Source organism: Microcaecilia unicolor, chromosome 9 (assembly GCF_901765095.1).
Source record: "Microcaecilia unicolor chromosome 9, aMicUni1.1, whole genome shotgun sequence".
Taxonomy (NCBI): domain Eukaryota; kingdom Metazoa; phylum Chordata; class Amphibia; order Gymnophiona; family Siphonopidae; genus Microcaecilia; species Microcaecilia unicolor.
Window position 1 is genome coordinate 201332147 of NC_044039.1, and position 487587 is coordinate 201819733.

The 487587-nt window shown below is 44.2% G+C and overlaps 1 protein-coding gene across 4 annotated transcripts; it reads right to left on the minus strand.

The window, feature by feature from the left end:
* Positions 1 to 186531: 186531 nt before the first annotated feature.
* On the minus strand, positions 186532 to 464497 carry PAPOLA (poly(A) polymerase alpha). Of its 4 annotated transcripts, none has more exons than XM_030215240.1 (22): positions 464347 to 464497; positions 431175 to 431348; positions 409701 to 409767; positions 408534 to 408615; positions 381510 to 381619; positions 363071 to 363124; positions 355332 to 355443; positions 334568 to 334657; positions 334339 to 334477; positions 322319 to 322391; positions 307825 to 307945; positions 295862 to 295946; positions 260975 to 261028; positions 260058 to 260177; positions 257984 to 258093; positions 241943 to 242064; positions 238702 to 238844; positions 229148 to 229245; positions 228687 to 228907; positions 218193 to 218264; positions 210546 to 210611; positions 186532 to 188031 (listed from the first exon to the last, which is right to left on the minus strand). In XM_030215240.1, exons 1-22 carry the CDS (start codon positions 464352 to 464354, stop codon positions 187936 to 187938), a joined length of 2217 nt encoding a protein of 738 aa, XP_030071100.1. In that variant the 5' UTR covers positions 464355 to 464497; the 3' UTR covers positions 186532 to 187935. The 4 variants fall into 4 exon arrangements, with proteins under 4 accessions (XP_030071100.1, XP_030071099.1, XP_030071101.1 ...); XM_030215239.1 differs by having other exon boundaries at positions 229148 to 229248; XM_030215241.1 differs by lacking the exon at positions 260058 to 260177 and having other exon boundaries at positions 229148 to 229248.
* Between the last annotated feature and the right edge of the window lie 23090 nt (positions 464498 to 487587).

The window sequence follows — 487587 nt, forward strand, 5'->3', positions numbered from 1 at the left end:
AATCAGCAATGAATGTGAGATTATATACTTGAGGATGGTATTTCTTTGGTGTTTCTGGGACATAGATCGTAGAAGTCCACCCGGCTCTGTCCTTATGTTCCAACTAGCGGAGTTGCCATCAAAGCCCATTCCGGTCTATTTGAATCTGTCGTGTCATTCACGGGACACAGACCATAAAAGTAAATGTTGAAACAGGACATAAAATTATTTTAGAGCATCAACACTTTCATTGTTTTGATTATATGAAGCAGGTTACAAAAAATACTGCAAGCCAAATAGAAGATACAGTCAAATCTCTATTTAATGGACTAAGGGGCCCTTTTACTAAGCCGTGGTAGACTCCTACGCGCATGCAGCATGCACCCAAATGAGACTACCGCCAGGCCAGCGTGCCCCCCTGGTGGTAATTTCAGATTTGGTGCGTGCCCATAACACCTGGATGAATTATTTATTCCTCCCACGCACACCATTTCTGGCGGTAATCGATAGTTGACACGCGCTAACCAGCCACCACACGTGTAACGCGTGAGCTCTTACCGCTAGATCAATGGGTGGCGTTAAGGGCTAAGGCCGGTTTTAGATGCAAGCTGGTTTCAGTTCAAAAAACAACCCCTTTTTTGCAGACGTGGTAATAACTTGCCCGGCTCGTGCCTAATGCATGCACCTACACTGCCACAGACCACTTTTTACCACAGTCAGTGGCATAGCTGGGTGGGGCCATGGGGGCCTGCACCCCCCCCCCCAAATTTGTCTGGTCCCCAACCCCCACCAGCTGAAGACGTCATACAGCACTGGTCTGCTGTGGTGCCGCTACAATGCCTGCCCTGCTCTCTCTTCCCCTCATGTCGGGCACATGCAGGACGTGAGAGGAAGAGAGGGCAGGCAATGCAGCAGCGCCGGAGACCAGCGCTGGATGAAGTCTTCAGCTGGTGGGGGTTGGGGACCCTCGCCAGCCAAGGTATATGCTGCGGTGGTGCTTCAGCTAGTGGGGGTTGGGGATCCCCGCCAGCCAAGATGTACAGTGGCAGCAGTGGGTGGCGGAGGGGGGGCGGCAGAGAGGAGGGCGGCAGTGGGGTGGTGACCAAAATGTGCCCCGCCCACCTTGGGCTCTGGCCCCCTCCCACCTCAAGGTCTGGCTACGTCCCTGCTTCAGCTTAGTAAAAGGGCTCGTAATTGAGGGGGAGGAGCAGTCCCTGACCTTTTCACTTTTAACATGGACAGTCAGAGACAATATTCAGTGGCACTGCCCAGTTTGGTGCCACTGAATATCAGCAGTTGGGCAGCTCACGGTAATATAAGCGAGCCAGAGCATCTCCTGCCTGCTTAAATCGCTATAAATATTGGGTCCTATATATTTTGAAGTGCAATACAATCAGTTTTCATATTAAAAACCACTAATTTAGATATATGTGAGAATATTACATACGATGCATTAAAAAAATAGGTACTGTACATACATATAAATTTGAATTGTTTGTTTTGGAATTCTGCTGCTTCTGAATTCTGAAATCTTAGCCATGAGTGTCCACACTGTCGTTATAATACACACATAGCAAATTGTCTGTTAAATCCAAAATCCGTTAAGTCGGAGTCCGCTATATCGAGGGTTGACATTATATCTGATCTTAATGATACCTTTTTCCATCACCATTTTTTGCTAGGGAACTTTTCTGTAGTTGTGTCTCCCTTTTCCTGGGAATGCAGTCCTTCTTCCATGCAGTTCAATAAAACTGGCCAGGCTGGATGGAAGCAGCAGGAGATTTAGGAATTAGCTCATGTCTTTCTGGTAGTAGCTCAAGGCAACTTACATTCAGCTTTCCAATCTGTGGGTTGGAGCCCCAAATAGGGTCACAAAACCCACATTTGGGGTCATAACCTGGGCGGACTCCCCATGGGTGCAAGGAGAAGTATTGAGGTACCACAAGCAAGGATTCCAATAGCTAAAGGCAACTTTATTAAAAAGTCTCGGTTCAATGGGGGGGGGGGGGGGGATGGGATTCAGGAGAAGGGTAGATGGGAAGTTGGGTGATGTGAGCCGTGATGCCAGGTAGTGGGGAGTCATAAGAGTCAGATCTCTCTACTCCCTTGATTGTATTGTCTTCTGTTGGGGGGGATATTGCACTTGTTGAAATACAGTTTTGCTTGTTTGATGTTCTGTCATTTTACTAAATAACATTTTCTACAAAGATTTATATTTACTTTCATAAGAGGTTGAGAGGATTATGGGTAGGGGTTGGGGATAAAATTGTTAAACGTTTCATGATGGACTTTATCATACTATTATGTACGCTTTTATATTAGTATCATTGTACATCCATATTGTTGGATGTGTTTCTTTTGAAATGTCATCAATAAAAATGTTGAAAAATAAAAAGTCTCAGTTGCACGTGTTGAAAGAACTCAACATGGCCGTGTTTTGGCAACAAGGCCTGCATCAGGAGTCTATCAACCTTGAAACCCAGCTGAAGTTGTAAGTAATCTTTACGTGCACTAACAAGCAATGACGGAAGCTCAAATAATCAGTGTGGGAGCACTGTATAAACTAGAAAAAATGCGGAGCCAGTGAAGAACCAGATAAATGGAAATTGGAGTACTTCATGACAATCAATTGTTGCTCAATTCTGATTATTTGAGCTACCTTCATTGTTCATTAGTGCACATAAAGATTACTTACAACTTCAGCTGGGTTTCAAGGTTGATAGACTCCTGATGCAGGCATTGTTGCTGAAACACAGCAAACTACTACTACTACTACTTATCATTTCTATAGCGCTACTAGACCTACACAGCACTGTACATTGAACATGTAAGAGACAGTCCCTGCTCAACAGAGCTTACAGTCTAATCAAGACAGACAAACAGAACAAATAAGGGATAAGGTGGGAATGATAAAACAGACATGGGTACTGAACAAGTGACTAGGAGCTAGGAGTTAAAAGCAGCTTCAAAAAGGTGGGCTTTTAGCCTAGATTTGAAGAGAGCTAGAGATGGAGCTTGACGTACTGATTCAGGAAGTCTATTCCAGGCGTATAGTGCAGCAAGGTAAAAGGAACGGAGTCTGGAGTTGGCAGTGGAGAAGAACGGTACAAATAAGAGAGATTTACCCAATGAACGTAGTTCCCAGGGAGGAGTGCAGGGAGAGATAAGAGTGGAGAGGTACTGAGGAGCTGCAGAATGAATGCACTTGTAATTCAACAAGAGGAGTTTGAGTTGTATGTGGAAAAGGATTGGGAGCCAATGAAGTGACGAGGAGAGGGCTAATGTTGGTATGGCGACACTGGCGGAATATAAGTCGTGCAGCAGAAATTTGAACAGATTGAAGGGGAGAGAAATGGCTTAGTGGAAGACCTGTGAGAAGCAAGTTGCAATAGTCTAAGCGTGAGGTGATAAAGAGTGTGGATGAGGGTTTTGGTAGTGTGCTCAGAAAGGAAGAGATGAATTTTGGTGGTGTTATAGAGAAAGAAACGGCAGGTTTTATCAGTCTGTTGGATATGTGCAGAGAAAGATAGAGAGGAGTCAAAGATGACCTCAGTGTTACAAGCGGAAGAGATAGGGAGGAAGAGAGTGTTATCTATAGAGATAGAGAATTGAGGAACCAAGACTTTTTAATAAACTTGATTTTTACCTCTTGGAATCCTTCCTTGTGGTACCTCACTACTTCGCCTTGCTGTTCGATACCCATGAGGCTTGTCACTCCTTGTGTGCCCTGTACTGTCCGTAGGTCCATCATTATTCTTCACCTCAGGAGGGATTGCACAATTTTATTTGATCTCAATCATGGGGTCATAGCCACAAAACGATTGACAAGCACTGACTTGCAATCTGTCTGTACTCAAGCCAATGGAAAGTTGATTGACTTGTCTAAGATCCCAAGGATGAGCAGGGGGCACTTTGCCCTAATTTTTACCTCAGTCCTTAAACCCAGCCTGCTTAGAATGATGCCCTGAATTCCTTGATCACGATGCTGAGAATAGCCAAATTAAAAAATCATGAACAAAGATGCTTCACATTTTTCTTCCAGTGAGGTAAACCAACTGCTTAAATAGCAACAAAATGCCAGCAGAATCCTGCTGGTTTCTGAAAGGAAAAATACAGGCTGCTCTAACTTTAACTTGTGTCTAGGATTTAAGCTGCCCTCCTGCCAGCGTATTTTCCAAAGGCGCAGCCAATGCAGCGGGGGAATGTCGTCACTCACAAACTGAGGTCTGTTATTGGAGTAGGTAAGATCAGATGCACTTTCTTACTTGGAACACTGCGTCATTGTGAGGACTTTCAAGTGATCAAAATTCAAAGAATGTGTTGACACCTAAATCACCGAAGGGAAAATTCGTACTGAGAAAGAAGACAGGGCCCTCTCATCATGTACCCCTATTTTCGCCCAAGGCCCTCTCAGAAATGGGTACACCCTGGCCACCTACAATCAGGCATCCCTTGTGCTCTCCCTTTCCCCCACCCATGGGTCCAGCTCCTCTCTTCCTTCCCTCCGTTTTCACTCCCATCCCAAAGGTCCAGAATCTCTGCATCTACCTCGCTGTTTATCAAGGGAAGGCCTCAGAGTAGGCTTCTGTGAATTACTGCTGGATGGCCTGATAATATAAGGTGGAAGTGCTGGACACACAGGAGAGGGTGCTGGAGGGAAGGGAGAGAAGTGCTGAACCTGTGGGAAGGGGGCTGGAAGGAAAGGAGAGAGGTGCTGGGGAGCTCTCCAAAACCCACCAAAAACCTACTGTACCTACATTTTCAGAAAGCTTTTGATAAAGTTCCTCATAAGAAACTCCTGAGCAAATTAAAGAGTCATGGGATAGGAAGCAAGATTCTGGTGTGGATTAGGAATTGGTTATGGACAGAAAACAGAGGGTAGGGTTAATTGGTCATTTCTCTCAATGGAGGAGGATGAACAATAGAGTGCCACAGGGGACTGGGACCGGTGCTATTTAATGTATTTATAAATGATATGGAAATCGGAACGACGAGTGAGGTGATCAAATTTGCAGATAACATAAAACTATTCAAGGTTGTTAAAACACATACAGATCGTGAAATATTGCAGGAAGACCTTAGGAAACTGGGAGACTGGGCATCCAATTGGCAGATGAAATTTAATGTGGACAAATGCAAGTTGATGCACATTGGAAAGAATAATCCGACCAAAAAAAGCAAACAGAATACTAGGAATTATTAGGAAAGGGATGGTGAATAAGACCAAAAATACTATAATGCCTTTGTATCGCTCCATGGTGTGACCACACCTTGAGTATTGCATTCAGTTCTGGTCACTGTATCTCAAAAAGATATAGCGGAATTAGAAAAGGTTCAAAGAAGAGTGACCAAAATGATAAAGGGGATGGAACAACTCTCATATGAGGAAAGGCTAAAGAGGTTAGGGTTCTTCAGCTTGGAAAAGAGACAGATGAAGGGAGATATGATTGAGGTCTACAAAATCCTGAGTAGTGTAGATCAAGTAGAAGTAAATCGATTTTTTCACTCATTCCAAAAGTATAAACACTAGCAGGTTTATTTTCGAAAGAGAAGGGCGCCCATCTTTCGACACAAATCGGAAGATGGGCATCCTTCTCACAGGGTCGCCCGAATCGGCATAATCAAAAGCCGATTTTGGGTGTCCTCAACTGCTTTCTGTTACAGGGAAGACCAAAGTTCACAGGGGTGTGTCGGAAGCATAGCGAAGGCGGGACTGGGGCGTGCTTCACACATGGGCGTCCTCGGCTGATAATGGAAAAAAGAAGGACATCCCTGATGACTTGGTCGACTTTACTTGGTCCTTTTTTTTTACGACCAAGCCACAAAAATGTGCCTAAATGACCAGATGACCACCGGAGGGAATCAGGGATGACCTCCCCTTACTCCCCCAGTGGTCACTAACCCCGTCCCACCCTAAAAGATTCTTTTTAAATATTTTTCCAGCCTCTATGCCAGCCTCAAATATCATACCCAGCTCCATGACAGCAGTATGCAGGTCCCTGGAGCAGTTTTAGTGGGTGCACTGCACTTCAGGCAGGCGGACCCAGGCCCATCCTCCCCCTACCTGTTACAGTCGTGGTGGCAAATGTGAGCCCTCCAAAACCCACCACAAACCCACTGTACCCACATGTAGGTGCCCTCCTTCATCCCTAAGGGCTATGGTAGTGGTGTACAGTTGTGGGTAGTGGGTTTTGTGAGGGGGGGGGGAGTCAGCACACAAGGTAAGGGAGCTATGTACCTGGAAGCAATTTATGAAGTCCACTGCAATGCCCCCTAGGGTGCCTAGTTGGTGTCCTGGCATGTCAGGGGGACCAGTGCACTACAAATGCTGGCTCCTCCCATGACCAAATGGCTTTGATTTGTTCATTTCTGACATGGGCGTCCTCGGTTTCCATTATCTCCGAAAATCGGGGACGACCATCTCTAAGGATGACCATCTCTAAGGTTGACCTAAATGTTGAGATTTGGGCGTCCCCGACCATATTATCGAAACGAAAGATGGACGCCCATCTTGTTTCGATAATACGGGTTTCCCCGCCCCTTTCCCGGGACGTCCTGCGAGGACATCCTCAGGAAAACTTGGTCGCCCCGTTCAATTATGCCCCTCCACGGGACACTCGAGGAAGTTACATGGAAATACTTTTAAAACAAATAGGAGGAAATATTTTTTCACTCAATGAATAGTTAAGCTCTGGAACTCTTTGCCAGAGGATGTATTAACAGTGGTTAGCGTATCTGGGTTTAAAAAATGTTTGGACAAGTTCCTGGAGTAAAGGTCCATAGTCTGCTATTGAGACAGACATGGGAAGCAACTGCTTACCCTGGGATTTGTAGTATGGAGTGTTGCCATGATTTGGGTTTCTGCCAGGTACTTGTGACCTGGCTTGGCCACTGTTGGAAACAGGATACTGGGCTAGATGGACCATTGGTCTGACCCAGTACGGCTACTCATATGTTCTTATGTTATGTCCTTATGACACCTGCAGCCATAAGGGCTATTGTAGTGGGTACAGTTGGGTACAGTAGGTTTTGGTGGATTTTGGAGGGCTTCCCATACAATATAAGGTGATAATAGTGAGATATGTACCTGGAACCTTTCATGTGAAGCCCACTACAGTGCCCTCAGGATGCCCCACTGCTCTGCTGGGATGTCTGTGTGGTCAGTCTACTAAGAATGCTGATCCCAATATACATCCCAATGGCTTTTGTGTATTGTCCCCTTGGGCTTCTTCTTTTTTTTTTTTTCCAAAAATTGTCCTAAAAGATAGATGCACTGAGCACAAAAACATCTAGCAAATGGTCATTTTCAAAACAAAAAATATGGCCATGTTTGCTACTGGAGTTTTGGACATGTATCCTAAAACATGCAAAATCAAATTTAGATGTCATATCGAAAATGCCCCTCATAATGTTGCTACTACTAAAACATATTCTGTAAGAACGTTTCATGTTTGAATTGCACATTCTGTTGGAAAATTCCCACATTTTTTGTTCTGTTTTACATTCCTAGATTTGTTCTGTTGTCTAGTCATGGTAAATAATTAGATCTCTTTGGGTTGCCCGTGAAGTCGGCAATTGAAACTTTTTATTAGAGTTGTACTAAAGAAGTAAAAAGGATGGGTGAAGGTCTGGCATGTTTTAGACAAAACCTCATTGTGGGGCCCTTTTACTAAGCTGCGTTAAAAATGGCCTGCAGTAGTTTGGACACGTGAAATTGGCGCACACAGGGCCATTTTATACTGCAGCTGGGGAAAGGCTTTTTTTTATTGGACACTAAATGGCTGTGTGTTAAAATTGAAAGTAGCACACAGCTATTTACTGCCTGAGCCCTTACTACCACCCATTGACCTAGTGGTAAGAGTTCACTCACTAACTGAACGGTAATCATGCAGCGGTGCCAACGAAGCTGTGCTGCCGATTACCACCAGGAACACCCCCCCCCCCCCCCCATGGTAGAAAATAAGAACATAAGAGTAGCCATACTGGGTCAGACCAATGGTCCATCTAGCCCAGTACCCTGTTTTCCAAACAGTGGCCAAGCCAGGTCACAAGTACCTGGCAGAAACCCAAATCGTAGCAACACTCCATGTAGAACCTCAAAGAATAGCAAGATTCTAGAATCCTAAAGATTGACAAAATTTCATGCAGAATCTCAAAGAGTAGCAAACATTCCATGTAGAAACCCAAGAAAGCAGATTCTGGAATCCTAAAGAGTGACAAGATTCCATGCAGAATCTCAAAGAGTAGCAACATTCCATGTAGAACCCCAAAGAATAGCAAGATTCTGGAATTCTAAAGAGTGACAAGATTCCATGCAGAATCTCAGAGTAGTAACATTCCATACTACAAATCCCAGGGCAAGCAGTTGCTTCCCATGTCTGTCTCAATAGCAGACTATGGTAAGAACATAAGAGTAGCCATACTGGGTCAGACCAATGGTCCATCTAGCCCAGTATCCTGTTTTCCAAACAGTGGCCAAGCCAGGTCACAAGTACCTAGCAGAAACCCAAATCGTGGAAACATTCCATGTAGAACCCCAAAGAACAGCAAGATTCTGGAATCCTAAAGAGTGACAGGTTTCCATGTAGAATCTCAGAGTAGCAGCATTCCATACTACAAATCCCAGGGCAAGCAGTTGCTTCCCATGTCTGTCTCTAAAGCAGACTATGGACTTTTCCTCCAGGAATTTCTCCAAACCTTTTTTAAACCCAGATACGCTTACCACTGTCACCACATCCTCCGGCAAAGAGTTCCAGAGCTTAACTATTCGTTGAGTGAAAAATATTTTCTACCACGGGGAAAGCGCATACCAACTTCGAAATTAGCACTGGATGCCTGCGCTACCCTGGTGGTGGTGTCGATTTGGCGCACGCGACTGACATGTTAGCTCTACCGCTGCTTAGTAAAAAGGCCCCTGTATTCTTTCTTACACTTGAGAAGACTGAAAGCCATGTCAACATTTATCTTTCACTTCTAGGATCATGATACACTTCTAATAATAACAGTAATAAACTGGTTCTGAAACCAAGTGAAGTCTGCACTGTGTCTGATTCCACTCAAGTGGGGGAACAGAATCATAAATAATGAATAAGGAGATAGGAACTGAAACTGGGAAATCATTACTGCAAATATTTGCATATTTTATTAAAAGAAACTGTGCATAAATCCCAGAACAGGATGAAATAATTTATGTTTTGATTTGATTCATATACATTATACCCTTGGGAGAACGGGTGCAACTCAGTCATACCTGCAGGTCTTTTTCTAATATATTTTTTTTGTTGTTCTCTTTTTTTTACACGAAGATCAGAAACTCAGGAATAGCTGAGGCTGTCGTGGAAATTGAAATATGTGTACAATAGAGTCAGATGCAAGCTAGCAGCAACTGAGTACTCACAATCCTGGTGGTTCCTAGCGCTGTGTGTTTTCTTAAGCTGTTTTTTCCTCATTTACTGCTTCATTTACTAGGGATGGTGAAATGAAAGGGAAAAGTAAGAACTTACCTAGCAGATTCCTTCTCTGTGGGACAGAAGTTGATCACACAGTTTGCAGGTCCCAGCAGGGGCGTAGCCAGACACCCAATTTTGGGTGGGCCTGGGCCCAAGATGGGTGGGCAGAAGATCCAAACCCCATCCCACAGGTAATTTGGTCTCTCCTTCTCTCGTTTGCGTGCCCATATGGTCTGTCAAACATCCCCCTCTCCCGCATACCTTTTAAATAGCAGATTTTTCACCGGCAGCGAGCAGCAACTAATATACACTGCTCATGTTGGCCCCACAGCCTTCCCACTGATGCAACTTCATGTTTCCGCATAGGCGGGAATAAGGCTGTGGGGCTGGAGTGAACGGTATGTATCAGTCGCTGCTTGCTGCAGGCGAAGATCTGCTATTTACAAGGTACGCAGAAGGGACAGTTTTTAGCTGGTGGGACTTGGGAATCCCTGCCAGCCACATCATGGGTGGGCCTGTGCCCACCCGGGCCCACCCCTGGCTACGCCACTGGGTCCCAGTCTGCAGGCGGTTGGGGAGTGTACTGGATCTGGAAATGAGGCGGCCTTGCCAGTGTTGACTGCAAATCTGAGCCCTGAGATCTGGGATTGCAGAGGAGCATTGCCTGCCAAAATGCCACAGGGGTGAGACCGTGAACTCCAAGGTCAGCATCAGATACAGGAGAGACTGTTGCAACAACTGGATACTGGGCTGTAGGAGGGGGAAGTGGACTGGAGAAAGGCTGCTGCCAACTACTGTCTGTGGAGAGACACCGGCATAACTGATACAGCCACCCCCTACCCTGAGTGCTGCTCAGGGTCCCAGTATCCTGCTTAACCTGTGGTGATGGCCTTAGAAGTTATCTCAGGAGCAGGAGAAGAGTGGGAAGAGAATCAGGCTCTTCAGCAAACAGACCGGAGACGTCCAATATTTGAAGTAAAGTTTATTCAGGGAAGACTCTACAAGGTACCCTGTTTCGGCAATGGAAGTGCCTTCTTCAGGAGTCTTTGTACTTTACACAGTGGCGTAGCTATGGGGGCCTGGGCCCCCCCAAATTGGCTCTGGGGCCCCCGGTTTGGCTGGCAGGGGTCCCCGACCCCAACTAGCTGAAGCGTTTATCTGTCCCACACTGGTCTCGCACTTGCTTCCTCTCCTGTTTCCAGTCGCACTGTGCATGCTGTCGTTTTAATGGCATACTCAGTTTCATGAAAACGAGTGTGCAGTGCATGGCGCGCTGAAAACAGGAGAAGAAGCAAGACCAGCAGCGCGGGACAGAATAAACGCTTCAGCTGGCGGGGGTTGGGGACCCCACCTGCAAAGGTACCTGGCTGCGGGGGGAAGTCAGAAGCGGCAGTCGGGAAGCCTGTCAGCGGGGGAGAGGGGGTCCAGAGCACTGAGGTGAGGGGGCACAATTTTAGCCCCCCCCCCCCCGGCGGCGCCAATCCCCCCCACCACTTTTGACCCTCCCCAGGCGCCCACCCCTTTAGACCCTCCCCTTCCCGCCACCCGCTGCCTCCATCGGGTACCTATACTGGCGGGGGTCCCAACCCCCGCCAGCTGAACTCCTCTTCAGTGCGGTCTCTGGGCCGGCGCGTTGCTGCAGCTGATCTGGATGGAAGGATTCTGTTTCTGTGTGTCGTCATGGAAGTCCCTACATGCACGTAGGAACGTGTAGGACGTCAGGACGGCTCACACAGAAACAGAATCCTTCCATCCAGATCAGCTGCAGCAACACGCCGGCCCAGAGACGGCGCTGAAGAGGACTTCAGCTGGCGGGGGTTGGGGACCCCCGCCAGCACAGGTACCTGATGGCAGCGACGGGAAAGGGGGGGTCGAAAGGGTCGGCGGTGGGGGGCCCATGCCCCTGCTAGACACACTAGCTTAGCAAGGAAAATGTTAATGAGGGGTATACACTGCATGCTGTCTGTTGTGCAGTTAGCGTGGCTTCACTTAGGCTCTGGCGATCAGTTTCTTGCGGCGTTACGAATAGCATGGGGAAAAATACACCAGAACAGTGTGGATAATTCATATCCTACTCTACCCGGTGCATCCAGGACTGCGCTGGGAGGGGCTTCACTACCATATCTGTGTTCAGGGGGATAGGAGGATCTGGAGGTCCACTGGACCTCCAAGCCCTTGTGTTGAAGGACTTGGCCTTAGGTTCGACGGGTCCAGGCTTTTTTTTTTGACAGCCCGGACCTGTCAAACCTCTTCTGCGGGAGGATTGTGCCTGAGCGCATACCCTGGCACAATCCTCCCGCAGAAGACACCCAATAATCAGCACTAATACCATGCATAAATTTGCATGTTATTAGTGATGATCACAGGGAAGTTAATTCCCCCCTGCTGTTCTGGTGGTTTTTCCCTGCGTTATTCGGAACAGCGCGAGGAACTGATCATCAGGGCCTAGGCGAAGCCACGCTAACTGCACAACAGAAAGGAAGTAAGCAGTATGCACCCTCATTAGGGTCCAGATGATCAATTCCCTGTGTGTTCCAAAACAGTGCCCTAAAAATAACACTTGAACCGCACGGGGAATTAACTCCCCAATGTCAATGCTAATAACACGCCGATTTAGCTGTGTTATTAGTGTTGATCATCGACAGAAAGCCCAGACCTGTCAAACACAGGAGCTGGAGGCTCCATGGCCCACTTTACCTCTAAGTGATTTTGTTCACATTTCTGTTGTTTCATACTGTTGGAAGAAATCTGTTCCGATTTTTCTACTTACAAATAAAGGTTATTTAAAATTGTATTATGTGTGGTAGTAATGGTGGTTGGGGAGATCGGGAAGAGAAGGAATCAGAGGGACCCCCTCCTTAATCTCTACCCTGGGCCCCAAAGGTCTAAAACCAGCTCTGACACTGCTTATTAATTATGACGTTTGTATTCCGCATTAGCCCAGAGTTCAGGTTCAATGTGGTTTACAATCCAGTTATAAGCAGGTACTAGAGGGCTCACAATCTTGGGTTTGTACCTGAGAGAATGGAGGGTAAGTGACGTGCCCAGGGTCACAAGGAGCTGCAGTGGGAATCGAACCCCGGGATGGAGGGAAACAATTCTCAGATATGCCCTAGAATTAGAACATGTAACTAGCTACCTCATTTCCCCCAAATTTTTCTTTTTGACATTTTTTAATACACAGGATATACGGGGCAATAATGTAACTGCCCATACTGGTAAAAACCCTGCCGGTATTTTTTACTTGCAGGTTTGCACCAATTATCAAAACAAAACTGCCCCTCCTTCCTTCTACCAAAGTGATTTTGCTTTGATTCTTGCCCAAGGAAACAGTACCTGCAGAGAGCTAGTCTGCTTATCTACTGCTACTCTTTCCAGCTAAAACAAGGCACAAAATTCAGAACTACATGCGTTATTGACTCTTCCAACCGAAGCCTACCCAAGGAACTCCTCCAAAAAAAACGCTTTCCAAAAGTACTAGGACTAGGGGGCATGCGATGACGCTACAATGTAGTAAATTTTAAACGAATCAGAGAAAAGTTTTCTTCACTCAACGTGTAATTAAACTCTGGAATTCGTTGCCAGAGAATGTGGTAAAGGCGGTTAGCTTAGCGGAGTTTAAAAAAGGTTTGGACAGCTTCCTAAAGGAAAAGTCCATAGACCGTTATTAAATGAACTTGGGGATAATCCACTATTTCTGGGATAAGCAGTATAAAATGTTTTGTACATTTTTGGGATCTTGCCAGGTATTTGTGACCTGGATTGGCCACTGTTGGAAACAGGATGCTGGGCTCGATGGACCTTTGGTCTTTCCCAGTATGGCGATACTTATGTACTTATGGTACATACTGTAGAACATTCTGGGGTCCTTTTACTAAGGTGCGCCGAAAAATGGGCTGCACTAGTGTAGGCGCGTGTTTTGGGTTCGCGCAGATCCATTTTGCAGCGCGCCTGTAAAAAAAAGGCCTTTTTAAAATTTTTGCTGAAAATGGATGTGCGGCAAAATAAAAATTGGTGCACGTCCATTTTGGGTCTGAGACCATACCGCCAGCAATTGACTGAGCGGTAAGGTCTCATGCGGTAACCATGCAGTAATCATCTACATGCGTTGAATGACTATTACCGCCCAGTTTCCACCATTTTCTGTAAAATAAAAATTATTTTCCAGCGCGCATAAGAAACGAAATTACCGCCCGGGCCACGCGGTAGCCGGGCAGTAACTCCAAATTGATGTGCATTTGGTACGCATAGGCACCTACGCAGCTTAGTAAAAGGGCCCCAAAGATATAAAGGCACATACATTAGGCGTGAGACACATGCAATTGGAAAGCTTCACACACTCACATGCACAAAGCCCCCCCCCCCCCCCCCCCCCCTCTAACACATCTGGGAGCTGGAGGAAGAGACTGAAGCACATGGAGAGGAAATCCTTGCAGTGCTGACAGCCAAAGAAATAAAAAGAGAATAGCTTGAAAAGAAGCAGGAAGAGGAAGGAGGGGAAATGTCTCTGAAACTTTATTCCAGGATTGCTGAGGGGCAGACCAAGTCCCCTAGAGAGAACTGGCACTGATTTTGTGTCCAGGGCTAAGAATATATATCCTGTGATTTCTGAGAGCCTTTAGCTAGAGGAAAAGCCTTTTCTTCTTGGGAGGGAAGATACATAAAACAGGTTCTTTTAATAAGCTGCAGATGCGGGCTCTAATTGTGTTTAGTGTCAATCCTTGGTACACGTGGAGGGGCATAATCGAACGAAAACGTCTATCTCCATGGGCGTTTATCTCCAAGAACGGGTCCGTGAAGGGGCGGACCGAACCGTATTTTCGCAAAAAAAGACGTCCATGTTTTATTCGACAATTTTTGAGCTGGGCGTTTTTGTTATTCAACGATAATGGAAAATGAAAGCGCCAGCTCAAAAACGAATAAATCCAAGGCATTTGTTCGTGGGAGGGGCCAGGATTCGTAGTGCACTGGTCCCCCTCACATGCCAGGACACCAACCGGTAAAAGAGCTCCCAGGTGCATAGCACCCTTCCCTTGTGTGTTGAACCCCCCAAATCCCCCTCACAACCCACTGCCCACAAGTCTACACCATTATTATAGCCCTAAGGGGTGAAGGGGGGCACCTACATGTGGGTACAGTGGGTTTGGGGGGGTTGGACGACTAATAAGCAATAAGCATTAAGCAGCACAATTGTAACAGGTAGGGGGGATGGGCCTGGGTCCACCTGCCTGAAGTCCACTGCACCCCCTAATAACTGCTCCAGTGACCTGCATACTGCTGCCAGGGAGGTGGGTATGACATTTGAGGGTGAAAATAAAAAGTTGTGAAACGGCATATTTTGTGGTGGGAGGGGGGTTTGTGACCACTGGGGGAGTCAGGGGAGGTCATCCCCGATTCCGTCCAGTGGTCATCTGGTCATTTAGGGCACTTTTTGGGGCCTTATTCATGAAAAAACAGGGTCCAGGAAAAGTGCCCTAAATTCTCGCTAAAAACGCATATTTTTCTTCCATTATCGGCGAAAAGCGCCCATCTCTGATCACCCGATAACCACGCCCCAGTTCCGCCTTCACCACGCCTTCGACACGCCCCCATCAACTTTGTCCGCATCCGCGACGGAGTGCAGTTGAAAACGTCCAAATTCGGCTTTCGATTATACTGCTTTATTCGTTTTTGTGAGATAAACATCTATCTCCCGATTTGGGTCGCAATATAGGCGTTTTTCTTTTTCAATTATAAGCTGGAGAGTAGCCTGCAGCAGTGGCGTAGTTACTTGGGGCCATGGGGGCCTGGGCCCCATAGATTTGGTCCTGGACCCCCCTGCCGATGACCCTCTCGACCGCCCCTCCTGCCGCCAACCCTCCCCCCCCCGCCGCCGCCACCTACCTTGCTGGCGGGGGACCCCAACCCCAGCCAGCTGAGGTCCTCTTCTTCCGGCGCAAGGCTTCGTTCTGTTTCTGTGAGTCTGACGTCCTGCACGTACAATGTGCAGGGCATCAGACTCACAGAAACAGAACGAAGCCTTGCACTGGAAGAAGAGGACCTTGGCTGGCGGGGGTCGGGGTCCCCTGCCAGCAAAGGTAGCCGACGGCAGGGGAGGCTTGGCGGCGGGAGGGGGGTCGAGAGGGTCGTCGGCAGGGGGGGTAAAAGTTGTTGGTGGTGGCGTCGGTGGGGGGGGGGGGGTCAAAAATGGCAGGGGGGTCAGCAGCACCGGGGGAGGCTAAAATGTGCCCCCTCACCTCGGGCTCTGGACCCCCCTCTTGCCGAAGTCTGGCTACGCCCCTGGCCTGCAGTGGGGTCCAGGAGACTTGCCCCATTCTAAGCATAAGGGGTTGCTGAGGACAGTGAAGAAAAAGCCCCCTCCACCCCACACACACACATACAGGCCCGTCTTAGCAATTGCAGAGCCCTGTGCAGACTAGTTCAGTGGGCCCACCCCCACCCCCCACCATAAGCCATAATTTATCTGTTGAAAAGGAGGTTTAGAGTTCTCCAAACCTCATTTCACCCCATACCTTGATATGCATCCACCGCGTTTCAGCAGACAGCAGCAGCAATTATCATATCCCATCAGCTGCCGAGCCCAGAGCCTCCTCACTGCTCCATCAACCTTGAAGAAGCAGGAAATGACATCAAAAGGGGGCGGGACACATCTGACAGGATATGAAGATCGCTGCCACTGCCTGATGCTCTCAACTGAAATGTGGATGCACATTAAGGTACGGAGCAGGGAGAGTTTTGTTAATTTTTCTTCAGTTTCATATGCAAAATAAAATGAAACGAAATCAGCATACAGCAATCAAGACTTCAGTAAACAAAAAAATATAAGATTCCCAATGTACTGACCTTGGAAATTCCGCAGTAGGGGTGTCTGCACTCTGCAGTGAATTCTAAAAGCCCTCCCATAGCTAGCGTAATTGGAATTTGCAGTGACATCACTAGTTGCTGGGTAGAATCACTACACTGTTGACCCACCCAGAATGAAACAGATTCAAGAAAGTAGGTGTGAAATCTGTGTCCAGTAGTCTAATCAAGGGAAGAGATTACTATTGGAAGGAACTGAGCAAGAGTGTAAAAGCCTGTGCAAGATTCAAATCTGTGTATTTGGTTTGCCTCCCTGCCTCTGGCTACACAGGTGAATAGAAAGTCCTCTATCCTAGAGCCCTAGCCAATTTCCATACATTTTAGGCTATGGAGACACCTAATTACCTAATCAGGAAAGCCTGTGAGTAGACGTCTAGGAGCAGATAGAGTTATCAATAGCTGCTTAAGCTCTGCTCTGTAGTTGGATAGAGAATAGGATCCTGTTGCACTCACTCTTATGACTTAGGAGCAGGGGCATAGCTAGACCTCACGGTGGGAGGGGGCCTGAGCCAGAGGTTGGGGGCACATTTTGAGTGCCGCCCCGCCGCCCCCCCCCCCCCCACCGCCTCGCCTCGCTCCCTCACAAATACCTTTGCTGGCGGGGGTCCCCAACCCCCACCAGCCGAAGCCTTCTTCGGCGCGGTCTCCAGCGCAGCCACGTTCTCTGCCTACCCCCTGCTCTTCTTGCTCCTTGCATCAATTTGGAGCTACCGCCCAGCTACCGCTTGCCCCGGGCGGTAATTCCATTTTTTGCGCGTGTCTGATACGCGCAGCAGAAAATATTTTTTATTTTCTACCACGTGGCAATAACCGGTCGGTAATCGGCAGTGTACACACGCTGATGAGTACTGCCCGGTTAACGCATGAGACCTTACCGCTAAGTCAGTGGGTGGCGGTAAGGTCTCAGACCCAAAATGGACCTGCGCTGATTTTTATTTTGCCGCACGTCCATTTTCGGCCACCCAAAAAAAGGCTTTTTTTGCGGGTGCGCTGAAAAATGGACCTACACACGACCAATACATGCGTCTACACCAGCGCAGGTCATTTTTCAGCACACCTTAGTAAAAGGAACCCTGAGTGATCATTCCTGTGACAGTATACCTTCCAGTTATCTCTGGAAATCCGCAGCAGACTAAGATGCAATGATCTGGTCTTTGTTATGGAGAAACCAGTTTGTTTTTGATATTTGTTCTGATCGTGCAATTTATTGCATACCAACATGTCACTATGAAGAGCTACATCACCTGCGTTTCAATTTTATTTATACAGTTACTTATCTATTTGCAAAACTGTGGCAAACAGCAACACAACCAATTAAAGTTTAACTGCTCTCAGTTTACCCATTTGTAACGTTTTATATTTGCTTAAAGTTGCTTTCTATACCAAATTACACACATAAATTTGAGCTGCTAGCATGCAGCTGGTAAAGTGTCACTCGATAATCTTACCAATGGAAATGAGTAGCGTGAAATGGTAACAGGTCTCCTTTTATTTTCACAGCGCATCACCTTGAATGACCCAGAAAAGCAGGATATAAATCTAATAAATAAATAGAAATAAACACCAAGAAAGGATGTTATGACTTAGAGGTCTTATATTTTTTAACTAATGATTTTTATTTATTTATTTATTGTGAGGCAGCCTGGGCAGAGAAATCATATTAATTTGTTAATTCTGTTTGTTTGGTTCAGTCCTAACTAGAGGTTAGAAAGGTCAGTGAGAAATGAAACTTTCTTTGTCCCTTTTTGAGTGATGGATTGTTCATAGGTATTATTTACCACATCTGGATGCCATTCTGAGCAAGGCATACTGGACAGTTTCGCAGGCAGTTTAAAAGATTAGACTGAACGCTGTTTAGAAGGAGATAGAGTAGATTTAAATAATTCTAGATAAGTTAGATTTTGTCTTATAAGGAATTCTGATTTCTGCTTATTTTAAAATATGTTTTATTCTGTTTAATTAATAAGTTCTATTTCTATGTAGAATATCTTTTCAATTCAGTGTTACATCTTTGTCTGACTTTTCAAGTGAGATTTGTCTGCAATTTAAGAGGTCATCATCTGGTTTGAATTATCCACAGTCCTAGCTAGTTCTGTGTATGAAGTTAATAGGTGAAAGAGGTCAGGGAAAGTCAAGTCTTCTCCTTGATTGATTATAGCTAAGTGTAGGACTGGCCTTCTGAAAGTAATAACAAACCATGTCTGTGTGCCATTAAGCAAGACTGGCCCCTTAGCCCCTCAATGAACCCAGCTCAAGTTATGAAGTTAACCGGGAATCTGATTATGTGAATAATAATAAAATGCAGGAGATAGGTGCCACATTGTCTAGTTTGAGAGGCCCCAGGTCATAGGTCAGTTTAGGAAATATCTCAAACCTATGTAACTGATATTTTTGAGTAAATGTATAGAGATAATTAGTTCAAGACAGGGTAATCAATCTATTCTTTAGCATCTGGTGAGAAAGGGGGGCTAGAAGGGTTTAGGACCCTATATAAATGGGAGCAGAAGCAGCTTACATTAGAGAAGGAGCTGAGAAGAGAAGGAGCTGAGACGAGAGAGACAACAGACAGGAGAAGACAGGAGACGCAGGATCCAGAGAGCTCAGAAGAAGAGACACAGAAGGACAGGACACAGAGAGAGCTAGAGCTGATGTCCTACTTTGTTTGCTGGCAAATAAAGAAGACTTTTCTCTCATTCTGGTGTGTGGTGTTTAACTCCTGAAGTACCACAGATTCTGCTAACAATAGTGGTAATTCCTGCAACAATTGCACTTGTATCCCACATTTTCCCACCTATTTGCAGGCTCAATGTGGCTTACAAAGACCTATTTATGGCATCACCATTTCAGGGTACAAAAGATACAATTGGTGTTACAAAGATATCAAGGCTAACAAGACGATCTAATCAAGCAGATATGGAAAGACAGTCAAAATAAGGGAGGATGTGGTAGTGTATTGTAGTTAATTATGGATACTATCGGCTTTGTTGTATGTATCATTTCCCAGACTTTGGGTCTACTAAAGCGAGCTAGTAAATGGGCTTCGCATGCGCTATTGTGGGACTTTCCCTCATGCTAAGCCCATTTCTAGTGCACCAAGGCCCCGATGATCAAAAGTAAAAACGGGTGCTAGAGGCCAATAGTGCAAATCCATCCTCCTCCTCTAATTCGACATGTCTAGTGCATTCGAAATGGTAAACCATAATATATTAATAAGATTACTAGATATGTTCGGGATTGGTGGAAACATACGTAGCTGGATCAAGGGTTTCCTAACCACAAGAACATATCAAGTAAAATCAAACTCAAACATATCATCACCATGGAAAGCAGACTGTGGAGCACCACAAGGATCACCACCATCACCGATCCACTTCAACCTAATGATGACCCCCACTAGCCAAGTCCTTATCCAACCAAGGCCCTAACCCTTTCATCTATGCAGACGATGTCACAATATTCATTCCTTACAAATCTAAACTGACTGAAATCACCAACGAAATCAAGATCAGCTTGAACATCATGGACTCTTGGGCAAATGCATTCCAACTAAAACTAAACAAAGAAAAAACACACTGTCTCATCCTCTCATCCCTACACAGCGCAGACAACCCCACTATTATCAACACTCCAGATTACACCCTCCCTATCTCAGACAGCCTGAAAATCCTCAGTGTTACAATGGACCGCAACTTAACACTAGAGAGCCAAGTGACATCCACAACAAAGAAAGTGTTCCACTCAATGTGGAAACTCAAACACGTGAAACAATTCTTCCCAAGGGGAACATTTCGCAACCTGATACAATCAATGGTACTAAGCCATGTAGACTACTGCAATGGAATTTATGCGGGATGCAAAGAACAAACCTTAAAGAAACTTCAGACCGCTCAAAACACGGCAGCCAGGCTTATCTTCGGAAAAACGCAATTTGAAAGTGCAAAACCCCTTCGCAAAAAACTACACTGGCTCCTAAAGAACGCATTGCTTTCAAAATCTGCACTCTGGTTTACAAAATTATCTACAGTGAAGCTCCAGGATACATGACAGACTTAATCGACCTACCAAATAGAAACACATCCGAATCAACACGAAAGTACCTAAATCTGCACTACCCAAGCTGCAAAGGACTCAAATACAAATCAACTTATGCGTCCAGTTTTTCCTACATAAGCACACAACTGTAGAACGTATTACCAAAAGCCTTGAAAACTACGAATGACCTCCTAAACTTCTGGAAAACACTAAAAACTAACCTGTTTAAAAAGGCATACCCTACCGATCCAACATAAATGCCTGATCTCTGCAACACAACAAAACTAAAGTACGGAATGAACATAACACAACTCTTCCGCTGTACGATTCCTTAGTGTGGCTGTGCCACATGAACTTTATCTTACCACAACATAAGTACATAAGTACATAAGTAGTGCCATACTGGGAAAGACCAAAGGTCCATCTAGCCCAGCATCCTGTCACCGACAGTGGCCAATCCAGGTCAAGGGCACCTGGCACGCTCCCCAAACGTAAAAACATTCCAGACAAGTTGTACCTAAAAATGAGGAATTTTTCCAGTCCATTTAATAGCGGTCTATGGACTTGTCCTTTAGGAATCTATCTAACCCCTTTTTAAACTCCGTCAAGCTAACCGCCCGTACCACGTTCTCCGGCAATGAATTCCAGAGTCTAATTACACGTTGGGTGAAGAAAAATTTTCTCCGATTCGTTTTAAATTTACCACACTGTAGCTTCAACTCATGCCCTCTAGTCCTAGTATTTTTGGATAGCGTGAACAGTCGCTTCACATCCACCCGATCCATTCCACTCATTATTTTATACACTTCTATCATATCTCCCCTCACTTTGTATTTGTTTACACTGGAGTCTAACACCTCTCCGGTACTATGTAAGCCACATTGAGCCTACAAATAGGTGGGAAAATGTGGGATATAAATGTAACAAATAAATAAATAAATATAAAGTATCGCATACCATATATAATGAGTTTATCTTGTTGGGAAGACTGGATGGACCGTACAGGTCTTTATCTGCCGTCATTTACTATATTATGTTACTATAAGAACATAAGAATTGTCATACTGGGTCAGACCAATGGTCCATCTAGCCCAGTATCCTGCTTCCAACAGTGGCCAATCCAGGTCACTAGTACCTGGCAGAAACCCAAATAGTAGCAACATTCCGGAATCCCATATAGTAGCAACATTCCATGCTACTAATGCCGGGGCAAGCAGTGGCTTCCCCCATGTCCATCTAAATAACAGACTATAGACTTTTCCTCCAGGAACTTGTCCAAACCTTTTTTAAACCCAGAAACTCTAACTGCTGTTACCACATCCTCCGTCAAAGGATTCCAGAGCTTAACTATTCATTGAGTGAAAAAATATTTTGTTAAATTAAATTACATATTTAGCAAAGTCAGTTTAGAGAATAGTGTAGCCTTTTAAGTCTCTGTTAGGGTTTTATACAAATAATGTTTTAGAGTCTAGTTTAGTATTTTGGTTGCATTTTAGAGCTTGGCATAACGTCAGTTTAGAGCACAGACACCAGTTAAGGAAAGCCCCTGTTTAGATAAGGAGGGATGCATTCAAGGGTACTCAAAGAACTGAAGCATGAAATTGCTGATCTGCTGTTAGTAATATGTAACCTGTCGTTAAAATCGGCGATAGTACCTGAAGATTGGAGGGTGGCCAATGTGACAACGATTTTTTAAAAGGGTTCTAGGGGTGATCCGGGAAATTATAGACCGGTAAGCCTAACGTCGGTGCTGGCCAAAATAGTGGAAGCTATTATAAAGAATAAAATTACAGAACACTTACCAGCTTATTTTCGAAAGAGAAAGATGCCCATATTTCGACCCAAATCGGGAGATAGGCGTCTTTCTCCCATGGGCGTCCAAATCGGTATAATTAAAAGCCGATTTTGGGCATCTTCAACTGCAATCTGTCGCGGAAACGGCCAAAGTTGACAGGGGCATGTCGGAGGCATGGTGAAGGCAGGACTGGGGCATGTTTATCGGCCGAGGAGAGATGAGCATCCTCGGCCAATAATCGAAAACAGAAAGGCGTTTTTAGCGCGAATTTGGGTCACTTTTTTTGGACCCTTTTTATTCAGAAACAAGTCCCAAAAAAGTGCCCTAAATGACCAGATGACCACCAGAGGGAATCAGGGATGACCACCCCTGACTCCCCCAGTGGTCACTAACCCCCTCCCACCCAAAAAAAACAACTTTAAAAACTTTTTTTTCCAGCCTGTATGCCAGCCTGGAGCAGTTGTTAGTGGGTGCAGTGGACTTCAGCCAGATGGACCCAGGCCCATCCCCCCCTATCTGTTACACTTGTGGTAGTAAATGGGAGCACTCCAAACCGCTACCAAAACCCACTGTACCTACATCTAGGTGCCCCCCTTCAGCCATAAGTGCTATGGTAATGGTGTAGAGTTGTGGGCAGTAGGTTTTGGGGGGGGATTTGGGGAGCTCAGCACCCAAGGGAAGGGAGCTATGGACTTGGGAGGTAGTTTGCTTTGTTTTTTTAATTGTTACAAGTGCCCCCTAGGGTGCCCGGTTGGTGTCCTGGCATGTGAGGGGGACCAGTGCACTACGAATCCTGGCCCCTCCCACAACCCAATGCCTTGGATTTGGTCATTTTTGAGCTGGGCGCCTTTGGTTTCCATTATTGCTGAAAAACGAAACCGCCCAGCTCAAATCCACACAAATCTGATGCATTTGGCTGGCACAAACCATATTATCGGAAAAAAGATGGACGCCCATTTTTTTTTGAAAATACCGTTTGTCTCGCCCCTTCACGTACCAGTTCTCGGAGATAGACACCCATGGAGATGGGCATTCGCGTTCGATTATGCCCCTCCACGTCAAACATGGTTGATTTCTTTGAAGGAGTGAATAGACATGTGGATAAAGGTGAGTCGCTTGATGTAGTGTATCTAGATTTTCAGAAAGCTTTTGATAAAGTTCCTCATGAGAGACTACTGAGAAAATTAGTCATGGCTTAGAAGGCAGTGTTCTGGTATGGATTAGGAATTGGTTATTGGACAGAAAACAGAGGGTAGGGTTAAATAGTCATTTTTCTCAATGGAGGAGAGTGGAGTACAACAGGGATCTGTCCTGGGTCCAGTACTATTTAACATATTTAGAACTGATATGGAAATTGGAACAACGAGTGAGGTGATCAAATCTGCAGATGATATAAACCTATTCAAGGTTCTTAAAACACGTATGGACTGTGAAATATTGCAGGAAGACCTTAGGAAATTGGAAGACTGGGCATCCAAATGGCAGAGGAAATTTAATGTGGACAAATGCAAGGTGATGCACATTGGAAAGAATAATCCGAATCATAGTTACCTGATGCTAGGGTCCACCTTAGGGGTCAGCACTCAAGAAAAAGATCTGGGTATTGTTGTAGATACTACGCTGAAAACATTTGCTCAGTGTGCAGCTGCAGCCAAAAAAGCAAACAGGATGCTAGGAATTATTAGGAAAGGGATGGTGAATAAGACCAAAAATACTATAATGCCTTTGTATCGCTCCATGGTACATCTGCACCTTGAGTATTGCATTCAGTTCTGGTCGCTGTATCTCAAAAAATATATAGTGGAATTAGAAAAGGTTCAAAGAAGAGCAATCAAAATGATAAAGGGGATGGAACTCCTCTCATAAGAGGAAAGGCTGAAGAGGTTAGGGCTCTTCAGCTTGGAAAAGAGACAGATAAGGGGAGATATGATTGAGGTCTACAAAATCCTGAGTGGTGTAGAATGAGTAGAATTAAATCGATTTTTTACTCGTTCCAAAAGTACAAAGACTAGGGGACACTCGAGGAAGTTACATGGAAATACTTTTAAAACAAATAGGAGGAAATATTTTTTCACTCAACGAATAGTTAAGCTCTGGAACCCTTTGCCAGAGGATATGATAACAGCGGTTAGCGTATCTGGGCTTAAAAAAGGTTTGGACAAATTCCTGGAGGAAAAGTCTATACTCTGCTATTGAAACAGACATGGGAAGCAACTGCTTGCCCTGGGATTTGTAGTATGGAATGTTGCCACAATTTGAGTTTCTGCCAGGTACTTGTGACCTGGCTTGGCTACTGTTTGGAAAACAGGATACTGGGCTAGATGGACCATTGGTCTGACCCAGTATGGCTACTCTTATGTTCTTGTTTATGTTCTTATCCTTAACAAATATTTCTGTTCTCTGTTCACAGTTAAAGGACTGAGAGCAGGACTGCAGAAGATGAACACAAATAGGAATGGAGGGGTGGTAGTCCCTGAATGATTTTAGGACTGTGTTCATGAGGAGCTGGCTAAACTAAAAGTGGACAAGGCGATGGGGCCAGATGGCATACATCCAAGGGTACTGAAGGAACTTAGAGAAGTTCTAGCAGCTTCTATGGCTGACCTTTTCAATGCTTCTCTAGAGTGGTCCCAGAGGACTGGAGAACAGCAGATGTAGTCCCTCTCCATAAAAGAAGAAGTAAGGAAGAGGATGGAAACTACAGGCCAGTAAGTTGACTTGTGTGGTAAGTAAATTAATGGAAACACTTTAAAACAGAGAATAGTAAAGTTGTTGGAATCCAATGGATTATAGGATCCAAGGCAACACAGTTTCACTAGAGTCAGGTCTTCTCAGACAAATCTGATTAATTTCTTTGGCTGGGTGACCAGAGAGTTGGATCAAGAGAGAGCGCTAGATGTGGAGGGGCATAATCGAACGGAAACGCCTATCTCCATGGGCGTTTATCTCCGAGAACGGGTCCGTGAAGGGGTGGGCTGAACCGTATTTTCGAAAAAATGGACGTTTTTGAGCTGGGCATTTGGTTTTTTTAGCGATAATGGAAACTAAAAATGCCCAGCTCAAAAACGTCCTAATCCGAGCCATTTGGTCGTGGGAGGGGCCACGATTCATAGTACACTCGCCCCCCTGATATGCCAGGACACCAACTGGGCACCCTACGTCAGTGCGGTGGACTTCAGAAAAAGCTCCCACATGCATAGCTCCCTTACCAAGGGTGCTGAGCACCCAACCCCCCTCCCCCAAAACCCACAAATGTACAACACTACCATAGCTCTTAGGGGTGAAGGGAGCACCTACATGTGGGTACAGTGGGTTTTGGAGGCCTCCCATTTACCAGCACAAGTGTTACAGGTGGGGGGGGGGGGGGATGAGCCTGGGGCCACCTGGCTGAAGTGCACTGCGGTACCCACTAAAAGTGCTCCAGGGACCTGCATACACGCAGGCCTCTAGGACTGGTTGCTGCTTTATAACCTTGGCACACCAGTTGATACCTGAAGACTAATCTCTCCGAAAACGTCCTTTATTGGAATAACCGCCTTTACTCACAGTTAACTGCAGATCAGAGGTTGTGCCCCACTGGCAACGAGTCTCCCTGGTACTGAGATGAGCAGTAGAGATGAGCAGTAGGTCAGAACTGGCAGAATGCTGTACAATGCCCTCATTCAGCCACATTCAAGGGAAGAACTAAGTTGTCTAACGTGGCTAACACAGGAAAGGGAACTAAAACTGGCTTACAAAAATGGCCACTACTGCATGGACTACAACAGGAAACACAACAGGGCACACTCTGACCTAGTAGGCAGGGGGAAAAGCACCATGGGAGAAGAGCCTACCAACTACCAACATTGTGAGACTGTAACACAAGCTAATGAAATCACGGAGCCCAATACCCTACACCCACCACAATGCAATGCTGATGTGACCCTGTACTGCACCCGAGAGCCACATCTGACCCAGGGAAAGGCTGTGACAGGATCGAACACATTCTGCTGTCATGGAGGTGGGTACGGCATTTGAGGCTGGCATACAGGCTGGGAAAAAAGTTTTTAGTGGTTTTTTTTTGGTGGGAGGAGGTTAGTGACCACTGGGGGAGTCCGGGGAGGTCATCCCCGATTCCCTCTAGTGGTCATCTGGGCAGTTGGGGCACTTTTTTGGGACTTGTTCGTGAAAAAAAAGGATCCAAAAAAAGTGACCCAAAATCACGGTAAAAGCGCCTTTTTTTCCGATTATCAGCTAAAGACGCCCATCTCTGCTCGGCTGATAACCACGCCCCAGTTCCGCCTCCACCACGCCTCCGACACGCCCCCGTCAACTTTATTCGTTTCCGCGACGGAGTGCAGTTGGAAACGCCCAAAATCAGCTTTCGATTATACCAATTTGGGCGCCTTTGCGAGACAACGTCTATCTCCCGATTTAGGTCGCACTATAGGCGTTTTTCTCTTTCGAAAATAAGCTGGATAGCGTATTAAGATTTTTGGCATAGCATTTGGCACTGTTCTGCATAGACGACTAATAAATAAACTGAGTGCCCTCGGTATGGGCCCTAAATTGAGTGACTGGGTTAGGAACTGGTTGAGTGGAAGGCAACAGAGGGTAGTGTTAAATGAAGCTCATTCTGAGGAAAAGGATGTTACTAGTGGTGTGCCACAAAGTTTGGCTCTTGGGCTTGTTCTTTTTAACATTTTGTAAGTGATATTGCTGAAGGGCTGTCTGGTAAGGTTTGCCTCTTTGCAGATGATACCAAAATCTGCAATAAGATAGACATCCCTAATGGTGTGGTTAACATGAGGAAGGAAGGATTTAGCGAAGCCAGAGGAATGGTCTGGAATTTGACAGCTTAGATTTAATCCTAAAAAATGCAGGATTATGCATTTGGGCTGCAAAAACATGAGGGAATGGTACAGTTTAGGGGGTGAAGAACTTTTGTGCCCAAAAGAGGAGGGGGACTTGGTTGTGATCGTATGTGATGATCTTAAGGTGGCCAAACAGGTAGAAAAGGTGACAGCGAACGCTAGAAGGATGCTTGGGTTGTGATCGTATGTGATGATCTTAAGGTGGCCAAACAGGTAGAAAAGGTGACAGCGAACGCTAGAAGGATGCTTGGGTACATAGGGAGAGGAATGAGCAGTAGGAAAAAAAGAGGTGATGATGCCCCTGTATAAGACTTTGGTGAGACCTCATTTAGAATACTGTGTACAATCCTGGAGACCACATCTTCAAAAGATGTAAACAGGATGCAGTCAGTCTAGAACATGGCTAATGAAATGGTCAATGGTCTTTGTTATAAAGCACATGTGGACAGACTTAAAGATCTCAATATGTATACTTTGGAAGTGTATATATCATTCAGTGTAAAAAATGTAACGAAGGATGCTATATTGGAGAAACAGGCCAGATGCTTAAGACAAGATTCAATCTGCACAGACATCACATGAAGATAGCCGGTGCCAGTCAGGTTCCCACCCCGGTGGGCCAGCATTTTACAAGACCAGGACACTGCACCAGTGATTTCATAGTTAGAATCCTGAAAGGTAACTTTAAAACAATACAGGAACATAAGACCTTTGAAGTCAGAATGATTGAATATTTTGACACCCAACAGGCAGGACTTAACAAGGATCTGGGTTTTCTAGCCCATTATAAACCAGAAAATTGTATTTCTCTGTTTATCACCCTCCTCTCACCTACCCACACCCATCCTGTTAGAATATCAATGAAATGCTTTGATGTCCCCATGCATACCTCCTACCCATCCCCACCCTCCCACCCTGTCAGCCTGTCAAAGTAATGCTTGGATGTCTCATTTATATATACTATCTGCTACCACATTTGCTTATTTCCGATCTGACGAAGAAGGGCAACCTTCGAAAGCTAATCAAGAAATGTATTAAGTTATGTCCAATAAAAAAAGGTATCATCTTATTTTCTTTTCCATGTTTTATTTTGTTTGATTTCTATTGATAACCTTAAGAGTGGACTAACACGGCTACCACACCTCTATACTTTGGAAGAAAGGCAGGAGAGGGGAGATACGTATGCAGCAGAAATGCACAGGAGGCGAGTCTCTTTCAATTGAAAGGAAGCTCTGGAACAAGGGGGCAAAGGATGAAGGTGAAAGGGGATAGACTCAGAAGTAGCCTTCTTTACAGAAAGGGTGGTGAATTCATGGAACAGCCTCCTGGTGGAAGTGGTGGAGACGAAAACAGTATCTGAATTCAAGGGAGCTTGGAACAAGTACATGGGATCTCTAAGGGAGTTATAGGGAGAATAGGTAGCATGGATGGGCAGACTGGATAGGCCATATGGTCTGTTTCTGCCTATATTTTTCTCTGTTTCTGTGTATGAACATTACTTTAACTTGAAGCCTTGCCTGGATTTGCCACCTTGGCGTATGGTTAACCATTCTAATTGTATTCTCTTCACATTCTTGTATTATGATTTCTGGGACAGGGAAGATTTTTACAAGCTGAAATGAAACTTATAGCTCCAGATAAAAAAAGGTCATCTGTTTGTAAAGTTTGCTCTTGTTACACAGTATTATATTTAAGTCCTCTAGCTAGGCTAAAAGCCTATCCCAGGACTCCTTGGGATTTCTAGTGAATTAATAATGTCAGTGATGAATATTCAAAACTAGGCATCTATTGTGCCTCCAAGCATATAATTAATTATTCATTAAGCATTTTTATTCACTGAATTAAAAAACACAGTGTGCTCTGGGAAATGAAGTGTACTTCACTGCAGGGGTATGAAATTCTACACTGTCCCTTTAAGGATTATTACCCTGTATTTATGGTTGCTGGGCAACATAAATGCTGGGCAATTAGATCATGGGCTCTCCCTGAAGACTGATGGGATAATAAGCGTTAGTAAAGTATTAAGCTGACCTAGCAAAGGTCCCAAATGAATAAACCTGTGCAGGAGAGCAGCTGGTGTCATTTAAATGAAACTTTTGCATGAACATGAGACAGGCTTTGTGTTTGTGTTCAAGAATTTCATTGGCAAAAAACTTGGGGAGCCTGAATGATGCTTTAATGCTATGATAAGGTAATCATGTTCAAAGCTGTGGGCCTTCAGGCAAATCCTGGTTTGCACGAAAAGAATGGAATAAGGTCTAATTTAGGAGGAAGGGGACCATTATTCACTCCATCCCTCCCATGGCAGCTCTCACACTGGGCACCTCATGGAAGATTGAATCCCTGAACTGTGGGATTCCACCAGAAAAGGCAGACTGGAGGAGAAGACCATCAGGAGGGAAGGAAGATTTGGGCCTCTTAAAGCAACAGGTTCAGTGAGCAGAGAGATTCTGGCACTGTGGCAGGAGACCCTCAGCTTTAGTTATCCATAAGCAATGCCTCCATCATCATTACAAGAAGGAAGTTCAATTGGCTAAATCCAAATATTACTCCACATCGATCCATTCTAATAGTAATCAAATGAAGAAATAATACAACATTGTCTCAAAGCCCATTGCCTCATCCTCTTCTTACTGGTCTCTGGCCTCAGCTAATCCCTCAGCAATAGATCTAGCTAACTTCTTCACCAACAACGTAGGCTCTATCCATGAATCTCTCCCCAGGGCTATAAGAAATTGAACCACTCAACGAAGTCTACTGAGTCTGGCCTACATCTCAGCTCCTATCCCCAGTCACTAATCCCCTAAAATCCCCTGTTGTTACATGATCCACATTTGCCATAGATAAAACATTCAAGACCCTAAGAGCCAATAGCAAGTTAGCAGACTGGGTCTTTCCTCAATCTTATGCACAATGATCTTCCCTAACTTTTCTTCAAGGATAGTTTCTGTTCCATTCAAGCAGGCAAAAGTCCAAAAAAATGGAATACTGATCTCTTAGAACTTACAAACTATCTCAAACCTCTCCTCCCCTTTGTGTCCAAGCTTGCAGAAAATATAGTAACTGTTGAAAAGAAAAACATTCTTCACTCCTAACAGCCTGGGTTTAGGCTCAGATATAGCACTGGAAGAGTTCTTAATTCTATGCCCTGACATTCTGGCAGCTTTAGAGGATGGCACAAAAGATCTTCTCATTTCCATGGACCTAACATCTGCCTTTGACTTTGTCCCAACTTCTTGACATTGGCCTCTGGGAATGGTGATATGCTGATTCTTTACTTATCTTGAGGTTCAAACATTTAAGGAATCATTTGGCTCCATGCTCACTCCTATTTTCAACCTTAGCTGCAGGATGCCACAGGGCCAAGACTGATCTTCTTAATTTTTCCCATAAACCCACTTCTCCTCTTCCCCCATTCTCCATCTCTGTGGACAACATTCACCTCCTCCCTGTCTCATCATCTTGTAGATTTGGGGTCATCTTTGACTCCACTCTCTCTCTCTTTCTTTGCACATATCCAACAGACTGATAAAACCTGTCGTTTCTTTCTCTATAACATCACCAAAATGCATCCCTTTCTTTCTAAGCACACTACCAAAACCCTTATCCACACTCTTATCATTTCTGCTTAGACTACTGCAACTTGCTTCTCACAGGTCTCCACTAAGTCATCTCTATCCCCATCAATCTGTTCAAAACTCTTCCACCAGTGTCACTATGCATTATCATATTAGCCCTTTCCTCAAGTCACTTCATTGGCTCTCTATCTGTTCCCACATACAGTTCTCTTATTGACTTACAAGTGCATTCATTCTGCAGCTCCTCAGTACCTCTCCACTCTTATCTCTCCCTACATTCTTCCCCAGGATCTCCGTTCATTGGGTAAATCTCTCTTATCTGTACCCTTTTCCTCCACTGCCAGCTCCAGACTCTGTTCCTTTTATCTTGCTGCACCATACACCTGGAATAGACTTCCTGAATAAGTACGTCAATCTCCATCTCTGGCCAGCTTCAAATCGAGGCTAAAAGCCCACCTTTTTGAGGCTGCTTTTAACTCCTAACTCCTATTCACTTGTTCAGTACCCATGTCTGTTTTATATTCCCACCGTAAGTAATTCCATTATCTCTTATTTGTTCTGTTTGTCTGTCTTGATTAGATTGTAAGCACAGTCGAGAAGAGGCTCTCTCTTGCATGTTTAGTGTGCAGCGCTGCATACATGTAGCGCTATAGAAATGATAAGTAGTAGTGGTGGCTTGATCCTGTCATGGCTCTACTTAGCATTTTCCTAAACATTGGCTAGAAGTGAGTAAATTAGAGCTAAATCATGCTGTTACTGGCAATATGGATTACAGGTTGTGAGCAAACACTATGGATCTCTCTCCATCTGTCAAGGCAACCTCATTGCGTTAGTTGAGTCAGTCAAGAGAGTAGGATGGATTATCGATCCTACTCTTTCCTTTGAAAAAAAAAAATATGGCCTCCATGGTTCGATCATGTGTCGTCGCACTGTGCCAGCTTGACTTAATCTAGTTCATGACAGATAAGCAGGCACTTACGACACTGACCCACTCTCATTCACGTCCCTGTAGGCCTCATTCACACTCTTCAGAACAGTGATGTAGCCACAGGGGGGGAGGCCTTGGGGCCTGCCCTCCCCCCCCCCCCCCCCCCATACACACACACACACACTTTGGGTTTGGGCCAAGGCCCTTCCAAACTGCAGTACCATCAATGGCTGGCGGGAATGCCCAAGCCTCACCAACCAAAGTCAGTGGTGTGCTTTCTAGCCACTGATGGCAGCAGTCCTTGCACATGCTCAGTTCATGCACATAAACTAAGCATGGGCAAGGCATGCCAGCGTCAGCAACTGGAAAGCATGCTGCTGACTTCTTTGCACTGAGGGAGGTTCCGGCTGTGGAGCTCTTCAGCTGGTGGGGCTTGGTCATCCCCACCACCAAAAGGTACATTTTTAACAGGGGGGGAGGGATAAAGAGCAGAGAGAAATGAGTGACCTCTCAGTCCACCCTAGGGCCCCCACCAAAAATGGGCTGCTGACTACACCCCTGCTTCAGAATGCCCTAAAGTTCTTTACCGGGCCAAAATGTTGGACCACATGGCACCACTGTTGACCAAGGAGCATTGGCTCCCTGTCATCCTTCGAATTCTCATTGAAATGTTATTACTTGCACATAAAGCTTTGGGACTGTGTAGCTATCCATTAATTTGAGCCACGCACCCCCTAATTCCATAAAGTTGGGTGCCCAGCTGTATGCTTAGAAGGGCATTCTACAAATGATGCTGAGGTTTTGACACTGGAAAAAAAAACAGCATGGAATTTGGTTCTCTAAACAGCACTCCAGGCTTAGCATCGTTTATAGCAGTGTTTCCCAAGTCCAGTCCTGGAGTACCCCTTGCCAATCAGGTTTTCAAGATATCCACAATGAATATGCATGGACTTGATTTGCATACACTATTTTAATACAGGGTCTCATTGCATAAAATGGGTTATTTTATCCCAAGTCATGCTATTGTAGCACAGGGTCCCAACTTAATGGTAGTCCACATCAATAATTTTCCATGTAATATTCAGATCAAGTCCTGTCCAGGATCTTGGCAAGGTCTCTGCTGAAATGTTCATCAACAGGATAATCGAGCCGCCATCTTGTCTCCGCGATTATCCTGTTAATGAACATTTCAGCAGAGACCTTGCCAAGATCCTGGGCAGGACTTGATCTGAATATTACATGGAGTTCAAGGCATTATAGCAAGCAAAACATCAAGGGGTCCATTCCTCAAATGGAAACCTCCATTTAGGCACCCTGATGCTGTGCAATGTCAGCCTATTCTATAACAGCATCTGGGCATCCGGTTTCCATTATAGAATACTAACATAACCCAGTATTGCCACACACTACATCTAAACATCGACCAAGTCTCAATTTTAACCTGGCGGGGACTTCCAATAAATGTAAACTCAATCCCAGTGCTCAAAATCTTCAACAGATGTCACAGGTACACAGTCCCATCACTCTGAATCATTTATTGAAAAACTTGTACAAAACCTCTCCATTGTTTCACATATTCATTTTACATTCAGGACCTCCGCCAACGAATTCCAGAGTTTAATTATGCGTTGGGTGAAGAAAACTTTTCTCCGATTTGTTTTAAATTTACTACACTGTGACCCTAGCATAGGTTGAGGCTCCCTTCCAGCCCTCCCTCCTTCCCTCCCTCATCTGAGTCAGCACCCCTCCCTCTCTCCCACCTCCAGGCTTCAAAATTACTCCCCCCCTGTCAGTATGGGCATTTCAAACCCCCACTCCCTCCCTGGGTAACTTCTAAAGTATAAAGCAATCCTCCTAGGCTGCCTGCTTCCTGCTCTGGAGCACACTTTCTGATTCATCCCACCAAACAAGAAGTTGAGCCAGAGGTGGCAGGATGGACCAGAGAGTGCTCTGGAGCAAAAGGTAGGCAGCCTAGGAAGATCACTGCCGCAGCTCTATAGTTTGGAAGGTGCACAGCAACAAGGGTGGGGGTTTGAAATGCTGAACCCGCAGACTGGCAGGGATCATGCTGCTTACAGGGTTGAGAGGGTACTTAATTTTTTTGGCCTCATAGATAAAATGGCCCTGGCTTTTTTAATGTGTTTTTTAGCCAAATTTTCTCGACTTAAGAGTTGAGTAGATACGGTATGTGCCTAAGTGTACACTTAACTGCGAAAGTGACGAAATTCTGTACACTTGCACCCTTAAGTGATGTACAGATGTGGGTACCGTGATATCGTATTCCTCTCCAAATGTAGAAATAAATCTAGATTTTAAGGTCTTTACAAGTCACCTAAAATCAGAACGTGTGCATGTGGACAGAGCTGAAATGCACTTGCTAAAGAGACTGGCCATGATTTGTAAAGAAGATTTATGCAGTAAGCAGAAAGCCAGATGCTGAAATGCCATAAGCAATTTTCTCTTACAGACTTCAAAAACATGTTCAGCATGAAAAAATATAGATAGATATTATATACACTTTGACTACGTGGATGTGCCTACCCCTTTTCCATTCTGCCTCTCGTGTATAGTCCAGTTCGGTTTAAGCAAGAACAAGTGTTAACATCTGCAGCTCCAAAAGGTTCCAAACAATGTTCTAGCTGACAAAATTCATCAATATTTGAGTTCAGCACTGTTCCTTTTATCACTTTGAAATACTAAAAAGCTAATATTCAGACACTGGAAGTTCCTGGAGGAAAAGTCCGTAGTTTGGTATTAAGACATGGGGGAAGCCACTGCTGTCCCTGGGGTCGGTAGCATGGAACCTTGCTACTCTTTAAGATTCTGTATGGAATGTTACTATTATCTGAGATTCCGGAATCTTGCTACTCTGGAATTCTGCAGGTACTTGTGACCTGGGTTGGCCACTGTTGCAAGCAGGATACTGGGCTAAAGCGTCCATCAGTCTGACCCAGTATGGTTATTTTTATGTTCTTATGTTAATCAGCATTTGTTTTAAACAGAGGCTGCAGTATTTAAATTGTCCGTATATATTCAGCACTGCCACTTATACCTGTTCAGTGGTGTCTTGTTCTAGCTATATAGGTAACTAGCCGTTGAGCCCTTTAAAACGGGCTAGTATGGGGTTTTGGCAAGGCCCCCACCCCTCGCCGCTGCCCCTCCCCCCGAGGTCGCCGCTACCCCTGCACCCAGCCGGGGCCCTCTCTTCGGTATTGAACTTACATCGGCGAAACGCAAGCAGCACGCAGATCAGCTGAACTCCTGTCGGCCTTCCTTCTCTGCCTGTGTCCCGCCCTCGTGTGACGTAACTTCGGCGAGGGCAGGACACAGGCAAAGAAGAAAGGGCGACGGGAGCTCAGCTGTTCTGCGTGCTGCATTTCGCCGATGTAAGTTCAATACCGAAGAGAGCGCTTGGGCCAGGCTGAGGGGGGGCGGCGGCGACCTCGGGGGGGAGCGGTAGCGGCGACCTCGGGGGGGAGGAGCAGTAGCGACGTCGGTGGCTTTGTGCAGTTTCCCTCTCTGTCCCGCCCCCGTCATCACGTATTGATGCGGGGGCGGGACAGAGAGGGAAGTCTCTACTGCGCATTTGCGAGTGAGTATGGTCACTCGCCATTTATATGTTTGATGGTTTTTACTGTACTAACTTTATCGGCATGTCTATCCAAAATAGATAGGAAGCAATGTCCTTCTGTGGATTAGGAACTGGTTATGGAACAGAAAACAGAGGGTAGGGTTAAATGGCCATTTTTCTCAATGGAAGAGGGTGAATAGTGGAGTGCCAGAGGGATCAGTACTAGGACGGGTGCTATTTAACATTTATAAATGATCTGGAAATCGGAACGTGAGGCTATTAAATTTGCAGATGACACAAAACTATTCAAAGTTGTCAGAACACATGCAGATTGTGAAAGGTGGCAGGAAGACCTTAGGAAACTGGAAGTCTGGGCATCCAATGGCAGATGAAATTTAATGTGGACAAATGCAAAGTGATGCACATTGAGAAGAATAATCCGAATCATAGTCACCTGATGCTGGGGTCCACCTTAGGAGTCAGCACTCAAGAAAAAGATCTAGGTGTCATTGTAGACAATACGCTGAAATCTTCTGCCCAATGTGCAGGGGCGGCCAATAAAGCAAACAGGATGCTAGGAATTATTAGGAAAGGGATGCAAAATAAGATCAAGAATATTATAATGTCTCTCTACTGCTCCATGGTGTGACCTCACCTTGAGTGTTGTGTTCAGTTCTGGTCACCGTATCTTAAAAAAAGACATAACGAAATTAGAAAAGGTTCAAAGAAGAGCAAATAAAATGATAAAGGGTAATGGAACTCCTCCTATATGAGGAAAGGCTAAAGAGGTTAGGGCTCTTCAGCTTGGAAAAGAGACGGCTTAGGGAGAATATGATTGAAGTCTATAAAATCCTGAGTGGTGTAGAACGGGTAGAAGTAAATTGATTTTTCATTCTTTAAAAAAGTACAAAGACCAGGGGGCACTCAATGAAATTAGATGGAAATACTTTAAAACAAATAGAAGAAAATATTTTTTCACTCAAAGAATAGTTACGCCCTGGAACTTGTGGTAACAGCGGTTAGTGTATCTGGGTTTATAAAAAAAGGTTTGGACAAGTTCCTGGAGGAAAAGTCTATAGTCTGTTATTGAGATGGTCATGGAGGAAGCCACTGTTTGCCCTGGGATTGGTAGCATGGAATGTTGCTACTAATTGGGTTTCTGCGAGGTACTTGTGACCTGGATTGGCCACTGTTGGAAGCAGGATACTGGGCTAGATGGACCATTGGTCTGACCCAGTATGGCTATTCTTATGTTCTTATGCATGAATATTGCTAATTATCTATTAACTAAGGGAAATGCCCTTCCACCACCTTTGATCTGACTCAACACTTTCTTGATAGTGCCAGGCAGTGGCATAGCCATGTGAGCCCAAATGGGCCACCCAATTCAGATTCAGGCCTACCAAAATTGTGGCACTCTTGCAGTTCCTGACAGGGATCACCAACCTGTGTCAGCTGAAGACCTCCTCCTCCTCCTTCAGTAGCCAGAGTTTTTTTCGAATCAGCATCCAAAAGCAATGACCCCAAACTGACACTGACAACAGCCCCCTGCACATGCTCATATGCAAAAACTGAGCAAGCACTGCCTGTCGAGAGTGGTGGCGGCAGCCTGGGTACATTGCTGACGACGGCTGCTTGGAAGAAATTCTAGCTGCCAAATGGGTAAAAGAGATCTTCAGCTGTGTGGCTTGGGGCTCAGGTATTTGTATTTTGAGGGGTGGGAGCAGAAGTCGAAGAAATGGGGGCAGAAAGTACTTCATACCAGGGGCGTAGCTACGTGAGGCCACAGGGGCATGGGCCCCCACAGATTACGCCCTGGCCCCCTCTACATTTGACCCCCCCCCCCCCGCCGTCACCCCGCCACCACCGCATCAGGTACCTTGTTTGCTGGCAGGGGTCCCCAATCCCCGCCAGCCAAAGAGTTTTCTTCAGCGCCGGTCGACTCCGGCACGTAGCCCCGTGCAGGACGTAAGGCGTCAGAAACAGATGATCCCACAAGGAAAGCGCCAGAGTCGATCGCCGCTGAAGAAGACTCTTCGGCTAGCAGGGATTGGGGGCCCCTGCCAGCAAACAAGGTACCTGATGTGGCAGTGGGGCGGGCGGCGGGGGGGGGGGGGGGTTGCGGTTACGGCGGCGGTCCAAAGTGGCGGGGGGGGGGGGGTCGGCAGCGGCGAGGGGGGGTCGGTGGCGGGGGGAGGCAGCTAAACAGTGCCTCCCCACCTCGGGCTCTGGCCTCCCCTCCCGCTGAGGTCTGGCTACGCCCCTGCTTCATACCCACCTACCTTGGGCTCAGGCCCACCCAGAATTGACTGTCTGGCTATGCCACTGGTGCCAGGGTGGTCTGTAAGAATTTTCAGCAATTCAGTCCTTTATTGCACTGCTGAAAATTGAGATTTGTCACATACCTAGATAGCAGAAATACTTACTATGAACTTTACTTTTACTGATATCTCGGACCAACTATTTAGAGCAGTAAGCTTTATTCTGTAAAAGTTACAGGTGTGTATGTGTACATTTTGGCTCCTGGAGAGGTGCAAGAAACTTGCTCTAAATTCGTGCAGGCTGGTTGGAAGGCAGCAATGATGTGGACACTGGGACAGGCCTCTGGTTATACATCTACATGTAGAATGGAGTAGTCTAGTGGTTAGAGTACGAATGACAACCAGTAAAGCCTGGTTTAAATCCCACTGTTGCTGCTGCTCTTTGTGATGTTTGGCAAGTCATTTAACCCTCCATTGCCTCAGGAACAAAGTTAGGGGCCCGTTTACTAAGGCCGAGGGTGCCTATCAGGGGCATTTTCGAAAGAGAAGGGCACCCATATTCCGACACAAATCGGAAGATGGGCGTCCTTCTCTTAGGGTCGCCCAAATCGGCATAATCGAAAGCTGATTTTGGGCATCCTCAACTGCTTTCCGTCGTGGGGATGACCAAAGTTCCCAGGGGCGTGTCGGCAGCGTACCGAAGGCGGGACGAGGGCGTGCTTAAGATATGGGCGTCCTCAGCCGATAATGGAAAAAAGAAGGGCGTCCCTGACGAGCATTTAGCCGACTTTACTTGGTCCATTTTTTTTCATGACCAAGTCTCGAAAAGGTGCCCGAGCTGACCAGATGACCACTGGAGAAAATGGGGATGACCTCCCCTTACTCCCCCAGTAGTCACTAACCCCCTCCCACCCTAAAAAAAAATTTAAAAAAACATTTCTTTTCCAGCCTCTATGCCAGCCTCAAATGTCATACCCAGCTCCATCATGGCAGTTTGCAGGTCCCTGGAGCACTTTTTAGTGGGTGCAGTGCACTTCAGGCAGGTGGACCCAGGCCCATCCCCCCCTACCTGTTACACTTGTGGTGGTAAATGTGAGCCCTCCAAAACCCACCCAAAACCCACTGTACCCACATGTAGGTGCCCCACTTCATCCCTAAGGGCTAAGGTAGTGGTGTACAGTTGTGGGGAGTGGGTTTGGAGGGGGTTTGGGGGGCTCAGCATACAAGGTAAGGGAGTTATGCACCTGGGAGCAATTTCTGAAGTCCACTGCAATGCCCCCTAGGGTGCCCAGTTGGTGTCCTGGCATGTCAGGGGGACCAGTGCACTACGAATTCTGATTCCTCCCATGACCAAATGGCTTGGATTTGGTCGTTTATGAGATGGGCGTCCTCGATTTCCATTATCGGTGAAAACCGAGGTCGTCCATCTCTAGGGTCAACGATCTCAACATTTAGGTTGACCATCTCTTAGGTTGACCTAAATGTTGAGATTTGGGCGTCCCTGACCGTATTATCGAAACGAAAGATGGACGCCCATCTTGTTTCGATAATACGGGATGCCCCGCCCCTTCATGGCACTGTCCTTACAGATGGTCGTCTTCGTTCGATTATCCCCTTCCACGCGTGTCCAATGCACGTGAAATTGGCACTACCACCTGGCTACTGGATGCCCAAAAAAACACACAGTAGAAAATATTTTCTATTTTCTACCTCAGGGCGCTTACCCAGCGGTAATTGGCAGTTGGCGCACGCTGGACACTTACCGCTCAGTCAGCGTGTGAGACCTTACCACAAAAGTCAATGGGTGGCGTTAAGGTCTCAGGCTGAAAATGGACATGTGTTGGTTTTCATTTTGCCACCTGCCCATTTTCCGGCACATTAAAAAAAAATCCCTTTTTGCCAGGCGCGCTCAGGAAATGGACCAGCGTGCGTGCAAAACACGCACCTACACCAGCGCAGGCCACTTTTGGCTGTGCCTTAGTAAAAGGGCCTCTTAGATTGTAAGTCCCTTGGGAACAGGGAAGCACCTACCCTACTTGAATGTAACTCACATTAAGCTGCCACTGTAAAGTGCTAGCTAAATCCAAATAAATATGCCCTGTCTGAAAACGTCTTTGTTAGTCTGCAACCAGGAGGCTCTATAGGTTTCAGGTTTTCAATTCAGAAATACTTCATTATGAAAAATGAACTAAAAAAAAGGGCTCTTCCAAGTAAATATTGGATCCCACACACTTACAAAGACCATGTTACATACAGAACTCACAGAAATTAAGCTTACTTTCTACGGTGGGCATAAGTACATAAGTAATGCCACACTGGGAAAAGACCAAGGGTCCATTGAGCCCAGCATCCTGTCCACAACAGTGGCCAATCCAGGCCAAGGGCACCTGACAAGCTTCCCAAATGTACAAACATTCTATACATGTTATTCCTGTAATTGTGGATTTTTCCGAAGTCCATTTAGTAGTGGTATATGGACTTGTCCTTTAGGAAACCGTCTAACCCCTTTTTAAACTCTGCCAAGCTAACCGCCTTCGCCACGTTCTCCGGCAACGAATTCCATAGTTTAATTATGCGTTGGGTGAAGAAAACATTTCTCCGATTTGTTTTAAATTTACTACACTGTAGTTTCATCGCATGCCCCCTAGTCCTAGTATTTTTGGAAAGCGTGAACAGACGCTTCACATCCACCTGTTCCACTCCACTCATTATTTTATATACCTCTATCATGTCTCCCCTCAGCCGTCTCTTCTCCAAGCTGAAAAGCCCTAGCCTCCTTAGTCTTTCTTCATAGGAAAGTCGTCCCATCCCCGCTATCAATTTAGTCGCCCTTCGCTGCACCTTTTCCAGTTCCACTATATCTTTTCTTGAGATGCGGCGACCAGAATTGAACACACTCTGCTTGTTGGATTTTTCCCTTCTACCATTAGAGAAAAGCTTACACACTTCACTTTCTGCCTTCTGGCCTGTAGCAGTACATTTCTCTCACAAAGTACCTTCTAAAATTTAAAAGAAAGGCTTGTGCGACAGCATTCGTGAAGATAGATACACGTTTTTCCAGAGAAATTCTCTGCAATGCATCGGAATTCAGAGTCCTGTCCTTTTAAAGACATGAAATCTGGCACGATAGCAGCGCTGGTAGCTTCTATTGCATAACTCAAAACCCAGCGCAGTATTCTGCTGCTGATGTTGCACCGAGCCCCGGCAGGTAAAGCATTAATGACAGAGGACTTGCAGTGCCATCATCTTAAAGCCGCATCCATATTTCTTTGGCGTAATAATTAAAATAACATATGCACCAGCTGTTTTTTTTTCCCCCGGATTTAATCAGCTCAGACTCCGATTTCCATATTAAAAGCACTAATTAGCCCCTCAGAGTGCCTGAGCACGGATAGTGCAATGGCTGGTCATGTAGTCATCGGAGGCCACTCCCCACTGCGTTCAGTCACATCTCATGTACGGAGCTGAAGGCTTGGAGGGCTGGTGATGGCCATGTGTAGAGACTTGTGTAGGCTTTGTTGCACAGCATTGAGGGACTCTAATGCGGGATTGTTTCGTTCTTGTATTTCCCTCGCTTTGAAGTGCCGTGTTTAATCTGTCTACTTGTCTGTCATTTTTTTTTCCCCTGTTGTGCCAGTACCTTGAACAAGAGAAGGAACGAGTAAACCTTCAGACGGTATAGCTGCTGAAAGTCCAGGCCTAAGACTTGAGCAGAGCTCTGTTTTCTGTAAGCAGCGGCCCAGTTTCCAAATGAACAGATTATTGCACAGTGATATCGTTTGCATGCCTCCACCAAAAGATCTTTTGTTTCAAATAATTACAAAGAACAAAATATGTATCTCCACTTTTAGGTGTATTCTTGCCATCATTTCTTCTTTTAGGGCTAAGCCCCTTGCAATGGAAGCATTTTTAGATCACTGAGGGCTTTATTCAGAAAAGACATGCCCCATCTTGCTCTTCCCCCCCCCCCCCAAAAAAAAAAAAGAAAATAGACCCCTCTATCTTATAGAATATTTGTACAAGCAGAGAACGTGCCATTGAGAGGCTGGGATTTTTAACATTCCATTGGCTGAGTCATTTCTTTGCAGCAGAAATACTCTCCTTTCAAAATTGTTTTTAGGAAAAATTGAACCCGAAATTGCTCAGCACCACACATAAAAGGGTAAATAGATTGTTCACACTGCTCTTGCTCTGATATCCCCAGCTTGATATGTAAATTACAGTGCATAAGCTTCAGATATCAAACCTGTCCTCTATTTATATCCGAAGGAATGTTCCTGAAAAAGCAAACAAACAAAGGGGAAATAAAAGGAAGGATTGTGGAGAGACAGAGAGCTAAGGGAATCAGGATGCTAGATGGGCCTCTCTGGCAATGGAGCCCTCCAGTGAAAAAAAAAAAGTCATTTCACAGAAGCATCGTCCTGGGATTGCCAGGGTCACGCTGCTCAGTATCATCCCTTTTAAAGCCTATTGGTTAGTGCAGAGTTAATACAGGATACTGTCAAGACTTCCCCTGGGCATAGATACAGCCGCTAGGCCCAAGGCAGGGTGAAACAGTGCAGGCATGGCACAGGTGTAGCCCAACGATTAGAGCAGTGGGCAGAGATGCAGCAGAGCCTGGTTCAAATCCCACCACAGCATCTTGTGATATTGAGCAAGTCACTTAACCCTCTGTTGCTTCAGATACAAACAGACTGTGAGCCTTCCAGAGACAGGAAATTTTCTGTTGTAACTGAATATGTCCCAATAGCTTTTGGGCTTGCAGAGGGTATTAAATAGATTAAAATATTAGGCACGAAAACTGTAGGGTAGAATACACCCGGTCCACACCTAATTTAGGTGTTGGCATTTACACCAAGTTTTACTCGGCATAATTGCCCGCGATTAAATTTCATTGTGCAGATGGACGCTCGGCCTATTCAATAAACCATATGGCTATTTAGGCGTATTCTACAAAGTATGCCTAAATTTATGTGTACTTTATAGAATAGGCCTAGGCGTGTTTTTTTCAGTGTTGATTTTTTTAGGCACCATATATAGAATCCAGTATGCAATCAGGTACATACTTGTGGGCTTCTCCACCCGAGCCCAAATTTTCAAAGAGGAGCTCTGTTTTTATGAGACTGTCCACACCAGAGACAAAGAAACGTACACACGTGTACCCTTACTCTTGAAACTCATGTGGGCACACTCACACATATACACTCCTCTGCTGTTTGGTCACACATGCACACACACTCTAGCTCTTCAGGCACACACATTCAATTGCATGCACTGTCACTTTTCAGACAACTCTCACTCTCTCTCTGGGGCCCTTTCACTAAGCCGCGTATGCGCCTACGCGCACCCAAGGCACATCAGTTTTGAATTACCACCTGGCTCCCACGTGGCCCTTGCAGTAATTTCATTTATGACGCATGTCTGCTAGGCGTGCAGGAAATATTTTTATTTTCCGGTGTGCGGGCGGTAATCGGGCAGTAATCGTCATTTTACGCGCGTAAGACCATTACCGTCCGGTTACCGCATGAGACCTTATGCTAGGTCAATGGCTGGTGGTAAGGTCTCATACCCAAAATGGATGCGTGGTAATTTTCATTTTGCCGCACGTCCATTTTCGGCAAAAATAGAAAAAGGCATTTTTTACAGGTGCGTTGAAAAATGATTCTGCGCGCACCCAAAACACACGTCCACACTACCGCAGGCCATTTTTCAGTGCCCCTTTGTAAAAAACAGCCCCGCTGCTGGTGCTGTACTGCTTCTGCTGCTCATGAGTTCATTCGTTCAATCCATTGAAGGGCAATTCCACAATTTGGTGCTGTGGGTATGAACCCCTTTGCACACATACATGCACAAAAAGTATTATTCTCCAAAAAACGTCCAAATCGGGATTTTTTTATTTATTTATTTAACACATTTATACCCCACATTTTCCCACCAATAGTAGGCTCAATGTGGCTTACAAGACCGTAGGGCAAACAACAGTTCAGTTAAATAACATAACAATGTAATATAGTTCAGTAAAATAACATAATAATGTAATAAAAAAATAGTAAACGTATAGGTATCGTAAAGAACAACAGTGATAATAAGAGTGAATAATAAAGGTAAGGGTCCATGGAATTTGCTGTAACAGAAGAGGTAAATTAAGTTGAGTCATGAAGGTAGGCCTTCTTAAACAGGGTGGTCTTCAGTAATTTCCTGATTTGAGATGTGCGTCCAAATCACAAGAAGGCATGTTGGAGGCGGGATTTGGGCATTCCCAAAACTTGGTCATTTTTCCGCCATAATGGAACAAAGCAAAAATGTCCAGGGCTAACAGTTAGACGTTTTGGTCTAGACCTGTTTCAGTCACACCTAAGTTACAAAAAAGGTGTCCTGAATGTTGAGTTGGGAACCTGCGGGGATCTGAAACAATCTCTGCACTGCTGAACTCTCATGGAGAGGTTACTAATAAAAGTGATGAAGCAGCACAGATTCTGGTGAATTATTTTCAACAAGTCTATAAGGAAGGGACTATCCCCAAAGAAAGGGACCTTTGGGACTATCTAGATAAGTTGGGTTTACCTAGCTGCCTTCAGAGGTTCTTCCTCTACGTTTCAATCATTTTTCACATTGTGTACTGCCCCGGGTCCTGATGGGTTTTCTAGGGAGTTTTCTAGGTTACTTCAGGTGCCAGTTATGGGGCCCTTGATTGCTTATTATTCAGAAGTGGTAGAGCAGGGATCCTTCCCTCTACATGAGACTGCAGCGTTGATAACAGTGTTGCCTAAGCCTGCTCACCCAGGAGAGGTGGTGGACTCACATTTATTTATTCCAAACTTTCTATACTGCTTTAACTGGCTAGTAGAGCAAAGCGGTTTACAAACTAAAATCACAGATAACCGAAAAGGAACTACAATAAAAAATAAGAAAGAAACAGGTCAATCAAACAAGGATACCAAACAATCAATGCGTAACCTCCAAGCAATTGGTGCCAAAGACCACACTGGCCAATACTCACTGATTCATAATGTTATACACCTGTTCAAACAACCAGGCCTTGAGCAGATATTAAGACCTTATCTACAATATTAGCAGATGGATTGGTGGAAATACTACCTGAGGTTGTGGGGGAGGAACAGGTGGGGTTTGTCAAACATAGGTGATCAGTACACAAATGTGTGTAAGTTATTGTTGGCTATGGCCCACTATAAGTGGATCAAAATGCCTCCCCTTGTCATAAGCCTAGACACAGAGAAGGCATTTGACAAGGTTTTTGTTCTCAGTTCTCACATATATGGATTTCGGGGGCTGGTTTCTGCAGGCTATAAGAGCCCTATATGCCAAACCGCAGACTTGTTTGTTAGTGAGGTGCACACCCCTCCATTTTCTATTTTCAGGGGCACACGACAGAGGTCTTCTCTTTCACCTTTGTCATTTAACATAGTAACATAGTAGATGACGGCAGAAAAAGACCTGCACGGTCCATCCAGTGTGCCCAAGAACATAAATTCATATGTGCTACTTTTTTATTTGTACTGTCCTCTTCAGTGCACAGACCGTATAAGTCTGACCAGCCCTATCCCCGCCTCCCAACCACCAACCCCGCCTCCCACCACCGGCTCTGGCACAGACCGTATAAGTCTGCCTAGCACTATCCCCGCCTCCCAACCACCAGCCCCGGCACAGACCGTATAAGTCTGCCCAGCACTAGTCCCGCCTCCCACCACCAGCTCTGGCACAGACCATATAAGTCTGCCCAGCACTAGCCCCGCCTCCCAACCACCAGCTCTGCCACCCATTCTAGGCTAAGCTCCTTAGGATTCATTCCTTCTGCACAGGATTCCTTTATGTTTATCCCACGCATGTTTGAATTCCGTTACCGTTTTCATCTCCACCACCTCCCGTGGGAGGGCATTCCAAGCATCCACCTTTGTCATTTGTATTGTCTTTGGAACTCCTGTTGCATGTCCTGACCTGAAGGGCTCTGTGGAGGCGCTGGGGATTACAATTTTGGAACACCAGATTGAGCTATTGGCGTTTCCATATGATTTGCTGGTGGCTCTGGTGGACCCACAGAAGTCCTTGTGTAACTTTTTATCACCGATTGGTGAATGCGGCCTCCTATTGAATTTTAAAGGAATCCTGTGCAGAAGGAAGGGATCCTCAGAAGCTTAGCCGAAATTGGGTGGCGGAGCAGGTGGGGGGAAGAGGGGTTGGTGGTGGGGAGGCGAGGATAGCGGAGGGCAGACTTATACGGTCTGTGCCAGAGCCGGTGATGGGAGGCGGGACTAGTGGTTGGGAGGCGGGAAGTACTGCTGGGCAGACTTGTACGGTCTGTGCCCTGAATAAGGCAGGTACAAATCAAGGTAAGGTATACACATATGTTTGTCTTGTTGGGCAGACTGGATGGACCGTGCAGGTCTTTTTCTGCTGTCATCTACTATGTTACTATATGTTAATTTATACTTGAGCAACTCGAGAGCACTTCCTTTGCTCCCTGAGGTGCATGCGCCTTGGGAGGGAAACTTCCCACTGACTTCGAGTATTGCATGATACCCGTTTAAAGCAGCAGGCCTATCCGCTCTTGCTAATGCGAAGATTTTAGCATCACGTTGGTTATGTGTGTTTCAGATGTTACCATTATTTCTAAATCCAAATGGAGTTTCTAAAACGACCAGCTGAAACACTGATAATCGTGCCTAGAAATTAATAAACAGTAAAAGTGGCTAATATTTAGTGAGTGGTTCCTCTCAGTATTGAACCTCTGGCCAAAAGACCTCGGTATTTAGACGTAACAACTGAAATGAATGAGCCTTAATAATAAGGGCTATCATTTAAATGCCGCACACACATCCTAGAGACAACCACAATGTGTGTAATCAAGTGCACTAAATTATGGAAGTGAAAAACAAAACTAATGTTTATATTTGCATAATGTTATATTGTAAAATCTGTTTAATTTACATATTATGTAAAGTTCTATAATGTTATGTAAGCCACATAGAACCTGAGCTTCCCTTGTGATAATGTGGGATAGAAATGTAATAAATAAGTAAATAAATCAGTGCAGCTTATTAAATGTCTCTGAGTTTAAAGAATGCTGAAGTCCACAAAAGTTGAAACAAAATCAAATGTTGACCTCTGTAGTCTACAAGACAAAACGCTAAACACAGCGCTGTCTGCAAAAGTACAACTGCTTCTAACAGCTTCTCTCAAATCCTATACAATAAAACGCACCTCCAACATTCTGAAGCCGAGAAAGTGAAGCCTTCAAGCCTTGAAGCATTCCTGCAACATTCCGGAACTACGTCCATTGAGGAGATGGAGCCTTACAGAGCGCACGAATGCTTCAAGGCTTCACTTTCTCACAGACTCACTCTCTGTCTACTACTACTACTACTACTACTATTTAGCATTTCTATAGCGCTACAAAGCGTACGCAGCGCTGCACAAACATATACACTCTCTCACACACACAGACTCACACACACTGTCTCTCACACACACTCTCTCTCTCTCTGACACAAACACTCTCTCTCTCTCTCTCTCTCTCACACACACACATACACACTCCATCTCTCACCCACACACTCTCTCTCAAACATACACACTCCGAGGAAAGGGGGGCATGGAACTCGGACGGAAGGGGGGGCCAAGAACTCAGAGGGGAAGAGAGAGAGGGAGAGGAGAGGAGAGGGGAGGGCAGGGAGGGGCCTGCAGGAGGGAGGGAAGGAGGGGGTCATGGAACTCAGAGCCCCACATGCACACACACTCACTCTCTGTCTCTCACACACTCTATCTCTCTCTCTCTCTATCTCTCTCTCACACACACATATTTTATTTATTTTATTTTTGTTACATTTGTACCCCGCACTTTCCCACTCATGGCAGGCTCAATGCGGCTTACATGGGGCAATGGAGGATTAAGTGACTTGTCCAGAGTCACAAGGAGCTGCCTGTGCCTGAAGTGGGAATCGAACTCAGTTCAGTTCCCCAGGACCAAAGCCCACCACTAGGCCACTCCTCCACACATACACACTCTGTCTTTCTCTCTCACTCATTCACTCATTCTCTCCCTCACTCACACACTTTCTCTCACACACACACACACACTCTCTCTCTCTCTCTCTCTCTCAAACATACACACTCCGAGGAAAACCTTGCTAGCGCCCATTTCATTTGTGTCAGAAACGGGCCTGTTTTACTAGTATGATAATAAATCGAAGTAGTCAAACACAGGTTCTACAAACCATCCTTCCTCAGGAACCTTGCTGTTCTTCAGAACGCCAACGGGAGTGATAGCGCTACAAACTGGACACCTTCAAAATGGTGGGGCCAGAGAGGAACGCACACCAAACTCTTAAAAAGTAGTAGCACTTCCTCTCCACAGATAGAAGTCATGAGATGAAAAGGTTTCACATAGGAATTTGCAATCAAACCTCTAGCAGGGGAAGCAAGCAAGATTGTCCATTTCTACTACACAGACACCTAGAGCGTTAGGGGGTCTGGGGTTATTAAACTAGACATCTTACAGTATGCTTCATATAAATGACTGGTATAGAAATACACAGGACTTTTCAGTTACTCCCCTTGAAACTTGATTGTCAGAAGGAGTGCACTTCAGCTGTTTTCTACATTCTTCTCGGGGGGAGAATGCTTCAAATTTTGAAAGATTCTCACCTGATGCCAACAAGTTAGGCTGTGTGGCAGCAGTGGATCTGCAAACATCATCGCTTTTCTGCTAAAGTGTCTCCTTACCTGGCTACTTGTCACAATACCTACTTCCCACCTGGACAGAATAGTACGGTGTTTCAGCAATGGGACAATAGAGTTGTAAGATATCTCTTCCTTGTAGTGACACCTGAAGGTAAAATGAAGTCCTTCAAGGATCTACAACATGAGTTTTCTATTTTGACCTCAGATATTTTTACATATATGCATAATGGGAGGACTTGAGTGAAGATGTATAGAGAGGAAAGGTCCCACTTAACTTTCTTTCTGAGAAGTTCTGAGAGAAGAGGAAATTTCTCTGGGTACATGACATTATTTTGCTCTGTGCTTAGTAACAAAGGTTGGGTTTAAAAGAGGAATTGAAGGTTATTGATAAACACAGGTAGAATTAAAAAAAATAAACCAACAAATAAATAAAATAAATAAATAAATAAATAAATAAAAATATCATTCAACAGGCGCCCAAATTTGAAGAAAGCATCACAGTCTATTCTGTTTTTCAGCCATGTTGGCTTCCTATCTGCAAATAAGACAGACTGTATTCCACCAAATGTGCACATTAAGTTGTCCAGGATTTTTCCAGATGTGCAGTATGGCTTGGATAGCAATGGCAAACAAAATCGAGATGAGATTAGATTCTTCTTCCATGACCTCACCAGACCCTTCAAAGAGTTGAAATAACCATCCAGCATATGAGAGAGTAAGATCCAAATGCAACGTAGTTCATATCTGATTCCACACTTGTGTCCAAAAGCTGTATACCAAGGGACAATAGAAAAGAAGATGGTCTAACCTAGATTGGGCACAAGACCAACACAAATTAGAGATCGTGGCATCCAATTTGTACAGACGATTAAGCGTCCAAACCACTCTGCGTGCAACATAGAATAAAGACGGGCATAAAGAAGCAGAAGCACAGAAGCGTATACACCGCGTCCAAAATCACCTCCACTGATCAGGTGATACAGGCAGTTGTATCTCTCTAGACCAGAGAGGTCACACAAACTCTCATCCATTAATATATTCACAGTAACGGACATTATGAGTTTATACCATTGGGAGGCTCCATGTCCTATCTTAAGAATATGTGCTACAGACGTGGAGGGGCATAATTGAACGAAAACGTCTATCTCCATGGGCGTTTATCTCCGAGAACGGGTCCGTGAAGGGGCAGACCGAACCGTATTTTCGAAAAAAATAGACGTCCATGTTTTATTCGACAATTTGTGAGCTGGGCGTTTTTGTTTTTCAGTGATAATGGAAAATGAAAGTGCCCAGCTCAAAAACAAATAAATCCAAGGCACTTGTTCGTGGGAGGGGCCAGGAGTCGTAGTGCACTGGTCCCCCTCACATGCCAGGACACCAACCGGGCACCCTAGGGGGCACTTTTACAAAAACAAAAAAAAAGGTAAAAGAGCTCCCAGGTGCATAGCACCCTTCCCTTGTGTGTTGAGCCCCCCAAATCCCCCTCAAAACCCACTGCCCACAAGTCTACACCATTACTATAGCCCTAAGGGGTGAAGGGGGGCACCTACATGTGGGTACAGTGGGTTTGGGGGGGTTGGACGACTAAGCATTAAGCAGCACAATTGTAACAGGTAGGGGGGGGATGGGCCTGGGTCCACCTGCCTGAAGTCCACTGCACCCCCTAACAACTGCTCCAGGGACCTGCATACTGCTGCCAGGGAGGTGGGTATGACATTTGAGGGTGAAAATAAAAAGTTGTGAAACATCATTTTTTTGTGGTGGGAGGGGGTTAGTGACCACTGGGGGAGTCAGGGGAGGTCATCCCCGATTCCCTCTGGGGGTAATCTGGTCATTTAGGGCACTTTTTGGGGCCTTATACGTGAAAAAACAGGGTCCAGGAAAAGTGCCCTAAATTCTAGCTACAAACGCATACTTTTTTCCCATTAGCGGCGAAAGGCGCCCATCTCTGTTCGGGTGATAACCACGCCCCAGTCCCGCCTTCACCACGCCTCCGACACGCCCCCGTCAACTTTGTACGCTTCCGCGATGGAGTGCAGTTGAAAACATCCAAGTTCGGCTTTCGATTATACCGCGTTATTCGTTTTTGGGAGATAAACGCCTATCTCCCGATTTAGGTCGCAATATAGGCGTTTTTGTCTTTCGATTATAAGCTGGATAGAGACACTCAAAACTGTACGTAATTGTTCCAGAGCTGGAAAGTGACCTGCGCAGCAAATGATGCAATTCAGACACTTTGAAATGTTGACGAAAAGGCAGTCCAAATCTACATCACAAATTGGAAGAAGAAAGAAAAGCAGTATTGGCCATACCTTGGTCAATCCAAGATAACCATAGAAGATATTTGCCATCTATACCCAACAGGGTATTATTCCACAGTGGGCAACAAGTAGTGGTACAGATCGGGATTTAGTAACTTAATATCCAATGCTTGTAATGCCCGTTGGGTGGAACTCAGAAACCTATTGGAATGATGGCAATCCAAGAGACATGCCCCTAGAAAATCCTGCAGGCGCATTGGTGCTATTTATTTATTTGTTACATTTGTACCCCTCATTTTCCCACCTATTTGCAGGCTCAATGTGGCTTACGTGGTACCGTGAGGCGTTAGCCACCTCCGGTGATGAAACAAATACAGAGTGATGTTATTGTCAATGAGATAAATGTGTTACAGACATATTAGGGAATCGTAGAGAAGAGGAGTTGTATAGTGTTCATTACAAGTTTTGGGTTCTCCATGCCCTTTCCAGCAGATACCACGTGGGCTGTTCATGTTCAGGCATGTCCACCAGCCGTGTTGCCTCCTGTCTCAGAATATAAGCCCAGTGATAACTGTAGAAGTGAGAGTAGAACACAGCGAAGGCGACAAGACGGATGAGGCCAAACAAAACCTCTACTGGACTCGGAAAAAGTTCACAGCAAGAGTGTATTCTTAAAAACTGGACTCGACACGAGTCGTGTTTCGGCCACTCAAGGCCTGCCTCAGGAGTCCCTGTATGGCAAAGTGCTGTTGGTTCTCTAGGAAAAGTCTTGTCCGAATATTGGAATTTACTAACAAGACCTTAAAAATGTTGAGAAAAGATAATCTCAACTTCTTTATGCCAGTTCTTTATTTATTTTTCTATATATATTATGAGTGGTGTTACGTATATATGTTTTTGATTCATTTATTTTATTACTGTTTGTTATTTTAGAGCCCCTGACGCAGCCCTTGTAGGCGAAACACAGTCTGTGTCGGGCGATTATTTCTCCAATAAAGTCTTATTAATACCACCTAGTGATCGGCAGAAAAAGACCTGCACGGTCCTTCCAGTCTGCCCAACAAGATAAACTCATATGTGCTAATGTTTGTGTATACCTGACCTTGATTTGCATCTGCCATTTTCAGGGCACAGACTGTAGAAGTCTTGCCCAGAACTAGCCCCGCCTCCCACCACTGGCTCTGCCACCCAATCTCCGCTAAGCTTCTGAGGATCCATTCCTTCTGAAGGGTCCCCCCCCCCCCCCCCACTCTCTGTCTGTGGGGGGAAAACTTAGTGGAGGAGCAGCCTAATAGTTAATGCTGCAGTCTGCAAACTAGAAAAACCAAGTTCAAATCCCACCACTGCTCCTTGTCCTCTTCAGCAAATCACTTAACCCTCCATTCCCTCAGTTAGAAATTAGACTTTAAGCTCCCCAAGGACAAAAAAAATATTTGACTGTAAGTAACTTGAGGTATAACTGAAAAAGGCATAAACCAAATTCGTTCCCTTCCACTTTAGTTTGCAAATTTCTTTTAAGGAAATTCACACACGCTCACCTGAGCTTTAACCAGAACCTATACAATAGAGGACAGCATAGCTCAGCCCTTCTCTGTATGAAAAGAATGCAGATTAGCAGCATTCAGTTGGGGCAGCTAGACTTATCTTTGGAAAAACGCGATTTGAAAGCGCAAAACCCCTCCGCGAAAAACTACACTGGCTCCCAATCAAAGAACGCATTGCTTTCAAAATCTGCTCTCTGGTTCACAAAATTATCTACGGTGAAGCCCTGGGATACATGACAGACCTGATCAACCTACCAACTAGAAACACATCCGAATCAACACGAAGGTACCTAAATCTGCACTACCCAAGCTGCAAAGGACTCAAATACAAATCAACTTACGCATCCAGTTTCTCCTACATAAGCACACAACTGTGGAACGCATTACCAAAAGCCTTGAAAACTACGTACGACCACCTAAACTTCTGGAAAAAATTAAAAAGGCATAACCTACCGATCCAACATAAATGCCTGATCTCTGCAACACAACGAAACCAAAGCTCGTAATGGACATAAAATAACTCTTCCTCTCCGCGATTCCCTAATGTGTCTGTTACACATGAACCTTATTCTACCACAATATCACTTTGTATTTGTTCATACCGGAATTGGCGAACGCCTTTACAGTACTATGTAAGCCACATTGAGCCTGCAAATAGGTGGGAAAATGTGGGATACAAATAAATAAATAAATTTGCCTTACCTATTGCAATAGTTTGAATCCCAGTAAATCAGATTGCCCTTTCTGCCACATACCCAGACACTGTGCCTAATTATTCTGGAAAGATGTTGAACAAATAATAACATATATCAGAAACAACCAGCTTCCGGGGGGGGGGGAAACCGGTTCCAATCGTGGCCATTCACCTCTTTTACAGCCCCTCGCTGCTGGCTCCCACAGGTATACCGTGCAGACATGCCAGTTAACAGTGCCACCACTGACTGTTTTATAGATGAGCTGTACAGTGCCAACCAGTACTCACTGATTCCACTGCTGGCTCTGTGCTGCATAGTTGCTGAGAAAAAAATTCCTCCCCTGCCCCTCCTTTTCCTTCCTGGGGCAACTGGCCTCAGGAACATCTCTGCTGATGCCTTGCCAGAACACACAGCCACTTTCCTTCATTCACAATGGCATTGAGTCCTGGGCACGAAAGTGTTGATTGTGCAGAGCATATCTTATTGTGACTATTGTGACACAAGCATGAGGCACTCAATAGAACTACTGGATGTGCGATAGCAATAGTATTCCACACACACACCCCCTCCCCTTATATTGAACTTTATATAGTATCTGTTCTTCTCATAACTGTTTTGGCAAAGGCTGGTAATATATCTGTTTGGGGTGTTGTTGATGGTTCTGTATCGTTTCAGAACAAAAGTACTTGCCTAATATCTGTCTCCTTCTATTTTTCCCTCTGGTTATGTGAAAATGTATATGATGGCATATGTCGTCCAGCCAGATGGACAATCGAACCATGGCTGCCAAATGAGAGAATGCTTTGTTCAAGCTGGAAAGAAACGATATGACAAAACAGGTTCTTTTCAATGAGAGATGTGCCAGTGGAATAAAGGCCCACGACTGGTATGACAAGCGTGTGAAAAATCCAGTGGATTTTTTTTTTTTTTCAAATTGGTCTGATGGACGCAGCGAAAGATGCTACAGCAAATTTACTTGAAGCTTCAGATCGTCACCAGATTTGCTGGGAAAATATATATCAGACCTACCTCAACAAGCATGCAGGGGGGAATCTCAAATTGCTAGTGAACTTGAACCAGGCAGAAGGCTACCTGAGTTGAAATCGGCTTTTAAGTTTTTCCCCGTATCTATTTTCAGACATTAAACATTGCACAGGCCCAGTGTCTCAGCATTCCTCGGTTCCTTCTCACAAGTTAAGCTAAACGCCGTAAACCTACCAAATAGAATCTTTTAGGGTTTTCTCCATCTGCAATGTTCCCCCAAACACAACTGTCCGCCCCCCCCCCATTCTATAACTTGCCACCCAGGGCCGCCAAGAGACTGGGCCAGGCCCGGGACAAGGCCGCCCCCGGGCCCCCCCAAGGTCACCGGGCCCCCCCTCCACCCGCCACTGGGCCCTCTGTACTGACCTTAAGTGCCTCACCTTTGAAAGCGCAGTGAGCAGCGGCAGACCACTCCTTCCTTCCGTGTCCCACCCTCGCGGAAGTTACGTCAGGAGAGAGCGGGACACGGAAGGAAGGAGTGGTCTGCCGCTGCTTGCTGCGCTTTCGAAGGTGAGGCGCTTAAGTTCAATGCCAGAGAGCGACGGAGGGCGGGCGGGCCGGACTGCGGCGGTGGCGCCGGGCCCCCCCCCCAGAGGCCCAGGCCTGGGGAATTTTGTCCCCCCTGTCCCTCCCTCTCGGCAGCCCTGTTGCCACCTACAATTAGACACCACTGTTTCCTCTAAGCTGAGCGGGAGTCCTCCACCTACAGTCCTGCCAGCAGGTGGTGCTGTTTCACTATCACATTTTCAGCAGCGAGGGATATGCAAGCTCTACAGGACTCCAGGGAACCCTGCCTGCTTCTGATTGAAAATACAATATTGAAGCACTGCCCCCCTCTGGCAGAAATGTAGTTGGAGGACTCCTGCTCAGCTTAGAGCAGGGGTTCTCAACCTCGTCCTCGGGATGCACCTAGCCAAGTCAGGTTTTCGGGCTATCCACAATGAATATGCATGAGATAAGTTTGCATGCACTTTCTTCCATTCTATGCAAATTTATTTCATGCATATTCATTGTGGGTATTCTGACAACCTGACTGGCTGAGTGTGTCCCGAGGACTGAGTTGAGAATCCCTGGCTTAGAGGGAACAGTGCATAGACACTAAGGGGTCCTTTAAACTAAGGTGCAGTAGGCCTAACATGGGCCTACCTTGCGGTAAAAGTGCACTTCCAAGGGGCACAGCGACCCGCAGTACTTTCCCGCTCAACACGTGCTAATTCCACACTGGAAAATATTTTTTATTTTCTAGCGTGGGAGGCATGCATATGGATGGAGAGTACATAAGTACATAAGTATTGCCATACTGGGAAAGACCAAAGGTCCATCGAGCCCAGCATCCTGTTTCCAACAGTGGCCAATCTAGGTCACAAATACCCGGCAAGATCCCAAAAAAGTACAAAACATTTTATACTGCTTATCCCAGAAATAGTGGATTTTCCCAAAGTCCATTTAATAACGGTCTATGGACTTTTCCTTTAGGAAGCCGTCCAAACCTTTTTAAAACTCCGCTAAGCTAACTGCCTTTACCACATTCTCTGGCAACAAATTCCAGAGTTTAATTACACGTTGAGTGAAGAAAAATTTTCTCCGATTCATTTTAAATTTACTACATTGTAGCTTCATCGCATGCCCCCTAGTCCTAGTATTTTTGGAAAGCGTGAACAGACGCTTCACATCTACCCGTTCCACTCCACTCATTATTTTATAGACCTCTATCATATCTCCCCTCAGCCACCTTTTCTCCAAGCTGAAGAGCCCTAGCCGCTTTAGCCTTTCTTCATAGGGAAGTCACCTCATCCCCTTTATCATGTTCTAATTATGTAGCGAAGGCACATTACCACTTGCTACCCGATTAGTGCGGGAGTAGCGTAGGAGCCCTTACTGCTTCCTAAATAGGTAGCGGTCAGGGCTTCACCGGTAATGGTCACACGCTAGAGGAAATTAGCGCATGACCATTACAATAAAATATGGCAGGGCGGCCATATCACCGCCGTGATAAAAGTGGTCACAGCAGCATGTGGAAAACTCACCCGCTGACACCAGCAACAGCCGCCTTTTAGCAGGACTTGGAAAAGGACCCCCAAGTGAACACGTAGTTTACAGAATGCCAGCACTTCCATGTTGCGGAAGCGCCAATACTTGGGTCTTACGTGCATAAATGCTAAGCGCTATTATATAAGGTACATGTCAAAGTCGCTTCGTGCGTAACTGCAGGTGGATGTACACATGGGTGGCCCATGGGCATGCACACAACTTATAGAATACTAGTAAAAAAGGCCCGTTTCTGACACAAATGAAACGGGCGCTAGCAAGGTTTTCCTCAGAGTGTGTATATGTGAGATTGACTGTGTGTGAGAGAGAGAGTGAATGTGCGAGTGTGTGTGTGTGTGAGAGAGAGAGTGAGTCTGGGTGCGAGTGTGTCTGTGAGAGAGTGTGTGTGTGAGAATGAGAGTGTGTGCAAGTGCGTATGTGAGACATAGTGTGAGAGAGAGTGTGTGTGTTTCACACAGATACAGTGTGTGCGAGAGAGAGAGTGTATGTGAGACACAGACTCTCTGTGAGACTGAGTGTATGAGACCAAGAGAGTGTGTGAGTGACTGTGTGACACATAGAGAGTGAATGTGATACAGTGTGAGACATAGAGCGTGTGAGAGTGAAAGAGAGAAAGACATTGACTGTGAGAGAGAGATAGTGTGTGAGAGAGTTTGTGTGTGACAGAGATACCTCCCCCCCTCTCTGGTGTCAGGACCCCCCCTCCCTTCCTCTTCTCTGGTGTCGTGCCCCCCTTTCTATCTCTGGTGTCTGAGCGTTACTGTGCAGGATGCTGAGCTCTGGCTGTGCTTCAATGAACTGACCAATCCTATTTAATAGAATGCACCTTCAACATTCTGAAGCCGAGAAACCTCGTGTGGTTGGTCACTTCTGCTTGTGATGAACCCGGAAGTACGTGATGTCAATTCAGGAGATGGATACAGAGAGCAGGAATGCCTCAGCCATGCAGTCAGCGTCAGAATGTTGGAGGTGCGTTTTATTATATAGGATTATAGGATTATCAGTTGTACTCGTTGCATGGCTCACTTGTGCCTACCTTACACCAGCCATTGACCTGTCATAAAGTGGATGCACCTATATTTTTGCGCGCCAACATGGCTTTGCTCTAATATTCTATAATGGCTTAGGTGTATGGGGTGCCCTTAGCCATTCTATAATGGCTTATAGAACTGGGGCTAAGGGCACCCCATTTTGGCACCTGCTTCTTGGTATCAAGCTTACTTTCCCCCCCCCCCCCCCCACCCCCATCCCCAAACTAGAAAGCTCTAAGCTAACAAGGACTCTCTTATGTAGTGGCTTAGCTAGATTGATTTTTTTTGTGGGGGAGGAGGGCAAAGTTAACCTGGGGAGCCACTAGGCATATAGGCAGTGGAGTAGCAAGGGCGGGGCGGTGGGGGCGGTCCGCCCCGGGTGCACGCTGCTGGAGGGGCGCAGAGAGAAGCCGTGCACCTGTCGGCTCCGCTGGTTCCATGCTCCCTCTGCCCCGGAACAGGTTACTTCCTGTACCGGGGCAGAGGGAGCCAGACTAGCCAACAGCCACGCGGCTGCTCTCTGCAGCTAAGAATGCACCCGAGGTGGGGGGTTTATTTTTTATTTTTATTTTTTTACATTTGTACCCCGCACTTTCCCACACATGGCAGGCTCAATGCGGCTTACATGGAGCAATGGAGGGTTAAGTGACTTGCCCAGAGTCACAAGGAGCTGCCTGTGCCGGGAATTGAACTCACTTCCTGAGTTCCCCAGGACCAAAGTCCACCACCCTAACCACGCCAGGGGGTGTCATCACGCTGGGGGGGTGTCATTGCACCAGGGGGGTGTCGTACTGCACCCTGGGGGGACAGACACCGCTGCACCCGGGGGGGGGGGGTGCAGCGGCGATCCGCCCCGGGTGGCAGCCGACCTAGGAACGCCACTGCATATAGGTCTGAACCATACTAGAAATTTAAATCAACCAGGGGCAGCCCAAGGCAAACTGTCGTCTGAGACAAGGATGAGGTGGCGCCCCTAGCCCCCCTGCTCAACATCTTTCCCAACTCCCTCCCCCCCCAAGCCACAGTCTGGCATCTCCCCCTTCCTTCCTCAACCCCCTTCTCCGAGTGTACCTTCTTTTTCTGGTTCTCCAAATGTTGGCTGTGGCAGCGATTCCCATATGCTGCCCTGCCACCGGCACTGGCTTATTCTATCGACTGCGGCCCACCTCTCTGATGTAATTTACTACTACTACTACTACTACTATTATTTAGCATTTCTATAGCGCTACGAGGCGTACGCAGCGCTGCACAAACATAGAAGAAAGACAATCCCTGCTCAAAGAGCTTACAATCTAATAGACAAAAAATAAATAAAGTAAGCAAAGCAAATCAATTAATGTGAACGGGAAGGAAGAGAGGAGGGTAGGTGGAGGCGAGTGGTTACGAGTCAAAAGCAATGTTAAAGAGGTGGGCTTTCAGTCTAGATTTAAAGGTGGCCAAGGATGGGGCAAGATGTAGGGGCTCAGGACGTTTATTCCAGGCGTAGGGTAAAACTTCCTGCCTCTGATAAAACTTCCTGTTTTATCAGAGGCAGGCCCAGTACAGAGAAGAAGCCACTGCTGGTGGCAGGGCAGCATACAGGAATAACTGCCTCAGCCACAGCCTTTTCGAAAACAAACAAAAAAACAAAGAACATAGACTCGGGGAAGGGGGTTGAGGAAGGAAGGGGAGAAACCAGAGTGCAGCCAGTGTGAGGAGTGGAAAGGAGCGAGATGCCGCTCCAAGAAGAGTGCCGCCTGAGGCCACCGCCTTAGTTGGCCTAATGGCAGGCCCGCCACTGATATCAACAAATAAATGCCTTCACGTTCACCTGACAATGGAAGTCTAAGCAGTCTGCAACAGCTATCGTTTATTCAGTGGCAATATTTAGAACGCCATTATTTCAAGCACTTATCAATGCTAAACAATATCCCCAGGATTCTATAGAAATAAAACAAAATACAACGTGGAAAAGAAAATAAGATGATACCTTTTTTATTGGACATAACTTAATACATTTCTTGATTACCTTTCGAAGGTTGCCCTTCTTCGTCAGATCGAAAATAAGCAAATGTTGATAGATGACAGTATTTATAAGTGAAACATCAAAGCATTTCAGTGACAGTCTAACAGGATGAGGGTGGATAGGTGAGAGACAGGAAGAGTCGAATGGTTGAAGGACAGGGAGAGATACGCATTGAGAAAGGAAGGTGACAACGCAGTACAATTTTATGGTTTATAATGGGCTAGAAAATTAACTCTGGAATTTGTTGTCAGATAATGTGGTTAGCTTAGCAGAGTTTTAAAAAGGTTTGGACGGCTTCCTAAAGGAAAAGTCCATAGACCGTTATTAAATGAACTTGGGGGAAATCCACTATTTCTGGGATTAGCAGTATAAAATGTTTTGTACTTTCGGGGGATATTGCCAGGTATTTGTGATCTGGATTGGCCACTGATGGAAACAGGATGCTGGGCTTGATGGACCTTTGGTCTTTCCCAGTATGGCAATACTTATGTACTTATGTAAAGTAATTCACATATACAAAAATATATCTAGCAACAGTTCTCTTGGACCTCACACTCCAGTGAAGAGGATTGAAAGGAAGGGGAAAGGGAAATGGGACTTTATATATGGCCTTTCTGAGGTCTTTGCAACTACATTCAAAGTGGTTTACATATATTCAGGTACTTATTTTGTACCTGGGGCAATGGAGGGTTAAGTGACTTGCCCAGAGTCACAAGGAGCTCCAGTGGGAATCAAACTCAGTTCCCCAGGATCAATGTCCACTGCACTAACCATTAGGCCACTCCTCCACGCCAAGAACCACAAGGTAAGTACTTTTTGCATACAACTTTGGAAAACAACAGCACAGCATGAAAGCGCTAGCATGTTTAATGTTGGAATGAAGACGCTCATTGTGGGTATGTTGTTTATATGCATACAGAGGTTTTTTGGGCCAATGATGACGCAGCCCTGCTCTTGTTGCTTATTGCAATTGTGAGCTTCTTGAGGCTTTTGCCTCCTTGTAATACTAGTTAATTTGGAAGTCAGACCACATACAAGAGAACTCTTGGTAGAAAATAGAAAATCAGAAGTTTGAGCTCGCCATGGCTGCAAAAAATTGAATGATAGTATCTAAGAAAAAAATTTGGTCTATTTTGGACAACTACCTCCAAACTATTCAGGCCACACCTTAAACCAGTACAAAGGACTTATTTGTTAAACACCTGGATGCTTTCCCCCTCCTTTTTTTCTCTTCTTTCCTTTCTCTTTTTTCCTTTCCCACCTGTTGTGTTTCTTGCTTCCTATGTTTTTCCATCATTGTTTTCCTGTTATTTGTATTCTTGGAAATTAATAAAATATTTGGAAATAAAAAAAAAAATAGAAAATCAGTCATTTTACTCCAGCAGTAAAAATTGTTGGGAGGCGGGGGATAGTGCTGGGCAGACTTATGCAGTCTGTGCCAGAGCCGGTGGTGGGAGGCGGGGCTGGTGGCTGGGAGGCGGGGATAGTGCTGGGCAGACTTATACAGTCTGTGCCAGAGCCGGTGGTGGGAGGCGGGGCTGGTGGTTGGGAGGCAGAGATAGTGCTGGGCAGACTTATACGGTCTGTGCCAGAGCCGGTGGTGGGAGGCGGGGCTGGTGGTTGGGAGGCGGGGATAGTGCTGGGCAGACTTATACGGTCTGTGCCAGAGCCGGTGGTGGGAGGCAGGGATAGTGCTGGGCAGACTTATACGGTCTGTGCCAGAGCCGGTGGTGGGAGGCGGGGCTGGTGGTTGGGAGGCGGGGAATAGTGCTGGGCAGACTTATACAGTCTGTGCCAGAGCCGGTGGTGGGAGGCGGGGCTGGTGGTTGGGAGGCGGGGATAGTGCTGGGCAAACTTATACGGTCTGTGCCCTGAAAAAGACAGGTACAAATCAAGGTAAGGTATACACAAAAAGGAGCACATATGAGTTTATCTTGTTGGGCAGACTGGATGGACCGTGCGGGTCTTTTTCTGCCGTCATCTACTATGTTACTATGTTACATGGGAAAGACCTGCACAAGGACGTGCTAAGGCCACTTTTTCCTGCACTTTGGTAAAAGGTTTCCAGAACATTCAAGGCAGAGGACATCATAATAATTACAACAGAACAGCAATAATCATAAGCGTGGAACTGCCAAGCTCATTCTGACCAATGGTCCTTCAAGCCCAGCATCCCTTCTCTGGCAGCAGCCATTCTGAATCAATAGCTAATGAGGACATCCATTTTTCTTCACTCTCAAAAGTAAGGGATTTGGCATTTCCCAAGCAAACCGTGCCCATGAAACTGTGAGGCAAGTAGTTTGGGCTCACTTCAGTTCTGCTCACAGTCAGCGCCACTTAGAAGCGCTATAACATAAGCTTAGGGCATGGGAAATCACGCTGAGCCAGGCATAAGGTAGCCTCCGCAGGAGCTTGGAAACACCAACAGGACAGAAGTTAGAGACCTAGATCTGCCCCACTCCACTTGTTAAAGAGCTTGGAAATTTTACAGAAGCATGCAAACCCAGCCTTGTACTCTTTCCTTTGATTCTCTGGTATTTTAGCCCACACTTTGCAAGGAACAGATAAGAAATGCAGGCATTAAGATTCATTAACAACTGAGGTGTGTAATGGGAACCTCTTTACTGTCTTGTTGCAAACTCCTTTTCTCACTGTTAAGTTTTCACTGTCCAAGAGAAGGAATCACTTTTTGCAGGTTTTCCTTTCTTTTTTTTAATAAACTGCCAAAGCAGTTTACTTAAAGAAGCAGATACAAACGAGAAGCTGGGTTTTTCAGTGCATGATTATAGAAGCATCTGTTTTTAGTTATTTCCAGGGCTTTTTTTGAGGGGGTACTTGGGGGTACTGAGTACCGGCACCTTTTCTATTGTCTGCTAAAACTGGCCCATGGTCCCCAAGTTATAATGAAAGATCTCAGACTCGCCACACCAATTCTGCCTTGTCATAGATTCTGTGACTGGTTGCAGGGGGCCTGGCTATTGTGGGGTGGGTCCCTCAGTGATTACCCCACCCCTGAAGAGTGGCCTGGCATTTGAGTACCGACACCTTTTTTGCTAGAACAAATGTACTGGATAAAAGGGACCCATGAGTAGGTGATCAGGCCATTGTGACATCACTGATGAGGTTGGCTGTTAGCCATTGGTGGAATGAGGCATTATGACATCACATTATCAAAAGTGAGCCAAGTATAGAACAATCAAGCTAATTACAGGGCTTAACAGTAAAATAACATGTCTTAACAATAGCTCATGTTGATAAGCCCCCTAAATGAAAGAAAAAAGAAATGCCTGTAGAAATCAAAATCACTGCTACATGTGATAAAAGCAGGGCTTTTTTTGAGGGGGTACTTGGGGGTACTGAGTACCGGCACCTTTTCCATTGTCTGTTAAATTGAACCATGGACCCCCAAGTTTTAATGAAAGAGCTCAGGCTCTACACCAATTCTGCCTTGTCATAGATTCTGTGACTGGTTGCAGGGGGCCTGGCTATTGTGGGGTGGGTCCCTCAGTGACCCTGAAGGGTGGACTAACATTTGAGCACTGGCACTGGTTATTTCGGATCACCTCTGCTTATTTCCTTCCAGGGTCCCTGCCCCTCTTACCCCTCTGCTGCCTTCCCCATCCACCAGCTAGGATATTTCTTTTTTTTCTGACCGCATTGCTGGAAACTCACTCCAGCAATTAAATGTTGGTACCATTTTTTTTTTTATTATTTTTTTTTTTTGAAGGATGTGTCCCACTGTGCTGGGTATTACAGCCACCCCTCCCCGTCAGGTCGTTTCACAGTACCATTATGGCGCCATGGAGAGGAGCTAATTGGATTTCTTGTCACCTCCCAAAGCTGCCAGGAGCTCACGTCTGCTCTGGTTACAGATGAAGACATCACGGTGACAGGCACCGAGCTGGCTCAGCTGGCATCCTAGGGCCACTAATAGAGCCATGTTGATTTAATGTCCGAGTGGCGAGGTGCGGACAAGCTGTTCCAGTTTTCCATTCCAAGCGAAAGCAGAGATGTGCCATGGGCAAGTCCGTGGATCAGTAAATAAAATTCAGTGCCTGCCAGTAGCACCTAACCCTGGATAGAAAAGAACAAAAAAAGAGTTATTTTAACATACAGTGGAGATGAGCATTCTCCTGCTGTGGTCCATTTACCCTGGGGGAGTGAGTTCATTCCTTCCTACCTTAATTTTACTTAGCTGCTTGATTAGAACAAATCCTATTAGGCTTATAAGGGCTTCTGCAGTTTAAAAGGTGTGTTTGTGTGTTGTGGCTTTACTTTTAGGGTGATGCAATTTCTGTAGCGTTTTAAAACCTAATAGGATTCCGTTCTCTAAAGCACACAAAAGGCTACAAAATACACGGTTTTGTCTACAGTGCTGGAATCTTTCACGCTAGAATTCTGCTTGTGATGAGCCTTATTTCCATTGCCACATTTCAGTCTGGGAAAGGGCGGAGGTGTTAGGTCGTCTATGGCATGTCCAGGGGAAATAAGCACAGAACCCTGACATTACTTGTTTTCAGACACATTTTATATCAGTTGATTTCATCAGCCCCTATCCCCAACTTTTTTGGGGGGGCGGGGAAGGAGAGGCGCACACAAACAAAATAAGGGTGTAAAATAATGACATTTTTAAAAAGGTCATAAAGCATTTGTTCATTAAAAGAAGAGAGGGGTGTCAAGTGACCCCCCCTCCCCATTAGCACCCATTAGCTGGTTTTCAGGGCAACTGATTTAGACCTAGAGTTACTAACACGCTGTAAGGGTTTTGGTGTCCGTGTGTTAACATGTTTGATGCACATTAAAAGTTACTAGGTCCCACTCCTTAAAATGGGACTTGTACCAAAATAACCTCCCTTAATTATGGTAATGTGCATTAATCTGCAAGACATGGTAGAAACTCTAGGCCGTAAAAAGGAAGTCATTTTCCTCTGGATTATATAAAGGGCGATCAAATTTGCGTGCCCAAATTTGGGCATAACCCTGATATACGCACACAGCTAAATTGGGTAATCAGCCATAATTGGGCACTAAAAATCAATGATTACATAGTAACATAGTAAATGATGGCAGATAAAGACCTGAATCCATCCAGTCTGCCCAACAAGATAAAATCATTTTACATGGTATGTGATACTTTATATGTGTACCTGAGTTTGATTTGTCCCTGCCTTTCTCAGGGCACAGACCGTAGAAGTCTGCCCAGCACTGTTCTTGTACTAAAAGTTCTGAAGATTCTGGAATCCTAAAGAGTTACAAGATTCTGGAATCCCAATTAGTAGCAACGTTCCATGTAGAACCCCAAAGAGTAACATAGTAATATAGCAAATGACGACACATAAAGACCTGTACGGTCCATCCAGTCTGCCCACCAAGATAAACTCATTTTCCATGGAATGCGATACTTTATATGAATACCCGAGTTTGATTTGTCCTTGCCATTCTCAGGGCACAGACCGTAGAAGTCTGCCCAGCACTCTTCTTGTACTAAAAGTTCTGAAGATTCTGGAATCCTAAAGAGTTACAAGATTCTGGAATCCCAATTAGTAGCAACATTCCATGTAAAACCCCAAAGAGTAACACAGTAACATAGTAAATGATGGCAGATAAAGACTTACGATCCATCCAGTTTGCCCAACAAGATAAACTCATTTTACATGGTATGTGATATTTTATACCCGAGTTTGATTTGTCCTTGCCATTCTCAGGGAACAGACCAACCAAAGAAGTCTGCCCAGCACTGTTCCTGTACTAAAAGTTCTGAAGCTAACGTCAAAGCCCCTTAAAATTTACACTCCGGCCTATCCATATCTATTCAGTCACGATCAGGACACAGACGGTAGAAGTCCGCCCTGCACCGGTTTTACTCTCCAAATACCGGCATTGCCACCCAATCTCCGCTAAGATTCCGTAGATCCATTCCTTCTAAACAGACTAGCTGCCCTTCATGTTCCACTTCTGGAACTCTTGCTGGCTACTCCATGGGATTTTTTTTCTGTGCTCAGTTTCCATTTGGTATAACATTATGAACCAGTGAGTATTGGCCAGCATGGTTTTGACACCGATTGCCTGGAGGTTATGCATTAATTATTTGGTATCCTTGTTTGACTTGGAGAAGAGACGGCTGAGGGGAGACATGATAGAGGTATATAAAATATTGAGTGGAGTGGAACAGGTGGATGTCTGTTCACGCTTTCCAAAAATACTAGGACTAGGGGGCATGCGATGAAACTACAGTGTAGTAAATTTAAAACAATTCAGAGAAAATCTTTCTTCGCCCAATGCGTAATTAAACTCTGGAATTCGTTGCCGGAGAACGTGGTGAAGGCGGTTAGCTTGGCAGAGTTTAAAAAGGGGTTAGACGGTTTCCTAAAGGACAAGTCCATAAACCACTACTAAATGGACTTGGGAAAAATCCACAATTCCAGGAATAACATGTATAGAAAGTTTGTACGTTTGGGAAGCTTGCCAGGTGCCCTTGGCCTGGATTGGCCGCTGTCGTGGACAGGATGCTGGGCTCGATGGACCCTTGGTCTTTTCCCAGTGTGGCATTACTAATGTACATTTCAATTCCTGAAAGACAGTAAGGAACAAGTGAAAGGGCGATAGAACTAGAAGGCATGAAATGAAGTTGCAAGGACAGAAAATTAAAAGCAACATCAGAAAATACTTTTTTCACAGAGAAGGTGGTGAATGCCTGGAATGTACTTCCACAAAAAGTGGCGAGGCTGAAAACGGTGACGGAATTCAAAAAGACGCAGGATAAACACAAAGGGCCTGATATTCAGCTGGCGGCAGGCAGTGTGTTTGCTGTCTGCCACCGGCGTTAAAACCGGATGTTCAACGCCGAACCGTATCTGGTGACCGGCATTGAATTTCCAGGTTTATTTTGGCCTATGTCGATATTCAGCACTAACCGGTTACATTTTTAGCAGTCAAAGGTAGTCCCGCTATTTAAGCAGCCTATTTTGACCGCTCAACATATCTGAATATCCATGCCTAACCTGCTGTGTCGCACAATAGCCTGTTATCTCCCTCTGAATATCTGCAGTTAGGCGCTTAAATGCTATTAACCAGCCAGGAGCCATTCCTGGTTGACAGTTAAAATGTTGGTTTACAGTTTACATTTGGCTTAAGTGTTGTAATGATGGTTTACAGTTGATGATCGGAATGGTCATCAATAGCTAAATTATTAATCGCAAAAATTTTTTTAATAGGTATGTTTTCAGTTCTTTTCTGAATTGAAGATAGTTTGAGATGCTTCTTGTGATCTTTGGTATTGAGTTCCACCATTTAAGAATACAGGGAAAAGGTTAGACAAATTCCAGGAGTAAAAGTCTATAAGAAGTTATTATCCATGTAGTCCAGAGAAAGCCACTGCTCATCTTTGGGTATGAGCAATAAAAAATGGATCTAGTGATCCTGCTGGGCACTTGTGACCTGGATTGAGCACTGTCGGAGATAAGAGGTTGGGCTTGATGGACCAGTATGGCGCATCTTATGTTTTTATTGTAAGGTCCCAGGGGCACAAAAAATTCCCACTTTACAGTACCAAGGGTCTCCTTCAAAAGGCAGCTGTCTCAAATTACTGCCACATTGCCTTGAGTACAAATAAATTAAGGAGGAATACTCTTACCACACACAATTCCACCCCTTGACAGAGCACATAAGCAGTGGAGAACGGCGAAACATGTATCAATTGTATATGCTTTCAAAAAGTATAAAAACTAGGAGACATTCTATGAAGTTACACTGTACTACTTTCAAATCAGTAAGATAAAATATGTTTTCACTCAACACATAGCTAAGCTTGGAAACTCATGGTAAAGCATGGGTTTAAAAAAGGTTTGGACAAATTCCCGAAGGAAAAGTCCATAATCTGCTATTAAGGTAGATATGGGGAAAGCCACTACTTATCCCTGGGAAGGGTAGCATGGAATCTTGGGATTCTGGAATCTTACTACTGTTTGGGATTCTGGAATCTTGCTACTCTTTTGGATTCTGCTAGGAACTTGTGATCTGGATTTGGCCATTATTGGAAGCAGGATACTGGGCTAGATGGACCTTTGGTCTGACCCAGTATGGTTATTCTTATGTCTTCTGGGTAACAGTATTAATATTAATAACAATAATAAAGTCTAATAAACAAATAATCCTACCTGTCAAGGTGTCTCCTGCAGATAGGGTAATACGCATCCAGACAGGTTTGGGGGGGGGGGGGTTAAAGGTACCAAGGTCAAGAACCATACGAAAGGGGAAAATCCCAAACCATATTTATTTCCTGTCTTTTCAGGAGAAAGATCATTATCAGGTACAAGAGGCCGGTTTAACCAATATGAAATTACAAACACAACTATTTCTTTTGTTATCTGATATTACTGTCCCTTTTTCCGTAAGTAAGCATTTATGGGTAAAGAATAATTCTCCCTTTCTACATTCCTCAGTATATAAGTTAATTGTAATGAGTTCAGAGCAACTCTGTACCACAAATGAGATATACTGCCTCTGTATTCTGCATTTTCCACTTTACTCTGGAGTGGAGGAGTGGCCTAGTGGTTAGAGTGGTGGACTTTGGTCCTGAGGAACTGAGTTCAATTCCCACTTCAGCTCCTTGTGACTCTGCGCAAATCACTTAACCCTCCATTGCCCCAGGTACAAATAAGTACCTGTATATAATATGTAAGCCACATTGAGCCTGCTATGAGTAGGAAAGCATGGGGTACAAATGAAATAAAAAAAAAAAACTACCAGTGCTATTCATTGGCTGTAAGTATAAGCAGCTATTGTATCTGCATTCATAGCTATAAGTTAGGCCTGCTCTTTTCCTGGCCTAATTTATGCATTAAGTTATAAGGAGAGCAACTGAATTTCACCACTTTACTTATAACTTTCATGCCTGCCCCTGGCCCACCCTAATCCCCACCTCCCAGCCTATATATAAGTTATATTCATAGAACCTGCAATGCACATAAAATTATGCATATAACCACGGCAAATTAAAAGAAAAAAAAGATGCAGTCAGCTTCAGCACTAACTGCATACGATACACACTCAGGTACAAGTTTAAAATGTAGATGTTAAAAGTCTTATCCATGGGTCACATAAAACTAATAGCAGCTAATACAATGAATAGTCCCCAGCCCCATTGGCAGCGCTATCTAGTATTTCTCTCTCCACTTCCCTCTCTCCAGCCACCCACAGTACGGTATCTCCCCCTCCTATCTCAATCCCCCTCCTTCCCCTATTTACTTTCAAACTTGTCTTCTAGAAAGCAGTAGCAGCACAGCGATACATCCAGGCCACTGTGCTGTGCTCTGGAGCATGCCCTCTGACCTAGGGTTACCATATTTTGTCCCCCCAAAAAGGAGGACACATGCCCCGCCCCACCACACATTCCACTCCACCCCTGTCACGCCCTCACTCCCCCTCCTGTCACGCCCTCGCTCCACCCCTGTCGCATTTTCCCCTCCCCCCTGTCACCCCCATTTCCCGTCACCCCCCTCCCCTTACATTACTACTGTCCTGGTGGTCTAGTGACCTCTTCGGGGCAGGAAAGAGCCCCCTCTTTCCTGCCCGGAGCGCTGCCCTGCATGCATTTTTCCTGTTGGTGATCCTCAGCGTCGATTCAAAATGGCCACCGAGAGTTGAAGTCTCGCGAGGTCACTTCAACTCTCGACGGCCATGCCTGCCCGTTTGTCCAGAAATCCGGAAAAATGGGCAGATTGGCAAAGCCCGTCCGGTTGCCCGGACATTTCCTCAAAAAGAGGACATGTCTGGGTAAATCCGGACATATGCCATGGTAGCCCTACTCTGACCCATCCTGCCCCCTCTGATGCAACTTTCTGTTTCTGCATGGGTGGGATGGGTCAGAGGGAACCTCTGGAGCAGGCTGCAGGCAGCATAGGTGTTCTGTTACACTGCCACTGCAGGGTTGCCAGATTTAAATAATTTTTCCCACCCCAAACCAGTTGTAAAGGCGCCCAAAACCGCACAGCCCCGCCCCCGCTGTCATCAACCCTGCCCCCGACGTCACCAACCCCGCCCCCGCTGTCATCAGCTCCACCCCCATGTCAACAGCCCCTCCCCCTATGTCATTAACCACGCCCCCTGCGGGGCGAAAACCGCAGCTGGAGAAGGAAAAAAACCCGCCCAACTGAAAGCGAAGCCGCCCAAAAAACCGCGACCCGAAAGGTCAAAAATTTCCCGCAGCGGGTCACGGAAAGCCACCCAATTGGGCGGGAAAACCACCAATCTGGCAACAATGCTCACTAGAAGACAAGTTTGAAGGTACATGGGGGGAGGGGACAACATCAAACCTGAGGTAGGAGGGACGGAAGGAGAAACACCAGACCATACACTGGGGGTGATGGGGGGGAGAGATGCCACTCAGATTTCACCTCCCTTCTCACCATTAATTCCTCAATCTCCCTCTTTCTTTCTGCATCTACCTACTGCTTTCTATCTCCTTTGAGCCAGCCCTCCCATTCCTCCATTTCTCTTTCTCCTTCCCCAGCTTCTAACTCTCCCTTTCTCTCCATCTCCCCTTCTCTTCCCTTCCTCCTACTCTGTGACCAGCATCTAACCTTCTCATCCCCAATCCTGCATAGTCCAGGATCTCTCCTTCTCTACCCCATTGTGATACGGCAAGCGGGGGTTGAGGGTGGGCCTGCACAATAACACAGCCGGACAAAGGTGTACAAATGAAACAAGTGCTTTATTAAGAGAAACCTGAGGCCTTTTACATCACAGAGCCAGGAACAAGAGATAGAAAGTCTCTATAGTTCAGATAACACAGTCTTAACCAGGGCCTGCGGCTAACAGGGCCCAAAACATAGTCTGTGGCTATTGACTGCCACGTCCAAACACAGCCTGTAAGTTCTCTCTCTCTCTCTCTCTCTCTTTCTCTGAGTTTCAAGGTCTGGCTTCAGCCAGCCCTTAGAACTGGGCTTACAAGTCTCAAATCCAAAAGTTGACTTACTTCAGCCAGGTCACAGTTACTAGACATAGGTTGTAAAGGTACATGCTGGAGCTTCAGTTCTTCCTTCCCTGAGCCTTCTTAACCCCACTCTGGCCCTGTCTTTTATACTTCCTGGTTCTGACTCCACCCCTCCCATCTCACTTCCTCCCTGGGTGGGAGTGGCTCAGGCTATCTGAGGAACTATTCTTAAAGGTGAGGGGCAGTGTTCAGTATGCCCTCTCACACCCATATAGTCCAGTATCTCCCCCTATCTTTAATTCTCTCCCTGCCTGCTGTCCCCAGCATTTTCCTTACCATTTCCCATACCTCACCATAGTCCAGCATATCTCCTCCCTCCCCTACCCCCATCCAGCATATCCCTCCCCTTCCACCATGTCCATCATCCCTTTCCCTTCCACCCAGAATCTTCCCCTCCCTTTCCTTCCCTTCCCCCAACCAGCATCTTCCCTTCCCTCCCCACTGTGTCTAACATCTCTCCTTCCCTTCCTCACCATCCCATCTCCCAGTTTGGAGTGGCCCTGTTGCCTTAGCCTGCTGCCTGCCTGCTTGGCATGTACTTTAAAATTAGAGGGCAGGGGACTTATTTTCTTTGCCCTTCACTGCTGCTGCCTACACTGCCATGCTCTGGAGCTGCCTGCTAGCTAGTGACAGTTCACCCATTCTGCTGGAACCCATGCAGCCATGCACAGCCACATTATCTCTGACTGTGAAGGAGCATGAAAGGAGGGCAGAGACACCGTGGGGTAGGGTTAGAGAAGAAAGCACAACACTGCCAAGTACACAGGCTGCAGGGTGGCCACAGTACTAGTTGGGTGCTGGTGTAGCTGCCTCTGCTTGCCTGGGATAGGATCAAAGGTGAACAGAAGAAGGCCTGCATACAGAGCAGTGTCTAATCTGAGTCATGGCAGTTGAGCTATCTGAAGCCGGTGATTGTTCTGGAATGAGATGGAGCATAAAATGTATTGAACTTTTTTGGGATCTTGCCAGGTATTTGTGACCTGGATTGGCCACTGTTGGAAACAGGATGCTGGGCTTGATGGACCTTTGGTCTGTCCCAGTATGGCAACACTTATGTACTTAGGATTCTGCATGGAATCTTGCTACTCTTTAGGGTTCTAAATGGAATGTTGCTATACACTTTGAAATTCTGTATGGAATCTTGTTATTCTTTAGAATTCTAGAATCTTGCTACTCTTTGGGGTTCTACATGGAATGTTGCTATTATTTGGGTTTCTGCCAGGTACTTGTGACCTGGATTGGCCACTGTTGGAGACAGGATGCTGGGCTTGATGGACCTTTGGTCTGTCCCAGTGTGGCAATACTTATGCACTTGTGTACTTAACAAGCAGCAATCAGGGAGGACCTCAGCTGCTGATGGCTGCACTATACAAAAGTCACTGACAGAATAGTCCTCTGCACTTCTGGCTTCTTCACTGCTGCACCACCCAAGTTGATGCCTACAAGTGCTGCCCTTAAAACTGTGTCACCCTAGGCAAATGCCTAATCTACCTCATACCAGGGCAAGCCCAGGGTAAGGATTGCCAATTACCATGTGGTAACTGCAAAAGCTCTGTGTAGGCTATTGGGGGCATTCCAGTATCTTCCCATAGAGTTAGCCTAGAAATAGTGTCCTTAAATTGTGTTAACTGCACTGCGGATAAATCCTATTCAATTCAAGTGAGGTCTTGTATACTGCTAATATCCCCTAGTTAGGATTCGGTGTGGTTTACATGAATTTGGTTACAATAAACAGAAAGATATTAATGGAGGACTGCTCTACTCAAGGAGAAACAGTGATGTAGATGAGAAGAAAGAGCTACGGGACAGAGGAATGTGGGGTACGGCACGATGGTGTTGGATTTAGTAGGTTTAGAAACATGATGGAAGATAAGGGCCGCATGACCCATCCAGTCTGCCCATCCTCAGTAACCACTAACTCCTCCTTTTCCTAAGGGATCCCACATACCTGTCCCACAGTCTTCGTCTCTATGACCTCCACTGGGAGGTCATTCCATATATCCACCACCCTTTCTGTGAAAGAGAATTTTATTAGATTCCTCCTGAGCCAATTTCCTCTTAACTTCATCCTATGCCCTCTCATTTCAGAGGTTTCCTTCATTTGAAAAAGACTCCCCCCTCTCCTGCCTCCTTCCAGCGTATATGTGTATATGTGTAGAGGTTCATGAGTTTGTCACAGGGGTGTAGCCAGACTTCGGCAGGACGGGGGTCCAGAGCCCCCCCGGTGCTGCCGACCCCCCCCCCCCGGCTGCCGCCACCACCAACAATAACAACAACTTTGACCCCACCACCGACCCTCTCGATCTCCCCTCCTGCCGCTAACCCTTTCCCGCCGTCGCTATTGCCTACATTTGCTGGCGAGGGACCCCAACCCTCGTCAGCCGAGGTCCTCTTCTTCCTTCATTCTGTTTCTGAGTCTGACGTCCTGCACATTGTACGTGCAGGACGTCAGACTCAGAAACAGAACGAAGGAAGAAGAGCACCTCGGCTGGCGGGGTTCGGGTCCCCCGCCAGCAAAGGTAGCAGACGGTGATGGTGGGTTGACGGCGGGTTGGCGGTGGGAGGGGGGTTGAGAGGGTCATCAGTAGGGGGGGTCCATGGCCAAATCTATGGGGGCCCAGGCCCCCATGGCCCCACGTAGCTACGACCCTGGTTTGTCAGTATATGTTTTATGACTGAGAACACTGACCAATTTTGTAGCCACCCTCTAGACCAACTCCATCCCATCCTGTTTATATCTTTCCATAGGTGCGGTCTCAACGCCACACAGTATTCTAAATGGGGCCTCACCAGAGACTTATACAAGCGCAGTATCACCTCTTTCTTCCTGCTCGTCATCCCTATCCTGGAGGATGACCACCATATGTTTAGGGAACATATTAGTTTTTAGCTCATACAGTTACAATAGCTACATCTATAAAGGTGAATTGAAATGTGCCACATTATCAGCTGAATTAACTGCATTCATGGTATCTATCTCCCTATCAGCTGTAAGGTACAGCTCCCACCCATTCTCCACCCATTTTCTGCACCATTCTTCATTAGCTGTTAATAGGGAAATTAATGTATCTTCACTGTAAATCTGTTGTGTTAACCAATAATGCAGAGCCTGTGTTCACTATTAGCACAAGTTAACTGCCCCCTTAATAGTTATTGCAAAAAAAACCCTAGTTCTAGGCCTTTGATTTTACTTAAACACTGAGTTTTACAGCTGCAGTGTCATACTGCAGTTGCAAGTCGCCTCTATTGCTTTGAAGATTCATATCAGAGATGTAACCATTTAAAACTAATTGGTTTGAACATTTAAATGCATTTCTCATCTGAATGACAAAAATAAAGGTTGTGCAAGTCGCTTACCATTCAGCAAGATTCCTCGTGCTTAGAGAAAAATGCCTGCTTGCCGCCGTGCATAAAGTCTTGGCAAAGTTTTGCCTTCGGTGCATAGCTTAACTCCTGTGCACAGATGTCCCATTTGTGTTTCATTAGCAAACCATTTTCTCTGAGGCTTTCGACCCTTGCACTAGACAATAATTACCTGGCTCGGGCCCATTCCCTCACCAGCTGGCCTGGGAGATGAACTGCTCAGACCAGGGCTGACTCTGCTCTCAACCCTTTCCAGTCAACTGGACAGCTCAATCAGCAGACTACATCCAATCTGCTTGATGTTCAGGTTCAACCAGAATTTTTTGCTTGTTTGTTTTTGGTTTTTTTTTAAAGTCCGCATCTTGCAAAAAACTAAAAAAGAATTCACCTTAAGTGAATTGAATATAGTGCGGGAGGAAGAGGGAAGAGGATGGCAGTGGAAGCTTTGTTTTCTTTTTATTAAAATATCGAGAGTTTGCAGGAAAAACAAAAATAAACACAGTTGGAAAAAGAGAAGACAGCAGGAAAATAGGTTTCACTGACTTCTCTATAGTGACTTAACCTATAAGTGCATTCACTCTGCTGCCCCTCACTACCTCTCCACCCTCATCTTTCCCTTCACTCCTTCTCTAGAACTCCGTTCACTAGGCAAATCTCTCCTAATTGTACCCTTCTCCTCCATCGCTAACTCCAGACTCCGCTCCTTCTATCTCGCCGCACCTTATGCCTGGAATAAACTTCTTGAGCCATTACGTCAAGCTCCATCCCTGGCCGCCTTCAAATCCGGGCTAAAGGCCTACCTGTTTGATGCTGCTTTTAATTCCTAACTTGTCACCTGCTCGTAACCTTTATCTTGTCTTCTTCTCTTCAATAGTCCCCTTTTCCCTATGTGTCCTATCTGTCTGTCCTTCCCTTATCCCTTATTTGTCCTGTCGTCTGTCCTGATTTAGATTGTAAACTCTTTTGAGCAGGGACCGTCTTTTCTTCATGTTCAACTGTGAAGCGCTGCGTACGACTGGTAGCGCTATAGAAATGACTTGCAGTAGTAGTAATAGTAGTTCTCTACAGATGCGCTTGGATAATTCTTATGTTGATTCTAGTTAAGGGAGTGATGGTGCAGCTCAGTGGTTCCCAAACCTGGTCCTGGACACACCCCAGCCAGTCAGGTTTTCAGGATATCCATAATAAATATTCATGAGAGAGATTTGCATGCAGTCTGCCCAACAAAGTGTTGGCATCTGAGCACACTTCCCAGGTGCTAAACAATACAGGAAAACGCACTACCGCGGGGCGTGCTCAGCAATCCCATGGTAGTGTTGACATCTGCGCACTCCACCACTTATTAAAAGGACCCCTTAATTTGCTATTTAAAATGTCTTCCTCTCCCCTTGAGTTGTACAGCACCCTCCCTCACAGCATATGATAATAAAGTGATATACAATAGTAGACTTGCCGAATCTTCATCTGTCTTTAGCCATTTGCAGGATGTAAACCGTAGAAGTCTGGCCTTAGTTCCCCAGTACTGGAGTTGCCAAATCTTCATCTGTCTTTTGGCATTTGCGGGACACAGACCAAAGAAGTCTGTCCAGCAATGTTCCCTCTAAGCTAACCGGGAGTCCTCCAATTGCATTCCTGCCAGAGTGGGATGGTGCTTCAATATTGGGTTTTCAGTCACTAGGAACAGGCAGGTTCTCTGGAGTCCTGCAGAACTTACCTGTCCCTCACTAGCAGGGTTGCCAAAAAAAAAAAAAAATTCCCACACAAAACAGCCCAAAACCCACCCAAAAACCGCACACACCCCACCCCCACCGTCATCAATCCCGCCCCTTCCGTCATCACCCCCACCCCCGCTGTCATCAACCCCGCCCCTTCCGTCATCATCCCGCCCCCGCCGTCATCAGCCCCACCCCCGCCGTCATCAGCCCCGCCCTCACCGTCACCAAACCCTGCCCAAAACGTCACAAACCCCGCCTCTGTCGCCATTAGCCCCACCCCCCGCCGGCCGAAAAACCGCCCCAAAATCCGCAAAAAAAACCAAAACAAGCCCAAAAAACCGCAACCCACTGCGGGCAAAAGTTTCCCGCGGCGGGTTGCGGAAAACCGCCCAATTGGGCGGGAAAACCGCCCATCTGGCAACCGTGCTCACTAGTGAAAATGCGATAGTGAAACAGCACCCCCCACTGGCAGGACTGTGGGTGGAGGACCCCCACTAAGCTTAGAAGGAATAGTGCTGCCCGGCATTGGCCTTAGTTCCCCAGTACTAGAGTTTCTAAATCTTCATCTCTCTTTTGCCTTGTGCGGGGCACAGACCATAGAAGTTATTCGAAAGGCTGGCCATCGTCAGACACGTTTTTGAAGAGTTTTGCTGACATGCCAAGCCTAGTCTAGTTAAACCAAATTAAATCCCCTGTTTACTAAGCTGTGCTAGTGGCTGCCACTCGGCAATGCTGACACAGCCCGTTGGCATTAGTGCATCGCAAAACAGGGGGTACGTTTTAATTCTAGGTTTTTTGGTTTCTTTTTTGTTTTGGCCTTTGATGAAAAAATTCTTAAGCACTGAAGTGTAGGTGCTGTGATTATTTTCTGAAGCTGTTTTCCTTTTGTAGCTTCTGTTTTAAACATATTTGTTTAATATACTATCTGCTGAATCTTATAAGTATGTTTTGAGTTGGTGATTAGTCATTCTGATAATCAGGGAAGCCAGAGTTCAAATTCCATTTGTGATCCTAAGCAAGTAAACATCACCCTCCATTGTCAGGTACCAACTGTGGGCACATTATCCAGAGAGAGTTATGCATTCAACCGCAGGTGGCAAATACCTAACTTGCCTATCCATCGATTTTTGGAAGTTATATGGATAACATTAGGCCATTTAATTCACAGGGGGAGAAGTGGGGTTTGGCAGCGACATTCAGCCGCTAAGGACCAGAATCTATATATGGCACCTAAAAAATCCGCACGGTAAACATTTCCGCCTAAGTGCATTCTATAAGCAACGCCTAGATTTAGGCACAATATATAGAATATGCTTAGCTGATATCCCAGCGCTTAAAACTACGCGTGTCCATTTACATCGATGAGAACGCGTAAATCCCTGTGCGTAAATGTATGCGCACTGGTCCATATTCTATAACAACGAGCATAAATTTTGGAACGCCCGTGAAATGCCCATAGCCACGCCCCTTTTGAACTGCATGCTTTAGAATTTAGGTGCAGTTCATTACAAAATCCACTTAGTGAATTATGTGCGTAAATTCTAATTCTTGCCAATTAGTGCTCATTATTGCTTGTTAAGTACTGTTAAATACGCTGTTTGGCTTGTGAGCTGGTGGTGGGAGGCGGGACTGGAGGTTGGGAGGCAGGGATATTGCTGGGCAGACTTATATGGTCTGTGCCAGAGCCGGTGGTGGGAGGCGGGGATAGTGCTGGGCAGACTTATACGGTCTGTGCCAGAGGCGGTGGTTGGGAGGCGGGGCTAGTGCTGGGCAGACTTATACGGTCTGTTCCCTGAAGAGCATAGGTACAAATCAAAGTAGGGTATACACAAAAAGTAGCACATATGAGTTGTCTTGTTGGGCAGACTGGATGGACCGTGCAGGTCTTTTTCTGCCATCATCTACTATGTTACTATGTTACTATGTTAAGCCAATTAAACTACACACATTGTTATAGAACATGCCTGGCTTTCAGCGCAGATCTCTAGGTGCGCTACACAGAATCCGGCAGCAAATGGATAAGTAATCCATAGGCCCTAATCTAAATGGACACTGCCGATAAGGTCACCACTTGCACACATATTCTTAAAGGGACAGTGCCGCTCAATACAGCCAAGTGTCACGGTCAGCACATACCTTTAAATGGATGCATTGACAATCTACTGACGTCCTCTGGGACAAAGGAATATCTGCTGTTCCTATGCTTGCCAAGTACTATCAGTGAACTACAAATAAATAAAAGCTGTCATGACATGCAGAAAAGTCTTTGTTTCTCACTGGATGGCAGATTTTCATGCACGGATTATTTCAGAATTCTTAAACATTGTCTTTCCTTAGGTTTCTTCATCATTAACGAAGGCAGCCATGAATTCCCCAGACTCCCTGCTCCTCTCCCTCCGTACGTTGCATAGTCATGGACATCAGACCAGGTTACTGGATATAGACAGGCCTGCAGTTTTATGAATACACCTAATATTAATTCACTCCTCTCCAACATTTAACTAGTTAGATCAGGATTCTCCTGGGAATCCCAAAGCCAATTGAGTTTTCAGAATATCCACACTGAACCTGCATAGTAGATTTGCATATAGTGAGCATCCAATGACATGCACCCCATCAGCTCACCTCCAAACTGTTTATTGGGCGTATCCTCAAGGAGGTGGGCATTTCCAAATGCATTCTCTTTGTCTATTGAGAAATACCTTGTCCTTCAAGCATGCGGCTCTTCTTCCCTCCACCAGGGCCGCCGAGAGGGGGGGCAGGGGGGGGGCAAAATTCCCCGGGGCCCGGTGCCGGGGTCAGGCCGCTGGCGCTGCAGTCCCCGGTCTCACCTGCCTGCCTCCTCGGCTCCGGGCCCCCTGCATTCAAATCGGCAGTCGCAGATTGCGTCTCTTCTGGCCTTCCCTCCCTGTGTCCCGCCCTCGTCTGATGTAACTTCCGGTTTCCGCGAGAGCGGGACATAGGGAGCGAAGGCCAGAGGGGAATTTTGCCCCTCCTGCCCCCCCCCCCCCCCTCTCGGCGACCCTGGTGGAGGGAAGAAGAGCCGCATGCTGCCTGATTACTGCCGGGTAAGCACCAGCGCTACAAAAATAGAAACTAAGTTTGAACTTTAATTCATACAGCCTTGAACAACGAAGCCCCTGAGCTTAGCTATTCATTTGAAAATCTACTGTCCCAATCTGAGCTCAGCTGATAAACTACTTCTGTCAAAGTCATTAGGTTACGTACATATCGCTTCTCCGTCTTTTATGTTGGAATCCCAATATTATGGAATGCTCTACCAGTGGAAATTAGGAAAACTAGTTTATCTGCTCAATTTAGGAAACATTTGGAAGCTTTTCTGTTTCTTAAAGCTTTTGGTAATCTGTCTTGAAATTTTAACATTCTGCTAATTTTAATTTGTTTTTGACTTTTGTGTAAGTGAATGTTTATCTTAGAGCTGTACCAAATAGCATATTTTACTATTCGGCCAAATACAAATAATGAAAAATATTATTTGGCTGAATACAAATACTGAATATGAATAATAGGCATTGAGCTTCAACGTAACAAATAATAAAAGGAACGTAGAATCAGAGATCAAGTGCTTATTTCAGTAGGATTTAGCACAGTAGAGCCCCGGATTATTCATGTTTGAATTTAAATCGCTATTCGGAAAATATGAACTATGTATTTGGGGCACGGTTCAGGGCTGAATTGAATCAAATACGAATATTCGGTACAACCCCAATATGTAATAGTTGTATCCCACCTAGAATTGTGGAATAGAAGTTTTATAAATAAATAAATATTTTTCTCATGGGTGTCCAGCTAAGCTCTTCCCCACACACTCGCTGTCCTGTGTAGGCTCTTGGTGGTAGCACTCAACCCACCTCCTCTCCATGAAAATTTGGCCTCCTCATGGCAGCAACTACCACCTTCTCAGAGGCTTCAGATCCCTTGCAGTAGTAGACATCATCCATCCTCTTTGGCCTCTTTTCTGTAGGACCCCCGGGAAAACTAGTGATCAAACGTACACATTCGCCCACTGCAGCTCCCACCATAGAGTTACTATAACAGCTGCTCAAAAATACTGTTGTACAAACACAGCTTCAACTCTGGATAATTAAACCTTATTACTACTTGTAAGGGATATGCACAGGTGAAAAATGTGGCTTTAGGTTTGTTTGTGTGTTGTTTTGGTTGGTTTTGGGTGGGGGAGGGGTTGGTTCATTTCACATAAAAAATGTTTTTTCAAGGCTATTAAAATGAATAACACACATGAGAACTTCTTAGCATGTGCCAACCAATTGCACATGTGTTATATACAGTGGCAATCCTTGGCTGGCTGCCACCCGAGGCGGATCGCTGCTGCACACACCCTCCCCCCCCCCCCGGGGTGCAGCAGCGTCCATCTCCCCCTGGGTGCAGCACGACACACCCCCCCGGCGCATCAACACACACCCACCCCGGGTGCATTCTTACCTGCTGGGAGCAGCCGCGCAGCCAGAGGCGTATCTGCGTGGGGCCACAGGGGCCTGGGCCCCCGCAGATTTTGCCCCGGACTCCCCTACCGCCGTTAACCCTCCCTCCCTCGCCTACCGCCGTCACCTACCCCGAGGTCCGCTTCCTCCGGCTTTTTAAAATATTGCTTCAGCTGGCGGGGGACCCCAACCCCCCGCCAGCCCAGCCGCGATCTTTAACTTTTTCATCCTCGTCGTGCAGCGCACCGTGAAAGCTGCATGCATCTTTAGTTCCAGGTGGATGGAGTCTGAGTCTGAGTTCCGGAGCAGAGAGAGCAGGGAACCAGCGGAGCCGACAGCCGCGTGGCTGCTCTCTGCACCCCTCCAGCAGCGTGCACCCGGGGCGGACCACCCCCACCACCCCACCCTCGGTACGCCACTGGTTATATCACACATTACATTAATTTTGCGCACAGTAAGGGGCTGAAATTCAAAAGCACTTATTTGGTTAGGAAACTGCAAAAAGGCAGTTAGCAGTCTGAATCCCAATCAATCAATAAATAAACCAGATACAGCCCAGTTGGAGGTTCATTGGCAGGAGCCCGCTACCTACGGTCCTGCCAGTGGGGGGTGCTGTTTCACCATCACATTTTCAATAGTGAGGAACAGGCAAACTCGGCAGGATTCCAGGAAACCTGCCTGTCCCTAGCAATTGAAAACACAGTATTGAAGCACCACCCCCTACAGGCAGGAATGCAGTTGGAGGACTCCTGCTTAGCTTAGCGGGAACAGTGCCAGTTGGTATCCAGATACTGCTGCTAAGTATCTGGTCTTGTGCTTAACTGCTGGTCACCATGGTTCAAAATCGGGTGTTTTAATGAAGTAAATGTGTTTTAAGGAATGCACTGCCCCGCTTCTTGTCCAACGGTTCAGTCTCCTCCTGGACCTCTGCACCACAGTACAAAGACCCTCACAGCACTTTTCCCGCCAATTATCTCTATATAATTCAGCTCAATTCCTTCCAGGGCAACTTTCTGACAATGGTAGAAAACAGATCTGAGAAGGATCTTTTTTAGTTAACACTTAAATAAGAATACTTATTTACTTTTATTCAGAGCGCTGCTAGAAACAAAGAGGAAGCAGTGTGACAAATGTAGCCTAACTTATAATTATTCTTCTCTCATTAGCATGTGTATGTTGAAATCTAAAATAAACTAAATGAAACAATTAAACTATATGTTTGCATTGCTTCATCTAGCTGAATGAATTACAGATGGGGCAAAAAAAAACAGCCCCCCAAATCAAAGCCAGCCCGGAGTGAACAAGTTCAGATGCTCCTGACTGCAACTAAGACTGGGGCTGTCGGGTAAGGCTGTGAGAGGATTTTCAAAATGGCTATAATCCTAATAGAATTTTGTTAAAAACCTGGTCTTAATCCCATGAGGAGATTTATTCCTTTGGGATTTCCTATTTCTATACACAGGGCTTAATTTGCAGATTTGAAAAAAAGGTGGAGCTGTGGGGACTGTGGAGCAGAAGAAGGGGAGCTTCCTCCCCCCCCCCCCCCCCCCCCAAAATGTAAAAATGCTAAGGAAAACTTGCTTTCTCACAGTTTCTCACACATAAACCCCTAAGGAGCATAAGAACACAAGAATAGCCATACCGGGTCAGACCAACAGTCCATCTAGCCCAGTATCCCATTTTCAATAGTGGCCAATCCAGGTCACAAGTACCCGGCAGAATCCCAAACAGTACCAAGATTCCATGCTACCATCCCCAAGTAGTAGCTTTCCCCATAAAATAGCAGCTTATAATGATCACAGATGGCTCCGAAGAAGGAAGTGGAGGGTAGGAAGAAATGGGGGAATCATGATTCCCCCATTTCTTCCTACCCTCCACTTCCTTCTTTCCCAAGTGCTTCTCCAACTCCAGCATCCACCAGTGCTCAGTCCTCAGTCATCAACTGGATTGAGCACTAGCGAACACAGCAGTGGTGAACTGTGCCAAAAATGTGGTCTGGGGAGGGGGAGAGAAGAAAGGAAGGAAACCAGAGGAAACAGGAGGAATTCCTCTCCCTCGTTCCCATCCGCAGTGTCTCAGTCTCTCTCCCTCCTTCTCTTGAATCATATTGACCCTCCATTCTCAGCTCCGCCCAGATTCCTGCAGTGATATGCAGCTTCACCCTGATAAGTAGTAGTAGTAGTTATTCTCCCGGTGGTCCCTACAGCCCCCAAGTCTCACCGTCAACCCCTGATGCTCCTTGAGCTCCTCTTCCCCCGGTGACCATCAATTTCCCACCTTCCCACAAGCAGCACCCCATATTTACCTCCTCCAGCTACTCCCCCCCCCCTCCTCTTCTCCATCCCTAGCCAGGAATACACAGCAAATGCCAAAGCCCTCCTTCATCAGTCACAACAAGACTCCTCAGAAGAGGCTCAGACTATAAAGTTCTGAGATAGCTCAGATCTGTTAAAGATTATTAACGTAAAGGGCCTTATTCAATAAAGGTTATGCTCCACAATTAGGAGCATACTCCACGTGCCCCAAAATAGACTATGCTCCTAATTTAAGAGCATAACTTTTATAGAATAAAGCCTAAAGGGGCCCTTTTACTAAGCTGCGGTAAAAGGGGCCCAGCGCTAGCGGCGGGTGAAAATAAGCAAAAATGAAATGGCCGTGCGGTAAGGTTGCACGTGCCGCATGGCCATTTCGGAGGGGGGAACACTTACCGCCACCCGTGCTAACCCGGCCGTAAACCCCTGCAGAAATATTTCTGCTAGTGCTGGAAATAGCATGCGCTGGGGGGTGGAATTACCACCGGCACCCGCGTTGAGCCGGCGGTACTTCTTGGTTGCCGAACGGCAACTGTTGAGTAAAATGACCCCAAAGTGATCGATGCATGTTCATAACAGGAGCTCTGAAATCTATAACACAGGAGCTTTTAAGGAAGGAATTATTTCAATTGTTACTCATAATTAAGTGTAAATGATTTTATAGCTAGTGTATATATAATATTCTTTTTATCCTATATCTGATTCAAGTCTTTTATTGGCGTTTTGAAAGTGCCAAACCCCTCCGAGAAAAACTGTACTGACTCCCAATCAAAGAACGTTTTGTCTTCAAAATCTGCACCATGGTTCATAAAATTATCTACGGCGAAGCCCCGGGATACATGACAGACCTCATAGACCTACCAACCAGAAACACAACAGGATCAACACGAACATACCTAAATCTCCACTACCCAAGCTGCAAAGGACTCAAATACAAATCAACCTATGCATCCAGCTTTTCCTACATAAGCAAACAACTATGGAACGCATTACCAAAAGCTGTGAAAACAACTTATGATCACCTAAACTTCCGGAAATCATTAAAAACTAACCTGTTCAAAAAGGCATACCCTACCAACCCAACTTAAATGCCTGTACCCTGCAACACAACGAAACCAAAGCTCATAATGGACATAACATAACTCTTCCTCTCCACAATTCCCAAATGTATGTGTAACACATGAACCTTATTCTACAACAGTGACGTTCCTAGGGGGGCTGACACCCGGGGCGGATCGCCGATGTGCCCCGCCCCCGGGTGCAGCGCCCCCCCCCCCCCGGAACAGCACGACGCCCCCCCTCCCGGCGAAAGAACCCCCGATCCCCTGGTGAGAACCCCCCGGGTGCACGCCGCTGGGGGAGGGGGTGCCGCGCACCTGCCGGCTCTTCGTTTTCATGCTCCCTCTGCCCCGGAACAGGAAGTAACCTGTTCTGGGGCAGAGGGAGCATGAAAATGAAGAGCCGACAGGCGCGTGGCACCCCCCCCCCCCCAGCGGCGTGCACCCGGGGTGGACCGCCCCCACCGCCCTCTCCCCCTTGGTACGCCACTGTTTTACAACAACATCGCTTTGTATTTGTTCTTTATCGGACTTGGCGAACGTCTTTACGGTACTATGTAAGCCACATTGAGCCTGCAAATAGGTGGGAAAATGTGGGGGTGCAAATGTAATAAATAAATAATAAATAAAAAATCATGAGCTGGAAAAATCACAGTCGGCCAAACCCAGATGCTACCAGCTCTTTTCCTCACAGAAATGCATCAAATCCTTGCAATCTGAAGACTAAAGTCTACATTTTTTGGCCTTGGATCCAAAGCGGAGAGAAGGGTAATGTTCTGGTTCTGTGCAGGACAGTAAGCCCAATTCCATTCTGAGAGTGCACGCCCTTGGGTAGCATTTCAACTTATCTAATTGAGTCAAGAACTTTAAAAAAAGAGGAGGTACATAACAGAATTAAATTCCCTTTGATAGGAAACATAGATCTATATTTTGCCTTTTCTTAACAGATTGTGGATTCATGTCTGTGTCTCAAAATTTATAGGGGAAAACAGGGCTGTGTGAGTCTCCTATTTGTACATTATAATAGTGAGAAAAGCAGAGAGATAATCCAGTTATGTGTTACAAATATGCAAAAGTAAGGAAACTTGTATTTTTAGGTTAAGCCAGTCATTGAGAAATCCAACAATGGGAAAACCCTCCAACCTTGGGCCTCAAAGCAGGGTACGAAAACTTGGACGTGTTCCCTTCCGCTGCTGACCACATGGAGAAGAAGGGATTGCTAAATGACCAAATACCTCGGCTATACCACAGGTTTCACCAAAACAGACGGCAGGAAAATCAGATTACGACTGACGGAGTTTAATGGTTTCAGAGAACGCCTCTGTTACCTTGCAAAGGCATCACATGATGGTTTGAAAGCCTGCAATTCGAAAACCCAGTGGGGAAACTCTCCTTTTAACCTTTTTAACTGTTTTCAGATGATTTTGATCCATTTACTGGAGGTGGGGAAAAGGAGGGTTGTAATAAAATAATGATGTTTGTTATTATTACAAGCATAAAGGGCACCGGAGGAAATCATTTCACATGCAGACGTGTTTAGCGACGGACACAAAGGAGTTCTGGCATTTGGAAGGTTAATTTTTGCATCAAAACTGTATAAAATTCCGATTTTTTTTTTGCAGAGTAGCAATTTGAAAAAAAAAAAAAGGGAAATCAGCAACGGGAAAATGTTAGCTATACAGCACTAGGCATCCGGCACTCAAGGGATCAATTATAAAAACACTCATTCAGCTATTTCTATTCAAATGAACACCTGAAGAGAGGGTCTCAATGGTTTTAAAAGTGTGTGGATATTACTGGATAAATGTTAGTCCAATGAAGATCATCATCCTCTATTTGTGTGCATTTAAGTTGACACTGAAAAGATCTTTGCAAAGTGTGGGGGGTTTTTTTTTCCTCTTTTACTTCTTTTTTTTTTTCGCTCTCGTATCTCATATTCCCTTAACACTTTGACAACCGAACTAAGGCGACCAAATGAACAGTTCTTGAAGACCACGAGGGCAGTGGTCAGCCCGACTCACCTGAACACGGACAAGGTCTCTCTATCTCGTGGGGAGGAGGAGCAGCCTGGTGGTTAGAGCACCGGCCTTGACCTCCAGGGGTATCTGCTTTGAATCCCACTGCTCCTCCTTGTGATGATTTTGGACAAATCACTGAGGGCCCCTTTTTCTATGCCGCGTAGGCGCCTACGCGTGCTCAACGTGCGCCAAATCGGAGTTACCGCGTGGCCCTTGCGGCAATTTCAATTTTGGCGCGCGTCTGAAAACTATTTTTTTTAAATTTTCTGGCGCACGTAGCGGACGTGTGCCAAGTGGCATCTGACGGGCGTAGGTCATTACCGCCCAAATTCTTTACCGCTAGGTCTAATGGCTGGCGGTAAGGTCTGAGACCCAAAATGGACGCGCGGTGATTTTGATTTTGCCGCACGTCCATTTTCGGCAAAAAAAAGAGGTCTTTTTTACAGGTTGCGCTGAAAAATGATTCTGCGCATGCCCAAAACCAGCGCCTATGCTACCGCAAGCCATTTTTCAGCGCGCCTTTGTAAAAGGACCCCCTTAGCCCTCCATTACCTGAGATACAAAATTAGATTTTGAGCCCTCCAGGGACAGGTACGTACCTGCTGTACCGGAACGTAAGAGGGCCTTTTAGTAAAGGTTAGCTCGAGGTATCTGTGGCAGGTCCCATTTTTATTCCAATGGGTCCTTCTGCAGATAACTCGAACTAATCTTTACTACTACTTACTACTACTACTTATCATTTCTAAAGTGCTACTAGACGTACGCAGCGCTGTACACTTGAACATGAAGAGACAGTCTCTGCTCGACAGAGCTTACAATCTAATTAGGACAGACAAACAGGAGAAACAAGAGATAAGGGAATATTAAAGTGAGGATGATAAAATAAGGGTTCTGAACAAGTGAATAAGGGTTAGGTGTTAAAAGCAGCATCAAAAAGGTGGGCTTGCAAGGGCAGGCTTCTGTTTCTGTGAGTCTGACGTCCTGCAGATCAGCAACGCGGCCGTGCCAGAGAAGAGGGCAAATAAGGGGTAAGCACAAAGAGTAGCAAGATTCCGGAATCCCAAAGAGTAGCAAGATTCCATGCGGAATCCCAAAGAGTTGCAAGATTCCGGAATCACGATGACTACTACTACTACTTATCATTTCTATAACGCTACTACACGTACGCAGCGCTGTACACTTGAACATGAAGAGACAGTCCCTGCTCGACAGAGCTTACAATCTAATTAGGACAGACAAACAGAACAAACAGATAATGGAATATTAAAGTGAGGATGATAAAATAAGGGTTCTGAACAAGTGAATAAGGGTTAGGAATTAAAAGCAGCATCAAAAAGGTGGGCTTTTAGCTTAGATTTGAAGACGGCCAGAGATGGAGCTTGACTACCAGCTCAGGAAGTCTATTCCAGGCATATGGTGCAGCCAGATAAAAGGAACAGAGTCTGGAGTTAGTGGTGGAGAGAAGGGTGCAGATAAGAGAGATTTATCCAGTGAACGGAGTTCCCGGGGAGGAATGTAGGGAGAGATCAGAGTGGAGAGGTACTGAGGTAAAAGACCCCCCTAAATGACCCTGAGTTACTACTGAAAAAGGTATAAGCTGAATCCCATCTAGATGGCCTTGGCATTAAGGTGGCACACCCCAGATAAGAAAGTGGCACTGGTCCGGAGGATATTTCTAGTGAGAAAAACATTCTCAGCATTAAAATGATTTGAAATTCATTTTTCTGCCCATCTACATTTTTCATCTGTTTTAATGCATATTAATTGTTTTCTAATTGCAGAGAGGTAGCGTGATTCCCTCTGGAAACAAATTTCTGTAATCATGCTATTCCTCGCCTGTTTGTTTGTTATATGACTCATGCCAGCAAATTGTATATTCCTTCCACTCCTTGCTCTGAAGTTTGAAAGTTCCCACCGAGCATGAATCTTAGTGTAGACACTGAACCTCCAGCCAGGCTTTAAGAACATGTTGAAAGAGGAAATTTAATACATAATAAGAGAAATATTAGCAGCAATCTACTGAAGGAGGGAGAGAGAGAAAAGTCTGCAAAAACCCAAGTGGAATTTGACAAATTAATCTGCCATCTAGCAAGACTTTCTCTAAACATTATACATACACTGTTTGCCCTGCATGAATAAAGAATCCACAGACAGTCCTGGAAATGTCCATCAAGCCCAGCATCCTGTTTCTAACAGTGGCCAATCCAGGTTACGAGTATCTGGCATGATCCCAAAACAGTACAATACATTTTCTGCTTATCCTAGAAATAGTAGAGATACAAAAGTCGGATCACTCAATGAGTATGCCCTATCAGACGGACTCTACACTTGTCTTTAGATTGTTTAGATTGTCTTTAGATTGTACACCTGCCTTTTTAGATTGTAAGCTCCTTGAGCAGGGACTGTCCTTCCATGTTAAATTGTACAGCGCTGCGTAACCCTAGCAGCGCTTTAGAAATGTTAAGTAGTAGTAGTAGTAGTAGTGAGTGTATTCAGGGGAAGTCTCATACTGTCGCTTCAAATGACCAGCTAGACTGCCAGTTTCATGCGACTATTCTAATCATAGACGACCCCCTACCATCCGGTGGGGGGGAGGGGGGCGAGTAGGCGAGATGGTAGGGGGGGGACGAGGAGGCGAGGCCTGGCGGTGGGGGGGGGGGGCGGCACTCAAAATGTGCCTCCAACCTCGGGCTTTGGCCCCCTCCCGACTCCGCGGGTTTCACCGATTTCCTCAGGGACATGTCGAGTATGGTGCAGTCCACAGCGGTTGGCCTGAATCGAGGCATCAGACGGCTTTAACCCAAGTCCCTGAGGAAATCGGTGAAACCCGCAGAGTCGGGCGTTATCAGGGGAAGCCGATGGGACAGTCACATATTGCGACTGGGAAGCAAGTTGGACAAGCATGAGCAAGCACGGTATTTTTTGAAAAAAATTCTTGAAAAAAACGTCTGAAAGATAAGTTCACATTTTTTCATTTTTTCATTTTGAGCACTATATTATTTGTTAGCACTTTTGAATTGAGGCAATAGCACTTACATTTGTAATTGAGAGTTAGCCCTATGAAAGATGTGCTCTACCACCGGGCGAAATCAATCATGTTGCCTTAAAATTGGTGGTTTTTTCTGACGGTACTCTCTTAACAAAAAATATTAAAAGTTTCACTAATATACATTGTGAGCATTGGAGAATAAGCATGTTTTAAGTGCCTTACTTTGGTGTGCTGTTAGCCTGTTTCATATGGCTGGATCTTTGGTTGTTGTATCTAGTCTAAATTTAGACCTGACATTCATTTGCCTAAATGTATGAACCTGATTTAAGCTACTTTTTTTCCGCCCTAAATCCGCCCCTGCTGCCACCCACTATTTATGCTCCTAAATTTAAGAGTTTTGTGAAATTTTGAGTACAAATTTAAGCACTCAGCCCTATTAAATGTTCCAAAAGGCCATATTAGGAGCAAAACTCTCAAAAGGACCCTTTAGTAAACACCCTTACTCCCCTGTTTACTAAGCCGCACTAGTGGCAGCCATGCAGCAATGCCGACACAGCCCATTCAAAGCTAATGGACTGTAACGGTAACTCACACATTACACGTTTTTTAAAAATATTTTTTGGAAGGGGGTGTCACGGACAGAGAGTGGGCATGGAAACATTAACAAGCTAGAATGTTAGAATTAGCACGCACTAACTGGTTAACGTAGGGTTAACAGGGAGCACTTAGATATAAGTTCTCTCACATTAACTTTCTGCAGGTACCGCCCGCTAATAACAACATTATTGCATGGCCTGCAATGAATAAGGAAAATGTTTTTTTTTTTAAAGTGCCCCATTAAATATGGGCTCCTGGCTAGGAGGAAATGCTAAAGTGTCTAGGGCTCTTCAGCTTATTTTATTTTATTTATTTGTTTCATTTGTATCCCACATTTTCCCACCTATTTGCAGGCTGAATGTGGCTTACATGGTACCGCAACGGCGTTTGCCAGTTGCGGTATGAACAAATACAAGTGTTATTGTGGTAAATGAAAGCTGAGGGAAGATATGATAGAGATTGTAAGCTCTTTGAGCAGGGACTGTCTTTCTTTTATGTTTGTGCAGCGCTGCGTACGCCTTGTAGCGCTATAGAAATGCTAAATAGTAGTAGTAGTAGTAGGTCTATAAAATAATGAGTGGAGTGCAATGGGTAGACATGAATCCCTTGTTTACTTTTTCCAAAAATACTAGGACTAGGGGGCACACAATTAAGCTACAATGCAGTAAATTTAAAACAAATTGGAGAAAATATTTCTCCACTCAACATGTAATTAAACTCTGGAATTCATTGCCAAAGAATGTGGTAAAAGCAGTTAGTGGGGTTTAAAAAGGTTTGGATAGCTTCCTAAAAGAAAAGCCCATAGAACACAATTAAGAAGGACTTGAGGAAAATCCACTGCTTATTTCTAGGATAAGTGCCATTACTACTAGTAGATTATATTTCTAGGATAAGCAGTATAAAATGTATTATACTGTTTTGGGATCTTGCCAGGTATTTGTAACCTGGATTGGCCACTGTTGGAAACAGGATGCTGGGCTTGATGGACCTTCGGTCTGTCCCAGTATGGCAACACTTATGTTCTTAAGGCCTCATTTGCAACTTTCTTTAAATTAATCCCCTTATTTTCTTACTCCTGTCACTCTGGGCCAGATGCACTAAACTTTACGAGCCATTAACGAGCAAGCAATAAACCCTGGCATGCACTAAACACTTTTTTCCCACCGGTAGCAGCTAACGAAAACGGAATGCAGATGAGCAAATCGTGTAGAAACCCTATTGTAATGAGATGCACTAACCTTTTCCGATTGCCTTAATGCTGGAAAATGCTGGAAAATCTAACGAGAGGTCTGTACCTCTCGTTGGGGCTGCGCAGGATTGGAAAAATTATTAAAATGTTTAAAAAAAAACCTGGAAGTCTCTGAGCCAATCCCAGCGCATTTAGCTGAGCTAAACACACTGTGATTGGCTCAGAAACGTCTCAGCTGAGTGAAGCACGGGCAAAAAGGACGCACGCACAGAAACTTGATCAGATCATTCAGCAAGCAACGCCGCAGCAGCCGAGAAGAGGACTTCAGCTGTCAGGGGTTGTGGTTCCCCGTCAGCACAGGTACGCGACGGAGTTGGCTCGCGCTGCTATGTTGTGATTGGGCACTGTCGCTGCTGACGCACCCGGAAGTGAGAGACGTCATCATTTCAGGAGATGGATACAGAAGCACAAATGCCTCAAGGCTTATGTCCACGCAGTCAGATTCAGAACGTTGGAGGTGCGTTTTATTATATAGGATGCAGGACCCTACCCAAGTGGAGAGACAGCAGCAATATGATAGAGACAATCAGACATAGAAAGAGCTCAAAGGAGGACACAGTAGGAACCTCAAGGGGGCAGGCTCAGAAAGAATATTAGAAAATGTTTGTTGTTTTTTTTTTATGGAAAGGGTGGTGGATGCCTGAAACAGGTTGAGTAATGGAATTTAAGAAATTTGGGAGCGGCACAAAGGATCCCCAGTTACAGATAAGAGAGGGAAAAGGTTGAAAAGACCTGGGTTTTATAGCACTGTATCAAGAATGAAACTGGCTAGACTGGTTGGACCTAAGGGTTGTAACCTATCACCACATTTCAGGAGCAAAAAAAAACTTTCAGAAAAGTGAAAAATAAAAATCTAACACTAGATCGAGATATAAATATATCACTTATTCCACGAATTATTAGCTTCTGTAACGTATGAGAAGTGATTCCAGCCTTCAGGCGCCCACTGTTCTCGCAGTGACGACCGCTAGGCGCTGTTTTCCTGCGGCTATTTTGTGAAGACAACTAAACACTGCCCAGCTTGGTGCAAATGTAGCAGGAGAAATTGCACGCTCTCAAAAAAAAGATACTTATTTATAAAAATTTCAAAGACAAAGACTTCGTGTACCTTTGCATTCTGCCTGTGCGGTGTGTCGCCTGTGTTGGGAAGAGAGGATAATGTATTTGGGACTGAAATAGTCACGGAAGGACAGTGTTATCTTTTCATTTCAGATCTAACAGTGACATCTGCAGTTTAACCTAATGAACTGACATGCAGACTCTTTCCACAAACTTCCCATTCTGTGTTTATGGGGGAGGGGGGCGTCTTTATTCAATAAAACCCACAGGGGTCCTTTTACTAAGGTGCGCTGAAAAATGGCCTGCGGTAGTGTAAGCGCGGGTTTTGGGTGCACGCAGAATCATTTTTCAGCGCACCTGTAAAAAAGGCCTTTTTTTTAAATTTTTGCCAGAAACGGACGTGTGGCAAAATGAAAAGTGTCTATTTTGGGTCTGAGACCTTACTGCCAGCCACTGACCTAGTGGTAAAGTCTCTCACGGTAACCGGGTGGTAGTGACCTATGTGCGCCAAATGCCACTTGGCCCGCGTCCGTTATGAGTGGCTGAAAACAAGAATTATTTTTCGGCTGCATGTATCAGACGCATGGCAAAAATGAAATTACTGCAACAGCCTTGTGGTTACCACGCGGTAACTCCATTTTGGTGCACATGGGTTGCATGTAGACACTTACGCGTCTTATTAAAGGGTCTACATGATAACAAGAAAACTGAAATTGAAAGGAGCTTTTTATAACTAAACCTAACTTGCTTGTTTCTTTTTCTGAATCTGCAGCTGTTTAATAAAACAACGGAAGCCAGTACTTGCATTCCTTCAGAGCATTTTTCATCCTTGCGCCAATATTGTAGAACTCCTTTCCTCTCGATTTGCATGCTGAAATGTCCCGTATTAGATGTATGACTTTGCTGAAGATCTATTGTCTCCCCCCCCCCCCCCCAATAAGTGAGGCCCAGTCCAGAAATGCAGACAAAAGTCCTGACACCTTTAAGGGTAAATTTTCAGCCGATGGTGGTCAGTATTTTTGGGCTGCTGCCGGCAGATGCCCAGATAGTAAGTGCCAGGTCATGTCATTGAATGTTCGTTCCCCCAAGACACTCCCCGCGGTGGGGGAGCGAGGCGAGGTGGTGGGGGGTGAGCAGGCAAGGCGGTGGGGGGTGAGCAGGCGAGGCAAGGTGTGGCAGTGGTGGGGGGGCAGCAGGGCAGCACTCAAAATGTGCCCCCAACCTCAGGCTGTGTCCCCCTCCCATCATGAGGTCAGGCTGCGCCGCTGGTCCTAGCTAGATTCAAACAACAGAGCCAAATACCCCTGTTTACTAAGCCGCACCAGCGGCTGTTAGTGTAGCTTAGTAAACGGAAGGGGGGGGGGGGTTGTTTTTAAATATAAGAGTAAGAAATATATATATTATTATGTACCTGGCTGGGCTGAGCTCCACTGGACTCACAAAGGGTCAGGCAGTCCTCCAGGCTCCAGCAGCTTTTCGGCAGGTTGGTACTGATTGCTTATCCCATTTCTAGGTTGGGGTCCGCACTACACATGGCCGCAGGAGCAAGCCTGAAAGCCGGAGCCGCAGTGTTGCACTACAAAATCCCTCTCTCCGAAGGAGGACCACTGTTTTCCTGCCACACCAGTAACAGGCATCGTCTGGGCTCGTATTCATTGTTTTCACGTGGCTGGGACAAGCTCAGCTGTGATTGGTCACTGAGTCTGTCTGGTGCCTAAAAGGGCAATCCTGATTGGGAAGCTAAGAGTCTCACTCCTTGCTTCCCAATCAGGATTGCCCTTTTAGGCACCAGACAGGCTCTGTGACCAATCGCTCGCCTCAGCCAAGTAGAGGGAATATTGCGGGGGGGGGGGGGGGGGGGGACACAGGAATGTGTGCTCCTTGCTACTTGTTCCAGCGCAGCAGCAGCAGTTATTATTATTATTACTAGTAAAAAAGGCCCGTTTCCGAAACCAATGAAACGGGCCCTAGCATGTGGTTTTTTTTGTGTGTGTGTGTATGTGTCACGGAGTTATTTTGTGTGTGTGTGTGTGTGTGTGTGTGTGTGTGTGTGAGTGTGTGAGGGTGCGGTGTGTGTGCAGGTTGTTGATGTGTGTCTTTTTTTGTTTTTTGCTTGGGGGTTGGGGGATGTGCTGTGCTGTGCTGGCAAAGTGGGTTGGATTGGTGTGTGGCTTTGAGGGTGTGTTTCTGTTGTATTGTGTGTGTGTGGTTATGTCTGTCAAGGAGGTTTGTGGAGGGGGGTCTTTCTGTTGGTGAAATGTAAATGTGGTTGTAGGGGGGTCAGCCTTTGTTGAGTGTTGTTTTTGTGTTGTGCTGAGGCAGCAGTGTTGTTTTAGATGGGCACGTTCTTTGTCTGTCAGTATGTTTTGGCCGTTTCAGGGCTGCTGTAGGGGAATGCTGGAAGAGAAATGTGCTGTTGGAAGCAGCGCCATCTTTTTCCATTGGGCTGGGGTTCTGGGCATCCTGGAGGTGGGTGACGGCTTGCCTGAGGACGGGGATGGTTGTTTTAAGTTGGCGGAAGGGAGAAGAGCACGGTCTCGGGCCGTCGGGGGGTGATCCGGTATGTTTGGTCCATTTCAGGCCGGCTGCAGGGGAATGCTGGAACATTTATGCGCTGCAGGAATCAGCGCCGTCTTTTTCCGGGTGCTCGGGGAATCCCTGAGGTGGGAGACAGCTTGCCTGAGGCTGGGGATGGTTGGGCACGTCCTTGGCCGCTTCGGCAAAAGGGGAAGAGGAAGGGGGTGGGGAGTTACCTTTAGCCGCGTGAGAAACCATGTATTCTTTGTTTGTTTTGTATTATTAGTTTGCATTTCTGTTGAAGAAAGAGTGGATGCCTTTCGAATGATGGAGGTGGTGCGTCGGTGTGCGGTTGTTTCGTTAGTTTGGTAGCCAGTCTCCAGCGATTCCTGGCCAGGGAAGGAGTAGGGAAACACGCTCCGCGTGTTTCCCTACTCCTCCCCCTTCCTTGGTCGCTGTTTGCTGCTGGCTGGGTCGCGGGTAATCCTTCCAGCTGGGCTGCAGCTTGTCCTGTTCACCCACGTCCCAGATGGTGACGGGCACGTTGTTTTCCGGCTCCTCTGACTCCATGTCAAGCGATCCCAAATATAGTCTGTGCTATAGGCCCTCTGGCACTCTTCAGTACTGGCATTAGGCATTTAAAAATTTATCCCCTCCCTCCCCCAGTATATTTTTGCACATACGCACAGCAGGAATATTCTTCTCTCGTTCCAGCGGTGGTTCTGTGCTCTCCATGCTGCACAGATAATGAGCCATTCTGCTGGGGAATGCTCCTCCCTTATTGTCACGTAGTTTCCTCTGATTGGTCTGTCTTACGTTGCCTAGTGTTGCCTGGGAACGGTGTTGTGATGGTCCTTTGTGTTTCAGAATGTTGAGTGTGTTTTTTCTGATTGGTCCGTCATGCGAGGGCGGGGCAGAGAGACATGGTCAGTGTTGTGGCTTCACCACCATGAATCCATGAACCCTTCAGTGAGTGACTGAGTGACTTCAGAACGTTGTCTTCAGAACGTTGAGGGTGAGTTTTATTATAGTAGATTATTATTACAATACATTTGTACCCCGCGCTTTCCCACACATAGCAGGTTCAATGAGTTGTCTTACAGGAGAAGGCCCGGAATTAAGTAGTGTGACGCGTGGCACTTTCGGTGTGAGCACCCAGCTGCCCCGCATCACCCCTGTGAGTTCGCCACGGCACACTGGAGTGCTGCAGCACACAGTTTTGGGAAACGCTGACATAAGCGGTTAAAGTGCTGAATATCGGCACTGAACCACATAAGTGCCTACTCTGCCCCTGGACCTCCACAAAATAGCCGGTTACAGTTTTAGCAGTTAGTGACACTTTCAATATTAACCGAGTATCCTAGTGGTTAGTGCAGCAGACTTTGATCCTGGGCAACTAGGTTTCATTCCTACTGCAGCTCATTGTGACTCTGGCCAAGTCACGTAACCCTCCATTGCTTTGAATGTAGTTGCAAAAACCACAGAAAGGCAGTATTTCAAGTCCCATTAACAAGATTCCATGCACAGTCTCAAAGAGTAGCAACGTTCCATGTAGAACCCCAAAGAATAGCAAGATTCCGGAATCCCAAAGAGATTCTACATGGAATGTTGCAGTTGCTACTATTTGAGATTCTGGAATGTTGCTACTATTTGAGATTCTAGACAGAATGCTGCTAGTAGAGGAGTAGCCTAGTGGTTAGTGCAATGGACTTGGATCCTTGGGAACTGGGTGCAATTTCATGTTATTTATTACATTTGTATCCCACATTTTCCCACCGTATGGCAGGTTCAATGTGGCTTAAATATTGCTAAAAAGGCGGTTACAAAATTTAGATTTGTAGAAGTCTAGTACATAACACAGAAGTATAATAAACGCTTAGGTTGATATATTAGCATATTGTGAGAGAGGTTAATATTATTGTTTTCCATTTCTGAACTTTTCGTGATGTATGGTGCGGTGGGATTAGGCAGATTCTGGGGGCAAAGACATCTTGAAAAGAGGTGTTTTCAGGCTTTTTTTTTCTGAATTGTAGGTAGTTTTCTGTGAGTTTCAGGTCTTTGGGTAGTGACTTCCAAAGTTGTGGGCCTATAAAGGAAAGGCTGGTGGCATGTGAAGATTTGTATTTTATAACTTTGCAATTGGGGTAGTGAAGGGTTAGGTAGGTTCTTGCTGTTCTAGTCACGTTGTTTAACCCTCCATTACCCCAGGTACAAATAAGTACCTGTATATACTATGTAAACCAAAAGGTCCCCTTCTCTTAATGTAAATATTTATAGATCTATCAGTTGTTAGTAAAGTGCTCTTTTCCGTCCTCTTCAGTTAAGGTATGCTTTTCCTTGTTTTATAATACTGTTTTGGATTGTGAACCGCTTTGATGTGTCCAGTACAGGTGATATACAAAATACTGAATACACCAAAAGCCCCAGAGCTGTATTTATTTAACCCACACTATGTAAAACTTCTAGGTGGGGTACAAATAAAACAGTACAAAAAAGTACATCAATATTTAAAAGAATCACTTTCTCTGCCTCTTTCCTTTAAAAACAGGTTAAATTTAAAAAAAAACATCAAATGCTTTTTGAAATAAAAAGGTTTAAAGAGATTTCTTAAAAAGTGTTACACTTCGTACCATACTCTGTGTACCTTGTACCTTACTTTGTGTTATCTCTATGATACTCTGTACCATATCCTGTAACCCGCACTGAGCCTGCTACCGAGCGGGAAAGAGCGGGGTATAAATGCCATAAATAAATAAATAAATAAATTTCTAGTGGACATCAAACTTGCAGGTAACTTATTCCATAGTTCAGGAGTAGCAATATAAAAAATAGATATCTGGGATTCCTCCAATAATCTCATTTTGGAATGCAAAGTATGACAGCTCTGAAAATTGAACTTTCCTCTGTGCTAAGCCATAAATCAGAAGTCGAAACCCAAAGCCCTGGCTAGAACGAGAAACAGTCTCTTAAAAACACCCTTTAATGGAAAAAAGGGCAAAAGGTGATTTCAGATCTCAGACACAGTGAAGCCCAGGGGAAAAATTTAGGAGGTGACCTCAAAACACATAAGGAGGCTACATGCCTCCTCCCCCCCCCTCCCAATCTCATAAATTATATGTATTAAAAGACTAAAGGGGTTCTGCCAGACACTCAAAGAGGAAGTTATTATCTTCAAAAGCTAGTCAAAAACTGCCAAATTCTATATATTGCACCTTAGTTTCTTTGTGGAAACTGAAGCGTATTCTATAACCATGCACGGAACTTAATAGGTTAATTAGTTAATCGGCGCTGTCAATTGGATGTTAACAAGCAATCATCAACACTAATTGGCATTAAGATTTCCGTGCAGAACTAAGTGTATTCTGTAACATGGTGCACATGTATTCTAAGTTGCATAGTTCAAAAAGGGGGGTGTGGCCATGGGCGGGGCATTTCTAAAATCTAAGCGCATTGTTATAGAATACATCCGATCTGCACCTAATTTAGACCTCGGGATTTATGCCAAATAACACATGGTGTAAATGACCCTGACTACATTTGGTCGCATGGAGGCGCTCAGCAGAAATTTAAGCCTAGTCTATAAAATTTAGGCACACTTTAGAGAATACGTCTAGACGTATTTCTTTTCGGCGTGGAATTTTCAAGCACCATGTATAGAATTTAGCCCAAAAAGTATTAAATTAGTCCAATAAAAAGAGGTATCATTTTATCTTCTTTCTTTGTTTTATTTCTGTTTATTAACTTTAAAAGTGGACCAACCAAACTTATCCCAGAGTGTTAAACCTAGGGTTTTTCAACTAGGAGCCTAGATCTGAAAAGGCGAAGGTCTAAACCTCAAGAGAACCTGTGAGTGGGTTACAACATAAAGCCAGGAATATGAAAAGTTTGCAAGTCCTCGTATGTTTCCAGCATTAAGGGGGTAACTTTATAAAGTAAGAACTATCACTTACAGGCACAAGTGCACATAAATGCCAAAAATTCGCCAAAGCAATTATTCTCTAAACATAGCTCATATTTGAGAGGTAGATATACACAGAAGTGGCGCATGGACGGGACTTTCACTTCTGTGCATAAGTTACGTCCATATCTCTGGCAATTAGTGTGGACATTTGCACAAGCTCCATGCCTTCTGTAAATGCTCACACCTGACTTCATACCAGTAGCATAGCCATAGGTACGGTTACCATATGTCCTCTTTTTGGACTTCATCAGATATGTCCTCCAGGATTTTTCATTTTTAAGGAAATGGCCTCTTTTGTGTGCCTAAGACCAACACACCAACCCACATGATGAGAGAAACCATCTCTGGCCTATTAGTCAGTCTGGACACATGGGGGCGCTAAAGAGACAGAAAGGCATTGCGGATCCCCTTCTCTATTTCCCTGCTGGTTGAATCTGTCAAAGGAATTCGTAAGCGCACAACTTTAAGCACGTGTCATGCAAAGACTTTCACACGTATCTCAGAAGCCAGCCAAAGTTGTTGAGGGATATGCGCTCTTCTCATAAGTACACTTGGGCTCAGACTCGGCCAAACTCAAATCCTGAAGTTTTTGAAAAGTAGATTGTCTACTGCTGTACTGTAAGTAAGTCACTGTTTGATGTGTGCTCTTTAACTAAAGGCTAAGAATAAATATTTCTTTATCAAAGGTGGCAACCATTTTTTATTTTTTCTGTCCTCTTTTTTCTCTCCGCAAATATGGTAACCCTAGCCATGGAGGGTATTTGGGGCCTGGTTCCTCCCCAGACACTTTGGGCTCAGGCCCTCTCCAAACCTGCAGCACCTTGTTATATGGCTGGAGAAGCTGATAAAGCCCCGCCAGCCAAAGAAATTCAGCATCCGAGCCACTCCCCTCCTCCTTATGCTGCTGCTGTAATGAGGAAGTTGGCGTACCTCCAGCCACCGATGCCAGGACCTCCTAAGCATACTCATTTCTTGCATGAACTGAGGACGCTCAGGAAGTCCTGGCGTCGGCGGCTGGAGGCATGCTGTCGACTTCTGCATTACAGCAGCAGCACAGGGTGGCGGGGAGTGTCTTGGGGGAACGAATTTCTTTGGCTGACAGGGCTTCAGCATCCCCACCAGCAAAGGTATTTTTTTACATAGAGGGGGAAGAGGGAATGTGTTGCCCTCCCCAGCCCACCCCTGGGCCCCCCAAAACTGGAGAGCTGGATACGCCCCTGCCCATACACAGAATATGCTCAATTTTATCAGCCAAAGAGGCTTCTGAAATCTATAATTGATGTCAGAGTGATGATCCCTTGTACCTTTTTTCTAATAAGTTTGGAGGAAAAGACCTTAAAGACCTCCGAACAAGACAAATAAATGAAAGTCTGTTCACTGCAGACTTTTAACATAAATAATAGTGCTTTATATGTGATTTGAATAGCAGTGCTTTGCAAATAACGTTCATAGAAATTTTTTAAAAAGACTTCAGAATTCAAAATGAAGATGCAGCAGCATTAAAAGACATTTATCTTTGCCCGACAAGAATTGTTTCAACAACCTAATAGTAACAATAGTAACATAGTAGATGACGGCAGAAAAAGATCTGCACAGTCCATCCAGTCTGCCCAACAAGATAAACTCATATGTGCCACTTTTTGTGTATACCTTACCTTGATTTGTACCTGTCCTCTTCAGGGCACAGACCGTATAAATCTGCCCGGCACTATCCCCGCCTCCCAACCACCAGCCCCGCCTCCCAACCACCGGCTCTGGCACAGACCGTATATGTCTGCCCAGCACTATCCCCGCCTCCCAACCACCAGCCCCGCCTCTCAACCACCGGCTCTGGCACAGACCGTATATGTCTGCCCAGCACTATCCCCGCCTCCCAACCACCAGCCCCGCCTCCCAACCACCGGCTCTGGCACAGACCGTATAAGACTACCCAGCACTATCCCCGCCTCCCAACCACCAGCCCCGCCTCCCACCACCAGCTCTGACACAGACTGTATAAGTCTGCCCAGCATTTTCCCCGCCTCCCAACCACCAGCCCCGGCACAGACCGTATAAGTCTACCCAGAACTATCCCTGCCTCCCAACCACCAGCTCCGCCTCCCACCACCAGCTCTGACACAGACTGTATAAGTCTGCCCAGCATTTTCCCCGCCTCCCAACCACCAGCCCCGCCTCCCACCACCAGCTCTGACACAGACTGTGTAAGTCTGCCCAGCATTTTCCCCGCCTCCCAACCACCAGCCCCGGCACAGACCGTATAAGTCTACCCAGAACTATCCCCGCCTCCCAACCACCAGCCCCGCCTCCCACCACCAGCTCTGACACAGACTGTATAAGTCTGCCCAGCATTTTCCCCGCCTCCCAACCACCAGCCCCGGCACAGACCGTATAAGTCTACCCAGAACTATCCCCGCCTCCCACCACCGGCTCTGGCACAGACCGTATAAGTCTGCCCAGCATTTTCCCCGCCTCCCAACCACCAGCCCCGGCACAGACCGTGTAAGTCTGCCCAGCACTATCCCCGCCTCCCACCACCAGCCCCGCCTCCCACCACTGGCTCTTCCACCCAATCTCCGCCAAGCTCCTGAGGATCCATTCCTTCTGAACAGGATTCCTTTATGTTTATCCCACGCATGTTTGAATTCCGTTACCGTTTTCATTTCCAGTTTTTTTTTTTTCTGTGCCTGTCAGTGTAGCCAATACTATCCTGAAAATGCAGAATGTGTTTATTGTTGTGGTTGCAACGGAATCTGTTAAAATTCAATGTAAATAAGCACCAACACCTCTGGAATTCCCGGGGTTTATTTGCTAATGACTTCTTCAGGGGTTCTGTATGCGGTCTGCAAAAAATTCTCTTATGTAAGCGAGTCAGCTCACAATTATCATGTTGATAAACAGTGTTTAGCCTCCAAGTGCAAGTTGGATGAGTGATACCTTACTATTGTATCAGGCCTTTTTTGCACTATGTGTGTGAGAGAGATGTAGATTCTCCAGACAGACTTTTACATCCTGCAACTGGGAGAGAGGGTGGAAGAGGGATGCCCCATTGGAAGGTCACTCTTGTCATAGGAAGAGGGGAGAAAAGGAATCCCCAGTGATAACTTGCCTGTTCAATTCAGATTGGAATTGAAATGGTAGTAACGTGCTGAGTGGATTTTGGTGGGTTATCATAGCAATTCTGCAGTAGCAAAATTCAATTATAATCATGCAAAAAAGTTTGGTATAGCACATTAAGTAGGGTTGATGCATATTTTTTAATTTTTTTCTGAATTCGTGTTAAAATCTTTTCAGCATGAATTTTACTGCACAGTGCCCTAGGCCATACCAAAACAGCAAGGAGCAGAAATATATATTGTCTATGTCAATAAATAAAACCACTTGGAATTTTAGGTTTAACATGTCTCCTTTCTGTGACTTCTGTGGAGCAAGAGCTTTGACTTGGCACAATACGAATTGGAGAAACGTTTTCTTCACTCAATGTGTAATTAAATTCTGGAATTTGTTGCCAGAGAATGTGGTAAAGGCAGTTAGCTTAGAAGGGGTTTAAAAAAGGGTCTGAATGGCTTCCTAAAGAAAAAGTCCATAGACCATTATTAAATAGACTTGGGGGAAATCCATTGCTATTTCTGGGATAAGCAGCATAAAATGCTTTGTACTTTTTGGGGATCTTGCCAGGTATTTGTGACCTGGATTGGCCACTGTTGGAAACAGGATGCTGGGCTTGATGGACCTTTGGTCTGTCCCAGTATGGCAACACTTAGGATTCTGAATGGAATCCTGCTACTCTTTAGGGTTCTAAATGGAATGTTGCTATACACTTTGAAATTCTGTATGGAATGTTGTTATTCTTTAGAATTCTAGAATCTTGCTACTCTTTGGGGTTCTACATGGAATGTTGCTATTATTTGGGTTTCTGCCAGGTACTTGTGACCTGGATTGGCCACTGCTGGAAACAGGATGCTGGGCTTGATGGACCTTTGGTCTGTCCCAGTGTGGCAATACTTATGTACTTAACTTAGGCCAAGAGTCATTTTCTTGACTGACACAGGCCTCAGCTCAGGGAGGAGTGGCCTAATGGTTAGAGCGGCAAACTAGGAACCAGAGGGCCCAGATTTAAATCCCTGGGGCAAGTCACATAACTCTTTATGCCTCCAGAGAAGGGAATGGCAAAACCATTCCTGTATCATGCCAAGAAAACCTGAAGGGGACGGGGGAGTCCTTCATTGTGTGGTCACCAGGAGTCAACTCTGACTTAAGAGCACATCTGGATCTAGACCATCTCAGGGAACAGCTATTTATAGAACTGTGTGACCACTAAATTCAAGTTAAATCACTTTTGCATGTTGGATATTTGGAGATTGACATTTGAATTTCTTTCCTTTGTTGCACATCTTTTAGATCTGTTCTTTTCTGCTGTTCCCATCCGTGTGCAAATACCTGGGAGTAGAAATGCGCATGAAGGAATGACAATGACAACGACAACAAAAAGATTTCTTAGAAACTTCTGAATCTTCTGCCATTTGCTACTTTGGTAACAGATGTGCTATGCTTAATGGTGCCAATATGAGATGCGTTCCCTAATCCCTAAATGAACTACTTATCTCTAAATATATACAAGAGAAGCTATACAAACGGTACTTAGCCACCACTCTGTTAAATCTACTAGAATTGAAAAAGCCTGATTATAGACAAGCACCTGCTAGTGAAAACCAGAGGAGGAAAACAAGAGAGATTCTCCATCAAACCAGAACCAGAAATAATTTGAGGGCAAATGCAGACCTGTCCTATCCAGCAGGACCAGGCAACCCATCAGCATGGTCGCCCCTCCCCCCAATTATCTTTTATGCCCCTTAGCTCCCCTCAGCTTGGAGAAAAGGCGGCTGAGGGGAGATATGATAGAGTTCTATAAAATAATGAGTGGAGTGGAACAGGTTTATGTGAAGCGTCTGTTTACGCTTTCTGAAAATACTAGGCCTAGGGGGCATGCGATGAAGCTACAATGTAGTAAATTTAAAACAAATTGCAGAAAATTTTTTCTTCACTCAACGTGTAATTAAACTCTGGAATTCGTTGCCAGAGAATGTGGCAAAGGTGGTTAGCTTAGCGGAGTTTAAAAAAGGTTTGGACGGCTTCCTAAAGAAAAAGTCCATAGACTGTTATTAAATGGACTTGGGGAAAATCCACTATTTCTGGGATAAGCAATATAGAATGTTTTGTGCTTTTTTGGGGATCTTGCCAGGTATTTGTGACCTGTGTCACTGTTGGAAACAGGATGCCAGGCTTGATGGGCCTTTGGTCTTTCCCAGTATGGCAATACTTATGTACTTATGAGATTTGGATAAACTCAACAATTACAGATGCACCAACAATGGAGTGAAGAAGTGGCCTAGTGGTTAGAGCACCAGCCATGACATCCCAAGGTGGTCAGTCGCTCCTTATGATCTTGGCCAAGTCACCTAACCCTCCATTGCCTCCAGTACAAACTTAGATTGGGAGCCTGCCAGGGAAATACCCAGTTACCTGAATGTAGTTCACAGTGAGCTACTACCAAAAAATTGTGAGCAAAATCCAAATAAATAAACACCATCCATCTCCAGAGTGATCTCACACTTTTAAATATTAAGGGCTGATATTCTAAAGTTTAACCAAACCCACTGAGCTGGCCATGTCTGGATATTCAGTAGCACTGAACCGGATAGGTTAGGGGCAGTCTGGGGGGGTGAAACATGGTTGGAGCCAGAACTTAACCTGTTAGTGGTGATATTCAGTCCACTAACCAGTTAAATGAGCAGATAAAATTAAGAGAGCTGAAAAGATCTCCAAACGTTATCCACCATGTTAACCAGGCACCGGTCTCAGTATCGGCCAGTGTCCAGATAACTTCCACGCTGTCGGACTAACCCAAATATTCAGTGCCAGAGACCAGACTTTGAATATCTGAGGTTAATTTAGCCTATGGCTGTGAGGGACTTACAAGCCACTTACTGCTGTGGGTTGAATATCAGGCCCTAAATTTTGTTTCATGTGTACATACGCACACTAAATCGAACTACCGCCATTTTCTAACGCGGCGCTGACCCGGCAGTAAACGGGCATTGCCGTGAGCTGCCCAGTTATCACCAGGTTACCGCGGGAGCCCAATCCCCACCACATGGCAAGTTATCTTACCGCATGGCCATTCCCGCTGCGGTAAAAAGGGCCCTGGCGTGCGGGAAAAACGGCCCCTGTCGCTACTTCAGGGCCATTTATCCTACAGCTTAGTAAAAGGACCCCTTAGTGCGCTAACTGATCAGTGCAGGATTAGTAGTGCATGACCCCCCTAACGCCTAGAAAATAGGTGATGGTAAGGGATCACATTCTAATTTTTGTTAATGGCTGTGTGCTAAAAGCAACATTAACACATGGTCATTAAATCAGAAAATTTCCAACCATGGTAAAACTTGGCCTTAGTGTGCAGGAAAGATCCAAATAACAACTTTTTTCCAAAGCTTTGTAAAAGGACCCCTTGGTATAGCAATTCTTTTGTTCTTAATTGAACTGTGGGCATTTGCTCCCATATGTGAATTGCTCTAGCAACCAGACACTTTTCAATCCACAAATTAATCCAATCAACATCCCCTATCTCCTGGAGGCCCCTTACCCCATCCATCAGGGTCACTGAAGACCAAGTGGGGAAGACCTTTTCTTTGTAAGATTATATAGTATTTTAATTTTATTTATTCTATTGTGAGTGAATTGAGTTCTATGGGTGGATTCGCATTCTTTCTTATCCAATGACTGGCATTTCTTTCCTAAATCAGTTACACACACACCCCCCCTCCCCCACCCTTTTACAAAGCTGCGCTAGCAGCCGCTAGCGAGGCTTTGTAAAAGGGGGAGGGGTTAGTTTTGTAAACCATGTAGACTTGAATATCAGACAAGGCAGACCAGAAAATTCTTAATAATAAACCATAAATTAGTGGCACCTGCCCATTAGATGCAAAATAGGCCAGCCAGACCCAGTTTGAAAAGAGGATCCAGGAGGACAGGAGTGACTAAGGATTTTTCTTGCCTCATTTAGACTTTAGTGATCTTCCACAAGTAAGATGTCTGAGGGAAGGAATGGGGGTGATGTAGGCTTGAATTAAGTAGCAGCAGTAGTGTACCAAGGGCGGGGCAGGGGGTCCACCCCGGGTGCAGGCAGCAACGGGGTGCACGATGTAGGTGCACAACTGTCAGCTCTGCCAGTCCCCTCCCCCCTACTTCCCGTTCTGGGGCTGGGGACCAGCACACCCAACAGCCGTGCACCTGCTCCGCGCACTTCCTTGCTGGGAGGAAAGGTCTGGTGATGCGCTTCAGGGGGTGACATACCGGGGAGGGGTGTGATGTGCTTGGGGGGGGGGTCAAAGTGTGTCATTTTTGTTTTAATTTGGTGTGGAGAATTATATTTTTAAATTTTTGTTTCACATAAAACAAAAGAAACAAAATATCAAGAATAAACATAATCAATAGAAATAAAACAAAATAAAACATGGAAAAGAAAATAAGATGATACCTTTTTTATTGGACATAACTTAATACATTTCTTGATTAGCTTTCGAAGGTTGCCCTTCTTCCTCAGATCGGAAATAAGCAAGTGTTGGTAGATGACAGTATATATAAGTGAGAGACATCAAAGGTGGACTAACATGGCTACCACACCTCTCTACTCAAGAATAAACATAAAATGGAACAACGTTAGCAAATATCCTTACCAAAAATGTACTCTCTTTCTCTCTCTCTCAGAACTTTCTCCTTCCTCACTAAAATGATACCCTGCCACCTACTGGCAGAAATCAGTTAGGCAAGTTCCTCTCCACCTAGAAAGGGAAAGGAAAGGGGATGGGACTCGATACACTGCCTTTCTGTGGTTACAAAAACAAAGCAGTTTACATATTATATAGCACTTTTCTCTCTAAGCTGAGCGGGAGTCCTCCACCTACAGTCTTGCCAGTAGGTGGCACTCTTTCACTCTCACATTTTCTATAGTGTGGGACAGGCAAGCTCTGCAGAACTCCAGGGAACCTGACCCTAGGAGTTAAAAATACAGTATTGAAACACCACCTCCTCATGGCAGCAAAGCGGAGGACTCCTGCTCAGCTTAGAGGGAACAGGTACTTATTTTGTACCTGGGGCAATAGAGGGTTAAGGAACATTTTACTAAGGTGCACTAGCATTTCTAGCTTGTACTAAAACTCAGTTGAGATTTAAAAAGCTGAGATGCCCATTATATTCATATCCACTTCAGCCAGTATCAGTGTTAAACTTAATGGAGGGGGGGGGTTCTTCAAACCAAATTCTTATTATTACCCAGCTCCGACTACTTTTTCTCACTATCCTTACACAATGCTTAAGGGGTACTGAGTATTGGATCTGCCCTGAAAATGGCAGATACAAATCAAGGTAAGGTATACACATGAAGTAGCACATATGAGTTTATCTTGTTGGGCAGACTAGATGGACCGTGCAGGTCTTTTTGTGCCGTCATCTACTATGTTACTATGGTTAAGCTGCGTGGAAAAGTGAAAGCGCACAGAAATGAATACACTCTCCAGCACAGAGCTGGTTCAACGAAGGGAGCACACGTCTGGAAACGCAAAAGCGCACAGAAGTGAACCCACTCCCTAGGCCAGAACTGGTTCAAGCATGGGATAAACATAAAGGAATCCTGTTCAGAAGGAATGGATCCTCAGAAGCGTAGCCGAGATTGGGAGGCGGGGCTAGTGCTGGGCAAGACTTGTACAGTCTGTGCCCTGAAAATGGCAGATACAAATCAAGGTAAGGAATACTCATGAAGTAGCACATATGAGTTTATCTTGTTGGGCAGACTAGATGGACCGTGCAGGTCTTTTTGTGCCGTCATCTACTATGTTACTATGGTTAAGCTGCGTGGAAAAGTGAAAGCGCACAGAAATGAATACACTCTCCAGCACAGAGCTGGTTCAACGAAGGGAGCACACGTCTGGAAACGCAAAAGCGCACAGAAGTGAACCCACTCCCTAGGCCAGAACTGGTTCAAGCATGGGATAAACATAAAGGAATCCTGTTCAGAAGGAATGGATCCTCAGAAGCGTAGCCGAGATTGGGAGGCGGGGCTAGTGCTGGGCAAGACTTGTACGGTCTGTGCCCTGAAAATGGCAGATACAAATCAAGGTAAGGAATACTCATGAAGTAGCACATATGAGTTTATCTTGTTGGGCAGACTGGATGGACCGTGCAGGTCTTTTTCTGCCGTCATCTACTATGTTACTATGGTTAAGCTGCGTGGAAAAGTGAAAGCGCACAGAAATGAATACACTCTCCAACACAGAGCTGGGTCAACGAAGGGAGCACACGTCTGGAAACGCAAAAGCGCACAGAAGTGAACCCACTCCCTAGGCCAGAACCGGTTCAAGCATGGGATAAACATAAAGGAATCCTGTTCAGAAGGAATGGATCCTCAGAAGCGTAGCCGAGATTGGGAGGCGGGGCTAGTGCTGGGCAAGACTTGTACAGTCTGTGCCCTGAAAATGGCAGATACAAATCAAGGTAAGGAATACTCATGAAGTAGCACATATGAGTTTATCTTGTTGGGCAGACTAGATGGACCGTGCAAGTCTTTTTCTGCCGTCATCTACTATGTTACTATGTTATATCAGATATCCATGTCAGCACCATTCAGGCTATATTTATGTGAGCCAGGCACTTTGTTATGGTGGGCATGTGTTCATCATTGATCCACAATTTTAATCTTTACACTTTTTACTTTCTACTTTCACCTAATAATTTTCTCTTGCAATCAAAATTACACTTAGATTAATTGAAGTTTCGCTATATCGCTATTCTTTTTTTCTTTTTCTTTTGAATTCATCATCTCGGAGACATCATCTCATCCGACATGAAGGTCACGTTTCGCACCAAATGCTGTGTCAAGGTACGTCTCCTTCCTGGGACCTCTGTATCAAGGTCTCTCAATCTCCTCCCTAAACCTCTGTATCAGGGTCTGCAGTTTCTGTCTTCTTCCACTGGCCCCTCTCCTGGAGTTGGAGCTGGGTAATAATAAGAATTTCATTATATTCGTATGGCACATCAGCATTTAGCGCCAGCTAAAAATGCTAGCGCACCTTTAGTAAAAGACTCCCTAAGTGACTTGCTCAGAGTCACAAGGCGCTGCCGTGGGCTTCAAAGCCAGTTCTCCAGGTTTCAATCCCACTGTCGCCGTAACCACTAGGCTGTGTTAGAGAATCCCTTCACACAATCTTTTTTTTTTTCTTTAATGGTAATCAATAGAAATAAAATAAAACATGGAAAAGAAAATACTACTACTACTACTACTTAACATTTCTAGAGCGCTACTAGGGTTACGCAGCGCTGTACAAAATAAGATGATACTTTTTTTATTGGACATAACTTAATACATTTCTTGATTAGCTTTCGAAGGTTGCCCTTCTTCGTCAGATCGGAACTAAGCAAATCGAAGGGCAACCTTCGAAAGCTAATCAAGAAATGTATTATGTCCAATAAAAAAGGTATCATCTCATTTTCTTTTTCATGTTTTATTTTGTTTTATTTCTGTTGATTACCTTTGACAGTGGACTAACACGGCTACCACACCTCTCGACTTTTTTCTTTAAGAAAATTGCCCTGCAGGATCCCAGATACCTACATATCCCCATTTCTTGTTACTCTCTCTCTGTTTTTGAATTGGTGACCAAAATAATTTTGCTGTTGATTGTTAACTAGTAGAAAAATGGCTCCTACATGCGTGGGATATACATAAAGGAATCCTGTGCAGAAGGAATGGATCCTCAGAAGCTTAGCCGAAATTGGGTGGCGGAGGCGGTGGGGGGAAGAGGGGTTGGTGGTTGGGAGGCGAAGATAGTGGTGGGCAGACTTATACGGTCTGTGCCAAATCTGGTGGTGGGAGGCGGGACTGGTGGTTGGGAGGCGGGGATAGTGCTGGGTAGACTTATACGGTCTGTGCCAGAGCCGATGGTGGGAGGCGGGGATAGTGCTGGGTAGACTTATATGGTCTGTGCCAGATCTGGTGGTGGGAGGCGGGGAATAGTGCTGGGCAGACTTATACGGTCTGTGCCAGAGCCAGTGGTGGGAGGCGGGGCTGGTGGTTAGGAGGGGGGGATAGTGCTGGCCAGACTTATACGGTCTGTGCCCTGAAAAAGACAGGTACAAACCAGGGTAAGGTATACACATGAGTTTATCTTGTTGGGCAAACTGGATGGACCGTGCAGGTCTTTTTGTGCCGTCATCTACTATGTTACTATGTTATTAATTAGTTTAACTTTACCCCTAACAGTGCCTTTTGCCTTTCTCTCTTTTTATTATTTTGTACAACACCTTAAGCCATTGTTGGAAAAGTGCAGATTTGTTAAATAAATACAAACGTGGAACTTGTACCCTCCACTTTTACCATTTTCCTCTCCCTTAATGCCTGTCAAGGGCCATCCTTCAAAGCCAACCACCTTCCCCACCTGGCTTTTCCAAACGCTCATTCATCTCTATTTTAATTTAACCATTTCTTTGTCGTGCCTTGCCCGATTTTCATACAGCATCGCAGCACGAGGGCTGGAAACATCTTCACTGATTTTTTTACATTTACCTTTCTGTTGCAAACAAACTGCACGAGGTTCACGTCTTCCTTTGGCGTTCCTGTAAGCAGGAGATTTCTCAAGCACCCCGTATGGTCCTGCTGTGCTAAACGACTTCTTATGCATTTTGAAAAAAAAGCAAATGAAACATTGCAAGCGGAGAAGGAAAAAAAAAAACCCAAAACAGAACAACTGTTAAAGCAGCCCTGGGGAATTTCTTATGGCCAATGAAGAACACAATTTACTTGGAATCGCCTTTCTAGACCAGCTTAAAGGACCTGATTGTGCCAAGGGCTCAGACGAAGAGGAATCTTGATGAATCCAGTCCTAAGTGGTTTTAATGACGGCAGTACTTTCAAAGTTTGGATTCACCCCCACCTCATAAAATATGACACAGAAGTCAAGATGGTTAAATGAAAATGGCATTAAAATGATCATTAGCAATTAAAAAAAAAAAAAAAAGAACTTACTGTATTTATACCCCAAAGGATTTGATGTTTGTGCTTCTCACACAAACGCAGGCTGCAGGGAAAAGGTGGTATAGATATATATATAGTACAATTAAAGAGAAACTTGGGATATTTTAACTCCGCAACACAAACCTCAGGGGAGAAATAATTAAAAAGAAATGGAACTGCAAGGTTTCTGACAACTTACCTAGAGCAGAGATGTGAACAGCGAGATATTTTTTTTTTAAATCACAAGTACATCTCGCAGGCCATATCACACCTCCGGTACAGCATCTGTACTGTTGCAAGGGCGTGTTGGAGAAGTCACTTCAGCTATGTCCAAAGTCTCTGGGCACAGACTAAAAGGAGAAGGGCGGAGCAAGGATGGAATGTTTGAGTGAGAACCCGGAACTCTTCTTCCGGGTTCTAGAACGCAGACACAATCGAGAATTCCAAGACTAGAAGACAGCAGTTCTAGCAGACAATGTGGAATAGAACCACTGCAACAGTGCAGAGTCACTTCTTATCATCCAGAGCTGTTCAGTGCACATTACAGCCACAAGCTGGACCTGAACTTACTAGGCATTATCCGGATAGTCCGCATAGAGTCACATGCCAAATTGAGCAGATGCCTAGGGGGAGGAGGGGGGGGGGCGCTTTTCTTCATCTTAAAATGAGGACACTTTAAAGAGATACCAAGTCCAACAAAACGTAGATTTCACGACCACAAAACTAAATACAGTAAAGTCTCGATTATCCGACCTAAACAGGACCGACCCCGTTGTCGGATAAATGAAATGTCAGATAATACAGAAAACAATGGTAACCCCTCAAACAACCGGAAACAAAGGCAGTAAAAGTAAAAGCAGGGTCCCGGCTCACAATGGTAGTAAAAGTAGAGTCCAGGGTTCATAAAATGAAAGGAGAAGCCGCATTTTATTTATTTATGTATGTGTCAGTGGTGTAACCAGACCCAGCATTTTGGATGAGCCCAGAGCTAACTTAGATGGGCCCTTCCATGGCACTCCACAGCCCCCCCCCCCCCCCCCCCCCCAGATATTTTAAAAATTATAGATTTTTTTCACCTACCCCACATCAATAGCTCTTCTCCTCCGCAGCGTCCTGGCATCTGACCGCCCGTCACTGAACCCTGTCCCCCCCGATAGTGTACCTTACAGGTGTCCCCAGCGCCTGCAGTGATTCAATTATTGCTGTCTGTGCTGGCTCCTCAGGTTTCCATCTGCCAGGTCCCACCAGACAGGAAATGATGCAAGCGACAACGGGACCTGGCTGATAGAAGCCTGCAGGGCCTGCACAGGCAGCAATAATGAATCACTGGAGGTGCCCGGGACACCTGTAAGGTACACCAGGGAGGGACGGGGTTCAGCGACGGGCGGGCAGATGCCGGGATGCTGCGGAGGAGGGGTACTGCTGCTGGATGAGCCTGCGCCAAGAATGGGTGGGCCTGTGTCCACCCAGGCCCACCAGTAGCTACGCCACTGAGGTGTATATATGTATGACATTTATATCCCGCATTATCCCAAGCAAGTTCTGGTTCAATGTGGCTAACCAACATTTGCAAAAGTTACAATACAATTAGTAACAGCAAACGCATTACTAATATAATACTAAAACTTCACTACTATTGAATAACAAGAGCAGGGTTCCAAGCAAGCCCAAGAGCTAATTACCAGTGTAAGGGATTTACTAAATAAAAATGCTTTGTCAAAAGCTTACGAAATAAGAGGTCATAGGTAACATATCTTAATGGATTAGGCAAAGAAATCAATATCTTCATACCTTGGTAGGTAAAGTCTGCATTATGAATAGATTTAAAATAAAGATTCTTACAACTTGGGGCATGAAGGATGAGATATTCCCTAGATATAGGAAAAGCATTACATCACCAGGGGTCTGTCAGATATGCTGGATGGTTGGATCAGCGAAGGTCGAATTATCGAGACTGTACTGTACACAGAAGTCCAGAATATAAGAAACCCAGTTGTTTATATAAACTCAGAATCTAAAACGTGAGGACATCTTCAAAAATAGGTTTGTGTACTCACATTTCAGATGTACAATGATGTGGGCAGTATGCCCCAGAAGCATTAATAGAATTCATTAAAATGCAAGTAGGGATGAGGTCAGTTTTCATTTTTTCTTGAATATAGGTGGGGTTTCTTTTGGTTAGTTTCACCCATTTATTTGAATAGGGGATTTTTAGTATATGCCGAGTAATTAAAGTGTGGTAAATTACTTTAGTGTGTGTTAAATCAGCTTAGCACACACTATGAGGGGCATTTTCGATAGGTCATCTAAAAATGTTTGCAAAAAAAACAGTAGCAAACATGGCCATTTTCAAACCAGAAAAACGTTCAACTTTTTGTTTCGAAAATGACCACTTGCTAGATGCTTTTGTACTCAGTGCAGCTACCTTTAAGACCATCTAAAAAAAAAAAAAGTCGAAGGGAAAAATACACAGAAACAAGCCATTATGATGCATGGGGGGTGGGGCAGCATTCTTAGTAGACTGACCATATAGACATACCAGCAGAGCAGTGGGGCACCCTAGGGGGCGCTGCAGTGGACTTCAGGGAAAAGGTCCCAGGTACACATCTCATCGTTACCTCCTTATATTATATTATGATCCCTCCAAAACCCACCAAAAATCTACTGTACCCAACTGTACATCACTACAATAGCCCTTATGCCTGCAGGTGTCACCTATATGTACATACAGTAGGTTTTTGGTGGGTTTTGGAGAGATCATCCTTTTCACCATAAGTGTACCAGTTAGAGTGGGATATGGGCCTGGGTTCCCTTCTCTACACTTCACTGCATCAACCACTAGGTGGACCTGCTTTTTGCTCTAATAGGACTGGCCATAACATCTGCAGCTGTCATAGAGGCCAGTATGTACTGTTTCTTTCACATTTTTAGGGGGTGGTAGGGGGTCAATGACCACTGGGGGCGTAAGGGGGTGTTATGCCTTAATCCCACTAGTGGTCATTTTAGGGTACCTTTTGGTCACTTAGTCTTGAATGAAACAGGTTTTGCTAAAAATGCTTTAATTCTGGCCCTAAACATTTTCATTTTTGTTCCATTATTGCAGAAAAATGTCTATTCTTCGGTGCCATCCATGTCCCACCCAAAACATGCCCCAAACACACTCTTTTGAAATTCAGACATACTGTGGAGCAAAATGTCTCAAATTAGGGTGTCAAAAATTGCAACTTGGATAGTTTTGAGAGAAAAAAGACGTCCTTCTGTCACCTTATGACATTTTTTGGACATATTTTTTGTTTTGAAAATGAGCCCCTATATTTTTTAAGGTGCAGTGATTGACCAAATGAGCACTAACAATTGCATATCCCTAACACCAAATGACACAGATTGGTACATGCCACGGTCCCAACCAGTATTTTAGGCCAGCGAGGGGGTGAAACTCACCTATACTTCTGGTTCCCTTTCCCTCTGCTGAATCCAGGTCCTCCATTTGCAAAAGCAGCAAGAAACATTTCTTCACAGCATGTCATACAATACCATGAATTGATGTTTTTTTTAACCTCCAATTAATTGCAGGGGAGGCGTAAAGAGGGATGAGAGGTGTTATGGCCAGTTGCCCAACATTTTCTTAGAATTCAGCTAATCCCAGTTTTATCTACTCCAAGTTTTCTGTTGTTGTTTTGGTGGTTTTTTTAAGGGCTAAAGAGCTTATTTAAATTTTGCACAAGGAGACCCTGTTGCAATGAGTAGTAAAGGCTTCTAACGGGTAACTGTTGAGATTAATTTAGACTAGTGCCTGTACCCACATTCAACTTTCAACCTAATAAGACATTCTATCATTCATACATATTAATTTACATGCTGAGAAGAGTGGAACAGATAGATGTGAATCGCTTGTTTCCAAAAATACTAGGACTAGTGGGCATGCAATGAAGCTACTAAGTAGTAAATTTAAAACAAACTGGAGAAAATATTTCTTCACTCAACATGTAATTAGGATCTGGAATTTCTTTGCCAGAGAATGTGGTAAAAAATAGTTAGCTTAGCAGGGTTTAAAAAAAGGTTTGGCTAATTTCCTACAAAGAAAAGTCCATAAGCCATTATTAAGATGGACGTGGGAAAATCTACTGCTTACAGTAACACAGAGAAATTATGGTATTTGTCTGTATTTTGGAGCACATGAGCTTTCCTGAAACCACACGAACTCCTGGGGCTGTCCTAGAATGCCAGCACAGGAACCTTGAATTTGGATGATACATATCTGCCTGGCTAATGCTAATGTGTAGGACCAGCTCTCTGCAGAGCAGCTCCAAGTCTCTTGCCCGCCTTGGAAAACACTTGTTGGCCAATAGCAACCTACCAGGCCATTAAGGGCAACCAGCGCAGTCACTCTGTGCTCGGACATTTCATAGAAAGGCATAGATCATGCACAGTACTACTACTACAAAGCATACGCAGCGCTGTACACCATACATGAAAAGACAGTCCCTGCTCAAACAGCTCACAATCTAAATAGGACAAGCAAACAGAACAACTAAGAGGTAAATTCCTAACAGACAGAACAACTAAGAGGTAAGGGAATTAAAGAGGTGGGGATAAAAGGTACAGAGCAAGTGAGTAGTGGTTAGGAGTCAAAAGCAGCGTTAAAGAGGTGGGCTTTTAGCCTGGATTTGAAAACGGCCAAAGACGGGGCTAGACATACAGGCTCGAGAAGTCTATTCCAGGCATGAGGTGCAGCGAGATAAAAGGAACGGAGTCTGGAAATAGCAGTAGAGGAGAAGGGGACAGACAAGAGAGATTTATCCACAGAATGGAGTACGTGAGGGGGGACGTAGGGAGAGACAAGAGTAGAGAGGTACTGGGGAGCAGTAGAGTGAATGCACTTATAGGTCAGTAAGAGAAGTTTGAATTGAATGCGGAAATGGGTAGGAAGCCAGTGAAGTGACTTGAGGAGAGGGCTAATGTGAGCATAGCGACTCTGGCGGAAAATGAGTTGCGCAGCAGAGTACAGTACAGTACAGGAGGCAGAGAGCTCAGCTAGTAGCAGGGCTGGTGCTATCCATTTGAAAAGACAGGGCAGAAATTTGGAAGGGGTCCCAAAGCTCACTGACAGGCTCTGTCTTCTTCAGCTTTGAGGAGGCTTGGAGCCCACTGTGGCTTGGGGACACAGGGCACTTGCCCTATTTATACTACCCTAACACCAGCCCTGGCCAGAAGGAGCTATGGAAACCCTAAGGCCACTGAGCCAGAGAGGTGTGGTTGGCTGAAATTTCCCACCTCAGGAGAGATGAAGAATGGAAAGTGGAAACATAAAGACAGAACCAAGCAGACATCTAAGGTCTATGTCCTGGAAACAGCAAAGAAAGAATCAAGTATATAACATCATGTTTAATCTTGAATTGAGAATGAATGTGACTGTTGGGCAGACTGGATGGACCATTCAGATCTTTATCTGTCGTCACTTACTATGATAAAGGGGTTGATTCCTTCCTTTTGCACTGCTTATTTTGTATCCAATTACTTACCACGCAATGTATTAATTTGTGTGACCCAAGCTGAAAAGCCCTAGCCTGCTTAGTCTTTCTTCATAGGGAAGTCGTCCCATCCCTGCTATCATTTTTGTTGCCCTTCGCTGCACCTTTTCCAGTTCTACTATATCTTTCTTGAGATGCGGCGACCAGAATTGAACACAATACTCAAGGTGCGGACGCACCATGGAGCGATACAACGGCATTATAACATCCTGTAGTTAGCAGGGGAGTATTCTTTGGATATGAGCAGTTAGCAGGGTGATGGGGTAGTTATGAAGGGTAGTTTTCAGAGATGAGGCAGTTGAGTGAGGGTAATTTTTGTTGATGGGGCAGTTTGTGGGATGGTGGACCAGTCTTGAGTCTTTTTCTAGTGGATGGAGCATGGTTTGTGGGGTGGAAAGCCATTGTAGGGGATTGTTTTTCAGTGGTGATGCAGTGGTGTATTTTTGGGTGTGGGGCAGTTTTGAGGTGGTGGGACAGATGGAGAGGTATTTTTTTTTATGTGTGGTAGTCAGTGGGGTGTGGGAAAGTTGCATGGGGTAGTTTTTGGGAGGGGCATGGATTTTGAGGTGGGACAATTTGCAGTATGTTGGGACAGTTGTGGGGCTATTTCTTGGGGAGGGGCAGTTTGCAGGCTGTTGGGGCAGTTGTGAGAGCTATTTCTTGGAAGAAGGGCAGTTCGCATGCTGGTGGAGCAGTTGCAGGGCTAGGGCAGTTGTGAGGGGGTAGTTTTTTGAGGTGGGGCTGTTAGCAGGGTAGTGTTTTTTTTTTTATGCAGGGCAGTTAGCAGGGTGGGGAAGCAGTTGTGGAGAACAGTTTGCTTGGGTGTTTTTTCAGGATGATGCATGTAGTGGAGTCGTGGACCTATTGGAAAGGGCTTGTTTTTGTAGGTGATGGGGTGGGGCAGTTGTGTGGGGGGTATTCTTTGAATGTGGTGTAGTTTGTGGGGTGATGGTGCAGTTGCAGGGATATTAGGGTTGAGCTGGTGGAGCAGTTGAGGGGGGTAGTTCTGGGGGGTCAAGCAGTTTTTGGGGTGATGCTGCAGGATAATGGTAAAATTGAAGGGAGCAGTTTATGGGGTTTTGAGTATGTGTTTGGGGTGGGGTAGTTACAGAGGATTATTTTTGGGTTGGGGCAGTTTGCAGGAGCATATGGGAAGGGTAATTATTGTCAGTGGGAGCTGTTTGCAAGGGGCTGGTGCAGTTCTGAGGAGGTACTTTAGGAAGGTGGAGCAGTTCTGGAGCATGGCTTTAGGGAATGGAGTGGTTTGTGGGATTGGGAGAGCAGAGAACAGGGAGAGGCAATTTGAAAGGAAGAATTCCCTAATTTCTGTTGCACTGTATGTAAGTTTCTGTATTTCAGAAGGTGAATCTCCTCCTATAGAAATTCATTGGACAATTTTGAGGGGAGGGGGGCTTATTTCTGTGGAATCCTTAGTGTGATCTGGCCCATTTTCAAACTCATTGTGCTGTTGTACCTGTTTTTCCCTCATGCCAAGTTTCATCCCATTTTGTTAACATTTTGGAAAGTTCTTTTGCCCCCAGATTGACAAACATTCTTGACCCCTTTTGTATAATTCTTTCGAAATTCTATAGGGTTGGAAAGAATGAAATCTGGGCATTCACTGCATCAGTTCACAGATTTTTTTTTTTTTTTTAATAATCTATATTTAAATATGAAAAGAGAACTGAATAGTTTATTATCCAAATAATGACTTGTAAAACAGGCATTTCAGTTTGCTAATAGTTCAGTAGTTAAAAGCAACTCTCCTGCCCCCAAAAAAAGATCATCACCCCCATTGGTCATTATTATTTAATGAATGATGTTCCTAAAAAGATGGAATCATAGTTTTCGGGTTTTCATTTCATGGGTATTTATCACCATTCTTTAACAGTAATGCAGCTTAAAATGGCTTACTGTGGGACATGCTTGTGCATCCTATAATAATTTCCTGATTTGTGTGCGCAAACTGTGTGTTAAAAACAATAGTTTTTATTTTGTCATTGAGGTGCTGTGTCTGGGCACAAGAGCACGCATTTCTACGACTACTACTTATCATTTCTATAGCGCTACTAGACATACGCAGCGCTGTACACTTGAACATGAAGAGACAGTCCATGCTCGACAGCGCTTACAATCTAATTAGGACAAACAAGAGATCAGGTAATATTAAAGTGAGGATGATAAAATAAGGGTTCTGAACAAGTGAATAAGGGTTAGGAGTTAAAAGCAGCATCAAAAAGGTGGGCTTTTAGCTTAGATTTGAAGATGGCCAGAGATGGAGCTTGATGTACCAGCTCAGGAAGTCTATTCCAAGCATATGGTGCAGCAAGATAAAAGGAACGGAGTCTGGAGTTAGCAGTGGAGGAGAAGGGTGCAGATAAGAGAGATTTACCCAGTGAGCGGAGTTCCCGGGGAGGAATGTAGGGAGAGATGAGTGGAAAGGTACTGAGGAGCTGCAGATTGAATGCACTTATAGGTCAATAAGAGTTTGAACTGTATGCAGAAACGGAAAGGAAGCCAGTGAAGTGACTTGAGGAGAGGGCTAATATGAGCATGACGACACTGGCGGAATATTAGTCGTGCAGCAGAATTTTGAACAGATTGAAGAGGCGAGAGATGGCTAAGTGGGAGACCTGTGAGAAGCAAGTTGCAATAGTCTAAGCGAGAGGTGATAAGAGTGTGGATGCTAATTAGTTAGCACAGCTATATTACCATGCACTAATTAGGACAGGATTAGCGCATGAGCTCTTGCAATCTACAAAATTGGTGTCAGTAAGTGCTCAAACGCTAATATTTTTTTAATGGCTGCGTGCCACTGTTCCCGCTAAGCTGAGCGAAAGTCCTCCAACTACATGGCTGCCAGTGGGGGGGGGGGGGGGGTGCTTCAATATTCTGTTTTCAGGCAGGTTCCCTGGAGTCCTGAAGAACTTGTCTGTCCCCTCACTATTGAAAATGTGATAGTGAAACAGCACCCCCCCACTGGCAGGACTGAAGGTGGAGGACTCCCGCTCAGCTTAGAGGGAACATTAGTGCAGAGCCACTCGTAAGAAAAATAGAAAATCGGCCATTTTACTACTGAAGTAAAAATGACCTTAGCGTGCGGGAAACACCTATTTAACGATGTGCTAGGGCCACATTTTACTACAGGTTAGTAACAAGGTAGAGTTACTATATGGCTCCAGAAAAAGGAGGAGAGATTGAGCCAGTCTGGGTTTTACTTCCATTGCTATCAATGGAAGCAAACCCCGGACTGGATCAATGTGTCCTCCTTAGGCAGAAGCAGAATGCTCAGACGTGTCTCAGCTGTTCTTAAATCAACACGGTCTTGGCTCTAAGACCCTTGAGGAAGGTTCATAATTTAAAATTAAACACACTCTGTAGCTTTCTCGGGCTCCTTAGCACAGCTAGACATAAGGGTCTCATGGTGAGGCCTACTTCCAACTCTTCCAGTACTGTTGTTAAAAAAAAGCGATGGGGTCCAAGCAAAGGAAAGGGTAGAATCTCATACATAAGGAAGACAGAACAGCACAGGCATATGGACATACGGTGCTGGATGTTGCATCACCATCGCTGTTCTCCAATTGTGGCTGAATAAAATTAAAAGCCAGACCTGAGGCTAGAATGCTGAACGCCTCCATCCATCTGGGCATCTCTGTCATTCCAGGCCTGTTATCATAAGATTGAAGTTGGGCTCATGGCACACACATCAGCCTGTGAGTTGAGTATATGTTCCATGAGAACCAACAAAAGTCAGTGTGCAAGAACAAAAGAACAGAATCTCAACATCATCGAGCGTTAATCGATTATGCACCCACAAAAAAATGTTTACGGATTCTGAAAGCCTGGCGTTTGCGTAGGATACTTATCTCAAGGTGTTAGGAACCCTTGGGAAAAAAAAATCCCACCACAAAATAGAAGACTGAAAATAATTAACAATACAGAAATGCAGAAGCTTCATATTAATAAAGATAATGTTGCAATTGCTGAAGCCTTGTCATTCCTCATGCTCCTTCTCGCAGTCTTGGCACAGTGTCCAGGCACTGTCGGCTCTCTGCTGGAGGCGGCGTTCTTGGCTGTGAAAGCAGGGCATGCCCTCTGTCACTCAAGGGGAGCAGTCCTGTCCAACTGTCTCCTTTCAACAACTTTATCATCAATCTCATTATTAGCAGCTTCACTGTAGACAGCAAATGGAAACAAGATTGTTGGAAAGCACACAGCACCGAGCACCACAGAAAGGGAAAGATTGGAAAGAAGGTTTGTGCCAAGAGAGACAGGATGTGTAGGAAATACACTAAGGGTTTTTTTTTTCCCCTTAAGTGACTGTATTAAAATATAATTTTTTTCTTTTGCCTCAGGTCCTCATTTAAGAAATAATCTCAAACTCCAGCTGATTTTGAAAAATCAATTTTGAAGGCTGTTCTCAAAGTCCAACTTTTCAAACTTTCCATCATCTGTTCCACTTCCAGGCTCATTTTAAAGAAATCACATTAGTCAAGGATACATGATTTAATATACCATTCAACTTTAATAATTCACCATTCTTATGCATAAAAAGGTATTTTTATATGTTTAAATGCCTTAGGACTGTATGTTATTGCTCGGGAAGCCCACATGCAATACTGAGATAATTAGCTTCAATGAACTTGAACAAATCAGTAGATTAGGAACAAACAATTGTTTAAGAAAATTGTTGAACTATTAATGCATAGTATCACAAAATTTGACGAACACTTTTTTTCTCTCTGTAAGTTACATTTCTTTATGCTTTGACCTCTTTAGCAAAGTCAAGATATTTCTGAAATGATGGTTATTAATATTTTTCTTCCTGCAGTCAGGAAACCTTTTCAAATCACAGACAGACTTTTTGTTGTTTGTTTGTTACATTTGTACCCCGCGCTTTCCCACTCATGGCAGGGTCAATGCGTGCAGAGGGTTAAGTGACTTGCCCAGAGTCACAAGGAGCTGCCTATGCCTGAAGTGGGAATCGAACTCACTTCCCCCGGACCAAAGTCCACCACCCTAACCACTAGGCCACTCCTCCACTGTTGCTACTATTTGAGATTCTACATGGAATGTTGCTATTCCACTAGCAACATTCCATGTAGAAGTCAGCCCACACAGATCACCAATGTGGCCGCGCAGGCTTCTACATGGAATGTTGCTAGTGGAATAGCAACATTCCATGTAGAATCTCCAATAGTAGCAACATTCCATGCAGAATCTCCAATAGTATCTATTTTATTTTTGTTACATTTGTACCCTGCGCTTTCCCACTCATGGCAGGCTCAATGTTGCTTACATGGGGCAATGGAGGGTTAAGTGACTTGCCCAGAGTCACAAGGAGCTGCCTGTGCCTGAACTGGGAAACAAACTCAGTTCCTCAGGACCAAAGTCCACCACCCTAACCACTAGGACTTCTGTTTCTTAAGGTGGATCCACTTGCTGATGTGCTGAATTCGCACTCAGAGCCCTTCGGGGAGTGTCGACTCAATTATTGCTCTCAGAATAGCAGGTACTACTGAGGCACCGATGTGTGTGGAAATCTGGCTGTTGCCAATCAGATTTAGTGATCAGATTATACCATAATAATCAAGGGGAAGAGAATTTTTCCCATGCCATTTAAGGGTACAAATTGGCTGTGAAATTTTTGCCAGTCCTTCAGTGGTGTTAAGGGGTTAAATTTATAAAGAATGTTTCATGCATTAACTCTGTTGTACCAGCATAAAAGGCTTCTTAAAATACCCCTCTTGTGAAAATATGTACAGCTGTAAACAAATATTTAAAATGGAAGGAAAAAGCCTCAGACTCTCTGGCAGTGTTACTGAAACATTGACAAAAGGAATAGTCACGGCACTGGGTAAAAAAACCTTTCATATAATCAATCGCAAAGTTTAACTTTTATTAAAGTAAAATTTAAAATAATAATATGCAGCTTCAAATTACTGCATAATTCACACAGCAAAATCATGAAGCACTTACAGCTTCCGTAGAGACTTCTTCCAAGAGAAATGCCGCAGTCTCACCAACGGTGGCCAGTATTTCGCACATTGATGCTTCGGGGATTACAGACCACCAAATTCTGAAAATAAAACTTAAAGGAAAAAAAGAAGCTTAGCACATGCACTTGAGTGCATGTGCTAAGCTTCTTTTTTTCCTTTAATTTTTATTTTCAGAATTTGGTGGTCTGTAATCCCCGAAGCATCAAAAATTTCAAATTCAACTTAAACTTTGTGATTGATTATATGGAAGGTTTTTTTTTTTTTAGCCGGTGTGTCAATACTGCAGTAACACTGATGGGGAGTCTGAGGCTTTTTCCTTCCATTTTGAACGTTTGTTTACAGTTTTTGCGTATTTGTAAAAGTGGAGGTTTTATATTATTTCTCCATGGAACTAGACTGTATTTCTCCATATGATTTCTGATAACGTATGCACCATGACAAGATGACGTATTTTACTGGGCAGGAGGGCAGACATGTATCTGGCAGGAGTTTGGGTAGATCGAGGGCAGAATCTAGATGTATATATGCAGGTTCTAGAATACTCTCCTACGTGAGTACTTCAAGGGAGTAAATCTCTTCAGGTCACCTAAAGATAGGCACTGGGATGAGGCATGCAAATTCAATATCTGCAATTTTTTTTTTTGTTACATTTGTACCCTGCGCTTTCCCACTCATGGCAGGCTCAATGCGGCTTACATGGGGCAATGGAGGGTTAAGTGACTTGCCCAGAGTCACAAGGAGCTGCCTGAAGTGGGAATTGAACTCAGTTCCTCACTTCCCCAGGACCAAAGTCCACCACCCTAACCACTAGGCCACTCCTCCACAATTGTGCACATCATTGTCATTCTAGAGTACTGACCACATTTATGTGTCTAACTTTGGCATAAGCACTTACACTATCTCAATGGCTGATGTACATACTGGTGCCTACACAACTAGCAGTTAGGTGTGGACATAAGAACATAACTGTTGCCATACTGGGACAGACTGAAGGCCCATCAAGCCCAGTATCCTGTTTCCAACAGTGGCCAATCCAGATCACAAGTATCTGGCAAGATCCCAAAACAGTACAACACATTTTATAGTGCTTATCCTAGAATATGCAGTGGATTTTCCCAAGTCCATCTTAATAATGGGCTTATGGACTTTTCTTATTGGAAATTAGCTAAACCTTTTTTAAACCCTGCTAAGCTAACTGCTTTTACCACATTCTCTGGCAACGAATTCTAGAGTTTAATTACTCATTGAGTGAAGAAATATTTTCTCCAATTTGTTTTAAATGTACTACTTAGTAGCTTCTTTGTCTGCCCTCTAATTCTAGTTTTTTTTGGAAAGAGTAAACCCTCACATGTAAATGCGAGGCATGCCCCTGACCTGCCCATGCCGGTCCCAGATCCATACCTCCTTGCAGTTGAGCACTTTGGCTATTGTGTGCACAATTTGTAGAACGACGAAGCCCCCAATGCTTTTACCACATTCTCTGACAACCAATTCCAGAGTTTATTTACATGACACTAAGGTCTGCTCAAGGACTATCACTAACCACACCCTCTCCAAAAGACCTTACACGATGTGATACCCGCAAACGAGCCTTTTCCAGAGTAGCCTCCACACTCTGGAATGCACTGCCTGAAAGACTCCTCTTAACACAAGACTATCTCTACTTCAGGAAGCAGTGGAAAGCTTGGCTCTTCAACCAGGCCTTTAATGGAAGAAGTAACTAACTTGTTAGTCTCACTCACACACACAAGGAGTGACAAGGGCTGCACATACTGCAGCAAGACATGTTTATCCCCTAGCGGAGATCATATTTAACCATCTCTGTGACCTCATGTGCAACTTTCTTTAAATTGGTCACCTTACTTTCTAACTCTTCTTACTCTCTTACCTATCTATATGTTCTACCTTTGCTTACACCCTTCACTGTCAATTAAAATGTTCTATTACGTATTGTGTTGGCATTGTAAGTAGTATACTTTGTATTATTATTTGAATATTTTTACTGCTGTAATTGCCTATTGCTCATGATTGATCTATTCTTACTGTACACTGCCTTGAGTGAATTCCTTCAAAAAGGCAGTACATAAATTCTAATAAATAAAAAGAATAAATAAATAAATGTTGAGTGAAGAAATATTGTCCTCTTTGTTTTAAATTTACTACTTTGTAGCTTTATTGCCTAGTCCTAGTATTTTTGGAAAGAGTAAACGTCTACACATCCCACTCTTTCGAATACCAACCCCTCTAAATTCTGGTAATGGAAATAAAAACACAGGAACTCTTGACCTGCATGCCTTCTAAACTTCAGAAGTAACTAGCTTAACAGAATTATATTTCTAGCACCTGTATAAAACTGTAAAATAGCACTATACATTGGTACTCACACCTCTTCCTTGGGCCACCATTTCACAACACTAGACTCACCCAAGATGATGGCCAAACATTGGCCCCAGCTATATTTAACATTCACACTACATTCAACAATGTAAGAACACCTAAAAGTACACCCAAGTTCAGCCTTCCTTACCCGTGCCTCGTTTTGTCCACAAGGTGGCAATCCCACCCCTCAAACTGCTATCCTCCAGAACTGCACTCAACCAGTCAGCTATTCTGTGACAATCAAGCCATAGTGAGGTTCAGTAAGAAATGGAATCCTATGGATAGTCCCCCCCCTGTGTTCTGCACATAGCCACTGCTCTCAGCAGTAATACACACCAGCTTGAAGACACCCTCATTAACCCCTCCATACCACTGTTCCCCTTCCACCTCAGGCTAGTTCTGAGATAAAGAAGTACTGTTAGCTTAGTGAGGTTTAAAAATGGTTTGGCCAATTTCCTAAAAGAAAAGCTCATAAGCCATTATTAAGATGGACTTGGGAAAATTCAGGCTTATTTCTATGATGAGCAACATAACATCTGTTTTGCTTGGGATTTTGCCTGGTACCTGGACCTGGATTGGCCATTGTTGGAAACAGGACACTGGGCTTGATGGACCTTCCATCTGTCCCACTATGACAATGCTTATGTTCTTATGTTTAAAGACTAATCCCTACCTCACTAGCTGCAAACGATACCCCTCTGTACCCCAAACTTCCCCCATCATAAAAACCAGAACCCTCACTCCCCCTCCTTCAATGCTATACCCACTAATGACCAGTGGGAAGGGTGGGAAAAAACTCCTCATACCTGCCACTCAAAACTGCTCCGACTACCCACTACTTGCCCTTCTTCACCCCAACAACACTTACACAATCTGCCACCTCCTACTCCTGCCCTCCCTCAAGCTCGAAAGGTAACCCATCCCCCTTCCCTCTGCCTCAGAAGAGGACTTGCGCCCAGTCAGTCTACTTTGAGTGATACTTATACATCCAATGAGAGTAGTTCAAGAGGGTCTTTTTTTCATCCACTAAACTGGCTTGCAGCTGTAGATGGATGATAAACTACATTCTCTGACCACAGATACACTGTATACCGAAGGCAGATATGTAGCATATGAAGATGATTTGTCTTAGTCTACTTACTGGGAAGGTAGGAATATACCACAACACTATTTGGTCATAAATACCAGGCTTAATATCTTCAATCTACCTTAAATAACACACATCCTGCAGATTAAGTAGGCAAAAAAACAGGTGGGATATACAACATTGATTGTTCATAATTTCTTTTGTCTTAATGTAACCCTCTAGTTGTAGATGTTAGCTAGGCGGCTGCCTAGTCACTGCCTAGGATGGTGGGATGGAGGGCACACCAAGAATTAATTTGGTAGAACTAGGGCCAGGGCCAACCTTAAGGCTGGAGGGCTGGGCAAGATAAGCATCAGACAGTCCATTCCCTCAAGAAATCCAGACCACACCGTGAAGTAACTTTAAAAAACTGGAACTTTACTGCACTCCCATTTAATGAAGCACTGGTGAAAACCAAAAGTCAGGTCAAACACCAGCTTATGTACATTGCATATCCATTCCTCCTGCTCACACTTCTTAAGTCTACTCAGGGTAGGTTGATGGTATTCAGGAAATTATTAAGTACAGTTAGTGCATTCAAGTTGATGGTCAATTTAGAAAAAATACCTTTTTGCCGCAGTAGCCTGTTATAGTTAAAGATGTTTCTTTTAAGATACTTTCTTTCCTAAAGTTTCCTCCACTCTGCCATAGATGTAGTGTCCCATAGAATTATTATATGGACTGCCTGGGTGGCAGGGCTGAGCACCCTGAGATTTTCCTTACTCCTTCCCCAAAAAGACTATATGGGCTGAGAAGGTCCCAAAACCTTCTCACTAGGGCAAGCCAGTTTTCGGACCTGTCACTTGCCCCAGCCTCTGAATCCTTGCTCTTGCAAGTGCTGCAAATGTCTAACCAGTTGGGTATAGACAAGCTGATTCTCTCTCTCTCTCATCGAGGCCAGTTGCAGACATAGGCAGGAATGGGGCTCTTCCCTGACAGATATGGTCAGTGGCGGGAGAGGTTCCAACTTCCAAAGACAAATTTTGGCGGCAAAGTCAGAGTTTAAATCTTCTTCAGGGGAGTATACTACTGCCACTAGCAACACCTCTTCAGAAGGTCCAGCTCCTCCCCTGCTTCTAGGCTTCCTTTACATAGGATCTGGTGCCAGAAGGTCTGAGTACGTTGTGCCAGGGGCGTAGTCAGACATCCAATTTTGGGTGGGCAGAACTCCACCTTGTCCCACAAGTGATTTGGTCTCTCCCTCTCTTGCCTACATGCCATATGTTCTCTAACATCCCCCTCCCCCGCATACTTTATAAATAGCAGATTTTCACCTGCAGCGAGCAGCAACTATTACACACTTCTCATGTTGACCCCACAGCCTTCCCTCTGATGCAACTTCCTGTTTCTGCCTAGGCAGGAATACATCAGAAGGAATGCTGCACGTCTTATCTTCCGCCTGGACCGATATACTCATATCACCCCTCTCCTCAAATCACTTCAGTGGCTTCCGATCAGGTACCGCATACAGTTCAAGCTTCTCCTACTAACCTACAAATGCACTCAATCTGCAGCCCCTCCTTACCTCTCTACCCTCATCTCCCCTTATGTTCCTACCCGTAACTTCCGCTCTCAAGACAAATCCCTCCTTTCAGTACCCTTCTCCACCACCGTCAACTCCAGGCTCCGCCCTTTCTGCCTCACCTCACCCCATGCTTGGAATAAACTCCCTGAGCCCATACGCCAGGCCCCCTCCCTGCCCATCTTCAAATCCTTGCTCAAAGCCCACCTCTTCAATGTCGCCTTCGGCACCTAACCACTATACCTCTATTCAAGAAATCTAGACTACCTCAACTTGACATTTCATCCTTTAGATTGTAAGCTCCTTTGAGCAGGGACTGTCCTTTTTGTTAAACTGTACAGCGCTGCATAACCCTAGTAGCGCTCTAGAAATGTTAACTAGTAGTAAGGAAGGCTATGGGGCCGGTGTGAGCAGTATGTATCAGTTGCTGCTCACTGCAGGTGAAGATCTACTATTTACAAGGTATGCTGCTACTGGGAGGGCCTGAGCCCAAAGTGTGTGGGCCTGGTGGGTGCAGGAATCACTTCAGGTTAGAAGTGCAGCCTAGAGACAGATGGCTGAAAAAACCCCCAAAACAAAACAAAGCCACCAACCTTTCACTCTTATGGACTGACAGAAAAGAAGGCTGCTATCCAGCAACTAGATACAGACACTATTAGGAACCGCAAGGGGAAAAATACATACAGCCATACACTGTATATTTTCCTTTACCATTACACTTAATAGACACATTCTGAATTTCCCATATCAAAGTTTCCTTTTGATGATGACATTGGCAGATGCTTAAAGTTTGTAGATATTTCAAAAACTCCTTCAGGAACTTGTGTACAAATAACAAACACAGAATGCTTACTGTTTCTTTTGGGAGACTAAACTTCTTTCAAACAGGATGAAAGTAAAATTTACAAAAGAAATTGAATTGCCACTGCACCATGTCTGTCCCACGAGCACGAAAACATTTGAAAAATGTACTTATTAAAATGCAAAGTTTTGCTCTCCATGGGAGAGAAGACACAGAAAAAGATTCTATCACTTTTGAGTGAATGTGAACGTCAAGGATACACTGTCAGGGATGCTTTTAGGATGTAAAGAGATACAGACATTCTTCAGTGGAAGAAAGTTAGCAATTGTGAATACTGGTGTAGCACATCCAAGCACTATCATTAATGACTTCCAACATCAAAATTCTTACATCAAAAAACTCGGGTACATCTGGAAAAAAAATAAGAAGGCTCGATCCTTGAAAACGAGGCTTGTTTATAAACTTCAGTTTTCTAGAGGGTGGCTTACCATCTTTTCTAACTTGGCTAAATTTTTATTTGTAAGTAAAGCAATTGAAGATCTAGCCAAATAGGACAAAGTGTCTGAAAATGGTCTACACAGCTATTTTGCAAGAGCAGTGCCTGCTTGGTATCGGTTTCATTCCTAAGTTAAAGAATTTAATGGGTAAGCATTCATTGGGGCGCGTTTTCGAAAGAGAAATACTTTTAAAAAGTGGCATAAAGCAGCATTTGGATGTTCTGCTTACCAAAATGTTCAAGTCGCTATTTTTGAAAAATATTTTCTAAACATTTCTCTAGGCTGTTCATCTGCAGTGCGTCCAAATCACAAGGGGTTGTGTTAAGGGTGGAATTTGGGCATTCCTAAAACTAAGACGATTTTCAGCCATAATAGAAGAAAACTACTACTACTACTACTTAACATTTCTAAAGCGCTACTAGGGTTACGCAGCGCTGTACAATTTAACATAGAAGGACAATCCCTGCTCAAAGAGCTTACAATCTAAAGGACACATGAACAGTCAGACCGATAGGGGCAGACAAATTGGGGCAGTCTGGAATTCCTGAAAGGTAAGAGTTAGGTGCCGAACGCAGCATTGAAGAGGTGGGCTTTAAGCAAAGACTTGAAGATGGGCAGGGAGGGGGCTTGGCGTAAGGACTCGGGAAAGTTGTTCCAAGCATAGGGTGAGGCGAGGCAGAATGAGCGGAGCCTGGAGTTGGCGGTGGTGGAGAAGGGTAATGAGAGGAGGGACTAAAACTAAGATGTTTTGAGCAAGACCCATTTTAATAATGAGTAAGTCACAAAACAAAAGTGCCCTAAATTACCAGATGAGCACTGGAGGAATAAAGGAATGACCCCCTCTTATTCCCCCAGTGGTCAATGACCCCCTTCTACCCCCAAAAGGTGTGAAAGAAACAGTACATACCAGCTTCTATGGCAGCCTCAGATGTTATAAGCCAATCCTGTTAGAGCAGCAAGCAGGTCCCTAGAGTCACCTAGCATTCGGTGCAGTGCACCACACTTGTGGTGGAATGTGTCCGCTCCCCAAAATCCACCAAAAAGCTATTATACCCACGTATAGGTGACACTCACAGCCATAAGGTGTTGTAGTGGTGTATGGTTGGGTACAGTAAGTTTTTGGAGGGCTCACCATACAATATAAGGGAGTAAGATGTGTACCTGGGAGCTTTTATGTGAAGTTCACTGCAGTGCCCCCTAGGGTGCCCCACTGCACTGCTGGAATTTCTGTGTGGCCAGTCTACTAAGAATGTTGGCTTCTACATCCCAATGGCTTGATTTTGTGTGCTTTTCATTTGGACATATATATGTAGCAAAATATGAAAGCGCTAAACCCCTAAGACAAAAATTACACTGGCTTCCACTGAAAGAACGAGTTGCATTCAAAATCTGTACCCTGGTTCATAAAATCATCCATGGTGAGGCCCCAATATATATGTCAGACGGGTTCCCTTCAGCCGGGAAGAGAGGAGAAGGCAGGGGATGACAGAGGGGCCACCAGTGCCTGGGAAAGGAATGGGGAGACTGGTGTTGCTGGCAGCCTTGCATCTCAGGTGGGCTCCCTTCAGCTGGGAAGAGAAAGGCAAAGGCGGGGGGAGGTGGAGGGGCCACTGGTGCCTGGAAAGAGCTTTGACTGAATGGCGTACTGAGGGTGGGGCGGTAGGAGCGGTCCGTCCCGGGTGCACGGTACAGGGAGCAGCCGTGCAGTAGTAGGCTCCGCCAGTTCCCTGCTCCCTCTGCCCCAGAACAGGAAGTAACATGAGAGGGAGCAGGGAACTGGCAGAGCCGACAGCCGCACGGTTCCTCCCAGCAACCCAGGAGGTAAAAGCAATGCACCCGGTGGAGGAAGGGGGTGTTTTGAGGTGATGCAGCAGAGGGGATGATGCTGCATCCAGGGGGTGCGCAGTGGCGATCCACCCCGGATGGCAGCTGACCAAGGAACACCACTGCTCTGCCTGCTGAGTTCTGTGCCTGGGTTGGGTTGCTCTCCACCCCCCATCCTCTTCCTTACCAGGACTGGGTAACCAGCACTTCTTCCTCCTTCCTTCCTTCTCCCCTCTGTCATTCTGGGCATGCACTCAAGAGCTGTGCTTAATGCACAACTCTTGAGCGCTTGCGCCAGGCACCATCCTCCCCCTAACTTATAAACAACTCCCAAAAGCTCAACGACATGAGTGCACCTATATTAGAATCTCAATAATATTGAGTATTAAGGAATTGTTCTGACGCGTTGATCCAGTGTATTTATCTGGCACTGTTTTGAACAGCGCCAGAGTTTTGAGCATTGGGCTCCTTGTGACTCTGGGCAAGTCACGTAACCCTCCATTGCCCCAGGTACTAATAAGTACCTGTATATACTATGTAAACTGCTTTGAATGTAGTTGCAAAAACCACAGAAAGGCAGTATTTCAAGTCCCATTAACAAGATTCCACGCACAATCTCAAAGAGTAGCAACATTCCATGTAGAACCCCAAAGAATAGCAAGACTCCAGAATCCCGAGTGGAGGAGTAGCCTAATAGTTAGTGCAGCAGACCTTGATCTTGGGGAACTGGGTTCAATTCTCACTGCAGCTCCTTGTGACTCTGGTCAAGTCACTTAACCCTCCATTGCCCTAGGCACAAAATAAGTACCTGTAAATACTATGTAAACCATTTTGATTGAAACCACAGAAAGGCAGTAAATCAAATCCCATCCCCTTTCCCTTAATACAAGAAGATTGAAATTAGTGCCAGGCAGTGGAATAGAGGTTAAATCTTTTCCTCTTCTGCTTCTGGGTAAATAGGCCCCCTGGATTCCAAAGAGCTTTTTTGGTACCTGAATTCCTCAGTTTTGTTCTCAATTCACCTCCTCTTCTCCTTAGAAAATGCTAGCCTCTGGGGTCAGCCTAGATGGATAACTGTTCTTATACTCTCCATCTCAGACTGGACCGTAGACGCGCCAGGTTATCCGGACTGGAAACAAGCACCTCTCACAGTCTCTTCTGCAGGGTACCTGATTGAACCTGGTTACCAGCGTGAGGGGATGAATTTGAGTTTTTCAGGGAGTTCGCCAAATAGGGGGCCAAAAAAGGTAAAAAAGTGGGGAGGGGAGGGCGCCCAACTGGGCTCTTTCAGTTTCTAATGCTGACAGATTCGTAGACCACCAGCAAATCCATGGAACCATGTTATCCCGCTGCTGTCGCCAGGCAATGCATTCATTTAACCCTAAAGTCAGCTCCAAGATGGCGTAAGGTATAGGGCAGTAGGGGCACCCTTGTTTCCCATTACTGACTTCACGGTAAACCTGGAGGACGTAATGGGGCAGTTCGGCAAACTGAAGAGTAGCAAATCTCCTGGACCGGATGGTATTCATCCTAGAGTACTGATAGAACTGAAAAATGAGCTTGCGGAGCTACTGCTAGTGATATGCAACTTATCCTTAAAATTGAGCGTGGTACCGGAAGATTGGAGGGTGGCCAATGTAACGCCCATTTTTTAAAAAGGCTCCAGGGGAGATCCGGGAAATTATAGACCGGTGAGTCTGATGTCGGTGCCGGGGAAAATGGTAGAGGCTATTATTAAAAACAAAATTACAGAGCACATCCGAGGACATGGATTACTGAGACCGAGTCAGCACGGCTTTTGTGTGGGGACATCTTGCATGACCAATTTACTTCAATTCTTTGAAGGAGTAAACAAACATGTGGACAAAGGGGAGCCGGTTGATATTGTGTAACTGGATTTTCAAAAGGTGTTTGACAAGGTACCTCATGAAAGGCTACAGAGGAAATTGGAGGGTCAGGGGATAGGAGGAAATGTCCTATTGTGGATTAAAAACTGGTTGAAGGATAGGAAACAGAGAGTGGGGTTAAATGGGCAGTATTCACAATGGAGAAGGGTAGTTAGTGGGGTTCCTCAGGGGTCTGTGCTAGGACCGCTGCTTTTTAATATATTTATAAATGATTAAGAGATGGGAGTAACTAGTGAGGTAATTAAATTTGCTGATGACACAAAGTTATTCAAAGTCGTTAACTCGCGACAGGATTGTGAAAAATTACAAGAGGACCTTACGAGACTGGGAGACTGGGTGGCTAAATGGCAGATGACGTTAATGTGAGCAAGTGCAAGGTGATGCATGTGGGAAAAAAGAACCCGAATTATAGCTATGTCATGCAAGGTTCCACGTTAGGAGTTACGGACCAAGAAAGGGATCTGGGTGTCGTAGTCGATAACACACTGAAACCTTCTGCTCAGTGTGCTGCTGCGGCTAGGAAAGTGAATAGAATGTTGGGTATTATTAAGAAAGGTATGGAAAACAGGTGTGAGGATGTTATAATGCCGTTGTATCGCTCCATGGTGCGACCGCACCTTGAGTATTGTGTTCAATTCTGGTCGCCGCATCTCAAGAAAGATATAGTACAATTGGAAAAGGTGCAGCGAAGAGCGACTAAAATGATAGCGGGGATGGGACGACTTCCCTATGAAGAAAGACTAAGGAGGCTAGGGCTATTCAGCTTGGAGAAGAGACGGCTGAGGGGAGACATGATAGATGTATATAAAATAATGAGTGGAGTGGAACAGGTGGATGTGAAGCGTCTGTTCACGCTTTCCAAAAATACTAGGACTAGGGGGCATGCGATTAAACTACAGTGTAGTAAATTTAAAACAAATCGGATTAAAGTTTTCTTCACCCAACGTGTAATTAAACTCTGGAATTCATTGCCGGAAAATGTGGTGAAGGCGGTTAGCTTAGCAGAGTTTAAAAAGGGGTTGGACGGTTTCGCGGACTTGGAAAAATCCCAAATCCCAGGAATAACATGTATAGAATGTTTGTACGTTTGGGAAGCTTGCCAGGTGCCCTTGGCCTGGATTGGCCGCTGTCGTGGACAAGATGCTGGGCTCGATGGACCCTTGGTCTTTTCCCAGTATGGCATTACTTATGTACTTATGCTGTTCTTTGAGCATTGTAGGGAATAGGAAATTATGGAACTTTGACTACATTTGCATGTTCCCTGCAGCTGAGCCGTCTGAGTATTCTGCACTAGCAAATGTAGGTGCTGATCCGGCACTAATGGACTCTAGCTCCCAGTGACGTAGCTATGTGAGGCCCCCCAAATTTCCTCTGGGCCCCTGGTTTTGCTGGCAGGGGTCCCCAACCCCAACCAGCTGAAGCATTGTCTAGCGCCAGTCTCCCCATCCTCTGTAACCCCTAACTCTTCCTTTTCCTAAGGGATCCCACATGCTTATCCCACGTTTTCTTAAACTCTGACACAGTCCTTGACCTACTACTACTATTTAACATTTCTAAAGCGCTACTAGGGTTACGCAGCGCTGTACAGTTTAACATAGGACAGTTCCTGCTCAAAGAGCTTACAATCTAAAGGCCATTCCACACTCCCACCACCCTTTCTGTGAAATAATACTTTCTTAGATTACTCCTAAGCCTATTCCCTCTTAACGTCATCATATGCCCCCTCTTTCCAGAGTTTTTCTTCAGTTGAAAAAGGCTCACTTCCCGTACAATGCCCTTGAGATATTTTAACGTCTCTATCATATCTCCTCTCTTCCAGCATATAGGCCTGTGCTTATACGTTTTATGTCCAGGACCGCTTACCAATTTTGTAGCTGCCCTCTGAACTGACTCCATCTTGTTTATATCTTTCCATAGGTGCGGTCTCCAGAACTGCATGCAGTACTCCAAATGAGGCCTCACCAGAGACTTATACAAGGGCACTATCACCTCTTTTTTCCTGCTGGTCATCCCTCTCTTTATGCACCCAAGCAACCTTCTGGCTCTGACCGTCACTTTTTCTACTTGTTTGTATAAATCCCCGTTTACTAAGCCACACTAGCTTAACACAGTGAGTGTGTCGGCATTAGTGCACCGGCAGGCCACTAGCGTGGCTTAGCAAACAGGGGGGAAGTTAGGACAGCAAAAAGGCTGCAATGGTCTGAATAGCAACCGTTGCCTGGTTAACTTCCGGGTCAACGCACAAACCCGGATATTTAATGCTGGGAACTATGCATGTCCTGGCTTTGGAAACCTGGAGTTAGTTCATCCCCTTTGAAAAAAAAAGTTTCCAGTTCAAATTATGAAGGAAGAAAACAAATACTTTAGTTTGGTTAAAAGACACCAATTTATTGACATTAACCTTCTCAAATCTGTGAAGCAATAGACAGCAGAACATCCAGCATGATCTAACTCAGTTATGTAGTGTTTCACGCATACTAGTCAAAATATTACTAATATTTAGGTTAACCATCTTCTTTTAAAAATGTTTAAAGATATAATTAGAATAATCTTAGTTTAGAATACCTGCTTGTGAAAGGTTTCAAAGAGATAATACAGAAAACAATGAATATTCCCCTTTTCCCCAAAATAAGCAGAAAGAAATCATGCTTCAGCCCCAAGCTGCCAAGCCAGAGAGTGCCAGCCTGGCTCAGGTCATAATCTTCTGTCATTGATTCCCAGTTTTCCGTCCTGTGCCAGTTTGGATGCTGGTTTCTGCCACTGTCACTTACCCTGTAAGAACTAAATGAAGGACAGCAAGCAATTTAATACACTCTGCAGAATACAAAATTAACTTAGTATTAACTAGCACCTGAACCTGTCTGGCAGGCTGCACAGACTGTAAAAACCCAAAATCTCAGTGGAAACACAAGCGCTATCCCCCCCCCCCCCCCCCCTCACTCTATGATCTTCTGTGCACACTTTAGCGTTTAAGGGTAAATTTTCAAACGCTCATCAATCTTTAGGTGCCAGAATAATGTGTGCTAACTGCCGAATTCTATATAGCACGCCTAAATCCAGGCGTATTCTATAACTAATCAGCATTGATCGCAGCACTTAATAATGAGCACTAATTGGCAATAGTTAGAATTTATGTGCACAACTCGCTAAGCGTATTCTGTAATGAACTGCGCTTAAATTCTAATGCATGCAGTTCAAAAGGGGCCTGGCTATGGGTGGGGAAATGGGCATTTTGTGGGCATTCTACAATTTACACACATATAGAATGTGGTCCAGTGAGTATAAATCTACAAGCAGGGATTTACACCATGTTTTCGTTCGTATAAGTGGATGCGTGTTTTATTTATTTATTTATTTATTTATGGCATTTCTATTAGCCCAATTGGAACTCAGGTTCACTGTGGCTTACAATATAAACAGAAAAGAAAAGAAAAGAAATAAATTAGAGTTACATTTAAAGAATACATCATAAAAATAATATACAGGAAGTGATAGGGGCAAATTCAGTGGGGCATCAGGAAGACGTGAAATATAAGGAACTAAAAAATATTCAGCACTGAGTTCTAACATTGTTGAAGATTGAGCTAAAAAAGTAAGTTTTCAACAAATTATGAAATAACCCATAATCACTAGTATATCTAATTTGTTTAGGAAGAGAATTCCAGATTTTGGTGTATTGATAAGTTAGCATTGTGGATTGTTTTGTAAGATACATTTCTGCAACTGGAGAAATATAAAATGAGATTCTCTGAATGACATGGAAGCATTGCATGGAGGTAAATCAATGAGTTCATTCATATAGGGCGGTGACATATCAAATAAAATTTGATGGACCAATGCACATAGCTTGAATGAAAATTTGCTCTTTGTAGGTAACCAGTGTAGATTATGAAGGACTGGGGTAGCTTTAGCAAAGCACGGTGATTTACAAATCAGACGAGCAGCCACGTTTTGAACAGTTTGTAGGGTTGGTTTTTGTTTTTTTTAAAGAAGGCTGCATTTAATGCCAGCATAGATAGAATTACAATAGTATATTTTTGTTAGAACAAGAGATTGAGTTAAGGTACAGAAGACTGGTCTTGTGAAAACTGAACACAATCTTTTTAGTTTCCAAAGCATTTGGAAGGAACTAGATACTACATTTGAGACATGACTTTCTAAGGATAAAAACTGATCGATTGTAACCCCTAAGATTTTCATTGAGGATACAAGAGGATAGATTATATTACCAACTGTAAAATCTTTGAGAATAGTCGGATGATAAGGATTTGTTATTAATAAAAATTTAGACTTCTCAGTATTAAGTTTCAGTTTAAAATTAGAAGCCCAGGATTCAGTTAATGTGATACTTAATCTGATTTTGTTAATGATACAAAGAGTTTTGGAAAATAAAAGTAGAAAGACCATTGCTCTCAAGTAGATTACCATGATGTTAAATAAAATGTGAGATAAGGGAGAACCCTGCGGTACTCCCCAACTAGAAAGCCAGGATGAAGAGATAGTGCCTAATTGTTTAACTTGGTATGATCTAGATTTCAAAAATCCCGAGAACCAAACATGGACAGCACCATAAATACCATAATGGTCAAGAATATTGTGGTCGACAGTATTGAATATGCTAGACATATCGAATTGGATTACTATAATTTTATTACCAATATTGAACTCTCATCTGAAGCTGGCTAAAAGAGTGGTAAGGACAGTTTTAGTGCTGCAGGAAGGTCTAAATACAGATTGTGATTTGTGCAGAATGGAATAGAATTGGAGATATTCCGTAAGTTGTTGGGAGACCAGTCCTTCCATGAACTTGACAAATAAAGGCACTGAGGCTACAGGTCTGTAATTGGAAGTACATAAGTATTGCTATACTAGGAAAGACCAAAGGTGCATCGAGCCCAGCATCCTGTTTCCAACAGTGGCCAATCCAGGTCACAAATACCCGGCAAGATCCCAAAAATGTACAAAACATTTTATTTATTTATTACATTTGTATTCCACATTTTCCCACCTCTTTGCAGGCTCAATGTGGCTTACAGTACATCATGAATAGTGGAGATGTATAAGAAATAAACATTTAGTATTACAGAGGATTTTGGGTACATGATAATATTAGTATAACAGCAAATATTCAAGACAGTGCTTATCCCAGAAACAGTGGATTTTCCCCAAGTCCATTTAATAACGGTCTATGGACTTTTCCTTTAGGAAGCCATCCAAACCTTTTTTAAGCTCCGCTAAGCTGACCGCCTTTACCACATTCTCTGGCAACGAATTCCAGAGTTTAATTACACGTTGAGTGAAGAAACATTTTCTCCGATTCGTTTTAAATTTACTACATTGTAGCTTCATCGCATGCCCCCTATTCCTAGTATTTTTGGAAAGCGTGAACAGACATTATTTTATAGACCTCTATCATATCTCCCCCTCAGCTGCCTTTTCTCCAAGCTGAAGAGCCCTAGCCGCTTTAGCCTTTCCTCGTAGGGAAGTCGTCCCATCCCCTTTATCATTTTCGTTGCCCTTCTCTGCACCTTTTCTAATTTTACTATATCTTTTTTGAGATGCGGCGACCAGAATTGAACACAATATTCAAGGTGCGGTCGCACCATGGAAACAATGCTTTGGCTTGTTTGGGAATTATTAGGGACAGGAGTCAGGGTAATATTGCCACTTCTTAGAGGAAATAGATCCAGGGATAACATTAAAGTAAGATAGGAATGTAGATAAACAAAAAAAAAAACCAGTGTGGGGGCTGACCTGAGCAGATAGGACAAATGTCAAGCAGACATGGCGATTTGTCATATTTGCATAATAACTGTCTGTCTTGATCCACTGAAAACGAATGAAATGCAGACCAAATTCTGTCAGCTTGCAAGCAAGAGAATGACTGATCATGTTGATTCAGGAAATGCTCAATTGAACAGGGGGAGCTATACAGTTCCAGTCTGATTTTAATTATTTCTTGTTCAAAATAGTTTGCCGATTGATCTCCTGAAGGCAGGGCTTCATTAATTTTAGAAACAGATTGAGTATTAAATAAGTTGTTAACCAAAGAATATAATTTCCTAGGGTTGACTTTTATTTCACCTATAAACTTTGAGTAATAAGTAATTTTAGCCTTAATAATTAAGTACTTATATTCTTTTAAGAGTTTTTCTTTCCAAAGAATCTGTTGGTCAATGGTTCTAGTTTTAGCCCAGACTCTTTCTTGCCGTCTGCACTTACGCTTCATTTCTAAAAGAGTGTCATTAAACCAGGGTAATACTTTATTTTATTTTTAGTGGAGCCAACTCATCTAGTACTTCTTTACATATATCATTCCATTGTTGTATAAAGTCTGTGGAAGGAGCTGAGATGAGCAAATTAGTCATTTGATCTTTAGACCAGAAGCTTACTGATCAATTTTGCCTCTAGTAATAAAGGTATTGTTTATTGGCTATATTGGAACAACTTATAGCTTCTTTCCAATTAAGTTCGAATATTAGCCTACTATGATCTGACCATGGAATAGGAGACCACTGTGGTTCTGATATAAGAAAGTTTGTGGTATCACTAAATTTAGTTGCTAATCTATCTAATTGATGACGTTTGGTATGAAAGGACAAACCATTAAAAAAGTGAGAATTGCCAAATACCAAGAAAATCAAGAAATTTTTTGTAGTCTGATTATTAGTGTCTTCTAAATGTAAGTTAATGTCTCCGACCAATACGATATCGTTATTGACACAAGCATTAATAATGAACTCGTTTAATTCCTCTTCTACTAGATTCCAACTTCTTGGAGGATGGTAAATTAAAGTAAGGAACAGTCTTTAATGGAACAAGCAACAATTTCCAATAAAAGAGATTGGAATTCTGAAATTATTTTTATCTTAAAAAAAAAAAAATAATAATAAAAAGACATAAATGATAGTTAGACCACCCCCTCTTTTCTTTAATTTGGACGGTGGAGAATGGAATATCTATGCAGATATCAATGATTTTAGGATCATCTAATAAATGCATCCACATTTCTGAAATAAGGACTATGCCTAGCTCAGATTCACTTATCCAGTCCAATAAGTTCTGTTGAAATTGCTGACCTTCTGTTAGTAATATATAACCTGTCGTTAAAATCATCAGTAGTACTTCAAGATTGGAGGGTGGCCAATGTGATACCAATTTTTAAAAAGGGTTCTAGGGGTGATCCGGGAAACTATAGTCCGATAAGCCTGACATCGGTGCCGGTCAAAATAGTGGAAACTATTATAAAGAATAAAATTACAGAACAGGTAGACAAACATGGTTTAATGGGACAGAGTCAGCATGGGTTCAGCTGAGGGAAGTCATGCCTCACCAATATGTTTCATTTCTTTGAAGATGTAGATAAAGGTGAGCCGGTTGATGTAGTGTATCTAGATTTTCAGAAAGCTTTTGAGAAAAGTTCCTCATGAGAGACTTCTGAGAAAATAAAAAAGTCATTGGATAGAAGGCAAGGTTCTGATGTGGATTAGGAATTGGTTATTGGACAGAAAACAGAGGGTAGGGTTAAATGGTCATTTCTCTCAATGGAAGAGGGTGAACAGAGTAGTGCCACAGGGATCTGTATTGGGACCGGTGCTTTTAACATAAATGATATGGAAATCGAAATGACGAGTGAGGTGATTAAATTTGCAGATGATACAAAACTATTTAAGGTTGTTAAAACATGTGCAGACTGTGAAATATTGCAGGAAGACCTTAGGAAATTAGAAGACTGAGCATCCAAATGGCAGATGAAATTTAACATGGACAAATGCAAGGTGATGCACATTGGAAAGAATAATCCGAATCATAGTTACCTGATGTTAGGTTCCACCTTGGGGGTCAGCACTCAAGAAAAAAGATGTAGCTGTCTTTGTAGATAATACACTGAAATCTTCAGTGTGCGGCACTGGCAAAAAAAGCAAACAGGATGCTAGGAATTATTAGGAAAGGGATGGCGAATAAGACAGAAAATACTATAATGCCTTTGTATCGCTGCATGATGTGACCACACCATGAATATTGCGTTCAGTTCTGGTCGCCACATCTCAAAAAAGATATAGCGGAATTAGAAAAGGTTCAAAGAGCAACCAAAATGATAAAGAGGGTGGAACTCCTCTCGTATGAGGAAAGGCTAAAGAGGTTAGGGCTCTTCATCTTGGAAGAGACGGATGAGGGGAGATGTGATTGAGGTCTACAAAATCCTGAGTGGTGTAGAACAAATAGAAGTAAATTGACTTTTTACTTGTTCCAAAAGTACAAAGACTAGAGGTCACCCGAGGAAGTTTCGTGGAAATACTTTTAAAACAAATAGGAGGAAATATTTTTTCACTTAACGAATAGTTAAGCTCTGGAACTCTTTGCTGGAAGATGTAGTAACAGCAGTTAGAGTATCTAGGTTTAAAAAAGGTTTGGACAAACTCCTGGAAGAAAAGTCCATAGTCTGCTATTGAGACAGATACGGGGAAGCAACTGCTTGCCCTGGGATTTCTAGTATGGAATGTTGCTACTCTGAGATTCTACATGGAATCCTGTCACTCTTTAGGATTCCAGAATCTTGCTCTTCTTTCAGATTCTACATGGAATGTTGCCATGATTTGGGTTTCTGCCAGGTACTTGTGACCTGGCTTGGCCACTGTTTGGAAAACAGGATATTGGGCTAGGTGGACCATTGGTCTGATCCAGTATGGCTACTCTTATTATCTTAAGAGATGTTCTCTGGTTTTGATAGAGGAATTTGGATTAAATTTCATTTATTATGATTCAACTTTGAATCTTTTCTGTTAAAGCGATTTGTGGAGAATGTAGTTTGTGCCCCAATAGGCACCTCAATTGAATGCAAAGGTAGATGGACGGTGATGGAATCTGTTACTCAGTTTGAATAGGGTCTAATAGTATAAATAAGAATATTTAGAAAAAACATCAACAGCATTAATAAAATATAAAATGTATTTTGACAAGTTAAGGAAATATAATATCCAATGAAATATAACAACCAATAACCAACCCATCAGCTTTTCAGAAGGCAGTTGCAACTAGAGATATTCAATTAAGGGATGAAGGAGAATGGTGCGTGAAAGAACATTTTTGTTGCGAGGAAGCAAGACTTGAAAATAATATATGGTTATTTTTGTAAGAATATGCTGAGTGAAGAGTTCAACAAGACTAAAGAATTAATTGCTAGAAAACAAATATGTTTCAGTATACAATAAAAGCAGACTATCAAGTACAACTCAAATGTCGTCTCTGATGTAGTTGAGCTGCACTGACGTTACCAACCAAGGCGATGGTAGTAGGAACAACTGAACAATGCCAAATGATTTAGGGAGTGCTGATGATTTAAATCGCTGTATCAAACAGACACCTCAGAGGTAGAATCTTTGATGAAGTTGAGCTCTGCTGATGTCACCATCCAACGTGATAGTAGGAGGAACAACTGAGCAGTGTCAGATGATTTAGGGGGCTCAGATGATATTGTATCTATCCTGATTTAAATCGCTGTATCAAACTGATGCCTCAGAGGTAGAATCTTTGATGAAGTTGAGCTGCACTGACATCACCAATCAACGTGATGGTAGCAGGAACAACTGAGCAGTGCCATATAATTTAGGGAACACTGATGATATCTATCTGCCCTGATTTTGCCTTCTGTGCCTTGGAAAACAGATGGCTCCAAACCATTGTGCTTCAATCTCCCTCTCCAAGTCACTCCTTAGGACTAATGCGGGATTTGACTGCATAACTATACGCTGGAGGCCTGACTTAGTAATGGCTTTCTTGGTGTTTAGGTATTCTTTTCAACAAGCTAGATAAGGTTAGCCTCCAAAATTGCCCACTAAGGTGTGTGACACGCCCCTTAAGCAAGCCCCTTCAGCGGCGCGCCTCAGACTGGGCTCGCTGTTATACTTATTTATTGCATTTGTATCCCACATTTTCCCACCTCTTTGCAGGCTCAATGTGGCTTACAATACTTCATGAATGGTGGAATTACATTAGAAGATAGATATTTTGTGTTACAGAGGATGTTGGGTAACATGATAATGACTTACAATATATCAAGAATGGTGGAAAAGCATTAGAAATTAGACTATAAATGTTACAGAAGAATCTTGGGTAACATGGTGATGATAAGTAGCAAGTAGAAGTTGTAGAGCAGTTCTGAGTATATGTGGAGGAATGGTGTGTGTTCACATTTGTTGATCTTTGTGGTATCCTTTGTTAAAGAGGTGGGTCTTCAGTAGTTTGCAGAAGTTGGTTAGTTCGTAAGTCGTTTTTAAGTTGTGCAGCAGTGCGTTCCATAACTTTGTACTCAAGTAGGTAAAGTTTGACATGCACATTATTTTGTATTTTAGACCTTTGCAGTTGGGGAAGTGCAGATTAAGGAATGTGCGCGATCTTTTAGCGTTCCTGGGTGGTAAGTCTATCAAGTCTGACACGTAGGCTGGTGCGTCTCCGTGAATAATTTTGTGAACTAGAGTGCATATTTTGAACGCGATGCGTTCTTTAAGTGGGAGCCAGTGTAACCTTTCTCGTAGGGGTTTAGCACTTTCATATTTTGTTTTACCGAATATGAGTGTGGCTGCAGTGTTCTGGGCTGTCTGTAGTTTCTTGATTATTAGGTGTCAGAATGTTGATGTCACCTGTGGGTGGAGCCTCACACTACCCAGTCAAACAAAGGAGCTGCAGTACTGACGTCCATAAAGTTCTTCTGCAGCCAGCAGACACACATGAAAGTGCAGGGAGACACCAACACTCTCCACGGATGGGCAGACAGATCAGATGCCTCAGACTTGGCTCGCTGTTATACCTCACCAATGAAAGGTGATAGGATATCGACTAAGCGTATTCCATATACTGCAACTAAATCTAGGTGCCGCTTACAGAATATGCTTAGGTGGAAATGTTTTCCACGCACAGTTTTTAGGTGCCTTATATAGAATTTGGCCCTATGGCTATAACAGCAGTTCCGTGTGGAACTGCCATCATAGAATAATAGTGTAAGTTCACAACTTCACACCTAGCCTTAGGTGTGACCACTTACACCATGTCAAAGTTTGGTGTAAGCGTTTGCACCTAACTTTTGGCAGTTAGGTGCGAAACACCTAAAACATGTACATGTAACTCATAGACATGCCCCTGATCCACCCATTCTCCTCCCACATCAATGCCCCCTAGAAGTTGTGCAATACAGAACAATATCACTCACAAAGGTGTTAAAAGAGCCGGCCCAAGGACCAAGCCCTGCATTACACCACTGATAACATCCCTATCCTTGGAGCAAGCTCCATTTAGCACTACCTCTGTCTCCTCCCATTTAACCAGTTTCTAACCCAGTCAGTCAGTTTAGACCCCTTAGCAAGGGCACTGTTTATTTATCAGCCACCTGTGCTGAACCACGTCAAAGGCTTTGCTAAAATCCAAATACCTCACATTTAGCGTCCTTTCCACATCAAACTGTTTGGTCACCCAGTCAAAGAAATCAATCAGATTTGTCTGACATGACCCGCCTCTAGTACTACAGTCCATTTGATTTGAGAAACCTCACAATCCTCCGCTTTAGAAGTGCTTCCATTAGTTTACGCACCACTGAGGTCAGAATGACAGGTCTGTAATTCTCAACCTCCTCCTTTACTACCGCTCATGCAGAGCAACCACATCCGCCCTTCTCCAGGCCTCTGGGACCATTCCAGACTCTAAGGAAGCATTGAAGAGCTCAGACAGCGGAGCCACCAGAACTTCCCAGAGTTCCTTGAGTACTCTCAGATGTATTCCATCAGGCCCTATCGCTTTGTCTACTTTCTACCACTCATCCATCCCCATTAGCATTTGTTTTCTGCAGTCCTACCCCCGACTTCATCTGTGAACACAGAACAGAAATAACTGTTGAGCAGTTCAGTTTTATCCTCATCAGCTTCTACATGTTTCTCCCCCTCAGCTTAGAGCCTCACAATGTTATTATGGCACTTTCTCCTGTCACACATCTGAAAAATGTTTTGTCCCCCAATTTTATCATATCTGCTATCTTTCTTTCCATTTGCCTCTGATTTCCTGCTAGCTTTTTCAGCTTCTCTTAGCTTTTCCAAGTATTTTTGCCCGTCTTCCTCTTTCTGAGTCGTCTTGTAATGTATGAAGGCTAACCTTCATTCCTTTACCTTTTCAGCTACGTTTGAGAACCAGAACACCCTTCTTTTCCTCTTATTTTTGTGCAATTTTCTAACAAAGATTTGCTGCCTTTAAAATAGCTCCTTTCGGTTTTTCCCACTGATGTTCTATTTCTTTCAGCTTTTCCCATCCAACTAACCCTTCCTTGAGAAATTCCCCCATCTTGGCAAAGTCAGTTCTTTTGAAATCTAGGACCTTCAGTCTTGAATAAGCCTGCTTCTCCTGTGTCTTAATATTGAACCACACCATTCGGTGATCACTAGATGCCAAATGGATCTCCCACCTTAACATCAAAAACACTCTCCCCGTTTGTGAGCACTGGGTCTAGAATCGCTCCATCCTGCGTTGGTTCCTTTACCCACTGTTGAAACAATTCTTCCTATAGAGAATGCAAGATCCTTTTGCTTCTAGACAACCACGCGGCAGGGAAACCTCAATAGATGTCTCGCATATTAAAATCACCTATCAGTAGTACTTCCCCTTTCCTATCTTGTGGATGTCTTCAATTAAATCTCTGTCCATTTCTTCTGACTGAAGGTGACCTGTATATTAAACCAATGTAAATGCATTCTCCTTTGCCTCTTACGAGTTTAACCCATAGTGCTTCTTCCTTACCCTATATGTCCTGCACTTCTGTAACTTTAGTATTATTCTTAACATATAATACCATTCTTCCACCCTTTTTTCCTACCCTGTCCATCCTGAATAGATTATAGCCAGGTATAGCTATATCCCAGTCATGGTTCTCCATGAACCACATCTCTGCGACTGCCACTAAATCCAAGTCAGCTTCTATCATTGTAGTCTCTAGACCTAGAAATTTGTTTCCCATACTACGGGCATTAGTGTACATGGCTCTCAAGATATTACTCTTTTTTTTTCCCTTTTCTATAAAGGTATTTGTTGTCTTACCTTTCTGAGGGTTATTAATGACTTTGGGGCTTTTCTCACCCATCCCCAGCAACTTTAGTTTAAAGTCCTCTTTAGTACTTTAACTAGTCTGTTACTGAAGACACTTCATCCATTCCTTGAAAGATGGACATCATTACTCCTCAGTAGGCTCTTGGAAAATCATCCCATGGTCTAGGAAACTAAAGTGCTCGCATTAGCACAATCCAAGCAGCCACACATTCAGCTGCAGGATGCAAACTTCTCTCATTTGGCCTTCACCTTCAGCAGGCAGGATCGATGAGAACACCGCCTGTGCAATTAGGTGCTTCACTCTCTGACCCAGAGCCATGAAGTCACATTTAATATGTTCAGTAAAATACCTAGCAGTGTAATTTGTGCCAACATGCATGAGCAACATAGGATCGTGGTAAGTAGACTTGATGAGTTTCGGCAAACTTTCCGCTACATCTCAAATCTTGGTAGCAGGCAGGCAGCACACTTCCATGGACATCACGTCTCATCGGCAGATGGGTACCTCAGTACCCTTCAGAAAAGAGTCACCAACCACCACTACTTTTTGCTTCTTGTTGGCCACTGATCCAACTGCTTTGGGATTTTTGATCATCGTTTCCTCCTGTTCTCGAGAGGATAACTAAAGATGCTTTGAATATTGACTTTATCTAGTTATAACCTCAATCATAATTTAAGGTTTAACGAAAAGGTTTAAAAATATAAGAACACCAAGAATATTGAAAACTAGATGAAGATCTTCGAAATAGAGATTCCTATTCTCCCAGGATGCCTAGACTTGGAAGCCACCTCCCTTATACATTACAATGCTTTTTTTTTATAGTACATGTTTTAAAAAGTATGCCTCTTCAATTACTAAGGTGTTACAAAAATAAAACAATCTACTTAGTCTTATGCCACCTTTCACCCCTCTCTGGCATGTTCTAAATCTAAAACCATTACATGTTTCACTGTCTTATACTACAGTGGATATATTTTTATTTTTTGTTACATTTGTACCCTGCACTTTCCCACTCATGGCAGGCTCAATGCGGCTTACATGGGGCAATGGAGGGTTAAGTGACTTGCCCAGAGTCACAAGGAGCTGCCTGTGTCAGGAATCGAACTCAGTTCCTCAGGACCAAAGTCCACCACCCTAACCACTAGGCCACTCCAAATGAAGTTACAAATACAGGTGCATTTGTTATTTCTCAGTCCCTGAAAGACATACTGTCTATGTTTATACCCGAGGCAGTAGTGGGTGAAATGACTTGCCCAATATGACAAGGAACAGCAGTGGGAGAAGGATTTGAACTCATTTCCCAGCCTCTCAGTCTGCTGCTCTAGCCACTAGGACACCCTTCCAGGCTGATTATTGTCTTACACCTGTTATTCAACACTTTCCAGTTTTAAATTCAGTTTCCATTCTCTACTTTCCTTCAACAACCTTCTTATCAGACTACTTTTGGTCCTTCTCATTCAATACTCCTAAGCAAAGCATCAGACTTTTAACCAAATCCTGCATGAGAAACTTACATTTTTAACTAGGAGAATAACTCAATGCTAATCTCTAGGCCAGAAGTCCTAGCAAGTGGGTTCCACTTGGGTGCAAAGGCCTCATACCGACCAAATTTTCATCAGATACTCAAAATGTTTCTCATGCTATTAAAAAGATGCTTAGGATAACTCAGATGTTTGCCTTCATCCCACATGTACTCATTTATCACTTGACAGTAACATCCAGAAATATTTCTTCACATCAAGGGTGGTTCATATATGGCACAGCCTCCTAGAGTAAAAAAAAAAGTTGTGATAGAATTACATAGTAACATAGTAAATGAGAAAGATAAAGACCTGCATGGTCCCATCCAGTCTGCCCAACAGTCACATTCATTATCAAATCATTAGTGAAATAAGAATTCAACAGTATTAATATAACATTTTATTTGCCAAGCTCCACTTTACGTTTTCCCCTCCCTCACTGAGATATATAGGACCCACACTCATAGCATACGATATGAATGTGGTATAAAAAATACCCATACCTGATCCGTGTTCAGGGCTCAGACTGTAAAAAAAAAAAATTTGCTCTGTACTGGCCCTACATCCCAACTACTGGATTCATAAATGCTTGAGACAGAGTACACTAAATTACCATCTGGAGAACTGGTTACAGCACTGGACTGAAAAGACATCAGAATAACTCTCTGCAGCATTTGTTCCATGTTACACTAATGGATGGCGGCAGGAATGTCAGTTTTTTCCCCCACTGCTGCTCCTTGTGATCTTGACAAATCACTTAACCCTCCATTTCCTCAGGTATAAACTTAGGGGGTCTTTTACTAAAGCTTAGCTCGAGTTATCTGCAGCAGGGCCCATTTTATTCCTATGGGCCCAGCTGTAGATAACTCGAGCTAAGCTTTAGTAAAAGACCCCCTTAGATTGTAAGGCCTCCAGGTACAGGGAAATATCCAGTGTACCTGAATGTAACTCACCTTGAGCTAAAAAAAAAAAAGTGTGAGCAAAATTCAAATAAATTTTAATTATAGAAAAAGTTAACATAAGAATAGCCATACTGGGTCAGGCCAAGGGGTCCATCTAGCCCAGTATTCTGCTTCTAGCAGTGGCCAATCCAGATCACAGAAACTTAATTAATAGCACTATTCCATGTTACCAATCTCAGGGCAAGTAGTGGCTTCCGAAATGTCCATCTCAATAACAGACTATGTACTTTTCCTCCAGGAACTTGTCCAAACCTTTTTAAAAAAATTCAGATACACTAACCGCGTTACCATATCATCCGGAAACAAGTTCCAGAGCTTAACTATTCTTTCAGTGAAAAAATATTTCCTCCTATTTGTTTTAAAAATATTTCCATGCAATTTCATTGAGTGTCCCCTGGTCTTTGTACTTTTTGAATGATTGAAAAATCGATTCACCTCCACCCATTCCACATCACTCAGGATTTTTAGACCTCAATCATATCCCTCAGCCATCTCCTTTCTAAGCCGAAGAGCCCTAACCTCTTTAGCCTTTCCTCAGATGGAACAGTTCCATCACCTCTATCATTTTGTTCGCTCTTCTTTGGACCTTTTCTAATTCCTCTATATCTTTTTTGAGACCCAAAATGGTCTTCCAGAAGAGATGACAGACATCAGCATGTTTTTTTAAAAAGTGTTTTGCTTTTGTTCTGTCGAGCAGGGACTGTCTCACACATTTAGTGTCCTAAAAAACAGCAAGGCAAACGATCTGCAAAATCCAACGTGGAAAATGAGCCAGCAGATCAATATCATATTGATCTGCTGGCTCATTTCACACATTTAGTGTACAGCGCTGCACATGTCTAGTAATGCTATAAAAATAAGCAGTGGTATTATGAAATAGTACCTGTTGGGGGAGGATGCATCCATTTGTTTGACCATCCTGTGCATAAGGATAAAGGCATGAGGTGACACCAGAAGAAGCAGGGTAATAGAGCAATTAGGTGTCATTATCCAAAGCCCAGTTAGACAATTAAAAAATATGGAGCCTCTAACCCCATGGCTCCAAAATAATCTTCCCTACAACAGCATTATTATTAGTATACATCCTACATCCAAGTGCAATCTCCCTGCAGCAGGAGAAGAGGAGAATCCGCAGTGAAAGAATGGCCAGCTGCCAACGGGAACCCAAGAAAAGCCACAGCCTCAGCAAAGAAATGGCCAGCTCCAGCTGGGGACCTAATCCTCTATGGAAGTGGAAGAGAAGATGGACCCAGCTGCAGAATAAGGTACTGAGAATAAGGTAGGGGGAGGGAGATGACAGGAGGAAAGATGGAGGGAGTGATGGAAGTGTGCCAGGAGAAAGAGTACAAGGAGAGATTGGAAGGTGATAGAAGGGTGTAGGCAAGATGGAGGGGAGGGAAGAGATGGAAGCGTGAGCACAATGAGGGAGACATTGCAAAGTGGAGGAGAGGGAGAGATGAAGAGTACATCAAAGGGGAAAAGAGTACAAGGGGGTGGGAAAGTTGAGTGTTGAATCAGAGGAATGGAAAGATAAGTGTGAGCAGATACAGAGTATAAGAGGAAGGGGGATGGGCAGGAAGAGAGTACAAGATGGGCTAGGAGGTTGGAGTGCAGGGGGACAGGAGAGAATGCATGTGGGGAAGAGGCGAGAATACCTAGAGCCAGAAACACACTGGCTCACTCACACATAGATACAATTTCACAGTTACAAATATTCACACCAGTCCACTCGTACAGTCTCCCCCCTAGCCACCCACACAACTGTACCAGGCTATCAAAACACACATTTCCCTTCTTCATTGGTTTTCTCTTGGAAAAACAGTACCAATACATGGGAGATACAGGAAGATCCTTACCTGTTCCCACTGTAGCCTTGCACCTGCAACTGGCCATACAGCCTATAAAAATGCATAATTTAAATATACCAGTCCCTGGAACAACTGCACATCCCTTTTATTGAGAAAAGAATAAACAAGTGTTATAGATCCCTCTACAGAAACTATGCCCAATTACAACACCTCACCTTTTGCCCTCTATCGCCTCCCCTTTTTCTTGACCTTCTTTCTCCTTTCCCTTTGCCCCTGCTACCTCTCTTTCCGTCCTATATTTGTAGTTCCTTTTCTGTAGTCTCTGTTGTATTAACTAAACTGTAAACCACTGTGATGGCCTGTACCTTTGGCATTGCATCAAATAAAATGAAACCTGAGTCCCTCACAAAATACAGAATAAAGGGATCATAAATTTGAAAACTAATGCAGAGTAAAACTGGACTGGAAACACCAAAAAGCCAAATTCTGTATGCAGTGTGCACGACACCAGAGCAGCATATCAGTTGCAAGGATGCGAGTAAAGTCCAAGATCAAATAGGCTCTGCTGTTGGATGAGTTACTTGCAGACTAGATGGGCCTTGCAGTTCACATCTGCCATCGCATTTACTATTTATCCTGCTTTTTCCCCATCAAGCTCTAGTACAAAATAAAAATGGAGCAGAATGATTATTGGTTAGATGCACTTTGCCCAATCCTTTGCAACAGGGCTTTAACATTCATATCCGTTTACTTCGACCAAGGTTACTATAACAGATGAAGATTCAGCAACTTCGGTATCCGGGACCGCCCCCCACAAATGACAAAAGACAGATTAAGATCAAGTCTGCATATCAGATATCACTTCACCGTCATATACTACGAGTGAGGGTGCTGTGCATCTGGAGGAGGAGGCGTAGACATCTTAATGTTGAAATTAGCAAGTTAAATACCGTTAACAATACTTTTGTTACAACATATTGTTCCAGGACTGCAACTTGATGCAGGGCCGCTGCAGCTGCCACCTCCTATTTGGGATGCAGCCGCCACTGCTCCCGCCACTCAGGATGCAGCCGCCACCGCCCCTCGCCCCCTACCTTTCTGCATCAGTATGTCTGCTCCTCCCCAGCTTCCAAGAGTGGCCTGGCGCTGGAGTCTGTCTCTCTCCTGTCCTGTGAGAAGGGACCACGTTATCGCCTAACACAATCACCCGGGTCCCGAAAGGAGCAGAATAGAGACAGACTCCAGCGCCAGGCCCCCCTTCGAGGCTGAGCCAAGGGAATTTTGTTCCCCCCTCTCGGTGGCCTTGTCATGATGTTCAGGGTGAGGCAATAAAAAAAAAGTAACCCCCTATAATATTTTGCTGTTTTCTTAGCAATCACTTGGAATGTTAACATGAAATTGCACAGCTTTATAGGATGTTACTATCTACATTTATGTGCTGAGTGGAATGAGATTATCGTTAAACAGAGAAGTTACAGACTTTTTAGCATGACCACCCAGCGATTTTCACATGTTCAAAAATATTTGCACTTTAAAATTATTTGAAAAAATAAAACTGTACCAGCTTATTGTTAATGTCACAGTGACGTAAACGTTTGTAGACAATTTTGAATCTGAATAATTTGTATTTGATATGATAGTTTGCAGAAAATCTCTTTAAAAGCATTTCAGATCAGATTGGTAACCAAGGGCAAAGTGTCTGTGTTGGACAAAATGAAAATCCAGACACTACGTGAACAAGGTTTCGGAGCAAAGGTGATAGTGGCTACGTATCACCTCAAGAACTGTGAAGAAAATTTGTCTGCATGACTGCAAAATTCTGACACATTGTTAATTGTATCATTTGAATGACATTATTTTACTGTGTTTTAGCTCAAACATTAACATGCAAAAATCGCCAGGTAGTACCGCTAAGTATGACTACTAAATAAGTACGTAAAATTTCTCATTGAAATTCAAAGTAGTCACTCAGAAAACTGCAAGAAACTGTAGGGAGTTACTTTTTTTTTTTTTTGCCTCACCCTGTAGATTTGGTAATGCCACCCAACAACCCTGCTGATCATAACAATATGCCATCTGAGCAAGTGTGAGTATCCCCATTCCTTGCCCTTCCCTTGAATAACACTTCATTGTCTTTCAAAGGTTTGGTGCAAATGGAGAATATAGCAATTAAAGGCTCATTTCAGTTGCATTATTTATTTGCATTGTGTTATTAGTAAATATGTGCTTGTTTATTTTATTATTTAAAGCTTCACTAATTCACTCTCCCAACCCAACCAGTTACGAAAATCCACTTCTACTATCACCCGCCCAATCACTTCCTCTTTCTTCCCTACTTAATCTCTTCACACTACTAACTGTATCTGATATTCTGGAATGACAATGTCATTACAAAACTATGTAAGCCACGTTGAGCCTGCAAATGGGTGGGATAATGTGGGATACAAATGCAATAAATAAATGTCAATATAGGTTACATAAAAGTTGATCTCATGAGTCTATAACACTCATTATACGCCCATTAGAGGAGTAAAAGAGGTATATTGTGTTCCTTAAAAAAAAAGATTTTTCTCTTATTAACAAAGTTAGTCCACAGCCAAGGCTTAGTTGAGTTTGTCATTATTGATCTACGAAGACCTGTTAAGACTCCACAAGCTTTTACCCAACAGGACTCGATAGCAGCACAGCACCCCAAACAACTCTTGTACATAACCTTTTCTGATTTAGTTACAGCAGTGTTGCTCACCTGTAATAGATGTTTTCTGTAGACAGCAGGATTGATAAGGCACACAAGTAGATGATGCCATCCCACCATGCCAGGATAGACCTGCTCTCCCAGAGATCAGAACTTAGTGTAATGTTTTGAGCATGTACAGCCCCTTCCTGAGTGCAGCAGTTTCCTCAGTTGCGCCATTAGTTTCAAATCTCAATCAGGCAACTTTTAGAGAGGTGGGAGAGACTGTGCCTAGGAAAACACCTGTTACAGGTAAACAACTTCAAGTATGGGGGTAATATTCAGCTGTGACTTGTAAGCCGCTCATTGCCAAAGGCTGAACTAACCCTAGATCGTCAATGCCGAGGCATGTGCGGCTCCTGGCTTTGAATATCTAGGTATGTGGGCTAACCTGGATTTTAACCGATATTTAGACTAGTGCCCAGTTAACTTGGCACATAAAGTTAGGACAGCCTTTTTGCTGACTTATGCACTTGTTTAGCCGATTAGCAGACTGAATTTCAACACTAGCAAGCTAAGATGAGGGTCTGCCCAAACTCTGCCCCAGACCATACCTAACTTTAGCTGGTTGGCAGAGATAATTTAGCAGCACAACTTGGTTAAGTGGCACTGAATACTGGTGGCCAGACAACTCAGTGGGGTTTAACGAGGCAGGAACCTCTCTCCTCCCTGGTTAAACTCCTTTGAATGTTGAGACCTATATGTATTTGTTTTTCTTTTAGTGCTACAGCTGGCCTTTTAAAAAAAACATTTGATCACAGACCTGATATTATTTAAGCTCACCATAGAGTGTAACATAGTATATACCAGCAGATAAAGCCCTAAACAGTCCATCCGATCTGTTCAACAAGGTGGCTAGAGTTGAATCTGACACACTGCGCAGGTTCCATTTCTTCATGAATGATAAAACTGGCAACATTTTATACATTTTCCCCTCCTCCTTCCCTTTTTCTTCTCTCTCTTACTGTGTTGTACTGTTCTTGCATTTCACGTAGTGTCTGGACACCCTGACTGGTTCTATGTGATAATTTAATTTTATTACAAGGTTCATCCTGATGCACACTTCGTTCAACAAAACATGGCCATCTAGGGTAATTTTAGATATTTATTGCACATGCTATAAGGTATACTAGTTATTGTATATTGGATTGTTAACTCAGCTGCTGAATAATTGGTTTTATTATCTAGATGTGTTTGTATTTGATCTTTTGAGTTTCCTTTCCTAGAATAGTTTTATGGAAAGTTGGTATCAGCTTTATCCTATTATAGATGCCTGTTATTTTCTCAATTCTCTGCAAGGACCTCTGTCTCTCATTTGCATTTTAAACATCATCATGCGATATAGTGATAATATGTTTTTTATTATATAAACACTCACTCAATACTTGATCCTAATTTTAGCATTTCCAGCAGCATTCATGTGCTTTTCTAAACACACAAAAACAATTTTCCAACAGCTAGGTGGCTGATGGTTACCAAAAAAAGCTAATTCAACAATTAAGCTTCAAAGAAACTGATACAGATCCTGTGACCAAGTAGTCAACTGCACATTTAGCCATCAATTATCAGTAGGTCGTTACCTTACCCTAATAATCTCAGAATGTTTTCTAGTGCCTTATTTGAATTTGCAGTGAACCCCTGGTCCGGCAAGATTAAAGATTTATTATAAGTTCATAAACAATTTAAAATTGAATGAAAATAAGAGAAATTGATATATATAGATGAACCAGTGAGGAGTTTGATTAGATCGCTAAAACTTTGAAATGGTTGGCGATTAACATCACTGAGGTTCATGGGAAGAACTGAGATGTGAGCTGATAAGTTAAAAGTGAAAAAGTGTAAAGAATCTTCTCTTGTTAAGAACTTTTATCTACGTACTAACTAAATGTTTATTGCATATCTAGAATTTATTTTGATGCTATTTTGAGGTTCCAGTTTGAACAATTATATACTGCCTGAATATTTAGTATTATTTGAATTTACTACATCACCTCATATTCCTTGGAGTGTGATTAACTGTTGAATGCTGCTATAATAGAATTCACATTAAGCACTTTCTCAATTACTAAAGGTGGAAAAGGACACTGGATTTGGATTTTCATCATGCCATAGTATAAATAAGGCAGAAATATACCTCAAACAATTGAAATACCGTATTTTTCGGACTATAAGACGCACTTTTTTCCCCCAAAATTTGGGAGGAAAATGGGGGGTGCGTCTTATAGTCCGAAGGTAGCGTTTTTGGACCGCCGTCCCGTACTTACACGATTCCATGTTCCCTGGTGGTCTAGTGACGTCGGGGCAGGAAAGAGCCCCCTCTTTCCTGCCCATCGCGCTGCTCTCCGTGCTCCTGACTGCTTCCTGAGAATCTCGGCGGCCATTTTGAATCTCGCCGAGACCGTCAGAAAGCAGTGAGGAGCACGGAGAGCAGCGCGATGGGCAGGAAAGAGGGGGCTCTTTCCTTCCCCGACGTCACTAGACCACCAGGGAACATGGAATCGTGTAAGTACGGGACGGCGGTCCAAAACTCGGACAAGGAGCACCGGAGCACCTAGGTTTTAGAGGAGGCAAAAAGGAAATTTTTTTTTTCCTATTTCCCTCCTCTAAAACCTAGGTGCGTCTTATGGTCCGGTGCGTCTTATAGTCCGAAAAATACGGTATATGGAGAACCTTTAACAAATTGATTCTTTCCCCCCCCCCCCCCCCTCCCTTCAATTACAATTTGTTGTTTGTAATAAAGGCTCTAAAATGCCTAGTTCAATAAGAAACAGTTGTATCAGAACGTATTTCTAACCACCAGCTGGGAATTAGATACCAAAAAATGCAATGCATAGGTAGAAGTGTTTTCTAAACCACATGTTCAATGCATGTTACATGGAAGCAGTTTGGATAATAACAAGGAAAATGGTGCCATCTGCTGACATTCTAAACTAACTGAATTACCTTCTAAGAAATGCATTTTTAACAGGATATGCCAGCCCATTTTTATTATTTATTTGGATTTATTTACCACTTTTTGAAGGAGTTCTCTCAAGGCAGTGTACAGTAAGAATAAATCAAACAAGCAATAGACAATTACAGCAGTAAAAATTTCAAACAATACAAAGTATGACATAGTATATTGCTTATAATGTCAACACAATACATAAAACATTTTAATATACCTGATCGAAACACTGTTTGGAGAGGCTCCGGACCCCCGCAGACAATGGGGAAAAGGAGAGGGAAGGTGCGGGAGAATCCCTTAACCCCCACACGGGACCCAACTCCACCACCAGACGACCTTGGCTCAGTTTGGGTTAGCGCCTGGACAAGTTTCTTCCCTTGCTGTTGGAGTTGGCGCATCAGTGCTGACCAGCAGTGTCGACGGGGTTTCCATGAGCCCCGTCCTATGAGCGGCTCCCCCTCCCCCCAGCCAGGAAGAGACAACGTGGAGTGAAGTTCGGCAGCTCAGGCTCCGAATGTAGGGGACCTGAATGTGCAGGGAGGGAACCTGCCCACGCTGGGAGAAACAGTTAGGAGCACCAGGGTGGCAGAACAACTAGCAATGCAAATATTGCCATCACAGATAGTGAGTACTTTGAAACAGTCTACTGATGCTCCCCTTCCTGTTTTTTCTTCGGGATCTATAGTAAAACCAGCCGTAGTGACAATGGAGTCACTCTGGGACCTGACATTTAACATTCAATCTTCTTTACAAGTATTGCAACTAAAAACACTAGTGAAATTAAGGTATTGTCTGAAGCAGCCATTATCCAGGCACAGGCAACTGCTCAACAATCCTCTGAACTGAAACTTTTAGATAAGAAAATTCAAAAATTAAGAATCTGTGGGACAAGTCTCAATTAAAGAAAGGAATGTTATCTTTCATTGTTTAGAACATTTAGAAAATCAATCCAGGAGGCTTAATTTGAGGCTGACGAATTTTCCTAGATCACCTTTAATCATACCTAGAGAGATGGTTAAAAAAATATTTGGTGGAAATACTAGGTATGGTTAGGGATTCTTTGCCTCCTATAACTCGGGCGCAGTATATACAAACTAATGTAAAATCTTTGCCTGGAACTTGTCAAACCCAAGAAGGAGATGCTGTGAACCTCACATCTTTCTTGGAATCCTCATTAGAAGTAATTACTCAAGAGAACTATTGTGGTGGTTTCCTTTGCTCTGGAGATGGATCGAGATGCAGTACTAAGACTTTCCTTTCGTCATTTGGATTCTCTATTCTTGGGGTCTAAAATAAGAATTTATCTAGAGAAACACAGAAAAGGCGTAAAGCCTTTTTGGCTTTGCGCCCAAGGACTTTGGCATTAGGTGCAAATGTTTTACTTAAATTTCCTTGTATATGTCGTATATTATTTCAGTCTAAGCAATTTCAATTCTTTGACCCCAAGCAGTTAGAAGATTTTTTGCAGTCTAAAGAAGAGGTTAATGTTATTATCTAGACACAGATGTACACTGTAAGACAGCTTGGAGTAGGCTACCTGGGTAGCATTAATCTATTAATTATTTCCTAGATACAATGTTAAGCATTATGTTTCCCTTCTTGGATCCAATTTACTAAATGTATAGTGGACGAAAGAGTTGAATATATTTCAGTTATGGATAACTTTGAATATTTTGTTAAGTGGCATTTCCAATTTCTTGTATTATTGCTCTATGAGTTGTACAATATATATAATTTAATAAAAATAATGTACATAAAACATTTTAATAGACAGCATAGGGTATAAGCAAAAAATTATGAATTACTAGCCTGCCAAATTCTATATCCAAAGAAGCTCATTTAATGATTCTGTATTGCTTCAAAAAAAGTGTGTAACAACTATAAGCCTCTGCTTTGCCTATCATTTTCACTAACAGTTGAACCTTCTTCACAAAGATGATATACAAAATGCACAAGCAAAAATGTACTTTAAAATCTAGAACCTTCTTATTTATTGCCTTATAAATCTCTGAAATACAGTTTTTTGTACATCTCAACCTCAATACAGAAACCTTCATGGCTGATAATTATTTTCTCTATGTTTTCCTCTTAAGCTATATAATGATTTTTAAAGAGTTTCTCCTATTAGTGTTAGCTGTTAAAACAAAAAAAAGTTAGGAATTTAGGGGTAGATTTAACAAAAATATGGGTGCTAAGTGCTAATTCTAACAGCAATTGTGAGCGAAATTGCAATTATGGAATAGGGCACAAGTCAGTAGAGTTCCAGGGATAATCACAATACAACAAGACAGTGGGTAAAGAACCAGGAGTCCCAGAGTGAAATTGAACCAAATTTTATTAATCAATATATTGACTCGACACAATGTTGTGTTTCGGCTGAAAGGCCTACATCAGGAGTCTAAATACTGGAGTAGAGAATAATAGCGATGATCCAGAATGAAGCTATGCTGGAAAATGCAGTCTGTATTGCAGTGGTCTTGAAAAAGACCTTTGTTCAAAAATGTTAGGGCTAACATTTTTGAACAAAGGTCTTCGGCCGAAACACAACGTTGTGTTGAATCGATATATTGATTAATAAAATTTGGTTCAATTTCACTCTGGTACTCCTGGTTCTTTACCCACTGCCTTGTTGTATAGGGCACAAGTCAACATGCATATGCCCAACTTTAGGCACAAGCACTTATGTCAAAGTCTGGTGTAAATATTGGCACCTAAAGTTGACAGTTGCACACGTGATAGCATTCTGTAACTTACAAGCACAACTGCAAGACACGCCCCTCACCTACCCATGGGCATCCCCTTTGCGTAGTTCCATGCTACAGCATTTAGGCGCTATATTTGTATAATGCCTAAGGGGCTTTTTTACAAAGCTGCGCTAGCATTTTTAGCTCACTGGGTGTCTCAGAACTTACTGCCAGCTGATTTTTACTGCAAGCTAAAAATGCTAGCATAGCTTTGTAAAAGGCCCCTAAGTGCAGCTACACACACAACTACAAATTATTGCCAATTCACAACAGTTACCACCACTTAAGGGCTATTATTGGTACTTAATGCCAATTGGCGCCTAATTTAACAATTAAGTTATGCACACAATTTTATAACTTGCGAGTCAATCAGAAACTTGGGCACCCAACTTTATCGAATCTGGGGGTTAGTTTATCAAGATGAGAATTCTTTATATCTTATATCTCTGAAGCATTTTCAAACTAAAAGTAGAAGCTTTTTAAGAAGTCCGAGCAAATTTGTACACATCTACTCAAAAGTTGTTGTATTTAGTTAAAGGTCACCAAACTGGTGCACAGTCTGCACCAAAGTCTTATAAAATGAGATTTAACCTGAAAAGAATAGGTACCAGACAAGGTGTTTTAATATTACTGTCCACCTTTAAGAAAAGCCATGCTGGGTCAGACCGATGGTTCATCTAACTCAGTATCTTGCTTTCAACTGTAGACAATCCAGGCAGAATCCCAAATGGTAGCAAGATTCCATGATATCGATCTCTGGCCAAGCAGTGGCTTCCCCATGTCTGTCTCAATAGTAGACTATGGACTTTTCCTCCAGGAACTTGTCCAAACCTTTTTAAACCCAAATAAACTAACCGCTGTTACCATATTCTCTGGTAATGAGTTCCAGAACTTAACTATTCTTTGAGTGAAAAATATTTCCTTCATTCATTTCAAAAGTATTACCATGTAACATAATAAATAATGGCAGATAAGACCTGAACAGTCCACCCAGTCTACCCAACAGTCACACTCATTATCAAGTCATGCTTAAACCAACAATAAATGTGATATAAACTATTTGATCATTGTCTCTTTTTGGCATTTCTGGGACATAGACAGTAGAAGTATGCTCTGGCCTGTCCTTAGGTTCCAGCTACTGAAGTTGCTGTTGAAGCCTAGTCTAGCCTATCCAAATTTATCTCATCATTTGAGGGGCAGAGACCATAAAAGTCTGTCTGGCAATGTCCTCATGTTCCAAATTACTGGAGTTTCTGTCGAAACCCTCTCTAGGCCATCCTAAACTGGACTGCCAAATATTTGACCCAGACCATACAAAAGCTTGCCCTGCACCAGCCTTAGTCATCATCTAAGCAGCAACATGCAAAGACACATGCAGCCATTTAAGCTTTGTTTTTTTATACCATTCATTTTCTAGCTGGAGATCCTCTGTATTCATCCCACGCCTTTTTGAATTCCATCACCGTTTTTTTTCTCTCCACCGCATCCCTCGGGAGGGCATTCCAGGCGTCAACCACCCTCTCTATGAAAAATAATTTCCTGACATTACTCCTAAGTCTACCACCCCACAACCTCAATTCATGTCTTCTAGTTTTACCATTTTCCCTTCTCTGGAAAATATTTGTTTTTATAGTAATACCTTTCAAGCATTTAAACATCTGTATCATATCTCCCCTGTCCTTCCTGTAGGGTAGTGGTTCCCCAACCTGGCCCTGGAGGCACCCCAGCCAGTCAGGGTGTTCAGGATATCCACAATGAATATTCACGAGAGAGATTTGCTGCATGCACAGTTCACATCTTGTTCATAAATGTTACAGATTGTATTATTAACATGTCTACACAGTTCCCCTGACTCCTGAGGCTGGCACTTTAGAGTGCCGAAATACAACTCTGTGTCAAGATGATTATTTATCTAGTAAATCCTGTGTATGATAGTCTGCGACTCCCTTTTGGTTTTTTTGGAAGTGTTGTGTGTCTACACTACTGTTTTGATTGTCCTTCTACATTCATAGTGTTCCTTGTTTCCTCCACCTCGGTGGTTGACCAGAATTGCACGCAATACTCAAGGCGAGGTCACACCATGGAATGATGTTGAGGCACTATAATGTTCTTCATCTTTTTTCCATCCCTTTCCTAATAATTCCTAGCATCTTGTTTGCACGGCTGCACAGTGGGCAGAAAATTTCAGCATATTGTCTACGACACCTAGATTTTTTTTTTCTTGGGTGCCGACACCTAAGGTGGACCCTAGCATCAAGTAACTATGATTTCGATTATTGTTCCCAATGTGTATCACTTTACATTTGTGCACATTAAATTTCATCTGCCATTTGGATGCCCAGTCTTCAAATTTCCTAAGGTCTTCCTGCAATTGTTCACAGTCTGTATATGTTTTAATACATCTTAACTTGAACACTACCTAACACCCATGTACAATGTATTATTTGTTTGGTATATATGTCATCTTTATCTCATTTATTGCTTTGACTGATCTGGTTTAATTTCATTCTACATATTTTTGTTGAATATTGTGTTGAGCAACCTGGGTTTAACATTGACAGGTGGCTATAAGTATATGCATGTTAGCATGTTATGCAAAAAAAAAATCATTATACTAACGGCCTCATAAGATTAATATACCAGTTCCTAGAAGATTTAACATGAACTACCTAAAGTTTAATTACCCAAACATAATTATGGGCCACTGTGGTTCCAATCCCACCCCCTATCAAAAATTCAAATCAAGCCTCTACAAACCCAAAATACTACACTTTAAGTGGGTTGGCCAGGCACACAAATCGATGAACCCAGTCTCAGCCTCCCCCTTAGAACTTAATTGGTGCTCCCTTTTCTTTAGCAGCAAGACTGCAGATCCTGCAGCATCAAATCCAAAAATGGCACCAGCATCCCACAGAGGGTATGCAGGACTGTGTGTCAGTGATGTTTTAAATGTTACTTCTGCTAGCAATATTTTGGGAGTACGATAGAAGTTGGGGGAATTTTATGGGCCCAGATCACCCATCTTTGATCCACAGAGCAACATATTGGGGGGGGGGGGGGGGTGAGGAGCATAGATTTGGGCAGGAGGGGGTTGTTGTACCAGCCAGCTCCTTCACTTTAACAGTCATGGTAATGCTGCCACATTCCATATATTATGAGCTTTGTACATCTGACTAAAACCTGACAACACCAGCAGACAACTTCCATTACCAAGCTAGTTTTAAGCTTCTTAAAGGACAGAAGAAAAACATTTACACACCTGAAAGTTTTAAATACTGCAGCAGCAAGCATAGTAACATACATAACATAGTAGATGACAGCAGAAAAAGACCTGCATGGTCCATCCAGTCTGCCCAACAAGATAAACTCATATGTTTACCTTGATTTGTACCTGCCTTTTTCAGGGCACAGACCGTATAAGTCTGCCCTCCACTATCCTCGCCTCCCAACCACCAACCCCTCTTCCCCCACCTGCTCCGCCATCCAATTTCGGCTAAGCTTCTGAGGATCCATTCCTACTGCACAGGTTTCCTTTATGCATATCCCATGCATGTTTGAATTCCGTTACTGTTTTCATCTCCACCACTTCCCATTGGCAAGAAAAATCTATAACAGATTATGATACGAAGCTTAAAAGAGGACAATATTTCCACATCTAAACAGTGATGAGTGCATCAACAGTCCCTTCCAGATATGGTGGAAATAAAATTCAAGAAAAGCTAGGACATGCACCGAGGGCTCAGACATAAAATGAAGGAAAGGCCAGATATCACTTGTGGTCTATGGCACTGCATAAAAAAATGGGGTGTAATTAAACTGTGTGGAGTTTCGTAAGATTAATGGAATTGGTAGACAAAGATGCTGAGAATAACTTTGTGGAAAGTGATGAGGATAAAGCAAATATACTAAACAAATGCTATAATCTGGGCAATGTTCACTTTGGCCCCTGGGACAGAGGGGTGGGGACGATGGTGTTTTCCACTTGTTCTATATTGGGAATCGGCATTTCACTCTTTTTTTGATTGACAGATGGAAAGATTATGCACAGCACAATGTGGCCCATGCGACACAACCTCTCCTTTATTGGGATACAGCAAGGCAGTACTACGGGGAGAGACCATTGCTTATGTGGCTCGCCAAAAAGCTATGAGAGACAAAGAAATTCTGTGCTTAGAAAAACAGGTGGTTTGAGAGCATATAGCACTAGGGATTAAGAAAACATCAGTAGCAAAGGAAGCCCTTATGGAATCACAAGCCGCTCTCAATACATTATTACGCCAAAAAGCGGTTAAGTTGCTAGCATATTATAAATATCAGTTATACCTACATAGTAATAAAAGTGGCAAAATGCTCTCTCAATCACAACACGAGAGGCTCTACAAGGGTATTGCAACTGACAGATGCACTGGGCCATAAGACCTCTTATGATAGTATATTTACAAATTATTACAAAATATCACGAGGCCCCTCCTGACAACACTTTTGACAGCTCGCTCTACTTAGATAATGTATAGCTACCCAGGATAACCTCTTCTCAGAAAGCAATGCTAAACGCACCTTTTCAGGAAGATGAGTTAGTCTTGGCCTTGAGTAGCTGTGCACACAAGACTGGGACCAGCTGGCTTTCGAGTTGAGCTTTATAAGATTCTACAGGACTATATTAGACCCTCTTCATTGAGGATGTTTACACAATCAATACATAACGGCTCCATGCCAGAGTCCCTTTGCACGGCACAAATCGTTGTACTTTTAAAGCTGGACAAAGATCCTTGTTCATCATCATATAGGCCCATATCCCTGATAAATTTCGAAGCCAAGTTATTTGCCAAGATGTTGGCAAATTCACTGGCTAAGATCCTTCCAGATTTGGTGGAGGGTTCCCAAGTAGGTCAGAGGCAGGGCAGCCACTATAAACTTCCGTAAGATCTTGGCATCCTTGGAGTTAACATCCAGTAATAAAATCCCTTCTATCCTCATTAGTTTTGATGCGAAGGCCTTTGCCAGGGTTTGCTGGTCTTGTTCAAAACGCTTCAGACTTTTGGTTTCACAGGGTTTTTTTCTTGATGCAGCATGGGTACTCTACTCAAACCCCTCGGCAGTTAGGTGGCTCAATGGGATTTATTCTGCTTATTTTCCAATTCATAGGGGCTCACGTCAGATTTGCCCACTTTCTCCTCTTCTTTTTGTTCTGGCTTTAGATCCACTTATTCAGGAAATTTTAGCTCACCTGGAGATACGAGTGATGTTTAAATCCCTCACCTTTAAAATCTCAGCATTTACAGATAATCTTTTAGTTCATTTAATTGAGCCACAGCGTTTGCTAGAGGTGCTGCTTGAGTTATTTCAGGAGTATGGAGACTATTCTGGCTTTTGTCTTAATCTTCAAAAGTCTTTAGAACTTGCATCTTCAGAAATGTATGCAGAGATTGGGAGGGTTTGTTTCCCCTAAGGTGGGCACCACATTCATCTCGCTATCTTGGGATATGTCTTTCTATGCAGCCTAAAAAGCACCCCGCAGTTCCCTTTTCAGCAGAAGGGCTCCTGTTGGATAAATATGAAGTATTCCCTTTTCAGAGGAGAGGCTAGAGGAGATTTCTGCTACTCTGCCCTACTAGTCTGATAAGATCTGCACCCAAACAATTCAAAAGAGACCTCACGAACCACAGGCTTCAAAATGGGCTCTTTCCCACGGATAAAGGAAACATCCTACTTACACCGCTGCCAAAAGATCCCAAGAAAAGCACATTGGACCTAACCAATTATCGCCCAGTAGCATCCATTCCGCTCATAACCAAACTCATGGAAGGCTTAGTGACGAAACAACGTACCGAATACCTAAACAAATACTCAATTCTTCATGATTCTCAATCAGGATTTCGGTCAAATCACAGTACTGAAACCGTTCTAGTGTCCGCAATGAACTCATTCAGACAAGCAATTGCAACAGGTGACAACATATTCCTCCTACAATTCGACATGTCCAGTGCCTTTGACATGGTGAATCATAGAATACTATTACATATACTAGAATACTTCGGAGTAGGAGGCACAGTTCTCAAATGGTTCAAAGGATTCCTGACCACTAGATCATACCAAGTAACAACGCACGCAGACAGATTACCCCCATGGACAGCCAAATGTGGAGTACCCCAAGGATCCCCCTCTCACCAACCTTATTCAACCTAATGATGATACCGTTAGCCAAACTTCTAGCCAATCAAACCTCAATCCCTACATATATGCAGACGATGTCACAATCTATATCCCGTTCAAACATGATCTAAATGAAATCACCAACGAGATCAACCAAAGCCTCCAAATCATGCACACCTGGGCGGATGCATTCCAACTAAAACTTAACGCAGAAAAAACACAATGTCTTGTACTCACCTCCTAACATAACACAAAAAATTCTCTACCATAATCACACCATACTGTTCTCTTCCTGTCTCACAAAACCTGAAAATTCTCAGAGTTACTATTGATTGAAACCTCACTCTCGATACCCACGTGAAGAACAAGACAAAAAACATGTTCCACACCATGTGGAAATTCAAAAGAGTAAAACCATTCTTCCCGAGATACATCTTCCTCACCCTAGTACAGTCAATGGTAATAAGCCATTTGGATTACTGCAACGCACTATATGCGGGCTGCAAAGAACAGACTATCAAAAAACTCCAAACAGCCCAGAATACTGCCGCCAGACTCATATTTGGAAAAACTAAATATGAAAGGGCAAAACCCCTAAGAGAGAAACTTCACTGACTCCCACTTAAGGAACACATTGCGTTCAAGATATGTACGATTGTACACAAAATCATTCACGCAGATGCCCCTGTCTACATGCTGAACCTAGTGGACCTACCCTCCCAGAAACGCCACAAGAACATCCCGCAAATTTCTCAATTTGCACTTCCCCAGCTGTAAAGGACTAAAATACAAGCTGATGCATGCCACCACCTTCTCCTACACGAGCACGCAGATATGGAATGCTCTACCCATAGACCTGAAATCAATTGTCGAAACAAATAACTTTCGTAAATCTCTGAAGACACACTTCTTCAACAAGGCCTATAACAAGAACCAACAGCTTCACTGATCCACTTTACCAACCAGTTATGAAAATCCACTTCTACAATTACCCGCCTAATCACTTCCTCTTTCTTCCCTTACTTAATCTCTGCTCACTACTAACTGTATCTGATATTCTGGAATGACAATGTCATAACAAAACTATGTAAGCCACATTGAGCCTGCAAATAGGTGGGATAATGTGGGATACAAATGCAATAAATAAATAAAGCAGCACTTCTTGGACACAAGACAATTCTTAAGTTATGGACCACTACTGCTCTCCCGTTTTTTGGGGGGTGGCGGAATTTACTACATCAACATATGTTATGGGAACAAAGAGGGATAGGCAAATCCTTTAGATGCAAATGTTTTTTGTCCATCTGAGAGCCTTATATTTTCTCACTGGCCCCTAGAGTTCACAGTTTTATTTTAAATACTTTGTAATACATTTATAGGACTGGTCCCAGCTCTTGAGACGTCTTCTAGGGATTTCCCCCTCCTCCTCCTTTCCTTCCCGCCCTCGAGGATGGGTTTTAATAAAGTCATAAGACAACCTCTGTTCATTGACAGGGGGGGGGAAGGCTATAGGAGTCAAGGCCATTCCCCCTAAGTTGGCATTATCTTAGTGTCTTTACACTAGCTATTATCTCAAGGGAGGTTTGTTCTTTACTAACCTATCTGACTGAACAGTTGGTTTGAGAGGGAAAGGGGAGGGAAGGAATTCGGTATAATGGATTGATCTTTGTTATTGCAGAATAAGGTTACTCCACTGTCATTGGTGTTGATCCTTTGCAAGACATTCCTTTAGCATGTAGAAGGGTTAAGGGGGAGGTTGAGGGGAGGAACTTGATGATCAGACTCCCCCCGGGTTGACCAAGCGAAAGAAGTCGCCAACAGAAATAAGAATATGTTCTCCTAAAGACGCCAGTATGGCGAAACGTGGCACCGCATAGAGAACAGCTGATATTGAACATATTAGAAGACATTTTACTGCACTGATAGCACAAGCACATGAACAGCACCAGCACCACTAATAGAGAATTTAAGCACCCAAGGACCTGCCACAAAATAAGTACCATAACGCCTCTACCATTAATCGACAAGTGATTCTAATCAAATATCAATATTATATAGAATTGGACTTTACTGATTTAGGTAACGACACAGGGGCCAGGAGGGTAGGCAGGGTCCAGGGCAATGATGGGAATGAGCTTGTAGTATGCTGGTTCTGTGGAACATGATAGTTTGGTACTTCAATACACACTAAGCACTGCAATTTTTAAAAAACTAAAAATATGAATGGATAGACTGGTATAAAGTATAATAGAGACATATAGCAGTATACCAGAGAAAACCAGCTTTTGAACCCAATAAGTAATTTTTGAAGTTAAAATTTAATGTCAAGAAGTGCAGAATGATGCACTTGGGGTACAGAAATCCAAAGGAGATGTACCAGACAGGAGAGAGATTGATCAGCAGAGCTCAGTAGAGGGACCTTGGGGTGATGAAACAATACAACAAGGTGGTGGTCATGGCCAGAAGGATGCTAGGCTGCATAGAGAGTGGTATAACAAGCAGGAGGTGCTGATGGCTCTCTACAAGTCATTGGTGAGGCCCCACTTGGAGTACTGTGTTCAGTCTTGGAGGCCATATTTTGCTATGGACATAAGACAGCTTGAAGCGGTTCAGAGAAAAGTGACCAAAATGGTATGGGGTATGCCTTGCAAGATGTATGAGGAGAGCCTTGAGGACCTGATCATGTATAACCTAGAGGAAAGGAGAGACAGGGGTGATATGATAAAGATGTTCAAATATTTGAAAGGTATTAATTTACAAACCTTTTCCAGAGATGGGAAGGTGGTAGAACTAGAGGACATAAATTGAGGTTGTGGGGAAGGGGAAGGGGGAGGGGACTCAGGAATGTCAGGAAGTACTTTTTCATGAAGAGGGTGGTAGATATCTGTCATGTCCTCCCGCAGGAGGTCATGGAGATGAAAATGGTAACAAAATTAAAAATGTGTGGAATAAACACAAAAGAATCCTGTATAGAAGGTGTGGAACCAAACAAGCTTAGCAGTGTTTAGATGGTAACACCAGTAACTGGGAAGCAAAGCCAGTGCTAGGCAGACTTCTATGGTCTGTGCCCTGATCATGGCTGGACAGATTCAGCTTCCGTAACTGAAGAACAAAGCCAGTGATGCGCAGACCTATTCAGTCTGTGCTCTATGATAAGGACAAATCAAGAACAAGTATATGTATCATATCTTACACTACGAGTCTTCATTCATTAAGTATTGATAAACTGCTTAGATCTTGTCTTATTGGTCAGACTGGATGGACCATATAAGTCTTTATCTGCCATCATCTACTATGTTACTATATTAACTATAAACTTGATAGGAGTGAGCTAACTCACTAACACTGTCTACTTCAGCCAGTTTCTTTATGAGACAATGGCTGCAGCAGTAAATCAGCTTGTTGTGCACCGAGACCCAGGTAATTGCATACAGAGCTGACTTGCAGCAGTAGCAACCTTTTCTTAGCAACTGAAGAAGCTGTTGGTGAAACAGAGATCACTGTTGGGATTTAAAGTTGAAAGATAAATGCTGCTCTTATGATATCTTGAAAATATAAGATGGACTGTGTTGGCATTACAGCTTTGTGAACTTTGTCATGAATTAAGACTCTGAGTGACATTGCACCTGGTTGTAGCTTCACCACAAATGAACAATACGCAAAAAATGTGAAAATATAAATTGAAGATGCTATTATGCGAAGTTTCAAAATTGAAAAATTGAGTCAAAGTATTTAGTACTGGGAGTTTTTTGACCAATGATTATAAAGGGGCAGAAGCACGTATAGGTCAAGAGGTCTGTTGGATTGTCAGCTTTGTGCTGGCCATATGAGGTATTTTCCCAATTCCAGGAAGGAGACTATGTCCATGCCTGGTTTTGAATACACATCTATCACAAAGCAGTGTGGAATTTGTAGTCATTGATTCTACCCATTGAAATCAGTCCTGCAGGTTCTAAGTGCACCAGGATCATGTTGCCTAAAACCGGGATTGGTCTAAAATCTCCTTCCTGGAACTGGGCGTTTTCAGAGCTCTACAGTTAGTACTTTAATGTCAGCCCTTTTCTATTATTGTTTGGCATTCCAAAATTTTCCTTCTGTCCCCAGTACTTTTAAGTTGGCTCACAGTATTTGATCTGGATTTTCATGTTTAGAGATCTATCTGAATGGAACATGAGAAAATTAGGGTAAATTTGGCTGAATAGTACATTGAAAACCATGTATATCAAATAACTCAGTAAAACTTCAGAGTTTGCATATAATCCAATACATCTTTGCTTGGGTTTTGATAGGCTGTCTTTAGCTGCAACCAATCACCTTCATCTAAAGAATTGCACTGGCTGTTGATGCCAGTTGAAAAACTCAGGGCTAGATGTCTCATCTTTAAGACCTTGTATAATCAAGGACCTTCTTATCTCTGCAAACAAACTTCAGCAACATATTTCTGGCCACTTAAGATGTAGCACTTCTAGTGGATCTATCCTTAAAGAAAGGCTGCGACTCCTTTTCTGGAATGGGTTTCTAAAGAACCCAGATACACATCTCTTCATAACCCCCTTATACTGTATGGTGAGCCCTCCAGGAAGAAAAACCTACTGTAGCTCTGTACACTACTCCAAAAGCACCCTAAACTTGCAGGTGTCACCTATATGTACACACAGTCCATATTTAATGTTGTTTTGGAGGGCTCACATGTTCCACCACAAGTGTACCAATTAGAGTGGGTTATGGGTCAGGGTCCCCTTCTACAGACCACTGCACTGACCACTAGGTTACTCCTGGGACCTGACTGCTGCTCTAATAAGGATGGCCATCATATCTAAAGCTGTCATAGAGCCTGCTATGTACTATCACTGTCAATCTTAGGTGAGGAGGGAGGAGTCTGTGACCACTGAGAGACTGGAGGGGAGGTTATACCTTAATCCCTCCAGTGATCATTTGGGCATTTAGGGCACCTTTTGGTTACCTATTCGTAATTTGAAACAGGTCTAACTAAAACTGTCAATTTTGGTTCTACACATTTTCTTTTTGTTTCATTATTGCAGAAAAATGTCTATCTTTTGTGCCACCCATTTCCCGCCCTCTTGAAATTTTGACAAACTGTGGAGAAAATCAATTAAAATCCAGTGTCAAAAATCACAGCTTGGATGTTTGAGAAAAACACATCCATCTGCCACCTTATGATTTTTTTTTTTTATTTTGAAAATAAGACCCTAGGCTTCCTACAGAGCAGGGGTGGGCAATCACGGTTCTCAAGGGCCACAACTACTCTATTCTACGCTATTTGAGTCTTGTATAGCGACCGTTGCTCCTAACACGATTCACAGTAGTTAACAAAATAGAGGTCTCAACAATAGAGAGAAAATTACAAAGACACTAGTAGCTTACTAGTACAACTTATAAAATTAACATATGTAGAAATACGTCTTTAGCATCTTCATAAAAAATAGATAAGATGGCAGACTTTTCATATTGCACAAAGGACAGTGGGAAGAGGACCAGAAACCAAAGAGACCAGGACAACAATGTGAAGTTTCTCAAAAAGTTTATTGATTGGAGTTGCGACACAATATCGTGTTTCAGCCACAGTCCTGGCTCAGGAGTCTTTAAAACCTTGTTTCGCGTTAAGAGACCATAGTATGCTTGATGTGAGGGCTGAAAACAGTTCTTAAAAAAGACCTTTGAAGGTGCAGTATAAAAGATATAGTGTCATCTTCTATCGAACGTTTGATAGAACTTTTTTTTTTAATGTTTTATCAAACGTTCGATAGTCTCCTTTTTTGACTTGGGCATTTGGCGCCTTCAAAATCTGGCAGCCTAGACAGTTGCATTGACCTAAAAACAGGTCTGCTTTTTGGTTGTATCAATAGTTTAATTCAGTTTTCCAATTGAGAATTCTCCTCTCTCAGCATTTACAGCTTTTATCTCTTCTCACTGAGATATTTAATTTCTGGTATATTGCCTGATCATATGGCCCTATTGTTGTAAGCTGAACATTGGCTCCCAGAAGAGCACCCTATTTTACATAAAATTTTATTACTATCATCAGGTTCTTCAGACAGGTACCCCTCGATTTTAGCCTTTGCATTTAATATCATACCCCCCTACTCAAGGCTTGCAGGCAGTTTACCATCATTTGCTGAATGTTCCTTTCTTTAAAGATGGACTATTAAGCTCTACGTGCAACTCTATGTTTAGTTCTTTAGGGCCCACTTTATGGAATGCCCATACTCTGCCTCTACACAGCCAGAGCATTCGCACTCACAAGTTTAAGGTTTTCAGTAAAACACATTTTTTTTAAAAAGCATTTTCTCTAGAGAGCCACCTGCAGTACAGAGAACACAGCAGATAAAGGATTTTGATCTCTTGCTTTTGTATCAGTTTAATATTTCCATGTTAGGTTTTTGTTTTGTATTTTTATTATTATAGTTCTTTGATGATCTCACACCTTAAGCAAGTTATCACATAAAGACAACCTTAAAGTGCCCAATGAAGATTTTTGCTTAACTTTAAACAGGGAGAAACATTGTATCCAACTTAAAGCGAATGCTACATACCTGTAGAAGGTATTCTCCGAGGACAGCAGGCTGATTGTTCTCACTGATGGGGTGACGTCCACGGCAGCCCCTCCAATCGGAAACTTCACTAGCAAAGTCCTTTGCTAGCCCTCGCGCGCCCGCGCGCACCGCGCATGCGCGGCCGTCTTCCCGCCCGAAACCGGCTCGAGCCGGCCAGTCCAGTATGTAGCAAGACAATACACTTCAAGGGAAGACACAACTCCAAAGGGGAGGCGGGCGGGTTGGTGAGAACAATCAGCCTGCTGTCCTCGGAGAATACCTTCTACAGGTATGTAGCATTCGCTTTCTCCGAGGACAAGCAGGCTGCTTGTTCTCACTGATGGGGTATCCCTAGCCCCCAGGCTCACTCAAAACAACAACCATGGTCAATTGGGCCTCGCAACGGCGAGGACATAACAGAGATTGACCTAAAAAAATTTACCAACTAACTGGGAGTGTAGCCTGGAACAGAACAAACAGGGCCCTCGGGGGGTGGAGTTGGATCCTAAAGCCCAAACAGGTTCTGAAGAACTGACTGCCCGAACCGACTGTCGCGTCGGGTATCCTGCTGCAGGCAGTAATGGGATGTGAATGTGTGGACAGAAGCCCACGTCGCAGCTTTGCAAATTTCTTCAATGGAGGCTGACTTCAAGTGGGCTACCGACGCAGCCATGGCTCTAACATTATGAGCCGTGACATGACCCTCAAGAGCCAGCCCCGCCTGGGCGTAAGTGAAGGAAATGCAATCTGCTAGCCAATTGGATATGGTGCGTTTCCCTACAGCCACTCCCCTCCTATTGGGGTCAAAAGAAACAAACAATTGGGCGGACTGTCTGTGGGGCTGTGTCCGCTCCAGGTAGAAGGCCAATGCTCTCTTGCAGTCCAATGTGTGCAGCTGACGTTCAGCAGGGCAGGAATGAGGACGGGGAAAGAATGTTGGCAAGACAATTGACTGGTTCAGATGGAACTCCGACACCACCTTTGGCAGGAACTTAGGGTGAGTGCGGAGGACTACTCTGTTGTGATGAAATTTAGTGTAAGGGGCCTGGGCTACCAGGGCCTGCAGCTCACTGACTCTACGAGCCGAAGTAACTGCCACCAAGAAAATGACCTTCCAGGTCAAGTACTTCGGATGGCATGAATCCAGTGGCCCAAAAGGAGGTTTCATCAGCTGGGTGAGAACGACATTGAGATCCCATGACACTGTAGGAGGCTTGACAGGGGGCTTTGACAAAAGCAAACCTCTCATGAAGCGAACAACTAAAGGCTGTCCTGAGATCGGCTTACCTTCCACTTGGTAATGGTATGCACTGATTGCACTAAGGTGAACCCTTACGGAGTTGGTCTTCAGACCAGACTCAGACAAGTGCAGAAGGTATTCAAGCAGGGTCTGTGTAGGACAAGAGCGAGGATCTAGGGCCTTGCTGTCACACCAGACGGCAAACCTCCTCCAATGAAAGAAGTAACTTCTCTTAGTGGAGTCTTTCCTGGAAGCAAGCAAGATGCGGGAGACACCCTCTGGCAGACCCAAAGAGGCAAAGTCTACGCCCTCAACATCCAGGCCGTGAGAGCCAGGGACTGGAGGTTGGGATGCAGAAGAGCCCCTTCGTCCTGCGTGATGAGGGTCGGAAAACACTCCAATCTCCACGGTTCTTCGGAGGATAATTCCAGAAGAAGAGGGAACCAGATCTGACGCGGCCAAAAGGGAGCAATCAGAATCATGGTGCCTCGGTCTTGCTTGAGTTTCAACAAAGTCTTCCCCACCAGAGGTATGGGAGGATAAGCATACAGCAGACCTTCCCCCCAATCCAGGAGGAAGGCATCCGACGCCAGTCTGCCGTGGGCCTGAAGCCTGGAACAGAACTGAGGGACCTTGTGGTTCACTTGAGATGCGAAGAGATCCACCAGGGGGGTGCCCCACGCCTGGAAGATCTGTCGCACCACACAGGAATTGAGCGACCACTCGTGAGGTTGCATAATCCTGCTCAACCTGTCGGCCAGACTGTTGTTTACGCCTGCCAGATATGTGGCTTGGAGCACCATGCCTTGACGGCGAGCCCAGAGCCACATGCTGACGGCTTCCTGACACAGGGGGCGAGATCCGGTGCCCCCCTGCTTGTTGACATAGTACATGGCAACCTGATTGTCTGTCTGAATTTGGATAATTTGGTGGGACAGCCGATCTCTGAAAGCCTTCAGAGCGTTCCAGATCGCTCGCAACTCCAGAAGATTGATCTGTAGATCGCTTTCTTGGAGGGACCACCTTCCTTGGGTGTGAAGCCCATCGACATGAGCTCCCCATCCCAGGAGAGACGCATCCGTGGTCAGCACTTTTTGTGGCTGAGGAATTTGGAAGGGGCGTCCCAGAGTCAAATTGGAGCAAATCGTCCACCAATACAGGGATTCGAGGAAACTCGTGGACAGGTGGATCACGTCCTCTAGACCCCCAGCGGCCTGATACCACTGGGAGGCTAGGGTCCATTGAGCAGATCTCATGTGAAGGCGGGCCATGGGAGTCACATGAACTGTGGAGGCCATGTGGCCCAGCAATCTCAACATCTGCCGAGCTGTGATCTGCTGGGACGCTCGCACCCGCGAGACGAGGGACAACAAGTTGTTGGCTCTCGCCTCTGGGAGATAGGCGCGAGCCGTCCGAGAATCCAGCAGGGCTCCGATGAATTCGAGTTTCTGCACTGGGAGAAGATGGGACTTTGGGTAATTTATCACAAACCCCAGTAGCTCCAGGAGGCGAATAGTCATCTGCATGGACTGCAGGGCTCCTGCCTCGGATGTGTTCTTCACCAGCCAATCGTCGAGATATGGGAACACGTGCACCCCCAGCCTGCGAAGCGCCGCTGCTACCACAGCTAGGCACTTTGTGAACACCCTGGGCGCAGAGGCGAGCCCAAAGGGTAGCACACAGTACTGGAAGTGGCGTGTGCCCAGCTGAAATCGCAGATACTGTCTGTGAGCTGGCAGTATCGGGATGTGTGTGTAGGCATCCTTCAAGTCCAGAGAGCATAGCCAATCGTTTTGCTGAATCATGGGGAGAAGGGTGCCCAGGGAAAGCATCCTGAACTTTTCTTTTACGAGATATTTGTTCAGGGCCCTTAGGTCTAGGATGGGACGCATCCCCCCTGTTTTCTTTTCCACAAGGAAGTACCTGGAATAGAATCCCAGCCCTTCTTGCCCGGATGGCACGGGCTCGACCGCATTGGCGCTGAGAAGGGCGGAGAGTTCCTCTGCAAGTACCTTCTTGTGCTGGAAGCTGTAAGACTGAGCTCCCGGTGGACAATTTGGAGGTTTTAAGGCCAAATTGAGGGTGTATCCCTGCCGGACTATTTGCAGAACCCACTGATCGGAGGTTATGAGAGGCCACCTTTGGTGAAAAGCTTTCAACCTCCCCCCGACTGGCAGGTCGCCCGGCACGGACACTTGGATGTCGGCTATGCTCTGCTGGAGCCAGTCAAAAGCTCGCCCCTTGCTTTTGCTGGGGAGCCGCGGGGCCTTGCTGAGGCGCACGCTGCTGACGAGAGCGAGCGCGCTGGGGCTTAGCCTGGGCCACAGGCTGTCGGGAAGGAGGATTGTACCTACGCTTGCCAGAAGTATAGGGAACAGTCTTCCTTCCCCCGAAAAATCGTCTACCTGTAGAGGTAGAAGCTGAAGGCTGCCGGCGGGCGAACTTGTCGAATGCGGTGTCCCGCTGGTGGAGAGACTCTACCACCTGTTCGACTTTTTCGCCAAAAATGTTGTCCGCACGGCAAGGCGAGTCCGCAATCCGCTGCTGGAGTCTATTCTCCATGTCGGCGGCACGCAGCCATGAGAGCCTGCGCATCACCACACCTTGAGCAGCGGCCCTGGACGCAACATCAAAAGTGTCATAAACTCCTCTGGCCAGGAATTTTCTGCACGCCTTCAGCTGCCTGACCACCTCCTGAAAAGGCTTGGCTTGCTCGGGGGGAAGAGCATCAACCAAGCCCGCCAACTGCCGCACATTGTTCCGCATGTGGATGCTCGTGTAGAGCTGGTAAGACTGGATCTTGGACACGAGCATAGAGGAATGGTAGGCCTTCCTCCCAAAGGAGTCTAAGGTTCTAGCGTCTTTGCCCGGGGGCGCCGAAGCATGTTCCCTAGAACTCTTAGCCTTCTTTAGGGCCAGATCTACAACTCCAGAATCATGAGGCAACTGCGTGCGCATCAGCTCTGGGTCCCCATGGATCCGGTACTGGGACTCGATCTTCTTGGGGATGTGGGGATTACTTAATGGCTTGGTCCAGTTCGCAAGCAATGTCTTTTTCAGGACATGGTGCAAGGGAACAGTGGACGCTTCCTTAGGTGGAGAAGGATAGTCCAGGAGCTCAAACATTTCAGCCCTGGGCTCGTCCTCCACAACCACCGGGAAGGGGATGGTCGTAGACATCTCCCGGACAAAGGAGGCAAAAGACAGACTCTCGGGAGGAGAAAGCTGTCTCTCAGGAGAGGGAGTGGGATCAGACGGAAGACCCTCAGACTCCTCGTCAGAGAAATATCTGGGATCTTCCTCTTCCTCCCACGAGGCCTCACCCTCGGTGTCAGACACAAGTTCACGGACCTGTGTCTGCAACCTCGCCCTGCTCGACTCTGTGGAGCCACGTCCACGATGGGGGCGTCGAGAGGTAGACTCCCTCGCCCGCATCGGCGAAGCTCCCTCCGCCGACGTAGTCGGGGAGCCTTCCTGGGAGGTGGCCGCGGTCGGCACCGCACGCGGTACCGACGTCGGGGACCTCAACCTGGGCGATGGGCCAGCCGGCGCCACGCTCGACGGTACCGGAGGCGCAAGCACCGCCGGTACCGGAGGGGTAGGGCGCAACAGCTCTCCCAGAATCTCTGGGAGAACGGCCCGGAGGCTCTCGTTTAGAGTGGCTGCGGAGAAAGGCTGAGAGGTCGATGCAGGCGTCGACGTCAGAACCTGTTCCGGGCGTGGAGGCTGTTCCGGGCTGTCCAGAGCGGAGCGCATCGACACCTCCTGAACAGAGGGTGAGCGGTCCTCTCGGTGCCGATGCCTGCTGGGTGCCGAATCCCTCGGCGACCCAGAGCTCTCGGTGCCGACACGGGGAGGAGACCGGTGTCGATGCTTCTTCGATTTCTTCCGAAGCATGTCACCGGAGCTCCCCGGCACCGACGAGGAGGACGTCGAATCCACCCGTCGCTTCCTCGGGGCCGAGACTGAAGAAGGTCGATCTCGGGGGGGCTGTACCGCAGGAGCCCTCAGGGTAGGAGGAGACCCACCCGAGGGCTCACCGCCACCAGCAGGGGAATGGACAGCCCTCACCTGCACTCCACCCGATGCACCACCGTCCGACGACATCAGCAGACGAGGTCCTGGTACCACCGACGTCGATGCAGCTATCCGATGTCTCGGCGCCGATGCAGAGGCCCGATGCCTCGATGCACTCGATGCAGGGGCGGCCGAGGAAGATGGTCTGGACGCTGACGACGTCGATGCACTCGAAGATCCCGGTGCCGATGCCGACGAAGAGCCCGAGAACAACACGTTCCACTGGGCTAGTCTCGCTACCTGAGTCCGCCTTTGAAGCAGGGAACACAGACTACAGTTCTGAGGGCGGTGCTCGGCCCCCAGACACTGAAGACACGACGAGTGTCGATCAGTGAGCGAGATAACCCGGGCGCACTGGGTGCACTTCTTGAAGCCGCTGGAAGGCTTCGATGTCATGGGCGGAAAAATCACGCCGGCGAAATCAAAAGCCGAAATGGCGAAATTTGGAGCACCAAAATTTAGAGGGAGAAAAAAATCTCGACCGAGGCCGAAAAGAGGCCTACCCCGACGACGAAAGAAAACTTACCGGGGCAAAAAAGCTGGAAGTACGGGGAGGATTTACACGAAACCCGGCGAGGGGTTTCCGGAGCACTTCCCGACTAGGACAAAGCTTTCCCGAAGGAAAAAAACACGTTCAAAACAAATTGGACGCGCGAGGTCGACTTTCCGGGGCTCGACACGGCGAAAACACGACCGTACCGAGTGCGGACAAAAGAAGACTGGCCGGCTCGAGCCGGTTTCGGGCGGGAAGACGGCCGCGCATGCGCGGTGCACGCGGGCGCGCGAGGGCTAGCAAAGGACTTTGCTAGTGAAGTTTCCGATTGGAGGGGCTGCCGTGGACGTCACCCCATCAGTGAGAACAAGCAGCCTGCTTGTCCTCGGAGAATTAAGAGTAGGCTAGAACTGGAGCCATTATACTACACAAGGGTTCCCAAACAAGGCTGGGGGGAAAATCCCAGCCAGTCACGTTTTTCAGGATATCCACAATAAAGATGCATGAGATTGATTTGCATACACTGCCTTCAAGATAAGCAAATCTCTCTCATGAATATTTCATAGTGGATATCCTGAAAATCTGAGCAGCTGGCACTGCCCAAGGACAGGTTTGGGAATCACCGATATTAGGCTTCAGAGGGTTAAGCCATACGATAGCAATGGAGCTTTTGCTCAGAAGTCAGGGAAGGCCGACTCCAATGAATCTCTTGCTCATTAGTCAGGGAAGGCCACCTCTAACACCATGGAACTTGAACATGATGCTAATTTACATTTTTTTTAATATTAAAATTTTCCCCTGTGTTTTAAAGAAATGCTAAAGGAAGAGCTGTAATCAACACTTAAGGCAAAGCTTTTCAACCCAGTCCTCAGGGACCACTTAGCCAGTCAGGTTTTCAGAATCTCGTCAACAACTCTGTATAAGATAGATTTTCATGCCAAGTCCATACATGCAAATCTATTTTATACATATTCTTTATTGCATTTGCTATACTACCTAAACTGATGCACAGAGCTAAGCAGTTTACATTAAAAGAAAATATTAATTATCAAAAGACGAGAAAAGAACTCCAATAAAAGATAGGATAGAGGGGAAAAGTAGACAACACTCAAACACCATTCAAAATGAAACAGGAGAAAAACAAACAAACAAGGTTATAAGAAACAGAGGGGAAGCAAGGTAAAGGGGAAGGGAAAGAGGGCACCAGGACTCTACCATCACCCTACAATCACTGTTCAAATAACTGCCTGAACAACCAGGTTTTTATTGCAGTTTTGAAATTGGGAAGAGAAAGCTCACCATGGATATCTAGTGAAAGATTATTCCAAGAAGCAGGAATCAAAAAGTAGAAAGCGCTAATACACGTTCGTTCATATTAGGCAGCTTTAGGGCCTGGAAGTACCATACAATGGTCATTAATTGAATGTAGCAAATGCCAGTGGCATTCCTTGGTTGGCTGACGCCCAGAATGGTTCACCGCTGCGCACTCCCTCCCCCGGGTGCATCACCATCCCCCCCCCCCAGTGCATCACCTCCAAGCCCCCCCCCCCCCAGGTGCACTCTTACCTGCTGGGGTGCTGGGAGCAGCCATGCAGCTGTCAGCTCCCCCGCTTCCCTGATCACTCTGCCCCAGAACAGGAAGTAGCAGCAGAGGGAGCAGGGAACTAGTGGAGCTGACAGCCGTGCGGCTGCTCCCTGCACCCCTCCTGCAGCGTGCACCCAGGGAGGACCGCCCCCCACTGCCCCACCCTCGGTACGCCATAAGCAAATGCATAGGGGAATAAGGAATGGTGAGAGGAGAGAAGATGGGTAACCCAATCTGAAAGCTTTAAATGCCAGAAGTATTATCTTATATTGAATTTGATAGGAAACAGGAAGCCAATGATGTTTCCGAAAAAAACAGGTGAAACAATCATAGTTACTGGCATGGCAAATGAGACAAACAGCAGTATTTTGTGAAGTCTGAAGTTTTTTCAAGGAAAACATAGGTAATCCTGCAAAGACAATATTGCAATAATCTCTTTTTGTAACCAAAAGGGATAGGACCAGGGAATGAAAGGGATCATGATCCAGAAATCTCCTTACACAAAGTAGCTGTCTAAGGACAAAAAAGCCAGACTGAAGCAAAGAGGAGATACCGGAAGCAAAACAAAGTAGGGGTTCAAGAGTCACCTCTAAGTAGCAAAATGGTTGTACCAGTGTGACAGAGTGTCTAAGAGAGAGAGATTTTGAACTAGATCAAGAGAATGTCTGTAATCCAGCAGGCAACTTTTTTTTAACATTAAGAACCATATTGTGTGACAATAACCAGCAGGCTGTTGTTTCTCTATAATATCAGCAAAATTCGCCCTTTCTGAGCACACTACCAGAATCCTCATCCACACTCTTATCACCTCTCGCTTAGACTATTGCAACTTGCTTCTCACAGGTCTCCCACTTAGCCATCTCTCTCCTCTTCAATCTGTTCAAAATTCTGCTGCACAACTAATATTCCTCCAGTGTCGTTACGCTCATATTAGCCCTCTCCTCAAGTCACTTCACTGGCTTCCTATCCGTTTCCGTATACATTCAAACTCCTCTTATTAACCTATAAGTGCATTCACTGCAGCTCCTCAGTACCTCTCCACTCTCATCTCTCCCTACATTCCTCCCCAGGAACTCCGTTCACTGGGTAAATCTCTATCTGCACCCTTCTCCTTCACTGCTAACTCCAGACTCCATTCCTTTTATCTTGCTGCACCTTATGCCTGGAATAGACATCCTGAGCCGGTACGTCAAGCTGCATCTCTGGCCGTCTTCAAATCTAAGCTAAAAGCCCACCTTTTTGATGCTGCTTTTAACTCCTAACCCTTATTCAGAACCCTTATGTTATTATCCTCACTTTAATATTCCCTTATCTCTTGTCCTGTCTGTCCTAATTAGATTGTAAGCTCTGTCGAGCACGGACAGTCTCTTCATGGTCAAGTGTACAGCGCTGCGTACGTCTAGTAGCGCTATAGAAATGATAAGTAGTAGTAGTAGTAATGTAGAGGTTCCGAAACCTGGTCCTGAAGGTACCCCAGCCAGTCAGGATTTCAAAATATCTACAACGAATGTTCATATGAGATTTGCATGCAGTGGAAGCAGTGCATGCAAATCTTTTATGAATATTCATTGTGGATATCCTGAAAACCAGACTGGCTGAGGTGCCTCCAGGATCAGGATTGGGAACCACTGTACTAGCCAAAACTGTTTCTAGCCTGATTGACAGGAATGAAGCACTAGAGTGTTTGTGACAAAAATCAGAAAGTTGAAGGAACACAGCTTTCGCCAGAATTTTTTTTACAAAGCATAGATTAGAAACAGGATAATTAGTAGGGTTGGCCAATCTCGGTAGGTTGTTTCAAAATAGAACATACAATGGCTCCCCCCCCCCCCCCCCCCCAAAGACTGGGAAACTCACCACTAGAGAGACTGAGATTGAACATAGGCAGAACCAAGGGAAGGAGGCCAATAGAGGGACAGGAAAGCCAGGAGGAAGGCAATGAATCTAATTTGCAAGCGGATGGCTTCAAATGGTTAACCAATTGGATGAGGGAGGATAGAGTAAGTGGCTGAAATGAATCCTACATGGCTGAACTTGCAAGCATAGCCAGCGGAGAACGGGTATTGTTGAAGGGAACGTAAAGAATCCTGCAAAGCGGTGATTTTGGAGCCAAATTCTTGAGCCAGCATATCTGCAGAAGGTCGTAATAATGATTCGGAAGCATCTTGATGTGGATCCAAGATGGCGCATGGGAACAGACGTGCGTCGTGAGAGCTCCCGTACCTCCGTTGCGTGTTTGGCAGCGCGGCGCGTCCCCAGAGAAATGGGGAAGAGAAAGGGGAAAAACCGGTACCCCTGCCTCCTCGAGACCGGTTGGGAACCCCACCTCACGGCAATCTACTCTGGAGGCATACAGGATCCGGGCGCCGGAGACTCCAACGCTTACCTCAGTAGCGCAGGCATCTGCACACAGCAGTAGCGAGGGAGTGACGCTCAGTCCTCCTTCGCAAGGCCTAACCCCGCCACAACCTGGAAGCAGTGTTGTTCTAAGCAGCGAACGCTCGAGGACGTCCGAAGTGGGCTTGTTTCCTAAAGCGCTCGGAGGAGGCTTACTCGCTGAATCTCTCTCTGGAGAAACATCAATCGAGGGATTGAGATCTACCTCGACGCCGTTACAGCCCAGAGAAGGTATTTCCGGGGGAATTTGTGGGCTGGTAAGACCTGCGTCAGTCACAATTGACATGCTCTGGAATGTCATACAGAGGCTCGACTCATCTTTAATTAAAATTTCGGAATCTCTTCAAGGAGAGACTCAGGAACTTAGAAATAATTTTTAACAATTATCCAGTAAAGTAGAGGGAAATAAAGATGGTATAAAAAAAACCGGAAACTGAACTGGTATCTTCAAAAGAAACTACAACAGCACTAATTAAGGAAAGAAATGTAGTTGCTAGAAAATTTGAGTTCCTTGAGAATCAACTCAGGAAGAACAATCTAAGACTTTTGAATTTTCCTGTTTCAACATTTATTTCCCCAATGGAGCTGTTAAAGAAATATTTCTCACAAATTTTGGGTTTCACAAATGATAATTACCCACCAGTGACAAAAGTTTATTATACAAAAGGAAAAAGGGAGATTGAACAATTACCAAATGCTGGCGAAGAACCTTTAAACGTAACAGAACTTTTAGAATCTTCTGTGGTAACAGAGAGAGCTACTTTATTGGTATCCTTCGCTTTTGAACTGGATAAAATCAATGTTCAACGTATATATTTTCAACATATGAAAGAAGATTTCATGGGGGGACAGATAAAAATCTTTCCTGATTTATCATGGGAAACTCAGTTAAGGAGGAAAAAACTCTTGGCTTTCAAGGCAAGAGTTTTAGCCCTAGGGGCATCTTTCTTTATTAAGTTCCCATGTAAATGTTTAATTTCTTATGAAACTAATAATTTTCTTTTTACAGACCCCATGAAACTTCAAGAATTTGTAATTGCTAAAGAAAGTTTGAGAAATCCCTCTGGGGCAATTAACCAGAATAATGCTGCTGTCTGATTGTATAGTTGGTTTAACCTCTGTTCTAAAATTTAAGATGATATTGTGCTTAAGTTAATTTCTGATTCTTGGATCCTACTGGTAGTGGTCTATGAAAATGAGAATATTTTCTTGTATGTTAATTTTTGAAATGACTTAATTTCTAATAATTTCTTTTATTGTGTTCCTTTGTGAATGTTATAAACTAAAATTAATAAAGAAAAAAAATAAAAAAAAAATAATGATTCGGAAGAATAAGGCATTGTGGTAAGGGACTTGTAGATTATGAACAGTTCTTTGGAAGGACAGGGAGCAGTCATAATGCGATGGCAGTAATAAATTTGATTCAGCTTTGTTCAAATGAAGATTGAATTCTCAGTGACAATGACATTTCTGAAGATTCATAGGGGTTTTATTTTTGAGCCAGAGCCATTCTGCCCAGCGCACTTGACGTTTGAGAAGCCGAAGTTCGATTCTGTATCAGAGTTTATGAGAGCGTGATATGGTAGAGTGGAAATGGAGTGCAAATGAATCAGAAGCTCCAGAGAAAAAAGTACATAAACTGACCGTCTGAGTATCTATAGACCCTATAAACAAATCTGAGGGAGGCTGAAGGAGGAGAGAGGGTAGTTGGATCAGTATGTTTGAAAGATCTGGACCAAAAACTAGCCGAGGGAGGAGCTGTGACAGAAAAGGGAAGGGAAAGAGAAAGGAAAACGGCAAATTTGCTCAGTCCGAGAAAGTGGTCTGGATGAGGTCACATTAGAGATGATACTGAAGAGTCAATAGGGAAAGAATCAAGTCTAAAGTATGAACAGCAGAATGAGTGGGAAAAAAGACCCACTGCTGAAGGTTCAACTCAGAGGAACGATAGAAACTGAGAAATACGAGGGAAGTCAATGTACATATTAAAATTGCCTAAAATAGTAAGGTTAGAAAGTCTGATAGAGGCATTAGTAAGGGATTACAAGTCCCAGGAATCTGAAGGCAGGGAGTGGGCAGTAATGTAAGAGCACTTAAAGAGGGGTAGAGGCGAAGATCTTCAAGAGCAGTGATTCAAAATAAGCAAGACCAGAGTGTTCAACCACAGGAAGGTTTGATGGGAATATGACAGCGAGATTACCACCACCATGTTTGGACACTCTAGAAGTGGACAGAATTAATGATAGTGGTTTTCATTTCACCACATTTCAACCAAGTCTCCGTGAAAAAAAAAACTGAATACAGGATTCTAACAAAAGATCTTTAATAAGGGTAGTCTTTGTTCTAAAGGAGCGACAATGTAAAACGGCAGCAGTGAAAGATGTGGAGCTTGAGTGAAGTGCACAAAAACATTTAATATATCAAAGATAGCATACCTGAGGAGGTCAAAGTGAGTAAAAAGTAGAAACAGGGCAATGACCATATAGCACCGGGATACTGTAAATGTCCAAAAGCTGTGCTGCAGGAGGAATCTTGGCAAGATATCCAAGAAGAGAGCAATGCCAAGAGAAGCCCTATTGCTAAACAAGGGAGACAAGCCACATCTAGGGGGCTAATACTAAAAAGGGATCAAGGCCTCTTGCCAAGGAGTGCTGCTCCCTGTGCTTGCTCCTTCGGTGCGTGCCACCGCAGCGTGATACACCACAGGAGACTTGTTAAAATAGCATGTCACCAGGGTTGTCCTTCTTTATGTCAAATGTCACATGATGCAGGACTATCATTTGTTTAGTCAGCGGTAGAGCAGATTCCGGTAAAGCAAGAATCTGTTTAAAACAAAAACACACACATTCACTCTAATGCACAGAACACCATGGAAGAGTAATAGTATTCATTGTGGAGATCCTGAAAATCTGTCTGACAATTTAGGTGTACCATAAGGACTTGGGTCGAGAAGCACTAATAGAGGCCTGTTTACCAGCGAGTGTGTGAATTAGCATACACTATTAGAATATGAGTGTGGTAATAGCTAACAAACTGGGCACGGCATTTAGCACATGAATCAGCAGTGTGCATCAACTACATAGCATGTATGGGCTTTCAAGATATTTATCAAGTGATAGCTGTATGGGGACATTCTAGGAAACACCCCACCCCCTCCCAAACAATTAGCACAGAGGCTTTGCACTTACCACTTGTTAAATACAAAAACAAACACATTGCAAGCACAAAATTTTACCACACTTTAGTACAGGCCTCATAATACATAAGTATTGCCATACTGGGACAAACCAAAGGTCCATTGAGCCCAGCATCCTGTTTCCAACAGTGACCAATCCAGGTCACAAATACCTGGTAAGATCCCAAAAAAGTACAAAACATTTTATACTGCTAATCCCAGAAATAGTGGATTTTCCCCAAGTCCATTTAATAATGGTCTATAGACTTTTCCTTTAGGAAGCCGTCCAAACCTTTTTTTTAAACTCTAATCGCCTTTACCACATTCTCTGGCAATGAATTCCAGAGTTTAATTACATGTTGAGTGAAGAAAACTTTTCTTCGATTCGTTTTAAATTTATTACATTGTAGCTTCATCACATGCCCCCTAGTCCTAGTATTTTTGGAAAGTGTAAACAGACGCTTCACATCTACCCGTTCAACTCCACTCATTATTTTATAGAACTTTTCTAATTCCACTATATCTTTTTTGAGATGCGGCGACCAGAATTGAACACAATATTCGAGGTGCGGTCGCACCATGGAGCAATACAAAGGCATTATAATGTCCTCATTTTTGTTTTCCATTCCTTTCTTAATTCTTAACATTCTATTTGCTTTTTTAGCCACACCTGCACACTGACCAGAGGGTTTCAACTTATCATCGATAACTCCTAGATTCTTTTCCTGGGTGGTGACTCCTAATTTGGAACCCTACATCACTTAGCTATAGTTCGGGTTTCTCTTTCCCACATGCATCACTTTGCACTTGCTCACATTAAACTTCATCTGCCATTTAGATGCCCAGTCTCCCAGTCTCGTAAGTTCCTCTTGTAATTTTTCACAATCCTCCTGCGATTTAACGACTTTGAATAACTTTGTGTCATCAGCAAATTTAATTACCTGAAAGGACCAGGCTCCTTGAGTGTGAAGCCCATCTACATGAAATCCCCACCCCAGGAGGGATGCATCCATTGTCAGCACTTTCTGTGGCTGAGGAATTTGGAATGGATGTCCCAAGGTCAAATTGGATGAAATCGTCCACCACTGCAGAGAATTCTGAAAGTCGGTGGACAGTTGGATTACATCCCCTAGACTCCCCACAGCTTGGTACCACTGGGAAGCTAGGGTCCATTGAGCCGATCTCATGTGTAGGTGTGCCATGGGAGTCACATGAACTGAGGACATATGCCCCAGGAGCCTCAACATCTGCCGAGCCATGACCTGTGGAGATGTCTGCCCTTGCCTCGGGAAAATAAGCTCGAACTGTGTTCAACAGGGCTCCAATGAATTCCAGCTTTTGGACTGGAGTGAGATGGGACTTGGGGTCATTGATTACGAACCCCAGTAGTTCTAGTCATCCGCATGGACTGCTGAGCGCCTGTCTTCGAGGTGCTCTTCATCAGCCAATCGTCGAGATAAGGGAGCACACATACACTCCCAGTCTGTGTAGCGACGCTGCAACTACTGCTAGGCACTTTGTGAATACTCTGGGTGCCGACGCTAGACCAAAAGGCAGCATACAGTACTGAAAGTGCTGAGTTCCCAGTCGAAATCGAAGATACTTCCTGTGAGCTGGAAGTATCGAGATGTGTGTGTAAGCATCCTTTAAGTCCAGAGAGCATAGCCAATCGTTCTCTTGAATCATGGGAAGAAGGGTGCCCAGGGAAACCATCTTGAACTTCTCTCAAACTAGAAATTTGTTCAGGCCCCTTAGGTCTAGGATGGGACGCATCCCCCCGTTTTCTTTTGCACAAGGAAGTACCTGGAATAGAATCCCAGCCCAGGGGGTGGAACGGGTTCGACCGCACTGGCCTTTAGAAGGGCGGAGAGTTCCTCTGCAAATACCTGCTTGTGCTGGGAACTGTAAGATTGAGCTCCAGGTGGCCAATTTGGAGGTTTGGATTCCAGATTGAGAGTGTATCCTAACCGGACTATTTGAAGAACCCACCGGTCAGACGTTATATGAGAGACCACCTTTGGTGAAAAAATAACCTCCCCCCTATCAGCAAGTCATCCAGTACGGACACTTTTACTGACGCTATGCTGAACTGGAGCCAGTCAAAAGCCCGTCCCTTGCTTTTGCTGGGGAGCAGAATGGGCCTTAGTCGCACGCTGTTGACGAGAACGAGCACGCTGGGGTTGAGCCTGTACAGGCTGCCGAGAAGCAGGAGTGTACCTACACCTAGAATAGGTATAGGGGGCACTCCTCCTCCCGCCAAAAAACCTCCTAGATGAGGAGGCAGTAGCAGAAGGCGCCCGGTGGGAGAGAATCCATAGCATCATTATGCTTCTTGATTTGATCAACTAGATCCTCTAGTTTTTCTCCAAAAAGACTGTCCCCCCAGCAAGGAACATCCGCCATCCACTGCTGGACAGAATAATCCAGGTCAGAGACAGTGTTTGTTTCTAAACACTAGCATTTCAGGTAGCCTGTTCACTTTCAGTCCCGTGTTTCTTGCCCACTGTGGTTAATCATCCACCTTATTCAAAATAAAGAGAAAGAAAGAAAGAAAGAAGAAAGAAAGAAAGAAAGAAAGAAAGAAAGAAAGAAAGAAAGAAAGAAAGAAAGAAAGAAAGAAAGAAAGAAAGAAAGAAGAAAGAAAGAAAGAAAGAAAGAAATAGACAAGGCGGCTGAGGGGAGATATGATAGAGGTCTATAAAATAATGAGTGGAGTTGAACGGGTAGATGTGAAGCGTCTGTTCACACTTTCCAAAAATACTAGGACTAGGGGGAATGCGATGAAGCTACAATGTAGTAAATTTAAAACGAATTGGAGAAAATTTTTCTTCATTCAACGTGTGATTAAACTCTGGAATTCATTGCCAGAGAATGTGGTAAAGGCGGTTAGCTTAGCTGAGTTTTAAAAAGGTTTGGACGGCTTCCTAAAGGTAAAGTCCATAGACCGTTATTAAATGGACTTGGGGAAAATCCACTATTTCTGGGATAAGTAGTATAAAATGTTTTGTACATTTTTGGGATCTTGCCAGGTATTTGTGACCTGGATTGGCCACTGTTGGAAACAGGATGCTGGGCTCGATGGACCTTTGGTCTTTCCCAGTATGGCAATATTTATGTACTTAGAGAGAGAGAAAGAAAGAAAGAGAGAATGCTAGCAAAAAAGGTGCCGCTACTCAAATGCCAGGCCACCCTTCAGGGGTGGGGTGATCACTGAGGGGCCCTTTTACAAGTGGAGGTAAGACCAATGCAGGATTAACACTCGCTCTTCTGTGACTACCGCCAGCCCAACGCCGCCACTGGTGGTATTCCCGCCCTGAGCACACACCATTTCCGGGGTGAAAAGAAAACCCCTGGAAATGGCTTGTGTGGCGGTAACCTGGTGGTAATTGGGCATCACCGCGTGCTGCCCTGTTACCGCCAGGTTAAAATGGGAGCCCTTATCACCACCTCAATGGGTGGCGGTAAGGGCTTCCCGCCACATGGCCATGCGGGTAAGCGTTCTCTTACAACATGTCTGGGATCTTTTTATCTGCTGTGGTAAAAAGGGTCCTGGCGCACAGGAAAACGGCCCCCGCTGCTACCGCAGGGCCCCTTTTCCTGCAGCTTGGTAAAAGGACACCTGAGAGACCTACCCACAATAGCCAGGCCCCCTGCAACCAAAGAATCTATGACAAGGCAGAATTGGTGTGTAGAGCCTGAGCTCTTTCACCATAACTTGGGGAACACGGGTCAATTTTAGCAGACAATAGAAAAGGTGCCGGTACTCAGTACCCCCTCAAAAAAGGATATATATATATATATATATATATATATATATATATATATATATATATCACACATACATACACAAAGCATGCTTCATAAAATGCAAGAGACAGCTGCTGAAAAACCACAAGACATGGGATTGTGCTGTTTTTTATTGTGTTTTCAATGGAGAAATACATCATCTGTTTACAAAATAGCTCTTGAAAAATACAAGGAGTACAGATACTATAAAACAAAGCAAACTCCAGTCATTGAGACACTACATACATCATGCGAAAGCAACAGTCTGATCTCCCGGTTATGAAAACTATATTTAAAAAGTCACTACACAGAGAAGTCCAAGTTTTTGGTTTGGCTAAACTTGGGTGCAGTAATATGTAACCTTGAATTAAGAAACTGAAAATGTTTTTTCCTGATGCGCAAACAAATGGAAAGGCTAATCTGTGCCTGGCAATGTTGCCCTAAACTCCATAGCTACACAAAATACAGGCCTTGTACACTTCAACTGTTAGTGTAATCTTCCTTTTCTTGAGTGGAAGGGCAGAAAAGGACATAAGGGAGTATTTGCAGGAGCGATGGAAAAAATATATTGCAAACTAAAACAAAGGAAAATAAAAAAAAAGCAATTGCTGCAAAGACTAATACAAAATATAAAAAGAAGGAAAATAAACATGTAAAAATAAGGGGAAAAGCACAAATTTACAGTTTTTTTGTTTGTTTTTTTTAATGACAAATGCACACACACAAGGATAAACAGGGTAGAAACATGAAGGATCTTTAAAACATGCTTCAGCTGTAGGAGATATTTGATATTATTCTCAGCATCTTCATGTTTCCTTTACTTTGATTTGAGACACTTATCTGGATGAGAGTTCCTGCTCTTATTTCTAGGTGGACAATGCAACAAAAACATGAGGAAATAAGCATATGAGCAGCAAGCATTAAGCCAGGACTGTTTAAAAAGTTGTGTGGTTCAACACAAACTATTTTCTTACAAACCATGAAAAACATAGAAATTAGTTTAAAACAGGTTTCTTTGGGTGAGGGTGGAGGACTAAAGGAGGCAAAGGAAGGAGAGCAATTTCCTCTTCTTAAAATCCTACAGAGCAGTCACTGGAACACAGAGGACCATAATGGAGCGTACAAAATTATCTTATATTTAGTGATTAATGGCTATCAAGGCAAGATGCATCTCACAGGCACAATTTATACACCCTAACGCTTTACTGCAGTGTATCTAAATTTGTGGGGTTGGGGATTTCAATGAAAAGGTTTTTTGGGGGGAGGGGAGGTGTTTCTACCTCAACATATCTGGAAAAAAAGTTAAGCCCATAATATTTAAAAATTAGGGAGGTAAGATGGGCTACATGCAAGAGAGGCAGCTTTACTGGTTTAAGTTGTTTGCTATGTGAACTCCAATGGAGTATGCACCTTAAAATAATTTCAGAAATAAAAATAAAAAGAAAGTCATCTCTTAATGTCACGTCAAAACAAATACTTGTCAATTACTCTCTCAAAAGGGAAACAGCCCCCAATATCTCTCAATAGCCCAATGCTATATTTTTATCAAGTTAAATATACCATACTTGACTTCAATATACACTGCAGAGCAGTGCAGTCCAATTCGCATGTAACTACCATTGGAGAATCTGTTCAGGAAAACTAAAAAAAAAAAACATACAGAATTCTGAAGATCTAAAATTAGTTATACTCCAGTTTTAAAAAAATTCACATAAAAGTGCATCATCTGTTGAAAGAACCTTTACGGTAAGCTGTATTGCCAACTTTCAGAACAAGTTATATTAAGAATCACCAACTGAATTAGAAGAAGGTTGAATATGGATACAAATACAGTTTTCATTTTTTTTAAAGGCAGTAATCCCTCAAAATATTCTGAATGTAACTGTTGCTAGCACATTAATAGTACTCCTGCTTCACATACTAACCTGGACTTCCAATAAAATGGTGATTACAGTCCAAGTATGGGAGGTTCACAAACTGGGCCTAAATCCATTTTCAGTCATGTTTGAGCCTCATACCCTTTGTCTTTCTCCATAGAGTAGCAGTCAAAGACAACAGGTTGAGTTGGCTGATATTGTTTATGGACCCCTGAGGTTGCTTTTACCGGTTCAATCTCAGCTTAATTGAATTCTTGATAACAGGAATAGGATTTGCAGGGAGAGTAGGAATATCTGAAAGGTCTGTACTGGAGGTTCTCTGGAAGAAAAGGAAAAAAAAAGAGAAGAGAAATTGTTAATATAATAAATTACCAAAGTGATTCTCACAGGCATATTAAGATTTAACAAAACAAAAAAAAAAGTTATTGAACAATGATTTATAGTATCAGTTCAATGAAGGCCAGCCTGGGCCTGAGAAAACATTTATTTAGATTTTATGTTTAAGGAGAAAACTGTTGGTAGGAAGGAATCAGGACCTTTGTTGAAAACACAAACAAGATATGTAAAGTCTGAAATTGAGGACATGGAGATATACATTTTTTGTTCCTAAGGAGCACACTCAATGCCTAATACTATTACCTTGTTTCCATACAACTGAACCAAAGTCAGTGATTAATAATTGCTGTGTACTTCTGAGGGAATACAGTAAATCTCAGTCTTGCTGAGTACCTCCACTTGGTGGTCTCATTTTATGACACCTAGACCAAAACTCAGAAAGGCAATCACTACTTTGGACAAGCTGCACATTGCCTGGGATAAAAAGGTATGGGTCAATTTCAGTACTACAGCTAATGATGATAGTAATGATAACGTATGCCCTTCAGGTGAAGAAGGTAACAGCCCTGGTGCAGTTGTAAGCCATGCTGAGCATGTTAATGGACCTGCTGCAACACCAGAGACCACAGTAGCTAATGAAAAAAAATGAGTACTAGATAGTTAAGTAAACCCTTGGAGACAAGAACCTACTGCTGATTTAATGCCATAAACACACAAGGCTTTATGAAGAGTACAGCAGAAACCGAAAGAGAACAGAATACTAACAGATAAGTTGCAAAAAGCAACTGATAAAAATTTACACTAATTGGGAAAAATCAAAAAGTAACTAAGTGGCAATACCAAAAACTAAGGGTTAATGAAGAAAGAGAAAAAGTAGATTTAAAAGGAGCACCAGAAGAGAGGTGTCAGAACATTTGATTAAGGGTGTAATAAAGGAATGTAAGACTGCTGTAAAACAAGTCATGAAAAATAGTAAAAAGGAAACAGAGTAAAAAGGAAAAAGATGAGTGTCTGAGCTCTTGTCCTATATAGAATACCGTGATAGACTTTTGTTGTTATACTGTAGCCTATATTATGTAGACTACAATCATCAAAATTGTGCTCTGCTTGACAGTTTAATTATAAAAAGTGATAAAGTGAAAAATAATAAAGAAAAACAAAAAGAATATTTAATCAAGACAAATAGGATTGAATTTTGGAATGACAGGATGGAAGGTTTCTTTGGCCAATGAAGAGAAGATTGTCCAGATCTGCTTAGCTCTATTAAATATATATGATTCATGAGCTCTTTGAGGCCTTTTTTCCTTCCACCTATAAAATAATTTTTCAGGACATTTTCATATGGTGGATTTTTGTTTATTGGTTAGTCTAGCAAACTCATATTTCCACACCCAAATTCTGTTTTGATTTAGTGGATTCTTTATAGAGATAGCCGCATATACTGGTGTCCAAAAGAGAGCAAGACTACCTAAGTTAAACCTGACAACTCAAGTAAGATGTATAAGAAAGATTAACAAGACTATAATCTAAATAAGGACCATCAAAGAAGACACAGTAACAAATGACAACGAAGTCCAAAGTGTCCCAACTAGTCTGTTCAGTATAAAGCATAGATTTATCCTCTTGGTATATGTGCATATAAAATGCCTAAATGCAACCCAAGGAGGTGTGGAGAGTAAGGGTAATGCATTTGATATACCACCTTTCTGTGGTACAACCAAAGCAGTTGTACATATTATATACAGGTAAAACCTGAATAGATTTATAATGAAGCTTCTTACAACTTGGGGAATAAAGGATGAGACAGTCTCTAGATATAGGAAAAGCATTTCATAAAAGCAGTTCTATCAGGTTTTGCAAGTAGCAAGGTAAAGCGAATGCTACATACCTGTAGAAGGTATTCTCCGAGGACAGCAGGCTGATTGTTCTCACTGATGGGTGACGTCCACGGCAGCCCCTCCAATCGGAATCTTCACTAGCAAAGTCCTTTGCTAGCCCTCGCGCGCCCGCGCACACCGCGCATGCGCGGCCGTCTTCCCGCCCGAAACCGGCTCGAGCTGGCCAGTCCAGTATGTAGCAAGACAATACTTTTAAGGGAAGACACAACTCCAAAGGGGAGGCGGGCGGGTTTGTGAGAACAATCAGCCTGCTGTCCTCGGAGAATACCTTCTACAGGTATGTAGCATTCGCTTTCTCCGAGGACAAGCAGGCTGCTTGTTCTCACTGATGGGGTATCCCTAGCCCCCAGGCTCACTCAAAACAACAACCATGGTCAATTGGGCCTCGCAACGGCGAGGACATAACAGAAATTGACCTAAAAAAATTTACCAACTAACTGAGAGTGTAGCCTGGAACAGAACAAACAGGGCCCTCGGGGGGTGGAGTTGGATCCTAAAGCCCAAACAGGTTCTGAAGAACTGACTGCCCGAACCGACTGTCGCGTCGGGTATCCTGCTGCAGGCAGTAATGGGATGTGAATGTGTGGACAGAAGCCCACGTCGCAGCTTTGCAAATTTCTTCAATGGAGGCTGACTTCAAGTGGGCTACCGACGCAGCCATGGCTCTAACATTATGAGCCGTGACATGACCCTCAAGAGCCAGCCCCGCCTGGGCGTAAGTGAAGGAAATGCAATCTGCTAGCCAATTGGATATGGTGCGTTTCCCTACAGCCACTCCCCTCCTATTGGGATCAAAAGAAACAAACAATTGGGCGGACTGTCTGTGGGGCTGTGTCCGCTCCAGGTAGAAGGCCAATGCTCTCTTGCAGTCCAATGTGTGCAGCTGACGTTCAGCAGGGCAGGAATGAGGACGGGGAAAGAATGTTGGCAAGACAATAGACTGGTTCAGATGGAACTCCGACACGACCTTTGGCAAGAACTTAGGGTGAGTGCGGAGGACTACTCTGTTATGATGAAATTTAGTGTAAGGGGCCTGGGCTACCAGGGCCTGAAGCTCACTGACTCTACGAGCTGAAGTAACTGCCACCAAGAAAATGACCTTCCAGGTCAAGTACTTCAGATGGCAGGAATTCAGTGGCTCAAAAGGAGGTTTCATCAGCTGGGTGAGAACGACGTTGAGATCCCATGACACTGTAGGAGGCTTGACAGGGGGCTTTGACAAAAGCAAACCTCTCATGAAGCGAACAACTAAAGGCTGTCCTGAGATCGGCTTACCTTCCACATGGTAATGGTATGCACTGATTGCACTAAGATGAACCCTTACGGAGTTGGTCTTAAGACCAGACTCAGACAAGTGCAGAAGGTATTCAAGCAGGGTCTGTGTAGGACAAGAGCGAGGATCTAGGGCCTTGCTGTCACACCAGACGGCAAACCTCCTCCAATGAAAGAAGTAACTTCTCTTAGTGGAGTCTTTCCTGGAAGCAAGCAAGATACAGGAGACACCCTCTGGCAGACCCAAAGAGGCAAAATCTACGCCCTCAACATCCAGGCCGTGAGAGCCAGGGACCGGAGGTTGGGATGCAGAAGAGCCCCTTCGTCCTGCGTGATGAGGGTCGGAAAACACTCCAATCTCCACGGTTCTTCGGAGGATAACTCCAGAAGAAGAGGGAACCAGATCTGACGCGGCCAAAAAGGAGCAATCAGGATCATGGTGCCTCGGTCTTGCTTGAGTTTCAACAAAGTCTTCCCCACCAGAGGAATGGGAGGATAAGCATACAGCAGACCCTCCCCCCAGTCCAGGAGGAAGGCATCCGATGCCAGTCTGCCGTGGGCCTGAAGCCTGGAACAGAACTGAGGGACTTTGTGGTTCACTCGAGATGCGAAGAGATCCACCAAGGGGGGGCCCCACGCTTGGAAGATCTGGCGCACCACTGTGGAATTGAGCGACCACTCGTGAGGTTGCATAATCCTGCTCAGTCTGTCGGCCAGACTGTTGTTTACGCCTGCCAGATATGTGGCTTGGAGCACCATGCCGTTCCGGCGAGCCCAGGTCCACATGCTGACGGCTTCCTGACACAGGGGGCGAGATCCGGTGCCCCCCTGCTTGTTTACATAATACATGGCAACCTGGTTGTCTGTCTGAATTTGGATAATTTGGTGGGACAGCCGATCTCTGAAAGCCTTCAGAGCGTTCCAGATCGCTCGTAACTCCAGAAGATTGATCTGTAGATTGCGTTCTTGGAGGGACCAGCTTCCTTGGGTGTGAAGCCCATCGACATGAGCTCCCCATCCCAGGAGAGACGCATCCGTGGTCAGCACTTTTTGTGGCTGAGGAATTTGGAAGGGACGTCCCAGAGTCAAATTGGTCCAAATCGTCCACCAATACAGGGATTCGAGAAAACTCGTGGACAGGTGGATCACGTCCTCTAGTCCCCCAGCGGCCTGATACCACTGGGAGGCTAGGGTCCATTGAGCAGATCTCATGTGAAGGCGGGCCATGGGAGTCACATGAACTGTGGAGGCCATGTGGCCCAGCAATCTCAACATCTGCCGAGCTGTGATCTGCTGGGACGCCCGCACCCGGGAGACGAGGGACAACAAGTTGTTGGCTCTCGTCTCTGGGAGATAGGCGCGAGCCGTCCGAGAATCCAGCAGGGCTCCTATGAATTCGAGGTTCTGCACTGGAAGAAGATGGGACTTTGGGTAATTTATCACAAACCCCAGTAGCTCCAGAAGGCGAATAGTCATCTGCATGGACTGCAGGGCTCCTGCCTCGGATGTGTTCTTCACCAGCCAATCGTCGAGATATGGGAACACGTGCACTCCCAGCCTGCGAAGTGCCGCTGCTACCACAGCGAGGCACTTTGTGAACACCCTGGGCGCAGAGGCGAGCCCAAAGGGTAGCACACAGTACTGGAAGTGGCGGGTGCCCAACTGAAATCGCAGATACTGTCTGTGAGCTGGCAGTATCGGGATGTGTGTATAGGCATCCTTCAAGTCCAGAGAGCATAGCCAATCGTTTTGCTGAATCATGGGGAGAAGGGTGCCCAGGGAAAGCATCCTGAACTTTTCTTTTACGAGATATTTGTTCAGGGCCCTTAGGTCTAGGATGGGACGCATCCCCCCTGTTTTCTTTTCCACAAGGAAGTACCTGGAATAGAATCCCAGCCCTTCTTGCCCGGATGGCACGGGCTCGACCGCATTGGCGCTGAGAAGGGCGGAGAGTTCCTCTGCAAGTACCCTCTTGTGCTGGAAGCTGTAAGACTGAGCTCCCGGTGGACAATTTGGAGGGTTTGATGCCAAATTGAGGGTGTATCCTTGCCGGACTATTTGCAGAACCCACTGATCGGAGGTTATGAGAGGCCACCTTTGGTGAAAAGCTTTCAACCTCCCTCCGACTGGCAGGTCGCCCGGCACGGACACTTGGATGTCGGCTATGCTCTGCTGGAGCCAGTCAAAAGCTCGCCCCTTGCTTTTGCTGGGGAGCCGCGGGGCCTTGCTGAGTCGCACGCTGCTGACGAGAGCGAGCGCGCTGGGGCTTAGCCTGGGCCGCAGGCTGTCGGGAAGGAGGATTGTACCTACGCCTGCCAGAAGAGTAGGGAACAGTCTTCCTTCCCCCGAAAAATCGTCTACCTGTAGAGGTAGAAGCTGAAGGCTGCCGGCGGGCGAATTTGTCGAATGCGGTGTCCCGCTGGTGGAGAGACTCTACCACCTGTTCGACTTTTTCGCCAAAAATGTTGTCCGCACGGCAAGGCGAGTCCGCAATCCGCTGCTGGATTCTATTCTCCAGGTCGGCGGCGCGCAGCCATGAGAGCCTGCGCATCACCACACCTTGAGCAGCGGCCCTGGACGCAACATCAAAAGTGTCATAAACTCCTCTGGCCAGGAATTTTCTGCACGCCTTCAGCTGCCTGACCACCTCCTGAAAAGGCTTGGCTTGCTCAGGGGGAAGAGCATCAACCAAGCCCGCCAACTGCCGCACATTGTTCCGCATGTGCATGCTCGTGTAGAGCTGGTAAGACTGGATCTTGGACACGAGCATAGAGGAATGGTAGGCCTTCCTCCCAAAGGAGTCTAAGGTTCTAGCGTCCTTGCCCGGGGGCGCCGAAGCATGTTCCCTAGAACTCTTAGCCTTCTTTAGGGCCAAATCCACAACTCCAGAGTCGTGAGGCAACTGAGTGCGCATCAGCTCTGGGTCCCCATGGATCCGGTACTGGGACTCGATCTTCTTGGGAATGTGGGGATTACTTAATGGCTTGGTCCAGTTCGCAAGCAATGTCTTTTTCAGGACATGGTGCAAGGGAACAGTGGACGCTTCCTTAGGTGGAGAAGGATAGTCCAGGAGCTCAAACATTTCAGCCCTGGGCTCGTCCTCCACAACCACCGGGAAGGGGATGGCCGTAGACATCTCCCGGACAAAGGAAGCAAAAGACAGACTCTCGGGAGGAGAAAGCTGTCTTTCAGGAGAGGGAGTGGGATCAGAAGGAAGACCCTCAGACTCCTCGTCAGAGAAATATCGAGGATCTTCCTCTTCCTCCCACGAGGCCTCACCCTCGGTGTCAGACACAAGTTCACGAACCTGTGTCTGCAACCTCGCCCTGCTCGACTCAGTGGAGCCACGTCCACGATGGGGGCGTCGAGAGGTAGACTCCCTCGCCCGCATCGGCGAAGCTCCCTCCGCCGACGTAGTCGGGGAGCCTTCCTGGGAGGTGGCCGCGGTCGGTACCGCACGCGGTACCGACGTCGGGGACCTCAACCTGGGCGATGGGCCAGCCGGCGCCACGCTCGACGGTACCGGAGGCGCAAGCACCGCCGGTACCGGAGGGGTAGGGCGCAACAGCTCTCCCAGAATCTCTGGGAGAACGGCCCGGAGGCTCTCGTTTAGAGCGGCTGTAGAGAAAGGCTGTGAGGTCGATGCAGGCGTCGACGTCAGGACCTGTTCCGGGCGTGGAGGCTGTACCGGGCTGTCCAGAGCGGAGCGCATCGACACCTCCTGAACAGAGGGTGAGCGGTCCTCTCGGTGCCGATGCCTGCTGGGTGCCGAATCCCTCGGCGACCCAGAGCTCTCGGTGCCGACATGGGGAGGAGACCGGTGTCGATGCTTCTTCGATTTCTTCCGAAGCATGTCACCGGAGCTCCCCGGCACCGACGAGGACGACGTCGAATCCATCCGTCGCTTCCTCGGGGCCGAGACTGAAGAAGGTCGATCTCGGGGGGGCTGTACCGCAGGAGCCCTCAGGGTAGGAGGAGACCCACCCGAGGGCTCACCGCCACCAGCAGGGGAATGGACAGCCCTCACCTGCACTCCACCCGATGCACCACCGTCCGACGACATCAGCAGACGAGGTCCTGGTACCACCGACGTCGATGCAGCTATCCGATGTCTCGGCGCCGATGCAGAGGCCCGATGCCTCGATGCACTCGATGCAGGGGCGGCCGAGGAAGATGGTCTGGACGCTGACGACGTCGATGCACTCGAAGATCCCGGTGCCGATGCCGACGAAGAGCCCGAGAACAACACGTTCCACTGGGCTAGTCTCGCTACCTGAGTCCGCCTTTGAAGAAGGGAACACAGACTACAGTTCTGAGGGCGGTGCTCGGCCCCCAGACACTGAAGACACGACGAGTGTCGATCAGTGAGCGAGATAACCCGGGCGCACTGGGTGCACTTCTTGAAGCCGCTGGAAGGCTTCGATGTCATGGGCGGAAAAATCACGCCGGCGAAATCAAAAGCCGAAATGGCGAAAATTGAAGCACCAAAAATTTAGAGGGAGAAAAAATCTCGACCGAGGCCGAAAAGAGGCCTACCCCGACGACGAAAGAAAACTTACCGGGGCAAAAAGCTGGAAGTACGGGGAGGATTGACACGAAACCCGGTCGAAGGGTTTCCGGAGCACTTCCCGACTAACAAAGCTTTCCCGAAGGAAAAAAACACGCTCAAACAGAATTTGGACGCGCGAGGTCGACTTTCCGGGGCTCGACACGGCGAAAACACGACCGTACCGAATGCGGACAAAAGAAGACTGGCTGGCTCGAGCCGGTTTCGGGCGGGAAGACGGCCGCGCATGCGCGGTGCGCGCGGGCGCGCGAGGGCTAGCAAAGGACTTTGCTAGTGAAGATTCCGATTGGAGGGGCTGCCGTGGACGTCACCCATCAGTGAGAACAAGCAGCCTGCTTGTCCTCGGAGAATAAACCATACAAAAGTTGATCAAGTACACAAAGTTTAAAGGTAATCAGATAATTTATTGGAAGCCAATGGAATTTAGGCAGAAGAGGTGTTGCCTTGGTATAACGAGGAACTCTACAAACAAGACAAGCAGCGGTGTTCTGCGCTGATTAAAGTTTCTTGACTAAAGAGTACTTTAAACCTGAGTAAACAGCATTACAATAGTCTGCATAGAGTTTGGCAGGTAAGATTTAATGCTAAAAATGCAGAATTATGCATTTAGGCTATAAAATCATAGGGAGAGGTACAGGGGGTGAATATACACAAAATAGGAGGGCCGAGGGTGAACTTATTTGATAAGCCAAAAGACAAGCAAAGGGAAAAGCCAGAAGGATGCTTGGGTGAATTAGAAGAGGCATGGCAAAGAAAAACGTTGTATAGGGCCTCAATCTCTGGTGAGACTTCAATTTGAGTACTGTATGCAATTCTGGAGACTATCTTCAAAAAGATATAGATCATATGGAATCAGCTACTATAATGGCCAATGGTCTTCATCAAAACTTACTGGGCCTGATTTAAAGATCTAAACATGTATAACTTGGAGAAAGGGAGGCAGGAATGGGGAGATGTGTCAAATATTTAAATATCTCCAAAACACAAGATTCTGGTATTTTCAACAGAAGAGAGCCTATAGAAAAATGGATTATAGGATAAGGGTGAAAAGGATGGTGACATAAAAGTAATCTATGATTTCTCTTTAGAGAAAGATCAACCTCACAATGGAAACAAAGATCTTATCAGAATTCAAGAAAGCATGGGACAAGCACAGATGTTTTAGATTAGGTGCTATAGACTGGGCTGTTTGGAAACGTAGACTGAATAGACCATATGGTCATTTTCTGTAATTCATTTTCTATGTTTACATGGAATACAACAGAAGCACCAGAATGGTTACTCAGCATGCAGAACGCAGAACACACAAAGCTATCAAATAGCCTCAAATAAAACAAAGCTGTATACCAGGTAGCACCAAACACTGGCTCCAGCATTTAACATACTTCTACTACAAAGATTTGGAAAATCACTAATGTCGACTGATCTGATAACCATTTTAATTAATATTTGGGTTTAAATAAAACATTACTACTTCATCCAAAACGAAACCCAAATGATGTCCAAATCCTACTGACCAATTTGAATAATTATTTACTGCAAAACATGCATATAGAATGATTTCAGACTAACATCATAGTAATACAGCATAAAGGTAATGGAAAAGGAGCATATGAAACCAGTTGATGCTGATTAAATCCATCAGAACCAGCTGTAAAAGATTCCTTAGTATAGCCTGGACTGCTAATGGAAGCATGTTTTTAGATAAACTACCATGAAATGTAAGGTGTAACCTGGACTGACCAAGTACATAAAGTTCACAAAGAAGATATGGCAAACTACACGTTACCTGAATTCTGTGGATGGACAAGCTGTCATTCCCAACATTAAGATTCAATAAGTAATACTTTATGGAGTTCCCAGTTGCCACTCTTGCTTTGTGAGGCACTGAATCCACCAAGTCTTCTTGTTAACTCAGACTATGACAGTCTTAATCCTAGAATAACCCAAAGCTAACAGACCTAGTAATTGCAAATGGAGGTTTATAACATCTGCGATTGGCACATAGCTGAATTTTGAGTAGTGAAGCGCTTCTCACATGACATTCAGCCTGAATAAAATGTGCTCAAGTGACTTCATTTAAAAAAAACCTCAACAAAATACATGTGAAACTGAAGGCTGCAACAATGGAATCTGAGGAAGGTGCATATTAATATTTAGGAGCAGAACTAGGTACAACAATCTAGTACCTAGTTCTGCTCCCAAGATGAGATATGTGATATACCACCTTTCAGTGGTACAGCCAAAGTGGTTTAGCAGATACTTTATCAGTCCCTAGTGGGCTCACAATTAAAAATGTTTGGACATGGGGCACTGGAGGATTCAATTCCCACTGCCACTCCTCCTGACTTGCCCAGGGTCAAGAGGAGATGCAATGAGAATTGAACCTGGCTCCAGTTTCTCAGCCCACTGCACTAACCATTAGGCTATTCTTCCCAGATTATCATATGAAACAACAGATACTGCAAAGTGCTTAAACAAAACAGAATAAAAAAAACACTACCAAATTGCAATTCCCACTATCCCCTACAGTTCTGAATTTTTTTACACTGCCCCCCCAAGTCTCAAATAGATGAAAAAGAAAACTCCTCCATACCAAATGGGTAATCTATAAGAACCAATGTATGTAAAAACTGTATATCCAAAGAGCTGAAGGCAGGATAGATCTTATAAAGATAGAAAAATGAAGGCAGAAAGAGACCATATAGCCTATCCAGTCTGCCCATCCATGCCATCTACTATCCCTTCCATTTCCTTAGAAATCCTATGTACCAGTGGCGTAGCCAGAAGGCAATTTTTGGGTGGGCCAACAGGTTGGATGGGTGGGCACTAGAGTTGCCAACTTTTTTGAAAAAGAAAAAAACAGCAAACCTGATGCACCCATGCTCTGTCCCTACCCCACTCCCCATGACTTCAATGAGGGTTGCAGTGCAGGTTTCAGTGGCTGCAGGCCAATTGAGAGCTAAGGGAAGTACAATAGACTGCACTATTCAGCCCCACTGAGCCATGGTCCTCCAACACATATATGGTATTGAAGCCAAACACATTCTGCATCCAGAGAACCTCCTGGCTGTCCACCAACAATGGATACAGAGCACAGCAAGGACAATTCTCCATAAAACTCATCATATAAAGAAATTTTGTTTTCTAGTGTAATCTCAATTACAGATATATTATAAATTAACTTTAAAAAAATCTATAAAACAAAAGTCACTCAGAACCTAGAGCAAATCTACCAGGCCAACACTAACTTCCAAAAACAAAGATCCTACCTATGAAAAAGAAGTGCCTTAAATATTATAGTAGGGCCCTAAAATACAAATACATTTATCAGGAAAGCTGAACAAGCCAAATTACTACAGAATGCTACATGGAAACTTCATGCTAACAGAATACCTCAGTCACACACACAAGACACAAATGCTAAATACAGAATAAGTGACCACAAACTCTAGAAATATAAATTAAACGGAAACCCTAAGAAACTAGACCTTGCATGTAGTACAACACCAGAGAAACAAGAAAGAAAGGCATTTGCTCCTGTGCAAAATATAAAGATGGCACATGCCAGGGATGGTGTTAGGGGATGCAACTAGGGCAATTGTGCTTGGTTCCTTGGCCAGAGAAAGCCTGCATGTTGGAAGCTGAAGGCGCAGCCTGGTAATGGACTTTGGGGTCCTTTCCTAGATTTCTGTCCTGGACCCCAGCCATGTTTACCATCAACTTTGGCAAGATGTACATTCCAAATCCAACATATTATATTCACAACATTGAAAATAAAATATTTTTTATACCTTTTTGTTGTCTGGTCATTTTTTCTCAAATCATATTGGTCCCAGTCTCTGGTTTCTGCTTCCCTCTGTCTTCTCTTAACTCACTTGCCAGGGTCTCCTATTTGACATTTCTTCTTTCTTCATGTCCATCATCCATCTCCCATCTCTGTTTTCCTATATTTCCTTGTTCAGTATCTCCCCTGTGTTCATATCCCCTCATCCATCATTCCTCTGTGCACCCATGCACCCCATGCCCAGCATATCCCTTCTGCGTTCCTATTCTCTCCCTTGTCTGGTATCTCTCCCCCCCCCCCCCCCCCCCGTGTCCATATACCCCCCTCTCCAGTGTCCAGCATTTTATCTCTATTCCATATCCCCGTTCCCCCCCCCCCCCCCTTGGTCAGGTATTACCCCTCTGTGCCCATGTGCCATCTCCATACAGCATCTCACATTTGTGTCCCTGTCCCCATGCTCCCACCTAATGCCCATCATCTCCCTTCTGTATCTGTATACTTCCCTATGTCCCCTTTCTCCCTCCTCCACACCAATGTGTCCCTCTCCTCTCTGATCCCACCCCCCAACCAGCTTCTCTTCCTCTCTTTCCTTCCCCTTATGCATCTGGCTCTCTCCCTTCCCTCTGCATATCATCATCTGCATATCCAGCACCTCTCCTTCAGCACCCCCCCACACGTCCAGCATCTGTCTCCCTTTCATCCAGCCCCCCCTACATGTTCAGCACCTCTTTCCCTTTCATCCAGCCCCCATACATGTCCAGCACCTCTCCCCTTCACTTCAACCCTCTACATACCCAGCACTTCTCCCCTTTCCCTCCACCCCCCCTGCATATCCAGCACCTCTCCCCTTCCTTCCACCCCCCTATATATCCAAAACCTCTCCCCTTCCTTCCAACCTCCCCTCTGCAAATCCAAAACCTCTTCCATTCCCTCTGCAAATTCCAAAACCTCTCCCCTTCCTTCCAACCTCCCCTCTGCAAATCCCAAAACCTATCCCCTTCCTTCCAACCTCCCCTCTGCAAATCCAAAACCTCTTCCCTTCCCTCCAACACCCCCTCTGCAAATTCCAAAACCTCTCCCCTTCCTTCCAATCTCCCCTCTGCAAATCCCAAAACCTCTCTCCCTTCCCTCCAACCCTCTGCCCCTGGCAAGTCCAGCACCCTGCTGTTCCCTCCCTTCCCTGCCTCCCCTTACTGGGCCAGCACGCAGCACCCCACTGACTTCCTCACCCTCTCCCACCCCTGCCGCAGCGCTTCATTTAATGTTGTCGGCGCTGCAGTTACAATTTCCCACCCCCGCAGCGGCGCTTTACACTTTACCTGACAGTAATGCTACAGATGCAGCGCTGACGTCCTGCTCCGGGGCCTTCCACGCTGATGTAACTTCCTGTTACGGAGGTGGGACGCGGAAGGCCCCGGAGCAGGACGTCGGACGTCAGCGCTGCATCTGTAGCGTTGCTGTCAGGTAAAGTGTAAAGCGCCGCCGCGGGGGTGGGAAACTGTAACAGCAGCGCCGACATTAAATGAAGCGCTGCGGCAGGGGTGGGAGACGGTCATGGTAAGCATCTGCTTCTGGGCGGGTGGGCCTAGGCCCATCCAGGCCCACCCGCAGCTACGCCCCTGCTATGTACTTGTCTCAAGCTTTCTTGAAGTCTGATACAGTTTCCTCCACAAATTCACCACCCTTTCCATAAAGTAATATTTCTTTAGATTACTTTTAAGTCTGTCCCCTTTCACTTTCATGCTATGCCCCCTCATTCCAGAGCTTCCTTTCAATTGAAAAAGTCACCTCCTATGCATTTATGCCATAAAGTTTTTTTTTTTTTTTTTTTTTTTAATGTCTATCATCTCTTCCTCTCCTGCCTTCCTTCCAAAGTATACATACTGAGATCTCTATATGCTTTATGATGAAGGCCACTGACCATTTTAATAGCTGCCCTATGGACCGAATCCATCTTATGTCTTTTAGGAGATGCATCGCAGAACTGTATACAGTCTTCAAAATTAGGTCTCCCCAGACTCATACATAGGAATTATCACCTCCTTTTTCCTGCTGGCCTTTCCTTCCCCTATGCACCCAAGCATCCTTCTGGATTTCATTGTCACCTTTTCTACCGTTTAGCCACCTTAAGATCATCACACCCAAGTCCTACTCTTCTTTTGTGCACAGAAGTACTTCACCTCCTAAACTGTACCACTACCTCAGGTTTTTGTAGCCCAAACACATGTCCCTACATTTTTTAGCATTAAATCTTAGCTGCTAAATTCTGGACCATTCTTCATTCAGTCCCTCCTCATTTGAACCACACCATCGGGGGTATCTACCCTATTGCAGATTTTGGTATCATCTGCCAACAGGCAAACCTTACCAGACAACCCTTTGGCAATATCACTTACAAAAGTGTTAAAAAGAACTGGCCCAAGAACAAAATCTTGTGGCACACCACTGGTAACATACCTTTCCTCATGGTGAGCTCCATCTACCACTAACCTGTTGCCTTCCACTCGACTAGATCCTAACCCAGTCACTTTAACAAGGGCACCCAGTTTATAAGTCCTCTATAGAGAAACTGTGTCAAAGGCTTTGTTAAAATCTAAGTAAACCACAAACACTCTCTCTTGATCCAACTCTGGTCACCAAGTCAAAGGAATTAATCAGATATATTTGACAAGGCCTCCAGACATACTTGACAGGAACAGAACCAAATATTCAAAAAAATGCTAACATTTAAGTGAACATCCAAAATTGGTCTCAATCCTTAAGTATGGACATGTATTCTGACAAGAAGAAAAGTATGAGAACCTATAAATACACATAAGGAAACAATAGAACTTCCAAAACAAGAACCACAAAATGGCAGCAACAACTTCTGCAACCCCATGAAAGTACATCAGAATAAAGGTTACAGCTTCAAAAGCAGAACGCATGACCTACAGTCTGGGAAGAGCTGCTTTAAAGAATCAGACCAGCAAACACAAGGTGAACTGACTAAAGCAAAAATACAGTTGAAAATGAAGAAACTTGTTTGAGTAATTACAAGTAGATCAAAGCCTGAGAGAGGAATTGTTGAGGAAAGTGAAACAAACCTAGAGATGAGACTGTGCAGTGAACTACAGGTATGATGCCTCTCAGCCAGGGAGACAAATGTTATAAGCTGATATCAGATCCAGCATATCCTGGTATATATGTGTGGTTTATTCATATCATAGTATGTGTAGAACTAACCTTTTTGGAGATGTTTTACCTACTCAAACGAATGTATATACAAAATCTGATCTCAAACTTGTGATTGGCTCATCTACTAGTTCCTTCAGCAGTTAGACATAACTATATGCCTTATACAACAGAAAAACTAGCTGTTAGTGCAGTAGAGTGGATAGTTAGTGGTTACAGCACTAGGCGAAGAGCCAAGGAAGCCATTGTTCAACTCCTGTTTCTCCCACTAATGTGCCTTGTAACCTTGGGTATCATTTCACCCTCAACGGTTCAGGTAAAAGCAAACTCAGATGTAGACATAGGCAACAAAGGCAACTGCCTAGGATAAAAGGTCATGGATTTGATATACCACGTTTCTGTGGTACAACTGAAGTGATATACATATATCATATACAGGTACTCTCTCTGTCCCTAGTGGGCTCACAATCTAAGTTTCTGTACCTGGGGCAATGGAGTGTTAAGTGACTTGCCAAGAGTCACAAGGAGCTAAAGTGGGAACTGAACCCAGTTCCAAGGTTCTCAACCTACTGCACTAACCACTACGCTACTTCTCCACTCCTACCAAAGTTTAAAGGCACCAAATACCTTGGGGAAAAGAAATCCTGATTCCACTTGCTTTAAGATTCTAAGATCTCTAGGGGAGAAACCTGCTCTCTGGTCCTATCTATAGATGCCATCATCTTAAATACATACCTGGGTATTAACAGATTAATACGTCTTCTGAAACAAGGAAATACCTACTGCATCTCAAATATAGCTTGCCTTGATAATTGGTTTGGGGCAGTAAATACAAATGTTTAAAAACTCTATCTTCTCTGTGTTCTATGACTAGCACATCACCTCTGCAAAATGTACCAATAAATGTTTTGTTTCACATTGTTACACTATGGGGCTCATTTTCAAAGCACTTAGCCTTCCAAAGTTCCGTAGAAACCTATGGAACTTTGGAAGGCTAAGTGCTTTGAAAATATGCCTCATTTGTAATAAAAATGTTTAGGTTTCTTTCAGCAGCTGACAATCATCATTTAACAAGCTACAATTGATCTGACAGGCAGAATATTAATTAAAATGGTTAACATTAATCCTTCCGAAAAGGAGATTCAGGTAATATTCCCCAAAACTATCAGCCAGTGCCCACCTACATTTTACAAGCAGTTTATTACAACAGATGCAAATAGAATATATGATTATGGACTAACACCATGGCAATAAAACAAAAGAAATGGGGGGAGGGGGAGCACCTCAGTGACCTTTGAATTCTGTTGCAATTACTTAAAAAAAAATAAAAAAGCTTTTGGGAGGGGTGGAGGGGCATGTTGAGATAAAAGAAATGTCAGTTATCTGTTGATATTTTTTATGCTTATTATTATGAACCTAAGCTGTGGTTGGTTCAGATGCTGTATTATTCTATTGCATTATATTTCAATAAAATTACAAACATTAAAAAAAAGCTTTTTGAAAGACTAACGTATTCTAAACCATATCAATAATAATCTGTGAACTCTAGGAAGGGTACTTGCTATCACTGGGGGTAAACTAGCTATGCTGGCTTCTGTGCTGACAGATGATTGCAATAAAGTCAACACACAAAAGAAAAATTACCAATCCAACTATTCAGTTTGATAAGGTCTGGTATATTGCCATATGCAGGACTACCTATTATGCAGCAAGAAAAAAATAGGTTTAAATGGAAGTATGGTACAGTTCGCACTAACATTTGAATCATAATGAAATAAAGATTCAAATGAATACAAATAATATAAATTCAGTGACATATTATTAAGCGAGAAACAAAGTAAAGGGTTAAAAAAAATCAAGACCCCTTAGGTAATATTACCGACTAAAACAGACAAGGATTATATACACATCTATTCCAAAGTTTATTTGGTTGCTGAAATACTGACACAATATTGTTTCTTAAACACATTACAAAACTCATTATCAGTTAGATTTACTATTCTTGAATATGATGGTGAAAGATTATGGTAATTTTGTTTGATGGTTAGTTGCTACATTCTTAGAGAGCGCAGGTATGGCTGTAAACCCACAGAACCAAGTTCACATGTCACCAATGTGGATCCAGGCACAGAGAAATCAATTGCCAGACTAGGGAGGGTCTGCAGCAAGTAACAGTACTGAGGGAGACGGAAATAACAAAAAGGAGCCTAATGTGACTTATAAGACATTAAGTATCATCATCATTTTTTTAACTTATTTTTAAAAAAGCTAAATTTGGACTGCATGCATTAAAGGGCAGACTAAAAGCATGTAGCATCAGATAAATTAGATTGTGAGCCCTCCGAGGACAAGGAAATACCCAATATCCAGTGTACCTGAATGTAACTCACCTTGAGCTATTGAAAAAGGTGTGAACAAATCCAAAATACAAATATTCTATATGCTCATAAAAAAACTTCAAATATTAGACTTCAAAAGCAACAATTCTAAGGGAATACAAGATTTTGCTTATCCATTTCTCTCCTTTTATATTGTGAACTCTAGATTATTCTAGAGAACTGCTTGAAAACTGAAGTTTCCCAAGTTTTGCATTCGACATCCCTAAAACACTGCATCTCAATATATGGTACACTACTCCAAGCTATGCTGTCACTTCAATTAGCAGTAACTAGAAAACTGAAAAATTCTTACTGATGTAAGTGTGCAGAATATCTTGAAACACTTCCTGTGTTAAAAGGTGGCCAAGATGGGGAGATTTTGGCCTTGTTCTTGTGAATTTTAGCAGCTGCTTCATCCATTTTGCTCTTAATTAGTGGCTTGTGTTTGGAAAACAGCAGTTTAAGCACTTTGGAAACAGCAGGGGAAAAGGTCAAGATATCCAGAAAGAGGTAAACCTAATTTGTTCTATACAAATGAAGTTGGACAGACTAGAATATTCTGAGTTCAAACTCACCAAAATGTTTTCAGTTATACAATGCTTCAAGTTGACAGTGTATGTTCACCAACAGCAAAAAAGCCACTGGAAAACAATATTGGCAGCTGATTAAGTAAGAGGAAGTCAGATAAAAATTAAACTAGCCTGCTAGGCTACATAGGCCTTCAGAGGTAATGACACCTTCAGCGGTTGCTTACCTGAAGCTGAGCAGATATGACCTGTACATCATACAACAGATTATAGGTTAAACACACCTTTCTGTACAGTAACAATTCAATGGACCTAAAATGATTCTTTCAGGGTATCAGCAGCTAATGCTCGCCTGTTCCTGGTGATGCTGGCTTCTGAACCAATGACCCTGATCTCTGTATTCTGCAGCAGTCACTATTTCAACTGATCACTTTGGGGTTTTTTCCTATTAAAAGCTCCTGTGAAACAAACATCTAGTAAAACACTTACTTTTTAAAATTTAACAGTGCTCTGTCCTTAACAGGGATTCCATCAGGGGCATTTTCAAAAGAGAAGGGCGCCCATCTTCTGACACAAATCGGGAGATGGGCATCCTTCTCCCAGGGTTGCCCAAATCGGCATAATCGAAAGTCGATTTTGGGCGCCCTCAACTGCAGTCCGTCGCGGGGATGACCAAAGTTCACGGGGGGGGGGGGGGGGGGGGGGTGTCGGAGGCATAGTGAAGGCGGGAATGGGGCATGCTTAACAGATGGGCATCCTCAGTCAATAATGGAAAAAAGAAGGGCGTCTCTGACGAGCATTTGGTCGACTTGGTCCATTTTTATTCACGACCAAGCCTCAAAAAGGTGCCCAAACTGACCAGATGACCACCGGAGGGAATCGGGGATGACCTCCCCTTACACCCCCCAGTGGTCACCAACCCCCTACCACCCTAAAAAAAAAAAAATTTTAATTTTTTGCCAGCCTCAAATGTTTAGTGGGTGCAGAGCACTTCAGGCAGGCGGACCCAGGCCAATCCCCCCCCATCTGTTAAAATTGTGCTGGTAAATTTGAGCCCTTCAAAACCCACCCGAAACCCACTGTACCCACTTGTAGGTGGCCCCCTTCACCCCTTAGGGCTATGGTAGTGGTGTACAGTTGTGGGGAGTGGGTTTTAGGGGGGTATTGGGGGGCTCAGCACCAAAGGTAAGGGAGCTATGCACCTGGGAGCAATTTCTGAAGTCCATTGCAGTGCCCCCTAGGGTGCCCAGTTGGTGTCCTGGCATGTGAGGGGCACTATGAATGCTGGCTCCTCCCATGACCAAATGCCTTGGATTTGGTCGTTTTTCAGATGGGCGTCCTCGGTTTCCATTAACGCTGAAAACCGGGGACGACCATCTCTAAGTTGACCATCTCTAAGGTCGGCCTAAATGTTGAGATTTGGGCGTCCCCGACCGTATTATCAAAACAAAAGATGGACGCCCATCTTGTTTCGATAATAGCGGTTTCCCCGCCCCTTCACGGGGCCATCCTGTGGGACGCCCTCAGGAAAACTTGGGCGCTTCGTTCGATTATGCCCCTCCATATCATTTAACTTCCTTTGGCTTAGGACACTTAATATTTATACCAACCTGTAAAAAGCACAAGAAGATTAAAAAAAAAAAAAAAAAAAAAGCAGTACCAAAATATGGATATAAAACAGTGAAAAAATGGTCATCTCACTAACACCAAAACCTGACCTGAACATCTTCTGCACATTTTCTAAAAGGTCAAGGTTTACTGGCCAGCAATTTAAGAAGTTTCGCCATATGAGGGACTTCTGCAAATGAAAGAGGTAAGTGCCCAGCATGACTTCTGTCCTGAAAACAAATGCCATTCTTCAAAACTTACTTCTGGGAATATACTGTCGTCGTCCCCCCCTCCCCCGATTATTAATCTGCCCTTAATAGGAACACTAAGCACAATGATCAATTCCCAGCGCATTTTAGAAACAGCGCCCTAAAAACAGTGCAGCAATGCGCATTAGAGTTGATCATCTAGCAATAGTGCAGGAGGACTGTGCCTGAGCACAATCCTCCCACATTTGTTTGACAGGTCCGGGATGTCAAAAGCCCTGTCAAACAGGGCTGGAGGTCTGTAGGACCTCTGGACTCCACTCCAAAAGTGAGGCCCTGGTGGCCCAAAGTGCCCCCCAAGTCTACCCCGCAACACAAGGACATAGGGGGCTGGAGGTCTGGTGGATCTCCAGCCTCCCTAACCCCCCCAAAAATCCCTGGTAGCCCAAGTGAGCTGCCATATCAACCCCCCCACCCGCCCTGGTAATGTAGCAGACCCCTACCCCTCCCCGTTGGAGTAGCACATTCCCTCCTCTTTTCAGGACTGCCTTCAAAATGGTGGCACCCAGTCCAGTGCATCCTGGGATGCACTGGGCGGGGCTTCCCAACCATAAAAGGGAGAAACTCCCTTATATGGTCAGGATGCACTGGGCAGGGCGCCACCATTTTGAAAGCAGCATTGGAAAGAGGAGGGAGTGTGCTACTCCATCCTCCAAAACGGAGGTAAAGGGGGGAGGGGTCGGGGGATTAGTGTGGCAGCCAAGGCAACCAGGGATTTTTTGGGGAGTTGGGAGGCTGGAGACCTCACTGGACCTACAGCCCCCCATGTCGCTGTTCGGGGGGGGGGGGGGGGGGGGGGGGGCACTTTAGACCACCAGGGTCTCATTTTTGGAGGGGGTCCAATGGACTCCTAGGACTCAGTGGCAACCCAGGCTGCCTGACAGTGGAGAGTGGGGGATTTGGGAACACAGCCTTAACCCTAATGCCAGCTCTGAGCTGGTGTAGGGTTAAGGTGCTATTCTGCCCCTCGAACAGAGCGACGTACTCTGATCATAGGTGTGGAATACAAGTACAGCTCATTTAAATCTAATTTAAATGAGCTCTGTGCTACTGCTTTATTCAGGCGCTGTCAGCCCGATGATCATTGGGGGGGGGGGGGGGGGGGGGGCGCAAGTGGCCTCTAGGGCCTGCATTTACCTTTGATCATCGGGCTGTGAGTGCATTGCACAAGAATTGGTACCTGTTTTTCATTCATGGTTTTATACAAGTGTTTGGTTTTGGGGATTTATTTTTATATTGGTTAACTCAGATCATGTGGATGTGTTTTCATCAGTCGCCCTGCTCTTTTTTCCTTATGACACGGATGTTAACTTCACATATCAGTAATTACTTGAAAGTAAGGCCAACTACTGCTATGAAATAGAACATACAAAACTTTCACTTCAATTAAATAACTATTTGGCAAAATGGTAAAGCTACATATTTCCCTTGTTATAGAAATATGTGGGATCAGACACAAATCTTTAATCCTATCTTGCATCTCTCATGGAATAAAGAACTCACCAATATAGTGAATGCAACAATATATGAAAATAAAACATTCCTAGTCTTTATAGAAACAAGATAATAAATATTGTAAAATGAGTCTTCAGTCTTGCATGTATTTAGTGCAGTGGCGTAGCAAGGGGGGGGGGGTGGAGGCACTCCATGCCAGCTCCCCCCCCTCGGGTGCAGCACGATGACACCCCCCAACCCAGTGCCTACCCTCCTCGGCTCCCTCCAACCAGCTGAGCACCCTACCTTTAAAAAAATTTCAGAAGCCGTGGAGAGGCGAGGCGCCTCGCGCCTGCAAGTAAAAGAAGCGAGGATCGTCATCGGGCCTTCCCTCACACTGTCTGTCCCGCCCTCCGCTGATGCAACTTCCTATTTCCGCAAGGTAGGGTGCTCAGCTGGTTGGCGGGAGCTGAGGAGGGTAGGCACTGGGTCGGGGGGGGGGGGGGTGTTGATGCGCTGGGGGGGGGGGGTGTCATCGTGCTGCACCGGGGGTGGGGGGGGGGGTGTGTGCAAAGGCGAACCGCCCCGGGTGGCAGCCCTCCTTGCTACGCCACTGATTCAGTGCATCTTATGGGCTCAAATGTTGCATGTGCTTTAAATGACGGCTCACAAGTTACACCCAACAAGTGCACATTATTGACTTATATTAAAGTGTATCAATGTGAATGAACTCAATACATAGTGTCTCTTCAAACAAATAAAATAGTGTGTGTCTTATATGTGTATTCAGACTACTCAAACAGCACAAATATAAATCACAAATATTAAAACAGTGCTGTGGGGCTGGAGTAAGTTACCCCAGTTCATTAAAATTGGTGGCAGACCCTGAAGAAATGGGGTCCCTCTGTCAGACAGGATTCACCACTTTGTAGATAAGACTAGCAGATACTGTTTAATATCTGTGATTTATATTTGTGCTTCTTGAATGGACTGTGAATGCACATATGAGGCACACACTATTTGATTTGTTTGAAGAAACACTATGAATTCACACTGATACACTAATATAAGTAGTCAATGTGCACTTCTTAGGCATAACTCACATAGTCAGTGCGTCTTCTATGCTCAAATATTACAAGACTGAATTATTTTGCTTCTATAAAGACAACAGAGGGGTATTTTGTATTCATATATTGTTGCATTCACTATATTGGTGAGTTCTTTATATTGGACATTTGTTTTGATCCTCATATATTTTTGGATTTTTGTACTAGAGAAATTATGGAATAAAAATGACAAAATTTGTTCTGAGACCCATAGGCTGAGATGTATAAAAGAAGACAGGAAAGAAGGTTGTTAAAAGGATTAAAGAAAAACAATCCTGAAGTTATTATAGAAGTGCTTTACTAGACAATAATCATCATTTTGGTTTTGAGAAAGAGACTGATTTTCTGAGTCAGTACAATTTGAAGACAACAAGAAAAGGTAAGACCAATTCCTTTCAGTTCATCAACATTCCAATATGAATGTGTAATTTACTAAGTACTTCAACACTACTTAGTTGCTGACATTTAAGGCACAAGTACCTGAGAAGCTGGCACAGCAGTGCTTGTTGGAGGCGGAGGAGCAGCATTTACCTCTACATCAAGGTCCTATAAAGGAAATGTGTGATGCTGTAATTAAATTACCTAATCTTTACTCAAAAGAAAAAGGCCATATCAGGCCTTCATGCAGCATAAAAGTACTAAATATTTAACAGTAATTGTGAAATATGAAATGAATAGATATCTTTCTGAACTGCAAATCTGAGCTCAACCTTCATTGCAGACTTCACGGGTGCGTAGGAACTGCACTTGAAAACTAGGTTGCAAGCTTTGATTAAAAGGTTTATTAATTCACAGGATGAGCCAACAGATCAGCATATCATGGTAAGGACAATGAACACTTCCTCTACTCATCTGGCATATTTTGGGCTCTTTAAAATGTAGTTAAAGAATAATCTGTAGTTTTCTCAACTTGAGTTTGTTATAGTAACAAATGCTTATTTACAAAAAGGCTCAAAGGAGACTAAGGGAGTTTACATTAAAGGCTGACCAAATTTTGGTGCTGGCACGGAAATGGGCCCAAAATCCGGACTTGGCCATAAATACAAGTGTATTTTTGCCTGAAACCAAAACTTCCCGTACTCACCCCCATGACCACTGTATACAGCCACCAGCACAATCTCCTCCCCTCCCTGGGACAGCCTCCCCCATCCCAGCACAAAAACCGCCCCTGGGCCACCCACCAACTCCACCCTCTCCTACCCCAACCCATATGGACTTCCTTCGAAAAGCTCTGGTGAACTAGTGACCCCAGTCGTTCCTAGCCATGCAGGCTGCAATCTCAAAATGACTGCTGTTACCTCCCGCAGAAGTCTCCTTAGGGTGCTGTGGGAAGACACAGCAGCCATTTTTGCACACAGAGCCAGCAAGGGCAGGAGCAACCATGGATCACTCCTGCCCCAAAGAGGCCACTAGACCACTAGGGCTTTTTGAAGGTAGGCCCAGAAGGGCCCATGGGCAAGGAGATGACAGAGTTGGTGGGTGGCCGAGGGACGGGTTTTCTACAATGGGGTGGTGGGGGAAACAGGCTGGGGTGGAGCAACTGTTTCAGCAAAAAACAAGTGGTGAATTTTGGACGAAGATTTGGTTTTAGTCACCCACTACTTTAGATGTGAATAATAGGAAAGGGAAATGGGACTTGACATACCGCCTTTCTAAGGTTTTTGCAACTACATTCAAAGCGGTTTACATATATTCAGGTACTTATTTGTACCTGGGGCAATGGAAGGTTAAGTGACTTGCCCAGAGTCACAAGGAGCTGCAGTGGGAATCAAACTCAGTTCCCCAGGATCAAAGTCCACTGCACTACTCCTCCACTCCTCCTAATTCTCATCATAGCCTAGAACAGTGTTTTTTAACTGGTGTGCCACAGGAATTCAGGAATCCCTTCCAGCCACGTCTTTTCTTCCTCATGCTTAATCCACCCCACCGAGTGTGAGTCAGCAGCTCTCCCGTTTCTTCCCAAGCCCACAGCGCATCAAATCTGTCTCCTTGCTGCAACAGTGATCAACACATGCTGTTTGCAGCTGACCCTGGAACCTTTCCTCTGCATGTCCCAGCCCTTGCTTCAACATGAAACTGCATCAGTAGACAGGGATGTGCAGAGGAAAGGTTCCAGGGTCAGAAGCAGACAGTGTGTTGATCACCATTGCAGCAAGGAGACCATCTTGAAGCATCACAGGCACAGGAAGAAGCGGGAGAGGTTTTTGGACCCGCTGGGGGGGGGGGGGGGGGGGGGGGGGGGGAAGCTGCTGACTCGCCCTAGGGGAGGACTGAGCAAGGAGACTGGTTTGAAGAGCTAAAGTTGTAGGCGGGGGAGAATGTCATTGGACATGCAGGGGGAGGGTCAAAGAAAAACTGGACCTGAAGGGGGGGGGGGGGGGGGAGATGATGAACTATTGGGGGGGGGGGGGGGACTGTGTAGGGGAGATGCCAAGCTACCCAGAGGAGTTGTGATAAACTACCAGGGGGCAACTGGCCAGAGAGAAGAAGATGCCAAACTACCCAGGGGGACCCAGAGAGAAGGGAGAGATGTGGTACTGTAGTCTGTGGAAAATGGAGAGAAGGGGGAGATGCTGGACTCACAGTGGCTGGGACACATGCTGCACTGGGTACTGGAGAGGGAATGGGAGAGAGATTGTCCTGTGGTGGGATGGAGGGAAGATAAGGGAGACATACTGACATGAGGTGAAGGGTAGAGAAAAGAGACAGATAGTGGACCATGTGGGAAGAATAGGAAAGATGCTAGGCCAAGTTGGGCAGGGAAGGTTGACAGAAAGAAGCTGAACATTGGGAGGGATAAGGACACAGAAGGGAGATAGTGGGCATGGAGGAGCATAGGGACAGGGACAGAGAGGATCAATGCTGGATAGAGAGAGGGTAGGAATATAGAGGACCAATGCTGAAATTGGGGGGGGGGGGGGGGGGGGGAAGCCTATGGTCAGGGAAAAGAGTGATGTTGGACATGGGCGGATAGGGACACAGAGGTGATGTTAACAAGGGGGAGTAGGAATACAGAATGGAAATGTTGGGCAGGGGAAGTGAGATGATGAACGTGGGGGGCAGGATAGGAACAGAGACACAGAGGTAGATAGATATGGAAGAGAAAAGGGGAGACAGGCTGCTCATATAGGGAAAGGAAGAGGAAAGGAGAGACAGGCTGCTCATATAGGGAAAGGAAGAGAAAAGGGAAGACAGGCTGCTCATATAGGGAAGGGAAGAGATTTGAGAAGGAGGCAGAGAAACTGAACAAAGCTGAACGTAAAAGATCAGTTCCAAATAGACATTTATTTATTTGCTGCACTTATATCCCACATTTTCCTACCTATTTGCAGGCTCAATGTGGCTTACAATATAATACAACAACAATCACATTGATGGGATAAAGAAATCAGAATATAGATAAATAAGGTGCATGAGAATATCATGGCAATCCTATTAACGAAATAATTACAGCCTTATAGCATTTAAGGTGCGTAAGAAAATTATGTATAATGCGAAGTGGTTAAATAGGAAAAACAAAACATAATGATAACAGGACAAGATAAATGTACAATAATTAGGGTGTAAATTAGAATAAACAAGTTTGAAAAGTTCCATTAAGCTTCTATCTGGTGAAGTTTAGGTGTTGGTTTTTAAGGGGGATCTTTTTTGTACGTTTTTTTGAACAAATAAGTCTTTAGTAATTTCCGGAAGGTCATCAGGTCATGTGTTGCTCTCAAGGTGGTCGGTAATTCATTCCATAGTTGTGTACATATATATGAGAAGCTGGAGGCATGTATTGATTTGTATTAAAGTCCTCTGCAGTTGGGATAATGGAGATTTAAGTAAGTGCATGATGATCTTTTGTTATTTCTCTCTGGTAGATCAATCAGGTTTGACATACAAGAAGGGGCATCACCACAGATAATTTTATGAACTAAGGTGCATATCATGAATCCAATTCGATCTTTCAGACATAGGGCATCCAGCTTGTGTCTACATGTTTTTTTGTTCTTTAGTTCTCTATTTTAAAATCAAGCGAGAGCCATGTTCTGCATCTGCAACTGAGGTAAATGATTCTGCTAGAATGTGGTGTCTGTAGCAATCTGTAACAGTCCGTCTTTTTCCAGATTCCCAGTAGCAGGTATACTGGCGCTCTAATACATTTCAGTACCATATTTAAATGAAATAATTACTTCTGAAGGTTTCAGGTAACATACAGTAATATAGTAGATGACGGCATAAAAAGACATGTACAGTCCATCCAGTCTGCCCAACAAGATGAACTCATATGTGCTACTTTATGTGTATACCTGACCTTGTTTTGTATCTGCCATTTTCAGGGCACAGACTGAAGAAGTCTGCCCAGCACTAGCCCCGCCTCCCACCACCAGCTTTGCCACCCAATTTCTGCTAAGCTTCGGAGGATCCAGTCCTTCTGAAAAGGATTCCTTTATGTTTATCCCATGCATTTTGAAATTCCGTTACCGTTTTCATCTCCACCACCTCCCGCGGGAGGGCATGCCTAGTATCCACCACTCTCTCCATGAAAAAATACTTCCTGACATTTTTCTTGAGTCTGCCCCCCTTCAATCTCAGTTCATGTTCTCTAGTTCTATCGCCTACCCATCTCCAGAAAAGGTTCGTTTGCGGATTAATACCTTTCAAATATTTGAACGTCTGTATCATATCACCCCTGTTTCCCCTTTCCTCCAGGGTATACATGTTCAGGTCAGCAAGTCTCTCCTCATACGTCTTGTAACGCAAATCCCATACCATTTTTGTAGCTTTTCTTTGCACTGCTTCAATTCTTTTTACATCCTTAGCAAGATACGGCCTCCAAAACTGAACACAATACTCCAGGTGAGGCCTCACCAACAACTTATACAGGGGCATCAACATCTCCTTTCATCTGATGGTCACACCTCTCTCTATACAGCCTAGCAACCTTCTGGCTAAGGCCACCGCCTTGTCACACTGTTTCGTCGCCTTCAGATCCTCAGATACGATCACCCCAAGATCCCTCTCCCCGTCTGTACATATCAGACTCTCACTGCCTAACACATACGTCTCCCATGGATTTCTACTCCCTAAGTGCATCACTTTGCATTTCTTCGCATTGAATTTTAATCGCCAAACCTTAGACCATTCTTCTAGCTTCTGCAGATCCTTTTTCATGTTTTCCACTCCCTCCTGGGTGTCCACTCTACTACAAATCTTAGTATCATCCACAAAAAGGCAAACTTTACCTTCTAACCCTTCAACAATGTCACTCACAAATATATTGAACAGAATAGGCCCCAGCACCGATCCCTGAGGCACTCCACTACTCACCTTTCCCTCATCTGAGCGAATTCCAGTAACCACCAACCTCTGGCGTCTATCCGTCAACCAGTTCCTAATCCAAGTTCACCACGTCGGGTCCTATCTTCAAGCCTGCCAAGTTTATTCAAGAACCTCCTGTGGGGAACCATGTCAAAAGCTTTGCTGAAATCTAAGTAGATTACATCTATAGCACGTCCATGATTCAATTTTCCGGTCGCCCAGTCAAAGAATTCAATGAGATTCGTTTGACACGATTTACCTTTGGTAAAATCATGTTGTCTCGGATCTTGCAACTTATTGGCTTCCAGGAAATTCACTATCCTGCTTCCATTACTTTTCCAATAACCGAAGTGAGGCTTACCGGCCTGTAGTTTCCAGCTTCTTCCCTATCACCACTTTTGTGAAGAGGGACCACATCCGCTCTTCTCCAATCCCACGGAACCTCTCCCGTCTCCAGGGATTTATTAAACAAATCTTTAAAAGGACCCGCCAGAATCTCTCTGAGCTCACTCAATATCCTGGGGTGGATCCCGTTCGGTCACATGGCTTTGTCTACCTTTAGATTTTCAAGGTTGTTTATACACACACTCTTCCGTGAACAGTGCTATATGCACTCCATTCTCATATGTACTTTTGCCAGCCAATCGTGGTCCTTTTGTCACCCCTCCTTACATTTCTAGCCATTTGTTCTTCCGCTTGCGCTTTCGCCAGACGTCTCTCTCTCTTGGCTTCTTTCAGTTTCATCCGGAATTCCTATCCGTGTTCCTCTTCTTGAGTTTTTCTGTATTTCAGGAACGCCAACTCTTTAGCCTTTATTTTCTCAGCCTCTTGCTTGGAGAACCATATTGGTTTCCTTTTTCTCTTGCTTTTATATTTAGTCTCCTTACATAAAGGTTTGTGGCCATATTTATAGCTTCTTTCAGCCTGGACCACTGTCCTCCCACTTCTCGTATGTCCTCCCAGCCCATCAGCTCCTTCCTCAGGTATTCCCCCATTTTACTAAAGTCAGCATGCTTGAAATCCAGGACTTTGAGTTTTGAGTGGCCGCACTCCACTTCAGCTGTCATATCAAACCAAACTGTTTGATGGGCACCCACTCGGACATTTGACACACTATCCCCATTTGTGAGCACCAGATCCAGCGTCGCTCCCTCCCTTGTGGGTTCCGTCACCATTTGTCTGAGCAGAGCACTTTGAAAAGAATCCACGATCTCTCTACTTCTTTCCAATTACGCAGATGGAACCTTCCAATCTACATCCGGCAGACTGAAATCTCCCAGCAACAGCACCTCTCTCTTTTTTCCCAACTTTTGAATATCTGCGATCAGATCTTTATCTAGTTCCTCCAATTGTGTCGGAGGTCTGTAGACAACACCCACGTGGACAGAGGTTCTATCATCTCTTTTTAAGGTGATCCATATCGCTTCTTCCTTTCCCGAGGTCCCTGTCATTTCAGTCACTGCAATATCATCTCTCACATAAAGAGCTACTCCTCCACCTTTACGACCATCTCTATCCTTCCTAAATAGATTAAGTCCCAATGAGTCAGCCAAGTGCTGTATCAAAAAACGTTCTCTAGGTATGACCAGAAATGATACAGTCTGATCAAAGAATTTTCAGTTTTTAACTTTCAAATTCCACTAGAATATAACTTTCCTTTAGTAAATAAATCTTTATTCTCAATAATTATAGCAGTTTCATCAATGTAAAATGCAAATTTATAACCAGTTGGGAGACTAAGTTTGTGGTTTTGCCTAGGACTGGCAGAACCTTTCCACAAAGTTAGAATGCTACAGAACCAGAAGCAGTTAGAAAAGCCTATCCTCTATCAGAGCTAGGCAGAAAAGGAAAGAGGGTATTATTTTTTTTGTTGTTTTTGTCTTTTTGGGAGTGGGGGCAGAGTTAGAAGACAGAAGTGCACCACAATACAGATTCAGGTATAGTGGGGATGGAATGGATCTTAACAGGGATGGGCAGGTTAGATTCCAGTGATGTGTCTTAACAATGTTTGCACCATGTAAGTGTGCCACGAGATGAAAAAGTTTGAAAATCACTGGCCTAGATACTCAATTTCTATAACCTTTCCAAGATATAAATCATAAAAGATACTTTATTGATCACTTTTGTTCCTCTAATTGTAAACTGGCCATTTTAAAAGCTTACATTCCTAAGAAAAGTGTGCCTTTTTGTATACGATTTGTTCCCAGATGTTGTTAGGCCAATTCAAATCTGTAGAAAAGCCTTCCTACAGCAGAAACCTAGCTCTGACTGTGGAATGCACTTTCTTTCTCAAATTCCCCTGCAAGTGTCTAGTTAACTATGAGAATAAATGTGGTTTCTTGGATCCAGGTCATCTTAACTTCTTAGTTCGAAAATTTAACTCTTCAGAATCAAAATCAAGACAAGCAATTATGTAAAACTTAATCTGATATCTGTTTCAGAGAAGATGGGGATATTAGACATACTAGAATTTGTGCCTCAGATCATTTTTATGCTTTGTCTCTGATAACTCAGAATTTTGCTCTGTTCCCAATGATATGGGCCCGATACATACTTTGCTGATTACTTTCTGTTGTATAAGTTATTCTTGCATTTTCTCAAATGTTCATGTACATATTTTTGAATTACTTAAAAATTGAATTGTTAAAATATTTCAGATCTCTTCCCATTATGAATGTTTTACATTTTAAAGGGTTACGTTTATGTTCTTTTATTGTGGAAAAACGGAGGAATTTGAAATTGCTATTTTTTGTACAAGATACTCTTACATTTTCATGAGTCTCAAATTATTAGTTTCAAAAATGTCTTCAAACTAATTCATACCTTAACGATGTTGGTTTCTTCCTTGTCATGATCATCTGTATCAAGGACAGTGGTCTCTTCATTTCCATCATGCTGTAAAAATAGCAGAATTTTTAATGAAAAATGATTAAATTCAGATTTCTGCTACAAGCACTTAAAAATTCATCTTAATGTATCATTGCAGTGGCTTTTAACTCTGGTCCTCTGGTTTAGCTTTTAGATTATGCACAATAATTAGTACCTCTAAGAACCAAACCAATATTCATGGGTTCAATTACAAAAGACCTGAAAGTTAGCATGAAGAAGGGGCAGAGAAATACCACATAAATATGTATCCTCCAACCTTGTTCATAATAAGCAGGTAAAAGATACTATGGCCAAAGCTCTAGTTGGCAACCTTAAGGAAGGGACTAGGGTACATTAGCTGACACACTGGCAATGCATATGCAAACTGCAGCACCAAAAAAAATGGACATAAGCTTGTGTGCATTAATGAGAATAAGGAAAGGTAAGTACTAAATATTTTTGTCACATATGTATAAGCTGCTCAACCATTCTCAAAAAATGATTTTCAAATGTTATCAAAGCACATAAATGGCCATTCAGCTGATAAAGGAAACAAAAAGGTTGCAAGATCCCCAAAACAAGAATATTTTCCTAATGAAAATGGATGATTGCACACAAATTTCATGGAGTTTGCAGGTATTGTTTTCACAATCCCATCAAGCCAAGGGACAACAGATTTCAATACTATCAGAAGAATGCCTTATGGACAGTTTGCTAATAGAGATGGTCGGACCTGGAATATTACATGTCAGAAGAAAAATGGAAAAGGTTTGGCAGAGAAAGGGATTGTGGGTATGATCTGGTTAATTTCTAAATGTACTGCCTCAAAGAATCAAAACTATTTGTAGTTGGGGTGACCTTTCCTTATTGTTTTCTTCAAGGGCTTAAGTTTCAAAAGGTGGAATTAAGTTGAATGAAACCAAACTCCACTGTCAGCCATATAAAGAAAGCCAAAAATTGAAACAAGAGGAAATAAATGGAACAGCAGAACCATTACAATACTATAGAACTGAAAGGAAGAAAATGCTATGAAGTTACTTTTGTTTTCATTTTCTTAGCTGACTCCATTCCTGCCAATTCTGCACACCTTTTTAAACCAGGTCTTGCTGAGCTATTTTCTGTCTCTCTATTTACTGAGTCGTCCTAAAATTAAGTGTACAAAATAAAAATGGTTATTTTTTTTTTTTATATACACAGATTTGTCTGTTCTCTCAAGGGCACAGAGAAGTACTGTTTCCTTATTGCACTATATTGTTCCACTGATTTTCCAATTTGCAATTTTGCATACTATAAACCAGTTGCTAGATCTCTGCTTTGAAACAGAAGTTATCCACGTGATAACATTAACCTGTTTTAAAGTTTTATATTTTCCAAAAAGTGCTAAAAGTCAGAATTGATAGCACCAAAACACATTCTTAGATGGACAGTTTACAACTGCAAGAACGGCTAAATAAAACTGGCTTCTCACTCACACATGCTCCTTATGCTTTATGATTAGAATAGTTATGGTCTTTCAGAATACCACACTGACAAAACAGTACAGTGTACTCAAAACAAAACTAATACTTAGACCAGCCATTCCCAACCCAGCCCTCGGGGAACACCTAGTCACACTGGGTTTTCAGAATATCCACAATGAATATTTGATTTAGATATGATGCAATTGCAGTGCATGCAAATCTCAAATATTCACTGTGAATATTTTGAAAACCTAATGGGACTAGGTGTGCCCCGACGACTGGGTTGCGAATGGCTGCCCTAGACACCACTAGATGTCAAAGTTAAAAATGCTACCTAATAGTCTTTTATTTAATGACAGCAAAAAACTTCAGGATATACTTTGGGCAACTAATACACTGTGGTAGAAAATATTTATAATGTTTGCTTCCAAGTAAACACATTCTTGAACCTCAGAACCTTGTTTGTTTAAAATGTAATGATTTTTATTAGGAAAAATATATAAACAAGACCTGAAAGTCATACCTGTATATACAAAACCTGAAGATCAAAGCATGAATTGTTAGAAATATTTTAACAACAAAATAAGCTATCCATGACGCCGACCCACATGTGAGAACAATCAGCCTGCTGTCCTCGGAGAATACCTGCTACAGTTAAGTATCTTCGCTATCTGTAAAGTGTGGTTGCACTGCATGTTCCTTGTGATGCTGGGCAAGTCACTCCATTGCCCCAGGTACAAATAAGTACCTGTATACAATATGTAAGCTGCATTGAGCCTGCCATGAGTGGGAAAGCGCGGGGTACAAATGTAACAAAAATAAATGATATAAAAGTTTTGGTCCTTCCTATTATTGCACACATCACACTGAATAGTTTCTAATCTATAAACAAAATGTATTATTAGACAAAGGAAACCTGAGTAAACAGTTTTTAAATTATGCCATTTAAGAAACAAAAAGTTATCCAACATCCATATCAACCATGTGAAAAACTGACAGACCCCTAAATTTAACGGGTTGCTCCACTTTTAACAGCAATAACCACAACCAAACACTTTCTATAATTTGATAATGTGTCACATTACTGTTAAGGAACCTTGAACACTTTTTTGCAGAATTGTTTAATTCAGACACATCCGTAGGTTTTAGTGCATGAACTGTTTGTTTCAAGTCCTGCCACACATCTCTATTGGGTTCAAGTCAGGAGCACTGCATACATCTAGTAGCGCTGTAGAAATTAGTAGAAGTAGACTGACTAGGGTCAATGCAAAACTAATTTTTTTTCTCAGCCATTCAGATAGACTTGCTTTTGTATCACCATCTTGCTGCATAACCTAATTAGGCTTCAACTTCAGCTCACAGACAGATGACCTGACATTCAACTAAGAATTTTCAGGTACACTGCACAATTTATGGCCCCTTCAATAATGGCAAGTTTTTCAGGTCCCGAAACAGCAAAAGCATCCACACATCCTCATGCTACCCACTCACCAAGTTTGACTTTTGCTATGATGATCTTACTGTAGAATGCCGTACTTAACTTTGTGCCAGACATGAGACCCATGTTGTCCAAAGAGTTCAACTTTTGACTTTTCTGTCCATAGAATATCCCAAAAGGCTTGAGAATTGTCTAGGTTAGTTTTTGCAAATGTGACACAAGCACTGGTGTTATTCTTGGATAGCAGCGGTATCCACTTTGCTATTTTCCCATGAATTCCATTTGTGCCCAGTCTTTCTCATTGTGGAGTCATGAATACAGACCTTAGCTGAGGCTTTGGATGTTCTTCTCGGATATTTTGTGACATTCTGGAGGAACTGTTGCTGCACCCCTGAAGCAATTTTGGCAGGTCAGCCACTCCTAGAAAGAAACTGCCATGTTTCAAGTCTTCTCCATTTAGAGATAATGGATCTCAGTGTGGTTTGATGAAGTCCTGAAGCTTTCAGAAATGGCTTTGTAACCCTTTCCAGATACATATTTCAATAAATATTTTTCTCAGCTCTTCTGGAATTTCCTACTTTGTGGTGACTGTTTCACTCTCATGGTAATTCTCAATATATAGTGAGGTTTAAATTAAACATGACTGTCTGAAATCAAGCCTGGCTATGTGCAATTAGATGAATCCAATATCAATTAAATTAGGTCAGTTGGTTAACTGTATAACTAAGGAGGCAGTTACTTTTTCACATGGGTGATATGGGTGTTGGATAACTTTGTTCCTTAAATAAAGAACATTTAATTCCCTTAATTTTTGTTGTTTAAAATGTATACACTACCAGCATTTCTAAAGCATTAGAAATAAAGATTCAATACCTTTTTTTCTTGGCCTAATATATGTATATGATCAATTTTCAAGAGCTATGCTCCTTGTTAAAGAACAAAATGACAGCTGTGTGAACACATTTTTCCACAGCAGACTATTCCAACAATGACCTAATGATACAGGAAACAAAACAGCAGCAGACCACCAAGATGGGGATAGAAATAACCATTTGATTGACAAATATGCTAAAATCTTTTAATTGAATTTTTAAAAAATCCAACATGGCCATGTTTTGGAAAAGACTGCATCAGGGATATAAACAGGGGATACCCAATAATGGACTTAAGACTAACCCTGTAGAATAATACTATCACACAAATTTCAACAAAATCAACTTCCTGATCGATACAGGTCATGTTACATTACTGACTCCTCCCCTTCTGCTCTAATACAGCACAGCATCATAAAGGATTCCTGAAGAAGCTGTCCCTCCACAGTCTTAATGTGACATCAGCTCAAAAGAGAACCTCTACACTAACAGTAAAAGAAGTACTTAAGAGCCATGAAGGCTTATGCCAGTGCCATAAGACCTATTAAGACAACTATATTCTCAGCAGGAAATAAATAGATCAGGATTTGCTAATGCATCTCTTCTACCTTTGTCCAGTCATTCCAGAGAAAAGAAATTCTCCTTCACAGCCTCAACTAATTATAACAGCTGTGGAAGAATTCTTAAAGGACCAGTAGGGATCTGGTAAGTCTAGACTTCCTTCTCCAGATAAAATCCATGTTGGCTAAGCAACACCTTTCAGATTTCCTCTCAAAAGGTTCCAATTCATCTTGCTTGCCATCTAATTCCTCCAGGAAAAAGGGCACACCAAAATCTGGGTGAAAATTAAGCACAAACAATTGGGAATTGCAAGGTTTACCATATGATCCTTCCCTGCAGCAGCCAAAGAATGAATCTCAGCCACAGGATACATCACATTTCAAATTCCACCAGATAATCTCAAGAGTTATCCTTATCCATACAAGAAAAATAGGACCCAAGATCAGGGTTCTTAGGCATACTAAAGTATCCCAAGGGCACAGTGGTACTGCGAGTCCAGACGATCCTTAACAGCAAGTGGTTCGATTTTAGGACCGCCCCGATGCAGTTTTGAAACAGGGTCTTGTCGGTCGGTCTGTTATGACAACTTGCGATTAATAAAGAAGTTGAAAAATATGTGAGTGCTAGGTTGTTCTGTATACTGTCACAAATATATATAACTAGTAAAAAAAGGCCCGTTTCTGTCAGAAATGAAACAGGCACTAGCAAGGTTTTCCTCAGAGTGTATGTTTGAGAGGGAGTGTGTGTGTCAGAGTGAACTCATCTTGCTGCTTCACTCACTTTTTTTATTATTGTTTCACCTCTTAACCAGACCTCCCTTTGTTAAGGATTTGCCTTCATCAAATAGTTCTCAAAAGCATTCGGCATTAAGGTCAGTGTTACCACACATTATCAATTTTTGAGTCTGCCATTTATTAATTTCTTTCATCAATTTTCTGAATCTGCCATTAATTGATCACTTTCGTTTAATTTTTATTTTTTCAAACATATGCATATATGTGCTATAATCTTTTATGTGTTTAGACATGAGAATTCTTTGACATATTTGTATTTATTCATGTGCAAATTGTATTTATATAAGCACACCATTTTATGTGTTTATATATATATTTATTCATTGTTTGAGCCCCCTTTTTTAATATATGAGAGGATTCACTTAATTTTTAATGTGTATAAATTCACCTTTGAATGCATTTGATTATCCATGTTTAATGTATCCAATCCACACTGCTTTCTTACTTTGTGTAGACATGAGAATTCATTTACATATTATTTATTTATTTATATGTACATCATTTTTATACAAGCACACCATTTTTTTTCTTTACATATTTTTAAATATGGAAGGTTTTATTTTATTTTTTGATGAATTTAAATGTTTTATTTTCTTAAAAATTTAATCATCTGTTTAAATTCATATTCATTCTTAAATGCATCTAATTTGTTATTATTATACATACTTTTTTATATAATAACATTTAAAATTATAAAATTAATTTTAAATATTTAAACGTATATATATGTTTTATATTGTTTTTATAATTTATGTATTCAAAATTTGATTATAGACTCCTGATGCAGGCCTAACGGCCGAAACACGATGTTGTGTCGAGTCTTTATACCTCAATAAACATCTTTATTATTATATATCCTTTCAGTCTTTGGAATCCTTGGTCGCCCTCCCACTTTTATTTCATTTCTGGTTCATTCATTATATAATCTGAAAAGATTACAAACATTACAGGATGCTAATGAAGCACCCTGAATAGAAATTCAAACTCCTCTCCAAAGGAGAAACACACTAAAGGGTGGATTCTCATCCTGACACAGAGGAACAAAAGCACCTGTGGGCTACCAAGCAGCAACACTTTGACCAAGCAACAAAGGTTGCAAATTGACTTTATAAGGACTTATTCTTCACATCCTTGTCTTTTATGCAGGATTCTCTAAAAGCTGATTGCTGTAAGTCAGAATAGGGGAATATATACACTCTGCACTTCACCCTTAAAATCACTAAACTTAAAAAATGTGATAAATGGAACAACTGTGACTGTCTGGGAAAAGTGGACCCATGACATGAAAAATCAGCCACTCAACGTTTTGGATTTGCTACTTTAGTCATCTTTTCCCCCAAATATAGACACAAATGCTTTTAGACTGAAAGGGCATGGAAGTTCATGCTCTGTGAAACACCAGTACAATCAGTGTGACCATTGCAAAGCTTAGAAGACAAAAAGAAAATGAATTCCCCTGGACCTCCAGACCCTGAAGGAGAATCCCTTGTATTGGAGAAGTCAAGAAGGTTGCTCTAATCTTAGCGAAAACTACCCAAGAAACCAAGGTTTCCAAGGAGAAAGTCCTAACAAGTATGGCTAATAAACATAGCATAATATTTTGATGGGCCCGCATTCAAGTACCTCTAACTCAGAGCTTGTTCTTTATTTTTATTTTTTTGTTACATTAGTACCCCGCGCTTTCCCACTCATGGCAGGCTCGATGCGGCTTACATGGGGCAATACATGGGGCAATGGAGGGTTAAGTGACTTGCCCAGAGTCACAAGGAGCTGCCTGTGCCTGAGGTGGGAATCGAACTCAGTTCCTCAGTTCCCCAGGACCAAAGTACACCACCCTAACCACTAGGCCACTCCTTGGCAGCATTGCTATGAAGATGCTGCCAAGAAACCTCAAATGGACATTCCCAAAGAACGAAAAAACTGCAAATATCTCCTAGTAGAGGTGCCATATCTTCAGACCGAGAAGACAGATACTGAAAAATGTTAAAGAATATTCTGAATACTGGTCAAATACCCCCCCCCCCCTAAAAAAAACAAACAAAAAAAAAAACACACTATCACCCCAGTCAGATAAGTAGAAGGTATGCTAGTGTTGAAATCAAAGCTTCATGTGTCCGACTGTAGCCCCGTTTCCAAAAAGACTTCTCTTGCCCCTTCATGGAAAGAACAGAGCTCCTATAACAGTGGATGAGCTGCCAGTTAAGAAGCAGGATACCAAGGGCCAAGACAAAGGTTTGCTCCCCTTCCCCCCAGGCTCAGAGCACTCCAGGCAGTGCCAACTGACGCCAAAATAATCAAAATAGGGAACATCATGGCTGACATCTCATTCTAGATTGCTGAACTGGAGCAACAGTGTATACCTATTGAACAAGACACAGGTAAGAGAAAATCCAGAGCCTCAAAAGTGTAGGGGACTCAAAGAATACAAAGTTCTGTAATGGTCTGAAGAGACTAGAAAATAGATTTCATAAACCGCCACAGATTGCTGCACCTGCCCGTAGCTCCATAATTGAGGCTGTTTGTGGCAGAGATGCAACTATATTCAGAACAAAATTTCTATAAGCCAAGATTCCAAAAATAAAAAACTACTGAATCTGTATCCAAGAAAATCCAAATATCCAAGAACTTGAAAGAGATGGTGCCATTTTGTTTGTAGTTTGATCTACTGAAAATATGTGAAAGTCGAATAAGCACATGTTCCTGAAGAAGCCAAATATGGCTGAAACGGCGGCCCCATCAAACATAAGCTAAGTGTTGCTGTTTATGCATTCGGCCCTCCCACTTTGAATTGCACATAAATGTTTGCACTTTTGAATTTCAGTTAAATCACTTTAAAAAACGAAATTGCATAAAAAAGAAAAAAATACAAGGAGTTTTTAATCCCTATGATATAAACTAATCAACGGTTAAATTTATACCCGTTGTAACCTAGGATTTCAATAGAAATCAAACAAAACATGGAAATGAAAATAAGATACCACCTTTTTTATTGGACATAACTTAATACATTTCTTGATTAGCTTTCGAAGGTCGCCCTTCTTCCTCAGATCGGAAATAAGCAAATGTGCTAACTGACAGTGTATATAAGTGAAAACATTCAAGCATTACTATAACAGTCTGACAGGGTGGGAGGATGGGGGTGGGTAGGAGGTATGCATGGGGACATCAAAGCGTATCATTGATATTCTAACAGGATGGGTGTGGATAGGTGAGGGGAGGGTGATCAACAGAGACATACAGCTTTATGGTTTATAATGGGCTAGGAACCCCAGACCCTTGTTAAGTCCTTTCTGTTGGGTGTTAAAATATTCAATCATTCTGACTTCAAAGGTCTTACGTTCTTGTATGGTTTTAAAGTTACCTTTCAGGATTCTCACTGTGAAGTCACTGGTACAGTGTCCTGGTCCTGTAAAATGTTGGCCAACAGGCGTGGGAACCCTACTGGCACCAGTATTGTTCATGTGATGTCTATGTAAATTGAATCTTGTCTTAAGCATCTGGCCTGTTTCTCCAATATAGCATCCTTCGTTACATTTTTTACACTAAATGATATATACCACATTGGAAGATGAGCAAGTGAAAGATCCCTTTATGTTGAATATCTTTCCTTTGTGGATGACTTTGGGGTCCTGTGAAATATTTTGGCATAATTTGCAACTGGATAAATTACAGGGAAGTGTGCCCTTCTGTTCCTTTTCAGTCTGTGATGGAAGTTTACTTCTGATTAGCTGGTGTTTTAAGTTGGGTGGCTGTCAGAAGGCCAGTACTGGTGGGGATGGGAATATCTCTTTCAGTAATTCATCCTCCTGGAGTATAGGTTGTAGATCTCTTATGATTTTCCTGTTTTTCCAGCTCTGGATTGTATGTCACTACAAGGGGGATTCTGTCTGTGGATTTTTTCACCTTGTACTGTAGCAGATTCTCCCTGGGTGTTTTGAGGGAGGAGGCAATATTCTTGGAGATTATTTTGGGGTTGTAGCCTTTCTGTTTGAAGGATGCAGTCAGGCTTTTAAAGTGTCTGTCTCTGTCCCCTGGGTCAGAGCAGATACGGTGGTATCTTGTGGCTTGGCTGTAAATGATGGATCTTTTTGTATGTGAAGGATGGAAGCTGGAGTTGTGGAGGTAGCTGCATCTGTCTGTGGGTTTCTTGTATATAGATGTTTGTATACAGCCATCACTGATTGAGACCATGGTGTCCAAAAAACTGACTTTTTCTGGGGAGTAGTCAATTTTGAATCTGATTGTAGGATGGTATGTATTGAAGGCAGAATAAAATTGTTTCAGAGTTTCTTCACCCTCCGTCCAAATCATAAAAATGTCATCGATGTCTTGCTGTCCTCAGTTATTACGTTATTTATTTTTTAAACCAAGACCAGTCAGAGGGATATCCATATACCCATTCTGGGTAAATCAAACTACCACCTTCAACCCTCTTGCTTTGCATATTTTTACAGCTTTGAAAACAAATTCAGAGTATAATTCAACTTACAATTTACTTGTACATTCAGGCATTACCTATTATCTCTTTCACTGACCCGTTGAAGGGAGAATAACTTTAAAAAAAAATCATAGAAGTATTAAATTATTCTCATAAAGCTGTCCACTGCCATTTGGGAATGTGTCCCACTCTTGAATACAGCCTCTACTCCCTGGGCAGGCATGGAAGGGAAGTCTTCACTACCATATAACAGCAACACCAACTGGACCAACAGAGGATGTACATGTACAGGGTTTTGGAAGGAACTGCCAACTCTGGCCTCTAATGACTACTGTAATGATAGCTAGATTTTGGGGAAAGACACATAAGGATAAGGGGAAACGATAAACTGCTGCAAATGAACAAAGCATAGCAGAGATCAGTCCCAAATGAACTGGAAGCAAAAATGAGCAAAAGGAAACTGCTGAAACTAATCTTGTAATCGCCTGATTCTACCAATATGAATTAACAGAATATCTGTGTGACATCTGAGCTTTGCAAGAATGAGGCACAGGGGTCTGTCCTGTCACACAAACACTGCGCTATACACATGTCCCAAATTAGTCCAAGTGATCAATTTGGTGCCTAGAGAGAACCTAAAGGATTTCAGCACAGAAATAGAACTGTTTTACACATAATTCATAAAAACAGCAGAGTTGGGTTAGAGCAATGGTCCATGTAGCCCAGCATTCTGTCTATGACAAAGGCACCTAAGTTATTAGCAACATCCAGCAGACCTAAACCAGAGCCCATCTAAATGCTCCCTTTCCATTTCATACTTAAAGCAAAACCCTTTGATGATTCATAGCCATTTATACAAATGTTTAGTTTTAGAAGGTAAACTTGCCTCTTCCTGTTTAGTTTTCTTAGGACTCTCCTCTTTAGGAGGAGATGATGTTCGTTTGACTCCTGCAACTGGACTAGGTAATTTGGCTGCTGTATTTCCCAAACTTCTTGGTGACTGGCTTACAAGCCGGGTTGAGGAAACAATTCGAGTCACAGTAGGCTTTGGTGATGGTGAAATAGCTGGCTGTGTGGCAGTTTGAGGAATGCTTTCACTTGAAGTACCTAGGAAAAAAAAAAATATATATATATATACACACCCTTTAATAGATTCTGGCCAGGTACATTTCAGTCTGCAAAAGACTTAAGCTTTTAGGTATCTAAATCCATAAACTGTTAGTTGTAGCTTCTACTAAACTCACAATGGGTAAGGAGTTTGAGAGGTTGAAAGCAACAAAGCTTGTCATACATAACTTATAAAAACAGAAAATCTTGCAGAATGCATCACTGCATATTGTTCCTTACCCCCTGAGCTTTCACTGGAATTCGTTAGTGGCACAGTTAATTCAGAAGCTTGGATATTGGTCACAGAGGTTGCTGTTACAGCCGGAGAAGGGCTGTTTCTGCTAAAACAAAATGAAAATACTTTTATGCTAAATGGCTAAATGCCAGCAGACTAATCAACAAAGGCTCATTAGAAAGTTACATATGCCATTACAAGCTCTTATGTGGTACTTATGAGAATAATTTCAAAAAGAGAAACCTGGGAACCTCTGTATTTGTAGACAAGTTTCTGCAGTCCTTTGTTGTACACATCCATTCTTACATATGCTCTCTGAAATTATGCCAAACACCCCTCTGTTTAGCTACTCTAGATACTTGAGGCTTTAAGTTGTACATACAACTTTGGCCCGTCATCCAGTCAAAATTCAAATTCCCACAGATTTACACCTTACCTCTTATTAAAAACTTTACGATTTTCACAGCCAGTTTTACCAAAAGGAAAAAGGGAAAGTTAAGGGGGCTCCACTAAACCCTGACATTGCAGGTTTGTATGGAGTCATTTGAAGCTCAGTGCCTCTATTAATTTACCTTCTAGCCATATATTTTAATTTGGAGCAGGTCATTCTTGCTTTTTTTTTTTTTTGGCATGCATAGTGCAGACAAAACTTATATGTGATCCTAACATTTATCTACAGCAGGGATTTACAACCCAGTCCTTGAAACATCATCATAGCCTAGTTTTCAAGATACCCACACTGAATATGGCATGAGATAGATCTGCATACAATGGAGTGCATGCAAATGTATCATGTATATTCATTGTGGGCATCCAAAATAAACCAGAATGGTGGGTATGTTGCGAGAACTGGGTTGAGAACCTATGATCTACAAGTCGTCTTCTCAGATATTCCCATTACATGACATGACACATGCTTCAGCACATCCATTTTCAGGAAAACTACAGATAAAAATAAGCTGCTTCTACTATTAATTTCTATAGCACTACTAGATGTACACAGTCTCCCTAAATGCTTACAGAATATCACAGTGGAACAATTAAAAAAAAATCTTTGTAGGCTCTCTTTAGTAGACCTCAAACTGCAAACCTGGTACATGACCAAAAACTTATTACAGAAATATCTTGGGAAGTGATTAAACTTTCCTGCAAGCAGGCACTTACTCAACTGGGTTCTAGTGCTTACCACTAGTAATGCATAAAAGAAGGGAGGATACCAGTACTTACGTACCTTTGAGAGGCAAGACTGATACAGTCTCACAAGTGAGGCAAAACTGCACCAAATTGGGCCTACTCATCCAAAGCTCAAACCTCTAGAAAGGCTTCTGGGCATTCACAGGTGTTCTTGTGATAAGCTTGGAATTCTCCTGTCAGTCTTTTTGCTACTGAGCTGTGCCTCCTCTCCTAACAAATAAACTTAAGACTTTGCTAGGCACAATCTGATGCATTCAAAACAAACCATAAAAAGTTTAATCCATCACAATTAGCATGCCAAAAAAGAAATCCACAGGCCATAAGACTGCAGTGAAAATGTTCTAAGCCACTACCAGGAGCAGGCTCCTGCTCTTCTGTGACATCAGGAGCTGCTCTTCTGGTGCTTAACTTCTACCCTTGAGCTCAGAAACGATTTCCCCAGCATTGATTCATTGTGCCAAGACTACTTCCCCCTTTAACCTCAAAAAAATTTAGCACTGAAAGGGCTTCCCTAGCTTTGACTCACTGCTACTCCATTTCTCTGAGCTCTAGGAAAGGTTATGCTTGCATTTGTATGCCTGAAACCTAAGTAGCATTTCAACAGTATTTTAGAACAGTTCTGTTGAAATATTTTCATATGTGTACAACATTAGGATATGTAATGATATATGGTTTATCTATATTAATACCTTTGAGCTACATCAATACAACAGACCTTCAACTTTATAGTCATGACACACTAATTGAACCTTTCTCCAATAATTTTATTCTTATCCATAATTAACAGCTGTGCAGAGATGAAGCTATAGTGTCTTTACATTAATTATGTTGGACTACTTGTCTTCTCTCAAGAAAAAAAAAAAAAAACGTTTTCTTACCTGCTAACCTTCTTTGAGTGATGCTAGACCAGTCCAGATGCATGGGTTTATATTCCCCTACTAGCGGATCCCTTATGTGTCAGATTAATTTCATTCCTTTTTTTTTTCCCCTTCCTTAGGTTGTTGTAGTTTGGACTGAATATGTAAACTGTTGTCTACTGGATAATGTAAATCGCTTTGATACTTTGTGATATTGCGGTATAACAAATTTTACAAATATAAAGGTCCCATTCAGGTTCCACTCACCCTGTATTCCTGCAGCAAAGACCAACACTAAAGCCAAACACTAAACCTTCAGCCTTTGCACAAACATAACAGAAGGGGGGGAGGGGAGGCAGCGGTTTGACAATCAAGCCAACCACCCCATCCTCAAGATCCAAGGAGAAACCAGTCAGAAAATCAACAGCCTTAAAAGGAAAATCCAATTCCTGCAGAAAAAAACAAACAGGCAGAAATTGGAGTAGTGTGAAAATATCTGGGCTGGTTTGAAATGACTAAGAAAATTGGTAGGTAATATTCAATTTTGCCTTCCTTATTGTCTGCCACACCAGTCCAGATACATAGGATGTACCCCTTGCAGGCCTTACTTAGGGTGGAAGGATGATAAGCCTGCCCTCAAAAACACCAACCCTGTTGGTGGTGCTCGACTGTATATACTGCCTTATAACTGCCAGTGAATGAGTTCAAGGAAGTTGGTTCTACAGATTTCTTCAGGAGGAATGAATCTATATTCTGCCCCAGATGCAGCCTATGCCTAAAGAGGCTCCATAACAGCCAGGACCTTACAAATAAGCTGAACTTATGGCTTCCTTGATCCAATGGATGATAGCATTTGGCCACTACTCTCCCCACCATTTTTTTTAAACCACTGATCAGAATGAATGGATGAGCCAACTCGAAGAAAAGATTTGTCACCTTTAGATACTACATCTGAACTCCATGTATATCTAGTGATAAAAGCCTGTGATAACACAAATATATATTTTCTGAACTTTAAAAGCTGACATGCACTTCCAAAATCCTTATGGCCAAACAACTAATATATTCTTGAACATAAGATCTTTAAGCACTGCCTTCCTAATCAGTTCTAATTGAAAATTCATGAACGCTTTAAAGACCCTGCTGAAGTTCCTGGAAGATTTGAGGATATTTAACCCCTTTGATGAAGCATACTAAATCCGGATGGCTGAACCCCATCCTTTGTGGTCAGCAACAGCTATCTGTTCCTAAAGAGAATTCCAACCTCTTGGCCAGCCCTTCCTGCAAAATGCCAGAATTATCAGGAATGAAATGGAGGCATCCTTCCACATTACAAATCAAAGATACATAATACTCTTAACATATGCCAAGGATGTGGAAATCTTCTTGCCCAGAACAGCTGATATAAACCTTTTGCCAAATAGCCTCTCTCAAGCATGAATTCGCAAGTGAGGCCATAAAAGAAAGGGGACATGGGATCCCCAGAAGACCTCTTTATGGCCAATGCCTCCTGGACCAATTTGGTGCTATAAAAATCACTAGCTCAGAGTGGCATTTGAACTTTCTTTCCTTTGTGTTTATATTGTGGTCACTCAACCAGAGTACTTCAACAGAGACAAAAGTGAGACAAAGGCCAATCAGCATCCAAGTCCATGGACCCTTGCTTCCTCTGAAATTTCTGGCCTTGGTGTTCATCCTAGTTGTCTAAGTTCATCAAAGGCTTGCCCCAATGATAGACTGAAGGAAAAAGGCCAAATCTGCCATTTTCTATTCCCCTGGATCTAACATGTTCCTCCTCAAGAAAACATATAGGATATTTTGCCCTCTCGCTACATGCGTTGCTAAGATAGCTGACAAGGTTTCAAAGCCCATGACAATATTACTGATTACTTGGACACCCCCCCGGTTCCCTCCTAACAAGTCACACAAGAACTAGAGAGTCCAAACCTACTTTCCCTGAATCGCTGGCAGTCCTGCAAAGCTCTGCACCACATTAATCTGTAGTCAATTTAAATATGTGACTCCTACAGAATACTACAGTCCTTGGGAGACCTAACCCTGACAATAAACCCGCCCGCCCAAGCAGGCATCTATTGTGACAATTATATCCACAGGGGAGATTCTCTGCCTCACGTTCCTCTCTTCTAGCCACCATGACAGATTGATCTTGCATCCTCTGAGTGGAAGCCTAATGTGGAAGCCTAGAGTGAATGAACTGTTGGAAAGAAAAGAACTTTGAATAGGTCTCAGCTCACCTATGGCACCAGATACAAAGACACCATCACAGACCCTAGTACCTGAAACACCCAGTCCAGGGCTCCTGTAAGGTAAAATTATGTATAATCATACCTGATAATTTTCTTTCCATTAATCATAGCTGATCAATCCATAGACTGGTGGGTTGTGTCCATCTACCAGCAGGTGGAGATAGAGAGCAAACTTTTGCCTCCCTATATGTGGTCATGTGCTGCCGGAAACTCCTCAGTATGTCGATATCAAAGCTCCATCCGCAGGACTCAGCACTTAGAGAATTACACCCACGAAGGGACACTCTGCCCAGCTCACCACCGCCGAAACGGGGGAGGGGAATTAACCCAGCTCATCCCCACACAAGTGGGGGAGGGGAATCCGTCCAGCTCATCCCCGCGGAGCGGGGGAGGGACACCACACCCGCCGATGCGGGGGGATCTGGCTTATCCTGCAACCGCAACCGCGGGAGGAGCTGACTGACCCTAACACCGCCGAAGCGGGAGGGGTACAAAGCTGCCCTACAGCCGCACGAAGCGGGAGGGAGTGCCGGCAGAATTTATGTCTCAATCCAGCCCCGTAAAACGGAGGGGAGAGGAATGCAGCAGCTCACTGTAACACAAACTCGTCTCAACTCTTGAAGAATCCAAGTGAAAGAAGAACTTGAACACGAAGTCCTCCTGAAGTAACTGAAGGCTAAACTTGAACCTAAAATTCAACCAGAATATAAACAGTACAGATATCTGGGAGGGGCTATGGATTGATCAGCTATGATTAATGGAAAGAAAATTATCAGGTATGATTATACATAATTTTACCTTCCATATCATCAAGCTGATCAATCCATAGACTGGTGGGATGTACCGAAGCAGTACTCACCCAGGGCGGGACATAGAAATCCCTGACCTCAACACTGAAGCTCCAAACCGGGCCTCCGCCCGTGCAGCCACAGTCAAACGGTAATGCTTGGAGAATGTATGAGCCGAAGCCCACGCTGCCGCCTTGCATATCTCTTCCAAGGAGACGGATCCGGCCTCTGCCATCGAGGCCGCCTGAGCTCTCGTGGAGTGAGCCTTCAGCTGGATAGGCGGCACCTTCCCCGCGGCCACATAAGCCGCTGCAATGGCTTCCTTGACCCATCTTGCCACTGTAGGCTTAGCAGCCTGCAGACCCTTACGAGGACCTGCAAACAGGACAAACAGATGATCCGATTTCCGGAAATCATTGGTCACTTCCAAGTATCTGAAGATGACTCGTCTCACATCCAGATATTCAAGAGCGGAGTACTCCTCTGGGTAGTCCTCCCTACGAAAGGAAGGGAGACAGAGCTGCTGATTCACATGGAAGCGAGAACCAATCTTGGGCAGGAAGGAAGGCACTGTGCGAATAGTCACTCCTGCCTCAGTGAACTGCAGAAAAGGCTCTCGACATGAGAGCGCCTGGAGCTCGGAAACTCTTCTGGCTGAAGTGATAGCCACCAAAAAGACTGCTTTCAACGTCAGGTCTTTCAGAGATGCCCTCGACAAGGGTTCCAAAGGCGGCTTCTGCAATGCTCTTAGCACCAGGTTGAGATTCCACGCAGGCACCACTGAGTGCAGAGGAGGGCGCAGGTGATTAACTCCCTTGAGAAAGCGCACCACATCTGGCTGCGAAGCCAGGGAAACACCCTTCAGGCGGCCCCTGAAGCAAGCCAGAGCCGCTACCTGGACTTTAAGGGAACTGAGCGACAGGCCTTTCTCCAGACCTTCTTGCAGGAACGCCAACACTGAAGAAATTGGAGCAGTGAAGGGAGAAAGTGAGCCTGCTTCACACCATGCTGCAAAGATACGCCAAACCCTGGCGTAAGCAGTCGAAGTAGAGCGCTTCCTCGCTCTCAGCATAGTGGCGATGACCTTGTCTGAGAAGCCCTTCTTCCTCAGACGCTGCCGCTCAATAGCCAGGCCGTAAGACCAAAGGGAGAGGGATCCTCCATCACCACGGGACCCTGATGTAACAGGCCCTGCTCCACTGACAGCCGCAGAGGATCGTCGACTGAGAGCCTGAACAAGTCCGCATACCAGGGACGTCTGGGCCAATCCGGACCCACCAGGATTACCCTGCCGGGATGCTTTGCCACCCGGTCTAGCACCCTGCCCAACATGGGCCAGGGCGGGAACACATAGAGGAGCTCTTGTGTCGGCCACTGTTGGAGAAGAGCATCTACTCCCAGGGATCGAGGGTCCCGTCCTCTGCTGAAAAAGCGCGGCACTTGGCCATTGGCCGATGACGCCATCAGATCTAGGCTCGGCTGGCCCCAGCGCTTCGTGATGTCCAAGAACGCCTGAGCAGATAGTTGCCACTCTCCGGGCTCCAAGGTATGGTGACTGAGAAAGTCCGCCTTGACATTCATGACTCCGGCAATGTGGGCCGCTGAAAGCTGCTCCAGGTTCGCTTCCGCCCACTGGCAAAGACTCATAGCCTCCTTGGCTAGAGGGGCGCTCTTGGTACCTCCCTGGCGGTTGATATAGGCCACAGCCGTGGCATTGTCCGACAGGACCCGTACAGGCTTCAACACCAGTACCGGGATGAACTCCAATAACACCAACCGAATGGCTCTGAGTTCCAGGAGGTTGATAGACCACTTGCCTCTGCAGGAGACTAGCGCCCCTGCGCTGTCCTTCCCAAGCAGTGGGCTCCCCAGCCCATCAAAGAGGCGTCTGTCGTGACGACAATCCACTCCGGGGTCACCAGAGGCAATCCTGCAGACAACTTGTCTGTCTGCGTCCACCAGCTCAGCGCCTTGCGCACTGCTGGGTCCACGGGAAGGCGCACAGCATAATCCTCCGACATCGGAGTCCAGCGCAGCAGCAGAGATAGCTGTAGTGGTCTCATATGAGCCCTGGCCCAGGGCACTACTTCCATCGTGGCCGACATAGAGCCCAACAGCTGCACGTAGTCCCAAGCCCGAATAGGAGAGGCTACTAGGAACTAGTCCACCTGAGCCTGAAGCTTGACAATCCGATTGTCTGGCAGGAACACTCTGCCCACTTGGGTGTGTGACCACCACCTGCTGAGATAGAGAACATACTGAGGAGTTTCCGGCAGCACATGACCACATATAGGGAGGCAAAAGTTTGCTCTCTATCTCCACCTGCTGGTAGATGGACACAACCCACCAGTCTATGGATTGATCAGCTTGATGATATGGAAATATAGAATATCCCAGTCCTGATCTTGAAATGTCCTTTCTACATGTCAAATACGATGCCTTGGTACTGCAGGGTCTTGGTGGAAGTCAGCTTGTTTTTTTGATGTTGACTGTCCACTCCAAGCCCTGAACAAGCTGAATCATTCCTGCTTTCAGGGATCACCTTTGCTCTATGGATTTTGCTTGGAGTAACCAATTGTTTAGGTAGACATCACAACAATTCCTTCCTTGTGAAGCACTGCAGTTACCAACAAAAGTTTGGAGATACCCTCTATGCAGTAAACTAGACTATAGAAGAGGCCCGCAACTGAAGTATCCTCAAGACCGTAAACCAGCATGAAATATATGGAACTAAGCCTCAGTGAAGTCAAACGTCCTCTGCCTCATGGCCACAGGGTCAGCATATGGCGTCAAGCTACCCACAGGGTCCTATTGACCTACTTAAGGTCTAAAATTGGTCAGGAAAATACCCTTCATTTAGAAATCACAAAGTACATAGAATATCTTCTTCATCCATACTCCAGCCAAGGTCTTATTTGCCATTACTTTTGAGGCGAGGCGGCAGGGGGATTCCATAAAAATACCTGAAAGGTAAAGCACAAATCAAATCCACATAAGTCTCTAACTTCCAGAACCCAGTGATCTGATGTGATGTTGGTCCACCTCTTATAAAATGACAACAGATTACCTATGCACTCTGTTGAAAGTGAACCTCACAACTAATCTCCTGCACACACACACACCACCTTGCCCCGGTTCCTCCATCCTTGCCACTTTATTTACCTCCACAGCCACTGTGGACTCTCCTGATATATTCTTTTTCACAAGTACCCTAAGGACAGGGATTATCCCTTGAGTTTACTCAGATATACCTTGGATGCAGAATCCAACCAATTACAAAATCACATTAATCTCGACTGATGCAACAATATTTTCTGTCAATGAACAGATCTAATCAGAGGGCATCGGCCTGTAAAGAGCAGCCCTGCAGTCACACCACCTCCTTATCTTCCATAGAGGTTCTGCTACCATACCCTCTGGGAGCTTCTATATCAAACAAAATGAGCTCTAGCCATGTAACTACCCCCACACAGCCACCTACAGGGAGTATGCAGAATTTCAGAAGGATGCTTTAACAAAGCCTACATCCTCCTATTCTGTGGGTTTTTGAGAACTAAGTTTCCTTCCAAAGGGGTAGTTCTGTTTTGTTTTAGTGCCAACACCAGCATTAAAACAACTTTGGCAACTTGAACTCTCTCTTCCATGACTATGGGGTAAAGTCTGCCCATATATCTACCTACCGTTAAATTTGGAGTCCAGAATCTCCACCTCTGCCACAATCATTTCTTTCATTGCTCTATGGCCATGATGACGAACCTATGACACGCGTGTCAGCACTGACACGCGTAGCTATTTTGGATGACACACGGGTTGAAAGCTGGCAGCAAATAGAACCCAGCCTACCTGCTCTTACTGCCAGGGCCGGTCTTAGGCAGGGACGACAGGGGCGTTGGTGGTCTTATCGCAGCTTCAGAAGCCCCCTCCGAGTCGGAACCCCCCTCCGAGTCGGAACCCCCCTGCTACGCCCCACCTCGCAGCCTTGGTAACCAGCAGTCCTCTTTGTCAGAATCATCCAATTAGGAGTGCCCTTTTAGGCGCCAGACAGGCTCCCTACAACCAATCACAGCTCACTGCCTGAGGCTCGAGGCAATTGTGATTAAATGTCGAACCTGAGTGCGAGTAACCCAGGCAGGTGCTGCTCTCTTCAGACAAATAAAGTCGGGTCAGCGGCCGCTTTCTTCCTCTCTGTGATCCTGTTGCAGCCTTAGCTCAGCTATGCTTGGACACTGACTGCTGCACCTGCTCTACACTTGTTTGGGAAGTTCCTAAAAATATCGGTCCAGCTAAGAAATCACTTTTATAATGCTCCTTTCACTATGGGGTGATGTCAGCAAACCAATTGTCCATCTGCTGGTAGGAGAGTAGAAACCCATGCATCCAGACTAGTCTTGGGAATAAAGTTAATTTTAAAGGCTTAAAGTTTAAACATAGGCACATAAAATATATTCTTTACCCCTGAGAGCAGCCAGAAGTATTCAGTGGACTGGTCTTTATAGCACTTGTAGGAGAAGGCACAGACATGCTGTTATCACTGTCCATGGATAAGTCCAGGCTACTATCATTCAGAGTTGTTAATTTGACTCCTTCGACTGAATGCTGCAACAAAAAAGGCATTTATGTTTTATGCATATAGTTATCTGTAGATAATTTTTTTAATGTCATCAATAGCTTAAAGATCTCACCGAGGTTGGAAGCAGAATCTAAATTGCAGTGGTAATTATTAGATCTCCATCAGAAACGGAATAATTTACAGTTGCTATACTCAGACTAGCAAAAAAAAAAAAAGGAGGTACAAACCCTCACGGATCCGTGAGATATGAAACAAAAAGTGAGGAGAACGAATGAGGATACCAAAAAATATATTTATTCATATAAAAAATAATGAAAGATGACGACCCTATACTGCTATACTCAGACTTCCAGAAGTTAATGTTAATACCTTACAATATTCATTTGCATCTCCCTCACCCCCCCCCCCCCCCCCAGCTTCTATGTTGAAGCAAATACCTTTCAAGTGGTATGTGTGGTTAAGTGCACTTTCCAAGAAGAGAATATTGGAAGGCTTAGTTTAAAAGGATGCCCAATAAAGCTCGGATTACAGAAAAAGGCTTAATGAAAATAAAAAATGTTTTTACAGTTAGAAACGTAAGTTTCTAACAGCACATTCAACTGCTTTTGCCTTTTCAAGTAGATTCCTATATCTGTCAATATTGTACCACTTTTCATAAACATAACGTTACCATACTGAGACAGACCGAAGGTCCATCAAGCACAGTATCCTGTTTCCAACAGTGTCCAATCCAGGTCACTAGTACCTGGCAAGATCCCAAAAAGTAAAACAGATTTTATGCTGCTTATCCTAGAAATAAGCAGTGGATTTTCCCTTAATAATGACTAATGGACATTTCTTTTAGGAAATTATCCAAACCTTTTTTACACCCTAAGCTAACTGCTTTTTACCACATTCTCTGGCAATGAATTCCAGAGGTTAATTACACGTTGAGTGAAGAAATATTTTCTCTAAGTTTGTTTGAAATGTACTACTTAGTAGCTTCATTGCATGCCCCCTAGTAGATGTATTTTTGGAAAGGGTATCCCCTTGACTATTTTTAGACTTGGCGAGTTTTAAAAAATCCAAATCAGATAAGATTATTTTCTTTTTGCCAACAAGGTCCCCGAGATCCTCCCATGAGTCCCTGCTTCAATTTCCTTCAGTCTCAAATACACTATTGTGGAATTAAGAGTGTCTTGCTTCCGTGAAACCCAAATTCAGTTTTTAGACATTTGGTTCAAGTCCTAATATTTTACATTTTGAAAGTTGTAACTTCTGGCTTTTTAAGAAAGCGTTTAACTGAGCATTTAACTGAACAACTGATCACTGAACCAAGAGAGCGTATTTAACATTTTTTAAAATTACCAATGTGTTTTATTTGTGTTACCTTGCTCTATTTAATGTTTCCATGAGAGTAATTTTATAAAGCATAGTCTGTATGCCTTATGCCTAGAGCAAAGTATGGTAGAGACAGAGTATGTACATCTTACATAAAATGCGCTAGCACATGCATACATTTACACCTTCTTCAGAACAGGTGTAAATTAATGCAAGAGAATGTGTGTGCATCGGGGGGGGGGGGGGGGGGGGGGGGGGGAGGTCATGGTACATGCCTATTATATAAAGGCATGTAGGCATCTTTTAGTCTTTTTACACAGGTATCCTCAATATGTCTAATCCTGATAGAATGGGAAAAAAAAAACTTACATGAAGGGGATATGCATATAAGGTGTGAAAGGGTATGAGGTAAAAAGGTATCCAGTTACTGTAATCTCAGCTCATGCATAAAAGCTATGTAAAGTCAGTCCTGTTTCAGTTTGATACACAGCATATATCAGAATCTCGCTACAAAAGTAATAGTTCTTAGAAAGCTGATGGGGGCTACTCTGTTGGCTCAGTGCAAGTAATATATATATGCTGCCATAAAGGAGATCTAAGTTTCAATGCTGAGCCAGATATTTGTTCTTTCCCCCAGGGGCTACGAACACTTCCCTTGCGGGCGAGTAAGGGAGTTTCTCCCATTGCATAATGTCAACAAGTAGCTACTAGACCAGCAATTTCCAAACCTGTCCCAGGGGAAACCCATCCAGTCAGGTTTTCAAGATATCCACAATGAACATTCATGAGATCAATTTACATACACTATGTCTATGATTGCAAATCTCTCATAAATATTCACTGAAAACCTGACAGGGTGGGGTTCTCCCCTAGGACAGGTTTGGGAATAGCTGTGCTGGACTTTTGAAAGCACATGCCTCAGTTCTGAAGGTATCTTTATCTGTGGTCCCTAACCAAAGACTGTCACTGTAATGAATTAAGAATACAGAAATACTCTATACAGTCAAAAGTGTTCATAGAACAGTAGCCCATAGCAGCTGGAAGCTCAAAAGGAAAAAAAGAAAAGAGACTCCTGAAAAGGAAAGAGCTGAGGAGCTGCATGCCAGACATGAGACATGTTGGATTTATGCACAGAAAGCACTGGCAACAGCAAGAGATGCTGTGCATCAGTCTCCTTACATTTTATAAGCACTATAAAGCCTATCTAGTAATCATATTTAAGGTAGATTTTAGGAATAGTTGAGTTTGGCATTTTAAATTGTTTTTGGAATGGTTATTCTTATTTGTATTGTGATGTACTACTTTTTGTACTTTTTTTGTATTACTAATTTATGTAACAAACTAGCAAGATCATTTATGTTAAATCAGAAGGGTGGCATACCAAAATTTATATCCACTGAATATTTGAATACATAATCTTCCCCCTAAGGGAAGTATTTTGTATCCATAGAAAAATGTCTATGGAACTGCATCTGTATGAAGATGAACTGGAACTTATGTCCTGATTAAGAATAAACTCTTAAGCTCTCTTATTGTGTACTGGTAGGCCTGTAAATCCCAAAAGTATGGAACACTGAAAACAAGGAAAAAGTTTACTTTTCTTTTGCGAGACAATTTTAAACAGGATTGGGATATCTGGTCCCTTTTTCTTAATTATTAACTTTACTAACAACAGAATCTGTTTAGTCTTCTCTGCATTTGAATGTTTTGGTTTCTTCTTTTGTTGTCCTTGTAAGTTCACTTCAGGGGAGGGGGTTGAATACTTGGAATACTAATGATGTCAAATAAAAAAAATAAGTTTTACCTTTTTCCTTTTCTGTAGTACATGACTAGGCAGCAACTGATGAAGCTGTTTTCTCTTAACATGCATCGCTGCAATTTTCATGTCCATTTCAAACATCTTGCTGTTTATTGCTTGCCTATATACTTCACAATAAGAAAAACAAAAACCACTTAAAGATAATAGTATCAATTTGTTTTCACTTTGTAGGTAGTGTGCATAAATATAGAGAGTCTATTCTTTTGTAGTTAAGAACAAAGGCATGAAGAACTGACATTACTTCAAAAAAAAATATCTACTATAACATTAGATCTATAGCTTCAATCTAATTTGTTTTACGCTAAAATGAGTCACAAAATAACTAATCATTACTACTGGATAGATGAGTATTTAGGATCATGATTATGAAACACTGAGGTGGCTCATGAGAATATTAGCCTGGAAAAACTCTTTAGGATAACATGCCAGTTACAAAGTATCTATAAGGCAAATACTTTGCCAGATACTGGCATTAAACAGCCCAAAATAAGCTGGACAAAGTGGTTAAGTGGAAGAAACCCAGAAGGGATGTTATTGAACTAAGATTTGTATCTGCTCTATGCAACATGAATAAGGCAGCAGCTCACTGCCTCTGTTTCTGATCATCATCATCTACTTTTCCGTGTTGTAAATATGGATTTAAAATATGCATTAAAAGTCATGCGTATATTTCTCTACAGAGCTATGACCCCATGCAGCTTGCAAAAGTGAATCCTCTAATGGGCCAGTCCAAATGTGAGTGCGAATGAACTGTATTAATCCATAAAACAAAGGAGAAATTAGGATTTATCTGCTAATTTTCTTTTCCTTTAATCCCTCCAAACCAGTCCGGATGCATGTGTTTATGCTCTCCTGCCAGCAGATGGAGAACTGCTGAATCAGTGACCTCACTACAAAAGAATCCCATGCCAGTATTGGGTCAGTATTCTGATAAAGCAAAAAGGTGAATACTGCCCCATAAAACAGGGAACAAACCAACTGTTAGAACCAAAAATGAATTATAGACTAGAAACTGACTCAGTTTCAGTGCTAAAACTGGACTGAAATCCAAATTTGGACATGTTTTGGCTTTGGCTGAAAATGCAAGTACATTTTCAGCTGAAACTGAAACCCTCCTTTCTACTCTCTGCTCCCTGCCTCTGATCGAAAGCCGCAGGCCTCCTACCACCTTAGAAGCCCTGGTGGTCTAAGTGACCTCATCGGTACAGGAGCAATCCCCAGTCATTCCTACCCATGCTGACTCCTCTCATGGTCACCTTTGCACCAATGTGTCTATGCGGATGACCACATGTGCTTTCTGTGACTGAAGAACCTAGATACTGTCATTTTCTTGTATGTCATCTTTGGGTCCATCACTGGCAAGCCCCATCAACTATAACAGCAAACATCTGCTGCCACTCATCTGGATCCAATATGGTCCCAGTCAAAAAAAAAATCTGTTTGCACATTCTATACACCAGCCACATGGGCGTAGTTTCACTGTTTCATTTGGGGGGGGGGGGGGGGGGGGGCTTTTTTTGGGAATAACCATAATGAACGTGTATGAGATATCAAGCCAGCTTTTTCTTCCTTCCTTCTTTCCTTCCTCCTTACCCAGCACTCCCTCTTCCTCTCCAGTAGTATTTCCCCACCCCCTTTCCCATACCATGCCAGTGTTGACCTTAGAAATGCATAGGCTCTATATGTAGATCCTTCAAGAGGTAGTGTGTCATGATTTAGGCTCTACACCCTGATGTTTTGGTGCCACCTCAGTAAGGCCAACACACAATCTCTCCAATGCAAAACGCTATACACAAACTTGTGCAAAAACACACTCAACCTTACTAAACCATAACAGCACTAATTCCAACGACAGGACGAGCTACAACCTTATGCGTGAAAAGGCAGAACTGTAATTACACCAGGCTCTAAAACACCAATACACTACCTCGTGAAAAAAAAGCAAAACAAAAAGGGCTGCAAATATTACACGCTAGCAGAATACTGCACCTTGATCACACATGAAAAACACATGACACAACAGACATGACACAAGGAACTAGAAATCAAAAAATAAGAAGGCAAAATACTGAACTGGAAAGTTAACTCAAGTCACTCAGCATGCAGCAATACCAGAAAAATTTAAACTTACATGCAAAATATCACAGATGCACATGTCAAAAAGCTGACACATTCCAATTAATAAATTCTGAATAAAATACTTTTTTCTACCTTTGTTATCTGATCATTCAGTTTTTCTATTCACTTTGGTCCCAGTGTCTTCTTTCCATTTGATTTTTTTTCTCTCACCAATGTCCACCATCCTCCTGTGTCCTTATGCATGTCTACCATCTGTAGCCCCGTCCATATCCTTCGAGTTTCAGTATCTGCCCTCAACGTGTTCCAAACCAGCCCTTAAACTCAGCAGTTTCCCCTCCATCCATATCCAGCATTTCTCCTCACTCTCCTCCATCCATGTGCATCTACTTCCTGTCTTCCCTCCCCTCCATGTCCAGCATTTCTCCTCTCTCCCTTCCCCTCCATCCATGTGCATCTCCTTCCTTTGTCTTTCCTTCCCTCCATCCTTGTCCAACATTTCTCCTCTCTTCCCTGCCCTCCACTCCATCCATGTCCAGCATTTCTCCTCTATTCCCTCCCCTCCATCCATATGCATCTCCTTCCTGACTCCGTCCAGCAACTCTCCATTCTCCCCTGCCCTCTCCTCCATCCACCCATATCCAGCAAATGTCCTCTGTCCCCTCCATTCATCCATCCATGTCCTGCAATTCTCCTCTCTCCCCTGCCCTCCCCTCCATCCATCCATGTCCAGCAACTCTCCATTCTCTCCTGCCCTCCCCTCCATCCATGTCCAGCAATTCTCCTCCTTCCCCTGCCCTCCGCTCCATGTTCAGCGATTTCTATTCTCTCCCCTGCCCTCCTCTCCATCCATCCATGTCCAGCAACTCTCCATTCTCCCCTGCCTTCTCCTCCATCCATCTCCAGCAAATTTACTCTCTCCCCTGTCCCCTCCATCAATCCCTGTTGTCCAGCAATTCTCTTCTCTCCCCTACCCATCTTGTTTCTTTCCATCCCCTTCCCCATTATATCCAGCATCTCCCCTCCCCTCTCTCCCCCTTCGCAGCATCTCCCATCTCTCTTTCTCTCTCCTACTGGCAGCCTGGAGGAACAGGGAACTTACATGCTCTTGCATTTCCTTCTCTGCCTCTTTTCTCTCGCTACTCCCTCCCTGGCAAAGCATAATACAAACGTGCGCGGGGCCGTACTCCTGTGCGCACCACTGCCGGCTTCCCTCCTCTGTCTTCCCTCCCCTCCATCCATGTACAGCATTTTCCTCTCCCCCTCCCCCCCCCCATGTTCATCTCACTTCCTCTCTCTTCCCTCCTCTCCATCCATGTCCAGCATTTCAACTCTCCCCTCCCACCATCCTTGTGCATCTCCTTCCTCTCCTCCATTCAAGTCCAGCATTTCTCCTCTCTCCCTTCCTCCTCCATCCGTGTTTATCTCCTTCCCCTGTCTTTCCTTCCCTCCAACATTTCTCCTGCCCTCCCCTCCATCCATCCATCCATGTCCAGCAACTCTCCTCTCTCCCCTCCCATCCATGTCCAGGGTAAACCTACAAAACAGATGAAGATGTGATAACGTGCCCCAATGAAAGGATAGTTTAATTCTACTTCCATTTAATTTTAATATATTCCATCGTCTTTATAAACACTAGGCTTCCCAAGGCAGATTACAACCAGTTAAGATGAACCCATCAGGAAACAGAATATTCTCACTGAAATCTGTCCATCTGAATTGTATAGAATAACAGTGAAGAAAAATGAGCACAAACTACAGAATTTATAATTGCTGTTTCTACTAGCTACAATAATTTTTGAAGTTGTTTTAGTGATATTCAATTATTTATTTTCTCCTCCACCTTGTAAGGCACTGCCTACCCAACAAAAACAGTGTTAGACTTGTTGAAGATGGACCAACAATAAAGAACGACAGCGTGAATGCAGCAGCTCACAGGTTTGCTTGCTGTGTTTTGAGTGAACGTCGACGGCTGCGCGGGGGAGTGGAAACAGAGATTTACCAAATGGCTTCCTTCCTTACAGTGGACTAAATAGGCTGGCTCACTTCCACTCCACTCTCTAGTACCGAAGTTGCAGCGGCGAACTGGCAGGCAGCGGTAGCAAAAGCAGCAAGCAGGCAGGCTCGACTCCGTCCTTCACTTCCCTGCCATCTCAGCGTCCCGCCCGCCCAAAAGGAAATGACATCAGAGGAAGGCGGGACGCAGAGAAGGCAGGGAAGCGAACTATGGAGTCAAGCCTGCCTGCTTGCTGTTTTTACTACTGCCGCCCGCCAGTACCGGCACAAAAAAAGCATTGGGTAAGACTAAGTCATTTGGGGGGGGGGGGGGCAATGCCCCCCTCACCCCCCCCCCCAAATCACACCCATGACCAGCCACCTTTGCTGCCAACAGCTCCAAAAATGCCCTTCTGTCCAGAAAATCTGAGCACATCTCTTCCATCACCTGTTGACTTTTGATCCTGCTTTGTTGATTAATATAGGCTACTGTCTGACATTACATGACTGCTTTGTTCTGAATCAGTCACAGAAAGGTTAAAAAAAAAAAAAAGAGCCAACCATATAGCTCTTACTTCCAAGTGACTGATCTGCCACGAGACCTCCATGTTTAACAATGCCCTTGGGCTACCTGTCCCAAGCAATGTGGGCCCCAGTATCAGAGACTTGACATCTGTCATGACTAGAATCCACTCCAGCATTTCCAGCAGCATCCCATGGTGGAAATTCAATTACCTCAACTACCACAACAAACTGGTCCTTGCTTCTTTGCTGAGAAAAGGACCATTTCCCAGTCCTAGCTCTGAGGCAACCACTGGGATAACAGCACCCTCTGTTGTGGATGCATATGAGCCCTGATCCAAAAAACACAGTCCAAGTAGTTGCCAACAATCTCAAGATCTACAGATAATCCCAGGACTGTGGCCGCACTTTCCTGAGTAAAGTCCTGACCCGATTATGTCAATTCTCCATCCTGTCTAGTCAGAAATGAGTGTTGAATTATGCTTCTACAAAAGGATTTGTTTTGGCCATTCAGACTACCCAGCCAACCTCTTAAAGAGGCTAGTAGCCTCCTGACTCTTCAGAAAACTGTTGTAATTAATCAGTATACCCATTTTCCACAATGCTGCCCCCACAACCATCATCACCTTGGAAAACACCCTTGGAGCCATGGATAAGCTGAACAGAAGTGTTTGGAATGCAGTTCAATGATCATAAATGTCAAATAAAGATGAGGACCCCACAGATACACACCCTTTAAGTTTAGAGATGTGAGCAGCTTTCCTTGCCAAAATGCTATCACTGAATCCAAGATTTCCATATAGAACCTCAGAATGCATAAGGCCCTGGTTACCCTTCTAAAGTTCAAAATAAGCATTAATTATCCTTCCTTCTTGGGAACCACAAAATAAATAGAGTACCTACCTGTTCTGCTGCAGGAACGGAGACTGCTTCCAGCTGAATTAACCTCTGCTTTTATCAGCAAAATAGAAGACTAAGACATCATGCAGAGGACTCAAATTCCAAGGCATCTCTCGAATGACCTCTAAACACACTCATGAGATCCACTCGTGTCCTGTTCAATAGCTCCTGGCCTCATGGAAACACCAACTCCTTGGAAATGAGATGCAGATCTGGGGCAATCCTCCTAGAGTCTAGAAACTTTGAACTCCCCATACTCTACCAGATTTTCCGAGTCCTTACCAAACTACAGCTTCCCTTTAAAGGGGAGCTTGCTCAAAAAGGACGTTATAAAAGAAACACATCTGGCACCCAACTTCTGAGCTACAGAAAAATGACGCACCACCACCAAGAGTTCTATGGTTTTGGTGAAGTACTAATTAAGATGTACAAAGCATCCTTTAAAAAGGCTGCAGTCATCTTCAACTGCACCCAAACTCTTGCAGAAGATCCTTCCATGGCATCTTCAGACAACTGCTCTGCCTGGCACAAACAAGCTTGGGTCACAACCTCCACAGACTTCTGCCTACACAGCCAGAGCTGCAACTTCAAAGGTCCTGTTTGAACATCTATTTTCCAATCCTGTGGATTGTTAAGAGCTTATCCATCCTCCACAGACAATCATCATTCTTGGTAAATGCAGATACCAACACATCCATTCGGAGCCATAAGGACTCCCCCTCTGTCACAGGAAACTGGTACAGCCCTGGTGAGGAGTCCTGCATTGGGAGTGTCCCACTCTGCTGCTATCATCTCCATGACTGCTTGGTGTAGTGGGAAGGTCTTGGCTGGCTAACACTTTCTAAAAGCAGACATCCTCTTTGAAATTTCCTGCTAGCTGTTCATCAGAAGTCATAAGAGCCAAGAGAACCTGAGCAACTAAAAACAGCAACTCTTCACCATGAAAAATCCTTCCCAACAGGCATTTCATCATCTTCCAATCACTCATTTTGGGGTTCTACTTGAGCCATGAGCAGCTAACCACTGGGGTCCATGGAATCTTGTGACACCTAAGAACCATTTTCTTCCTAGTCCTCTTCCAAACTGAGTGTCAGGTGCAGGAGCACTGCCTGGATCTCAGTTGAACCCTTCAGCCCTTCTTCAAATAAAAAGTATTTTGCACCAAAAGCACAAACTCAGAGCTAAAAGCCAGATTCATCAGTGGCTTCAAACTATGAACCCTGCACCCAACATCCTCCCGAAACTTCATTTTGCTCATAAAGGAGGCCCATCCAGAACCATGCTTTCTGCCGCTGAGCTTAACATGGAAGTGCTTCATGCCAAAACTGGGTCCTCTGTCAGGCTAGGATCAAAACAGTGATTGCAAACTGCCTCCTCTGATTGTAGGCACACTCAAGAGACTTTCCACTGTGTTTTTAATTAAATGTTAGTTTCTGTTGTGTGTGTGTGTTTTTTTTTTTTTTTAAAGTGAAGCTTCAAAACTAACCCCCCTGAACATGGCTTACTAGACCGAAGCTCCAGGCTTCACCAACTGCTAGAGACTGAGATATACTGACTGACTACTAGCTGCACAAGATTCTTATGCAGTGACACCACTAATTCAAGTACTTCACTTCACACTTCATCTGTTAAGCAGGACAGCATAAACCCACATGCCTGGACTGGTCTGGAGGAATATTAAGGAACAGTTCATTTACCACCACCCAGTTTCAAACTGTCAAGGATATTTTGGATAAAAAGACTATCAAAACTATCAGCAAAGCATGATGCCAAGAGAAGAAATTCCAGGGCGCACAGATATATTTTGTTACCTAAGAAAAATTTTCAAATAAGCTTAAAAAAATTCTTTACCAGAGATCATGCTCCTTTAGCAGATTGAAAAGCAAAGTTGCTTAGCTGTTAACAAGTGTTCTCCAAAGATAGCAAGATTAACATATCCAAAGACTCCGGGGCAGAACAGCTTTACCAGAGCTCAGAACTAAAGTTCTCAGCATGCTTGGCCCTTCCTGTGCACAGCAGTCCTTTAAAGCAGCGTTTCTCAAGTTGGTCCTGGAGTAACCCCTTGCCAGTCAGGATTTCATAATATCCACAATGAGTGTGTGCATGAGCTTAATTTGCATACACTCCCTCCATTATATGAAAATCTTCCATGCATATTTTGTAAATATCCTGAAAACCTGAATGGCAAGGGGGTACTCCAGGACCAACTTGAGAAACACTGCCTTCAAGCTCAGAGTCAACTCGCAGGGTGGTATTTTGGGTCTGATTAAGTCTGATGTTTATAGAGAGAACCTGTGACAGTTACTCACTTTTTCTGTCAACAAACAGGACTGAAAAGGCACACGAGTTACTTCCAAACCTGAAGTTGTTCCACCTTCTGCAACTGTACCAATGTATATACTGGTGCAAACAATGAATAGTTCACAAGGAGAATGTACTGCTTCGCCAAAACATATCTGACTGAAGACTGTTCCAGCAGCAGTATGAAGTGAAAGGTATAAACACAGTCTAGGTAGTTGCTTCATAGATATTCCCTAGTGAAATGGATTTGGAAAGCTACGGCAGCCACTGTGGCTCTGATCTGATGAGATTTTACTCTGTTGGTCAGAGGAATACCAGCTTGATCGTAACAGAACTGAATATATGATATTAACTAATTAGTTACTGTATACTTTCTCACTGAAATACCAGGTCTGTTGGAATCAAAAGAGATAAAGCTGTAAAGACAGATACTCTATCCTTTTCAGGAAATACAAGCAAAAGTTTGTTTACAGTACAGAGTATGCAACATTCTCACAAACTAGTGCCTACGAAGCTTAGGAAAGAAGATAAGAAATGTTATTTCTTAATCAATAAGAAAAGGTGTCAATACATTTGGTAGGAACTTATGATGTGTTTCTAAGACAACCTTATGATGAAACTGCAGCTACTGGCATGCCACCTCAGCCGAAAGAACTTAAAGAGCAGAAACTATGAAGAAAACAGAAGTAGCCACATTTCCTGCACTATTGATGCCTTTTTCTCATCACATGGTAAAGTGCATTTCATTGCCCTATCAGCCTAATAGAAAATGTCCAGCACCCTAGCTAGTAGAGATGGCACAGGTGTTCAGTGAACAATTAAAGTATCTGGGCCTTGGTACATAATGCCAGACTGAAAACTTTTCCATTTGAAGACTAAAACCCATCTTGTGAAATATTTTTTGCCTCCATCTTTTGTACAAATCTGGGATAGGATATTTTCCTTATAAGAGTCTTTCAGAACTGTGATGACAAAGAATGACTTTCTTGCAACTCAGAATCCATACAGCAGAGAAACTCTGAATCCTTATAATAGGATTGTATGCAAAAATTACTCCCAAAGACCAAGAGCCTTATAGCGTACAGCATGAACTCAATCTTTCATTTCTGGAATATCCCTGCTGTAAGGCACGACTTTTTCAAAAAGAATGGAGCGAGATATGGCTTTGTTCCTCAAGAAGAGAAGATCACCTGCACACTGTGCAGTGAAACCACTGTGGCATGCACATGAAGTGTTGAGACATTTTTTAAAGGCATGAATTATCTGTTACATATGGTTGCTGCTACACAGTTCAGTATGTTACAAAACGTATGGAATCATACAGAAAGCAAAAACTCTAATGAAGCTTACAAAGAGACATCAAAGTTCTACCAAAGCAGGTTACACTGCGTTGCTCTGTATTGCACGAAAAGGAAAACTGTTCACTGATGGCGAGTTTATCAAAGAGGTTTTTTTTACAATGTGCTGAATATCTGTTTGAAGGTCTGAAAGAAATTGACATTTTGTCTAGAATTCACAATGTACCTCTCTCTCAGCTAGAGCTGCTCAGCAATGTGCATGTGACATTGTTGACCATTTCAACAGGCAATTAAAAACTGATTTCAATGTCTGATGCTGCAAATTTGACTTTAGTTATGGAGGAGTTGTGTGCTGTTTCACCTATGACTGGAACCACAAGCAGCAAGATATTATGAAGGTCAGGTTATCAGTCTGGAAAATGACAAAGGAGGCACTGATATTAAAAACTAAATTATTTCTGTTACAACTGATGAAGCAACTGCAATAATAGGTAAGAATGTTGGATTTATTAGCCTTCTGCAGAAACGATTAAGCAGACCCTTGTTTTTCACTGCATTATTCACCAGGAGAACCTGGGCGAATATTTCATCATATGCTCTGTTGTCATGTCTGATAAGACAAATTTTAAATGCAATCATAGCCCGATCATTGACCCACAGGTGCTTTAAAACTTTGCTAGAAGAAATGGAAGCCATTGTAATGTTGAATGGCTGAGCAGGGAAAGTTCTTGCCAGATTTGCTGTGTGTCACGATGTCAAAATGTGTGTTCAGGAGCTTGGTCATATTTATCTGTAGCTGGAGGACAAAAAATATAAATCACATGATCTTGACAGACATCACTGCACATTTAAATACATTAAATGTCAGCTTGCAAGATAAAAGACAAACTGTCCTGAATCTGTATGAAGAATGATAATTTGCAATAGGATGAAACTTTTCCATGAAGATCTTTCCAACTAGAATTTCAGGCACTATTCAAGAGTCAAAGTGCTCATCGATGTTGACCAAGTTACAAGAGGTCTGTTGTGATACACTCCACTGGTACAGTGGAGTGTATCAACCCACTCATTACTTTTACCTCACCCACTCTTTTACCTCACCCATTTCTATTCTTCTATCACCTTCTCCCACTACTCCAACCAGAGTTACACCTAATCACACTGACCACCCTTCAACATCTTCAGTCCTTCTGTGACTGTTCTCTTGTGCTTGACTGCTTAAATATTTTAAATTTAAATGCTTTACTTTTTGTCTATTAGATTGTAAGCTCTTTGAGCAGGGACTGTCTTTCTTCTGTGTTTGTAAAGCGCTGCATACACTTTGTAGCGCTCTAGAAATGTTAAATAGTAGTAGATTTCAACACTTACAATGCCATGGGCCCATGTTTAAACATGTTTTGTGTCAAGAGAAGGCTATGTAAGCAGTTTGGAACTAAAGTACTTTGAAATCAATCAGCTCCAGTTCCACCAAATCAATTCCAAGAAATTCAAAGCTTAGAATTATGGCTCAACAAGTTTAATAAGATAAGAGGGGTGTTGATGGAAAATGAAACTTTTTATTTTTTTAGATATCTGATTATTGCTCTCAAATGCCAGTAAAATTTCCTGCAATTAAGAAAGTAGCATTTGCTCTGTAGTCACTTTTCAGTACAAGTTATTGCTGCAAGTTTTTTCAACAATGAAACATTAAAATTCTTTTCGTAATAGACTGACAGATGAGAAGTTACCAACTAGACAATATAAAGCTATCTTCAAATATAGATGCACGAGGAAGCAAAGGACGAGATTGATAAGCATGGTTAAAATTTAATAAAAAAGATTTTTTAACATTTGTATTGGCGCGGTTGAAATGTAATCTGATGTATTTTGTAAGTATTTGTATTGTGGAGGTATGAATTTGTTTCACTGTAAATAAAATCTTGAAAAAAGTGCTATCGTATACTTTACATTGCCGACACCTGGCATGGAGAAGATATGCAAGTTCTGCACTAAAGAATAACTACTAGATGTTTGTGGCACAACTCGATGGGCTATTCTGAACCAAGAAGGGCCTGTGCAGGCATTTTGTGTTAGAGCTCTAGAACTAGGAGGGAACATCTTTAAAAAGTGATTTTCAAACCTCTTGCACTTTGGAGTGGTTCTATGCTTATAGTCCTCTGCCCTTAATGTTTCTGAATCAGGCACTTTGGAGAGTTTTTCCTGCTCAGACCTTTATAACTAGTTCTCAGCTCTGGCAAATTTGTTCTACCCTGGCATCCTCATTCACCACTCATGTGCCCAATTCATTCCTGCCACTGACAGGTCAAATCTGTCAAAAGAAGCTTTAAGGAATTTAGGGCCTCTTTTATCAAACCATGCCAGTGATTCCCGTGTGACAATGCCAATGAAGCCCATTCAAAGTGAATGAGCTTTGTTTGCATTGCCGTGCATCACTAGCATGGTTCTGGAAAACAGGCCCTCAAAAAAGCTAAATACACTACACAGCATTCCAATGAGAAAGGAGTTTCTCCTACCATGTGTCGTGCTACATCAGGATGGCCAAAGGAAAAATTATGGCCGTTCCTCTCTAAGAGACTGTAAATTTCCATAGTCTGCCATAAAACATGTATAAATGTAACAGTTTCAAAACATTTGTCAAAATCTCAATTATACAATCTGTATTATATAAAATTCAGGCATAGGCTGAAATATCCACTGAAATAAAAATTTTCAATCAACTTTACCAGAAGTCAGAAATTTGCAGGACATTAAATTTGACAATGATACATGGATATTTCAGCATTAAGATAAACCAGCTTGTGTAAGCACCCCTTTAAATGTTTTACTTGTGTATAACTCAAGTTTAAAAAAAAAAAAAAGCTGCCACAAAGCAGTATCTAGAGATGCAGTACTATGATTTTTTGTAAGATACTAACAGAGGATGATGGCAGAAAGACCAGCCAGACCATCTAGTCCACCCAGTTCTACCTACCCATACTGCCCAACTTACTCCAGCTGCTAGCCACAGAGAATGGTTATTAGTCTTTATTTAGAATAGCTTGTCTTCTTCCTGAAGAGCAGCTCTTAGAAGAGGTCATGTTCTATGCCTAGCAGCTAGGATATATCTTAACAGCATGCAATTAGCTCTAATCATAGGGGGAAGTGCAGGATTGTGCCTGAACATGCGCACAGGCCACCTTCCTCCCACACTAGTTTGACAGGTCCGGGCTGTCAAAAGCCTGGACCTGTCAAATGAGAAAATGGAGATCCGTGGGACCCCCAGTGGACTTTGATCCTGGGGAACTGAGCTCCATTCCCACTGCAGCTCCTTGTAACTCTGGGCAGGTCACTTAACCCTCCATTGCCCCTGGTACAAAATAAGTACCTGAATATATGTAAACCACTTTGAATGTAGTTGCAAAAACTTCAGAAAGGTGATATATCAAGTCCCATTTCCCTTTCCCCCAAACCTCCGCCATCTGCCACCCCCCCCCCCCCCATAGCACAGCGACACGGGGAGGGCAGGAGGTCCATTGGACCTCCAGCCGCCCCCCCCCCCCCCAAAATAATGTAAACCCTAAGGCCCAAGTGGGCTGTCATCTGAACTCCAAGCTTCCCTGGTGGCCTAGCAGAGTCCTCCCCCCCCCCCCCCCATACCCCGTCACTGGAGGAGGAAGCAGTACACTCCCTTCCTTGTCAGGCACTGCCTCAAAAAATAGTGGCATGATGTGCTAGGTGAGACTTCCCAACCATAAGTCCCTTATATGGTAGGGAATCCCTGCCCAGCGCATCCCAGGATGCACTGGGCAGGGTGCCAACATTTTTAAGGCAGTACCAGATGAGGAGAGTTGCGTTACTCCCTCCTGCAGTGACAAGGTACGGGGAGGGGCCTCCGCTAAGCCACCAGGGAAGCTCAGGGTTCAATTGGCAGCCCACTTGGGACATCAGAGTTTAATATTTTGGTTGTTTGGTGAGAATTTTTTTTTTTTTTTTTGTTACATTTGTACCCCGCACTTTCCCACTCATGGCAGGCTCAATGCGGCTTACATGGAGCAATGGAGGGTTAAGTGACTTGCCCAGAGTCACAAGGAGCTGCCTGTGCCGGGAATTGCACTCACTTCCTCAGTTCCCCAGGACCAAAGTCCACCACCCTAACCACTAGGGGGCTGGAGCTCCAGGGCCTGGACTGCTTATGGGGGGGGCCTGCTAGCATGCAAATGCATGCTGGACAGGGTTCCCCAATCCTCCCCAATGCTCAGCATACCCAAACACCAGATCTGAGCTGGCGTAGGGTTTGCTGTGGGAATAGCACAAATCTTGGTGCTCTGCCTGCTGATCATTGGGGAGCAATAGCTGAAGCCCTGTTTAGCATGCATTTGCATGCTTGTTGCAATCAGAGCTGGCGAGCACATGCTTGCCGGCTCTAATCATCGGTCTTGAGCAAACGAGGATGCTAGTATGGTGCTATTGGCCTCCAGTGAACAAATTTGCTTCTGATCATAGGGGCCTTTGTGTGTTAGCAATAGGAGGAAGTGCAAAAGCGGCATTGTGAGGCTCAAGGGCGAAGGGGAAATATATTTAGAAACTGATAAGGATAAAGCAGAATTGCTTAACAGATATTTATTTCTGTTCTGTCCTCACAAATGAAGGGTCAGGATAGCAGAAGACAAAGGCCAATAGGAATGGAAATGTGGTAGACCTTGAATGATTTTCAGAAGACTGTGTACTTGAGGAGCTAGCTAAACTGAAAAATAGACAAAATTATGGGGCAGATAGGATATATCCAAAGGTACAAAAGGAACTTAGGAAAGTTCTGGCAGCTCCACTGATCAATGCTTCTTTAGAGTCTGGAGTGGTCTTGAGAAGACTAGAGAAGGGCAGACAAGGTTCCTCTTCACAAAAGCAGGAGGAGGTTGGAAACTATAGGCAAGTTAGTCTGACATATGTGGTAAGTTAATGGAAATACTTCCAAACTGGTTTCTGGAATCCAATGGATTGCATGACACAAGGCAACATGGTTTTACTAGAGGTAGGTCTCAGACAAATCTGATAAATTCTTTGACAGGGTATGCAAACCGTTGGATCAAGGGAGAACGTTAGATATGGTGTACTTAGATTTTATCAAAGCCTTTGACACTGTTCCACACAGACTGACAAACTGAGTGCTCTTGGTATGGGCCTAAAGTAAATGACTGGATTAGAAACTGGTTAAGCAGAAGGCAACAGACGGTAGTGGTATATGAGGTTCACGCCAAGAAAAGGGATGTTATCAATGGTGTACAGCAGAGATCAGTTCTTACTCCAGCTTTTACAAAAGTTCTTCTGCAAACTAAAGTAGAGTAGCTCAGTAACATTTGCCTCTCTGCAGGATCAATGGTCCACAACCTCAAACGTTTCAAAACAACTCTGCAACAAAACTACTCTTCCATGCCCAAAAATCTGATCATGTTGCTCCTTTGTTCCTCCAACTTCATTGGCTCCCAGGCTCCTTCCATACAATTTTTTAAGTTACTTTGTCTTACACACATAGCTTATTATTCTGGTCAGCGGCTGTTTATCCAGTCAGTTCCTTATACTACTTCCAGAACCTTAAAATCTGTATCCCACTGATCTGTGCTCCCCAGCCTCCCATTTTGCTCATTTGGAATCCACTAGGAATACGGCCTTCTACTTTTTAGGGCCCAAGCTTTGGAATGACCTTCCTCCAAATAACCAAAGTGAGACCTATTAAAAACTTCAAGGTCCAATCGAAGACATCGTCTTATTTTGGTTTTTAGTCATTTGATTCCAGGGTGATTAACAATCTTGTCTGTACAAGAGCTCAAGGCTTTTGTCCAACTATGTAAATTTTACCTCTGAGTGCTTGTTTCCATCCTATTTTTGGCTTTCCTTTTTACCATTTAATTTTGTATTTTGTTCACTGCCCTGATCTGAAGTTCAGTTTAGACAATATTTCAAACACCCAATAAACAATTTGTAATCTTCAAAAGACAGCAGAAGGGAGGATATATGAGACATTTAAATGGCTCTGTGGCATAAATTCACAGAAAAACCTTTCACCTGAAAGGAAGCTCTGGAATGAAGGGGTCATAGGATGAAGTGAAAGAGGACAAACTCAGGAGTAACTTAAAGAAATAGTTTCTTTATGGAAAGGGTGGTGGATCCATGGAATGGCCTCAAGGTTAAGGTGGAGACAGACTGTAGGATCTCTAAGGGAGAGAAGTGCTAGATGGGTATGGATGGGCAGACTGGATAGGCTATATGGTCTTATCTGCTGTCATTTTCTGTTTCCCATTTCTTCATGTAGTTTTTATGCTTTTAATTTTTTTTAAATAATTCAGAAAATCATCTGGGTGGCTAGCTTACATGTCCATAATTGAGATATAAGTGTGAATGAGTAACTAGGAGCCAGCTGCACAACCAGTAGTGTCTCAAATTGTCAATTTATTCCTAAAGGCAAAAATCTCAGATGTAAGACCTGAAGTTTCTTAATCCTTGATGGGAAAAAATTAATATTTTAATAAATGATATGCTAGGGTGAAATCTGAAAGGTGACAGTGCTTGTGAATAGAAGTTACAGTCCAAAATCAGCAAGTTACTTTGGCCTGATTTACTAAGCTGAGCTAAGAATCAACCAATCTGAATTACGACAACTGACTGTAGCAAGACTTAAAATAGAGTGAATGGAGCTTTTTTACAAAAGTGCATTAATACATATCACGTTTTAGCAAATGTTTAAACTAGACCCTTAATTACAGGAGTTAACCATTGACAGCTGCTTTTGCAGATGTGTGGGAAACTGATATACAATATGCACAAACTCCTAGCCAATTTCAAAGTCATGAAATAACAATCCTCCCTAAAAATAAAATTTTGAAAACTGAAAAAAAAATTAAAAAAAAAAAAAAAAAAAATCCTGAAACTCTTTCAAGCGTCAGGAAGAAACAAGTTTTACCTGTGTCAGTAAAAGACTGAATGTCATATGTAAGATCAACACTCAGATTTTCAGAATTTTCCATTTTCTTAAACACTAACCCAATCACCCACATTGTACGAAATTCTTCCCTGCAAAGTTACAGAAGTTATATTAATTGGATTACTTAGGAAGTTACTTATTTATGCACGATATTTATACCCCACAATAGCCCAAGAGTGACTCAGGTTCAACGTGGCTTACATAATTAAAAGAATGATACATATTAAAAATTACATAAACAGATTATAAAGTACAATAAATGTGATGCAGGTTGGTTCAGGTTTGCTTTTCCAGTTAGGTTTTGGTTGAAGTTATAGCATTATTCTTGCTCTACTTGATAGCTTCTATAACTTATGTGTGTGTACCTACACAGAATTAAGTGGCTCAGATTCTTTGCAGATATTACACAAACTATGATCTGAGCATATTTTAAATCTTACTTTTTTCAAATAGATCATGGAAGTGATGTTCCTTATTGTGTACAGCAGAGCTACCCAAACTATGGGTTGTGATCCTGAATGGAGTTGCACAACTAGAGTTTGGGGTCAGGACTTGGGCGAGTACTGCACAGGATGCCATTTTCCTGCACTGGCTAGGGGACACAGCCTCAGAAACATTGCTGAGTCACGGTGTACAGCATGTTGGCTCGACTGCTATACAAAAAAAGTAAAAGTTTAATGGTTCTATTTATTTCAAACCACTAAGTTTACGAAAACACCACTGACAGTAACTACACACATTTTGTTTGTTTCTTGAAATCATTTTATACACAGCATTACAAAAAAAATAAGGACAGCTATAACCAATTTCACTAAGGCAAACAAATGTTAAAAAATTGTGGCATTCAACACAGTTCAACAAATAGCCATTCCTAATCACTCACTGTGAATATGCAGTTTGGAAGAATATAAATGCTTTTAAATAAGTTAGAAGTGAAGTGGCTATTTGCAAATTGGTGTATTAATATTATTATTGTAAACACCACTGATTCCAACTAAAATAAAACGGCAATTTAAAAATCTTTTGAAAGATAGAAAATGATTAGCACCTTACGGTCAAGGACTTCAAAGGAAATCATAACATATGTCAAATTCATGTTGGTAGAAAAATGTACCTTTTAACCACCAAGTTTGTCCTGTTGCCACAAAATCTCAAAGAAAAAAATATTTACTGCTAAAAAAAAACCCCAATTCATATTTTGTTTAAATATTTGGATTAAGGGTTTCTTTTACAGCAGTAAACCAATAGTGTCCAAAGACAAGCCAGCAGTTTTTGATATATATATACGCTAGACAATGCCAGATAATTGTAGATGGAAAAATGCCAGTTTACGGCTTTCTTGGGAAAGTTTACCTAAAAATGGTTTGCTATCAACCACTACCAACTCTACCTACAGCAAACACTTGTTTTTCTTAATCTGCTTTTTTGATTTAGCTTAGAAGCAGAACTATGTGCTACTGTTGGGCTTCTTCAATCTGTCCTGTGACCTCGCAGCCAGTCAGGTTTCCAGAATATCTACAACGAAGATGCACAAGATCAAACTGCATACACTAGAGACTCAGTATATATAAATTTACGGAGAAATGCAAGAAAATGATCCACTTTTTTATTTTAAAATTAAATCAGATACTAGGTAATTTTTTTTCTGAAATTGTAATTTTACTTTATAAACAATGATTCTCCCCAAATACATTTCATAGTGACCATCCATACCATCTGCCACAGCTGCTTTCACATGCACTTAGTGATACTTTCTAAAAAAATTCATAAAGAACCTGTTCATTTATATTTTTCACAAAGCTAACAAACCTAATACAGCTAATACAAATGTAACAAATCAAACCTATTAAAGGCTCTTAGAGAACAGCTTTGTAGAATGCAGCAATCACTAGTCAACACAATGCAATCAGGAGCCATGTGTCAACCATGAAGGCTGCATAACCCCGACATAACCAGTGCTTTTAAATTTATATGTATCTAAAAGACTTTGTACCTTTCACAATATAAAACATGATTCTCACATGAAGATTGTTTTCTCCAAGTGTCATCTTACTTGTCAGTATTCTCCTTGGGTGCTGGGAATGACTGAGGATTCACATGAGCCAATGTAATGAATTCATTCTTCTCCAGGCTTCCAACCAGAATACGGATTTTTGATTCCACCAAGCCCACCCTGCATGAATGCCACCTTATGTTAGTAAATATATTAAGGCCAGTACTTGAAACACCTTTACTTCTTGATGTGTATTTTCACCTGAAGAATAAAAATGCCAACTAAGCTTAGGGCCTGAGGTGATGATCTGGCTGAAATGTTATGTATTAAGGCCCAGGGAGACATTTTCTAATCTCTTGCATTGTAGACAGAGCCAAGAAGATGGCATATAACTGAAAAGTGTTTACTGATTAAAGTAAAATGTACTAGTTCAGGCAGAGGACGTTTCAGATCTCATGTTCCTGCCTAGAAGTATGCTGTTTGAGTACAGCCAGCCACATGTGGAAGGATAGACTTAAAAGTAACAAATAAGGAAAACAGTAGACATCAACAGGTTGTCTGGAGAGTCTAAATGCTCCTTGAAGGAAAGACACCCACTTAGAAGAATTAGGCAAAGCCAACACCACTGCCATACCATTAAAATGTTTGCAATACTAATTATCTGGGACAATTCATTCTTAACATTATAAGAAATCTCCCTATAGATGAATTCTGGCTTGATTTTAGCCAACTCATTTCACAGACATTATCTTTCAAATAGACTGTAAACTGTTGAAAAAAATTACATATGGGAATCCCCAGTGCAAAATAGAATAACATCAGTCGATGAATTTCCAACTGAACTATTTAAGATGTGAACTCTATATTTTCACATCCTGCTGAATTCATGTTTATAAAGGTGTAAGTAGGAGTGAACTGGGAAGACTTCAAAGTGCTTGCCTGTTTATTTTCAAGATTTTCTATGGCATTATACTTACCATTCTAGTCGCTGTTTTTCTGTTGGTGCACTTGCTAGAAGTACTATATAATGCCTTTGAAGATAAAGACAATAGGCTATTATTTTTTAACATGTACAACACTGGACATTTAAGACATACACAGAGCTTTTCCACATCTGACATTTGGTTTTTACCTAACTCAAACAATGTGTTCAGCCTTCAAGGAAAAAAAAGCTTGTAAATGACTTCTAAGCAGACTAAAAGCTACTGCCAAGTTACTTAACAAAAATCACTTATTTCCAAAGTAAATGTTTAACAGTTCCTTTCAAAATACAAACCACTATTTGCTTCTGGCATATTGGTGGGGTGGGGGTAGGGATTTTTTCCAATACTTAATGCTCCATTACTACCATAATGAAACTATTACACATGTTTTGTGACCATTTTCCAGCAGAATGAACTTGTTACTAAATTGTGGGCCAAATTTTAACCATAACACTAGCCTTAATACAAAAGAACTGTTTAAAACTAGCATCTGGATTGTTTTATCCCTGGCTAAACCTTCCTGCTATTAGACAAACTCAATTACTTAGTTTAAAAATGACTGTTCCTGCCAACAGATACCTGCCTTACTGGCATCTGGCAATACACTAGTCTCACCAATAGGGATCAATGGGCATGCCCCCTTGGTGTTATTCCATTTATCTGTATATGAAACGATCAGGGAGAAAATGAAGACTTCTGTGGGTTTAGGGGTAGGGATTTGGTTGAAGAGTTTCCTCCTATTCCCTTTAGGCTTCCAGCACAAATCCAAGTCAACCTCTGATGGGCTATGGTTATCATGAAATATCATTTGCAACTACCCAGAAGTTTTCATTTGCTGTATTTGATAGCCCCACCTTAACGGCTCTTGCTACAGCAGCTTGGCTGACTTATCTAGGAATCACAAGCTATGGCTCCCTTCAGAAACTAATGTGGATACAATTCTGACCAATAGGTACCGTTGAACAGCAGCTGAAAATAACTCTTCTCTGGACTATGAAAACTGCCTTTGTTTCTGCTTCACAGGTGGGTAGGTGCTGGAAGTGCTGCAAAGGCATGGCTTAGGAATTAAAGCCAAGCCTTCCACCCGGAATCAGTGCAACACCAGCACCGAGTCAGGTCCAAGACATATGTCTTAAACATTCTCAGTATACCTTTGCAATAAGAATATTCTTGCAGTAAAAGCGTCATTACACATTATTACAATTTCAAATTAGCATAAAATGTTTAAGAGAATGCAGCAAATTCATTAACAGCCACCCCACCTCCTCAAGGTTTTATATACAACTGTATTGTATTTTACTGAGTGTGTGTAAGGTTTACATCACTCCAAGAACCACTTAAAATGAAGTAAACATTTTTAAAAAATGATTCATAAAATAGCAAATGAAACAATGTGGCTCATTTTCTAAGCACTTAGACTTTCAAAGTTTCATAGGTAACTTACTATAAGGTGTATTCTCAAACCACTTGGACTTACAAAGTTACATGGCAACTTATAGAACTTTGTAAATGCTGACCCTTTGTAACTTTGTTAGTCTATTTTGAAAATACACCTCAATAAATCTAAGCTGGAGAAATACAAAATTTCTCAGTGTAAATTAACGTCAGTGAATTTACTGTAAGGTCCAGAATCTCCACATACTGGACTGGCAGATAAACATTCTAAAAATATAAATTGGGTTTTTATACAAAACTGGTACTATGACTTTGTTTCATTTTTTAATTGATTTACATATTTTGTTTACCTAAAGCTTTTCAAGCTCACGAAACATCCTTCAAAAGTCCCCCAAAGTCTTTCCTCACCCCATAAATTATTTCATGCCACTTTCTTATAGCATACAACTCCTCAAAACATTTCCAACCATAACTAATACAAAAAGAAAGCAGCGGAATATTTCAGATCAATAAAATTCACAATTCAGCAGTATAATACCGGTTACAAAAATGCAGTAAAAACTGCAGAATGTTTTTCTTATACATAAGTAGCATGCCTTCATCTTTTTACTTTCTACATAAGGAAAATATTTTCCACAATTTATCTTTTGAGCATTTAATCTGACAAGGTTTGAACATTAAGTATGCTTATTGCCTAAACACAGGAAAGTCAGAAGTCCGAACTTAATTAGCAAACAACATTCCCGGCAAACAGCCATGTAAACATTCACCTACAGTTGGGAAATGTAAAACTGCTAAAAATTCAGCTAGGCCAAATTGTGAGCAATATGTACAACCTGGTCAAGTAAATGCCTTGAAAACAGGCCTTAGAAATTGATACACTGAAATGTGCTAAAACTGGCTTTCAATGTGCAGAAATGCAGTGTTCATGAAGTACCATTTGCATCTCTGAAGCAGCTGTTGATATGTATGACAAAATGTGCAGGAGATTTGTAGTTTAGAGTTTTTCCATTAATACAACTATGATGAATTATATCCACTTTAACCTACAGATGTTTGTTTGCATTTCATTACCTTATTAGTCTTTCAGCGTGTTAACACCACTAACAAAATATTTGTCACAGAACACATGGCATTAACACAGTTTTTTTTGTAAAAACTATAAAAACCATCCAAAATCATCTAAATTTCAAGAAATCTCTTAAGACCATCTCATTTGGAAAGTCATACCCCAAGGACTCAGCCGGGGTCTCCACTGCTTGATATACATCAATTTTATGCCAATTCTGGACACATCCACCCTTCCTTCCTCTCCCCTTGTTTCCCTGTTCCTTTCGTTCCTTCCCCATCCTCTCCATTATTTCTTATGTAGGTTTTATTTTGTATTAGCTTAATTTACTGGATTGGCGTTTGCCTTTGCGGTGTGATGTAAGCCACATTGAGCCTGACGCAGTTGGGAAAATGTGGGGTATAAATGTGATGATAAATTATTGCACATTTTATGTATGTTAACTGTATGTTGGGGTGAATTCTATATATGGCACTGAAAAAAAACACTATTCTATAAGCCACACTTAAAGTTAGGAGGTTTACAGAATAGCGCTTACGCCTGGGACTCGTGCCTAACTTTAAGCGCCGCCATTTGCACCAACTGAAACATGGTGCAAATGTACGTGCCTAAATTGGGCACATTATTCCCTGTATTCTATAACACGTGTACATGATAGGAACATCTCCCATTTCTATGCCCTTTCTCTTTTTTTACTCATAAGTAAAATTTAAGTGCAAATCCCGTGTAAGTTCCAATTAATTAGTGCAAATAACTGCTTATTAAAGCCAACTGATGCTAATTAGCTCATTCAATTAAATTGCATGCCATTAACACATTAACATTTAATTGTGAATTGACGAGGCGTGTGACTGTTGGGCAGACTGGATGAACCGTGTTACACTAACAATATGCTTTACCATATTAATTGTAAGAGGCCAGTTTCACTTTCATAAAATTTCCTCATAACATACTAAAAATTCCACTATCCTATTTGAACATCATAAAATTGCCAATATGCATTTTTCCTCCTCCAATTTAAACCAGAACGTTATTTCAGTAGTGATGTGCAAACACTGACATTATCCTTGCTAATACCACTATAAACGGTTATGTCCAATAAAAAAGGTATCATCTTATTTTCTTTTCCATGTTTTATTTTGTTTGATTTCTATTGATAACCTTAAGAGTGGACTAACACGGCTACCACACTCCTCTACTAGTCAAAGCAACATAAATCCAGATTAGAAATATGCCATTTCTAGATTATATATAGCTTTTTCTATTGACATTACCAGGCATATTACATCAACAGGCAAAAAATATTCTCACCATGTCAATATGATTTCTAATTAGACTGCTTCCATTTTTTTCTTATAATATTGGATTTAAAATCTTACAGTATACTCAGAACTAGAGTGTCTTGCTTGGCTACAATTTTGCACTTTTCTACTGCTGGCCTTTTAAGTATTTTATATTGTGACCACTAATACATATAACAGTGTAGGAAAAACTGAGAAAAACTGAAGAATATGCAAACCGCTTTGGTTGTACCACAGAAAGGTGGTATATCAAATGCATTACCCATTGCCCAACAATAGCAATACAGCAATTTACCAAAATTCAGATAAGAAGACATACACTAAACCATAAATTTTCAGAAAGGAGTGTGCATGTGTAAAATGCACAAAAATGCTAGGGTTTTTTATGCATAGGACCTGTTTGCAAAAAAAAACTCTGTAAATAGCTTGTCCTTGTATCAAATTCATGCATAGTCTGCTACATGGGAAAGTTTATACAAATCAATGAGCTCCTGTGAAGCAAGAACATACTATGCATCAATTTTTTGAAAAACAGGGCACAGAAATTTTTTACAGCTCCACATCTAATTTTTGTGCATAGTTATTCAACAGAAATCATTTGCACCCACAGAAAAATTGTGCATAAAGAGAACAATAACCTGTGGGAAATCCCATGCATCAGCTGTTTAGTCAAACGAATAACTGTTTTAGAAAAGTTAATAGCGGCATACTAGGCTTCAATATACCAAGAACTTGTAAAGTATTAGACAAATCATTGTACATACCTATAAAGCCTTGCTTGAGTTTTTCCAACAAAAGCTGATTGCTAGTGCTGATGCCAAACTGTAGCTAAATATTTCAGATAAAGGCCCAATTACAAGCCTACCTGTCTACGTTAAATCACTGGCAAAAATACACAACTATTCTGCTTTAGTTCTAATACTAATTTAAATAGTTTTATATTCCAATGGAAAATGCAGTTTCTTCAGATAATGAATTATGCTTATATTTAGAAGTGTGTATGGCAAGCCATGCTTGGTTTATGATAGTTATGTCTGGGGCTTCACTAAGTTTTACAGTACTACATAGGAGACGGGTGGAACAGTTCTTGCACTGCAGTATGTATTCATTGTAAATTTCATATTTAATGCACAAGCAAAAGAAAAAAAATGTAATGATGTAAAATAAATTCACTTTGCATTCAAGTACTTTGAATGGCAACACAGAATTTAATTAAAAAAAAAAAAAGGGTACTTAACCCTCTCCTTCCAAATCTTATTTCACTCCTCTTTAGAGAAACATAAGATTCTACAACCATCTGGGACAACTTCAGATATCACAAGAACATGTGAAAGGATAAATTTCACTGTGGGGATGGAGAGGCAGTGGTGGCCATGCAACACTGATTTTGTTAGTCTAGAATAGATCACAGAGGCATATTTTCAAAGCATTTAGCCTTCCAAGGTTCCATAGGTTTCTATGGAACTTTGGAAGGCTAAGTGCTTTGAAAATATGCCTCTGTGACTAAGGTGTTATTTGTACATTTCTGCCTTACATTAGATTTGCAGGCCATTCCTGTGTTTAAAAGTTTACAAGAACAATGAGCGCGCATATATATATATATTTTATTTTAAATGGAACAAACAGCACGATGTATGGTGAAATTAGAACTTACCTGTACATTTCCATTCCCTTTCATCCTGCCAAACCAGTACAGATAAGTGGCTTATATCCCCCTGCGAGCAGATAGAGACAGGAAAAAAAAAGAATGCTCAGAGCCAACTTCACTCCCCTTATAGGGGGCTAGTGCTGTCTTCAACCTCGTCAGTATACACCTATGTCAAAACTAAAACCATGATTAAAAAAAAAATACTGAAACAAAAAATAGCTTTGCTTGAATGTACAAATATGCCCTCAAAACTAAACAGTCAAAATCATCTCTTCTGAGTCAGTAACCCAAAGAAGAGAGAACTAGGTCAAGGACCAAATAGAACAATGCACTTGCTGTTTTTGACTACCACAGCTTCCCTGGATAAGTAAGTTCTGGACTGGTCTGCGGACCGGGGAGGGGGGGGGGGGGGGAGAGAAGAAAGGAATGAAATCAAAAGCCAAGTTTAAATTTATCATATTCTTCATGCCATATCAGTCCAGACAATTAGAAAAATACCCAGGCTCCAATTAGACTGGGTGGGAGAAAGCCATGATAGCCCTCAGGACTGCTGTTCCCCATGGCACAGATTTTCTTGGCCTGAAGCTTAAATGCTTTAAGTTGGATTGCAAAGGGGCAAGGTTTCTATATTGCTATTACCTGGAAATAGCTTTGATTGCCCACAAGGACTCCTACACCCTTCATCAAGAGGGTTGTTAGCCCTCCGATACCTGCAAATATTTGCTGGTACAGGCCAAAGCAATCACCTATTTGATTTCTGAGATTAATGCCTTAAAGGCTACTGCACCATTTGCAGGTCCCATCCACAGCCAAAGGAGTATGAATTCAAATGGGCCCGAGAACACAGGGGATCTATGCAGGATTTGAACATAGTGGTTCATGTTGTGGCCTACCTTGCCTACTTTCTTGCATCTGGAAATGATGAATCTGAATTCAGGCAGACCAGGAATACTACCCATCAAAGGCAAACTTATGGAGGCTGTACCCTATTAACAGGGGTGCTCAATGTTAGTCCTCAAGTCTGCAACCCAGTTGGGTTTTCAGGATTTACACAATAAATATGCATGAGATCTGTTTGCATGAGATTTGCAAATAGTTTTGATGCATATTCATTACAGAAACCCTAAAAACCCAACTGGTTTGTGGTCCTTGAGAACCGACATTGAGCAACCCAGTGCTATATCTAAGAAGGGATGTTGGGGCCACCAGGACTTAACTCAGGTTGCAAGAGATGACCACCCATAACAGCTGTCTTGCATGTTTTTCTGCCAAGGGCAAAATATGTCCTCAGAATAGTCAGGGAGTGAATATCCTTAACAAGCCAGACTCTGCCCACTTTAAAGTGGGGTTATGCCTTCAGCTAGTCTTCTCTTGAGGAAGAACCAAATTGAAAGAATGGAACACTGAAGAACAAACACTGCATCCTCCATAAAGCTAAAGCCACAGGAGTCCCAAGCTAGTCCACATCCATTGCATAGAGGCATAGAGCACAACATCCGTGCTGAAAAGGCTCCCTAGAAGTCCAATCGTCTCAACAGCGTATTCATTAAAAATAAAAACACAAAGAAGGATAAAGGGGGGTCATCCAAGAAAAAGCTCTCTGACCAAGGGTAAAGAAAAAAAAAGAAAAGATATTTTCCTTCAATTCTCAATTTAAAAAGCTTATAGCTGAGGGAAGAAGCAACCAGGAAGAAATTCTCTGCTCCACTGCCCCCAGGAGAAATCTGAAGTCACTTAACAGTGCTTCTGGGCCCCTATCTCCATACAGAGATCACCTGAAGGGAGATCAAAGTGGCCAAGATGCATCTATGATCAAGATACTACATCAACAGCTTCATCCTGGAGCCAGTCTACAAGACTGACTATGCTCATGGTGGACATGAGAAAGATCTAGAAAACAAGGAATGAGGCACTGCGCCTTTTCTTCCAAGGACACAGAAATCATTTAAAAGACAAAGGAACTCCCATCTTCTCCTCAGGCAGGGGGAGTAAAAATAGCTCTTCCTGATCTATTCTAGTTCTAGCACCTGAAAAACTCTGAATGTTGTTAAACTCCTCTCCTGTTTTGATGTCCTACATAGCCAGTTGGCAGAAGGGAGGACATTAATCCTTCCTGATTTGGGGTGACCACTGCTACAATCCTGTTACATCAAGAGGAGACAAATTAGGAAAGTGCATCTTAACTGTTTGATGTAACCTCTGAAGAGAATATATGAGCTATGGACGTAATCTACTTAGATTTCAGCAAAGCTTTTGACACTGTAATAGAGTGGACACCCGGGAGGGAGTGGAAAACATGAAAAAAGATCTGAGGAAGCTAGAAAAATGGTCTAAGGTTTGGCAATTAAAAATCAACACGAAGAAATGCAAAGTGATGCACTTAAGGAATAGAAATCCTTGGGAGGCATATGTGTTAGGCAGGGAGAGTCTGATAGGAATGGACGGGGAGAGGGATCTTGGGGTGATAGTATCTGAGGATCTGAAGGCGACGAAACAGGGTGACAAGGCAGTGGCCGTAGCTAGAAGGTTGTTAGGCTGTATAGAGAGAGGTGTGACAAGCAGAAGAAAGGGGGTGTTGATGCCCCTGTATAAGTCGTTGGTGAAGCCCCATCTGGAGTATTTATGTTCAGTTTTGGAGGCCGTACCTTGCGAAGGATGTAAAAAGAATTGAAGCGGTGCAAAGAAAAGCTATGAGAATGGTAAGGGATTTGCGTTACAAGACGTATGAGGAGAGACTTGATGACCTGAACATGTATACTCTGGAAGAAAGGAGAAACAGGGGTGATATGATACAGACGTTCAAATATTTGAAAAGTATTAATCCGCAAACGAACCTTTTCCAGAGATGCGAAGGAGGTAGAACGAGAGGACATGAAATGAGATTGAAGGGGGGCAGACAAGAAAAATGTCAGGAAGTATTTTTTCACGGAGAGAGTAGTGGATGCTTGGAATGCCCTCCCGCGGGAGGTGGTGGAAATGAAAACGATAACAGAATTCAAGCACGCATGGGATAAACATAAGGGAATCCTGTTCAGAAGGAATAGATCCTAAGGAGCTTAGCCGAGATTGGGTGGCACAGCCGGTGGCGGGAGGCGGGGATAGTGCTGGGCAGACTTATACGGTCAGTGCCAGAGCCGGTGGTGGGAGGCGGGGCTGGTGGTTGGGAGGAGGGGATAGTGCTGGGCAGACTTACACGGTCTGTGCCCTGAAAAGGACAGGTACAAATCAAGGTAAGGTATACACAAAAAGTAGCACATATGAGTTTATCTTGTTGGGCAGACTGGATGGACCATGCAGGTCTTTTTCTGCTGTCATCTACTATGTTACATGCCCAGAATCGTGAACATTAATCTGTTGATCTCTGACAGAAATTTCGATCCAGAATGCTTTGAATGAATAATACCATGCCTCTGATCCTTTAATTTTCAAATATATCTTTAACAGAAATTTTTAAGTAGAATACAATCTCAAAAACAAACAAAAAAAACAGGGGAAGGTCCCAGGAAAGGAAAACAAAGGAAGGAAGGAAAGTCCGACAGAACCATTTCCAGATACGAATCTATATCCAAATCTCAGTTCTTATTGGACAACATTTTCTATAGATTGAGAGTATGCAGTTGAACAGGCTACCCAAAAAAAAAAAAAAGAGGTAACCAGAACCTTCATCAGACATTTACATGGAAAAAAAAAAGAGAAATGTTAGTCCTTCCTGTTGCATACCAAGAAACTGGCTCTTTTCTCTCTTGTGTTTTCTTACAAAGATCAGGAAGAAAATGCAATAAGGTAAAATTAGTTATTACCTGATAATTTTCTTTCCATTAGTCCCAACAGATCAATCCAGAGACGAGTGGGTTATGTCCCCCTACCAGCAGGTGGAGATAGAACTTCAGAGATCCACTATATGTGGACATGTGCAGCCATCTTAGTCTCAGTATCGTCGACACCAAAGTAGTGGAAGCAGAACAAAGGAAATCCAACATGTAAGACCTCTCCTGCCTCTACAAAGCCCATAAAGGCTCCTCCTCCACCGCTACAGCGGGTGGGAAACCGCCATAGCAGCGAATTTCAGCAAGTTGGTCCTCCACCATCTTTATTCTTTGACACATCTTGTTGGACAAGCAGAAAAATGACGGAACCTAAAGGAACCAAAAACAGGAAGAAAATATCCTTCCATAAACAGCGAGAAACACTCAGCCAGGAACAGCAAAGGGTGGGCCTCTGGATTCATCTGTTGGGACTAATGGAAAGAAAATTATCAGGTAATAATTTTACCTTCCATAGAGTCCCACAGATCAATCCAAAGACGAGTAGGATGTACAAAAGCAGTCCCCAAGTAGGGTGAGATCCCCAAGACAGGCCAAAGCCCGAACGTCCTTGTTGGAACTGGACCCCGAGATGGGAATCGGATAAAAACAAGACCCCAAGAGGGCTCACCACTTTCAAAATGAGCCATGAGAAGGTAACCCGATCCAGCCACTGATTGAAAGAAGGCTCTAAGCCTCAAGACTCGATACTTCAAGTCAAGGACCAAAAACATGTGACAACCAGCGCAGAAGGCAACCCAAACTTCCGAGTCGAGACCATCACAGATCTCAAAGCTGCGGAAGAAAGGCCAGCCTCTACCAATGCCATCCCAAAAAGGAAGAAGCTATGACAAAGAAAAAGACAAGAACCGGAAGGCCCTAGAGCCGAACACCGATCCAATCTTAACAACAGGAGCGGCTACTGCCGCGCCCACTCGCTACTATACCAGGAACGGCAGCCAGAACTGTGGATTGAACCATCCGGAGGAACAGCACTATTGAGAGCTTCAGAAAATGCCCAGGTCACTCCCCAGAGGTATAACCAAAGACATCAGCCAAAACGCAGGGAGAGAACCCACAGGCCAACTCTCCATGAGGACCAAAGGCCCACGAGCCACAACCAGAACCAACGCCATAGGTGGCTTCCAGTGAAGCGTCTGGCAAGAATGCAAGGCCCACTCGCCACAGAAGAGCTAGTCCCGACAGAGGAGCCATGTCAAACAGCCAACAATAGACTCAGGCGAGAGACAAAGGCTGGCCAACCAGGTAGAGACCGAACAAGGCCCGAAACCAGGAAGAGCAGAAAACTAGAGAGAAAAACTAGACTCCTAGGACATAGTACCATTGCAATCTGCCAAAATGAGCCAGTAGCACCTGGAACAGGTGAACAAGCAGAGTATGGACAATGGAGAAGACTTGGTCTCAGAGCTAGAAGAATGGAAGCCTTCAGAGACTGGGCCAGGGCATATTCCCAAACATAGTCAGACTACACGTGACAGATGAATCGAGACCAAGTATCTAGCAGAGCGGAACATGACAGCCAAGGCCAGCAAAAGAACTCCTCTGTGCCCCAGTCTCATCCGGCAATCACAAATGGATAATCCTCAGCAACCAATGGCCGAGGAAGAGCCGACCAGCCGAACACAGCGATGCTGGGCATCCCGAGACCTAGCCTAATCCATGCACTATAGACGGGTAGTGAAGAACTCATATGGCTGCACTTGCCTCAGAACCCAGAGACGATGTCAGCCTCAGATCAGTATCCAGGCCCGTCGCTCAGCAAGTAGGAAAGCTGCGCATCCAGCAATGGAGTGGCAAGTGAGTGACTGCTTGAGCGAAGACAAGGTTCAACGTCCAAAGAGAGCGAGGAGAGTCACCCATAGACAAAAAATTGGCTCAACATCCGGGGATGGAGCACGGCTCTATATCCAGAAATGCAACAAGGCTTGACAGCATCAGTCGGAGCAGGGCTCTACATCCAGGGATGAAGAAAGGCTGCCAGGCAGAGACTGAGCAAGGCCTGAAGTCAAGGGATGGAGCATGGCGCTATTGCCAGAGATGACTCTACGCTCGACAGCTGCAGCAGGTCTTTCTCTGGTCGTTGAGCCTAACGCCTCATGCGGAGCAAGGTTCGCCGTTCAGAGACTGAGAAGCTCGATTGCCACAGCCTGAGTAAAACTCGATGTCCAACAACAGAACGAGGCTCAATGGCCGGAGCAAGGTTCGCTTCCCCGAACCACGTCAAAGTTCACTTCCCAAACATCGAGGCCAGTCACCCTAAGAAACCACGAGGTGCAACGGGTTGCGATAGAACCACACATGATGCCCCGAAATGCAATAAAAGGTCGACATCCAAAATCGGAGCAAGACGCGCTAGGCACGAGGGCCAGGGGTGGAAAGCAACCGGTCGGGTGTCTCCCAAAGCTGAATTAGTTGACGCCGAAAAGCAGAGAGAAGGACATCAGGAACGGGTAAGCCCCGACGTCCGAAAACAGAGCAAGACCGAACATTCAAAGATGGGGGCCAGGCCCAACATCGAAAAACGAGACGAGGCCCGCCATCCAAGACTGGGTGAGGCCCGCCATCCAAAGACAGAGCAAGGTTTACCGGCCACAAAGGAGCAAGAAATAAGGTGAAGTTCAAACATGGCACAAGACGGGGAGGTACAAGTCTCCACGATCAAAGATGGAGTTTGGCAGAGCCACCCGGGCACAGGGAGATGAAGAAGCACAGCTAGGGCTACAACGCCCCATAAAACAATGCTGTCCATGTGGAGCCCAACAGGACGCCACCCACCGAGGTGACCAAAGAAGCTGGAGACAACTCAGCCGTGGCATACCATGTACCTTGCACAAAACAGACTACCAGAAAGGTGGCAGATGGCACTACCGGGATGACCCGCCCCAGGAAAAGGAGCACCAACAGACCAAAGTCTGTCAAAACCCAGAGAACTAACATGCTGCCACCAGTAGTCAAGTGAACGCAACTGCAGCCCTAAGAATTCCAAACCCCTGAGGAACAAAATCAGTGCAGACTAGGAAGCATGCACAACCCCTAAGAAACTGGCACCTCCTGGGGCCGCAAGGTAAAGGGCTCAACCAAAAACCCCTTGCAGGGCACATGAAACATAGCTTTAAAACACTTGAAAAATGTCCCTATGTGACAAACAGGAAGACGTGCCAAAAACCAAGTCTGCAAAACAAAAACATGAGAATCCAAGTGGCTAAGTGCCCATTAACCAGAATTTGCATGTCAGCACTGGCAATAAAACAGAACGGGCACTGGGACCGGCCCTACTGACCCCAGGAAAGGGACAGTACCTGTGCCCTAGAGCAAGGGGCCAAGGAAAATACCAGCAATGCCTGACCCTGTGGAAAAGTCTTACACTTCAATAAAAGAATCCCAACAGGTTAGAGATGAGAGCAGAGAAACCCAAAACCAGGATGTATTCCTCACAGCACCCCTGCCCGCAGAATTAGCTAGGGACCGGGAAGCGCTGCCCCCCCAGACAGGGAACGGCAGGAGACCCATCCCCAACATCTAAGAGGCCCGCTACAGCACATGCAAAACTGTCCTCTGAAGTGCGGTAGAAACAAAAACAGAGCGAGCCCTGGTGCAGACCAGCGTACTGGGCATAGCCGAGTGCCCCAGTGCAGCGCACTGTGCATAGCTGAAAGCCAAAAATGCCCTAGCCAAAGGGGATAAAAATTAACCCAAGCCTCTCAGGAACTGGTTACCTGTGGCAGTGAGAAACACAGCAACCCTGCAAGCCTCACTCGCGATCTGGAGGAACTCCTTAGTGGCTACCACCTGTGCCGAACAAGCAAGAAGCACGAACAAGATGGCGGCTGACAGTGAGCAACCGTCACGGAGCCCGCCAAAAGACAAGCGTGCTCCCCTCACAACCCGGCACTGCAAAATCCTCCTACCCGCACATCGAAGACCTTAGTAACATCTAGCCTCAGACTGACTGTGTAGGACGGTAGAGAGAAATCTGTCTTGCCAAAACAGCAGAGAGATACCTGCCCACAAACAGCGCGGGACCGCAAACAAAACTGTCCTTGGCATACCATCCTGCCAGGTACAAAGGTCCTACGGCTACTAACTGCCCCCACCAGGAACAGACTAGTTCTCATGTTTTGGAGACATTTTCCCAAACACCCGAGGGCCGTTAGGAAGGCAACTGCTTCACAAAAAAAGTGCGGGAATGACGAGCCGAGCATGGTCTGAACTCCGAACCCCGCCACCTAAATAAAAAGACGAAAGCTGGGAAAAAAAGACAACTCCCCTGAAGTTGCTCCCTAAAATGCTGGCTGCAGCTGCAGAAAACTTCCGCCGTGATAGGAAGCAGCCTGACCCAGATGAGAAACGAAGTGCGCGACAAAAAACGGAGCCTGTTAAAAACTACCCCCGCAGACAGAAAGGCCTCCCCAAATTGCTACCAAGCAAACACCCAGAGGGAAAGCCATACCGCTGGTGCCTCCACCGAAGGGAAGCTAAAAATAGCAGACAAGGCTACAGGGAGAGCACAAATCTTACAGGAATGAAGCAGACAGATTCACAGTCAAGGGTGGTGCTTTCCTGTTTTTTTTGTGTTTTTAAAGAAGAGGAGAACACAGGAACCCCTGAGAACAGAGGGGTTGGGGGGGAGGAACCTGGCACCACCAGGTGTTCCCCAACAGGCCATCACCGCAGCGCCATGCCATAACCCCCAGCTCAACTAAGCCTGAGGGAAAAGGCTAGGAGCCAGCACCAAACCAGAGCTGCACAGGATATGTCAATCCACCTGCTAAGATAGAGAGAATACTGAGACTAAGATGGCTGCACATGTCCACATACGATGGATCTCTGAAGTTCTCTGTATCTCCAACTACTAGTAGGGGGACATAACCCACTCGTCTCTAGACTGATCTGTGCAGGGCCGTGCCAACACGGAAAGCGAGGTAAGCATGGCAGGAGGGCGCCATCCTCTGGGGGGGCGCCCCGCCGCACCATGCTTACCTCGCCCTCTTTTCCCCAGATCCTTTTCCTTTTTGTTTACATTTACCTCTGTCCGGCGGCAGCGTAGCGTTAGTGAGGAGGCGGCGCTCCCCCGCCTCGACGTGTCAGTCTTCCCTTCGCTCAGTTCCGCCTTCTTCTGACATCAGAAATGACGTCAGAAGAAGGCGGGCCACTGAGCGAAGGGAAGACTGACACGTTGGGGCGGGGGAGCGCCGCCTCCTTCTCACTAACGCTACGCTGCCGCCGGACAGAGGTAAATTTAAACAAAAAAAAAAGGAAAAGGATCTGGGGAGAAGAGGGCGGGTAGTGTAGCGATCGTTTTCAGGGGGAGGGCGCCAGAGACCCTAGGCACGGCCCTGGATCTGTGGGACACTATGAAATTGATCCCCCCCACCCCAAAAAAAAAAAATATACAAAATCACAACTGAACCCCTGTCCTGAGCAAATACAATAGAAAAAGTTGATTTTTTTTAGTGATCTGGAATATTTCGGAGAACAAATCTTTCACCAAGTTTAGCTGAAAAACATTCAATGGGGGTGGGGGCATGGTGTATTTGGAAGTTTTAACACTTCCTTCAAATACCTATAAAATAGGTCTTCAGGAAATATAGCTAATACTTGAGGAAAATTTAATACACAGATATTTAAATGCGTTACAGCACTTTCCATGTTTGTTTTGTCCACAACTAACATAGCTTGTACAGTTTTCAAATTATTCAGCTCCTGTTCCAAGCTCTCTACTTGTTGTTTGGGTCAAGGATTCATCAGCCTGGAACTTTGCCACCAATTGTGGTGAAAAATGAGCAAACAATGAACAGACCTTATAGACTGAATCCACTGCCATCCAAATAACCTCTGTAATTTCATTTGGCCAAATTAACAGCAGTACTGCCTGCAGGCCACCAATAAGCTTGCTGCACCAAAAGATTCCCCATCAACCCTCACTGCTTGAGATTCCAAGGAAAAACAAGCTTTTGGGGAAGTCACACCATTTGTTGATGCTTCAATTTCACCCACAAAACTATCTCAGGGTTGCTCATTTCCAAGAACATATGCATCTGAGCATTTCAGAGAAGCGGGTGGCTGGCAGCAGGTTTTGAACTCCATGATAACTGGCTGCCCAAGGAGGAGCTAGTCTCTGAACTCCTCCTCCAGCAGGTATGTCCTGTCTTCTATAGAAGACAGAGGAGAAGCTGAGATAGCGGCTGTCAGAGGGGGCTTTCGAACTCTACCCTTCCTCTTCAGTATAGCTCCAAAAATGAAGAAAAGGTCAAGAAAAAAAGGACAAATAAATCAACCCCAAATGGAGCTACCATACAACATATCAGTCGGGTAGCCATCTCCCATGCCTCTTATCCCTTTCTAATAAAGAAACTAATTCAACTGAGCACCAAACTTACAATCAAAAGCTGTTACTACTGCAGCCAACCTTATGGTTGAGAGAAGCACCCATGATCAGCATCATACAATTCAGTAACAAATGCCCCCCCCCCCCCCCCACGCTACCATAAAAGAAAATGCCCTGAACTCAACTGTCCTCAACAAGGCACACCAACTCATGGACCACCATCCTGAGAAAAGGGAGGAAGGTCCTTTGTCAGAAATGCTCATAACCTTCTAAAATATCCAAGACTTTTCTAGAAAGCAGCTACCCCTACACTAGGAGGGAACTACCAGTTTCGCTATGCTCTGTGACCTCAAGTGCTCAAGAGCTTTACTTGTAATCCCTATGGTTCTATATGCACCAAGACAATGCGGACATCTTAGAAAGGAAGCACCTTAACAATATTTTCACTAAGCAAGATTTACTTGGTGTGGATGTACCTGGGGAGCCATTTTCTTGCACAGAAAGGTCAAGTTAGCCAGCTCTTTCATATCACTAACCTAAAAGAAGACACTATCATCTGGGGGTTGGAAGGCCCAACACGAGAGGTTCAAGTCACGCTGCTACTGTACACCACTGCCTGTAGAGTGGAGAAATTGAAAATCTCACTGAACAGAGATCCAAGCCGAGTTATCAACAAAGTCCCTGAGTTATAACTTTACAGACAACTGGTTAACATTTCTGGGAAAGGCATTGTAGCTTTCTTTCCATCTTAGCCACCTTAAGGCTTAAAACTGGAATTTCTCACTCTTAGAATGCCTCAAGTGGCTCCCCCTTGATAAAGTTAATACAAAACGGGGACCTGTTGGGGTTTTGAGAGTGCACCAACCTGCTAAAGCTAAGTGCTGTGCATATTTTGTTGATCACGATTAGACTGTGAGAGTTGGACTGATAAAAGTTATAAATTAATGATTAGTAAAGGTTGGTGGAGGTTGAGTCAATGATTAAAGTATATACACGAATTAGACATTCACGTATTGAGTGAAAAAACTTTTTGCGTGACAAACATATGAGACTCGACATCACTTTATAAAAAGAATTGCATTCATATTTGTTTGTACATTTTGCGATTTCAAGTACTACAAAGCAGTATGAAGCAAGGTGACAACCTGGTTGAAAAGCTCATCTTTTCATTAGTCTAAAAGATATTCCCCTTCATAAGGGAAGTACATCTCCATCACCCAAACTTGCTAAGGAGTTTAATCTATGCCTCCCTATTCTCTTCCCTAAAGGATCCCTCAGCAGGATCCTGCCTTGGCACATATAGACCATGTGAGAGGCCAAACACATCCAAGACAAATCACTTTGGTCAAAGAAGCAAGAGTTTCTGTCCTGCACTAGGCAACTGCAATTCACAGAAGGCCTGATGCATTCACTACCTTAGGCTCACTCTCCCCTCCCCCCACCAAAACAATGGCTCCCAAAGATTCTCTTGCAGAGTAGACAGAACAGCAGGAGAGTATGGTAGAAGTAATATCTAACCCTCTTGATTGTGCCCTGCTAAATCAGAGAGCTACCAAAGGCAGAAGCCTTGGGAGCATACTTACCAGCACTACTTGTTTTACTTGAGATAGGCTGCTCAAATGGAGGCTGGTGCCCTAGGAGCACGCTTGCTGGTAGCTGCTAAACTAAGGGAATCAGCCTTAAGACTGTGTTCCTGGCTGCTTGATCAGGATCCTATTCTGCAGGAAGGGTGAGGGAGGAGGAAAATGATTAGATTATTGGCCTAGCAATCATGCTACACCAATTCATGTCTGATAAATGTGCTTGAGAGAAAACACTGAAGAATGGAAGGCAGCAGCAGCCCCCTGTAATGAGTATGAAAACAGCTTTGAAATTTTCTGTTTTCTATCTGCTGGAAGGAGAACACAACTCATTTGTTTGGACTGGTCTGGTATGGACAATAAGGAATTGATTTTGTACAATACTATAAGTTCAAAATACTGATTTTTACATATTACTTTATTAGGCTCTTAGAAAGTGGAACTCTTGGAATTTCTTTTTAGAACTTGCTTATCTAGTCATCTCATTCAACAGTTATTTACCCATTGGTCAGCTCAAGCCAAAAATACATCATCTTCTTAATATAAAATGGTGTTATATTTCTTCAGGCAAAGGCACTTTCAAAGGCTTAATCAATGAAAAAAAGTGTTCCAAATCTCACTATTTCTACTAAGAACAACTTCCCTTTGTATAAGTAAGCAGAATGTCAACTGTAGCTTTTATACTTTAAGACAAAATCATAATTAATACTACCGTTTTAGCACTTGAGACAACTATATTTTTAAAAAGATGCAAAATTTAACTCACTACAAACCTGATACTCGAATATTTAAGTTGATGCCCGAGTTAGAAGCAGAATGAGGCACTGTAACCAGAAGATTACAAATGTACAAGAAGTCTCCCAAAGATCTCCATCAATACAAAACAACCAGCGGAATTGGGGGAGGGATGTCTAATGCCACTAAAAAGCTGACATCCTATTTCTCAGACAATCCACATACATTATCTACATGTCAGTATGTTGCATTATCATCTAACTTAGAGGTGTCAAACTGCAATTCAGTCAGGTTTTCAAAACCTCTATAACAGCATGAGATTTTCATATATAGGTAGGGCATCACATTTTCTCATGACTATTCATAAGACAGATCCTAAAGATTTGACTGGTTTGTAGCCCTCCTGAATTGCAGTTCGACACTCCTGGTCTAATTCATAATGCAAGTAATAACACACACAGCCTAGATCTGATGGGCTGTAAATTCAAGATATTTCAAAATTGCTTCCTTCCAAGTATGTACATACTAAACTGCATGTTGAGTTCTTGCAAAAATACTTCTCAAAGTTACTTCAAGATAGACAATGACAGAACTTCCATTCCATATAGAAAATAGATTTTTTAACACAAATCAGCATAGAAGATGTTGCAAACACTGGGAAAGATTCTGTATTAATCCTCAAGTCAATTATGGTTCAAAGTAAGCCTTGCTTCAATATATTTGATATGTTAAAAAAGTAAAATATTGTTCTGTACAGTTTTCTTTCAGTCTCCTTAACAAGGATCAAAGTACAAAATACTGGTATATAACAGATCTACAGGCAAAGAAATGAAGGAACCCAAAGGGAATGAACCTGGAGTTATAAACCCTACTTGTCTCCTAATCGTTTTACTTCAGGAGCTCTTATGCAGCAGGTATATATAAAGGAAAACAGAAGTAGTGGCAATCATAAGATACAGAAAAAAAAGTTGGAAATCCTTAGGATACTTGCCCAAAAATAGAAATGGCAAGAACACAAAAACGTAAGTCAGATGTTCAAGCCTCCTGATCTATCCGAAAAAAGAACCACCCTAAATCTCTTACAAAACTGTATGTTAACTAAACTGCATGCTAACTACTAATCTTAAATTTAATTTGCACTTTAATATTTCTACAATGAACTAAAGTCAAATTTCAGATATAGGAAAAATGGCAATTGGTAATAACTTTAGTTCACAGAGAACATTTATAGAATGGAATGTATTTTAAACACTTGACTAGCCCCTCATTATCAGCTCCTGAAGCAAACAAAATAAGAATTTATCTGAAGTTAAACATTAGGAGGTTTAGACATAAGACTAAGAATCATCATCTTATCTAGTTCTTTACAAAAGCCTCATTTTATCAAATTATATTGGAGTGGTTTAACCCAAAAATGTAATATAAAGGGAATCAAAAATGTACACACTTTCTAGGATGCATGTCCTAAACAAACTATGAAACATAAAAGCAGCTCAAGTACAACCTATTATGTAAGAGTGAACAAGAACAATAATCTCATACTTTTCTTTATACTGTAATCTAAAGTGACTTGTAACCCCAAGACAAGACTATCAGCAATTAAGTAGATAAACAAGCTAAGTGGAGGAGGCACTGGCTGCGAAACCAAAGTTTGTTCTTTAAAATGTTTTGAGACAATTTTTAAATTGGCTGTACAAAAATAGACCATTATGAAAACTGTATGAAATATATAGAAAATATTAAATATAAAAAAAAATGTAAAATAGAAGACACACAAAGTAACCAAAATAAAGATAATGTGCCAGACTAATCCAGACTAGCCATCAGCAAAGGAGCCTGGCAGAAAAATTCTAAGGACAAAATTGGTAGATTTTTCGTAGCAAGTTCCAACAAAAATGGTTACAAGGGTCAGGTTAACGTTAGGAAGAGTCAAAGTACTGAAAAGGGCAGAGTAGTGACAAATGGCATAAGCACAAAGTGGCAGCAATTATAAACAAATCTAGGAGCTTGTAGTGATCCTAACAGGAATATTCACCACAACTGAGAAGCAGATATGTGAGCACTTTCAGACCCAGAAAAACAAAGTGGGAAGTGGACCAATGACTTCAGGACGCCAAGACTATGGTGATATAAAGAAGAATAAACTTTATTGTAAACTCTACAGTACTGTGTTTCGGCCACAGGCCTGCCTCAGGAGTCTTGAGTAATGTAATGAATTTTTTTGAATCACTGGTTCGTCTTGGACGGTACAAAAAAAATTATCAAATGCTGGATGGTATCGAAGACTTTCCAGATCGTAACACAGAGGTGTAGCAGTACGAAAACGCTTGTAACTTCAAAAGCGTTTTTGTACTGCTACACCTCTGTTTTGCAACCTGGGAAGTCTTTCATGAGACCATCCAGCATTTGATAATTTTTTTTGCTACCGTCCAAGACGAACCAGTGATTCAAAAAAATTCATTACATCACTCAAGACTCCTGAGGCAGGCCTGTGGCAGAAACACAGTATTGTGTTGAGTCTACAATAAAGTTTATTCTTCTTTATATCACCATAGTCTTGGAATCCTGAAGTCATTGGTCCACTTCCCACTTTGTTTTTCTGTATCTGTACCCCGTGGGATTTTGTGTTCATCCACTCTGTGGAGAGCCTTCCCTAGCACTTTCAGACCTTCATTTGGATTCAATCTACCAGTTTCTCGTTCAAGTCAGTAAATTACCATCATACTGGACAAATTACATTTACCTCAAATTCATCTTCTGTTTTGAACACCTGCACACTTCTGGTCAATCTAAGTTAAAAAAAAAAAGTAAACTCCAAATCCCATGGTGTAGCTTCTTAGGTGTTCATTAATCCCAGATCAGCTTTTTTTTTTATTCCCCAACCCCTAGTATGTGGAGGTGATCATACAATGACACCTAGTAGCTAGATAAGAACTTAAGAATAGCCATACTGGGTCAGACCAATGGTCCATCTAGCCCAGTATCCTGCTTCCAACAGTGGCCAATCCAGGTCACAAGCATCTGGCAGAAACTCAATAGCAACATTCCATGCTACCAATCTCAGGGCAAGCAGTGGCTTCCCCCATATCTACCTCAACAGATTATGGACTTTTCCTCCAGGAACTTGTCCAAACCTTTTTAAAACCCAGATACGCTAACCGCTGTTACCACATTCTCCGGCAGCAAGTTCCAGAGCTTAATTATTCTTTGAGTGAAAAAAATTTTCCTCCTATTTCTTTTAAAAGTATTTCCATGTAATTTCACTGAATGTCCCCTGGTCTTTGTACTTTCTTTGAAAGAGTGAAATATTGGATTCACATCTACCCATTTAATACCACTCAGGATTTTATAGATCTCAATCATATCCCCCCCCCCCCCCCTTCACACATGTGCATGGTCCCTGGTCATGGACTGTTACTGCAATGAATGGTCAAAGTGAGGTGGAAGGGAATATAAAATACAGGTCCTAGGTAGCTGCAATAAAAGATCATTACATTGGGTTCCAACATTGAAAGAGGAATCAACTATTGGCAACCCTTCTCCCCCAACACCCCCCCCCCCCAATCAACAGGGAAGAGAAGAATCACATCCTAATATTCAGTACTTAAGTCCAAGTATTACAGTTTCCGGTTATGCTGTGAAATTCCACTTAATGGGTACATTTAATTTTAAGTGGTATTAGGAGCTGGGATTTTCTGTAAATTACGGGGCTGGAAATTACATGTGCTGGGGGTGGGAAATACCACTGGGCTGCTGCAGTAGCCAGCAGTACTTCCGTTTTAGCAACCGGTAAGCCCGCACTGGGCTTACCGCCACATTGTAAAAGGACCCCTATATAGAGAAAAAACAGGAAAGTAAGATTGTCAGTGATATGGTCTTTCTAAAATGTAAAGTATTCAAAATACCAGTTCAACTGATTTATACTTCTCAATTTGTATACTGAAAATCAGGTTTGAACCTCACAACTATATGTTGCTGAGATAGAAGAAAAACAATGACAGTACAAGGGTTCTCTGTAGTTCTGTCCTCTCGCACTCAACACGCAAATGCAGTTACAACAGAAAGGTCTTTTGTTCCCATTTTCAAATACAGGTTACAATTTCTTAATGAACTTTCTTCTGCCTTACTGGTGATCTGTCATCACTTCTTTCATCTCAACAACTGATTAGTTCCTCTCTGCCTCTCCTTTGTACTCATCACCACTACAGGCCAGATTCATTTCAGCAGCAATAGGTAATTTATACACCGATATTTAAGGGGATAATCTCCAAACTGGTTCCACTGACTTTTTCCAAAGCTATAGATATAAAAATGGGGGACAGTCCTGTCAGAGTAAATTTCAATGCCAGACAATTCTGATTAAAAATCCAACTAATTAAATAACTTGGAACAAAAAAGAATTATTTGTATTGGTGAAATCTAAGTTCAGTGAATGAAATAAGCTATTTTGTACTGTATTTTCTTTGGGTCTTATTAAATTGCAGGGAAAACAGTTGTCAAAACACAAATGAATGTCTAAGCTAATAAAGAACTTACCATTTCCACAGCAAACTGCTCCCAGTGTATGCATTATTTTTTGGCTACACAGATAGCTAAAAACATTCACAATTAAGTAATGAACACTTTTCCACAGTATTTTCTGCACAAGTTTATTCTATACTTCTGATGCCTGGATACTAAAATGCTTTTTTGCTAAAGGAACTGTTTTTATCACACTATGGAATGGTACATAGTATATAACAGTAAAATGCAACCAGAAAGGAAAATACAAAAAAACACTGCATTAAAGTTCCTGATTTTATTATCCAGAAACATAGAAACACAGAGACATTCTTGAGTTTTCTTTTCTCTTTTTTCCACATATTTATTAGCAAACAATATACAACAGTCTTGTTCATATTCATACAAAAAAATACAAATGTAAAATGCATCAACGATGACTAATCCCCCCCCCCCCTCCACAAAATCGATCTTAGAACGGTTTTGGCACCACCACATCTTAAAAGAAAAAACTCAATTCTCAAAATATACTTCTCTACCTCTTAACCATAAGCAATCCTGATCTCATGATAGCAAACTTCTAACTTTTGCTAAACATTTGTTAAATTTGGCAATATGGACAAGAAATGCACAATATGCACAGTAAAGCCAAAATCATGGGTCTTATGATGGCATTAAAACCTAAACCCATGTATGGTAAAGAAAACATACAAGTTAGTCTAAGATTTTGTTTTTACCACTGGTGGTGTGGCTATGTGTTTCAGTGGGCTCTTGGAAAAGTTGACAGTCCTACGGACACCACCAAATTTGTGCAAATTTTAAAATATTTTAATGTAGTACATCTTTTCAATGAGCTATTTCCCATCACTTTACTATTAGAGTGCAAGCATTGTTACTAAAGAAAGCACGTGGCAACATTTTACTGTTAAAAGGACCTTACTACACAAGCAATTTTAAGCCAACCCTTGAGAATATATACAATAAGTCCAGTAGTGTAGTAATCATCTCTGAGCTAAAAGGATTGAAGAGTCAGTGCCTACACAATTGTTACTCAAATCAATTAGCAGCACTGTGCAATAAGAGGATTACTAGAGGTATTATATAATGTTTCAACTGATATACAAAAGTGATGGAGTACAGTATTCTAGTGTAACATAAAGAGTCAGGGGCTTAACTTGACAGACATGCTTGTCCTATTTTTATACAAATTGATGACCGCAAACCAAATGGCATTAAACATTTGGAAATTTTAGATATTCTTACTATCAAATAAAATGATGGACTAACTTATAAGATCAAACTGCCTTCTTCAACAAAGCATAACTACCTTTATAAGCACCCAACATCCATAAACCCCCAAGGAACAGTCTGAATTTGAATTAGTTTAGTTAATTTGTCCCACTTATTACCTAAGGTGAAAATAATTACCATTTCATTTTACTGGAGCCAGAATATCGAAGATAATTACCTGTAGCAGGTATTCTCCGAGGACAGCAGGCTGATTGTTCTCACATGTGGGTTGAAGTCCGCATCGGCACAGGAAACGGCAAATATTTCACCAGCAAAATAAATTTTTTTTTTACCAGAGCCATCTAGCACGTGAAATGCGCATGCACAGACAACTTCCCGCCTGTCGCGTCAGCGTGCCTGCTCAGATTAATCAAAAAGCACATAAACAAACGAACAACTCCTCCAAAGGGGAGGTGGGCGGGTTTGTGAGAACAATCAGCCTGCTGTCCTCGGAGAATACCTGCTACAGGTATCTTCACTTCCTCCGAGGACAAGTAGGCTGCTTGTTCTCACTTGTGGGGTATCCTTAGCAACCAAGCTCACTCAAAACAATAAACATTGGTCAACTGGGCCTTGCAATGGCGAGGACATAACATAGATTCACCTGAAATCATAAACAACTAACAGAGTGCAGCCTGGAACAGAATAAAAATGGGTCTAGTAAACCCGAACAGATTCTGCAGCACCGACTGCCCACTGTTGCGTCGGGTATCCTGCTGAAGGCAGTAGTGAGATATGAATGTGTGGACTGATGACCACGTTGCAACCTTGCAAATCTCAATGGAGGCAGACTTTAAGTGAGCCACTGATGCAGCCATGGCTCTTACATTATGAGCTGTGACATGGCCCTCTAGAGTCAACCCAGCCTGATCATAAGTGAAGGAAATGCAATCTGCTAACCAACTGGAGATTGTGCATTTTCCAATGGAGACTCCCCTCCAGTTGGGGGTCGAAAGAAACAAACAACTGGGCGGACTGTCTGAAGGGCTTTGTCCACTCCACCTAAAAGGCCAATGCTCTCTTGCAGTCCAAGGGCGGAGAGCTCCTCTGCAAGTACCTGTTTATGCTGGGAACTGTATGAATGAGCTCCTGGTGGACAATTTGGAGGTTTGGATTCCAGATTAAGGGTGTATCCTAACTGCACTATTTGAAGAACCCACCGATTGGAGGTTATAAGAGGCCACCTTTGGTGAAAAAATATCAACCTCCCTCCAACCAGCAAGTCGTCTGGTACAGACACATTTATTGAGGCTATGCTTAACTGGAGCCAGACAAAAGCCTGTCCCTTGCTTTTGCTGGGGAGCAGCACGGGCCATAGACACACGCTGTTGACGAGTGCGCTGGGGCTGAGCCTGGGCAGGCTGCCGAGAAGCAGGAGTGTACCTACGACTACTCCTCTTCCCCCCCCCCCCCCAAAAAAAAATACCTCCTGGATGAGGAGACAGTAGAAGAAGGCGCCTGATGGGAGAGAGAATCCATAGCATCATTATGCTTCTTGATCTGATCAACAAGATCCACTACTCTTTCACCAAAAGGTTGTCCCACCCCCCCCCCCCCCCCCCACCAAGGAACATCCGCCATTCGCTGCTGGACAGAATGATCCAGGTCAGAGACACACAGCCATGAAAGTCTGTACATCACTATACCCTGAGCAGAGATCCTGGATGCTAAATCAAAAGTGTGAAATGTACCCCTGGCCAGGACCTTTCAACACGCTTTCTGCTGCCTGACCACCTGGCGAAAAGGCTAGGCCAGCTCTGTAGGAACTGCATCAACCAAGTTCAACAGTTGCCGTATTGAGTCCCTCAAGTGCACGCTTGTGAACAGCTGGTATGACTGAATCTTGGCGGCGAGCATAGCAGCCTGATACGTCTTCCTCCCAAAAGAATCAGGAGTTCTAGCTTCTCTGCCTGGGGGCGCCGAAGCATAGTCTCTAGTACTCCTGGCTCTCTTGAGGGCGGAATCCACCACCATGGAATTGTGGGGTAACTGGGACCTCATCAATCCAGGTTCACCGTGGATCCGATACTGGGATTCAGCTTTCGTCGGGACCACGGGACCAGAGGGGCTGACCAGTTTCACATAAGGACTTCCTTCAGTACCTTATACAGAGGAACTGTTACAGCCTCTTTAGGAGGAGAAGAATAATCCAGGACCTTGAGCATCTCAGTCCTGGGCTCACACTCAACCTCCACAGGGAAGGGAAAAGCCGTAGCCATTTCCCGGACAAAAGAGGAAAAAGGCAGATTCTCCAGTGGAGATAGTCTCCTCTCTGGTGGAGGGGAAGGATCAGAGGGAATCCCAAAGGACTCATCAGAAGAAAAGTACCTGGGATCTTCCTCTGACTCCCACGAACGCTTCTGCTCAGTGTCCGATAAAGCCTGTGTCAAAGTACTTCGACACTAAACCTGCCTCGATGCTGAGGAACAATGTCCTCTATGGCGATGTCGAGAGGCCTACGGCCAATCCGACTAAGCCGAAGCTCCCTCCACCAACGTTGAAGCCTCAGGCGGCACTGCAGGAGAAGGGCCAAACACCGTTGCAGCAGATGGTACAGAAGGCGCAAGCACCCCTGACACCAAAGCTGACTGATGTAGCAGTCCCTCCAGAAGTTCTGGATGCGCTCGTCGAGAGTCACCATCGGAGAAGGCTGCGGGGTCGATGGAACAGGCGGTGACAGAATCTGTAGAGGTTCGGGAGCAGGTATCGAGCTGCTAGGAGACCAACGCATCGGCACCTCCTGTATCAAGGGGGAGCAATCCCCTCGGCACTGACGCTTCTCGGGTGCCGATTCTCTCAACGCCCCGAAGCTCCCGGTACCGTGTGTCGAAGGAGAACAATGATGGTGCTTCTTCACCTTCGCTCGACACCCGTCATCGAGACTCCTCGGTACCGATAAGGAAGACGTGGAATCCTAATGTCTCCTCGGGGGCCGGATCAGACGAAGCTCAGTCCAGGGGGGCCTGCATAACTGGAGGCCTCAAGGCAGGTGGAGACCCACTCGATGCATCACTGCTCCCAGCGCAAGTTGGTCTCTCATCAGCCATTACCTCTGCTCCTGACGTCGATGCTCCTCTGGTCAGTACCGATATCGACAGACTGGAGTGAACCCCTAAAAGCTTTTCTCGTTGGGCTTCTCGAGACTCTTGGGTCCATTTCTTCATACGAAGACACAAACTACAAGCGACTGGGCTATGGTCGGGCCCAAGGCACTGGATACACCAGGCGTGGGTATCGGTACCCGAGATGGTCCGGTTGCACCGAGTGCAACGTTTGAAGCTGCTGGGTGTCTTCGATGACATGGAAGGGAAAACGGCTTCAGGGAAATCAAAAGACGCGACTGTGCCTCAAGAGAAAAAAGGGCACAGAAAAGAAGGGGCTAACCCAGCCGCGCTGAAAACAAAGGAAACTTTAAAATGGGACAAAAGTAAAAGAAACTACAGGAAATGTTTTTTTAAAACTATAGCGAAAAGCCAAAAACTCATGAAGACTCTTTCCTGGGCCTGAGAGGGGAGCATAAAAACTCTACTGCACCTCAACGCAGAGAAAAGAAAACTAAGGAGGCATGCTCACACGACAGGCAGGAAGTCGTCGGCACATGCGGTGTGTACGCACCAGAAGGATCCACAAAACTTTTTGCTGGTGACAAATTTGCTGTTTCCAGGGCCAACGCGGACGTCGATCCACATGTGAGAACAAGCAACCTGCTTGTCCTCGGATAAAGCGAAGATACATACCTTTAGCAGGTATTCTCCGAGGGCAGCAAGCTGATTGTTCTCACATGTGGGTCGACGTCTATGGCGGCCCACAGGAATGCAATTTTTCAAAACAAAAGATCCTCAAAAGCTTTGATAGAACCTTCTGGCGCGCGGGGTGCGCGCACCGCGGCCATCTTCCTGCCTGTAGAGCAAGAGTCCTGCTCAGTTATATCCAAAAGCAAAAATTAGAAGAACAACTCCAAAGGGGAGGTGGGAGGGTTTGTGAGAACAATCAGCCTGCTGTCCTTGGAGAATACCTGCTACAGGTATGTATCTTCGCTTTCTCTGAGGACAAGCAAGCTTCTTGTTCTCACGATAAAAATGGGCCTAGGGGGGTGGAGTTGGATTCTAAACCCTGAACAGATTCTGCAGCACTGACTGCCCAAACCGACAGTTGCATCGGGTATCCTGCTGAAGGCAGTAGTGAGATGTGAATGTGTGGATGGATGACCACATCGCAGCCTTGCAAATCTCTTCTATAGTGGCTGACTTCAAGTGAGTCACTGATGCCGCCATGGCTCCAACACTATGAGCCGTGACGTGACCCTGAAGAGTCAGCCCAGCTTGGGCGTAAGTGAAGGAAATGCAATCTGCTAGCCAATTGGAAATGGTGTGTTTCCCGACTGCGACCCCCCTTCTGTTGGAATCAAAAGAAACAAACATTTGGGCGGACTGTCTGAAGGGGCTTGTCCGTTCCACGTAAAAGGCCAATGCTCTCTTGCAATCCAAGGTGTGCAACTGACGTTCAGCAGGGCAGGTATGAGGACGGGGAAACAATGTTGGCAAGACAACTGACTGGTTCAGATGGACCTCCGACACCACCTTCGGCAAGAACTTAGGGTGTGTGCGGAGGACTACTCGGTTGTGATGAAACTTGAGATAAGAAGCATGCACTACAAAGGCTTGAAGCTCACTGACTCTACAAGCTGAAGTAACAGCCACCAAAAAAAAATCACCTTTCAGGTCAGGTACTTCAGATGGCAGGAATTCAGTGGCTCAAAAGGAGCTTTCATCAGCTGGGTGAGAACGACGTTGAGATCCCAAGACACTGGTGGAGGTTTGACAGGGGGCTTTGACAAAAGCAAACCTCTCATGAAGCAAACAACTAAAGGCTGTCCAGAGATAGGCTTACCCTCTACATGACAATGATAAGCACTAATTGCACTAAGATTAACTCTTACAGAGTTGGTCTTGAGACCAGACTTTGACAAGTGCAGAAGGTATTCAAGCAGGGTCTGTGTAGGACAAGAGCAAGGATCTAGGGCCTTGCTATCACACCAGATGGCAAACTTCCTCCATTTGAAAAAATAACACCGCTTCGTGGAATCTTTTCTGGAAGCAAGCAAAACCCGGGAGACACCCTCAGAAAGACCCAAGGAAGCGAATTCTACACTCTCAAAATCCAGGCCGTGAGAGCCAGAGACTGGAGGTTGGGATGCATAAGTGCCTCCTCGTTCTGCGTTATGAGGGTTGGAAAATACTCCAATCTCCACGGTTTTCCAGAGGACAACTCCAGAAAGAACCAAATCTGACATGGCCAGAAAGGAGCAATCAGAATCATGGTTCCGCGGTCTTGCTTGAGTTTCAGCAAAGTCTTCCCCACCAGAGGTATGAGAGGATACGCATATAGAAGGCCCGTCCCCCAATGAAGGAGAAAAGCATCTGACGCTAGCCTGTCGTGGGCCTGAAGTCTGGAACAGAACTGAGGGACCTTGTGATTGATCTGAGTGGCAAAAAGAGCCACCGAGGGGGTGCCCCACTCTCGGAAGATCTTGGACAACTCCCATGTTGAGTGACCACTCATGAGGTTGCATTAGCCTGCTCAATCTGTCGGTCAGACTGCTGTTTATGCCTGCCAGATACGTGGCTTGGAGATACATGCCATGATGGCAAGCCCATAGCCACATCTGAACGGCTTCCTGACACAGGGGGCAAGATCCGGTGCCCCCCTGCTTGTTGATGTAGTACATCGCAACCTGATTGTCTGTCTGAATTAGGATGATTTGACTGGACAGCCGATCTCCTAAAGCCTTTAGAGCATTCCAGACCGCTCACAACTCCAGGAGATTGATCTGAAGACCTTTTTCCTGGAGGGACCAAACTCCATGATTGTGAAGCCCATCTACATGAGCTCCCCACCCCAGGAGGGATGCATCCGTTGTCAGCACCTTTTGTGGCTGAGGAATTTGAAAGGGACATCCCAAGACCAAATTGGGTTGAATTGTCCACCACTGAAGAGAATTGTGAAAATTGGTGGATAGCTGGATTGCATCCTCTAGATCCCCCACAGCTTGGAAGCTAGGGTCCATTGAGCTGATCTCATGTGAAGTCACGCCATGGGAGTCACAAACTGTGGAGGCCATATGGCCTAGAAGTCTCAACATCTGCCAAGCTGTGATCCGCTGAGACGCTCTGGCCATGGAAACTAGAGACAGAAGATTGTCTACTCTCGCCTCAGAAAGATAGGCGCAAGCTGTCTGTGAGTCCAGCAAAGCTCCTATAAATTCCAGGCGCTGAACTGGGAAAAGATGGGACTTGGGGTAATTTATAACAAACCCGAGTAGCTCCAGCAGTTGAATAGTGATCTGCATGGACCAGCCAGTCGTCGAGATAAGGGAACACATGCACTCCCAGTCTGCGTAGCGGCGCTGCAACTACTGCCAGGCATTTTGTGAAGACCCTGGGCGCAGACGCCAGGCCAAAAGGCAGCACACAATACTGAAAATGCTGTGTTCCCAAACGGAATCACAGATACTTCCTGTGAGCTGGAACTATCGGGATGTGTGTATAAGCATCCTTTAAGTCCAGAGAGCATAGCTAATCGTTTTTCTGAATCATGGGAAGGAAGGTACCCAGGGAAACCATCCTGAACTTTTCGCGGACTAGGAATCTGTTCAAGGCCCTTAGGTCTAGGATGGGACGCATCCCCCGTTTTCTTTTGCACAAGTACCTGGAATAAAATCCCAGCCCTTCTTGTCCTGGTGGAACGGGCTCGACCGCATTGTCCTTGAGTAGGGCGGAGAGTTCCCCTTCAAGTACCTGCCTGTGATGGAAGCTGAAAGACTGAGCTCCCGGTGGGCAATTTGGAGGCCTGGATATCAAATTGAGGGAGTATCCTAACCTATTTGAAAAACTCAACAATCAGAGATTATGAGAGGCCACCTTTGGTGAAAAAATGTTAACCTCCCTCCCACCGGTAAGTCGTCCGGCACAGACACTTTTACAGCGGCTATGCTCAGCTGGAGCCAGTCAAAAGCCCATCCCTTGCTTCTGCTGGGGAGCCACAGGGGCCTGCCTTGGTGTACGCTGTTGACGAGAACGAGCACGCTGGGGATGAGCCTGAGAAGGCTGTCGAGAAGAAGGATTGTACCTACGCCTATAAGCGAAGGGAGCATTCCTCCCTCCCCTGAAAAATCGTCTACCAGATGAGGTAGAAGCAGAAGGCACCCAGCGGGAGAGATGGTACATAGCGGTTTCCCGCTGCATGATCTGATCAACCACTTGCTCGACCTTCTCACCAAAAATGTTATCCCCTGGCAAGTGACATCCGCAATCCGCTGCTGGACTCGATTGTCCAGGTCAGAGGCACGCAGCCATGAGGGTCTGCGCATCAGTATACCTTGGGCAGCGATTCTGGATGCAACATCAAAGGTATCATAAGCACTCCTGGACAGGAATTTACGACACGCCTTCTGCTGCCTGACCACCTCCTGAAAAGGCTTGGCATGCTCTGGAGTGAGCTTATCAACCAAGTCCGCCAGTTGCTTCACCGTGTTCCTCAAGTGAATGCTCGTGTAAAGTTGGTAAGATTGAATTTTTGGCCGCGAGCATAGAAGCCTGATACGCCTTCCTCCCAAAACAGTCTGGGGTTCTAGATTCTCTTCCCGGGGGCGCCGAGGCAAAGTCTCTAGAACTCCTGGCTCTCTTGAGAGTGGAATCCACAATCATAGAGTCTTGAGGTAACTGCAACTTCATCAACTCAGGTTCTCTGTGAATCCAATATTGGGACTCAGCTTTCTTGGGAATGGTGGGATTACTTAACGGTTTCATCCAGTTTCGCATAAGTGTCTCCTTGAGCACATTATGCAAAGGAACCGTGGATGATTCCTTAGGTGGCGAAGGATAGTCAAGGACCTTGAGCATCTCAGTCCTGGGCTCATCCTCAGATACTACTGGGAAGGGAATAGCCACAGACATTTCCCGGACAAATGAAGAGAAAGAAAGACTCTCCGGGGGAGAAAGCTTTCTTTCTGGTGAAGGAGTAGGATCAGAGGGAAGACCACAAGACTCCTCAGAAATACCTGGGATCCTCCCCTTCATCCCACGAGGCATCCTCATTGGTATTGGACAAGAGTTCTTTAACTGCAGTCCTAAACCAGGCCCGTCTTGACGCCAAGGAACCATTTCCTCTATGGTGATGTTGAGAAGTTGACTCCCATGCCGGCGGCGATGAAGCACCCTCCAGCAATGTCGACGGGGAGTCGACCTGGGTGGCAGCAGACATTGGCGTCGGAGACTTCACCACAGGCATAGAGCCAGCTGCCGCTTCCACCGACAGTACGGAGAGCGCAAGCACTCCCGGTACCGGAGCAGACTGATGCAGCAGGCCCTCCAAAAGACTTGGAAGAATGGCTCGGATGCGCTCGTCTAGAGTCGCTGTCGAGCAAGGCTGCGGGGTCAGTTCAGGAATCGGCATCAGACTCTGTGGAGGTTGAGGAGGCGGTATTGGGCTGCCCGAAGACTGACACCTCTTGTATGGAGGGTAAGTGTTCCTCCCGGCGTTGGCACTCCCGGTACCGAAGCTCCCGGTACCGTGCTTGGAAGGAGACCAATGAGGATGCTTCTTTGCTCGATGCACATCATCGCTACTCCTTGGAACCGACGCGGAGGGCGTGGAATCCATACGTCTCCTTGGGGTCGGGTCTGAGAGTGGTCAGTCCCGAGAGTGGTCGGTCCCATGGGCTCTGTATAGCAGGAGACTTCGAGACAGGTGGAGACCCACTCGACGGCTCACTGCTGCCAGCGTGTGGTGGTCTCCAGACAGCCATTACCTGCGCTCCTGAAGTCGAATGCCATCCCCGGTGCAGATATCGACGCTGCCAACCTCGGTACCGATGTCGACGTACCGGTCGAAGCTCCAAAAAGTTGGTCTCAAAGAGCTTGTCTTGACGCCTGTGTCCGCTTTTTCAAGCTAAGACACAACTTACATGCGTTTGGGCGATGGTCAGGCCCAAGGCACTGAAGACATCAAGCGTGGGGGTTGGTACCTGAGATCGACCGGTTGCACCAAGTACATTCCTGGAAGCAGCTGGGAGTCCTCGATGACGTGGACGGAAAAATAGCGGCAGCGAGATCAAAGTTCGGGATTGTGCCAAAAAGGAGAGCACAAAAAAAGAGAAGCCGTGGCAGAAGCAAAAGGAAACTTAAGAAGGGCAAAAAACTAACATGGTAAAGGACTTTTTTTTTCAAATGCAAGGTAAGAAGTAGAGAGAAAAAAAACCTAAGAAAACCGGAGAAAATCTCCGGAAAAATGGCCAAAGGCTCTTTTCAAGGGGTCAGATGTGACGACAAAACGCTGCCTCTCTTCACCACGGAAAACAGGTAACTGAGCGGAACTCTCGCGTGACAGTCGGGAAGACAGCTGGTGCTTGTTCGGTAGAAGACTATCAAAGCTTTGAAGATTTTTTGCTTTGAAAAATTTCGTTCCTGGGAGCTGCCGTGGACATCGACCCAATCGTGAGAACAAGCAGCCTGCTTGCCCTTGGAGAATACCATTTTCACACCTAGAATGGTTAGATGAGAAGCGGATAAAACAAGTTAAAAAAAAATGAAGTGCCCCCTAACTAGAACTCACGGTAAGTTGTATTTCAGTGAAGGTTTATTTAATCCAGTTTCTTCTTAGAAAAAGATTTAACCTCATCCTCAGATTTGTCTGCCTCTAATCCAGCTATGGACATAAAAATGCCCCAAAAATGAATATTCTCAGCACACTTTTCAAAAGGCATTCTGTCTTTTTTATAGTGGTGGTGAAGGATCAACATTAAGGTAGATATTTTAAAATTCCATTGTTGAGAGTAGTAATATGGAATAGCTCCCAAGACTTAATTGTTCCTAGTGGCTCACTAGATATATATATATATATATTTTTTATTTATTTATTTATTTATTTATTTTAACATTTACTGATCATCAGGGCAGATACATCATAGGGATTACACATGTACAGAACACTGTGTAAAATAATAAATAAAAAATCTAAATGACTAATTAATTTACCTGTATTCTAACAGTTGTCTATAGCTCCTTTTCAAAACAGGGTCCTATCATGGGTGGACAAGGTTTCATCATAGGGCTGCATCAGAAAGTCAGTTCTAATATATTTGGAAGATTTTTTTTATGCCTATGAGGTACCTGCTTTGATAATCAGTCAGTGTGAAAAAGTGGCTGTGGCTCAGGCTTTTTCCTTGCAATAATTTTAGTTATATTAATGTTGGATTATTTAAAGTGTTGAAACTGCTTTGGTGTTCAATAGTCACTTGTGGTGCCTAATTTATAATTAAATGGCTTATTTCCAAAACCCTCTAAGTCCAATTCAACTAATATGGACCAGCGAATTTTGGAAATAAGCCCTTCAATTCTTCACCACACTTTTTGTACAGTTAACAGTAAAATGCTTCTACCCCTGCCCATCTCACCCTAATCCCTGGATAATCACATTCTCTATCCTCCTTCTATTGATATTTAAAAATTCCTAATGGATCCTTTGAAGGTACAAAACAAAATTCCATGTTGACTTAGGCCTTTAACAAATGGACTATGAAAGCTTCTAGAAGATGGATTGTGGCTAGGTGTGAAATCTTTACAATTAGCAATAAAACTAACAATTATCAAACTCAAGTATCAAACTTGTGTTAATCCAATCCCTTTAATATGCTTCTGAAGCTGAAGCCACAGCCAAAGAAATTGAAACTACCCCTGCTCCCTCAATAAATAAAAACTGGCCTATAAGTATGCCACTGTGCTAGATGCCACAAAACATTCTTTTCCTTAAAGCTGTGAATGACATTTTCTCTTCTCTCCGTAGCTACTGCCTATAACCCTACAACTCAAGGTACATTCTAACTGGAGACTTCTGGTATCAAAATCAGTTTAAATTTGATTATAGAGTGCCTCTGCGGCACAAACACCTAGAGCAAACGTGGAATGCTCTTTCATGTTTGCTAGGATTTTGAGAGGAAAAAAAAAAAGAGCGCCAAGTTGTGCTTCATTCTGAGCCAATAAAGCTGTATGCTCTAAATAACTAGCAATTTTTTCAAAGATGCTTTTCCTCAGGGTCTTAGAGCAAAAGTTTCTTATTCACTGAAAGAAATTCCACACATACCATATCGTTTTCTTTTTTTTTTTTATTAACAAAATTATACCAAACATTTCTTGCAGGATTAAAAATACATACTTGTACTTCTGAAAGAAGTTTGGAGCTTCAAAAAGTTTGGACCACTCTGCTTTACCCAGCAAAATTTCATCTGTGATGGCGAGACCTGTATTGTGAAAGATATTTCATAAAATCCTAAGTAGATTAGTGATGAAATCAAGCCTAATAAATTTTATAATATTAAGAATCCCTATGCTAAATGAGTTGTCTTATTTAACATTCTGTATGAACAGACTTGATTAACTTGGATAATCTTATTAAATTCTCTGTCTATGGTGTTTCATTACCAATCATTTCCTTGTTAATATTCCAGAATAGACAAGTACTACTGGTTAGTTCTGAATGAGTTGAGCCACCTGTATAATCTGAAAAGCCAACTGATGGAACAACCATAGTACAGCACAACACAACACATTACCACCTTTATGGCGCTAGTATTAACCATATGAAAACTAATGTAAGCAATTAGAATAAAAATTTAGTTATAATGGTTTGGTTTATTTACAACTAGAAATCATTTCAGTAAACAAGAACACCTGCAAAAAAACCATAACATACAAAGATATGGCTTCAGTAAAATTTAGGATATTGTTCTCCTTACCTCAGGTTATTATGAATTAGAGTGAATAGAACTTGAACATTTAAGGGCCCTTTTACTAAAGCTTAGTGCGCAATAAATGATAAGAAGCCCTTTTTAAACCTATGGGCTTCTTAGCATTTTGTATGTACTAATTCCATTAGTGTGAGCTAAGCATTAGTAAAAGGGCCCCTTAGCGATTTACATAAATGTAATCTTTCCCTATTCTGTGCCTATGAAATAAAGCTTAACTACTACTACTACTACTACTTATCATTTCTAAGCGCTACTAGACGTCACTTAGCCATCTCTCTCCTCTTTAATCTGTTCAAAATTCTGCTGCACGACTAATATTCCGCCAGTGTCGTTATGTTCATATTAGCCCTCTCCTCAAGTCACTTCACTGGCTTCCTATCCATTTCCGCATACAGTTCAAACTCCTCTTATTGACCTATAAGTGCATTCACTCTGCAGCTCCTCAGTACCTCTTCACTCTCATCTCTCCCTACATTCCTCCCCGGGAACTCCGTTCACTGGGTAAATCTCTCTTATCTGCACCCTTCTCCTCCACCGCTAACTCCAGACTCTGTTCCTTTTATCTTGCTCCACTATATCACTGGAATAGACTTCTTGAGCCGACACGTCAAGCTCCATCTCTGGCAGTCTTCAAATCTAGGCTAAAAGCCCACCTTTCTGATGCTGCTTTTAACTCCTAACCCTTATTGTTCAGTGCCCATGTTTTATCATTCTCACCTTAGTAATTCCCTTATCCCTTATTTATCCTATTTGTCTGTCCTAATTAGACTAAGCTCTGTCAAGCAGGGACTGTCTCTTCATGTTCAAGTGTACAGCGCTGCATACGTCTAGTAGCACTACAGAAATTTAATAGTAGTATATAAAAAATAAACTGTGAAGTTACATTTGCAGAAGCTGTGTGCTTGAAAAAAAGCACACCCAATGAGGTGGGAGGGGGAGGAAATGGGACTTGATATACCACCTTTCTGAGGTTTTTGCAACTACATTCAAAGCGGTTTACATATATTCAGGTACTTATTTTGTACCAGGGGCAATGGAGGGTTAAGTGACTTTCGCAGAGTCACAAGGAGCTGCAGTGTGAATCGAACTCAGTTCCCCAGGCTCAAAGTCCACTGCACTAACCACTAGGCTACTTCTTCAGGCAGCGAATACCATTCCAAATGTTCACTGATAAGCTACACATTTCACTGTGGAAATTCCGTGCTATTGCATACTGCAGAATATGCACAGAATTCTGTGAAGCAGCTGGCACATTGGGCTTCTTCCTCCTCTGCCAATTTAGACCTGACTGCGAATGAGAACTGGCAGAGAAGGAATACGTGACAAGAAGTGCAGCGGATCATTTCCTCCTCCTCCTGCTACATGATCTCTGAAGGGGGGAAGGTGCCGCAGAGCAAGACAAGTGTGCCTTGAGGGTGAATGGGCAGTGGGGGAAGCAGAGCAAGGTGTGATAAGGAGATGGAGAACAGCAATGTGAGTATGCCATAGGGAGGATGGGTTGATACAGGCAGAGCAAACTGCATGTGTACTGGGGTTTGAGGGCACAGAAAGCTGGGAGTCTACCTTGGGGATGGGAGGGGGAGAGCATGACAGATGAGGAGAGGAGAAAGAATAGGACAGGTCTTGCTTCAAGATAGAGGGAGAGAGAAGTACAGCTGGAGAAGACAGACAGAGGAGGGAATTTTAGGCCTTTTGATGGAGAATTCTGTGCAAAAAGACTACAAATAAATGCCGAATTTTGCGCAGAAATTCCTCCAGGATTAACTTTGTAACAGCTTCTTTTTTCCATTCCTGTGGTCTAGGGATAGAAACATTTACCAGTGAAACATCCGTCTTAGTAAGGTCCCTCATTTGCAGTTCAGGACGTCAGGCTCAGAGATGTCAAATTGAATGATGTGCTGTGTACGAAGCTGGGCTTGCTTAATGTTCAATCTGGCAGAAACTTATTATATAGAATAACTTAAATAGTTGATCACCAATTTAATTGGCAGTGGATTACTGAAACCTGGTTCTAGGATAGCAATAATGCAATGCTCACCCCAGAGTGTCACCTTCTGTTTAAAAATAGAACTGAAGTTGGCAGCAAGGTTTTTTTGTTTAATTTGTACCCCGTGCTTTCCCATTCATGGCAGGCTCAATGCAGCTTAGGTACTTATTTGTACCTTGGGCAATGGAGGGTTAAGTGACTGCAGTGGGAATCGAACCCAGTTCCCCAGGACCAAAGTCCACCACTCTAACCACTAGGCCACTCCTCCACTCCATATACTTTCCACACTCCATATTGACAGGGGTTATTTTCAGATGCCTCTGATTTTTTTTGCCTGATCTTATACTACCTGAAATCTTTACCTGCTGCTTTTTTTGTAAGGAACTCTACAGATCCTTAACAGTTCTCTTGACCTACTCATCCTATGTCATTTTAGTATTCATGCCAATAATATATTAAAACTGAATAGGACGCTTAGTCCTCCACAGAAAACTTAGGGTGGAACCAACATATGGGCTCTCCAACTCATCCTGCTGATCATATCCTGCAACTTGTGTTCTCTCAAGTACTTCAATTCCACATGAGGAATTTTGACACTAGAGACCAACATTTGATCATTTTTTTTAAAATTTATTTTGGTGCATTTGTACCCCACATTTTCCCACAGGAGCAGGCGCAATGTGGCTTACAATAATTCTAGAGGAAAAAATACAATGCAAAGATGACTCAGGTACAGTATGAGACAGGCAGGGAATGGAACAGAGGAAAACACGGGGTGAAAGATAGGGGCAAAGCAACCGGCAGATAACCATGTACAGTCAGGAAATGAGAGAGGTTAAACATAGGAGTTGCCATTGGAATAAGCTTTGGCGAATAAGAATGTTTTTAAAGACTTTTTGAACAGGTGGTGGTAGCAGTCACTACCTCACACAGAGCAGAAGACTAACAATTGTATATGACATCTAGACCTTTTTCTTGAGTGGCGACTCCTAATACGGAAGCTAGCATCAAGTAACTCTTTTATTCTTTCCAATATGCATCACTTTGCATTTGTCCACATTAAATTTCACCTGTCATTTCGATGCCCAGTCTTCCAATATCCTATGATCCTCCTGCAATTTCTCACAGTCCACATGTGATGTAACAACTTTGAACAGTTACATAAGTACATAAGCATCACCATGCCGGGACAGACAAAGGGTCCATCGAGCCCAGCACCCTGTCTCCGACAGCGGCCAAAAGAACAAACCATTTGTCCCGCCCATCCCAGAGATAGTGGATTATTCCCATGTCCATTCAATAACATTCTATGGCCTTTTCCTCCAGGAAGCTGTCCAAACCTTTTTTAAAGTCCGCTAAGTCAAACGCCTTAACCACTTTTTCAAGCAACGAATTCCAGAGTTTAACTACGCGTTGAGCGAAGAAAGATTTCCTCCGATTCGTTTTAAATTTACTACACTGCAGCTTCATCGCATGCCCCCTTGTCCTAGTATTTTTGGAAAGCATAAACAGACGCTCCACATCAACCCGTTCCATTCCACTCATCTTACAGACCTCTGAAGAGCCCCAGCCTCTTCAGCCTTTCCTCATAGGGAAGTCGTCCCATCCCCTGTATCATCTTTCTCGCCCTTCTCTGCACCTTTTCTAATTCCACTATGTCTTTTTTGAGGTGCGGCGATCAGAAATGAATACAATACTCAAGGTATGGTCGCACCATGGAGCGATACAACGGCAGAATAATATCCTCATTTTTGTTTTCCATCTCTTTTCTATTAATACCCAACACTCTATTTGCTTTCCTAGCTGCAGCAGCACATTGAGCAGAAGGTTTCAACGTATCATCAACGATGACACCTAGATCCCTTTCTTGGACCGTGACTCCTAACACTGAACCCTGCATGACGTAGTTATAGTTTGGGTTCCTCTTTCCCACATGCATCACTTTGCACTTGTTCACATTAAACGCCATCTGCTATTTAGACACCCAGTCTCCCACTCTCGTAAGGTCCTCTTGTAATTTTTTACAATCTTCCCGCGATTTGACGACTTTGAATAACTTTGTGTCGTCAGCAAATCTGATTATCTCACTAGTTACCCCCATCTCTAGGTCATTTACGAATATGTTAAAAAGCAGAGGTCCCAGCACAGATCCTTGAGGGATCCCACTAACTACCCTTCTCCATTGCTAATATTGACCTTTTAACCCTACTCTCTTTCCTATTTTTCAACCAGTATTTAATCCACAGTAAGAAACTGCCTCCAATCCCATGTCCCTCTAATTTCCTCCGTAGTCTTTCATGAGGGACCTTATCAAACGCCTTCTGAAAATCTAGATACACAATATCAACCGGCCCCACCTTTGTCCACATGTTTGTTTACCCCTTCAAAGAAATGCAGCGGATTGGTGAGGCAAGATTTCCCCTCACTAGATCCATGTTGACTTTGTCCCATTAGTCCGTGCTTTTGAATGTGCTCTGTAATTTTGTTCTTGATAGTCTCTACTATTTTGCCCGGCACCGACGTCAGACTCACCGGTCTATAATTTCCCGGATCTCCTCTGGAACCTTTTTTAAATATCGGCGTTACATTGGCCACCCTCCAATCTTCCGGTACCACGCTTGATCTTAAGGATAAATTACAAATCACTAACAGTAGCTCTGCCAGCTCATTTTTTTTAGTTCTATCAGTACCCTGGGATGAATACCATACGGTCCAGGAGATTTGCTACTCTTCAGTTTGCAGAACTGCTCCATTACGTCTTCCAGGTTTACAGATATTTCATTAAGTTTTTCCGACTCATCAGCCTCGAATACCCTGTCCGGCACCGGTATCCACTACTACTACTATTAAACATTTCTATAGCGCTACTAGACTTACGCAGCGCTGTACAAATCAACATGAAAAGAAGTATCCCTCCCAAATCTTCCTCGGTGAAGACCGAGGCAAAGAACTCATTTAGTTTTTCTGCTATTTCTTTGTCTTCCTTGATCACCCCTTTTACACCCCGGTCATCCAGCGGGCCAACCGATTCTTTTGCTGGCTTCCTGCTTTTAATGTATGTAAAAAACTTTTACTATCAGTTTTCGCCTCTAGCGCTTTCTTTCAAAATCCCTCTTTGCCTTTCTTATCAGCGCTTTGCATCTGACTTGACATTCCTTATGCCACTTCTTTTCTTCATTCGGTTCCTTCTTCCATTTTCTGAAGGATTCCTTTTTAGCTCCAATAGCCTCCTTTACCTCATTTTTTAACCATGCCGGCTGTCGTTTAGTTTTCCGTCCTCCTGATACATGGAATATGTTTGGCCTGGGCCTCCAGGATGGCGTTTTTGAACAGCATCCACGCCTGTTGTAGGTTTCTAACCCTCTCAGTCGCTCCTCTAGGTTTTTTTTTTTTACCGTTCACCTCATTTTATCATAGCTTCCTTTTTTAAAGTTAAACGCTAGCATATTTGACTTCCTATGTTTACCTTTTTGAAATCAAATTTCAAAGGCGATCATGTTATGATCACTGTTGTCAAGCGGCCCCCAGACCGTTACCTCCCGTACCAGATCATGCGCTCCACAAACGACGTCTAGAATTTTTCCTTCTCTCGTCGGCTCCTGTACCAGTTGCTCCATAAAGCTGTCCTTTATTGCCATCTCTCTCCTCTCCAGTGTGTCCAAACGTCTGCAGCACGACTTATTTTCCGCCAAAATCGTTATACCCACATAGCCCACTCCTCAAGTCACTTCACTGGCTCCCTGTCCGCTTCCGCATACAGTTCAAACTTCTCTTACTGACCTTTAAATGCATCCATTCTGCAGCCCCCCATTACCTCTCCACTCTCATCTCTCCCTACATTCCTCCCCGTGAACTCCGCTCACTGGACAAATCTCTCATGTCGTCCCCCTTCTCCTCCACTGCTAACTCCAGACTTCGTTCCTTTTCCCTGGCAGCACCTTATGCCTGGAATAGACTTCCTGAGCCTGTACGTCTAGCTCCATGTCTACCTGTTTTCAAATCTATGCTGAAAACCCAGTGCTTTTCACCACTACTCAATTGCCCTCCCCCCTTGTTCCTTCTCACCCAATACTTACCTCACCCTTGTCTTGTCTGTCTGTATTTTCAGATTGTAAGCTCTATTTTTATTTATATCCCACATTTTCCCACCAATTTACAGGCTCAATGTGGCTTACCTTTACCGTGGTGGCAATTGCCATTTCCGGTTGACAGAATTACAAATGGTACTGCATTAAGGTGCGTACATACATTGTTAAGAAGAATGCATTATGGTACATATATTGTAGAGAAGAATACATTATGGCATCATAAATAGCTTGGACTGTTACAATCACCATCCAAGAAAAGTAACATTTTATTGGTTACTTCTAATTTAATTTTTTGAGCAGGGACTCTCTGTATTAGGTATTCAGCGCTGCATGCATCTGGTAGCGCTATACAAATGCTAATAATAATAATAATTTCATCAAGGAAGTTTATCTCCCTAGCGTGCCCTGTTACATTAACCCAGTCTATATGGGGGTAATTAAAATCAAATTTAGCCAATGTTTCTACAATTGTGATCAAGGTGTTCAAAGGCGAATGTGGCAATCGACAGTGAAAGATTGTGGAGAAAAAAAGACCTCAGTGTTACCGGAGACACCTCTTCTTTAAAGGACACACCTTTTGATTAGAGATGGCACCTCGTTAATCGTTAGTCTTAAAAAAATCTCCACATTACTTATATTCATGATCCAAATACTACTACACCTTATCAAACACCTATGGTTTGAGACACTGCTGTTAAATTAGAAGTAACCAATAAAATGTTACTTATCTTGGATGGTGATTGTACAATATTCTTCCTCGGACTAATACAGTCTCTTAATTTAATCGTGCACTTTCATAAACTCCCGACAGGGAAACCCTGTTTTGCCAACAGAAGGGGAAACTCAGGGGAAATTCTTTTCTTAAACACATCCAAGCAAATTATACGTCTTGTGGTCTCCGTTTGGCATCGGTACAAAATGGCGGTCTGCTTCTTCAAACGTCCTGCCTATGTACTTTGCGTGTGACGTCAACTGATGCCTCTTCCACTCATCTATACAAATCTCTTTAAAAAAAAGCTTTCCATTCGATGGAGACATTTAAACCCATTGGAATCACTGACTGTAATATAAATATCCATCATTGCTCTTGTCTTAATAATCGTCTAATGTCACCTCTTCGTTCTGTTACTTTTATCTGTTCTACAATGATACATTTCAATTCAGAAAATGTATGTTGTTTCATCAAGCAGTATGTTACAATGGGTTCATGTGTTTTTTCTGCTTGTATGCAGTGCCTGTGTTCTATCAATTGTATCTTCAGAGGGCAAGATGTTTGCTCTACATTGTGTAAATTATACTGACAACTTATGATGTATATGACGTTGTCTGATGCACAAGTAGTTGTAGCATAAAAGGGATAAACCTTGTTTGTGCGTGTGTCTATGAACACATTCAACTCAATCATGATGCCACACACAGAGCAATTGCCACAAGCCTTATGGGAACCTTCCTTGGCACTGATTGTACTAGTGCGGTTCCACGTGTCAGCGAGACACAATGTATTATTTGCTTTTCAAAGAAATAACAACTTGAATGAATCAGTCTCCCAATGTGCTGCTCCCCTTCCTATAACTTTTCTTGCTCCGTTGAAAAGAAAAACAATTCTTAAAACTGCCTTATCTTCCAGCTAAAAGCTGACCTCTCTAGTCTGTACTACTTTGCATCTTTACCCTAGAAATCTAGAAGAACCTAGGAACCTGCGCTGGGAGAGTACTGTGAATTCTTAAATCCTTCACTAGCTTCCAGCTCCTCAAAGAGATTCATACCTTTGAATGACAGCTTGTGAAGGTGTGCTTTGGAGGCTACATGCTGATACTGCCACCACTGACTTGGCAGAAATCCAAACCAGATTATACAACGAATCTTCTGAACAACATGGCACTCCTGACTCCAAAAAGGCCATCCCTTCTGGAGAATCTTGCAAATAAGTTCCTGTGAAGGAACATGTGTCTTGCAAATGCCAGAGTAGGGTTCTGAATCACAGGCTGGAGGTGCTTAGTGCTTAACATGCTACGTTTCCCCAACACCTGTCCCCAATGTACAGGGTTGACGGCAGAACCCTGTAGTGGCAAAACAAGTACTATGAAGCACTATGTTCAGCCCTGTATGTACCAATATGACAAAATATATGGCTTCATAAATACATCGCACTATCCAGCATTAACAAGCTGATTAAAATATGCAAACACAGATGTTTCATCTATAAATCCTGTTGCTTCATGAGGTTCAACCTGGCACACAGACAGAACACCAATTACCTAAACAAATTCACAATACTACATGAATCGCAGTCAGGATTTCAATTGCAACTGGAAACAATGTGCTACTCCTACAATTCGATATGTCCAGCGCATTCGACATGGTTAGCCACCAAATACTCTCGAATATCCTAGACTACTTTGGGATAGGAGGAAATGTACTAAGATGGTTTAAAGGCTTCTTAACAGCAAGAACTTATCAAGTGATTTCTAACTCAAAAACGTCAACACTATGGAAACCTGAATGCGGAGTGCCACAAGGATCACAGCTCTCACCAACCCTTTTTAACTTAATGATGACACCCTTTAACCAAATCGCTATCCAACCAAGGACTCAACCCGTACATCTATGCAGACGATGTCACGATATACATCCCGTTCAAACAAGACATAACCGAAATCGCAAATGAAATCACACACAGCCTCCAAATAATGAACTGATGGGCGGACGCATTCCAACTAAAGCTAAATGCAGAAAAAACACAATGTCTCATCCTGTCCTCACAATACAACACAAACAAACCTAACACCATAAACGCCCCAGACTACACCCTTCCGGTCTCAGACAGCCTGAAAATTCTGGGAGTCACAATAGACCGAAATCTCACATTCGAAGACCATTCGAAAAATACAGCAAAGAAAATGTTCTACTCAATGTGGAAACTTAAAAGAATCAAACCTTTCTTCCCAAGGGAAGTATTCCGCAGCCTAGTACAATCAATGGTGCTAAGTCATCTAGACTACTGCAATGCCATTTATGCCGGATGCAAAGAACAAATCATTAAGAAGCTTCAAACCGTTCAAAACACAGCAGCCAGACTCATATTTGGGAAAGCGAAATACGAAAGCACCAAACCCCTAAGAGAAAAACTACACTGGCTCCCACTAAAAGAACAAATTGCGTTCAAAGTTTGCACCCTGGTCCACAAAATCGTTCACGGGGAAGCTCCGACCTATATGTCAGTCCTCATAGACTTGACAATTAGGAATGCAAAAAGATCATCATGCACATTCCTCAATCTCCACTATCCTAACTGCAAAGGGCTAAAATATAAATCCATATACGCGACCAGTTTCTCATACATCTGCACGCAGCTATGGAACGCACTACCGAAGACCATAAAAACAACGCAAGACATAACCATCTTCCGAAGGCTACTGAAAACAGATCTTTTCAAGAAGGCATACCATAAACACCCATCTTAAATACTAAATAGTAACACTATACATGAACTATACAAAACCGAACTCTTATGACATGACTAACCTCTTTGATATGCATGATCAAGCAATACCTCTTTAAACCTTATGTTGAATAGGATCTCTCTATAGACGATGACCTAACGTATGTTACAATCCAATTTATTACTCAGGAACCCTCATGTAATACCATAATTTATTCTTCTTTACCATGTATGTATGCACATGGTATACATATATACCATGATCTGTTCCATATATGTTATGTTCCATGTATGTCACCATGTATGTATGCACCTTAATGCAATACCATTTGTAATTCTGTTACCGGAAATGGCAACCGCCATTACGGCAAATGTAAGCCACATTGAGCCTGCAAATTGGTGGGAAAATGTGGGATACAAATGCTACAAATAAATAAATATATATATAAATAAAACAAGGTTCCCAATGTTCAAGTTTACCAGAATTGATAACATTGCCAAGTATCAACAGTACAGCTGCAGCTTGTGATTTCTCTATAAAAAGGCTGCAGCTTGTGATTTCTCTATAAAAAGGGGCTCAAGAGACATGGGCTGCTGTGTCAACATCCCACCCACTGGAGCAGAACGATCATCTGAGGGACACGTTGACAAGTGGAGACCCGCATCAGGTTGTACGTGCCATGTACCTGTGTATTAGTGTTCTGTGAGCCAGAGTGACTTTATACTTCAAAGTCTAGTCATGGATCCAAGTATGTTTACACTCGAGTTATTTCTGTAGTGAGATTGGCTTTGTCTTCATACCAGTCTTTCTTGTATTATATTTATTGCTATTGTATTATATTACCTGGGTGTAGACTTAGTTCCTTCTATTATTTTGGCACTGTGGGCTTGGATCTAAAGGGGGTATACATTTGCACCTGACACTTACCTTACCAATGTTAGTCTTGGTTTGGGGACCCATTTCTTCCAGAATACCCCACCACCACCCCAAAAAAGTATGCTGTCTATTGCGCCTACAATCCTACTCTGGCTAACAGATGTGACAAACCTGGCATTTCATCCCCATCCCAGACAAAAATCAAAAGATGAAGCCAAAGGGAGGGGGCCTCACTCTTGGTCAAGACTGCAAAGTTATTTGCACAGAAAGGGACAAGCGGCTTCTAAAGTAACGTGATTTTATTTGAAGCTGTGTTCTCCTGTCAGGAACAGAAAATACTTAACAGGTCTCTTGCTACCTTGGAGGCCTTCAAAAACAGCCTTTCCTAGCAAATCCTCTCCCTAAACACAGCAGACCAAAGTATCTGCCAGAGATCAATCAGTATATTGGGCTTGAGCAGAAATTTTGACCTCAGCCCAAAGGGGAAGTAAAGCCTCACCCCTCTGGTTCCACTGCTGCACTAGACCAGATTATTTGTGGAAACAGATAAATACTGACTAGATTATGGAAGTCAGGAAAATGGTATCTTTAATTTCTTAAGAAACAGTTGGTCTGGTGCTTTTGGAAATATTATTGCTCTTAATATTAAAATTAATAATTCTTATTCTGACAAGTACTGAATAAATGTTTTGATTTTATAGTTTATGATGTACTGTTGAGTACTGATATGTTTGTGTAACTCGCCTTTTTGGTGAGGATTGTCAAAGTAGATTAGATTCTCCGCTGCAACAACCTTATAGAATAGTTAACTTGGGGGGAGGGGGGAGGAAACAAGTCATCTGGACTGGTCTGGGTAATAATAAGAAAGTAAAATTTAAAGATAATTGTTTAACACATCAATATTCAATATATAAAAATTGATCAATATAGCATTAAAATTTTAGAACTGTAAGAGCTTATAATAAAAAAACATTTACCTTGTTTGAATTCCTCAACCATGACCATCCGTGTAGACACAGACACGTTGTAGGTTGAGTTCTGCTGTGGATATGCTGGTGTAATAATTGGCATAAGATGGTACCTATCACTGGGATTCACCTACACAACAACAGCAGCCAATTACTTTGTTGAGAAACATGTTAATCAAAAAAAAAAAACAATACTTATATCTCAAAAAGTTACAAAAACAAACACCAGTATTATGCATAGAAAAATATTTTACAGCACAAATATACAAATTATAGTTCACATCAAGGAGAACTTAAAGGAATTGTACACTGCATAAGACAAAAGAAAAACTAAAAAAAAGGAAACCATGAAGCACTGTTTAATCTTTCAAACTCCTATCTTACATAAAGAAAACAAACAAAAATAAAATTATACCTTCTCCTTTTCAATAAGAAAAGTTTGAGTAGGGTATTAGGTTCTGAAATAGGACGGGGACACTAATTCAGGTCACAAAAATTTTTTTTTCCAATTTAAACACAAATCAAATCATTACATTTGTATTGTTTCAACAAGAAATAGTATCCAGTTAGAAACTGCAAGCCACACTGCACATGGGAAAAATAGGTTCTTACCGTGGTAATTTTCTTTCCTTTAGTCATAGCAGATGAAGCCATTACGTATGGGTTGTGTCCATCAACCAGCAGGGGGAGATAGAGAGCACTCAACTTTTCACAGTGCCTCATGGCCAGCTAGCTCCACTGCCTCTTCAGTATTTGAAGCTTCCAAAGCAGTATGGCAAACCGCAATGGGAATTACATGAACTTTTCTCACAGCAAACGATGGTCCCTTAACAAGGGCATGAACTCAAAAGGAGGGAATGAACACATCCTCCTGGAGGGAATAAGCTCGTCCTCCTTATTGTATAACTGGAGGGGATACATGCAACCTCCTGGCGGGAATAAACTCATCCTCCAAAACATAAACTGGAGGGAATGGACTCATCCTCCTATAAGTGAACATGAATCCTGAAGATTGTTTTCCAACTTTCTCCCAAGGAAGGAACTTCAGGAAACAAGAACAGAACCTGAAACAGATTCACAGCATACAGACAATCATACAGGGAGGGCTCATGGCTTCATCTGCTATGACTAAAGGAAAGAAAATTACCAAGGTAAGAACCTAATTTTCCCTACCTTGTCATCAAGCAGATGAAGCCATTACGTATGGGATGTAACAAAGCAATCCCTATATAGGGTGGGAACAGGTCACACCACGCGCTAGCACTTGTGCTCCAAAACGCGCATCCCTCCTTGCAGCCACATCCAGCCTGTAATGTCGGGCAAAAGAGAGCTCAGAAGCCCATGTTGCTGCACTGCATATCTCTTGATGAGAGAGTGCTCCAGTTTCAGCCCAAGAGGAAGAAATCGCTCTGGTAGAATGCACCTTAAAGGCTACAGGCGGAGACTAGCCGGCAAGCAGATAAGCTGAAAAGATAGTTTCTTTGAGCCAGCGGGCAATAGCGGCTTTAGACGCTGGAGACCCTCTGCGAGGACCTGATAGCAAAACAAACAGATGACCATAGATCCTGAAAGAGATAGTAACTCGCAGATACTGCAGCAGAGTCCTGCGCACATCCAACAGGTGCAACTGCCCAAAAGATTCTGGACACTCCTCCTTATCAAACGAGGGCAAGAAAATAGGCTGGTTTAGGTGAAACACTGAAACCACCTTAGGCATGAAGGAAGGGACGGTCCGAACCATGACCCCGGACTCTGAGAATTGCAGAAATGGGTCTCTACAGGACAGCGCCTGGAGCTCTGACACCCGTCTTGCCGAAGTAATGGCCACAAGAAAAACGGCCTTTAGTGTCAAATCTTTCTCCGATGCTCGCCGAAGCGGCTCAAAAGGAGAAGCCTGAAGGGCCTTCAAAACTAGCCCCAGGTTCCAAGCTGGACAGGGTGCTCGCACGGAAGGCCGGAGCCGAAGCACCCCACTAAGAAACCTGCCACATCTGGATGAGCAGTTAAAGACACGCCTTCAACCTTACCACGAAGGGAGGCCAACGCTGCCACTTGCGCCCGCAGGGAATTATAGGCCAAGCCTATTTGTACACCATCCTGCAAAAAGTCCAGAATCGGCGAGACAGGAGCCCGCATGGGTGTGATCGCTTTTGAAGCACACCAAGACTCAAACTGGCGCAAAATCCTGGCATAAGCCACGGAAGTGGAACGCTTGCGGGCCTGCAGGAGAATGGAAATGACTGGGTTTGAATAGCCTTTGTCCCTCAATTGCGCCCTCTCGATCGCCATGCCATAAGACCAAAGCGGCAGGCGTCCTCCATGGCTACCGGGCCCTGTGACAACAGGTTCGGTACCAGAGGTAAAGGAAGGGGAGCCTCCACTAGCATCTGTCGGAGGTCCGCATACCAAGGCCTCCTGGGCCAATCCGGGGCGATGAGGACCACTTCTCCTGGGTGCAGCCGAATCTGCAGGAGCACGCGCCCTATCAAGGGCCACGGAGGGAACACATATAGTAGGCCCGGAGGCCAGGGCTGAGTCAAGGCATCCAACCCTGCTGAGCGAGGATCTCTCCATCTGCTGAAGAAGCATGGGACTTTGGCATTTGAACTTGTCGCCATAAGATCCATCACGGGCTTGCCCCATTTAGCACATATCTGCAGGAATGCTTCGTCTGCTAGTTCCCATTCTGCTGGATCGATCTGATGCCTGCTTAATCGGCTTGCACGTTGCTCTGACCTGCAATGTGAGCTGCCGACAGAAACTGAAGATGCAGCTCGGCCCAGTGGCAAATCTGTTCGGCCTGCGTGGCCAGTGCTCTGCACTGAGTGCCGCCTTGTTTATGTAGGCCACTGCTATCATGTTGTCCGACGTCACTCTGACAGCCAATCCTTCCAGGGTCACTTGAAAGGCCAGAAGCGCCTGAAACACCGCTTTCAACTCCAGGCGGTTGATGGACCACTCCGACTCCTCAGGTGTCCATAGACCCTGGGCATGCTTCCACTTGCAATGTGCACCCCAGCCCTTCAGGCTGGCATCTGTCACTACCAGACACCAATCAGGGAGCGCCAGCGGCATTCATCGCCGCAGCATGCTGTTTGAGAGCCACTCCATGCTGAGTTGGGCCGCAGGGAGCCAAGAAAGTCTGCATTGATAATCCTGAGAAACTGGAGACCATCTTTGAAGTAGGGAATACTGTAGAGGTCTCAGGTGCGCTCTCGCCCAGGGCACCACTTCCAATGCGGCTGTCATCGATCCCAGCAGTTGGACAATGTCCCAAGCTCGCGGGCGGGGCATCCTCAGGAGCAGACGGACCTGATTCTGAAGCTTGTACCGCCTTAGCTCGGGTAGGTATACACAGCCCGAGTCTGTGTTGAACCTGGCCCCCAAATATTCTAGAGATTGCGAGGGGGTCAGGTGACTTTTGGCCATATTGACGACCCAGCCTAGAGAGTGAAGTACTGAGACCACTCTGGCTGTAGCTTGATAGCTCTCTGTTACAGAGTCTGCTCTGATGAGCCAGTCGTCTAGGTATGGGTGAACCCTGATACCTTGTTGCCTGAGCAAAGCAGCTACTACCACCATTACCTTCGAAAAGGTTCGGGGAGCTGTGGCGAGGCCAAAAGGCAAGGCCCGGAACTGGAAATGTTTTCCCAACACTGCAAACCTCAGAAACTTCTGGTGCGGGGGCCAAATTGGTATGTGCAAGTAAGCTTCTTTCAGGTCTAGAGACGTGAGAAACTCTCCTGGCTGTACCGCAGCAATGACGGAGCGCAGGGTTTCCATGTGGAAATGCCGCACTCTCAGGGACTTGTTTAATTCTTTTAAGTCCAGAATAGGGCGAAAAAAACCCCACCTTTTCGCGGCACCACAAAATAGATGGAGTATCGGCCGTAGCCGTGTTCGGCGGGAGGTACCGGGGACATGGCCCCTAACTGAATCAGACCTTGCAAAGTCTCCTCTACCGCCGCCCGTTTGGCGGCAGAACCGCATCAGGACTCCACAAACACGTCTCTTACTGGGGCATTGAATTCTATTCTGTAGCCATCTCTGATCAGGTCCAGAACCTACTGATCTGAGGAAATATTGGCCCACTCCTCGGCAAAGAGGGAAAGACATCCTCCGATGACAGGGCCGGCGCACCATCATTGAGAGGGTCGCCCCTGAACTCTAGGCCTAGAGCCGGTGGCTGCGGAACGCTTGTCCGAGCGAAAGGAGTTCCTCTGCTGAAAAACGGGCACGAGAAGTGAACCCAGCAGAACGCCCCGGGCGGTACCTTCTAGCTTCACGGAAGCGAGGTCTATAAGAGGAGTGGACCGCCTAGCCCTTGGAGGAAGGCCTCGGCCTATCTTCGGGCAAGCGCTGGGGTTTAGGATCTCCCAGGCCTTTAACAATTTTTTTTTCAACTCTCACCAAATAGGAGAAGGCCTTGACAGGGCAACTTCACCAACCTTTGCTTAGAGGCCATGTCCGCTGCCCAATGTCGTAGCCAAATAAGACGGCGAGCCGCCACTGCTACTGCCGTTTAGCCGAAGCTCTGACAATATCATAAAGGGCATCAGCCAAAAAGGACAAGGCCGACTCCAGCTGTGGAGCCACATCCGAGAAGGGCTCCGCTCCATCTCCGGGCTGTTCCACTGCCTGTTGCAACCACGCCAGGCAGGCTCTAGCAGCATAACTGCATGCAGACGTCCGAACAGTAAGACCTGCAAAAGGACCGTTTAAGTGCTGCTTCCAGCCTACGGTCTTGTATATCCTTCAGGGCAACTCCTCCTTCCACAGGGAGGGTAGTTCTCTTGTCACCGCAGTGACTAGGGCATTTACTTTAGGCCTTGCAAAGCGAGCCAAATGCTCCTCACGCAGAGGGTATAATTGCCCCATAGCCCTGGAAACTTTCAAAGGTCCCTCAGGGTCAGCCCACTGAGTGGAAATAAGCTCTTGGATGGAGTCATGCAAAGGAAAGGCTCGAGCAGGCTTTTTGGTACTAGCCATCCTAGGATTCACAGAGGAGGCCATGCCGCTGTCAGGCTCTTCAATAGAAAGGACCTGTAGGGCATCTGAAATAAGCACTGGCAGCTCATCATGGTGGAAAATCTTCACCACGGAGAGATCATCCAGATCCTGTGGTAATTCTGCACCTGACTCTGGCTCCTCAGACCACGAAGGCCTGCCAGAACTCTCCAAATCCTCACAGCCCGGGGGGGGGGGGGGGGGGGGGGGGGGGGGAGGAGGTGCACCACAATCTGAAGGGGAATTAGCCCTTCTACGCTTTTCTTTATGCCAATTATCAGGGAAAATAGCCTCAGCGGGCAGTCCCAGGCCACAATCCACCGGTGTGGGGGGGGGGGGGGGGGGAGACAATAGAAGGGGCCTCAGACAACCCTTGAGGGAGAGCTCTTTTCAGCATGGATGCTTTATGCAATAACACCACAAAATCAGGAGAGAAAAACTCGCCCTGGGCACCCAGATCCCGTCCGGGGCTAGCTGCTCCCTGAATAGCCTCAATTCGAGGTGCCCCCCCCCCCCCCCGGGCTCAGGGCTCTCCGTCTCTACGGAGGCCGCGCCATGCGGAAAATTCAAAATGGCGTCTGCTGCCAGCTCTGAGCGGGAAGAATCATCGCTCGCCATGCTCGGGCCGGCTCTTACACCTGTACAGCATGATTTACAGAGCCCTGCTGCTGACTTGCGCTTGCCACACCGGGAACAGCGCTTTACATTCTCTGCAGCCATCAATGAAAACGGTGGGAAAATTCAAAATGGCGGTTTCGCGCCAAAAACGCCCCGATCGCGGGCCCACCCCGGAGGAGTTAGAAAACACTCTTACCTCACCGGACCGAGTATCACAGCTCCGGTCCCATAGAAGAATCAAAGGGAAACCTCTGTTCCATTTTTTTTTTTTTTTTTTTAAACGCTGTGAGGAAAGCAGAGGTAATAAGAACTCCGGAGGCTCAGATGAGTGGGAAAGGCATGGAAAGTCAAACCAATGTGCCTGCATCCACTGAGTGGGAAAGGACAGGGAAAAGCAAGCTAATATATCCACATCCACGGGGGCATGGGTAAGGCAGGGAAAGGGCTAACCTATGTGCCTTCAAAGTGAAGCTGCTATAGCCTCTAACACCCCGGCTAACAACTGGCAAGCCAGGAGCCACCCCCAGGCAGATTTTTGATGGAGCTCGAAGAAGCTGCAGCCACCCTGCTTGGGGAGATAGAGAATACTGAAGAGGCAGTGGAGCTGGCTGGCCATGAGGCACTGTGAAAAGTTGAGTGCTATCTCCCCCTGCTGGTTGATGGACACAACCCATACGTAATGTCTTCATCTGCTTAATGACAAGGAAACATTGTGTATTCATTTCTTCCACAGCTCTTCCCTTCACACCCGTGGCTGTTTATTCACATCTGACTGTTTCAGTCTGCCTCAACATTGCAAGACTATCATACCTGGTGAAAAAGTCCCACTGATATGGCACGCTTAGCGAATGCTTGATTTTAATGATTGTACATTGTTGCCATGTTTTATTTATTTTATGAATTTGAAGATTCAAAATTGATTACATTACATATATGATTTGTGGTATATCAAATTTAATCCTCAAACCTAAGAAGCAAGGATATTAAATTGACTGTTTGTTGTAGACTTAATGTTTGCTTTCTGTAAATTCCTGTAAGTCACACTGCGCCTGCCCTTGGGTGGGAATATGTGGAATATAAACGCTATAAATAAATAAATAAATACCTATACTCTTTGCCTCTGACCGAGGAGGGAGAGAACTGACCATGCCAGCTTCAAACCCCCTCCCCACTGTCCAGCGGCAGACTCCTACTACTGGCAATCATCCCAAATTCCTCAAATTGTGTGGAACACAGATGCATACATGCACAAATACCCCCAACAACCCCAAATTAAGTGCACCATTATAACCAATTCCTCCCTCTTTCAAAAAATGTTTTTAAATACTAGAAAATATGCCAAAAAGAAACCCCATACTAATACATATTAGCTTGCCTAGAAAGCAGTTTCTTACCTATAGCGAAGGACTCCAGACAGTAGGATAGATAAGTGGATGACATCATCCTATGGCATGGAGATGGAGTAGCTCTCTCAGAACTAGACAATGAGCATGAGATTTAATATGAATCTGAGCCAGCTCTTGGAGAGGTGGAAAAACTATCAGATATATCCTGCTGTCTACAGAGAACCTCTGCTACAGGTAAACAACTCTGATTTCACTATCAAACAGTATGAAATCAACTAGACAGGTAGGGGGACTCCAACTGAGTTGCTTCAGGATCACATCACATTACATACCTCCAGAAATGCAACCATGCCCTAAGGTGTTAATGTGGAAGCAGGCGCCTTGGTTAAAGTAATTTTGGGCAGCCACCCATCCCCCCCCCCCTTTTTTTTTTTTACAGCAAGAGGAAGTACTTATGCAAACAGATTTCTCAACACTGTTTGGCCAAATCCGCCCTTTCTGTAGGAGTTTCAACACAACCTACTTTTCACCTTCAACATAAAACTGAAGAACTATTCAAACAATTAAGAAACCAAATAGTCTTGACTGCATAAGTCTTCACACCCTTTGACTCTGCAAAAAGGGGGGTTCCACCACCATAAATCATTTAGGATAAGTGACTAAACTCTGCAGAGTGGGGATACTTAAGCTTTTGCCATTTTTAACAGAACAGTTCAAAACGCTCTCCATTTGGCTTTACATCTGTGGACTACAGATCTTCAAAAACAATTGACAGATTTTTTAAAAATTGGATTCCAGGTCTGGGCTTTGACTGGGCCACTTGAGGACATTCACTTTCTTCTTGAGCCTCTCCACTCCATTGCTGCTTTTCCTTTGTACAAGAGGCTCACTGTCTTGCTGAAAAGCAATTCTCCCCAGTCCCGGCTGCTTGACAGCTCTGCGACTGAGTTACTAGCAGTGGATGATTTGGTGGCAAACTAAATTGTATCTGGGGTGCTTTAAAAGAAGTATGTGATCCCTCTTCACAAAAGTGGTGACAGAGAAGAAGCTGGAAACTATAAGCTAATAAGACTCACTTTGGTTATTGGAGAAGCAATGCAAGTGTTGCTGAAAGGATAGTGAATTCCTTGGAATCCAATAGGTTACAAGATCCGAGACAATATGGTATGAACAAAGGTAAATCATGCCAAAATGAATTTGACTGAACTCTTTGACTGGGTGACAAGAGACCTGGACCGAGGACGTGCACTCTCTTGACAGGCTAAATTAGGACCCAAAGTGGTGAACTGGATTAGGAACTAGTTGACAGATGCCAGAGGGTGGTGGTAAATGGAATTCACTCAAAGGAAGGGTGAGTAGTGGAGTGCCTCAAGGACTGGTGCTGGAGCAGATTCTGTTCAATATATTTCTATGCCAAAGGGTTAGAAGGTAAGGTTTGCCTTTTTGCAGATACCACCAAGATTTGTAACAGTCTTTTTGTATCTTGCTTGCCATAATTGCTATTTTTATTATCTACTAGTAAAAAAGCCCCGTTTCTGATGCAAATGAAACGGGGGCTAGCAAGGTTTTCTTCAGAGTGTGCATATGGGAGTGTGTGTGTCCGTGCCCTCTGCCCTCTCTCCCTTCCCCTGTGCTGTCTGTCCCCTCCCCCTCCGAGTCCAGTGCTTCAGTGTTAAGTTTCCTGCTGTGCTGTGTTTGTGTTACAGAGAGAGTGAGGGCGTCTCTGTCCCCTTCCCCCTCTGAGTCCTTCACTGTTACAGAGAGAGGGATTTCGTGCTGTGCTGTTTTCCTTCACTCATGGGGAAACCGGATATCTCTGGCGCTTCACACTTCCGGCTGGAGGCTTCACGTTGGTGGTGCCTTTTATATATAAAGATAATAAATATATATTTCCACATAGTAACATAGTAAATGACGGCAGAAAAAGACCTGCATGGTCCATCCAGTCTGCCCAACAAGATAAACTCATATGTGCTACTTTTTGTGTATATCCTACTTTGATTTGTACCTGTCCTCTTCAGGGCACAGACAGTATAAGTCTGCCCAGCACTATCCCCGCCTTCCAACCACCAGCCCCATCTCCCACCACCGGCTCTGGCACAGACCGTATAAGTTTGCCCAGCACTATCCCTGCCTCCCGCCACCGGCTCTGCCACCCAATCTCGGCTAAGCTCCTTAGGATCCATTCCTTCCGAACAGGATTCCTTTATGTTTATCCCACGCGTGTTTGAATTCTGTTACCGTTTTCATTTCCACCACATACCGCGGGAGGGCATTCCAAGCATCCACTACTCTCTCCGTGAAAAAATACTTCCTGACATTTTTCTTGAGTCTGCCCCCCTTCAATCTCATTTCATGTCCTCTCGTTCTACCGCCTTTGCACCTCCGGAAAAGGTTCATTTGCGGATTAATACTTTTCAAATATTTGAACGTCTGTATCATATCACCCCTGTTTCTCCTTCCAGAGTATACATGTTCAGGTCATCAAGTCTCTCCTCATACGTCTTGTAACGCAAATCCCTTACCATTCTCGTAGCTTTTCTTCGCACCGCTTCAATTCTTTTTACATCCTTCACAAGGTACGGCCTCCAAAACTGAACACAATACTCTAGGTGGGGCCTCACCAACGACTTATACAGGGGCATCAACACCTCCTTTCTTCTGCTGGTCACACCTCTCTCTATACAGCCTAACAACCTTCTAGCTACGGCCACCACCTTGTCACACTGTTTCGTTGCCTTCAGATCCTCAGATACTATCACCCCAAGTGTCACGTCTGTGGCCGTGACCACCCTCAGCCTTACCTTCTTTCTGGGGGTCAGCAGCTCTGCTGGCTTCTGTGTTTGTCTTGTCTCTAGTCTCTGGGCTGATTGTTTCACTAGACCTCACCTGTGTGGGCTATGCCTTTCTAGAGAGCCAGCATCCAAGATGGCTGCCGCTGGCTCTGTGCCAGCTTCCAAGATGGCTCCTGCTTGTCTTTCCTGTGGGCTCACTTCCTATGTTTGTCAAGCCTCTATTTGGGGTCTGTGTACTTCCTGCTTCTGCCCTACTGCTGGTGACTCATCAGTGAGAGCCTTCATAAGGAAGTGCTGTGCTTGCAGTCAGGGCCTTTGCATAAGTGTTATGCTCTTAGGTCAGGTCAGGTTAGTAAGTGTCTGCTGCACTACTGCTTCGCCTCTCTCTGGGTTCCAGCCCAGTTTCTTTCTGTGTCTGTCTCTCTGTTGTCCTTCCATGGGGGGGTCTTCCCTGCCACTGTCTGTCTGTGGACTGCGGGTCCTTCCTGGCTTACCCTGTGTTTGGGGTGAAGCCTCTGTTCCTGGCTTACCCTGTGTTTGGGGTGAAGCCTCTGCTCCAGGCTTACCCCTGTGTTGGGGTGAAGCCTTTGTCCGGTTTTGTTCTCTGTCTGTTTGCGAAGCCTCAGCCTTTGTGGGTTCCCCAGTCAGTGTGTGGAACGGCTGTGGCTTCAGACCCTTGGCCTGTTCTTCCTGGTTACTCTGCTGTGCTGCCTGCCCAAGACCCTTGGCCTGTTATTCCTGGTTTGCTCTCTTTACCCTGAACCCTGCCTTACCTAGCCTGTGTGCCTACCCTGCTTGTATATCCTGAGGGTATATCCTGACTCCTGTATCTGTCTGGCTAGTGTGTTTTCCTGGGTGATTATTCCTGTATCCTGTCTCCACCTAGCTAGAGGGTTTACCCTGTGGGTATTCCCGGATCCCTGTTCTGCCTAGTGTGTTGCTGCCCTAGTCCTTGCTCCTGCTAGCTTCTGTACGCCTTGTGTTCCTTGGTCTGTCTTCTGGGTCTTGCTAGTGGCTGTGCTGCAGCACACTGTCCGAGTCTAGTTCCGTGCCCTGTCACCCTCGTGTATCCCAGACCCAGGGTGGGTCCTCTGGATCTTCAGTTCCTGCCTTATCCTGCAAGTCCTGCCGGCCGCCTGCACTTCGGAGCTCAACTCCGGAGGAACGGTGGCTAGGTGCAGGTGAAGCTGTTCCTGTCTCATCTGTTCTAGTTGCCTGCCTTGTTCTACTCCAGTCCAGAGTTCCAGTACTGCTCTTCTGTGTTTCCAGTCTCGAGGTGGTCTTGCCTGCCGCTCCTCGGCAGTGGCCCAAGGGCTCACGAACTCCAGTCCTGCCTCGAGGACCTGGCAGAATGCCAAGGCCCTCGAGAACGCAACACCAAGATCCCTCTCCCCGTTGGGAACAGATTAACTCGGACCCTAGGGCAACTTTAGGGGCAGGCTTCTCTCTTGCAATTAAAGTCCAGAGTAATTACTATCCGGCCTGACATCTTTCCCTTAGTGTCAATGAAGATGAGGATGAACCCGTCATCTTCCTTGGTAGGGGATAGGACAACGACTGCTCCCAAAGGCCCCTATCGACACTCAGCCGTGCATGATCAAATGCTCAATGCTGATGTGTAGCCAGTGCTCGATGCAGCTTCAGGAGGCATGGAAACCAATACTGATGTACTGGCCTTATCTATGCCAAAAATGCATTTGTGCTGCTTCTCACCACAAGCTCACCCCTCTGAGATCTGTGACCACAGAATACAATGAGAGGGTGCAAGACCAAATCCCAGGCTTTGAAGGTACCGGGATGGGTATTTATTATGGATATGGTCACACCAGAACACTTCTGAAAACCACTGGGACTAGTCCTGAAAAACAGCCACAGCGAAGTTAGATGATGAAAGATATCAGGTGCTAAAGGCTTACCAAGGCCAAAATCAAGTCAAAGAAAAAAGGGAAACAAACATGATTGAAAAACCTAAGGCCATCTACTAGGAAAAGTAAACACAAACAGCTGATCCAAAAATGGTAATTTTACTGATACATTTAAATACCCAATATGGCCATGTTTCAAAATGTCTTCATCAAGGGTGAAACTACAGACAAAAATAAAAAAAAGACACAAGCTTATAAATAAAATGTAAATGGCCAAAAGCTTATAAATAAAATGTAAATGGCCAAATCTAAAAAAAACAAAAAACAAAAAAAAAAAACCAACCATGTACAATCAAATAGAAGAAACATTTACTAAAACAAATATGTTATCAATCAAAATTATGCGCACATAAGCATAATTAAACACATTAAAAAGAATTCCAAACACAAAAACACAAGACAAATATCACTGTACATAAAGCTTTCATAAAGTCTTGTTTGGGGAAATTTTCTACCAAAACTAACACCTTATTTTAAGAAACCAGAAATACGTCTATGCCTCCTCACATTAGTCAACAGGGATAGCTAATTATTTTTTATGACAACATCCAATGTCATACCCTGTGTCTAATAGCTCAACAGCGGGAAAAACAGGAATTAAATCAATTGCTTAGTAAGATGTCCACTTGTTTGTTGCTTTGGAATGCATACAAAGAGACAAAAGATTTTTCATGTATGTGAACTGTAGATTATATATAAATTTATTGATAGAAAGTAGAAACAGAGAAATTGAAGGCAGATAGAGACTTTATGGCTTACCCAAGTCTGCCCATCCATGCCATCTATATCCCTTCCTTTCCCTTAGAGACCAGGTATACATATGCGAAGCTTTCCCCCCCCCCCCCCCCCCCCCCCCCCCCGGTTACTTCTGTCTGTTCCCTTTCACCTTCATCCTATGCCCCCCTCATTACAGAGCATCCATTCAACTGAAACTTTGCTCCTGTGCATTTATGCCGTGAAGGTAACTAAACATCTCTAGCTCCCCCTCCCACCTTTCTTCCAAAGTATACCTATTGAGATCTTTAAGTCTGTTCCATACACTTTAGGATGAAGACCACTGACCATTTTAGTAGCCACCCTCTGGTCTCCAGAATTGCACACAATATTCTAAATGAGGTCTCAAGAGTTTTATACAGAGGCATTGCCACCTCCTTATTGCTACTGGCCATTCCTCTCTACGCACCCAAATATCCTTCTAGCTTTTGCTATCTTTACTACTTGTTTGGCCACCTTAAAATCATCACACACAATCACACCCCAAGTCCTACTCCTCTTTCACTCACCAAAGTTCTTCACTCCCTAAACTATTCTGTTTCCTTGAGGTTTGGCTGCCCAAATGTTTTTAGCATTAAATCATAGCTGCCAAATTCTGGGCCATTCAAACTTTGCTAGGTCCTTCCTCAGGTTATCCAGCTATCAGCCATGTCTACCCTACTGCAGATTTTGTCATCATCTGCAAAGAGGCAACCTTACCAGACAAACCTTCAGCAGTATCGCTTGCAAAAATGTTAAAGAACTGACCCAAGAACCGGACCTTGCGGCACACCACTGGCAACATCCCTTCCCTCAGAGTGAGCTCCATTTACCACTCAACCAGCTCTTAAATCAGTCAATTTAGGGCCCATATCTATAGTTTCCAGTTTATTAATTTTCTAAGTAAGATCATGTTTTCTTTTATCTTCAAGCTCTCTGGCATTTTCAGTTTAGAGACCTCACACTTTTTGTTTACTTACTATTTAACTACTGATGCTAAGTTGTCACTTATCAAGACAGTTTTCATTTGCAATAAGAAACTGAATAATAAGTTTTATTGATCTGTATTGGAGTTTTTTTTAAACAGTTTGTATGTGTTTGGAATTCTTTTAATGTGTTTAATTATATTTATGTATCATCAAACTATATAAATAAGCACATTTTAGTAAACGTATTTTTGAATGTACTTGGATTTCTTTTTTGTTTTTAGATTAGCTATTTACTTTTTATTTACAAGTTTGTTTTTTGCCTACACTTTTTCCACCCTTGATGAAGATATATTTAGAAACAAGGCCACATTGGATGTTTGAATTTATCAATAGTTTTTTGTTGTTGTTTTTTTTTTTTTTTACATTTTTGGATCCACTTTTTGCGCACGTACTGATCTGGTGTGAATCTTTGCCTCTCATTTTCTGACCATCTACTGAAAAATAGAGACATCACACTACAAGTCTTATTCAATGAAAAACTCAATCTTATAAAGAGAAAATGCTTAAATTAAACAGCAGACATAAGCTGAGGGGGGAGCACCAGAAAGTGCAATCTTTGAGCTCCACAGAAAAATAGTGACTGGGTCAACATGGGACTCCTTCAGATGATGTCACACACATGGGATGATACTATCCTACTTGTCCTTGGAGAAATCTTGTACCTGAATGTAATTTGTCTTGAACTACTACTGGAAAAGGTGGTGCTAAATCCAAAAAACACCCCCAAAAAATAAACACTTGAATTTGCTACCTTGAAGTACCTCCAAAATTCAAAAAGAACATCTTTCACAGTCATAGGTAGCATTCAGTTAAATGTAGATTTTGCACTACTTATACTTACATATACTATTAAATTCACTCTCATCGAACGCTGGACAAGGATCACACATCAATTATCACAGCTTTCTTACTTTATGTGTCGTACTAAATCAATGGAAATAGGCTTTTTGGCTTCCAGCCACAAAATTTACATTAGAGATTCTGGCCACAGAATTGAGAGCTCTTCAAACCCCACCCTAGCATTTCTCAGTTTTGAAATTCTTGCAAATTAAGAGGAAAAACATACTAACCCTTGGGTCCCATACAGGCAAATTAAGATTACATTCTTCTGGTTGTTTCAGTAGCACTGGATTTGGCCATTCCCTGTTAAGAAATAGGGGTAGTTTATGGACTGACTTGGATTGCACTAACTATAATACTAAACATAGGCTACTGGAAATCCTGAGCTGAAGGCTGTATAATTGGGATGGTCAGACAGAAAATTTAATTTTTCTTCTGTTCTGGTGCATTCTATTTAGTTTTAACACACACTAAAATGAAATAGCATAAGCAAAGATTAAGTTGAAAGCAAATGAAGCAAAAACTGCATCCCTGTTGTATAAATATGCAGTTATGTCTCAGCACACAAATTATCAACTACTTATAATTATACACACAAAAATATTAGCCTTCTATGTAGCCCATTTGCTCCCAACTATTAGAATATAAGGAGAAATTTCTCTTACCTGAATTTTCTTTCCTTGATTCTTGCCAAACTAGTCCACATAAATGGGTTATATCCCCCAACCCTCAGGAGACAGAGCATCTCTACAGAGGTTGGTGCAGCTAGGAAGCCAGCCAGTATCCCTTTGCCACAGCCCTTCATACTTTTTCCAGCTGCTCCAGGCTAAGATATTCATCTGAGGGGACCATTCCAAAGCTGCTGCTGAACTATAGATAACATACAAGTATGCATCCATGCCTTAGACACATCTTTGTAAGAATGAGTGACAAGCAGAGCCTACCAAATAGACTAAAGTATGTCAGGACACACGGGGAACCAAGGTGCACTGAAGATAATGTCATACATCTTATAACCTTAAAAATGAAAAGAAATGTAACAGACTGTATGCCTTCCAAGCAACAGACAAATATCCATGAGGCTAAGGATGAAATGTTTGTAATAGAAGACACACTCAGTAAATAAAAAGATAACTGCATTCTAGGCCAAATGAAGGGTCTTAGCCATTGCAACTGGTAGTCTCAACACAGAATTACCGTAATCAAAATAAAATCTATACCACAGTCTGAAAATCAGACAGGTCCAACAGATGTTCTAGCCTTTGTAACAAATGTAATTTTAAAATACTGCATCAATTACATTCCAAAATTATGTCATAGTAAGCTAAAAAACAAATTAAAAAACACCAAAATCCACCAAAGTTGAAGAACCAAGACCACTACACACTCAAACAAGTCAAACACTGAAATAATGCGGTCAAAAGGACACTCTTGGTCTAGAGAACCACACACACACAACCATTAGAAGTTTCTTATGTTACTACTACTACTACTTATTTCTATAGCGCTACTAGGCGTACGCAGCATTGTACACTTGAACATGAAGACACAGTCCTTGCTCGACAGAGCTTACAATCTAATTATGACAAACAGGACTAATAAGAGATAAGGGAATTACTAAGGTGGGGATGATAAAATAAGGGTACTGAACAAGGAGACTGTGTATGCTTGCACATCCAGATACACACCAAGGTAACATACATAAGAACATGTGTTGCCATACTGGGACAGACCAAAGGTCCATCAAGCTTAGAATCCTGTTTCCAACAGTGGCCAATCCAGGTTACAAGTACCTGGCAAGATCCCAAAACAGTACAACACATGTTATGCTACCTATCCTAGAAATAAGTGGATTTTCCCCATCTTAATAATGGCTTATGGACTTTTCTTTTAAGAAGCTATTCAAACCTTTTAAGTCCTGCTAACTAATATTATTACATTCTCTGGCAAAGAATTCCAGAGTTTAATCACATGCTGAGTGAAGAAATATTTTCTCCGATTTGTTTTAAATTTACTACTTTGTAACTTCATTGCATACTCCCTAGTCCTAGTCTTTTTGAAAAGAGTAAACAAGCGATTCACATCTACCTGTTCCACTCCACTCATTTTATACAAACAGGATCATTCCAGGTCCGATGAAGAAGTAATCCTTCCAACTCTGTCTTAGAACAGAAAACACACTACCGTTTTTTTTTTTTAATTTTATTTACTGCATTTGTATCCCAAACTTTCCCACCTACTGGTAGGTTCAATGTGGCTTACATTATGATTACATGCCAACCTATTCTTGGTCATCCAATCAGTTCTGCCAACAAGCAATTATGTACACTAGAACATTGAAAATTTGTCTGTGTGTAGACAGGAAAAAAACAAAAAACATCTGTGTACAACAGTAAATACATGAGCATTCAAAACAAGGATGCAAACATGTGTTAAATAAGGATAAAGGGAACAAGACAACCAGTATAGCAAGATTATTTATTAATAAAATGAAGACCAAAGCAGCCACATTTGGCAATTGCCTCCATCAGGGGAAACCTCCAAAAGAACTGAACTTTAGTATACTAACTTAGATCTAATGTCCGATCTTAAGCTTAGAGTCTTATGCTTTATGAGGAAGCATAGTCTCTAGCGGCTGCAAAGGTGCACACCAAAGGAGAACACATAAGGAGCAGGCTGTTCTACTTTGAGCATGCCCAAAGTGCACACCCCCTTAGACACTACAGCCTGCTCCGGTACCCATTCCTTTAAAGTTTTTTTTCTTCTCTATTCTGCTCAACATGTGTTTTGTAGCCTACATCAGTTCTATGGGGCCACTAATCACCACCACATTCTCTGCCTCTGCAACCACAAGTAAGACGCCTATGCCCAAGCCCACCTTGTTTTCCTGCAAAACCTGACAATACACCGCTCACCAATCTGTCTTAACTAATGGTCAATCTGAGGCAAAACTCGCCTCTTAAGTGACCTTATTCAGACCTACAAATTAGACATCCTTTGCCTCACTAAAACTTGGCTTTCTGATGCTGCTTACATTAACAAACCTCGACAAAGGATTATTTGTAGTATCTCCTTACTAACCAATAATACCCATAGAAAAGTAAGGAATAATCAATTTTTCCCTGGTACACACACCAAACTCACAAACTAAAAATCAGGTGAGGGGACAAGATCAAATTCCTGTAACCCACAGCAGTGTCTCTTATAGCCCCAGCTATTTAAGACCCATGCCTTTGGGCATTATTTCTTATCACTTGTACTTCAGTCACATATCTCTAACCCTTTAAATATATCTTTACTGAGCAAAGAAAAAATTCTTTATAAGTTCTCTCATATACACGATACAAAAGCAATCTCAAACAATAATATAACTAAAGTGACCACTTAGCCATCTCTCTCCTCTTCAATCTGTCCAAAACTCTGCTAAGCGACTCATTTTCCACCAGATTCACTATGCTCACATTAGCTCTCTCCTCAAGTCACTTCACTGGCTCCCTATCCGTTTCCGCATTTAATTCAAACTTCTCTTATTGACCTATAAGTGCATTCACTCTACTGCTCCCCAGTACCTCTCCGCTCGTCTCTCCCTATGCCCCCCCCTTCGGTACTCCGTTCTGTGGATAAATCTCTCGTCTGCCCCCTTCTCCTCTACTGCTAATTCCAGACTCTGTTCCTTTCATCTTGCTGCACCTCACGCCTGGAATAGACTTCCCGAGCCTGTACGTCTAGGCCTGTCTTTGGCCGTTTTCAAATCCAGGCTAAAAGCCCACCTCTTTAACGCTGCTTTCGACTCCTAACCACTACTCGCTTGCCCTGTACCCTTTTAGCCCCACCTCTTTAATTCCCTTACCTCTTAGTTGTTCTGTTTGCCTGTCCTATTTAGATTGTGAGCTCTTTGAGCAGGGACTGTCTTTTCATGTATGGTGTACAGCGATGCGTATGCCTTGTAGTGCTATAGAAGTGATAAGTAGTAGTAGTAGTTATCTATTAATATGCATCTTCAAAAATGTTAGTGCTGCAACAATATTTCACGATGCCGACAAAAATGAGGAAAGGCGTTTTGGATTCCCATCTGCTTCCAGGTTTATAAAAGGTCACCAAATATCCTTCACAGGGCAACTTAATAGAGCCTGTTAAGTTGGGTGGTTGTCCTGTGAAAGATATTTGGTGAGAGGGCTGTGCCCCCGATTCTATCAAAGAGTCTGCCTCTTGCTGCACCCAGGAAATGAAAGTGCAGGCACCCATCTGCAGAGAAAGCACCAAGATTTCAAAGGAGAGTTTCAAGGACTTTAATTTACGGTCCTGTACATCACTCAGTGCTATACCCCCTTTCCACAGGCAAGGTGGTCTTTTTAGTCACCACTGCTACCAAGGAATCCTCCTTAGGCAATTTCAATCTGTCCTGCTCCTCATTTGAAACAGGGTATTAGCATGACATTGCCTTGGCAACCCTAACACTGGCATTTGGAGTGGACCACTGAGCAGAGATTAACAGCAAACAGGTCACGGAGGATGAAAAAGTAAAGATCCCTTAGATCTGGCCAGGACCTTGGTAAGGGCTGTTTCTGCAGAATATAGAGACAAAGGCCAGACTGGAAAGGATCAAGAATGGCTCAAAATAAAAGAAGCAAGACAATGGAAGCAAACACCACAATAGAGTAGTGTTTAAACATACGGGAGATGGAAAAGTAACAAGGAAAGGTTTTTTTAGAATCAGTATGATCACAGCATATTCAAAGGCAGCAGTGAGTCGCAAAAAATGAGAGTAAGAATGACTGATGAAAGGGATAACAGCAGAGGGTCAGAGGAACAAATAAGTGAAATTGGAGGAGAGCAGGAGATGTGCACCTTTTCTCCTCTATAATTTTCCAAGGAAAGTTTTTTGAGAATCAGTATGATCACAGCATATTCAAAGAAAGCAACAGCTGCAAAAATGAGAGATTAAGAATGATTGATGAAAGGGATGACAGCTGAGGGTCAGAGAAACATATAAGTGAGATTGGAGGACAGCAGGAGATGTGCATCTTTTCTCCTCTGTAGTTTTAGAAAACGGGGGACGGGACACTGTGGGAGTAATCAAAGCAAGGGTGTGAAAATGGAGGTGACCTTAAGGAGAATTCAAGACTAACCTTGTGAACTTTGCTATAGAAAAAGCTAGCTAGCCTGGGCAGAGAATAAAGGAGTGCTTGGAGGGTAAGGCACATTGAGGAGAGAGTTGAACATGACAAGCAGTGAGAACTGATAGGGAGTTTGCAAGATGAGACAATTGTCCAACTGACAAAGTGCAATAGCAAAACAGAAAGAGGTTAGCGAGAATTTGAAATACATTAAGTTATTCTGTGCATGAGATTTTATTTTAACCAGATGTGCTCTGTAGAGTGGATATAAGAATCAGATTTTAGAGGTGATCCAAGGCTGGAGTTTGATATATCTTACAAGCAGGAGAAAGAGAGAAGCCTATAGTATAATAGGAAAATACTGCTTCAGACTAAAGCAATGGATGAGGGAACGACAGCAGTGGAGAAGTACAAGATCATTTATCTTGGACATTCCTAAATTTGTTGGTGGTGACTGGACAGACTGTAGGGGGAGGGTGATTTAAGTGTAGAACCGAGGTGGAAGAGTTTGAAAGCAAGCAGTTGGGGAAGGGGACTAGATCAGGATAGTGGCCTTATTGATATGTGAGTGCAGAACAGCAGAGTTGAAAGTCAAATGAGGACGTTAAGGGAAGGAACTTTGAGGCATAAGAGTCAAGGGGTCAACAACACCAAAAGTAAAGTCCCCCAAAAATGAAAGACGAGGAAGATTTAAGAAAGATAAAAGCTAGGAGTTAATATCAACAAGGAGGACTTATCAGTTGGTCAATAAATGATAGTTACCCAGATAGGCACAACACTTCATTCTTTATTCTAAAAGAATGGTGGGCAATATGTTCTCTTCTGAACTAAGAGCCCTATGTCGTCTCCTTTGCTCTAGTATTTTCTTGCCTGGACTACAGTAATTGCATCTTTCAAGACGAAGCAGTCACATCAGAACTTTACAACTGATCCAAAATACCTTTATAAAACTTTTCTGGTGGAAAAAAATATGATGGGATTACCCCCCTCCCCTCCCCCCGGGTCGAAGAACACTGGCTCTCCATCTGTCGTCAGATCCCATTCCTAGTCATCACTGCATATTAGGTTTTTATCTCTAGCATGCCCTCTTTCCTATTCAACTTACTCATGTCTTATACACCAGCCCGCTCACTTTGCATTCCTCTCAGCATATCCTTGTGGTTTAATCTCATTTACATACTTGCTTAAATTGTACTAAGCACTCCTATTTTAGTGTGCTGGCCCCCACTCTCTGGAATGCTTTGCCTTTAGACTATGTCTTGAAACATCATTTAAGAAGCTAAGTCAACATTAAAAACATTTTACTTCAGCCAGGTCTTTTCTAAAGATTAGATTATCTATAGTCTTTCTTCAAAAGCTTAACCCTGTCTGGGGCACCCAGCAATGTACATGCCATTTCCATCCCTCCTTTTGTTTTCCTCTTTCCAGCAATGTACATGTCATTTCCATCCCTCCTTTTGTTTTCCTCTTTCCAGCATGTATCACTTTGCACTTGCTCACATTAAATGTCATCTGCCATTTGGATGCCCAGTCTCCCAATGTCCTCTTACAATTTTTCACAACCCTCTTGTGATTTAACAACTCTGAATAACTTTATGTCATCAGCAAAATGTAATTACCTCACTAGTTATTCCCATCTCTAGATTAACATGTTTAAAAAGATTTTTTTAAAAACAGCAGGAGTCCCAACACAGAACCCTGGGAATCCCACTATCCACCTTTTCCATTGAGAATGCTGACAGTTTAACCCTACTCTGTTTTCTTTTATGAATGTAAACAAATTTGTTAGAAATGCAGACATTCCAAAGGGAGCATATAAAAGAAGAGGGAGAAAAGAGGATAGAAATGAGATTATAGTATGTGAACGATATGGTGAGTTGCCTTGGCCAGGATTTGGATCAATATCCCAGAGGAGCAGAAGAATACAGAGAAAAGAAGGGTTTGGAGTGACAGCAATGAGAATGAGATGCTAATCGGGCAAAATCAAGTGAGAAGATGCTTCAAAGCGGAACAGCAGAGGATGGTGTAGATAAAATGGCTGAAAAGGTGAAGAATGTAGAGAATAGGTAGAGTGGTCTTTACCACTGATTTTAGGCAGGGAGTATGCGTGAGGACAGTTAGCATCAGAATTTATAGTGAAGCCACATAAAAGAACAGAAAATTATTAACATGAGGTCATAGTATGACAAGTACATTCTAACAAACAGCTGGAAGAAATACATGGTGTAATAAGCCAAAGCTCAAGTGGGTGATTGTGGACTCAGACAACACACAGGAAGTTATGAATAGTCAGTAATCCCTATCCTGTACTGTTTGAAGAAGGGAGGGAAAGGGAAATGGGACTTGATATACCACCTTTCTGAGGTTTTTGCAACTACATTCAAAGCGGTTTAAATATATTCAGGTACTTATTTTGTACCAGGGGCAATGGAGGGTTAAGTGACTTGCCCAGAGTCACAAGGAACTGCAGTGGGAATCGAACTCAGTTCCTCAGGATCAAGGTCCACTGCACTAACCACTAGGCTACTCCTCCACTCCGCATATAATGAATACAATATATTGTCAAATACAAAATGTCAATAAATAAGACATATGGATCAAAGATTATTACCAGACCCAAAACTTCAATCCAATCGCTTCAGTCAAATTACTTCCGCCACTCTACTCTTGATCTTCTGCTACTCCATATGCTTGTATGAAGAGAGGTTTTCAACTCTCATTTAAACTGTTTTATCTCTTCAATTTGTTTGAGCCTTAGTGGTAAACTGTTCCACATGGTAGAGCCTGCTACATGAAAAACAGTTGCTCTATACTCTTTCAATTTTATGGCCAGATATGACAGGATGTCTAAATTTAATTGTTCTGCAGATCAAAAGTCTCGCTTGATATAAATGCAGCTTTGCTGCTAACATTTTAGATACCTGACCACTTAAGACCTTAAATACAAGATACAAATTTTTAAAACTTTAATGCAATATTCTATGGGTAACCAATGCAAAGCTTTCAGAACTGGTGAAATATGCTTATAGCTATTGGTACCCATTAGAATTCTAGTAATAAGAGTTCTGTGCAATTTGTAAAGCTTTCAATAGGTATTCCATTCAAAAGGCCATTACAGTAGTCAAAGCACAGCATCATAAGGCTCTGAACTACTGATCTAAAATTCTGAAAAAAGTTAGTAAGTTCAGACATCTAATTAATTGCAATTTAAAGAAAACATCCTTCATAATTTTCTATATTTGCAACTTCATACTTAAGCTGGAATCTACGATTACACCCAAATCTCTTAACTCATCAACAATCGGAATTACATCTCCATCAAATTGGAACAATCCAGGTATATCAGAAGAAACATATGACAACTATATCTTTGTTTTACTTACATTTAATTTCAGACAGTTTGCTTTCATCTAGCTAGTTACAACAGTCAGAATTAACTCAATTTATCAAAAATATTTTAAATCAATTGGTTACAAAAAATGGATACTGACGGCATACAGCCTGAAGTTTAAAATCAAGCAATTCAACAAACAGCATAACAAAAATATATTGAAGATTGCAAATAGGCACAAGCCTTGAGGTACTCCAGCTTTTCTCTCTAAATCATATTTCTTCACCTAAAGCTACACAGAATTGCCTATTCTGTAAAAGGGACACAAACCAACACAATACCTTATCTGAGGTGCCAACTGAATGTAACGTCACAAGCAGAAAACATCTACCTTTATTAAATCCAGTTCAAATTACATCAAATAAAGACAAGAGCAAAGTTTGTGTCATGATTCAAACAACCACCAAATAGATTCACATCCAAAATATTATTTGTCTCCAAAAAAAAAAAAAATCCAAAGTCCAATATATAATATTTTTTCCATAACCTTATCTAAAAAAGGCAGTGAGAAAATAGAGATTCAGTAGAAAATTTCAGACCTATTTCCCTGTTTATATTTCACTAATAGTCTATTGCTTTCTTCAACTCAGTAGGCATACATCCTAATACAAAACCCTTGAGTATTTAAACAACAGGCGCAACTTTATCTTTCAAACTTTTTAGGTTGACAAACATCTAGCTTACAATAACTATTTTTGACTTGACTGAAAGTTTTCTTCACAGTATCAACTGTCACTACAGAAAACTCAGTCCACTGTTCTTCCTCTTTCAATGGACATTCTAATTCAATATGTAATTTTGAGTAATCAAACTGATCTGTTATCTTTTCTACTTTATTCTTAAATGCAGAAATAGCAGAAGATTGCATTTGTCATCCACATCTTGGGTTAATCTTGACTTGCACACAAAGGCTTACAGTGGATGTTCCTGTGACTCGGACCCAGACAGCGTCTCAGGATCAGCAAAACAAGGCAGGTAAAGCTCTCTATCTGGCGCTCAGCTCCTCCTCTAGACGCTCCCGATGATGTCACCCATTCGACTAGGCTAGTCTGGAGGGACGCTAAAGAAGACTGCTTTAAGTGAGAAATTCTTGAGTGCTAGTAACTTCAAAAGTTCAAAAGAGGCAGAGGCAGAGGCCAAGGCTCTGGCACTCAGCACCACTAATGCAGGTCTCCAGAGAAAGCTTACTTCATCTAGATCAACAGCCACTGTCTCCTTGCACTCTACCCCTGAAGCATGCTAGTACCTGAACAGAGTTCAGAGAATTTTCTCCAACCCTTCTTCAGAAATGCTAAAATATTCACAATGGACACTTCAATAGGAGACTCAACAACAGCACCAGGCTCCAAAGATTCTGCAAATCAATGTGGGATAAAAAAAATTAAGTTCTTTGGGTTGTACTGCTTTTGTCCATCTTTTCTTTCACAGTTTAGCCTTCAAGGCTAGGCTGTAAGCAATAAGAAATTCCTCTCCTCTGCTGGACACTACTGCCTGGCTTTCTGGCTTCACAGGCTTTGTAGAGGAAATAAGCACTTGTGCTCTGTTTCCATCTGTTCCCAAGAAGTACATATCCCCCATTTGTCCGGGCTGGTCTGGCAAGGATGAAGAAAAAGCAGCATTACTGATCAAGTGTAATACAGGGCCTGAAGTAAAAGACTTTTCTCCCATTCTATGTCTATGCAGGGGGTGGGGGGAGAAAAAGTGTCAAATCAGACTGAATGTAATAATGTTCTACCATAGGCGATTTTGATTTAGAAAACAGCACATATTAAGATACTTTTACACATGGCATGATAACTATCTGTTCCCAAGAATGGTGCAATAATAGATAGCTTCTTATAGTACCGTGAGATTTCACTGCATGTGACTTCTATTGAGCCAATGGTTCCTGCCACAATATACCTACATAAATGATTTCATGGATTTTTGAAAGCAATAATCTTAAACACCCTTAAGGGTGGTATACTGTTACTATGAACAATTTGAACATTAAAAAACACAATCTTTCCCCTATTATGTGACTATGAAAAAAATAGCCCCATAAAGATGGACGGGGGTGGGGGAACTACCTACCAATGTAACCATTCCCAACCAAGAGATCAATATTCTTCCAACTGAGGAAAAGATGTTTGTTTTAAGAAGTAAATGCACCCTTTAGATCACTATTAGTGAGTGCTGCAGGAACCAGTGGCTCAGAGGCCCCATGGAGCAACTGAACGTTATTCAATTACTCTTAATTGTTGTATCTCTGATCTTTTGCTTCAGATGGCATTGCGTCCCTAAGAACAGCAGCAGGCCAAGTCCACTTTGTTACAATGGGAGATACTGGCCATACAAGTTGTAATGTATACATTCCAGCAAAAAGAACAAATAATGCCTGAAATTGGCTTTAAGATGTTGATCCATACTTGCCATTTTCAGGGCACAAACAGTTGAAGTCTGCCCGGCACTAGATTAATTTTCAACTATTGGAGTTGCTGTCAAACCCCACCCTAGCTCAACCAGATCTGTATAGCCTTAATCAGGATACAGACAGCAGAAGTCTGCCTAGCACTGGCCTTTTTCCCTTTCCAACTACTGGAGTTGTCACCTACTTTCTATATAGGAATTCTTTGTGTTTCTCTCTTCCATTCTTGAATTCTATTACCATGTTTGTGTCCACCACCTCCCACGGGAAGACATGCCAGGAATTCACACCCTTTCTGTGAAGGTGCATCCTGACATTAATCTTAAGTTGACCCCTCCACAACCTTAATTCATCTGCTCTAGTTCTGCAGCTTTCCCTTCTCTGGAAAAGATTTGTTTGCATATTAATACATTTCAAATATACAAACATCTGTATCATAACACCTCTATCCCTACTTTCCTTTGTATGTACATAGGTATGGCTCAATTTTTCTATTAAGTTTTTATGCCATAGGAGACTTTGAGGTTCATTTTCAACCATTTTCAAAGCACTTAAACTTACAAAGTTCCATAGGTTACTAAAACTTTGCAAGTCAAGTGCTTTGAAAATACATCCCTATGAATCCATGCATAGCCAAAATAATGCTAAAAGCAGATATGGCCTGCTTTTGTTCGAAAGGGCTCAACTGTATATATTGGGTGTTTGAAGCAATCCAAGGGCTTATTTCCAACCAGTTAATCCATTTTAGTTGCATCCAAGAAAATTGTTTTCATGTAAACCATTTCATTTCTCACAACAGGCGAGTATACATTCAGAAAGCTAAAGCTTAATTAAAAGTGTTTAAAATCTTGCCTGACTTGTGTTATATATGTAAAAAAAAAAGAATTTTAGAGAAACCTACGCATTTCATTCTACGCCAGTATCACAAATCTTGAAACTGAATGGGTTAGTTGCAGCATATTAAAAATATTGAAGATTAAAACTAAGATTTTATCCCCAAAATATGTCACTACATGTGACAAAAATGGTATACCGCATTATTGGTTGCTGTATGCCATTCTACCTGGTATGTTATGGCAATAGAATGTAGAAGATTTACTTGGTTTCGGAATTAATATTCACCTGGATTTAACTGATTTTGGAAACAAATCTTACTTTAACTTGGCTGCAGGTGAAATAACAAAACACACTTTGTCCATACGAAACTATAGCTAATTTTTTGCCAAAGTGGACTTAAGGTTATGGAAATAAGTCTTTCAATTGTAGATACAGTATTAACAGAATTAATGTATATTTTACATTATATATGCTTATAAGTAAGTCTCAGAAGCTTACCATTTAGAAAATACCAAGAAAAATTTATGTACAAGGGTTGATGCTATTGCATTTGGATAAAGCTGGCAAGTTCTTGCTACCAGCATGGCCCAAGAAACACCCCCAAGGAAACCTAGTATATTGGAATAGATATTATGACCTATAAACAAACAAACAAGTGTCAGTATCCAGAAATATTTATTAAAAATACTAATACATCCACATTCTAAGTTCAAAATTTGGGACTTACGCTTGGCCCATAATTTGATAGCTCGCAGAGTTAACCTGAAGTTGTCGATGTTTGGAACTAGATGCAAAATTTCATCAGTGACCCTACAACCTGTTTAAGATAAACAACCTTTGTAAGAAATTATACAGATTGGGCAAACATTTCCTACAGCTTCAATGTTGATGTAGAATGGCTATTGGAGTTTAAGACATGATTTATCATGACAACAACACTCCATCGGCTCAGTTTTCCTTTCCTGTCTCCTTTGTCAGGCTGTTGTCAGTAGGGCTGTGGAGTAAGTCGTGGTTGGAAGCAATTTTGGATGGAGTCTGAGTCAGTAAAAATGTACTGACTTCAACTCCAGTTTCTAAAGAAAAAAAGTATAAGGTAATTTTATCATTTTATACTTAGATAAAGCAAATTTACTCATCTATAGCAGGTGTTTTTCGAGGACAGCAGGACAAGTACCCTTACTCTTGGGCGATGTCATCCCGATGCAAAGGCTGCCCAGAGCAGTATATACTTAAGAGGCTTTAGACAGCAGCCTCACTGCACATGCATGAGTGCATTCCTGCACAACGCATAAGCACAGGACCCTCAGCAACATAAAATACCTAAAAAAGAATTCAACTCCAAGGGGAGGTGCAAGGAGTATAAGGAAACCTGCCTGCTATCCTCAGAATACCTGTTACAGGGGTAACTTAGCTAGAACTAAGCAGGACAGCAGTATCCTTACCAGTGCTTTTTTTGTAGAAAAAAAGGTGCCAGTACTCATTATGAGTGGGGTCACCACATATGACTTCATCCCATATTATAGCCACACCCCTTATACCAGACATGGCGCACATAAACAGACATCATTGAAAATATTATACTAGTATAGGAGAAAAAAATAACGTGATTTTTTTCATTATAAATAATTTCTGTAAGCTGTTACAGCTCCAGTATACCCAGTGCAAAATAAGACAGCAGATGTAAATTCTCAAATTGGACATATTCCAAACACTAAAATGAAAACAAAATGATTTTTTTTACCTTTTTTGTCTGGTGACTGTTTTTCTATCCATATTAGTCCCAGTCTGATTCTGCTGCTCTCTGTCTGTTCCCTTAACTCCGTTTCCAGGGCTTCCTTTCCAAATATTTCTTTACTTTCCTCCTTTCTTCTTCATTTCTTGCCCTACATCCATAAGTAAAAGCTGGGTCCTCTTCCGTGGAATTGACTGGAGGAGGTATAACGTGGATCCAGCTTTTGCCTATTTTCTCCATCCATGTGCAGTTTTTCTCCTCTCTTCCCTTTCCCTCATCTCCATGTGCATCTTCTTTTTTCTTTCCTCCCCTCCATCCATGTCCAGCACTTCTCCTGTCACCCCTCCTCCATCCATATCCAGCATTTCTCCTCTCTTCCCACCCCTGTATCCATATAAAGCAATAATTCTCTCCCCTCTCCTCCATCTAACTCCAGCATTTCTCCTCTCTCCCCAACTCCTCCATCCATCCATGTCCAGCAATTCCCCTCTATCTCCTGCTCTCCTCTCCATCCATTTCCAGCATTTCTCCTCTCCCATGCCCTCCCCTCCATGTGCATCTCCTTCCTGTCTTCCCTCCCCTCCATCCACGTCCAGCGATTCTCCTGTCTCCTGTCCTCTCCTGCCATCCATGTCCAGCAATTCTCCTCTCTCCCCTGCCCTCCCCTTCCATCCATGTTCAGCGAATCTCTTCGCTGACCTCCCCTCCATGTCCAGTATGTCTCCTCTCTCCCCTGCCTTCCCCCTCTCATCCATGTCCAGCAATTCTCCTCTCTTCCCTGCCCTTCCCTCCCATCCATGTCCAGCATGTCTCCTCTCTCCCCTGCCCTCCATGTCCAGTGATTCTCCTCTCTCCCCTGCCTTCCCCTCCATGTCCAGCAATTCTCCTCTCTCCCCTGCCTTCCCCTCCATGTCCAGCAATTCTCCTTTCTCCCCTGCCATCCATCCCATGTACAGCGATTCGATCAAACCCCAGCCCCCCCCCCCCCCGGACTTTCCTTGGAATATTTAATTTACCTGAAGACGCGGCGAACCAGCAGTAAAAACAGCTGGCAGGCAGGCTTGCCTCCTCGTCGCTTCCCTTCCCTCTCAGTGCGTCCCGCCTTCCTCTGATGTAATTTCCTTTCCGCGAGGGCGGGACGCACTGAGAGGGAAGAGAAGCGACGAGGAGGCAAGCCTGCCTGCCAGCTGTTTTTACTGCCGGTTCGCCGCAACTTCGGGTAAATTAAAGATTTCAAGGAAGTCAGGGAGCTGAGGGAGGGCAGGCAGGGAGGGCGGGGGGGAGTAAGGGTGCACGAATGGAAGGGAGCGGGCAGGTGAGCCGGACCTCACAAAAAAGGTGCCGGTACACCGTACCGGTACGTACCTGCACAAAAAAAGCACTGATCCTTACACTTCGGAATACCTAGCTACCCAGGTCACCAAAAACAACACTAAGACAACAGTCTCATAATGGCAATTCAAATTCATATACAAACAGGTTGTGGAGGTGCAGCCTGGAACAGAATAAAACAGGGCCTTAGGAGGATGGAGTAGAATTCTATACAACAAAAGTTCTACAAGCCTGTCTGGCCAAACCAACTGTTGCATCAGACACTTTGCTCAAGGCAGTAATGAAATGTGAATGTGTGGACCAAAGCCACGTTGAAGCCTTGCATATCTCCTCAATGGAGGCTGATCTCAAGTGGGCTACCAACACAGCCATGGCTCCGATATCATGAGCTGACGTGGCTCTCAAGAGTCAGCCCAGCCTGGGTATAAGAGGAGGAGATGTAATCAGATAAAGCGTACTTACCAATGGCTGTCCCCATCCCATGAGTCAAAAGAAACAAAAAATATGGGTAGACTGTTGCTCCAGGTAGAAGGCTAAGGCTTGCGTGCAAGTCCAAGGTATGAAGTGAATTTTCACAAGGATGGGCAAGGTTTTGGGAAGAATGTTGGAATTGACAACTGACAGGTTAAGATGACACTCTGACAACACCTTAGGAAGGAACTTAGGATGCATGTGGAGAACTACCTTATAACGATGGAATCTAGTGTAAGGTGGGATCAGCTACTAAAGCCCGAAGCTCACTGACTCTGCGAGCTGAAGTGACTGTCACAAATACAAGACCTTCCAGGTCAGATGCTTCGAATGACAGGAGTCTAGTGGCTCAAAAGGAGCTTTCATCAGCTGGTTAAGGAAACTGAGATCCCATGACACAGTGGGAGGATTGAAGGGGCTTTGTCAACAAACCTCTCAGGAATCAAATAAGTAGAAGCTGTACAGAGATGGCTCCCCCCCCCCCACACACACACACACAGTGGTAAGCATTGATTGCAAAAGTGTTAACCCTTACAGAGTTGATTTCCAAACCAGACTCACTGGTGGAGGAGGTACTCAAGCAGTTTTGTGTAGGGCAAATAAGCGAATCTAGGGCATCGCCTTCACACTAGATGGCAAACCTCCTCCACTTAAAGGTGTTACACTTCTTGGTGGAAGCTTCTCCTTCTTACCTACAAATGCACTCAGTCTGCTGCCCCTCACTATCTTTCTACCCTCATCTCCCCTTACGTTCCCGCCCGTAACCTCCTTTCACAGGATAAATCCCTCCTCTCAGTACCCTTCTCCACCACCGCCAACTCCAGGCTCCGCTCATTCTGCCTCGCCTCACCCTATGCTTGGAACAACCTTCCTGAGCCCTTATGCCAAGCCCCCTCCCTGCCCGTCTTCAAGTCTTTGCTTAAAGCCCACCTCTTCAATGCTGCGTTCGGCACCTAACCCTTACCGTTCAGTGAATCCAGACTGCCCCAATTTGATTGCCCCTATCGGACCGACCGTTCACTTGTCTATTAGATTGTAAGCTCTTTGAGCAAGGACTGTCTCTCTTTGTTAAATTGTACAGCGCTGCGTAACCCTAGTAGCGCTCTAGAAATGTTAAGTAGTAGTAGTAGTAGTAATCTTTCCTGGAAACCAGCAAAATCCTAGACACACCCTCAGGCAGTTGAAAGGAGGCAAATTCTAAGCTGTTCAGGCTGTGAGGACCAAAGTCTAGAGGTTGGGATGCAGAAGAGACCCCTTGCTCTGTGTGATGAGGGCAAGAAAACATTCCAACCTCCACGGTTCTTCAGAGTATAACTCCAGAAGTAGAGGGAACCAGATCTGTCTCAGCCAGTAGAGCGCAAGTAGGATCACGGTCCCCCCAATCTTGCTCGAGTTTCAATAAAGTCTTCTCTATTAGAGGAATAGGAGAATCTTTCCTACAAGAGACAATCCCCCAATGCAGAAAGATGATGCTAGTCTGTTGTGTTATCCATGTCTGGAGCAGTACTGAAGGACTCTGTTGTTGAGGGGAGTGGAAAAGAGATCCACTGAGGGGGTACACCAAGGTTGGAAGATCTTGCGGGCTACGCCCATACTGAGACCACTCATACAGTTGCATGACCCTGCTCAGCTTGTATACCAGACTGTTCTTTGTCGACCAGGTATGTGGCTCTGAGCATCATGCTGTAGCTAAGGTTCCACTGTTACATCCTGACTGCTTTCTGACACAAGGGATAGAATCCTGTAACCCCCCCCCCCCCCCTTGCTTCTTTACATAGTACATTGCAACCTGATTATCTGTATCAAAATGATTTGGCTCCCAAGGCCATCTCTGAATGCCTTTAAAGCATTCCAAATTGTCGAACGTTCCAGGAGATTGATAAGAAAAGTGACCTCCTGGAAGAACAAAGCCCCCTGAGTATGAAGCACATCTACATGAGTACCCCAGCCCAGGTGGGATGCATCTGTGGTTAGAACTGTTGTGGAGGTGGAATTTGGAATCAACATCCCATAGTCCAATTGGACCAAATAAACCCCCAGCAGAAAGATTGTTTTGAGCTCTGGTGTGACCTTGAGGACAGCCACCAGGTTTCCCGTGGCTTGATGCCATTGAGATGCCAGAGTCCATTGGGCTCTCCTGAAATGGAGACATGCCAAGGGTGTAATGTACGGTGGAGACAATGTGGCCTAGGAGTCAAATATCTGCAGATCTGCAACCTGCTGGCTGCTGTGAACCTGCTCAGTGATTACAATGAGAGCAGTCACCCGATCTTAGAGGACAAAGGCTCAAGCTTGCATTGTGTCTAGCAGGGCTCCTATGTACTACAATTGCTGAACAGGCTGGAGATGAGACTTGGGGTAGTTGATTACAAACTCTAGCAGCCCCAGCCCTCAGATAGATATCTGCACCAATTCCTGAGCACCCTTCCGCAATATGCTCTTGACCAGCCAATCATCCAGGCAGGGAAACAAATGCACTCCTAGCCTGTATAGCAACGCTGCAACTACTGCAAGACATTTTGTGAATAACCTGGGGACGGATGTGAAGCTAAATGGCAGGACACAGTACCGATAATGGTGTTTCCTATAAGGAATACTTCTGGTGACTGGGAAGTATCTGTATGTGGGAATATTCATCCTTCAAGTCCAGACAGCATAGCCAATCTTTTTCCTAAACCATGGGGAGAAGGGTGCCTAGGGAAAAGATGCTGAACTTTTCCTTGACCAGATACCTATTCAGGCCCCTTAGGTCTAGGATGGGACAAAATCCCCCTGTCTTTTGGTCATGAGAAAGTACCTGAAATGGAATTCCTGCCCTTCTTGCCCTGGTGGAATGGGTTCGAACGCATGCGCATGGAGGAGGACGCAGTTCTCCTCTGCAAGTACCTGCTCATGCTGGGTGCTGAGGAGTGACACCAGTGGAGGACAATTTGGAGGTCTGTTACCAACTGAGGGCATATCTCATCCGGATTATTTAGACAACCTACCGGTCCGAAGATACAAAGGGCCACCTTCAGCTTCCTTTTCTACCGGCAGGGTGTGGTCCGAAATTACAAAGCGCAACCTTCAGCTTCCTTCCTACAGGCAGGTTGTCCGGGATGGATACTTTGATGGTAATTATGATCTCCTGATGCAGTCAAAAACTCATCCCCGCTTTTGACTGGGCTGCAGGATGTGACTTGATGTTGCTGACGAGCCCGGGGATATTGGGACTGGGCCTACTGTTGAGGACAGGTAGAAACAGGAAACCTATGTCTTTGAAGGTAGTAGGAACTCCTTCAGGACCCACCACTGAACCTCCGAGTGGCAGAGAGTGCGTTTGCCAGGAGAGGGACTGGATGGTATCAGTGTGTTTCTTAATGAGGTCAGCGACCTCCTCCACCTTGTCCACACTGCCTTTGTATCGCTCCATGGTGCAACCGCACCTCGAATATTGTGTTCAATTCTGGCGGCCACATCTCAGAAAAGATATAGTGGAATTAGAAAAAGTGAAGAGGACGACAAAAATGATAAAGGGGATGGGACGACCTCCCTATGAGGAAAGGCTAAAGCGGCTAGGGCTCTTCAGAGAAAAGAAGGCTGAGGGGAGAAATGATAGAGGTCTATAAAATAATGAGTGGAGTGGAATGGGTAGACGTGAAGCGTCTGTTTACTCTTTCCAAAAGTACTAGGACTTCTCTGCACCTTTTCTAATTCCACTATATCTTTTTTGAGATGCGGCGACCAGAATTGAACACAATATTCGAGGTGTGGTCACACTTACAAATAGGAAAATAAACTTTATAGACACTGCTGCAATGGGAAACCAACAAGGGGAAATAAGGAACGTGGTCCAAACCCAACAAAGAATCTGGCCCAAGGACTCAACCACACGAGACACAGGCTGTAGACTGCATCCCAAGAAGTCAAGCCTACTCAAGAGACCTGTTGCACTAGTCTACCCTATACCATCTGTACCCTATACCATCTGTAAAAGATAGAGAAATACTGGAAAATTGGAGGCAGTACCAACCCCTATACTGGCAAGGTCAAAGGAACATAATATCTCTACCTCCATCTGCTGTTAGGAAGACACAACCTACTGGTCTGGACTGGTTTAGCAGGAAGATAAATAAAATATGTTACAGCTAGGTGTTATGTATTTAGAGACCTGTTTACTAAAGAGCATATTTTATAGCTGTAAGTACCCCAATTTAACCGAGAAGCTATATAACTCCAAGTAGCTTAAGTCTTTTCCTTTTGAGAAAACAGCACAAAAACTAAATTTGCAAATAGATTAGTATTGCCAGGACCCAGGGTTGCTCACTATGAATCTATCAGATATTTGGCTTGTCACCAAAATTATGGAATGATCTCCTGCCGCCACACATTAGTAGTGAAATGTCCCTGAAGAAATTTTTAAGTGTCTTGAAGACACATTTTTGCACACTAGCATTTAACCTAGTAAGTTGATAACCTTTGAGTATTTTTCCTGCTCTGTGACTGGGTAACCAGTCCTTCCTCCGCCTCCACCTCCCCCTACACAATCTGTATTCTTTGAATGAAATGTTTCTCTGGATCGACTAGTGTCCTCTGTCCTGTCCAATTTTTGGAGTTCTCTTTATGGTAGTCTATATTAGCATTTGTAAATGTACACTGCCTGAACATGCATTGCCATTTACAGGCAGTATAAAAAGTCACAATAAATATGCAGTAGAGTCATGATTAAACAACCTTAAGTTATCAGGTATTTTGTATTTTTTGATTGTCAGCAATCCAGGCTCTGCCCACGCCCTCCTACCTAATCAGGGCACCACCACATCCCCTCCCTCCTAACAGTAGAGATAACAGCAACAGCAGCATTCTCCTCCTTAAAGTGCTTCCTCCCCTTCACCCCTTTAAAGCCCCTGGTGATCTAGCAGTAAAACCAAGGTGGGGCAACCTCCAGTTGCTCCTGCCAATGCCGGCTTCACTTTCAAAATGGCTGCCACAACCTCTTTGGTTGGGGGGAGGGGAATCGAACTCTACTACTACTACTTAGCATTTCTATAGCGCTGCCAGGGTTACACAGCGCTGTACAAGTTTAACATGGGGAAGGACAGTCCCTGCTCGAAAGAGCTTACAATCTAAAGGAGGGGAATCAAACTCAGTTCTTCAGTTCCCCAAGATCAAAGTCCACTACCCTAACCACTAGGCCACTCCTCCACTCTTCGAAACGGACCGATGTCGATGCTTTCTAGCCCTTGACATCAGGGTCTCTTGGTGCCAAAAAGGACAATGCTGAATCCACACATATTCTCAGTGTCAGGTCCAATGCAGATCAGTCTCGGGGCTACCACCAGTGCCCAACATTGGAGACATCCTTGATGTCGATGGACCAGATTTTGTGCTCTCTTCTGAAATTTCCAAAGATCCATCAAGCCCAGCATCCTGTTTCCAACAGTGGCCAATCCAGGTCACAAATACCTGGCAAGATCCCAAAAAAGTACAATACATTTTATACTGCTTATCCCAGAAATAGTGGATTTTCCCCAAGTCCATTTAATAATGGTCTATGGACTTTTCCTTTAGGAAGCCGTCCAAACCTTTTTAAAACTCCGCTAAGCTAACCACCTTTACCACATTCTCTTGCAACGAATTCCAGAGTTTAATTGCATGTTGAGTGAAGAAACCTTTTCTCCGATTTGTTTTAAATTTACTACACTGTAGTTTCATCGCATGCCCTCTAGTCCTAGTATTTTTGGAAAGCGTAAACAGACGCTTCACATCTACCCGTTCAACTCCACTCATTATTTTAAAGACCTCTATCATATCTCCCCTCAGCCGCATTTTCTCCAAGCTGAAGAGCCCTAGCTGCTTTAGCCTTTCCTCACACGGAAGTCGTCCCATCCCTGTTATCATTTTCATCGCCCTTCTCTGCACCTTTTCTAATTCCACTATATCTTTTTTGAGATGCAGCGACCAGAATTGAACACAATATTCGAGGTGCGATCGCACCATGGAGTGATACAAAGGCATTATAACATCCTCATTTTTGTTTTCCATTCCTTTCCTAATACCTAACATTCTATTTGCTTTCTTAGCCGCAGCAGCACACTGGGCAGGTTTCAACGTACCAACGACGACACCAAGATCCTTTTCTTGGTCTGTGACTCCTAACGTGGAACCCTGCATGATGCAGCTATAATTCAGGTTCTTCTTTCCCACATGCATCACTTTGCACTTGCTCACATTAAACGTTATCTGCCATTTAGACGCCCAGTCTCGTAAGGTCCTCTTGTAATTTTTCACAATCCTCCCGCAATTTAACGACTTTGAACAACTGTGTCATCAGCAAATTTAATTACCTCACTAGTTACTCCCATCTCTAGGTCATTTATAAATATGTTAAAAAGCAGCAGTCTGAACACAGACCCCTGGGGAACCCCACTAACTACCCTTCTCCATTGAGAATACTGACTATTTAACCCTACTCTCTGTTTTCTATCTTTTAACCAGTTTTTCATCCACAATAGAACCAATCCCTATCTCCTATCCCATGACTCTCCAACTTCCTCTGGAGTCTTTCATGAGGTACTTTGTGAAACGCCTTCTGGAAATCCAGAAACACAATTATCAATCGGCTCACCTTTATCCACATGTTTATTCACCCCTTCAAAGAAACATGGCTAAAGGTGGCCTGGTTGATATTGTCATGGTCAGGCACAAGGCACCCTACACACCAATGTCAGTGCTTGAAAACACCTAATTACACTGGGTGCATCTCTTGAAGCCACTGGGAGTCTTCTGGGCCATGGAAAAAACACCGGCTACATCAAAACTGCTCAATGAGGAAAAAAAAGGGGCTTACCTCCGAGTCTGGTACTCCACCCTAAGAGGGCCTTAGAGGTCCGAGGCAAGGAGACTTCGGTGCCAAAAAAAAGTACTAAAAAGACCAAAACGGATGGCAAAATCAAAACTATGAGAGAATATTAAACAAAAAAATAAAAATAAAGGTACCCACACAAAGACACAAATTAGCAGAAAAAACAGCTCTAAGGAGACCAAAAAGACATAAGCTTCATACTCCATGGGAAAACAAAGACTGAGGGTAAGCTGCCAAAAGCGTCTTAAAAATACAGTGCACTGGGTGGTGTCCACACCGGGGTCTGTCAGGATGTCATCACCCAAGTGTAAGGTTTCTGCTGTCCTGCTTGTCCTTGGAGAAATATATATTTCGCCTAGATCGAAAGTTGTATTTACCAGTTCTTTATACCCAGGACAAAAAATTAAAAGCCCAATATAAGTAGGATTCAAGTCAGACAGTAGAAAAAGAGGAACCAGTCAAAAGATTGCTATACCAACTGCACAGCCCTGGTTTTCAGAGTCAGTTTAACCATTAGGAGGAGAATGCTCTTGATTTTCTTGGTCTTGCTGTGGTTTAGATGGCAAATAATAAAACAAGAAAATCAAGAATTGAATGTCGGCTTTATTAGAATCTTCAAATAATGACACAGTAATACCATCAACATTAATTGCTACTGTAGCTTTAGCTCCAGACAAAAGTAGTTATTGATTTTATTCTTTAAAAATAAGGAAAATTTGTTTTTGGGACAGAATTCAAATTTTTCCTGATGTTTCCAAAGATACTGAGAGGAAGCGCCAACAGTTTCTTCTCATGAAACCGAGACTTCTACAATTAGGTGCTACTTTCTTTTTAAGATTCCCGTGCAAGTGTGTGGTTAAATATCAGTCAATAAAATATATCTTTTTTGAACCTGCCCAGCTAACAGCATTTTTAACAGCTAGGAAAAGTAGGGGGGAGGGGCGGTAATATTGGTTCCCGCCCGTAACCTCCTTTCACAGGATAAATCCCTCCTCTCAGTACCCTTCTCCACCACCGCCAACTCCAGGCTCCGCTCATTCTGCCTCGCCTCACCCTATGCTTGGAACAACCTTCCTGAGCCCTTATGCCAAGCCCCCTCCCTGCCCGTCTTCAAGTCTTTGCTTAAAGCCCACCTCTTCAATGCTGCGTTCGGCACCTAACCCTTACCGTTCAGTGAATCCAGACTGCCCCAATTTGATTGCCCCTATCGGACCGACCACTTGTCTATTAGATTGTAAGCTCTTTGAGCAAGGACTGTCTCTCTTTGTTAAATTGTACAGCGCTGCGTAACCCTAGTAGCGCTCTAGAAATGTTAAGTAGTAGTAGTAGTAGTAATCTTTCCTGGAAACCAGCAAAATCCTAGACACACCCTCAGGCAGTTGAAAGGAGGCAAATTCTAAGCTGTTCAGGCTGTGAGGACCAAAGTCTAGAGGTTGGGATGCAGAAGAGACCCCTTGCTCTGTGTGATGAGGGCAAGAAAACATTCCAACCTCCACGGTTCTTCAGAGTATAACTCCAGAAGTAGAGGGAACCAGATCTGTCTCAGCCAGTAGAGCGCAAGTAGGATCACGGTCCCCCCAATCTTGCTCGAGTTTCAATAAAGTCTTCTCTATTAGAGGAATAGGAGAATCTTTCCTACAAGAGACAATCCCCCAATGCAGAAAGATGATGCTAGTCTGTTGTGTTATCCATGTCTGGAGCAGTACTGAAGGACTCTGTTGTTGAGGGGAGTGGAAAAGAGATCCACTGAGGGGGTACACCAAGGTTGGAAGATCTTGCGGGCTACGCCCATACTGAGACCACTCATACAGTTGCATGACCCTGCTCAGCTTGTATACCAGACTGTTCTTTGTCGACCAGGTATGTGGCTCTGAGCATCATGCTGTAGCTAAGGTTCCACTGTTACATCCTGACTGCTTTCTGACACAAGGGATAGAATCCTGTAACCCCCCCCCCCCCTTGCTTCTTTACATAGTACATTGCAACCTGATTATCTGTATCAAAATGATTTGGCTCCCAAGGCCATCTCTGAATGACTTTAAAGCATTCCAAATTGTCGAACGTTCCAGGAGATTGATAAGAAAAGTGACCTCCTGGAAGAACAAAGCCCCCTGAGTATGAAGCACATCTACATGAGTACCCCAGCCCAGGTGGGATGCATCTGTGGTTAGAACTGTTGTGGAGGTGGAATTTGGAATCAACATCCCATAGTCCAATTGGACCAAATAAACCCCCAGCAGAAAGATTGTTTTGAGCTCTGGTGTGACCTTGAGGACAGCCACCAGGTTTCCCGTGGCTTGATGCCATTGAGATGCCAGAGTCCATTGGGCTCTCCTGAAATGGAGACATGCCAAGGGTGTAATGTACGGTGGAGACAATGTGGCCTAGGAGTCAAATATCTGCAGATCTGCAACCTGCTGGCTGCTGTGAACCTGCTCAGTGATTACAATGAGAGCAGTCACCCGATCTTAGAGGACAAAGGCTCAAGCTTGCATTGTGTCTAGCAGGGCTCCTATGTACTACAATTGCTGAACAGGCTGGAGATGAGACTTGGGGTAGTTGATTACAAACTCTAGCAGCCCCAGCCCTCAGATAGATATCTGCACCAATTCCTGAGCACCCTTCCGCAATGTGCTCTTGACCAGCCAATCATCCAGGCAGGGAAACAAATGCACTCCTAGCCTGTATAGCAACGCTGCAACTACTGCAAGACATTTTGTGAATAACCTGGGGACGGATGTGAAGCTAAATGGCAGGACACAGTACCGATAATGGTGTTTCCTATAAGGAATACTTCTGGTGACTGGGAAGTATCTGTATGTGGGAATATTCATCCTTCAAGTCCAGACAGCATAGCCAATCTTTTTCCTAAACCATGGGGAGAAGGGTGCCTAGGGAAAAGATGCTGAACTTTTCCTTGACCAGATACCTATTCAGGCCCCTTAGGTCTAGGATGGGACAAAATCCCCCTGTCTTTTGGTCATGAGAAAGTACCTGAAATGGAATTCCTGCCCTTCTTGCCCTGGTGGAATGGGTTCGAACGCATGCGCATGGAGGAGGACGCAGTTCTCCTCTGCAAGTACCTGCTCATGCTGGGTGCTGAGGAGTGACACCAGTGGAGGACAATTTGGAGGTCTGTTACCAACTGAGGGCATATCTCATCCGGATTATTTAGACAACCTACCGGTCCGAAGATACAAAGGGCCACCTTCAGCTTCCTTTCTACCGGCAGGGTGTGGTCCGAAATTACAAAGCGCAACCTTCAGCTTCCTTCCTACAGGCAGGTTGTCCGGGATGGATACTTTGATGGTAATTATGATCTCCTGATGCAGTCAAAAACTCATCCCCGCTTTTGACTGGGCTGCAGGATGTGACTTGATGTTGCTGACGAGCCCGGGGATATTGGGACTGGGCCTACTGTTGAGGACAGGTAGAAACAGGAAACCTATGTCTTTGAAGGTAGTAGGAACTCCTTCAGGACCCACCACTGAACCTCCGAGTGGCAGAGAGTGCGTTTGCCAGGAGAGGGACTGGATGGTATCAGTGTGTTTCTTAATGAGGTCAGCGACCTCCTCCACCTTGTCCACACTGCCTTTGTATCGCTCCATGGTGCAACCGCACCTCGAATATTGTGTTCAATTCTGGCGGCCACATCTCAGAAAAGATATAGTGGAATTAGAAAAAGTGAAGAGGACGACAAAAATGATAAAGGGGATGGGACGACCTCCCTATGAGGAAAGGCTAAAGCGGCTAGGGCTCTTCAGAGAAAAGAAGGCTGAGGGGAGAAATGATAGAGGTCTATAAAATAATGAGTGGAGTGGAATGGGTAGACGTGAAGCGTCTGTTTACTCTTTCCAAAAGTACTAGGACTTCTCTGCACCTTTTCTAATTCCACTATATCTTTTTTGAGATGCGGCGACCAGAATTGAACACAATATTCGAGGTGTGGTCACACTTACAAATAGGAAAATAAACTTTATAGACACTGCTGCAATGGGAAACCAACAAGGGGAAATAAGGAACGTGGTCCAAACCCAACAAAGAATCTGGCCCAAGGACTCAACCACACGAGACACAGGCTGTAGACTGCATCCCAAGAAGTCAAGCCTACTCAAGAGACCTGTTGCACTAGTCTACCCTATACCATCTGTAAAAGATAGAGAAATACTGGAAAATTGGAGGCAGTACCAACCCCTATACTGGCAAGGTCAAAGGAACATAATATCTCTACCTCCATCTGCTGTTAGGAAGACACAACCTACTGGTCTGGACTGGTTTAGCAGGAAGATAAATAAAATATGTTACAGCTAGGTGTTATGTATTTAGAGACCTGTTTACTAAAGAGCATATTTTATAGCTGTAAGTACCCCAATTTAACCGAGAAGCTATATAACTCCAAGTAGCTTAAGTCTTTTCCTTTTGAGAAAACAGCACAAAAACTAAATTTGCAAATAGATTAGTATTGCCAGGACCCAGGGTTGCTCACTATGAATCTATCAGATATTTGGCTTGTCACCAAAATTATGGAATGATCTCCTGCCGCCACACATTAGTAGTGAAATGTCCCTGAAGAAATTTTAAGTGTCTTGAAGACACATTTTTGCACACTAGCATTTAACCTAGTAAGTTGATAACCTTTGAGTATTTTTCCTGCTCTGTGACTGGGTAACCAGTCCTTCCTCCGCCTCCACCTCCCCCTACACAATCTGTATTCTTTGAATGAAATGTTTCTCTGGATCGACTAGTGTCCTCTGTCCTGTCCAATTTTTGGAGTTCTCTTTATGGTAGTCTATATTAGCATTTGTAAATGTACACTGCCTGAACATGCATTGCCATTTACAGGCAGTATAAAAAGTCACAATAATATGCAGTAGAGTCATGATTAAACAACCTTAAGTTATCAGGTATTTTGTATTTTTTGATTGTCAGCAATCCAGGCTCTGCCCACGCCCTCCTACCTAATCAGGGCACCACCACATCCCCTCCCTCCTAACAGTAGAGATAACAGCAACAGCAGCATTCTCCTCCTTAAAGTGCTTCCTCCCCTTCACCCCTTTAAAGCCCCTGGTGATCTAGCAGTAAAACCAAGGTGGGGCAACCTCCAGTTGCTCCTGCCAATGCCGGCTTCACTTTCAAAATGGCTGCCACAACCTCTTTGGTTGGGGGGAGGGGAATCGAACTCTACTACTACTACTTAGCATTTCTATAGCGCTGCCAGGGTTACACAGCGCTGTACAAGTTTAACATGGGGAAGGACAGTCCCTGCTCGAAAGAGCTTACAATCTAAAGGAGGGGAATCAAACTCAGTTCCTTCAGTTCCCCAAGATCAAAGTCCACTACCCTAACCACTAGGCCACTCCTCCACTCTTCGAAACGGACCGATGTCGATGCTTTCTAGCCCTTGACATCAGGGTCTCTTGGTGCCAAAAAGGACAATGCTGAATCCACACATATTCTCAGTGTCAGGTCCAATGCAGATCAGTCTCGGGGCTACCACCAGTGCCCAACATTGGAGACATCCTTGATGTCGATGGACCAGATTTTGTGCTCTCTTCTGAAATTTCCAAAGATCCATCAAGCCCAGCATCCTGTTTCCAACAGTGGCCAATCCAGGTCACAAATACCTGGCAAGATCCCAAAAAAGTACAATACATTTTATACTGCTTATCCCAGAAATAGTGGATTTTCCCCAAGTCCATTTAATAATGGTCTATGGACTTTTCCTTTAGGAAGCCGTCCAAACCTTTTTAAAACTCCGCTAAGCTAACCACCTTTACCACATTCTCTTGCAACGAATTCCAGAGTTTAATTGCACGTTGAGTGAAGAAACCTTTTCTCCGATTTGTTTTAAATTTACTACACTGTAGTTTCATCGCATGCCCTCTAGTCCTAGTATTTTTGGAAAGCGTAAACAGACGCTTCACATCTACCCGTTCAACTCCACTCATTATTTTAAAGACCTCTATCATATCTCCCCTCAGCCGCATTTTCTCCAAGCTGAAGAGCCCTAGCTGCTTTAGCCTTTCCTCACACGGAAGTCGTCCCATCCCTGTTATCATTTTCATCGCCCTTCTCTGCACCTTTTCTAATTCCACTATATCTTTTTTGAGATGCAGCGACCAGAATTGAACACAATATTCGAGGTGCGATCGCACCATGGAGTGATACAAAGGCATTATAACATCCTCATTTTTGTTTTCCATTCCTTTCCTAATACCTAACATTCTATTTGCTTTCTTAGCCGCAGCAGCACACTGGGCAGGTTTCAACGTACCAACGACGACACCAAGATCCTTTTCTTGGTCTGTGACTCCTAACGTGGAACCCTGCATGATGCAGCTATAATTCAGGTTCTTCTTTCCCACATGCATCACTTTGCACTTGCTCACATTAAACGTTATCTGCCATTTAGACGCCCAGTCTCGTAAGGTCCTCTTGTAATTTTTCACAATCCTCCCGCAATTTAACGACTTTGAACAACTGTGTCATCAGCAAATTTAATTACCTCACTAGTTACTCCCATCTCTAGGTCATTTATAAATATGTTAAAAAGCAGCAGTCTGAACACAGACCCCTGGGGAACCCCACTAACTACCCTTCTCCATTGAGAATACTGACTATTTAACCCTACTCTCTGTTTTCTATCTTTTAACCAGTTTTTCATCCACAATAGAACCAATCCCTATCTCCTATCCCATGACTCTCCAACTTCCTCTGGAGTCTTTCATGAGGTACTTTGTGAAACGCCTTCTGGAAATCCAGAAACACAATTATCAATCGGCTCACCTTTATCCACATGTTTATTCACCCCTTCAAAGAAACATGGCTAAAGGTGGCCTGGTTGATATTGTCATGGTCAGGCACAAGGCACCCTACACACCAATGTCAGTGCTTGAAAACACCTAATTACACTGGGTGCATCTCTTGAAGCCACTGGGAGTCTTCTGGGCCATGGAAAAAACACCGGCTACATCAAAACTGCTCAATGAGGAAAAAAAGGGGCTTACCTCCGAGTCTGGTACTCCACCCTAAGAGGGCCTTAGAGGTCCGAGGCAAGGAGACTTCGGTGCCAAAAAAAAGTACTAAAAAGACCAAAACGGATGGCAAAATCAAAACTATGAGAGAATATTAAACAAAAAAATAAAATAAAGGTACCCACACAAAGACACAAATTAGCAGAAAAAACAGCTCTAAGGAGACCAAAAGACATAAGCTTCATACTCCATGGGAAAACAAAGACTGAGGGTAAGCTGCCAAAAGCGTCTTAAAAATACAGTGCACTGGGTGGTGTCCACACCGGGGTCTGTCAGGATGTCATCACCCAAGTGTAAGGTTTCTGCTGTCCTGCTTGTCCTTGGAGAAATATATATTTCGCCTAGATCGAAAGTTGTATTTACCAGTTCTTTATACCCAGGACAAAAAATTAAAAGCCCAATATAAGTAGGATTCAAAGTCAGACAGTAGAAAAAGAGGAACCAGTCAAAAGATTGCTATACCAACTGCACAGCCCTGGTTTTCAGAGTCAGTTTAACCATTAGGAGGAGAATGCTCTTGATTTTCTTGGTCTTGCTGTGGTTTAGATGGCAAATAATAAAACAAGAAAATCAAGAATTGAATGTCGGCTTTATTAGAATCTTCAAATAATGACACAGTAATACCATCAACATTAATTGCTACTGTAGCTTTAGCTCCAGACAAAAAGTAGTTATTGATTTTATTCTTTAAAAATAAGGAAAATTTGTTTTTGGGACAGAATTCAAATTTTTCCTGATGTTTCCAAAGATACTGAGAGGAAGCGCCAACAGTTTCTTCTCATGAAACCGAGACTTCTACAATTAGGTGCTACTTTCTTTTTAAGATTCCCGTGCAAGTGTGTGGTTAAATATCAGTCAATAAAATATATCTTTTTTGAACCTGCCCAGCTAACAGCATTTTTAACAGCTAGGAAAAGTAGGGGGGAGGGGCGGTAATATTGGTTCTCTTGATATATAAATGTAAAGAACCAATAGGGTACTCATGTAATGCAAATTCCTCTAAACAAATTTGTAATTGAAAATTATATTTCCATTGTGTAACATCTTGCTCCTTAAAATAGTGGACTAGAATAAAAATGGCAGAAGTAATGCTTGAATATTATCTAGTAAAAGAATCTTATGCCAGTTTTTTTTTTTTTACTTTTCTGTACAAGTGTTATACTTGATTGTAATTAAAAACTTTTCTAAATAAAAAAAGAAAGACTAGGGAGTTACCTAGGGTGGCAGCTTCTGGGGAGCAGCAGAACAGCAACACTCAAAAGCAAAATAGGTTCAGACCATCACAAAAACTCAAAGAGCCACCAGCATTCATAAGTAGCCAATGTACACCGGTAAATGGCTTTTAGAATGTATCTTCATGACACTGGCACATATATAGAAGAGTTTAAGCATGATATACAATTACTCTTTTTACAGTATAGTTCTGGAAGGGTTGGTGTTAGGGTTATTATAATTGCTGCCATGGGAGGGAGTCTAGTGACCTAAAGTTAATGTGAGTGAGTGAGTGAGTGAGTGCGTGTGTGTGTGGTGGCGGTGGGGGGGGGGGGGGGGGGGGGGGGGAAGGAGGGCAGAAACACCAAAAGGTCCCAGGCAAAAGCCTCCTTCAAGAACAGCTCCAGTCATCTGTCCTGTAGATCTCCGAGAGACACTCCTCCCCCTCAGCAGGACTGGTATTAAAAGGGTTATGGATTTGATATACTGCCTTTCTGACCATCCTCCTTATTTAAGAGTAGCCATATCCATAATCAGACTAAAAGTCTATCTAGCCCAGTATTGTGCTTCCAACATTGGCCAATCCAAATATCTGGCAGAAACCCAAATAGTAGCAACATTCCATGCTACTGATCCCAGGGCAAGCAGTGACTTCCCCATGTCTATCTCAACAGCAGACTATGGACTTATCCTCCAGGAACTTGTTCAAACTTTTTAAACCTAGATACACTAACCGCTGTTAAGTTCTGGAACTCATTGCCGGAGGACGTGTTAACTATTGAGTGAAAAAATATTTCCTATTTGTTTTAAAAACAAAATTAATTCACTTTTACCCATTCTACACCAATCAGGATTTTGTAGACCTCAATCATATACCCCCCCCCCCCCCATCTCTTTTGCCTTTCTTCATTATGAGAGGAGTTCCACCCCCATTTTGGTCACTCTTCTTTGAACTTTTTCTGATTGTTGTATCTTTGAGATATGGTGACCAGAATTGAATGAAATACTCAAGGTGAGGTCACACCATATAGTGATAAAGGCATTATAATATTCTTGGTCTTATTTTGCATCTCTTTCCTAATAATTCCTAACATCCTGTTTGCTTTTTTGGCAGCCACCAAACACTGGGCAGAAGATTTGATATACTGCCTATGACACCTAGATCAATTTCTTGGGTGATGACTCTAAGGTGAACCCTAGCATAAGGCAACTATGATTTGGATTATTCTTCCCAACATGCACCACTTTACATTTGTTCACATTAAATTTCATCTGCCATTTGGACGTCCAGTTTTCCAACTTCCTAAGGTCTTCCTGCAATTTTTCGTCTGTTTGTTCTGTCCTGGAGGACAGTAGTACAGCCCTACTTGTATATTCCTTTCCTTCACACCTGTAATTTCTATCCATAAAGATTCCAGTAGTATGTTGTGGTCGACTATATCAAATGCGCTTGATAGGTCAAATTGGAGTAGGAAGATGTTTTCACCCCTTGCTATTTCCTGCTTGAATCTGGTCAGGAGTGTGGTTAGTAATGTTTCTGTATTGTGGTGAGGTCTGAAGCCAGATTGAGATTCATGCTGTATGTTGAAATCAGTGAGGTATTCCGTTAGTTGTTTGGTGACTATGCCTTCTGTCAATTTGGTTATTAGGGGTATGGATGCTATCGGTCTGTAATTCGAGGTGTCTTTTGCTTATTATTAGGTCCCCCTCTATGGATCTAAGTAGACTGTATTTCTAAAAGCTAATTACTGGCTGATAGAGAAGTCCTACTGGCTGATAGAAAAGTCCTAATTAAATATGTAGCCTCCTAATTGGTTCAAGGGCCTATAAATCAGAGATTTGGCCAGGGACAGGCAGTAATTAAAGTCTAACTTAAAAAAAATATATATTTTTTATTTTTTTTATTTATGCCGTTAAAAGATTTTGGTTTGAGAGGCTACTTTGGATCATATTGAAGAAAGCATCTCACCAATTTTACAAACTTCACTGGCTCCTCTGCATTAGATGGGTTCACAATATTTGAACACTCACAAGGAATATTCGAAAGTGTACTTTCTGAACTCACAATGCTGTTCATCTAGAACTACCAGGAATGGAAATACAGGAAGTCAAACATGGCTAGAAATAGGATGTAGGGCTCTGGATTTTGTAGTTCCATGCCAGTAGAATAAGCTGTTATAAAATATCCAAAAGTAATGCCTTATGTCCAACTTGGTTGTTTCAATTTGTTTGAGGTTAGAGCATTCTTACAATTCTGAAACTGATATTCAGAATTATTTTATGGCTGACTGATATGGGTTGAGATTTTAAGCTGTTATTGTGAACATTCTTACCATGTAATAAGGAATACAGATATTTTACATTAACATCACAAAACTCTACACACTGTAAAGCAAAGACAGGTAAACTATAGTTCAAGGACGAGATCTAGCTCTCCTCAAGCCTTCTGTCTGGCCCAGAGGCTGCACTGATTTATTTTTATATTATAAATCTGGGTATGTACCATGCCTGCAGACATCAACTGGGTGGGAAGACTTCTTGTGAAAGCATCTGAGGGACTCAGTCAGCAGTAGAGAGATGGGTCCCAACACAGGTGAGTTAACAGGGTGAAGGCTGAATGGTGCAGAACAAGTGCCACAGTGAGGTGAGGAGGCGGTGGAAAAGCTAAAGCAAACAGGCTATGAATAAAGTCTTGGTGTATCAGACAGTAATGGTTCTACTCTTAATTATAAAAATCAATTGACCAATTTTTGACCCCAACATTCAAATCAGTGTCATTTCTTTTACTATTTACTTACTTACATAAAGTAGAACGACACTACTTGTTCTCTAATGTTAGAGAACACAGTCAGAAACCTATACATACCATTAAGACTTCGTATACATCGTATGTCTAAATTTTTCAGTAGACTGTCATCTCGTAGGTCCAAATCTTCAGGAATAGTCTGTAGTGCTAGTCTTGCAAACAAAATATCAATCTATAAAAATAAACCAGAATTGTAGAACAAGCTTCCTTATGACATTTGCAGAGAATTTACTATTTTCATCTTTAAAAAAAGTTGAAAGTATTTTTCTTTCAAGCACAGCAAATACAAGAGAATGGAATATTCAATTTCTCTCCTAATGAAACCCATATTTTGGTTTTTGTATTAATCTGGTTGATCAGTTTTTGATTTTATATTTTGTTAATTGTGACTGTTATATTTTAAGAAGGCTGTGGAGTCAGTACACCAAACCTTCAACTCCGACTCCTCTACTTTACTACTGTCCAACCTGCAACTGATATTAGACTTTTCAGGATCAACGTTCCTTCTAAGCAGAGCACGAGTGATTGCTCATTCATTTTAGGCGCATCGCTCTCAGGTTTTACATGGTTGCTCACAAATATTTGCGTGTGATGTATAGAAATGCATTGTTAACACTGGCGCTCAAAAATTGTTGGTATTTAAAACTTGCTGCTCACACACACAAAAAAATGTGCACGCACCAAGTCACTGCTTAGAGGAAACATTACTCTGGATCTAAAGTACTAGTAAATATAACATTTACTAGTACTTTAAATCCAAGACAAAATATACATTTAAGTACAAATTGATACATCATCATATATTATGTTTTTACTTTGAAGCTGGCGTTGGTACATTTTTACCAACTCCACAGCCCTGATTTTAAGGTTACTTAACTTTGTGATTTTAATTTTCACTATAGATTCTCTGGGTAGCTAGGCTGACAGAAGCAAAGTATGCTCATGGATCTGTAGGAACTACAGAAAGGTCTATGGACCAATCCTATTGGCTAACCCAGAGCCACAGGCTGTAGACTGTGCCCTATGGAGACAGGCCTATCATCAAATCCTATTGCATCAGTCTGACCTGGACCATCTGCTGATTGCTGAAGGTAGAGAAACAGTGATAAATTCCAGTCTGCAGCACTCCTTTTATCAGCGATGTCACTGGACAGTTCAGATTCTATGCCTCTATCTGGCGATAGAATGACAACCCTCTAGACTAGACTGGTCTAGCATGATAAAAAGGAATGCAATTTTTAAATCTCATCTAGAAGGAGAAAAAAAATGTCATCCTGTGTCTAGAGGCTCATTTCATATCTTGGGTTATAAGTATAAGGGTGAATAATTGTGATCTTGCATTTTGAAGCTCTCAGTCTTTCACCATTGAGAAAAATAAGGTGAACTAAGGAAGACTTAGATGTATACCACAGCACATCATATTCCCAAAGTGAGAAAAGTGTTAATAATTTGCTGTGCTAATATAAGCACACAACAACCCACAGAGGGAAATAAGTCAACACTGGATCTGAACTGCCATTAATCTAAGAAAAGCTGATAGTAAAACTGAGGCACTGTGGGAACTGGATGAATTCACATTCCCACTTAAAAACAGAGGTGAAAATATCCAGATGTAACTTAAATCAAATTTGAAGTATAATTTAAAAAAAAACAATAATTCTGGTTATGCCACTGTTGGAGAAATTAACACTGGATAATTTCTTTTTTCCATGAGTTCTTCCACTATTCCAGGATGTGTGGGAATATTCATGTCCATAAACATTTAACACTGACAAGTTTCCTCAGTAATCACAAAATCTTTCAAGTCTCTTTGGAAACTAAAAAAGATCAAACCCTATTTCTCATCAGAAACATTTAGACTACTGGTACAATCATTAACATTATTCCAATTCAATTATTGTAATGCCATATATGCTGGCTGTAAGGACTACCTGTTGAAAAAACTCCAAACAGTTCAAAACACTGCAGCCAGGTTCATATATAAAATCTCTTGTTTTGAAAGGGCCTCTCCTTTATGGCCATAAGGTTCAGAATTGCCATTTCCCAATGTTTCTGGACCAAAGCCTAGTTAGACAATTCCCACTCCCGAATTCCAGCTTTAAAAAAAAAAAAAAAAATCAGCTTCCACATTCAGTGACCCCACATTGTGCGCTGCTGATAAGCAGAGGAGATGCCTAGCCACCCAGGCCAACCACCAACCGGCCTCCAAGGCTGTCTGCTGTGAGTGTGCCCCCTTTCTTGTTGATGTATGCCCCAGCCATGGCATTGTCTGAAAACACTTGCACTGGGAACCCCAGAGATGCAAACTCAACCAGTGCCTTGCATAACACGTGGCTCTCCAAACAATTGACTGGCCACCTGGCCTCCGAGGACCAGATATCTTGGGCCAAAATGCACCCCCCCAGCCTAAAAGGTTGGCATCCACTGTTACCACTTCCCAGTGGGAGATCGAAAACTGAATCCCCCGAGCAAGATTTTTCAGTACCAATCACTGGGCCATGCTCCTCCTGGCTGCTGCCATCCAAGGCAGCCAAACTGCATAATCGTGGGACATTGGGGACCATAGATCGAGGAAAGACTGCTGCAACAGATGCATCTGTGCTCGAGCTAAGGGCACCACCTCCATGAGTACAGTCATGGATCTCAGCACCTGAACATAATCCCAGACACACTGCCAACCACATCTGAGCAGTGACTAATCTGGCACACCAACTTCTGTTGCCTGGTATCGTGAGAAACACAAGCTCCTGCTATGTATCAAACAGCATCCTCAGGTACTCCAACCACTATGACAGGACCAGCCGTCGAAATTGCTTACCCAGCCCACTGACTGAAGAAGGGCAACAATCTTGATCGTCACCTCCACACTGTCCTGGAAGGACGACACTCTGATCAGACAGTCATGCAGAAAAAGTTGAACCTTGGAAAAGGTTTGCGGAACTGTGGCCACGTCAAACAGCTTGGCCCAACACCACAAATTGCAGAACTGCTAATGCAGGGGCCAGATGGGAATATGAAGATACGCGTCTGAGATCGAGAGCAGCGAGAAACTCCCCCGAACAGAGGTGATGATCACAGAGTGTCCATCTGGAAATGAGACAAGCAGCGATTGAGTCCTTTCAGGTCCAACACCAGGCACACTGAGCCCTCCTTTTTCAGCACCATGAACTAGACAGAATACCGACCCAGTCCTCTTTTGGCATGGGGCATAGGCAATATAGCCCAGAGAATCACCAACGTGCCCTGAACCTGAGCCGCCTTAACAGCCCCTCGACAAGGGACTGTAAGAAGAAAGGAGCGAACGGACATAAGAACTTTAACTTGTAGCCGTCTTGCAAGATGTCAAGGACCCCCAAATAATCTTGGCCCACTCTTCCTGAAACGTTAGGAGATGTCCTTCAACTGGAACAGAAGAAAGGGCTAGCCTGGCATCATTGTGACTGTCTGGATGCGGCTGACGAGCGCCCACCTGGCCAACCAATATTTTGTCACGCTGAAAGGCAGGTTGACGAGACTAAAAGTGTGTCCTCTGTGAGAATTGCAACCTCCCAGGCCTGTACTTCCGGCAGTCCCAGAACATCTGATGGGCCGAGCCGGAAAGTGGGTCCCCAGTCAAGGCTCATCTTCTGGAAATCGCTGCGGCTTTACTTCCCCCAGCTCCTTAACCAAATTGCTGAGGTCCTCACCGAACAGCCATTTGCCCTAAAAGGGCAACTTAACCAGTTGTGCTTTTGAAGCAGTGTCTGCTACCAAGTTGCGTAGCCACAGAAGACGATGGGCGGTCCACCATCAAAGACATACCATTAGCAAATACCCTCAGAATGCCAGACCCCTGTCTGCCAAATAAGCCAACCCCACTTCCAGCTGGATGTACTGGACTGACCTGCCTGTGCCAGTCTGCTGATGCCATTGCAGACAGGCCTGCGCCACAAAGGAGGTGCGCAGGCATGGAGCCCCAGCGCTGCCAACTCAAAGGCCTGCTTCAAGGAGGTCCTTGAGGACAATACCCCCTCCACTGGGAGGGTCGTAATCTTGGATATTGCTACAACTAAGGAACCCACCTTTGGAAGGCAGAGCTTGTTCCTCTCCTCCGCACCAGTGGTACAAACGGGCCATGGCCCTTCCCAAACAATTCCTCTTTTAAACCCTAATCTTTAAGCTTTGGTCTTCAAGGATAGGCAGGATTTCAGGTACTACTACTACTACTTGACATTTCTAAAGCGCTACTACTCACTAGTGGGATTCCCTAGGTACAGGTTGTCCTATTAAAAAAAAAAAAAAAGTAGAAAAACAAAGGGTACTATAAATGGGCAGATACCAAAACATTTTAGTAACAAGATAATTCAGAACAATGTGAACCCAGAAATTCAGGAAAACAGGTCAGGGAGGGAAGGAGAGGCAGAGGAAGTTGGATTCTAAACCTCAGATGCTTAGACAAAGGAGATGAAAAGTCTGCTAGCCAGCTGGCTACATAGGTTGGAACTGCTTAACAGCAGTTCCAACCTATTTAGAACAAAATAAAAATCTGGGTATCGTCAGTAGGGCCTGGAGCTCACTGCATGCCAAGGTGACTTCCACCAAAAACAAGACCTTCAACTTCCAAGAGTTTATAAATCAAAATAATACAAGCAACTCCCTCGTAAAGTGAACTAAAGGCTGTACAGAGATAAACTTCCCCTCTACACGACAGTGATGCTTCTCTGAACTCAACGGAGCCATAGAGCTGGTCTTTAAATATGACAGTTGAATATATTCAAGCAGTTTGTGTGGGACAGGAAACGGGAGGGGGGGGGGGGGGGAAATAAAATCACACTACACTATAAACTTCTCCCATTTAAAGCCATAAGACAGCCTAGTCGAGTTCCTCTTAGAAACCAAGAGGATTTAAGTTATAAAACAGATTCAAGGCAGCCATGGTTGCCCTCTGAACACATCCAGGATGTGAGGGAGAGCGTTTGGGTGTTGGAATACAAAATTGTTTTCTGTACCTGTGCGCTCACTACTGGAGAATTCCCCAATTTCATTGGTTTCTTCTCCAGGAGCAATCCTTAAGGCCACCAAATTTGGGCTGGGCAAAAAGGGAACTGAGTATCATTTTCATGACTCTAAGCTTTTGACCAGTCATGGCCAGGAGTACAAATGGAAGAAATACAAACATTACCCTCCTTCCAATCTTTGGGGGGGGGGGGGGGGGGGGGGGAAGAGAGAGGTATCTGAAACTAGGTCAGCCATTAATGCACCATCCTGGAGCACCTGAAGGACTATCCTGATCTGAGATCAGGAGAGATTGCAGATGTTCCTCAATTGCATAGAGTATCTGTACTCCTAAGGCTAGAGACCACAAGTGTGAGTAGGTGAAGTACATCAATTGGGTCATCTACCAAGATATAGATATTTCCTTCCAGAAATGTGGCTCTAAAGAGTCATCCTGTAAGAAATGGCCTAGATCCACACTCTTGACAGCTCTCAATATGGGATGTAAGAAACTGCTCTTTCCCAGCATATAACTACTTAATTAAGCAAAAAAATTATTCTGGTCACATCAAGAAAATTTATCCAATGAAGGTTTTCACTAAGTGGACCGGAAATCCTGAGTGTGAAATCAACCTATATGGGCTCCCCAATCCTGTCTGGATACATGATGAAGACAATTTGTCAAGAGGAAAGCCTTTAGTCTGGTTTAATTGGTCTTTATCCACCAGAACAAGAGTCTTCAAAGTGTTTGGTGACATGGACTGTGTCCTTTGAGCTCCTCTGTGTGTATGAAGTCCATTTGATTTGTCTCAATCTGAGACATATCAGCAAAGTTATGAATACCCTTGATGCCACAAGGCTCAACAACTTTGACATGCCCACAAGGTTATGTCTGCTGAGCTAAGTAAGTCTGCTGCACCATGGATAAAAGTGCATCAATCATTTCTTGTGGGAGAAAGATTTTCACCTGAGTCATGCCTGGCAGAGCTCCTATAGATGATGGGCTCAAGTGGTATTTCAGATAACAGGTGACAAACTGACTCCAGCACCTGCATGATCTCTGAACATGTTCCTGAAATGGGGTCTCAACCAGCCAACTGTCCAGATAAGAACACACTTGCACTTCTAGTTTCCTTAGGCAGAGAACAAGGACAGCTTGACTTTTTTTTTTAATGCGCGCTGATGCTAGGCCAAATGGCAGGGATGCAACACTAAGTGACTTTTATAGTCACAACATAAACATCTTCAAATCTAGACTAAAAGTCCACCTTTTTGATGCTGCTTTTAACTCCTAACCATTACTCACTTGTTCAGTACCCTTATTTTATCATCCCCACCTTAGTAATTCCCTTATCTCTTATTTGTCCTGTCTGTCTGTCCTAATTCGATTGTAAGCTCTGTCAAGCACGGACTGTCTCTTCATGTTCAAGTGTACAGTGCTGCGTACGTCTAGAACTATAGAAATGATAAGTAGTAATAGTAACAACATAAAAAACTTCTAATGGTTGTGTGTGTATGGTTCTCTAGACCTACAGCAAGCATACACAATCTCCTTTTTGAAAAAAGAGAAATAAAGTGCCCAGAGAAAGTCAAACTTCTCTCAAATCAGACAATTACTCAAGGCTCTTAGTCCTAGGATAAGGCTAAGTCCCTGTTCTTTGTGACCAGGAAGTATGTGGAGTAAAAACCATACCATCCATCCTTCCTTGCTGTTCAACTTTTAGAACTGCCAAAACTAAGGGTCTTAAAGAATACAGGCCTCAAAAGGGTAATATAAAAAGCAAATAATGCCTTCAAAAAGTGGTGATATGACAAGAAATAAAAAAAAAAAAAAAAGAAGAAGACTGAGGGGGCCATGCACAATACTGTGGTTCAGAAGTACTGTACATGTGCAGTGGACAATTACAAAGTTTTTACAAGTAGTCTAAGTTGTAGACAGCTTTTCCTATGGCAGACTTTGTCAAATATCATCCACTTGCAAGCATATGCAATATCGCTTTCCTTCAAAGAATTTTAATATCTTGTTTAAACTCCATTTGCTTCCCTGCAAATAAAGGGTGGCATTCAAACTCCTATGATCTTCAAATACCTTTATGAAAGGTCCCCAACATATTTATGTTTCACAAACGTTTACAGACCCAGAAGATCACTCAGATATCAGACTGATACTCCCAAATTAAAAAAAAGCATGTCGCTTGAAAAAGACTATCAACAAGACGCTGCTAGGGAGGAGTACAGAACTATGGAACTCATTACCTTTACGTATCAGAGCAACAGATTATATGAGATTCTGTCGCCTACTAAAAACAAGAGTTCTAAAGCTGGTCAGAGAACGCCTCCCAGGGACTCAATATAAACAGGTGGGGGGCACACAAATAGAGTAGCAGGGTATAGAGAAAGGTCAAGCGGATGTGCCAGGGCACTCAGACCACATATAACCCATACAGTACAAAAATCACTTCCCTCAAGATGTTAAAACAACCTAATATGTTATGTAAACAAGCTCCAAATATTATGCAATAATCTCCACTGCTGATGTCAAGCAAACAAGCCCCATTGCTAATGTTATTGTAAGTTATCATTCCACTGTAACTGTCGTTTGCTTGTTGTTTTAAAAATTGATTTGTATTCTGCCTTGAAGGTTAAGTTGACTATATATGCCCACATTAAACTAAATTAAATCAGAAAAACACACACTTCACTGTGAGATATGTTATTTGTCTTGAGGATATATTATTCAGTACTTCAGAAACAACTTGTTCAGTGATTCACGTGTTCAGTGAAAAACACGAACAAGAAGAGTAACAGCTATGCGTGTACCTTACCTCTATTCCATCAAAGCACAGTTTGATAACTGGGACAAATGCCTCTTCTACTGACTGGAAAAAAAAAAAAGAAACACACTATAGTCTTAAACATTGTTCAGTGTTGTAGAAAATAACATTTTTCACACTCTTTAGCATTTAACGTTTACTGATAATTTCCAGGAATTTTAAACCATCTATTTTAGTAAATACCTGAAAATTAAAGATGGCAAAGCTTCCAGAGGCACTGCGGCCTTACTCATTTTACAACTCTTCTCCATTTCTAGGGATCATTGAAGTGTTATCTACATTTATCATCAACTACACCTTACGCACTAGGAAATTAATGGATTACAAGAGTAAATCTTGCATTAGCTTCTAGTCAAGAGCAGCATTCCACCTCATTCTGATCCATAACAGAAACAGGAAAATAAAAAGTGCTTTCAAAAACTTCAGAACTTGTTTCATTGGAAATGGAATTTTTACCATTCATGAGAAAAATATTTTTTGAATAAGGCCCATAGTTCTTGTATTAAGTACAAACTAAAAATAACTGAATTTTGTTTATGTATGACAAGGCATCTAAGTGCATGTTAAGACATAAAACAAAGAATTACTGCACGCACAAAAATTACTATTTAAAGCAGGTACTAATATTGAAAGCTTAAGATTAGTCACAAATCTTGTGATCTATGAAAACATGCGTAAATTAAATCTTACCTGCTTATTTTCTTTCCTCGAGTCCCTCCAGAACTATCCAGACACTTGAGATGTCATCCCTTAAGAATCCTGTGCACCACCCTTTGCCCCTCCATACCCCCAGCCAGTCAGTATTTATAACAAAGCAATAAAGACAAATCCCCTAAGAACAGACAACTCAGAACTAAAGTTAGATAAGAAATTCCCCTAAACTTTAAGGATGAAGACAAAACATGCCAGAACTTACTCATTTTTGCTTACTAGGGTGGTTCTGAACTAGCCTGAAGGGACAAAGAAAATTAGAAGGTAAGAGCTAATTTATCTTTCCCTCATCATCCCACCAGACTAGTCCAGACATTTGGGATGCACCAAAGCAGTGATCATTTAAGGACAGTGTCTGCTGCCAAAACTCTGGCTCCCAAAGTCATTTATCTGAAGCCTGGACATCCAACTTATGTCAAAGAATGTAACAATGCACAAGTTGCCACTTTACAAATTTCATGAGACAAAACCAATATGTACCCTGCCCGTTACACAGACTGACCCATTACAGAATAAGCTTTTAAAATCTCTAATACTGTATGGCCTCAAAGAATATACGCAGATGCAACAGCCTCTTCAAATCGATCGAGCTACAGTGACTGTTGACACAAACTCCTCCAAAAAGCACAAGCTGGATTTTCTGAAACCTTCAGTTCTCTTGATGTACACGTGCAACGTGTGTCTGACATCTAGATGAGTGCAATTTTCCTCTTTAATGCTCTGAAAAACTGATAAAGAGAGAGACTGACTGAAGTGAAAACCTCATCGAGAAAGTGTTTTTCAGACTAGTTCTGTCCTCTCTCAACTAAAAACTAAGAAAGGCTCCAGACAGGCAAGACCTACAGCTCCAAAATCTTTTTAGCTGAACAGCCAGCAGAAAAATCTCAAGAATACTAACCTTCAAAAGAAGCCCATCTAAGTGACTTGAATGCTATACTATGCTATTCTGTTCTCACATTCCGCTAGGTTCCATTAAGGTTCTGAGCGGATTTCAATTAAGAATTGGATCCTGTAGTCCAGGAGAATTACAGCAAGTTAATCATAAAAATTAATCAAGAACAGTACATTATCATCCTTTATCTCGTTATCTATTACTCCACATTTGTAAAAAAGTTTTTAAGAGAGCTTTGAACAATGGATGACTGAATTGACCTAATATACAATGGTAGACTATTCGTTTGGATGTGACTAGAAAAGGCTCCTTTTCAATTGTTGGGCCTTATGAATGAAATTGTTTACTTGCTGGTTTGAAACACAAGTCTCATTTATTGATTTTCAAGTGCCAACTTAAGACAATCACCAAAGACAACCTAGACTTAGGTGAATACATCACTTGAGATTTCCAGAAATTTTAAGTTTGATAAGGTTCTTGCCCAAATTCCTTTTTCCTAAAGAAGGTTCTGTGTATAAATGTATAAATGTATAAACGAAACAAGGCATGGGGTCTGACTTCTGAGACCTATACTGCTGCAAAAGGCCAGAACTTCCCAGCACCCTGGGGGGTCAATTCCAAAGGGCCATCTCAGTCTTGTACTGCCGCTGAGATTCAAAATAATGGCAGTTCCTGCTGCTTCCAACAAGCACACCCAACCATCGCATGTCTGAGGCTCCAGTTCACTTCACATCAAAAACTGCACTCAAAACTACCAGAAAGCAGGTCCATGTACCCCTCTTCACACACTCAACACTGCCCCCCCCCCCCCCAAAAAAAAGAAAAAACACCAGAAGCCTAGCAACCACCGCAAGCCATACAGTGTCTACTCCATTCAGGCTATGCTGCCATAGTAAACCACAGCTTTCAAAGGCACTTCGTCTGGGACCCAATCACATGAACGGCTGCTCTCAACAGCTCACTAACTCTCCTCTCATCAAAAATATCAAAAAAAAAAAAAAAAAAAAATCAAACTTCTGCTATTGAGCCAAGAAACTACTTCCAGAAACATTAAGGTACAGCACACCTTTGAAATGGACTACTTACTCTGTTAACTCTTCTACTCACCCCTCCCCCAATTGTCTAATGAGGTAACTTTAGCCCACACACTCAAGGAGTCTTTCCAAGATACAAGGGAAAGAGCTGATGCACACTCTCCTTTCATTTAGAAATGGGATGGCTGGGAGGGTGGGACCCAAGACCCCTAGGTGTGACACTCCCAGGCAGTATGTAAGATGTGGCAGTGCCAGTGCAAACCTTAGTTATGTTTGAAACCCCCTTTTTCCCCACCCCTCCATATTGAACCATCAGTTATGTTCAAATCTCTTCTCAAAACGCATTATTTTGGACTAGTTTTTGGCAGCCATTGGGTTTTGGACAATAAGACCGGTAACTGGACATACTGGTTTTGATCTCTAGGGTCTAATCTTCTTTCTGGTGTCTCTCAAGTGCTTTCGTATATGATTACATGAATCCTATTCATTAGGCTGACATTTCTCTCCGATATTTCTGCATTGTTTTATTTTTGAATTGTACCCGCTTCGGCCTGCACACTAGATTAAGTGACACAAACATACCTTTTTATTTATTTATTTTAAGAAAGAAATAACTGACCAAAACCACAACAGTCCTACCAGACAAGCCAAGCTACACAGGACCTATCACCTAGTGGGGACTTAAATACTGATTGGCCAGGGGGCTGCACAGGATTCTTAAGGGATGACATCACAACTCAGTAGTTCTCAGTCTCACTTGATGGCAAAGCATAACCGAAGCATCTGGGCAGGACTAGTGGGAATGGAAAATTAACTACATCAAATATGTCTAACTTCCCTATCTGCCAATGCTCTTCATTCCTCCCTGCCCTTCTAGATATTTAAAAGGGGTTGACAGCCCTGAATTGTAAAACCCTGATCCTCAAAGTCTTCTGATACAAAACCTCCCTTCCCAAACAGGATCCCCTTATGCACTCCTTCTGAGTTTGCAGTGTTAGTCCAGGCTTTAGTTATATCCAACTGATTATTCTAATTCATTCAATTTGTGGATTTCAGATGACCTCATGAAAACAATATAACATCTGCAGAATATGGAAGACTGATTTTTAGAAGAATAATGTTTGACCATGTTTCCCCTTTATTGGCTACCATTCACTGGCTTCCCATTAAAGCACCTGTTTAAAATCTTAAATGGTTTGGGATCTAGTTTATCCTAGCTAGTGGCATTCCCTCATAAAAAGGGACTTCTAGGTCAAAAGATTATCTGCTGATCATTCTATCCTTTAAGGCTATTTTGCTATAAAAAGATGTTTGAATTTTCATTTTCTTATAAAGCTGCTGAGATAAAGAATATTTCTTCATCAGTAAAAGAAAATTGATCTTCCTATTATGCTTTTCACAAATGTCTTAAGAATTACTTGTGCCAACAGTTTTTGATCAAATGTTACATTTTAGTACAATTTCTAACTGTAAACCACCCTGGACTCATTGGGGGAGAAAGCCATTTAAGTGCTGGAGTAGATTTGATATAACTTGATTACCACCTCCCCCAAAATACAACCCCTCTCATTTACTCTCTAGTAAGACCTCCAGGTCCCCAAAGGCAGACAATACCCATTCTCTTCCCTCACAAGTACCGTAATTCAAACAATTCATATCAATACTATGATCACCTCAGATCAACCACACATTCTCATGCACACCCATACCCATATCCTCACAACTCAAATCTCTAACTAATACAACTAATCACTATCTACCTTCTTATCACCTATGAACAATCCAGCTTCATCAATACTTCTTCACAGTTTTAATCAGTGGGCTTATCCCCACATCGCAAACATGAAGTCAAAATACTGTCAGTTCTTTTGTCCGTGCTCTTTATCCTGAGGTTCAAACCTCTCAAGACGCATCAGTTGTTCATAAGGTGCTTGGTAATTAAAATACACATCTTCCAAACCCCTCAAAGTCAATATGCGATCAATCCACGGCTATCGCCGTTTGCAAATTAGCCCAGACTCTACACAGTCTGTGTTTTGCTACTTGAGCGTCATCAGGAGTCAGGTTCCTAAATAAAATAATGCAATAGATCGTGCTGTAGATCTTACAGGCTTATATCCTCATTACAATTACATATAATTCTTATTACTCACATTTACACAATGTTCATTCTCATGGATGCCACGTAGGTGGGACCTCCAACGTCCATTTGAATTCACCCTCCAGTGAAAAAACACCAGCGCATGCGTGTGGATCACTGGATATACCCCGCTGTTTTTAAATCTCCTTAACCCCTCCCCTCTTTTCAAACAGCCAACCACTCTACTTCCCTGTTGCTGGCACGATAGTGTTCCACATAAAAATTGTTCGTTGCTCCCGACGTAGGAGCTTCAACGACACATTACCCCCCCCCCCCAATTATTCTGGACCCTGAATAGTACCACAAACCGCAAATCCTGGAGCAAATGACCTGCCATGCCCCAGTGAGACACTAACGGAGCCTCATGCTTACTCAGGCGAATATTGCTCAGATGTTGTGCAAGACTATTTTTAATCTTCCTAATGGTATGACCTACATACCACATGGACAGCAAATACCGTATACACATTTAGTGTTATAGTCAGTTCTTGAGCGTAGTCTGAACATACGCCCACCAGAATGTATCTCAATCTGACTCGTCTGCAATGCATACCTAGAGTATATACACTCACCACACTGTGTGCCCTGCAGGTAACTTCACTGATTTTCACCTCCATACCCTTATAAATGGGAAAAAAATCTCTCCTATATTACGCCCCCGTATATACGTAAATCTGGGTCTTGCTCAAAATTCCTCATGCACTGCTAGAATGGGCCATAGTCATTTAATTACTTTCTCAACTGCCATGCTGCATGTAGTATAGGTTAGTACACAGGTTAACCTCAGAGACTGTTGTTGTTGTGTTCTAGGAACAGATAACCACTCCCTATGGGCATTAAATGCCCGTTTAGCTGCCCTATGTACCACTTTCGAGGGATACCGTCGCTGCTTGAAACTGTCAACCATTCCAGCTGCCTGTTCCTCATAAGTACCCCTTGAGGAACATAATCTTCTAATACGAAGAAACTACCCTGTGGGTATACTATTCTTAAGCCTAAGAGAATGATGGCTACAGTAATGAAACAATGAATTACGATCAGTACATTTACGAAAGGATTGAGTAACAAAGGTTCTCTAATCAACCATTATCTTTACATCAAGGAAATTAACTGTTTTTCCTCCAATATGATGTTCAAACCTAATATTTTCATCTTGTTGATTTAAATGTCAAAAATTCAGTAAGTTGTTGATCGTTCCCTCGCCATGCTGTCCATGTGGTATGTAAGTCATACCATTAGGAAGATTAAAAATAGAATTGCACAACATCTGAGCAATATTCGCCTGAGTAAGCATGAGGCTCCGTTAGTGTCTCACTGGGGCATGGCAGGTCATTTGCTCCAGGATTTGCGGTTTGTGGTACTATTCAGGGTCCAGAATAATAGTAAGGGGGGGTAAATGTGTCGTTGAAGCTCCTACGTCGGGAGCAACGAACAATTTTTATGTGGAACACTATTGTGCCAGCAGGTTTGAACAGGGAAGTAGAGTGGTTGGCTGTTTGAAAAGAGGGGCGGGGTTAAGAAGATTTAAAAACAGCAGGGTATGTCCAGTGATCCACATGCATGCGCTGGCGTTTTTTCGCTGGAGGGTGAATGCAAGTGGACGTTGGAGGTCCCACCTACGTGGCATCCATGAGAATGAACATTGCGTAAATGTGAGTAATAAGAATTATATGTAATTGTAATGAGGATATAAGCCTGTAAGATCTACAACACGCTCTATTGCATTATTTTATTTAGGAACCCGACTCCTGATGACGCTCAAGTAGCAAAACACAGACTGTATAGGGTCTGGGTTAATTTGCAAACGGCGCTAGCGGTGGATTGATCGCATATTGACTGAGTGGTTTGGAAGATGTGTATTTTAACTACCAAGCACCTTATGAACAACTGAAGTCCATGTGGTCTACGTCTTGAGAGGTTTGAACCTCAGGATAAAAAGCACGGACAAAAGAACTGACAGTCGTTTGACTTCATGTTTGCGATGTGGGGATAAGCCCACTGATTAAAACTGTGAAGAAGTACTGATGAAGCTGGATTGTTTATAGGTGATAGAAGGTAGATACTGATTAGTTGTATTAGTTAGAGATTTGAGTTGTGAGGATATGGGTATGGGTGTGCATGAGAATGTGTGGTTGATCTGAGGTGATCATAGTATTGATATGAATATGGAAAATAAAGTACAGCATTTATTATAACTGTTGCCTTGTATATGAATAATATAGAGTACAGTTATTTGTATTATTTAACCCAGTAGTGTATAGAGTAATTCAAAAAATGGCACCAACTGACCTGAGCCTACAGCGCTTTCCCCAAACATGGATTTGAGTAACAATATATTTTTTTTTTTTTTTTTTTTGGGGGGGGGGGGGGGGGGGCACTGACATTCCACTAATGTTAGGGCAGTAATGTTACCATAAACTGAAAAATCATTAAAAAAAATCTTAATGCCTTTTAAAAAATTTCATGTTAACGAGCAGTGGCTAGGGTGATGACAAACCACAAATCTTTAAAAGGTTCAATTTATACCTTTTAATTTCCTTTCCTTGAGTTGGGTGTGCAGACCAATGGATTGTGTCCCCCTACTAGCAGATGTAGGTAGATACAATGAAGTAATCCAGAAACAAATCACCAGTAAAAGGGTTGATGCAGCCTGTAATTCTCTAGTATGCTTGCTACTGCCAAAGCAGAATTAGGTCCACCTTGTCACACAGCAATATAGTAACTCGTATAAAATATGAAAATAAATACTATTGGTTTGTTTGTAACTTTTGAACTAATGGGAGTTTATGGTTTATATATCACTATTTGCTGTTTGTACCATTGTGAGACCTTTACAAACAGAAAAAAAAAAAACATACACTGCAGCATACTGTATGAAATTACAAACCCCAATACAGTGAAAACAGCATTTTGAATTGACCATATACAAAATTCAGAAGAAATTGTAGGCTAAGCCAGTAAAGTATCACTTATACTGAAGACTTTTGGGGCGGCCCATGGACTGGTATAGCACGACCCAAGAAAAGGAAATTAATAGGTATGAATAATTTCACCTTCCTCTTTATCCTGCTCGACCAGTTCAGACCAGTGGGATGCACAAAAGCAATACCTTACTGGGCAGGAGAAGACAAGGCTCCCTAACTAGCATCCTGACAAAGGCTGCACTGCCTCTGGCTTGGACATCAATTTTGTAGTTCTTCACAAAAGAGTGGACAACCGCATCACTACTTTACTGCCTGCCCTTAGCCTCAGAGGTTGCTTGGGCTCAGGTGGAATGGAACTTGAGGCCCACCTGCACTAACTTCCCATGAATGAAGCACACTGCTTCAACTGTGGCTTCAATCTAACATACACAGCCCCTGAAAGAGCATGAAAATCTATCCAACAAACAAAAGCAATTAATCATATCCAACAAGAGACTCAGCGGACATCCAACTTGAGCTTCTTGGCTGACACTAGATGTTTGACCTTGGAAAAGGCAGACAAAACAACTGACATGGAATGGAGAGACCTTCAGCAGAACAAGGGCATCATTCAGAGGGAGACTGTCTTCCAAGAAGGATAAGTAGACCCCCCCCCCCCCCCAACAAGACAGGGCCTGCAATTCAGATATTTAACTAGCTGAGGGATGGCAAGAAAAAGAACACACACACACTCTTGCAGAGTAAGATCCTTCACAGAGGCTTGAAGAGAGCCCCTGATAAAAGTTGGGGGGGGGGGACCCCAAACGAGCATGCATTCAGTGCCAAATTGAGATTCCAATTCAGGAACAGGAAGGGGGTCACCCTGTACAAAACACACACGATCTCACAGGTCACCAGGGAGATCCCAAGGATCTTGCCCTGGAAACAAAATAGAACTGCCCGAGCAGCAAACCCCGATCTAGGCCCCTCTGTAAAAGTTCTAGAATTATCAGGAAGCCATACCTGCCAAAGGGAAAGGGATCACTCTTTGCACCAGCACTCAAGAGGTGCCTCCAGGCTTTAAGAAGTGTGGAAATGACAGAGACTGATTAGCCTTTTCTCTTGAGAAGCTGCCTCTCAAGGGCCAAACCATAAGCCAGAAAGGATCAGGATCCTCCATGACTACTAAGCCCAACCCCACAGAAGAGGCAGCCACACCAGGAAGTGTTCTAGATCTGTTTACCAAGGACTGTGTGGTCAATATAGAGCAACCAGCATCACAAAATAAAAAGGGAGCCATGGCTATTCTCCTTAGGATTCTGCCAACCAGAAAGAAACACAGAGACTTCTACTGGGGCCAAGGTTGAACTAGAGAATCAATCCCTGCCAAACTGACCTCCAATGGCGTAAGATCTGGGTATACTTGTAATTCTAACATGTCACGGTCATGTCAACCCCACAGAGGGCCCCAGCAGTCTACTAGGAGCTGGAAAGCAGCAGGGCTCAGCTCCCATTCCCCCAGATCCAATTCATTCCAGCTAAGGAAGTATGTCAGCACATTCTCTATCCCTGCAAAGTACACTGCCAAGATTACAGAGCTAAGTCTCAGCCCAACTGTAAATCAAAATTAGTTTTAAAAGCCACAGCTACAAGCTAGGTTCCCCTTTGACTGCTATGTTAGCTACCACTATGGTACTGACATTATCTGGACTGTTTACCCTTCAGGGAAAGAAGGTCCTGCAGTACTAAGTGAATGGTTCTTCCCTTGGTGGGGGTTCATGGACCAGGTCAGTTCACTCAGGAAGTGAACCCCTAAATCCTTGGAGGCTCACATCAACTGTCACCACCAGGGCCTTCTCCCCTCCCCCTTGAGCACATGGCAAGAATCATCCATGTCAACTTCTGGTGCAGTGTCCCCAAGAGTGAAAGATGCACCTCAAACTGCTGAAAGAATGGAGTCCAACAAGACAGAAAGGCCCTCTGGCCTGGAAGCATATAAGATCTCAATCAAGGTACTACTTCTAGGGTAAATGCCATGGAGTTAAGGAGCTGCAGATAGTTCCAGACCCAAGGGCCTCCTAAGAGCACAGCTTCCATTTCTGGAACTGCAGCAACACCATCCTCTGCCTGGTAACAAATTGCACCCTGATGTACTTCAACTCCTCTTCGGGAATTAGTTGGCTCTTGGCATAGTTTTTCTCAGCCCAGCAGCTCTAAAAAGCTGATTGCCTTAGTAGTAATCCTCAAGTCAACTTCTGAATCAGTCCAAATCAGCTAATCATCCAAGTACTGATGTAACCATATCACCTACTTGAAGGCAAATTAAGATACCACTAAGACCTTGGAGAAGATCTGGGGAGTTGCTGCCAGTCTGAATGGATATGACCTGAGCTGATAATGTCTGCCCAAGACACAAAAATGCAGAAATGATTGTCAGTGTTAGATGCCAATGTGAACGTATGCAAGAAAATTAAATATTCACCAGGCCTGACAAGATCCACCACGGTTTCTATTCACAAGTGTGGGACCCAGAGTGAGGCACTGACTTCTTTAAGATCAAAGATAAGTCTGAAGAAGCCTCCCTTTAGGGACCACAATACAGATGGACTTAACGACCCCACCTGCCTACCGACAGGGGACCAGCTCCACAGTTCCCAATTGCAGAAGGCACTGGAAAGCAAGTTCTACCACCTCTCTCAAAAGGAGAACCACAGGGAAATTCCATAACAGTATTTGAAAACAAATTCAGCAAACGCCAAGACATGCCTCTGATGCATCACCCAAGCAGCAAGGCGGCGGTTAGTCTACAAAATCCAGAGCAAAACAGGTAAAAGACAAAATGTAGACCAGATTAGTACAAAGAAGAGAAATAGCAAAACAGAACTTGAGGGATGAATAGACGCCAAATGCAACCAAGTTTTGCCCACCGATTATACCGTAAAAACATATAAATCCTAACAAAACAATTAAAAACAGCATTGAAAGCTAAACACAGCATACAGAGGCCACAATAACCAGACTGTGTAATCTTATCAGCCATAATACATAAAATTCGGTAAGAACACTACCATTAAAATTCACAGTATAATTCAAATTAAAAATAATACATACTACCTAAAAAAACATTAAGAATGCTACATCCAGTTCCTCACTGGGAAGTCTTCCCTGGGGCTGCAGAGGACAAGACTCAAGAATCCCTACACCTCCAGGCTACCCAAAAGAGCACCCCTTTGGTGTCTTGGCTGCCAAAGGAAGGCTTGGGGGGGACATCTGCTGAAGCAGAAGTGGCCCCATCCTTCAATCTAGATCTACTCCTGAATAAATGGGTAGAACATGCAGGCAGTCCTCTGGAATCTGCTGGAGTCTAGCATCCACCAGGTTTTTCATTAGCTTACCCAAGTCTTAATCAAAAAGCAGATGGCCATTGACGGTTTACCCAAGTCTTGGAAGCTGCATCACTCAGTGACACAGTCATCTCCAGGCAACCACCACTGAGAAGGCCAAGCAAAAGGAGATGCCAAGAGAGCAGCCAGTCTCCAAGAATGCTATTTCTGGAGACTCTAAGAAACCAGCACAAGAGGAAACATTCAATGCAGCCTTCACACAATGCCTGGAGGCAACAAAGGCTTGCTTAAGGACTCGCTGCACCTTTCTACCACTGGCACTATTTGGCACAGTGTCCCCCACTCCCAATCAGGATTGTTTTCAAAGTCACTGTCATGGTCAGACCATCTACATTGGGAAGGTGGAACCACTTTTCAAGCCCCTTGCAGAGCAAGCTCCCCCAAGAGCCTGGGGTCAAAAGGACAACCTGAGTGGCCTCTAATCTGGCTATCATCTGGGATCGTTAGGCATATAGATGGCTGGGTGGCTGGTGGACGTGAGGATCACCTGGTGACTTGTCTGCCTGGTGCGAAAGTGGTGGGCCTCACACGTCACCTAGATAGGACTTGGATAGTGCTGGGGAGGAGCCGGCTATCTTGGTACATGTGGGTACCAATGACATAGGAAAATGTGAGAGAGAGGTTCTGGAAGCCAACTTTAGGCTCTTAGGTAGAAAGCTCAAATCCAGTTCCTCTAGGGTAGCATTTTCTGAAATGCTACCCATTCCATGCGCAGGGCTCAAGAGACAGGCAGAGCTCCGAAGTCTCAATGCGTGGATGAGACTATGGTGCAGGGAGGAGGGTTTTAGATTTGTTAGGAACTGGGAAACATTCTGGGGATGGGGGAGCCTATTCCGAAAGGATGGGCTCCACCTTAACCTGGGTGGGACCAGGCTGCTGGCATCGGCATTTAAAAGGGAGATAGATCAGCTTTTAAACTAGAAACGGGGGAGAAGTCCGACAGTCGCTCAAAAGCGCATGGTTCGGGATAAGTTATCTTTCAAAGATATCACCAAAACAGGGAAGAAAGAGTATCCTGATAGTGAGGTTGCAAAAGAGACCATAGCAGATCAGGTGTCCTTAAATAAAAATAAAAATCAGACAAAAGATTGCAAATTAATACTGTCAAGTACCTAAGCATGATGTAAATAGGAACAACAAACGCAGTTTGAAATGTCTATATGCGAATGCCAGGAGCCTATGAAATAAGATGGGAGAGTTAGAATATATTGCACTAAATGAAAAATTAGATATAATAGGCATCTCTCAGCCCTGGTCGAAGGAGGATAACCAGTGGGACACTGTCATACCGGGGTACAAATTATATCATAGTGATAGGGTAGATCGAATTGGTGGAGGGGTAGGATTGTATACTGACGAGAGCCTTAAATCAAATAGATTGAAAATTCTACAGGAAACAAACTTTTTGGAATCACTGTGGATTGAAATTCCATGTGTAAAGGGGGAAAGGGGGAAATGGGACTTGATATACCGCCTTTCTGAGGTTTTTGCAACTACATTCAAAGCGGTTTACATATATTCAGGTACTTATTTTGTACCAGGGGCAATGGAGGGTTAAGTTACTTGCCCAGAGTCACAAGGTGCTGCAGTGGGAATCGAACTCAGTTCCCCAGGATCGAAGTCCACTGTACTAACCATTAGGCTACTCCTCCAAAAGGATAGTGATAGGAGTGTACTACCGTCCGCCTGGCCAGGATAAACAGACAGATGCAGAAATATGTAAGGAAATTAGGGACGCAAACAAACTGGGCAACGCAATAATAATGGGTGATTTCAATTACCCAGATACTGACTGGGTAAATGTAACACGCTAGGGAGGTAAAATTCCTTGATGAAATGAAGGACAGCTTTATGGAGCAGCTGGTACAGGAACCGACAAGAGAAGGAAAAATTCTAGACCTAGTCCTCAGTGGAGCGCATGATCTGGTCCGGGAGGTAATGGCGCAGGGGCCAGCTAATAACAGTGATCATAATATGATCGGATTTGATATTAGCTTTGAAGTATACATAGAAAATCAAATACGTTAGCGTTTAACTTTAAAAAAGGAGACTATGATAAAATGAGAAGAATGGTGAAAAAAATACTTAGAGGAGCGGCTGCGAGGGTCAAAAATTTAAATCAGGCGTGGATGCTGTTCAAAAACACCATCCTGGAAGCCCAGGCCAAATATATTCTGCGTATTAAAAAGGAGGATGGACGACCAAACGACAGCTGGCGTGGTTAAAGTGAAGAAAGCTATTAGAGCTAAAAGAAAATCCTTCAGAAAATGGAAGAAGGAACCGACTGAAAATAATAAGAAACGGCATAAGGAATGTCAAGTCAAATGCAAAGCGCCGATAAGGAAGCATAAGAGGGACTTCAAAAAAAAGACTGCATTGGAGGCAAACACATATAGTAAAAACTTTTTTAGGTATATTAAAAGCAGGAAGCCCGCAAAAGAATCCGTTGGACCGCTAGATGACCGAGCAGTAAAAGGGGCGATAAGGGAAGACAAAGCCGTAGCGGAAAGATTAAATGAATTCTTTGCTTCGGTCTTCACCGAGGAAGATTTGGGTTGGATACCAGTGCCAGAAATGGTATTCAAAGCTGACGAGTTGGAGAAACTCAATGAATTCTCCGTAAACCTGGAGGATGTAATGGGGCAGTTCTACACACTGAAGAGTAGCAAATCTCCTGGACCCGATGGTATTCATCCCAGAGTACTGATGGTACCGGAAGATTGGAGGGTGGCCAATGTAATGCCGATTTTTAAAAAAGGTTCCAGAGGAGATCTGGGAAATGACCGGTGAGTCCGACGGCAGTGCCGGGCAGAATGGTAGAGACTATTAAGAACAAAATTACAGAGCATATTCAAAAGCATGGATTAATGAGAAAGTCAACATGGATTTAGTGAAGGGAAATCTTGCCTCAGCAATCTACTACATTTCTTTGAAGGGGTGAATAAACATGTGGATAAAGGTGAGCCGGTTGATATTGTGTATCTGGATTTTCAGAAGGCGTTTGACAAAGTACCTCATGAAAGACTCCACAGGAAATTGGAGAGTCATGGGATAGGAGGTAGTGTTCTACTATGGATTAAAAACTGGTTAAAAGATAGAAAAGAGAGAGTAGGGTTAAATGGTCAGTATTCACAATGGAAAAGGGTAGTTAGTGGGGTTCCTCAGGGGTCTGTGCTGGGACCGCTGCTTTTTAACATATTTATAAATGACCTAGAGATGGGAGTAACTAATGAGGTAATTAAATTTGCTCATGACAGTTATTCAAAGTCGTTAAATCCCAGTATGGCAATACTTATGTACTTATGGGATAGGTTCCTATGCAAAAGAAAAACCTTCAATGGCCTCTTAAGAATAAAATTTACTGGATGGGGTGCCTATCAGAGTCCACCTGGGTAGATGAAGACATCTTCAGGGCCTCAGTCACCAAATTAATAAGCTGACGTAATACTTCTCATGAAAACAGTGACCACCAGAGAGCTGTCTTCTTCAAAAGGAGGGAAGACTCCAGGATCCAGGGACTCCCTTTTCCAAGGGCCTTCTCCCCATTCCTCCCCTAAAAGAGAACTGAAACTCACTCTGCTGTTTTGATTTTTTTTGAAGCAGCTTTATTCCCTAAGTATTGCCATACTGGGAAAGACCAAAGGTCCATCGAGCCCACCATCCTGTTTCCAACAGTGGCCAATCCAGGTCACAAAAACCCGGCAAGATCCCAAAAATGTACAAAACATTTTATACTGCTTATCCCAGAAATAGTGGATTTTCCCCAAGTTCATTTAATAATGGTCTATGGACTTTTCCTTTAGGAAGCTGTCCAAACCTTTTTTAAACTCCGCTAAGCTAACCGCCTTTACCACATTCTCTGGCAACGAATTCCAGAGTTTAATTACACGTTGAGTGAAGAAAAATTTTCTCCGATTCGTTTTAAATTTACTACATTGTAGCTTCATCGCATGCTCCCTAGTCCTAGTATTTTTGTAAAGCGTGAACAGACGCTTGACATCTACCTGTTCAACTCCACTCATTATTTTATAGACCTCTATCATATCTCTCCCCAGCCGCCTTTTCTCCAAGCTGAAGAGCCCTAGCCGCTTTAGCCTTTCCTCATAGGAAAGTCGTCCCATCCCCTTTATCATTTTTGTCACCCTTCTCTGCACCTTTTCTAATTCCACTATATCTTTTTTGAGATGCAGTGACCAGAATTGAACACAATATTCGAGGTGTGGTCACACTTACAAATAGAAAAATAAACTTTATAGACACACTGCTGCAATGGGAAACAAGGAACGTGGTCCAAACCCAACAAAGAATCTGGCCCCAGGACTCAACCACACGAGACACAGGCTGTAGACTGCGTCCCAAGAAGTCAAGCCTACTCAAGAGACCTGTTGCACTAGTCTACCCTATACCATCTGTAAAAGATAGAGAAATACTGGAAAATTGGAGGCTGTACCAACCCCTATACTGGCAAGGTCAAAGGAATATAATATCTCTACCTCCATCTGCTGTTAGAAAGACACAACCTACTGGTCTGGACTGGTTTAGCAGGAAGATAAATAAAATATGTTAAAGCTAGGTGTTATGTATTTAGAGACCTGTTTACTAAAGAGTATATTTTATAGCTGTAAGTACCCCAAATTTAACCGAGAAGCTATATAACTCCAAGTAGCTTAAGTCTTTTCCTTTTGAGAAAACAGCACAAAAACTAAATTTGCAAATAGATTAGTATTGCCAGGACCCAGGGCTGCTCACTATGAATCTATCAGATATTTGGCTTGTCACCAAAATTATGAAATGATCTCCTGCCACACATTAGTAGTGAAATGTCCCTGAAGAAATTTTTAAGTGTCTTGAAGACACATTTTTGCACACTAGCATTTAACCTAGTAAGTTGATAACCTTTGAGTATTTTTCCTGCTCTGTGACTGGGTAACCAGTCTTTCCTCCGCCTCCCCCTCCCCCCACACAATCTGTATTCTTTGAATGAAATGTTTCTCTGGATCGACTAGTGTCCTCTGTCCTGTCCAATCTTTGGAGTTCTCTTTATGGTAGTCTATATTAGCATTTGTAAATGTACACTGCCTGAACATGCATTGCCATTTACAGGCAGTATAAAAAGTCACAATAAATATGCAGTAGAGTCATGATTAAACAACCTTAAGTTATCAGGTATTTTGTATTTTCTGATTGTCAGCAATCAAGGCTCTGCCCACTCCCTCCTACCTAATCAGGGCACCACCACATCCCCTCCCTCCTAACAGTAGAGATAACAGCAGCAACAGCATTCCCCTCCTTAAAGTGCTTCCTCCCCTCCAACCCTTTAAAGCCCCTGGTGATCTAGCAGTAAACCAAGGTGGGGCAATCTCCAGTTGCTCCTGCCAATGCCGGCTTCACTTTCAAAATGGCTGCCACAACCTCTTTGGTTGGGGGGGGAGGAGGGTGCTGAAAGTGTGGTGATAGTGCCCCGTGTCCGGATTATTTAACATTTTCAGTTACCAAATAATCCATTGGTCCCATTTATGTAAATCAGATGTAATAAAACTTCTCTACTAGAGTGGCCTACTGAACACAGATAATTAACTTACATGGCAATACTTCACAAAATGAAAGGCTGCAAGGTTCTTCAAATTGAGGCTTATTTTTAATGTTATAATTAGGGCTGTCCGTCAATTAAAATTGTTAATCACATGGTGGTGATTAACAATTTTTGATTGCGATTGATCGCGTAAAACAGCCTCACTCACATTTCCTCCTGTTCAGTACAAAATATAGACAGCAAGAAGTAAAATCTCATAACTGACATGTTTCAATTACTAAACTGAAAATAAAATCATTTTTCTTACCTTTGTGGTCTGGTGATTTTATTTTTCTAATCATCTTGTTCCCTGTGTCTGGTTCTGCTTCCCCATCTCTGTGCTCTGAACTCTGCTTCCAAGACCTCCTGTCCATTCACTCTCTCTCTTCACTCCCTGCTCTATACCCATCTTTCACATCCAACTTTCTTCCATTTTTCTAAATCCTTCTCATGTCTATCTAGTTTCCAACTCTTCCCTTTCCCTTCATCCATGGGCTGCAAATCCTTCCTTCTCTCTTCTATTCCTTTCCTTGCCATCTATGTGCATTTCCCGTCTCTTCCCTTCTCCTACCTTCTGTTCATGTCCACCATCTTTCTTTCTTTTTTTTCTTTCATCCCCCATTTACATATCTATCCCTCCCTTCCCCTGCCATCCACCATCACCCCTTTCTCACCCTCATTCCCCAACCATCCAGCATTGCTCCTCTCCCTCCATCATCCACCATCGACCCATCTCTCTCTTTTCTCTCACCATCCAGCACCCCCTCTCTCCCCCCCCCCCCCCCCTGTTCAGCATTGCCCATCTCTTCCCTCTCCTATACCATTCAACATTATTCTGTCTCTCTCGGTACCACCCCCCCAACTATCTACCATCACTTCATCTCTCCTCCTTTCCCCACCACTACCAAAAAACAAAACCATCATCCCTCACTGCCCCAGCTCTCTCTCCCTCTCTCACCCAACCCCCAACCATTATTGCCTTGTCTCACCTATATCCTGCATTGCCCCATCTTTCCCCCTCCCCATAGTGTGAACTGCTCTCTCTTCACTACCCAATTTCACCTCATCCCCATATCCTGTGTTGCCCTGTCTTTCCTCATCATCCATTTCCTGAAGTGCTCCATTTCTTCCCTCAGCGCCCGTATCCAGCTTTGCCCCGTCTTCTCTCCCTGTCCGCACCCCCTCCCACTGACTTACTCATTTTAGATGGTCTGGAGCTTGTGCGCCAATCCATTGCTTCTCTCTTCACCGTAGCTATAGTGGCAGCAAGCAACAAGCACAGGGATGTTCCCCTCTGCGTGCTGCCCCTGGCTCTGCCGGACCCAGCAGCAGCACGCAGAGAGGAACATCCCTGCACCTGTCTTTTGCTTGCTGCTGCTACAACCACGGTGAAGAGAAGCAGGGGCTCGGTGCACAAGCTCCAGACCATCTAAAATGAGTAAGCTAGTGGGAGTGGGAGAGGACAGGGAGACAAGACAGGTCAAAGCTGGAGATGGGGAAACAGAGGAATGTGTCAACTATGTTAAAATTCTTAGCGCTAGTTAAGCATTTAGTGCATTAACTACACTATTAATGCCTTAAATGTACAGCCCTAGTTATGTGTAAAAGGATCAAAGAAGAGTATTGAATTACAATGTAAACCTTTTGCATAAAAATTATTAAAAACCGACAAAAGATATAATAACGTCCAGGAATGGAGTAAGCAGGCATCCCATGTACTGCTCCACCATTATGAATGAAGACAGTCCAGCACCTTCTAATCTACTGTACCTACCCGCAAGTCTCTCACTTCCTCCTGCTGTTTTAGTTTGTCATAAAATGAGGCAAAGAAGTCACTTCTGTCAATGTGTCTTGGGGCAACACAGAGTGCATCAATATCAGCACCTAAAAGCACAGTAATTCATCTCTTTATCTTACAAGGCTGAGCCAGATACAAAAGAAATTACACAACTCAGTATTTGTCACAAGTATGTGTGATAGAGCTAATGCTATATTATACTTTTTCCAGTACTAGCCAACATGTTAAAACAAAATTAAAACCAAAAAGTGGAAATAGCAAATTATGCATCTGTTTTATAGTAAAAAGTAGCATGAATTTACTAGCAAAATCTACCACTGTAGTTCATTCACTTGCAATCAATATTTATACTAATAACCTCTTTTCTAAACAAAAGACACTTCCTTCTCCAGAAAAAGGAAGAAACGGTATAATAAAAGGAAATGTGCACACATCCCCCCACAACAGAAGATATATATTAGATACGCAACACTGTGAATTATCACCTCCAAAACTTGGAAATTATCTAATTATTTCCTATATTAATGATTGTTATAAATCCTCTTTAGGGACCAGGTACAGTATATGTAAGCCGCATTGAGCCTGCCTTGAGTGGGAAAGCGCGGGGTACAAATGTAACAAACAAAAATAAATAAATAAATATGCATGCTGTTGCAAAGATAAGGGGTGTGCCTGTTGCACAGGACCAAGAGCTATGCGGTGTATGTTATCAACACTGTTGTATGGATCAGTGGTACCACCATATGTATGTGTCACTTTAACTGAGGAGCACAAATTATGCCAACAGGCTCCAGATTTGCCCAACAGCATTGACCTAATCTTGGACCTACCCCACTATATGCAGGGATTTGTGGTTCAAAGTTCCCAATGAAAAACAAGACTACAGGTCCATGCATGCAATGGCGTAAACCCTGCCCCGGATCAACCCAGTCCAAATAGTCTGAAGCTAACTAGCAACCTTAATCCCAGTAGCACTCTCAGCCTCCACCAAACCCTCCCTTTCCAGTCACCAGTTGTTCCTCCTTTCTCTTAAACCTTTGTTTCCAGTTGAACCTGTTCAAGGACTGATGGCTGTTAAAGAGCAGGCTGGAGAGTGAATCAGCATACTCCATTTTAAAGCCCTACTGTAACAGAACACCACAGTCCCACGAAGTGAATGCACAACACCAAAGATATGGAAGAAGGCTCAACAAACAATGGGATTACAACATACTTTAATGACAATCCTGATATTGCTGGAGAACAAATGACACAATAAACAATGCGTTTCAGCAAAACTAATCGCCTGAATCAATGCATATCCATTCCACTTGATTCTGATTAATTGATTTACCACTAAAAAATTCATGGTCACTAAACCTACCCAAGGTCTATCTACAGTGGCTGCCAGCACTCTGTCGAGTGTATTCATTTACATACGTGATCTTTTTCAAGACCACAAAAATCTTTTTTTTGCTGTGGATCCACTAATTCACCTTCAAGATACACATTAGCAGATTCCTGAGGCAGGCACTTTCAGTGCCGAAACGTGTCGAGTCTATTGTGTCATTTGTTCAACAATATCAAGATTGTCATTAAAGTCTGTTGTAATCCCATTGTCTGTTGAGCCTTCTTCCATATCCCACTCTTTGGCGTTGTCCATTCTAAAACCCTGCCGTGATCCTGCCCTCTTCTGGCTTCCCTGAGCAGGCCGATTCATTCGCCAATTAATATAAGTGCATAAGTATTGCCATACTGGGACAGATCCTTCAAGTCCAGCATCATGTTTCCAACAGTGGCCAATCCAGGTCACAAATACCTGGCAACATCCCGAAAATACTTAATACTAAGTTGCAGTAGTTCCCTTCTCAGTGATCAAGCCTCAGAACTGGGCCCAACTGGAAACAGAAGTCCACAGGAGAGAGGAAGTTGAGGAAAGTAAGTGGTGGATGTCAAACCTTTTACTGCCAGTTTAAGGATCCTGCGTGAGAAATGTCCTAAAGGAATATGCAATTTTGTACATGAAATTACATGTAAAAGTTCTGCAGGCACAGAATCGCATAATTACTTAGGGAAACAAAGCTCACTCCAGTACATGCAAAATCAATTTGCTTTCATTTGCAAGCAGGGAGTTTGACTTATCAAAAGTTAGTTTGGGGACTGCTGCCAAAAAGAGTTAAGAACAGTCGGCCACATATAAACCCTTTTGGGGCATATTTTTCTGTCCCTAAATTGCATTTGTTTTGCCTTTTTTTTTTTTTGGCTTTTGTTTTGCACATGCACTCCATCCTGCCCCTCTCCCCTGCAGCCCAAGATTTCAAACAGACTGAGCAGCCTCTCAATGATCTTTCCCTGCCAAGCTTTCCCCACTGTACAGAGCCTCATCTTTCACTCTGCTGGGAAAGTGACAACAGCCCTATGAATAGAGATTTAAGAGTGATAAGACCAAAGATAAAGCAATGTTATGCACCTGTAGTAGGTGCACTCCAAGGACAGCATAACACGTATTCCCACACATGGGTGACATCATTCGATGGTGCTCCGGTGCAGATGCTACTCAGCATTCTGTATCTAAGAAACCGCTGGCAGCATCGCGCAGCACATGCATGACTGCCTTCCCACCCAACATGAGCACGTAGTACCAGTAGTACAATATCAAAGATAAAAGAATTCAACTCCTAGGGGAGAAAGGGGAAGAGAAAGGGACTTGATATACCACCTGAGGTTTTTTGCAACTACATTCAAAGCGGTTTACATATAGTCAGGTACTTATTTTGTACCAGGGGCAATGAAGGGTGAGTGACTTGCCCAGAGTCACAAGGAGCTGCAGTGGGAATTGAACACAGTTCCCCAGGATCAAAGTCCACTCCTCCATGTGACAACATGTCCTGCAGTAATCTGAGAACACCTGCTACAGGTGGATAATTTAGCTTTCTCCAAGGACAAGCAGGACATTGAATATCACAAAAGGGAATCCCTAGCTACCAGGCTCACTGAAAACTAGCCAAAGACAATAGAGACTTGCAATGGCAAGGCCAACCAAAAACCAATCAACCTGAACTTACATGTACTCCTGTTGTGAGGGTGCAGCCTGGAACAGAATAAAAATGGGCATAGAAGGGTGTATTGGATTCTAGACACTAAAAATTCTGTTGCATCATGAATTCTGCTCAAGTCAGTAAAGTGATATGAATACGTGGACTGAAGACCACATTGAAGTTTTATAAATCTGTTCAATGGAGGCTGACCTCAAGTAGTCTACTGATGCAGCCATGGCTCTAAAGGAGGCAATTTCTCTAAATGGGTTAGTTTTGCACATACCGTGACAGGAATGACCCTCACTCCTAAGCCAGGATATGTGGAGTATGATCTCAGTCTCTCAAATTTACTGCTAATGCTCACCGTAGTACTTGCACTGTGCCAAAGAGAACTTGGTTCTGGAATTCATAACATTTATTTGTAACATTTGTATCCCACATTTTTCCACCCATTAGCAGGCTCAATGTATAGGTAACTTATTCAGGTGTGCTTTGAAAGTTTGTTTTTTGTTTTTTGTTTTTTTTTTTCAAAGAGAAATTTCTGTAGCTTTCTGTCACATTTTCTTGGTTTTGGACTGCATTTCTTGGTACCCGCAGATCTTCACTTGATTCACCAAGTAATCACTTGGGATGGACACCTCTATAATCAATAGTCTAACAATGTGAAGTGTGACATCACCCTACAGAGTCAGCCCAACCTAAACATAAGTGAAAGAAGCAATCCGCAGTGCATAATGGCTGCCCCCATCCTGCTTGGGTCAAAAAAAAAAAAGCTGGGTAGACTGTATGGGCTTTAGTCCGCTCCAAATAAGCAGCCAAGTCTTGCTTGCAGCACAAGATTTGCTGTGCGTTTTTGTTAAGATGGGCACGACGTTTTGGGAAAAAATGCTGGACAGACAATTGACAGGTTAAGACAGAACGCCAACACCACCTTAGCAAGGAACTTAGGATGCATGCACAGAACTACTCTGTTATGAAGAAACTTAGTCTAAGGTGCATCAGCTACTAGGGCCTGCAGCTCACTGATTCTACGAACTGAAGTGACTGCTACCAAAAACAATTATCTTCCAGGTCAGGTACTTCAGATGACAATCAAGCAGCTCAAAATGAGCTTTCATCAGCTGGTTGAGGAAGATGTTGACATCCCATGGCAGTTGGAGGTCTGGTAGGAGGCTTTATCAAAACAGCAGACCTCTTATGAAATCAAACCATTAGAGGCTGTACAGAAATGGACTTACCTCCCACACATAGAAAGAGAAAAATGTAGACAAATAAAGCCCATATGGCCTATCCAGTCTGCCCATCCATGCCACAGTGATGGTAAGCACTAATAGCTCTGAGGTGAACCCTTAAAAAGTTGGTCATAAACTACACTGTACTCTAGCAGCTTTTGTGCAGGACAAGAGAGGATCTAGAGCCTTGCCCTCACAACACCTCTTGATGGAATCTTTCCTGGAAGCCAGCAGGAACCTGGAGATACCCTCAAGCAGCAAGAGATGCAAATTCTACATTCTCAACTATAAGCCTATGAGGGTGAGGGACTGGAGAATGGGATGCAGATGAGACTTCTTGTCTTGTGTAATGAGGGGGCAGAAAACACTCCAACCTCCAGGTATCTTCGGAAGAGAGAATCAGTCCAGAAGAGAGAATCAGATTTGTCTTGGCTAGTAAGGCACAATAAGAATCATGATTCCCCAGTACTGCCTGAGTTTCAGAAGTTTTCTCCTATCAGAGGGATTGGAGGATATGCATACTGAAGGCCCCCCACCAATCGAGGAGGAAGGCATCCGATACTAGTCTGCCACGCAATCTGAATCTGGAGTACTGAGAGATCTTACTGTTGATACAAGTAGCAAAATGATCCACCAAAGGGATGCCCCACTCTCTGAAAATCTTGCAATGACCATTTTGAGAAACCACTTGTACAGTTGGATCACCCTGCTCAGTCTGTCCGCCAAACTGTTCTCTCCCCATCAGGTAGGCGGCTCTGAGCACCACAGCTAGCCCACTTAAATAATCCTGACTGTTTGTTGATATAGTACATAGCAACCTGATGGTCTGTTTGGATGAGAACTCTTTGGTTCATCAGCTGATCTCTGAATGTCTTTAGGCATATTCCAGATTGCCCAAAGTTCCAGTAGATTAATGTGAAGCTTGGATCCTAAGCACAGCATTGTTCCAGGATGAAAAGCCCCTGCACATGAGCTCCCCAGCCCACACTAGATGCATCTATGGTCAGAATCAGCTAGGGTAGAGGAATATGGAGTGAGAGTCAGAATCAAATTGGACCAAGTTATCCACCGGAGAAGCCTCTGAGCTAAATCTGGTGTGACCAAGATGACATCCACAAGGTTGCCCATGACCTGACACCACTGGGAAGCAAGGGTCCATGGGGCAGCTCTCAAATGGAGGCACGCCATGAGCATGACATGCACTTTAGAGGCCACGTGGCTTGGCAACATCAACATCTGCCAAGCTGCGACAGACCTGACTGACAATGCAATTAGGGCATCTGTGAGTACCCAAGGGAGATGTCTAGCAGGGCTCCAATGTGGTCCAATTGTTATACTGGGAAAAGATGGGACTTTGGGTAGTTGATAAAACCCTAATAGTTCCAACACCCAAATATTTTTTTTATTTACAGCATTTATATCCCACATTTTCCCACCCATGGGTATGCCCAATGTGGCTTACAGTAATTTACAGAAGCATACATCAAATCTACAAACAGTGAATGGAATTGTAGGGAAAGGAACAAGTGAGTAACAGAAGAGGTGGGAAAATAGGGATAGAAAATAGAATTCAATGGGTGGCAGTGCAGGGCAAGAGCGTAAGCCTTTCCAAATAAGTAGGTCTTAAGGTATCCTTTGAAGGTCGGATGATTTTTATTTATTTATTTTATTGCATTTGTATCCCACATTTTCCCACCTCTTTGCGGGCTCAGTGTGGCTTACAATATAAGATGAATGATGGAAATACAATTCGTTACAACTTGTTTATGGATTACATTGTGAAGAGTTATGTGAGACAATCAAAGTGTCGTTAAGGAATATAGCAATGGAACAAAACTTTGAAACATAGGAAGTGATCAGGGTAACTTTCACGGATCTAGGTAGACCGTTCCACAGTAGTGCACTAATATAGGAGAAGGTGGTGGCGTAAGTGGTTTTATACTTGAGGCCACTGCAGATTGGGTAATGCAGATTTAGGTACAAACAACCTTGTCTGTGAGAGTTTCGAGGTGGTAAGCTGACGAGGGCGTCCATATACGCAGGGGCTTCACCATAGAGAATTTTATGCACCAAAGCGCAAATTTTAAATGTTATTCGGTCCTTTACAGGGAGCCAGTGCAGTTTCTCACACAGTGGCCTTGAGCTTGCAAACCTCGATTTACCATAAATGAGCCTAGCAGCTGTGCTCTGGGCAGTTTGTAATTTTTTCAGGAGCATGGCTTTGCACCCTCGATATATCCCATTACAGTAATCAAGGTGGCTAAGGACGAAAGACTGAGCTAAACCTCGAAATACTTCCTTAGGGAAGTAAGGTTTTATGCGTTTTAGCTTCCAAAGAGAGAAGAACATTTGTCTGGTGGTAGAGTTCGTTTGCTGCTCCAGAGTTAAGTGTCTGCATTGATACCTGAGCACCTTCTTTTGATGTGCCCTTCATCAGACAATTGTCCAGATATGGAAACACATGAACTCTCAGTCTGCACAGCGACACTACAACAACAGCTAAGCACTTTGTGAACAAACCTTTGATACAGATACTTCCGAGTCAGAAGTATGTGGGTGTAAGCATTCTTTAAAGTCGAAAGAGTGCGATCACGTGATGCTATGCTTAAAAGCAGATGCTGCTTGCTGGTTCTCCTGGGCCCAACTGCTCTAACTTCCCTCCCACGTTACTAATCCCAGCTTTGCACTGCATTATCAGTGAGATTTGATGTTAGGGGACTGATCGATGGTGCTTTGCTGTGTGTCCTGGTTTGGATGGCACTGAAAGGGGCCCGTAAAGGAAGAGAGCTCCAAGCCAGCAGATGTTAAGATGGCAGCCCTGCAGAGCCAACCATCCCCAAGCATCAGTTCAGCGTGGACAGCCAAGATTGTGACAAAGGTTACCACAGCGATGGATGCCTCACTTTACCAACTGTTAAAGCCCATTGCAGATAAGATAAACTTGGTCTCTGACTGCATGGCTAAGCTGCATCAAGAATTTAGCTCGACTTAGCAGTGCATAGATTACTTAGAAACCTCTGTTCATCACCTTGAAAAACTCTCAACGTACTGAGAATAGATTCAAGCAGCTTGAAGAAAAAGTAGTAGACTCTGAAAATCATTCAAGGAGAAAACTTGTGGCTGATTGGCTTACCTGAGGCCATTCCAGAGGGAGATCTTCGTGGATTTCTGGAAAACTGGTTGGACATCACCACAATTGCGGGGCCTCTGCACATCGAGAGGAAACATCGCTTAAGCCGCCACCATGACACTAATGCCAGGCCCAGAGAGGTGATAGTAACTCTTAAATTTCTATCACAAATAAGAAATTTTGAGGGCCCTGCGATTACGCAAATCGTTCACCTATGAGGGACAGCGCATATTTTGTTTTCAGGATTATTCCACCAGAGTGGAAGCGTAGAGGAAGGACTTCAGTCCAATATGTAAGATTTTGAGAATAAGATCTGCTTCGCACTGTTGTATCCAGCACGCCTGCGAATTGAACACGAGGTCACAGTTCCTGGAGTCTGTGCCAGAGGCAAGGGAATTTCTGGGCCGCACTGCAGCATCTTGGGAAACTGTTTGAGATTTGGAGGACTCCCTGGAGACACTTCCCCTTTGGGGGCCAGGGGATTCTTTGCTGACTCCAGTCCTCTTTGAAGTGGCATGTTATGGAGGCTTTGGATGTACTTTTCGGCCTTGATCCTGTTACTGGAAGTCCTCACTGGACCTTGGATTTGTGACTATAATAAAGCAAGATTGTTTTTGGCCATTCTTTTCTGGAATCCATCTCTCTCTCTTATTAGGAGATGGGTGTTTTGGGTTTTGTTTTGTTTTTTTAACTCCCCCAGAGTACTGTGCTTTTTTTTAATGTATGCTTTAGGACAAATAATGGCCAACAAAGTTCTAATCTAGTCTTGTATTTCTGCTGCTGTAAAGACCTCACGTTTATTAGATACTACTACTACTAAACATTTCTAAAGCGCAACTAGGGTTGCGCAGCGCTGTACAGTTTAACAAAGAAGGACAGTCCCTGCTCAAAGGAACTTACAATCTAAAGGATGAAATGTCAAGCTGGGTAGTCTAGATTTCCAGAGTAGAGGTAAAAGGTTAGGTGCCGAAGGCAACATTGAAGAAGTGGGCTTAGAGCAAGGATTTGAAGATGGACAGGGAGGGGGCTTGGCGTATGGGCTCAGGGAGTTTATTCCAAGCACAGAGTGAGGCGAGGCAGAAAGGGCTCTTTTTTTTTTTTTTGGGGGGGGGGGGGTTGTTTTGTTTTTTTTAAATGCTCCGATACTGTCACTGTTTAGGTAGTGAGAAAGAGTATGAAGTGAATGCAACTTTGTTATCTTAGACATAGTTAAAATTGTTTCTGGATTGCAATTTTTTTTTTCTTTTTAGTATGTGTGAAAAGTTACTATAAAAGTTGTGGGGACTCCCCCCCCCCCCCCTCTTTTTTTTTTTTGAGGGAGGTGTTAAGTGCTCACTCCCCATTGGGAAATCTTGAGGGGGGACTTTGGGTTTGGATATGTGTTTTTCTTTTGCTTCTCCATGGATAATGGAGACAGGTGTGAAAGAGGGGAGAGGAAAGGGATATATATATATATATATATTTTTTTTTTTTTTTTTTTTTTTTTTTTAAAGAGTTGTGGCTGGGGATTCAAGCAGATGGGGTGCATCGTCCCAGCCAGCTACCCCCATCTAAACTAGCCTGTCTCATTTACTGGCTGTGACAATGCCCCAGTATCATATGATACCTCAGTGGTGTTAATGTACAGGAGGTGAGCATTTTCAAATGAAGGAAAACTCTGGAATGAGGAGGCATACAATAAAGTTAAGAGGATATAGGCTTAAGAGAAATCTAAGAAAATACTCTTTCGTGGAAAGGATGGTGGATGCGTGGAACAGCCTCCCAGTGGAGGACATGGAGACGAGGACTGTCAGAATATAAGAAAGCATGGGACAGGCATGTGGGATCCCTTAGGAAAGGTAGATTTAGTGATTACTGAGGATGGGCAGAATGGATGGGTCACTTGGCCATTATCTGCTGTCATGTTTCTATGTTATAGTGAAGTGAAGATACACAGCTGTAAGCAGGTATTCTCCGAGGACAGCAGACTTCTTATTCTCACAACTGGGTAGACGTCAACCCTTGCGTGCCGCCTGGTTCGTCAAAATGCCATAGAAAACTCGAGCAGTTTTTGGAGTGTGAGCAGCGCTCCAGCGCGCATGCGCAAGTGCCTTCCCACCAGCAGTGCAAACGCGCCAGTTCAGTTTAATACAAAAGCAAAAGATACCAAACAAAAATATAAAAGGAAAAATCCTTGGGGAGGTGGGCGGGATTGTGAGAATGAGCAGCCTGCTGTTCTCAGAGATACCTGCTACAGGTAAGTATCTTCACTTTCTCAGAGGACAAGCAGGCTTGCTTCTTCTCACAAATGGGGAATCCCTAGCATCCAGACTCACCCAAAACAACAAACATTGGTCAATTGGGCATCACAACGGCGAGGAGTTAACCTAGATTAATCTGAAACTATACACAAACTAGATGATAGTGCAGCCTGGAACAGAATACAACAGGCCTAGGAGGGTGGAGTTGATTCTAGACCCCTAACAGATTCTGCAACACTGACTGCCCAAACCGACTGTTGCATCAAGTATCCTGCTCAAGGCAGCAGTGAGATGTGAATGTGTGAACTGAACACGTCGCAGCCTTGCAAATCTCTTCAATAGAAGCTGACTTCAAGTGGGTTAACGACACAACCATGGCTCTAACATTATGAACCGTGACATAACCCTCCAAAGTCAGCCCAGCCCGGGCATAAGCGAAGGAAATGCAATCTGCTAACCAACTGGATATGGTGCGTTTCCCGATGGCAACCCCATCCTGTTGGGATCAAAAGAAACAAAAAGCTGGGCGGACTGTCCGAAGGGCTTGGCCTGCTCCATGTAAAAGGCCAACACTCTCTTGCAGTCCAAGATGTGCAAGCTGCTTTTGCCAGGATGGGCATGAGGTCGGGGAAAGAATGTTGGCAAGACAAATCGACTGGTTCAGATGGAACTCCGACAGCACCTTCGGCAGGAACTTAGGGTGCGTGCGGAGGACTATTCTATTGTGATGAAGCTTAGTATAAAGGTGAATCCACTACTAAGGCTGAAGCTCAATGACCCTATGAGCTGAAGTAAAAGTCACCAAGAAAATGACCTTCCAGATAAAGTACTTGAGATGGCAGGAATTCAGTGGCTCAAAAGGAGCTTTCATCAGCTGGGTGAGAATGACGTTAAGATCCTATGACACCGGTGGAGGTTTGACAGGGGGCTTTGACAAAAGCAAACCTCTCATAAAACCAACTAAAGGCTGTCCAGAGATAGGCTTACCTTCTACATGCTGATAAGCACTAATTGAACTAAGGTGAACCCTTAAGGAATTGGTCTTGAGACCAGACTCTGCTAAGAGAAGGTGGTATTCAAGCAGGGTCTGTGTAAGACAAAAAAGGGGGTCTATGGCCTGTCACACCAGACGGCAAACCTCCTCCATTTAAAAAAACATCTTAGTGGAATCTTTCCTGGAAGCCAGCAAGACCCGGAAGACACCTTCCAAAAGATCCAAAGAAGCGAATTCTACATGAGTTCCCCATCCCAGGAGAGATGCATCCGTCATCAGAACTTTTTACGGCTGAGGAATTTGGAATGGAAGTCCCAAGGTCAAATTGGACTGAATTATCCACCACTGAAGAGAGCGCATAAGCTCCAGAGACACTTGGATGACATCATCTAGACTTCCCATGGCTTGGTACCACTGATAAGCCAGGGTCCATTCAGCAGATCTCATGTGCAGGCATGCCATGGGTGTAATGTACACTGTGGAAGCCATGTGACACAACAATCTCAACATCTACAGAGCTGTGACCTGCTGCGATGTCCGAACCTTGGACACTATGGAAAAAAGGTTGTCCGCACGCGTCTCCGGGAGGTAGGCTCGGACAGTCTTTGTATCAAGAAAAGCTCCTATGAACTCCAACTGTTGAACCGGATGGAGATGGGACTTGGGGTAGTTGATAACGAACTCTAGTATTTGCAACACCCAAATAGTCATCCACATGGACTCTCGTGCACTCTCCTTTCATCAAGATAAGGGAACACATAAACTCCCAAGTCTGCGTAGCAACGCTGCGACTACTGTAAAGACCCTGGGAGCTGACGCAAGGCCAAAAGGCAACACGCAGTACTGAATGTGATGTGTTCCCAGCGAAAACCAAAGATACTTCCAGTGGGCTGGAAGTATCGAGATGTGTGTATATACATCCTTTAAGTTCAGAGAGCATAGCCAATTGTTTTCCTGAACCATGGAAAGAATTGTGCCTAGGGAAACCATCCTGAACTTTTCATGAACTAGGAATCTGTTCAGAGCCCTTAGGTCTTGGATGGGACACATCTCCCCCGTCTTCCTGCACAAAAAAAGTACATGGAATAGAATCCTTGCCCTTCTTCCCCTGGTGGAACGGGTTCAACCGCATGGGCCTTTAGAAGAGTTCCTCTAAAAGTACCTGCTTGTGCTAAGAGCTGAAAGAATGAGCTGTCGGTGGACAATTTGGAGGTTTGTAAAGCAAATTGAGGGCATCTCCGAGCCACACTATTTGAAGAACCCACCGGTCGGAAGTTATGAGAGGCCACCTTTGGTGAAAAATGTTACCATCCCCCCAACGGCAAGTCATCTGTGACGGACACTTTGCGGCTATGTTCTGCTGGAACCAGTCAAAAGCGTCCCTTGCTTTTGCTGGGGAGCGGCCAGGGCCTTGGGCGCATGCTAGCGAGCTGCAGAAGTGTACCTACGCCTAGAGTAGGAATAGGGAGCACTTCGTGACATACTTAAAAACCTCCTGGATGAGGAGGCAGTTATAGAAGATGCCAGGCAGGAGAGAGAAGACATAGCATCAGTATGCTTCTTGATTTGGTCAGCGACCTCCTCGACCTTCTCTCCCCCAGCAACAGGCATTCGCCAACCTCTGCTGAACAGAATGTTCTAGGTCAGAAACATGAAGCCATGAGAGTCTGCGCATTGCTATACCTTGGGCACAGATCCTGAATGCCACGTCAAAGGCCCTGTAAGTGCCCCTGGCCAAGAACTTGCGACACGCCTTCTGCTGATCGACCAGCTGGTGAAACGGCTTTAGCCTGTTCCGGAGGGAGTGCATCAACCAAGTCCGACAGCTGCCACACCAAGTTCCGCAAGTACATGCTCATGAAGAACTGGTATAATTAGATACGGGTGATGAGCATAGAGGTCTGATACATCTTTCTCCCATAAGAGTTCAAGGTCCTAGCTTTTCTGCATGGAGGAGCCAAGGCATAGTCCCCTGACTCTCTGAAGAGCGGCATCCACCACCATGGAATCGTGAGGTAACAGACCTTATCAAGCCAGGTTCCCCATAGATCCTATACTGGGTATCAATTTTCTTGGGGACCACAAGGACAGAGGGGACACCCAGTTCCTAATGAGGACTTCCTTGAGTACCTCATGAAGAGGGGTCAACACTGCCTCCTTAGGAGGGGACCTGTAATCCAGGACATCAAGCATTTTAGCCCTGGGCTCATCCTCCACTTCTAAGGGGAATGGAATGGCCTCAGCCATTTCCCGTACAAAAGAGGTGAAAGAGAGGCTCTCAGGTGGAGACCGTCTCCTCTCAGGGGGTGGGGGAAAGCTCAGAAGGAATCCCATAGGAATCGTTGGAAGAAAAGTACCTGGTATCCTCTTCCGATGAGCACTGCTTCTCGGTGTCGGAAAGCACCTCCCTCAGGGAGGTCCAAGACCGAGCCCGCCTTGATGCTGAGGACCCATGTCCTCGACAGCGACGTCAAGAAGCCGGTTTCCGTCTCGACTGCGGTGAAGCTTCCTCCACCGACGTTGAGGTGGTGCCGGCCTGAGTGAAAGTCAACAACAGGGCCACAAGCAGTGCCAGTGTCAGAGGCTGCACCGCGGGCTGACTTGGCAGGGCTGCAGCAGGAGGTATGGCAGGTGCAAAAACCCCCGATAGTGACGCAAAACGCTGCATAAGGCTGTCCAGAAGCTCAGGGAGCAAGGCCAGATGTGCTCAGAAGGCCACCATCGGTAAAGACTGCGGGGCTGGCTGGGTAGCAGGCTGCAGAATCGCAGGGGCCGATGCAGAAGGATCTTGGCTGCCTGGAAGTGCATGCATCGGCATCTTCTGTATGGTGGGAGAAGCGATCCTCCTGGCACTGACACTTATCGGGTGCCAAATACCTCGGTGCCCCGGAACTCCCAGCAGCGAGTGTCGATGGAGATTGGCGACGTTACTTCTTGGCCTTTGCCTGATGCACATCACTCATGCTCCGCGGAGTCAACGAGGATGACGTAGAATCCTCACGTCGCCTCAGGGTCAGGTCCGACGATGGACGGTCCCAGGGGGCCTGCATGGCAGGAGGCCTCAAGACAGGTGGAGAAACACTTGACGCCTCAGCTACTTTGAGACCCCGAGTCACTGCTACCAGTGTTTCGGGGTCTCAAAGCAGCCATTACCCGGTGCAACATTCGATGTCGACACCGACGCCTCCGACCTCCATGCCAGAGAACCAGACCTGGCCCCCTGGAGGTGGGTTGTTTTTTCACCCCTGGTTCTTCTCTCCTTTTAGAGTCCCGGTTGCTGCCTGGTCACAGCAGAATCCCTACAGTCTGTTGTGGTGCTCAGTCTCAGATCAGCCAGGAAGTACCTTGCAGCGGTACAAAGTAGAGGGTCACAGGTTTGTCAGGGGTTGGCGGCACAGTACCGTGAAGTCGTCCATCAAGTGAGTTAGCTTCGCTGAAGCTGTGTTGCTGTTTCTTCTAGATCCTAAGAGCCAGTGACTCCATGTCTGCTAGGAACTGGTTGGTGTTGCCACCGTGGCGGTCCCAGTTCAAAGTACTGCTTTTTGTGGGCACAAGAGTTGGAAGCCGTGTGTGATCTTGGTTCAGCGGACAATAACTGAAATAGCTCAGCTTACACCTTCACCATACAAGTAATCTAATTTACTTATGAGAATCCTGCCAAAGGCTTGGGCTTATGCCATGAACTGGACGCCAAGCAGTCCAGATCTTCTTTGAACAGCTGCTGCTGTAGAAAAAGTGCATGAAGAGGAATACTGCAAAACTGCAGACCCATTGTCTTCTTCATAAGGTGAGAATCAAAAACACTAATGGCCAATCTTCTGCAGATCACAGAGGAAATAAAAGAGGTCAAACGGCACATCTAGACACTCAACAATATGCTAAGTTCCCAAACCATCCAGGAGTGTCCAGGCCCTACTGGATTCAACACACAGTACTGCATACTGTCCCCTTAACAGTTAGGGAAGACAAAAATTCTGCTTTAAGAAGAACTCCAGCTAGGAATACCATCATCTGCTGGAATGGAGGTCTCTAAGGATACTGCTGGAACTTAGCCATCCACCTCCCTCAAATTAGCTGTTCCACATTTACCTGGGTAGCAAACAGAGTGCAAGCAGTTTGCTGACCAGCTCACTGTGCTTAAAAACCTGAATGGCCCAATAAAAAGGGAAAATCTTGCAGGTTCCCAGGTTTTCTCCATGATGGGTTCTCACACTGAGATAGGACCCCGAGAGAAAATTGCCATGCTCAAGGACCCCAAAGTCCAGAAATAAACTTAAAGGCATTCTACTATCCATCATAGCTACACTAATGAAAGGCTCATTCCGATGGTCACCGCAAACACATGATCCTCCAAAGGGCCCAAAACTAGGCAGTAAATGTTGACTGAGTAACATTCAAGTTCCCTTAAGACTAGATGAAGAAAGGAAAATCCTCTTGAGGCAGAGGGGGTAAATACTATTTTATTTATTTATTTAGTTAGTTGCATTTGTATCCCACATTTTCCCACCTATTTGCGGGCTCAGTGTGGCTTACAATACATTGTAAATGATGGAAATACAGTTTCTTATATTACATTACGATTATGGGTTACATTGTGAACAGATAAAGGAAGACAAGGTCAGATCAGTCGCCTTTGGGGCGTGGAAACTAAAGGATATGGTGTAAGGGATTTAATACGCTGATCGAATAATAGCAAGTGAGCGATGGGGTAGACAGTTTTTATCTGTGGGTAGATATTGAATGGGAGAGTACGGGGACGTGGGTTACGTGGGGTAATATCTTGAGGCATTGTTGTGATGTATATGGGATTTATATGTTTTGCTCCTTGCGGTATGTTTTGTCAAAGAGATATGTCTTCAATTGTTTGCGGAAGTCTGTCAACTCGTAGACCGCTCTCAGGCCGCGTGGTAGTGCGTTCCAGAGTTGCGTGCTCTTGTAGGAGAAGGTTGAAGCATGTAGTCCTTTATACTTTATGCCTTTGCACTTAGGGAAGTGGAGGTTGAGGAAAGTTCTGGATGATTTTTTGGCGTTTCTGGGTGGCAGGTCTACCAAGTCGGACATGTATGCAGGGGCTTCACCGTGGATGATTTTATGCACTAATGTGCATATTTTAAAGGTGACACGTTCCTTAAGTGGGAGCCAGTGTAGTTTCTTGCGTAATGGTGCTGCACTTTCGTATTTTGGTTTTCCGAAAATGAGTCTGGCCGCTGTATTCTGAGCTGTCTGAAGTTTTCTCATTATTTGTTCTTTGCAGCCTGCGTATAATGAGTTGCAGTAGTCCAGATGGCTTAATACGCGTGATTGTACCAGGTTGCGGAAGACAAATCTTGGAAAGAATGGTTTTATTCTTTTCAGCTTCCACATGGAGAAGAACATCTTTTTTGTTGTGTTGTTCGCGTGAGTTTCAAGTGTAAGGTGGCGGTCGATTGTTACTCCGAGGATTTTTAAATTTTCTGAAATTGGCAAATTTAGTTTAGGTGTGTTGATAGTAGTAAATTTTGTTGTATTGTATTGGGATGTTAGTATGAGGCATTGAGTTTTTTCTGCGTTCAATTTCAGTCGGAATGCATCTGCCCAGGTGTTCATGATGTGTAGACTTTGGTTGATTTCGTTAGAGATTTCGTTGATGTTTTGTTTAAAAGGAATAGATATCGTTACATCATCGGCATATATGTAAGGGTTAAGATTATGGTTTGATAGAAGTTTTGCTAGTGGGGTCATCAGTAGGTTGAAAATTGTTGGTGAAAGGGGAGATCCCTGCGGTACTCCGCACTCAGGTGTCCATGCAGCAGATGTGGTTGAATTTGATGTGACTTGGTATGAGCGTGAGGTTAAGAATCCCTTGAACCAATTTAGGACATTGCCTCCGATGCCGAAATATTCAAGAATGTGTAATAGGATTCCGTGGTCAACCATGTCGAAGGCACTTGACATGTCAAATTGTAGGAGGAGTATATTGGAGCCGGTTGCTATCCGTTGCTTAAATTTGGTCAGTAGGGTAGTTAGTACTGTTTCTGTGTTGTGATTCGAGCGGAATCCTGATTGGGCATCATGCAGTATTGAGAACTTGTCGAGATAACTTGTGAGTTGCTTGGTTACTACTCCTTCTGTTATTTTAGTTATTAGTGGTATGGATGCAACTGGTCTGTAGTTAGTTAATTCACTAGCGTTTTTCTTTGTGTCTTTGGGTATTGGGGTGAGTAAGATTTTTCCTTTTTCCTTTGGGAACAGACCGTTTTGTAGCATGAAATTCAGGTGGTTCGTTAAGTCTGATATGAATTGATGAGGAGCTGATTTCATGAGGTTACTTGGGCAGATGTCTAATTTGCATTGGGATTTGGCGAATCTTTTAAGCGTTCTAACGATAAGGTCTTCTGACAATACTTCAAAATCGGTCCAGATCCTGTCTGCTGGGTGTATTCCGTCTTCAGGGTCTAGACAGTTCAGGAATGTTGAGTATTCGGTGGGGCTAGTGGGTATTCTAAGTCATAGTTGTGTGATTTTCTCTTTGAAGTATTTCGCGAGGTCGTCAACCCCTGGTATTTCTTTGTTATTGTTTATGACAGGTGAAGTGTCTAGCAGCTTATTTACAAGGTGGAAGAGTTTGTGGGTGTCTTTGTAGTTTGGTCCAATCATAGTTTTGTAGTGTAGTCTTTTAGTCTGTTTTATGGTGTATTTGTATTTCCTCCGAAGTGATTTCCATGCATTCAGTGTGTGTTCATCTTTCTTTTTGATCCATGCGCGTTCTAGTTTTCTAACTTGTGTTTTCAGTTCTTTCAGCTCTTCGGTGAACCATGGATTTGATTTTTTCCTGTGCGATGTTCTGGTTTGGATTGGGGCAATTGTATCTAATGTTGTTTTACATATGTTATCCCATTCTAGGAGGAATTGTACGGTGTCAGTGTTTAATGGCCGTTCATTTTGGTAGACCTGTTGCCAGAATGATGTAGGGTCTATCTTTCCTCTCGTAGTGTATGTTCGTTCATTTTTGTTGACTGCGTTTGTGTGTTTTTCGCCAGAGAAGGGAGATATGTGCTTTATAGTGGTCTGTCCATGGTGTGGGTATCCATCTTGTGTCTGTGAGTCGGATAGCTGAATCTTGGTCGAATTTGTGTGTCCTTTTTCGTGTGTTGGTTGGGTGTTTGGAGCGTGTAGGTCCCAGAGTTTCAGGAATTCTTTACATTCTAGTGTGTTTTTTGAAGTGTCGTCTTCGAGATGTAGGTTGATGTCTCCTATAATGAAGATATTGGAGGCCGAGACACATGTGTTCGAGATTAAGTCCATGAGTTGCGCTTGGGAGTTTTTCCATTTTCCTGGTGGTCTGTAGAATAAAATTGTGTTGAGGTGTCCTTGTAGGTTCGGATGATTGATTCTTGTAGAGGCTATTTCGAGTTGTGGTGAGGTGGATTTACCAGTAGTTGTGATGGTGAACTCGGATTTGTAAATTATGGCTATTCCGCCACCTCTTTTTCCATTCCTTGTCCAGTGGTTGATTTTGTGATTTGTCTCTACTGATCACCAGTGTAGCCTGGAACAAAGGCTGCAAAGTTTGAAGAACTCAAGACTCCGAGTATCACCCCCCACTCGAGTGGCTCAAAGCTGCAGAGTTAAGAGCCAGGAATCCAATTTGAACCAAGGCTCCGCCAAAAAGGATGACAAACACACAGGTGCCAGCTCTGTGGGCAGTGAGTGCTGAACACACCCAATATTGAGCAAACTTTTTCATTGTCCTCAGGCAGGGATAACAGGTGGTAACAGGTGGTGTGTTTAGCACCCCCCCCCCCCCCCCCAAAAAAAAAAAAACCCACACACACACAACTGTTTTTGAAAACGTTTGACATCTATATTGAGATACCCATCCAAGGTTTATAAAATTTCTTTTATTAAGCTGACCTCCCCAGCAGAAGAATTAGACCTGGGAAATCACTGTAAGGTCCTCAGCCCTTTATGATTTTTTTTAAATACAGTATAACAATTTAGGAGAAAAAAAAAAGGCACTCCTGCCCTCAAGTGCCCCTGAATTTCCAACTGGTGCAGGAAAAAACAGCAAGGGCAGAAATGGATTTTGTGATTGCAGAGAGATTCTGACAGAAGACCAACCAAAATGGCTGCCACTCATGATTTCTTAAAGAAACGCTTGGAACAAAGAAAACATCAAGGGAAGGTGTAGCTGTAGGACAAAAGAAAAACCTGCTTCTGTTCTTGCCTGCTCATTGCAAAATCAGAATAGCAGTAGTACAGGATGCAGCACATATAACCCCCTGGCTGCTTGCACAATGAAAGTAGAAATTTGTTCCTCCTGCCTGGGTCTCAAACAGAACACAGAGAAACATCCAAAGGTCATGTCACACTTAAGCCAAAGAGCCAAAACAGCTATTACAACCCCACACTGTGGTACTCAGATTCCAGCAAATTAAGCCAGATGCAGTGGTTCTGGTGCTCAGAATTCAGCAACCCAACAGAACTCCCTCCAGGCAGAGGCAACACATGGTAAAATTATGTATAATCATACCTGATAATTTTCTTTCCATTAATCATAGCTGATCAATCCATAGACTGGTGGGTTGTGTCCATCTACCAGCAGGTGGAGATAGAGAGCAAACTTTTGCCTCCCTATATGTGGTCATGTGCTGCCGGAAACTCCTCAGTATGTCGATATCAAAGCTCCATCCGCAGGACTCAGCACTTAGAGAATTACACCCACGAAGGGACACTCTGCCCAGCTCACCACCGCCGAAACGGGGGAGGGGAATTAACCCAGCTCATCCCCACACAAGTAGGGGAGGGGAATCCGTCCAGCTCATCCCCGCGGAGCGGGGGAGGGACACCACACCCGCCGATGCGGGGGGATCTGGCTTATCCTGCAACCGCAACCGCGGGAGGAGCTGACTGACCCTAACACCGCCGAAGCGGGAAGGGTACAAAGCTGCCCTACAGCCGCACGAAGCGGGAGGGAGTGCCGGCAGAAATTTAAGTCTCAATCCAGCCCCGTAAAACGGAGGGGAGAGGAATGCAGCAGCTCACTGTAACACAAACTCGTCTTAACTCTTGAAGAATCCAAGTGAAAAAACTTGAACACGAAGTCTTTCTGAAGTAACTGAAGACTAAACTTGAACCTGAAATGCAACCAGAATAAAAACAGTACAGATATCTGGGAGGGGCTATTGATTGATCAGCTATGATTAATGGAAAGAAAATTATCAGGTATGATTATACGTAATTTTACCTTCCATATCATCAAGCTGATCAATCCATAGACTGGTGGGATGTACCGAAGCAGTACTCACCCAGGGCGGGACATTGAAATCCCTGACCTCAACACTGAAGCTCCAAACCGGGCCTCCGCCCATGCAGCCACAGTCAAACGGTAATGCTTGGAGAATGTATGAGCCGAAGCCCAAGTTGCCGCCTTGCATATCTCTTCCAAGGAGACGGATCCGGCCTCTGCCATCGAGGCCGCCTGAGCTCTTGTGGAGTGGGCCTTCAGCTGGATAGGCGGCACCTTCCCCGTGGCCACATAAGCCGCTGCAATGGCTTCCTTGACCCATCTTGCCACTGTAGGCTTAGCAGCCTGCAGACCCTTACGAGGACCTGCACACAGGACAAACAGATGATCTGACTTCCGGAAATCATTGGTCACTTCCAAGTATCTGATGATGACTCGTCTCACATCCAGATATTTAAGAGCAGAGTACTCCTCTGGGTAGTCCTCCCTATGAAAGGAAGGGAGACAGAGCTGCTGATTCACATGGAATCGAGAAACAATCTTGGGCAGGAAGGAAGGCACTGTGCGAATAGTCACTCCTGCCTCAGTGAACTGCAGAAAAGGCTCTCGACAAGAGAGCGCCTGGAGCTCTGAAACTCTTCTGGCTGAAGTGATAGCCACCAAAAAGACTGCTTTCAACGTCAGGTCTTTCAGAGATGCCCTCGACAAGGGTTCAAAAGGCGGCTTCTGCAATGCTCTTAGCACCAGGTTGAGATTCCACGCAGGCACCACTGAGTGCAGAGGAGGGCGCAGGTGATTAACTCCCTTGAGAAAGCGCACCACATCTGGCTGCGAAGCCAGGGAAACACCCTTCAGGCGGCCCCTGAAGCAAGCCAGAGCCGCTACCTGGACTTTAAGGGAACTGAGCGACAGGCCTTTCTCTAGACCTTCTTGCAGGAACGCCAACACTGAAGAAATTGGAGCAGTGAAGGGAGAAAGTGAGCCTGCTTCACACCACGCTGCAAAGATACGCCAAACCCTGGCGTAAGCAGTAGAAGTAGAGCGCTTCCTCGCTCTCAGCATAGTGGCGATGACCTTGTCTGAGAAGCCCTTCTTCCTCAGACGCTGCTGCTCAATAGCCAGGCCGTAAGACCAAAGGGGGAGGGATCCTCCATCACCACGGGACCCTGATGCAACAGGCCCTGCTCCACTGGCAGCCGCAGAGGATCGTCGACTGAGAGCCTGATCAAGTCCGCATACCAGGGACGTCTGGGCCAATCCGGACCCACCAGGATTACCCTGCCGGGATGCTTTGCCACCCGGTCTAGCACCCTGCCCAACATGGGCCAGGGCGGGAACACATAGAGAAGCTCTTGAGTCGGCCACTGTTGGAGAAGAGCATCTACTCCCAGGGATCGAGGGTCCCGTCCTCTGCTGAAGAAGCGCGGCACTTGGCAATTGGCCGATGACGCCATCAGATCTAGGCTCGGCTGGCCCCAGCGCTTCGTGATGTCCAAGAACGCCTGAGCAGATAGCTGCCACTCTCCGGGCTCCAAGGTATGGCGACTGAGAAAGTCCGCCTTGACATTCATGACTCCGGCAATGTGGGCCGCTGAAAGCTGCTCCAGGTTCGCTTCCGCCCACTGGCATAGATTCATAGCCTCCTTGGCTAGAGGGGCGCTCTTGGTACCTCCCTGGCGGTTGACATAGGCCACAGCCGTGGCATTGTCCGACAGAACCCGTACCGGTTTCAACGCCAGTACCGGGATGAACTCCAAAAGCGCCAACCAAATGGCTCTGAGTTCCAGGAGGTTGATAGACCACTTTGCCTCTGCAGGAGACCAGAGTCCCTGCGCTGTCCTTCCCAAGCAGTGGGCTCCCCAGCCCGACAAGGAAGCGTCCGTCGTGACGACAATCCACTCTGGGGTCACCAGAGGCATTCCTGCAGACAACTTGTCCATCTGCATCCACCAGCTCAGCGCCTTGCGCACTGCTGGGCCCAAGGGAAGGCGCACAGCATAATCCTCCGACACCGGAGTCCAGCGCTGCAGCAGAGAGTGTTGAAGTGGTCTCATATGAGCCCTGGCCCAGGGCACTACTTCCATCGTGGCCGTCATAGAGCCCAACAGCTGCACATAGTCCCAAGCCCGAAGAGGAGAGGCTACTAGGAACTGGTTCACCTGAGCCTGAAGCTTGACAATCCGATTGTCTGGCAGGAACACTCTGCCCACTTGGGTGTCGAATCGAACTCCCAGATACTCCAGGGACTGAGTGGGGCGCAGCTGGCTTTTCTCCCAGTTGATGATCCATCCCAGGGAGCTCAAAAGAGCAACCACCCGGTTCACAGCTTTGCCGCACTCTGCATAAGAGGGGGCTCGGATCAACCAGTCGTCCAGATAAGGATGGACTTGTACTCCTTCCTTCCTCAGGAAGGCCGCGATGACCACCATTACTTTGGAGAAGGTCCGCGGAGCAGTAGCCAACCCGAACGGGAGGGCTCTGAACTGGAAGTGTCGGCCCAGTACTGCAAAACGCAGGAAGCGTTGATGAGGAGGCCAGATGGGAATATGCAAGTACGCTTCCTTGATGTCTAAAGATGCCAGGTACTCCCCTGCCTTCACTGCCGCTATAACAGAGCGGAGAGTCTCCATGCGAAAGTGCCGAACTTTCAAGGCCCGATTGACCCCTTTGAGGTCGAGGATAGGCCGGACAGAACCTCCTTTCTTTGGTACCACAAAGTAAATGGAGTAACGTCCCTTGCCAAGCTGATTTTCTGGCACCGGAACGACCGCCCCCAGGCGGATGAGATTGTCCAAGGTCTGCTGCACTGCCACAGCTTTGACCGGAGACTTGCAGGGAGAGAGTACAAACCCGTCTCTTAAGGGTCGGCAGAACTCTAGCTTGTAGCCGTCTCTGATGACTTCCAGCACCCAAGCGTCTGAAGTTATTGTGGTCCACTCGCCCAGAAATGAGGACAGCCGTCCTCCAATCTGCACTGGGGCGTGGACCAAGACCCCGTCATTGGGTACGAGACCCTGGGGGAGGACCGGAGGGAGCACCTCCGGGACGGCGGTCTCTGCGAAAGGAACGCTGCTTGGGGGAGAAGGTCCTCTTAAAGGAAGAGGAGGCAGAAGAGCCCGACCTGCCCGGGCGGTAACGACGGGCTTCCTGAAACCGTCCTCTGGAGGTACCGGGGCGAGCACTAGCTCGAGCCCTGACTTCTGGTAACTTCTTGCCCTTAGACGTGCCGAGATCGGTCACGATTTTGTCCAGCTCGACCCCAAAGAGCAGCTTGCCTTTAAAAGGCAATCTAGCCAGGCGGGATTTAGAAGCGTGGTCAGCAGACCAATGCTTCAGCCAAAGCCACCGCCGCGCAGAGATTGTCTGAGCCATGCCTTTAGCTGAGGCTCTCAAGACATCATACAGCAAGTCTGCCAAATAGGCCAAGCCCGATTCCAGGGCCGGCCAATCATCCCTCAAGGAAGAATCCGAGGGGGAAGCCCGCCGCACCATAGTCAGGCACGCCCTGGCCACATAGGAACCGCAAACTGAGGCCTGCAAATTTAAAGCAGTAGCCTCGTAGGACGACCTTAAGGCCGCCTCCAATCTTCTGTCTTGGGCGTCCTTTAGGGCCGTGCCACCTTCCACCGGCAACGCCGTTTTCTTAGTCACCGCAGTGATTAAAGAATCCACGGTAGGCCACAGATAGGCCTCACGTTCACTCACAGCCAAAGGATAGAGGCGGGACATAGCCCTAGCCACTTTAAGGCTCGCTTCTGGGACATCCCATTGAGCCGAAATTAAGGTGTGCATAGCATCATGCACGTGGAAGGTTCTAGGCGGGCGCTTCGTCCCCAGCATAATGGCAGAGCCAACAGGGGCTGAGGGAGAGACGTCCTCCGGAGAGGAAATCTTCAAAGTGTCCATGGCCTGTAGCAACAGGTTGGGCAAATCCTCTGGGCTAAAAAGCCGCGCTGCAGAGGGGTCATCCGCTCCAACCGAGCGGGGATCCGTCTCCTCCAAGGAATCCGCAAAGGACCGTTGGGAGAACTCCGATACGCTGCCCTCATCTACATCGGAGGAGACAAATTCCTCCAAGGCCTGGGAATCAACCCGAGGGCGTTTACCTCTGGGAACCTCAACCTCTTTACCAGACGAGGGAGCAGGGGCAGCGTTGTGCATGAGGAAGGCCTGATGCAGCAGCAAAACAAACTCGGGGGAGAAACCCCCCAGACTGTGCACTTCCGCAGCCTGGGCAACAGCCCTAGACGCACCCTCAACCGGCGCTCGCAAGAGCGGGGGAGAGACATGCTGCGCATCCAAGATGGCGTCCGGCGCGACACTCCGCAAAGGAGCCGCGCGGGAAGAACGGCTCTTAACTTTAGCCGCTTTTGTGCCGTCGCCCAAATTAAGGGCATTCATGGCATTAATGTCTCCAACCTCAAGGGCGGCCCATGAAGAAGCCGTCCGAGCCGCGTGGCCGGCCAAGATGGCGGAGGCGAGGAGCGGGGGATGGGCGTTTATGGCGGGAAAAACCGCCACGCCGGAGGAAGGACCGGGACATTCATCGGTCACGAAACTGTCACCCAACAAGGGCGAATCAGGCTTGAAGACCCCCGCATCCCCTCTAGAAGCGCTCCAGCGATCTGGGGAGCGACCCTTTGCGCCCTCGCCCTCCGACGCCATATGCCACGAGGAGAAGAATCGGGGAACCCCCTGCCCGCTATAAAAAGGTAAAAATTACCTGCTGTCCGCTCCGAGCTGTAACGACCTGGTGTCCCAGTGAGTAGCTGCAATAGACGCTTAAATAAACGTCGAAATAAACGCCTTTAAGGATGTTCAAAATTTTTTTTTTTTTTTAACGGAGCCAGCAGGAGGGGGGAGAAAAGGAGGGACCTGGCACCACCAGGTTTGCACTTGCTCAAAAGAGCCCTCAACCCCAGGCACTCAACAAAACCTAAAAATTAGGCTTGGAGGCCTAGCCAGAGCTGCTGCTGTGTGTGACCACCACCTGCTGAGATAGAGAACATACTGAGGAGTTTCCGGCAGCACATGACCACATATAGGGAGGCAAAAGTTTGCTCTCTATCTCCACCTGCTGGTAGATGGACACAACCCACCAGTCTATGGATTGATCAGCTTGATGATATGGAAGAGACCAATTCCCGATGTCTACAGCTCACAGTAAGTAGAAAAAAAATCCTGTTCGTGCTCTGTCAAGCAATTCTTTTAAGTTGCAACAGATACAATACAAGAAGGGGAGGATGGTGCTCAGTATTAGCACATGAAAATTTAAATCCCCCTTTTTTCTTTTTAAAACGCCGATTTAACCCTTCCCCCCACCCCCCCCCCCCCCCCCCCATGTTCAACTTTAACTCAGTTCTCCAACAGATCCAGGATTTGGCCTCACATAACAGTACAGGAGCTGCAGTTTGCCTGTCACCATCTGCTGGACAAAGAAATATTGAACACTGAAGGCTGTAAGATGCCTTTACTGGTCAAAGAAAACAGGACTATCTTTTTTTCTCTATCTTCATCTGCTGGTCAACAAGTACAAACCACAGGTTCTGGATTGGTCCGGTGAGAGTGCTATGGAAAATAAAATTAGCAAGGCCCAACAGCTGTAATGGTACCACTGGCTACAAGCAAAAATCTGATCTTGAGAACTGATGTAACTGAAATCAACACACAATGATGCCATTAAAAACATTTCCAATTACAAGATGTTGTGGCCTGGATTCTTCTGTAGTAAAAAATCAGCACTATGGATACCAACATGCAAGAGAACCCAGTTTAAAAGTCTCCTGCCAGTAAACTGTGTCATCTAGAAACATTGAGTTTAATTATTTCTTCAACCATATGTCCACGTAAATTACTGAAGTTTTACTTCCCAAGATGGCAAAATACATCTAGATCAGCATTTCCCAACTGTATGCTATGAGACACTGTTGTAACTTCAAACCAGATCAAATGAACCATGCAAAAATCCACCTCTTCATAATGTTCAGGTCCAGACACATGGGCTCTGTTCTTAGCATTTAACTTCAAAAACGCTAGCTGCGATATAAATGTGTGAAAGCTCCTTTCTGAGAAAATGCTTAGTCAAACATGCTTCTTTCCTTATGTATGAGACAGGGTATAGGAATTAATGGAAAGCATACAGAGCAAGGATGATGTAACATAGTAGATGACGGCAGAAAAAGACCTGCACAGTCCATCCAGTCTGCCCAACAAGACAACTCATGTGTGCTACTTTTGTGTATACCCTACTTTGATTTGTACCTGTGCTCTTCAGGGCACAGACCGTATAAGTCTGCCCAGCACTAGCCCCGCCTCCCAACCACCGGCTCTGGCATAGACCGTATAAGTCTGCCCAGCACTATCCCTGCCTCCCAACCTCCAGTCCCGCCTCCCACCACTGGCTCTGGCACAGACCGTATAAGTCTGCCCCGCACTATCCCCGCCTCCCAACCTCCAGCCCGCCTCCCACTACCGGCTCTGCTATCCAATCTCGGTTAAGCTCCTGAGGATCCTTTCCTTCTGAACAGGATTCCTTTATGTTTATCCCACGCATGTTTGAATTCCATTACCGTTTTCCTCTCCACCACCCCCCGCGGGAGGGCATTCCAAGCATCCACCACTCTCTCCGTGAAGAAATACTTCCTGACATTTTTCTTGAGTCTGCCCCCCTTCAATCTCATTTCATGTCCTCTCGTTCTACCGCCTTCGTACAGGCCTGTTCTGTGCAGAATACATATTGCACAGAGCAACTCATCTCCTGATGAGCCCCCTGCTTTGATTCATTCCACCATCTTACTCCCAGCCTTTGACCATAGGAGTCTAGGTCTGCACTATCTGTCCAGAGAGTTTGGTACACCATGGCCTTGAAAAACGCTGATCTAAATAAAGGCTATTTTGCTGAAAAGATAAATTATGTGCATGTACAGAAGCAACTGAAGTTTACCCAGATTCTATGAGAAAACATCACTATCAAAGGTAATTTTTTCAACCAGATTTTATTTCAACCCTTCAAGAATTATTTTTAAGTCATTGCAACCTGCAACTGTATACAGTCTGTACTAAAGCTGTGCAAAAAAGGTCTAGCTATCGTTAGTAAAACCATATTTATGAAGCTATAGAAAATTATAACATTCAATTTACAATAAGAAAAACACACTGTACCTTTTGTGTGCACACCTAATCTGTAGGATCCAAACGTAAAAATTTTCCCGCCAACATTTTCTATTACAGACTGTGGAAGATTCTAGATGGGATAACCATACAAGGTAATTACAATCCAAGTAATACATGGTATGAAACAGATTGATATTTTTGAAATACTTGGCCTTTCAAATAAAATAAAAACCTCTTCTCTAAACAAAGATTAAGTATTTGGAGTCTAAATAAATGTGACCCACAACAAAAAGGTACTAAAAGCAGGGTTACAAATAACAAAGATAAAGGTTATAAATGTTTGGAGGGCTAAATCTGAGCAACTTTCATTTTTGAAAGTTTTGCATACTATAGGGTTAGAAGAATGGGCCTGTGCAATTTCACAACTTTCAGGTTTTTCATGTTATACAGCCTAAAAAACTACAAGTGTAATTTCTGGAGTTAATTACCTTTTTTATTTTTAAAATTAATACATTTCTCATTTTTTAAAAGACATAATTAGTCCTTACCAGACACTGAAATTTTGCAGGACTATGCAGTTGATATCTATCTTGTGGTATAAATAAGTCACGTAGCCCATTTCTGGTATCTTTTCATTCAGCAGATCACAAATATCTAGAAGATTTCTTTAAATTCCTCTCATTCACCTAATCTAGCTCTTCAGTGCAAACATACATACTTTAAACTCATAGTTTCTACTTATATGGTAGGGTTAGCATTTCAACGAGTAAAATTAAATGAACAAAAGCCCCAAGTAAAATCTATGAGCAAAAATGCTTCCTTCAAAATCAGAGACAGGATAGTGACTAATGACAATTTTTTTTTTGTTACTGCCCTGGCCATCGTATTTTTCACCCAAAAATATTAGTCAGGAAATGAACTATTCAATGTTTAATAAATACCTAGCACTTTCCAGTCTGTAAGGTTGCTTTTGATTTTATTTTAATTATGGTGATTTGAGAAGTGCAAATTTGACTTTGGGTGTTTACAGATTAAGGAAGCATTTTATTGCATTTGGGTGTTATTTGTATTATTGATTTGTGCTTTAACATTGTAAACATCTTTGGGAGACTTATTTAAAACCACATCAGCAGTCTAGAAGTACAATAGATTCTACTTGTTTATTCAGCAAAACAAAGTTAATGACTTGAACAATAAGATACATATAAAGCATACCTTGGCTTCACTGAGTTCACGTATCCATTCTTTAACCAAGTTATTTAATTTCCCCAAAATTAAAATCCTGTAGACAAAGAATCAGAATATAAGAATATACTAATACTTAAGGAATCAAATTTTTGTATCAACACATTGTGGTAAATTAAAACTAAGGTTCTGCTATCCATCATGGCTCCAGAAAAAGACTGGATCCTTCGTAGACATATATAGCGAATGCTACATACCTGTAGAAGGTATTCTCCGAGGACAGCAGGCTGATTGTTCTCACTGGTGGGTGACGTCCACGGCAGCCCCTCCAATCGGAAACTTCTCTAGCAACGTCCTTTGCTAGTCCTCGCGCGCCCGCGCGCACCGCGCATGCGCGGCCGTCTTCCCGCCCGAAACCGGCTCAAGCCGGCCAGTCCAGTATGTAGCAAGACAATACACTTCAAGGGAAGACACAACTCCAACGGGGAGGCGGGCGGGTTTGTGAGAACAATCAGCCTGCTGTCCTCGGAGAATACCTTCTACAGGTATGTAGCATTCGCTTTCTCCGAGGACAAGCAGGCTGCTTGTTCTCACTGATGGGGTATCCCTAGCCCCCAGGCTCACTCAAAACAACAACCATGGTCAATTGGGCCTCGCAACGGCGAGGACAAAACTGAGATTGACCTAAAAAATTTACCAACTAACTGAGAGTGCAGCCTGGAACAAAACAAACAGGGCCCTCGGGGGGTGGAGTTGGATCCTAAAGCCCAAACAGGTTCTGAAGAACTGACTGCCCGAACCGACTGTCGCGTCGGGTATCCTGCTGCAGGCAGTAATGAGATGTGAATGTGTGGACAGATGACCACGTCGCAGCTTTGCAAATTTCTTCAATGGAGGCTGACTTCAAGTGGGCTACCGACGCAGCCATGGCTCTAACATTATGAGCCGTGACATGACCCTCAAGAGCCAGCCCCGCCTGGGCGTAAGTGAAGGAAATGCAATCTGCTAGCCAATTGGATATGGTGCGTTTCCCTACAGCCACTCCCCTCCTATTGGGATCAAAAGAAACAAACAATTGAGCGGACTGTCTGTGGGGCTGTGTCCGCTCCAGATAGAAGGCCAATGCTCTCTTGCAGTCCAATGTGTGCAGCTGACGTTCAGCAGGGCAGGAATGAGGACGGGGAAAGAATGTTGGCAAGACAATTGACTGGTTCAGATGGAACTCCGACACGACCTTTGGCAAGAACTTAGGGTGAGTGCGGAGGACTACTCTGTTATGATGAAATTTGGTGTAAGGGGCCTGGGCTACCAGGGCCTGAAGCTCACTGACTCTACGAGCTGAAGTAACTGCCACCAGGAAAATGACCTTCCAGGTCAAGTACTTCAGATGGCAGGAATTCAGTGGCTCAAAAGGAGGTTTCATCAGCTGGGTGAGAACAACATTGAGATCCCATGACACTGTAGGAGGCTTGACAGGGGGCTTTGACAAAAGCAAGCCTCTCATGAAGCGAACAACTAAAGGCTGTCCTGAGATCGGCTTACCTTCCACACGGTAATGGTATGCACTGATTGCGCTAAGGTGAACTCTTACAGAGTTGGTCTTGAGACCAGACTCAGACAAGTGCAGAAGGTATTCAAGCAGGGTCTGTGTAGGACAAGAGCGAGGAGCTAGGGCCTTGCTGTCACACCAGACGGCAAACCTCCTCCACAGAAAGAAGTAACTACTCTTAGTGGAATCTTTCCTGGAAGCAAGCAAGACGCGGGAGACACCCTCTGACAGACCCAAAGAGGCAAAGTCTACGCTCTCAACATCCAAGCCGTGAGAGCCAGGGACCGGAGGCTGGGATGCAGAAGAGCCCCTTCGTCCTGCGTGATGAGGGTCGGAAAACACTCCAATCTCCACGGTTCTTCGGAGGATAACTCCAGAAGAAGAGGGAACCAGATCTGACGCGGCCAAAAAGGAGCAATCAGAATCATGGTGCCTCGGTCTTGCTTGAGTTTCAACAAAGTCTTCCCCACCAGAGGAATGGGAGGATAAGCATACAGCAGGCCCTCCCCCCAATCCAGGTGGAAGGCATCCGATGCCAGTCTGCCGGGGGCCTGAAGCCTGGAACAGAACTGAGGGACTTTGTGGTTCACTCGAGATGCGAAGAGATCCACCAAGGGGGTGCCCCACGCTTGGAAGATCTGGCGCACCACTCTGGAGTTGAGCGACCACTCGTGAGGTTGCATAATCCTGCTCAGTCTGTCGGCCAGACTGTTGTTTACGCCTGCCAGATATGTGGCTTGGAGCACCATGCCGAGACGGCGAGCCCAGAGCCACATGCTGACGGCTTCCTGACACAGGGGGCGAGATCCGGTGCCCCCCTGCTTGTTGACATAGTACATGGCAACCTGGTTGTCTGTCTGAATTTGGATAATTTGATGGGACAGCCGATCTCTGAAAGCCTTCAGAGCGTTCCAGATCGCTCGCAACTCCAGGAGATTGATCTGTAGACCGCGTTTCTGGAGGGACCAGCTTCCTTGGGTGTGAAGCCCATCGACATGAGCTCCCCATCCCAGGAGAGACGCATCCGTTGTCAGCACTTTGTGTGGCTGAGGAATTTGGAAAGGACGTCCCAGAGTCAAATTGGACCAGATTGTCCACCAATACAGGGATTCGAGAAAACTCGTGGACAGGTGGATCACGTCTTCTAGACCCCCAGCAGCCTGATACCACTGGGAGGCTAGGGTCCATTGAGCAGATCTCATGTGATGACGGGCCATGGGAGTCACATGAACTGTGGAGGCCATGTGGCCTAGCAATCTCAACATCTGCCGAGCTGTGATCTGCTGGGACGCTCGCACCCGCGAGACGAGGGACAACAAGTTGTTGGCCCTCGTCTCTGGGAGATAGGCGCGAGCCGTCCGAGAATCCAGCAGAGCTCCTATGAATTCGAGTTTCTGCACTGGGAGAAGATGGGACTTTGGATAATTTATCACAAACCCCAGTAGCTCCAGGAGGCGAATAGTCATCTGCATGGACTGCAGGGCTCCTGCCTCGGATGTGTTCTTCATCAGCCAATCGTCGAGATATGGGAACACGAGCACCCCCAGCCTGCGAAGTGCCGCTGCTACCACAGCTAGGCACTTTGTGAACACCCTGGGCGCAGAGGCGAGCCCAAAGGGTAGCACACAGTACTGGAAGTGGCGTGTGCCCAACTGAAATCGCAGATACTGTCTGTGAGCTGGCAGTATCGGGATGTGTGTGTAGGCATCCTTCAAGTCCAGAGAGCATAGCCAATCGTTTTGCTGAATCATGGGGAGAAGGGTGCCCAGGGAAAGCATCCTGAACTTTTCTTTTACGAGATATTTGTTCAGGGCCCTTAGGTCTAGGATGGGACGCATCCCCCGTTTTCTTTTCCACAAGGAAGTACCTGGAATAGAATCCCAGCCCTTCTTGCCCGGATGGCACGGGCTCGACCGCATTGGCGCTGAGAAGGGCGGAGAGTTCCTCTGCAAGTACCTGCCTGTGCTGGAAGCTGTAAGACTGAGCTCCCGGTGGACAATTTGGAGGTTTTGAGGCCAAATTGAGGGTGTATCCTTGCCGGACTATTTGAAGAACCCACTGGTCGGAGGTTATGAGAGGCCACCTTTGGTGAAAAGCTTTCAACCTCCCCCCGACTGGCAGGTCGCCCGGCACTGACACTTGAATGTCGGCTATGCTCTGCTGGAGCCAGTCAAAAGCTCGCCCCTTGCTTTTGCTGGGGAGCCGAGGGGCCTTGCTGAGGCGCACGCTGCTGACGAGAGCGAGCGCGCTGGGGCTTAGCCTGGGCCACAGGCTGTCGAGAAGGAGGATTGTACCTACGCTTACCAGAAGCATAGGGAACAGTCTTCCTTCCCCAAAAAAATCTTCTACCTGTAGAGGTAGATGCTGAAGGCTGCCGGCGGGAGAACTTGTCGAATGCGGTGTCCCGCTGGTGGAGATGCTCTACCACCTGTTCGACCTTCTCTCCAAAAATGTTATCCGCACGGCAAGGCGAGTCCGCAATCCGCTGCTGGAGTCTATTCTCCAGGTCGGAGGCACGCAGCCATGAGAGCCTGCGCATCACCACACCTTGAGCAGCGGCCCTGGAGCAACATCAAAGGTGTCATACACCCCTCTGGCCAGGAATTTTCTGCACGCCTTCAGCTGCCTGACCACCTCCTGAAAAGGCTTGGCCTGCTCAGGGGGAAGAGCATCAACCAAGCCCGCCAACTGCCGCACATTGTTCCGCATATGTATGCTCGTGTAGAGCTGGTAAGACTGAATTTTGGCCACGAGCATAGAAGAATGGTAGGCCTTCCTCCCAAAGGAGTCTAAGGTTCTAGGGTCTTTGCCCGGGGGCGCCGAAGCATGCTCCCTAGAACTCTTAGCCTTCTTTAGGGCCAAATCCACAACTCCAGAGTCATGAGGCAACTGGGTGTGCATCAGCTCTGGGTCCCCATGGATCCGGTACTGGGACTCGATCTTCTTGGGAATGTGGGGATTACTTAGTGGCTTGGTCCAGTTCGCAAGCAATGTCTTTTTTAGGACATGGTGCAAGGGAACAGTGGACGCTTCCTTAGGTGGAGAAGGATAGTCCAGGAGCTCAAACATTTCAGCCCTGGGCTCGTCCTCCACAACCACCGGGAAGGGGATGGCCGTAGACATCTCCCGGACAAAGGAAGCGAAAGACAGACTCTCAGGAGGAGAAAGCTGCCTTTCAGGAGAGGGAGTAGGATCAGAAGGAAGACCCTCAGACTCCTCGTCCGAGAAATATCTGGGGTCTTCCTCTTCCTCCCACGAGGCCTCACCCTCGGTGTCAGACACAAGTTCACGAACCTGTGTCTGCAACCTCGCCCGGCTCGACTCCGTGGAGCCACGTCCACGATGGGGGCGTCGAGAGGTAGACTCCCTCGCCCGCATCGGCGAAGCTCCCTCCGCCGACGTAGTCGGGGAGCCCTCCTGGGAGGTGGCCGCAGTTGGCACCGCACGCGGTACCGACGTCGGGGACCTCACCCCGGGCGATGGGCCAGCCGGCGCCACGCTCGACGGTACCGGAGGCGCAAGCACCGCCGGTACCGGAGGGGAAGGGCGCAACAGCTCTCCCAGAATCTCTGGGAGAACGGCCCGGAGGCTCTCGTTCAGAGCGGCTGCAGAGAAAGGCAAAGAGGTCGATGCAGGCGTCGACGTCAGAACCTGTTCCGGGCGAGGAGGCTGTTCCGGGCTGTCCAGAGTGGAGCGCATCGACACCTCCTGAACAGAGGGTGAGCGGTCCTCTCGGTGCCGATGCCTGCTGGGTGCCGACTCCCTCGGCGACCCAGAGCTCTCGGTGCCGACGCGGGGAGGCGACCGGTGTCGATGCTTCTTCGACTTCTTCCGAAGCATGTCACCGGAGCTCCCCGGCACCGACGAGGAGGACGTAGAATCCAGCCGTCGCTTCCTCGGGGCCCAGACCGAAGGAGGTCGGTCTCGGGGGGGCTGTACCGCAGGAGCCCTCAGGGTAGGAGGAGACCCACCCGAAGGCTCACCGCCACCAGCAGGGGAATGGACAGCCCTCACCTGCACTCCTGACGATGCACCACCGTCCGACGACATCAGCAGACGAGGTCCCGGTACCACCGACGTCGATGCAGTCGCCCGATACCTTGGCGCCGATGCAGAGGCCCGATGCCTCGATGCACTCGATACAGTGGCGGCCGAGGAAGATGGTCTGGACGCTGACGACGTCGATGCACTCGAAGATCCCGGTGCCGATGCCGACGAAGAGCCCGAGAACAACACGTTCCACTGGGCTAATCTCGCTACTTGAGTCCGCCTTTGAAGCAGGGAACACAGACTACAGTTCTGAGGGCGGTGCTTGGCCCCCAGACACTGAAGACACGACGAGTGTCTATCAGTGAGCGAGATTACCCGGGCGCACTGGGTGCACTTCTTGAAGCCGCTGGAAGGCTTCGATGTCATGGGCGGAAAAATCACGCCGGCGAAATCAAAATCCGAAATGACGGAAAAAGAGCACCAAAAAATTTAGAAGGGAGAAAATCTCGACCGAGGCCGAAAAGAGGCCTACCCCGACGACGAAAGAAAACTTATCGGGGCAAAAAGCTGGAAGTACGGGAAGGGGTTGGTCTGAAACCCGGGGGGGGGGTTTCCGAAACACTTCCCGACACTTTAAAGACTTTTTCCGAAGAAAAAACACGTCAAAAATAAATTTGGACGCGCGAGGTCGACTTTCCGGGGCTCGACACGGCGAAACACGACCGTACCGAGTGCGGACAAAAGAAGACTGGCCGGCTCGAGCCGGTTTCGGGCGGGAAGACGGCCGCGCATGCGCGGTGCGCGCGGGCGCGCGAGGACTAGCAAAGGACTTTGCTAGAGAAGTTTCCGATTGGAGGGGCTGCCGTGGACGTCACCCATCAGTGAGAACAAGCAGCCTGCTTGTCCTCGGAGAATATAAAATTATACAGTAGTGTTACAGTATGCATTACATTTAAGAGCTCTGAATGTAGACCTTCAAAAGCTATGCTGACAGAAAGACCAAGATCACTGCTACAATAAGGTAGGATCTACAAAGAAAGCAAAACATTACTTTATTGGGAACCTGCACGTAAAGGCAGAGTTGATGTGAGCAAAAATCTTCTACTACCTTGTGAGCGCTACTCTATTATACAACTAGTAAAAAAGGCCCTTTTCTGGCACAAATGGTTTTCCTCGGTGTATGTTACATAAGCACCGCCACGCTGGGAAAAGACCAAAGGTCCATCAAGCCCAGCACTCTGTCTCCGACAGCGGCCAATCCAGGCCCCAAGAACCTGGCAAAAACCCAGAATTTAATAACGATCAATGGACTTTTCCTTCAGGAATCTGTCCAAACCCCCTTTAAACTCAGCAAGGCCAGCTGCCATCACTACCTTCTCCGGCAATGAGTTCCAGAGTCTAACCACACGCTGAGTAAAGAAAAACTTTCTCCAATTTGTTTTAAACCTACCACATTCTAATGTTTGAGAGTGTGTGTGTGAGAGTGACTCTGTGAGAGAGAGAGAGTGAATGTGCAAGTGTGTGTGTGTGACAGAGTGAGAGAGTGTCTGTGAGAGAGAGATAGAGAGAGAGAATGAATGTGCAAGTGTGTGTGTGTGACAGAGTGAGAGAGTGTCTGTGAGAGAGAGATAGAGAGAGAGAATGAGAGTGTGTGCCAGGGGCCCCCCCTCCCTCCCAGTTCCAGGGTCGTCCCCCTCCCTCCCTTCGAGTGCCAGGGTCGTCCCCTCCCTCGGAGGTTCAGGGTCGTCGTCCCCTCCCTCGGAGGTTCAGGGTCGTCGTCCCCTCCCTCCCTCCGAGGTTCAGGGTCACCCCTCCCAGTTTCAGCGTCCCCCTCCCTCCCTCTCTCTTCCCCATCCCAATTCAGCATCTACCTTCTGTCACCCTACTCCCACCATGTCTACTATCTACCCTTCTCTTCCTGAGCAAGCATATTTCTTTTCTTTCTATCCTTCCTTGATCCAGTATCTCCTGTCTTCCCTATCCTCTCTAATCCTCTATCCAGCATCTTCCCCTTGACCAGTGACGTAGCAAGGGCGGGGCAGTGGGGGGGGGGGGGGGGGTCCGCCCCAGGTGCACGCCGTTGGGGAGGGTGTTGGCTTTGCTGGTTCCCTGCTCTCTCTGCCCCAGAACAAGTTACTTCCTGTAATGAGCTGAAATTTCCTACAATACAGAACACATTAGAAAATTTATTAAAATAGCATGTTTGACCTATTCGGGCACCAGAAGTGCTGCTGTCACGTAGCCTATGAAAAGGAGAAATTGAAATATTCGGGCACCACAGCAGTGTATATTAAAAAATATTTCCATTTTCAAATGTCATGTTCCACTTCAATATACAAGCAAGGATACGTGCTTCGCACAGTTTTGGATCATTGCTGCTGTCACGTAGCCTATGAAAAGGAGAAATTATGTCTTACTGGATAATTTTCTTTGCTTTAGTCAGCGACACCGTTCTACACCAATGGGCGTTATACCTTCCTATCAGCAGGTGGAGGTAGAGAAAACGGAATTCTAACAGTGACATCACCAGCATAAACTGAGGTGCTCCCTGACACAATCCTGTATTCATTTGCCCAAACAGCAGAAGGTCCCTTCGTAACACACCCATTAACCACTACAGCTGCAATGATAAGCGAGTAAACACACCACTCAGAGTGGCACTTGTTATCCTGCATATACCAAGATATAGAATCACAGGAACCCTGTATGGCTGCCAATCACAAAATGTTTTTTTTTTTTAAAGGACTGAAAAGGAAGCGCAAAGCACACTCAATGCTGGGCCAAGGTCTTTCAAAAGAAAGGGTGGGCTTGAGGAACACCATCGCTGACTAAAGGGGACAAAAAAAAAAACCACCACAAAAAACAAAAACCTTAATCAGTAAGACAATTTATCCTCTCTTAGCATCTGCTCTACCATTGTGCACAGAATATACCAAAGCAGTCTACGGGGCAGGGGAAGAAAAGGCCCCCTGAATGACGACTCTTGCCAAAGTCTGAGTGGACTCTGGCCAACAAGTCCAACCTGTAGTGCTCAGCAAAGGAATGGAGCGACAATCAAGTCACAGTCCTGCAGATGAACTCAGGGGATAATGCCCTGGCAGGAGCCTGAGCCCTAGTAGAGTGGGCCTTCAGCCCTTGAAGCACCAGATGATTCTTACTGATATAAGAAGCCAACTGCTGCCTTGTGTTATGATTGGGGTCAGAATCCCTCTCAAACTTACCTCTTTCCTGGGGGTCAGCTTCTTAGCTGGCTTCTGTTTCTTTTGTCTGTCCTTTCTGAGCTGGCTCTGTCTCTCTGTGCTGGCAGCTTCCAGCAGCATGGGGCTAATGTTTCACTTTACTACAGCTGTGTGTGTGGACGGAATTAGCTCTAACTCTCTTTGGGTGTACTGGCTTCAAGTGCTTCACGGTGTTGCATTGGTGTGAGTTGGGCCTCTATGGGTTTCAGTGTGCTCTCTGGGTCAGTGTGCTGTTGCCTGGGTCTAGGGAGTGTGACATCATCAGGGAGGGCCTTGATAAGGAAGTGGTGTTGTTTCCTTCAGAGCCTTTGCAATGGTGGTGTTTGCTTTAGGTAGGGTGGTGCAGTGTGCACTTCTGACTTTGTGTCTAGTTTCCCTGCTTGCTTTTGCTAAGGGCCAGGTTAGTGTTAGTGCAGTGTGCACTGGTGACTGTGTGTTTAGCTTTCCTGCGTTTCCCTTATGGTTCCCCTGCTTTTCTCTCTTGGTTTTGGAAGCATTGCTGTGTGTAGGGCTTTGGAAGCTCTGTTGCTGATAGAAGTACTTCAGGGTTTGGTGTTGTTAGGAACACTGCAGAGTTTGCTGTTAGAAGTACTTCTGGTGTTTGTGCTATTAGGAGCATTGCAGTCTTTGCTGTTGGTGTTTGGTGATTTAGAATCACTTTTGGCTTATGTGTTAGCTTCCCTGCTTTTTCCTTGTGGCTCCCCTGTCTTCCCTTTTAGTGCTAGGAGCTCTTCTGGTTGCTTGCCAGAGTACTGCTTAGGAAGCTCCTTGTTAGTTTTGTATCTAGCTTGCTAGAGCAGTGCTTAGGTAGCTTGTTAGTTTTGTGTTTAGCTTGTTAGTGTAGAGCTCTGCTTGTAGCTTGGTGCTTAGTAGCACCTGTGTTAGCTTTGTGTTTAGTTCCCTGCTCTGTTAGTTTAGGGCTTAGGAAGTCCCTTTCTTGAGCAGGGCTTAGGAGCTCCTGTTTAGTATAGGGCTTAGGAAGTCCTTTTGTCAGTGTTTTGTCACAGCACTCACTATTGACCAGGCAAGATCCAGTACCGAGGCGATGCTCAACCACCTGAAAGTGTGGCAGGCTATGCGGATACAGAACAAGACTCGAAAGCAGGAGAGAACAGGCTCGACAACCCAGAGAATAAACAAAGCTCGCCAGCACATTCTGCTCCCAGCATGACCTCCATGGAGAAGACCAAGGACCAACAATCCGAGACAGAGAAGAGGGAGCCAGGGTGACAACCAGCAATGTTCTCTGGCTTGGCTATCAGCAAGGAAGACAGGCTCGGTCACTACAGCAGGGGTAAGACTCCACCACCAGAGCCTGAGACAAACCCCCAAACCAGAGAAGGAGCCAAGATTTTAAGTCAGAGACAGCACAAGTCTCTACCGCCAGAGGCAAGGGAAGGCTCAATCGGCAGGACCAGAGCCCATCTCTGCAGTAAGGGACGGAGAAGAATGGACCACCAGGTACAGGGTAAAGCCCACAACCCGAGGCCTAGCCAGCCTCGACTCCCAAAAACAGAACAAAGCGCCATATGCCAAAAGCGGTAGCCAACACTATACGGAGCTACGGTGAAAGGCCGGGCTTTAGGAACGGAGAAAGGCACAGAAACCAGAGGCTGACCCTCTGGATGACATCTGAGACAGAGCATGGTACAACTCTAGCAGATTGAGTTGGTCCCAACCTATAACAAAGCAAGACGACAGCCAAAGAAGAGGCAAAGCCCGGTAGCCCAAAAGCAGAACAAAACCCTGCGACAGGGCAAGGCCACCAACTGGAGACAAGTCCCGACACCCACAGACGGGAAAACTTGGCATTCAGGAGCCTCAAGACAGGACCCGTACTTTTAGCAAAGGCGAAGCCCCGTGCCCCTGGAGTCATACCTCACAAGGAGAGACGGAGTCTCTACCCCCAGAGACGAAGCAAGGCCAGACATGTAGAAATGAAGCAAAGCGCGATGGCATGAGGAAGCCAGGCACCACCTCCAAAATTGGAGCAATAAACAACATTCAAAGATGGGGATGCAGCCGCCCAGAGACGGGGCAAGGCGGTGCAGTGAAACCAGAAATGAGCCTGACTCTTAAGTAAACATCATCTATACTGCCCTGCTCTGAGAAAGTGTAAAAGTGGAAACCTAAAGCAGGTAAAAAAGTTGCAAGTCTAGGAAAGTAGTATCTCGGAGATGACCTCTAGTGAGAATTATGTGGTAAGTGGTAAAGGAACATTCCTGCTGTAGGACATGAACAGGGAGTATAGCTGCTAGGCAGATTGCCTGGGTCAATGCCCGGATCAGGCATTTGATTCCCTGGGCACCAGGTGAAATCACCACCATTCAGGGAAAAGATGGGAAAATTAGGTTCTTACCTTGGTAATTTTCTTTCCTTTAGTCATAGCAGATGAATCCATTACGAATGGGTTGTGTCCACCTACCAGCAGGGGGAGATAGAGAGCACTGAAAACCATAGTGCCTCTTGGCCAGCTAGCTCCATCTGCCTCTCAGTATTTGAAGCTTCCAAAGCAGTGTTACACCACAAAGTAGAACAACATGAACTTTCCTCACAGAGAACGAACGCCACAGAACAGGAGCAATAATTCAAAGGAGGGACGAACTCAACCTCCTGTAACAGAACAGAAATCCTGAAGACTTGTTTTCCAACTTCTCCCAATGAGGGAACATATCTACAGAAAAAACTGAACCCAAAACAGCATTAATCAATCAAACAATCAATCATGGAGGGCTCATGGATTAATCTGCTATGACTAAAGGAAAGAAAATTACCAAGGTAAGAACCTAATTTTCTTGTCATCAAACAGATGAATCCATTACAAATGGGATGTATCAAAACAATCCCTAGATAGGGTGGGAACAGGCCACACCACGTGCCAGCACTTGTGCTCCAAAATGCGCATCCCTCCTGGCAGCCACATCCAGCCTGTAATATCGGGCAAATGAGAGCTTAGAAGCCCATGTCGCTGCACTGCATATCTCTTGAAAAGAGAGTGCTCCAGTTTCAGCCCAAGAGGAAATCACTCTTGTGGAATGTGCCTTAAAGGCTTCAGGCGGAGGCCGGCCAGACAGAAGATATGCTGAAAAAATAGCTTTAGAGGCTGGAGACTCTCTGCAAGGACCTGACAACAAAACAAAAAGGTGATCAGAGGTCCTGAAAGCATTTGACATGCTCAGATACTGCAACAGAGCCCTTCGCACATCTAGAAGGTGCAATTGCAGAAATGGGTCTCGACAGGACAGCGCCTGGAGCTCAGACACCCGTCTCGCCGATGTAATGGCCACCAAAAAGACCGTCTTTAGGGTCACATCCTTCTCCGAAGCTCGCCTAAGTGGCTCGAAGGGCGAACACTGAAGGGCCTTTAAAACTAACCCCAGGTTCCAGGCCGGACATGGAGCCCGCACGGGAGGACGGAGCTGAAGCACCCCTCTAAGAAACCGTGCCACCTCCAATTGAGCAGCCAGGGAGAGGCCAGCCACTCCCCCCCCCCCCCCCCCCCCCCGAAAACATGCTAAGGCTGCAACTTGAACACGCAGGGAATTATAGGCCAAGCCTTTTTGTAAACCATCCTGCAAAAAGTCAAGTATCGGCAAGACCAAAGCCCGCATAGGTGTAATTGCTTTAGCAGCGCACCAAGCCTCAAACTGGCGCCAAATCCGAGCACAGGAAACAGAAGTGGAACACTTACGGGCCTGAAGGAGAGTGGAGATGACCTTGTTGGAATAGCCCTTGTCTCTCAATTGAGCCCTCTCAATAGCCATGCCGTAAGACCAAAGCGGCAGGCGTCCTCCATGGTTACCAGCCCCTGTGACAACAGGTTCGGTACCAGAGGCAAAGGTAGGGGAGCCTCCACCAGCATCCGCTGGAGGTCCGCATACCACGGCCGCCTGGGCCAATCCGGGGCAATGAGAACCACCTCTCCTTGATGTAGCTGAATCCGTAGGAGTACTCGCCCTATCAAGGGCCCAGGAGGGAACACATACAGGAGGCCCTGAAGCCAGGGTTGAGCCAAGGAATCCAACCCCACCGAGCAGGGATCTCTCCGTCTGCTGTAAAGCACAGGACTTTGGCATTTGCGCTTAACGCCATAAGATCCACTATGGGCGTCCCCCATTTGGCACAGATCTGAAGGAACACTTCGTCTGCCAGCTCCCACTCCGCTGGGTCAATTTGATGCCTGCTTAGGTAATCGGCTTGCACGTTGCTCTGACCTGCAATGTGAGCTGCTAACAGAAACTGCAGATTAGTTCGGCCCAGTAGCAAATCTGCATGGCCTGCACAGCCAGTGCCCTGCACCGAGTGCCGCCTTGTCGATTTATGTAGGCCACTGCTGTCATATTGTCCGACAGAACTCTTGACAGCCAGTCCCTCCAGGGTCGTGTGAAAGGCCAGAAGTGCCTGGAACATCGCTTTCAACTCCAAGAGATTGATGGACCACTCCGACTCCTCGGGTGTCCAGAGACCCTGGGCATGCCTTCCCTGGCAATGTGCCCCCAGCCCTGCAGGCTGGCATCTGTTACCACCAGGCACCAATCGGGAAGCGCTAGCAGCATGCCTCACTGCAGCATGCTGTCTGAGAGCCACCACTCCATACTGAGCCGGGCCGCAGGGAGCCACATGAGTCTGCGCTGGTAATCCTGAGATATTGGAGACCATCGTTGAAGCAGGGAACACTGCAGAGGTCTCAGGTGCGCTCTCGCCCATGGCACCACTTCCAAGGTGGCCGTCATCGACCCCAACAGCTGGACTATGACCCAACATCGCAAACCGGAGAAACCGGTGGTGCGGGGGCCAAATAGGAATGTGCAAGTAAGCTTCTTTCAGGTCCAGAGATGTGAGAAACTCTCCTGGCTGTACCGCCGCAATGACAGAGCACAGGGTTTCCATGCAAAAATGCCGCACTCTTAGTGACTTGTTGACTTCCTTTAAGTCGAGTATGGGCCTAAGAGACCCTCCTTTTCGCGGCACCACAAAGTAAATGGAGTAACGACCGCAGATGATCTCGGCAGGAGGCACAGGGACCACCGCCCCGAGGTGCAACAAGCCTTGCAAGGTCTCCACTACCGCCGCCCATTTGACGGCAGAGCTGCATTGGGACTCCACAAACACGTCTCTCACCGGGGCATTGAATTCTTATCTGTAGCCATCTCTGATCAGGTTCAAAACCCACTGATCTGAAGTAATCTTGACCCATTCCTCGAGAAAGAGGGAAAGATGTCCTCCAACTGCAGGAATTGAGGAGTAGACCGGCGCACCATCATTGAGAGAGTCGCCCATGAACTCCAGGCCTTGAGCCGGCCGCTGCGGAACTTTTGTCCGAGCGAAAGGAGTTCCTCTGCTGAAAGCGGGCACGTGAAGTAAACCCAGCAGAAGTAAGCCCCGGGCGGTACCTTCTAGCTTCACGGAAGCGAGGTCTGGGAGAGGAGGGAACCGCCTGACCCTTGGAAGAAGACCGCGGCCTATCCTCGGGGTAAGTGCTGGGGTTTAGTTTCCCCCAGGCCTTTAACAATTTTCTCCAACTCCTCACCAAATAGAAGGCCCTGGAAGGGCAACTTCACCAACCTTTGCTTAGAGGCCATGTCAGCTGCCCAATGCCATACCCATAGAAGGCGGCGAGCGGCCACCGCCACAGCCATCTGTTTAGCCGAAGCTCTGACCAGATCATAGAGGGCGTCAAACAAAAATGACAAGGCCGACTCCATCCGCGGTGCCACCTCCACATGGGGCTCCGCTCCATCCCCGGGCTGTTCCAGTGCCTGTTGCAACCAAGCGAGGCAGGCTCGAGCAGCATAACAGCTGCACACAGATGCCCGTAAGGCTAGGTCTGAAATCTCAAAGGACCGTTTAATTGCTGATTCCAGACGTCGGTCCTGCATGTCCTTCAGGGTGACCCCTCCCTCTACTGGGAGGGTAGTCTTTTTCGTCACAGCTGTGACTAGGGCATCCACTGTAGGCACGGCCAAGCGTGCCAAGTGCTCCTCATTGAGAGGGTGTAAGTGCCCCACTGCCCTGGCAACTTTCAAAGGCCCCTCAGGGTCAGCCCAATGAGCCGAAATAAGCTCTTGGATGGAGTCATGCAAAGGAAAGGCTCGAGCAGGCTTCTTAGTACTTGCCATCCTCGGATAACCAGAGGAGGCTTCGCCCATCACAGGATCTTCAATAGAGAGGGCCTGTAAGACATCAGAAATAAGCGCTGGCAGCTCCTCGCGGTGGAAAATCCTAACCGCAGTGGGATCATCTGGATCCAGTGGCAATCCTACACCTTCCTCTGGCTCTTCGGACCACGAAGGCCTGCCAGACCCCTCAGAATCCCCACAGCCCGACCACGGGGGGGAAAAGGGGGGTGCGCCACTCTGTGAAGGGGAATTTACCCTTCTGCGCTTGTCTTGCGGTCAACTGTCTGGGGGGAAAAAAAAACTCCTGACGGCAATCCCAGGCCAGTCTCCACCGGAGGGGAACCAGGTAACAACGCAGAGTCAGACATCTGCGGCAGAGCTCTTTTAACATGAACACTTTATGTAAAAGCAACACAAACTCAGGGGAGAAAAGCTCACTCTGGCCTCCCGGTTCCAATCCGGGGTAAGCAGTCTTCTGGTAGCCTCCATCCGAGGCTCCCCTCCGGCCTCAGACCGCTCCGCACCTGCGGGGGTCGAGCCCTGCGGCGCATCCAAGATGGCACCCACTGCCAGCTCCACCGAGCGGAAAGAAACTTCGCTCGCCATGCTCGGGCCGGCCCTGACGTCTGAACAGCACGATTTACAGAGCCCCGCTGTGGATCTGCGCTTGCCACAACATGAACAGCGCTTAACAACCTCCGCAGCCATCGCTGAAAATGGCGGAAAATTACAAAATGGCGGATTCTCATCAAAAACGTCCTGATCGCGGGCCCTCCCCGGAGGAGCTACAAGACTCTCTTAACTCACCAGACCGAGTCACAGAGCTCCAGTCACGCTGCACAGACAGAAGGAAGCCTCAGAATCGCAGCGCTAACAAGCGCGTCGCGTTTTTGGGGTTTTTTTTTTTAACGCTGTGAGGAAAGTTAGAGGCAACAGCTACAGAGGCACTCCGGAGGTCCAGGAGAGTGGGAAAGGCAGGGAAAGGATGAACCAATGTGACAGGGCAAACCTATATGCCTGCATCCACATAGGGGGAAGGGTAAGGCAGGAACAGGGCAAACCTATGTGCCTTTAAAGTGAAGCTGCAATAGCCACAACACCCCTGCTACAACTGGCAAAAGCCCAGGAGCCACCCCAGGCAGATTTTTGAAGGAGCTGAATACTGAGAGGCAGATGGACCTAGCTGGCCAAGAGGCACTATGGTTTTCAGTGCTCTCTATCTCCCCCTGCTGGTAGGTGGACACAATCCATTCATAATGGATTCATCTGCTTGATGACAAGGGATGCACATCTTGTGTCAGCAGTGCTCACAAAATGCTAGCAATGAAGGGAACAGAGGAGTAAAGGCAATCCTCACAACCCTCAGTTTAAGGTGCATCAAACATATATGTAGAGAAAGAGCAGTATTTCCAAATTCTAAGCTGAGATGACAGTCTCTCAATTACTCATCTCCAACATACCTTAGCATAGGGATGAGGTGCATTTCTATCAAATGCACAAAATTAATCCATTGGAGACATCCTGAGCGATTCTGCTAACCCAGCAGCAGAATGTGATCTAAAGAGCCACACACACACAACACTGTAATAAGGGACAAAGGCTTAAAAGAAAGATATGTCATATCTAGTAACTTCTATGTTATGGGGGCACTTGTGCATGGCAAATCAAGATGGTAGCACACAGCTAATGCTCCCTTCACCTCACTTATATTCCACCTTATTATGGGACAATTACATATTTTATTTGCCCTTCTACTGAAATGGCTTCTCAGCACAGGAAAGCAGATTATTCCTCTCATAACAAAGGAATTAAAATAGATGCAGAACCCGCCTTTTCCACACAAATCCTTGTCAGAGAATAAAGAAATTACCCCCATTAAACAGGTACTGTCACCAGAGATTTGAATTGTTCTGTGTTACAACCATCTTGCAGCCCCTGAATCTCACTTACAGCCCTGCCGCACAATTGTAGAAAGACCCCAGCACCTGAACACAATTTAAAATCCAAACAGATTGCGCCACAATAAAAGCAAGATTTCAGGCCTCCTGGGACCACATCATGGAAAACATCAATCACCTTGACGGGCACAGGCAACCAAAGGGTAGGAATCTGGGCCGTAGGCCCGCCCACCACAACAATCCAGCGCACCTCCACAAGTGCTGACAGCTCCTCTGGAAGAAACTAAGGTCAGTGCAAACCGCAGAAAACTGCCCGAACAGATCCACACACTCAGCACAAGATGGTGGTTGCCACAACGCAAAACTGCCCTGAGCCCACCAATAGAACACGTACCACAGTACCCTGCAGTACCTCCTGAAATGACTGAAGTGCATTCATCAATGCTTCAACTTTAACCAAATGATGTGTAATGCTGCTTCTACCGCCATCCAGCGCCCCTGTGCATAGAGACAGAGACAATGAGCCCTCCAGCCTGTAAGGCTGGCATCCATCACCACCACCACCCACTGAGGCGATGTTAAGGCATCCTTCGTGAAGGGGCGAGTGACAAGGGTCCTACAGAACCTCTGTCAGATCCAGAGTCCAAACGTCTGCATATGTGAGCCTAATCCTGTGAGACTGGAGTCAAACCCTGTTCCAACTCCCCCAGTGAACTCCCCGGGACCCCCAGCACCACCACAGGCTGAAGGAGAGGAAGAGCCCGCTTCATCAGATATGCCTGATGAAGCAATATGAAATTGTAGGAGAATCCCTCACCCAACGCAGCACTATCCATTCCAGAAGCAAACAAGACCCTCCAGCCGCACTGCCACCCTCCTTTCCTGCCAATTCCACAGCAATTCAGGTTAAAGGACACAATGCAAGCTGCAGCAAGGCTGAAGTTGCTACTGTGCAAAAATCCAAGATGGTACCCGCATCGGCAAACCCCGTGTGGCAAACCGCCGTGCCAGAGGAAAGAGGAGATCCAGTATCTCCCACTAACACCTTGGCACATCCTACACTACATGTTCCCACTGCATTCCTATGCTTCCCGCAGCAGAAACATCTTAACTGTTTCTGCTGCCATAAGCACCAGGAACACTCAACAGAGGGAAATGGGTGAAAGGAATCAAAGTGCACTCACCCGCAGTGCCGCTCAGCCACGGAGCCTCCCTGCAACAAGTTCACTAATTCACCAGTCCAGTGAACTCACCAATACTGCACTCCTCCAAAAAGAGAACCCACTGCACAGGTTGGGCTGACAACACAGAACTGAACTCAGTGTTTGTTTTGTTTTTGTGAGGAAATTATCAGAACAGCCACCAAAGTCAGAGTACTGGGAGAAGGGGATTTTGCGGGGGAGGCAGGGATCGGCCAAGCAAGTATGCCCCTACAGAAGGTCAAATGACCACACACACCCCCAGTCTTAACTGGCTAGAAGCCCAGGAGCTGGTAAAGATCCGTCTATCACCTGCAGGAGATAGAGATATATTAAATTGCATAGGGGCTAGCCACCTAGTATGACTCCCTTCAATTTAGTTTCTCTATCCCCACTTGCTGGTAGACGAATACAACCCACTAGTTCCTGGATTTATCTGCTGCTGGGGCTAAGGAAAGAGTCATGCCCCCCCCCCCCCCAAATATCCTTTACCAATTTCTCCAAGTCATCAACAAAGAGCAAGCACCCCCTAAAGAGCAGCTGACTAAAAAGCTGCATCCGCACCAATGGTGACCCAATGCTGCCACTGAATGGGAAAGACAGACCAAATCACAGAGGATGTCCACCCAAAAAAGGCCACACTGGAATCCAGGAGAGAAACCTCCATGGACTCCAGAAACTGCTGGAACAAACACAGAAGGAACTACTTAACTGCCACAAATAGCAGCCTGAATGCTGGGGGTCCCCCAGCAAAAAGGCCATGCGGAGCTGATATGCCATATTCTTTTCATGGAGCTCCCTAAGGGCTGAGCCCCCTTGGACAGGCACAGTGGTCGCCTTTGTGACCACCGTAACCAGGACATCCACAATCGGGAAGACACAACACTTCAACCTCCTCAGCGAAAGTGCAGACACAAGAGTCCTGGTCTCCACCAAGGGGACCATCCAGGGTCTCTCACTGTCATCATTATACAAATGAAGGCCTTATGGCACTACAAATGCTTTGGGGCCCTGAGGGCCCACTGCAGGAGGCTTAATAGCCAAGATCCTGTGACCTTGTCTAAGAGACAGAAAGCGCCTCATGACTAAACATCCAGAACCCTTGGGACCGGCTCTTCCACAGCCTCCCAACAGGGAGGGTCCTTGGAACCGGAGACCACGGGAGACTAGAAGCCCAACAGGACCTTCAAGTCCTCCTCTGCTCCCTGATGCTCTGGATCAACAAGATCTGTTCTACAGTGCTTGGACCACAAAACAGTCCCCACCAATCAACCTTGGGGCCCCCCACCAAGAGGGCGAGGGTTTAGAGCTACAGCTAGGTCCCAAAAGAGGACCTGTACAGGGCCTGCTTAACCATCCATAAGTACATAAGTAATGCCATACTGGGAAAAGACCTAAGGCCCATCAAACCCAGCATCCTGTCCCCGACAGCGGACAATCCAGGCCAAGGGCACCTGGCAGCTTCCCAAACGTACATTCTATACATGTTATTCCCAAAATTGTGGATTTTTCCCAAGTCCATTTAGTAGCGGTCTATGGACTTGTCCTTTAGGAAACCGTCCAAACCCTTTTTAAACTCTGCCAAGCTAACCGCCTTCACCACGTTCTACGGCAACGAATTCCAGAGTTTAATTACACATTGGGTGAAGAAACTTTTTCTCCTATTTGTTTTAAATGTACTATACTGTAGTTTCATCGCATGCCCCCTAGTCTTAGTATTTTTGGAAAGCGTGAACAGATGCTTCACATCCACCTGTTCCATTCCACTCATTATTTCATATACCTCTATCATGTCTCCCCTCAACCGTCTCTTCTCCAAGCTGAAAAGCCCTAGCCTCCTTAGTCTTTCTTCATAGGGAAGTCGTCCCATCCCCGCTATCATTTTAGTCGCCCTTCACGGCACCTTTTCCAATTCCACTATATCTTTCTTGAGATGCAGCGACAAATTGGACACAATACTCAAGGTGCGGTCACACCATGGAACGATACAATGGCATTATAACATCCTCACACCTGTTTTCTATACCTTTCCTAATACCACCCATGCTCTGGAGTCAAAAGAACACGGGGCACCACTGGGCACCACTGGGACCCCCCCCCCCACACACACACTCCTTTGCAAACAGACTCAGGGAGGGCAGGAATAAAAGCCCATTAAATGACCAGGTATTTATTCTCCCAATCTGAGTGAATGAGAAAACGGCAGATTCTTATTGCAAATTTGCCTTGGCAGGAACACCAAGAGAAATGTATCCATTTGAACTAAGGGGGGAGGGGAGGAGGGAACAGCATATGAAAAATGCTCACACAGAAAAGAGAAACTGAATGAGCCACATCTACACAAGAATAATCCATTATAACTGCTCAGCTGCTGGCTCTTGGAGACCGTGTGATGGCCAGCATGCCCTACTATGTGGCAGAGATTTGCGCAGATCTACCTGAGCCCATTTTGGCCCAGGGCTCTGGCGTCTCCACCATCCCCAGCTCTTGCTGGATGGGCCCACAGGGAAAATTCCTACTTAGTTCTTTACAATAGTATAAGACCCTTACAAATGCATAAAGCTAACCAGACCACTGGAATTAGGTTTGTTTTTTTGTTTTTTAATTTGCGTTTTCAAATATACAAATTCAAAGTAACATACTCTGAAGAAAATATATACAAATATCACACAATACATAAGAATTTTTTTTCTATTTGTCTGAATACTATGCTAGCCCACATAGAAGAGAATAAGTTAAAGAAAAATCTAAAAAGATACTAACTTATCCAACAGAATCTCTAAAGAAAAGCCAAGTGTATGACCTCATAGTTACAAATGTCCTCTATCTCCACCTGCTGGTAGACAGGAACAACCCACTTGTCCTGGATTGAGCTCACGTCACACTAAGGAATACCACAGTAAAAATGCCTAAGATAAATTTACATATATTGGAAAGCCATCATATACAATTCTCTCTCTCTCTCATGCATATGCACTGTAGTATTCCTGAAAACCCAACTGGCTAAGTGTGCCTCCAGGAAGGGGTTGAGAAGCATCGCTTAAAATGTATGACAGTTACATCATCAGTCTCATATAAAGTCTTTTTACCCACTTCTAACAGAGGAACAGAGACTAAACAGGTTTTCAAAGGTAACAGGGACCACCTCAATGAACTTAAAAATTTTTTTAAACAGGATGCTGTTTTAACAACCTAATTAAATGTGCACCACACAAAAATATATACATATATACTTACATGAGTTGCGTGTATAGACAATTTTTACATTTGGATGTAAGCATATACCTTTTTCTATTATTCATCTTGCAATGGGCCTCAATTCATAACTAAGTGTTGTGCACGTTTCCTAAATATCAAGATTCTCACCAGAAAAACGGTAAGCTAATTAGAAAGGCAGGTCAGACTTTTTCAGAATAGCAGCTATACAGAAGAAACAAGAATTTAAAAGATTTTTAGAGTCTGGCATTTAAAATACCACCATTTCACTGAACCCAAAATGCTGCTACTCACCTGCGTTGCAGTTCCTCCTCTTCTTCAAACACCCCAAAAGGCTTTAAGGTTTCAATCAATTTCTGTGCAAGTACACAGTCAGAATCTTTAGGAGCAGCTAAACTGATAGGTGAGGTAATGCCATAATGCTTCTGTGCCTGCTGTGTTTGTTGTGATCCCTGGGTTGTAACTGGACTAAAGGGAATTGCAGAAAAGAAAATTAGACCAAGCACCTTAGTTAGCATACTACAGCAGTTAACATGTACATAACATGGTGATAATCTGATCATTTAACATACTGACCTTAGCTAGTCAAAAAAAAAAAAAAGATTAGTTTATAATTCTTTCCTTTAATCAGCTACACTGTTCTGCACAAGGTAAAATTAGTCCTTACCTGTTAATTTTCTTTCCATTAGTCCCAACAGATCAATCCAGAGACTAGTGGGTTATGTCCACCTACCAGCAGGTGGAGATAGAGAACTTCAGAGGTTTCCTATATGTGGACACGTGCAGCCATGCAAACCTCAGTATGATTGATACCAAAGCAGTAGAAGACGAAGAATGGTGCCAAATTTGAGCCCTCTCCTGCCTCTACACAGCCCATGCTGGCTTCCCTCCACCTCTCCTGCAGGAAGAAATTAAGCGAAGCAGCAAACTGCACCATGTCGCTGCTTTCCTTTCCCTCTTGTTTTGTTTGTAGCCAAAATTCAAGTGAAGGCATCTGATGAAATTGAAACAACTAAAAGAAAACACTCAACCCAGACCAAAGGCCTGCCTCTGGATTGATCTGTTGGGACTAACAGAAAGAAAATTATCAGGTAAGTACTAATTTTACCTTCTATAGCGTTCCACAGATCAATCCAGAGACAAGTGGGATATACCAAAGCAGTCCCAAAGTGGGGTGGGACCACAGAGACAGATCAAGCTCTGAAATGCAAGGCCGAAGTCATACTCCCACTACGACAGAAGAGTTCCTGAGAGAACTTGCCATCCCTAGATGGTGCATGAAATTCCCACCAGGATCAGGAACAGCAGCACCAGCAGAGACATGAGCACAGAGGAAGGCTCAGCAAATTGAAGGAAGAATACTCTGCCGCTAGAAAAGTACGAACAAGGAGAAAGGTTGACCACTAAAAACAGAACAAAGCCTCAGGAGCATGAAAAGCTAGAGACAGGGCAATTATAACCGTCTTCTTTCTATAATTGCTTGATTAGATCGACTTGTTATTCTTGTTATCCTTAATATCTCTGTAATACCAATTGTATTTTTTGTACCCTGAAATGGTGATGCCATAACAGGTCTTTGTAAGCCACATTGAGCCTGCAAATAGGTGGGAAAATGTGGGATACAAGTGCAATAAATAAATAAAAGAGAAGAATGCTGCACTAGCCCGCTACAAGGCCAGGGATAGGGGCCATATCTGCAGAACAGGTCAGAGACCACCCCTCAAGGTCCTACAGCCACAGCGAAGGAGGAGCCCATCCGCCACGAATGGAGCAAGACCTGACAGCCACCAAAAAACAGAGGTCGAACACCAGCCGACCTCCAAGGCCAGAACAGCAGCTAGATATGTGTCCCAGTGTGACCCCCTAGTAAGAAAACTAGGCTCACTTGCTCGATACCGAGCCAGGCTCGACAGCAGAACCAGTCACGACTGCCAGACCCGGAACGAAAAGGAGCCAAGAAGCTCTGCTCCACTGCTAGAGCATGAGCTAGGTTCTAGCGACAGAGACAAAGCCCAGTTCAACGGACAGAGACGGAACAAAGTCCTGCTTGCCAAAGCGGGGGAGGAAAGCAGAGACGGAGACCAACCTGACCCCCCAAGAACCGAACAAGGCCCATCCTGTCGAGCTGGACCAGGCACTACCTGGGACTGAGCCCGGTTCTAACCCCAGAAATGGAGAAAGTTTGAAGCTAGAGACAGGACACTGGTCGTCCCCCGGGAGTTGAGCGCGGGTGTACCCTAAAGCATGGGACCAGCACAGAGCTACAGACAGCAACAGAGTCAACCCCCCCCCCCCCCCAAGACTGGGCAAGACCCTAAAAAACAAGGCCAGCAAACAGCAGTAGACAAAGACGGAGGCAGATAGACCACTTGAACAGCCTGGCCTCACAGCCCTAAACGGAGAATTCCCGGCAAGCAGAGACCAGGAAAGGGCCAGCAGGCAGAAACCGAGCAAGTCTTGAAAACTAGAGGCAAAGCCACAAAACCAGAACAAGGCTCGATATCCACAGATGGAGAAAAGTTGAATACCCAAGAAAAAAGGAGGCTCGACCAGGAGAAAGCACGACCTCCAGTGCTGGAGCGAGGCCCAGAGTTAGACTGCCCTCCAGAGGCAGAAGTCTCAGCAATGAGAGACAGAACCAACCAACATCAGAGCTGGACTAATGCTCAATGGACCGAAACCAAGCCAGGCTCCCCAACCGCTAGGAACTGAACAAGGTTCGCTGTCCAGAAAGGTTGCAAGGCTGGACTGCAAGAGATATAGCAAGGCTCGACGTCCACAGATGGAGCAAGATGCAGCACCTAGAGTCAAAGCCATGTTCAATGTGTAGTGGAGCAAGGCTTGACACCCAGGGATCGAAAAAGCCCGGTGTTCGACCACTGAGCAAAGCCCATCTGTCACGAGAAAGCCAGACCTGATCCCAAAGGAAAAAGCCAGATCAGAGCTCAACGGCGCCAGACCCAACACCCGAAAACGCCCAAGAACACGGGATCCCAGCCATGGCACTCTGTGGGACCCTAGGAACAGATACTGCTGCCAGGCCACCAAGCACTATGCTGCCACCTCGTAGCGTAGAAGGATAACATAGGAACAGATATGGCTGCCAGGGCCCCCAATAGCATACCGTCACCTCGTAGTGTGCAAAGTGACCATAATAAGCTGACAAAGATGCCTTAGCCCAGAGATCAGGACCTGACTCCATGGCCCAAGAAGAAATGCTGTTACAACACAGGGCCCAAGGAAACAAAGCTGGTCCCTAGCCCCCTCCCAGGGAGCTGAGAAAAAGAATATTGCCTGCAGCCTACCAAGAAGCTACCAAAGGACAGCCTATCAAAAAGGAGGACCAAGCTGTTACAGGGATATATCCACCCCATGTAAGTTGTACTGGCAGATCAAAAGCCTGCAACAAGCAGGCCCTCATTGACCAGAAGGCGCTGATAGCACCCAGGTATCCCATTACCCAAAATTAGGAGAAAGTGAGCTGCAAAGACACCCTGCATGAGACAGGGTAGAAAGTGTAAATTAGCACAATAAAGTCATCAAAGAAAACAGATGACAACGCTGCCCATAGCCAGTATCTTGTATAGTAAGAAATTAGGCTACTGACTACACGGAGCCAGAAAAGGCACACGTACAGCAAGGAGCACAGGCCAAAATAAAAACAGCAAGAAAGGGAACACACTGCTGCATCACCCCTGAACTAGGAATCAGCCTAAACTGAAGGGAAAAACCCCATGTGCAGAGACATGGACATCATCAACAAGGCCCGAAGCAGCCTGCCATCAAAAACTGCCAGGGAAAGAATCCAAAGGGCTGTGACCTGGGACCCAGAGCTACTACAAAATTATTGGTAACCAAATGGCAGCGCTGCGCATCCCCAACGAAAAGAAAATGAATGAGGGACACGGCCCCAAGGTCCCCGTCGGGAACAGAAAAAACACTAAAACAGCAAGGAGCGTGGCCTTGAACAGTAAAAGAATAATGCAGCCACTACCACAGTGACCTTACAGCAGAGGGAGCCCCGAACACAAAACTGCGTCCTGGAGACCCCCACCAAATTACATGGTGTCCCGGAGGAATTGAAAAGGCTTGAGCTGACAGGGGTGCTAGCAGCAACGGCGGTGTGAATGGAAAAAACATGGGAGACTGGGCCGCAGAAACACACCACACAAAGCTCCCACCTCCCTGCCATCGGGGGGGGGGGGGGGGGGGAGAGGCCAAGATGCACTCACAGCAACGACAAGGAACTGATTGGCAGGGCTAAAGAAGGGCACAGAGCTCACTGTTGTATCGTTTACATTTAAACACAGCCAAAGCCGAGAACCCAAAATGGCAGCCACAACAGATCCTAAGTCCGCCTAAATAACATGACTGTCCCGCCCTTGCTGCCCCACATCCTAGATCAATGGGCCTGGAGAGCAACCAAACCAAAAAGCATGCACAGTGGGACCCAACCTTACTGCCTATATCTGGCACCAGAGAAGGTAAATAGCAGCCATCCGCCCATAGTAACCTGTAGAAGTCACGCAGAACCACCGCACACTTGAAAAGCAAAGGAGAAAGATCCTCAAATAGGCAAGCATAGTCCCAGATCCTGCAGCGCTTTTAATTAAAAAAAAAAAAAAAGTAAGAGGCAGGAGTATAGGCTCAAGCGGTGGAATGCCATCAGGGACAGCAGACAGAGAAAGGGGTAGGAAAGGGACCTGGCACCACCAGGTGTACCCCACGCTGGCCAAATACCACCAAGACCCCCAAGTTCAACTAATCCTATGGGAACAGGCTAGGAGAAAGCCAATTCAGAGAGTTGCACAGGATATGTCCATCCACCTGCTGAGATAGAGAGAATACTGAGGTAAGCATGGCTGCACATGTCCACATATAGGAAATCTCTGAAGTTCTCTATCTCCACCTGCTGGTAGGGGGACATAACCCACTTGTCTATGGATTGATCTGTGGGATGCTATGGAATTGTGGGTTATGTCCCTCTGCCAGCAGGTGGAGATAGAGAGAACTTCAGAGGTTTACTATATGTGGTCATGTGCAGCCACTTTAACCTCAGTATCGATACCAAAGAAGTGGAAGAAGGAGAACTAATTTTACCTTTCACAGCATCCCACAGATCAATCCTGAGACATGGGATGTACCAAAGCAGTCAAGTGGGACGGGGCACTACAACCTCAGCAAACCAGAGCAATGCTCTACAGGCCACTGCTACACGAGCTGCCACATCAAGCCTTCAATGTCTAGCAAAGGAAGGACAAGAGACCAAGAGGCATATTTTCAAAGCACTTAGCCTTCCAAAGTTCCATAGGTTTCTATGGAACTTTGGAAGGCTAAGTGCTTTGAAAATATGCCTCCAAGTGGGAGATCTGCAAAAGACATGCACGGAAGCTAGACGGGACTCTTAGAAGTCACCTGCTCTCTGGAAGAAAGCGCTGCCATCTGCAATGGTGGAGACTGTCCCATAGAGAGGCTAGCTGAAGAAATTGCCTTCCTCAGCCAACAGCCACCGCAGCTCTCGAACCCAGATCCCCTTCCTTGCGACCAGCAAGAGGACAGCATGAGGCTATGCCAGGAGTCATTTCTGCTCAGCAGGTCATGAATCCGATGATCCCACTGCAGTGTGGATGATTTGTAAGAGAAGTCACCTTCCTGTATACCTAAGGCTTTCCATATTCTGACTATATCTCTTTCTGATCCTGCCTCTGCCGCATCTGCTAATCTTAAAATGGCGAGCACTAGAAGACCGCTTCAGTCTTTTCCAGTACATGAGACTATGCGGAAAGTCATTTCTGTTCAGTGGGTCACCCCAGACATTGCCCCGCTATACCAGCATCTGTCAATCTAAAAATGGCGAGCCAGCATGGCTTTGGAAGCTGCATTATCTTCTTGAGGTCCCACGCAAAGCATGAAGCAAAGATTTGACCAAAAGGAACTCGTTGATCACTTCCAAATAGTATAGGAGTACATGGAAAACAAAGAAGCGGGAAGAGACAAAAGATGATTGGGATGAAAGGCAGAAACCACCCTATGAAGGGAAAAAAAAAAAAAAAAAGACAGGACTGTGCGCCCTGTCACCCCTTTAGAACTCCAGAAAATCTTGAAAGGACGAAATTGGGAGTTCTAAAACCCTACTAGGACTGAACCTGGATCGCTGAAAAAAAACTAGGCTGCCCCCTCGATGATAGTACCTGGTCTCTTTAAAACGAGGGCAAGCCCAACCTGGCTAAAACATCTTTCACCAACTTCGCAGAGTCCTTAAACAGCTTGCCCTTAAGAGAGCTGCATCTGCAGCCAAGTGGTGCAACCACAAACGACAGGCTGTGACCACCAAAGACATCTGCTTAATCAACACCCGAAACAAATCATACAAGAAATCTGCCAGCCTCGACTCCACATCAGGCAACTGAGGAGGTGGTCAACTGTCTGTCTGGAAGGTATCTGAAACCTGTTGTAGACAGGTAAGGCACACCCTAAAAGCCTACACACAGCTACCTCCAGAGAGAGAGAGAGAGAACTTCTGAATTGTCCGAGGGAAGGCTGTGTTGAATTCACCTGCTGAGGCTAAGTTGGCTTGAAGGGAATAAGAAAGATGGGGACCAAAGCTAAGAAGGAACACCTAAAGTGGTCTGATGCAGAATCTGGCCCATGGAAGAATGTCCAAGAAGAGACCTCTGCACCTAGAACTTGAACCTATTCCCAGACCTCTGGACCTGGTAGGGAAAGTAGAACCTGACTTGGGTTGGCATCTGTTGAGCAGCAAAAGGAAGAAAGGGCTTCCCAACCCTATGTGGAATATCAATCACTCCCAGATATGTGTTGGAAAAAAAACGATTGGTGAAATTGATTAACAATCCTAAGGACTGAAGAGTAGCAGTTATCTTGGATGAAATTTGCAGAATCTCTTGATAGAGTCGCAAATCAGCCCATCATGAGATATGGATGAACCTGCAATCCATCCTCCCGAAAGAAAGCTGCCACTACCACCATGACCTTGATGTCTTTGGTGAAGTGGAAAGGCTGAAGGACATGGTCATAAATTGAAAATGTTCTTATATGGGAAGGTGCACTGGAAATATGAAAGTACGGTCCCTTGAGATCCAGGGAGGTTAGAAACTCTCACTATACAAACTATTACACACTGCAAAGTTTCCATTGTGAAAAGTTGAACCTTAAACACTCTACACTCTTATGACATCCAACTCAGCTGGAAGGAAGCTCCTTGGTTGGAGCTACAAAGCAAAGGGAACAACTTCTCATTCTCCCAATTGCAACTGGGGACCGATTCGACCGTGCCTAAATGAAAAAATGTTTGCAAGGTGGCATGAACTGCCCGATATTTGGGCTTGAGCTTGCATGGAGAATCCAAGAAAAATCTACAGTGCAATTGGAGAACTCCAGTTTGTAACCCTGCGTTAGAAAATCCAAGACACATTGGTCTGAGGTAATCTTGGTCTACTCCTCATGAAACCCGTAAGGAGTGCTGCTATTATGTAACCTGAGCAGTGAACAAACACCCCATCATTGGGAGATGGAGCAGTCATAGGCAGACCTGGAGTCGAAACAGAGATCGTTCTGCCAGCATGCAAGGTGGCTTGTTGTAGTGGAAGTGGAAACTCTGAAAGTGGTTTTCCTGGACTGGAGCATATGGCTTCACAAAACCTATGACTAAACTGAGAGGATTTAAAAGAATCTTTAGACTTGCCCTCTGGAAATCTCATACTTGGGAGTACCTTAGGTCTTTACCCAACTTCCCTAGATCTTCTCCAAGCACAAAATTCCTTCAAAAAAAGGTAGCTTGCTAAATGAGACTTGGAAGCCACATCAGCTGTCCAATACCTAAGCCAGAGCTAACATCTCGCAGAGAGGGCCAAGAATTGGCTGGTGTGGTTGTGCACTAGAACTTGCTGCGCACTGGAGCTAACAAGTGTGGCTGAGAACCAAAGCTAGATGGTGTAGCAAAATATGGTTGAGAACCAAAGCTAGATGGTGTAGCAAAATATGGCTGTTTGCACCATTGTGTACTACAGATAACAAGCTGCAGCAGGTCTTGACCCAGCAACCTCTCTGTGCCCACTCTTAGCTGGTTGCTTAAACAATGAAGCTACCTCTACACTGAAGTAGCTCCATAATAAATGCTCACTGTCCCATACAATGAAAAGGTCAAAAATGCAATAGAAGCAATTAAAGCCATCGATGACACTGTGGATACCATGGTGGCTAGAGCAGTATGCAATAGTTTGGCTAATATAAGTGCAAAATGAGAGAGGAGAGCTAACCTTTAGTACAATAGTGTAGTGATAACTGTTCCAGTCATGCAATGAATTGCTTCACAACGCAAGCAGTAAAGAATAAAATAAAATATGCCCCACTGGAAGAGCTGAGTCCACAGTTTCTAATGTGATCGGTAAACCAGCCTTGAACCTGTGACCTTCAGGTTGAAAGCCAGCCACCTTCAAGATTAAAACTATTTTGATGTAAACACTGCACATAGAGAAAATGCCACCATGTCACCACAGAGGGTACAGGATTACCATGGAGACCAAGAAAAATCTGGGAGGAGTCCACTAGACTCAGAAATTAACACAAAATGTAACATTTCTTTCAGAAACATGGAGTCAACAAACTAAGCCTGACTCTAAACACCATCTGTACTGCCATGCTTTGAGAAAGGGTAAGAATGAAAATAACCTAGGAGTAGGACCTTCCCTAATCCTGGTCCCCTTCTCCCTTCATTTTATGCTGCACACACTCCATAAACCACCTCAAGGAGGGTGCCAAGCAAAGAAATCAAGACAGAAATATTCTTAGTGCCCAACTGCAAGAGGGTGCACACAAACCATAAACCACCTCAATGAGGGTACCAAGTAAAGGTAAATCAAGACAAAAATATTCTTACTGCTCAACTGCAAGAGGGTGCACAGTCATTGTCCTCATTAATACACTCATAGTATAATCATTACCTGCCAAACTGCAGCCACTAAGCTTGAAGAAGCCACAGACCAGTCTCAAGGTCCCTCTGGACCTCTAACCCCAGCGCTTCAGCCGTTTGGGAAGCTGCAGGAGACCCAAGAACTCCCACTGGAATCATCTAACAGGAAAGGGCCTGTGAGTCCCTCAGGTCTCTTCATCAGAAAGGCTATACTCCGCAAAGGTACCAAATCTGGAGCAAAAAGGGGGGAAGGGAAAATCTTAACCCCGTTTCCCAAGCCACAGCATTAGAATAGCCAGTACATAAAACAGCCATCGCAGTCAAACTGGACTTCATGGAGCGCCGGTGCCTCAGCCTCACCACGTGGTGTGGTGGAAAAGATGGTGCCTCTAGGCGCATACGCCAAAGAAAACTCCATGGCATCTGCCAGAATGGGCTGGGAGAACACTACACTCCCTGGTTTTAGGCCACCCAGCGGTCGACAGGCCTGCGCGACAACAGTAGGAACAAATATCCAATGCTGCTCCCCAATTCCCACACCAGGCGCCGCACTGACGAGACCCTGTCGGCGCCGCAATCACAAAAATACTCACCCCCCCTTCTGGGAATCTGCTACCAGAGGCAAGTTTGATCCCCTCACACCACAGCCAGAACTATAAACTGGCACGAGCCCACTGCGTTAATGTGAGCAGGCTGCGAGATGCTTTTTTTTTTTTTTTTTTTTTTAAATAAGAGGCAGGAAAGGGAGCCGGAACAAATCTCAGTCATGGTATCCCAAGGTAGACTAGGAGGGGACCGATGGGGGGAGAGAAGGGGAGAGATCTGGCGCCACCAGGTGTACACATAGACCCCAAACTTTGGCCGTCTCAACCCCAAAAGCTCTACAAGCAGGACCTGGGGGGCCAGGTCAGGAGCTAAGCAATCCAGAGCTGCACAGTTATGACCATCCACCTGCTAGATAAAGAGAGTACCGAGGTAAAAGTAGCTGCACATGACCACATAGAGAACTTCAGAAGTTTACTATCTCCACTTGCTGGCAGAGGGACATAACCCACAAGTCTCTGGATTGATCTGTGGGATTCTATGGAAGTGGGTGTTATTTCCATCTATCAGCAGATGGAGGTAGAGGAAAAAAAAAGCTGAGTTTTACCAGTGACCTCACCAGTATTAGCTAGTGGTGTTCCCTGGAAAGATCCAATATGCATCTGCCAAATTAGCAGAAGGCCGGGGACATCTGGGCCTCTAGGTGCCCCACCACTGGGCAATAGGGCAGCATCCTCTTGCAGGGCTTGTTTGACTATTTGGGTCAGGCACTGGAGTCAAAAAAAATCTCAAGGTTCCCCACCCCCCCTTGCAAGTAGACCCCAGGTGGTAGGAAAGAAAGGCCTCCCACCCACCTCCAAGCCCTGAAAGAGGCCAAGATGAATGCTGCTGCTGTTTCCCAGCAGCAGGAGGGAAACAAAAACTGAGGGAAAATAGCCGCCGTTTCTGCTTAAGTCAATGGACCAAGGGTACTGATGGTTCAGAGCAGGAAAAGGAAGAAGTTCTTGTGGCCACCTCCCCCCAAACCATTTCTAAAGTTGGAAACAACCCATCACAAGAGGGGAAGATGTACTTACCTGTCAGCAGGCCTGCCCTGTCGCTCAAGCCGACCTCAGCCAGGAGGCTCCAATATCTCCATCATCCCTCCTGCTCTCTCCAGTGTGCTCTTAGACGTTTTTTGTTTTTACTGCAACAGCTTTTCCCAGGCAAGCCAAATAGATTTTATTTGTTAAAGCCTGGAAGCTGCCGAGAGCTGAAGGGGAATACACCCAAACACGGTGAGCAGGCAAGGAAAGGTTGGGCCCTGTGGGCTCTGCCCTCATCTGCAGAAGCCTTGAACACTTATGATTTTATATTGAAATCTTGAAATGTTTTTATTAAAGTATAAAAAGAAATAATATACTGTGCAAGTGTTGTGTATAAATTACAGATAGAGAACAATAATAACAGTGAGCAGCTATAATAACCCTCCTTCCCACCACCACCCCTCTACCTTTCTCATCCCAACAATAGGTGATTTCTACTACAGCAAGGATTCCTAATTCACACTGTTAAAATGTCCAGGGGTATAAAATACAACCCATTCTATATGGCCTAGAGGAGAAATACAAGCCCTATGAAGCACTGTTATGTTTTTTTAATCTGTGGATAAATAAGAAGTCATCAACAATCTCAGGATTCAATCTAGCTCTCATGTCTTCCACAGTCCTTCCTAGAATAGAAGTTGTCTTCTTAGAAGATGTGCTGGTAGCAGGATGTATAGGGTCCCCCATGCAGATTTTGCTAGTTGTGGCCAGTATGCTTGTTTTTCCAAAAAAATCAAATTTTATAAATGTTATCAACTAATCTCCATAATCTTTTCCCCTTAGTTTTAAAACTTGAATTTTGTGCCACAACATTAACAGATATCCTCTAGCAGGCACTGCAGAATCTAGTTTTGTCTTCCCACCCACCCCTAGGACAACTCTTCATTTATAGTCAATTATTGTAATTAGGATAACAAGCAAGGAGTGCTCTTACAGAGTTTTAAATACATTTCATTATCTAAGTAGGAAACACTAGATAAAATCACACAATATACTGTTTTCTGATGTCTGTATAGATTTTATCCTTCTATGTTACATCTATTTCTTTATGTAATTAATTTGTTTACTTATGATGATTGATGCCTGTCATGTTGTAATATTGTAAGCCACATTGAGACTGCAAATAGGTGGGAAAATGTGGGATACAAATGCAATAAAATAAATAAATCACACGATATACCATATAAACTAAAAGACATTTTTATATTATGCTAATATCCTTAATACTTTAGCAAGTTTTAAATTATTGAAAAACTCAGTCCAGCAGCAAGAGGGGTGGTATCCAGTCTTTTGCATTGAATGTGACATGTATGATTATCTCCCAGTTGGTGAGCAGTTCTATGTGTGTGCCTGATGCAAAGAGCTCCTAGCTCTCAGAAAACAGGTCCGTTCTCTTGAGGCTAGAGTAGCAGACTTGGTGGAGCTGAGGGAGACAGAGAGGTACATAGAGGAGACCTACAGGGAGAAGAAAAAATTCTAGACCTAGTCCTTAGTGGAGCGCATGATCTGGTGCAGGAGGTAATGGTGCTGGGACTGCTTGATAACAGTGATCATATGATCGGATTTGATATTAGCTTTGAAGTAAGTATACATAGGAAATCAAATACGTTAGCGTTTAACTTTAAAAAAAGGAGACTATGATAAAATGAGAAGAACGGTGAAAAAAACTTGAGGAGCAATTGCGAGGGTCAAAAATCTACACCAGGCATGGATGCTGTTCAAAAACACCATCCTGGAAGCCCAGGCCATATATATTCCGCATATTAAAAAAGGAGGACGGAAGACCAAACGACATCCGGCATGGTTAAAAGTGAGGTGAAGGAAGCTATTAGAGCTAAAAGAAAATCCTTCAGAAAATGGAAGAAGGGAGCGACTGAAAATAATAAGAAACGGCATAAGGAATGTCAAGTCAAATGCAAAGCGCTGATAAGGAATGCTAAGAGGGACTTCGAAAAAAAGATTGCGATGGAGGCAAAAACGCATAGTAAAATTTTTTTTAGGTATATTAAAAGCAGGAAGCCAGCAAAATAATTTTTGGACCGCTAGATGACCAAGGGGTAAAAGGGGCGATCAGGGAAGACAAAGCCATAGCGGAGAGATTAAATGAATTCTTTGCTTCGGTCTTAACCGAGGAAGATTTCGGAGAGATACCGGTTCCAGAAATGTAATTCGAAGCTGACGAGTTGGAGAAACTGAGTGAATTGTCTATAAACCTAGAGGATGTAATGGGGCAGTTCTACAAATTGAAGAGTAGCAAATCTCCTGGACCGGATGGTATTCATCGCAGAGTACTGATAGAACTGAAAAATGAACTTGCGGAGCTATTGTTAGTAATATGTAATTTAGCCTTAAAATCGAGCGTGGTACCAGAAGATTGGAGGGTGGGCAATGTAACGCTGATTTTTTAAAAAGGTTCCAGAGGAGATCCAGGAAATTGTAGACCGGTGAGTCTTGCGTCGGTGCCAGGCAAAATGGTAAAGACTATTATAAAGAACAAAATTACAGTGCATATTTAAAAGCATGGACTAATGAGACAAGGCCACCATGGGTTTAGTGAAGGGAAATCTTTCCTCACCAATCTATTACATTTCTTTCAAGGGGTGAACAAACATTTATTTTATTTATTTATTATTACATTTATATCCCACATTTTACCCACTGAATGCAGGCTCAAAGTGGCTTACATAAACTGTACAGGCTACAGTGCAATAAGAACAATTATACAAATTGAGATTGAGATATAAAATAATAATTAAACAGCAAAAAATGCAAGTGATAGTAACAGGTAATTATTGTAAATATGTGGATAAAGGTGAGCCGGTTGATATTGTGTATCTGGATTTTCAGAAGACATTTGACAAAGTACCTCATGAAAGACTCCACAGGAAATTGGAGAGTCATGGGGTAGGAGGTAGTGTTCTATTGTGGATTAAAAACTGGTTAAAAGAAAATAGAATAGGGTTAGATGGTCAGAATTCTCAATGGAGAAGGGTAGTTAGTGAGGTTCCCCAGGGGTCTGTGCTGGGACCTCTGCTTTTTAATATATTTTGTAAATGACCTAGAGATGGGAGTAACTAGTGAGGTAATTAAATTTGCTAATGACACAAAGTTATTCAAAGTCGTTAAATCGCGGGAGGATTGTGAAAAATTACGAGACTGGGAGACTGGGCATCTAAATGGCAGATGACGTTTAATGTGAGCAAGTGCAAAGTGATGCATGTGGGAAAGAAGAACCCGAATTATAGCTGTGTCATGCAAGGTTCCACGTTAGGAGTCACTGACCAAGAAAGGGACCTAGGTGTCGTCGTTGATAATGTTGAAACCTTCTGCTCAGTGTGTTGTTGTGGCTAAGGAAGTAAATAGAATGTTAGTTATTATTAGGAAAGGAATAGAAAACAAAAATGAGGACGTTATAATGCTTTTGTGTTGCTCCATGGTGCAACCGCACCTCGAATATTGTGTTCAATTCTGGTCGCCGCATCTTTAAAAAGATATAGTGGAATTAGGGTGCAGAGAAGGGCAACGAAAATGATAAAGGGGATGGGATGACTTCCCTATGAGGAAAGGCTAAAGCAGCTAGGGCTCTTCAGCTTGGAGAAAAGGCGACTGAGGAGATATTATAGAGGTCTATACAATAATGAACGGGTAGACGTGAAGCATCTGTTTACACTTTCCAAAAATACTAGGACTAGGGGGCATGCGATGAAGCTACAATGGACTAAATTTTTTAAATGAATCGGAGAAACTTTTTCTTCACTCAACGTGTAATTAAACTCTGGAATTCGTTGCCAGAGAATGTGGTAAAGGCGGTTAGCTTAGCAGAGTTTAAAAAAGGTTTGGACGACTTCTTAAAGGAAAAGTCCTTAGACCATTATTAAATTGGACTTTAGAAACATCCACTATTTCTGGGATAAGCAGTATAAAATATTTTGTTCTTTTTTTGGGATCTTGCCAGGTATTTGTGACTTGGATTGGCTAGTGTTGGAAACAGGATGCTGGGCTTGATGGACCTTTGGTCTGTCCCAGATGGTGATACTTATGTACTTATGTAAAATATCTTTGTAGGCATCACTTAAACGTAAATAACAGTCCAGTTCATCAACAGGCTTCAAAGTAGCAAATGACACAGGGACAAAGTTTGTCCCCATCCCTGTGAGCTCTGTCCCCGTCCCCGTTTCATTTTCTAACTGTGCCTATTAGCACGTAATGCTTTATGGCCATCCAGTATTCTCTGTGTCCAGCAGGTGGCTGGACATGTTCCACAGGCTCCTGGTTTGCTGGTTCAGTAGATCTGGGGGTGTTGTGGCTGAGTGGCACAAGCTTTAGGGGTACATGGTCAACCCAGGTCCCTCCTCACACCATTCTCCTCTCCCTGGCTGTTTCCACCGGCCCTTCCTCAGATTTGTCTCTTTTGGGGGGGGGTCTTCTCCGTGGTGGGACTTGCACTTTCCGTAATGCTTGTTAGCTGATTAAGGGAGAGTGATGTAGGCTGCTGAGGAAGAAAATGGCAGTGCAATGAGTGAAACATTTGCTGTGCGAATATTTCCTAGCGGAGTCCAGTGGTAACCAGGCAGCGCACAGTGCTGCCTGATCACTGCTAGGTAAGCCCCTGGCACTAAAAATAAAAAAAATTCTGATGCGCCTGAAATGGCGCACTGTGGGGGCAGGCAGTACTGCCAGGCTCTTCCGGTAGCCTGGCAGTAGTTCTGGATTGGCACTCGGCAAGCCCGTGGTGGCCTTTGTAAATGGAACCCTAAGAGCAGTAGAAGCAGAAATAAAATTGAGGAAGCTCTCTTAATCAGTTTCCTGTGCTTTAAATTTTAAAATGTAATTTCCTTAGTGTCTAGCTACACTGTTCACTGTTCTGCAAAAGTGAGTGTTATTGCCACTTGCTATCAGATTGAGGTTTGAAGTAGAGAAAAAACTGAGTTTTACCAGTGACCTACTACTCACCGGTATTAGGTGGTGGTGCTCCCTAGAAAGATCCAGTATTTTTCTCTACCAGCTGTCTGTTGCTCCTGGACCCTGGCCTAGCTCCTTGTTCTGCTGGCTGTGGCTGCACAACTTGATTGAGCCTAATTGCCTCTCCCAGGTTACCAGGTCCCTGGACTGGATCTGGTTGAGAGTGGAGTTTGGCTCTGCTGCCCCCAGTCGTACTCCTTATCGTTTATTGGGTGAGATCTGTGGCTCGGTCCTGTAGGATCTTGCCTGAGAGATGTGGGTCCCCCATCCCCTCCCCAGAACCGGCGGGGACAAAATGTCTCCATGTCATTCTCTAGGAACAGTACAATTCAGTGCTCTCTATCGCCACCTGAAGGTAGACGGTTACAACCCACAGGTCTCTGCTGCAGACACTAAGGAACCCCCACATTATCTCCATCACTTTCCTTCCATATGTGAGTATATCTTCTGAAGTCTTTCTTGTGTATAATACCATCTTAGTTATATAATACAGAATGCATATAAAATGTTAACTTTAGTTGTGTACACTGTCCACTCAAAAATCTCAGAAAACAAATCTTTCATCTCCGAAACAGACAGGTAATGCTTGACCTACAGATATGGGAATATGTCACCCAATTGTAAATAAAAGTTCTCTCACAGCTCAAAGCGCACAGGCTGGTCATAGTCATAGAACTGTTCAATACAACTCAATTCTTCCCTCTCCCATCTCTGAGGAATTTCCCCCTCCTGTCCCATGCTTATCTCTATTTTAAAACAAAGTGGGGTAAATGGGGACTACCACCGGTTCTCCAGCAGCTTCCTTCAAACCCTTCCCCACAAATGGGCTCGATGTGATACAGCTTTCCCATCATCTTCTAAGCCCAGTTAGAATTTACTCACCACCGCACTTTCTATTTCCAGGCACCTTTTCACTGGAATTCTCTTCAACTTTCCATCCGCTCTGAAACATCTTTTAAAATATTTAAGAAAGCTTTAAAAACTTGGCAATTTGACCAGTCATTAAATTGAATCAAACCAAACCACTCCGAGAAAAATTGCATTGGCTACCAATCAAAGAACGTATCACTTTCAAAATCTGCACGACTGTTCATAAAATTATTTAAAGCGAGGCATCGGGATACATGATAGATCTCATCGACCTGCCAACCAGAAACACCACAAAATCTGCACGATCATACCTAAACCTCCACTACCCAAGCAGCAAAGGACTCAAATACAAATCCACCTATGCATCCAGCTTTTCCTACCTTAGCGCACAGCTATGGAACGCATTGCCAAAAGAAAGTAAAAACTACGCTCGACCACCTAAATTTTCGGAAAGCACTAAAGACAGACTGTTCAGAAGAGCATACCCCACCAACCCAACATAAAAATACTTGGGACACAATGTAACCAAAGAATGTAACGGACATTACCCGACTCTTCTTCCCCCTTTCCCTAAGTTCCCAATTGCTTGATGTTGACACTGATTGATGTTCATACAAAATATTATCCACTAACACCCCTAGGCACAACCACACACCTCAAACGATAGACAACATGAACACCAACAAACTGCTCAAGATAATCTACTTCCTCCCCCTAATCTACCATGCATGGACTACTCCCAACATAAACAACAAATCTACCCACAGCACACAAACCCTACAGACAACCCAATCACAGCTCACTAGACCAAAAGATTAACCATCTAAAAGGAAAAACAAATACTTACGGAAATAATCAACAGAAAGGGGAAAAAAGGTCACAACAAAACCAAATATCAAGAAAACAGGCAACTAATAAAAATTAACACACCCATGTCCCAAACCGAACCTTACCATTCAATCCGAATGGGATACATAAACGCCAGATCAGTAGTAAACAAAACAGAGACTATAACAGACTGGATCACCACAGACAACCTTGACCTCCTATTCATCACTGAAACCTGGATCCATGACCTTAAAGACCCCATAATCTTAGATTTATGCCCACCAGGATACAAAAATCACCCATTGGACAAGAAACGGAAAAAGAGGTGGAGGAATAGCCATAATATACAAATCCGAGTTCACCATCACAGCCACAGCTGAATCCATTCTGCCACAACTTGAAATCGCCTCGGTAAGAATCAATCATCCAAATTTACCGGAACACCTTAATGCAGTCCTACTCTACAGACCGCCAGGCAACTGGCAAGATTTCCAAACACAATTTATGGACTTTATTTCAAACACTTGTGTCGCTACCTCAAATCTTATCATAATAGGAGATATCAACCTGCACCTTGAAGATCTCACCTCTACAAGCACCCAAGAATGCAAAGAATTCCTACAACTGTGGGATCTTCACGAACCAAACACGAAACCAACTCACAATAAAGGACACACACTAGACATTATCACATACAAATTCGACCCTGATTCAAACCTTATACTAATAGATACAAAATGGACACCCGCACCGTGGTCAGACCACTATAAAGCATACATCTCCCTCCAATGGCGAACGAAAGACTCACCTAACAAGAACGAAAAGCCTACACCACGAGAGGAAAAATAGACCCGGTAATATTCTGGCAACAGATCTACCACAATGGGTGGACAATAAAGGCAGATACAAACCAATTCCTCCTAGAATGGGACGATAGATACAGATCAATACTAGACAATATCGCCCCAACTCAAACCAGAACCTCACACAGAAAGAACTCAATACCATGGTTCAATGAAGAACTGAAAAAACTCAAAACACAAGTTAGGTTAGAATGAGCATGGAATAAAAAGAAAGACGACCCCACACTTAACGCCTGGAAACAACTTCAAAGAAAATATAAATATACTATAAGACAAACTAAAAGATTATATTACAAGACTGAAATTGGACCAAACTAAAAGATTATATTACAAGACTGAAATTGGACCAAACTACAAGGACACACATAAACTCTTCCAACTCGTGAATAAACTACTAGATTTTACAACAGTCACAACCGACAGCAAAGATACACCAGGAGTAGACAATCTCGTGAGATACTTCAAAGAGAAAATCGCACAATTACGACTTAAAATACCTGTCAGCACCACCGACTATGCTGAACTCCTTGATCGTCTAGATCCAGACCCTGGTGTACACCCAGCAGACAGAACCTGGACCAACTTCAAGACTTTATTGGAGGATATCATCTCCCAAACGATCAAAAGATTTGCCAAATCTCATTGCAAATTAGACATATGCCCAAACAGCCTTATGAAATCTGCCCCTCAACAATTTATGACTGACCTAATCACTTGAACTATATGTTACAAAATGGACTCTTCCCGAAGGAGAAAGGAAACATTCTACTTACCCCCATACCCAAAGATGCAAAAAAAAGTGCCAGTGAACTAACCAACTACAGGCCAGTAGCATCCATCCCCTTAATAACCAAACTAATGGAAGGGATGGTGACTAAACAACTCACAAACTACTTAGACAAATTCTCAATACTACACGACTCCCAGTCAGGATTTCGATCTAACCACAGTACTGAAACAGTACTAGTTACTCTCATGACTAAATTCAAACAAATGATTTCAACTGGCAAGAACATACTACTTCTACAATTTGACATGTCTAGCACCTTCGACATGGTTGATCATGGAATACTACTACATATCACCGAGTACTTCGGAATTGAAGGCAACGTTCTCAATTGGTTCAAAGGATTCCTAACCACACGATCATACCAAGTGACATCTAATTCGACTACATCAACCACATGGATACCTGATTGAGGAGTTCCACAGGGATCCCCCCTCTCATCGACTCTATTCAACTTAATGATGATACCCTTGGCCAAACTACTATCAAACCAAAACCTCAACCCATACATATACGCAGACGACGTAACGATCTACATCCCATTTAAACAAGATCTAACGGAAATTTCCAAAGACATCAACCAAAGTTTACATATCATGCATACATGGGCGGATGCATTTCAGCTGAAACTCAATGCAGAAAAAAACCCAATGCCTAATACTCACCTCTCAACATAACACAAACAAATTCACCTCCATTAACACACCAAAACTGAATCTTCCAATCTCGGATACCCTAAAAATTCTTGGAGTTACCATTGATCGACACCTAACACTTGAGAACCATGCGAAAAACGCAACCAAGGAGAAATTAGACCTTACCTGCTAATTTGCTTTCCTTTAATCCCTCCGGACCGGCCCAGGAATGGACTGATGGGTTGTGCACGTCTACCAGCAGGAGGAGACTGAGAAAAAAACTTTGACTAGATAGCCAATAAGAGCCCTGGTCATGTGACCCTAGCCTCAGTATTTAAATAACAAAGCAGAAAGAAGAAGAACAGTCTGTGCCCCAAGGAATTCAAGCAACCAGGGAGCACTGTTGAAGACGTGCTCAAAGGCTCACCGACAACTCTCACCAGAGCAGCGGTATGGCCTTGTCATAATGGCTCACCGAAAACTCTAACCAGAGAATCGGTATGGCCTTATCATAATGGCTCACCAAGTACCCTAACCAGGGCATCGGTATGGCCAAAGTATAATGGCTCACCACATACCCTTACCAGAGCAGCGGTATGGCCTAAACTATAATGGCTCACCACATGCCCTTACCAGAGCAGCGGTATGGCCACAATAGAAACTGTGTTTTTTTTTTTTTTTTTTTACCCATTTATTTATGGTTTAACTTGCAAACAAAACAGCTCAACAAACAAAGAACTGAACACATCTCTGCAAACCATGGAACATAGAGAACTAGACAGAAAATATATCACACGGGAGGGGCCTGGGCCGGTCCGGAGGGATTAAAGGAAAGCAAATTAGCAGGTAAGGTCTAATTTCTCCTTCCTTAGCATCCCTCCGGACCGGCCCAGGAATGGACTGATGGGACGTAACAAAGCAGTAGTCCTACGGGAGGGACCCCAGCAAACCTGCTGAGATTACCCGCGACGCAAAGACCGCCTCTTGCCGACATTGAACATCAAGCCTGTAATGCTTAGAAAAGGAGTGGAGAGAAGACCACGTAGCTGACTTACAAATCTCCGCTGGCGGAACCAAGGAACACTCGGCCCAGGACGCTGCCTGCCCTCTAGTTGAATGAGCTTTAACCGAGTCCGGGACTGCCTTACCTGCCAAAAGGTAGGCCGACGCTATCATCTCTTTGATCCACCTAGATAACGTGGGCTTAGACGCCGACAAGCCCTTACGGTGACCGGCCAACAGAAGGAAAAGACGGTCTGTGCGACGGAAATCCTCAGTAACTGCGAGATACCGTTTAAGCACCCTCTTAACATCCAGAGTATGCAACCGTCTCTGTTCCTGCGTCCCTGAGGCCGATCCTAGAACCGGCAGAAACACTGACTGGGACAGATGAAATCGAGACAGTACCTTAGGCAAAAAGGAAGGCACCGGACGAAGAACCACTCGTTCCTTTGAAAATTGCAGAAATGGAGATCTACATGAGAAAGCTTGCAACTCCGAGACTCTCCTAGCCGAGGCAATAGCCACCAAAAACACTGTCTTAAGAGTCAAATCCTTCAACGAACATGCACGCAAAGGCTCAAAAGGAGGTTTTGTCAAAGACGAAAGGACCAGATTAAGATCCCAAGATGGGAACACTGACCTAACCGGAGGACGAAGAAGACTGACTCCCTTCAAAAAACGTACTACATCGGGCAGCGTAGCAAAAGATCTACCCCTAATCCTACCTCTGAAACAGGAAAGAGCTGCCGCTTGCACCTTAAGAGAAGAAAGAGACAGCCCTTTATCAAACCCTCGCTGTAAAAAATCTAACATCTGAGCCACTGACGCGCCGAATGGACGAATGTCAGCCTCTACACACCAAGCCTCAAAAATTCTCCAAGTGCGAATATAGTTCAGAGAGGTGGAACGGCGACGAGAACGAAGCATGGTGGAAATCACTGATTGCGAAAAACCCCGCTTAGCTAAACGGGCTCGTTCAAGAGCCAAGCCGTAAGACAAAATCGAGCCGGATCTGGATGTGGGACTGGCCCTTGTACCAACAGAGCCTTGTGCACCGGGAGCCGAAAAGGAGGCGCCACCGACAGGCGTTGCAGATCCGCGTACCAAGGACGCCGAGGCCAGTCCGGTGCCACCAGAATTACCGGTCCTCTGTGTTCCTCGATTTTCTGCAGGAGACGACCTATGAGCGGCCAAGGAGGAAACGCATAAAGAAGGTCGGGGGGCCACTGTTGTAAGAGAGCGTCTACCCCTGCCGCTCTTACATCCCTTCTTCAACTGAAGAACCGAGGGACCTTTGAGTTGAGACTGGTGGCAAAAAGATCGAGAACTGGAGTGCCCCAGCGCTCCACTATAACCTGAAACGCCTGAGCGCTGAGAGCCCATTCTCCCGGATCGAGAGTGTGGCGACTGAGGAAGTCGGCTTGAACGTTCTCTACCCCTGCTACGTGGGATGCTGAAATGGCCGTTAGATGAACTTCCGCCCAGGAAAGGAGACTCTCCGCCTCCCGACACAATAGTCGGCATCTCGTTCCTCCCTGGCGGTTGACATAGGCCACTGCCGAGGCATTGTCGGAAAGGACCCGCACCGCTTTGCCTACCAGAAGAGAACTGAAGTGTTGCAGAGCCAACCGAATCGCCCTGGTCTCCAAAAAGTTGATTGATTGAATGGCTTCCAGTTGAGACCAGAGACCCTGAGTCCACTTGCCTAGACAATGCGCTCCCCAGCCTCGGAGACTGGCATCTGTTGTTAACGGTATCCACCGAGGAGACTCCAAAGGCATTCCTACCGTCAGATTCTTCATCCGCAGCCACCAGAACAGGGAGCTGCGTTCTCGGTTGCGGAGAGGTAGTCGCATGAGTAGAGAATCCCTCTGAGAGGACCACCGGGAGAGAAGGGACCACTGAAGAGGCCTCATATGAAGCCTGGCCCAGGGTACTGCCTCTATAGTGGCTGCCATGGAACCGAGCACCTGAAGATAATCCCGAGCACATGGATGGTGGTGCTGAAGTAACTCCCTTATCTGGACCTGAAGCTTTATAATCCTGGCCTGCGGCAGAAAGACTCGGCCCCGCGCTGTGTCGAATACAACTCCCAAATACTCCAGAGACTGAGAAGGAACTAACCGACTCTTGGCTACATTTACCACCCAACCTAGAGACTGCAACAACTGCATCACTCGACCTGTGACTTGACAACTTTCCTGATAAGACTTCGCTCTGATTAACCAGTCGTCTAGGTATGGATGGACAAGAATCCCTTCTTTTCTGAGGGCCGCTGCAACCACGACCATGACTTTGGTAAATGTGCGCGGAGCCGTAGCAAGACCGAAGGGCAATGCTCGAAACTGGTAATGCCGCCCTAGAATTGCAAAACGCAAGAACTTGTGGTGAGCTGGACGAATAGGAATATGTAAATAGGCCTCTGTGAGATCTAACGCTGTCAAATACTCGTCCTGGCGCACTGCCACTATGACTGACCGCAGTGTCTCCATACGAAAGCTTGTGACTCTGAGAGCGCGATTGACCGCTTTGAGATCTAAGATAGGTCGGAAGGCATCTTCCTTCTTTGGAACTACAAAATAAATGGAATACCGGCCTTGCCTGTACTCGGAAGGAGGGACTGGAGAGATAGCCTGAAGATCTAAGAGCCTCTGTAGAGTGTCCCGAACCACCCTCGCCCTGAGAGGAGAGCGGCAGGGAGACTCCAGAAAGGCGTCTGAAATAGGTCTTGCGAACTCTAAGGCATAACCGTCTCGAACAACTTCCAAGACCCACTGATCTGAAGTAATGTGGGCCCACCTCTGATAGACCTGAGAAAGACGAGCTCCGACAGGGACCAGAGGAGAGGCCCCCGCACCTTCATTGGGACGGACGACTCTGGGATCGAAAGCCTGGATTGGAGAAACCTGCTCCTCTGCGAGAACCCCGAAAGGACTGAATCCTATTGCCAAACCTAGACCTCTGAGGCTGAAAACCTCGACCAGCCTGAAACTTCCGGAAACCTCTCCCAGAACTCCTACCAAACAAAGAACCCCGAGTGGACAGACGAGGTCTATCTTGCGGAAGGCGAGGAACCTTAGCATCACCCAAGGAATTAACCAACTTATCCAATTCTTCTCCAAACAAGAAAGAACCTTTAAAAGGAAACTTGCTCAACTTTGACTTGGAGGCCGCATCCGCCGACCAACCTTTCAACCACAGAGATCTGCGAGCAGCGACCCCCAAAGCCAAAGACTTAGAAGATGCTCGCAGTAAATCATAGAGGGCATCAGCCAGAAAAGCCGCCCCTGTCTCAATTCTAGCTACGTCAACATCGATGGAATGAAGATCATCCGAAGTCCTGTCCAGGACTCTCTCTGCCCACCTAAAGCAAGCTCTAGCCACCAAGGAACCACAAATGGCAGCCTGAACTGCCAAGGAGGAAACATCAAAACTATTCCTGAGCAGAGAATCTAGTCTTCTGTCCTGAACATCCCGAAGAGCCGTGCCTCCATCCACGGGAACCGTATTCCGCTTAGTCACCGCCGACACCACTGCATCCACGACCGGCACCTTAAGCATAGCTTTATCTGTTTCTGGAATCTGATAGAGCCGAGACATAGATCTAGTCGGACGGAAAGCTGCATCTGGAACCTCCCATTGCGCTTTAATAACATCCCAAATGTCCTGATGCATGGGAAAAGTTTTGGGCGCGGATCTAGACCCCTTAATCAAGAAGTCTACCTTACGGGTTTGTGAAACCGGCGCAACATCTTCAAAATTCAAAGTAGAGGAGACCATAGAGATGAGCTCCTGCAAGTCATCTTTGTGAAAAATCCTAGCCATGGCGGGATCATCCCCCTGAGCAAAAGCTGCCGCCTCCGGATCTGAGAGCGAAAAATCAGGATCAGTACAGGCATTGTCTCCAAAATCTTCCTCCTCTTCCAGATAGGGCATCTCCTGATCGTGATCAGCCCAAAAATCCCCATGGAACACATGTTCCCTAACTTTTTTAGGAGGTGGAGGTGTAGGTGTGACAGCATCTGCTGTCCCAGCTCCTGTATCGCCTCTGTGCATCAAAAATGCCTGGTACATCTGGATCACAAACTCAGGAGGAAAACCCCCTGCCTGAGTGGCCCCAGATTGCACCAGAGCTCCTGAATTCAACGTATCAGCATCTGAAAGACCTAGGGCCGCAGGCTGCTGAATACGCGAAGGAGAAGACGGAGTAGGAATCAAAATGGCCGCCGTTCGCGCCAAATTCGCCGGGACGGCCTCCGGAGGCGCGCCTGACTCCTCAGGAGCTGCAGACGAGGACCGCGACGGCGAGGGACCCGATACCGCCAACAGAGAGGCCGACGTCGTAGGCAAAACAGACGAGGACGCTGCTCCTGGCGAGGTACAATATTTACATGCGCCCGTAGAGGAAACCCCCCGACGCTGGCAAACAGCGCATCGTTTAAGTTTCTCAGACATGGCGGGAACGCGCGTGCACGCGCGTACGCGGTTCGCGCCTAAATCCAATCCAGTTAATATTTAAACCTTATAAAAAACCACTCCGTTCTGCAGTGCTAGTAATAATAACCTAGCGAAATGAAAACTAAGCACAATACCAAAACCAAACTTGTGCTCTTTGTTTTTTTTTTTTTTTTTTTTAAAGAGACACACAAGACAGACACCCCAAAACTTAAACAGAGCTGGCTGCTCGTTAAAACAATGGGGAAAACAGAGTTTATATACTTTAATCTGGCTGCCTCTCCCAAAGGTAAGACCTCTTTGCTAACCAAAAGAGGAACCCTTCCCTTAGAGATTAGTAGAATAGAAGGGAGATGGGGAGGAATAGGGGGAGTGACCCGGGGCACCCGAGTATACCCCCTGAGGCTTAGCTAATCAGCTGACCAAACCTAACCAGCCTCAAAGAATTCCTGTGGCACAGAGAAAGATATAATAATAAAACAACTAAATATTTAGAAAGAGACTAATAGGCTCACTTCCTACCTGCTGGGAGACTGAGAAAATACTGGGGCTAGGGTCACATGACCAGGGCTCTTATTGGCTATCTAGTCAAAGTTTTTTTCTCAGTCTCCTCCTGCTGGTAGACGTGCACAACCCATCAGTCCATTCCTGGGCCGGTCCGGAGGGATGCTAAGGAAGAAGATGTTCCACTCAATGTGGAAATTAAAAAGAGTAAGACCTTTCTTCCCAAGAACTGTCTTCCGCAACCTGGTACAATCAATGGTACTCAGTCATCTAGACTACTGCAACGCACTTTACGCTGGCTGCAAAGATCAAATAATCAGGAAACTTCAGACAGCCCAGAACACTGCAGCTAGACTCATATTCGGCAAAACAAAATATGAAAGTGCCAAACCCTTATGGGAAAAGCTACACTGGCTCCCACTTAAAGAACGCATCACGTTCAAAATATGCTCCCTAGTTCATAAAATCATTCACGGAGACGCCCCAGCCTACATGTCAGACCTGATAGACCTACCACCCCACCCAGGAATACTAAAAAATCATCCTGCACATTCCTAAATCTTCACTTCCCCAACTGTAAAGGTCAAAAATACAAACTAACACATGTGTCAACCTTTTCATACTGAGCACACAATACTGGAACGCGCTGCCGCGCAACTTAAAAACGATTTATAAACTAAAACTTCCGCAAACTACTGAAGACCCATCTCTTTAACAAGGCATACCACAAAGATTAACAAATGCAAACTCCTCCACATACATCTAGAATTTTCTTATAATATCTGCTTGTTACACTACTATCATGTTTCTATCATTATAATATTACCCAAGATACTTCTGTAATACTAAATATCTTTTTTCTTATGTATTTCTACCATTCATGATGTATTGTAAGCCACATTGAGCCTGCAAAGAGGTGGGAAAATGTGGGATACAAATGCAATAAATAAATAGTTGTACCTACCATACATGTACCTCATTCTACCACAATGCCACTTTGTATTCATTCATACCATGTATTTGTTCAGACCGGAATTGGCTAACGCCGTTAACCGTTATATGTAAGCCACATTCAGCCTGCAAAAAGGTGGGAAAATGTGGGATACAAATGTAACAAATAAATAAAAATCTCCTTTCCCTTCACCCTCTAACTGAACCTATGATTTTGAGGTCTATCTTGCCAGTCACTCAGGGCTTGCACTTCAGCCACATAATTTTTCCAAACCTGACAACCCCAAAACCTGCAGTGCAAGCTCTGTGCAACACAAAGGGCTCGACTCCACCCCCTATATGTTGTGGTAATCATTTTGTTCAGAGATTTTAAATAATGTTGTAGAATCTCAACTGGGAGGACATTAAACAGGTAAATTTAGAAAGGAGAAATTAGGTCCTACCTGCTAATTTGCTTTCCTTTAGTCCCTCTGGATCGGCCCTGAATGACTGATGCCCTGAATGCACGCCCACCAGCAGGTGGAGACTGAGAAAACTGATTTTGAGCCAGCCAATAATAGCACTACTGAACCCCCTGGAAACCTCAGTATTCACATATCAAAGCAACAGGAAAGACAGAAACCAGATATTTGTGCACCAGTCAGTTTACACAGACAGCTACAAACAGACACTGCTGGCAACAGTCAAATAATTTGACTACACCAAATTGAAAGATCAATACATATGTGCAACCACGTTGTACTGGTTGTGTAACTGGTCTCTGTTTTTTGTTTTCCCCCTCAAATAGCTACCCACAGACACAAAAGAAATGGAATTACCATAACCACCAAACCACCAACTGGAACCACGTGTCTGCCAAAACAAATCAAATACCACATAGGGAGGGATCTGGCCAGACCGGAGAGACTAAAGGAAAGCAAATTAGCAGGTAGGATCTAATTTCTCCTTCGTTTACCAACTTGAATAAAAGACTTTGTTGTGAACACCATCTGAGAGAGGTTTTTTTGATCCACTTTTCTTTGCTTGGCAATTAATTTTTGGCATAGTAACATAGTAGATGACGGCACAAAAGACCTGCACAGTCCATCCAGTCTGCCCAACAAGACAACTTATGTGTGCTACTTTTGTGTATACCCTACTTTGATTTGTACCTGTGCTCTTCAGGGCACAGACCGTATAAGTCTGCCCAGCACTAGCCCCGCCTCCCAACCACCGGCTCTGGCATAGACCGTATAAGTCTGCCCAGCACTATCCCCGCCTCCCACCACCGGCTCTGGCATAGACCGTATAAGTCTGCCCAGCGCTATCCCTGCCTCCCAACCTCCAGTCCCGCCTCCCACCACTGGCTCTGGCACAGACCGTATAAGTCTGCCCCGCACTATCCCCGCCTCCCAACCTCCAGCCCGCCTCCCACTACCGGCTCTGCTATCCAATCTCGGTTAAGCTCCTGAGGATCCTTTCCTTCTGAACAGGATTCCTTTATGTTTATCCCACGCATGTTTAAATTCCGTTACCGTTTTCCTCTCCACCACCTCCCGCGGGAGGGCATTCCAAGCATCCACCACTCTCTCCGTGAAGAAATACTTCCTGACATTTTTCTTGAGTCTGCCCCCCTTCAATCTCATTTCATGTCCTCTCGTTCTACCGCCTTCATACAGGCCCTGCCCAGTGCATCCCAGAATGCACTGGGCAGGGCCTAGAAGCCGCCATTTTGTTCCGGGCAGGCCCAAGGCAGGCGCCGTTGCTCCTGCCCTCCTGCCTCTACCTTGTTCTAAAGGTACAGGGAGGGGTGGGGGGATGGGTCAGGTGCGGGAGGGAGTGTGTGTGTTTGTACAGGGGAAGGGGTTTGGTCCAGTGGACCACCAGGGAAATTTTTTTTAAAGGTTCCAGAGTCACGGGGGGGGGAGGGGGGCATGGTCAACTGGACCACCAGGGTAAATTTAAAAATAAAAAGTGTGGGGTTGGGGAGGTCCAGTCCATCAGAGCTGTCAAATGGATCTGACAGCTTGAACTCACAAACAGCGAGGATGCACAAAGGGGGATCCGTGCAGCTCAATTGCATGTGATCCCCTTTGTGCATTGCTGGCTGTTAACGATTCTCTAAATTTTAGTGAGGCAGCCGTATTTTACGGCTTCCTTTGTGATTCGAGATCTGGGAGAAGTAGAAGCGGCAGCCACAGCTCTGCCCCCCCTCCCCAGGTAGGAAAACAGCCCATCACAGGAGGGACAGACAAAGCCAAGATTAGCACATCTACTTGCAGGCATGCCCAGCACACGTAGGCCTGCCCTTCACTCAAGCCAACTCAGGCCCCGGCATCTCCCCCCCCCCCCCCCTCCTCAGCTGTGCTCTGCCCTTTTTCTTTTTTTGACAAGGCCATTCGAGCCCCCACCCATTCAGCAATAACTTTATTCTCTGCACCAGGGAATAAGGTTAAGCCAGGCAAAGCCAATTAGGAGGGTTTTTATTTTTCTTTCAAATGTCAGAGCTGAAGGGTACTAGGGGGGGGGGGGGGCGAGAGAGATGGGGGCCTACACCCCATGTGACAGACAAAATCATCACCCAGTGAACACTAAGAAGCATGACTGGGGGCAACAGAGCCAAGCTCCATGCTCAACCAGGTGCAGTCTGGGGACTGGATAACCTAGGAGTAGTCCTTAGGCATAACCAAGCTGTGTGGCCACAACAAGCAGGACAAGGAGCTAGGCCAGGGGCCAGAAGTACGACTACCATCTGCTAAGTAAGGTCACTAGTAAAACTTTTTTTTTCCCCTAGATTTCTATCTGCCGATAGGAGGCAAACACACCACTTGTGCAGAACAGAGGCCCCAGGTTAAATCATGATGCACTAAGCTTAATTACTACACTCACTCTTCTTATCCTGACTCGATTTTTCTAATTCTTTATTTTATGGAATAAGAGCCTAATTTCAGGAGACTTCAGCCCCCTCAAAACACATCTGTAAAACTACTCCTTAGAGCTAAGATATCTTATCAAGTCACTATTATTTTCTGAACACTGGTTCCCAGTCTCATACTGCATCCCTCGTCATAAGCTCATAGGTCTATTATTCAGGTCTGCCTCTTACTGCCACACAAGCTGTCCTATTCTCTCAGATCATCTCAGCAAAATATTCTAGTTATTCCATCTCAATTATATCAAACAATGTTTTAGTGTTGTTGCACCTTTATGGAACAGCCTATCAATTGACATCCGCACTGAAACTTACTTTGAGAAATGCCATTAAAACCTTACTATTTTACTCTTGCTTTCCTTCTGATCATACCTGGGATCACAACAAATGTGGCTATGTTCTCTATTACGCATTCCTTATGTCTGATTTGTAGATGGCCCTACTGCCTTCCCTCTATCTTTGAGTCTTAGGTAAGAAGAATAAACTTTCATATTTCTGTATGCTTAGCTCATTTTTATTTATATTCTCCGACATATTTCTTTTGATTAAATCAAATGTATCAAACAAAGCGGGCTGTAGAGCTCATGCGGTCCGTGGGTCGCATCTAATGCATATTCTAGATTTAACACCTGGTTAATTAAATAATATTAATTTAGCTCTTAATAGTAATGGGAAGAACAGGGAGGACAAATATTTTAGTGCAGCCTATCAATGAGTGTGCTACCATAGTGGCCCATCACTAATCGTGAGTTTGGCATACCTAGATTAAGTTATAACTTAGGCCTTCTGGAGTGTTTTCCCAATTAAAAACGTCCCCCACAATTACACCACTTCAGCAAGCAAAATTTTAAGGCCATATATCAAAGATGAACCATAATTAAAATTATGTAAATATTTCGTGGATTTTGTAAAGCATTTTTTTCTTTGTGTTTTCTGACAGACTGAAGACTGAACTTGGGTACTTTCCTCAAAGGCCTACAATGTATGAAGAAAACCAGAGAGGAAAGGCTTCTTGTTTTTTTTAGGTAGGACAATGATATGTACATACTCTGTTTTACTGGTCTACCAATATTCGTATAATACACATTTCATTCTGAAAACCATGTGACACTTTAAAAAAAAAGTCTACAGTGTAGCTTCTTCACATCACAGAAATGTAATATTTTAAAAGTGGTTTTAGCCTTTTCTTATCACTATACCAATCCACTAAGTGCCAGCTGCACACAAAATGAGAGTCCTGCAGTACATTTGACTTAAGTGATGATTATGGACTACCAATTTATAATTTACAGCCCACATACAACAGTACCAAAGTGATATAGGCCTGCAAATAGGTGGGAAAATGTGGGATACAAATGCTACAAATAAATAAATAAATATAGGGCCCAATTTTACTAAGTCAGCATTTCCTAAACTATGGGTTGCAACTCCATAGTTGCCAAATAGTCACAATGGCTTATGAAGGGACAGTAACTCCGCTTGCACAGGATTAACAGAAGGACAGATGCTACGTGTGGGCCTGGAGAAGTGGATTAGGAGGTGTGGTAGGGCTGAGGTCACAGTAAATGTTGGCCCTACTAAAATAGGGCTGCACCTGCACGAAGCTTGGAAATAAGTGCACTAAGGGACCCTTTTACTAACATTTAGCACATGCTAATGGATATTAGCACGTGCTAAGTGCCACAAAGGCCATAGGTATAAAATAGAACATGCAGCATTTAGCTATGCTTTAGTAAAAGAGCCCCAAGTTCTCCCAGATGCAGATTCCAAGAAAAGCCTTTGTGAATAAGGCCCTTACAGAAAACAGTATTTAACCTATAAAAATATACAATATGAAACACTAGTAAAAGAGGCCCGTTTCATAGCAAATGAAACGGGCACTAGCAAGGTTTTCGTCGCCAACACCCCCCTCCCTGGCCAACCCCTTCGTTGTTCTGCCATTGCTCCGCCCCCAATGTCATGACGTTTGACGCGAGGGCGGGGCCCGGAGCAATTCCCCCCCCCCCGCCTCCCTCCCTGCCAACCCCTTCGTTGTTCTGCCATTGCTCCGCCCTCGAGGGCGGGGCCCGGAGCTATTTTGGTGGCTTCACCACCACGAACCTTCGAACCTTTTTGAAGGAAGTCAGGGCTTGGCTTCACTGACGTCAGTGTCCTCAGAACGTTGAGGGTGAGTTTTATTATAGTAGATAAGAGTGATTCAGTAAGTTGTTATAGCATTTTGATTGGGAAAACCCATTTCAGTTTTTTCAACTGTGCTATTCACCACTTATGCAGATATTGCACATTAAAATGCTAAAGCAGCTAAACAAACCTGCCTTAATCTAATTTTGATATACATTTATAAATACATATAAATAGCCATAATTCAATTATTATGGGGCCATACTAGTTTGTTTGTTTTTAATCCAACCAAGTGAATACCTTTAATGAAAGATATCAGTCTATACAGAAGTTTATTATTAAAATGTTCTATTGCAAATACCAAACTGGACAATATCTTACTTCTGTTAAACATGGGCATTTTCCACATCTGTGACCCAAGCAAAAAGATATCAAAAGTGGGGTTACAAATAAAGGAGATGAAGGCTATAAAAGTTTCAAGGGGTCAATCTGAGCAACTTTCATTTTTGAAAGTTTTGTGTACTATATATATAGGTTAGTAGAGTAGTAGAACTAAATTTTTCAGAACTGTGATGCTTTTCATGTTCTACAGCCTAAAAACAGCAAGAATATGTTACTTCTGAGGTTAATAACTTTTTTTTATTGATAAACATGTCTGATTTTTTAGGCAATTGTCCATACCTGAGGCTGAAATTTGAAGGATTATGCAGTAAATCTCTCTATTTTCTGGTATAAGTCATATACCTCACTTTTGGTACCTTTTCTCTCAGCGGGTCACATATAAATTACAACTAATGGGTTGATTTTTTTTCAGGAATAAATTAACATTAAATCCTCATGAATTGTCAATTCAACCAATTAAAAGTGTATTCTGGTCCAGAAATTCCCAAACTGTGGGCCAGAGACCACAAATGGGTTGATGACCTGGTTTGGGCCCTCCACAGGACATCACTGGCTAATGCCCCCGGGGGAGAGGTCATCACAACCACAGAAAGATTAAGTGCTGTTCTAGTCGTCATATGTCCACAGGTAAGACATGTTCATATATCCTATTACAGTTATCAATACACTGTGGCCCCAAATTTCCTCGAGACCATGAGTTTACAGAAAGAATGTATGTACGAGTTTCATTATTTAAAGTGAAGCTTGAGATGTAGGTAAAAATTTGTGTATGGTTCTCATAAATTCAGTTTGAGTCAAAATGTACTTTCTTCTAAAGTAGATTTTTATAAAAGCTTTACAGAAGAGAAGGGTTTAGATACCATAGGCTTTACAGACTGACTCCTCTTCTTCTCGTGCTGTTTTTGAATAGTGTATCAGAAGAAAGTACATTTTGACTCAAACTGAATTTATGAGAACCATACACAAATTTTTACCTACATCTCAAGCCTCACTTTAAATAATGAAACTCGTACATTAAGATTTGTTTTTTTTTTACAGAAAGAACAAATGATCAAGACTAATAGAAAAATAGAACAAATGACATTCTTAAGAGCGTGTATACTCAATGAGATATACGAGGAGATGGAGAAGAGAGAAAAATGAACAGTTAAATGTCCAGAGGTGTAAAAACAGCAAACTGCCAACTTCACGATTCTACAACACACAATCGCTACACTTTCCAATTCAAGTTTTGCCACCAACGCAAACCCTCGTGAACCTACGCAAGGCGGCCGCCGACAGTTGAAGTGCATGTAGAGCCTTGCCCAACTCCCCAGGCCCAATCCGCTGTCATTAACGAAAACAAACAAGGAGGTGCGGGAAGAAGGGAGGGAACTGAACTCTCAACACACACAAAAACCCTCCTCTCTGCCGTCTCCACACCTACGGGCTTCCTTAACCCTACTCGGGGAGGGAGGAGGTAAGAAAAGAACCACCGGACGCAAGAAAGATAATGTGAGGCGGGAAGAAGGGCCCTGCCTTCCTTGCTTTGTTACCACCCGCTCAGTACAAACAGAGACACTATAAACCCAACATCCCTTCAGCTGCCCCTCTGTGACCTAGATAGCACACTTACAACGGCATTGTATCTCTGCAGCCTGGCTCTTACTAATCCCACGGAGCTCCGGGCATGGTAACAAGAGTGTATTACTACTGTCGAATGAACATTCTCTCTCAGGAGCTCCGCTTAACGCTTCCACTCTGTCCTAACATGGCGCCCATCGCTACCACAGCAACGTTCTAGAACACGTTACGCAACGGACGCGGCACGCACGCACCTACGTAACCCGCTTCCGGAATTTTTCAGGAAGTGGATAACGGGAATTGTATTTCTTTTTTCTGGGTAGGCGAGATTGTTTTTGGTTTCATTCAGTCCTAAAAGGGAAATAAGGTATGGGCAATAAAGGCAGGGTGAAAACTTGGTTGGAAATGCAAATAGATCACGAGCTTTTCTATTCAGCAGCCAGATTTCTTTGGAAAGTAAGCCAGACTTGCTTGAACCGATTTGCAAGTACGACTGGGCGTGTGCACAGGTTTTGGTGGGGCTAAGATAAGGTAGCATGCGAAAGTGAGTAAGAGCTCTCTCTACTTTCTTGGTCTTTCAATACTTTTCCAAAAGTATTCTGCAGTGTATTCAGATGTTATTGTTGCAGGAATGACCACTATTGTTAGCAGAATCTGTGGTACTTCAGGAGTCAAACACCACACACCAGAATGAGAGAGAAGTCTTCTTTATTTGCCAGCAAACAAAGTAGGACATCAGCACTAGGTCTCTTCTTCTCTTTCTCAGCTCTCTGTGTCTTCTCTCTCTCGTCTCAGCTCCTTCTCCTCTTTCTGTTGTCTCTCTTCTAACGTAAGCTGCTTCTGCTCTCAGTTATATAGGGTCTTACACCTCTCTAGCCCCCCTTTCTCACCAGATGCAGGGTTGCCAGGTGGAAAATATTTTTCCAGCCTAAAGGAGCCCAAAATCCAGCCCAAAACCCGCCCAAACTCAAACCCCGCCCCTGACACCCCCGCCCCCGCGTCATCACCCCGCCGTCATCAACCCCGCCCCTGCCGTCATCGGCCCCGCCTTCCCCGTCACTAACCCTGCCTTCCCCGTCACTAACCCCGCCTCCCACGTCACTAACCCCGCCCAAAAACGTCACTAACCCCGCCCACCGCGGCCGAAAAAGCCACCTAAAAAAAACCGCCCGAAGCACAAAAACCAGCCCAAAAAACCGCAACCCGCCGCGGGCAAAAATTTCCCGCGGCGGGTCGCGGAAAACCGCCCAATTGGGCGGTAAAACCGCCCACCTGGCAACACTGACCAGATGGCAAAGAATAGATTGATTACCCTGTCTTGAACTAATTATTACTTACATTTACTCCAAAATATCAGTTACATAGGTTTGATATTTCCTAAACTGACCTATGACCTGGGGCCTCTCACACTAGACAATGGGGCACCTATCTCTTGCATTTTATTATGATCAAATTCTCAGGTTCCCAGCTAACTTCATACTAACTGGGTTCTGGCATTCATTAAGGGGTCAAGGGCCAATCTTACTTAATAGCACACATATATGATTTGTTATTACTTTCAGAAACCCAGTCTTATACTTAGCTATAATTAATCAAGACTTTCCCTGACCTCTTTCACCTATTAGCTTCCTACACAGAACTCGCTAGGACTGTAGATAATTCAAACCAGATGATGGCAGACAAAGCTTCACTTGAAAAGCCAGTCAAAAATGTAACACTGGATTAAAAGATATTCTACATAGAAATATAACTTATTAATTACACAGAATAAAACATATTCTAAAATAAGCAGAAATCAGAATTCCTTATAAGACAAAATCTAACTCATCTAGAATTATTTATATTTAAGCTATCTCCTTCTAAACAGCATTCAATCTAATCCTTTTAAAACTGCCTGCAATATGCCTTCCAGATGTGGTAAATAATTACTTCTCTCAAAAAGGGACAAAGAGAGTTTCATTTCTCACTGACCTTTCTAACCTTTAGTCTAGCAAAAGCTAGACATTTGAGTAATCTAAACCAGATGGCATTCTTCCATCACTTGCAGGACTGAAGAGTTAAAATAGAATTAACAAATATGACTTCTTTGCCCAAGCTGCCTCATTATCATGTACTTAGCTGAGCGTATGCTTTTTAACAATTATTGCATAAAGGCCACTTATACCGGAAAATTCCTGTGTGTAAAGGGTAGTGGAGATTTTTGACCGCCTTTCTTTTATATTTTGAGGGGGTCAGTCGGGCTCAAGTTTTTGTACTTGCGCAATTGAGGGTTAAGTGATTTGCCCAGACTCATAAGGAGCTGCAGTGGGAACTAAATCCAGTTGCCCTGGTCCCTTGCACTAGCCATTATACTAATCCACTCCAGAGGAAAAGAGGATAGGATTTGAAAAACTGTCTGCCTTTCTTTGGTTACAATCAAAGTGTTATATACAGGTACTTCAGAGATACCAAGGGTGACCAATTCCAATGCTAGAGATTTAAGGCCAAGAATTAAATTTATTTTGTGGCCTCCTGCCATTTGTTAAACCAGCTCTAGCATATGTATATTCCAAAAACTGACCTATTCTGTTCAATAAATTGAACATTAAAAAAATGTTTCTACCTTTGTTGACTGGTAGTTTTTATTTTTGTAATCATGTAGGTCCCAGCGGGGCCCAGTGTAGACCAGTTCTGTGGGGCCCCGCCCCTTGTTGACAAGATGTGTTTTAAACATTTTTTTATTTCAAATAAAGACAAATCAAGCAAAACTTTTACAGAAAAACTAATTCAAATATGCACAATGCTATCATAGCAAACCTTTGGGTTTAAAATGCAAAGCCATGTGCATGTAAGGACTGGATAAATGAATTAAAACAAATCCCCTTAATATGTATACTTGATAGCAATAATGAGTGATTGAATATTCACATAGCAAGCAGCCTGAGCCAAAAGATTTATTTTCCACTGAACATAATTAACTTTAATTAACTCCCTACACTGGACTACCTCACTTATTCGGACACATGGAACACGCTATGCACTACCACCTGATGTCCATACGGTACATTTCTACTATAATAAAACTCACCCTCAACATTCTGAAGACAACGTTCTGAAGTCACTCAGTCACTCCCTGAAGGGTTCATGGATTCATGGTGGTGAAGCCACAACACTGACCATGTCTCTCTGCCCTGCCCTCGCATGATGGACCAATCAGAAAAAACACCCTCAACATTCTGAAACACAAAGGACCATCACAACACCGTTCCCAGGCAACACTAGGCAACGTAAGACGGACCAATCAGAGCAAACTACGTGACAATAAGGGAGGAGCATTCCCCAGCAGAATGGCTCATTATCTGTGCAGCACGGAGAGCACAGAACCACCGCTGGAACGAGAGAAGAATATTCCTGCTGTGGGTATGTGTAAAAATAGACCGGCACAGCACATCCCACAACCCCGAAGCAAAAAACAAAACAAAAAAAAGACACATCAACAACCTGCACACACACCGCACCCTCACACACACACAAAATAACTCTGACACACACACACACACACACACACACACAAAAAAAAAGCCACATGCTAGCGCCCGTTTCATTGGTTTCGGAAACGGGCCTTTTTTACTAGTTTTCTATATTTGACTAACTACCCTTTACTTTACTCTATCATTTATGAACTTTAATGCAATACCACCTTGTAATTTATGATATCATCTACGAATGCTATACCACTTTGTATTTCTCAGATCTGGAAATGGTGACCGCCGTTAAGGCATAATGTAAATCACTCTCTCATCCATGAACATTAATGCAATATCAATTTGTAATCTACCCTATAATGTACATGCTATACCACTCTGTATTTCTCAATCCGGAAGTGGCGACTGTCACTCCGGCATTATGTAAGCCACACTGAGCCTGCAAATAGGTGGGAAAATGTGGGATACAATACAACAAACAAATAGTGTGTTGAAGTGGACAACATTGGCACATTTAGACTGACACTGGACAGTTCTGCACGAAGGAAACCTTTCCATCATTAATCACTACCTTCTCTGTGAAATAATAATAAAAAAAAAGGCAAGTGCATTTTTATAATATGCCACTGCATTCCACAAAGCAAAAGGATCAAGTTCCCACATGCCATCTTTTTTTTTTTTTTGATGTAAGCACAGGAAAAAAAAAAGATATTTTAAATGCTCCCAGGTTTCAATCTAATTCATGTTTAATGTGTGGAAAAATGCCATAAATAAATAGATAGCTAGAAACTCTGAATGTTGAGCACCTAATTCTCATAACATGATGTCTGTTTAGTGGCCTTTTACCAGGAGAAAAAAAAACTCTGCACGAATATAATAGTACTAGAGTGTCCCTTTAACCAGCCCCTCCAAATGACACAGATATTACCTTGATGTTTTTTTTTTTTTACAGTAACCTCCCCACTCCTCTCCCACCCACCCACCTATTTTAGACCTCCTCCCCACTCCCCTGAGCCACAGGGTGCCCTCCCGGCACATCCCTGAAGCCATCCTGGTGGTCTAGTGGAGTGTTCGGCACAGGAAAGATCCCCAGACGTTCCTGCCAGTGCTGACCCTCTTGGTGCTGCATCTTCTTTAAAATGACTTCTGAGACTTCCACCGGCGGCCTCGCAAGACTTCAGCTGGAAATCTTCGCAGCCATTTTTAAAAAGCAATGCGGCAACAAGGAGGTTAGTGCCGGCAGCGAGCAGGAAAGCCTGGGGATCTTTCCTGCCCCAAAGACTCCACTAGACCACCAGGATGACTTCGGGTAGGTGCCAGAAGGCACCCTGCAGCTCAGGGAAAGGGAAGCGGAATGGAGCACTGCAGGGGCCCTGTGCGACCGCTCCTGTCGCTCCTGCCTAAGACTGGTTCTGGGTCCCAGTCTCTGGTTTCTGCTTTCCTCTGTCTTCTCTTAACTGTCTTACCAGTGTTTCCTTGTCCATTTGGTACTCCACCATTCAATTCTCTGAATCCATATTCACTCTACCCATCATCACCTCTGTGTCCTTGCCCCTCTCTTGCTGCCAGGTTGAGCATCTCCCCTCTTGTCCCTATTCTTGGCCAGTCTTACATAACTTTTCTATGTCCCTATGCCAGCTCCCCCAAGATACTAGTATCTCTCACTCTCTCCTGTGCCCCGTCAGGCCAGTATCTCTTCCTTCTGCCCTCTCTCCCCGGGGGTCCAGCAAGTGTTCCTCTCTCTTCCCTTGCTTCTATTCAGACTCTACTTTGGAGGTCCAGCACCTCTCCCTCTTCCTTCTTTCCCCACCATCCTGGCATGTCTACCTCCCCTCCCCCCCATCCCAACATCTCTTTCTCCTCTCACACTATCCTGGTATTTCTTTGGCATCTTTTTCCCTCCCACCACCATCCTGGCATCCTTTCCTCTCACCTCCCCCTGACACTCTCCCTTTCCTACCCCTGCCAGCATCTCCCACTTTCCTGGCTCCCATGGTCTGCCGAACTTGCTTGACTCCGCATCTGGTAGCACTGAACAGACACTGTTTCCAGCCAATTCGGTGCCTTTATTCTGCATCTCCCACCTCCTCTAATTCTACCTCCGGTTTCTGGAGGCAGGAGCGGTAGAAAAAAGGCCACATGTTGGCCAGAAACAGCGTCTCTTCAGCGCTACTGGCGGCAGCGTCATGGCAGACCACAGGAGCCAGAAAAGTCAGAGATACTGGGCCAGACTGTGGTCGTAGGGGCAGGAAAGGGAGAGAGAGATCAGCAATGTGTGAGATTCACATACTTACGTGTGTGAGTTGGTGTCACGCTTCACACGAAACACTGGATAGTGAGCCCTTGGGCTACTGCCGAGGGCGGCAGCGGCAGGAGGAACACTCACCGGAACAGAAGCCACAGCAGGGAGCAGGAAGATAGTCCATGAACCCAGCAGAACCGAGGCCAGGCAAACAAAGTCAAGGTCCAGCTCCAGGCACAGGTTCCAAGGCAGGCGGCAAGCAAGGTCAGAGTCCAGGTCCAGGCAAAGGTTTAAAGGCAGGCAGCAAGCAAAGTCAAGGTCCAGGTAAAGGTTCAAGGGCAGGCAGCAAGCAAAGTCCAGGTCCAGGCAAAGGTTCAAAGGCAGAAACTGAAAGCAGCAGGGAAAGCACAGCAACAAACAACCACAGAAGACACACCTCTGAGGACCTCGGTTTCACGGCAAACTAGAAACACTTCCAGGTGGTTAATAAAGGCCAACAGCCAGGGAATTCACCAGGTACGGAAACAGCTTAGTTCCAAAAAGTCTCGAGACCAACTGGCAGGCTAGAAAATCCGGACCGGACTGGCATGACTTCTGGAACTGGGAAAACCATCAAAAGACAGTCCATTGCGACCACCAGGTCTGACCACCAGGGGGCGAGATGAGAGCATGATACCGGGGCAGAGTCATAACAGTTGGAGAAGGTGTTCAAATGTGTGCGACTTAGTATATCTGTTACTTACTTTGTTTCTGAGGCAATGGTGGGTATGTGAGTAAAAGTGATAATGTATATATTTTTATAAGCATTTTTGTTGCATTCCCAGGTAGGATTAGAATAGGAGAAACAGCCGCTCTGCAGTTGTGTGTTTTCAAAACTACATGCTGTATTTTTCATTTTAAAAAAGGATAGAAAAATCTAGTGCAAAGATCTGCAGATGGTTTTTCATGAACAGTTTTCTAAAACAGTATGTGTAATACTTATATTTTACAATATTAGAAATGCTTACAAATTCAAAGGCTTTTAAGAAAAAGTAGACATTTATTTTGTATATGTATCACAAAACATACAAAATTGTGCTACTGAAACTTTTAACCCTTGCTCAGAACCCACCCAGTGGTTCCCAAACCTGGTACTGGAAGTACCCCAGCCAGTCTGGTTTTCATGAATATTCATGAGAGGTTTGCATGTAGTGGAGACAGTGCATGCAAATATTTCTCATGAATATTCATTGTGAATATCCTGAAAACCTGACTGGCTGGGGTGCCTCCAGGAGGTTTGGTAATCACTGAATTAGAAAGAGAATGATTTTCATAGAAGATTCACACAGGAGGAGTTCCCAAGTGTTTTGGAGTACCCCTATCTACTTAGGATTTCAGAACATCAATAATTAATATTCACTAGACGAGCTTGCTTACAATAAAGACATGGCATGCAAATCTATCACATATCTTGAAATAAACCAACCGTGGGGGGTGGGGCATCTGCAGCCCAGGACAGACGTCAAGGCATCCAGTGAATGCCACAGCATTTCCCGCAGCACCACTCAACATCAAAGGCAAGATGGTGGAGGTCCTGATGAGGCCCCATTTCGCTAACAGCTTCTTCTGGAGACCATACCATGCCGATGACTCAAAAAAAGCCTGAATCAATGCCAAGTAACTCAACTTTGCCAGTAACAAAATTGAAACCCAAGAATAACATACTCCTGCTGCTCTTGCTAGCTCAGTTAATGGTGAGAATTGAACACCATGTTACAATGGGCAGCATTTTTTTTGAATGACTCCTTTATGATTTACTTCTTGTTTTGCCATTTTACTGACTTTGGATTGGTGCACCTTAGGTGAGGTCATTGTTTTATGATTAGTTGAGCATGCGATGGCATTCTTTTTCTTTCTGAGCACCATGTTCACAAGATCTCTTGTTGAAAGAAATGAGAGATTTTAAAACAATGTCTGAGCTGAGCAAGTCTCTGCCACTAAGGCAGTTCACTCTGAAATTGAATCACTGAATGTTCAGTTTACAGAAGTGTGCCGTAGGCAGGACTCCTTCCTGTACACATTAATTGATTTGATTTGCTTACTTTATTTTTGTCTATTAGATTGTAAGCTCTTTGAGCAGGGACTGTCTTTCTTCTATGTTTGTGCAGAGCTGTGTACGCCTTGTAGCGCTATAAAAATGCTAAATAGTAGTAGTAGTAGTAGTTTAGGAATGACTGCACTATAGTTCTAATTAAACAAGAAAGTTCAATTAACTTTTTATTGGTGGAAGAGTGTGCCTTCAGCAGAAGAAGGTACCACTGCCATATAGGGATTTATTACTGTTATTAGATCTGGTTACTCTCTGAGTTTCTGGAGAAATTTGGAGGTCTACAATCCAATACTGGAAATCTCAGGCTGCTGGTAGTGAGTTGTCCTGCATTGACAAATAGTGTTGTGTCAACCCACATGGGCTGGAAAGAAGAAGAGGATGAGGAGCTGCATTGGCTCACATGGCCCAAAAGGAGAAGAAAAAATTGCCTTGGCCCTTGCAGGCTGGAAAGCAGATGGAGGAGGCAGCTACAGATAAACAGGTAGAAGGATGAGGCTTGTGAGATACGGACTGGGGTTGGGTAGGAGGAAAGTCCTGGGGAGTAGTGTATCTCGCTGGCATTTGTCAAACTAATTGGAATTTGACAAGCGACACACCCATATTCTGAATAATACACACCTACCCCTTTGACACCAGATCTGACATCATAGTATAACGCCCCTTTTAATGATATGGGGATTGATGTCATAGCTACACCCCTTTCCCAAGATGGCAGCTACCACTGGACACAAGGAGGTTAGATTGAGAACAGGTGACGGCATGACATTAAAAAGCTGAAGCCAATTAAGTTTGTCTCCCTTTTCCTCTCCGTGCAGCCATCATCCCCATTCACCCAAAAGAAAGCAAGTAAACCTATGAGCTGCTCTATCCATGTTGTCGTTTTTTATTGTTTGTAGCATTTTTATTTGATTTCACTTCTGTTTTCAAACATACCGGCTTGTGCAGCATACGGATGTACACAGAGAAAGTATTGGTTTCATCGGTTAGAGTAGTAATTAGTTCTAGATTGTAAATCATTGTGTCTTTTGGAGGGGCTGGCTATAGGGTCTCCTTGTATTCATGCAGAGATGTTTTCACCTAGTAAAGGGCCACCAAAACAGACATCATATTATGAGAATCAGGTGCTTAACAATCAGACTTACCATTTATAAGTACTCGATCCGCTTCAATCCGGCTTTCGCCCACTACACTCAACAGAAACAGCACTCACCAAAGTCTGTAATGACCTGTTCCTTGCCAAATCCAAAGGTCACTATTCCATCCTTATCCTCCTCGACCTATCCGCCGCCTTTGACACCGTCAATCATAATTTACTTCTTGACACACTGTCCTCATTTGGGTTCCAGGGCTTCGTCCTCTCCTGGTTCTCCTCGTATCTTTCCCAACGCACCTTCAGAGTATTTTCTAATGGCTCTTCTTCCACCCCCGTCCCACTCTCTGTTGGGGTTCCTCAAGGATCTGTCCTTGGACCGCTTCTTTTCTCGATATACACCTCTTCCCTGGGCTCGCTGATCTCATCACATGGTTTCCAGTACCATCTCTATGCCGATGACACCCAGCTCTACCTCTCCACTCCCAACATCACAGTCGAAACCCAGGCCAAAGTTTCGGCCTGCCTCTCAGATATCGCCGCCTGGATGTCCAACCGGCATCTGAAACTGAACATGGCAAAGACTGAGCTCCTTGTCTTTCCACCCAAACCCTCCTCTCCTCTTCCCCCACTCGCCGTCTCTGTTGACAACGCCCTCATCCTCCCCGTCTTGTCAGCCCGTAATCTCGGAGTCATTTTCGACTCCTCCCTCTCCTTCTCTGCCCATATCCAGCAGACAGCTAAGACCTGTCGCTTCTTCCTCTCTAATATTAGCAAAATCCGCCCATTCCTCTCTGTACAGACCACCCGAACCCTCGTCCACTCACTCGTTACCTCTCGTCTTGACTATTGCAACCTTCTCCTCGCTGGTCTCCCGCTTAGCCACCTATCCCCCCTTCAATCTGTCCAAAATTCCGCCGCACGTCTTATCTACCGCGTGAACCGATATTCTCATATCACCCCTCTCCTCAAGTCGCTTCACTGGCTCCCGATCCGCTACCGTATACAGTTCAAGCTTCTCCTAATGACCTTCAAATGCACTCAATCTGCAGCCCCCCATTACCTCTCTTCCCTCCTCTCCCCCTATGTCCCCACCCGTAACCTCCGCTCTCAGGACAAATCACTCCTATCTGTACCCTTCTCCACCACCGCTAACTCCACACTCCGCCCCTTCTGCCTCGCATCACCTTATGCCTGGAACAGACTCCCCAAGCCCATACGCCATGCGCCCTCCCTGCCCATCTTCAAGTCCTTACTCAAAGCCCATCTCTTCTCCCTTGCTTTTGGCGCCTAACCACCTTCCCCATTCATGATACTTACACTGACTACATAGCTTGTTACCTTTAGATTGTAAGCTCTCTTGAGCAGGGACTGTCCTTCCCCATGTTTTAACTTGTACAGCGCTGCGTACCCCTTGTAGCGCTATAGAAATGCTAAGTAGTAGTAGTAGTATTTAAAAAAAAAATACATTAATTAGGTTGAAGCCTGGGAGCACTTAACATCTTTTTTTTTTCCTGTTTCTACATCAAAAGAAAAAGATGGCATGTAGGAACTTGCTCCTTTTGTTTTGTGGAATGCAGTGGTATATTATAAAAATGCACTTGCTTTTTTAATCTTTATTTATAAGTTTTTAGAATAATACAATAATAATAATACACATGTGTAAGAAATGAACAGGCTCCATATGGTGTATCCAATTAATCATCAAACATTTTCAAAGACTCAAAAGCAAAAAAAAAAAAAAAAAAAAGTAGCAGTAGGTTGACAGAGAATAAAGTAATTGTTTAAAAGGAGTTGATTTTACCTTATAAAGTTACTTGCAAATATCACTTAACATAGTTGTCTAGCAATGACCATGTTTTACGGAAGGACAAAATATGACCACATTTTATGGCAGCTATTTCCTCATAACGCCTATATGAACAGAGCAAATTCCACCATTCATGAAATGAGACGTGCAGATTATTTTTCCAATGTAAAACAATCAAGTGAAGAGCAAGCAAAATCATTAAACAATTTTATATGTTTTAGTGGAACTGACAAACCAGGGGTGGATGCTTTAAGGATTAGCACTTTAAAAGACAAAGCATCTGGAATGCCAAATACCTTCTGAAAAATGTCCCAAATCATTTTCCAATACGGTTGCAAATTATGACAGTGAAAAAGCATATGATCAAGGGATCCCACAGCAGTTGTGTTGTGACTTTACTTGTTTTGGACTGCTTTGGGTCCTACTGATCTGTATATCTGCTGTTTAGAATTCTGAAAGATGGAAAAAAGGAAATAAAATTTATGTTTTGGATGTACTCCATTTAAGTTGTTTACTTTTGTAGTGTGTGTATGGATGCCTGTTCTGGTGTGTGCATGTGATAATGTTTGAATAACTGTCTATACTTACTGCATGTTCAGAAATCATAGCCATATCATTAAAGGAGACTTTTAAGTGCTGTAATGATTCAGAGGCTCAGCCTGGAAAGGACAGGCAGATCAGTAAGGGATCTAAACCCAGAATGGCCAAGGAAGGGGGGAAGATTCAGACATATAGACACTCCCTGCCAATTACAGAGGCAGTCTATAGGGACAGACCAGAATCCAGAATTAGCTCAACTTCCCTGGCTTACCAGACAGACAGTGTAATGTGGGCATCTACTGAAGCTGGAATAAGGAGGAGAAGCCTTCCTAGGCTGACAGGAAGAATGCTGAGACCAGAAGTGAGGAGTCTCAGGCCCAGATGCACTAAACTTAAAGAGCCAATAACGAGCCATTAATGAGCAAGCAGATTACGTTGGCATGCACTAAAAGCCATTTTCCGACGACGGTAGCAACTAACGAAAACGGAATGCAAATGAGCAAACTACTATAGTAATGTGGACGTATCGTGATGCACTATCAATACCTACGAATGCACAAAAGGAATCCGAAGCCTTTTCCGTGATATATTGAACGTGTGGTCAAAGGCTGCGGGTAAAGTCCAACGCTGTCATAAAGCACGTCATAACATGTCTATGTAGTGCGTGCAATGTTTCGATGTGCTATATATGCGGGGTACGCGCATGTGCACACTTGTCGGAGAAGTTATGGCTGCATGAGGGAGAAAGCCCAACTTATCCGACATGGACTTGCTGTGGCTAGCCCAGCTGTTTATCATCAATGAGAAGCACCTTTCCCCCGTCCGGGGAAAAGGCGCAATATTATAAGGATGGACAAAGGGCGGAAAATTTTGCAACGCCTAAGCATTGCTCATACCCCAGATCCGTAAGTATTAGCAGTATAGTGACATTTGTATGTGCGTCTTAAAACAGGTGTTTGACTAATGACCATTTGTGTAATGGCCGGTACTGTTCGTCATTTTTCCTTATACTGCAAATATGAATGCTCGTTATGTGCGTATACAAAAAAGGTGTTTTCTAGAAGGTGGGGTGGAGCTAATGAGCATGACAGTACGTCATAGCTTTTTTAATATATATTTCTTTTAACCTGATTGCCCGTCTTCTTGTTTTACAGGTTGAGGAGCTGAAAAAACGGGCTCAGTCCTTAAGAAAGGACAACGCAGAATGGCTCCAGGTCAAGGCTAACCTTGACAACAGGCCAGGTATTTGTTGGTTTCACATGAGTCTATGAGATTTGATAATGCCCTCGGGGTCTTATCTGATAACTGTTATTTTGTCTCTGCAGAAGTGTCATCTTCTGAGGCTGAGGGTGAAGATGGTGATGATGATGGCAATAAGGGGTCTCTGGCTGGTGCTGCCCCTCCTCTGGTCCCCCCCCCCCCCCAAGCAAAGAGATCCCGCCAAACCCCACTGATGCGGCTCCCTGTCCCAAAACACGGCCATTTTCACCTTGCCTCTCCTCCTCCTCGAGCAGACATAAGCCCCCCTGCCTCCCTCCCCCAGCCACACAGTCCCACCAGCCCTCCTCTCCCCCCTCCCTCCCCTCCAACCCCTGCTACCCCCTCCCACGCTGTCCCTCGAACTTCCCTCCCCCTTTCCCAATGCCTTGCCAGGGCCTCCACTTCCACCTCCTCAGTGTCTAGAGGAAGGCAAGCTGCAGTCACCTTTTCTTGTAGAGGAGGAGGAAATGGGGATTGCTACAGACTAAATTCAATAAGCACCATCAGTGTTTGGGTGCTAGAGGTAACTCAAGCTGTCTCTGTGTGTGGAACTCCCGAGTTTGTTTTGATGGTTAAAGGGAGGAGGGGCAAGACTCAGGGACTGAAACACTGAGTCTGTTTGCAGCAGTGAATGTTACTAAAGACCTAGAGGATTTACAAATGAACCTTATCTGGCAGTTTTGCTTGAGGACTGTTTTGTTTCAGTTTTTTCTTTTTTCTTCTTCAGACTGACTGATCTGTACTTCTGGGGAAAGGGGAGAAGCTTAGATACCTCCAGAGTTTTGGTTCATTGCACACAGGGGATTAAAACTATTCAAGGCTAGAACTTTACCTGAAAGGAGAGGGAGAATAACCTCCCTATTTTGCTTTGGGAGGGCTTAAGGAACTGTGTAAAAGATAAACCCTGTGGTTTACAAAAGACTTTGATATCCAGCACTACTGGGATGGATTACCCAGTGCCAGGACATGATGGCCAGGCAAGGAGACTATAACTGACCCTAGCCTTATTTGAATTCTGTGCTTCGGTCTTTGCTGGAGAGAGAATCCCTGAAGGGAGGTCAGAGAATCCTGGACTGGATCAGATCTTGGATTGTGGTAGGTTTTTTTTCTTTTTTACTTTCTTTGACTGTTGGTGACTGTTTCTGGGACACCTGCTATCCAAGTCAGGGAGAAAGTCCTAAGAAGGTTTCAGAGTGACGCATCCAAGGCAGTCCGTTACATCCCTAGGCAGTTGGGTATGTATGCTAATCTCAGCTTTGTTAAATGTTTCAGACATATCCATCTACTTGCGCCCATGATATAACTGAATTCTATTATTCAGTCACATTGTACTTTCACATGTAAGCCACATTGAGCCCAAGTTTGCTTGGGATAATGTGGGATATAAATGTAAAAAAAAATCATTTATCCTCCACCTTTTAAGACACTGCCTATCCAGCTGAATGGTGATGGCACAAGGAAAGCAAGTTTGCTCAAAAGAAACTAGTATTACCATCTTGAAAATGCAAACATGGTTATGTTCCACTAATAAGTTAAGCGACTGACTGGCTTTCTTGAAAGGATTATATAGCCTTTGGATGCATGACTAGGAACAAAAACCTACACTTGTTTATTCAATATCACAATTCCTCGTGTACAGCCACAAAACAACCTTTTAGGGTAGATACTGTTTACAATGTGGTCCTTTTATTATTGACCAGATAGAAGAGATAAGAGTTTTCAGTTTTAGTACAGAATAAGTCATCACAAAAACAAAATATAAGAAAACCAATGGACTGCATTAGGAGCTTATAGCCCATTTAGTTATGTTTAAACAAAGGAGATTTGTATAAAACAAAATATTTTTTATTTTGACCTGTTTATTTATTTATTATCACATTTATATCCCACATTTTCCCAACTGTGTCAGGCTCAATGTGGCTTACATCGCACCGTAATGGCAAACGCCAATCCAGTGAATTAACCTAATACAAGATGTAACCCACATAAGAAATAGCGGAAAGGACAGGGAAGGAACAAAAGGAACAGGGAAACCAGGGGGAAAGGAGGGAGGGTGAGTGAGCCCAAAACTGTCATTAGATTGATGCGTGTCTAGAAGTAGAGACACAGGTTGAGTCCTTGAGGTAGGCTCTTCCAAATAAGAAGGTCTTGAGAGAGTTCCTGAAATGTAGATGGTTTTGGATGGATTTTAATGCTTTTGGTAATGCATTCCAGAGCTGTGAGCTGATGGATTTATACTTGAGACCGTTGCAGCTTGGGTAATGAAGGTTTAAGTAAGAACGGGATAGTCTTAAGCATTCCTGGGTGGTAGGTTGATTTAGATTAATCATGTAGCCTGGAACATCACCGTAAAACATCACTTATAAAACCACTTGTCCCTGAAACATGCTCAAAACAGACTAATCCATTTGTGTATCTAAAATGTAAACTTCTACAAAACAGATGAAGTGAAGATGTGATTCCATGTGCCCCAAAGAAAGGAGAGTTTAATATTATTTCCATTTAATTTCAATATATTCCATCTTTATAAAACCAGGCAGATTGCAACAACAGTTAAGATGAACCCATCAGGAAACAGGCTATCCTCACTGAAATTTGGCCGTATATTACTGTATTGTATAGAACAATGTAGAAAAATGAGCAATCATTTTTAAGCATTTTTAGTGATATTCAATTTTTATTTTATGATATTTATATCTACATTTGGGAAGCTTTCAAATAAATTTAAAAGCTGTCAAATAAGTAAAAAAAAAAAATCTTCTATCCTCAACCTTTTTTTTAAGGCACTGCCTAGCCAACTGGAACAGCTTTTGACTTTTTACAGATGGATAATGCATAGGCAGTCCATTATTTCTAATAATCTTTTGCTATTGTTTTGGGTGAGCAAAAATCGAGGCAATCTCTGCCTGCTGCCAGCAAGCTGCTCCTACTGGCTTTGGTCTATGTAATGGGCTAGATAGACTCATAACATCTCCTATTCTGAATCTAACCTCATTGACTGGACACATCATATCACTTCCTGTTTTCACTACTAGCCACCATTTTGAATGGGGTAACGTGATGGGAAGTGACGTCAAATGCCTGTGACACTGCCCCCTATAGGCATAGAGGAATGTGTGCAGCTTGTTTGTTTTGGGGTTTTTTTTTTCTTTTTCTTTCAAAAGGATAGCATGTGCTTATTTTAAGCTGGATCTACTTAGGCTGGTTGCTGGATGACAGCCATTTTAGGCTTTAAAACAAAAGGCTCAACCCCAGACCCTCCTCTTCTTCCTTTTTGCTTTAAAGGTCATGTAGACAAAAGAACTAGTGTGAATGCAATGTGATACAGCCAGAGTTGCCATCTAAGCACCACTTGACGTGCAAACATATACGCAACCCTTTAAGTTTTTTGGGTTTTTTTATACCATTCATTTTCTAAATAGATATTCTCTGTGTTCATCCCTGTATCCTATCTCCCCTGTCCCTCTTCTCTAGGGTATACATATTCAGTTCTTCCAGTCTCTTCTCATGTGTTTTGGCGCAAGCCGCATATATAATTTTTGTCACCAGGGCCACTTTAACCACATATGAGGCCATGGGCAAACTTTTATGAATTCTTCCCCCCCCTCCCCCGCTAGCCAGGCTGCTTCCTGCTGAAACAAATCGGCATAAAGACGTGGATCTGCTGTCTAGGTCGCACTGCTGATGACTGCTGGTTCTGCACCTTAAACATAGGAATTTTATGTCCGAAGAGGCAGGACTGGCAGAACCATCAGCTGTGCAGCCTAGACAGCAGCTCCATCCCACTATTTTACTGGGTCTGTTTCTTTTTAGTCTCTTTCCATTTTTCTTTCCTGTGGCAACAGAGACTATCCCTATTCCTAGTTAGTGGGTACCAATTTATTTATTTATTAGGATTTTTTACTTCCATTTTGAAGGAATTCACTCAATGCGGTGTACAGTAAGAATAGATCAAATAGATCATACATGAGCAATTTTGCTTGTAGATTAATCATTTGTTCTATATCCTGATTATTCCATATACAGTAGTGATTTCACATAAAGTCCAGTTACAATGGCTACGTATGATATTGGCTATTACATATTGCTTATTTGCTTTACAAGTGAAGTTATCTTGCTGCCTTGGTTAATTTTTACTCCTTCAACCCCATATCCCGAATGGTAGTGCTGTCTAGTTCGCGATTTGAATTGATTCTCTAATTCATTTTTTGGCAAATCGATTTGAATCAATTTGTTTTGAGATAAAATCGATTTTTTTTTTACTCACTCACTAATAGCTGCCTTCCTCCACCAACTTCCACCTTCCCGCTCTCCGTTATAAGTCTAAAGACGTGGATGTGTGTCCAACCCCCCTCTTTGCTGCCACCTTCCCCCACAGCTCCCCTCTCCATCGGAAGTGTAAAGACGCAGTGGCGGGCTTGTGGCAGTGGGAGGGAAGCTTTCCATGTGTGGATGTACCTTTAAAACTGGCAGTAGGAAAACACCACCACCTTTCCCCACGGTGCCCCTCTCTGTGTCCTGGTTGCGCGTGGCAGCGGGAGGGAAGCTTTCCGTGTGTGGCCAAGATGTGGTGATATTCTCTGGTCTTTTTCTTCGCTAGTATTGATTTTTTTTTTTTTTTTTTTTAGAGTTTTGGAATGTGAGCAGATTGATGACACAAAAGAACTTAATTTTAATGCACTGCTGCTCTCCCTGTGTGGACCATAAAAACGCTGGACTAGGGCATGTGTCAGGATTCAGAAATGCAAGACGTCCTGGAGACTCTCCAGTGGAGATTCATTCCTGTCTCATCAAGTACTCAACAATGTAAGCATGAGAACAAGGCATGTTTCTCCAGTTAAGGGGACTGAATTGGCTTCATTTAGATGTGGATCGCTAAACTATGCTAAATCAAAAAAAAGTTTTGAAGATTTTTCTCTGCAACTTTTCAGATTAGGGTTCTGGCAACATTTTGTGTTCTCTTTTCAAACCATTGCTAGGCTTCTGTTTTTACTGTTTTGCTCTGTCAATTAATATTCCTTGCTGCCAGTGTGAATTTTCTTTTGTTTTCAGGAATTAATTGGATGGATTCGACAGAGAGAGAGAGAAAAAATCAAGCTCAGCATGCCCTGTTGGCCCACGGTCACTTGTATGGTCTGTATTCAAACAGTTGGATGATCAAACCGGACCGAGTGGAGAATTTATGAAATGTGTGCTTTGCAAAGTTAAAATCTGACACCTCTGTGGCCACAAAGCCTAAAGCATCACCAGCCTCTTCTCAAGCCCTGGTTTCTTGCTTTTTCCACAAGCCTCTTCCACCAGCACATAAGAAAAAAAATTGACACTGCTCTCATGTATTTTATTATTAGATATGCAACCATTTACTACTGTTATGGATGAAGGCTTTTTATCCTATTCTCAGCTTTCAACAGATGTTATGCCACACCATCACGTCAAACTTTAGGTAGAATGATTAAAGCTAAATATGATATGTCCATCTACATTTTGAGTCAGCTTCAAAGCTTGAGATATGCAATCATAACCACAGATCTCAGGACCAGCAGAACCATGGTGGCTTATATTACAATTACGGCACATGACATAGATGATGACTTTCATGCAATGAATGTGCTGGATTCGCTGTAAATGCCAGAGAGATATACAGGTGACAATATAGCAGATGCCGTGGAAAGTGCAGTGAAGCAATGACAGCTGGAACGAGGAATTAAGAGGAATTGTAGGATATTGATAAACACAGAATTTAAAAAAAAAGAAGACGCAGCAGCAGCAAACTTTGTCTCCATACCCTTTTCCCCATAGTTTTAAAACTTGAATTTTCTGCCACAGCATTAACAGATAGATTCTAGAAGGAACTGCAGGGCCTAGTTCAGTCCTTGTGCCCACCCACTCTAGCTCAACTCCTCATTTATAGTCAATTATTCTAATTAGGACAACAAGAGAGTTTTTTTTCATTAGAATTTTAATTACATTTAATTAGTTTCTGAGAAGCAAACACTAAATAAACTACATATTATACCAGGGTGGGACCAGGCTGCTGGCTTCGGCAAATAAAAAGGAGATAAGAGCAGCTTTTAAACTAGAACCTGGGGGAAGGCTGACAGTCATTCAAAAGCGCATGGTTCGAAAACAAGGTATCTTTCAAAGATACCACCAAAACAGGGAAGATAGGGTATCTCGATAGTGAGGTTGCAATAGAGATCATAGTAGACCAGCAGGCTCATTTTCGAAAGAGAAGGACATCCATATTTTGGCATAAATCGGAAGATGGACATCCTTCTCACAGAGACATCCAAATCGGTATAATCGAAACCCGATTTTGGACATCTCCAACTGCAGTCTGTCGCAAGGACATCCAAATTTCAAGGGGGCATGTCGGAGGCATAGCAAAGGCGGGACTTGGACTATTTCTGTTGATGGCTCTCTCATTCTCCCTGTCTCCTCAGCTCGAAACCTTGGGGTCATCTTTGACTCTTCTCTCTCCTTCTCTGCTCATATCCAGCAGACCGCCAAGACCTGTCGTTTCTTTCTTTACAACATCCATAAAATCCGCCCCTTTCTTTCCGAGCACTCTACCAAAACCCTCATCCACACCCTTGTCACCTCTCGTTTAGACTACTGCAATCTGCTTCTTGCTGGCCTCCCACTTAGTCACCTCTCCCCTCTCCAGTCAGTTCAAAACTCTGCTGCCCGTCTCATCTTCCGCCAGGGTCGCTTTACTCATACTACCCCTCTCCTCAAGACCCTTCACTGGCTCCCTATCCGTTTTCGCATCCTGTTCAAACTTCTTCTACTAACCTATAAATGTACTCACTCTGCTGCTCCCCAGTATCTCTCCACACTCGTCCTTCCCTACACCCCTTCCCGTGCACTCCGCTCCATGGATAAATCCTTCTTATCTGTTCCCTTCTCCACTACTGCCAACTCCAGACTTCGCGCCTTCTGTCTCGCTGCACCCTACGCCTGGAATAAACTTCCTGAGCCCCTACGTCTTGCCCCATCCTTGGCCACCTTTAAATCTAGACTGAAAACCCACCTCTTTAACATTGCTTTTGACTCGTAACCACTTGTAACCACTCGCCTCCACCTACCCTCCTCTCTTCCTTCCCGTTCACATTAATTGATTTGATTTGCTTACTTTATTTATTTTTTGTCTATTAGATTGTAAGCTCTTTCAGCAGGGACTGTCTTTCTTCTATGTTTGTACAGCGCTGCGTATGCCTTGTAGCGCTATAGAAATGCTAAATAGTAGTAGTAGTAGTAGTAGTAGCCTAACATAATCTAAAAAAAGCAAGGACGTCCCTGACGAACACTTGGACGTTTTCTCCCAGATGTGTTTTTATTACAAATAAGGCACAAAAAGGTGCCCGAAATGACCAGATGACCACCGGAGAGAATTGGGGATGACCTCCCGTTACTCCCCCAGTGGTCACTAACCCCCTCCCATCCTCAAACAACATCTTTAAAAATATTTCGTGCCAGTCTCAGATGTCATACTCAGGTCCATGACAGCGCATGCAGGTCCCAGAAGCAGTTTTAATGGGTACTGCAGTGCACTTCAGACAGGCGAACCCAGGCCCATACCCCACCCCCCTACCTGGTACATTTGTGGAGGAAACAGCGAGCTCTCCAAAACCTACCACAAACCCACTGTACCCATATATAGGTGCCTTCCTTCACCCGTAAGGGCTATGGTAGTAGTGTACAGTAGTGGGTTGGGGGGGGGGGGGGCTCAGCACACAAGGTAAGGGAGCTATGTTCCTAGTAGATCATGTATGCAAATGCTAGAAGCCTAAAAAATAAGATGGGCAAGTTAGAATATATAGCACTAAATGATGAGGTAGATATAGTAGGCATCTCAGAGACTTGGTGGAAAGAGGACAATCAATGGGACACTCTGTTAATAAGGTACAAATTGTATCGCAATGATAGAGAGGATCAAATTGGAGGGAGGGTTGTGCTATATGTTAAAGAGGGAATTGAGTCAAATAAAATGAACATTCCACACAACACAGATAGCAGCATGGAATCATTATGGATAGAAATTCCATGTGAGAATGGAAGGAGTATTCTTGTAGGGCTATACTACCGTCCACCGGGACAGAACGAACAAACAGATGAATAAATGTTTACAGAGATTAGGAAAGCTGGTAAATTGGGCAACGCTATAATAATGGGTGATTTCAATTACCCTGATATTGACTGGATAAATGTTACATCAGGGAATACCAGGGAGATAAAATTTCTAGATGTAATAAATGACTGCTTCTTGGATCAACTGGTCCAGGAACTGACAAGAGGGGGAGCCATTTTGGATCTGGTCCTTGGTGGCGTGCAGGGCATAGTGCGAGAGGTCATGGTGTTAGGTCCCCTGGGAAACAGTGATCATAACATGATCAAGTTTGAGCTACTATCTGGGATGAACCCGCAGAGGAAATCTACTGTAGTTGCATTTAATTTTCAAAAGGGCTACTATAATAAAATTAGAAAAATGGTTAAAAAGAAACTAAAAGGATTGTCTGCAAAGGACAGGACACTAAATCAGGCGTGGACGTTATTCAAAAATACCATCTTGGAAGCCCAGTCCAAATGCATTCCACGTATTTACAAAGATAGAAATAAGAAAAACCGTCAGCCAGCATGGTTAAAAGGTGAAGTAAAAGAGGCCATTACAGCCAAAAGATTGTCCTTCAAAGAATGGAAAAAGGACCTAAATGAAGAAAATAAGAAGCAAAATAAGCACTGACAAGTCAGATGCAAAGCATTAATAAAGAAGGCTAAAATAGAATATGAAGAGAAACTTGCCACAGAGGCTAAAACTCACAGTAACAACTTTTTCAGGTACATCAGAAGCAGAAAAACCTGTGAGGGAATCTGTGGGACCGTTAGATCATGAAGGAGCAAAAGGGGTGCTCAGGGAGGACAAGGCCATAGTGGAGAAACTGAATGAATTCTTTGCTTCTGTCTTTACAGAAAAAGATGTAAGAGATCTGCCTGTACCGGAAATAGTTTTCAAGGATAATGATGCAGAGGAACTGAAAGAAATGTCGATGAACTTGGAAGACGTACTGAGCCAAACTGACAAATTAAAGAGAAGTAAATGATCTGGACTGGAAGGCATACATCCAAGGGTACTCAAAAGAACTCGAGCATGAAATTGCTGATCTGCTGTTAGTAAAATCGTTAAAATTGTCCATAGTACCTGAAGATTGGAGGGTGGCCAATGTGATGCCAATTTTTAAAAAGGGTTCTAGGGGTGATCTGGGAAATTAGACTGGTAAGCCTGACATCAGTGCCGGGTAAAATAATGGAAACTATTATAAAGAATAAAATTACAGAACATGTAGACAAACATGGTTTAATGGGACAGAGTCAGCATAGGTTCAGCGGAGGGAAGTCTTGCCTTACCAATTTGCTTAATTTCTTTGAAGGCGTGAATATACATGTGGCTAAAGGTGAGCCAGTTGATGTAGTGTATCTAGATTTTCAGAAATCTTTTCATAAAGTTCCTCATGAGAGACTCCTGAGAAAATTAAAGAGTCATGGGATAGGAAGCAAGGATCTGTTGTGGATTAGGAATTGGTTATTGGAGAAAAAACAGAGGGTAGGGTTAAATGGTAATTTCTCTCAATGGAGGAAGGTGAACAGTGGAGTTCCACAGGGATCTGTACTGGGACCAGTGCTATTTAACATATTTATAAATGATATGGACATCGGAACGACAAGAGAGGTGATCAGATTTGCAGATGATACAAAACTATTCAAGGTTGTTAAAACACGTGCGGACTGTGACATATTGCAGGAAGACCTTAGGAAATTAGAAGACTAGGCGTCCAAATGGCAAACAAAATTTAATGTGAACAAATGCAAGGTGATGCACATTGGAAAGAATAATCTGAATCATAGTTACCTGATGCTAGGGTCCACCTTAGGGGTCAGCACTCAAGAAAAAGAGCTGGGTGTCGTAGATAACATGCTGAAATCTTCTGCTCAGTGTGTGGCAGCGGCCATAAAAGCAAACAGGATGCTAGGAATTATTAGGAAAGGGATGGTGAATAAGACCAAAAATACTATAATGCCTTTGTATCGCTCCATGGTGCATCCAAACCTTGAGTACTGCATTCCGTTCTGGTTGCCGTATCTCATAAAAGATATAGTGGAATTAGAAAAGGTTCAAAGAAGAGCAACCAAAATGATAAAGGGGATGCAACTCCTCTTGTATGAGGAAAGGCTTAAGAGGTTAGGGCTCTTCAGCTTGGAAAAGAGATGGCTTATTACTACTTTTGCGATTGGACTAGGGTGTCGTTGTAGATAATACACTGAAATCTTCTGCTCAGTGTGTGGTGATGGTCAAAAAGCAAACAGGATGCTAGGAATTATTAGGAAAGGGATGGTGAATAAGACCGAAAATACTATAAAGCCTTTGTATTGCTCCATGGTGCGTCTGCACCTTCAGTACTGCGTTCAGTTCTGGTTGCCAAATCTCAAAAAAGAATTAGAAAAGGTTCAAAGAAGAGCGACTAAAATGATAAAGAGGATGGAACTCCTTTCGTATGAGGAAAGGCTAAAGAGGTTAGGGCTCTTCAGCTTGGAAAAGAGACAGCTGAGGGGAGATATGATTGAGGTCTACAAATTCTGAGTGATGTAGAACGAGTAAAAGTAAAATCGATTTTTTTACTTATTCCAAAAGTACAAAGACTAGGGGACACTCGAGGAAGTTACATGGAAATACTTTAAAACAAATAGGGGAAAATATTTTTTCATTCAATGAATAATTAAGCTCTGGAACTCTTTGCCAAAG

What these genes read in the sequence shown, in the direction of transcription:
- PAPOLA (XM_030215239.1), bottom strand. An exon ending in TGCCTGTATGGGACCCAAGG is followed by an intron (nt 307,946 to 322,318) that starts GTTAGTATGTTT and finishes GTTGTTGTGTAG; the next exon opens with GTGAATCCCAGTGATAGGTA. An exon ending in TTCCAGTGAAAGCTCAGGGG is followed by an intron (nt 228,908 to 229,147) that starts GTAAGGAACAAT and finishes TTTTTTTCCTAG; the next exon opens with GTACTTCAAGTGAAAGCATT.